This window comes from Pelophylax lessonae (genome assembly GCF_965119305.1).
Source record: "Pelophylax lessonae genome assembly, chromosome: 3".
NCBI lineage: Eukaryota > Metazoa > Chordata > Amphibia > Anura > Ranidae > Pelophylax > Pelophylax lessonae.
In genome coordinates, this window is record NC_138770.1 from 428295978 (window position 1) to 428841740 (window position 545763).

The window sequence follows — 545763 nt, forward strand, 5'->3', positions numbered from 1 at the left end:
AGCGAAATGCAGTGAAAGACGGTTCTACAAAGTACTGACTCAGGGGGGCTGAATACAAATACACACACGCTTTTCAGATATTTGTAAAACATTTTGAAAACCATTTATCATTTTCCTTCCACTTCCTTCCACTTCACAATTATTTGTGTTGATTTATCACATAAAATCCCAATAAAATACATTTACAATTTTGGTTGTAACATGACAAAATATGGAAATGTCAAGGTATATGAATACCTTTTCAAGGCACTGCATGGTGTTATTGTGATTAAGTTTGTTGCATTATAGTATTAGTAGCACTACCCGCGTCGGGGCCGCTGTAGATGTACACAGGTTCCTTCTCTAATCTATGCAGGGTAGCCAGGCATACAGCAGCATTTCAGCCACTCAGGCTCAATAATCAGTCTTAGGTGCAATTTCAATGTAAATGTTTTGCCTGTGGAACTCTGGAGTGATGCAGGATACTCCAAACAAAACAGGTTCCTAATGAAAGACACTTCTATCTTAGCAGCAGCAGTAGTAGTAGCAGTAACAAGCCAGAACAGTCTATCTGTACACACCTGGATACCATGAAGCAAATTGTAGAGCAAGTAATAAGAGACTGAGGTGGTCCACGTTTAGCCAGGGGCTGGCACAAGGGCTCCTCTGGTAAAAAAAAAGGCAAAGATAAACTTTACAGAATTATCATTGTGGGACAAGAAGTCTCAGCATGACCGTTAGCTAGGCCTCTATTGACTCTCATGTTCTTCCCTGATTGGTCGATCTCAGACTATAAGGGGGAGGCGTTGCTAAGAAAAGGATTGAAGCACATAAGTACAAGCAGCGCTGCATCCCATCCATAAGGAAACTACAGTCCCCAGGGAGCTATGTGGCCTGGAAGAAGGAGTGGAGAGAAATTCAGTGAGCTGCTCAAGGAGGCTCGGGGCATTTGGTGCCAGAACAGGAAAGAGTGCTAAGTCCATCGGCACTCACCTTCCAGTGCGGCCTAACAGCTGCCTCTTCAGCCACCCAGAGCAGGTTTGCTGGTCTCCTTCTACATCTTCAATCATACAGAGCAGGTTCTCCGGTCTCTTTCTACATCTTTAGCCATACAGAGTGTGTTTACCGGAGCTCAAGCCACTGATTCTCAAGGGGTCCTTCAGCCATCGGCATTCACAGCTGAAGCACAAGGTTAATGAGTAGGTTGTTAATGCATTAAACACGCGACACAACTGTAAACAAGACTTTGGCTAAGACAGTTTGTCCTCCAGTTCCTTATACATTGCTGCATTTCTTCAGTATACCACAGAGCAGTGCCATATCACTTGTTTAGGACTGCCCTATTAACTCAGATCCACTCAACTTCTCCCTGAATTTGTTGCTTGTCCTTTCATTACCATTTAACCTTTTTTTTTTTTTTTTAAAGTTATTCCCACTGGAGCTCTCCCACCCTCTCGAATTGGGAGTACTCAACATCACTATTAGTGCACCAACAAAGGGGCTCCAACAAAGCCGGCAGAAATAACTATTTTTCTTTTTTACTATTCCATCCTGTCTCTTGGTTCACACATGGACTCTGTCAATTTCTACCATCCTGGAATAATGAATCCCTGCAGGCAGACTTGGACCTAGCAAAGTCATTGCAGAACTTAAGGCAGCACAGCCTCCGGGGGTTTTTACTGTCCGTTGTGGCTGCCCTTATACAAACTTGGTATAGAAGTGCTCTGGGTAGGAATTTGTGTTACCTTATTCTTGCCACAGTTTGTATTACTTTTCCAGTTTGTACTACTTTTAATACAGACATGAATAAGCCAGCAGCTTCTTAGAGGGTGTGTGACACATGTTTCACGGCTGGGGACCAGGAAACTTCAGTGCGAGTGAAAATGCTCCACTTGCGGGGTCTTAGAATGTCGACAGTCCATGTACGTGGCCCCCGAGAAAACAGTACAGAATTCAGACTAGGGGTGCCTCAGGGCAAACAGCCCCTGGAGCTCACAAATCCATTCCCATGTAGGGGAAGCCCATCTCCTCTGAGCTCCAGCCTATTTGACAGGAAATCATCCACCATCTGGGCATATGTCCCCAGGGATTGGATAGGCCCTACTAGATATTCAGGCTGGGCATGTGAATCCTCCTGCCCTAGTCTCTAGAAGCTACTCCAAGAGTCAAGAGAAGGATAACAAACGCCCAGTTTGAGGAGCCTTGAGCAGACCAAACTTAACAATCTCAGCACCTGTAGCTACAGCAGGAGACCAAACTAAATTTGCCCAACAGTCTGTGTAGGAGGGAGATACACGCAGAAGGGGTATTATTATTTCCGAATAAATATTGTCACATGACCACATTTGGGCAATGACATGGCCAAATATGGTTGTGGCCACATTTGGTCAATGACGTCACTAGGGATAAACCCACCACCCGCCGACCACCACAGTCACCAGGCCACGGTTGTGAGGAAGAGGTCCTTGTCCTCATATACTCATCAGCATGGGGACAAGGTGCTTTTCTGAGTGGTCCCCCCTGGCAAGTTACCACCTTGTGCTTAGGGCATGTGGCTTGGTATGGTCCCCCCTTTCCTGCATTCTTTACTGTATGGTTGAATGAGGTTCTAGGTCTGGAATGGAGTTTTTGGGGGTCCTCGTGCATTTTCTTGCTTTTTTGTGGGGTTTTCCCTTTAAATGTATACCAGACTCAAATGGAGTTTGGGGGAGACCTCAATCATCCATTTTGTTTTATGTTGGGTCCGCCTTGTTATCCATCCCAGGGTCTGGTGTAAAATTTAGGGGTAACCTCACACCATTTTTTGTGTGTGTGTAAGTGTCCCCCACTAACATTTACATAAAACCCTCATCTAGGAGAAGGGTCTGGTATAGATGAAGGGAATCCCTGGACATTAGTTCACAAGGAGAAGTAAATAGTCATAAGCTGTCATTTACCATCAATTTAAAAAGCATTTTTCCTCTTTATAAATGTCAGTTTTCCTGCAGTAGGTTGTATTTTTTGAGCAGATGCTCCTTTGTACAGGTAGGTTAAGGGAATCCGCCACGTGTTGTTTAACCATTTTTTTTTTTTTTAAAGGATAAGTACACCTTTTAAAAAATTATAATAAATGCACATCTTTTTGCAGATAAAAGATGTGCATTCCTTATTTTTTTGTTACTAGGAGCCTGCAAAGATCGCGGATGCAATGCAGGACTGCTGTCGACTGTCAGTGTAAGCTACCGTTAAAATTCCCATCACATACCTTGGTAGATCAGGCTTAGAAGTAGCTGCAGCAACATGCAGCTGAAAACTGAAAGCATCACAGCTCAATGTTTATTTTTGGCAGCACACCACAGATCATCAATGTCGTCTTCAAAGCTCTTTCATTGAAAAATGATCGCATCACAGAAAGAAAGGTGCAATGCTTTGTAGCCTCTCAGGACCCCTTTGTCAGGCATGCCTGACAAAGGGGTCCTGCATAGTTCTAAAACATTGTATGTCTGACGGAGGGGTCCTGCGCGGCCCTGAAAAGTTGCACCTTTCTTTCTGTGATGTGATCATTCTTTTAGCAAAAAAAAACGTTGACCTGTTTGTGTAAGCCAGTGTTTCTCAATCTTTTTTCAGTCAAGGCACCCTTTAAAATTATAGACAATCTCAAGGCACCCTTTACAATTATAGACAGTCTCAAGGCATAACATCCTAAACTGTAAAAAACTATTCTAATAGTTTTACACATAGCAGCAACATATACACGTGGAACACCCAATGTAAGAGTGTAACGCTCCTGCGTTTTATGTATGATGTGGATTTACAGCTGCAGAAATATTCCACTTCAGTAGTCATGTAGAGAAACGCTGAGACACCAATCCTAACTCCCAAAGACTCATCATGTGTGGATGATCTCAATTCAGCAAGTAAATACACACACTCAATAAGAAGTTCCTGGAGTGATCTATGTATATAGAAGTATAGAGGTGATAGGCTGAAGAGACAGGTTGAGTAGAGACGATAGGTGACAGACACTTGAGAGAAATGTTCTTGAGAATGAGATAGTAACAGGTGGGATGCAGATAGGTTAGCAATCATGTATGGTAGTAGATGATAGGATAGCAGATGACATACAGGAGAGACTAACCCAGTGCAAGAGCAGATGATAGTAGGCTCAAGAGCTAGCAATCTAGATAGTGCAGATGTAGTAACAGTCCTTAGTATGCAGAGCTAGACAGTGTAAGCTTTAGTATGAAGGTTATTGAGGTTTCCCCTGTGGGGTACTTATCACTAGTAGCAATGTAGCAGAGGAGAGGTTCGACAAGAGCGGATGATCCGGTAGCGGGATACAGGGATCAGCGCAGCGGGGTTCCGACAGCGAGGTATGCTTGCAAGCATGAGAGCTTCAAGACAGGTTAGCATCAAGGCACATCTAGGCACACAGCAGGTTGAACGAACACATGTGAGTGAGAGCTGGTGATTTAAATAGCTGTTCAGTCCGGCGCTCAGTGATGATGTCAGCACTCTTAAAGGGAAACACACCTATATGTGCTTCATCTATCTAGGTAGATGGAAAGCACCCGGAAATGATGTGATAGGAGGCACTGAGAGTGCCAGAACCTTACAGTACCCCCCCCCCGTAAGGCCGGCTCCGGAAGGCCTCTAAGGCTGGTTGTCGATATAAGAATCGGAAAAGACTGGTTGCCGATACGAGAATCGGATAACACTGGTTGCCGATACGAGAATCGGATAAGACTGGTTGCCGATACGAGAATCGGATAAGGCTGGTTGCCGATACGAGAATCGGATAAGACTGGTTGCCGATACGAGAATCGGATAAGACTGGTTGCCGATACGAGAATCGGATAAGACTGGTTGCCGATACGAGAATCGGATAAGACTGGTTGCCGATACGAGAATCGGATAAGACTGGTTGCCGATGTGAAAATCGGAAAAAAAAAAAAAACTTGTTGCCGATGTGAGAATCGGATCAGGTTGGTAACCGATGTGAGAATCGGATCACTTGTTGCCGATATGAGAATCGGATCAGGTTGGTAACCGATGTGAGAATCGGATCCCTTGTTGCCGATATGAAAATCGGATCAGGTTGGTAACCGATGTGAGAATCGGATCACTTGTTGCCGATATGAAAATCGGATCAGGTTGGTAACCGATGTGAGAATCGGATCACTTGTTGCCGATATGAGAATCGGATCAGGTTGGTAACCGATGCGAGAATCGGATCACTTGTTGCCGATACAAGAATCGGATCAGGTTGGTAACCGATGTGAGAATCGGATCACTTGTTGCCGATATGAGAATCGGATCAGGTTAGTAACCGATGTGAGAATCGGATCACTTGTTGCCGATATGAAAATCGGATCAGGTTGGTAACCGATGTGAGAATCGGATCACTTGTTGCCGATACGAGAATCGGGTCAGGTTGGTAACCGATGTGAGAATCGGATCACTTGTTGCCGATATGAGAATCGGATCAGGTTGGTAACCGATGTGAGAATCGGATCGGACTTGTTGTTAGGGTATCTGCTACATGAACCCCTCACTAGAATCGGACGCATAACCATCCGAAGTAATCCTAGTAGTCCTAGCAACCAATGCTTCTTCAAACATCCTCAGATCCTTCCTACATACCACCGTGCCATTAGAAGCGCGTACGCAGTCAGGTGCAAGAATCTCAATGTTTTCATTGGAAGCTAAAAATGTGCTTGCAAAAATAAGAGTATCCTCAGGAGGTGGTACAGGAGGTTTTTTAGAACGTGGTATCGAGTTCACTGGAGTTGAAGGAATATCTATTCCAATATTTGTCAAAGTCTGGGTGCCCTTTTTTGATATAGGACGGGGACAGGGCTGGCAACAGCCTTGGTAATTTCCAGGCTGTTTTTCAGGGAAGACAGTTCGGATTCGCCTGGCCTCCATTGGGAGAGCCTTAGGCCTATGGGGTCTGGTTGGGCAGGATGTAATGAAATGTCCCCCTTCTCCACAATAAAAACAAAGGCCACAGATTCTCCTGTGATCTTTTTTTTTTTGTAAGGACAACTTAGTATGTACGGCACCAATCTCCATAGGCTCCTCATCCATCTCTGTAGGATCAGGGTTCAAATGAGATGTGTCAGAGTGACAAGGCTGACTGTTTAAGACAGGCTTGGACCATGACCAGGCAGGATCACCATATTCATTTGGTTTCCTTTTTTCCCTAGGTAGCCGGGGTCTGCGGTTACCTGGAGCAGGTTTAGGAATAGATTTTTGGGAGGGGAGACATTGGGAGTGCATCGCAATTTCAAATGATTCCCAATTGTCTAGGATCGGACTTTTTTCTTGCAGTTTCTCGTATGCCCACGTTTTCATTTTGCCAGAAAGCAAATTAATGGCAGCATGCACTTTAATAAAGTCATTATGATAGGTCCTAGGCTTAAGGATAAATAGGAGCTCACAATCCATACGAAAAAAAAGAAAAGAGGAACGGGAACCATCAAACCTGTCTGGTAGAAGGACAAGAGGTTCTGGGGGTTGAGCAGCAGTAGGCTGTGTCAGTCTGGCCACCTGCTGCATCAGAGCCTGATTGTCTTCTTTTAATTCAGTAAGTGCGTGTATTAACGCAGTTACTTGTTGTGTTAACTGTGTCACCTGAGTGGTCATTTCTGCTGAATCCATTTTATCTGGTTCGTTCAATCTGTAACGCTCCTGCGTTTTATGTATGATGTGGATTTACAGCTGCAGAAATATTCCACTTCAGTAGTCATGTAGAGAAACGCTGAGACACCAATCCCAACTCCCAAAGACTCATCATGTGTGGATGATCTCAATTCAGCAAGTAAATACACACACTCAATAAGAAGTTCCTGGAGTGATCTATGTATATAGAAGTATAGAGGTGATAGGCTGAAGAGACAGGTTGAGTAGAGACGATAGGTGACAGACACTTGAGAGAAATGTTCTTGAGAATGAGATAGTAACAGGTGGGATGCAGATAGGTTAGCAATCATGTATGGTAGTAGATGATAGGATAGCAGATGACATACAGGAGAGACTAACCCAGTGCAAGAGCAGATGATAGTAGGCTCAAGAGCTAGCAATCTAGATAGTGCAGATGTAGTAACAGTCCTTAGTATGCAGAGCTAGACAGTGTAAGCTTTAGTATGAAGGTTATTGAGGTTTCCCCTGTGGGGTACTTATCACTAGTAGCAATGTAGCAGAGGAGCGGTTCGACAAGAGCGGATGATCCGGTAGCGGGATACAGGGATCAGCGCAGCGTGGTTCCGACAGCGAGGTATGCTTGCAAGCATGAGAGCTTCAAGACAGGTTAGCATCAAGGCACGTCTAGGCACACAGCAGGTTGAACGAACACATGTGAGTGAGAGCTGGTGATTTAAATAGCTGTTCAGTCTGGCGCTCAGTGATGATGTCAGCACTCTTAAAGGGAAACACACCTATATGTGCTTCATCTATCTAGGTAGATGGAAAGCACCCGGAAATGATGTGATAGGAGGCACTGAGAGTGCCAGAACCTTACAAAGAGGTGATTTTTTTCTTCTAAAGCAAATACACTTTTGCACACTGGTACTGACTAGTATTCCAATGTTTCTCTTGTCCCTCAATTGTCTAGGATCGGACTTTTTTCTTGCAGTTTCTCGTATGCCCACGTTTTCATTTTGCCAGAAAGCAAATTAATGGCAGCATGCACTTTAATAAAGTCATTATGATAGGTCCTAGGCTTAAGGATAAATAGGAGCTCACAATCCATACGAAAAAAAAGAAAAGAGGAACGGGAACCATCAAACCTGTCTGGTAGAAGGACAAGAGGTTCTGGGGGTTGAGCAGCAGTAGGCTGTGTCAGTCTGGCCCCTGCTGCATCAGAGCCTGATTGTCTTCTTTTAATTCAGTAAGTGCGTGTATTAACGCAGTTACTTGTTGTGTTAACTGTGTCACCTGAGTGGTCATTTCTGCTGAATCCATTTTATCTGGTTCGTTCAATCTGTAACGCTCCTGCGTTTTATGTATGATGTGGATTTACAGCTGCAGAAATATTCCACTTCAGTAGTCATGTAGAGAAACGCTGAGACACCAATCCCAACTCCCAAAGACTCATCATGTGTGGATGATCTCAATTCAGCAAGTAAATACACACACTCAATAAGAAGTTCCTGGAGTGATCTATGTATATAGAAGTATAGAGGTGATAGGCTGAAGAGACAGGTTGAGTAGAGACGATAGGTGACAGACACTTGAGAGAAATGTTCTTGAGAATGAGATAGTAACAGGTGGGATGCAGATAGGTTAGCAATCATGTATGGTAGTAGATGATAGGATAGCAGATGACATACAGGAGAGACTAACCCAGTGCAAGAGCAGATGATAGTAGGCTCAAGAGCTAGCAATCTAGATAGTGCAGATGTAGTAACAGTCCTTAGTATGCAGAGCTAGACAGTGTAAGCTTTAGTATGAAGGTTATTGAGGTTTCCCCTGTGGGGTACTTATCACTAGTAGCAATGTAGCAGAGGAGAGGTTCAACAAGAGCGGATGATCCAGTAGCGGGATACAGGGATCAGCGCAGCGTGGTTCCGACAGCGAGGTATGCTTGTAAGCATGAGAGCTTCAAGACAGGTTAGCATCAAGGCACATCTAGGCACACAGCAGGTTGAACGAACACATGTGAGTGAGAGCTGGTGATTTAAATAGCTGTTCAGTCTGGCGCTCAGTGATGATGTCAGCACTCTTAAAGGGAAACACACCTATATGTGCTTCATCTATCAAGGTAGATGGAAAGCACCCGGAAATGATGTGATAGGAGGCACTGAGAGTGCCAGAACCTTACAAAGAGGTGATTTTTTTCTTCTAAAGCAAATACACTTTTGCACACTGGTACTGACTAGTATTCCAATGTTTCTCTTGTCCCTAAATTTCTCTCCATCAGTCAGCTAAGGTGACCCCAGGGAACAAAACAGAGAAGGGTCAAACAAGGATTCTTGTGGAGGTGACAGACATCCTATTTATCAACTGATGACATCATTGATTGTTAGGATGCCAGTGTCCAGAAAGTTATAATGGTGCCAAATGAAAACCTTTGGCTTTGTGTAACTAAAAGACAGGCTTCATCCACCTGCTGGCTTGTATACAATTTTTAATACATTTTCAGGCATTTTTCCTAGGCACCCCTGAAGAAGCCTTAAGGCACCCTGGTTGAAACAAGCTGGTGTAAGTTGTCTGCTCATACCTCGTACGAGCAGAGAGTAACACGATGACAGGAAGTATCAATGAGCTAGCTAGAGCGCTCAACATTGCCCTGGTAGTTCCTTGAGAACTACAAGCCGACAGTCGCAAAAGCTGTCAATACTTATAGTTCTCCCATTCACAGAACTCTGTGAATAAATGAAATGGCTGTCACTACAGGCAGAGGATCGGGGAGACCCTGCAGTTACATGTTACATGTTTCTCCCTAAAAACGAGTAGGGGAACTTATCCTTTAACACTGTGCTCCTATTAACTTCAGTGGGGTTTGGATTCAAACTTTAGTCATGTTCAGCAAACTCACCTCGAACTCCGAACTCAGCTCATTTCTAATCTCATGATAACTGCGCCACTGATGCAAAGCACACAGTAGTGTTTCTGGCAGTGGCTGGTGGGCCCCCCTTTGACTGGTGGATATAATAATACAGGTGGATGTAAAGGCTAATAAAAGTGTCATGCCATCTCCCCAAAAAGGTTATAACAAATATACAAACAATCCCACTGGGGTTTGAGGGAGGCACACACTTATAAGAAGGTAAAGAAGTAACTGAAGGTGAAAAAGGATAAAATAATACAATTTTATTCAAAGACAATATATAAAAGAGTTAAAAAAGGGACTTCCCTCAGAGACAGTAAAAATGACACAGTATCAATTGCAGAATATGTGCTACAGTCTAGAACAAAAAATACAGTACTCATGGGTATAAGAGCATACTGGAAATTGTTCACATAGACATCCCAACATGTTTCGAAATCTTGGGTGATTTCTTCTTCAGGGGAAAGAGCAAAGCACGAGAATATTTCTTAGCATTTGAGTGTGTCATTCAATGTATCAATCTGCTAAAATTCAAAAAGTAGGCCCCAGTAAAGGGGTCTAAAGAAATGTAAGAGGGGGGGGGGAGGGGGTCTTATCAGAAAGCCATCTGGACAAATAGCCCTAATTTATCAAAAATGACACAGCTTGCAAAAACAAGAAATGTCTCAGGGTAATGTTGTTTCCAGCTAGGTGGTATAATTGCCGTGTAAGTTTGTTAAGGTACACCCCAAGACTGTTCACGAGGATCACCCCATAAGGGAAGGAAGCCACCCTCAAGGGAAAGAGACAGCGATCCTGGAGAGTGTCCCCCCCCCCCCCCACAGCCCAATGAAAAGGATCAGCTTTTGACTGATGAACCCAGGGCCACTGTCCCTTGTGCCCCTTTTGTTATGTGGCCCGGACTTTATCCCAAACAAAATAAAAAAAAGTGTCTGGAGCTCGACTTTCCAGCTTTAAGATTTCTATGAGAACAAGTAATTCATACTAAAATATATCATGCTTCAGATTAGAGCTGCCTAATAGGTACCAAAAACTATATTCACGTAGTAGGAGCCAACCCGTCAGTCAGTTCTATAGCCACAGAAAGCCTCTCAAACTCATTCTTGTGAAACTAATCAGAAAGTCGTTTATTAATTAAACAGCAGAACATCTGTTTTTCTTCTCCATCTGGGCTGATCTAGGTTTTAGCCATTTAATTACTCAATGTATTATTTAGTTGAGTCTTATTTCCTTGCTCAGTTATTTACTAAGTTTCTGCATGTCATTAATGTTCATAATCCAGCTAGCCTATGAACTGGATGTATTTAAACATAGAAGATTTTTAAAATCAAGCAAACAAACTAGTATAAATGTATGGAATATGTAAGCTATTAATGTGTAGCTGAAAGATGGTCTATTTTCCCTCAAAGTTTAAAGAGACTCTGTCCTCTTATTATCAGCCAAATATTATTAGTAAATTGTTAATAAAGAGCAGTTAAAAAAAGATGCCAGCATGCCTTGAAAGGTTGCACTACAATCTATTGAGTGTGCCAATCCCTGTCATCACCTTAAATCCGAACTTCTACAGCATATTAATTTATAATAGTTGTGCTCACTTTACTTTGAGTATATTTTTAGCTCATATCCCAAACATTGGCAAAATGTTGCTGGGTGCCACTATCTTACTTATGCCAGTGGCACCCAGCAGACTTTGCTTTGCTTTTTGATCCTTCACAATCACACACTGCTGCCCTATCAGCTCATGGCAAGTAGCTCAGGAGATGGGATGACATTGTGGTCAATTATGTCACGGGCATTCTGGCACCTTTGTCTGTGCAGCTGCGGGGCAAGGAATGATCTGGCTGCAGCTAATTGGGCAGCAGTGATTAGGAATGCCAGCATCCCATTCTGGGTTCAGTCAGAACCCAAGTTTGAGCCATACCCAAGCTCATCCCTACTCAGGAGAGGGCTCCCAACTAAGTAATTGCCTGTTGAGATAGTAACATTTGTAGTCACATGGTAATTGTCGGCAATATATAGTTACATAGTTACATAGTAGGTGAGGTTGAATAAAGACCATAGTCCATCCAATTCAACCTGTGATTAGGTGTGTGTGGCTGTAATCATCTCTCATACCCCTGAATGTTCTGATCCTTGAGATGCACGTCCAATAGTCTTTTGAAAGCCACCATACTACCCGCAGAAACCACCTCTTGTGGTAGAGAATTCCACAATCTTGTAGCCCTAACAGTAAAGAACCCCCCACGTTGCCTGAGGTTAAAACGCTTCTCCTCTAATCGTATTGTATGCCCCCGAGTCCTCATGCAATCCCTTCGACTAAACAGCTTTTTTTCTAAGCTGAGATCCCCATTGAGATATTTAAACATTGCTATCATGTCCCCCCTCAGGCGTCTCTTCTCCAGGGAGAATAAATCAAGCGATTGCAGACGCTCTTCATAATCAAGGTCCTCCAATAGACAAATAAAATAACTTGAGGTTGCCTTTTAGACAACCGAGCAGCTACATAGGGAATATGGGAGAGAGACATAAAGATAATGATGTAACATAATAAGAAATATATCACTTTTATGACCGATTCCAGCAGTTTTTGTTTTAATAAAGAGATTGCTCTTAGGGCCAATATCCTGTGTGCCATTAAGCATGCTCTCATCATTACAGTCTTGGTACTGCTTTGCTAATCAATGAGGGTTGGTACGTCTAGGTGGGGCCTAGGGCTGTAGAACCCAGCATGGGAGAGATTACACACACACAGTCCGGGACGCTGTATAATATATTGTATAGTGTAAAAGAAAATAAATAGCAGGGCGCTGATGTCAGTATCAAATAAAAAAACACTTTGATAAAATAAGCAGCACACTTACAATGAAGTTAGCATGAAACAGCAGGGATAGGGAATACCTGAGATCAAGCAGCTGTAATCAGTGTGAGGCTGTAGGCATCACTGAGTAAACAGAGACTGAGGAAGACAGGGAGCCAGCCTGCTCAAAGTATGGATATTAGGGGCAGCGTTCTAGGCTGCACACGAGGATGATAGCTGTCAAAATGCCTGGTGGATGTCGGGAAAGGGGGTGAGCACAGATTGGCAGAGGAAAGTACCTCAGTGCATGCTGGGTGACTGTATAAATGCCAAGGGCACATGTGCTCGGGGTCTTCGGCTGGAGAGCGGGGTCCCGGAGGGAGGGAGCGGCTGCCCCTCTTCTGTAGAAGCTGCAATTCAGCCTCGAGTAGTCAACCTGAGGGCCTAAAAGTCAGATAGGAGCTGAACCCAGATGTCCTGAAGAGCTGACTGGTAGAGAGACACTGGAAGGGCTGATCCTGCCCACAGTGAGTACAGATTTGTGTCATGGGGCCTGTCCTCTAAGGGCCATCTCTTCAGTGGAAGAGTTAGTGGACGAGCGTCAGTCAAGGGGATGCTAGAGAGAGTGTCCTGAAGATAAAGTAGTTGCATCAAGTCTGCTGCTAAAGAGAGCAAGAAGACTTAATTATTCCATACAAGTGGTAGTATGGTTACACAAATAACCTGGTGAGGCAAAGTGAGAGTTGTCCTTATCTACTGTGAATAGTTCAGTTGGAGTATTCCACTATTCCCTTCTCCCATCCAAGTTCCACAATAAATACAAAACCAAATACCCTGGACTGTTTATTGAGTAACAAGCAAATGGGAGTAAGCATGGATGTGTGAAAAATCCCCTAGTGACTGTCTGCAGGTAATCAGAGGGAGACCCAAGAAGTCAACACACAGCAAGTCCTACAGGGACAGTGCTACACATCCATCCAGTTGCCTCATCCATTCCTCTACCCTGTTGATGGTCTACATATACAGATGAAGGTTTCAATGGACCAAGGGACTTTGCACTTCTCCTAAGAGAGCCATATGTACTGTGTACTTGTACACTCTTTGGATTTGCCATACTAGTGTTCCTGGCTTAGCCTGTTTTACCAGTGAACAGCTTCTACTCAAAAGGTCATGAACTGTAGAATAAGGTAACGACCTTGATCCGGGTACCAGAAGGCCTTTGGAGAACAAGAGGGGTCCCTGCACTGACCCTACTCAGGATCCTCCCACTTCACTGATAACTCTCCCTGACAAATGGGGTCTCTGTCCTCCACCTATCCACTCGCTCCAGGCACACTCAAATGGTGTGATCACCATAAATTATAGAGTCCCACAACAAGAACACATTATTATTTCATTAGCGCAAGTAGTGTTTTCTGCTCCTTTCACACCTATATATGTGCAGGTGTATATATACATACATGGGTGTGTATATATACCCCCTATACACATGTTCAGATGTCATGCCTGACTCCAAACATGTCCTCAAAAAATCCCTATAAATGCCTGCAGCCAAAAAGCAAGCTGACTGGCGAGAAGCCATATTAGTGCACCGAATGTGACTTAAGAGAAACTATCTTTTCTCTATAGCGGTCACCCTGATATGGAAGGGTTTGGTCACCCTGCCATAGCAGTCAGTGTCAGTTCACCCTACACTACACTACGGTCACCCTGATATGGAAGGGTTTGGTCACCCTGCCATAGCAGTCAGTGTCAGTTCACCCTACACCACATTACGGTCACCCTGACACCTCACACTTTCCCTACAGAAACTAAATTTTTGCATCTAACTAAAGTGTAAAAGAGCACCCTAACTACACTAGATATCCCTTTCCTCACACTAATAAATGCTAAATTACACTTTTAAAGTAAAATTAACAGAACTGCTTCCACTCTCTTCCATGTCCCTGTATTACATTGCTAGGAATTTGGCGGGGGCTATCTTATATACTGGGGGTCGTATTCACTAATGATTGGCCTAGGGACCCCCTAGTCACTCCAATCACATTCCTAGCATTCTCCTGCCCCCTCAATTGGCTTTTGCTAATGGTTCTGGTCCAATCATGGGCTTTTAAAGCCCATTTCCTGTCCCATTGCATTTTGGTCGGTTCTGGTTGCCGAATTCCGAACTTTTTCAGCAAAAAGTTCTAAATTCGGCCAAACCTCGAACAGTCAATGTTCGGGTCGAACCGATTGTCGTCCCGAACCGTTCGATCATCCCTAGTGTCAACCAGCCCTAAGTAAATCAGCCAAACCGTCCTTCAAAACTGGCACATTTGTATCATGGAACGAGTGGTAAATATTAACCTTTTTCCCATAGATAGATGTAATATGTAAATGTAAATGTAATTTTAAATTGTGTTATTCCATTTAGTATGCTTGAACTACAGTTTTTCTATTTTTTTTTTTTTCAATTATCAATAAAGCATGGAAGGGTTAGGATCTCTTATCCTTTTGTTTCTATGTGTTTCTGTTGGGGAAATTCACTGACAGCTGTCATGTTACTGTAACAGGAGGTAAGGGAATAGTGAGGACATCTGCCTGGTGATACATTTAAAAGGTGAGTTTTGACCTTACTTTGCAGTGATCTCTTCATATTTAACCGTCCCTGGTACGAAAAAAAAAGCTGGAGATTTGATTTAAGAGAAAAACAGGGTTTTTGTTTCTCACTGTAAAATTCCTTTCTCTAAGGTTATTGAAGGATGCAGCTCTTCCTTAGTCTTGACCACAGGGTTATACCACCACCTTCAGGAGTAGGACACTAGGTAGAAAAAAAAGAACATAACATCGCCTATGGGCATTCCTAGCTGGTAGTTACACCCCTCTCTGCTATAGACAGCGCAGTTCGTCACAAAGCAGTACAAGAAAAAAAAAATCACAAAAGAGGGATCGGTGCTGTGTCATTCAATGATTTCAGAGAAATAGATTTTACGGTAGCAAAAAAAAATCCAGTTTTCTCTTACATTCATTGAAGGAAACAGCTCTTCCTTAGTTTTGACTGTAGGGAAGTCCCAAAGCAGTGCCTCAATGAGGGGTGGGTAAACAGAGAAAGAGCATGCAACAACACCCGAGAACCCCCAGAGGAAAAACAAGAAACCTTAAACTGCCAACTGCACAACCTTGCAGCCAAAACACATTTGAAAATGCCCAAACAAATTTAGTAAAACTTGGTGCACAGATGACCGGGTAGCTGTCTTGCGAACAAGCTTTTGGTTTTATTACAGACAGCATCATGGCTTTTAAGGTATTGGGTTGAGGCTCTTTCTACATAGGTGTCTGCCAGTAGATTTAAATAACTTTGTGAATTATTTTACATTTTGGCCTAATAAAAAATTCATCCTTTATAGTCAAACTACCTGGATCAAATAGAGCAATTCTTTTTTCAGGTTCTTTATCATGTACTCTCATATTGCCTGTTTGGTACTTGATCTGCACTATTAATTAGTGAGTTAGTGGACTGGATTGATTGCCTTCATTTGCGTGCTGCTGATTTCAGTGACACTGCCTTTTTTATTTTTTCTTGCCATACAGATAGCCTATCACAGCAATTCCCTGTTGTTCTAGTAATTCTAGGACTGGAGCCAGCACATTTGTAAACACCAGAGGAGCAGAGACCAGATCAAAGGGGAGTGCCCCATATTGATAGTGCATGTTCCATACAATAAATCGCAGCACAGACGGGAATGTGTAAATTGGATTGCGGGAGAAAAGTACACTGCCCTCACACCACAGTCCCTGCACCAGAAGTCTAAAATGGCCACCAGCAAATAGCTACACAAACATGGCCACCATCAATATCCCTGACAAAATGGCCACCTGTTGGAAAAAACCAGGCCAGACTACATATGAGAAGGTCCTCCCCAAAATGGTCTCTGAGACAGTCCCCATGAAAATGGATGCTAGAATGGGCCCAGGCAAAATGGCCATCACAAACACAAGCAGGCCCTGGCAAAATGGCTGCCTCCAACCCAGCACACGGTGGGCATGGCTGGAGATGCAGGGGAACCCCTCCCCCCCAAACAGCCCCATGTGCCAGAAGATTTTCCCAGAACCCATCCATGGATTGGAAGAAGCCAAGCTCGCCCAGGCCAGAACACCCAACAGGTGAAAAGGAGTGAGGAGGTGGGGGGGATTGGACACAGGTAACCCAGGCCTGGAAAGGAAGAAGGAGACAACATAGCCCACCACCCAGGTAGCAGCCCGCTACCATGCCTGAGGGAAGGGGGGTAGTTACCAGTCCAGTGGAGGTAACACTCTGGGGATAGACAGCCTCCTGCTGAAGTGGGGAGCTGTTGGCCATGGAAACGTGCATCAAATATGTCAAGTGCCCAGTCATATATGTGCCTGCAAGCCATTTAACTTACTGGCAGCCCCAGTCGAGGATGGGGCTGTCACAGCCGACCCTGTAGGTAGCTGAAGGGTCTGCATACACTTGCTGACCAAGCTGGGGTTACTACTGCATAGAGATGATCCTAGCCTGTCGCCCAGCCCAGGTGTTGATTGAAGATTCTTATAGGTGAAAATGATAGAACCACAGGTTCCAGCAGCTAGGTCCTTACTCCTTACACTAGGCAGAAAAAATGGAGCTGCCTATAGAGAGGGGGTTGACTACCAGGTAGGACTGCCCATAAGCGGTGCTGTTTTCTTTTTTTCTGCCTAGTGTCCTTCTCCTGAAGGTGTTGCTATAACCCTACAGTCAAGATTAAGGAAGAGCTGTGTCCTTCAATGAACGTAAGAGAAAGATGCACTCCAGAAAAATTGGATTTTTGACTTAACATAAAATCCATTTCTCTGATGTTCATTGACGGACACAGCTCCTGATATTCTTAACCATTGGGGTATACTGCCCCCTATAGGAGTAGGACACTAGGCAGAAAAAAAGTTTGCCTATACCTATGGGCAGTCCCAGTGGGTATACTCCCTCTCTCTACTATAGGTAGTTTTCATACAAGCAGTGTCAGACAAAATACAACTCCACAGAGGGGTGGGTGCTGTGTCCGTCAATGAACATCAGAGAAATGGATTATACGGTAAGTCAAAAATCCCATTTTCTCTTTCGCTCATTGACGGACATAGCTCCTGATATTCTTAACTATCGGGATGTCCCAAAGCAGTGTTAAACACGAGGAGTGGGAACAGCGAGAAATTCCCAACCAGGCATCAGGGGCTCAACCAAAACAACTGGAGTCCACCTGAAAAAAAATACACCCCCAAAGAGGACCAAGTCCTCTAAACATCAGCCTGCAAAACCTTGCAACCAAAAGAGACATCCGCAGATGCCAACACATCCACTTTATAGAACTCTGTAAAAGTGTGTACCGATGACCAGGTGGCCGCCTTGCAAACCTGCGTCACTGATGATGGAAGGCCCAGGAGGCACTGAGCGCCCAGGTAGAGTGCATCTTGATAGGGAGGAACCTGACACCTGATGGAATAGGCCTGAACCACCGTCTGTCTGACCCATCTGGGAATGGTCGCAGAGGAAGCAGACAACCTTGTCCGAGACCCATCCGTAAGCACAAATAGTGAGTCTGACTTCCTAAAAGACTCCATAGCTGCCAGGTATACCCTAATTGCCCGAACCACATCCAAGGCATGCAAGGCAATTTCCTTAGGATGTTTTGGCCTGGGACACAGGGAAGGCAACACAATGTCTTTATTCAAATGGAAATCAGAGAAAACCTTAGGAAGGTATGACTGACAGGGGCGAAGAACCACCTTATCTCTGTGAACCACCAAGTAAGGTGAACAACATGATAACACCGCCAGTCAACACAATGTCTTCATTCCCACCTTCTGAGACAGCGTAAACAAGGGAATCTCCCTTTTGGAGGACCGAAAGCACCAAATTAAGGTCTCAAGGTGGCAACGGAGACTGGGCTGGAGGAACCAAATGGCGAACACATTGAAGAATGGTACACACCAGGGAATGTGTGGTCAAGGGTTGTTGAAAGAAGACTGCCAAAGCTGACACCTGGCCTTTGACGGTAATCAATGCCAATTTCTGTGCAAACCCCTGTGAAGGAAAGTCAAGATCTGAGTCGCCAAGAAGGAGGGAGGATGAACCCCAAGGGACTTACACCACGCGATGTACGTCTTCCCCGCACTATGGTAAATCTTCCTAGAAGTAGATTTCCTAGCTTTTCACAGCATTGGAATCACTGATTCAGACCAACCCCTATACTTCAGTACCTGGCTTTCAACAGCCAAGCCATCAAAGCCAGTGACAGGGTGGAAGATTGGCACTTGGGACAGCAGATCCTTCCTGAGAGGAAGCTTTCAAGGAACGTCGGTGACCAGCCACACCAGATTGGCGTACCAAGCCTGGCGAGGCCAGTCCAGGGCCACTAAGATGACCGGAATCCCTTCTGCCTCAATCCTGCGTAGAAGTCTTGGCAGAAGCTTGAGAGGAGGGAAGGCATAAATGAGACAATACTAACCCCACGGGGCCACCAGCACGTCTGTGGCATCCGCCAGAGGATCTTGTGACCATGCCATGAACCTCTGCACCATTCTGTTGCGCCGAGACACCAACAGATCCACCTCAGGGCTACCCCACCAGAGACACAACTGATGAAACACCTCCAAGTCGGTAGTCTGGACTCTTCCAGGGTTCAGACTCCCTGAGCAGAATTTTGGAGAACGAAGCCACCAGATAAGGAACCCTTTTGCACCCAGCTCAGCTAGATTTGGTTGTTCAGAGACTGTGGAATCTTGTCCAATTTGATCAGAATCCCCCTTGTATGGACCTCATATGGAACTGTGCAAACAGGACCACGAAGGTAGACACCATCAGGCCCAGCACTCACATGCAAGTGTGGAGGAATGACCATCTGCTGGAGAGCAGGAGGGGAATTGCAGCCTGCAGTTTCTGGAGTTTGTCCAGAGGAAGGAGTACTCTGGCTAAGGCCGAGTCCAGAGTCAGACCCAGATAGTCTAGTTTCGTGGAAGGAACCAAGGCAGACTTCTGAAGATTCATAATCCAGCCGAACTTCCTCAGGGTCCGTATGGAGATCTCCAGGTTTTCCACCAGCGCAGTAGGATACTACTCACAGAAGAAGGTCGTCCAAGTAGCCCAGGATGCAAACCCCTGCTGACGTAACAATGCTAGCACTGGGGCCAACACTTTCGTGAAGACCCGAGGAGCAGAGGTGAGACCAAAGGGTTACGCCACAAACTGATAATGCTCCTCTCCCACAGCAAAGCAGAGGAAGCGCTGGTGACCGACACATATTGGAATGTGAAGGTAAGTGTCCTTGATCTCGATGGAGGCAAAAAATCCCCCTGATGCAGGGAAGCCACCACCATGTGAACAGACTCCATTCTGAACTTCTGCACCTGCACAAGCAGTTCAGCCCCTTGAGGTCCAGGATTGGATGCACCTTGCCTTCCTTTCCGGGGACTGTAAACAGGTTTGAGTAAAACCCCTGAAAACGTGCCAAAGTTGGAACCAGGACAATCACCCCTTCAAGTAAAAGGTCTTGCGCCGCCCCAAAGAGAGCCTGTAAGCGGACCAGAGACAGTCGCACATTGGAAGGAAAGAACCTTTCCAGAGGGTAAGAATGAAACTCGATCTTGTAGCAGGACCATATGATTTTGTGAACTCACTTGTCTTGTACAGGGGAAGTCCACAGGTACGGGAAACAGCAAAGACGTCCCCCCACCCCAGATACGGATGAGGGCGCACCTTCAAGTTGAAGGGGCCTTGTACTCAGTTCTGGAGAAGGCCGCTCTTGACTTGCCAGACCAAGTTCACTTGGATCCTCCAGAGGAGGCCCTAAAAGGCTTCGATCCCTTGTCAGTCGACCCTGAGGGACGAAAAAAAAAAACTTCTTATGAGCCGAGTAGGAGGGCCCATGTCTACAAAGAGGGTACTTTCCCTTGGTAGCCAGTGGAAGAAGGGTACCCTTCCCCCCTGTGAGACCTTTAATGATGTCATCCAGGGTAGCACCAAACAGGCAATCTCTTTAAACAGGAGATCAGTCAAGGCCTTTTTAGAAGTCTGGTCCGCAGACCAGCATTTGAGCCAAAAGACAAGCCAAAGGAACACTGTCGAAACAAAGAGCCAAGCCACTAGGGGAGCCGCATCCAAAGAGGCATCACAGATAAACTGCAGCCCCTGGATTAGCTGGTCCACCAGCTCAGCAAAGGCAGGGGTGAGAGGTTCTCCCTCCAGGTCACGGTGTAAAAGCTTAGCCCACTCAGTTGGAGTCAGGGTGTACATAATGCAGGCCACAGCCTCCGCCTTCCTGTCAGCCCGGTCCTTAAAGGCCTGGGAATCTTCAACTGGAATCATGGTTGCCTTGTTTAATCTGGAAACTGGAGGGTCCACCACTGCTGCAACAGTCCACTCCTTAAGAAGGGACTCCTTATAGGGGTATCGCCTAGGAAAGTGCTTAGGGACTTCTAAGGGGATGCTTTATTCATCCCCACTCTGTAGTGACAATTCTGTCAAAATAGGAAGATAAAGGTTACGCTTTTTCCACTCTGGATGGCTTGTGAGTGCCAAAGGGGACCTGCGCCTTCGTTGCAGCTGCCTCCTCCATCTTTAAGGTTTCACGCACAGATACAATCAGTGCGCCCCCCATGACCCTTTCGTGCGCAGTTGTAGAAGTGGAGGAATCCTCCTCACTATCTGAGGGTTCAGGGCGCATGGTCGCAGACCCATGCAGGATTACCCATGTCCACGGCGGCCGAATCAGATTAAGGATCTGAGGGGACAGATGAGGCAGGGGAAGGTAGAGGGGCGCTTTTTTGACAGTCCATCGTCCAAAAGCCAACTCCACCTGGGACACAAAGGACTCCAGGATGGCCGTCAGTGCGTCGATGGATGGTTGGGACCCGGAGGGCCCCGCGACCTCAGAGAGGGGATCAGGTGGGGAGATGTGCTCTAAAAGACTCCTTGAGTCACCAAGGGGACCCCACAAAAAAGTGTAAAACACTACTAAGGAAAACCCCCACCGCTCTGGCAGAAAACCTGGTTTCCAGTCACAGAGCCTCAATCAATCCTCAGCAGAGAGGAAGAGGACCCCACCAGACTCATCATCCCGCAGAAACCAGGCACCACAGCCACCAGGAGAATTTGCACTGCATGTAGGGCGATCAGGAAAGGAAAGGATCCAGAAGTCCGCACCAGGGGATAGGGAGGGGCACTCACCGCTGAAATTGCTGCTCATAGGGCTCCACTGTCATGGCCGCCGCTGTTTTCTATGGAAAAACACCGCAAAATGGCTGTCAGACAACACAAACATGGCCGCCGTGCACTGCAGCATAAAGGCTAAAAGAAAATGGCGGACCCACAAGGCTCCCAGTGACCCAGGAGGGATCCCTAGGCCTCAGGACAGGCACAGGCAGGACGGGGGGCCCTGGCAGGGGCCCACACCAGGTACAACCCCCCCGTACAGCCATTCATCTGGTCGCCGGCGGCACACCCCCCCACCCCCATCACCAGCATAGCGCCATGCCCCCAACCTGGGAGGTGTACCAGACCACCCACACAGCCCCAGCATTAGTATTTAGAGGGGTAGGATGGGGGGACAGGTGAGGGGGGTGCCTAACGGGAGGAGAACCCAGGGGTCCAATCGTCTCATGGAGGGGCCCGCGTTCACCCCAAAACCCTCCAGGGGGAGAGGGGGGGGCTGCTCACCATACCAGGACCAGGCAGGCACCGCTCCAGACAGAACCCCTTGCCATCGAAATGGGGGGCTGTCGGCCAAGAGGAATGCTGCGACTTCACATGAGATGCGGTCATATGCGACCTCGCGAGGCGTTTAACTCGCAGGCCACCTAGCTCGGAGCTGAGGTCTGTGCATGCTCGCTGGTCAGACTGGGGTGACCACTGGATCTAGATTGCCCAGACCGGCAGTTGTTTGTAGATCTCACAGGAAAAAACAGGAGAAAAATATCTATCTTAACCACATAACGACCGCCCACCGCAGATATTCTGCGGCAGGCAGCCGCTGCTGCTGGGCAAAGTGACGTAAAGTGACGTAGAGGTACGTCACTCGCTTAGCTGCCTGTGGGTGGCGAGCATGCGCCGCTGGAGGCGCCCTCCCGCCCCCACTCATTCACTGAGATCCCCGCGCGAGTGACCGGCGGCTCCGATGTCCTCCGGCCACTCGCAATCTCCCGCTGCAGAGGGAGAAAGGCAGACGGCTGATGTAAACACAGCCATTTGTCATTCTCCCTGATGTAAGAACAGAGACTATGCGATCCTGCTATGTAGGATCGTATGTCTCTGTGATTACATCACAAGCCACGCCCCCCCCACAGTTAGAATCACGCCCCTAGGGACACACTTAACCGCTTGATCACCAATAAAGTTAACCCCTTCCCTGCCAGTGTCATTTTGACAGTAACAGTGCATATTTATAGCACTGATTACTGTAGTAATGTCACTGGAACTCCCAAAAGTGTCAAAAATGTCAGTCAGGGGTCCGATCTGTTTGCCGCAATGTCGCAGTCCCACAAAAAAAATCACAGATCGCCTCCATTACTAATAAAAAAAAACAATAAAAATGACATAAATCTTTCCCGTAGTTAGTAAACGCAATAACTTTTGCGCAAACCAATCAAAATACGCTTATTGCGATTTTTTTACCAAACATATATAGCAGAAAACAAATTGTAAAATTGTTAGTAAACGCAATAACTTTTGCGCAAACCAATCAAAATACGCTTATTGCGATTTTTTTACCAAGCATATGTAGCAGAAAAAAAATTGGCCTAAAATGTTAAAAAAATTTGATTTTTACATTTTTTTTTTAAATTTCATATAAAAAAAATTGAAAAATATTGTTATTTTTTCAAAATTGTCGCTCTTTTTTTGTTTATAGCGCAAAAAATAAAGTTATCAAAAAATAAGTTATCAAATATGACAAAAGAAAGCTCTGTTTGTGGGAAAAAAAGGACGTCAATTTTGTTTGGGTACAGCGTATCACCAATAAAGTTAACCCCTTCCCTGCCAGTGTCATTTTGACAGTAACAGTGCATATTTATAGCACTAATTACTGTAGTAATGTCACTGGAACTCCCAAAAGTGTAAAAAATGTCAGTCAGGGGTCCCATCTGTCCGCCGCAATGTCGCAGTCCCACAGAAAAAAATCACAGCTCGCCTCCATTACTAATAAAAAAAAAAACAATAAAAATGACATAAATCTTTCCCGTAGTTAGTAAACGCAATAACTTTTGCGCAAACCAATCAAAATACGCTTATTGCGATTTTTTTACCAAACATATGTAGCAGAAAACAAATTGGCCTAAAATGTTAAAAAATTTAGATTTTTACATTTTTTTTAAATTTCATATAAAAAAATTGAAAAATATTGTTATTTTTTCAAAATTGTCGCACTTTTTTTGTTTATAGCGCAAAAAATAAAGTTATCAAAAAATAAGTTATCAAATACCACCAAAAGAAAGCTCTGTTTGTGGGAAAAAAAGTACGTCAATTTTGTTTGGGTACAGCGTCGCACAACCGCGCAATTGTCCGTTAAAGTCACACAGTGCCGAATCGCAAAATAGAGTCTGGTCTTTGAGCAGCCAAATCCTCTGGGGCTTAAGTGGTTAAATAAAAAATGTTGCAAGGACCAGAGATCCCAGCAAGGAACTAGGTCCTTACTCCTGACTAGGCAGAAAAAAAAGAGCACATAAAGCAGAAAGAGGGAGTACACCCCCTGGAACTGCCCATAGGCATAGCCAGACTTTTTTTCTGCCTAGTGTCCCACTCCTGTAGGGGGCAGTATAACCCAATGATTAAGAATATCAGGAGCTGTGTCCGTCAATGAACGAAAGATAAATATTAAAATGTTCACAGGGGACATATACAGCTGTGGCATTAATCTTCTTCTACTTATGTAGTTGTCTGCCCTCCTCACTGATTTCTGTAGCAGCTAGTGTGAATATTTTTTGAATTGCCCTGAATCGAACATTGAAAGTGCAGGCCAAGCATTCCTTGATGCTAAAAAAAATAAAAAAAAACCCCAGAAGACACCAAAAGATCTGGTAGAATGGGTTAGGATGGGAAGAATATGAACCTTTTTCACAAGGGTGTAGGCTCTGGAAATGAGCTGCCTGATATACCTGAAAATAGTGCAGCAGGATGCAAGGTGTCCTCTAGGAAGACCTCCAGATAAAACGAAAAAGGGACTCTGTCTTGCTAAAATAGGCTGTGGTTGCCAAGTATACGCTGACACCCTTAACCACTTTAGCCCCGGAGGATTTCGCTGCTTAATGACCAGGCCCTCTTTTGCAGTATTGTATTTTGCCACACAGAGCCGTGGCTCGGGAAAGCGCCTACTTGGGTGCCCCTACAGCAAGCTGTTTGCTGTGGGGGCACCCAGCAGGAGGGAGGGGCCAGGAGCGCCTGCATGGGACCCTAAAAGAGGAGGACTAAGGCTGCTCTGCTCAAAACCATTGTACAGACCAGGTAAGTATAACATGTTTGGATTAAAAAAAAAAAAAAAAAATATATATATATATATATATATATATATATATATATATATATATATATATATATATATATATAATTTTTGTAAGAACTTACCATAAAATTATTTTCTCTGAGTCCTCTGACAGTCGCCACCCACTCATACAGTCTCTACGATTGGGTTTTGGCGCCCTCTGCAGGAGCATGCTAGGCAGCATTGAATAGCAAAAAACGTTTACATACATACAGACACACCTCTAGGGGGGCCGTCCCTCCAGCCAATATCCCCAGCTAGTGACCACTCCTTCCTCAGTTCTGTAGTAAGCAGTCCATGGAAACCATCAACCCCAAAACAAGAGGGGCGAGGGCGGCGACTGTCAGAGGACTCAGAGAAAATAATTTTACGGTAAATTCTTACAAAAATTTGATTTTCTCTTACGTCCTCTGACAGTCGCCGTCCACTCATACAGTCTCTACAATTGGGAAGTCCTAAAGCAGTGAAGGTGTGAGGGGTGGGAAGACGCAACCTCTAAAAAGGCAACGTAGCTACCAGGCCAGAGAGATATGCGACTGAGCCAACTGGGCCACCAAAGCTCAAGAGGAGCTAACCCAGGAAAAACGAAAAAACAACCCCATGCAGAAGAGACAGAGAAGCAACGGGTCTCTTAAGACAACAGTCGCACTCAAAAACTCTGCGGCTAAAAGAAGCATCCGAGGATGCCAACATGGCAAGGTAATAGAACTCTGTAAAAATGTGTGCACAGTCGACCAGGTCGCCGCTTTGCACACCTGAGCCACCGACACCTGATGGCGAAACGCCTAAGACGCACTGACGGCTCCGGGAGAGTGTGCCCTTACAAGGAAAGGCGGAACCTGACCCTTGATCGAATAGGCCTGCATAATCGTCTGTCTGATCCATTTGAAATGGTCGCCGCAGACGCAGCAGTACCCTTCCGAGGCGCCTCAGGAAGGACAAACAGGCAATCCTATTTCCCGAACGACTCCGTGGCAGACAGGCAACCCTGATTGCCTAGACCACATCCAAGGAATGCCAAGCAAACCCCTTTGGATGCTTGGGCTTTGCACAAGGCAAAGGCAACCCAATATCCTCAATAAGGTGGAAAGCTGAAAGCCACCGTAGGAAGAACAGACTGATTAGGTCGCAAGACCACGTAATCCCTATGAACAATCAGATAGGGGGAGCGGCAAGACATAGCCGCTAACTCAGACACTCTGCGAGCAGATGTGACTGCCACCAGAAACCTTCTGTGGCAATACAGGCACAGAGATCCCCCTGATGTTCTCAAGGGAAGGCCGTAGTAAAAATGGACAAAACCAAAATAAAGGTCCCAGGTAGACAAAGGAGCCTACCTCGGGGAAGCCAGATTACGCACCCTTTGAAGAAAAGTGCGAAAACAAGGCAGAAGTCACCAAGAGACGCTTGAAAAAGGATGGCCAAGGCCGACAACTGGCCCTTAAACGTGGTCAGCAACAGGCGCTGATCCACCCCAGTTTGCCTTAAAGCCAAACTCTTCGCTATCAAAAAGGAGCGGGGATAAAACCCATGCGACTCACACTAGGCAAAATATGCCCTCCAGGTATGATGAAAAAACTTCCTAGAAGCAGCTTTCATAACCCTTAGTAGGGTAGGAAAGACAGCCGGCGGGAGACCCCTGTCTCCATAGACTTGGCGTACAACAGCCATGCCGCCGAAGCCAGAGACTGTAAACAGGATGGCAGATCGGCCCATGAGACCGAAGATCGTCTCTTAGTGGAGGCTGCCATGGAGGCTCGACGACCATCTGCATGATGTCCGCGTACCAAGACCGATGCGGCCAGTCCAGAGCCACCAGAATCCCCTGCCTTGGTCCCGAGGCCAACCTGCAGAGGAACCTGGACAACAGCTTAATCGGGGGAAAGGCATATAGCAGCCAAAACTGGTGCCAAAGCACCACTAACGCGACAGAGGCGTTCGCCAGAGAATCACGTGTGCTGGCTACAAACCTTTCCATCTTTTAGTTGAGACGTGACGCGAACAGGTCCACGTCCAGAGACCCCCACCGGACACACAGGAGGCGAAACACCTCCGGATGCAGGGACCATTCTCCCTGGTCCAGGGCATGGCGACTTAGACAGTCCGCCTGCCAGTACTCCACACCTGTAATGTAAACGTCCGAAATTGCCGAAACGTGCAGCTCGGCCCAAGATAGGATCTCCCAACCATGTCCCCTGGGAACACAGCATGCCCAGAACTCCACCCCAGCCCAACAGGCTGGCATCCGTGGTGAGCACCGTCCACAATATAGGCCTGAAGGACTTGCCTTGTGTCAGAGTCGGTGACTGGAGCCACCACAAAATCTGATCTCACTAGGGGCTCAGCTAAAACCCCCTGTCCAATGACTGAGGCTGTCTGTCCCACCATGCAAGCATCCCTGCTTGCAGGGTGCTCGTGTGAAACGGAGCAAATAGAATCGCTTTGAAAACCTACACCAACAGACCCAGGGACCGCATACCGGTCCGTGGAGAGGAAAGATCGTTGTCCCGGCGGAACCTGATCTCGGTCTGTAGTGTCCGGAGCTTATCCTCCGGAAGAAAAACTTTGCCTGAGCAGAGTCCAGGACTATCCCCAGGAAGGGGAGGTGAACCGAAGGAGTCAGGACCGACTCCTGGAAATAGATGGTCCACTAGAACTCTTGGAACATCTGAACCGTGCCCGACAGATCACTCGTCAAGGTTGCACTCAAGCTTGACCTGAAAGGAGGTCGTTCCGCTAACCGAGGACCGCAGTCCCCTTCAAACGCAGCAGAACCAACACTGGAGCCAAAACTTCGGTGAACACACTTGGAGCCGATTGTAAACTAGAGATTAAATCCCGCACTAATGGTACAATAAAAAAGTGAAGATAAATATGTGCCAAAGTGACAAAATATAAATGTATGAATAAAAATATAAATATATATATATATATATGTATATATATATATATATATATATATATATATATATATATATATGTATATAAAATGTGATGCAGCTGCTGTGGCTCTAAGTAAAAACTTAGGTAAGAGGTATAGTCAAATTTAAAACCGCGCTGGCAAAAAAACATACATAAAGTGAAATATAATAATGTGAAACGTTTATGAAATATCATATAAATACATAAAAAACAAGTCCTTTTTTGAAAGTGATTGAATTCCAAACAAAGTGCTCCAGTGCAGATAAAACTATAAAAAGTGCTCCAGGTGACGGTGACCCCTCTCGGTTCCCCACTCACCGCAATAGCAGAATGATATCGCTTGAAATTTCAAATAAGAATATTGCACCAAGCCTTCTTCTATGGAATGCCACTAAATAAATTTGTGTATCCTCAGATAGAGTAGGTACGATCCTCCTCCACAGACACCAAGTTAAAGACAAAAGGACCGCATATGGTGAAGTATGTTTAAGACGGTTTACTTTGGGATCTCGTTGCTGCATACGAGAAGGAAAGTAGAGAGGTACCTTATACGTCCTGATTTTAATACACAGACAATTCCATCATTAGTCTAGGAATAGATCAAAAGCTCCTCTGCATGCAGTCTGCTAGATCCAGGAGCAGCTATGAAATGCACACTTGGAGCCGAAGCAAAACCGAAGGGCAATGCCACAAACTGAAAATGCTCCCCTGCTATTGCGAAGCGGAGATACCGCTGACAACCCTCATAGAAAGGGACGTGCAGCTACGCATCCTTTAGGTCGATGGAGGCCAGAAAAGTCCCCTGGACTCAACGATGCCACCACCGTCCAGATGGATTCCATCTGGAACTTTGCAACCGCCCAAGGCGGTTCAGAAATGTCAGGTCCAAATCGGACGCACCTTGCCCACTTTTCTGGGCACCGTAAACAGATTGGAGTAAAGATCCCCGAGACCTGTCCCGTGAAGGGACTGGCACGAAGACAACTAGGGCAAGAAGAGCTTGAACCACCCTTTTGAGATCCCGGAAACGATCGGGAGTCAGATGGAGATTTGATGGAAAGAACCTGTCTTGCGAGGCGAGAATGAGACCCGATCCTGTACCCCAAACAAATTCGTTTAGCACCCACCTGTCCTGGATCTTGGACACCCAGTGTTCGGGAAAACAACGCAGATGGCCCCCCATCCCTGAAACGGGTGAGGGCGTTCCTACAGGAAGAAGTGGACTGTGTTGCCGAACCAGCCTGGCCAGTTTTGGACTCACCCTCCCAAGACTTCTTGTGACCACAAGAGGTCTTGAAGGACTTTCTCTTTTCCTGTGCCCGAAGGCACGAAAGGACCCCTGATTAGTCTTAAAAGAGGGACCCCGTCTGGCGTGGGAAGATTTACCATGTGAGGCTTGTGGTAAAAGAGTACTCTTACCCCCAGTAAGCACTTTGATCAGCTCATCCAGAGCGTCACAAAAAAGACGATTCCCCGCACAAGGGACGTCAGACACTGTCTTTGTAGAAGCGTGGTCGGTCAACCAGCTTTTCAGCCAAATAATGCAGCGGATTACAAACCCGACCGCAAACAGCCGTGCTACCAAAGGAGCCATGTCCAAGGCCACGTCACACAGTTACATCACAGCCTGGGCCATTTGATCCAACATGTAGCGCAGCTGGAGAGACTGACTCTGCTACTAAAGTGCACCTAAGCGCCTTGGACCACTCCGCAATAGCCGGGGAGACCATCACCGAAGCGAACACAGGTGTTGGCAGGGAACCCACCACCAGAAACATGTGGTGGGAAAGTGTCTCCACCCGTCGGGTCCTTAAACACCAGGGAGTCTTAGACGGGCATCAAAGTGGAGTCATTTAATCTGGAAACAGTGTGGTCCACCTTAGGAGCCACAGTCCAGCGAGAAGCCACCGAATCCGCAAAGGGATAATGGTACCTAAATCTCTTAGGTACCCCCCAGCGTATGCTTAATGCGACGCCATAAGTCAGTAACTGTTTTGTGAAACTCCTTGGGACAAGAAAAAACCTGACCCGAAGGAAACCCGCTTACCCGCCATGGGGGGGCTCATCATCAAGATTTTATGTCTCCCTAACGAAGCTGATAAGTGCGTTCATCGTGCTGTCATAGAGGACAAGTCCTCCTCCTCCATAGGGACCCCTCAGGGGGGACGTTGTCGGTGGCAACCAATTTTTGGCTCTGAGTCAAAAGACTGGGAGGGCATAGGCCGTTTCTATGAAAAAAACGGTCAGACGTCAGCAGATCCACTTTTTGACGCTAAAGTCGCAAGTGCAGCAGATAAAGAGGCTATGGAAGCGGATTCAGGAGTACCTGAACCACCAACCAGGTCTGTGGGGAATTTGCTATCTTGGGACTCCATAGCAATGTGAAAAATTAATGACGCTGGCCCTTTGCACAGCTAAAGCCACCCAGAAAAATTAGTGCTAGCAGTATTACAAGCCAGAGAAAACAGTAAAATCACTCCACATTGTTACTATACTTGCCACGCTGCTGAACTAGCCCTGAGCCACAAAAAATGATGCCTGATAGAGTCTATGGAGAGGAAGCACAGAGAAACGGCCGCTGCCCATAAAAGACATTTGCCCACACTTAACATGGCGCTTAACCAGCGCCAAAATGATGAGAGAAAATGGCTGCTGCCCATACTGTGAGTCTCAAACAGCCTGCCCACACCCATAATGGCGGCTGCTCGAGTGGCACCAAAAGCAGCAGTAAACACATGCACTTGCCCCCACAGGAACTCCAGGAAGCCCCCCAGGAAAGATGAAGCGCCCCAGCAGGGACAGGGAGGAAGACAGGGGACCGTACCACATGGCCAGCAGGGGGATATTACAAAACCTCACATGTGCTGACATCCCCAGAATGGGCCCACATAACATTCCCTCACAACATAGTCCCAGGGACAAAGGGGTAGTAGTACTCACCAGTCCATAGAACGTGGGCACCGCTCTGAAACGGGAGACCTCCCACCCTGAGTGGGGGTGCTGTCCGCCAGGAGGGATGCTGGCAACACACGGGCTTTCCGAAGTTGACACATCCCGGCTAAAAATTGGAACAGTGGCACTGTTGTTGCGAGGCCTGGGCGTACCAGTAACCTGCGACGCTCGATGGCAGGCTGGGACTCCATAAGGTTCTATAATAACCAGTGCGAGGCCCAGCTCTGCTGATGCTTGTAGTCCTCCAATGTTCTGACTAACTAGCGTAGGTGAGAGAAATAAAAATCTATTTGAAAAGAAAAAACACTTTTCTGAAGAAACAGAAAGAAAAAACTGAGACACTAGGTCCCAGCAGGGAAAACCTAGCCTACTCCTGAGCTAGACAGCAGAAACTGGGGAAGGAGTGGTCACTAGCTGGGGATATGTATGTTAAAGTTTTTTGCTATTTAATGCTGCCTAGCTTGCTCCTGCAGAGGGCGCCAATACCCAATCGTAGAAACTGTATGAGTGGGCGGTGACTGTCAGAGGACGTAAGAGAAAAAAACAAGACTTTAATATCCCTTTAATACAAAGCAAAAGGAGTGAAGGCATCAGCTGTAAAGAGAGTAGGGTTTTCAAAGGCAGGTTCCTGGTCTGGCAGCTAGACATGGCAAAAATTGCTAGACCTGCAGGAGCAAATAAGACCTTTAAAAAAAGGCTTCAGCGCCCCTATCAATAGAATGCATTACCCCGAAGGCGCGCTCCCACCCCCGCTCCTTCACGGGCATCCCCGCGCGAGTGACCGGCGGCTCCGATGTCCGTCGGTCACTCGCGATCTCCCGCTGGAGAGGGAGAAAGGCAGGCGGCTGATGTAAACAAAGCCGCCTGTCATTCTCCCTGATGTAACAGCAGAGATCATACGATCCTGCTATGTAGGATCATATGTCTCTGTGGTTACATCAAAAGCCACACCCCTTTACAGTTATAAGCATGCCCCTAGGGACACACCTAACCCCTTGCTCTCTAATAAAGTTAACCCCTTTCCTGCCAGTGTCATTTTTACAGTAACAGTGCATATGTATAGCACTGATTACTGTAGTGATGTCACTGGTACCCCCAAAAGTGTCAAACACGTCAGTCAAGGGTCCGATCTGTCCGCTGCAAAATCGCAGTCCTGCAAAAAAAAACGCAGATCGCCGCCATTACTAGTGAAAAAAAAAAAAAACAATAAAAATGACATAAATCTTTCCCGTAGTTAGTAACTTTTGCGCAAACCAATCAAAATATGCTTATTGCGTTTTTTTTCACCAAAAATATGTAGCAGAAAACAAATTGGCCTAAAATGTTAAAAAATGTTGATTTTTAAATTTTTTTGGGGAATTTCATATAAAAAAATGTGAAAAATATTGTTATTTTTTTCAAAATTTTTGCTCCTTTTTTGTTTATAGCACAAAAAGTAAAAATCGCACAGGTGATCAAATACCATTAAAAGAATGCTCTGTTTGTGGGAAAAAAGGACGTCAATTTCATTTGGGTACAGCATCGCACGACTGTGCAATTGTCCGTTAAAGTCACGCAGTGCCGAATCGCAAAATAGGGCCTGGTCTTTGGGCAGCCAAATCCTCCGGGGCTTAAGTGGTTAAAAAAAATAAATAAATATGTGTAATATGTGATATGTCAGACAATATGTTAGACCTGATGATTATTTTCTTAATTTTTTTATGTCACATGATAGTAGTGCAATAGTTTATAAATTACATTTTATTAAACATTACACTAAAGCTAATTTAAGGGCACACAAATGCAATATATTATCCATTTTTTGTAAAATATAAATTTGAGGTTGTGCCGAGTAAAAGGTGCCCAAGAAAAACAACAAACTTTAATACCCTAATTTTCCATGGGCAAAGGGTTAAAAACTGGAACATCCTCAGTAGGAACTGTAAGGTATTTATTGAGAACTGAAATGGCAGGATCCACTACCGGAATATTTAATTCCTTTTCCATAGGATATATTTATTACCAAAAAGCTTGCAAGTATAAATCTTTTCCAGGCTGATCCAGACTTCGAAATGCACAATCGATCTATGCATATATCAGAAAAAAATGTTTTTGACCAGATCCATATTATGCTTTTACTGCAGGTTGTCAGCAGAATTCATGCCATTCAGTTCTTTAGTTCCAGCTTTCTTATGCCTGTAATCTGCCAATGCCAATAAAAGGATCCTCAGTGTGGCTCTTACAGTTCAGGAGTGTGGAATGGAAGGGGTTTTGTATGTCACTTTGTGACAAGGTGAATACTGACCGCAGTATCCGGTGCCTTAAAAAAAAAAAAAAAAATAGTTCAGGGTATGGTATGGTCTCCAAAGATACACCCAAAGAATAATCAAAACAGAAACTGCTGGGGGGAGTGGTCTGACTATGGAGGAGTGAGGACGTGCCGCTCTCGAGCTCCGTCTGGTCCACAGCTAAACAACCAGCTACAGGGGCGATTCTCCCCCGCTTTTGCCACAGGCTATGTCACAGCGTCGGCATCCTCGCAGCCTGAATGATCATGCCAGTCTCGTAGGGGCTCGCTGGAATCTTTCTTTCCAGAAAGTCGTCAGCAGCAGAGTGGAAGATCCAAGATGGCGCCGGAGTGTGCAGCCCCACAGCAACACGAGGGTCAGCCTGCAAATGTCTCCTATCCCTTTTCCTAGGGTAGTAAGGGACTCTATCCCCCCTGCATCTCCCCGCTCCATTACATCACAAGATCAGGGCTCTGAGATTGCTGAACTATTTGGGGATAGGGATATCAGGCAGCACTTATGGTCTCTCCACTAAAGAGGACCTGAAGTGTTTTACTAGCAGGATTGAGCGGGCCTTTAAACAAGATATTGAGGAACTTAAAATATACACCACAGATTTGATTTACAGGAATGAGGCTCTGAAACAAAAATTTGACGATGCTTTGGCAGCTATCTCTATGCTTACAGATCAGTGATCCGTTCAGGATCAATGGATAGACGCCCTCCTTAGCCAGCTGGATGACTTTGAAAATCGCAGCAGGCGTGCGAATATTCGTATTTACAGCCTACTTAAAGCCACAGCTCCTAAGGATATAATTTCCACGCTGCAAGGGGTTTTTGTGAAATTCTGGATCTTCCAGACTCAGCAGCCATCGAAATAGACAGAGCCCACGGGGCACTTAGACCTCCGTCTGGTGATCGTGCAAACCCCAAAGACATTATCTGCAAACTTCACGAATATATACTTAAAGAGCGCATCAGGCAATAAATGCGGAATTGGTCATTCTTTGATTGTGATGGGGCTCATCTGTTCTTTTACCAAAACCTCTCCAGACGCACCCTTATGCATCGCAGGGCCCTCCGTCCCCTGCTGGCTGCGATCCAGACCGCAGGCCTTACTTACCAATGGGGCTTCCCATTCAGCGTGCAGATATCTAAAAATGATCGGTGGGTTATATTACGCACCAAGGATGATCTTCCTAGCTTTCTGCAAACTCTTGGATTGGAGCCTGTTGACTTTCCTGATTGGTGTTGCGCTCCAGAGATTTTGATACCACCACTACCTCAACCATGGCTCCCTGCATGCAACAAGTGATAATCCCGAGGCCAGAAGCGACAAGATACATGATCTTCCCCTGGCCCTTGGATGCACAGAGAGTGAAGATGTATGCTGTTCCTTCACCTGCAGTTTGTGAGACCCTGGCTTTCACTGTCCGAGAGTATACACCCCTAGCATATTGACTGACTTGGTGGCTACCCCAGCATACCCACAGATTGGACATTCATAAGAGGATGATATTTGGAACTATGCTTAGACAATCTCTTTCTAACCTCCTGGGACTAGACGGGTGCCCCCATCCTGTGCCTATTGACATATGCCTATGATTGGGACTTGTCGAGATCTCCCCTGATCTCTCTGCCTTAAGGACTGGTCTTGATGGAGCGCCAGATCCCACGTTCCCTTCATTTTTACCCACGTACCCCTGTATAGGCCAACCTATTTAGGTAACAGCTCCTTGTGGGGCACAAAGCCAGTGTTCGGGGGTCTTCCACTAGGAATTCTGCCCCGGGCCTGCCCTGTAGTTAATAATCGTGCCAGACCTGGTAGTCCTTGTCTGGCTTGTTTTAACTTGCTGTGTTTTCTTTATTTTTGTTTTGATCTTAGGACATTTCTGCTCCTCATCGCCCCCACACTTGGTCTGCTGGAGAGAGCAGGCCGCTAGTTCGCCCTTGGTTTCTGGTATGGCTTCATTTAAGGTACTGTCATATAATGTACGGGGTCTCTGCTCTCCACACAAACACAACAAATTATGGTTAGAACTGAAATGCTTAAGCGCCCAGACTGTTTCTGCAGGAGACACACTTCAGGCAGCAGTCCCTCCCTGGGATGCCCACCCACCTCTTTAACCAGTGGTTCTTTAGCACCACCCCTGGTGCAAAATCCCGAGGTACAGAAAATTTGATCCACAAATCGTGACCGTTCCATCCTTCCGATAGTTGCATAGACCCTCCAAGGCTGCAAGGTTTTAGTGAAGGGGGTAATAGCAAACAAAAAATTTACTTTTGCGACTCTCTACGCACTGAATGTCCAACAGCTCTTTTTTGTGGAAATGGTCCTAATGAAGCTAGCAGATCTTTGGGAAGGCCTTGTGAATCTGGGGGGAGACTTCAACATTTGCCCTGATTCCCTTGTAGACACATCTCATGGCTGCCCACTACACTCCTATGCCTTTCTCAAACATTTCCGCAAGGCATTGCAAAATAACTTGGAGAGCATTACATGAGCTACAGCTACTACTCCAGGGTGCCTGATGTCTATACGTGCATAGATCTTCTGTATGTGGACCATGGCGCCCTTGAGTTGTTGCAATCAGCGGAGATAGGGAATATCACTATCTAAGATCATGCACCTATCACGGCTACGTTACGGGTCCCAGATGGATCTCCTAGGGTCTGGTCCTGGAGATTGAACGAAAATTTGTTAGATGATGTCTCAGTAGTATCCAAAGTGACCAAAGCCATTTCACACTACTTTGCAGAAAACACATCGGATGATTTATCCGAGGGAGTTGTATGGGAGGGCCATAAAGCTGGGATAAGGGGTGAACTAATCTCGTTGGGAACTAAACTCAAAAAGGAAAGGCAAATTGACTTTCAGAGAGTACTGTCTGCTCTACAGCAGGCGGAGCTCAAGCATAAACACCAAGGAGATGCTGAGGCACGTAAACATTTGACTGATTTCAGAGAATTGTTCTCACGACTTTTAGACTGTCGCGCTCGTAGGCAATTACGATATCTGTCCCACAGATAATATGAACACGGCAATAAGTGTGGTCAGATGCTTGCCAGAGCGCTACAGAAAAGGTGTGCTAACACTCCTATACATAAACATCAGGCCCCTAATGGTGAGACGACCCTGTCCTGAGATTTGCCCTTTCTGTAAAAACTCAGATAAAAGCAGCTCTTGGAGTCGATTATCCGATGTCCCCAGCTCACTTCCTTCTCCATGTCGCTACCTTCCCACTTAGCTATCATAAAAAAAAAAGTGTACTACCGCACCTCCTGAATGCGGTTTAAAGACGTATCCCTACATACTGGAAATGTCCACAGGTGCCCACTAGAGAGGAGTGGCATAAGAAAGTGGCTGAGATCAAGGAAGCAGAGGAGTGGGTGGCAACGTGTAAGGACAACCGTGAGCACTTTTGGCCCCTTGGTTGGCACGCACTGCTGATCCTGACCCAGTGCCGTATAGCCTGGAAGTTGCTTTGGTGGAGCTAGCAGAACCCTTATTGAAAGTACCTACTTGAATTGTGTTGCCATTGCCTGAAGACAGTTTTCTCGCTTCTGTTCAACGTTTTTTATTTTCCAACGGTTCGATCTATGTGGGCGATCGTATTGTACATTATTAGTTAAATGTTATATGTATACATTTATGTTCCTTTTCCCTTTATGCTAAGTATACTATAATGAATTACTTATTTGATCTATGGTTCTGCTATACTGGTTGGGTCTGCGCCCTGGGTGGACCTGTGGTGAGCCCTGGTGGTTTTGCACCTGGATGGAGGTTTGATGGAGGCCTCATGGTAGGACAACCTGGAGTGCTAAAGTTGGCCTTTAACATAGGTCCTATGTTTTGTATAGCATAAATCTTTGCCTATGAAAACCCCCTGGTCAAACCAGGGGTGTTCCCATCAGTTACTATGCTTCACCTTTCCCCTTGCTTCCCCTCCTTTTATACCTCACGTGTTTGTAGTTCTATGTGCATTTATAGTTATAGTTTTCGCAAACCCTCATAAGCAGGGCATTGTTAACCAACATGTTTTTTTTTTTTTTGCAAATAAAGTTTACATTAAAAAAAACTGAAACTGCTAGGTAGCACAAGGCAATAAGCAGATATTAATAAAAGATTTGAATGAAAACATTTCAATGGTTTCAATGTACATTCTAAGAGAGGCCCTAGAATAAGTTTTTGCCAGTGCCCAGTCATTTAAAGGTAGCAGCATACAACTCATGGTCTAAGAGTATAAGGCATATACAGTGCATCCAGAAAGTATTCACAACGCTTCACTTTTTCCACATTTTGTTATATTACAGCCTTATTCCAAAATGGATTAAATTCATTATTTTCCTCAAAATTCTACAAACAATACCCCATGACAACGTGAAAGAAATTGGTTTGAAATCTTTGCAAATTTAGTAAAAAATTGTTTTTTTCCATTCTTCTTTACAGGACCTCTCAAGCTTCATCAGGTTGGATGGAGAGCATCAGTGTACAGCCATTCTCAGATCTCTCCAGAGACGTTTAATTCAAGTTTGGGCTCTGACTGGGCCACTCAACAACATTCACAGTTGCCCCATAACTACTCCTTTGTTATCTTGGCTTATCTTGGTTATCGTGTGCTTAGAGTCGTCCTGTTGGAAGATGAACCTTCGCCCCAGAGCGCTCTGAATGTCTCTGTACATTGCTTCATTCATATTCTCCTAGATCCTGACTAGTCTCCCAGTTCGTGCCACTAAAAAACATCCCCACAGCATGATGCTGCCACCACCATGCTTCACTGTAGGGATGGTATTAGCCAGGTGATGAATGTTGCCTGGTTTCCTCCAAACATGACGCTTGCCATTCAGGCCAAAGAGTTCAATCTTTGTTTCATCAGACCAGAGGATTTTGTTTCTCATGGTCTGAGAGTCCTTCAAGTGCCTTTTGGCAAACTCAAGGCGGACTGTCATGTGCCTTTTACTGAGGAGTGGCTTCCATCTGGCCACTCTACCATACAGACCTGATTGGTAGATTGCTGCAGAGATGGTTGTTTTTCTGCAAGGTCCTCCTCTCACCACAGAGAAAGGCTGGAGCCCTGTCAGAGTGACCATTGGGTTCTTGCTCACCTCCCTGACCAAGGTTCTTCTCCGCCGATCGCTCAGTTTGGCTGGGGGGGGGGGGGGTCACTCTAGGAAGAGTACTGGTTGTACCAAACTTCTTCCATTTATGGATAATGGAGGTCACTGTGCTCATTGGAACCTTCAATGCTGTAGAAATGTTTCCATACCCTTCCCCAGATCTGTGCCTCGATACAATCCTCTCTTGGAGGTCTACAGACAATTGCTTGGATTTCATGGCTTGGTTTGTGCTCCGACGTGCACTGTTTACTGTGCGACCTTACATAGATAGGTGTGTGCCTTTCCAAATCATGTCTAAATAACTCCAATCAAGTTATAGAAACATCTTAAGGATGATCAGTGAAAACATGATGCACCTGAGCTCAATTTTGAATGTCATGGCAAAGGCTGTGAATACTTACATACATGTGATTAAAAAAAATATTTGCTAAGTTTTTAAGCAAACATCTTTAACGCTGTTATTATGGGGTATTATTTCTAGAACTGTGAGGAAAATAATGGATTTATTCAATTTTGGAATAAGGCTGTAACATAACAAAATGTGGAAAAAGTGAAGCGCTGTGAATACTTTCCAGACGCACTGTACAACACACACCTCTCCTGTGCTTGAAGGCGTACCCCACAATGGTGTTACTTTAAGCTCTTGTCCTGGCAAATCCAGGTAAATGCCACCTTGCTGCCCTCACAAGACTGGGGGTGTCTAGATACATTGAAATTAGGAAATAAACAGAGGGTGCACTGGCCTAGTGGATTATCCTCAATAAATCGCTTTATTAATGATTCATAATTTTATTAAAATTCTGAAGACCAGTTAACAGTAGATCTAAAATGTACCCAAAAGTATGTGAACCCATGGTAATGGGATAAACATAAGTGATACACATAAGGGTGTAAATGGTCCAGAACAGTAATATAAAAAGTTGCATGATAAACCTGGTACATTTCTATTACGTTAATAGACATACAATGAGGTCATGTAAACAAAAGTATGTATTGTAAAATTATGGTAGATGAATATGCCTATGCTTGACTCAACGCGTTTCGTGAGGGTTCACTTCGTCAGGAGTATACATAGTTCACACAATATAAAGTCATCCCCAGAGTCGGCTCCAGCAGATGTGATAGACTCTTTACTGACAGAACGAGGGATACGGGCAGCACCGCCAGGCCGTGGAGTGATTGCTGCCTCCTCTGCAATCTTTCTTTTAAGCTTGGTGAACATGGCCCCTCCTTTCTAACTGGTGCCTGGAAGCGGAGAGGAGCGAGATCGCAGATCAAAAACTCAGTTTGTGCTACTAATTCGGCGGGGTGTGCATCGCAATACGCAGGACTTCAGACCAAAGCATACAGGCTTCGCTCCATTCTGCATCTGTAATTCGGCTCTGTGCTCTCCAATCTCCTGTATACTCTCCTCCTCTCTCTCTCTCTCCAGCTGTACAGAGGATGTCTAAATCGCTTTATTAAATAAAATAATGAAAGACATGATACCATGGACATATAGCTGCCTATTATTTGATATGCGGTATTCTATTCAAGCCCATGTTTGGGAGTATCACTCTTATTTAATAAAGCAATTTGTGGAGGATAATGCACTAGGCCGGTGTGCCCTCTGTTTATTTCTTAATTTCTAAGCTGTGTCCTGTACTGTACAATTAGGATACCTAACTTCAAGAACACAAGCCTGAACCTGAAAAACCCAAAGCCAGCTCCCTAAAATAGAAGTATTATATTCACCTCTTTAGGGGCTGGGGTCTCCTACATTCTCTCAATTTTTAGGACTGCAGCTTCTGAAAGCCTCTACGACAATCAACACTTCTGGGAGTGCTGGATACCTGCATGCCCCGCCATCTTCTGACTTCTACATTACTACAGGACACAGGAGTTACTTAAATGTTGTAGGATGGAACCACTGGCAAGTATTATAAGGACACAGGCATCTGGCACTCCCAAAAGTCTTGATAACCAAAAAGACTTTCAGAACCTGGAGCAGAGCAAAGGTAGAAGACAGCTGCTGGAGAGGCAAGTATAATAATTCAACTATTGCAGAGAACTAGTTGTAGGGAATGTACTTAACACTTGACAGGATCACACTTTCAAAGCAAGAGAGACCATTCCCTGCTATAACCTCACATTTTGTGTAGTATTTTTTTGCTCTATATGATACGGCACGTTAAAAATAAATAAAAATAAATAAAATAGAATTGTTGTTCAGTGTGCCCGTTAACTGTTCTGCGTTTTGCATGGAGATCTCCTTTAACCACTTCCATACTGTGCCTATTCTGGGACTCCTCACCTACATGGTAAAATTATTTTTTTGCTAGAAAATTACTCAGAATCCCACAAACATTATATGTTTTTTTTTTTGGCAAAGACCCTAGGGAATAAAATAGTGGAACACACTAGTACACGCACACTGGTGGAATGGCGCCAAAATTGGATTTTTGACTTACCGTAAAATCCTTTTCTCTTAAGCTCATTGACAGACGCAGTCCTCTTTGATTAATATCAGTAGAGTTATACTGCCCCCTACAGGAGTAGGACACTAGGCAGGAAAAACGTTCTGGCCACACCTTAGGGGCAGTCCCAGAGGGTATATCCTCTCTCTCCCTGCTACAGGATGTCAGTTATGTCACAAAGCAGTGTCAGAGAATTTAACCCAACCCAACTCAAAATAGAGGGGCGGGTACTGCGTCTGTCAATGAGCTTAAGAGAAAAGGATTTTACGGTAAGTCAAAAATCCAATTTTCTCTGTCGCTCATTGACAGACGCAGTCCTCTTTGATTAATATCAGTAGGGACGTCCCAAAGCAGTGCCACAAATGAGGGGTGGGATAACGGAAATCAAAATCCAATTCAGAAGGCCCAACCGGTGCCAACTAGAAGTCTTAAAGGCTCATCGAACAAAGGATGAGACTCAACTGAAAACCCAACAGAAAAAAACCCTCGAGGTAGACCACCGGTCTCCTCAAACAGCGGCCTGCAGAACCTTGCGGCCAAAAGAGGCATCCGCCGATGCCAGCACATCAACTTTGTAAAATTTTGTAAAGGTATGAACCGACGACCAGGTAGCCGCCTTGCAAACCTGAACCACTGACGCCTGATGGCGGAAGGTACAGGAAGCACTAAGGGCCCGAGTGGAGTGCGCCTTAACAGGGAACGGAGGAACCTGACCCTTAATAGAATAAGCCTGTACCACCGTCTGTCTGATCCATCTGGAGATAGTCGCGGCAGACGCAGGCAACCCCTTTCTAGGGCCATCTGTGATCAAACAGTGAATCCGTCTTACGGAAAGATTCCGTAGTAGTCAAGTACACCCTGATCGCCCGAAACACATCCAAGGAGTGTAGCGCAAACTCCCGAGGATGACTGGGCTTAGGACACAGGGAAGGTAACACAATATCTTCATTTATATGGAAATCTGAAACCACCTTAGGAAGGAAGGATGGATTCGGACGAAGAACCACCTTATCCCTATGAACCACCAGATATGGGGAACGACAGGACAATGCGGCCAGTTCTGACACCCTGCGTGCAGAAGTGATAGCCACCAGAAAGGCCACCTTCTGGGATAAAGTAAGCAAGGGAATCTCCCTAATATTTTCAAAGGGAGGTTTCTGAAGAACCGACAACACCAAATTAAGATCCCAGGGCGGCAAGGGTACGCGCACCAGCGGAGCCAGGTGCCGCACCCCCTGGATGAAATTCCGCACCAAGGAATGAGTAGCCAGAGGTTTCTGAAAGAAGATTGCTAATGCTGAAACCTGACCCTTGATAGTGCTCCAGGACAGTTTCTGCTCAACCCCCTTTTGCAGAAAAGCCAATATTCGGGCCACCGAGTAAGAACGTGGAGGAAACCCAAGGGATTCACACCACGCGATATAAGCCTTCCATGTGCGATGATAGACTTTTCTGGAAGTCGCTTTCCTTGCTTTAATTAGAGTAGGAATAACTAAAGTTGACAACCCTTTGTCCTTCAGCACCTGGGTCTCAACAGCCAGGCCGTTAAAGCTAGCGATCGTAAAGCAGGATGGAAGATCGGTCCCTGAGACAGCAGATCCTCCCTGAGAGGAAGTCGCCAAGGAAGGTCCACGACCAGCCCGACCAGGTCGGCGTACCAGGCCCGACGGGGCCAGTCCGGAGCTACCAGGATAACTGGAATTCCCTCCACCTCTATCCTGCGAAGAAGTTTCGGCAGCAATTTGAGAGGAAAGGCATACAGTAGCTGGTACTGCCCCCACGGGGCGACCAGCGCGTCTGCGGCGTCTGCTAGAGGATCGCGGGAGCGAGCTACAAACCTCCGCACCTTCCTGTTGAGCCGAGATGCCAACAGATCCACATCCGGGGTGCCCCAACGAAGGCACAGTTGGTGAAATACCTCTGGATGAAGGGACCATTCCCCTTGATCCAGAATCTGACGGCTGAGAAAATCTGCCTGCCAATTCTCCACCCCCGGAATGAATACCGCGGAGAGGGCTGGAACAAATCGTTCCGCCCAACGAAGAATGCTGGCCACTTCCATGGCCGCCAGGACACTCTTGGTGCCCCCCTGGTGATTGACGTAAGCCACGGCTGTGGCATTGTCCGACTGGATCTGCACCGGGCTGCCCCGGAGCTGCTTGGTCCAGTGAATCAGACAAAGTCTGATCGCTCTCAGTTCCAATACATTTATCGGTAACCTGGATTCTTCCAGATACCAGAGCCCCTGAGCAGATTGTCTGCCGAGAACCCCACCCCACCCGGATAGACTGGCATCCGTGGTGACAATCGTCCAATAGATCGGAAGAAATGACTTCCCCTGACTGAGCATTGGTGACCGAAGCCACCAAACCAGAGATTCCCTGGTCCATTCGCTCAGCTGGATCCGATTGTCCAGGGAATCGGGTTTCTGGTTCCATTTGAGAAGAATCTCCTTTTGGAGAATCCGGGTATGAGACTGGGCAAATGGTACTGCCTCGAAGGAGGCCACCATCAGTGCCAGAACCCTCATGCAAGTCCACAGAGAAGGCCAGTTGACGGTCAATAATAACTAAGTCGTCGACTGAATCTTCCGGAGTTTCTCCGCCGGGAGAAACACTTTTGCCAAGGATGTATCCAAAGTTAGGCCCAGATAGTTCAGTCTCCTGGTGGGGACCAGGGATGGTTTCTGCCGGTTCACCAGCCACCCGACCTCTTCCAAAGAGATCATAGTGATCTCCAAGTTTAGCAACAGAGCCTGTGGAGACTCCGCACGGAGTAGAAGGTCGTCTAGGTAGCCTAGAACCGAAATTCCCCGCTGTCGCAACAGTGCCAAAACTGGGGCCAAGACCTTTGTGAAGACCCGGGGAGCAGAGGCGAGACCAAAGGGTAACGCCGCAAACTGATAATGGTTCTCTCCTACGGAAAAGCGAAGAAAACGCTGATGTCCTGCGTAAATGGGAATGTGAAGATAGGCATCCTTGATGTCTATGGACGCCAGAAAATCCCCCTGATGCAGGGAGGCCACTACTGTGCGACTGGACTCCATCTTGAATTTTTGCACCTGGACAAAATGATTGAGTGCTCTCAAGTCCAGAATTGGACGCACCTTGCCCTCTTTTCTGGGTATTGTAAATAGGTTCGAGTAGAACCCCTGAAATCGTTCTGTCCAAGGACTGTGGACCACCACTCCTTGTTGCATCAAATCCGTCACTGCCCCCCGCAAAGCTTCTAAGCGATCCGGGGATAGTCGGATATTGGAAGGGAAGAACCGCACCGGTGGAAGTGATCGAAACTCGATCTTGTATCCTGACCGTATGACCTCTTGAACCCATTTGTCTGGAATCCTGGAGAGCCATGGGTCCGGAAACCAGTGAAGACGTCCCCCCACCCCAGATATGGGTGGGGGCGCACCTTCAGGCTGTATTGGTCTTATCTTCAGGTCTGGCGGGGCCGGACCTTTGTTTACTCGACCAGCGCCCTTTGAAACCCCCTGGGGGGGCTTTGGAGGACTTCGCCTTATCGCCCGCCCCAGAGGAGCGAAAAAACTTCTTATGAGCGGAAAAGGAAGGTCCCCGTCTGCGACGAGGTCCTTTCCCCTTAGTAGTCTGTGGTAAAAAGGTACTCTTGCCACCAGTGATACCCTTGATAATCTCATCCAAGGTGGCACCAAACAGGCGATCCCCTTGAAAGGGGAGATTAGTCAAAGCTTTTTTGGAAGCTTGATCCGCCGACCAGCATTTTAACCACAGCATACGCCGGAGGACCACCGCCGAGATTGATACGCGCCCCATTAATGGAGCGGCGTCCAGGGCGGCGTCACAGACAATCTGTAGCGCTTGTACCATCTGCTCCAGCAAGTCCGATACTGTCGTGGGGAGACTTCTCCCCTCCAGATCTCGGCGTAACAACTTGGTCTACTCTGTCAATGTTTGTGCAACCAGAGCAATGGTGAACACTGGCCTTAAGGCTGACCCTATTAGGGAAAATATAGAGCGGGATATAGATTCCGCTTTACGGTCCACTGGATCCCGAAAGGACGGAGCGTCCTCCACCGGGATAACCGTAGCTTTATTTAATCTGGAAATCGGTGAATCCACCGACGGTGGTACCGTCCATTTATGAAGGAGAGATTGTTCTAACGGATAGCGTCTAGCAATCCGTTTGGAAATACCAGGGGCTCGTTTTGGACGGACCCATTCTTCCTTAATTATATCTTGAAAACATTTGGGCAAAGGAAACACCTTTGCCATCTTGGTAGGCTTGCGAGTACCAAAAGCAATTTCAGTATCAACTGCTTCCGTAGGTATAAGCTCAAGTCTTAAAGTTTCCCGCACAGACACAATCAGTGCATCTACCAGCGCTTCATCTTGCGCTATAGCGGAGGGAGAAATGTCTTCCTCGCTATCCGAGTAGATGGGATATGAGACACTAGCCCCAGAAGAGGGACTTGCAGCTGCTGCGACAGGCTCAGAATCTGTATCTGAAGTGTCAGATGAAATGGGGGTAGGCGGGGGTCGCTTCCTTGCGCCCCGTCCCTGACAGGCCACCTCCACCCGGGATACAAAAGACTCCAAAACTGCTGACAATGCATCAATAGTAAGTGGGGAACTGGAGGGTCCTGCGGCCACCTCGAGGGGATCAGGTGGGGATACATGTGTGGCAGGTTCCATGACAAATCCAGGAACACTTGCCAGCAAACAAGGATTGCAAAAGAAAAAACTTTTTTTTTGTGTAATCCCCCAGCGCAACAGCGCCCCTCAGTGCCACCTGCTTCGGACCCCCACAGAGAGAGAGAGAGAGACCCCAAGGGCTCACCACCTGATGCACAGAAGTTTCTATCGAACTGCTCTCAGCGCTGTCCTTTACAGAACAGGAAGTCTTGTGGATCGATTTACCTGGGTAAAGGAGGCGGCTCCGCCCCTTTACACGCCTTCCGGCACTCCCACCGCTACTCCACGAGGTAGCTGGGTGTATCCAAGATGGCTGCCCCCATGCAGGAGACATTAGGCTACGCCAAAATGGCGGCCCCGCTCGGCCTGCGGAGGGATGGCGGCTCCATGCGGCCTGCGGAAGGATGGTGGCCGTGCGGCCTGCGGAAGGATGGCGGTCCGTGCAGCTGCATCGCTATGCGATAGGTAGGTGCTTGATCGTATCACCCCTCTGCATGACTGTTTCAAACAGTAACGCCAGCGGCGCCCTGTCTCCATCCCTGACTGAGCTCAGTCATGGCTTCCTTCCTTTTACAATGCAGGCTCCTTGCAGTGACTCATATAGATAGTCAGCTCCCAAACCAAGCCTCCTGGAGTGGTATACCTTATTCACCAACTCACACTAGCAAGTAGGGAGATATGTGAAGTGTGTCACAGGATAGAGGGGAACTCGGGATCATGAGGGTCCGACCATCCACAGAGGGGCCCGCTTCCCAAAACCCGACAGGGGAAGAGGGGGAACATTCTACTCACCATACCGGAACAGGCGGGCACCCACATTTAACAGAACCCCTCTCCACCAAGGTGGGGGGGCTGTCGACCAATACGGACACCGCGACTCAGTCTCTGACTGGTCGTAGGCGACCTGGCGAGATGTTTAACTCGCAGGGCCAGTCCCCGTCCAGTGGGACTATGTTGCGGCCGACCCAGCGCGGAGCTAGGGCCTGCCCGCGCTCGTAGGCCGGCTGGGGTGACCACTGGATCTCAACATCCAGCCCGTCGCCCAGCTCCAGCATAATTGCTTGAAGATCTCACAGGAACAAAAACTGGAGAGAAAAAGCTAACTAAAAAAGATTTATCTAAAAAGCTTGCCAGGACCAGAGATCCCAGCAAGGAACTTAGGTCCTTACTCCTGACTAGGCAGAAAAAAACTGATATCCTGTAGCAGGGAGAGAGAGGATATACCCTCTGGGACTGCCCCTAAGGTGTGGCCAGAACGTTTTTCCTGCCTAGTGTCCTACTCCTGTAGGGGACAGTATAACCCTACTGATATTATTCAAAGAGGACTGCGTCTGTCAATGAGCGACAGAGAAACTTCGGTACTTAAAAATCTCCATAGAGTAATTCAATTCACAAAGTGAAAGTCATAGATTTTATATAGATGCATTACACAGAGTGATATATCTCAAGGATTACTTTCTTTTAATTTTCAGGATTATGGCTTATAGTTGGTGAAAACTAACTTCATAAAGCTGGTCAGCAAAGACAGTCATTAAGTGCTCTAGAATTTCCTGGTAGAGGGCTGTGATGATTTTGGACTTGATAAAACACAGCCTAGGCGGACCGGGCACTCGGATGTGTAAGCATGCTCTGCATGCTATTTTTAATGGATTTTTATGTAAGTGCAATACTTCCATAATAAAATTCGCCTTTTTGTACATTTTACACTATTGGCCCGCTCATTCTGAGGTGGAGTCATTTATACGGGTGATTGAGAGAGGTTCAGGCTTGTTTCCACCTGCATTGTCCCCTTGTTCAAGAGCCTGGGAGCCATTTCTGGTTGGAAGATATGAGAGGGGTCCTCCCAACACAACCTCTAGTCTACTTTGATTTTCCTGGCTTTGTTTGACCACTCTAACAGGAGGGTCAGAATTTCCTGTAAGCGGTTTGGCTGTCACTATTGGGTGATTCCATCCTTTTCCCATTGTGTACACCGGTGTTTCTTCTCCTTAAGGACTCTGGGACTCTTACACCTTATGTTTTAAGGATTCTCATTTATTTGCATACATTTGCATACATTTGTATATGTATATTCATTATTGGCGCTGCTTCTATTGTTTCAGTATTTATTTATGGGTTCACTTTAATATACCAATTGAAGTTTATTCACAATAGCTTAGTGTTTACTATGTAAATGTATTCACTGATATTTTACCGATATAGATATACAGTAGAAATAAAATTTGCGGCAAAGATAAAATAATAATTATAAATCCGCCGCAGTCACTAATAACCAAAGAGGTTAAGAGACTAAGGGTCCTTTCACACGGCTGCTCCGTGTGTCCGCAAATCATCCCATCCCATTTGCGGACATAATTAAGTGAATGGCACTGCGGATGTCAACGGAATACCATCCGCTGACATCCGATTTTCCTCCTTTCAGTTCTGTTCCGTTTTTTCGAATGGAACAGAACCCCATTTTTTCTTCCGTGTAAAAAACGGAAAGGAAGGAAAATCGGATGTCAGCGGTGTCATCCGCAGTGCCATATACTTACATTATGTCCGCATATCATCCGCAAACGGATAGGATGATATGCGGGCACACGGAGCGGATGACACAAATGTCATCCGCTCCGTGAAAAAAAGAAAAAAAAGTCCCGCAGCGGAGCGGTCGTGTGAAAGGACCCTAAGTGAAAAAACCAAAGGATGACTGCGCTAATTAAATAAAAAATAAACTGTGAAATAAACCAAATAATGTGCTACCGTAATATTCACCTGCAAAAAAATAACTTATCAAAATTTCATATATATATATAAAATCTTAATCTCATAGTACAATTAAAAACGTCCAAAAGTCGGAAAAATGAAGTGACAATTAGTAAGTGAAATGTTCAAAAAATTAATCAAGCAATATATCACACAGTAAACAAGCAAAAAATTGGGGGAGCAAACCCTGAACATGTATATCTAAAGCCGGTGCAGCTATGAACCAAGCGACATGTATATTAAAAAAGAATATGACTATCAAATATGGAGACTATCCATAAATAAAAATGGACATATGGCCATATCGTGCTCAAGCCCACCACTACGTCAAAGTACCCCAGGTACTGGTTGAGGTCTGAGGTTGAGCACCCCACCCCCCACACACACCGGTACTCTATCAGTGTCCACTATCAAGTAGATATAGGAGGAGTCCCTTGTAGTGCATTAGCACATCTCTCCCAGCAAGGAGTGTTGTCTCCAAGGGTTAGAGAGGCTGGATTCATCCCTTTTTTATGGATAGTGTATTCTTTCATTATTTTGGCATTTTTAATTGTACTATGAGATTAAGACTTGATTTCAGAAGAGAAATGAAAGGCAAAACATTTTTGTATATATAAAAAATACATTATAAATACTGTTTATTTTTTTTTCCTTTTTATAAGTGATCACATTCCCTCTGCTCTCAGCTGCATAAGAGCTGGGGGAGGAGACAATTTAACTTCTTAGTGCATTGCTGTGCAGCGGGGGCGGGGGGCTTGTCAGGACAAGTCTGATCGTTGGAGAGCAACTTTATTTCCCAGCATAGCTAGAGAACTGGCCACGGTGTGCTCTCCTGCTTAGTGTGGTTAGTTTTAATAGGAAAGCAGAGGGACTGGCAGGAACACCAGTGATTTCACACAAAGGAAGCAATACAGAGATAACAGGATACATTCTCATACAAGTACATGGTACAGCAGGCACATAGGAATATGAAGTGTTGGGGGTAACAAACACTTTAAATATAACACAGAGGTTGCCTAGAATTATTTCTGTTCCTATGCCATGCAAGCCACAAATCTGTCTGTTGGATATATTAAATGAGGAACAATGACCAAAATACACTAGAATATTGCTGAGGGAAACACTATTTCTAGCTCGAAAGACTATCACACTTAAGGGGAATCAATCTGCTCCTCCATCTACCTACCTGAATGGATTCAGATGGTGAATCAGATACTACCTTTTAAAATAATTATTTTTGAGCATAGGGGTTGTCCTAACAGGTATGACGTCTTCTGTCCTTCCACTCTCCCCACTGCTAATATATGAGGTGTGTGCTACCTGTATTCTATATATATATATATATATATATATATATATATATATATAAATAAATAGGGATCATACCTGAGCATGGCATTGTAACTTATGATAAATGGAAGCAGCCATTTTATTTATCACGCATCCAATTTAACTTTACTAGGTCAGAGGGTGATTTGTCACTGTTCTTCATCAGGACTGGTCGCTTAAAGCCATACAAGTGCAATTTTGAACTCACCATGTATTTTTGTATCAATCATTTTACATTTTCATTCTCATGTTGAGCATGTTGGTTGTTGTACCAATACATTGTTTTGCATCTTTGTTAATAAAAAGCGTTAAGAAAAAAATAAAAAAATAATAATATATATATATACACACACACATATATATATATATATATATATATATATATATATATATATACACACACATACATATATATATATATATACACATACACACAGCAGTGCAAAGCTCTTTCAATGGTATTACAATAGTATCATTGGATTTTCATGTAAACTGTACCTATGTTGAGGACAATGTAAACACACCCCTCAATGAGTACAGTGATGAATTTATGACAGTATAAAGAAGAGCTTCAACGTGGAAAGGGCAGAGTCTGCACCATAGTTGTGATGATCATGTCATTCAAATTACTTTTTATTTTTAATTTCAAACAGTCATTAAACATAATATATTCAACAGAATAAACTTTATTTTAACAGTATTACAGAAAGTAAAATATTCTTAATACAACTTGAAGCTGCTATAAATCTAATTTTGGATTGTAACTATACACTTGGTGAACAACAGGTCAAGCGAAGATGAGCTTAATACACATCACTAGTGGTGAACAAAGTGGATGTGGTCAGTGAATGCAGACAAGGCCTTATCCTTCTGCACCGTAAAAAAAAAAAAAACCCACTGAAATCATTACAGAGATCTAGAAAATGTTATCAGTTTAACTATCGTCAAGTCAGTTTTAATATGAAGACAGATAAAAAACAAAAAGAAAAGCAAGTGTTTACAAAGGTGAATTTGTAACAAACATATAGCTACGTACACTTTAACAAAATAGCACAACATTGCTTTAAGCTGCCAAAACTGCATTTAATTCCTTTTTTGGGAAAGAAGTGCATTTGTAAATCATGTTTTCTGGAATGTTTTGTGTTTTCACCCCCGAAAGGGAAAAAAGCAGAAAATGGAAGCAGCACCAGATTAAACTAGCTAGCTGAACTCCCTCTGCTGGTGTGTTCTACTATGCAGCTAGAAAAGTTTAGCCTGAAATACTTTTGCACAAGGCTCTCAAATTGTGCTGCAACCGTTTCAATTTTTCTCAAGACTAAACAAAGCCTTTAAAAGACAACTGAAGGTAGAAAAACACCAAGAAACAGGAAATTTAAGAAATGTATACAAAACATTTTCTTCTAAACAAATTTACCTGAATAATTTGTAATTATATACCCCAGTAAGAAGAATTAATTAAGACAATAGTAAAAATAAAAAAGAAAAAAATATTCTACATTAGTTACAAAGGTTTTCGGCACCCTCTGTTCAGAGGTCTGTTTTATAAAGGGTTATTGTTCACAAACGGATAGCCAAGAATTACAAAAATAGCAAGTAGTTGTGCATAACATATCTATACTAAAAAGCTATGGATGTTAGGAAGTGGTTATAAAAACAGAACAAACAGAAGTGGAAACAGCACAGGTCAGAGATGTTAAGCTGAGGTTGTATGTTGGCATCTTAGCCTTCAGGCGTCCCATCATGCTTGCCAAACCTGGTCAATTCATAGCAATGTTAGCAGCAGGACGTGTCAAATTTCTTCATTCTGTGACACCTGCTCTGGGTTTATTCTGCAAACAAAAAGAATAAAACAGATTAGTAAAATATATACTATATTACCAAAGGTATTGGGATGCCTGCCTTTACACACACATGAACTTTAATGGCATCCCAGTCTTAGTTGGTAGGGTTCAATATTGAGTTTGCCAACCCTTTACAGCTATAACAGCTTTAACTCTTCTGGGAAGGCTGTTCACAAGGTTTAGGAGTGTGTCTATGGGAACATCTGACCATTCTTCCAGAAGCGCATTTGAGAGGTCAGACACTGATGTGGATGAGAAGGCCTGGCTCACAGTCTCCACTCTAATTCATTCCAAAGGTGCTCTATCGGGTTATCCCAGAAGAGTTGAAGCTGTTATAGCTGCAAAGGGTGGGCCAACGCAATATTAAACCTTACGGACTACAACTGTGATGCCATTAAATTTCATGTGCGTGTAAAGGCCGGCGTCCTAATACTTTTGATAATATAGTGTATGTTTTTTACCATCTAAGGAGGCAAATCTAGCCGTTTTTTAAGAAATACTACAAACCATTAAATGGTTAAAATTCAACTAATATTTAACCACTTGCCATTAAGCGTACATACAGTATCTCACAAAAGTGAGTACACCCCTCAAATTTTTGTAAATATTTTATTATATCATTTCATGTGACAACACTGAAGAAATTACACTTTACTACACTGTAAAGTAGTGAGTGTACAGCTTGTATAACAGTGTACATTTGCTGTCCCCTCAAAATAACTCAACACACAACCATTAATGTCTAAACCGCTGGCAACAAAAGTGAGTACACCCCTAAGTGAAAATGTCCAAATTGGGCCCAAAATGTCAATATTTTGTGTGGCCACCATTATTTTCCAGCACTGCCTTAACCCTTTTGGGCATGGAGTTCACCAGAGCTTCACAGTTTGCCACTGGAGTCCTCTTTCTTCCACTCTTCTATAATAACATCATGATGCTGGTGGATGTTCGAGACCTCGCGCTCCTCCACCTTTTGTTTGAGGATGCCCCACAGATGCTCAATAGGGTTTAGGCCTAGAGACCTGCTTGGCCATTCCATCACCTTTAACCTTAGCTTCTTTAAAAAGCCAGTGGTAATCTTGGTGGTGTGTTTGTGGTTATGTCTTCAGTCCTTGAAGGGAGGAGATCATGCTCAGCCTTCAGTATGTCACAGTTCATGTTGGCATTCATTGTTCCCTCAATGAACTGTAGCTCCCCAGTGTTGGCAGCACTCATGCAGCCCCAGACCATGACACTCCCATCACCATGCTTGACTGTAGGCAAGACACACTTGTCTTTGTTCTCCTCACCTGGTTGCCGCCACATACGCACACTTGACACCATCTGATCCACATAAGTTTATCTTGGTCTCATCAGACCACAGGACATGGTTTCAGTAATCCATTGCCTTAGTCTGCTTCTTTTCAGTAAACTGTTTGTGGGCTTTTTTGTGCATCATCTTTAGAAGCTTCCTTCTGGGATGACAGCCATGCAGACCAATTTGATGCAGTGTGCGGCGTATGGTCTGAGCAATGACATACTGACCCCCCACCCCTTCAATCTCTGCAGCAATGCTGGCAGCACCTATAAGTCTATTTCTCAAAGACAACCTCTGGATATGATGCTGAGCATGTGCATTAAATTTCTTTGGTTGACCATGGCAAGGCCTGTTGTGAGTGGAACCTGTTCTGTTAACCACTTGCCTAATGGGCACCTAAACCCCCTCCTGCCCAGGCCAATTTTTAGCTTTCAGCACTGTCGCACTTTTGGATGACAATTGCAACACTGTACCAAAATTAAATTTTTATGATTTTTTTCAAACAAATAGAGCTTTTTTTTGGTGGTATTTAATCACTACTGGGGGGTTTATTTTTTGCTAAACAAAAAAAAAAGACACAATTTTGAAAAACAAAAACAAAAAACAGTTTTTAAAGTAAAATTTTGCAAACAGAAACATTTTCTCCTTCATTGATGTGCGCTGATGAGGCGGCACTGATGGGCCTTGATAGACTGTACTGTTGGGCACTGACAGGCTGCACTGATGGGTACTAATAGGCTGCACTGATAGGCGACACTGATGGGCACTGATAAGGTGGCACTGATAAGGCAGCACTAATAGGCGGCACTCATGGGCAATGATGGGCCACTTATGATGGGCACTGATAGGTGGCACTGGTGGGAACTGACAGGTGGCAATAGTGGGCACTGGCAGATGGCGCTGGTAGGCACTGTTAGGTGGCACAAATAATCCCTCTCCTCTTTGGGAGCAATGTCCCTCTGACAGCAGCTGGCTATCGTTTTTTTTCTCCTCACACTGACAGTGTGAGGAGAAAAAAAAAACAGCTGATCGCCGGCTGCTGTTTACTTTACATGATCAGCTGTCATTGGCTGACAGCTGATCACGCGGTAAGGTGGGGGGAGCTACGATCTGTGATCAGGCGAGTCTGATCAGAGCGAGCAATGTACGCCCTTCTGGCAATTCAGGTCCATGCTGTAGCACGGACGTCAAGTAGTTAAACCACTGTATGGTCTTGGCCACCGTGCTGCAGCTCAGTTTCAGGGTCTTGCCAATCTTCTTAATCCTAGGCCATCTTTATGTAGAGCAACAATTCTTTTTTTCTGGTCCTCAGAGAGTTCTTTGCCAGGAGGTGCCATGTTGAACTTCCAGTAACCAGTATGAGAGATGCTGTAGCACGGACGTCAAGTAGTTAAACCACTGTATGGTCTTGGCCACCGTGCTGCAGCTCAGTTTCAGGGTCTTGCCAATCTTCTTAATCCTAGGCCATCTTTATGTAGAGCAACAATTCTTTTTTTCAGGTCCTCAGAGAGTTCTTTGCCAGGAGGTGCCATGTTGAACTTCCAGTAACCAGTATGAGAGATGCTGTAGCACGGACGTCAAGTAGTTAAACCACTGTATGGTCTTGGCCACCGTGCTGCAGCTCAGTTTCAGGGTCTTGCCAATCTTCTTAATCCTAGGCCATCTTTATGTAGAGCAACAATTCTTTTTTTCAGGTCCTCAGAGAGTTCTTTGCCAGGAGGTGCCATGTTGAACTTCCAGTAACCAGTATGAGAGAGTGGGAGCGATAACACCAAATTTAACACACTTGCGACCTTGTAACACTAAGGAGTCACATGACATTTGGGCCCAATTTGGACATTTTCACTTAGGGTGTACTCACTTTTGTTGCCAGCGGTTTAGACATTAATGGCTGTGTGTTGACTTATTTTGAGGGGACATCAAATTTACACTGTTATGCAAGCTGTACACTCACTACTTGTAGCAAAGTGTCTTTCTTCAGTGTTGTCACATGAAAAGATATAATAAAATATTTTTTTTAAGAATGTGAGGGGTGTACTCACTTTCGTATGATACCGTTTAAACAATGAAGATGGCAAGCATAAACAAAATAAATGTAAATTAAAAAAATAATAATTTTAAGCACTTTTACCCCCCCCCCGGTGCGCACACGCAGGCCCTGCACACACATGTAGACAGTGATTGCAACACACATGTGAGGTATCACCGTGAATGTCAGAGAATGAACAATGATCCTAGCACCAGAGCTTATGTTTAACTCTAAACTGGTAATCTGTAAAGGCTTTTAAAGCGTTGCCTATGGAGATCTTTAGGTACTACTGATTGTGGCCATTTCACAGGCATGCGACTATTTGAATCTTGACAGGTTTGGTATGTTTTTTATTTGATGCAACATCATCTTTTATATTTATACAAAAAATGGGTATTATATTATGTTAGTGTGCACTAAAATGCATTTAAGTGTATTTTTCCTGAATACAACCATCATTTTATTATCCAGGGCCATTGCTCTCAGAAAATCTATAAGATTTGGGGGTTCTAAGTAATTTTCTAGCTAATTTTTAAGATGCATATGAAAAATGTAAAAACTGACCCAGATGGTAAGTGGTTAGAGCAACCTAACCCTTTGCAAATGTTATGATTAACTCATTGGTGCATAATTAGTGAACAAAAAATCTGGACCAGATCCTATGTTAATCTCACTGGGTGGCAACATCCTGCATCTTGCACAGCATAAAGAAGGTAAAGCCAGGCTGTTACTAATAGCTTTTAACTCAAATGCACATTTGTTGTGTCGTGTCACTACCATCTGCATTTTTCGGTAATGGGGTTAGTCTTACATTTTTTTTAATTTACCTCTCTAATCCTATTTATGAAACATATAAATTTACCAATCTAATCAACTTTGCTACGTTGAAAGAGAAGATGAAGGGTATATTCAGTTCATTTAATTTTTTTATTATGTTTTACAATATTATTATACTGCATCAGTATCCCCGTCATTACATCAATTTCAGCCGGATCAGCAGGAATGGGCCGACATTCGAACCATGTATAGGCAAGGCTGAACCTATCCAAGTTGATTGATCGATCAATCAACTTGGGTACAACCAGCCTACCCAATTTCACATGCAATAATCACTGTATTCTCCCGGCCGAAACGGCTTCCCCTGCAAGGAGAACACAATGGCTCAATGTTAGGAATTCCTCCATCAACACTAACTGTGTTGATGGGGGGATTGAGTGATTTTCATTCCTGCAACCCGTAGTTGCAGAAAAGAAAATCGCTCCATTTATGGCCGGCTTAACTCTTTGTCAGGAAAGACAGCCTAGACAGTACAAAGGTAAATTACAGCAAACACAGCTGCCCAGGTCCTCTCATAAAGAGGGCTAGTAGGATTTTACAGTGATCGCAGACCCAGAATAGAGCATCTAAAAAAGGTAAGCTGCATTATTTTATTTTTTTTAAATTATGCTATGTGAATGAGAACTAAAAAAATGTAGATGTCATCTCAATTTGGCTGCAAAAGTGGAAACACACTTTAAAATAAAAGGACAGATGTACAGTTGAAGCACCTTTCATCTTGGTAATGGTGAGAAAAAGGTAATGCTTACTAATTTGGGTAATTGCAGAAATGGTATGTCTGATACACCTTTGAATAGAGCCAAGAACAAATGTAAATTCATGAACAATTTGAGTATTTTCTGCTATCATTTCAGCAACTTTAAAAAGAAGCATTCCAAATTATTTTAGAAATGACGGAAAAGGCTGAAAATAATTTGCAGATAGGACTTGCTACACTAACTGTCATAATGTTTTGCTGTCAGAAACTGGTCAAAGCAAACCAGTCACAAAATCACACTAGCTTCAGGTTTCTCTACACTGTAACCACAGGAGCTCTCCAAATGTAGATTTTTTTCTTCCTCATGTCTTTACATGATGTATATACTCAAATCTCCACTGCATGACACAAGGCCACATGGGGGTCTATCACTATCCTACAGATTGCATTGTAGAAGTTAGGAGACATTTTTAAACTTCCTTAAAAAAAAAAAATCTGCATAAGGATTCAGGGGACATAGCAAACATCAAAAGTGTGCCCAATAGGTGTAGATGAGGGACATGAGACCCTAAAGAAGCAGTGGAGAAGATGGTTGTGTCTGCCAAAGGAGCAGAGCTGGAGGAGTAAACGGGCAAGTGGGTACAGTTCTGTTTTTAAGGAAGCTTAAGGCTTCTTTCACACGGCCGCTCAGTTTATTTAGTCCGCTGCGGCACTTTTTTTTTTATGGACATGGATGACACTTGTGTCATCCGGTCCGTATGTCCGCATATCATCCCATCCGTTTGCGGATGCTATACGGATATAATGTATGTCTATGTGATTGCGGATGATATCCAATTTTGCATCCTTTCCCTTTTTTAAACGGAAGAAAAATAGGGTTCTGTTCCGTTCCAAAAAACAGAACTGAGAGGACGCAAATCGGATGTCAGCGGATGGTCATCCGCTGACATCCGCAATCCCATTGACATGCATTATGTCCATATATCACCCGCAAACGGATGGGGTGATATACGGACATACGGAACGCCAGTGTGAAAGAGGCCTAATACAATACTAAACTAGCCTCTGAAGCCAAATTAAAAAATAATCATGAAATAGATATTTATTTATCAATTAACAAACTTTAAAATGCATAAATAGAAACCTAAATCAAATCAAAATGTGGTGTCTACCCACTGTCTTTAAAGCTGAGCTTTAATTAAAACAAAAAAAAAATTGCAATTATTAATAGTAAATAGTATTTTCAAACTAAATGCCATTCTTCTAGGGTTTACATATACTTTAAAGTGCATCTGTAGTCAAAATGTAAACTCATATATTAATTTCCACACTATATCAATCATTAGCCTACGATTAATCTGAATGAGCTTGACACTTTTAAACTTACTTTGTGATGATCCCCACACATTTACTTTCCTGAATTCTTTCACACTTTTTCAGTTTGCCCTGTGATTTTTATTTTTATACTTTAATACTTTATTTTTAACCACTTTAATACAGGGCACTTTCCTCCCTTCCTGCCCAGGCAAATTTTCCCCTTTTAGCGCTGTTGCATTTTGAATGACAATTGCGCGGTCATGCAACACTGTACTTACACCAAATTTATATCATTTTCCCCCCACAAACAGAGCTTTCTTTTGGTGGTATTTGATCGCCTGTGCGATTTTTATTTTTTGCTAAACAAATAAAAAAAGACAGAAAAGTTTGAAAAAAAAAAAAAAGTTTTTTTGTTTATGTTATACAATTTTGTAAATAAATAAGTTTTTTCCTGCACTGATGAGCACTGATGAGACTGCACTGACAGGCACTGATGAGGAGGCAATGATGGGGTGGCACTGATGGGGTGGCACTGATAGGCGGCACTGATAGGCACTGATATATGGCACTGATAGGTAGCACTGATATGCAGCATTGGTGGGCACTGATAGGCGGCACTGCTGGGCACTGATAGGCGGCATTGATGGGCACTGATAGGCGGCACTGACGGGCACTGATAGGTGGCACTGACGGGCACTAATGGGCACTGATAGGCAGCACTGGTGGGCACTGATGGGCGGCACTGATCGCCACTGACGGGCGGCACTGATGGGCACTAATGGGCACTGATAGGCGGCACTGGTGGGCAATAATGGGCACTGGTGGGCGACACTAAAGGATGGCAATGATGGGCACTTGTGGGCAGCACTGATAGGGAGGACACTGGTGGGCATCACTGATGGGGAGGGCAATGGGGGGCTCTCTGAGCCCTGATTGCCATCCCTGGTGGCCATAGTGGGCATCCCTGGGGTCATAGTGGGCATCCCTGGGGTCATAGTGGGCATCCCTGGTGGTTCTAGTGGCATCCCCCCCCCCCCGAGGGTCTGCACTGGTAATCAATGATCTGATTACCAGTGCCGACCCCCCCCCCTGTCAGGGGAGCCGCCGATCGGCGCTCCTTTACTCGTGCCTGTCAGGCACGAACTAAGGAAAGCCGATCAACGGCTGTTCCTGTTTTACTATGTGACCAGCCGTGATTGGACACGGCTGATCACATGGTAAAGAGCCTCCGTCAGAGGCTCTTTACCGAGATCGGAGATGCAGGGTGTCAGACTGACACCTCGCATCACCGATCGCCGCTCTGCGCGCCCCCGGGGGGCGCCCAGAGCGGTGTTATCCTGCCGCCGTCATATGACGTCCGGTCAGGATAACTCAACCACATTCCCGCCGTCATTTTGTAATAGGGCGGGCGGGAAGTGGTTAAGGGTCCTTTCACACGGCCGCTCCGTGTGAAAGGTCCGCTGCGGGACTTTTTTTTCCCCACAGAGCGGATGACATTTCTGTCATCCGCTCCGTGTGCCCGCATATCATCCTATCCGTTTGCGGATGATATGCGGACATAATGTAAGTATATGGCACTGCGGATGTCAGCGGATGACACCGCTGACATCCGATTTTCCTTCCTTTCCGTTTTTTACACGGAAGAAAAAATGGGGTTCTGTTCCATTCGAAAAAACGGAACAGAACTGAAAGGAGGGAAATCGGATGTCAGCGGATGGTATTCCGCTGACATCCGCAGTGCCATTCACTTACATTATGTCCGCAAATCATCCGCAAACGGATGGGATGATTTGCGGACACACGGAGCGGCCGTGTGAAAGGACCCTTATACTTTTTTTTTCTACATACTTTATTGTTAATACCACTGCATGTAAAAGTTGAATTTGAAAAAAAAAAAAAGTTCCCCTTTCTACATTCAAGTAACCCACAGAATAAATACAAACATATAGTGTGATCTATCTGTAAAATGTTCAATATAGGTGTGTTTTACCACGCAAAGAACAGCGTACATATTGCTGAAATGACATGCTTTGTTGCCACCTACTGGAGAGAATATTTTATGCTACAATTCAGAGCGCTTTTAAAAAAATTAAGCACCACAAACTAGACAAACATATTGAGGTTATAACCTCAGCACATCCATCCAACCATCCAAAAAAAACTGCTGGTTGCTGTTGGTCTACCCCCAAACTGGTATCTGTTAAAGGTGAATGCTAGTGGGCTAAATCTGGCAGTGGCTCTGCCAACCTCTTCCATGGAGTGTTTCTACTGCTGCTACATTAATCTTATTGTAAAGTATAATATGTGTATTTCTTGAAAACATCACAATGGTGAGATATTTTAGGGAGTTAAATAACACACTAGCTTTAACTATCAAAACCCCTCTAACAAATAGTTTACAGGGGAATGTTTATTTTTCACAAAGTTTTATTTAGTTTATAAGAGGCGTTACAAAAAAAAGTTACGTGTGTACAATCTTGATGCAGACACGTATACAGAGCAATAATCAGTAACATCTGTATTTAAGCTTTAGAAGAGATAAAAATAAAACAAAACAGGAAATGAGGTGGTGAATCTTGAATACTACCCAGGGCCACGTAGTAAGGGCCCCAGTGGGAGTGAGATGTACAGCAAATTTAGATCCATAAGTGTGTGCAGTAAGTAAGTTAACCTGTAAATACACAATGGCTATATAAAAGGTATTGCATGTTGAGCTAGACTAATGGAACAGAATAGCAGATGGCTCCTCTGGGGGGTAGGATCTGCAAGTTCTAATAACAATATGGAAAGGATTAGGGAAAACTGAGACTAAATGAGAGAAGGTACACCTAGGATAATGAAGCCAGAGCTCCCATTGTTACAGGAATTTGTGGGAGTGTTTTTTTTTTTTTTTTTATTGCGCTGAATTTGGTAAGCTAAAAAACGTTGTGCGTTTAATACTACTTTAACAAATCAGTGTGTATAGACGTGGTATAGCGCTGCATCAGCCGTCAAGCCCACAGGATGTTCTGCCAAAGTCCATACTGTTATAAGATTTCACATGGCTTGCTTACCTTACTGTTGATCTTCATCTTCTTCCTCAGTAACCTCAGTCTCCTTGTGGACCACCACACGAGTAATCGACATATCAGGGTGTTGCTCTTTGGCTTCCTTTATTGCTTGTGCTAATGCCTATGACAACAAAGCGAGATACAAACTCATCATGCGCCAATCTTTGAAAACAAGACCCAAAGCAAAAAAATGTTTGTAACACACAGCTATCCCTCTAAGTTGTAAAGGGCTTTTTACAACAGTAAAAAATATTACAAAAATATTACATTATCAGTGGTACATATGATCATATAACAATGTCCAGGACAATCACCTGATCTGCAGGGTCACATCCAAAATAATTATAAACACAAGATGTAAACTGGATTCTAAAGCCTAAGGCTCCGTTCACATATTGGCGTCCCGGCTCGCGGGCAGAATTGCTGCGATTCTACCCATGAGCCCAAATCACATCAAATAGCGGGACGCCCGTGCAAATCCCATCATTTTAAAAAGGCACCTTAAACGCGGTGCCATTTTGCCGCAATTCTACTTCTTTTGGGTTACAGGCATTGGCAATTCTGTTTGTGCGATTTTACCGTGCATTGTCGGGCGACATGGGGATGCCACTGGAAGTGACGGGAATCGCACAGGCATCCTGCGATTTGCAGTTATTCAGAGATGTGGATCCGGGGCACCAATATGTGAACAGAGCCTTAAGTGGTTCTAAGGCTAAATATTTTTTTTACCTTAATGCATTCTCTGCATTACACCCCCCCCCCCAGGCACCCCCTAAAAACTTACCTGAGCCCGATCTTGATTCAGCGCTGTGCCTGAGAGCAGCAGAGCTGTGTCTCTCTCCCTCTCTCCACTGGCTCCCACTGCTGTCAATCACAGCCTTTTGGGGTGAGCCGATCTTACTCTGTGTGTCTATAGCCTGTAGGTGTGCCACCATAGGGAGCCCATTCCTATGGTGGCACACTGAGAATTCAACAATTCACAGCAATGTCTCGACACCCCCCCTAATCATTAGGCAGAGACCCAAAACAGTGTTTTGCCTATGTAAATAAGGCAGATACCCATTCTCTCAGTACCCGAGGCATGTATCCCGTGTTACTGTGGAGCAGGAACATGGATCAATGCCTTCCCCTGGTAAAAGCACCTGCCACACAGTGCACAAACACTAGCTAGGCACAAAGTAAACCCTTTGATCGCCCCTGATGTTCAACCCCTTCCCAGCGGGTGTATATTTTTAGCACTGATGACCCGACTGTCCACCGCAATATTGCAGCCCCGCTATAAGTCACTGATCACCACCATTACTAGTAACAAAAAATAAAAAAATATTCCATAATTTGTGTATGCTATAACCTTTGTACAAACCTATCAATATACTACAAGCTGCAGCGTGTGTTTATCCCACAGTGCTGTCACTTTTATAATATGTGCTTGTATGTATGTGCTTGTTTGGAGAAACCTCAGTGGAGATCAAATACCACCAAAAGAAAGCTCTATTTGGGGAGATATAAATTGTAAAGGAAAAATAAATAAATTGTGTTTGGGTACAGCGTTGCAATTGTTCGTAAAAATAATGCAGTGCCATATCGCAAAAAATGGCCTGGTCATCAAAGGGGGGTAAACCTTCTGGAGGTCAAGTGGTTAACTGAACAAGCTGAAGGTAGAAGTTGATTGGTTACTATGCAGGCATAGCTGCATCAGATTCTGTGTGCACAAGTTTTAGTAGATCTCCCTCATTGCTACCAAAGTTTTAACTATATTAGGTCCACAAACAAACATTAAGGCCTGTTTCACATCACTGTGGGTTGCGGTTGAAGCGTTTTTTGGGTGCATTTTTCCACACACAGTTTTGATGCATTTTTATTGCATTTTGTGTTTTTTGGAGGTGACAGTTGTCCTATGGAAGAAACAAGCAGAAATGCTTTAAAAACACAAGCACTACATTTCTGAGGTGTTTGCATTTAAGTCTATGCAAACAAAAAACGCAACTTGCTGCGGGAAGTCCCTGACCCTTTCCAAAAAAACGCACTGGTGGAAATTGCACAGATGTTAACGTGACCCAAAGAAAACCATGTAAATGGACTCTAGTACAGCAAAACTGAAAATGCACTTAAAAACACATAGGTGTGAACCAGGCCTTACTATATTTCAGTTTACAGATTCTTAAATGTTGTGGCTATATTAGTATTTATATATAGGCATATTTCTCTTTATTTTCACGTGGTGAAACATCCAGTAAACCTGTGAGTTTTCAATTCAAAAAGTTAAAGTTAGAGGGCTGTGATAACACTGACAGGGGTGCTTACAACGGTCAGATTTTATTCATTTGTGTAAAACATTTATCCTAAAAGAAAGAAAAATGGTTACTGAAACTGCTTAAAAAGTGTTAAAAGGGTGGTTTGGCTTTAATTTGTTAGTTACATAGTAGTTGAGGTTGAATAAAGACAATAGTCCATACAGATTAACCTGTGTAGGTGTGTGTGACCGTAATCAGATGATTGAGCATAAATAGTCTTCTCAAATGATAATTACAGTGAAACCTTGGTTTGCGAGGATAATTGGTTCCAGCAGCTTGCTTGTAATCCAAAACACTTGTATATCAAAGCAAGTTTTCCCATAAGAAAGCATTGAAACTCAGATGATTCATTCCACAAGCATTTAATGGTATAAAGATATGCTGTTATTATATATAAAGTACATTCCTGTACAGTAAAAGTATGCCATCTCCTCTGTTAAATAACATTATGTGTCCCTGTGTCTGTATTGTATATAACAAATGCCGATTTATACTTTATTAGAGCATCTTTGGCAGTGTGTGATTCCTCAGCCCTGCTGCTTTCCTCCCCTCCTCCTCAGATGACGTCAGCAGGAGTGATCGGCCCCTCCCGCCAGGGAGAGCAGAGAGGACGGAGACCAGAGAGAGACAGAGGGACGAGGAATCGTACACAGTAAGCACAGGGAAACACTCTGAAAAGTATACATTGGCATCTTTATATACAGTACAAGCACTGGGACACATAACAGTATGTGACAGAGGGCATTAACAGAGGGGATGGCATGCTTATAGTGTATAAAACTGCTCGTATATCAAGACAGATTTTTTTTTTAAAATGTTGCTCGTCTTTCAAAATGCTCGTAAACAAAGGTACTCGTAAACCAAGGTTGCACTGTACTTGTTGTGGATAAGTGCAAATTCTACATAGACGGAAACAACTTACCTCGTCATGATCAATGTCAGCATCCCCACTAATAACTATACGCTTTTCAATTCTTGTTTCAGATATTCCACCTTTCCCGGTCTAGAAGAAGAAAAAAAATTACAAGCTACATCTCTGTACCACAAAAACATGAAAATATGACATCATTTATAGCTAAATTATGTGTGCGATGCAAAGCTCAATTTTTGTAAGAGCTATGCAAACACGACTTGCACACAATGGCTCTTCTCATCTCCTAGCGATTGTGTATTACCAACTTTGCACAGTTATGCACCAGCAACTGAACCCATCATCCTTTGTCTGAACAAACACCAACTGGAGATAGTCTGAGCAAATGATCACATGAAGTTTAAGGCCCCTTTCACACATGCTGTCCGTTTGTCCGCTTTTCATCCATCCGTTGACGGATGAAAAACGGACATCAATGTATCTCTATGTAAAAACGGATGACACCGGATGGTCATCAGTTAACATCCTTTTTCATCCGCTTCCGTCAATGTCCGTTTTTTTGAACGTATGAATGCTCTATTTTTCATCCGTCAAAAAAAACGGATCGGACGAAAAACGGATGACAACGGATGAAAAACAGATAACTGACGAAAAACTGATGAAAAACGGATAACAACTGATGAAAAACGGACAACTGATGAAAAACGAACAACTGACGGAAAACGGATGACAGCTGATGAAAAACGGATGACAACTGATGAAAAACGGATGACAACTGATGAAAAACGGATGGCAACTGACGAAAAACAGATGACAACTGACGGAAAACGGATGACAACTGACGGAAAACGGATGACAACTGATGAAAAACGGATGACAACTGATGAAAAACGGATGGAAAACTGATACATTTTGACGTGACTGAACTGATGAACTAAACGGACCGTATGTGTGAAAGGGGCCTAAATGAATCAAGGCAATTTCAGAGCTAGTGCTTGTGGAAAAACTAAAACATAATAGAAAAAAGCAGTCCCTGTGACCATTAAATGAAGAAAAACAGAAGTTAAGTAAAGAAATATGCAATCCCTTATGTGTGTACATTATAAACAGCACTAATCTGATCTCCACGCAAATCATAAAATGTGCCCCAAATAAAAATAAAGCAAATCCCCCAATAAATGATAAGTTATGTAGTGCAACTAAATAAACATATTAAATATCTGATTGTTTTTTGCATTTTTCATTGAAATCCATGAAAACGGATCAAAACACGCCACTGTAGGTCAATGTGCATTACAATGAACTCTGCATTAAATGTCCCCACAAGTCATAATACACATCCATGCACATTGAGAGAAACACACCAACCAAAGGTGTGAAACGAACAGTCTTTTGCCTGTTTTTAATACTACTATGATGTCCAAAATTGTTTGGTATAGATATGGGGGAAATTATCTCGATTGGGAGAAATGCTGCCATTTGTTACTATTATCTGCAGCTTCTAAATAGTTTTTCCAATGCTGCAACTTTGTTACATTCATCTATATATTGGACCTCAAAAGGTACAGACATGCTTGAGGACAGCCCCACTGTACCTGCTAACATTGTCCACTCGACTGACCACTGCACTTTACCTTTGTGATGTGAGTTGTTGTAGTTGTTAAGACTGAATCCGAAGTGATGGTTTGGGCACTCAGTAAAATGCCAGGTTCACCGTCCCCACTGTCAATTGCCTTTGTACATGGAGGAAATAAAATAATACTGTAAATAATTATAACATTAAAAAACCTGTGCAGATTTTCAAAGACCTTTAGTGCCAGTTCACACTAATACGACTTGTCAGGCGACTTGGTCAGCCTGGCAAGTCGCGCACCGTCACGGTCCATTGAGTAGTACAGGACCGGTTCTAATAGGAGCGACACAAGTTGCTCCGACTTAGAAAAAGGGTCCTGTACTACTTCGGGGCGACCTGGAGCAACTTGCATAGACATTCATTTTATGAAGTCCGTGCAAGTCGCCCCGAAGTCGCGCTGCACGCGACTTCACAGGTCGCCCCCTAAGTCGGAGCGTCGTAGTGTCAACCGGCTCTTAAAAGCACTATGTTGATAAAAATATAGGTCTCACTGCTGGTGTCTCCTAGAAAATGCTAATTTGCTGTAATGCTGATCTTCTCACTTTGACAGTCCCTGTCACAAAACAAGTATGTAGCAAGTTGAGTCAGAGTGATGATAAAAACACCTCATGTGAATACTTGTTCAAGGTCAGTGATCCAAAACACATTAAAAACATAGGATTGGCAAGACAGCCAGGCAACGGGATTTTTTTGGAAATCGAGGCAGCAATAGCAGTGCAGTTCTTATGTCACAGTTTTTTTTAAACCATTTTCAAACACCACATTAAAAACAAAATGACTGAAACTACTGAAACTAATTACTAAACACACATGCATATATTTATATAAATATTATGCTATTTTAACAACCTAGATTTGTACTTTATGCAGTGATCCAGCTCACTTCTGTGGCACTTTTCGCCTGATAATGCAACCTGGGCGCATTCCGGCTTGGTTAAAAAAATAAATACATACAATCAGTGATTTTATTTTGTCTTCATTTTACCACTTTCTTCAAGGGTGATGTGTTATTACTGTTGCTACGACCTCTCAGGACTTATTATGGGGCATTAAAGCTATGCTGTGACCAGGTTTTTGAACAAGCAGTACATGAGCTTTAAAATAAGCATTTACCAACCTCTGTACTGCAGGCACTGTGGAACAATTCATCCTCAAAGCTTATAGCAAAGGCATTAGTAGTCTGTTCTGATCTTTCTCTCAGCAGCTTTATTAGTGACATGGGTAGCATTGACTTCTAATGTAAACACAGATCAGGAAGACTGCCAAATCACTGCTGGAAGGGGGAGAAAGAGGATCTAGAGCTGTTGAGAACCAGACTTCAGTGCCTCTGCTGTGACGTTTGGATGAACTGCTCCACAGTGCCTGCAGCTACACAGGTCAGTAAGGACTTGTTTAAATATCATTTACTTCTTGTTAAGCTTCATGTACACACAGACTAGGTTGACCGCCGGCCACGGGAAAACCCAAAATGTGGCAAAATCATGCAGCGATTTTACAACATTTTGACGCCTGCAGTCAAAACGTTCCTATTCTGAACACAATTCTTTCAAGTTCAGGAGAGAGTGGATTAACCTCCTATAACCGCAGCAGCTTCTAAACTCGTATGTGTATATGAGACACATAGGCTTTTATGGAGTTACGTTTAGGAGCTTTGGCAAAAAAACAGCAAAAGCTTCAATACTAAAGTTTAGAAGTTGAAGTGTAAATGAGCCCTAAAGTGGTTGTAAACCTCTGACATAAAAAAATAAAGTATATCCTTCTATAGTGTGTAGAGGGGGATGGAAGCTCAAGCACACAGCCTGTGATTGACAGCCTTAGCTATGCACATTTCATTATAAACTTGTGTGAAGAGGGTGTGTCCATTTCCTCTACTCGGGTCTCAGGTTACAGTCAGCTCCCTACTATGTGCTGTACACTGTGTGACATCAGACCCCACCCCCTGCCTGCTAGAGCTCAGTGATATTTTGTAAAAAATTGATTTTTGTAAGATCTTACCGTAAAATCCTTTTCTCTTAGCTCATTGACAGACGTAGTCCTCTTGATTAATATCAAATTGGGTTATACTGCCCTCTACAGGAGTAGGACACTAGGCAGAAAGAAAACGTTCTGGCCACACCTTAGGGGCAGTCCCAGAGGGTATATCCTCTTCCTGTCTGCTACAGGAAATCAGTTATGTCACAAAGCAGTGTCAGAGAATTTAACCCAACCCAACTCAAAAGTAGAGGGGCGGGTACTACGTCTGTCAATGAGCTAAGAGAAAAGGATTTTACGGTAAGATCTTACAAAAATCCATTTTCTCTGTCGCTCATTGACAGACGTAGTCCTCTTGATTAATATCAAATTGGGACGTCCCAAAGCAGTGCCACAAATGAGGGGTGGGAACAGAATCAAAATCCAGAAGGCCCAACCGGAGCCAACCAGAAGTATCAAGGGACTCATCGAGCAACAAGATGAGACCTACCCAACAAACCCTCGAGGTAGACCAACAGTCTCCTCAAACAGCGGCCTGCAGGAACCTTGCGGCCAAAAGAGGCATCTGACGATGCCATCACATAAACCTTATACAATATTGTAAAGGTATGAACCGACGATCAAGTAGTCGCCTTGAAAACCTGGATCGCTGACGCCTGATGGCGGAAGACACAGGAAACACTAAGCGCCCGAGTAGAGTGCGCCTTAACAGGGAACGGGGGATCCCGACCCTTAGATAGAATAAGCCTATACCACCGTCTGTCTGATCCATCTAGAGATGGTCGCGGCAGAAAACAGGCAACCCCTTCTTAGGGCCATCCGTGATCACAAACAGTGAATCCGTATTATGAAATGAATCCGTAGTATTCAAGTATACCCTGATCGCCCGAACTACATCCAAGGAATGCAACGCGAATTCTCGAGGATGACTGGGCTTAGGACACAGGGAAGACAATACCATGTCCTCATTCAAATGAAACTTTGAAACCACCTTAGGAAGGAAGGATGGATTCGGACGAAGAACAACCTTATCCCTATGAACCACCAGATATGGGGAACAACAGGATAATGCAGCCAGTTCTGACACCCTGCGTGCAGAAGTGATAGCCACCAAGAAGGCCACCTTCTGGGATAAAGTAAGCAAGGGAATCTCCCTGATATTTTCAAAGGGAGGTTTCTGAAGAACCGACAGCACCAATTTAAGATCCCAGGGTGGTAAAGGTGCGCGCACTGGCGGAGCCAGGTGTCGCACCCCCTGGATGACCTTCCGCACCAAGGAATGAGTAGCCAAAAGCTTCTGAAAGAAGATTGCTAATGCTGAAACCTGACCCTTGATAGCACTCAAGGCCAGCTTCTGCTCAACCCCCTGTTGCAGAAAGGCCAATATTCGGCCCACCGAATAACAACATGGAGGGAACCCAAGGGATTCACACCACGCAATCTGAGACTTCCATGTGCGATGATAAATCTTTCTGGAAGTCGCTTTTCTTGCTTTAACTAGAGTAGGAATAACTGAAGCTGACAATCCCTTGTCCTTCAGCACCTGGGTCTCAATAGCCAGGCCGTTAAAGCCAGCGATCGTAAACCAGGATGGAAGATCGGTCCCTGCGACAGCAGATCCTCCCTGAGAGGAAGTCGCCAAGGAACGTCTGCGACCAGCCTGACCAGGTCGGCGTACCAGGCCCGACTAGGCCAGTCCTGAGCTACCAGGATAACTGGGATTCCCTCCACCTCTATCCTGCGAAGAAGCTTCGGCAGCAACTTGAGAGGAGGGAAGGCATACAGTAGCTGATACTGCCCCCACGGGGCGATCAGCGTGTCTGCGGCGTCTGCTAGAGGATCGCGGGAGCGAGCCACAAACCTCTGCACTTTCCTGTTGAGCCGAGATGCCAACAGATCCCATTCGGGTGCCCCAACAGAGGCACAGTTGGTGGAATACCTCTGGATGAAGAGATCATTCCCCTTGATCCAGAATCTGACGGCTGAGATAATCTGCCTGCCAATTCACCCCCGGAATGAATACCGCAGAGAGAGCTGGAACAATCGTTCCGCCCAACGAAGAATGCTGGCCACTTCTATGGCCGCCAGGACACTCCTGGTGCCCCCTTGATGATTGACATAAGCCACTGCTGTGGCATTGTCCGACTGGATCCGAATCGGGCTGCCCTGGAGCTGCTCGGTCCAGTGAATCAGACAAAGTCTGATCGCTCTCAGTTCCAATCCATTTATCGGTAACCTGGACTCTTCCAGGGACCAAAGCCCCTGAGCGGATAATTTGCCGAGAATTCCTCCCCACCTGGATAGACTGGCATCCGTGGTGATAATCGTCCAATCTAATGGAAGACATAACCTCCCCTGCTGAGCATCGGAGACCGAAGCCACCAGACCAGAGACTTCCTGATCCGTTCGCTCAGTCGGATCCGATTGTCCATGGAATCTGGATTCCGATTCCATCTGAGAAGAATTTCTTTTTGAAGGATTCGGGTATGGGACTGGGCAAATGATACTGCTTCGAAGGAAGCCACCATCAAACCCAGGACTCTCATGCAAGTCCGAAGGGAAGGCCAGTTGTCAGATAGTAACAACTAAATCGTTGATTGAATTTTCTGGGGTTTCTCCGCCGGGAGAAACACTTTTGCCCTGGATGTGTCTAAAATTAGACTCAGATATTCCAGCCTCCTGGTGGGAACCAGAGATGACTTCTGCAAGTTCACCAGCCACCCGAACACTTGCAAAGAGGTTATGGTGATCTCTAAGTTAGCAATAGAGTCTGTGGAGACTCTGCACGAAGCAGAAGATCGTTTAGGTAACCTAGAATCGATATGTCTCGTTGCCGCAACAGCGCCAACACTGGGGCCAACACCTTAGTGAAGACCCGAGGAGCCGAGGCGAGACCAAAGTGTAAAGCCACAAACTGATAATGGTTCTCTTTACAGAAAAACGCAGGAAACGCTGATGTCCTGTGTAAATAGGAATGTGAAGATAGGCATCCTAGATGTCTATGGACGCCAGAAAATCCCCCTGATGCAGGGAGGCCGCTACTGTGCGAATGGACTCCATTTTGAATTTTTGTACCTTGTAAAAAATTGAGTGCGCTTAAGTCCAGAATTGGACGCACCTTGCCCTCTTTTCTGGTATTGTGAAAAGGTTCGAATAAAACCCTTGAAAACGCTCTGTCCAAGGAACGTGGACCACCACTCCTTGTTGCATTAAATCCGTGACCGCCCCCCGAAAAGCTTCTAGGCGATCCGGGGATAGTCGGATCTTGGAGGGGAAGAATCGCACCGGTGGGAAAGATTGAAACTCGATCTTGTAACCTGACCTCCTGACTTCGCGAACCCAATTGTCCGGGATTCTGGAAAGCCATGGATCCGGAAACCGGCGAAGACATCCCCCCACCCCAAGTATGGGTGGGGGCGCACTTTCAGGCTTTAATAGTCTTATCTACAGGTTTGGAAGAGCCGAACTCTTGTTTGCCCGACCAGCGCCCCCAGAAACCTCCTGAAGGAGTTTTGGAGGGCTTAGCTTTATTGCCCGTCCCAGTGGAGCGAAAAAATTTCTTATGAGCGAAAAAGGAAGGCCCCCGTCTTTGAAGAGGTCCCTTACCCTTAGTGCTCTGTGGCAAAAAAGTGCTCTTGCTTCCAGTGAGATCCTTGATAATCTCATCTAAGGTGGCCCCAACTAGGCGATCCCCCTGAAAAGGGAGATTAGCCAAAGCTTTTTTGGAACCTTGGTCCGCCGACCAACACCTTAGCCACAGTACACGCCTGAAGACGACTGCTGAAATTGATGCCCGCCCCAACAATGGAGTGGCGTCTAGAGCAGCGTCACAGACAAACTGTAGCCCTTGTATCATCTGCTCCAGCAGGTCTGATACTGCCGGGGGGATGCTTCTCCCCTCTAAGTCTCGGCGTAACAACTTGGTCCATTCTGTCAAATGTTTGTGAAACCAAACCAATTGCAATCACTGATCTAAAAAGCTGACCCAATCAAGGAAAAGATGGCGTGAGACACAGCTTCTACCTTACGATCCACCGGATCCCTAAAGGACGGAGCGTCCTCCAAAGGGATAACCTTAGCTTTATTTAATCTGGAAATTGGTGAATCCACCACTGGTGGCACTTTCCATTTCTCGAGGAAGAATTCCTCAAACGGATAACGCCTAATAATGCGTTTGGAAAAAACCAGGGGTTCGTTTTTGGATGACCCCATTCTTCTTTAATGCTATTACCAAGACATTTGGGCAAAAGAAAACACTTTCGCCATTTAGGTCTGTTTATTAGTACCAAAAGGGATCTCAGTCTTACAATTAGTGCGTTCACCAACGCTTATTCTTGGGCTATGGCGGATGCCGAAACGCCCTCCTCACTGTCTGAGGAGACAGTACCTGAGACACCAGCCCCAGATGAGGGACCTGCACTTGCAGTGACAGGTTCAGACTCTGAATCTGAAGTTTCAGGTGCATTTAGGGGTCGGCGGGGGTCGCTTCTTTGCGCCCCCTCCCTGACAGGCCACTTCCACCCGGGATATAAAAGACTCTACAACCACTGATAATGCATCAATAGTAAGTAGGGAACTGGAGGGTCCTGGAGCCACTCGAGGGGATCAGGTGGAGATAGATGTGTGGCAGGGTCCATGCTAATCCCGGACACTTTGCCAGTAAAAATTTGAAAAAATAAAAATATATATCTTTTTCTTTTTTTTTTTTATTATCTGTAATCCCCCAGCGCAACAGCGCCCCTCAGCGTACCTGCTCTGGACCCCCACAGCGAGAGAGAGACCCAAAGGGCTCACCACTTGATGCAGAGAACCTTCAAACTGCTCCCAGCTTTTTCCTATTCAGACTAGGAAGTCCTGTGATAGCTTTCCCGGGTAAAGGAAGTGGCTCCGCCCCCTTTTACACGCCTTCCGGCGTTCTCAGCTACTCCTCGAGGTAGCTTGGGCACACCAAACATGTCCGCCCCCATGCAGGAGACATCAGACTACGGCAAAATGGTGTCCTGCGTGACCTGCGGGCAGCCTGTGTAGGCAATGCAGTCTGTAGTCCTGCAGGATCCATGCGGTCTACAAAAAAATGGCGGCGGCTGCCGATCCTGTATGGCTCCTACCGGAGGATTGCGGATGGTTTATAGAAGGCTGGCGGCGGCCTGCAAGTGCGGCCTGCGGGAGGATGGCGCCTGCATCACTGCATAGGGTAGGCTTTTACCTCTGTGCTAGTATTTTTCAAAAATAGTCAGCTCCCAAACCAAGCCTCATGGAGCGTCAGCTCCCAAACCAAGCCTCATGGAGCGTCAGCTCCCAAACCAAGCCTTATGGAGCGTCAGCTCCCAAACCAAGCCTTATGGAGCGTCAGCTCCCAAACCAAGGCTGCTAGAGTGTCAGCTCCCAAACCCAGCCTGCTGGAGTGTCAGCTCCCAAACCAAATCACAATATCACAGGGAGATATGTGAACATGTTATAGGCTACAGGGGGAACCTTAAATGTCAGAAAAGGATCCGACCATACACAGAGGGGCCCGTATCCCAAAAACCCCACAGGGGGAAGGGGGAACATCTACTCACCATACCGGAACTGACGGGCACCCTCTCTTCACAGTACCCTATCCACCGAAGTGGGGGGCTGTCGACCAATACAGACGCCGTGACTCTGCTGGTTCTTGGCGTCCAAGCGAGACGTTTAACTCGCAGGGTCAGTCCCAGTCCAATGGGACTATGTCGCGGCCGACCCAGCGCGGAGCTATGGTCTGCACGCGCTCGTAGGCTGAACCGGGGTGACCACTGGATCTCAACATCCAGCCCGTCGCCCGGCTCCAGCATACTTACTTGAGTGTGTCGCGGCCGACCCAGCGCGGAGCTATGGCCTGCGCGCGCTCGTAGGCCGGCTGGGGTGACCACTGGATCTCAACATCCAGCCCGTCGCCCAGATCCGGCATAATTTGCTTGAAGATCTCACAGGAACAACTGGAGACAAAAGCTGCCTAAAAAAAGAAAACATTTTCTAAAAAATCTTGCCAGGACCAAAGATCCCAGCAAGGAACTTAGGTCCTTACTCCTGACTAGACAGAAAAAAACTGATTTCCTGTAGCAGACAAGAAGAGGATATACCCTCTGGGACTGCCCCTAAGGTGTGGCCAGAACGTTTTCTTTCTGCCTAGTGTCCTACTCCTGTAGAGGGCAGTATAACCCAATTTGATATTAATCAAGAGGACTACGTCTGTCAATGAGCGACAGAGAAACATATGCTTTAGGACAGTGGTTCTCAAATCCGGTCCTCGGGACCCACCAACAGGCCAGGTTTGCAAGATAACTAAATTACATCACAGGTGATCTCATTTGCTTCTCAGTGATTGCAGTATTCTAGTCTGCATCCCCCAAGGTAATACTTAAAATCTGGCCTGTTAGTGGGTCCCGAGGACCGGATTTGAGAACCACTGCTTTAGGAGGCTGTAAAAAAAAGATGTCTGCACATACAAAATAGCTGCAAGATGGCTGCAGAAATAGATACAACCTATGTAGGAGAATTGGTTTAATCTCTGTGTATTACCTGAGGCTAGTCACTTCACTGGGTGTATGTAAAGGTTTAAAAACACTTTAAAGAATAGGTAGATACTTAAACATGCACATTCTGGTCATTGTTTCACGTTATTGGAATTGGGATCAATTGGATATCCAGCTGCTTGCTATTGCCTTAATAGCGGGTGCTTCCACCCAATAATCAGAGAATTGGAATTGTTTCACGTTAAGTGTATTTAATTAAACAACATTACATCTGTTGTGCTAATGACTAAGCATTTCTACCTGTTCTAGCACCACAGTTTAAATTCAACTAATATTCTAGTAAGTAGACTGGCTTATCACTGCCAGTTAAGATTACATGCATTTCACTACAATATATACAGTATAATTAAAGGATGAGACACTGACTTTGTAAACATCAGAAGAACAAATATTTAAAAATCTAATAATAAAGCTACAGTGAATGACATTTGCATGATTTTAGCACTCATACCAAACCTATGCAATCTTGGTTCTGGTACTACTGTAACACCATAGGGGACACACCTCACACAGGTTTGATCTAGAATTTGGAGAATTAGCCAAAGTGGCCAAATGTAGGAAAATATACTTGAATGGACAAGATACAAAGACCGGGCAATACACATAGTGGTTTCCAATGCCAAGAATCTTGCTTGTGTGCAAAAGCCCGCAAATGCCTTTCAGGCCTGTGCCAACTAACCTAATGGTGCTACTCTGTTTTACAGACTTTTTTTTTACAGACCTATGCATTTTTAAAAATAATTTCTACACAAATTAATTTCAAAGCAAACATTTCATGTGAGCAAAGATTGCTTTCTGTAAAATTTCAAAACAATCAACATATACAAAGATGCAAAAAGGTGTGCTACAGGGTATTTTATCCTCCTTGGCAGTATTCCCGAGTGTGGCTCTGGGTTAATTTTCAGTACCAATAGCGGTAACCCGGAGCCACACTCGGGATTACCCCAGAATGTTACTCCCCTTTCCTGCGATCCCCCGCCGTCCTCCCCCGCGTCCTCGCGCTCTCTCCCCGATCTGTGCACGGCCGATTGCCGGCACTTGCCCTCCGGTTCTCTTCCCTGTGAGCGTTACGACGCGGGGGGGAGGAACTGGAAGCAAATTCAAAAGTGTAAATACACAAATGACATGATACAAAGCTGTGAACCTAACAGATCACACTGTATCATGCCATTTCACCACAGGATTGCATCTGTTGACTTTTCCAGTGCCCTGCCTGTGCTTTTCCAGCGCTTTGTGCCTGAAAATTTTTGAACGACCATGGTGTCCAAAAATCTTTATTTTTTTGTGCAAAAGCGCTTTTAGACGACCTGGAAAATGGCGACTGAGAAACGGCGATACTTGAAGAACAGCGATAGCGATTCGTGGGAAAATTGGTCATCAGGTACGGAAAGTGACGACAGCGACGATCCTGAGGTCTTTTTCTGGCACATAGCTTGTGGAATTTGGGAAGAATATCAAATGATACTTCACAATTTCCAACGGAGCGATGTGCCAGAAAGAGACATCAGAATCATCGCTGTCGTCACTTTCTGTACCCGATGACGAATTTTCCCACAAATCGCTATCGCTCAGTTCTGCAAGTAACTCAGTTTCACTGTCTGTTTTCCAGTTCGTCTAAAAGCGCTTTTGCGCAAAAAGAACACTTTTGGGACGCCATGGTAGGTCTCAATTTTCCAGGCACAAAGAACTGGAAAAGCACAGGCAGGGCACTGGAAAAGTCACCAGGTCACCAGAAATCCTGTGGTGAAATGGCATGATACAGTGTAATCAGTTAGATCACAACTTTCTATCATGTCATTTAGTGTATTTACATTTTTGAAATTGCCGCTGGTTCCACCCCCCTGCATCGCAACACTCACAGGGAGGGGGACCGGAAGACAGGTGCCGACATCGGCCGAGCACAGAGCGGGAGGACGGCGGGGGATCGCAGGGGAATGGGAGTTTTAAAATGTACAGAACAGATTTCCATGCAAAATAATGGTACCGCTTTCAGCACCTAAAATCTGAAATAATCATACTGCCAGGGAGGTTAACCCCTTAGCACCGACGGAACGCCAATATGCGTCTCGACTTCAGGGGGGTTGTACCGGGGTGATGCCTGCAGCTAGAGGTACCGTTTTTTAGAGCTGACAGTCGGCTTTCTTGTAACGACAACCGATGTGGCTGAGCAGCTGTCATTACAAGGAGCGGGAGCCACGTTCTGACTGGGAGACCCCAGCGACCAGCTGGCATATCCGCCGGCTGGTCGAAGACCCGAACAAGTCGCGCCCGCATATGTAAACGGTTTTCAAAACACACATGTGAGGTATCGCTGTGATCGTTCAAGCGAGAGCAATAATTCTAGCACAAGACCTCCTCTGTAACTCTAAACGTCAAATTTTTTTTAAGCGTCGCCTATGGAGATTTAAGTAGCAACGTTTTTTGCCATTCCACGAGTGTGCCCAATTTTAAAGCATGACATGTTAGGTATCTACTTACTTGGTGTAACATTATCTTTCACATTATACAAAAAAACTGGGTACACTTTACTGGTTTTTTTTTTTTTTTTAATTCATGAAAGTGTATTTCTTCCCCAAAAATTTCAAAGACCGCTGCGCAAATACCATGGAACATAAAATATTGCAACAATTGCCATTTTATTCTCTAGGGTCTCTGCTAAAAAAAAAAAAAATTTATATAATGTTTGGGGGTTCTAAGTAATTTTCTCGCAAAAAATACTGATTTTCACTTGTAAGCAACATTTGTCAGAAAAAGGCTTAGGCTCCAAGGGGTTAAAGTAAAATATAGCCTCAGGATAAAAATTGCTAGCAAGTATGCTTTCATTTGAAGAATAGAGTTTGTATGCCCCTTCTGCCTGCCAGCTGTATTTCTTCTTAACATCCTCTTGTACATTCTCTACATGTTGGGTGCTGTAATTAATTAACTCCCTTTCAAATGTGAAAAAGTTGCGTTATCCCAGGCTAGCCAATCAAAATGACTGAGCATGGCAGTCTACGATGACTGGGCAAAGAGGTCGGAGGTGCCGCGGGAGCATGCTGATGTTGCATTACTGGGTAGGAAGTAAAGCAGATTTTAGCTCTGCTTCAACTTACATTGCAAGATCAAAGAAAATCCAAAAGAATTACAACTGATTTAAAATGATTAACTATTAATTCCAAATGTCCCTAAAAACTTTTGTTTAGCTACAGCAAGAGCTTTGATGTACAAACATATAGTATCTTGAAAAAGTATTCATATCCCCTGAAATTTTCCACATTTTGTCATGTTACAACCAAAAATTTAAATGTATTTTGTTTGGGGTTTTATTTGATAGACCAACACAACGTGGCACATAGTGGTGAAGTGGAAGGAAAATGATAAATGGTTTTCAAATTTTTTTTAACAAATAAATATTTGAAAATTGTGGCGTGCATACGTATCTTTCAGTGTACCTGTGTGTACTGTACCTTTCAGTGCAATTACAGCTGCAAGTCTTTTTGGATATGTCTCTACCAGCTTTGCACATCTAGAGTGACATTTTTGCCCATTCTTCTGTGCAAAATAGCTCAAGCTCTGTGAGATTGGATGGAGAGCGTCTATGCACAGCAAGTTTAAGTCTTGCCACAAATTCTCAATTGGATTTAGGTCTGGACTTTGACTGGACCATTCACAAGAATATGCTTTGATCTAAACCATTCCATTGTAGTTCTGGCCGTATGTTTAGGGTTGTTGTCCTGCTGGAAGGTGAGCTTCCGCCACAGTCTTAAGTCTTTTGCAGACTCTTAACAGGTTTTCTTCTAAGATTGCTCTGCATTTAGCTCCATCCATCTTCCCATCAACTCTGATCAGCTTCCCTGTCCCTGCTGAAGAAAAGCATCTACACAACATGATTGCTGCCACCACCATGTTTCACGGTGGGGATGGTGTATTCAGGGTGATGTGTAGTGTTAGTTTTCCGCCACGCATAGCATTTTGCTTTTAGGCCAAAAAGTTCAATTTTGGTCTCATCTGACCAGAGCACCTTCTTTCACATGTTTGCTGTTTCCCCCACATGGCTCCTTGCAAACTTTAAACGGGACTTCTTATGGCTTTCCTTTAACAATGGCTTTCTTCTTGCCACTCTTCCATAAAAGCCAGATTTGTGGAGTGCAGGGCTAATAGTTTTCCTGTGGACAGAGTCTCCCACCTGAGCTGAGGATCTCTGCAGCTCCTCCAGAGTTACCATGGGCCCCTTGGCTGCTTCTCTGATTAATGCTCTCCTTGCACGGCCTGTCAGTTTAGGTGAATGGCCATGTCTTGGTAGGTTTGCATTTGTGCCATACTCTCCATTTTCCGGTGATGGGTTGAACAGTGCTCCGTGAGATGTTCAAAGCTTAGGATATTTTCTTATAACCTAACCCTGCTTTAAACTTCTCCACAGCTTTATCCCTAATCTGTCTGGCGTGTTCCTTGGCCTTTATGATGCTATTTGTTCTCTAACAAACCTATAAAGGCTTCACAGAACAAATTTATTAATAATGAGACTAAAATTACAAAGATGAGGACTCTATTTACTAATTAGGTGACTTTAGAAGGTAATTGGTTCCACTAGATTTTAGTTAGGGGTATGAGAGTAAAGGGGCTGAATATAAATGCACGCCACAATATTTAAATATTTGTAAAACATTTTGAAAACCATTTATCATTTTCCTTCTACTTCACAATTATGTGCTACTTTGTGCTGGTCTACCACATAAAATCCCAATAAAAGGCATTTACGTTTTTGGTTGTAACATGACAAAATGTGGAAATATTTAAGGGATATGAATACTTTTTCAGGCACTGTATAAATAACCGTAGGACCTCTGAAGCCCAAACCATTATTCCCATAATAGTTTGCAGAAAATACAGGTCCTTCTAATAACAAAGCACAGCACTACTATTTAAATGAATTGCTTCCTTCAAGCAAAAAATCGAGCTAGCAGACTAGAAGAGTCATGTGTCCCTCCTCTGATTCATCCAGAGTGTAAATGTAAACAAATGTGACTAGAATATCAAATTACAGACACTATTCACAGCACAGCAGTAAATAACTGTAGAAATAAACGAGTCAGTAGCCTTTAGAATGGCAGCTGCTGACTTCACAAGGCAAATCTTACACTATAATATGCAAACCTTATGTGCATTAAAATAAAAGACATTTCAATTATTTTTACCCTTGAAAAAAGAAAATAGATAAAACACAATACAATCTCTGTACATTACAAATGGGAACAAGTAACTAAAGAGGTTATCCAAATTCACCTTTTTATTTAGTAAGGTTAGAATATTCTGGTTAGTTGTGGCTATTGGTATATACTGAAATATTTTGTAGTACCAATTTTAATTACAAGACTAGATCTTCAAAAGAAGTTAGCACAAGAAAGTGACTTAAAGTAATGAAAAAAAAAAATCACCTTTTTGTAAATATAGAAAGATATTAATATACTAAATGCAAGACAACTGATTGACATCTTGAATTGCCACGGTTACATAATCAACCCTATTCTTTCTTTAAAGATTTTAGAACGGGTTTTGTTTTCTGACAGGATCATCTTGGATTTAAGAGGAGAAAGAAAAAAAAGGTACCAAATAATATCTACCTGAGCAGATTCAAATGTAATTGTTTTTGTCTCTGTTTGTACAATTGGGACTTCTTTTGTGGAGATTTCAGTTCTTTGTGTGGCATCAGAAATGGTGACCATCTCTGTTTTCACTACTGGAGGCTAGAGAAAAATCAGCATGTTATTTAACATCAGTAAAAGGTCTGTCATTTAAAATAGGTATTGTAATAGCGTCTCTGTTGTTTATACGTTTGGAACACTTTGTGTATGTATTTGGGGAATGTGAATGTGTGGTTCATGTTTCAGACAATGTTTTTTGGGATTTCTGTTGATTGATGAAAAGGGTTGAGAAATCCACAAGGTTGAACATTTTCTATTGTTTTTTTTCCAATGTAGAAGAGATGCATTTGTCTGTCAGAAGCAATTAGCTCACTAGGTATGTTCTGAACTGTCAACGTAGAATACCTGATCAAAAGGTAACTCCCGATTGTGCAGAAAAAGTCAGAACTAGGAACTTAAGTTTTCCATTTAAAGGAGATATCTGTTCTCCTTACACAAGCATACGGAGCACTCGGACCAGCCACAATCCTTGTATAAAGGACAGCAGTAGTACCAATCTTTCACTTGTACATTTGAAAAGTGGAGGCCTGGCCCCTCTTGCATCAAGAGACTTCCTAAGAGCCGGTTCACACTGGGGCGACTTGTCAGGCGACCTGGTCGCCTGACAAGTTGCCGTGGGTCGCTTGCCATAGATTAGCACAGGACCCGTTCTAATAGGAGCGACACAAGTCGCTCCGACTTAGAAAAAGGGTCCTGAGCTTCTTTGGGGCGACCTGCATTGACTTCAATAATATGAAGTCCGTGCCGGCCGCAGGTTGCCTCGGCAAGTCGGGTCGCTGCAATGTGAACCGGCTCTTATAAGTTGGAATATTTCCATTTGTAACGATGAGCATTCGCAACATAGTATTGGCCAGTCAAGCTATCGCAGCACTAAAAACTGTAATATGACCTGTTAATGAAGGGGTTTACAGGTTAGTACTCAGATAGTCAAATAGAACAGATCGCTTGTTCTAAACCAGAGGGTGGGTACATACCGTAGACTATTCTATAAACTCAGTGGGCACTATCCATCCATCAAAGTGAAACCTATAACACATTTCACTCCAAAAAAACAAGGTCAAGGAGAAATGGGACTCTAATGTGGACAGAGTCCATTTCATATATATATATATATATATATATACATACACTACATTATACTAAAAATCTGACATACAATTTTCAACATATACGACTGTCCATGAGTATGCATCTTCAGGGAAAAACAGAACCTTCCTTTTTTATACTTTTCCTCCTCTCACCCATGTTTTTCAACTATAGGGTATTTTAGGTATTATGTACATATAATTGATTTTGCGTTGTCTTCTTGTGTTGTACGATAGATGTAATTTTTGTTATTTATGAGATTAATTTATTTGGTAGAACGGACAATCTGACATATATTCAAGTAAGTGTGAATCCTGAAGAAGCAAACTAATAACAAAACATGTCGACCCCAGATGCCACTAATGGAAAGTTGCATATATTGAAAATTGCTAGAGTTTTATTAAAATGTGCCATATTTTATGAAAATGAATATGAAATGGACTTTTTTTTTTTTTTACTTATACAAAATACAATAATGTTTCCTCTGTATGGCACATTAGAGTTCCATTTCTCCTTCGGCCTGTTTGTTTTGAGGTGAATGGTGTTCTACGAACCCAATTCCCAAAAAGTTGGGAAGCTGTGTAAAAATCTACATAAAATAGAATGCAATGAATAGAATGCAATGATGCAAACCTCACAATCCCAAATTTCATTCAAAATAGAAAACATATCAAATATTTAAACTGAGAGAAGGTACAATTTTAAGAAATAACTAAGGTAATTTTGAAACTGATGGCAGTGCCATGCCTCAAAAAAGGTGGGACGAGGCCATGTTTACCATGGCGTAGCATTCCTTCCTCTTAACATCATTCCGTAAACATCTGGGAGCGGAGGAGACCAGTTGTTGGAGTTTTGGGAGAGGTCTGTTGTTCCATTCTTGCCTGATCTTGAATTCAAACTGTTCAAACTATGCTGCTCATAAATGCAGTATGCAATTTAATTATGTCCTGCTAAAATAGGCAAGGCGTTTCCTGAAAAAGCTCAGACACATTTTTAGGTTGTCTAGTGTGACCAGCTCTCTTGATGTCATTCCATAGCAACTCTATGGGATTAAGGTTTGGGCTCTGACTGGGCCACTCCAAAAGGCACATTTTCTTTCTCTGAAGCCAGTCTGTGGTGGATTTACTTCAATGCTTAGGGTTATTGTCCTGCTGCATCACCCAACTTCTACTAAGCTTCAGCTGGCAGAAAGCCACCCTGAAATACTCCTGTAGGATATTTTGGTAAACTTAGGATATAATTTTCTCCTCAATGGCGGCAAGTGGTCCAGGCCCTGAGACAGCGAGATAAGCCCATATCATGATGCCCCCCCTTACTTCATGTTGGGATGATTAGGTCTTATGGTTGGTAAGCAGTGTAGTTTTAGTGTGGAGTATTCTTCCTTACCAATTCAACTTTTGTTTTATTAGCCCACAAAACATTTTTCCAGTAGCATTGCAGTTTGCAAAAGTGCTTGTGACCACAGAACAGTTTTCCACTTTGCTAAAGACCAATTTTAAATGAGCTTTGGCCCAGAGAAGATGGCAGTGTTTCTGGATCATGTTCAGATATAGCTTCTTTGCATGATAGAGCTTTAACCACTTAAGCCCCGGAAGATTTGGCTGCTCAAAGACCAGGCCCTATTTTGCGATTCGGCACTGCGTGACTTTAACGGACAATTGCGCAGTCGTGAAAACGCTGTACCCAAACAAAATTGACGTCCTTTTTTTCCCACAAATAGAGCATTCTTTTGGTGGTATTTGATCACCTGTGCAATTTTTATTTTTTGCGCTATAAACAAAAAAAGAGCGACAATTTTGAAAAAATAACAATATTTTTCACATATTTTTATATGAAATTCTCAAAAAAAAAATGTAAAAATCAAAATGTTTTAACATTTTAGGCCAATTTGTTTTCTGAAATAAGTGTATTTTGATTGGTTTGCGCAAAAGTTATTGCGTTTACTAACTACGGGAAATATTTATGTCAATGTTATTGTTTTTTTTACTAGTAATGGCGGCGGTCTGCGATTTTTTTTTTTTGCGGGACTGTGACATTGCGGCGGACAGATCGGACCCCTGACTGACATTTTTGACACTTTTGGGAGTACCAGTGACATTACTACAGTAATCAGTGCTATAAATATGCACTGTTACTGTCAAAATGACACGGGCAGGGAAGGGGTTAACTTTATTGGTGATCAAGGGGTTAAATGTGTCCCTAGGGGCGTGGCTTGTGATGCAATCACAGGGACATACGATCCTACATAGCAGAATCGTATAGCGTCTGTGCTTACATCAGGGAGAATGACAGACGGCTGTGTTTACATCAGCCGTCTGTCTTTCTCCCTCTGCAGCGGGAGATCGCGAGTGGCCGGCGGACATCGTTGCCGCCGGTCACCCGCACTAGCTCCTCAGGGAACGAGTGGGGGTGCGCGCTCGCCCCCAGCGGCGCATTTGCCCCCTACAGGCTGCTGAGCGTGTGACGCACCCCTAGGTCACTTTGCCCAGCAGCGGCTACCTGCAGCAGTATATCTGCGGTGGGCAGTCATTAAGTGGTTAACTTGCATTTTTTGTATGGCACAGCAATCTGTCTGTTTTTAATGCAGTGCCATCTGAGGGCCAGAAGCTCACAGGCATCCAATGTTGTGTTTTTCGGCCTTGTAATTTGTACACAGAGATTTCTCCAGATTCTCTGAATCTTTTGATATTATGTTCTGTAGATATTTTACAATGAGGAACATTATTCTGAAATTGCTCACCAAATTTTTGGAAGCAGCTTTTCACACATTGGTGAACCCTTTGCCCATCTTTACTTCAGAGACAGCCTGACTCTCTAAGATGCCCTTTTTATACCCAATCATGTTACTGACTTGTTCCCAATTAACCTTAGTTTTTTTTAAATGGTACGTTTTCTCAGTTTAAACATTTGATATGTTTTCTATTTTATACTCTGAATGAAACGTGTTTATTATTTTTAAAAAACATTGCATTCTGTTTTTACACAGCATTCTAATTTTTTGGGGAATTGGGGTTGTAGGTTTCACTATCTCTGTCAAATTTAAATTAAATGTATAATCACAGTATGTACATGTGCAATAAATTTTAGACTATTTTGCGTCATACGCAAAAATTTGGTAGTATTAGTATTATGTTACCTATGAGATATGGACAGATCACAGACTTAAAGTGAGCCTATCATTAAAGAAAAGTGAAGCTAATCTATTTCTCTAACAGCAGGAAAAAAGTGCCTGCATATAGATTACTTTTAGTTTTGAGATTGCCCTCTAAAATATTGGAACCCTTAACCTCCCTGGCGGTATGATTATGTCCATATTTCTGTGCAAAAGCCTTTCATTGTTTTGCACGGAAATCTGTTTTTACATTTTAAATCCCCGGCCGTCGTCCTGCTGTGTGCATGGCTGATGCCGGCACCTGTCTTCCGGTTCCCTTCCCTGCGAGCGTTGCGACACAGGGGGGTGGAACCAGCAGCAATTTCAAAAATGTAAATACACTAAATCAGTGGTTCTCAATTCCGGTCCTCGGGACCCACTAACAGGCCAGATTTTAAGTATTACCTTGGGGGATGCAGACTAGAATACCACAATCACTGAGCAGCAAATGAGATCACCTGTGATGTAATTTAGTTATCTTGCAAACCTGGCCTGTTGGTGGGTCCCGAGGACCGGAGTTGAGAACCACTGCACTAAATGACATGATACAAAGTTGTGATCCTAACGGATTAAACTGTATCATGCCATTTCACCTGGTGACTTTTCCAGTGCCCTGCCTGTGCTTTTCCAGTTCTTTGTGCCTGGAAAATTGAGAATGACCATGGCATCCAAAAAGCTTACATTTTGCGCAAAAGCGCTTTTAGAAGAACTGGAAAAAAGCGACAGCGAAATGGAGTTACTTGAAGAACGGGGCAATAGCGATTAGTGGGAAAATTCGTCCTAAGGTACGGAAAGTGATGACAGCGACGATTCTGATGTCTCTTTCTAGCACATCGCTCTGTTGGAAATTCGGAAGAATCATTTGATATACTTCCCAAATTCCACAAGCTATGTGCCAGAAAGAGACATCAGAATCATCGCTGTCGTCACTTTCCGTACCCGATGACGAATTTTCCCACAAATCGCTATCGCTCAGTTCTTCAAGTAACTCAGTTTTGCTGTCGCTGTTTTCCACTTCGTCTAAAAGCGCTTTTGCGCAAAAAAAAAAAAAAAAAAAAAAAAAAAAAAAAAAAAAGCTTTTTGGAAGCCATGGTCGTTCAAAATTTTCCAGGCAAAAAGCACTGGAAAAGCACAGGCAGGGCACTGGAAAAGTCACCAGGTGCAATCCTGTGCTAAAATAGCATGATACAGTGTGATCCCTTAGGATCACAGCTTTGTAAACATTTAGTGTTTTTACACTTTTGAATTTGCCACCGGTTCCACCCCCCTGCGTCGCAACGCTCGCAGGGAGGGAACCGGAAGGCAAGTGCCGGCAATCGGCCGTGCACAGAGCGGGGAGAGACAGTGAGGACAGCGGGGGAGCTCAGGGAAGGTGAGTAACATTGCGGGGTAATCCCGAGTGTGGCTCGGGGTTACCGCTTTTGGTACTGAAAATTAACCCAGAGCCACACTTGGAAATAACGCCAGGAAGGTTAATATGCAAACTTCCACTTGGTCATTAGGTCGATGCAGGTGCTATTGCAGGAAGGGCTAGGGGGTGCCAGAACTACAACCCAGAACTCAACTTGAATTTACTCTGAGGTACCAGAAAACCTTTTCTATCAGAACTAAATGTATAAAGTGCTAATTTTTAGGTAATTATTAGGTTCAAATTTTCCTTTCATGTCAAGTTTCTTTCAGGGAACCATTAGGTTGCATGCACATTTAGAGAGACCGTAGACAAACCTAAACCAAATATAGAGCTCAATTCTTTAGCAATCCAGAGCCAATGACTCTTGAAAGAAGTATGGCTACTCAGATAGTGTTCTCTAAGCTATTGTTAGGTTTTAGTACTAGGTGTGCAATTTAAAAATTTCAATGCATAGGTGGTAGAGTACTTTACAGAGTAAAAATGGGACAAGAGAACAGGTATTTCTACATGACAAATCAGCAGATATTAAAAACATACAATTAGACTAGAACGACTTACACATGCATAGTAATACACAGTGAAGACGTGTAGAAAAGTGAAAAATGAGATCTATAATGAAAATAATTTTTTTAGAAGTATGGAAAATCATAGCCCAGTAAAGTAAGATCTAAAGAGAATATGAAGTACTGCAACAGCTGGGAAAGAAAAAAAAGTTTAGGTAAACTGTTTTTCCTTTTTGTGGAAACTGCTTGATATTTCCTAAAACACTAAATGATCGATTCAAAGAAATGGAAACATCCTCTGTAATAGTAGAAGAGTATGTTTTGTAAAGCCTGATGAGGCTTGATTTACCTCAGAACAACAGATTATTTGGGCAGAAGCGTCAACATCAATGTGGGACACATCCCCATTAATTTTGTTCTTTTCCTCTTCAAGAACTTCATGGTCATCCTCTACAACCTTCTCTTCACTTTCATAGGTAGTAACTGTGATTTCCTGGGATACAACCTCTGTCTTTTCTTGGATCTGGGTAACAGTTATGCTCACAGCATGGTCTTCACTTACAAAACCCTGAGACTCCTCTAATGGTTCGTCTTCCTTTACTTCTTCTGCACTTTCTTCCGGTTCTTCCTGAAGAACATGCTTAGGTAACCTGTGTTCAGCTTTGTATTCTACTTCATTTTCACTTTCACTACTACTATCATAAGAGGACACTGATTGTGTCTCGTTTTTATCCAATACTTTTACTCCTTCAGTCTGCTCACTGGTATCATTAGGGTGTTCAATATCTCCGTTTATCTCAGGTTTGAGGTCTTCAGTAACCGAAGTGTTTTTAGTGTCAGAATCTGACTGATTTTTTTCTTCCTCTATGTTCTCTACCTCATTTGAGTTCTACATGGAAAATGGATGAGGAAAATAAAACACATGAATAAATAAATCAAACAAAAGAACTAAAATAAACTTAAGATTTCCATCTACATGGTGAACAAAAATGATGAAGTCAACTGAAAAGTGAAAATGTGATGGTGATTAAGATGAACAAATTGGTACTTGTAGTACAATCTGAGCACCTCAAGAGCATCACTGAGTCCAGTGCGCATCCCTCTTGTTCTGGGTAAAAGTTTCTGTGGGACACAAAGTAACCAAAGGACACAAAATCAATACACTTACACAAAGACAAGAACAAAAAAACATTTTTTTCATAAAAGACAGATTACTTTAAAAGAAAAGAACATTTGTACGTTTTAAGACACACAAGTGTCTTAAAATTCAAAGAGTATTTAACATAAAATGTACTCACATACAACACATTAAGACACAAATGTAAGTACTCTTATATAAATGTGAACTCACAAGCTATGAATGTCAGTTGTCCTGCAAGTCTTCAATGAATTTTGAGCACAATCAGCATGTATTATTTGTAAGTACACCTAAAGTGTATCTAAACCTGAGAACAAAATCTTTAACATATTGCAGCTTACCAGTCCTTAGACATGGATGTAAGAGTTTTCTTTATTTTCCCCTTTATTTTTACCTGGTGATCTTACCAGTAACATACTTCCTACCTTAGGGTGACAACACTTACTCACTGTACTGTTATCTATGGAGAAGCAGTGTGGTCACCCTGTGGCAGAAATGTGTTAGGACTACGGAACACTGCCCCATCTCATCAACGCCATAACATAGAGGGAAGGTAATCTGTAGTCCTAACACACTTTCTGATATCATTGTTTGCGACAAAATCGTAGAGTGTACAGGGCAGCAATGGTTTTCTGTTAAGGTCAACAGGTATTTTTGACACTTGAAGAGGTGCATGAAAACACTTTTGACTGTATTTTTACCAGACCAAAAGAAGGCAAATAAGAAAAGTTAATCGTTAAAGAGTTTAAATACACTTTAAAATGTAAATAGTTAAATCAGTGACTAGCGAACAACCAAATAATATTTAACATTATGTTGCTATATGTTACTGCACACAACTAACGTCATCCAGTCTAATAAGGTATGTGATCTATTTCAGTCTTTACCTGGTACTGTGCAAATCAGATGATACAAAGCCAGTTTGAAAAAAGAAGGTAGAGAGGACCCTACTTAATCTACAGTAATCAGCATGAATAACACAATCTATACTTTCACAAGAAAATACGTTTAAGGCCTCATGCACATTGGATGTTATAAAAACACCAGTTGCGTTAACTGTAGAAAACTGTAGCTGTAGAATGAGTTTTGCAACATTTTTGCAGTGGCGGTTTTCAGCAAAACTATACTCCCACAAAAGCTTATGGCTCAAAAATGCACATAGTTGTAAAAATGTCCAGTGTGCATGAGGCCTAATAAGTAATGGTTACACAATGTTTGCCACACTCATCTAAAGTCCCTGATTGCAGGAAAGTGGCCTAGTTACCACTTGCTACCCTTCACTAATTCTAATGTCTAAATACAAGATTTGTGAAAGCCACAGTACGCATAGCATAATGCAGTCTGAACCATGACAGTTATGATGGATATAATGAATTAAAACAAAAAAAATAGGAATTTTGACTTACCTGTAAATTCCATATCTTGAAGTACAGTACAAGACCCGGACTTGTATTCATAGAACATTGATTACAAATGTTCTTCAACATTGGATATTTTGCTGGGAACGTCATCCAGTGCCCCCTTTTATTATATATATATATATATATATATAAAATGCAATCAATAGGGGGGGGGACAGCACAGCTGTCGATTAGTGCATAGCAATCAGGCCATCCCATATGCCATATATGAAGAAAAAAGTCAAAGAGGATTGCTGCACATAAAATCTTTATTGGATAAATCCAATCAAATCCAGTCAAAGAGACATAATACAAAAGTCTGTCAGAGAATGTCCATAATTATGGTTTTGGGATTGTCCGATAGCGCCCTTCTTCTGACAACACTGAAGAAATAACCCTTAGGGGTGTACTCACTTTTGTTGCCAGAGGTTTAGACATTAATGGCTGTGTGTTGAGGTATTTTGAGGGGACAGCAAATTTACACTGTTATACAAGCTGTACACTCACTACTTTACATTGTAGCAAAGTGTAATTTCTTCAGTGTTGTCACATGAAAAGATATAATAAAATATTTACAAAAATGTGAGGATTGTACTCACTTTTGTGAGATACTGTATATATATATAAAACCCCATCCGACTTCAGTTCTGCAGCAAGCAATAAGGTGAAACAGAAGGGAAGGGACCTGTTTCCTGTAACGTATTCCAAGGCATGGAATTTACAGGTAAGTCAGAATTTCCATTATCATAATCACAGTACAAGACTTGTATTGATTGACCACAGGACATCCCCAGGCAATAAACTGAGGGGTGGGAAACAATATAGCAAACAGGCCCCCAGAAAACAATGGTCAACAGTCACCAGGTAAAAACAGCGGGCCAGGTAGCAGCCTTGCAAACCTGTGTGCTTTTTGCTGAAATGCCAAAGAAACACAGACAGATCTGGTGGAATGGGGCCTTATAAGGCATGCTTCAGGGAAGGACATAGGAAGGGGAGAATAAGGTCTTCAATGAAGCGAACAAAGAGAGCACCCCAGGGAGGAAAGAAGACACGAGTCTTAAGATCACCTTGTTTCTAAGTAAAATAACAAAGCATTCTTTGCAGGAAAGGGTCTACAACTCTAGGACACGCTTGACAAACGTAATGGCCATCACAAAGGCCGCATTACTGGTGCAATCTCCTATTGGGATTTCCTGAATTGGTTCAAAGGGAGGTCTTTGAGGAGCCAAAAGTACCAGGTTCAAACCCCAGGGAGACATGTGAGGTTGAAGTGGGGTTATGAAATAAAGCAACTCCTTGTACAAAGGACTTCACGAGAGTTCCAAACCAGGTCTCTGTAATAGATAGCATAAGGCAGAAATCTTACCCTCTAGAGAGAACTAAATGCTGGTTTATGTGAGACTGGAGGAAGACTAGGATATCTGAAATAGCATATTCCCAGGAGTTGAAATGGTTGGTCTCCCACCAGCTGGAAAAGGTTTTTCACGTTCGATGGTAAATCCAGCAAGAGATATTTTTTTCTGGCCTTGAGTAAGGTGGGAATGACAAAAAGTCAGGAATGCTCCTCTCTTTAAGGTCCTGGGTTTCAACACCCATGCCGTTAAAGCCAGCGATTGAGAATCAGGATGCAAGAGAAGGCTTGTCCTCCAGGAGTCTGCATATGACTGTGTACCAAGTTCTCTTAGGCCAATTTGTGGAGAGAAGGATCATCAGAATCTGTTTTTCTATCTTGCAGACCAATGAATAACCAGGGAATTCATCGCAAGAGCCAGGGGATCACTAGCCCCGGTCACAAGATTTTTGTTGATTCTGAAGGCCATTAGGTCCATATCTGGTGTTCCACATTTCTGACGGAAGTTCAGGAAGATCTCTGGGTGGAGGGACTAGTTGGATATTTATAATGCCAGGGAGAGTTTTGCCTGGCTGGACAGCAATAGCAGGTGATCCAGAGAAGGGATCTGATTGTCCCAAATCATGAGAATGTTGATCTGCCAAGCTCTCAAGTGGAAATGAGAAAATGGGATTGCCATGAAAGAGGCTGTCATGATGCCTAAAACCTTTATATGCAGAAACAAGCCATGGGATGCTTGGATGACCAGAAAGTCCTTTCTAAGCCTTACTAGCCATTTTGTTCCCCCAAGGAGCTTGTTTAGGCTGAGGAGAATCCAGGGCTGCTAGCAAAGGCTAGCGTGAACAGCATCAATAAGTGAGTCAACAGTGGAAAGCATATGTTAACATGCAGGAGGGGAAATTTCCACTGCAGGATCCTCTTCTGCATCCACCTCACCTTCCTCCACATCTTCATCAAAAAAGTTAGGAGGATCAGGGTCATACGCCTGTATAGATTTGGGTGGTATAAAAGCACAAGAGCGCTTTTCAGACACAGTTGTAATGAAATCTTTGTTAGTCAGATAGGCCATCTGTTGCACGCCTGAGAGGGAGCTATGTCAGTGTAGCACCTTTCTCCAATGCAAGGGAATTGCTATCACCCTGAGCATTTCCCTGATATTCTTCATTGCTGCATGTAGCATGAATATTAGGCCCTTTTTTGTTTGCTCCTCTGTGTCTTGTCCTCATCATTGCTAAGTGAGGGAATCTTTGAAATGGATGCAGACTGAGAGGGCATTTGCTTGATCTAGAGAGAAAGGAGCTGCTATAACCCTGGCACTGACTGATGTCCTGTTGCTGTGTCTCCGGAAAAGCAGGTATTCGGAAGATTGGCTGACATGCTTCTTGTGTTCTCGGTTGAAATGGTGGGCAGAAGTGCATTAGCCAGAAGGTGAATTGCAATTACATAACTACCCAAGCAACAATATGGAGTGGGAAAAACCCTCCACAATTTATAAAGGTAAACATTACAAAAACATTATCTACTGCCAATGTGGTAGAGACTTTAAAGAGGGGGATAACACACTAAAGTGAATAACATTCCATATGTAAAACAGGACCTGGTCATACTGTAAATACAGAGAAGTCCTGTCTTACCTCATGCATGGTGCAGGCTCCTGGAGGGAACCAAACTTCACCCATCATAGTGGACATACCAAGTGAAGGGGTCCTCAGGGTCTGGGTGCCATATGAATAGACCACGGCCCTGAACCTGTATAGCACCTTGGGGCCTAATACACTCAATGCATAACGTGCCAAACACAGAATCCAGTTGTCAAACATTAAAGGCTGGCCCCACTGCAAGGGCCAGGTACAGTTCCCAAGATGATCATCAAGGATAACATTTCAGGAAACTAATACTGAGCCCTGAGGCAATAAGCAGTTAGATCTTAAAAAACGTTTCACAAAAAAAGAAAAGTAAAGGAACAAAATGTATAAACTATAGTGGAAGAGGTCCATCACCTAAGGACACTAGCAAAAAACTGGACTCCCACAGAGTGGGTGAGGTTATTTTAGGGTGCACTGGGGGCATTCCCAGCAAAAAATTGCCAGTATCACCTGAAATTATCTGCATATAACCCATGGTCTATAAATTCAAGTCCTGCATCCTAAACTGTACAATTAAAGTAAATTTTTTTTGTTTTAGAGTACCAATGCATCATGATTTATGTTTAAATATTAAATTAAAGCAGTAAACTACTTCTCAGCAGAACCCATTTAGGCTTCATGAACACTGGATGTTTTTGCAGCTGCTTGTAGGGGCGTCAGGAGTTTTTTCTTGCCCCTAAACTTCCCTGCATGTTAGTCTATGTGTCCTTACACACATAGGCCTTGAGCAGCGTTTAGTGGCAGGGGCTATTAGAGGCAGGAGGAGTGGAGTTTTGGAAGAAAAAACGAGTCTAAACGATGCTGCTAAACGTGTCTAAATGTACCTAAATGCTAATATTCTGGCCAATAAAATGAAACTGTCAAAATGTCAAACTTTTGTTTTCTTTTCCCATAAATAAGGTAATTCACAGCATTTATTCTTATAGTAATCATGTGGCTCCCAAAGGTGGAACTAAGCCCAAAACAGTTGTTCTTTTTGGCTAAGGTAGACAGGGTCTTTTTTGTTGTGCCTCTTTCCTCTCACCTGTCGAAGTACCACAACTGGAAGTGAAGAAAAATCTCCCTATACATTCCCAAGACATTAAAGTGACACTAAGCTATCTCCTTACTCAACAAAAATAATCCATATACATCTATGCCAAATATCAACACACCAGGAACACGTTTCTCCCAGCAGCTGGAAATATCTTGCCACCCTTGGCAGAAAACTGTACAAAATCAAGAAAACAGCACTACGGAAACAGTCCTAATGCATAGTCAAAGTCCATGGAATGATGTTTTCGCTCGAAATTATCAACAGATTAAAAGACCCTTCACACTTCTAGATCAAATAAAGCTTGAAAAAAACTTAGCTTGTAAGCTCAAACAATAGAAAGAATCATTCCACTGCCACATCCATACTGTAGAGTATATGGTGTAAAAACGAAAACGTATAGATAGGACTTTAGAGGCAGATCAGACACTAAACACTGTAAAATAATGCAATTTTTTTTTGTACAAAACAATTTAAAACTCAAAGCAGATATATCAGTGCCATATTTAAAAACACGTGCATTGATGCATCTTACAACAATGGTAATAATACATTGAATCAGTATGATGTTATTTCCAGGTAATAAGGCAATAGAATAAATCCTTGTGTGTCTATCAACGCGTTTCACTTTTTGCTTCCTCGTGACTCGTAAATAAAAAACATTACAGTTGTGCAAATGATATAGTAAATACCACATGTAAATATATCATACATCCACAGAGAGAGTGTTTACCTTGCCTGGAGATACGGGCATGCATATAGGAAAGCCTCCAGGGCAGGCACTGGAGCACCCAAGGAAAAGGCGGTAAAATCCCAATCTCTCAACTGGGATATGAAACAATACATAATGCTACCCAAGTTGCAACAGCTAAAAGCCCCAAACCAGCACAACAACAGATTGAGATCAAAAAGCCCATCAACTTCTTACTTGTGGAAAAGGGAGCACAGCAAAGAGGTTCAGTACATGGAGAAAAACATATGGCTCACAGATGACGAGTGGCCCCCCAAAGATGCAAAAATATAGTCAACTGTTTATAAGCTGGACATAAGGCAGTAGGGATCAATATTTATTAAATTCTAATTTAATTATATGCTGTATTTATCCCTACTGCCTTATACCTAGCTTATAATCAGCTGACATATATATTTTTGCATGTTTGGTGGCCACTCATTATCTGTGAGCCAAATGTTTTCCTCCACGTACTGAATTTCTTTGCTGTGCTCCCTTTTCCACAAGTAGTTGATAGTCTTTTGATCCCAATCTGTCTTTGTGCCGGTTTGGGGGCTTTTAACTGCTGCAACTTGGGTACCATTAGGTATTGTTTCATATTCCAGTTGGGGGATTGGGATGTAACTGCCTTTTACCACAGATGCTCGCTCCAGAGGCGTTCCTATATACATGTCCGTATCTCCAGGCAAGGCGAACATTCTTTGTAGAAGTATGATTTATTGACATGTGGTATTTACTATATATTTTTCACAACTGTAATATATGTTTTTTATTTATATAGTGAATCCTATGTCATCTTGCTGTGTGTCCTGAGGAAGCAAAAAGTGAAACACGTTGATGCACAGACATATAGGGATTTATTCCATTGCCTTTTTTTTATCTGTAAATACCATCATACTGATTCAATGTATTATCACCACCGTTGTAAGATGCATCTATGCATTTGTTTTTAAATATGGCACATGATATATGTGATTTGATTTTTAAATTGTTTTGTACAGATATAATTTGCATGATTTTACAGTATTTATCGGCTCGTCTGCCTCTAAAGTCCGATCTATAGGTTTTATTTATTTTTTGCACCATATTGGATTGTAAGCTCCTTGAGGGCAGGGACTGATGTGAATGTACAATATATATATATATATATATGTAAAACGCTGTGTAAATTGACAGCGCTATACACCTGTAATAAACATTAAAACATGTCTTGTCTTCCTTCCAGTCTCCACTTTTTACTCCCCATCCAGTATCCTCCGCAAATATAATGGGCGGTAACCATGTAAAGATAAAGTTTTTCGTTCCAGTTTATATTTGACCCAGAAGTGTGAAGGGTCTTTTCATCTGGTGAGAATTTAGAGAAAACATCATTCCGTGGACTTTGATTATAAATCAGGACTATTTCAATAGTGCTGGTTTTCTTGATTTTGTGCTTTAATGCATGTACATCCACTACTTGATGGCCGGGGTAAACTATTTTTCATAAAATTGTGTTTTCCTGCCTCCTTGTAAAGTTACCCTTGAGCTCCAAACCTCTAATTTTCTGCCTCACTTCTGTGTGGAATGAGAAGTGCACATTACTTGCAGTTCTGTGCACTTCTTTATGCACACTACAAATCCCAAAGTCCACAGTCCCTGGTCCATATCTGGAATTTGAATTGTTAGTTAGAATTTGGTATGGTAATTTTTTTTTGCTATATCAGTTCACTTTAAAAAGTCTTCCCTGTGTGTTTACAATGATAAAAATGTGACCCTTCTACACAATGAGCTTTTATTGTTATGTCCCTCATTTCCTCTCACTTTGTCTTTGTGTCTTGAGGACTACAGAAAAAGTAAGAGACAACTCTGCAATGGTAAAAAAAAAAACAGTAGGGAAACTATATAGCAAAGTGGGGGAAGGACCATATCCTATGTCAGAGTTGTATTGGAGGCGTCCTTCACAGGAAAATATATCCTTTGAGGATGAAAATTATTTTTATTATACAGGATTTTATAGTGCCAACAGTTTGGGCAGGGCTTAACAAAATCAACTCAAATACTAATTTATTATGTTTTGCTTTAGAGAACTTCCATAAGTAAATATATGTGTATATATTGTATGATTATTTGTGGAGGTAATCAATAGTTTTTTAAAGTGAACAAATTGGTAATTTATGTTTATTCCCTGCTCTTTAAAAAATACTCCCATTCATATTTCACTGTTTCAGTGTGCTGCTTTAAAAAGTGTGCATGTTACCGCAATGCAGGTTATGCATATTAGTGTTATCTGTTTTGAATGACACCAAATTGAGTTATCCCAGCGCATGGTAACGCACTACTAATGCTACATGCCTGTTTTTTTTAATCGTTCTGGTGTGTTGGCAGCCTTAGGGCCCATTTACACCTGTGCATCTGCTATTCAGCTGAGTTTTATTTGCAATTTTAAATGGGTGTTCTAAAGAGCTTTGACATACTATTTCACACCTTGCAAAACTGTAAAATAAAAATAAATAAATAAAAAAAAATCAGACAGGACATGATTTCCAAATTGTGCTGAAAAATAGAGCAGATATGCAAACACTTCTTATTTATAATATTAGGACTTTGTGTTCACACATTATGGTGTGTTGCAAGCATACATTGTGAACAAGCTATTAATGCAACACATGGTAACATGAGTGTGTTAATGCAACCCACCAAAATGCATGAGCATTATTGGGCCCTAAAACTAAAGACTTATTCTTGAAGATTTTATTCTCATAGCACAATACCAGCGTCCTATCAAAAATGCATTATTATAAACGATCAGTAATAAATATAGTAATGGAAAGAATCAAGAAAAGAAAAGAAGTGCACCTCAGGCAGTGGAGGGGAATGGGAAACGCTAAGCAAATCAGAAGGAAGGCTATCATTCACTACATTCGCCTCTTTGGTCCGCTGATTAGATGTGAAGGTGGAAAAGCTTTCTTTACTAAACAGAATTGATGTTATCTCTTCTTCTAAACTCTAGATAAGTTAGAGAGCGGAGAGCAAAGAGTTAACAGAAAAGAAAGACCAAAAAGCTAGACAAAAAGAGAGTAGAAACATCAATACAAAAGCACAAAGGTCTGAGATAAGCATTAATATCATTAACGAGATTTCCGCTATTAAGGTATATTAAATGCATAGCACACACCCAGAAAAATAATTCTTTGCCTGCAGAGCCTTACAGTGCCATTGTATCCCAGATATCAAAATGTGTTTTATCCATATTCTGTTATAGCATTATCTAAATCACCATGATCTAGAATTCTAAACCACAATCCCTCAAATTTGCATTATGTTAAAAGTTAGGAAAGGACACTGCAATTTTGCACTCTCTGCTTTGTTGACTTGTACAATAAAGAATAAAATCAGAGTTCATATAGTAAAAACAAAGCAGAGCTCTTATTTCTATTTAAAAATACAAGTTGCAATAACCTACATAATTTTAAAAATAAAGTCTAATAAGTAACAACTAATCTGGGTTGATGTGGTAACAGATTTAATGTGAATTCTTGTATAAAGGTCCAAGACCGAATTCACATGGGCGCAGAGGCCTGTACAACGTGAATGAGGCATTTGTTAATGTGAGTGGAGCTGCGTGTACAGTGAGAGAAAAAAGTATTTGATTCCCTGCTGATTTTGTAGATTTGCCCACTGACAGAAATGATCAGTCTACAATTTTAATGGGAGGTTTATTTTAACAGTGAGACGCAGAATACCAACAAAAATATGCAGAAAAACGATTTTTAAAAAAGTTAAAAAATGATTTGCCTTTTAATGAGTGAAACATGTATTTGATGCCCTATCAATCAGCAAGATTTCTGGCTCCCAGGTGTCTTCTTCACAGGTAATGAGCTGAGATTAGGAGCACTCTCCTAAAGGGATTTCTCCTAATCTCAGATTGCTACCTGTATAAAAGACACCTGTCCACAGAAGCAATCAATTAGTCAGATTCCAATCTCTCCTCCACTGCCAAGACCAAAATGCTGACCAAGGATGCTGGGGATCAGATTGTAGATCTACACAAGGCTGGAACGGGCTACAAGACCATCGCCAAGCAGCCTGCAGAGAGGGTGACAACAGTTGGTGCGATTATACGTAAATGGAAGAAACACAAAATAATTGTCAGCCTCCCTCGGTCTGGGGCTCCATGCAAGATCTCACCTCGTGGAGTTTCAATGATCATGAGAACGGTAAGGAATCAGCCCAGAACTATATGGAAGAATCTTGTCAATGATCTCAAGGCAGCTGGGGCCATAGTCACAAAGAAAACAATTGGTAACATACTACGTCCTGAAGGACTTAAGTCCTCAAGCGCCTACAAGGTCTCCCTGCTTAAGAAACAGGCCCATCTGAAGTTTGCTAATGGAATGATTCAGAGGAGAACTGGGTAAAAGTGCTGTGGTCAGATGAGACCAAAATCAAGCTCTTTGACATCAACTCCACTTGTCATGTTTGGAGGGGGGAGGAATGCTGCCTATGACACCAAGAACACCATCCCCACTGTCAAACATGGAGGTGGAAACATTATGCTTTAGGGGAGTTTTTCTGCTAAGGGGACAGGACCACTTTACCGCATCAAAAGGACGATGGACCGGGCCATGTACTGTCAAATCTTGGATGAGAACCTCCTTCCCTCAGTCAGGGCATTGAAAATGGGTTGTGGATAAGTATTCCAGCATGGCAATGACCCAAAACACACGGTCAAGGCCACAAAGAACTGGCTCAAGAAGAATCACATTAAGGTCCTGGAGTGGTCTTGCCAGTCTCCAGACCCTAATCCCATAGAAAATATGTGGAGGGAGCTCAAGGTTCGAGTTACCAAATGTCAGCCTCCAAACCTTAATGACTTGGAGAAGATCTGCAAAGAATAGTGGGACAAAATCCCTTTCTGAGATGTGTGCAAACCTGGTGGCCAACTACAAGAAACGTCTGACCTCCGTGACTGCCAAGAGTTTTGCCACCAAGTACTAAGTCCTCTTTTGCGAAGGGGTCAAATACTTATTTCACTCAAAATGCAAATCAATTTATAATTTTTTTGAAAACCGTTTTTCAGGATTTTTTTTTTTTGTTGTTATTCTGTCTCTCACTGTTAAAATAAACCTACCATTAAAATTATAGACTGATCATTTCTTTGTTAGTGGGCATACATACAAAATCAGCAGGTAATCAAATACTTTTTTCCCTCACTGTAGGTAGCCTGTGCTAATAAATGGACATGCAGTGGCTGTACAGACTTCAGCATACAGACAATTTTGACAGGCGGGTGGGGTCGGTGCACAGTCCCGTACACGCTGCCTTTTTTGAGGCCATGAACCCGCCCCTGCACACCTGTCAAAATGGGCTGTGGCTGGAGTTCGTACAGTCATACTATGGAAGTCGTACTATGGACATAGTCATGGACTTTTTTAAACCCAAAACAGTGCATTTTTGGCTCAATAGACTTTAATGGAGAGGCTGCAGAAAAGTAGTGCATTTCTAAAAAGTTTTTGATGCGCTTTGTGTTTTTTAATCTGCCCAACAACAAATTTCATCAAAAAGCATTAAAACCACAAAGCGCACAAAAAAATGTGTGTGCAAAAAACGTACTGCAGAAACAGATCAAAAAAGCAAACTGCAAAGGTGTGAACCAGGCCTGAGTAAATGCTTTCAATAGTCAAGTATACATAAGACAACGTGGGTCCTCTAAAAATAATAACGGACAATCTATATTTAGTAAAACAAACACTTTTTGTTAATGTAATTATGTTAATCAAGTTAACACTTAAAACCTTTTAAAATAAAAATGACAAGTAAAAAAACAAATATAAATTTAACACTAACTAGATTGATGATGGCTTACCCTCTAGGATAAGTTGTAAGACATCTGTACATAGCAGCACTGTATGATTACTAGGGCAAAGAGCAGTAAAGTTTTTTCCCCTAGCAACCAGATGTAGTATTTACCCTAGCAACCAGATGTAGTATAGCATAATAAAAGCTGATGGCTGTCATTTTTTTTATATCAGACTCCAAAATTTAAAAATTTTTCTGTTACACATTTTATCAGTCTCTGATATCAAAACTTAATAACTTAGTATTATTGTAAATGGGCCCATAAAGTTACATATGTCATATCACATATAACTAGTAAAATAAAGTATTTCTTCCATTCATTAACAATGCTATTCATTTTGGCTGACATATTTTTGCACCAGTGGTTCAGCTTTGGTATCGAACAGAAACCTTTTGTTGAATTTGTTTATAATAGACACATATACCACATACCACCTTCACACTTCAGGGTGCATGCACAAGAAGAAAGCTTCAACATACCCCTTGCGTTTGCATGGATAAAGGTGTGATACAACGCTTTTCCCATTCATTGGGACGAGGCTCTGGGGTGGATTCCATGAAACTGCGCTTGAGCTCACTAATGCTAGCCTGATGTTTCAATATTTCCTCTGGAGACTTATCCAAATCCTGACAATAAGTAAGAAAAAACAAAAACACACACAAACAAAAAACACAAATGTGGGTTAAATTGTGTTAGCTCTAATTGAATGTTAAAGAAATATGTCTGATTTGAAAAGGAAGTATTTATTTAAAAAGGTATTGGGGGGGGGGGGCTTTTCTTCACCCATCAGAATACTAGTCAGTAGTCTACTAGAAAGGAAATTCCATGGAAACTATTTCAGAATAAAAACTAAATGATACATATTGTATAATGGCTGTTTGGCACTGAACATCTCAAACTCCATTTCCATCAGATCAGACATTTTTCTTGAGAGTAACAATTTGTTAAAAATTAACCAAAGACATTTCTGGCTTTGTATCCTAATGTTATTATTTCTCCATTTCCATATAATTAGTGAGGGGGGAAAAAAAAGGAACAATTTGTCCATAGGCAGCACAAAGCCAGAACAAATCTTTGATTGATAAACCTTGAAATCAATGGCGCTTGTTAAAAAAGCTGCCAAAAAGCAATCGGCAGTTAGCGTGGTTGTTATAACCTGGCAAATGACATAATATTAAATGTTAGAAGAACAAACAGGAAACAAAGACTAATGACTTGATGTGACATAGGGATTGGTGGGCAGCCCAGGTCAGTACAAGTTGTTATAAAATCAGTTACTAAAATAAATATATCGATAGTAAAAGTAAAGCAGTGGTACTCTTGCATCATGTTTTCTAAGCCACATATGAGAGAGTTTGGAGTTCACCTTCTTCCAACAGGCTAAGCAAGGTAGGTGGGACAGACCCATTCATGGCTCTTCCTGCCCATAAGCAGGCTGGGTTCTGAACTGTTGTTATGGGGGAAAACTCCCATTCCAGCTGGACTTAGCATGCACATTCTTTAATCTAATGAAAATCATGTATGAATGTGATTGGCAAGTGCTATTGAATATAAAACTTTATGCAATGTTAAACATAGTTCTCCAAAGGCAACAGGTAGACAACAAATGTAAATGAATAAATCACTAGGTTTAACATTTACAAAGTGTATTAAATAAGGACAATCAGGGTTACAACTATCTTTTTTTCCAAGCCAAGGATAAGAAGGAATGGCAAATGTGAATACTATTAAAACTTTTCACAGATAGATTGTCTATCATCTTAGTGAATTGCCACAAAAAAGGAATCTATCTTGAACTGGTCACAGTTTTAGGCTACATACATACAGGGGACTAGTCCTGGTGCAAAGGAAGAGGGCAGGAATCTGCTGATTCCTGCAGCTGTTTCTGCCACCTGTTAATTGTTAGCTGTTGCCTCCGAGCCTTATACACTTCAATGACAGGCCGATGGTGGCCGCAGCTATCCGCGGCTGTCTGCCCAGCCAGTGATTACTCCTGGATGCACTTTGTGGGCTTCCAGCAGTGATCAATGCAGGTAATCACTGGGTGGGTGCACAGCCACAGGTAGCTGCAGCTGCTGATGACTTGTCATTTAAGTGTACAGGTTTTGGAGCCACAACTAGCCACTCACTGGTGCCTAAAATAGCTGCAGGCATCAGCAGCTTCCTGCCACTGTCATTTGCACTGCCCGTGCGAATGTAGCCCTAGACATGCTGTGAAAGCTTTGCAAGTAATAATAAGTACTCCTAATACGTGTGTGCTTGCTTGAGCCTTAACCACAACGATTCCCAATTATCATAAGCTACACATTCGATCAATATGGGCAGCTTTATGTCAGTCACAATTTCATGAAAAGCCTAACGTTTCTGTAATGTGTTCTCCCCTGTGGTTTTGTAACTTCCAACATAGACATGGCAAGAGATATAAAAATCTGTTCTGTCTGTTCCAATGTACAGGGCTGCTACTCCCAGTTGCCACGTACAACACTGAATAATGTGTCCAAAAAGTCAAGATTCAGACAGACTGTCAAAAGTCATAGCATGCACTCTCTGGCAGGCCTGAGCCCATGCATTTCATGCTTGTGTTCTTAGCAGCAGCCTGTATGTGCCAGCCCCACCTTTTTAACAAAGGCAGATTATCTAACAGGTTGCTTTTATACAAACCTCCAACATTAAATTGCTATGTCTGACATAAATATTTTCTCCTTGCATTCTCAAAGACTTGCTCTGTGAAATTGGAAAAAATAATATAAAGCAAAATAAACAAGTGGGTCGTGGATGGGAAACAGGCTTTGTGCAAATGTTCAGACAAAATAAAGTTGTTCTAGTCCTGTAAGCAGCAGTACTTAACTTGGCAGTGAGAAATACCTTCTGAAAACACTAGAGGGGAAATTTACTAACACTGGAGCACTCAGACTCTGGTGTAGCTGTGCATGGTAGCCAATCGGCTTCTAAATTCAGCTTTTTAAATTAAGCTTTGGCAAAAAAAGATGGAAGCAGATTGGTTTCTATGTAGAGCTGCATGAGATTGCACTCTTCAGCTTTAGTAAATAACCTCCTAATTGTCTTCCTTTTATGCTGGCTGTATCTTCTCGGTTACTGATGCATAACATGCATACATAAAGTCCAAGGCTTCATGTACACTTGGGCGTCATTTACAGCGGCAAAATCGCTCTGCAATTATTTCCAAGTTTTGCTGCTGCCGGTGGTCAAAACTATCCTATCCTGAACGTGATTCTTCTGTGTTCAGGAGAGGGAGGTTGAACCTTACCTAAACGCAGCATTTCCTAAACTGCTAAAGGCCTATGTGTACATTGACACGTTTTTATGGAGTTGAGTTTAGGAGCTTTGGCAAAAAAAAATGCCAAAAGCTCCTAAACTCAAATTTAGAAGCTGCTAGTGTACATGAAGCCTAAAATTATTGGTTATCAGTCAGTGACTCAAACTAATAAAACAAGAGTGATCCCTACATGTCAGTCAGGCCACTACCACACTGAAGATAGACAGCTCAGCAATGGAAGAATCAATGTTTCTCTCATGACAGGCGAGTGATGTCTTCTCTACTTAATGACTACTATAAACATGGGAGAGGTGTCAGGCTGCTGGAACAGGCATAGAACAAAGACCTGAAATGAAACTCAATACAAGCAGAGCAGCAAGATGACAACAAGCACACTACACTTTTTACACATACACTTGTAGAAACATTTGGCAGGCAGAAAAATGTTCCAAAGTAGCATTCAACACCTGTTTCAGGAACTCATCCTCTTCCTTTTCCAGCTGTAGCATATTAAATCACCGGTAGTAAGAAAAATTAGAATTAATGCAAAAAAATGTGCAACATATTAACCAATATCACAGAATGTGTTAGTATTCATGTACTGGACCGTAGTGTACAACCTCATATGTTTACCATTATTACTAATCTGCAAACCTAGTGCTTGTGTAATTGCTTTGACTGCCTGAAGGCAACTAGCAAAATACACCGGCTTTAAGCATAGCACTGCCGTCCTATTTCACAGATTCATTAGGTGTTCAGTTTGTACATGTGCATTTTGTTAATCATCCCTTTACGGTAACTTACATGTCAGATATGACATATCAATAGAGGCTTGCTCACAATCCCTCTTTGTACAATATGTCTGCCTGATGGGGCAACCTATGCCTGCAAATAATTGAAATACAACTCCCATGCACATATGCAGGAGTTAAATCATCGATTACTGAAGACCGAAAACTCTGGGCTCAGAAGATGACCAAGAGACGATAGCTGTGGCAGAAACAGATGGACCTCCGATCTTTATAGAGGGATACACAAGGAAGTAAGGGTGCCATAATATGCATGATGCTACGCTTATTGCACATTATACCAAGTTCTGAGGGAGCCTGCAGTGGATACAGTTTTGCTTTAATGACTTAAGATAAATTCAAGCAGTTATAGACAGTCCATCATAAGTAAATAAGTTAACTTAGCCATAGAAGCCTAACACAGAAAGAGAAGCAGTGAAATACAGTCGTCATACAGAGTACTGCCAAACAAGAAGCAGAGCATCCATGTATAATGAACAAATATGGTCTGCATACATTAAATTTTGTATTTGCCGACATACAAAATATGATTTTGCAAACTAAATTTAGAATTTTAAAACGTTAACAGTTTTTTTGATAAAAAGCTATTCCTAGTAATTTATAGATAAATGTTGTAGTATACTGTATTAAAACATTTTTTAATATTAAAATACATTGAAAAAAATGTCTAAAGAAGGCTTGATTGAAACTATATATGTAAATTATTGCGAAGCGGTTTACTTGTGCTAAAGTGCCTTTTGGATTCTTGTCTCCTAAATACAAATGTAAATGGAATTCCAGCCAAAACTTAAGGGGATATCATTGGAAGGGGACATGGTTTCCAATTAAAACTGTCAAAGGCAGGGAATTCTCTAACTTTTGAGTGACTCTGTGTCCCTAATAACACACAAACAGCGAAAAGAACCTGAAAAAGGCTCCATTCTTTCCCTCAGTCAATTTGCCCCCCCCCCCCCCATGTATTTCTACAATGAGGATCTTCATCAGGTAAAAAACATACAGAAATGAAACCTAGCTGCAAGTGGCAACTTGAAACAGTTGTTACACACCTCTTCCTCTGCTTTGTTATTCAGGTCATGGTCATGAAAGGAGCCCCATGATGTCGCCTTAGGCTCAAGGTAGCAGAGGGACAGAGCGAGAGGAAGGGAAAGGGTCAATGAAAATGGCACAGACTGGGAGGTGGAAAGAAGCAGCACAAAGATGAGAAGGAGAGAAGGAATGAAGGAAGGGGATGTAATTGGGATATAGCGTTGGAAGCCTGGTGGGAGGAAAGAGACACAGACGTCTGGGAGACTGGGGAAACTGATGTACCCATCCTCATCAAGCAAAGAAGGGAATTTTAAAGGAAACATCTTACAAAAGCTAAATGAGAAGAAAAATTCTATTTTCTTACAATTTACAGAATGATGGTTAGTACAATCTAGGTGAGAAATGTGGCTGCCTGCATCAGTGGAAGATTGTGATATTTTAGGTGGTAAATTGTCCTGGTCTGGAAACATGCCATCTATATTATTGTCATGGATGTTAACCTCTAAACCACTAGAAGGTTCATCATGCTGTTCCCCCAATGCATCATCCTCTGAAATGTCTGAAAATACATCTATCTCAGGGATGGTTGGCAAGTTTTCAAGTATGGTATGAGAGCAGTGAGTGGGTGACTGTGATGATGAGTGACTAGGCTGTTTCAACCACACCAGTAGCAGGTGGATATGAGTGTGCATTCAAATGCAAAATTGCAGAACAAAAAAGTGAGAATAATGTGCATGTGAGAGAAATAGAGAAAGAAAAAAAGAGAAAAAAAATGTTAGTTTGATTTAAGATTAAGCAAGTAAAACTGTGCAGTTACAAAAATTATGTCAGTATAATATAAAAGCATACATACACAACACACATCCCAACTGCAGGTGTTTTAAAAAATATTTATATACCAAAAAGAGGTGTTTTAGAATACCCACCATGCAAGCTGTCAAAGCAAGAACCCAATGCATAGAGCGAAGGCTTGGTTTTTCAAAGTGAATTCCCACTCCATAATTTGGAAGAATCCACCCCGTTCCCTGTGTCTGAGTCCTAAAGACCATGATTTTACATTTTTGGTAGTGTTTCTAAAAGTGGACTTTGGCATCCCAACCTCACAATTCAGTTATAACAGCACTCTAAAAAAGTGTTCATTTACTGTAAAATAATGTAATCTGTGAAACACACACACACAAAAGTGATATGAAAAGTGAGCCCAAAATAGGGTTTGAATTTTTTATTATTCTAGAAAATCAATTTAATGTATGTAATAAGTAACATCGGACAGCCTAATGTCTTGTAGATAACATCAGACAACATTCATGATGCATTTGTAAATAATTAGTTGTGTGCGGAAAAAACTGGAACTCCACTGGAAGTGGAGTTCCATCCATTAATAATTGTGACGGCACCCGAGAGCCGATCCGAAAATCAGCTTCGGGTGCGGACATTGCGGGAATCATGGACAGGTAAGTCCCAATATTTAAAAGTCAGCAGCTACAGTATTTGTAGCTGCTGAATTTAAATTTTTTTTCAGGAGGGCGGAACTCCTCTTTAAGTTGTAAAGCGACAGCCCTGAGATTATGTTCTGTTAGTTATAAAGTGGTCTGCATCTGAACAGCATATATTCAATACACAAGAAAAAAAAAAAAAAAATACGACAAAAGCAAAAGCAAAAGAAAAAAAAGACCTGCAGCACATTGAAGACGACTGGATGGTATGAGGCAGGCTTAGCATTTGTAAAAAACATATGAATTCTTAATGATCAACTGCAAAAAAGTTGGAAATTCTCCCTGGAAGTAGGACTGAGCCTGCACTACAAGAGCTTGTTTAGGTCTAGGGGAGAGTAAAAGTATTTAACTTACTCAATCCTCCTCATCCCCTTCACATGGTGCTGCCCCATGCCCTGGCAGTGGACTTCCCCCCTGCCGTACTTGTGCCCAATGCAGGACTACGAACTTTAGAGAGACGAAGCATGGTGGGGACTAGTCTAGCAACACAAAAGTACGGAGGATTGGGTAAGCAAGTCTACGTTTCCATGCTCTTTAGACCTAAACAAGCAGTTTACCCTTGCAGGGGGAGCACAGAGGCACAGCCCCACTGCAAAAGAAAAATGTTCACGTTTCCTGAAGTTTGGCTTTAATTTTTATATATGGAGTAATCTGTTTTAATAAGGGTTTCTTTTAAAGCCCAAATGAAGTTCAGCTGAAAATAGACTCTATAAGTCAAGGATGAAGAAAACCATAAGTTTTGAATGTCTTACGGCAGTGGTCCTCAACCCTGGTCCTCAGGGCCCACTAACAGGCCAGGTTTGCAAGATAACTGAAATACTTCCCAGGTGATATAATTTGCTGCTCAGTGATTGCAGTACTCTAGTCTGCATCTCCCCAAAGTAATACCTAAAATCTGGCCCTGAGGACTGGAGTTGAGGACCACTGTCTTAAGGTTTTCTCTTTTTACTTGTAAAGCACCCTGAGTGCCAGCATAATATGCTGTGCTCTGGGCTACAGATATGGACCACTGCTTTCTGTGTGAAAGCAATTGTCTCTCTGCAGCAGTTCAGCACACACCTCCATGGCCTACAACTATGTCACTGGATAGGAATGTGAGCCTTGTCGAGTTGTATAGTGAGGGAAAAAAGTATTTGATCCCCTGCTGATTTTGTACACTTGCCCACTGACAAATATATTATCAGTCTATACTTTTAATGGTAGGTTTAACAGTGAAAGACAGAATAACAAAAAAAAAAGTATTTGACTTCTTCGCAAAGCATCACTTAGTACTTGGTGACAAAACGCTTGTTGATAATCACAGTGGACAGATGTTTCTTGTAGTTGGCCACCAGGTCTGCACACATCTCAGGAGGGATTTTGTCCCACTCCTCTTTGCAGATCCTCTCCAAGTCATTAAGATTTTGAGGCTGACGTTTGGTAACTCGAACCTTGAGTTCCCTCCACATATTTTCTATGGGATTAAGGTCTGGAGACTGCCTAGTCCACTCCAGGTCCTTACCGTGCTTCTTCTTGAGCCACTCCTTTGTTGCCTTGGCCGTGTGTTTTACTGGAATACCCATCCATGACCCATTTCAATGCCCTGGCTGAGGGAAGGGGGTTCTCACCCAAGACCCAAGACTTCTCACCCAAAGATCCCTTTGATGCGGTGAAGTTGTCCTGTTCCCTTTGCAGAAAAACTCCCCCAAATCAAAGTGTTTCCACCTCCATGTTTGACAGGTGGGATGGTGTTCTTGGGGTCATAGGCAGCATTCTTCCTCCTCCGAACATGGCGAGTTGAGTTGATGCCATAGAGCTTGATTTTGGTCTCATCTGACCAAAACACTTTCACCCAGTCCTCCTCCGATTCAATCAGATGTTCATTAGCAAACTTCAGACAGGCCTGTACATGTGCTTTCTTGAGCAGGGGGAACTTGTTGGCGCTGCAGGATTTCAGTTCTTCACGGCGTAGTGTGTTACCACTTGTATTCTTGCCAACTATAGTCCCAGCTGCCTTGAGATTATTGACCAGATTCTCCAGTGAGGTTCTGGGCTGATTCCTCACCGTTCTCATGATCACTGAACCCCACGAGGTGAGATCTTGCATGGAGCCCCAGACCAAGGTAGATTGATAGTTATTTTGTGTTTCTTCCATTTGTAAATAATCGCACCCTCTCACTAAGCTGCTTGGCGATGGTCTTGTAGTCCATTCCAGCCCTGTGTGGGTCTACAATATTGTCCATGACATCCTTGGGCAACTCTTTGGTCTTGGCCATGGTGGAGAGATTTGAATCCGATTGATTGCTTCTGTGGACAGGTGTCTTTTATACAGGTAGGAGCACTCTCTCAGCGTGTTACCTGTATAGAAGATACTTGCTGAATCTTGCTGATTGATAGAGGATCAAATACTTTATTCATTCATTAAAATGCAAATCAATTTATATCTTATTTGAAATACGTTTTTCTGGATATTTGTGTTAATCTGTCTCTCACTGTGAAATTAAACCTATCATTAAAAATAGGGACTGATCATTTATTTGCCAGTGGGCAAATGTACAAAATCAACAGGGGATCAAATACCTTTTTCCCTTACTGTAGGTCTGACTAAATAGGGGGCGTCTCCGACCATTGCAGAGAGACTACTACTTCCACACAGACAGCTGCAGTCCTTTTCCTTTTCTGCCATTTAGAGCAGGGCGCTATATTTTATATGGCTGTCGTATGTATACTGCCGGCCCCATGGTTTCAAGAAATCCATTAAAACATTGACACCTTACTATAAAGAGAAAAGGGGCCTATGCGCTGCTTAAAGGTATTGGATATGAGAGCAGAGAAAATAAATAAATAAATAGATAAATAAATATATACAAGTCTTGCCCAGGTGAAAAGAAGAAGAAGAAAGAAAAAAGCAGCCAATTCTGTATTTTCACAAAATACTAGATGATCAAAGTAGAAGAGATGAATCTGCGCTGATTTCAGAAAAGGACTGAAAAATTAATATAATAATAACTGGGTATCATAAAACTGCTTAATTATAAGTGCATTGATATAAATATATATTGCTACAAAAGTGCAAGTGACAATAAGTGGCTAAAAAATGAATGAATAAATAAGTGACCCATATAGGTCTCTACTCGCCTATATGGGATCACTTATTTATTCATTAATTTTTTAGCCACTTATTGTCACTTGCACTTTTGTAGCAATATATATTTATATCGATGCACTTATAATTAAGCAGTTTTAGGATACCCAGTTATTATTATGTTTATTCTTCAGTCCTTTTCTGAAATCAGCGCCGATTCATCTCTTCTACATTGACACCTTACTGTTACTTACTGTTTTCAGCTAAACTTCAATTGAGATTTAAATGTTCTAACCAATACAAAAAGTGTATTTCTCTACTGACTGTAGAGACCGACAGTTATGTCCCCCTAATAAGAAAATAAATGCAGCATGTTGGACATGTGAGACACATAGCAAGGGCAGGGTAACACTGCACTAGCAGAAGGAAATAGGACATTCTATTTTCAGCTGAAGAGCAGTCCAATCAAATTTGACCAACTAAAGACACAAGTTGAAAGGACAGCTGGCAGAAACAGAAGTCAAAGCCATGCTTTGTGCAGTAAAATACTAAGCATGTTATACAAGGATAGCGTATAAAAGTAGAACTATAAGGACACATATACAGTATATATTTATGCGATCTAAAAGAAAAGACAGCGGATGCATTAGAAATCCACAACTGGATGTTTATCAATACAGGTTCCATAGGATAGAGAGTGAAATTCACATAAATAACCTTGGGTTTAACTACTGAGTCAGAGCAGGAGAAATCCCATGAGTTGCAGCAAATAAACCTAAACGCGTACAAATGCTACCTAATAATTTTGAAGCCTTTTCTTTTGCAGTGATTGAAAATTACTCCTTAAAGTGACTCCTAGGCTTTATGGGTTGATTTAATGGCTTCACACTTAATAAACATGCATTGATACATACTTATTACAATTATAAACGATGTAGTGCTGGTGGTCGGTATACTTTTTTTATACACAGTATTTAGATCTATCTACATACACACACACACACGCATATATATATATATATATATATATATATATATATATATATATATATATATATATATACGCACACATATATATACATACACACACACAGTATTTCACAAAAGTGAGTACACCCCTCACATGTTTGTAAATATTTTATTATAACTTTTCATGTGACGACACTGAAGAAATTACACTTTGCTACAATATAAAGTAGTGAGTGTACAGCTTGTATAACAGTGTAAATTTGCTATCCCCTCAAAATAACTCAACACACAGCTATTAATGTCTAAGCTGCTGGCAACAAAAGTGAGTACACCCCTACGTGAAAATGTCCAAGTTGGGTCCAATTAGCCATTTTCACTTCCTGTTGTCATGTGACTCATTAGTGTTACAAGGTGTCAGGTGTGAATGGGGAGCAGGTGTTTTAAATTTGGTCTCATCACTCCTACTCTCTCATACTGGTCACTGGAAGTTCAACATGGGACCTCATGGCAAAGAACTCTGAGGATCTGAAAAAAAGAATTGTTCCTCTACATAAAGATGGCCTAGGCTATAAGAGGATTGCAAAGACCCGGAAACTGAGCTGCAGCATGGTGGCCAAGACCATACAGTGGTTTAACAGGACAGGTTCCACTCCGAATGGGCCTTGCCATGGTCGACCAAAGAAGTTGAGTGCACGTGCTCAGTGTCATATCCAGAGGTTGTCTTTGGGAAATAGACGTATAAGTGCTGCCAGTATTGCTGCAGAGGTTGAAGGGGTGGGGGGTCAGCCTGTCAGATAAACTTATTTGGTTCAGATGGTGTCAAGCGTGTGTGGCGGCAACCAGGTGAGGAATACAAAGACAAGTGTGTCTTGCCTACAGTCAAGCATGGTGGTGGGAGTGTCATGGTCTAGGGCTGCATGAGTGCTGCCGGCACTGGGGAGCTACAGTACATTTGGGGGAACCATGAATGCCAACATGTACTGTCACATATTGAAAAAGAACATGATCCCCCTCCCTTCAGAGACTGGGCCACATGGCAGTATTCCAACATGATAATGACTCCAAACACACCTCCAATATGACCACTGCCTTGCTAAAGAAGCTAAGGTTAAAGGTGATGGACTGGCCAAGCATGTCTCCAGACCCAAAACCTATTGAGCATCTGTGGGGCATCCTCAAACAGAAGGCGGAGGAGCGCAAGGTCTCCAACATCCACCAGCTCCGTGACGTCGTCATGAAGGAGTGGAAGAAGACTCCAGTGGCAACCTGTGAAGCTCTGGTGAACTCCATGCCCAAGAGGTTTAAGGCAGTACTGGAAGAAAATGGTGGCCTCACAAAATATTGACACTTTGGGCCCAATCTAAACATTTTTACTTAGGGGTGTATTCACTTTTGTTGCCAGCGGTTTAGACAATAATGGCTGTGTGTTGAGTTATTTTGAGAGGAGAGCAGATTTACACTGTTATACAAGCTGTACACTCACTACTTTACATTGTAGCAAAGTGTCATTTCTTCAGCGTTGTCACATGAAAAGATATAATAAAATATTTACAAAAATGTGAGGGGTGTACTCACCTTGTGAGATACTGTGTGTGTGTGTATATATATATACAAAGCACCTAGGGTACATGTTTGCCTAGAATTAGAGATTATGTAGCTTTACATTCATGCTCTTGGAAAAGTTTCACATTTTGCAGTGTTACAATCTGAAATTAAATTTGAATCAACTGGAATACTAGCATTTGATCAGAACATACTGACCATTGGAAGGTTTGCATTCTTTTTATTTTTTATTTTTACACAAAGTAAATTAAGTTAAAAAGCAGAAATACGTCAGTTGAGAATGTATTCCTCTCCGATTCAATACTTGATAAAACCCCTTTGTCAACAATTACAGCCAGGTCTTTCGGGGTAAGTCTCTACCAGTTTATACACATCTGTATCCTGTAATATTAGCTCATTCTTGGCAAAATTTATTTAGCTTTTTCTGGTTGGATTTGGACTCTGGGTGAACAGAATTTTTTCTTGCCACATATCCTCAACTGGATTGAGGTCTGGGATTGATTGGACCATTCTTAGACATCAAAGGTTCTTAGTCTTTGACCACTTCAGTGTGGCTTTGCCGACAATTCAGGTAGTTCTTACTGTCGACATTTTTAGAACTTGTCACTGTGGAAAAATCTTAAGGAATTATCGCCAGTTCTCAGATTAGGGAACTGGCAGTAATTAAGACCAACTCTGATCGGGCGTACAGAGGTACACCACTAATCATGCATGTAACAGCTTGCCGCACAGTACAGTGTGCGTGGCCCCATTCATGTATCAAGTGGAAGATTTCCCTGCCAAAAGTGAAATTTAAGGATGAAATGTAAAAGGGACCAGGGATAAAGGAGATGTCATTACTGAAAGATGGCAATCTCCATATCTAAGAAGTGAATTGTCATTAGGTGGGCACAGCCTGATAGGGAACTAGGAGAGACGATTAGGTCTGTTTAACTTTTAATTGACAACGCATTCAAAAGCAATTACTAGACTAAATAGAGGCTACTGATCCTTCAACTGCCATGTGCGGTCATTTAAAAGTAAAGTGGACCAGATAAGGAACCCACCCCTAGTATAAAACTCCTCAGCTATGCACCTGTCAGTGTGACGGGCACAGTGAGCTGGAGTGAGTGCAAGAAGTAAGGAATGTCCAGTATGAACAATCTGACCTCAGTCTGGGCACCTACAGATCTATATAGCGGTCACAGACTCCGAATCAGGCACTTACCCTTTTTGGGCACTGCACCCTAAATAATTCTAAAGGGTGTCTATGACAATCAGATTGTTCTGCTGGAAGGCAAACTTCTTCCCAAGTTTCTTGCAGAAGATATTAAACCCTCCGCTCTGAACTTTCAGAATCTGATTTCATCACTTACTAAGGATGCAACTTCCTAATCTTTTAATCCTTGCTTATGTTTCAGTTTAAGCTTGTACCATGACTACTGCCCAAGGTTTTCTGTTTCGGGGTGGCTCCTTTCTCTTGCAGTGTCCTAGGAGGACACCATTGCATGCAGGGACTTCCAGAAGTGTCTCTCCCTACACTGTGTGCATCTAAAGAAACACACATCCCCATATCTTATGATGCAAGGCACTCCCTACTTCCTCCTCCAATACAACACACTGACTGGAGACTGCAGTGTCCATTGTTAAATCTTTCCTGTTAAGTAGCAGCACTTAGAAAGCAGGAGCCAGCAACATCAAGTTGTAAACTGCAAGTGCTGGGGTAAGCATGTTAACAAATAGTTTACTAGGGAATGTTTATTTTTATTGTACTCAATAATGTTAAACTAAAAAAATGCTGTGGGTTTAATACTTTAAGTTTATTCTAAATACCTTTTCTAATATTCACTTTTGGTTTCAACAGACCAAGCAACTGGTTATTACACGTTTTCTGTGTCTCCCACATTAACTCGACAAACCCAAGTGAGATTTTTTTTTTTTTTGTTTTCTCAACAATAGTTTTCTTCTCTTAATGCATTCTATGTAGTAAGATAAAAAACCTTCAGTGTGTAGCATCTCCCCTTAGCCCCATCTCAATCCAGCGATGTTGCACGAGAGCCCCATCTCAATCCAGCGATGTTGCACGAGAGCCTCGGCTGTCCCCTCCTGATTGGCTGAGAGTTAAATTATTAAAGTCAGTGAGCCAATGAGGAGAGAGAGGGGGGGGCGACCCACAGCTCCTTGTCTGAATAGACACACAGAGCAGCGGCTTGGCTTGGGTGTCCCCATAGTAAGCTGTGCAGGATAGAAGTGCCAGGAGAATCAGCGAGGGACCAGAGAAGAGGATCTGGGCTGCTCTGGGCAAAACAACTTCACAGAGCAGGTAAGTATAACAGAAGGAACCGGACAAATTTTGATTAATCTATAGGACAGGCAGATTGTAATGAAGTCGATCTACCAATCAACTTCAGTACAACTAGACCTGTCTGACTTTTCTTGTGCAATCACTGCCAGTGGCTATAGCTGCCAGTAGTGACCATTGTATTCTGGTGACTAGAAAAACCTCCCGCTGTCAGAAAACAATAGCACAGCGGGGGGGATTTCAGAGTTGAACAAGGAATGGAGCCATTGTCTTTCCTTCAGCCCATGATTGAAGGAAAGAAAATTGCATAATCTATGGGTTACCTAATGCACACCTTTCAGGTCAGAGTTTTAGTGGATTCCCCTGCCTAGGCAGAGCTACATTTGTGTCACATTGTTTCTTTTTTTATTAATGGATTTTATAGTTCTCCAGGGGATGCACAAAGTTTAATATAAACCAGATTAGTGGCTTACAGAGCTCTCATGTCTTCATGTAATGTTTGTTTAGGTACAATAAATTCTCCAACAAGTTCTGGGGCCTTTGTAAAACACACATTTAAGACCCGGTTCACACTTCTGCGTGTGCCGGGTTCGCATGTCATGTCGGAGCGCACTGCTCCGACATGACATGCGATCAGCTGTGCGGTGCGAGTTTAGCCATACAGTTTGTATGGCTAAATTCGCACCGCACCCGCAGCAAAGACGCACAGGAGGCATTTTTGCTGCCGCATCAGGATCGGATCGCACAGCGGTTCACACTTGTGCGATCCGATCCTGTGCGAACTGCACGATCGCACTGCGATATGCGATCAAACTGGGGGTGTCGTTAAGATTACATTGACACCCCCAGCGTATCGCATATGGCAGTGTGAACTGCCGGGGGTGCGTGTGCGATGCGGGAACAGGCTGCGAATTCGCAGCCTTCCCGCATCGCAATAGTGTGAACCAAGCCTAAAATGTACTTGTCAATGCAAACAGATGATGAAAAAAATAAAAAAAAAAGTATATTTATCAAAATTGATGTTAAAACTAGGCAACTTAAATTGAAACTCCAGGTAAACATTTAAAAACTAACTATGTGAGCCCTCCTTGTAAAACAACGCATTCAGATTAAAACAAAAATGAAAGGGAAAACGTGTGTGTATACATATAGAAAAACATTATAAATAGCTTTTTTTTAACATTTTTTAGAAGTGATCACATACCTTCTGTTCTCAGCTGCATAAAGAGCTCAGAGAGCTGGGGGTAGAAGTAGAAGCAGCAACAGCACACTGATCTTCTCACTAATCTAATCATTGGAGGAGAGTAGGCAGAGTTCCCAGCACAGCTAGAAAACTGACCACGCTGTGTTCTCATGCCTAGTATGCTCAGCTTTTAACAGGAAAGCAGAGGGACTGGCAGGAACACGAGGAATTTCATACAAAGGAAGCAATACAAAGAGAACAGGATACTTTTTCATACAAGTGCATAGCACAGCAGGCAGGGAATATGAAATGTTGGGGTAACATAATCTTTAAGTGCATTTCTACATAAAACTAGCATATATATCTTAAAGCAGAATTACATCCAAAAACAAAAGTATTTTATCTTGCAGCTCATCATTCCTTAAATATTGTGGTTGCATTGGTTTCCTTTTTTCCTTTATTTTTACCAGCTGATCTGGCCAGTAAAGCACTTCCTGTCTTAGGATAGCTCCGCTATACGGAGGAGAAATGGGGCCAACCCTGGACAGCAGCGTTTTCAGTCTGGGGAGAGGGTAGTATTAGATGCACTAGAAAATTTAGATGTACTTGACTAACAAAGTAAAGCCAAACACTTACACTTAAAAGCGAACACTTTTAAAGCACACGCAAGAGTTCTTTTTTTTCCCCCTTTTGGGAAATAAGACCAACATAAAAGAAAAAAGCTAACCATTGTAAGCAACCCGGTCAGTTGTAAATGGTTTGTCTCAGCCCTCTTCTTGACACTTTTAATAGACAGTTTGATCTGTTCAGCTTCTTTCACACAGTCGGTTTACATCTGCCTCTCCATGGAAGTGAATGGAGGGTCTGATCAGGTCCATTTGAAAAACAGACAGGCAGACCCGATCGGACCCTCTAATCACTTCAATTGAGAGGCCGACTTGTGTCTAGCGGATCATATAGGAGAGCAGCGGGGGGGGGGGGGGGGGGGGGTTGGGGTGTATAAACAGACGGCCAAAGAGCAGAGTAGGCTGTGTTCATGTCCGCTCTGCAGAAATAAGGTAGACAAATCATCCACCCGTTCTGTTCTGTGGGGGGGGGATCAGTGGACAGATCCTCCGCTGAGCAAACCAGAGTCTGGCTCATGTGAAAGGGGCCTAAGCCCCCAATCACATCGGGCCGATTTGTCACATCAAATCGCATGTTAAAACAGAGCCTATTGCCAGCAACGACTTTGTAGCGCCACATCAAATCCCAGATGTAGTTCCTGCACTATTAGTGACTTTGGCGGCCTCTCTCAAATTGCCCCTGAAGTCAGACTGAAATGCCGGTTTGAAAATGTGCGAGTTCAGTTGAACTCGCACAATTTCAAACCCACATTCAGTGTGAACCTAGGCTTAAAAGAAGTTGCAAAATAATAGTTACTGGCCAGATCAACAGGCGAAAATCAGAAAAAAAAAAAAAATAATAATTATTTGCTTCTGGGTTTAATGTCACTCAGTCAGGTTGAAAAAAAGACCATCTAGTTCAACCAACCATGTCGTTTTAACCCCTACCAAGGTACGTTTATAAAAATGTCCTGATACTTAAGCTATTAAAATACATGCACAGCAGCTGCTGCCGTGGTGAGCTTAGCGTTGTTTTAATAGCCAGCTCCCGGATTTCATTTAACCACTTAAGCCCCGGAAGATTTTACCCCCTTCCTAACCAGGGCCTATTTTGCGATTCGGCACTGCGTGACTTTAACGGACAATTGCGCGGTCATGTGACTCTGTACCCAAACGAAATTGAAGTTCTTTTTTCCCACAAGCAGAGCTTTCTTTTGGCGGTATTTGATCACCTGTGCGATTTTTTGAACATGCGCTATAAACAAAAAAAGAGCGTCAATTTTGCAAAAATAACAATATTTTTCACATTTTTTATATGAAATTCCCCCACAAAAAAATGTAAAAATCTAAATTTTTTAACATTTTCGGCCAATTTGTTTTATGCTACATATGTTTGGTAAAATCGCAAAAAGCGTATTTTGATTGGTTTGCGCAAAAGTTATTGCGTTTACTAACAAAGGGAAAGATTTTTGTCATTTTTGTTGTTTTTTTTAACGCGTAATGGCGGCGATCTGCGATTTTTTTGCGGTACTGCGACATTGCGGCGGACAGATCGGACCCTTGTCTGACATTTTTGACACTTTTGGGGTTACCAGTGACATTACTGCAGTAATCAGTGCTATACATATGCACTGTTACTGTAAAATTACACTGGCAGTGAAGGGGTTAACTTTTTTTGAGAGGGAGGGGTTATGTGTGTCCCTAGGGGCATGATTCTAACTGTGATTGGCTGTGGCTTGAGGTGTAGGAACAGTGATCAACGGTCCTACATAGTAGAACCGTATGATCACTGTTTCTACACATGGGAGAATGACAGGCGGCTTGTTTACATTAGCCGCCTGCCTTTCTCCCTCTGCACCGACGATCGCCGAGTGACCGCGCGGGGGGGTCCGGGAGCGCGCCTCCGGGGGCGTGCGCGCTCGCTCCCTAGAGGGGCTGACTGCCGACGTAAATAGTCGTGTGGCGGTCGGCAAGTGGTTAATAGTGACCCAAGTGGCTGCAGAGCTGCCTGGTCACTTTTACAGTATCTTCAATGTGCCAACCCCCCTGAGGTGTTTACCAGGCTCTGTGGAATGTCTGTTCAAAGAGAACCTGTTACCTGTCAATGCTATTACACTGGAGGGCTTGTCAGCCCTCGTATGATTGAAATAAAGTTAACCCCTTCACGCGACCAGGGTCAAAATAAACCTTAATGCCCGGATCCTATTTTGCAACTTTGACATGTGTGAGTGAAACTGTACATACCATCACAACTACTTAGTGTATCCAGGTGAATTATACCTTGTGGTTTTTTTTTTTTTTTTTCCAGAACAAATTGGGCTTTCATTTGGTGGTAAATGGTAATAGTTACATAGTTACATAGTTACATAGTAGGTGAGGTTGAATAAAGACAATAGTCCATCCAGTTCAACCTGTGTAGGTGTGTGTGGCTGTAATCATCTCACATACCCCTGAATGTTCTGATCCTTGAGATGTAAGTCTAAGAGTCTTTTGAAAGCCACCATACTACCCGCAGAAACCACCTCTTGTGGTAGAGAATTCCACAATCTTGTAGCCTTAACAGTAAAAAACCCCCCACGTTGCCTGAGGTTAAAACGCTTCTCCTCTAATCGCATTGTATGCCCTCGAGTCCTCATGCAATCCCTTCGAATGAACAGCTTTTTTTCTAAGCTGGGATCCCCATTAAGATATTTATAAATTGCTATCATGTCCCCCCTCAGACGTCTCTTCTCCAGGGAGAATAAATCGCGCGATTGTAGACGCTCTTCATAGTCAAGGTCCTCCAATCCCCTAATTAGTTTAGTTGCCCTTCTCTGGACTCTCTCCAGCTCCAACACATCCCTCCTGATATCTCCTGATTTTTTTTTTTCATTTATTGTTAAAGTAAAACTGTCCTAAAAAACTAAAACTAAAAAAACAGTATGCGTGCTTTATTTGTTTTTTTGCAGTAGGGCCAAGAAACAAAAGTACACATTGATTTTTATCCTACCTGTACACACTGACATTAAATATAAGACCTTTTTTTCTTACCAAAAACGTACTGCCACTTACACTGCCACTGGACAATTTACACTGGCCTGTAGCCAAATCGCAGATCGGGCTGTCTGTCACCGCATATAGTGTGAATTGGCCCTTATACTATCTGGCACTGCCACTGACACCTACTGTACACTGCCACTAACACTCACTAAACTAGTTCATATCCTGAACTAGTTACTCTTTATTCAAATTATTTTTCCAAACATTTTTGTAAACTTCTCTAGCATGAAGGAATAGTTACATTGCATCTTTTCTTCCTCTAGAGCAGTAGTCTGTTGGTACTCCTTTTTACAGAGGAGGAGGAACATTAGGGCAGACTAGAATACAAATGTTCACAGTGATAGCCAATCACAGGCTATCACAAGTAATCATGTGATGGGGATCTGGCTCCTCCATGTCCCGATTGTTAGTAGGAGAGGCGGGTCTGTCCTTGACAGCCCGGTCTCTGTGCTGGGAGTGTGTGAGAGAGCTTGATTCCAGAACAAATACTGTAACACATATGCGGCGCCCAGGATTAAGGCCCACTTATTGGACACCTCCTATATGCGTTATGTGGTCGTAAAGAGGTTCATTTAACAAGGTGTCATTTCTGTCTGCTGTTTTGTTGCTCAACATGAATCACAAGTTTTAAACCTCAGACATGTAATATGAACAACGCATATTCTTACATAGTGTGTACTTGTCTCAATCTATAGCACTAAATGTCATTTCTTTCTGCTCCCTAATTCCTCTGCTATCTGCAGGTGTCACTTCTGACTAGTTTTGCTGACAAGAGAAAAAAAGGTGACAGGGGAGGGATCTATAGCTGATTAACAGCCTCAGCCTTGTTCCTGTAAGAAGGGGGGTTGGGGCCCCGTCCCTCCAATCAGCTGTCAGACTTCTCCTCACTGAGCTTTAGTGTGTGCAATTTCAGTTCTCCGCCCCCTTTTTACTGACAGCTCAGACAAGCTTTAAAAATGTTGGACTTTGAATGGCTGTGGATAAGAGATCGCTGCAGATAAACTTATGCAGGAGGATTTGTTTATTCTCTGTGCATTACTTGAGGCAAGTCACTTCACTGGGTATATGTAAGGGTTCACAACCACTTCATTCATGATTTTCAGTTTTTTGGCGGGGATGCACAAAATGAATGAAGCTATTACAATAAGGCAGATTTTATGCATGGGGTATATGGTTGAGACTATGATTTTTCCTGCAGTTCCCTTTCAAAGGTTCTGCTCTGATAACATGCATACCATACGCAATTTAACCACTTGCCGACCGCCGCACGACTATTTACTGCGGCGGTCACCCCTGTACAGGCAAAGTGACGTAGGACTACGTCGCTAGCCTGTGAGCCTCTAGGGGGCGTGCGCGCTGCAAGAGGCGTGCGCCCGTCACGCTCATTCCCTAACAAGTCCGCGCGTGTGACCGGCGGACCCGGCGTCCACTCGCGATCTCCCCATGGAGAGGGAGAAAGGCAGGCGGCTGATGTAAACAAAGCCGCCTGTCATTCTTCCTGATGCAAGAACAGAGATCATACAATCCTGCTATGTAGGATCGTATGTCTCTGTGCTTACATCTCTAGCCACACCCCTTTACAGTTAGAAGCACGCCCCTAGGGACACACTTAACCCCTGCATCACCAATAAAGTTAACTCCTTCCCGGCCAGTGTCATTTTTACAGTAACAGTGCATATGTATAGCACTGATTACTGTAGTAATGTTACTGGTAACCCCAAAAGTGTAAAAAATGTCAGTCAAGGGTCCGATTTGTCTGCCGCAATGTCGCAGTCCCGCAAAAAAAAAAAAAAAATCGCAGATCGCCGCCATTACTCGTTTAAAAAAAAAAAAAAAAAAAAAAAACACCAAAAATGACAGAAATCTTTCCCTTAGTAAACGCAATAACTTTTGCGCAAACCAATTAAAATACGCTTATTGAGATTTTTTTTACCAAACATATGTAGCTGAAAACATTGGCCTAAAATGTTAAAAAATTTTGATTTTTACATTTTTTTCTTTTGGGAATTTCATATAAAAAAAAAAAAATGTGAAAAATATTGTTATTATTTCAAAATTGTCACTCTTTTTTTGTTTATAGCGCAAAAAGTAAAAATCGCACAGGTGATCAAATACCACCAAAATAAAGTTCTGTTTATGGGAAAAAAAGGACGTCAATTTCATTTGGGTACAGTGTCGCACGACCGCGCAATTGTCCGTTAAATTCATGCAGTGCTGAATCGCAAAATAGGGCCTGGTCAGGAAGGGCGTAAAATCTTAAGTGGTTAACAGCTAGAATGCTCTGCAGCAGTCATTTCATTTTTTATATACAAGGGACAAAGCCTATTGTTTCTCGTTAAACTTTTTTTTTTTTTTTTCCATTTTAAGAAATTCCATATAACATTCCAAAATGAAATAATTTTTTGTTTTTTAAGGTTAACCTTTTCTAAAAACAATATTTTAGTTTTGGGCAAATACTAGTAGACTTTAGCACCTACCAACATCCAATATCTAGAGGTGAATGGTAAAATCTCAGAATTTATTTAACATTACACAGAATGCAGATGGGGAAGCAGGACTATCTGCTTGCTTTTGTAATGGCTGCAGTGGTAGGTAAGAATCACCAGCTCCAAACTCCTAGACGAACTGCCCGCAACTAGAATTATTCAGGAATAGAAGTTAGAGGAAGACTCAACTCAGTGTCTATTCATCATATAATGATCACGTTTCAGTATATTTTTTCCCTTTAAATGTACGCTTACATAAACAAGTCTTTAGCAACCTTACCTTGGTATCATTGGTGAGTGCAAATCCAGTGCCAATATGTGCTTTTCCATCATGAGGTTCAAGCGTCACACCCTCTGGTCCTGAGACAACACCATCAATAGCACTGACTAATTTAGCATCAGGGACTTCTTTCAGCAGACTCTGGTCTGTGATACTTCCTATTGGAGCTTAAAATGGGGAGAGGAAAAAAAAAAGCAGGTTGTGAGACTGGAAAAGTAATCAAAAGCAGCTTGTAATCTGTGCGTTCTTACTATTTTCTTATATACAATCACCAATATTTAAGACCCCCCAAGACAGCTTGAATTTCAGCTGATTCAAACTGTGGGTGTCCCTGCAAGGTACAGCCGGGTGAAAAGTTTTTGGTCAAACAGTGACTGCATCCTGTCATGTAATCACTGATCAGCAGCCACAGATACCGTGGCACCTAGAATACAATAGAAGTTTCACCATCAACATTGTCAGAGTAGATGCGCAGGCTGAACGGCAGAAATTTGAGCCGTCTATGCCTACCCTAAACCCTGGTACACACAAAGTATTTTTTTTTTGTATTTATTTAACCCAGCTGGTTGAACAGAAAAAAACTGTCGGCTCCAGTCAGAGCCGCTGTACTAACTATCCCAAGTTGGACTTGTGCTGTAGGTGGTGCTGTGGAGCAGAGCAGAGCGCGGGATCAGAGCAGAGCGCGGGATCAGTGTGAGAGGAGCGGTGTGAGAGGAGCGGGATCAGTGCGAGAGGAGCGAGTGTGTGACCAACCGACCGCGTGTGAGTAACCCCCCCAGTAGAGCGGCGGCGGCGGAAAAAGATCCTTTCCGTGGCAGCAGGCAGTGCTAGACCCCCCCCAAAGTAGCAGCGAGCGGGTCGGTAACACCCTCCCTGTTGCAGGCGGCGAGTGGAGTAGCAAGCCCCCCCCCCCTCTTTTGCAGCAGGCGGTGCGGTAACCCCCTCCCCCCACAGAGAGGGAGAAGACTAAGGCTGACCGGGAAGTGACAGAGGGAGGCGGGTACAGAGACTAAGACTGACTGAGTGAGGGAGGAATCGCCGTCAGGAACTGCAAGTGACAGGCTTAAAGGGACACACATTAGGTAAGTAAAACTGGTGACTGGGATTTAACACTGACTGAGGGTGTAGTGCAGTACCTGAGCATCTGTGACTACCTATTACTACCCGAGTGTGACGGCGAGTATCCTGCGACTGGTGAGTATCCGTGCGACTGGCGAGTTTCCTTGCGGCTGGTGAGTATTCTTGCGGCTGGTGAGTATTCTTGCGGCTGGTGAGTATCTTGCGGCTGGTGAGTATCTCTGCGGCTGGTGAGTATCTCTGCGGCTGGTGAGTATCTCTGCGGCTGGTGAGTATCTCTGCGGCTGGTGAGTATCTCTGCGGCTGGTGAGTATCTCTGCGGCTGGTGAGTATCTCTGCGGCTGGTGAGTATCTCTGCGGCTGGTGAGTATCTCTGCGGCTGGTGAGTATCTCTGCGGCTGGTGAGTATCTGAGGCTGGTGAGTATCCTTGCGACTGAAGAGTATCTTAGTGACTGGTGAGGGTACTAGCGACTGGTGAGTACCACAGGTTTAGTACCAGGGGAGTTAGAGGTAGTGTAGGTAAGGAAGAGCAGGTCGTTAATATTATCCCCATAGAGTAGTGGGTAATAATGTCCGACAGGATTGCGGATGCCACTCAGTGCACTTCTTGCGCCATGTATGCGTTCCTTGATGAACCAATCGAGGGCGAATACTGCTGTGAAAGATGTGAGCGACTTGTTGCTCTGGAAGCCCACATCGTGGATCTAGAGAACACAGTGGCAAGACTACGTGGCATCTACAACCTGGAAAGGAGATTGGACATTACCCATCAGGCGCTGGCAGGGGCCAGCATAGAGGAGGGAGGAGAAGAGGAGACGCAAGCATCAGAGGCACGCAGTTGGGTGACCATTAGGAAGCCTAGTGGGAAGAGTGTCAGGGAGGCCAGTCCTGAGTTGGTACAACCTAACATATTTGCCGAGTTGCAGGTTGAGTGGGATATCAACTCAGGGGTGGCAGAGCTGGAGCATGCACCCTCCCCCAGCTGCCAGAGGAGGGGCGGCTCAAGGAAGAAGGGGGGCCATAACTCAGGAAAGGTTAGACAGGTTGTGGTAGTGGGCGACTCAATTATCAAGAGGACAGAGAGGGCAATCTGTAAGAAAGATCTCGGTAACCGAACAGTTTGTTCGGCACATCGCAGATCTGACAGACAGATTATTGTGCGGGGCTGGGGATGACCGAGCGGTCATGGTGCATGTGGGCACTAATGACAAAGTAAAAGGTAGGTGGAGGATCCTAAAGAACGATTTCAGGGACTTAGGTAATAGATTGAGGAAAAGGACCTCCAAGGTGGTTTTCTCTGAAATACTGCCTGTACCTCGAGCCACACAGGAGAGGCAGAAGGAGAATAGGGAACTGAACAAGTGGCTGAGGAATTGGTGTAGGAAGGAAGGGTTTGGGTTCCTGGAGAACTGGGCTGACTTCTCAGTCGGCTACCAGCTCTTTAGCAAGGATGGGCTGCACCTTAATGGGGACGGTACAGCTCTTTTGGGGAGAAAGATGGCCACCAAGTTGGAGGGGCTTTTAAACTAGGAGACGGGGGGGTGGGCCCAGAAGTAGAATCAGTCAGGAGGGAGCAAAGGACTGAAGGCAGTGGTAGGGTAAGCAGCGACAGTAGGTCCACAACGTCAATTGGCAGGTCTGTGCGGGAAAACCTCGGACCAAACAGGAATAAACATAACCGCCGATCACGCTTAACTTCCATAAAATTAAGAGGGGTATATGCTAATGCCAGGAGCCTAGCTACTAAAATGGATGAATTGGAAATGTTAGTACATGAGGATGACATAGACCTTGTGGGAATAACAGAGACTTGGTTGGACCCCTCACATGACTGGCTGGCCAATATCCAAGGGTATTCGGTGTACCAGAAGGACAGGGTAGGAAAAAGAGGGGGAGGGGTATGTCTCTATGTCAAGAACAATATAAAAGTGATAGAAAGGAGTGACATTACGGATGGGATGAGCATGGATTTAGAATCTGTGTGGGTTGAAATCCATAGGGAAGGAGAAAAGGAAAAAGTAGTTGTGGGGGTTTGCTATAGGCCACCTAACCAAGGGGAGGAGGTAGAGCTGGAATTTTTAGCACTTTTGGGTAAAGTGGCAAGATTGGGATCAGTCATCATATTGGGGGACTTCAATTATCCCGACATTGACTGGGATGAGGGGACTGCACACTCACAGAAGGCCCCTCTATTCATGGAAATGTTACAGGACAACTACATGTCACAGTTGGTGGACTCTCCGACTAGAGAAAACGCAGTCCTGGATCTATTGATCACTAATGACCCAGACATAATCTCGGAGGTAGGAGTCCAGGACAACCTGTGCTCTAGCGATCACAGGATGATCACATTTAGTGTAAATAACAATATAACACGGCAAGTAGGGAACATAAGAACCCTAAACTTCAGAAGGGCAAACTTTCCAAAATTGTACTCATTGATGGAAAGGGTAAACTGGGACCAAACCCTGTGATCACTGACGACGGAGGAAAAATGGGAATGCTTTAGGAACATATTAAGCAAATGCATCTTGCAGTGCATTCCTTTGGGAAATAAATTTAGAAGAGACAAAGCCAAACCTGGCTGGCTAAACCGTAGCGTTAAAAAAGGGCACAGTATCGGCTTTCGAGCAATACAAGGAGGCAAATAAGAAAAGTAAACAAGAAATCAAGATGGCTAAAATCAATTTGAGAGACAAATAGCGGAGGATAGTAAAAAAAAACCCAAAGAAATTCTTTAAATATATCAACAGCAAAAAAACTAGAGCAGAGCATATTGCACACATAATTAACGATGATGGGAGGATGGTTACAGAGGACACTGAAAAAGCAACCGTGCTGAATGCTTTTTTCTCGTCAGTCTTTACACAGGAAAAGGAGGGGTACACTGACCATGACTGTATGGTTAGTAGTAATACACAGGACTTGCCACTATGGCTAACAGAGGGTGAAATCAGGGAAAGGCTGGATAAACTTAACACAAACAAATCACCAGGCCCGGATGGCGTACATCCGAGAGTACTCAAGGAACTCAGTAAGGTTATATCTAGACCACTGTTCCTGATCTTTGCTGACAGTATTAGGACAGGAGATGTACCAGGGGATTGGAGGAAAGCTAACGTGATTCCGATATTCAAAAAGGGGCAGAGGCATGTCCCGGGAAATAATAGGCCTGTCAGTTTGACATCAAAAATATGTAAACTTCTGGAGGGGATTATAAGGGACTATATCGTAGAGTATGCTAAAGACAACAACATCATCAGCAGTAATCAGCACGGGTTTACAAATGGGCGTTCTTTTCAAACCAATCTCTTAACATTCTACGAGGAGGTGAGCTTCGAGCTAGATAAGGGGAGACCAGTGGATGTGGTGTACTTGGATTTCGCTAAGGCGTTTGATACAGTTCCCCACAAGCACTTAATTTATAAAATAAGGTCTGCAGGTATCGACAGCAGGGTTTGCTCTTGGATACGGAACTGGCTAAAAGAGTGTGTTCAAAGGGTGGTAATAAACAGCGCTTACTCAGACTGGTCTGAGGTAGTAAGCGGGGTGCCCCAGGGCTCAGTCCTGGGACCAACCCTGTTCAATTTATTCATAAACAGCATTGAGGACGGGATCAGTAGTTCGTTATCAGTTTTTGCAGATGACACAAAATTGGCCAGGGCAATAACTACACAGCATGAAGCAGATATCCTACAGAATGACCTGGACAAAATAACGGAGTGGGCAACGACATGGCAAAGGAGGTTTAACGTGGAGAAGTGTAAGGTTTTGCACTTCAGGACTAAAAACATAAAAACACAATACACGTTAGGAGGGGAACCCTTGGGGGGAATCAAAAATGGAGAAAGATCTGGGAGTCTTGGTTGATGATAGATTAGGCAACAGCATGCAATGTCAAGCGGGTATTGTGGAATTCTCTACCACAAGAGGTGGTTTCTGCGGGTAGTATGGTGGCTTTCAAAAGACTCTTAGACTTACATCTCAAGGATCAGGACATTAAGGGCTATGTGAGATGATTACAGCCACACACACCTACACAGGTTGAACTGGATGCACTATTGTCTTTATTCAACCTCACCTACTACCTAACTATATGTAACTATGTATAGCGATCTCCCCCGCTGAGCTGTTTTGTTGTGACGGGATGGTACCCCCCCTTTCCAGAACACTCCCATCCAGGTTGAGAATGCTGATCGGGAGTCGGTCGGCTGCTGGTTTTGTAGCATACTTGTCTGACAGAAGCCTGTTTTTTTTTTTTTTCTTTCACCAGCCAATGTCTCCCGACATCCAGCCCGCGTGTACGGGGCTTAAACCGGACTATATGATGGGCGATTATTCTGTTCAGAATGATTCCCGAAAAAAAAAATAAGGATCAACCAGAAACAGTGTCATAAGAATCATTTGGTCCTCCACAGAGGCCTCCTCCTAAAATTGTAAGACTCACAGCTATGAGCCTCACATGGACCATCATAAGAAAAGAAATCCAGGAAATGGTAAACATTTTTTAGATTATTTATTTTACACAAATTAAATAAAAAATGCTCAAAGATATTTGCTGTGTATTCATATTTATTTCTCATTACCTTACACCCAGTTCAAAGTTTCAAACCTGGTTCACAGTGGAAGTGCATGTGTTTTCTGCAGAACTGGTAAAGCAGGAGCAGAGCAGAGCAGGAGTGACTGGCCCAAATATCCTCATCATTTATAAGTAGTACCACCATTAATTGTTGATGGGGAGAACTTCTAATTGCCTTAAAGGATCAGGAGGGAATTTTCTTGTTGAAGCAAAATGGACAAATCTTTGTAAGGCCTATTCCTCACTGGTGGCAAACAATGGCATTTTCTTCACCACGAAACCTCACCTCTCCTAAAACCATGAGGATAACGCTATTTCCCTAGAACAGTACAAATAGAAGCTGAAGTGTTGCAGAGGTTTTACAGCTTGTTAGCAATCTTCAAAATTTCCCAACCTTAGTGTGGTCATACATTAACCACATGCAAAGACTTGGAAAATGCGAGGAGAATTTTTTAAAGTGTTTGTAAGCATTCGATATGTGCCACCAGTGGAGACAAGTGTAAAAGGCTTTTTCGCCTTCCTCTGAATTAACTGTGGGCTTAGAGTCCTGTATATGTAGGAGCTGCATTCCCAAAGAAGAGAGAAATAGTCTATAATGAGAAGAGATAAGGCAGAAGCAATAACTACAAGGTGTGTTCTATTTCTGGCATGAACAATTTTGGAAATAATAGTACTTATTCAGAAATGTAGTCACTTCTAGATAACAATCTACAGCTACAACACCTTGCTCGGGATTATTTAGGTGGCGGATAACCACAGGTTCATGGTTGGCAATCTTCAAATATTAGTTGGATATCAATACTTTAAATATAATGTGAGGGCATCCCTTGGTGGTAGAGAAAAGGTATAGAAAGAATCAGATAAGAATAGGATAAGGGGGGACAGAAGCAGAAAAGACAATTAAAAGGGTACCATTCTAACTGGGTCAGTGTACCAGGAACACAGCACAAATCTCTGGTTAGCGACAGATTATGTGTAGGGGCTCACATTATGTTGGGTATTTCATGAGGTGCCACAGCTTCCAAACTTTACTGAACTGTTCAATGGTGTCATGGTGGTGTGCTGCAAAGCTCCTCATTAGTTTAAGGTCTCCAATTCTGGTGCAGAATTCTATGAGGGATAGTGGCTCAATGCTTTTTTTTTTTTTTTTTTTTTTTTTTTTTAATTCAAGGGCCATCAGGCATGTAGCTGTAGTGAGTATGTGCGATAGCAGTCTTTTGGCATGTTTAGAGAAGGACTTGGGAGAAAAGGGAATAGAGATATCAAATATGTAATCAAAAAGGAAATTAACAGAGTACCAGTAAGGTTCGAGAAGCAGGCATTGCCAGTTTAACTACAGTATACATGTTGGAGAGACCAATTCCTTTATGCAGCGTCAACACCTATCACTGGCTGTTGGGTAAATAATATAAGGGTGTGATCCACACAACAAGCAATATAATTCAGGTAAAGTAAAGTGATGATATATATATATATTTATTATATATATTAGCAATCGACCTATTATCGGCAACACCGATATATTGAGGGCTGATATGCACTTCCCCAAAATATATGAATCGGCCCCGGCAGTTACTGATAATGCCGTGACGTAATTGCGTATGTTGCGCCAACGCACCTACGCGCACTGGGAGTCTGGGACAGCTTCAGCTGCCTTCTTAGGCCACTTCCCTCAGCCTTGTTTTGGAGTCTCACAGTGCGCACAGTGTGTTTTTTAGCCGCCACAGCCACATACTGGAGGAACCTCTGCACAGTCAGGACAGTGAGTAATTCTTCTCAATCATACAGTACAGTGACCAGTCACAGTGCACTTTAACACTCTGGGACTATTTCTCATCTCCATCTCCAGGAAAAGCAGCAGTGTGCAACACGTGCAAAAACAATGTAAACATGGGATCAATAACTGCAAAAACCAAAAATACGTCAAATCTTTGGGCCTATCTAAGAGTTCATCATGTTGAATTTTTTAATGCAGCAAAGAAAAAAATAAAATGGATCACAAGGTGAAACATTACTATCCCAGGCAACAATAACAGATATGTTTCAGAAAAAAAACAGGTGGCTAAAATCGGATGGGAGATCCCAACTGGTGGACAGAGTAATCACAGAGATGATGGTTACTGATAACCAGCCATTTACAATAGTGTCTGACTCTGGATTGAAGTGGTTGATGTCCATACTTGAGCCAAGGTACACAATGAAGAGTGACAAATTTTATCGAACGGAAATGCTGGAAAAGAATCACCAATAGGTCAATGAGAAAGTAAAGACTATGCTGCAACCAGAGAATGCTGGCAACTAACTCTCATTCACGACTGACTGCTGGTCAGGACAAACAGAATCACTAATGAGTCTTGCATGCCACTTCATTGACAGCGGATGGAAAAGAAAGCATTTGGTGTTGAATACAAAAGTGATGCAAGGATCCCACAGTGGGGAGTACATTAGAGAAATGTTTCTAGGCATGCTAGAAGAATGGGGAATCACCAAAGACCGAGTGATGCTTTTGCTTCGAGACAGCGGAGCGAACATGGTGAAAGGAATGAGACTTGCTGAAGTGTCAGACCTCAGTTGCATGGCACACAACCTCCAACTTGTGGTAAATGATGGTCTGTCAAATCAGAAAGCTTTGCTTGATATAATTAGCATGCTAAAGAAGAGCGCAGGCCATTTCCACCATTCTATCCTTGCCAAGAAGCGACTGAGGTGATTCAGGCTGTTCCAACAAGATGGAACTCAACGCTACACATGCTGCAAAAAGTGCTGCAGCAGAAGCGAGCTCTCACTATATATATTCAGATAAATATGGACTTGGGAGGACATTCTTGTCCTACTGCTGATCAGTGGGACATAGTAGCCAATATCATTGAGATCCTCCTACCCATAGAGGAAGTGACACTAGACGTGGGTCATTACGACTCATCTGTCATCCCATGTGTGAGAGTGCTGAAGTTGCTTCTTCAACAGAATGAAGGACCCAACACACATGGCGTTAAAAAATATAGGCAGGCCATGGGGGACAGCCTCGCCAAACAGTTTGAGAAGCATGAGGAGAAAAAAAATGCTGTGCTTGCATGTCTTTTGGATCCCTGATACATGAACCATCCTTTCTCTTCTGATGATGTATTGGCCAAGGCAAAACAATGGCTGACAGAAGATATTCAACAGAAGGTGCAGGAGGTTCCTGACGAAAATGAAAAGTCAAGAAGAGAAGGTTTCTGATGTGGAAGAGCAAGATGCAGGAGAAATATGTCCAAAAAGACAACGGACAGAAGAGAAAATTCATTGTGGTCAAATAGATGCAATGTTCAGTGTTTTATTGGGGCCTCATGCGGAGGATTCTTCTGAATCTGCAATAATGAGCCTGGATGATGAACTTCATCTTTATTTGAAGGAACCAGTAATTGACAGAAAACGTGATCCTCTTCAGTGGTGGAAAGACAATGAGGCACGCTGCAAAAGACTTGCTGTTCATACTAGTAGATACCTTTCTGCTCCTCCTTCCTCGGTACCAAGTGAGCGTGTTTTTTAGTGAAGTGGCAGCAATTTTTAAATTCAGGAATGATTTATTTTATGTTCGTTCACTCCGAAAATGTTTTTAAGATTCATATATTTTCTTTTATTCTAAACAAACACTTTCCTCCACTTCTATAGAAAAATTGTCAGTCATAATGTTTTTATAAACAATGACTCAGAAGTTATGGAACAGACTTTACTATTTCTGTGTATACATGATATACTAAAAACGCAAAGTAAATTCCAATAAAGAAGCCAAATAATGCAAATACCTGTATATGTTCAAAGTTTGTAAAAATAATAGTTTGTTTTAGAATGCATGATATGCACATATTTTCCAGTAAGCAGCATTTCCCACAGTGGAATAACGATACAATTTTGCCTGTAGGTGGCACCACAGCACAACATTTTTTGCCATCTACTGTATGTTATACAGTTTTTGTTTTCTGCCCCAAATACCAAACTTTTTTTTTTGTTTTTTCAATGCATCATAAATTATTTATGATTTTTAGGGCATATATTTATTTCAAGCAATCTAGTCTACATTATCATAAGAAAGGGGTTCATATTCGATGGGTATCATATATGAAGAGATGTATTCAGCTGGTTCAAGAAAGTACCTGAATTAGACAAATCAGTTAAATTATATCCTGGTTATTCAAATCGTTTTTATTTTTTTAGACCTCTAGTATTTATACAAGTCTCAGAGTATATTATTTCTACAGTCAATACATATAAACGTATTGCACATGTGTGCGGCCTTTTTTTTTTTTTTTTGGGGGGGGGGGGGTTCTTAAAAGGAAATTATTCTTTTTTGATACTAAGCAGCCAGCCATTGTTAATTCTATTTGAAATAAAAACTCTTACATATGTAATGTATGCATTACCCTGGTGCTGTAAAGATACACAACATGAAGATGTAAAGATTATGACCTCTGAATAGTTTATGTGCAAATGATAGTTATGGGTGTTTTTGGAGAATCATTTATTTCTTTGTGATCAAATATGTAACTGGCTGTGAGAAATGTTTTTATAAAAAAAAAAAATTCTGCTATGTATATGTACAAATATATTTTTTATACATAAATATATTTGATTTTATATGTATATTGATGTTTGAGCTGGCGCTTTGAAAGTCCCATACACATAGGGGGAATTTTTCCCTTTTTTCGTAAATGACAGTTATGAGTTTCTGCTCTTGTCTATTTTTATCCAGTTTTTATTATTTAGGGGCCAGAGTTGTATAAGCCATGTGCAGTATTGTTCAACTCACAATGATGTCATACATAGTCTTTGCTAAAAATGTTATAATTCAGGGTTCAGATCTTCTTTTGAGAAGATCCTGTCGTTCTATGTCAAAATTCAAAAATATGGACAGCTTAAAGCGGAGTTCCACCCTAAAATTATACTTCCCTCCATCTTCTTGCTCCGATCACTTGAAAAACAAATGGATAATCGTAATTTTTTTTTTTTTTTTTTTTACTTACCTTGTTTAGAAGAAAATATACTTACCTTACTTCCTCTTCCTCCCCTCGGCGGCCACGGCGATTCGTCACTTCCTGGCTTGCAATGATTCCTGGGAGCTGAACGTCATCGCTCCCAGGAATCAATGCGCCTGCGCCGGCCCCGACGTCAGTTTCCGGTGCAGGCGCCATCATACCTTGCTAAACAGCTTCTGGGCATGCCCAGAAGCTGTGCAGGGATGATGCTGCGGCATCGGAAGTGACGGCGGGGCCGGTGCAGTGCATTGTGAGACTGAAGAAGACGGAAGAGGACACAGAAGAGGATCGTGCTGGCTTCAAGCTGCCCACACCTGAGATGGCAGCGCTGGAGAAGACATTTTCAAGGTAAGTATTTCTTCTAAAAGGAAAGTGCAACTCGGGACAGATCAGAGGCTAGCCATTGTGGAATGCACTAGCCCTGACTTTCCCGGGGGTATTTTTATTAAAAAAAAAAAAAAAAAAACTTTCCCAGGGTGGAACTCCGCTTTAAGCAGGATGCAAAGGAAAAATAAAACCCAATAGGATGGTTGGAAGGAGGGGTCCAAACTCGACTTCTAGGCTTTATGTACACAGGATTCAACTTGTATAAGAACAGTGTGCATAACAAGCTTTCAGCAATTTTTTTGTAAAGCTTTTTAATACAGCATTGATGAAAACATATACATTGAATATAATGCGATTTCCCCTGTCATGCAATTCAAGTTGCATCACAAAGTGCACTAATGTGAACCAGCACTTCACCTCCAGTCTGAAAAGTTTAAAACAGGATCTTAGAACTCAAGGGAGTGCTATTACTTTAAAAAAGCTGCTTGCAGGCTTCAGTAAGCTTCTGTACAGCCAAAATGGTTTCTAGTGTTAAAAAAATCTGCTCAAGCTGCTTGTTTAAAGTGACAGCACTCCCATTAGGATCAGTGTTTAACATTCCCATAGTGGAACTGATGGGTGCTTTTAAGGATTCAAAAAAGTTGCACTAGTTCCTAAAGTGTTATTAATCAATGAAAAACATTAAACATGTTGCACCAGGCATTCTCAACCCGTGGCTCATGGAGCCATCTGATGTGGCCTGCGACCTCAAATCTATGCCAACCCATACAGACTCCTTCAGATGCACGCAGCTCTATTGAATGATTGCCTGTCCTCCATCTTCCCAGCAGCTGTCATACACAAGCAGGTACTGGAGCTTGCACCCCGCTCTTCTCTTTCTTTCTTAACACATAGACATGGTGAGAGGAGCCTTTAGCCGAGTGGATTACATCTAGTGGCATCCAGAGAGGGGTCTTGAAGGCGGATGCTCACAGTTGTGCGATGAGCTTGGTGTCATTCCAGAAGCATGCGAGTGCATTATGTAGAATGTTATCTTTGCTTAATAAGGAAGTTTATTGCACGAATAGGGCATGCACTTCCCTGATCTGTTTTTTGTTTAGATTGTCCACAGTCCTTATTTTGGAAAATCAAGGAATGGCTGCAAAGACCCAATATAGCTTACGATTGCAACATTGGTTTGGAGCTTTTTTTGGCTGGTCACACCTGACCACAAGAGTGGGCTGAATAGTGATTTCGTTAAAAGAAATGTATAGGTTTCTGGGTTTTTGTTGATTTATACTTACCTGGGTGGATGCAGCAACGGTCCGATGCTGCATCTGTCCCCCGACACCTCTACACTGAGAACCGAGCAATTGAACTTCCCCGATCGCTCGGCTCTCTGCTCTGCCCCCTCCTCGCTCACTGGGGAAGAGGCAGAGCAAGCGGCTCAAGCTGAGCCAGGTGTCGGTCAAGGGATCTGGCGGAACACGACTCCGTGGTCGTGATGTCGCGGAGCCTGGACTGACTTCTGTGATGTCAGCAGAGAGCGTACTTTAGCCCGCTCTCTGCTGAAAACGGTCATAGAAGTGAAAAACGAACTGCACTCCTGTAATTCATAGGAGAAGTACAGCCGAACGAGCTTTGGCTGTACTTATCCTTTAAAGCCTAACATAGAAAATGTAGCTGGTGGTTGCCAACATCCCAGGAAAATCTAGAACCCCCCCCCCCCCCCCCCCATATGTGAGACTTTCAACGGCAAAGAGTAGTAGAAAAACATCCAGCGACGTCACTACCCAAGCTAGTTCTTCACTAGGCTTCCTGACGCCGACATCCTGTGGGCAACCGGCTGTGCAACTTTCCGCTTCATAGCCGGCTGCCCACTGCACTTTGTGAATGGTTCTATAGTCTTGTGGGACCTGTGGAGCATCCAAGAAGACTGTGGGGAGGGAGGGGGGAGGAATACTTCTGCTTGGATTGCCTAGGCACCAGGAAGGATGTCTTAAAGTGAAAAAAAAAAATGTGATTGTGATTAAACAGTGGGTAAAAATCCAACTGGGACTGGTCTAATGGAAAATTACTATCTTGATTGTTGTTTAAAACCTTAATTACACTATTCAAAAAACTTAAGTGGCCAGCACTCTTCAAAAGGTTGAGCACCCCCATACCTGAAGCAGCCAATTAGTACCTTTACTTTATACAGAACTAACCTTCTTTCATGGCAGAGAACTGCAGTATCTGTAGGGAAACGGGCACTCGGTTGCAACATTTTTTTTTAGACATTATATACTCTTTGGAAATTCAAATTCTGTTACCTCCATCAAGACTCCTTGAGACACGTTTGCTGGATGTACGCTCAAAATACGGTGCAGGTCTGTCTATTCTCATACTTGCATCTCTTGTCTGAGCTTGTGTGCGGCCACTATAACGAAACTTGGATCCCAGAGTCAAGAATTTGGCCTTTGGTGGCTGCTCAATTGAGGAGAGCCTGCAAAAGAATTACAGCTGGTAAGTTCTATGTTTACAATTATCCCTCATTTGCAATTTTTACTTTTGCCTAGTATATAGAACAACTAAATCTAGTTCGTACAGGAAATAACACAGAATTGCTTTTCCAATGCATCCTATTACTTGTGGACATCAACTAATTATGCCTAAAAATCACATTAAAAACAGGAAGTTGTGAGCAGCTGGAGTGCCATTAGGGTTGACACTAATTGTCAGTTATTAAAGTAAATAATTGTGAGTAAATGTCACAAATTATGGGAATAGCAGAATTACTTTGCAGCAGACATGCAAACTATAAGCACTTAAAAGAAAACTGGTGTTACTTATTGTCAACGTAGCTTTTTCTGTTGAATGGTCTTTAGCATTTTCAAATAAGCAGTATGTCTGGGGGTTAGGATTTCCTAAATCTGGGCATAAAATGCTCATATTTCAGCTGATCCCCACAGAATCTGCTGAAATTTAAGCCATGGGTGCTCTACAAGGACAAAAGTCAATAAAAAAACTGACCGAGTTGAAAAATGATCAGCAAAAAAGTGACTGCATTCTATCGAATGCAGTTGCTGTTCAGTGGTGCCTTGTATTCAGTTAGCTGAGGGAGCATCGCCACAGGAGAATTGACTGATTTTCTCCCCGATGGCTGAATTCAAGAAAATTGCGCTGTGTATGGACAGTTTTAGTCTAAACCATAGCAACAACAACAGCCGAAATGATCTGTAAGACTTGCAAATTTCGAAACTGTAAACCGCTTTTTTTTTTTTACATTTTAGAAACTCTCCATACCTTTATATCATTCTGCCCAGGAAGTTCATGTAGGAGAATTATAAACCACTTACCCTGCTAAATATAAGCTACACAGCCGTGTATGTCAAAACACAACAGCTCAGCAGGTGGAGATCACTGTACTAATGTAAGATGGTTAATACGAAAAAAAAAAAAAAAAAACTTAGTGCCGGTTCACATTTGTGCGATGTGGGAACGCTGTGAATATGCAGCGTGATCCCGCATCGCATCTGCACCTCTGGCAGTTCACACTGCCATATGCTATACCCAGGGGGTGTCAATTAAAAGTTAACGACACCCCCAGTTGCGATCGCATGTCTCAGTGCGATCTGCAAGTTCGCACAGAATCGGATCGCACTAGTGTGAACCACTATGCGATCCAATTCTGCTGCAGATAAGTAAAAGCCTCGTGTGAGTTTATTGCGGATGCAGTGCGAATTCAGCCATACAAAGTGTATGGCTGAAATTCGCACCGCACATGAGATCACATGTAATTTAGGAGCAGTGCACTCTGAATTACATGCAATCTCCGCAATCACACAAATGTGAACCGGGGCTAAGTGTGTACCAGACTTTAGTAAAAGAAAAGGGGATGCTACACATTGGTAAACATGGCCCTGTCCCAACAAGGGTACATCATCATAGTGTAAACATTTGATATGTTTTCTGTTTTCTATTGTGAATAAAATATGGGTTTATGAGATTTGCAAATCATTGCAATCTATTTTTATGTAGATTTTACACACTGTTCCAACTTTTTTGGAATTGGGGTTGTACATACACATTAGTAACACATCTGCAGCCACCCTGGAGTATATTTTTCTGGGATGTGGTATACTGCCAATGCTAGATATAGGTTTTGGCTTCACAGTAGAACGTCAAAGCATTGAAAGTACTGGGTGACATTAAAAAAAGAGGCAACATTTACATACTGCCTTAATTACTATTTTTCAGCCCTGACTAGAATAAAAAAAGGAAATATAGAGAACAGGCTGCTAGACCGCTTTAGAAGTCTCAGGTGTTTTGGGTGTGGTAAATTACATCAAGAAAATAGTAGGGATGTAACGATATCGAAGATATCGCGATATCGTATCGTCGTGGTCATCTCGATATCGTCGTGGTCGTGTCTCGATATCGTCGTGGTTGGGTTACAATATTAAAAGGACAGGTGTCCGTCAAAAAGCAAGAGGAATAAACACAGTCCCGCGGAACAAATCATTGTTAACTACATAGACCAGAGTTTAAGGATTTTTTTTACTGTTTTTTTTTTTTCTTCCAATGTAGATATTTTGATCTTTCTGATGAAAAACGTGAACATAAGCTAAATGATAGGTCAGTGTTTTTTTTAAAGGCTTTTTGACTGACTATTTTATTTAAGTTTAAGTTATGTTCCTAAATACCAGTTTTAAAAGGCTGCCTTTATTTGCCTTGCACATTTAAACCTGACTTAACTTGATCTTTGTTTGCACTTAAAGGGAATTGCCTATTGTTTGTTTACAATTGTTCTAGCTGCTTCTTAACTTGAACATTGCACAGAAGAATCAGTTATGCAACCAAATATTACTATACAGAATATTGATGTTCCTGACTACAACTTGCACTTTAAAAGCACTATGTGATCAGTGTTTTATGTTGTCATGGATCCATAAATACAACAATAAATTGCCTGTTGACTGGCAAAAGCAGAATAAATGTCGGTATTTTTTCGCTATTATCATCACAAACACTATCATGAGCTATTTAACAATACCATGAGCTTTTCCACAATATCGCAATAAATATCGTACCGTGAGGTCAATATCGAAAATTGTATCGTACCGTGAGATTTTGATATCGTTACATCCCTAGAAAATAGTAAGGTTATATTGCCAATATTTGTTTGAAGTTTTAAAGTTAGTTGATAACAGTTGCTTGCCTTTATGAGTTAGATGTTAGTGGGTTAAAATTATAGATAGGTTTTAGTTAAGACTAAATTAAGAGTATGTTCTTGTTAAAGTGGTTTTAAACCCTTACATACAGCGAATCCGGAAAGTATTTACAGCGCTTCACTTTTTCCACATTTTGTTGTGTTATAGCTTTATTCCAAAACAAATTATATTCATTATTTTTCTCAACATTTAAACAAACATTACCCCTTAAAGACAATGTAAAAGAAGTTTGTTTGAAATCTTTGAAGATGTATTAATAATAAAAAAACGAAAAGAAAGAAATCACATGTACATAAAGTATTTACAGCATTTGCCATGACACTCAAAATTGAGCTCAGGTGCATACTGATTCCACTGATCATCTTTGAGATGTTTCTACAACTTAATTGGAGTCCCCCTGTTGTCATCTCAGTCGATTGGACATGATTTGGAAAGGCACACACACCTGTCTATATAAGGTCACACAGGTAACAAAGCTTTCAGAGCACAAACCAAACAATGAAGTCCAAGGAATTATCTGTAGACCTCCGAGACAGGATTGTATGGAGGCACATATCTGGGGAAGAGTACAGAAAAATGTCTGCAGCATTGAAGGTCTCAATGAGCGCAGTGGCCTTCATCACCCGTAAATGGGAAAAGTTTGGAACCATCAGGACTCTTGGTAGAGTGGGCCGCCCTGCCAAACTACGTGACCAAAAACCCAATAGTCACTTTGACAGAGCTCCAGCATTTCTGTTGGAGAGAGGAGAACCTTCCAGAAGAACAACCATCTCTGCAGCACTCCAATCAGGCCTGTATGGTAGTGATCAGACTGAAGCCACACCTCAGTAAAAGGCACAGGGCAGCCCACCTGGAGTTTGCCATAAGGCACCAGAAGGGCTCTTAGATTATTAGAAACAAAATTCTTTGGTCTCATGAAAGAAAGATTGAACTTTTAGGCCTGAATGGCAAGCGTCATGTTTGGAGGAAACCAGGCACTGCTGATCATCTGGCCAATACATCCCTACAGTGAACCATGGCGGTGGCAGCATCATGCTGTGGGGATGTTTTTCAGTGGCAGGAACTGGGAGACTAGTCAAGATCGAGGGAAAGATGAATGCAGCAATGTACAGAGACATCTTTGATGAAAACCTGCTCCAGAGCCCTCTGGACCTTAGACTGGGGCAAAGGTTCATCTTTTAACAGGACAATGACCCTAAGCACACAGCCAAGATACCAAAGGAGTAGCTACAGGACAACTCTGTGAATTTCCTTGAGTGTCCCAGCCAGAGCCCACACTTGAATCAGATTGAAAATCTCTGGAGAGATCTGAAAATGGATGTGCAACAACGCTCCCCATCCGACCTGATGGAGCTTGGAAGTCCTGCAAAGAAGAGTGGCAGAAACTGCCCAAAAATAGGTGTGCCAAGCTTGTAGCATCATACTCAAAAAGACTTGAGGCTGTATTTGGTGCCAAAGGTGCTTCAACTAAGTATTGGGCAAAGGCTGTGAATACTTATGTACATGTGATTTTTTTTAGTTTCTTATTTTTAATTGAAATCCCACTTAACTATATCATCCATGGAGGATCCGAACAGGTGATCCCCCACGAAGGGAAGATCAGATAAGGCCTTCTTGCAAGTCTGGTCCGCAGACCAGCATTTCAGCCATATCCTGCCCCGAAGGACCACTACTGTCACGGACAACCTAGAGAGCCACATCCAGAGAGACATCACAGACGAACTGCAACACCTGGACCAACTGGTCCGCCAGCTCCGCAAAGGAGGGGAGAAGCTGTTCCCCTTCCAGATCCTGGCGCAAAAGCTTTGCCCACTCTGTTAAAGTCTGGGACACCAATGCAATGGTGAACACCGCCCTAAGGACCAAGCCAGCCACAGTAAACATGTGGCGGACCAAAGTCTCAGCTCTCCTGTCAAAAGGATCTTTTAAAAACCGGAGACTCCTCCACTGGAATTAGGGTGGATTTATTCAGCCCGTAGACCTGAGAGTCCACCACAGGTGGAACTGCCCAATTATTCAACAGAGACTCCTCAAGGGATACCGTCTGTCAAAATGCTTAGGCGCCGCCATATAGCGTTTAGGACAACTCCACTGACTCGTGAGAATTTTGTCACAGTAGGCGTGAAAATCTTTGCCACTTTAGAGGATCTGCGGGCATGAAGGGGAACAGCGCCTCTGACGCAGCAGCAGCTGCAACCCCCATGTTTAAAAATTTCCCGCACCAATACAGTCAGTGCATCCACCAGCGCCTTTTCATGTGCATATGCAGGAAAGAGAAATTATCCTCACTATCAGAGCACTCTAAGTGCATGGACGCAGACCCAGCTGGGTCACTATATACTAAGCTCACCCTGAAAACATAACAAGCAGGGGAGGCCGCCGACCTCGGTCCCACAAGGAGATGCTGGCCAAAGGTCCACAAAAGGACCACCTATTAGGCCCTGTAAAAAAGCAAGAGGGTTGCCCTCCATAGAGGACATAATAGGACATAGCCCCCTTGGGGGGAGGGGGCGCTCGCCATGACGCAGATGCGCAGACAGAGTAGCCTCGTCCACAATATAAGACCAAAGGCCAAAAGACCCACAGTGACTGTTTAGAGGGGCTGGGGGGGGGGGATGGAGGGGAACCCAGGGGTCTGACCCAGGGAGGGGCCCATATCCACCCCGAAAGACCACCAAGGGAGAGGGGGGACACTACTTATTACACCATGGAACCGGGTGGGCACCAATCCAGGCAGACCATCGCACCATCTTGGTGTGGGGGTTCTGCGGGCCAGAGGTACGCCGCGACTCAGGTCATGACCAGGTCTGAGTGCCCTTGCAAGACGTTTAACTCGCTGGCTAGCTACCTTCTGTGATAGAGTAAGCAGAGGAAGTTCACAAATATTTTCAAAAGGCAGTTTTTGAAGCACCGACAGTACCAAATTGAGGTCATACGGAGGTACCAGAGACCTTACCAGAGGAGCAAAGTGGCAAACTCCCTGCACGAAAGTGTGAACTAAAGAATTTGCAGCCAATGGCCCTTGGCAGAAATCTGGCCCTTGATGGTGCCCAGAGCCAAATGTTTATCTACACCTTGTAGAAATTTCCGCAGGCGGGACACCAAAAAGGAATGGGGAGACACCCCGCCGAGACTCACACCAAGAAATGTACACCCTCCAAACTCTATGATAAATCTTCCTAGAAGTAGATTTTCTAGCTTTTAACAGTGTAGGAATCACCGAATCCGACAACCCTCTATTCTTAAGTACTGGCTTTCGATAGACAGGTCGTTAAAGCCAGCGACCTTAAAGCAGGATGGAAGATTGCCCCTTGAGACAAAAGATCTTCCCTGAGAGGGAGTCTCCAAGGAACATTGGCTACCAGCCTTACAAGGCCTGCGTACCAAGACCGGCGAGGCCAGTCTGGAGCCACCAGAATGACCGGAATCCCTTCTTCCTTGATTCTGTGCAGAAGCCTCGGCAGAAGCTATAGTGGAGGAAAAGTTTAAAATCAGACGATACTGACCCCAAGGGGCCACCAGAGCGTCGGCGGCGTTGGCCAAAGGATCCCGAGATCTTGCCACAAACCTCTGAACCTTCTGGTTGAGACGAGAGGTCAACAGCTCTACATCCGTAGTCCCCCATCGGAGACACAGTTGTTGAAACACTTCCGGGTGAAGAGACCATTCGCCTGGACTCAGGGCCTGCCGACTGAGGTAGTCTGCCTGCTAATTTTCCACTCCTGGAATGAGCACAGCAGAGAGGGCTGGAACATATTGTTCTGCCCATCTTAGGATGCCGGCTACTTCTCTGGCCGCTAGGGTACATTTGGTGACCCCTTGATGATTGATATATGCCACAGCTGTGGCATTGTCTGACTGAATTCTTACGGGACACCCCTGCAGACAATCCGTCCACAGGGACAAGCAAAGCCTGATCGCCCGAATCTCCAGGATATTGATTGGCAGACCGGACTACTCCCGAGTCCAAACCCCTTGAGCCGAATTCATGCTCAAGACCCCTCCCCACCTGGACAGGCTGGCGTCCGTGGTAACCACTGTCAAAGTACAGGGGAGAAAGGACTGCCCTTGTCGAAGCGCCGGGAAATGGAGCCAACAAATTAAGGATCCCCGTGCACCCCGGCTCAACAGGATCAGATTTTCCAGAGATTGGGGATTCTTGTCCAATTTGGCAAGAATTTCCTTTTGCAGAGGCCTGGTATGGAACTGAGCAAATGGAACCGCCTCGAAGGTGGAGAACATCAAACCCAGCACTTGTATGCCAGTCCTGAGAGGCGACTGATGGTTGGACAACAGGAGCCGAATCGTATGCTGCAACTTCAGCAGTTTCACCTCCAGAAGAAACACCCTGGCTGAGGCTGAATCCAAAGTCAGGCCCAGGCAGTCCAGGTTGTTGGATGGAATCAGAGCTGATTTCTGAAAATAAGCGTCCAGCTGAACTCTTGCAGAGTTCGCACAGTGATGTCCAGATCGTCTTTTAAGACAGACAGAGACTCTGCTCGCAGAAGGAGATTGTCAGGTACCCCAGTACCGCGATCCCCCTCTACCTGAGCAAGGCTAACACCAGGGCCAACACATAAGGAGCTGAGGCGAGACCAAACGGTAACGCCACAAATTGATAAGGTTCCTCTCCCACGGCAAAACGACAAAAACACTGATGCCCTACATATATTGGGCTATGAAGGTAAACTTGATATCGAGAGGCAAGAAAATCCCCTTGATAAAGGGATGCCACCACCATGCGAATGGAGTCCATTCAAAATTTCTGAACCTGCAGGGTTCAAGGCCTTGAGATCCAAGTTTAGACAGACCTTGCCTTCCTTCCTGGGAACAGTAAGTAGATTTGAATAAAATTGCTAAAAACGTTCCAACTCTGGAACCGGGACAATTATTCCCTGTGATAGAAGATCCTGCATCACCCCGTAAAGGCCCTGTAGCTGATCCGGGGACAGGCGCAAGTTGGAAGGAAAGAACCTTTCCAGAGGCAAGGAATGAAGCTTGATTTTGTAACCGGACCGAAGCGAAGATGTCCCCCCCCACCCCAGATACAGGTGAGGGCACCCCTTCAAGCAGAGGAGGGTGCCCCTTCAGGCAGAGGAGGGCTTGTCTGAGGAACTAGTGGAACCCGCTTTTGAATTAGCAGCCAGGGGCCTCTTGGAACCCCTCGCAAAGAGACAGCTGGACTTTTGTTCCTTGTTCTGCGAGCCCGCAGGACGAAAGGGTCGTTTGTGAGCCGAGAAGAAAGGACCACATTTACGGCGAGGCTCTTTGCAACTTGTGGAAGCAGAGTACTCTTACCTCCCATAAGACCTTTATTAATCTCTTCCATAGAAGCTCCAAACAGGCGGTCTTCTACAAAAGGGAGATCAGTCAACACCTTTTTGGAAGCCTGGTCCGCAGATCAGTATTTCAGCCAAATCATCAAGTGTCACAGCTGTCACAGACACTCTGCAGGCTAAAGGGGCCGCATCCAGAGAGGCATCACAGATATACTGTAACCCCTGTATCAACTGATCCGCCAGCTCCGCCAACTCAGGAGGATGTTGACTCCCTTTTAAATCCTGGCGCAGAGGCTTTGCCCATTCCATTAAGGTCTGGGAGACCAAAATGAAGGCAAACCCCAGCTCCTGCATTGAACTTGCCACGGTGTAAAGGTAACGGACCAGAGCATCAGCTCTCTTGTCCACCGGGTTTTTAAAAGACAGGAAATCCTCCACCGGAAGAAGCGTGGCTTTATTCAATCTGGAAACCTGAGAATTCACCACTGGTGGAACTGTCAATTTCTTCAAAAGGGACTCTTCAAAAGGATACCTCCTAGTAAAATGCTTAGGTATCCAAACCATGGGTTTCGGGGATCCCCACTGACTTGCGACAATCTCATCAAAATAGGCAGAAAAAGGGGAACACCTTGGATGGTCTGCTGGTACCAAATTGCACCAACGCAACATTAGCTGTGTCTTCCAATTTTAAAGTTTTTTTGCACTGATACAATCAGTGCCTCCACAAGCACCTTTCAATGCGTGGCTGCGGTGGAAGAGGATTCACCCTCACTGTTAGAGCACTAAGGTGCATGGATGCAGACTAAGAGGGTTGACTCGCGTCAGCTCCACCTCAGAATCTGAGGAGGCAGAGGAGGCATGTAAAGGCGGAGGGCGCTTCTCGCTAGGCTGCTTTGAAAAGGCCATATCTACTTTTGACACTAATGACTGCAGAACCGCCATCATGGCCGCCAAGGCAGACTGAGACACAGAGGGTCCCACAGCTTCCGAGAGTGGGTCAGGTGGTGACACGTGCTCCAGGGCCTCCATGGTCAACCCAGAGGCCAGGCGCAGTATTGTGAAAAAAGTACTATTAAAAACCCCCTTAACAGCTGCAGTGGTAGTACTACAAGTCCCAGTGCACAAGTGGCGCTGCTATAGCAGAAAACGGGAACTGTACCCCACAGGGACTCACCACCACCAACTTAGGGAAGGATGCAGAGCGCCAAGCTGTTTGCCATGTGGCGATCAGAGAGAAGAAGGAAGGCCCAACGCTGCATCACCGCTCCACAGGCTACAAGGGGGGCACCACATGGGGGCTTACCAACCCAAGGGAGGGGCCCGCGTCCACCCCAACATTTTCCCAGAGGATAAAGAGAGGGGGACACTACTTACCACACCAGGGAACCGAGCAGACACCACTCTAGGCAGTTCACTGCACATTCTTGGAATGGGGGTGCGGCGGCCAGAGGTACGCTGTGACTCAGGTCGTGACCAGTGTCGTGACCAGGGCTATGCGTCCTTGCGAGTTGTTTCACTCGCCGGCCAGCCCCCGTCCAGTGGGGCTACATCACGTCCAACCTAGTGCAGAGCTAAAGTTGGGTCGCGCTTGCTGGCCAGACTGGGAAGAATCTAGGATATCAAGTGCGTCGCCCAGTCCGGTAGTTGATTATAGTTCTCACAGGAACAGAAAATTATAAAAGAAGAAAAAAAAAAGTTAATTTAAAAAGAAAAAAATGCCAGGATCAGAGATTCCAGCAAGGAACTAGGTCCTTACTCCTAACTAGGCAGAAAAAACTGAAGTCCTATAGCAGGAAGCGGGAGGTATAGCCCCTAGGACTGCCTCGAGGGGCGCAGTTAAATTTGTTTTCACCTAGTTCTACTCCTTTGGAGAGCAGCATTACCCAAGGGTCAAAGAAGATATGGAGCTGTGTCTGTCAATGAACGAAAGAGAAAATCCATTGAAAACCGAAAAAAATGCTAGGACTGGAGATCCCAGCAAGGAACTAAGTCCTGACTAGGCAGAAAAAAAACTGAGTGCCTATAGAAGGAAGTGGGAGTATATCCCCTGGGACTGCCCCATAGGCGTACTAAAGTTTTTTCCTGCCTAGTGTCCTACTCCTGTAGGGGCAGCAAAAATCCAATGGTCAAGAAGATTCTGGAGCTGTGTCTGTCAATGAACAAAAGAGAAATAATGAACTGAATCCATTTTGGAATAAAGCTGTAACATAACAAAATGTGGAAAACGTGAAGCGCTGTGAAGCAGAAGCGCTTTCTAGATTGACTGTATACCCAGTACAGTGACTGGCCTCAACTGATACACCGAGATGAAACAAATTATCCTACATAAGTTGTACCTGTTTATCTGCAGCTTTCTCTTCTCTACATGCATTGAAAGTGCAAAGTTTACACAATCTCTCAGCTCTGAAAAGCAGGGGACAGGGAGCTGAGCTTACACTCTGCAGAGAGGGGAGCCCCGATTGGAGGGAAGAGAGACACCCCTTCCACACAGCACACAGAAACAGAAATGAGACGGTCAGTCAGCTAGAGACCCCTTCCCTGTCACTTTTTTCTCTTGGTGTCAGGAAAACCTGTCAGAAGTGAATCATGCTGATAGCAGAGGAAGGAGCCAGTAGACAGGAATGACACTTTGTGCTCTGGATTGAGACAAATACACACTATAGAAGGGTATGTTTTGTTCATATTACATGTCTGAGGTTTACAACCACTTTAAGGGTTAAACATATACCTAAAACATTGTTTTTCGTTTTGAATATGATCGTACAGAAAAGTTAAAACACCTGTCAGGTTTTTTTCTTACATTTGTTTCCCAGTGAGAAGGTTTCTTACCATTTCCTGTCTTAATAACACAACTCAAATTGAGAAAAAATCTCTTTAATCTTCTCATACTCAATGTTGTCAGAACTATTGTAATTGTTGGAAGAACTCTCCTCTATTCCCATTCAGGTTGGGCTTTACCTTCAGTTTCACAGCGACAATGGTCCCCAGAACAAATAGAGAAAAGTGCAATCTTCCCAGACAGGACACAGACAGCTAAAATACATTTTGACACGGTTGCTTATTCCTAATCAATCAAATAAAGTTTAGGTTCCACTTTAAGGGTAGTCTTTAAAGATTAGGCTGAGCCTAAGGGTTGTGTTTACAACTTAAAGCGGAGTTCCACCCTGGTTATACATTTTTTTACAAAAATACCCCCGGGACAGTCAGGGCTAGCACATTCCACAATGGCTAGCCTCTGATCTGTCCCGGGTTGCACTTACCTTTCAGGAGATATACTTACCTTGAAATTGTCTTCTCCAGCGCTGCCATCTCAGGTGTGGGCAGCTTGAAGCCAGCACGATCCTCTTCCGCGTCCTCTTCGGTCCTCTTCCTCCTTCTTCGGTCCCACGATGCACTGCACCGGCCCCGACGTCACTTCCGGGTCGCGCGCGTCATCCCTCCACAGCTTCTGGGCATGCCCAGAAGCTGTTTAGAAGGGGATGACGCGCGCGCCCCGGAACTGACGTCGGGGCCGGTGCAGGCGCAATGATTCCTGGGAGCTATGACGTTCAGCTCCCAGGAATCATTGCAAAAGCCAGGAAGTGACGAATCGCCGTGGCCGCCGAGGGGAGGAAGAAGGAAGTAAGGTGAGTATATTTTCTCTAAAAGGTAAGTGAAAAAAAAAAAAAAATTGCGATTATCCATTTGTTTTTCAGGTGACCGGGAGCGAGAAGATGGAGGTAAGTATAAATTTCGGGTGGAACTCCGCTTTAATTTGAGATGTACAGCTAATTTTGGGATAGCCGTTATATTAGTCAAAAGCACAATTGTCACGCAAAACAACTGGTTTGATAAACAATGAAAGATTGATTTGGGCAAATGTAATTGGACTTGTCTACCAGGAACATTTATTTCTTTTAAATGAAAATCAATAATCAAACCTACAACTTTGTAAGATTTCTAAAAGTAATAATTGTCTCTCTGAAGTTATGTGTGTGAAAGACTTACACTGCTATCTATATGGCAGGTACAAGCTACTTAGATTAATATTATTAAAGAAGAAGTACAGCCAAAGCTTGTGTAGCACCCTTCTAGGTAGGTGCTAGAGAGTGAGTATAGTTTTTCGCTCTGTCTGCCTATCAGAGGAGCAGCAGGTAAATTCTACATTGCACTTTAACAGAGAGCAGGATCTGTGAGTTAGGTCTGCTCATTGTGCTCAGTGTGTGATTCATGTGGTCTGGGGGAGTGTCCCCACTGGTCCAATGGGGAGGCACATTAGGCAGTGGAGGAAACCTGACTAATGGGCACACAGGCTTTGATACAGCCCCAGTGATTGGCACAAGCTGTCTCTGTGTATTGTGAGGTGTAGTAAAAAAGCCAAGGGCACGTGTGCTCTGGGTCTTTGGCTGGTGAGCAGAGTCCCGGAAGGAGGGTGGTGGCCTGACCAGGAAGGGGGCCACTCCGGAGTAGAGTAGTCAGAGGACGGGTGTCAGCTGGTGGATAGAAGGATAGAAAGGGGGTGCTAGGTGAGTACCCTGAAGATAAGTGTTTAAAGAACTTTACCTCACATTCATCTAGTGGCAGGACGAAGCTGCGGCCTTGCCGTATTCTCAGATAGAAGTCCTCAACATTGTGGATAGTTTAAGTTTGGAGTATCCCACTCATCCCTTCTCCCATCCCCATATAAAACAAAACAACAACCCCTAGACTGATCATTGACTGAGCTGGAAAGTAAAGTGTTAAGATTCTGCATGCAGTTGCTATGTTACTGCACTTTCCCTCAGCTTGTCCCTAACTTTGTCCCTGTAATTGCACTTTGAAACTGTTCAGAACAATTAGCAGTCCTATATATGAACCTGATTTACCCGCTTGCCGACCATTCGCCGTAGTTTTACTGCGGAAGATCTGCTCTGTCTCCCAAAAACAATCTACCTGTACATCGCTTTGCGGGACCGCTAGCAAGGAGCGTGCATGCGTCCATTCGCCATAGGGAAAGCTAATCAGTCGGTCTGACAGCCGCAATTGCCGCCGGCACCCGCCATAGCTCGCTGTAGAGACAGAACGGTGGTCTGCCGTTGTAAACACGGCAGACCGCTGTTCTGTCAGTTATGAACACAGGATGGATCCTGTGTTCCTCTTATTTAGGAACACAGGTCTCTGTGTTCATGCCGCAAGCCCATCACTCCCACAGTTAGAAAGCACCCCCTAGGGACACATTTAACCCTTTGATTGCCCCTGGTGTTAACACCTTCCCTGCCAGTGTCATTAGTACAGTAACAGAGCATATTTTTAGCATTGATTACTGTAGAATTGTCACTGGTCCACCCTAAAAGTGTCAAAAATTTCAGTTAGGTTTCCGATCTGTCTGCCGCAATGTCGCAGTCATGCTAAAAATCGCTGATTGCCGCCATTACAAGTAAAAAAAAATAAATAAATAAATAAAAATGACAAATCTTTCTATCTTTGGGATTTTTTTTTTTTTACCAAAAATATGTAGCAGAATACAAACTGGCTTAAAATGATGAAAAAAATAGGTTTTACATTCTTTTTTTATTGTTTTTAGTTGTGAATGTTCTATAGCAGAAAGTAAAAAAAAAAAAATTTTTTTATTCAGAATTGTCGCTCTATTTTTGTTTATATCGCAAAAAATAAAAACCGCAGAGGTGATCAAATAGCCCCCAAAGAAATCTCTATTTGTAGGGAAAATTTTTTTTATTAGGGTACAGCTGCGCATGACCGCGCAATAGTCAATTAACAACTTGCCGACCAGCCGCCGTACATGTGGCAGGTCGGCTCTCCCAGGCAAAGTCCTGATATGTACGGCGCTCGCCTGGGAGGAGCTAGGGGTGAGGGGCTCCTGCCCCCGCTCATCAGCAGGAAAGCCAGTGCGTGTGACAGGTGGCTCCGATCGCCACCAGCCACCCGCGATCTCCCCCCGCTGACAGAGAAGGATAGACGGCTGATGTAAACACAGCCGTCTGTCCTTCTCCCTGAGATGATCACAGAGACCATGCGATCCTGCTATGAAGGATCGCATGTCTCTATAGTCATCTCACAAGCCCAGCCCCCCCCCCACAGTTAGAATCACTCCCCTAGGCTTACATTTAACCCCTTGATCACCAATAGTATTAACCCCTTCACTGCCAATGGCATTATTACAGTAACAGTGCATATTTTAGCACTGATTACTGTAGTAATGTCACTGGTACCCCCAAAAGTGTCAAAAATGTCAGTTAGGGGTCTGATCTGTCCACCAAAATGTCGCAGTCCCGCAAAAAAAATCGCAGATCGCCGCCATTACTAGTAAAAAAAAAAAAAACCCCAAAAAAAAACAAAAATTACATAAATCTTTCTTGTAATTAGTAAACGCAATAACTTTTGCGCAAACCAATAAAAATACGCTTATTGCAATTTTTTTTTTGGGGGGGGGGGGGGTTGGATGTTCTATAGCACAATGAGAAATATATTATATATATATATATTTTTTTTTTTTAATTCTCGCTCTTTTTTGTTTATAGCGCAAAAAATAAAAAAAAAAAATCGCACAGGTGATCAAATACCACGAAAAGAAAGCTGAACTTGTGGGAAAAAAGGACATACATTTAATTTGGGTACAGCGTTGCACGACCGAGCAATTGTCCGTTAAAGTAGCGCAGTGCCAAATCGCAAAATAGGGCCTGGTCATTAAGCAGCAAAATCTTTCGGTCTTAAAGTAACACAGTGCCGTACCGCAAAAAATTGGATTTTTGTCTTACTGTAAAATCCATTTCTCTGACGTTCATTGACGGACACAGCTCTTCATCTTCTTGACCATAGGGACGTCCCAAAGCAGTGTCAAACATGAGGGGGGAACATCAGAAAAAAACAAACTTTCCCAAGGCTAAACATAGCCAACCAGGTAACTTGGAGCTCAACTGTCAACAACTGGAGCTAATCTAAAAAAAAAAAAAAAAAAAAAAAAAAAAAAAAAACCCTCAAAGAGGACAAGTCCTCTAAACAGCAGCCTGCAAAACCTTGCGGCCAAAAGAAACATCCGCAGATGCCAACACATCTACTTTATAAAAAAACTTTGTGAATGTGTGTACAGACGACCAGGTAGCTGCCTCAAAACCTGCATCACTGACGCCTGATGACGAAAAGCCCAGAAGGCGCCCGAGTAAGTGCCCGAGTAGAGTGCACCTTGACAGGGAAAGGAGGAACCTGACCCTTAATAGAATAAGCCTGAACCAGTCTGTCTGTTCCATCTGGAAATGATTGCAGCAGAAGCAGCCAACCCCTTGCGATGTCCATTCATGAGGACAAAAGGAACCGATGCCTCCATTTTTTAAGTTTCACGCACTGACACTAAGTGCATCCACCAGCGCCAATTTAGGCGCAGCTAGAGGAGCAGAGGAATCATACTCACTTTCTGAGCACTCAGGGTGCGTGGACGCAGACCCAGTAAGGTCGCTATATACTAAGCTCACCCCGAAAAACATAATCCGGGGAGCCCGCTGACTGCGATCCCGCAAAGGAGAAGGGCCCACATAAGACCACCTATCGGTCCCCGCAAAAAACAAGGGGGTCGCCCACCATTGAGGACATAATAGGACACATTGCCCCCTTAAAAGGGGGCCTTGATGCGGAAGCACAGGCAGGGTACCCTCACAAAAACAGGGCAGGTGTCCCACACAATAATGGCGGCCATTAAAAAAATGAAGCGCCCCCACAGCACTGCCCCTTTCCAAGGGAGTTGCCAGGCCAACCACATGGCCTAGCAGGCCGCAATCCGCTGCCTAAATTTTTGTAGAGGACCAGCCAGAATTGCACGGATCCTCAGTCCAGCAGGTGCCCAAAAAAAGAGTGGGGGCTTCTGCTACACACACTGAGGCTGCCACCCCAGCCCAACAATCGCCGCAGGGAGCCCAGAGGACATCCCTGCCCTAGTCACCAACCCCAGGGTAGCAACCAACCCCCCCCCCCCGTTGCACCCCATGAAAACCCAGTCAGCAGCAACTTCAACCAGCCCCCCTTAAGAGAGTGTGGCAACAGCCAGTTCATAACCTCACCCAGGGAGGGGGGCCCAAAGACCCACAGTGACCAAAATTTTAGAAGGGCTGGAGGGGGGAGGATGGGAACCCAGGGGTACGACCATCCCAGGGATGGGCACCACGTCTACCCCAAAACCCTCCAGGGGTAGTGGGGGGACAGCTGCTTACCACACCTGGAACAGGGTGGGCACCGATCCGGACAGAACACTGCTCCATCGTAATATGGGTGCGGTCGGCCAGGAGGAAAAGATGCGACTCAGGCCGAAGCCAGTTCGTATGCACCCTCGCGAGAGGTTTAACTTGCAGGCCAGCTCCTGTCCAGTGGGGCAAGGTCGTGGGCGACCTAGCGCAGAGCTGTGGTCTGTACGCACTCGCTGGCTGGACTGGGGAGACCCTAAGGATCTATTTCATCCAGTTCGTCGCCCATTCCAGCACTTGATTGTAGCTCTCACAAGAACAAAATAAAAAAAAAGAGGAAATAATTCCATGTAAAAAGAAAAAAATGCCAGGAATAAAGATCCCAGCAAGGAACTAGATCCTTACTCCTGACTAGGCAGTAAAAACGTAATACTTATAGCAGGAAGTGGGAGAATACAACCAGGAACTGCCCCATAGGCGTGTTCAAGCTTTTTCTCTGCCTAGTGTCCTACTCCTGTAGGGGGCAGTATTACCCTACAATCAAGAAGATGATAAAGAACTGTGTCCATCAATGAACGAAAAAGAAAATGGCCTGGTCCTTAGGGGGTAAATCCTTTCGGTCTAGAAGTGGTTTATTGGACCACTACAAAAGGTAAAAAAATAAAATAAAAAATAAAAAAACACAAGACAACACATTTTTAGGTATGCTGTAAAAATGAGGACACTAAATATAGTGGAATTTTCTCAAACTTTACTGCTAAAGTTTTAAGTACCTTTTGGAGAGCAATTCAGTGTAAAAATGTCTCTGTGTCCAGGCTGTTTGTTTCCAGGGGCATACATCCGTACTGGTATGAATGTATACACTTACATCTGCATTTACCAGCAGTTACAGCCTGTCATTCATGCAGGCAGGCTGTATGCAAACACCTGTCAATCCCAGGCCCAGGTTTTCATGTTGTACAGCTCTCTGCACCTATTTGAATGAGCCCCATGTGAAACAACATTTAAGGGTCCGATCGATTCATTTTATAGGTGTGAAGATTCTTGGTGCTGAATAAACCTAAAACTGCCTTTTATACAACTGAAACCAACACAATGTAAATGTTGATGCTGTGAATATAGCAATAAACAGATGATGTTTATAAAGTGTATATAAAATAATGGAAAGTACTGTAGTTTAATCCCACCTGTAAAATGTATGGTGCTCAACACACACTTTCCACAGCCTCTTGGCTGCTCGATGGTTTGGCAGTTTGAATCCGATTGTGCTCTCAAACTGTTCCAGCTATAAAACAAGCAAAAAAATTGAAAATAAAAGTTTAAAGGCCAATTAGCAGAGAGGACTCAATATCCTATTTTTTCTTCTGACAATTACACAAACCTCCTTGAAATATACAGATATTTAAATTGCACCATGCCAACTTGAGTTACAACTTAGGTAACAATGTATTAAAGGGAACCTTAAAGCTGTGCCCAAAAAGGCAAGCAGAAGACAAAGGACTAGTCAACATGGTCTTGTCTGCACTATGAGGGGAATGAATCAATATTCGAGCAGGAAGAATCTGGAGCAGCTGTGCATTGCAACTAATCAGCAACTATCTTCAGCTTGTTTAGTTAAGCTTTGAAAATGAAAGATAGAAGCTGACTGGTAACTATGCATAGCTGCTCCAGATTCTGGCTGCTTCAAACTTAATAAATTCCCCTCCGCATGTCTGTGTGGAGGCAGCCATTGTATAGAGGGAGGCTTTGTCTTCTCATGTCAAAGCTGCCCCTTGATGACTGTTAATCTGACGTTGATTGGGTAAATCATCAAGGAGCAGCAGGAAATATGCAAAAGATACAGAACACATGAAGTTGAAAGCAGGAAGTATTGAACTGCATTTCCTCAGTTACATCTTCCACTCAAGCTGGGAGAACAGTCACCAACAAATACTTCTAATAATCTTAAAGACTGACTAAAAAAAGAAAAAGATCCCTAGCAGTGGGGTTGTGCCTGCACTGCAAAAGTCAATTGCTTATTTTGATCGGGGGGGGGGGGGGTCTTCGAAGTAGTCTTGCATTGGACATGACGCCAAGGGAGATGTACGCCACTGGAGAATGGGGCGCCATATGCTGGGGGAGCAAAGGTCCAGATAAGAGAAACTAGGTTTCTCCTCCCGTAAACAAAACAAGCTAATAAACCTTTGACGTAGGTGCAGCCCCACTGCAAAGGTTCAATTTAAACTTTCTCAGGGTTAGGCTTTAAAAGTAGCAGTGCTTCAGATGACCTGACGTTTCAGATATACAGTTATAAGGCTATAAGCACAGCAAGTGCACTGTTATTTTTCCAGAGAAATTCAAGACAAAAAAATAAAAAATCTTGAAGGGTACTGCTTAGACACAATTAACATTTTTGGATGTCCCCTATAAAATAGAAAATCTTCATATTTTGCATTCAGGTCCACATTAAAGGTCACCTTCCGGCAACACTTTTTAGTGTTTTTTAATTTGAACTTTCAGGTAGTTGTTTCCACCTTGGACTCCACTGAGGAGATGTCCTCTCAAGAAGAAGTCACTGACACTAAATATTTTGGCTTGAAATAAGCCAACAAAAACTCACTAGAAAATGAAACCTTGGACGATGAGCACCATGTTAGAATTCTAGTTAAAACAGGAAATCCGAATTAGCATAATTTGCAGAAGTTGTTACTTTATCGCTTTCTGAAACGCATTGTTTTAGTAATTCCTACAGTCTTTTAATCAAGAAGTAATAAGGAGAGCTGTTGACAATCAAAATAGATGTTCAAAATAGCAAATACAAAAAAATGGCCACCACCTCCTCATGGTAAAATATATCGATGTCATCATATTTACCTTGTTTCACTGTCGTGTCTCCTTAAATAATAATGATCTGCAATCAAAAGCGAATGACTATGTAATGGCAACTGCAAAAAAGCTTTTGATTCCATATCATGGTTGGTTGTAAATTCCAAGGACTCAAGGGCCTTCAAGTAAAACTAAAGGAAAAACTTTTTTTTTTCCATCTCTTGGCTAGGGTAAAAAATAGTTCTAATCCTTGACACTTTTTTTTTTTTTTTTTTTTTGCCATCTCTCCATTGTCCAATTGGGGGGGGGATTTCCCTTCACTTCCTGTCCCATAAAATAAAAATTACACACATATATATATATATATATATATATATATATATATATATACATACACACACACATATATGATAGATACAGAGTATATATATATATATATATATATATATACCTACAGACTTGTGTTTGATAAGGGAATAATTTAATGTCCCCAATGAAATTTGTTTGATTAGTGGCAATGATTTTGTTTTTACTCCAATAGTAGCAACTGTATCTCTTTTGTCACTTTTTCTTAGTACATAAAAGCTCCTTGTTGGTGGTCTTCCCACGGGCCAGCCTGACTTGACTGACTAGACCCTCCCACCTTGTGGCCACCCAAGGGTGCATACAGTATTGTAGTGAATTTAAGCTTATTCCTCAAAAGGATGTTATTTTTTTTTCTTCCTCTCTCTCCTTTCAGGGATAGAGGTTTATTTTCATGGTTGCTATTAAACCTAGGGGATTGCAGAACCTACCATCCCCTACTTCTATTTAACATTACAGACATATTTTACCTAATTAATAAATAATATAAAAACACAATGGAAAGTGTATAACACATACTTACAAATGCTAGTATTACAGTGGTACATATTAACTACTCGTGTTGCTTACCTCCCCAGGTCTCACTTTAATGAAAAAATTGTAGCGTTTGTAGGAAATTTTAAGAATCTTGGGCCAAGCAAAACGATTAATTCGAAGTCTGTCCTTGTAAATAAGCAATCCATTTGCACAAACACCCAGCATGATATCCACAGCTTCAGAATCCTAACAAAATAGATTAGAATAAATATTTAGAAGGGATATTATATGAACAACAGCATTTCTAAAAGCAATACACATTTGCACTGCAAAAATTACAAGTGACTGTGGGTCATTAAACTGTTCTTTGCGGTGTACTGCCAACCCCCACCACTGCCAGTAGGAGAACCAACAAGAGACTTGAGCCACAAGTACTAGAGTGCATCTGTATATGAACCCTCTCATTTGAAACATAAAAGGAGCGGTGATCAGAACTGAATAATGGGTATAACCCCAATAAATTCTGCAATGACGTGCAAAAAAAAAATGCAATGGCACAATATAAAATATTAGTGAGTAATGCTAAACCTAAAAGTAAATTTAGATATACATTTTTTTTTACAAAGAGCAGTGTATTTTACATGGCATTCATACCTGTGAAAGATGTGTTTTACTGAAAACCGCAGATGCAAAAAGCAAGATTTTTTTTTTAGAAATACACCACACTAAAGCGCACATACAGTATGTGAAGGCATCCTTATTGATGGAATCTGTTTAGTAGTAACATAAAAAAAAGCCCAATTTGCAAGCAAAATTATTAATCATGGGACTAGACAGCGGTAAAATCGAATTCAATTTAATCCAATTTGCTACCACAAAAGGAGTTAATTCATAAAAGAAAAAAAATGAACAGTTAAGTGTCAGCTCAATGTATGATCCTTAGGGAGACTGACCTGTCTACTGAAAGCTGATAACCAATAGTCTACCTGAGCTGCTGGAAGAGGAAAAAACTGTCAATTAACATTGTCTTTATGGTATGCTTGCAGTTTTTACAAAGTAGCGGAATTCCTCGAGTTCAGCTTCAGGCTAGGTTCACACATGCGCGGTGTGAATTTCAGGTCCGTTTTCACTGCGCATTTCCAAAGTAGCTGTTCAGCTGCACCGTAGATATGGTTCAGATGCGAATTTTAGGAGTGGGCAGCCACCGGCGTCCCTAAAAATAGCTGGTTAATGAGCGGCCGGGAAGCCAGCCACAGCACCCTTAACAACCAATGACGCATCAGCTGTCAGGGTTTTCCGCTGAAAGCGGAATGTAAACCGAAGAACTGCCGACAACAAGATTTTAGAAAACAATAGTGTGGGGGCCCCCACCCAAATCCATCTGGTATGGATTTTAAAGGGGAGCCTCACGTCAAAAATGAAATGAAAAAAAAAAGGTCTCTTCCCCACAACCCTGGCCAGTGGTTGTGGATTTCTGCAGGCGGAGGGGCTTTTCGGAATCTAGAAGCCCCCTTTTACAAGACCCCCCAATTTGAATGAGTAGGGGTCCATTGTACCCCTACTCAGTCACCAAAAAGAGTGTCAAAAAATTATAAAAACAAACAGTTTTTCACAATCCCCTTATTAAAAAACAAAACAATGTCCCCCGGTGTAGATCCAGTGTCAATCACTGGGTGACCCTGCCCCTTGTGAACGGAGTCTTAATGCTAAAGCACTGCCATCAGAACTATGCTCGGGCAAGAGTATCAGCAGCCTTATAGCCCAATACGTCTGCACATATAGTAAAGAATACAAGTAAAAACAAAAACAAGTAATATCCAAGAGGCAAAGCTGCACTATTATAAAAATTCAAGCCTGGAGATTCAGATTATTTCAGATGCCTAGCTAACTGGGTCTCCTTATAGTAGTAATAAACCTTTACATAACCCCATGGTGTCTGACTAGCCTGAGGTGATAAACCATAATAAAGTGAATCATCCCACATAATCTGTACCTCTTTAGCTGTGGTGTTTTCTTCTCCAGAGCTCTCTAAAGCAGTGGTTGTTCCTGCCTGCTTTGATAGACAGACATCAACTGTTGGAGCAGATGGGGGCGGCAGCATGATTGCAGTGAGTTGTACTGCATGGCTCTTGGAATGGGGGTGGAGATGCAAGGGTCCATCTGGCCAGACTCACACCAGACTCCAGTTTCCCTACTAGTACAGAGCAGCAGTCAGAGCTGGCTGAAGGGAGTCTTGAAGCTTTGCCCTTGTTTCAGGGGCCAGCAGGAATGCAGGAAAGTATGGATGTCTGTGTCATGGAGGTGTCATCATATATGCTGCTGATGCCTGCTTGTGCAAACCCAAGCCTGTGACACAGCAGTGGAGTCCCATTTGCAGGCAGGAGTCCCATCTGGAGCTGGACAAGGGAGGGGAGTTTGTTGATCAACAAAGCTACACCAAAAATACACAGATGCCTCCTGCAGCCAAAAGGTTCAGCTGAACTGCAGCACCCATGGTAGGTTGGCAGAGAGACATGCAATCTACTGCTGGGATGTTACGTGGGTGGCTCTGGGGGTTGGCTAGCTTGGGGTATACACTCACATTCTCCTCCAAGCATGTTATTTTTTCCTCTACCACTGCTCTACCCAGAGCAGATCGCACTTCCAGGAGACAGGGGGTGGGGATCTGACATCACACACTCTACAGCACAGAGGTGAGTGTAATCTGACACCTGAGTGAAAGGAATAAACACAGCCTCAGAGGAAGTAGAGAGTCGCCAGTATCCACCTTAACCACTATGGAGGCTATGCTTTCTTCATTTTGCATTTCAAAGTTGTCCAACCATTTTAAATACATTTGACAAAACATTCTTTGTAAATTTGCTTAAGATAAGCCTGCTGACTATGTAAACTTGAGGGATTGTGGAAGTCTGAGTTTAACAGTTTTCAGGCCCTTTTTGATCAGCAGGAGATCCTTATACAGAACCTCTGGTGATTCGGAGTCAAACAGTATAGATGACTTTTGTGATTTACATTGATGTTTTGTTTTGCCCTTAGGGAGCCTAATGAACCCATGTAATATCAATGGGCAGGTGGCCAATTTCCCTATATTTTTTAACTAGACAAACGCAGAGGTAATCCAATGTGAAGGGACTGTCATCTATTTACATCCAACTGCCCAAAGACTATCACAATGCAGCTATTCAGACAAGCCTGAAAAACTGACAGGGGGATCTGTTTGGACCACCCATGTGAACAGGGGCCTAGAAGCATCCAATCCGGTTCTTTACATATTTTCAAACATAGCTTACAAATATTCTATTCTCTATATCATGTATATTAAAATAACTTAATTTACCTTGGCATGATGCAGGTCCACGCCGTACATTGACAATTTCTTTGCATTTTCTAGGAAATTAATATCCGCTTGTGCTGGTGTAAGCCCTCTAAAAACAAATAGACATGGCATGAGTATGTAATTGACCATTTTTACGGTGGCTTTATATAAAAGTTTGTGAACTGGAATCTTTCATAGTGGACTTAGTGGATTTCCCTTCTCATTGTTTAATTCCCTAGCTAGCTATATGTAGTGTGTTGGTGCACCAATGAGAGGCCTGCAGTTCCCTTGTAAGAGTCTAGATCAGGGGTCGGAAACCTTTTTGGCTGAGAGAGCCATGAACACCACATATTTTCAAATGTATTTCCATGAGAGCCATACACTATATTTCAGGGGTCGGGAACCTTTATTTAATATTCATATTCATGGGCCGCAGCTATACAGTGAGTAGATAAAGCTGTGTGAAAGTGCCTGGAGTCCGGTTGGGAAGAGAGCAAAGCAGGCAGGTATGCAATGAGGCCAGAGTAGTAAAGTGCCTGCAGGCCTGCGAGAGATGGAGATGAGTATAGGCCCTAAGAAAATGTCGGCCGGCCGCTGAAGGCCTCAGAAGTGGATGTGAGAGGCAGCTCCTGCGGGTCCCCGGGTGTCAGAGGGCACAGGGAGCGGATAGCAGGTCTCCTTACCGGGCGGGGATTGCCAAGGCCCTCAGATGCACGGGGTCCGTAGCGCTGCAATCCGGTCACCCAGAGACAAACTGAGGGTAGCGGTGGGTAGCCCACAAAGTGTACCGTCGATGGGTGCAGAAATCTCCTTGGCACCGGGCACAGCTACGCGGATGGCACTGGATTGAGTGGTAGACGCGGCGGAGCGCAGCTAACGTCAGGACACGCCCCCCTTTATTCAAGATTTGTCTGCGAGCCAGGTACAGCCATCAAAAGAGCCATGTCTGGCTCGCGAGCCATAGGTTTCCTACCTCTGGTCTAGATCTTGCATGTGTTATTTAACCACAGGGTGAAGCCTCCAGGTAAATTGGTGTTCAATTCAATAATCGCTACAGAAAGTGGCCAAAATACCTCATGCAAATTTATTTTGGTATGTTATTTGCAATTACAAATTTAGCTGTAAAAGTATGTAATTTACAATTACAAATCCAACTTTAAAAAGCAAGTTGTTACAAATTGGTTTCCTCTTTGAAGTTTGTGTTGATTGTAAAACAGGAGCTGCAATTAGCAATTTGGAATTTTTAAAGCACATAAGGAAACTAACAGAATCCCAAACAAGCCAAATATTACATGCTAAATTGTATTATTTTGTCAAAATTATGGCAACATTTGATTAATGGCTAAAGCAAAACAGACTTGAACATTAGCATATACCAACCAAACTGTAGACAAAATGCATTGGCAAAGAGAAACAATGATAAACCAAAGTTCACTGACAGGTATGGAAAGAAAGCAGATAGCTGAGAAATACCACAAAAAATCAACTTCCAAATTTTCTAAAGGATTGCATTAGCAGCTTTTCTGGAAAAAAATCTCAACAAAATTGCTAATCCTAAGGCATGCAGAGCTGGAATTTATGATGCAGCTTTCATTTGAAAATATATATATTCAAGAACAACAAAGACGATGTAAGACCCTGGTGAACCACCTGTAGCCCCTTGCCACTTACTGTGAGGCCCCTTGTAGATAGTAGTCTGTGTTTTGATGCTTACTCATTTTATTTAGCCAGGCTTTTAAATGGTTAGGGTATTTTGTTTCACACTATCTTACCTTTTCTGTGCTGTCTATTACGTCTCTTCAGGTTTTTTTTTTTCCTACTAATCTTTTATAATACTTTAGATCGTCATATCAAATGAGGCACACAATAATTAAACCCTTCCTTTCCAGGTCAATTTTCAGCTTTCAGTGCTGTCCCGCTTTAAATGACAATTGCTCAGTCATGCAACACTGTACCCAAATTAACTTTTTTTCTCACAAATAGATCTTCCTTTTGGTGGTATTTAATCACCCCTGTGTTTACCGTTTGCTAAATAAAAGAGAAAAGACCGAAAATGTTGCAAAAATAAAACAGAGTTTCGGTTATAAAACTTTGCAATTAATCTTTCTTCATAAGTTTATGCCAAAATATATACTGCTACATTTCTTTGGTGAAAATAACCCAAATCACAGCTTATTATTTAGTCTGTAGGAAAGTTAGAGTGTGTACAAACTATGGTATATATATATATATATATATATATATATATATATATATATATAGTATAGAAGCAACAGAAAGCATGCATTCATGAAAGACAGGAGTTATAAAAAGAAATCAGGTTTGTTTGACGAGGCAAGTAAAACCTTCAAGGGGTGGCTGTGGATTTTGTAAAAGCGTTTGTCCTCCACGGGAACCACCATGGATTTATCCACCTTAGGTGACACCAGCAACTGCAAACAGGGTCCGCAAAGGGGTAACGGCGCTGAAAATGCTTAGGCACCACGAGCATGTGCTTAACGCGACGCCACTGTTTGTTCGCGATATCGTAAAACTCCTACGGGCAGGGAAAAACCTGACCCGATTTCTGGGATTTGCGGGACCCGAAGGAAACCTGCTTACCTGACAGGGTGGGCTCATCACCAATGTGCAAAGTTTTCCTAACGGAGCGAACAAGTGCTTCAACCAAAGCGCGTTCCCGAGGTGACTCCTCCTCCTCCCTGTCTGAGTGTGCAGACAGGGATCCCTCAGGGAGGGCAATTTCCGTGGCAACCATGTCAGGCTCTGAATCAGAAGACAGAGGGCATCGGCTGTTTTTGAACATTATCTTGTGACATCATAAGATCAACTTTGGACACCAAAGTTTTAATAGCTGGAGATAAAGAAGCTAGGGAAAGTGATCCGGACATCCCGGATGCACAAAAACTCTGGGGTGAAATTGTCACCCTGGGACTCCATCTTAGCAGAAAAATAAAGAAATGGAACACTGGCCCTTTAAATCGGCGATTGCGGTCCGCACCGCGATCCCGCTTTGCTGCTGGAGTCCGTTATAATGCTAAATAACTGAGCAAGCAATGTGTCTAAGGGATATTGCCCAAAAAGCAGTAAAAAAAAAACCCTCATAGTGCCAGAGATACAGAAAACAAACCGCTCTCCACGCTTCTCTGCAGCAAGTGAAAAGATGGCAGGAGGAAGTGACCTAATTCACTAGAGGCCGAACAGTGACCTGAGCCACAAAAACATGGATGCCAATAGAAGTATATGGGGAAAATGGCCGCTGCCCTTACAATCCGGCTGCCCACATCCAAGATGGTGCCGAAAATGGCGCCAAGAGCATGTTAGCAAAAAATGGCTGCTGCCCTTACACTGATGCAGCCAGGCATGCCCTCACCCAAAACGGCGTCCGAAAACAGCGCTGACAGTCAGGAGCCCAGGAACCCTGGCCACCGTAGGAAGCCCCCCAGGACAAGGTAAGAGCCTTACATCCCCCCCCATGCATTGGACGCCGCTAGAGTGCCCCCATAAGGAGCAGGGAGGCAGGCTCCATCCAGACTGGCCAGGGGGGACACCACAGAGATCGCAGCTCTGACATCCCCAGGAGTGGGCCCACAGCACCCCCCCCCCCGAGCACTGTCCCAGGGACACAGGGGGTAGCATCACTCACCATACCAAGGACCGCGGGCTCCGCTCGGAAACAGCTCGCCTCCCACCCTGAGTGGGGGTGCTGTCAGCCAAGAGAGGACGCTGCAACACAGGGCGTTCCAGGGTTGATGCGCCCCGGCGAAGAAATTCCTCCGTAGGGCACCGTCGTGGCGAGACCTGGGCGGACCCCAACCTGCACACACTCGTAGGCCAGGCTGGGGGACCATAAGGATCTAGATTATCCAGTGCGAAGCCCAGCCCCGGCTGTCACTTGTAGTTCTCCAGGAGGATCCCCCTGACTAGCTAGCGTGAGTAAGAAAAAAACATTTTTCAAAGAAAAAATCAAAAACGGAGACCGAAGTCCCAGCAGGGTATCCTAGGTCCTACTCCTGAGCTAGGCAGCAAGAAACTGATTAGTAAGCTCTATGTGTCTGAGGGTAATGTCGAGAGGGACAGTCCCCTAAGGTGTGTCTAGTTAAAGCTTTTTAACCACTTTACCACCGGAGGATTTTGCTGTCTTCCGTCCAGGCCACTTTTTGCGATTCGGCGCTGTGCGACTTCAACTGACAATTGCGCGGTCGTGCGACGCCGTACCCAAACGAAATTTACGTCCTTTTTTTCCCACAAACAGAGCTTTCTTTTGGTGGTATTTGATCACCTGTGCGATTTTTACTTTTTGCGCTATAAACAAAAAAAGAGCGTTTATTTTGAAAAAATAACAATATTTTTAACATTTTTTTATATGAAATTCCCCCCAAAAAAGATGTAAAAACCAATTTTTTAAAAAATTTTTGGCCAATTTGTTTTCTGCTACCTATGTTTGGTAAAAAAAATCGCAATAAGCGTATTTTGATTGGTTTGCGCAAAAGTTATTGCGTTTACTAACAAAGGGAAAGATTTCTGTCATTTTTGGTGTTTTTTTTTTTAACGCGTAATGGCGGCGATCTGCGATTTTTTTTGCGGGACTGCGACATTGCGGCGGACAGACCGGACCCCTGACTGACATTTTTGACACTTTTAGGGGTTCCAGTGACATTACTGCAGTAATCAGTGCTATAAATATGCACTGTTACTGTAAAAATGACACTGGCAGGGAAGGGGTTAATTTTATTGGAGAGGGAGGGGTTAATGTATGCCTGGTGCTTACTGACGTGTAGGGGGGGAGGTGACTGTGTGAGTCATGGACAGATCGGATGTCCAGCTATGCTGAACAGTCCGATCTGTCACTCCCTGTCACTATGGAGATCCGTCCGCTGTGTTTACACACAGCGGGCGGATCTCCAGACTCGATCCCCGACGATCGGGTAAGAGCAGCGGCGATCGCCGCTGCTCCTCCCCTGGCCCGACTCCCGCTGTGAATGAAAACAGCGGGAGCGAGCCTCCGGCGGCGCGCAAGCGCCGCCCAGAAGGGGGAGTGTCCAGTCACGTTAATACTACGTGGCTGGACGATAACGAACCACTCTGCCGCAGTAGTATTACTGTGAGCGGTTGTAGAGTGGTTAATGAAGTTTCACTACCTAGCCTGCTCCTGCAGAGGGCGCCATTACCCAATAGTGATATATCTTGAAAGAGGCTGCGTCTGTCAGAGGACGCAAGAGAAAATTGGATGACTCCCAGTAAAATCCATTGCTCTTATGTTCATTGATGGACACAACTCCTGATCTTCATAGCCATTGGGTTATACTGCCCCTTACAGGAGTAGGACGCTAGGCAGAAAAAGAAACTGGCTATGCCTATGGGCTGTCCCAGGGGGTATACTCTCTCCCTCTGCTATAGGTACTCAGTTTAGTTACAAGCAGTGTCAGAAGAATTACAACTCCACAGAGAAGTGGATGCTGTGTCTGTCATTGGATTAGAGAGAAATGGGTTTTACGGCATGTCAAAAATCCCATTTTCTCTTTTCGTTTTTTGACGGACACAGCTCCTGACCTTCATAACCATTGGGACATTCCCAAAGCAGTGTTAAACATGAGGTGTGGGAACAGCAAAAAAATTCCAAAGGCTAAACCGTAGCCAACCAGGCAACAGGAGCTCAACCAAAAAAACTGGAGCCCACCTGAAAAAAAACAATACACCCTTTAAAGAGGATCAGGTCCTCTAAACAGCAGCCCGCAAAACATTGCGGCCAAAAGAAGCATCCGCAGATGCCAACACATCCACGTGATAAAAATTTGTGAAAGTGGGCACCGACAACCAGCTGGCCGCCTTGCAAACCTAAATCACTGACGCCTGATGACGGAAGGCCCAGGATGCACTAAGTGCCCGAGTAGAGTGCCCCTTGACAGGGAAAGGAGGAACCTGTCTCCTGATGGAATAACCGTCTGTCTGATCCCTCTGGAAATGGTCACAGAGGAAGCTTTCCTAGGCCCATCTGTGAGCACAAATAGGGAGTCTGACTTCCTAAAAGACTCTGTAGCTGCAAAGTACCACATCCAAGGCAAGCAGAGACATTTCCTTTGGATGTTTAGACCCGGGACACAGGGAAGGCAACACAATGTCTTCATTCAAATGAAAATAAGAAACAACCTTTGGGAAGATTGATGGACACCACCTTATCTTTATTCACTTTATCTTTGTGAATCACTAGGTAAAATGAATGACAGGATAAAGCCCGCCAGTTCCGACACCCTGCGCGCAGGGATAATAGCCACCAAAAAAAAGCCACCTTCTGAGACAACGTAAACAAGTGAATCTCCCGAAAGATTCTCAAAAGGAGGCTTCTGGAGGACTGCCAAAGCCGACACCTGGCCCTTGAGGGTACTCAAGGCCAATTTCTGTACAACCCCCCATTGAAGCAAGGTCAGTCTTTACACAGGAAAAGGAGGGGTACACTGATCATGACTGTATGGTTAGCAGTACTTCACAGGACATGCCGCTATGGCTAACAGAGGATGAAATCATGAAAAGGCTTGATAACATTAACACAAATCACCAGAACCGGATAGCGTGCATCCAAGAGTACTCAAAGAACTCAGTAAGGTTACATCTAGACCACTGTTCCTGATCTTTGCAGATAGTATTTTGACAGGAACTGTACCAGGTGACAGGAGGAAAGCTAACGTGATACCAATATTCAAAAAAGGGCAGACACATTATCCCAGGCAATTATAGGCCAGTCATCCTGCCGTCAATAATATGTAAATTACTGGAAGAGATGATAAGGGACTATATGCAAGAATTTGCTAAAGTCAACAGTATCATCAGCAGTAATCAGCACAGGTTTCAAAAGGATGTTCTTGTCAGACCAATCTGCTAACATTCTACGAGGAGGTGAGCTGTGAGCTAGATAGGGGGAGACCTGTGGATATGGTGTGTCTGGATTTTGCTAAGGCATTCGATACATTCCCTCACAAACGCTTAATTTGCAAAATAGGGTCTGCAGGCATAGATCACAAGGTTTGCTCTTGGATTGAAAACTGGTTAAAGGGGCGTGTCCAAAGGGTGGTAATAAATAACACCTACTCAGACTGGACTGGACTGGAGTGGTAAGTGGGGTCCCCCAAGGCTCAGTACTGGGACCAATTAGGTTCAATGTATTCATAAATATCATTGAGGACAGTATCACTAGCTTAATATCAGTTTTTGCAGAGGACACAAAATTAAGCAGGACAATAACTTCACATCATGATGCAGAAATCTTACAGAATGACTTGAACAAAATAAAAGAGTGGGCAACTACGTGGCAAATGAGATTTAATGTGGAGAAGTGTAAGGTATTGCACTTGGGGACTAAAAACAAACGGAAAAAATGGATTTTTGTAAAATCTTACCGTAAAATCCTTTTCTCTTAGCTCATTGACAGACGTAGTCCTCGGTGATACAGCACCTTCGGGTTATGTTGCCTCCACAGGAGTAGGACTAGACAGGAAATGAAAAATGCTCTGGCCACACCCCAGGGGCAGTCCCCGAGGGTATATCCTCTCTCTCTCCGCCACAGCAAATCAGTTATGTCACAAAAGCAGTGCTTAGAGAATTTAACCCAACCCAACTCAAAAACAGAGGGGCGGGTACTACGTCTGTCAATGAGCTAAGAGAAAAGGATTTTACGGTAAGATTTTACAAAAATCCATTTTTCTCTATCGCTCATTGACAGACGTAGTCCTCGGTGATACAGCACCTTCGGGAAGTCCCAGAGCAGTATCACAAATGAGGGGTGGGAAAATGGAAATCAAATCCAAATCTAGAAGGGCCAACCGGTGCCAACTAGAAGTTTACAATGCTCATCCTTAATGATGAGACTCAACAAAAAAATTTTCAAACAGAAAAAAACCCTCGAGGTAGACCACCGGTCTCCTCAAATTGCGGCCTGCAAAACCTTGCGGCCAATAGAGGCATCCGCCGATGCCATCACATCAATTTTATAAAATTTTGTAAAAAGGTATGTACCGACGACCAGGTGGCTGCTTTACATACCTGGACCACTGACGCCTGATGGCGAAAGGCCCAGGAAGTACTGAGCGCTCGAGTGAAGTGCGCCCTAACAGGGAACGGAGGATTCCGACCCTTAATAGAATAAGCCTGTACCACCGTCTGACTGATCCATGTAGATATGGTCGCGGCAGACACAGGCGACCCCCTTCTAGGGCTATCCGTGATCACAAAAAGTGAGTCCGTCTTACGAAAACCACTTTAGGAAGGAAGGATGGATTCGGAAGAAGAACCACCTTATCCCTATGAACCACCAGATCTGGAGAACGACAGGATAATGCGGCCAGTTCTGACACCCTGCGTACAGAAGTAATGGCCACCAAGAAGGCCACCTTCTGGGAATGTAAGCAAGGGAATCTCCCTAATATCTTCAAAGAGAAGTTTCTGAAGAACCGACCACACTAAATAAAGATACCAGGCGGTAAGGGTGCGCACACTGGCGGAGCCAGATGTCGCACCCCCTGGATGAAATTCCGCACCAAGGAATGATTAGCCAAAGGTTTCTTGAAAGAAGATTGCTAACACCGAAAACCTGACCCTTGATCGTGCTCAAGGATAGTTTCTGCTCAACCCCTTGTTGCAGACAGACCAAAATTCGGGTCACCGAATAGGTCTGTGGGGGAAATCCAATAGATTCACACCATGCAATATAAGACTTCCATGTGCTGGAAGTCGCTTTCCTTGCTTTAACTGGAGGTAGGAATAACTGAAGCTGACACTCCCTTGTCCTTCATACCTGGGTCTCAATGGCCAGGCCATTAAGCCAGCGACTGTAAAGCAAGATGGAAGATCGGTCCCTGAGACCGCAAATCCTCCCTGAGAGGAAGTCTCCAAGGAGCGTCCGCGACTAGCCTCGCCAAGTCGGCGTACCAGGCTCGACGAGGTCAATCCGGAATTTCCAGAATAACTGTAATTCCCTCCACCTCTATCCTGCGAAGAAGTTCCCGCAGCAACTTGAGAGGATGGAAGGCATGCCGTAGCTGATACTGCCCCCACGGGGCGATCAGCGTTTCTGCTGCGTCCGCTAGAGGATCGTGGCGCGAGCTACAAACCTCCGCACCTTCCTGTTAGGCCAAGGTGCCAACAGATCCACATCCGGGATGTCCCAATGAAGGGACAGCTATGGAAAAACCTCTGGATGAAGAGGCCATATGCGATTGGATCCGAATCGGGCTGCTCTAGAGCTGCTCGATCCAGTAAATCAGACAAAATCTGATCGCTCTTAGTTCCGATACCCTTATTGGTAATCTGGATACTATCGGAAGAAATGACTTCCCCTGGTTGAGCATCGGAGACTTCCTGGTTCGCTCGCTCAACCGGATCCGATTGTCCAGGGAATCGGAATTCTGATTCCATTAAAAAAGAATCTCCTTCAGGAGAATTCGGGTATGAGACTGGGTATACGGTACTGCCTCTAAGAAGGCCACCATCAGTCCCAGCCAATTGACGGACAGCAACATCCGAATCGTTGACTGAACCTTCTGGAGTTTCCCAGCAAGGAGAAACTCTCTTGCCCAGGATGTATCCAACCTTAGGCCCAGATAGTTCAGTCTCCTGGTGGGAACCAGGGATGATTTTTGGGAAAGCGAAAAAACGCTGATGTCCTGCGATGAAGACATCCCCCCCCACCCCAGAGATGGGTAGGGGCGCATCAGGCTATATTCTTCAGGCTTGGCTGAGCCGGACTCTTTGTTTACCCGACCAGCGCCCTTTGAAACCCCTCTAAAGGGGCTTTGGAGGGTTTCGCCTTATCGCCCGCCCTCGCGGAACGAACAACTCTATATGAGCAGAAAAGGAAGGTCCTCGTTAGTTACGAGGTCTTTTTATCCTAACAGTCTGTGGCAAGACAGCAGGTGGTACCGTCTATCCTATAAAGAGGAATTCCTCAAACGGATAGCACCTAGCCATGCGTTTGGAAATAACAGGGGTTCGTTTCAAAACGACCCCATTTGGGTAAAGGAAAATCCTTCGCCCTTTTGGTAGGCTAACAAGTACCAAAAAGGAATCTCAGTTTCAGCTACCTCTGCCGGTGTAACCTCAAGACTAAAGGTTTCCCGGACGGACACAACTAGTGCATCCACCACTCTTGTGCTATGGCGGAGGCAGAAACGTGCTCCTCACTGCTGAGGAGATATTACCTGAGACAACAGCCCCCTAAGAGGGACCTGCAACTGCATTGACCAGTTCCGAATCCGTATCTGAAGTATCTGATAAACAATAGGGGTAGGCGGGGGTCGCTTCTTGATCCCCGTCCCTGACAGGCCACCTCCACCCGGGATACCAAAGACTCCAAAACTGCCGATAATGCATTAAAAACAAGTGGGGTACTGGAGGGTCCTGCGGCCACCTTGAGGGGATCAGGTGGGGATACCTATGCGGCAGGGTCAATGATTATACAAGACACTTGCCAGCGACAAAAAATGACAAAGTAAAAAAAAAAAAAAAATTTTTTTTTTTTGTGTCCCCCAGTCGCAACAGCGCCCCTCAGTGTTACCTGCCTTTTTGGACCCCACAGAGAGAGAGACAGACCCCAAGGCTCATCCCTGATGCACAGAAGTTTTCATCAGCTTGCTCAGTGCTTGTCTTGTTACAGACAGGAAGTCTTTGGCCCTATTTCCTGGGTAAAAGAGGCGGCTCCGCCCCTTAACACGCCTGCCGGCTCCTCCCCCTGGCTCCATGAGGTGTTTGAGTCACCTCAAACATGGCCGCCCCCATGCTGGAGACACAAGGCTACACCAAAATGGCGGCCTCGTGCGATCTACCAGACAATGGTGGCGGCCTGCACAGAATAGCGGCATGTCTGCAGAAGGATCTCGGCCTCACTACCCTTCACCCTCATGGTGGTCAGCGTGGTCGGAGGTACCGGACCCTAGCGGGCCGTATGCGGTCCGTGGCCGTCGGGAGGCATCTGCTTAGCTGGAGGAATGATCTGGAATGCAGTATACATGTATAGACATCGCCCTGTGGCTACTGACAGGTAGGATACCTTATACTATCACAGTAAAGTTCTAGTACTGCCACTGACTACAATCATTTACACATTTTTACAATTAGATTGTCAGCTCCCAAACCAAGCCTCCTGGCTTCTTGTACACAAAAATCACACTCAATTAGGGGGATCTGTGACATGTTGTAGGATAGAGGGGAACCCATCCTTACCATTACAGAGAGGGGCCCGCGTTCACCACAAGACCCGTCAGGGGGAAAAGGGGGAACATACTACTCACCATACCGGAACCAGGCGGGCGCCAACTCCTGACAGTACCCCTCTCCACCGAGGTAGGAGGGCTGTCGACCAATACGGGCGCCGTGACTCATGGTCTTTGGCGTTTCAGCGAGACGTTTAACTCGCAGGGTCAGCCCCCGTCCAGTGGGACTATGTCGCGGCCGACCCAGCGCGGAGCTATGGCCTGCACGCGCTCGTAGGCTGAACTGGGGTGACCACTGGATCTCAACATCCCGCCCGTCGCCCAGTTCAGCTTTCTTGCTTGAAGATCTCACAGGAACACTGGAGAAAAAAAGCTGTCTTTAAAAAATTATTTTCTAAGAAATAAATCCGGCCAGGACCGAAGATCCCAGCAAGGTATCTAGGTCCTTACTCCTGACTAGACAGAAAAAAACTGATTTGCTGTGGCGGAGAGAGAGAGGATATACCCTCGGGGACTGCCCCTGGGGTGTGGCCAGAGCATTTTTCATTTCCTGTCTAGTCCTACTCCTGTGGAGGCAACATAACCCGAAGGTGCTGTATCACCGAGGACTACGTCTGTCAATGAGCGATAGAGAAATACGCGTTAGGGGGGGAACCTCTGGGGGAATCAAGAATGGAGAAAGATCTGGGAGTCTTAGTAGAAGATAGACTAAGCAATAGCATGCAATGTCAAGCTGCAGCTGCCAAAGCCGGCAGAATATTAGCATGCATAAGGAACGGGATATATTCCAGAGATAAATCTATAATCCTACCCTCTTTTTTTTTTTTTTTTTTTTTTTTTTTTTTTTTTTTATATGTATCTCAAGATTGATTTTCCTCACTATATTTAACTAATTTTATATCTATATATACACTTTCAGGATCTTTTTTGGTCCCAGTGTGTCTTCACTATTAACCCTAGGAGTGTCACTTTTGGAGTCTCTATTCTTGTAAATCACTTTGCTTGTGGTCCTTCCCTCTCTGCTGCCCCTGTGCGTTGGTTGTCATCCATGGATGTGTTTAGGTCCCTATCGCCAACATTCAATTGCCCTTGGATCTATGACACTGCTTAAGGTAGTGTTTATTCCATCATATCCCCTATTATAGTTCATTATTTTACTAAAAGCATAATATGACAACTCAAATCTTTATCTTTAGATATAAAACTTTTATAAAAGCTCCTGAGAAATGGACGGCGGTCCATGAAACGTTTTGAGCCTACAAATTACTCAATTGTTGCATTGTACCAAAGACTGTAAGCATACAGAGATTATGATGTTCTATTGTATTCATATTTATTCTTGAGTGATCCATGTTTGGTCCTAGAAATATTGTATTTATTATTGATTCAATATGTATCGTCCTATCGAGTTCATTGCTATCTTTATATGTGCCCATGTATACAGTGCCTGTACATACATATATATTTATTTAACCTCCTTGGCGGTATTCCCGAGTGTGGCTCGGGGTTAAATTTCAGTGCCATTAGCGGTAACCCCGAGCCACACTCTGGGTACCGCCAGGGAGCATCGCTGGATCCTGAAAGAGAGGGTACTCACCTTGTCCCACGATCCAGCGATGTATCCTGGCAGTGTACGGTGGCCGGATCTTCTGCCCGATGCTGTGCCCTGGCTTCCATCTCCTGCTCCCCGATTGGCCAGGAGGAGGATCCGTGTGACAATAGCAAATTTTCATTAGCTATTGTCACACAATAGGCGGGCTCTCGGGGCGCACTGCTCACTACCTTCACCATCTTCACGCGGCTGCGCGGTCTGAATTTGTGCTGCTCCTGACCGTCAATTAGACTGCGCGGCCACGCATGCGCGCAGCTTAAAAGGGAAAATTGGTTATAAAGAACACAGAAGCACAGTAAAAAAGAAGCACAGTAAAAAAAAAATCATATGTAAATAGTTGGTTTGAGCTGCTCATCCTTAAGAATTACAAAATAATGGTACCGCTTTCAGCACCTAAAATCTGAAAAATTCATACCGCCAGGGAGGTTAATAAATTCTCATGTCTAGTTGACCTCATTCAAAGTCCCATTTTTTTGTCCTTGTTTCTACCTATAATCCTACCACTTTATAAAACTCTGGTTCGGCCACATCTGGAATACTCTGTTCAGTTCTGGTCACCGATCCTCAGAAAGGATGTGCTGGAACTGGAAAGAGTCCAAACAAAAACAACTAAGCTAGTTAGGGGATTGGAGGACCTCAAAAATGAGGAGCGTTTACAAGCGCTTGATTTATTCTCCCTTAAGAAACGCCTGAGAGGGGACATGATAGTGATTTACAAATACCTCAACGGTAATCTCAGCATAGAAAAAAAAACTATTCAGTCGCAAGGAATGTAAGAGGACACAAGGCCATACAATGCGACTAGAGGAGAAGTGATTTAACCTCAGGCTACGCAAGGGTTTTTTTACAGTGAGGTCAATAAGATTGTGAACTCTATTCCACAAATGGTGGTAACTGCGGGCAGTATGGCTACTTTTAAAAGACTCTTGGACATACATTTCCAGGATCAAAACATTCAGGGGTATGGGAAATGAATACATCCACACACACCTACAGAGGTTGAACTGGATGGACTGTGGTCTTTATTCAACCTCAACTACTATGTAACTATGTAAGATCCGAGCCACTGAGAAGGAGCGAGGATGAACTTCAAGAGACTCACACCACGCAATTTACATTTTCCACGCACGATGGTAGATCTTACTAGAAGTAGATTTCCTAGCTTTTAATGGCATAGGAATCACCGACTTAGATAAGCCTCTTATCCTTCAGCATCTGGTGTTCAACAGCCAAGCTGTCAAAGCCAGCGACTGTAAAGCAGGATGGAGGATTCGTACTTGGGACAGCGGATCCTCCCTGGGAGGAAGCCTCCAAGGAACGTCGGCAACCAGCCGCACCAGACCGGCGTACCAAGCCCGGCGAGGCAATTTTGGAGCCACTAAGATGACCGGAATCCCTTCTGCCTCGATCCTTCGTAGAAGTCTTGGCAGAAACTTAAGAGGAGGGAAGGCGTAAATCAGATGATACTGACCCCATGGGGGGCCACCAGCGCGTCTGTGGCGTCTGCCAGAGGATCACGTGACCGAGCCACAAACCTCTGCACCTTTCTGTTGAGTCGAGATGCCAACAGATCCGCCTAGGGGATGCCCCACTGGAGACACAATTGATGAAACACCTCCGGATGAAGGGACCACTCCCCTTAGTCCAAGGCCTGCCAACAGAGGTAATCCGCCTGCCAGTTTTCCGCCCTGGGAATGTGTACCGCGGCAAGGGCTGGAACGAAACGGTCTGCCAACCTTAGAACGCGGCTACCTCTAAAGCCGCAAGGAAACTTCTTGTACCCCCCTGGGGATTGACATAAGTCATGGCCATGGCATTATCCGATTGAATGTGCACTGGACATCCTGGAAGACGATCTGTTAAATGATCCAGACACAGTCTGATCGCTCGGCGTTCCAAGACATTGATCGGTAGTCTGGACTCTTCCAGTGTCCAGATCTCCTCAGCAGAATGTTTGCCGAAGATGCCTTCCCAGCCAGACAAGCTGGCATCCATGGTGATCACTGTCCAAAACAAGAGGAAGGAAGGATTTTTCCCAGACGAAGCACCGGAGAACAAAGTCCCCATATCACAGGCTCCTTCGTTCCCCGGCTCAGATTGGCCAGAATCTCTCATTGCAGGGACCTCGTAAAGAACTGTGCAATTGGAACTGCCTCGAATAATAGACACCATCAGGCCCAGCACACGCATGCAAGTCCGGAGGGATGACCATCTGATCAAAAGGAGAGGAATTGCAGCCTGCCGTGTCTGGAGTTTGTCCAGAGTAAGGAGTACTCTGGCTAAGGCCGAGTCCAGAGTCAGACCCAGATAGTCCAGCTTGTGGACGGAACCAGAGCAGACTTCTGAAAATTCAGAATCCAGCCGAACTTCCACAGAGCTCATTTAGCGATTTCCAGGTTTTCCATCAGAGCAGTAGGAGACTCCGCTCGCAGAAGGAGGTCGCCAAAGTAGCCCAGTACCGCGATCCTCCGATGGCGTAACAAAGCTAGCATCGGGGTTAACACTTTTGTGAAGCCTCGAGGAGCAGAAGCGAAACCAAAGGGTAACGCCACCAACTGATAATGCTTCTCTCCCACGGCAAAGCAGAGGAAGTGCTGGTGACACAGCAGATATTAGAATGTAAAGGTAAGCATCTTTGATGTTGATAGATGCAAGAAAATCCCCCTGACGCAGGGATGCCACCACCGTGCGAATGGATTCCATTCTGAACTTCTGCACCTGCACAAAGCAGTTCAGCGCCTTGAGGTCCAGGATTTGGCTTGCCTTGCCTTCCTTCCTGGGAACTGTAAACAGGTTTAAGTAAAAACTCTAAAAACATTCCTAAGTCGGAACTGGGACAATCGCCTCTTGAAAAGAACCTTGCCGGGGAACAAGAGTGAATCTCGATCTTGTAGCCGGACCGAATGACTTCGTGGACCCACTTGTCTTGTACCAGGGAAGTTCACAGGTCCGGAAACCAGCGAAGACGCCCCCTCTCCCCCGATATGGGTGAGGGCGCACCTTCATGCTGAAGGAGCCTTGTCTGCGGGTCTGGAGAAGCCCGATCTCTGCTTGCCAGACCAGGCTTGTTTGGATCCTCCAGAGGAGGCCCTGAAAGGCTTCGAGCCCTCGTCAGTCGACTTGAGGGATGAAAAACTTCTTATGAGCCGAGAAGGACGGCCCACGTCTACAACGAGGTTCCTTGCCTTTAGTAGCCTGCGGAAGAAAGGTACTCTTTCCCCCTTTAAGTCCTTTAATGATGTCATCCAGGGTAGCTCCAAACAGGCAATGTCCTTAAAAGGCAAAATCAGTCAAGGCCTTTTTAGAAGTCTGGTCCGCAGACCAGCATTTGAGCTAAAAGACAAGCTAAGAGGCATCACAAATAAACAGCAGCATCTGGACCAGCTGGTCCGCCAGCTCAGAAAAGGCAGGGGGGGAGCTGTTCTCCCTCCAGGACATGGCGTAAAAGCTTAGCCCACTCGGTCAGTTTGCGACACCAGAGCAATGGCAAATACCGGCCTCAGTGCCGAACCTGCCAGAGTGTACATTTTGTGGGCCACAGCCTCTGCCTTCTTGTCAGCCAGATCCTTAAAGGCAGGGGACTCTCCAACCGGAATCAGGATTGCCTTGTTCAATCTGGAAACTGAGAGGGTCCACCACTGGTGGAATAGTCCACTTCTTAATAAGACTCCTCATTGGGGTAAATCAATGGTTTTGGGGACCCCAAGGGGACGCTTTGGTCGTTCCCCACTCTTTAGCAACAATTTTGTCAAAACAGCAGGGCAAAGGAAACCCATTTGCCGCTCTGGATGGCTTGTGAGTTTCAAAAGGGAACCTGTGCCTCCATCGCAGCTGCGTTCTCCATCTTCAAGGTCTCACGCACAGATACAATCAGTGCTTCCACCAGCGCCTTTTCATGCGCTCTTGCAGATGTGGAGGAATCATCCTCACTATCAGAAGATTCCGGGCGCGTGGTTGCAGACCCAACAGGGTGACCCACGTTCGTGGCAGCCAAATCAGATTCAGGATCTGATGAGACAGAGGAAGCAGGGGGAAGACAGGGGGCGCTTTTTGCTAGCCCGTGACCCTAAAGCCACTTTCACCCGAGACACAAAGGACTCCAGGACCGCCGTCAGTGCATGGATGGATGGTTGGGTCCCAGGAGGGACCTGCAGCTTTAGAGAGGGGATCAGATGGTGAGATGTGCTCTAAAGACTCCATGAGTCACCAGGGGGACTTCACAAAAAGTGTAAAACACTGCAAAGGGGAAAACTCCCACCGATCTGGAAGCACCACCCGGTCGCCAGGCACAAGCACCAAGCGATCCTCAGCAGAGAGGGAAAGAATCCCACCAGACTCAGCACCCATCAGAAACAGGCACCTGCAGCCATCAGGATAATCTGCGATTCAACTGTGGCGATCAGCAAGTGAAAAGATCCAGGAGTCAGCACCAGGGGATGCGGAGGGGCTCCCACCGCCCACAAGGCTCCACTGTCATTGCTGCCATTTGCAATGGCAAACCACCGCAAAATGGCCACTGTACAAAGAAACACACAGGCTACAGAAAAAATGGCGGCACCACGAGGCCTCCAGGGACCCAGGAGGGATACCTAGGCCTCAAAGACAGGCACAGGCAGGCCGGGGGCCCTGGCAGGAGCCCCCACAAGGTAAACCCCCCCCCCCCACTGCTAATGATCGGGTCGGTCGCCAGCGGCGCACCCCTCAGGCCCCCATCGCCAGCATAGCGCCCTGCCCCTACCCCAGTAGGTGGACCAGACCACCTACACGGTCCAAGCATATGTGGAGGGGGGTAGGATGGGGGACAGATGAAAGGGGGTGTCTGATGAAAAGGAGGGGAACCCGGGGGTCACACTGTCCTGATGGGCCCGCGTCCACCCCAAAACCCTCCAGGGGGAGAGGGGGGGACAGCTATTCACCATACCAGGAACCAGGTGGGCACCGCTCCAGACTGAACCCCTCGCCAATCGAAATGGGGGGGGGGGGGCTGTTGGTCAGGAGGAATGCTGAAACTCGCCCTGAGACCCGGTTGTATGCGACCTCGCCAGGCGTTTAACCCGCAGGCCAGCCCCCTTCTGGTGGGGCTATGTCGCAACCGACCTAGCATGAAGCTGAGGTCTGCGGGCGCTCGCTGGCCAGACTGGGGTGACCACGGGATCTAGATTATCCAGCCCGTCACCCAGTCCGGCAGTTGATTGTAGATCTCACGGGGAAAACCAGGAGAAAAAAAGTTCTATCTAAAAAGAAAACATTTGGCAGGACCAGAGATCCCAGCAAGGAACTAGGTCCTTACTCCTGACTAGGCAGAAAAAAACTGAGTATCTATAGCAGAGAGAGGGAGTATACCCCCTGGGACTGCCCATATGCTAGCCAGATTATTTTTTCTGCCTAGTGTCCTACTGCTGTAGGGGGGGGCGGAATAACCAAATGGTTAAGATCAGGAACTGTGTCCGGAACTGTGTCCATCAATGAACGTAAGAGAAAAGGTTTTTCCCTATTCTCTTTTTTTTTTTTACATACTGTCACCAGTGGAGAAGAGCGTTATCATATAACTGGCGGAATGGTGATCAGGGACCCTGACTGAAGACACAATTCTTAAAAAAATAATTAAATGTAAATTCTTTCCTAATTTTTTTTATTATTTTTCACTTTTTTTTTTTCATACTGTGAGAAGAGCAACACAGTGTTACCATAGATTGATTGGCCACAGCTAAACAACTGGTACAAATGGGCTGTGATAGGCCCTGTCTGTACCATGTGATCACTGTGACCAATTGCAGAGATCACAATAGTACACAATGAATGGTGGGAATGAAAGCTTTCATTGTGTACAATTGTCATGTGATCTGCTGTGATTTGCCCCAGCGATCACATGATACCGGCAGTGGGCTGGTACACTGATCTGTGATTCACTGTGTCCAGTAGACAAAGCAGAAGATAGATCTCGCCTTGGGGCACACATTAGGCGCGTTCTGGGAGGACACGTTATATGATGTCCACCCAGAACAAGAGCGCTTCTGCCCAGCCATCATTTGACTATAGGCCGGACAGGAATCGGTTATGGTGTCACAACTGTGAGAGCACTGATATGTTGTAACACATCAGCTGTAACAGCAGTAGCTTTTGTCTCCAAGTCTAAGACTCTCTCCGGCAGCATGCTCCCGGTTCTCCAACAACTCCTATATAATGTTTGCAGTCACAGACTATTTCCTGCAGTATGTCTGCAGTCCCTGACAGCATTCTGTGGAATTACTTTGACTGCATATTATATGTAGCCCTTTGGCAAACTCAAAGTCCATACTTGAGGCCCCCTTATATTAAAGTGGTTGTAAACCCACTTTAAATACTTTTACCTATAGGTAAGCCTATATTAAGGCTTACCTATAGGTGCTATAAATATCTCCTAAACATGCACCGTTTAGGAGATATTTACAGTGCATGCAGCTGATGATGTCATCGGTGCATGCGCTCTGAAGGAACGGCCACCCGTGCCGTTCCTTCAGAGCCCTTTGCCGTGAACGGCGGCTCCTGCGCGCATTGCGCGGGAGTGATGTAATCGCGCATCCAATCAGATGGCCGGAAGACGCGATCCAGGAATTAGTTAAGTACTTCATAATGAGCTAGTATGCGATGCATACTAGCTCATTATGCCTTTGTCTTTACAGGTTTTTTTTTTTCACTTTTTTTTTGGAGGGTTTACTTCCTCTTTAAGTAAGTTGACCCCCAATGTAAGGAGTAGAAAGTTTGGACCTCTAAAAGACAGAAAAATGTATTATGGTCTGAAAGATAATTTTCTACCAGGTTTCCTACATTCAGATATCTTTACATTTAATTAAAAAAAAAAAAAAAGGATGTCAACTGTTAGCATAGAGGGAGATTCAAAATGTCCCAGGTAGCCATCTTGTGGGATTTATTAGATCAGGAGACAGGTGGTCAGCTTTGAGGACAAGGTAATTCCTATAATGTAAAAACTGTTTGCATTAGAGTTTCAATATTTTAGAATGTTAAGATCTACTTAAACTATAGACTGGGTTGATGAACACTAGGATTCAGTCAAATGCATTCCTTTTCAGCTCTACACACTATCTTAAAACATGTTGTTAAGGAGCACAAAGCATGAAGTGCGTTTCTACTTTCTGCACTCTTCAAAAAAACTAGAGTGTTTCCTTCTTAGAAAAAAAATAAAATTCAGAACATATCATTTGTGATATCATCATGTATAACAGCCGTCACTAAATGGCGGCCCGCGGTCCAGGAGCGGCCCGCACGAGGCTTCCGCCCGGACCCGTCAGGCCGCCACCGTAAGTAATCATTGGTTTGCTGGGACCGCGGGTGTCCCAGCAACCAGTGACAGTCCGTGTGTGCGCCCCGCCCCCTGCTTCTTTCTTCGGCTCCCTCCCAGCCAGCCGCGAGTTGGGGCGTGACGTCACGTGCGTGCCCCGCCCCCCTGCTCCTAACTGCGGCTCCTGACTCTCACACTCAGCCTAGCCGCGGGACATCACATGCACGCCCTGCCCCCCTGATGTTCGCTGCTCCTGGCTCCCACATTTTTCGCTCCCAAAGGTATGTGGGGCACAGTTTTATAAAATACAGACTGATGGGCATATTTTGTTAAGGGGCACACATTTGTGTCCATTAGAGTGCCCCATAAAATAAAATATGCCTATTAGAGTGCCCCCTAAGATAAAATGTACCCATCAGCTTGCGCCTTATTTTATGTTAAGGGTCACGCTGATGGGCACATTTTATGTTAAGGGGCACTCTAATGGGCATATTTTATGTTAAAGGGCACTCTAATGGGCATATTTTATGTTAAGGGACACTCTAATGGGCATATTTAATGTTAAGAGCAACACTGATAGACACGTTTTGTTTTGCCCATCAGCGTGCCCCTTAACATAAAATGGTCCCATTAGAATGCCCCCTAACATAAAATGTGCCCATCAAAGTGCCCCCTAACATAAAATGTGCCCATCAGAATGCCCCCTAACATAAAATGTGGCCATCAAAGTGCCCCCTAACATAAAATGTGGCCATCAGAGTGCCCCCTAACATAAAATGTGACAATCAGCGTTCCCCTTATTTTATGTTAAGGGTCACGCTGATGGGCATATTTTATGTTAAGGGGCACGCCGATGGGCACATTTTATGCTGGGGGCATGCTGATGGGCAAATTTTATGCTAAGGGTCACGCCGATGGGCACATTTTATGCTAGGGGGCACTCTGATGGCCACATTTTATGTTAAGGGGCACTCTAATGGGCATATTTTATGTTAAGAGCAACACTAATGGACACGTTTTGTTTTGCCCATCAGTGTGCCCCCTTACAAAATGTGCCCATCAGCGTGCACCCTAACATAAAATGTGCCCATCAGCGTGCCCCCTAACATAAAATGTGCCCATCAGAGTGCCCCTTAACATAAAATGTGCCCATCAGCGTGCCCCTTATTTTATGTTAAGGGTCACGCTGATGGGCAAATTTTATGCTAAGGGTCACGCTGATAGACACATTTTATGTTAAGGGGCACTCAAATGGGCATATTTTATGTTAAGAGCAACGCTGATGGACACGTTTTGTTTTGCCCATCTTTCTGAGTCATAGCACAGACTTCAGATTCGGACCTCGGCCCAAAGAAAATTTTAGCGACCGGACCTCCTTGAATTCTAATTAATTACCCCTGATGTATAACATCAAAGCAACATTTAAGTGATTCTAAAGGCAAAAATTAGCCTCTTCCTATTTAGGACTTTGAAGCTACATTTGTAAGAAATGGCATTCTCCTAAATTTGGTAAATCAGCATAGTAAAGCTGCTATTTTTATATGCATCTCATATTATATTTGTCTACATTGCTCACATTCACATTTTGACTGCTGGGGGGGGGGGGGGGAGAAGGCAGACAATTCTTATGAGAAGCACTGTACATTTTAATTGCACATCTTAATGGATATAAACCGACCTGTGTGTTTTATGCAGTTCCATAACTTTGTCTTCCAGTTCTTTTGTCTGATTGGGTGCAAACTGAAAGTCACTGATATAGTCAGCGCTATGCTCCTCTGCATCATAGTCTCCGACCTCAGCCTGAAGTGTGAACGAACCAAGAAGAGCATGCGTCACAAATGAACATGGCAGACGTCCTGAAGCAATGTCCTGACGCAGCTGAAGGCACAGGTAATATCTGTCAAAAAAATTAACAAACTGATCATGAACCTTCCAAAATGTTTAATGCACACCTTTACTAAAGTAGCAAAGCAACACTGAAGGAGCACATTTTAGATTTAGTCTTAAAGTGTCACAAAACCCACATCATAAAAATGATCAATAAATGGTGTATTACATGCTGTTCCACACTCTATGACATTTGTTTTCTGTATTCTGCAAAAAAACGTGGTTGTTCCTGTGGTTGTCTCCTCCTTCTGTACAAGTCCCCAATGCAGCTAGGGATTTTGTAAAGCAGTGGTGGCAACTGTGCACATGCTCAATTTTCACTGAGTTTCTACACTGAACATTTCCTCCCTATAACATTTGAGCAGTCCATGTAAATATAGAGTCACATATATGGGCGTATACATACACAATGGTAAATGGCAGCCCACTCCTCCATACCCACTAACCAGGTAAACACAATGGGGGCAGGATATTACATGTAGATCAATGGAGGCTTTACCTCCCTCTTATTCTAAGACACAGACTGGAGGGGCATGACACAGCCTGTGACTGGCAGAAATTCCCCCATACCATGTTATTGTCAAAACATAAGATAGGATTTCAAATATATACATTTGTATGACAATTTAAAACCGATATTAGTTACTTATTTTTACTCTGTATTCCGAAGGCTATTTATTTTAAACATGTCTAGAGGCTCCTCCTGCTTATGTTTCCCTGCAGTCAGGCTAGGAAAGATCAGGGTCATGTGACAGCTGTATATCAATTAGGAAAAAGGTACTTCTTATTTTATTAAAATAAGAACAGTGCCATCATCCATATACAGAAATGGAAGGAAAAATGTAAACTAAACAATGTGTTTAGTATCACTTTAATATTCCTTCTATATTGCTTGATTCTCCCCATGGCAACACAGCAAAAAAAGGTTTTCAGAATATTCCATGGACAGGCATAAAGCGGTATTAACCCCAAAATAAAACCTTTATTATATTGCAGTTTGTTAAGTCTTACATGTGATGGCTGCATTCGATTTCATTTTTAGGTCTTGTTTCCTTTTTTTCACCTGGTAATCCTGCCAGCAAGTTTGATGTTTTTCAACAGAACATGCTGCTCTACAGGTGTAGCAGTTACAGGGTTGCTTACAATAATCAGATTTTATTTATGAAAAAAAAAACTTTATCCTAAAAGGAATACAACTGTTGCTGTAACTGCTTATAAGGTGTTGGCTGGAGTTTGGCTTCCATCTTCTAGCACATCTAGTCCTATCTCTGTTGACCCTACATCCAGAGTGTAGGCACCATAACACAGGTGGTGTGTTACTGGGCAGATCACTAATCTGAAAATTACGGTAATGCAGCCACAACATTTAATGCAGCAAAAACCGGACTTTTGTCTTCCCGTAAAATCATTTTCTCTGAGGTTCACTGACAGACATAGTTTCAAGTCTTCAGACCATTGGGCTTATGCTCTTGCTCTCTAGGAGTAGGATTAGACGGAAACCTTTTTGGTTACGCCCCTGGGTCAGGTCCCAGAGAGTATACCATCACTTCCTGCTGTAGGACTTCCAGTTAGTAACAAGCAGTGTCAGAAGGACAAATAATTCAACCCGAAAAGAGGGGCGGGTGCTGTGTCTGTCAGTGAACCTCAGAGAAAAAGGATTTTACCGCATGACAAAAATCCAGTTTTCTCTTTCGTTCACCGACAGGCACAGCTTTAAGTCTTCAGACCAATGGGATGTCCCAAAGCAGTGCAACATGAGGGGTGGGAAAAGACACAGCAAACGCAGAATTCCCAACAAGGCTAAACATAGCCAACCAGGTAAAAACTGGAGCTCAACTAGGAACAACTGAAGCTCAGCATCAGAAAAAATTTTCACCCTCAAGAAGCGGAAGCCTCCGCAACCACAGCCTGCAAAACTTTGCGGCCAAACACTGCATCCAAAGATGCAAGTACATCCACTTTATAAAACTTTGTGAATGTGTGTACAGTAGAGCTGCACGATTAATCGTTCTGGGATCGCGATCTCGATTCACCCCCCTATGCGATCTCCATCACGAATATCGGCGATTCTGGGGGTGGGGTTATTTCACGGCCGCACCTCCGTCACGCCTCCTCCATTGAGCACTCTGCAGATGACGCGGCAGGCCGCACCTCCGTCACGCCTCCTCAATTCAAGTCTGCAGATGACGCAACGGTGTCTTCCGTCCCACCTCAGCCCCGCCTGCTCTGTCCCCGGAAGTGACACAGTCCTATGTGTTCACGGGTCCGAGAAAATTATTGCATGATGAGCTTTCCATGAGGTAATCAAGGACAGAGGAGGGGGGGAGAGAGGGGAAAACCCTAAAAAATAAATAATTAAATGTATATTGTAATGAATGAATATATATATATATATATATATATATATATATATATATATATATATATATATATATATATATATATATATATATATATATATATATATATATATATATATATACACATACATACATTTTTTTTTTCATTATAATATAAATTTTTTTTTTTTTACTTTTTTTTTAGGGATTACATTTTCTGCACATAACACTACCTTTTCAGCATTTTTACTTGTGAATTATCAATATAATAATAATTTATTGTAATATATATATATATATATATATATATATATATATAATGAAAATAATAATTTCATTAATTATTATTATATTGATAATTCACAAGTAAAAATGCTGAAAAGGTAGTGTTATGTGCAGAAAATGTAAGCCCTAAAAAAAAAAAAAAAAAATGTATAAATATACGTGGTGCTGAGAATCGTGAGTGAATCGTGATCTTTATTCCAAGCAAAAAAATCGTGATTCTCATTTTTGCCAGAATCGTGCAGCTCTAGTGTACAGACAACCAAGTGGCCCCCTTGCACACCTGAACCACTGACGCCTGATGACGGAAGGCCCATGAGGCACTAAGTGCCCTCGTAGAATGCACTTTAACAAGGAAAGGAAGAACCTGACCCTTAAAGGAGTAGGCCTGCACCACCGTCTGCCTAATCCACTTGGAAATGGTCGCAGCAGATGTGGCCTGCCCCTTACAAGGTCCATCCATAACAACAAATAAAGAATCGGATTTCGTAATCAGTTCAGTCACCACCAAGTAAATCCGAATCGCTCTTAACACATCTAAGGAATGTAAGGCAATTTCCTTAGGATGTTTAGGCCTAGGACATAAGGAGGGTAGCACAATGTCCTCATTCAAATGAAACCCTGAGACAACCTTCAGAAGGAACGCCTGACAGGGTTGTAACACCACTTTGTTCCTATGAATCACCAAGTAAGGTGACCGACAGGACAACACAGCCAACTCCGGCACGTGACGTGCGGAAGTAATAGCTACTAAGAAAGCCACCTTCTGCAAAAGAGTGCGCAGAGGAATTTCTCAAATATTTTCAAAGAGAGGCCTTTGAAGCAACGACAGAACTAAATTGAGACCCCACAGAGGTACCAGGGATTGCACCAGAGGAGCCAGATGGCCAACTCCCTGCACAGCCTTTGGAAAAAAATAGCCAAGGCGGAAATCTGGCCCTTGATGGTGTCCAGAGCCAAACATTGATCTGCACCAAATTTTAGAGACTCCAACAAGCGAGACACGGAAAAGCAGCGGGGAGAAACCCCCCACGACTCACACCAAGTAATGTTCGCCTTCCAAACTCGATGATAAACCTTCTTTGAAGTAGATTTCCTAGCCTTCAACAGCGTAGGAATCACAGACTCCGACAGCCCTTTGTCTTTCAGCACCTGGCTTTCAATAGCCATGCCGTTAAAGCCAGCGACCGTAAAGCAGGATGGAAGATTGGTCCCCGAGATGAAGATTCCAAGGGACGTCTGCTACCACAGCCTTACCAGGCCTGCGTACTAGGACTGGCGAGGCCAGTCTGGTGCCACCAGAATGACAGATTCCTTCTACATCGATTCGGCATTGCAGTCTCAACAGAAGTTGAATTGGAGGAAAGGCGTAAATCAGACGATACTGACATCAAGGGGCCGTCAGAGCGTCTACAGCATCAGGCCAGAGGATCCCGAGACCTTGACATGAACCTCTGCACCTTCTTGTTGAGACGGGAAGCCAGCAGGTCCACATCAGGGGTCCCCCACTGAACACACAGATGATGAATTACCTCCGGGTGAAGAGACCATTCTCCGGGATCCAATGTCTGCCGACTGAGATAGTCTGCATGCCAATTCTCCACCCCTGGAATGTGCACAGCAGAAAGTGCCAGAACATATTGTTCTGCCCATCTCAAGATGCCTGCCACTCTCCGGACTTCCAGGGCACACTCTGTGCCCCCTTGTGATTGACATATGCCACAGCCGTAGCATTGTCCAATTGTCTCCACACAGGGCGCCCCTGCAGATGATCTGTTCACTGAGACGGACAAAGTCAGATAGCCCGAATTTCAAGGATGTTGATTGGCAACCTAGACTCCTCCCAAGTCCAGAGGTCTTGGTCCGAACACACTCCTAAGACAACTCCCCATCCGGACAAACTGGCATCTGTGGTGATTACAGTCAAAACAGGGGAAGAATGGATTTTCCCAGACGCAGGGCCCGGGGAGCGGAGCCACCATAGGAGAGACTCCCTCGAACCCCCGACTCAACAGAATCAGATTATCCAAGGACAGCGGATTCTTGTTCCATTTTATCAGAATCTTCCGTTGCGAAGGTCTAGTGTGGAACTGAGCAAACGGAACCACCTCGAAGGTGGAGACCATCAGACCAAATACTTGCATGCAAGTCCTGAGAGACGATCGATGGTTGGGCAACAGGAGCTGAGCAGCCTCCAGTAGCTTCAGTAGTTTTGTCTGGGGAAGAAACACCCGAGCAGACATTGAATCCAGCGCCACACCCAAGTAGTCCAGTTTTGTGGACGGAGACTCTGCCGATTTCTGAAAATTCAGCGTCCTCCCGAACTCGCACCGTAATCTCTAAGCTAGCTTCTAGAGGCAAAGACTGCACACAGAAGCAGATCGACAAGGTAACCCAGTACTGCGACCCCCTTCTGCCGTAACAAGGCCCACACTGGGGCCAAAACCTTTGTGAACACTCAAGGAGCTGAAGCGAGACCAAAGGGTAACGTCACGAATTGAAAGTGCTCCTCGCCCATGGCAAAACGAAGAAAACGCTGATGCCCGACATATATTGGAATATGAAGGTAAGTGTCCTTGAGATCGATAGAAGCCATCAGATCTCCTTGATGAAGGAAAGCTACTACTGTGCGGATGGACTCCATCCAAAATTTCTGAACCCGCACAAAGTGGTTCAGAGCCTTGTGATCGAAGATCACAAGAAGATTGCCTTCCTTCCTGGGAACCGTAAACAGACCTGAATAAAAAAAACCTTGAAAATGTTCCGACTGTGGAACCGGCACAAAAACTTCTTGTGCCAACAGGTCCTGCACTGCTCCATAGAGGCCCTGCAGCCGCTCTGGAGACAGGCGTAAAATGGAAATAAAGAACCTTGCCAGAGGCAAGGACCGAAACTCGATCTTGTAATCGAAAACCAAATGATGTTTAATGTGGAGAAGTGTAAGGTATTGCACTTGGGGACTAAACAAACGCACAATACACTTTAGGGGGGGAACCTCTGGGGGAATCAAAAATGGATAAAGATCTGGGAGTCTTAGTAGAAGATAGACTTAGCAATAGCATGTCAAGCTGCAGCTGCCAAAGCCGACATAATATTAGCATGCATAAGGAAGGGGATGTATTCCAGAGATAAAACTATAACTCTACCACTTTATAAAACACTGGTACGACCACATCTGGAATATTCTGTCCAGTTCTGGTCGCCAGTCCTCAGAAGGGATGTGTTGGAGCTGGAGAGAGTCCAGAAAAAAGCAACTAAACTAATTAGGGGATTGGAGGACCCTAATTATGAAGAGCGATTACAAGCGCTTGATTTATTCTCCCTGGAAAGGAGATGCCTGTGAGGGAACATGATAGTGATTTACAAATACCTCACCGGTGATCTCAACAAAGAAAAAAAAAAACTATTCAGTCACAACAAATGCATGAGGACACAAGGCCATACAATGCGATTAGAGGAGAATCTATTTAACCTCAAGCTACGCAGGGTTTTTTTTATACAGTAAAGGCTACAAGATTGTGGAATTCTCTGCCACAAATGGTAGTAACTGCAGGGAATATGGCTCCTTTTAAAAGACTCTTGGATGTACATCTCAAGTATCCAAACATTCAGGGGTATGTGAAATGATTACGTCCACACACACCTACACAGGTTGAACTGGATGGACTATCTTTATTCAACCTCAACTACTATGTACCCAAACCGAATCACTTCATGGACCCATTTGTCCTGAATGAGCAAGGTCCACGGATCCGGAAAAAAACGAAGACGTCCCCCCACCTCAGATGTGGGTGAGGGCGCCCCTTCAGGCTGGGGAAGGCTTGTCTGCAGAACCAGACGCGCCCGCTTTGGACTTACCATTTCAGGGTCTCTTGGAGCCTCCCGCAAAGTTACGGATGGATCTCAAGCCCCTTTCCTGCGATCCAGACGGATGAAAGGACTGCTTGTGAGCCAAAAAGAAGGGACTCCTCTTACGGCAAGGTTCGTAGCCCTTAGGAGTCTGTGGAAGCAAAGTACGATTGCCTCCCGTAGAGCCCTTAATGATCTCTTCCTGAGAGGCACCAATCAAATGGTCACCTACAAAAGGGAAGAAAAGTCAGTACCTTTTTAGAAGCTTGGTCAGCTGACCAATACTTCAACCAGATCATGCAGCGAAGGATCACTGCTGTCAAAGAAACCCTGCCAGCCAGGGGGGCCGCATTCAAGGATGCGTCACAAATATACTGTAACCCTTGAATCAACTGATCCGCCAGGTCAAAAGGATGTTGACTCCCCTCCAGATCTTGGCGCAAAATCTTAGCACATTCCGTTTAGGTCTGGGATATCAAGATTGAACCAGCCACAGTGAAAAGGTACCGGACCAGAGCCTCTGCTCTTTTGTCCACCGGATCCCTAAAAGACGAGGAATCTTCCACCGGAAAAAGTGTGATCTTATTCAGCCTGGAAACCTAAGAATCCACCGATGGTGCAACTGTCAGTTTCTTCAGAAGAGACTCCTCAAAGGGATATCTTCTAGCAAAACACTTTGGTATTCCAACCATGCATTTCGGGGGAACCCCACTGACTAGTGACAATCTCCTCAAAATAGGCAGGAAAGAAAAATACCGTGTTCACCTTCGAAGGTTTGCGGGTGCCAAATTGCACCTGCGTTGCGGACTCAGCAGCAGCTGCATCCTCACACTTTTAACGTTTCCCACACTGATACAATAAGGGCCTCAACCAGCACTTTTTCATGCACGGCTGCAAAGGAGGGGATCTCACCCTCACTATTAGAGCACTCAGCGTGCATAGACGCAGACCTGACTCTCATCCACTGTGGCCAAATCCACCTAAGAATCTAAGGAAGCAGAGGATAACGGTGAAGGTGGTGGGCAATTCTGGCCAGGTCTCCACTGTAGGGCCATATCTACTTTGGCTACCGTGTAGGGTTGCCGTCATGACTGCCAGGGCAGACTGAGACCCAGAGGGCTCCGCAGCATCCAGGAGTGGATCAGGTGGTGAAACAAGCTCCCCAGGCTCTCTGACCATAAAGGGTTACGCGAAACCACTGCTCAGCAAAGAAAAGGTTTTATTATTTTTTTTTTTTAAAAAAAAAAAAAAAAAAAAACAAGAATGGGGGGCCCCTCCCCCTGTGCACCGCTGTCACTACAAAAAGCAGCGCACCCGCTGCGCTGTTTACAGCAAGGTAGGATAGTGTACCCCCAGTGACTCACCACCTGAGCTGGAAAGGTGCCAAAACGATCTGCCATACTGTTCAAAAGAGGAAGAGGAAATGCTGACATGACACTAGATGCCCCCACAGCCTCAGCACTGTCTTTGACTACAGGAAAATGGCAGCCAATCAAAGTCAATGGGGAAACCAAAAACATGGCCGCTGAAGTACAGAAACATGGCAGCCGAGCCGGAACCGGGAATCACAGAGACAACAGAAAAATGGCGGTACCACGCTGTGCTGCACGGGACCCTGGACCTCAGGAAAAAAAATTACAGACCCCAAGAGAGGACCCCCCGCAGCACCCAGGTACGAACACACCTAACCGGAACCGACAGCGGCATTACCCACCGCTCCTCCAGCCCAGCACCATGTAGCCCCCTTACCCAATTTTACCCAGGCCTCCAAACAGGGACCGGGGGGGGGGGGGGGTGAGGCCAGGTGAGGGCATCCAAATGTAAGGGGGAACCACGCAAGAAGGGGAAGCACAAGGGGGAGGAAGGACACAGGGGGGCCCACGACCACCCCAACAATTCCGCAGGAAAGGAGGGGGGACACTATTCACCATACCACAGTCACCAGGTGGGCGCCACTCCCAGCAGTCCACCGCACTATCTTGGAATGTTGGTGCTGCGGCCTGCGGTACGCTGCGACTCTGATTGTGACTACTGTGGTGACCAGTGCTATGCGACCCCGCGAGGTGTTCACTCGCCAGTCAGCCCACGTCCCGTGGGACTATGTCGCGGCCAACCTAGCGCGGAGCTAGTAGTTGGGTCACGCTCGCAGGCCAGACTGGGAAGACTGTAGGGATCTATAATATCCAGTGCGTCACCCAGTCCAGCTGTTGATTGTAGTTCACACAGGAACAGAGATAAAGAAAAAGTAAAAAAAAATGAATTTTGTAAAATCTTATCTGTAAAATTCCTTTCTCCGAGTCCTCCGACAGTCGCTGCCTCCTCTAAGTCATCACTATTGGGTATTGACTTCCGCTCCGCAGGAGTAGCTAGTCAAAAGAACAAAGGCACTTGCATATACACACCCATGGGGGCTGTCCCACTGGTCAATACCCCCTGCAGTGACCACTCCCAACTCAGTTTGGTAGCATAGCAGTAGGTAATAAGAGAACAACCCCAAAAGAGGGGCGGCGACTGTCGGAGGACTCAGAAAAAGGAATTTTACAGGTAAGATTTTACAAAAATTCAGTTTTCTCTTTCGTCCTCGACAGTCGCCGCCTCCTCTAAGTCATCACTATTGGGATGTCCCAAAGCAGTGTAGACATGAGGGGTGGGAGACGCAACCGTAGAAAAGGCAACGCAGTAGCCACATCAGAGAAAGGAACCTTACCAGCACAGTAAGAGAAACTTCTGGGCAACAGAAAAAAACAAGGCTCAACAGGAGCAACAGCCCAGGAAAGCAAATACCAAAAACAGCCAGGGACCCACAAAAAAACACAAGGGTCCTTCATGGCACAGCCGCACTGAGAACTTTGCAGCCAAAGGAAGCATCGGCTGATGCCAGAACATCTACCTTGTAGAATTTGGAAAAGGTGTGCACCGACGACCAAGTCGCAGCCTTGCACACCTGGGCCACCGAGGCACGATGCCAATAGGCCTAGGACGCACTCAAAGATCTGGTAGAGTGCGCCTTAACAGGGAAGGGTGGAACCCGTTCCTTCAAAGCATAAGCCTGTTCAATGGTCGGTCTGATCCATTTGGCAATAGTCGCTGCAGACACAACCATGCCCTTCCGAGGTCCCTCAGGAAGGACAAAGAGGGAATCCGTCCTCTGAAAGGACTCCGTAGACGACAGGTAAACTCTGATCGCCCTGACAACATCCAAGTAATGCAAAGCAACCTCCTTAGGATGCTTAGGCTTCGTACAAAGTGAAGGCAGGACAATGTCCTCATTAAGGTGGAACTCAGAGACCACCTTAGGAAGAAAAGAGGAATGTGGACACAAGACCACCTTATCCTTGTGAATTACCAAGTAAGGAGAGCGGCAAGACAACGCCGCCAGCTCTGATACTCTGCGAGCCGAAGTGATCGCCACTAAAAAGACAACCTTCTTAGACAGCAGAGGCCTGTTTTCAAAGGGAGCACACTGTAACACGGACAGAACCAAGTTCAAGTCCCACGGAGGTAAAGGCTCCTTCCTGGGAGGAGCCAAATGGCGCACACCTTGAATGAAGGTGCAAATTAAGGAATGAGATGCCACAGGGCGTTGGAACAGAACAGCCAGTGCAGACACCTGGCCTTTTTTGTGGCCAGCGCCAGGCGCTGATCCACTCCAGACTGGAGGAAAGCCAACACTCTCGACACTGAGTAAAAGCGAGGGGAGAACCCCCTGGACTCACAACCAGGCGAAATAAGCTTTCCAGGTACGGTAATAGATTTTACCAGATCTTCCCGCATTGGCAGCCGCCACGGAGGCGCCACTGCCAGGTGAACAACGTCGGTGTACCAGGACCGGCGTGGCCAGTCCGGCGCCACCAGAATCACCAGGTGCGGTTCCGAGGCAAACCTGCGGAGGAACCTGGATAACAACTGAATCGGAGGAAAGGCATACATCAGACGATACTGATGCCAAGGGGCCACCAAACGCATCCGAGGCGTCTGCCAGAGGATCGCGCGTCCTTGCCACGAACCTTTCCACCTTTTGGTTTAGACGAGACACGAACAGATCCATGTCCGGGGATCCCCACTTCGCACACAGCATTTGAAAGACCTCCGGGTGTAGGGACCATTCCCCCTGGTCCAGGGTCTGGCGGCTCAGATAGTCGGCCTGCCAATTCTCCACACCCGGAATGTGAACTGCTGAAATTGCCGGGACAAGAGTCTCAGCCCAAGACAGAATGTTGGTCACCTCCTGAGCCGCCCGGGCACTCCTGGTGCCCCCTTGGTGGTTGATTTAAGCCAACGCGGTAGCATTGTCCGTCTGTACCCGAACCGGACGGTCCCGAAGACGTTCCGACCACTGGAAGAGACAGAGTTTGATCGCTCTCAATTCCAGCACATTGATCGGAAGGGAGGATTCCTCCTCCGACCAAGTGCCCTGGGCAGACAGGTTGCCCAGGACTCCACCCCAGCCCGACAGGCTGGCATCCGTGGTAATCACCGTCCACAATAACGGCCAGAAGGACTTGCCTGCCGACACCGCCGGGGACTGGAGCCACCACAGAAGATCCATTCTGGTCCTGGTCTTGTGAGCAAAGGCCCCGCATACAGGTCCTGAGTGACGAGGACGGATTGTCCCAGAGGGACCTGATCTCGTCCTGCAAGGTCCGGAGCTTGTCCTCCAGCAAGAACACCTTTGCCTGAGCAGAATCCAGGATCATTCCCAGATAGGGAAGACGAACCGATGGAGACAATGTCGACTTCTGTACATTGATGGTCCATCCGAACTCCTGGACGTCTGTACCGTGGTGGACAGATCGCACAGTAGGTCCTGGCTGACACTCGATCTTAGCAGGGGATCGTCCAGATACCCCAAGACCGCAATGCCCCGTCCCCCTAGCAGGCCCAGAACAGGCGCCAGCACTTTGGTAAAGACCCTTGGAGCCGAAGCGAGACCGAAAGGTAACGCCACAAACTGATAGTGGTCCTCTGCGATAGCGAACCGAAGGTACCTCTGGTGACCCTCGCAAATGGGGATGTGCAGATACGCATCCTTCAGGTCTATAGAGGCCAGGAATCCCCCTGGGCTCAGGGAGGCCACCACCGAACGGAGAGATTCCATACGGAACTTCCGAACGCGCACAAAGCGGTTCAGCGCTTTCAAGTCCAGAATAGGACGTACCTTGCCCTCCTTTCTGGGCACAGTGAACATATTTGAATAAAATCCCCGAAACCTGTCCCGATGAGGTCCTGCACCGCTTGATGCAAGTCCTGCAGACGCCCTGGAGGCAAATGAAGATTTGAGGGGAAAAATCTGTCCGCCGGCCCGGGAAAGGAATTCGATCTTGTACCCTGATCGAATGATTTCCTGAACCCATCTGTCCAAAATTTGGAGCAGCCAAGGTTGGAGGAAACCGCGCAAACGTCCCCCCACCCCAGAAATGGGTGAGGGCGCCCCTTCAGGCAGAGGCGGATTGACCCGCCGAGCCGGCATTGCCGGACTTCTGCTTGTCCGCCCAGGGCTTCTTCTGGCTACCTTGGCCCTTGAAGGGCTTGCCCTTGGTTTGGTTCCGAAAGGCATGAAAGGACCCCTGATTGGGCCGAGAGGTGGAACCCCGCTTGCCTCGAAAGGACTTGTTCTTCGTGTTCTGGGGCGGCATGGTGCTCTTGTCCCCCGTGACGCCTTTTACCAAGGTATCCAATGCCTCGCCAAAAAGGCGAGAACCAGCATAGGGAAAATCAGCAACTGTTTTCCGCGATGTCTGGTCAGCCAACCAGCTCTTCAGCCAGATCAGTCGACGGTTAAGCACCGCAACACTAGATAGGCGTGCTACCAAAGGGGCCTCATTTAAGGCCGCATCGCACAAATACATGACTCCTTGGTGAATTTGATCCACCATAGCCAGCCGGGCAGGTGGAACAGAATCAGACACGAGGTTGCTCCTAAGCACCTTAGTCCAATCAGCCACCGCTTGAGCCACCAAAACGGATCGAAAACCGGTTTGAGCAAGGATCCCGCCACCGTGTAGGAATGGCGCGCTAGAGACTCCAACCGTCTGTCCGTGGGATCCCGAAAAACCGGGGTCTCCTCAGTAGGAATCAAGGTAGCCTTGTTTAACACGGCCACAGTGTGATCCACCTGTGGAGGCACACACCATCGCGATTCCGTAGCCGGTGCAAAGGGATAAAGTAATTTAAATCGACTAGGTACCGGGAATGGACGTTTTAAAGTGCGCCACAGTTCATTAACAGTGTAATAAAACTCAGCGGGGCAGGGAAAAACCTGCGCCGACTTGTGGGACTTGTGTGTCCCAAATGAGGACACAATGCCCGGAGGATTGGGCTCATCCTCCAAATGTAGTGTAGTTCCTTCACAGAAACAATCAATTCATCCATGGTCGCGCGTTCTTCAGGCGACCCCGGGGGAGAATCATCAACCCCCCCCCCCCACCTCCGCCTCAAACCCCAGCGGGTCTAAGGATGAGCGAGACCCTGGAAAGGGCACGCCCGCCGCAGCAGCCCTATCACCATCTGAATCAGAGGAGAGAGATAATCTGGGCCTCTTTGTAGCAGCACGTTCAGCCATCAGCACCTCCATTTTGGACACTAAGGACGCCACTACAGCGGCCAAATCAGGCATAACAAGGGCCACAGCAGGACTGGGGTCCCCCACCAGAGCTGGAGGGAATTTGTTGTCCTGAGAATTCATTGCCCAAGGTGAAAAAAATAGTGCAATAAAAAGGTTACTGCCCCTTTAACACAGCTGCGGAGTGCGCAGCCCACCTCTATATAAACAGTGACAAAAGACCCCCAATAGGAGAAGAAAACTGAGCCAGAAATGACAAAACAGAAGGTTATGGAAGAGACAGTCTGCAGAGCCCCACAAAGTGTTACCACCTAGATCGCTGCTTCAGAGGAAAAGGAAGTGAGGTCATGAGAGGCTGAACTATAAGCTGCAAAGGACTCAGGGAAAATGGCTGCCCATAGAACTGAATGGGAGACTTCTGGGAAAATGGCCGCCGAACATGTGCGGAACGATCGTTCTGCCACACGCAAGATGGCGCCGGATGGTGCCAAAACAGTATGTAAATCAGCCCACAGTGAAGCCAACATGCTAGCCCAAAGTAAAGATGGCAGACCGCGCGTTTTTTCCCCCGCTCCGGCCGCCACACACATCGTCTGCACCCCCAGTGAAAGCACCTAAGTAACACAGGGAAAAGGGCTCCCACAAACACACAGCACCATAGCGCAGCGTATGTACAAAAGACCCCCGCAGGGAATCACAACAGGGAGGCCCACACTGGCACAGACATGGGGGACACACAGCAACACAGGACTGCCACCCAAGACAGAGGCCCCACACAGAAGTACTTACCTGTACCAAACGGTGTGGGGAGCCTCTCAGAACAGAAAGCTGCTGTCCTCATCTGACAGGGAATGCCGTTAGCCAAGGACATTACACTGCAGTTTTGCAGATGTGTCCAGTGAGGTAGCCACCTCACGGCTGCATCCCTGCTGCGAGCAGGGATGGGTCGTTCATAATGCCAGGACGAACCACGGCTAAACGCTCGATGGCGGGCTGGGGGTCCCTCTGACCCTCTGCCCTGGAGAACCAGGGCGGTCAGTCCGATTCCCAGCCCTGCACGAATCCATCTTCATCCGAAGAATCAACTAAAACTAAAGCTGACAAAATAAACAGCTAGTAAATCAAAGAAAAAAAACGGAATTTTTGTAAAATCTTACCTGTAAAATTCCTTTCTCTGAGTCCTCCGACAGTCGCCGCCTCTTCATATTCGTCACATATGGGGGTATTAGACTTTGCTCCGAAGGAGTAGCTAGGCAACAGAATATGTTAACAATAAAGCTTTAACATATCCCACCCTCAAGGGGTGGTCCCCTCAGTCAATACCCTCCTACTTCCTGCAACCATATCTCAGTTTTAGTGGAATAGCAGTAGAGTATACATTCAAACCCCAAAAGAGGGGCGGGGGCGGCGACTGTCGGAGGACTCAGAGAAAGGAATTTTACAGGTAAGATTTTACAAAAATTCCGTTTTCTCTTACGTCCTCCGACAGTCGCCGCCTCTTCATATTCGTCACATATGGGGACGTCCCAAAGCAGTGCAAACATGAGGGGTGGGAAACGCATCCGCGCCGAAAGGCAACGCAGTCTCCACATCAAAGAAAGGAACCTTACCAAAGGAAGGAAACCAGCTGGGCAACAGCAAAAATAAGTGCTCAACAGGAGCAACAACCCAGGAAAAGACAAAAAACCAGGGGATACAAAACTTATCCCAACAGCCAGGAGTCCCCAACAAGGGACCCTAGGGAACAGCCGCACTAAGAACCTTGCGGCCAAAGGAAGCATCCGCCGATGCCTGAACATCTACTTTGTAGAATTTTGTGAAAGTGTGTACGGTCGACCAAGTCGCCGCCTTACACACCTGGGCTACAGAAGCCCCCTGACGACAGGCCCAAGACGTACTCAGAGATCTAGTAGAGTGCGCCTTCACAGGCACAGGGGGAACCTTCCCCTGCAAGGCATAGGCCTGTTCAATGGTCTGCCTGATCCATTTGGCAATGGTAGAGGCGGAAGCCGCCATGCCCTTCCGAGGACCCTCTGGAAGAACAAACAAGGAGTCCGTCTTTCGAAAAGACTCAGTCGATTTAAGGTAAACCCTAATCGCCCGAACAACATCCAGAGAATGCAATCTCACCTCCTTTGGATGTTTAGGCTTCGTGCACAACGAAGGCAAAACAATATCCTCGTTAAGATGGAATTCCGAAACTCGTTTCGGCAGAAAAGAAGGATTAGGTCGCAAGACCACCTTATCCAAATGAACAACCAGGTACGGAGACTTGCAGGACAAAGCCGCCAGTTCCGACACCCTGCGAGCCGAAGTGATCGCCACCAAAAAGGCGACCTTTTTGGACAACATAGACAACGAGATCTCCCTGATCTGTTCAAAAGGAGCACGTGGTAACACAGACAGGACTAGATTCAAGTCCCAAGGGGGCAAAGGATCCCTCCTAGGAGGAACCAGATGCCGCACACCCTGAATAAAAGTGCCAACCAAGGAGTTGGAAGCCACGGGACGTTGAAACAGAACGGCCAGCGCAGACACCTGACCCTTTATCGTAGCCAGCGCCAAACGCTGATCGACACCCGTCTGAAGGAAAGACAGCACACGGGAAACCGAGTACGTGCGGGGTGAAAACCCCCTGGACTCACACCAGGCAAAATAGGCCTTCCAAGTACGGTAATAAACCTTTCCCGAGGAAGACTTCCTCGCGTTGATCAAGGTATGAACAACCTCTGGAGAGAGACCCTTCTCCTTCAGGACCTCGGTCTCAACAGCCAGGCCGTCAAAGCCAGCGACTGTAAAGCAGGATGGTAAATCGGTCCTTGAGACAGTAGATCGTCCCGAAGAGGCAGACGCCAGGGGGCGTCGACCGCCAGATTCACGAGGTCTGCGTACCAGGACCGGCGAGGCCAGTCCGGTGCCACAAGAATCACCGTGCTGCGTTCCGAGTGTAACCTGCGAAGGAACCGGGACAGCAACTGAATCGGTGGAAACGCGTACATCAGCCTGTACTGATGCCACGGGGCCACTAACGCGTCCGACGCGTCTGCCCGAGGGTCGCGCGTCCTTGCCACGAACCTCTTCACCTTGTAGTTGAGGCGAGACGCGAACAGGTCCACATCTGGAAGACCCCATTTCGCGCACAACATCTGGAAGACAGCCGGGTGGAGAGACCATTCCCCCTGATCCAGGGTCTGGCGACTCAGATAGTCCGCCTGCCAGTTCTCCACTCCCGGAATGTGAACCGCCGTTATCGCCGGGACATGAGTCTCGGCCCAAGACAGAATGTCGGCCACTTCTCGAGCCGCTCGGGCACTCCTGGTGCCCCCTTGGTGGTTGATGTAGGCCACCGCCGTGGCATTGTCCGTCTGCACCCGAACCGGGCAGCCCTGCAGCCGGTCCGTCCAGCGATGAAGACAGAGCCTTATCGCACGCAATTCCAGAATGTTGATCGGGAGGGAAGACTCCCCCTCCGACCAGGTCCCCTGGGCGGACAGAACGCCCAGAACACCACCCCAGCCCGACAGGCTGGCATCCGTGGTGATTATCGTCCACGAGATCGGACGAAACGACTTGCCCCCGGACACCAACGGGGACTGGAGCCACCACAGAAGGTTTTCCCTGGTGCGATGACTCAACGAGATCTGAAGATCCAGAGATTGAGGACGCCCGTCCCACTTGGACAAGATCTCCGCCTGGAGACCCCGCGTGTGAAACTGCGCGAAAGGAATCGCCTCGAAAGCCGAGACCATCAATCCCAGACATCTCATACACGTCCGCAGAGACGAGTTCGGAACGTCCCTGAGGGACCTGACTTCCTCCTGAAGAGTCCTGAGTTTGTCTTCCGGCAGGAAGACCTTCGCCTGCACCGAGTCCAGTATCATTCCCAAATAGGGAAGACGAACCGACGGACTCAGTGTCGACTTTGGAACATTTATCGTCCAACCGAACTCCTGCAGAGTTTGCATCGTGACAGACAGGTCCTTCTCCAGACCCTGACTGGTCGCAGACCGAATCAGAATGTCGTCCAGATACCCCAGGACAGAAATGCCCTGGGCTCTCAATAATGCCAGAACCGGTGCAAGCACCTTGGTGAAGACCCGCGGAGCCGAGGCGAGCCCAAAGGGCAACGCCACGAACTGGTAGTGATCCTCCGCAATGGCAAATCGAAGGTATCTCTGATGACCCTCGAATATGGGGATGTGAAGATACGCATCCTTCAAATCGATGGAGGCCATGAATTCCCCCGGAACCAGGGCAGCCACCACCGAGCGCAGGGATTCCATGCGGAACTTGCGAACCCGCACAGAGCGGTTCAGAGCTTTCAAGTCCAGAATTGGACGAACCTTGCCCTCCTTTCTGGGCACGGTGAACAGATTGGAATAAAACCCCCGAAATCTGTCCCGATGAGGCACCGGAACCACCACTCCCTGAGCCCTCAGGTCCCGCACCGCCAGGTGCAGATCCCGCAGTCGCTCTGGAGACAGTTGTAGATTTGAGGGAAAAAATCTGCTCTCTGGCCGAGAGAGAAACTCGATCTTGTAACCAGATCGAACGATTTCCAGAACCCATCTGTCCCGCACACGGGCCAACCAAGGCTGAAGAAAACCGAGCAAGCGTCCCCCCACCCCAAAACTGGGTGAGGGCGCCCCTTCAGGCCGAACTGTTATGGGCCGCAGGTCCGGATTGGCCGGACTTCTGTTTCCCAGACCAGGGTTTCTTCTGAGAGCCCTGGCCCTTGAACGGTTTGCCCTTGTAGTGCGGCCGAAAGGCACGAAAGGACCCCTGAGGGGGCCGAAAATGAGCATGCTTCTTCCCAGAAGCCCCCTTAGCCTTGGGGAAATGGGGCAAGAGAGTGCTCTTACCCCCGGTAATCCCCTTAATCAACACATCCAGGGACTCCCCAAAAAGGCGAGACCCATCATAAGGCAGATTGGCTAAGGTTTTACGTGAAGATTGGTCCACCGACCAACATTTCAACCAAACCAGGCGGCGAGACAACACCGCCACGCTGTGCACACGCGCGGCCAACGGAATCAGGTCCAGGTCCGCATCACACAGATACATGACACCCTGGTGGATCTGATCCACCATATCCAGGGTCGCCGCCGAGGCCGAATCGGCCACTAGGACGCGCCTAAGCATCTGCGTCCAACTTGCGATCGCCTGGGCCGCCATGAGAGAAGCAAACAGAGCCTTAAGCATAGAACCCGTAACAGAATAAGTATGACGGGCAAGAGACTCCAGTCTCCTATCCGTGGCATCACGGAAAACAGGGGATCCCTCTGCAGGGATCGCAGTGGCTTTGTTCAAAACCGCAATAGCATGATCCACTGGCGGAGGCACACACCACCGTTCATCAGTGGCAGGCGAGAAAGGATAACGCAGCTTAAATTTACTTGGTACCGCAAAAGGCTTGCGCAAATCGCGCCATTGGTCCTTAACAGCGCGCTGAAAATCAGCATTGCAGGGAAAAACCTGCGGCGTCCTGCGTTTTCTCTGCGTCCCATAAGCCGCCAAGGCAGCTGGGGGACACACCTCGTCCTGCAAACGTAGCGTCTGCTTAATGGAAGCAATCAACTCATCCATGATTGCAAGCTCTTCAGGCGAGCCAGGGGGAGAATTATCAACCCCCTCAACTTCAGCCTCTACCTCAGACCCCACTAGATCAAGAGAGGAGCGGGACCCCGATAGGGGGGTCCCCGCCAGAACAGCCCCATCACCTTCACCCTCAGAATCAGAGGACAGAGCAACTCTGGGCCGTTTAGTAGATTGAGCAGCCACCAGCATTTGCACCTGTGCAGCAAGGCCAGCCACAATAGTGGCTAAATCCCCCCCTGGGGGGGAAACAGCGGTCCCCTGGCTTTCCACCAATACTGTGGGAAACTTGCCCTCCTGAGAATCCATTGCCCCTGTATGCCAGACAACCAAGGGTTAACTGCCCCCTTACAGCAAGCGCGGCAAGCGCAGCCCACCGCACCACACTCAGGCACAATGAGACCCCCACAGGGAATATACAGACTGAATACAGGCAATGGAACACAGGAATAGAAGGATAAAACCTGAGGAGACTCCGCTGCTGCTGCTGCCTCGATCGGTGCTTCCAGGAGAGAGGAAATGATGCTGCCAGGGCGCTCTATGTAAGCCTATGGAGGCTACAAGAAAATGGCCGCCGTGCAAGTAAACCATGCGGCCGGAGCGGGCGCCGGTAAAATGGCGTCGTTTGGCGCCGAAATCGCCGCTCCACAGTGCATAAAATCACACACAATATTATCCCATTATATGGATACATGTTAGATCGCCGCAGCGATCGCTGTATATGCCCCAACATGCCATTAAAAACATGCCCCACAGCACACAGCTCCTCACACTGCCCAGCCTGACATACTCAGTGTCATACAGCTCCCCCCCCCTTGCAGCCCACAGCATGCAGCCGAGAGATAGGGAGACAAGCAGTGTGATTAAAGGCAGGTTACACAGTCCCAGACTGAGACCCCCCCCAGACAGACAGGTCCCCACATAGATACACTTACCTCACATGGCGTGGGGAACCCGCACAGGCGAACAAGCCGCTGCACATGAGGCAGGGAGAGTCGCAATTCAAGACGCACACAATGGCGGTTCAGAAACCGCACAGCGTCCGGTGAGGTAGCCACCTCACCAATCATCCCTGCACCGAACAGGGATGGGTCGTTCACCGTGCCAGGAGCGTTACCTGGCTGAACGCTCGATGGCAGACTGGGAAGCCACTGACCCACGACCTGCGACCAGGGGGATCAGCCCGAGACCCAGTCCGCATGATCCTCTTCGTCCGAAGAACTAACTAATGCTGACAAAAATAACAGCTAAGTAAAGGTAGAGAGAAAACTCAAACAAAATATCAAAAAGAAGAAAGAGTCTGGGACAAAAAGTCCCAGCACAGAGAGAGCCAGCCACTCCTGACAAGCTAGACATTAAAACTGAGATATGGTTGCAGGAAGTAGGAGGGTATTGACTGAGGGGACCACCCCTTGAGGGTGGGATATGTTAAAGCTTTATTGTTAACATATTCTGTTGCCTAGCTACTCCTTCGGAGCAAAGTCTAATACCCCCATATGTGACGAATATGAAGAGGCGGCGACTGTCGGAGGACGTAAGAGAAACTGACATTTTCAAAAAAAATCAAATAAAAAAGATTAGAAAGGCTGAGACTGTAGCCCCAGCACAGGGAAGCCGAACTACTCCTGATGCTAGGCAGAAAGAAACTGAGTTGGGAGTGGTCACTGCAGGGGGGGTATAGACCAGTGGGACAGCCCCCATGGGTGTGTATATGCAAATGCCTTTGTTCTTTTGACTAAGTCTTATGCCTAGCTACTCCTGCGGAGCGGAAGTCAATACCCAATAGTGATGACTTAGAGGAGGCGGCGACTGTCCGAGGACGTAAGAGAAATTCCATTTAACAAGGGAAAAATGCCAGGACCGCAGATCCCAGCAGAGAGCCAGGTCCTTACTCCTGAACAAGGCAGAAAAAACTGGAAGTCCTACAGCAGGAAGTGATGGTATACACTCTGGGATTGCCCCAGGGGCGCAACCAAAATGGTTTCCGCTTGATCCTACTCCTAGAGAGCAAGAGCATAAGCTCAATGGCATTCAGACTTGAAGCTGTGTCTGTCAGTGAACGAAAGAGAAATACCCAATTTTGGTTTGGGTTTAATATAGATTTAAAGCACCCTGTGTGACCACTAGGAAAGCTCAAGTAACAGTGCAAGAAAATAGCTGAGAGCATCAACATATACCCTATACTGCAGGTTCCACACATTCTCCTTGATTGTGTCCCTGCTGCAAACTGTGATTGTGTATACCAGCTGTTGACATTTCAGTTTCCTTCTAAGCTGTTTATTTGTTCCTTTTTCTTATTTGTAGAGCCAATGTTACCATAGAGTCACACATGGACATATACACAGCGTTAAATGACACTGCCCTCCCTCCCTCCTCCTCCTCCATGTCCTCATATTGCTAAACACTATGGGAGTGGGATATAAGATGGTGATTGATAGAGACTTTACCTCCATTTTATTCCCAGCAAATACAGCAGTGGCCAAAAGTTTTAGGAATGACGCAAATTTTTTTCACAAAGTCTGCTGCTTCAGTGTTTTAGATCTTTTTGTCAGTTACTATGGCATACTGAAGGATAACTACAAGCATTTCATAAGTGTAAAAGGCTTTTATTGACAATTAAGTTTATGCAGAGTCAATATTTGCAGTGTTGACCCTTCTTTTTCAAGACCTCTGCAATTTGCCCTGGCATGCTGTCAATTAACTTCTGGGCCACATCCTGACTGATTGCAGCCCATTCTTGCATATGCTTGGAGTTTGTCAGAATTTCTGGGGGTTTTTTTTGTTCACCCCCCTCGGATTTACCACACGTTCTCAAAGGGATTAAGGTCTGGGGAGTTTCCTGGTCAAGGACCCAACAGATTGAGGTTTTGTTGCCCAAGCCACTTAGTTATCACTTTTGCCTTATGGTAAGGTGCTCCATCATGCTAGAAAAGGCATTGTTTGTCACCAAACTGTTCCTAAATGGTTGGGAGAAGTTGCTCTCAGAGGACATTTTTGTACCATTTCTTATTCACGGCTGTGTTCTTAGGCAAAATAGTGAGCCCACACCCTTGTCTGAAAAGCAAACCCACATATAAAGGGTCTCAGGATGCTTTACTGTTGGCATGACACAGGACTGATGGCAGCGCTTACCTTTACTTCTCCGGACAAGGTTTCTTCTGGATGCCCCAAACAATGGGAAAGGGGATTTAATACAGAAAATGACTTTACCCCAATCTTCAGCAGTCCAATCCCTGTACCTTTTGCAGAATATCAGTCTGTCCTTATTGTTTTTCCTGAAGAGAAGTGGCTTCTTCGCTGCCCTTTATGACACCAGGCTATCCTCCAAAAGTCTTCGCCTCACTGTGCGTGCAGATGTACTCACACCTGCCTGCTGCCATTCCTAAGCAAGCTCTGCCCTGGTGGTGCCCCGTTCATGCAGCTGAATAAACTGTAGGAGACACTCCTGGTACTTGCTGGACTTTCTTGGGCGCCCAGAAGCCTTCGTCACAAATGTAGTAAAAATGGTGTTTATGGGATTAAGTTAATTTTATTAGCAAAGAGGGACTCTGATCACTCTTAATAACATTCTGGAGTATATGTAAACTGCCATCATAAAAACAGAGGCAGCAGACTTTGTGAAAATTAATGTGTGTCATTCTCAAAACTTTTGGCCACGGCTGTACACACCAAAGACACAGGCTGGAGGCGTGTGCCACTGCCTGTGATTGGCAGAAACACCTCCGGATCTCTTCACAGTGTGAACAAAGTGAAAGCTATTGTCAGTCAACTTAATCTCCACCTACACCATGCTATTGTAAAAAGTTATTAAACAGTTGCTTTGAAATATAGATTTGTAGAAGGTCCCTCGCAGACAAGGCGAACTCTTGACAACTGGATCCACCTGCTCAGAGAGGGATCTATCTGATCCCCACTGAGTGGAAAAGTGCTAGGTCCGTATTCGCTCCAATATGCAGAGCAGACACAGCCCAGTCTTCTCTATGGGTAGTTGTATTATTGAAGCGTGTGTGTGTGTGTGTGTGTGTGTGTGTGTGTGTGTGTGTGTGTGTGTGTGTGTGTATATATATATATATATATATACATATACATATATACACACACAGTGCCTTGCGAAAGTATTCGGCCCCCTTGAACTTTGGCCACATTTCAGCCTTCAAACAAAGATATAAAACTGCAATTTTTTGTGAAGAATCAACAACAAGTGGGACACAATCATGAAGTGGAACAAAATTTATTGGATATTTCAAACTTTAACAAATAAAAAACTGAAAAATTGGGCGTGCAAAATTATTCAGCCCCCTTAAGTTAATACTTTGTAGCGCCACCTTTTGCTGCGATTACAGCTGTAAGTCGCTTGGGGTATTTCTCTATCAGTTTTGCACATTGAGAGACTGAAATTTTTGCCCATTCCTCCTTGCAAAACAGCTCGAGCTCAGTGAGGTTGGATGGAGAGCATTTGTGAACAGCAGTTTTCAGTTCTTTCCACAGATTCTCGATTGGATTCCGGTCTGGACTTTGACTTGGCCATTCTAACACCTGGATATGTTTATTTGTGAACCATTCCATTGTAGATTTTGCTATATGTTTGGATCATTGTCTTGTTGAAAGACAAATCTCCGTCCCAGTCTCAGGTCTTTTGCAGACTCCATCAGTTTTCTTCCAGAATGGTCCTGTATTTGGCTCCATCCATCTTCCCATCAATTTTAACCATCTTCCCTGTCCCTGCTGAAGAAAAGCAGGCCCAAACCATGATGCTGCCACCACCATGTTTGACAGTGGGGATGGTGTGTTCAGGGTGATGAGCTGTGTTGCTTTTCGCCAAACATAACGTTTTGCATTGTTGCCAAAAAGTTTGATTTTGGTTTCATCTGACCAGAGCACCTTCTTCCACATGTTTGGTGTGTCTCCCAGGTGGCTTGTTCAAACTTTAACTACCTCAATACTGGGCACTTAAACCCCCTTCCTTCCCAGACCAATTTTCAGCTTTTAGCGCTGTTGCATTTTGAATGACAATTGTGCGGTCATGCAACACTGTACCTAAACCAAATTTGTGTCATTTTTTCCTCACAAATAGAGCTTTCTTTTGGTGGTATTTGATCACCGCCAGGTTTTTTCTTTTTTGGTGCACAAATAAAAAAAGCCTGAAAAGTTTGAAAAAAAAAAAAATTTTTTGTTTAGGTTATAAAATTTTGTAAATAGATACGTTTTTTCCTGCACTGATGAGCACTGATGACGCCGCACTGACAGGCACTGATGAGGAGACACTGATGGGGTGGCACTCATATGCAGCACTGATGGGCACTGATAGGTAGCGCTGATATGCAGCACTGATATGCAGCATTGGTGGGCACTGATAGGCAGCGCTGATGGGCACTGATAGGCAGCGCTGATGGGCACTGATAGGCAGCGCTGATGGGCACTGATCAGCGGCACTGATAGGTGGCACTGATGGGCACTAATAGGTGGCACTGATGGGCGGCACTGATTGGCACTGCTGGGGGGGGGAATGATGGGCACTGATATGCAGCACTGGTGGGCAATAATGGGCACTGGTGGGCAGCACTGATAGATGGCAATAACGGGCACTGGTGGGCAGCACTGATAGATGGCATTGGTGGGCAGCACTGATAGGGGGGCACCACTGGCAGGCTCTCTGAGCCCTCTTTGCCATCCCTGGTGGCCATGGTGGGCATCCCTGGTGGTCATGGGTGGGCATCCCTGGTGGCTCTAGTGGCACCCCCTCCCCCCAGGGCTGCACTGGTAATCAATGTTCTGATTACCAGCACAGACCCCCCCTGTGATCAGTGAGTAATTAGAAATACTCACTGATCACCCCAGCTGCAACAACCGATCCTCTCCTCTTCTCCTCACTGACAGGATCTGTCAGGAGGAGAGGAGATCGAAGCCGTTACAACGGCTCTATTTACATTACATGACGGCTGTGATTGGACACAGCTGTCATGTGATCAGGAGGGCCAATCACAGGGCCCTCCTGCAGCATCTTGTTGCTCTGTGTCCGAGGGACACAGGCACATCGAGATTGCGCCGCTTCGCGTGCCCGCAGCGGCGCGGTCTCGCTCCTTCTGAAGGACGATCCGGAACGTCCGATCAGAAGGACTAGACTCCCACCTGGCCGTATATTTACAATGGCCCGGGTGGGAGGTGGTTAAACGACATTTTTTATGGATATCTTTAAGAAATGGCTTTCTTCTTGCCACTCTTCCATAAAGGCCAGATTTGTGCAGTATATGACCGATTGTTGTCCTATGGACAGAGTCTCCCACCTAAGCTGTAGATCTCTGCAGTTCATCCAGAGTGATCATGGGCCTCTTGGCTGCATCTCTGATCAGTCTTCTCCTTGTATGAGCTGAAAGTTTCGAGGGATGGCCAGGTCTTCGTAGATTTGCAGTGGTTTGATACTCCTTCCATTTCAATATTATCGCTTGCACAGTGCTCCTTGGGATGTTTAAAGCTTGGGAAATCTTTTTGTATCCAAATCCAGCTTTAAACTTCTCCACAACAGTATCTCGGACCTGCCTGGTGTGTTCCTTGTTCTTCATGATGCTCTCTGCGCTTTAAACGGACCTCTGAGACTATCACAGTGCAGGTGCATTTATACGGAGACTTGATTACACACAGGTGGATTATATTTATCATCATTAGTCATTTGGGTCAACATTGGATCATTCAGAGATCCTCACTGAACTTCTGGAGAGAGTTTTCTGCACTGAAAGTAAAGGGGCTGAATAATTTTGCACGCCCAATTTTTCAGTTTTTTATTTGTTAACAAAGTTTGAAATATCCAATAAATTTCGTTTCACTTCATGATTGTGTCCCACTTGTTGTTGACTCTTCACAAAAAATTACAGTTTTATATCTTTATGTTTGAAGCCTGAAATGTGGCAAAAGGTTGCAAAGTTCAAGGGGGCCAAATACTTTCGCAAGGCACTATATATATATACATATATATATATATATATATATATATATATATATATATATATATATATATATATATATATATATATATATATATATATACATATATACACACACACATACATATACACAGTGGGTACGGAAAGTATTCAGACCCCCTTAAATTTTTCACTCTTTGTTATATTGCAGCCATTTGCTAAAATCATTTAAGTTCATTCTTCTTCCTCATGAATGTACACATAGCACCCCATACTGACAGAAAAACACAGAATTGTTGACATTGTTGCAGATTTATTAAAAAAGAAAAACTGAAATATCACATGGTCCTAAGTATTCAGACCCTTTGCTCAGTATTTAGTAGAAGCCCCCTTTTGATCTAATACAGCCAGGAGTCTTTTTGGGAAAGATGCAACAAGTCTTTCACACCTGGATTTGGGGATCCTCTGCCATTCCTCCTTGCAGATCCTCTCCAGTTCTGTCAGGTTGGATGGTAAACATTGGTGGACAGCCATTTTTAGGTCTCTCCAGAGATGCTCAATTGGGTTTAAGTCAGGGCTCTGGCTGGGCCATTCAAGAACAGTCACGGAGTTGTTGTGAAGCCACTCCTTCGTTATTTTAGCTGTGTGCTTAGGGTCATTGTCTTGTTGGAAGGTAAACCTTCGGCCCAGTCAGAGGTCCAGAGCACTCTGGAGAAGGTTTTTGTCCAGGATATCCCTGTACTTGGCCGCATTCATCTTTCCCTCGATTGCAACCAGTCATCCTGTCCCTGCAGCTGAAAAACACCCCCACAGCATGATGCTGCCACCACCATGCTTCACTGTTGGTACTGTATTGGACAGGTGATGAGCAGTGCCTGGTTTTCTCCACACATACCCCTTAGAATTAAGGCCAAAAAGTTCTATTTTGGTCTCATCAGACCAGAGAATCTTATTTCTCACCATCTTGGAGTCCTTCAGGTGTTTTTTAGCAAACTCCATGTGGGCTTTCATGTGTCTTACACTGAGAAGAGTCTTCCGTCGGGCCACTCTGCCATAAAGCCCCGACTGGTGGAGGGCTGCAGTGATGGTTGACTTTCTACAACTTTCTCCCATCTCCTGACTGCATCTCTGGAGCTCAGCCACAGTGATCTTTGGGTTCTTCTTTACCTCTCTCACCAAGGCTCTTCTCCCCCGATAGCTCAGTTTGGCCGGAGGGCCAGCTCTAGGAAGGGTTCTGGTCGTCCCAAACGTCTTCCATTTGAGGATTATGGAGGCCACTGTGCTCTTAGGAACCTTAAGTGCAGCAGAAATCTTTTTGTAACCTTGGCCAGATCTGTGCCTTGCCACAATTCTGTCTCTGAGCTCTTCAGGCAGTTCCTTTGACCTCATGATTCTCATTTGCTCTGACATGCATTGTGATCTGGAAGGTCTTATATAGACAGGTGTGTGGCTTTCCTAATCAAGTCCAATCAGTATAATCAAACACAGCTGGGCTCAAATGAAGGTGTAGAACTGTCTCAAGGATGATCAGAAGAAATGGAAAGCACCTGAGTTAAATATACAAGTGTCACAGCAAAGGGTCTGAATACTTAGGACCATGTGATATTTCAGTTTTTCTTTTTTAATAAATCTGCAACAATTCTGTGTTTTTCTGTCAGTATGGGGAGCTGTGTGTACATTCATGAGGAAGAAGAATGAACTTAAATGATTTTAGCAAATGGATGCAATATAACAAAGAGTGAAAAATTTAAGGGGGTCTGAATACTTTCCGTACCCACTGTATATATATATATATACACACACACACACACACATTTTGCATTTCAATTGTACACTGAACGGGTACTAAACAAATGATAGCATGTTGCAGAGAATTATCTTCTGTGTGGGATGTAGTTTCACAAGATTATATTAGGATAATATAATTTCAGTGCTTTGGTGCAGAGCAGATTGCAGAACATTCAGGACATAAGAAGGAAAACGTTTTATTTCAAATACCTTATTAACAACATGGAAGTAACTCCAAACATATTAAAAAAGTTAATTGATGGACACAGCGATCCATATTCAGAACCATAGGTAATATCACCCCTTACAGAAGAAGGACAGTAGGCAGAAAAAAACAACTTGGCTACACCTATGGGCAGTCCAAGCTGGTATACATCCCCCTCTCTGCTATAGGCCTTCAGTTTAGTAACAAGCCGTATAAAACTCCATAGAGTGGTGCGTGCTGTGTCTGTCAATGAACAATGATTTTACGATAAGTAACAAAAGTCCGATTTTCTCTTTCGTTCAATGACAGACATAGCGCTCTATATTCAGAACCATAGGGACGTCCCTAAGCAGTGCCAAAAACATTAGGGGTGGGACCAAAAAACCCAAGGCTAAATATAAGAAGCCAACCAGGTAACAAAAGCTAACAAAATAAAAAAAAAAAAACAAACACTGGAGCCCAACCTGAACAATACACCCCCAAAGAGGGAATCTACCCTCTAAACAGCAGCCTACAAAACCTTGTGGCCAAAAGAAGCATCCACAAATGCCAAAACATCCAATTTGTAGAACTTAGTGAAAGTGTGCACCGACTACAAAGTGGCCGCCTTGCAAACCTGTGCCACTAATGCCTGATGATGAAAGGCTCAAGAAGCACTAAGTGCTCGAATAGAGTGCGCCATTACAGGGAAAGGAGGAACCGGGCCCTTAATAGAATAGGCCTGAGTCACTGTCTGTCTGATCCATCTGGAAATGGTCGCAGGAGAAACGGTCAGTCTCTTTCTTGGCCCGTCTGTGATCACAAACAAACAGTGAGTCTGACTTCCGAAAAGACTCTGTGGCTGCCAGATACGCCCGAATCGCCCGAACCACATCCAGGGCATGCAATGCAAATTCATTTGGATGAGCGGGCCTGGGACACAAAGAAGGCAACTCAGTGTCTTCATTCAAATGTAAGTCAGAGACAACCTTAGGTAGGACCGACGGACGTGGACGAAGAACCACCTTATCTTTGTGGACCACCAAGTAGGGAGTACGACAAGATAATGACGCCAGTTTTGACACCTACGAGCAGAGGTAATCGCCATCAAAAAAGCCACCTTCTGAGACCGTGTAAGCAGGAGAATCTTCCAAATATTTTCAAAGTGAGGCTTCTGGAGAACTGATAGCACCAAGTTCAAATCCCATGGCGGTAGAGGAGACCACGCTAGCGGAGTCAGGTGTCGAACCCCTTAAATGGAAGTACACACCAATGAATGAGTGACCAAGGGTTGTTAAAGGAAGCTTGCCAAGGCAGACACCTGGCCCTTGATATTACTCAAGACCAACATCTGCTTAACACCTCGCTGAAGAAAGTTCAAAATCCGAGTCACCCGTATGATGGTAAAACTTTCTAGAGGTAGACTTCCTAGCCTTCAGCATGGTTGAAATCCCTGACTCAGTCAAACCTCTATCCCTCAGCACCTGGCTTTCAACAGCCAGGTTGTCAAAGCCAGCGATTGTAAAGCAGGATGGAAGATCGGCCCTTGGGATAGCAGGTCCTCCCTGAGAGGCAGTCCCCAAGGGATGTTGGTGACCAATTGCACTAGGCCGGCGTACCATGACCGCCGAGGCCACCAGAATGACTGGAATCTCTTCTGCCTTGATCCTATGCAGAAGCCGTGGAATAAGCTTGAGGGGAGGGAAGGCGTAGATCAGACCAAACTGGCACTACGGGGCCTCCAGAGCGTCTGGCGTCCACCACAGGATCCTGTGACCTTACCACAAACCTCTGTTGAGCCCAGACGTCAACCGGTCCACCTCGGTGGTGGCCCACCACAGACAAATCAGATGAAACACGTCTGAATGAAAGAATCACTACCCTTGGTCCAACACCTGCCGACTGACACTGAGTTTTCCACACCTGGAATGTGTACGGCGGAGAGGACCGGAATGAAGCGTTTTGCCCACCATAGAATGCCGGCTACCTCTAGAGCCGCCAATGCACTTTTTGTTCCACCTTAGTGATGGACATAAGCCACCACCGTGGCATTGTCCGACTAGTTCCGTACCAGAAGTCCTTGGAATCGATCCGTCCAGTGATCCAGGCAAAGTCAGATCACCCCAAGTTCCTAGACATTGATTGGTAGTTTGGATTCTTCCAGCCTCCCAACAACCCTGAGTGGAGCTCAGCCCCAAGACACCTCCCCACCCAGACAGACTGGCATCCGTCATGACCACTGTCCAATACAAGGGGAGAAAAGACATTCCCTGCTGTAGAGCCTGAGAACGAAGCCACCAGACCAGGGAACCCCTGATTTCCTGGCTCAGCCGAATCAGATTGTCCAGAGACTTTTGACACTTGTCCCATTTCATCAGGAACTCTCTCTGGAGGACCTTGTATGGAACTGTGCAAATGGGACTGCCTCGAAAGTAGAAACAATCAGGCCCAGCACTCACATGCAAGTCTGGTGGGAGAACCTCCTGTGGGACAGCAACAGATGAATCACAGCATGCAACTTCTGGAGTTTGGCCAGAGCTGAATCCAGAGTCAGACCCAGATAATCCAATTTCCCAGATGGGATCAGGGCAGACTTCTGGTAGTTCAGAAGGAAACCAAACTCCTTCAAGGTCTGGATACTGATCTCCATGTCATCCATCAATGCAGATGAGGACGCCATCCAAGTACCCAAGCACAACAATCCCCTGCTGACGTAGCAACGCCAAAACCGGGGACAACACCTTTGTGAAGACCCGAGGAGCGGAGGCGAGACCAAAGGTAATGCCACAAATTGATAGTGCTCCTCTCTCACAGCAAAGCAGAGGAAACCCTGGTGACTGGCACATATTGGAATGCGCAAGTAAGCGTCTTGGATGTCGATATAGGCTGGGAATTCCCCTTGATGTAAGGATGCCACCATCATGCGAATGAACTCCATTCTGAATTTATTTACCTGCACAAAACTGTTCAGGGCCTTGAGGTCCAGAATCGGACAAACATTGCCTTCCTTCTTTAGGACTGTAAAAAGGTTTGAAAAAAAAAAAAAAAAAACCTTGAAACTGTTCCGATACCAGGAACAATTATTCCCTGAAGCAACAGGTCCTGCACCGCCTCGAAGAGAGCTTTGTGGACCCATTTCTCATTCACCAAGGAGGTCCATGGGCCCAGAAACCAGATGTTCCCCCACACCAGGCATGCTGAAATGGCCTTGTCCATGGGTCTAGAGAAACCCGCTCTCGGCTTGCCAGACCAGGGCCGCTTGACAGGTTTTGAACCCTTGTCAGTGGACCCTGATGGACGAAAAAAACTTTTTGTTTGCTGAGAAAGGAGGGTCGCGTCTGCAACAAGGCTCCTTACCCTCCCCAGACTGCGGAAGAAAAGTGTTATTCCCCCCTGTGAGACTCTTAAAGGTTGTATCACAGTTGTAAAAAAAAAAAAACCTGCAGGACAATGGCATAAGGTGCTAGTATGCATCGCTTACTAGCACATTATGAAATACCTTAGAATGAAGCCCCCATGCGGTCGCCTGGACACCGCTAAGGGAGCCGACATGTTCCCTCTGCATCTCTGGTGCTGTCAGTGGCCGGAGTCGCGATGATGTCACTCTCGCGCATGCGCGCTGGAGTTCACTTTCCGGCAAGGAGCTCTTAAGGTCCGGCAAGTTATGCCGGACCTTCAGGGCGCATGTGCCGCTGGTGTTTAAAGGCTGGGTATTCCTCTACTGGAATCATAGTAGCCTTATATAACCTGGAGACCGGAGGGTCCACCACTGGCGGGACAGTCCACTTCTTCAGAAGTGACTCTTTAAAGGGGTACCTCACCGCAGAATGTTTAGGAACCACAAAGGGATGTTTTGGGCGCTTCCAATCCTTGTAGACAAACTTGTCAAAATAGGAAGGATAACAAAACACTTTTGCCGTGCGAGGCAGATTGTGAGTACCAAAAGGAACGGCCACCACCTGGACTGGTTTTGATGTTTTGTGGTGCCACCTTGGGCATCTTAAAAAAGGCATTTGGAACTCCACTGATGTGCAGCCGTTTCTACTTATCCTGATTCCGCAGCCGCCTCAACTGCATTCTCTATCTTTAATGTCTCCTGCACGGATGTAATCAGTGCATCATCCAGGGCCTTCTCACTGCTGCAGTTGTGGAGGAATCATCTTGATTAGGGAGTGTGGGTACAAACCCCACAGGGTGGGCCACGTCCGCAGTGACAGAGCCAGATTCAGGATCTAAAAAGACAAAAGAGGCAGGGGAGGGCAGGGGGCGCTTCCTCCTTGCCCCCTGCCCAAAGGCCACCTCCACCAAGGAAACAAAAGAACTCCAGGACTGCTGTCAGTACATTAATGAAAGGCTGGGAACCTGAGGGACCAGCTGCCTCAGAGGGGGTCAGGTGAGGGTTAACATGCTCCTGGGACTCTGAGTGGAGAACCCACCAGCAAAATGTGTCTCGCACCGCCAGGGGACTCCCCTAACCTGAGGAACCACACCCGCACTACCAAAGGGGTACCCAGAGTCAAAGCACCCTGCAACCTGCTGCAGAGAGGGTGGGACCCCACCAGGACTCACCACCCCACAGATGGAGCGCTAGTTTGCACCAGAGACAACCAGGGATCCACGTGTGGCGCCCAGGGGAAAAGGAAACCTAGGAGTCAAAACTAGGGGAAAGAGGAGGGGCCCCCACAACAATATTCGCTGCCCTATAAGCTCCACTTTCATGGCTGCAGCACCTGTAAATGCGGGACCAACCAAAAATGGCTGTCGGACTACACAAACATAGCCGTGGGGAGAGAAATAATCACAGGCCCCAAAAGCATGGTGCTGACTCCTGCAAAATGGCCACTACACTCTGTGCCCACGGGGCTCCCAGGGACCTGGACAAAGATCCCTGGAGCCTAGGCCACAACTCTGCAGTGGGAGGGGGTTCCGGGCTGCAAGACCACAACACAGGCACAGTGCCCACCCCTTTAGGGAAGTCTGCCCCGCTGCCCCACCCCCCACCCCACGGTAATGTGCTGCACACACTGGAAACATCCACCACTGTCCCACCGAGATGCGCTGCGAGGGGGGGGGGGGGACAGGCAAGGGTGGCCCACATAAAACAGACGGGGAAGGAGGAGTACCCGCAGATTCTACCATCCTAGGGGGTGCCCGCGTCCACCGCCCACCGCATCCAGAAGGAGAAGGGGGACCTCATACTCCCCAAACCCACGGAAACCAGGCAGGCACCAGTCCAGACAGACCCCCTCACCACTTAAACTGGGGGCTGTCGGTCAGAAGGAACATTGTGACTCGGGCCAGGACCCAGTCGCATTCGGCCTCGCAAGGCATTTAACTCGCATGCCAGCCCTCGTCCAGTGGGGCAATGTCATGGGCGAGCTAGCATGGAGCGGTGGTGTGCCTGCCCTCGATGGCCAGACTAGGGGACCACTGGATCTAGCTACTCAGCCCGGTAATTGATTGTAAATCTCACAGGAAAAAACACCAGGAGAAAATAAATTAAAAGGAAACAAATTGCCAGAACCAAAGATCCCGGGGGGGGGGGGGGGGTGGTCTTTACTGCTGACTGGGCAGAAAAAACCTAAGGCCTATAGCAGAGAGGGGGATGTATACCAGCTAGTACTGCCCAGAGACGTAGCCAAGTTGTTTTTTCTTCCAGATGTCCTACTCCTGTAGAGGGCGATATAACCTATGGTTCTGAATATGGAGAGCGGTGTTCGTCAATGAACGAAAGAGAAATATTGGTTTAGCAGTGTGAAATGCACAATCATTTCAGTGTAATGTTGAATTTGGAAAAGGAAAAAAAACAAGCAATCCAAGAAAATACAGGAAACCACAGTTTTAATAAATATGCTTAGGGTCTCTTTAGATCTTTTCAGGCCTATATGGTATATTGCATGTTATAATGCATTGTGTTAAGGGAGCCCAGTAATTTTTATTGGCGTGCTGCCTGCTGCTCTAATTTTTTTTGTGCGGTCATGTTAATGAATGTATTGTAACACAATGCACAAATTGTCATGCATTAATGCTCTGTAAAACATCTGTCCTACAGGAATGCAGAGTTTTAAAGCAGGCCATGTTTTACCAGCAAAAACATTTTTAATTCTGTATAGCCAGTTTCTATACATTTAACACTTTGCACAGCCATGCAGGTAATACTTGTACACGTAGTTTCTTATTCGGAAACCAATCTTTCTAGTTCAGATTCCTGTGTTACATCTCTGCTTCCAGTCTCCTCATAGGACAGTGCATCAGCATCACTGCTTTTATCCAAAGAGCAGGGAGTTGACCTAGAAAACTGTAAAGCTGTCCCAGCAAACAGTAATGCTAATCCAGGAAATATCGGAACGATCATACTACAAAGCAGGGATGTGTGTATCACAAGAGAAGACCACCGAGATTACCAACCCTTTAACATCTAAAAACAAATGTATTTCAACAATATATTGAGCGGTTTCTCTAGATTTGCACCGTAAAAAAAAAAAATCATAATCCTGAAATTAACACTAATATTCTAGGGAATAAAAACCAGATACCTTGTAATGTCTTCAGTTAACTGAGAAGGATCCGGAGGGTAGAACTTTACATTAAATACAAATTGCCAAGGGGAGCCTATAAAAAGGAAGAGTAACTACGTTAAAACATTGCTACTGCAAGAAAAAAAAAAAAAAACAGGCTCTGGCATTGCCAAATAATACAAGAACATGTTAAGAAAAGTTGCCTTAACACATAAAATAAATCTTGCTTTCAACTAAAGATCAAAGGCATTGACAACAACAAAAAATACAGTTTCTTTCATAGTGGCACGCATTTCCATGAAGCAATACTCCCTTCATCAAGAGACCGATGTTTTATAAAGGGTATCTGCAGAGAGGCCGAGCCAATTAATAATGGAAATAAAAAAAAACAAAGAATACCGTTTTTAATCAAATGTAGTCTCACCAGTGCCCACGAATGCAGCCTCATCAGCGCAGTGCCCACGAAAATGCAGCATCAGCGCAGTGCCCACGAATACAGCCTCATAAGTGCAGTGCCCACTAATGCAGCCTCGCCAGCACAGTGTCCTTAAATGCAGCCCCGCCAGTGCAGTGCTCATACATGCAGCCGCGCCAGCGCAGTGCCCATACGTGCAGCCTCACCAGCGCAGTGCCCATAATTGCAGCCCTGCCAGCGCAGTGCCCATAATTGCAGCCTCACCAGCGCAGTGCCCATAATTGCAGCCTCACCAGCGCAGTGCCCATAATTGCAGCCTCGTCGGCGCCAGTGACACTATCCGAATCACTTTTAAAAATGTCCAGGAAGCAGCGATGAGAGGTAGAAGGGGGCGGGCGGCGTCGAGGAGAAGGAAGGACGCGCAACGTCATCGGACGTCCCGGTTACCGGCGCCTATGATAGACGTCGGCATAGGAGGCGGGACTTCCGATGACAGCGTGTCCCTCCTCAGCGCAGCCCGCCCCCTTCTACCTCTCGGCACTGCTTCCTGTAATTTTTTTTTTTTTATATATATATATCGCGTATAACACGCACGGTTACTTTTTCCTCCATTTTTAGGAGGAAAAAGTGCTCGTTATACGCCCATAAATACGGTAAATGTATAAAATGTTTTAAACGCAATAAAGACAAAAAATGTTGGTCAACAAAAAGTATTTTATGATTTTTTTTACTATGTAATTTAATAAAAGTTTATATTTTTTATAGAAAAAACATTTTTCGGTCTTACAGTTGTGTGGTGCAACTCATGAGAAAAAAATCTCATGGGCAATTTTTTAGTATGAGATTTCCATTTCTGGGGATGGAACTACACCACTATCCAGTGTACCAAGGCCTGTACAAATACCAGTCTAAAGATGTGTTGGCTGCATTGGTTTCTTTTTTTCAGGCAAATAACATTTTTAGTAAGTACAGAGAAAACCTGTTGGATCTCCCTAGAAATGCAGTGTCTTATTACTTCCTGTTTGCTTAAAGACCGCTTAAACAATGTTATCTCTCTTTTGTAAACTACTAGCCCCATCAATCCACCATGTTATGGAGATAAATAAAAGGTAAACACATTTGAAGTCCAGCCTGTGCACAACCTGGCTCTTTTTGTAGATACCATGTAGAAGTGAATGTAGAAAGAGACAGGAAGTGTGTTCTATGCAGCATTACAAAAAGAAAAAGTTACACATTACATCTAAGCACTGTTAAGATGTAATATAGTTTAGATGTTCTTGTAAGGAGCTCCATGGTTTCCTTTACATTGTGCGATTTTAATGGCAGACAATTTATTTAGACCTGATGTCTAAAAGCACTTCCCCCCACCCAAGGCCTACTGCCCAGTGCTCTTTTCTATGATAAAGTTCTTAAGACAAAATAAGAGTTTAAACCTCCCATGGGGACCATAAAACATCAATAAAAAAAAAAAAAAAAAAAAGTTCTAACATTTCCCTACTTAAAAAACAAAACACAATTTAGGACTATACATATGCTTAAAGAGTTATGCTGCCCTACGCACGCGTGGTGAGGAGATGGTCTTAGAAGGTAGATTGAGGATTCAGATTTGCTTTATAGATGCTAAGGTCATCTGTTGTTTGTGAAGTTTTTAAGTTATGTAATGAGTAAAATGTCAGGAATTTGTACAGACAGCTCAATAAATATCATTAGTAGCACTCTCAAATGGCAGGAATGCAAGAGCTAAAACAGTAAACAATCAATATGATTCATAGCAGACACACTATGGAAAAGAATGGTTTGCCCCTTTTAAGGACAATCCCCTACTGTTGCCGTTTTCTCAATGTTTTCAATGTTTCACTCCAGGCCTAACAGTGAAGTACAATGAACAAAAAGCAATATTCACCAAATCCAAAAAAAGAAACAAATATAGTAGACCCAAATGAATGGCACTACAAATGTCTTTACTGATAACAGAACCTCAGACTAAATACAGGCTATTAAATTTTCAACAAGAACATGTTATTATCACTTGTACATAAATGGGATTTAGAGATGTGCCAAAATTTTGCCCGCCAATGCATATCGTCAGAAAATGGTGTGATCAGCATTTTGCCAATAAGAGAAAAAAGGTGCCGATAATGGCGCCGAAAACAATTTTGCCAAGATTTTACTGTGCTTATGGTTTGGTTTTCATAGGTAATACCACTCAAAAACGTTATCAAAAACATAACACGGGTTCGTTATTGATGCATTTTCAATGCATTTCAGCATGGAGGTGTGTTTTTGGTACATTTTTTTTAACCAATTAACAATGCAGAAAGCAGGATTTTTAACACCACGATGGAAGCCCAACCGGCTAGTGTGAAGAAATGCATAGAATTTAAAGTAATAGATTTTTTTTTTTTTTTTTTAGCTTTTCTGGCACTAAAGGTGCCAATAATGGCAGACAATAAATTCATGATATTATTTAAAAAGTCAAATATAATACAATTATATATAAAAATTTACAGTATATTTTTTAAAAACTGTAATTTTTGATTTCGGCCAAGTGTATCCTGCATTTTCGGTTTCGGCACAAAAATTTCCGATAGGTGCACCTCTAATGGGATTGCAAAATATCAAAGAGAAGTCTTAAAATAATATTAAAGTGTCATTTTTTTAACATTTCTTTCTTCGGTTACTTCCTGGTTTCTTGCGTGGGCAAATGGTGTCATACATCCCAGGAGGGGAGGAGAGGAAGAGTGGAGGAGAGGAAGAGTGGAGGAGAGGAAGAGTGGAGGAGAGGAAGAGTGGAGGAGAGGAAGAGTGGAGGAGAGGAAGAGTGGAGGAGAGGAAGAGTGGAGGAGAGGAAGAGTGGAGGAGAGGAAGAGGGGTATTCTCAGCTGAGCACACTCTCCTACATGCATGCTTGAGCTAAGGGTAGATGTATTCCAGGCAGTAAATGCTACAGGAGTCATTTGCCCTTACTCAAGGTGGCCACGGCCAGAAATGCTAGGGGGTGTTTTACAAAGTGATTTCTCAATAAAATAAAGCATAGAAACATGGATAAAAGGGGGAGTTTCTTTGAATGAATATTAAAAATGAATTAAATAATGTTTTTGGCTTGTGGTGCTCAGGTGCATAGAAGATCTGCTTTAAGTTAGCATAGTTTATGGCTACAACATAAGATGATAAAACCGACAAATAATTTTTCCCCTTCAGCTTAAAGTATAACTAAAGGCAAAACTTCTATTGTTTTTTAGTTTTGGATAGAATGGAGAGGGAATGCTTGCCAGGTTTTATTGCTGTCTATGCTCCTGTTAAGGAGATTCACCCTCTCGTTTTGTCCTGTTTACCATTCTCATTGAAAGTAAATCCCAAAGTTTGGGTTGTCCCCAGAAAGGTAATAGAGGGGAAAATTTCCAAAGGGGACACTAGTTCTGATGACCTGGGGGGTTCCCTTAATTTGTAGGGATTTCCTGTTTGGCTATGGGACAGGAAGTGAAGGTAAATCTACGCATTGGGAAACAGATGGCAAAAAAAAAAAAACTTAAAGGAGTTATAACCCTCCCTTGATCTATCCAAAATGGGGGGGGGGGGGGGGGGAGTTTTGCCTATAGTTCTACTTTAACTCTACAACAGATTCCTGTTTGTTATCTTTTGGAAGCTTCAATAATAAAGTGAATCTAAACCAGACATGTCCAACCTGCGGCCCAGAGCTGCAAGCAATGCGGCCCACTGCCCCGACAATTTTTTTTTGCTGGGGAGGAAGGAAGTTGGGTTGGGGGCACGGCCACAGCAGCTTCCAACTAATGGTAGGCAGAGGCTGCCTCAGAGGGGGAGGGGAGCATGTGCAGTGTTTCTGACTCCTACCACTTCAAATCACTGACATGGTCATGGTGGTTAGAGTGTTCCTTTATTATCTCTCAGAAGAAGTAAACCTCTGTATACTGATTCCATTTCATTTGATCATCCTCTAGTTGTGTTAAATTAGTGCGGGGGGCACGACGGCACGCGAAGGGCGCAGCGGCATTTTATTACATATCTTAACTATAGTATATATTTTATATGCGGCCCAAGAAAATTTCTCTGCACTCAATGTGGCCCAGAGAAGCCAAAAGGTTGGACACCCATGATCTAAACCCACAACAAAAATGTAATTTATTGCAACTTACTATTCTTTTCTCTTCTTACTAGTTCACTTGTCAGGCTAAAAAACATTTTCCACAAGTACAGAAAGTAACCATAATCTAGCCAGAAGTACAGTGTGCCTTTTTATTTCCTGTGAAACGACAGGATAAAAAAAGCTCATCTTTCTTACGTACACTACTATGGATTGCATGAGGACTCGAGGGCTTACAATGCGATTAGAGGAGAAGCGTTTTAACCTCAAGCAACGCAGGGGGTTCTTTACTGTTAGGGCTACAAGATTGTGGAATTCTTTACCACAAGAGGTGATTTCTGCGGGAAGTATGGCTACTTTCAAAAGACTCTTAGACGTACATCTCAAGGATCAGAACATTAAGGGGTATGAGAGATGATTACGGCCACGCGCGAATACACAGGTTGAACTGGATGTACTATTGTCTTTATTCAACCTCAACTACTATGTAACTACTAGTCCCATTAATCCACCATGGAATGGAGATAAACAAAGGCAGATGTGTGAAGTCCAGCCTGTGTGACAAATAGAACAAATTATGACCACCAAAAGGTCACATAATGCCAAGAAACTAAACAGGAGCACGTTTAAATGTATAGGATACAGCACAAGAAAAGTCAAGATAGTTAGGGCTCTTTCACATGGTTCGCCTCCGTAGGCGGATCCGTGCTGCTCAGCGGGGATCGATCCGCCGATCCCAGCTGAGCCGGCGGATGACAGCTCCGTCTCCGCTTACAGTGTGAAGAGGGAGGTGTCACAGCTCCGGCTGCTCTCTATGGGGAATCCGATGAGAGCGGACCGCCTGTCCACTCTCATCTGATCCGATCTCTGAACGGATGGAAAAATAAGGTTTCCATCCGTCCAGATTTCACAGACAGGATCGGATACGGATGGCAGCGGGTGTCAGTGGAGGTGTCTCCGCTGACATCCGCTGCCCCATAGATATGCATGGAGGATCTGATCAGATCCGCCTAAAAAACAGACAGGCGGATCTGATCGGATCGCCCGTGTGAAAGAGCCCTAAGACTGACAAGCTCGTATACATAATGTGAAGAAAAAAAAAAACAAATATGAGTAAATAAATAGTATTCAATCCTTATGGCAAATTTTATTGTGCCCAGGATGATGTCATATGTATTTGACTAAACAAATGCCAGAAACTGCAACCTCACCACGCGTGTGCAACCGCCACTGAGATTCTGGGAATCGTCATGTATGCGTTCTTTTAACAATTTTTATTGCAATTTTCCTAGGGATGCACCAACACCATGTTTTGTAGCACCAAAACTTTTTTTTAGCACTCGCCGATACCAATTACTGATACCTGCCACAACTGTTTTGTTTATACTTCAGCTGTTAGCAATGGCACGAAGGATTGAAAATTTACAAAAGAAATACTTTTTTTTATTTTTAATTTTGCACCATTTTCAATGTGAAACATGTAAATACATGTTAAAAGTGTAATTATATCAATAAACAAAGAACGTTTTTTTTTTTAAATTATTGATCGAAGTAAAAAAGAAGCAAATTAATAAGTAACTAAGTGGAGGAGAATAATGAGTTAAGGCGGATTAGAGAAAATTGAGTGTTAATAAGTGATTAAACAGAGGAACATTTAATAAAAAAAAAAAAAGAAAAAAAAAATAGTTTTTACTTGACAGGTTGCTTATACCACTTAAGGACCGAGCCCATTTTTGACAGATTTTGTTCACAAGTTAAAATCAGTATTTTTTGCTAGAAAACTACTTAGAACCTCCAAACATGATATTTTTTTATTTTTTTTGCAAAGACTCTGGAGAATAAAATGGCGGTCATTGCAATATTTTTTGTCAGACGGTATTTGCGCAGCCGTCTTTCAAACGCCATTTTTTGGGAAAATTACGAAAAATTACATTTCACTGCATTAAAAAAAAAAACTAAACAGTAAACTTAGCCCATTTTTTTGTATATTGTGAAAGATGATGTCACAGTGAGTAAATAGTTACCCAACATGTTACAGGCTTAAAACTGTGCACACCCGCTGAATGGCGACAAACTATGGTCAATAAAAAATCTACATAGGCGACGCTTTAAAAAATTTTAACGGTTACCAGTTTAGAGTTAGAGAGCAGCTCTTTTTTTTTTTTTCTAATTACTGCTCATGCTCTGGCGATCGCAGCGATACCTCTTTGAACAGCGATTTAATTTGTGGGCGTGAACTTCCGTATACATTTTTTTCGTGCGCGAGCTCACGGGGATGGGAGGGCAGCTAAATTTCTTTTTTTTTTTCCCTATTTTTTTATTTTTTATTTTATCACAGGTTTAAAAATAAAAAAATAAATAAAAATCTGATCACTTTTATTGCTGTCACAAGCAATGTAAACATCCCTTGTGACAGCAATATGCAATGACAGGTACTCTTTATGGAGGGATCGGGGTCTAAAAGACCCTAGACCCCTCCACTACACTCCCATGTATTTACACGAATACATGTATTTTTGAATACACTCACTTTTTACATTTGGTGCTTTTAGGAGGTGAGTAACCCGGACATGACGTCATGGACGCCGCCTCAGGGTTACGTCATCTGAGACCCGATCAAAGCCGCATTTCGGCTTTGATCGGGACTCCATCCAGCCGGCGGATGCGCCGGCTGGTTGCGAAGGTCTCCCGGTTGGACGGGACATCCGGGCAAAACCGCGGAGGGCAGCGGGAGGGGGCATCTCCTCCCGCTCGCTGGGGTAACGGTCGAGGGGATCCCGAGCCGTGTCAGTCGTTACCGCTAGAAAAGCCAACCGGCGGCTCTAAAAAAGGGTACCTCTAGCTAGAGGCATCACCCCGGTACAACCACTTAAGGCAGCCGACATAGACCTACGTCAGTTTGCGTTAAGTGGTTAAACTGACTTCCTCTGCAGAGAGAAATTCCTCCCTTTGATCTGTAGATGAAGAAAAACAGTAAGATACAAAAAGAATTCATGTTTCTTTATATCTTGCGCCTGAGCAATGTTGTTAATAAACATTACACGGCTGCCTTTTTTTTTTTTTTTCTTAATATCTCCAATTGCCGGGATTTCAGTTTACACTTCAGCTGTCAACAGGGGACACTGCGGTCCCACTCCTTAACAACCGATTATTGGCGGCTTTTAATTTTTTGCATTTCAGCTGTCAGTTGGTTACTTGAGGTGGATTCAGGACTGGGTGTTCACCTATGAAGAACCTTTTGAAGAACACGCAATAGGGTTGATTTACTAAAACTGAGTGCAAAATCTGGTGGTCAATTAGGGGGGGTCAGACCATGCGCTGCACACTGCATCAAATCAATCTGCATGGCTGTCGTCCCAGAAGGAAGCCTCTTCTAAAGATGATGCACAAGAAAGCTCGCTAACAGATTGCGGAAGACATGCAGACTAAGGACATGGATTACTGGAACCGTGTCCTGTGGTCTGATGAGACCAAGAAAAATGTATTTGGTTCAGATGGTGTCAAGCATGTGTGGCGGCAACCAGGTGAGGAGTACAAAGACAAGTGTGTCCTGCCTACAATCTAACATGGTGGTTAGTTGTAATATTTTGTAAATATTTACAAAAATGTGAGGAGTGTACTAATTTTTGTGAGATACTATATTATACACTATCTCAGGTTATCGATTGCATGCCATGTATATGGGATAATATGTACTAGTAAATTGGATTGCATTTATTTTCATTTGTTTTTATATTTTTTTCCTTCACATTTTGTATACTAGCACAGCACAGTCTTTTAAAACATTGTGTGACAAAATTGACTGCTCCCAAAGATACAGAGGAGAAATTAGTAGGGATGCACCGAAATGAAAATTCTGGGCCGAAACAGAAACCAAAAATTCAGGATGCCCTTGGCCGAAAACCAAAAATAGACTTTTTTCCCCAAAATGATTTTAAAATAGTAGGCGAGGTTAATTACCAATGGTATTTGTATTATGCAGCATGAGGGGGTTAATGTACTGCCACTGGTCACTGATGCATTAGTGACAGACCAGTGGCAGTTAATTAACCCCTTTGTGCTGCATTAGTGGCACCAGTATCAGTGTTAATTAACACTGGTTGCACTGATACTGGTTGCACTAATGCAGCACACTGATACTGAATTTATAGATACTGAATTAATAATTGTAATGAAAATTAATTATTATAATTAAAAGATACTGAATTATTAATTGTAATTAACAGCATAAACAACCCAGCATCCCTCCCCTGCACATTAACCATTGTAGCCCAGCCTGTGTACCTGTCCATAGGCAATAGCTCACCAATCCATTACAGCACTGGATGGGTTAATTAATCTGGGATATGTGTGTGTGTCTGTATGTGGGGGGGGGGGGGGGGGGGAGCTGAATTACTTCTGAAATGTTATGTTTTTTTTTTTTTTTTTTTTTAAGGGAAAAAAAGATGGAGGGGTAATAATTATTGTAATATTGGTTTGGAGGTAATTACTTTTAATGTCAGAAAGATTAAAGCGGTTGTATCCTCACCGAAAAAAAAAAAAAACCTGCAGGACAAAGGCATAATGAGCTAGTATGCATCGCATTGTAGCTCACTATGAAATACTTACCTTAAAACAAAGCCCCGACACGGTCGCCCGGACACCGCTGAGGGAGCGGTCATGTTCCCTCGGCATCTCAGGCGCTGTGAGTGGCCGAAGCAGCGATGACGTCACTCCAGCGCATGCTCGCGGGAGTCACTTTCCGGCAAGGAGCCGGCAAAGAGCTCTGAAGGTCCGCCGGACTTTCAGAGCGCATGCGCCGATGCAGCGGCTGCATACAGGGCGAATATCTCTTAAACCATTAATTTTACCTACAGGTAAGCCTTATTATAGGCTTACCTGTAGGTAAAAGGTAAAAAAGCGACAATACTTCCGCTTTAAGGTCATTAATATCATCACTGAGAGAGAGAGAGAGAGAGAGAGAGAGAGAGAGAGAACCTTCCGCAGCACGGAGCACATGAGGGAGGAGGTGGGTGCAGCCATTCTGCAACAGGCGCGGAGGAGGACGAGGAAGATCCTCCTCCGCTCTGCATTTTGGGCCCGCTCCTCGGGACGTCACTGGTTGCTAGGCTGGCCATCCTAACAACCAGTGTAGCTCAGAATAAAGCGGCCTGCGCCCAGCGGAGGAACAAAGCGGAGATACCTGTTTTTGGCCGGAAATTTTGGATGCCGAAATTTCGGTGCACCACTAGAAATTAGTATAGACATGAAGAGACAGGAACCATTATTTTGCAGAATTTTAAGGAAAAATAAAGGAGGAAAGCCTGAAAAAAAAAACCTGAATGCAGCCACCACATCTAAAAGACTGGTAAGCTGCAAAATATTACATTTTGTTTTTGGGTTTACATGCTCTTTAAAACTTCTCTGGAGCTAAGTGTCTCCACCAAGCACCACAAGCCTACAACATAGCTGCCACTCATACCTCGGTTCACGACTTTTGTATATGAGTTTGAGAACATAATTTGGCTTTGCAATGGCTGCAGGAGAAATGTCATAGCAGAGATTCGAAGCAGCTACAAAAACACAAAACGCTTGAGAAGGGAGAAGTTGTTAATCAGACGATACCGACAACACGGGGCCACCAACGCATCTATGACATTCGCCTAAGGATCCCGTGACCAAGCCACGAACCCCTGCACCTTTCTGTTGAGCCAAGACGCCAACATATCCACCTCGGGGATGCCCCACCAGAGACACAACTGATAAAACACCTCCGGATGAAGGGACACTCCCCTTGGTCCAACACCTGCCGACTGAGGTAATCCGCCTGCCAGTTTCCCACCCCGGGAATGTGTACAGCGGAGAGGGCTGGAACAAACTGTTCTCCCACCTTACAATGCCAGCTACCGCCAGGACACCTTTTTGTGCCCCCTTGGTGATTGGCGTAAGCCACGACCATGGCATTGTCCGATTGAATGCGCACTGGAAATACCTGAAGGCGATCCGCCCAATGGTCCAGGCATAGTCTGATCGATCAGACATTGATTGATAGTCTGGACTCTTCGAGTGTCAAGATCACCTAAGCAGAACTTTTGCCAAGGATGCCTCCCCAGCCGGACAGGCTGGCCTCCATGATGACCAGTTTCCAATACAAGGGGAGGAAGATTTGCCCAGCCGAAGCGCCGGAGAATGAAACCACCATATCAGGGACTCCTTCATTCCCTATTTAAGCCGGATCTGATTGTTCAGAGACAGCAGAATCCTGTCCCATTTGGCCCGGGACCGCGTATGGAACTGTGCAAATGGAACCACCTCGAAGGTCGACACCGTCAGGCCCAGCACCCGCATGCAAGTCCGGAGGGATGACCATTTGCTGGACAGCAGGAGACAAATTGCAGCCTTCAATTTCACGGGTTTGTCCAGAGGAAGGAGCACCCTGGCTAAGGCCGAGTCCAGAGTCAGACCCAGATAGTCCAGCTTTGTGGATGGAACCAGAGCAGACTTCTGAAAATTCAGAATCCAGCCGACCTCCCTCAGAGTTCGTATGGTGATTTCCAGGTTTTCCACCAGAACAGTAGGAGACTCGCAGAAAGAGGTTGTCCAAGTAGCCCAATATTACGATCCTCCGTTGGCATAAAAATGCTAGCACCGGGGCTAACACTTTTGTGAAGACCCGAGCATTGAGGAGAGACCAAAGGGTAACGCCACAAACTGATAATGCTCCTCTCCCATGGCGGAGGAAGCGCTAGTGACCGCCACATATTGGAATGTGAGGGCAAGCATCTTTGATGTCGATAGAGGCAAGAAAATCCCCCTAATGTACGAATGGACTCCATCCTAAACTTCTGCACCCGCACAAAGCAGTACAGCACCTTGAGGTCAAGGATTGGCGCACCTTGCCTTCCTTCCTAGGAACTGTTAACAGGTTTGAGTAAAAACCCTGTAAACATTCCCAAGTCGGAACCGGGAAAATCACCCCTTGAAGCAACAGGTCTTGTACTGACTCAAAAAGACCCTGTATACAGTCCGGGGACAGTTGGAAGAAAAGAACCTTGCCGGGGGGACAAGAGTGAAACGATCTTGCAGCCGGACCGAATTACTTTGTGGACCCACTTGTCTTGTACCAGGGAAGTGCATGGGTCCGGAAACCAACGAAGACGTCCCCCCACCCCCGATACGGATGAGGACGCACCTTTATGCTGAAGGAGGCTTGTCCGCGGGTCTGGAGAAGCCCACTCTCAGGTTGCCAGACGAGGTTCGGTTGGATCCTCCAGGAGGTGGCCCTGAAAGGCTTCGAGCCCTTGTCAGTCAACCCTGAGGGACGAAAAAAAAGTATTAGTTGAGAAGGAGGGCCCACATCTACGACAAGGTTCCTTGCCCTTAGTAGCCTGCGAGAGAAAAGTTCCCCTTTCTCCCTGAGACCTTTAATGATATCATCCAGGGTAGCTCCAAACAGGGTAGATCAGTCAAGGCCTTTTTAGAAGTCTGGTCCGCAGACCAGCATTTGAGCCAAAAGACACGCTGAAGGACCACTACCGAAAGAGAGCCGAGCCACTAGGGGAGCCGCATCCGAAGAGGCATCACAGATAAACTGCAGCCCCTGGACCAGCTGGTCCGCCAGCTCAGAAAAGGCAGGGGGAGCTGTTCTCCCTCCTGGTCATGGCGTAAAAGCTTAGCCCACTCGGTCAGAGTTTGTGACACCAGAACAATCGGCCTCAGAGCTGAACCAGCCTCTGCCTTCTGGTCAGCCGGATCCTTAAAGGCAGGGGACTCTTCAACCGGAATCATGATTGCCTTGTTCAATCTGGAAACTGAAAGGGTCCACCACTGGTGGAGCAGTCCACTTCTTATTAAGACTCCTCATAGGGGTAAATCAATGGTTTAGGGACCCCAAGGGGACGCTTTGGTCGTCCCCACTCTTTAGCAACAATTTTGTCAAAACAAGAGGGAAAAACCCCTTTGCCGCTCTGGATGGCTTCTGAGTTCCAAAGGGAACCTGTGCCTCCATCGCAGCTGCGTTCTCCATCTTTAAGGTCTCATGCACAGATACAATCAGTGCTTCCACCAGCGCCTTCTCGTGCGCTCTTGCAGATGTGGAGGAATCATCCTCACTATCAGATATTTCCAGGCGTGTGGTTGCAGACCCAACAGGGTGACCCACGTTCACGGCACCAAATCAGATTCAGGATCTGATGAGACAGATGAAGCAGGGGGAAGACGGGGGGCGCTTTTTGCTAGCCCGTGACCCAAAAGCCACTTCCACCTGAGACACAAAGGACTCCAGGACCGCCGTCAGGGGGGAGCTGTTCTCCCTCCAGGTCACAGCGTAAACTTAGACCACTCAGGCAGAGTTTGCAACACCAGGGCAATGGTGAATACTGGCCTTAGTGCCGAACCAACCAGAATGTACATATTGCGGGCCACAGCCTCCACCTTCCTGTCAGCCAGATCCTTAAAAACCGGGGACTCTACTACCGGAATCATGGTTGCCTTGTTCAATCTGGAAACCGGAGGATCCACCACCGGTGGAACAGTCCACTTCTTAAGAAGGGACTCCTCATAGGGGTATCACCTAGCACATCACTAAGGGACCCCAAAGAGGATGCTTTGGTCGTCCCATCTCTTTAGAGACAATTCTGTCAAAATAGGCGGGGAAAGGGAAACCGCACCGCAGCCTCAGAGAGGGGATCAGGTAGGGAGATGTGCGCCAAAGACTCCATGAGTCACCAGGGGGAAGCCACAAAGTGTAAAACACTGTAAAGGGACAATCACCACCACGCTGGCAGCACCAACCGGTCACCAGGCACAAAGCACCAAGTGATCCTCAGCAGAGAGGGAGAGAACCCCACCAGACTCACCACCCAGCAAAAACAGGCACCCACAGCCACCACAATAATCTGCACTTCAGGTGCAGTGATCAGGAAGTGAAAAGATCCAGGAGTCAGCACAAGGGGATGATGAGGGGCTCCCACCACCAAAATCGCCCCCCACAGGGCCCCACTGTCATGGCCCCTGCTATTTTCTATGGCAAACCATCACAAAATGGCGGTCGGACTACACAAACATGGCCACCGCACAAAGAAACACATAGGCTACAGCAAAATGGCAGACCCGTGCGGCACCATGAGGCTCCCAGGGACCCAGGAGGGATCCCTAGGCCTCAAAAACAGGCCTAGGCAGGGCAGTGGGCCTTGGCAGAAGCCTTCACCAGGTACAACCCTCCCACCCCCCCAACTGGCCAAGCTGATCGGCCGGTTGTTAGGGAAACACCCCCCCAGCCCCCATAGCGCCCTGCCCCCACCCGGGGAGGAGGACTGGACAACGCACACAGCCCCAGCATAAGTGGAGGGTGGGGTAGGATGGGGGACAGATGAAAGGGGGTGCCTGACAGGAAGGAGGGGAATCCGGGGGTCGGACCTTCCCAAGGAGGGGCCCACGTCCAACCCAAAACTTTCCAGGGGGAGAGGAGGGGTGACCGCGACCCATCATACTAGGAAACAGGTAGGCACCGCTCCAGACAGAATCCCTCCCCATCAAAATGGGGGGCTGTTGGCCAGGAGGAATCCTGCGACTCGGGCTGAGACCCGGTCGTATGCGACCTCGCGAGGCGTTTAACACGTAGGCCAGCCCCCATCTGGTGGGGCTATGTTGTGGCCAAACTAGTGCGTAGCTGAGGTCTGCACATGCTCGCTGGCCCGCATAGCATGACAACTAGATTTAGGTTTTTCAGCCCGTCGCCCCGTCCGGCAATTGATTGTAGATCTCACAGTAAAAAAAAAACAGGAGAAAATATTTCTATCTAAAAAGAAAAAAAAATTACCAGGACCAGAGATCCCAGCAAGGAACTAGGTCCTTACTCCCTACCAGACAGAATAAAACAGAGTACCTATAGCAGAAAGAGGGAGTATACCCTTTGGGACTGCCCATAGGTGTAGCCAGATTCTTTACTGCCTAGTGTCCTACTCCAGTCTGTCAATGAGCGAAAGAGAAATCTGTTGTTGTATTGCTTTAAAAATTGTTATCTGGAATTTGGCTTGAATGTGTTAAGTCCATTTAAATCTGCTAGCGCATTTAAAGCGGAGTTCCACTAATTTTTTTTAAACTTAGCCACATTGTGTTGGGCACCCATAGTGGTGTAATGTTTGGCTGCTTATATGGTGAAATTTTGTGAGCACGTACCTTATTCTTATTTATCTTCCCTACGACATCCGGTCGCAGCCGTCTAGGCGACTACGTCATCAGCCTGGCCCCTTGACTCCTGGGAAATCTAGGTCATTAATCCCAGAAGTAGTGAGAATTCCTGACCCGAACAAAGCGTGCCCGCAGTGTCATTACAGCACAGGAGCGAGATCGCTAGGTGCATTCTGGGTAGCCAGCTGCACAAAATCCAAGAAATTAAGCCAGGCAGGCTTCATCTGCCCACATCCTCCATGAGCGGCAACCGGAATCGAAAGAGAAAGCCTCATATTAAGTCATTATAATGTGCACATGGCCAGCTCTATCCATTGCAGTTTTAGAATTACAACGATCTCAATTATGTGATTAAGATAATTTTGGCTAGGAGACTGGAACTCCGCTTTAACAATACACTCCTCTGATTGAGAAGGCTGCTATCCAAGGTAGTCTCTCTTGCTCATCCATCTACAGTGAAGACACCCTAAAGCTGGCCATACATTATAACATTCTTTTGTTGAATTTCCTTTGGATTGGACTTCAACTATGTAGTGCAAGGGCCTGCCTGATTACATACTTATTGGAAGTGTTTTGGCCCATTCACACCAGAAACTGCAAGTAACTGAGCATTTTTCCCTTGTACCTATGCATGCATTTGATGTGCGTTACACATGCAGTTGAGGGGCATTTTTTTATCTGCACTTGTCCTGTGAGGTCATTTTCTTCTTCCTTTCGTTTGGCTTCTATGTGCACTGTAATGCATTGCAGAAAAATGCAGTATGCTGTACTTTTCTGCACTGCACTGATATGAACAATACCCATAGGATAGCCTGGATTTTGGACTATCTATGCAGTTTGAGTGCAGTCCACAATGCATCCCACTGCGTTTGATGTAAAAGGGCCCTTTAGGTTTGAGCTCATATCATATGGTGTAGGTAAATCTAAAAGAAAATGATACAAGAAAATGTCTTTATGTATGGCCAGCCTAAGACAGGAAGTGTGCTACTGACTGGCTCACCAAGTGAAAACAAGGAAAAAAAGGCCTAAAAAAAAAGAAAACGAATGCAGCCATCACATATATTTTTCAGCTTACCGGTATATATTTTTGAGGAGGTTTAATACTACTTTTTGAAAGTATATTTAAACCGAGAACAAAAATATAATGTATTGCAGCATACCAGTCCTTAGATGTGGCAGAAGCATTGGTTTTATTTTTTAGGCCAAGTACATTGTCTGCAATTACAGTAAACATTTGTCAATCTTAACAGAAAACCAGAATTCTTGTAACTTCATGTGCACATCACAGAAATCTCACTGTTGTACATTCTTACTGGTTCTCTTCTGCTGAAAACACAGGATATCTGACAGATCAACATATATTATTTCCATACTTGCATTATTTGTAAAGAAATTTGCCTTGACCGAAATGCATTGCAAAGATGCATTAAGATTCTCTCTCCCCCATACAATTAAAAAAAGAGGTTCTCCATCAAAACAAAAAATTACACAAATGATTTTGCAACAAGCTACTTTGAATGTTCAGCTGTGATGGTCCTACTTACTATAGATCACAAATACACACAATCTTTATCCCAGTACACACACTATATACACCATGCGGAGCAAGAAGCAACTAAAAATCCATAAGATAAGAAAATGAACTAAACAAAAAAAATCCAAAGGAGCCAAAATTCTCGAGTGATGTCGTCGCTCCCCCAGCTTGGGAAAAATCTCACTGAAAAGATAAGACACGCTAGAGTAACATTGAACAGGAAATTGCAGCCACTTGGGCTCAAGGATACAAAGACTATGAATAAAGAATATACATTTGTACCATATGACCCTCATTACAGAAATGACATTACAAGAAAGGGTGTGCAGCAGTGTAAGTATAGTCTACAGCCCAACAGTAACTATGCTTGCTTTAGAGATTTCAGAGTGAATAGCATTTTATGTTTCCAGTCAAGAAAAAATTTTCTAATGAATAAATCTTTAGGTGGCTTGTCAAGTGAAAACATGCACAATTTATACTAGCAACTGTGTTCTTTTATGTATGTCGTTTGGTTTCTTTAACATATAAAATGCTGCCTTGCTATCAGAGATTGAAGGTCTTGCTCACATATTTCTTCCAGATGAGGGTATGTGAATCTGGCCACACTCCATCATAATATGTCTGTGTACACACAACGAAAAGGGAATGAAACACAAACTATTACAATGGAACTCTGCTTGAGAAAAGCCAAACATCATCAATGCCGTAAACAACAACACAGGGAAGAGGATTCCATGACAAACCATGCCTTTATTAAACTGAATCTTTACCTCCAATGCAAAAAATATCTTCCCGTTTAAAAAAGGTCTCGTAGACCAGCAAGGTCTCTCACCACATCCCATTCCGTCTAAACCACATTATCCCAAGAGAACACATTTCAACATTTTTATTTTTTGTCCTCTGCAATACGAGCCTCAGCTTTTCCACCAGCTCATGATGACGGAATCCAAGAATTTGCAGAGGTCAACAGAGATTTGTATGCATTGTGAATCTGCTGCAAGGCTACAATGAGCAATACATGGAAGAAGCATGGAGGCGCCTGTGTTTTCTGCCCGAAGCAACTGAATAAAAAACAAAAATCTGCCTCAAAAACTGCCATAATCCACAATGCTGCATTACAATACATCAAATGAATAATTTGAAAATAAACATGGCACAAACATAGAAAATGGCACTGCTCACACAAACAACATATACACGTGTGTGTGTGTGTACATAATATCTCACAAAAGTGAGTGCACCCCTCACATTTTTGTAAATATTTTATTATATCTTTTCATGTGACAACACTGAAGAAATGATACTTTGCTACAATGTAAAGTAGTGAGAGTACAGCTTGTAAAACAGTGTACATGTCCCCTCAAAATAACTCCACACACAGCCATTAATGTCTAAACCACTGGCTACAAAAGTGAGTACACCCCTAAGTCAAAATGTCCAAATTGGGCCCAATTAGCCATATTCCCTCCCTGGTGTCATGTGACTTGTTAGTGTTACAAGGTCTCAGGTGTGAATGGGGAGCAGGTGTGTTAAATTTGGTGTCATTGCTCTCACTCTCTCATACTGGTCACTGGAAGTTCAACATGGCACCTCATGGCAAAGAACTCTGAGGATCTGAAAAAAAGAATTGTTGCTCTACATAAAGATGGCCTAGGCTATAAGAAGATTGCCAAGACTCTGAAACCGAGCTGCAGCACGGTGGCCAAGACCATACAGCAGTTTAATACGTCAGGTTCCACTCAGAACAGGCCTCACCATGGATGACCAAAGAAGTTGAGTGCACTTGCTCAGCGTCATATCCAGAGGTTGTCTTTGGGAAACAGACGTATGAGTGCTGCCAGCATTGCTGCAGAGGTTGAAGGGGTGGGGGGTGAACCTGTCGGTGCTCAGACCATACGCTGCATCAAATTGGTCTGCAAATGCCACGTGCTTGTATGCATGCCTGCTCTTGAGGAGAGGACGGATGGTGTTCTGGGGTATTTTGTCCCAGATCTGGACCAGGGAATCACTGAGCTCCCAATTAGACTAAGGGGCATCCTGGCCACGTCGGATGGCAAACGTCGTTGCCTAGCAATCGGTTTAAAAGGTCCCTATTTTTTTTTTTCTTCATTTTTTTTTTTTTTCATCTTTTAGTGTACTTGTGAGCTCTGAGGACTTTTTGACCACAGATCTCACAAAAAAGAGGTCCTCTCGTGCCTATTTCTATTACAAGGAATGATCCATTTTTTTTTTAAACGGTGTAAAAATAAAAAATAATAAATAAAATAAATAGTAAAAAAATAAAAATAAAGTGTCCTGCCCCGTTAGCTTGCGCGCAGAAGCGAACGCATATGGAAACCCCGCCCACATATGTAAACGGTGTTCAAACCACACATGTGAGGTATCGCCGCGATCGTTAGAGCGAGAGCAATAATTTTAGCCCTAGACTTCCTCTGTAACTCTAAGATGGCAACCTGTAGAAATTTTTAAAATGTCGCCTATGGGGATTTTTAAGTACCAAAGGCCTAGTAGGCAAGTGGTTAAAATAAACCAGGTATTGGTACTTTTGGCAGTGTGGGCAGGTGTCAAGTCCTGCTGGAAAATGAAATCAGCATCTCTATAAAGCTGGGCAGGTGCCAAGTCCTGCTGGAAATTGAAATCAGCATCTCTATAAAGCTGGTCAGCATGAAGTGCTCTAGAATTTCCTGGTAGAGGGCTGCGCTGACTTTGGACTTGATAAAACACAGTGGACCAACATCAGCAGATGACATGGCTCTCCACATCATAACTGACTGTGGTAACTTCACACTGGACCTCATGCAACTTGGATCTTGTGCCTCTCCACACTTCAAGACTCTAGGACAGTGATGGTGAACCTTGGCACTCCAGATGTTTTGGAATTTGGAATTTCACATGATGAACAACTACACTGGAGAGTGCATGAGCATCAAGGGAAATGCAGTTCCAAAACATCTGGAGTGCCAAGGTTTGCCATCACTGCTCTAGGACCTTGATTTTGAAAAAAAAAAGCAAAATTTACTTTCATCCCCAAAGAATACTTTGGACCACTGAGCAACAGTCCAGTCCCTTTTCACCTCAGCCCAGGTAAGATGATGCTGACGTCTCTGGCTTAGGAGTGGCTTGACACAAGGAATATTACAGTTGTAGCCCATGTCCTGGCTACATCTGTGTGTGGTGGCTCTTGAAGCTCTGACACCAGCCGTAGTCCACTCCTTGTGAATTTTCCCCAAATTCTTAAATGCCATTTGCTTCACAATTCTCTCAAGGATGTGGTTATCCTTGTTTCTTGTGAACCTTTTATTACCGCACTTGTTCCTTCCACTCAACCTTCAATTAATATGCTTGGATACAGCCTTCTGAACAGCCAGCTTCTTTAGCAATGACCTTTTGTGATTTACCCTCTTTGTGGATGGTGTCATGACTGTCTTCTGGACAACTGTCAAGTCAGCAGTCTTCCTGATGATTGTGTAACGTACTGAACCAGACAGAGACCATTTAAAGCTTCAGAAATCTTTTACAGATGTTTTGGGGTAATTAGCCGATTAGAGTGCGACACCATGAACCTACAATAATGAATGTTTTCACAATATTCATATATATATATATATATATATATATATATATATATATATATATATATATATATTATACACACACACACACACACCACACACACACACACACACACATAGACATACAGACAGACAGAAAGACAGATAGATAGACACACACTTTAACTTAAACTTATAGTTATTTATTATATTATAAATTATGATTTTGTGTTTCAAACTTTATCAAATCTGGGATGTCTACTAGAGAGTCTTGTTTGGTCAGGTTTAAGTAAGTAATTACTAAGAATTGTAGGCCTACAATACATAACACCAAATTTCCATGAAAAAAAATAGAACCGCTTTTGGTACAAAATTCCTACCATAATCATACCGCCAGAGATGTTAAATGGCTTTTGCCATGTACTCAACTGTTGAAGCTTCTGCAGGCAGGTTTAAAGGGGAGATATACCCAAACCTGGGCATACCGAGTTCTTCAGGGACAGGGCTCTGCTATTAGCAGACCATGGTCCTGGACTTGTAAAGCTCCCTATAGCTAACTTCATTAATTTTATTACATGCCAAGAAGAGCACCTACAGCTTGATACAGTGTACTGCAGCAACTTTACAGGCAAGTCTAGGTACAGTCCCCAAGCCTCTGCCAAGAAGTCAACCAATCTGAAAGCTGCAGTTGCTGCAGCAAGAATCTTGATAGGAGAATCATCATGATAGAATTATCATCAGAAAGAGAACATAAGAAACTAAACCTCCAAAGGAAGAAGAGAAGCTTCTTTTAGTAAAGGGAAACGGTTTAACACCTAAGGATACTAGCGAAGCAGGCAAGCTGGGAGTGAGAGGGGTTTCATAGGGCAATGTCCATGCAAACTTCTTTTTCCCATATAAAGATAGCTGCAAATAACCCAATGATAATGATGATATAGCCTGCATCCATATTATGTCCATAGCATGACTACTGTACCTTTTGTACAGTTGTCCTTTAATTTATCCCTGCACCCCCCACCCCCCCTGACTGTAGCCTACTTAGTAAAATATTTACCTTTCTCCTTTTTTCAGTGATCTTCTATACGCAGCCCTGCCTAGCAATACACAGCATTTTTAACAAAAACATCCCATTTCCATTCAATCCTATGAGTGAGCTAAATTTTGCTGGAGGTCACAGCATACATGCGTAGTACTCACATACAGGTACAGTTGTCAGATCTCTCAACCAGAATGAGAAAGAGTAAAAGTTACTTGCACAGGACTATGCACTGCTATGTTTTAGTTAAATCAAGTATGTCATGAACTAAAAAAGTAAGAATGTTTTCCTCTCAATATGTTTCCGAATACACTGACCATCTCTAAGTGATATTAGATTTTTTTATTCAAGACAAACAGCAATATGAAAAGTGCAGACATTTTTATTGAACAACAATCATGATGCCTGTAAAAGGATCACAATGACAAGTTGAATATTATTTTTAGTTCATCATCATCTTTCTTTTGCTTTAACAAATTGGTCCATGGGTATACTAAACCTGACCATAGATGGTTCAAATCTCAGCCAGTTCAGAGGGGACTGACCAAGATTCAAACTAACAATGGATAGGCTGATTGTACCCAAGTTATCAATGGATCGACTTGGGTACAACCAGCATGCCGGATTTCTAGCATTCGATGAGTGCTAGTTGCTATAGCCGTTAGCACTATGTTCTCCCAGCAAGGAAGGCTCCCTGTGCTCCCTCGTCAGGAGAACACAATAGCTCTATGGAAGGGATTCCCCCATACACAATGACTGTGATAATAGGGAAATCAAGCAATTTTCTTTCCTGCAAACTTGGGTTGAGAAAATTGCAACATTTATGGACTGCCATAAAAGGTTTATGGTCAGTAAACTAGCAAACCTCAAGAAAAAAGGATATAAAATAAAGGCAGACAAACAAAGTGATTTCCCTATTACATCACGGTCCTCATAAGGGTCTCCCTTACATCAAGGTCTCCATTAGAATCCTCCCTTACATCAGGATGCCCATTAGACGACTTCTTGTGTTGGGGTCCCCATCAGACCTAGTAGAGACCAAAGGTAGTCTCTGATGATCTGAAATGTCACTCGGTGCAGAGGGATAGGCTACTAACCCAATCTGTGGGTCATAAAAAATCCTGTAGTGGGCCGGATGTGGCCCACTGGCTGTAGTTTGGGGTCCACTGATCTAAGAAAAGGTTTAATATTTAACTACTTCCCGCCCACCATCAAATGATGGCGGAGTGGTGCGGCTCTCATTTTGGGACAACGTCATATGACAGCGTAGTGCGGCGATCATGGCTGTGCCGTGTTGCTAGGACATGGCCCAATCCCAATCTCACAAAAGAGCCGATGATGCCGCTCTTTACCCATGCGATCCGCTGTGTCCAATCACAGCCGGTTACAGGTAATTGCAGAAGTGCCGTTTTTTGGCGCTCCTTGCTTCACACTGTCAGAGTCTGTGCAGAGGGGAGCCGATCAGTGATATCTTCTCGAAGGGATGACCAGGACAGGTAATCAGGGCACTAATCATCAGTGCCCCAATGACAGTAAATCCCCAGAAGTGCACATCTGTGACCCCAATCAGTGCCCATCAGTGACCCCAATCAGTGCTCATTAGTGATGTCAGTCAGTGCCTGCTCATCAGTGCTGCCCATCAGCGCCCAACAGAGCAGCATATTGGTGCCTCCTCATCAGTGCCACCTATCAGTGCCCATCAGTTAGGGAGAAAAATTACTTAATTACAAAATTTACAGTAAAAAAAAAAAAACGCAGTGATTAAATACAGCCAAAAGAAAGCTATATTTGTGTGGGGAAAAAAATTATAAAAATTTAATTTGGGTACAGTGTTGCATTACCGCGCAATTATCATTCAAAGCGTGACAGCGCCGAAAGCTGAAAACTGGCCTAGGCAGAAAGGGAGTGTAGGCAGGTGGTTAAAGTGGAGTTCCACCCTATTTTTATACTTACCTCCATCTTCTCGCTCCGGGTCACCTGAAAAAGAAATGGATAATCGCATATTTTATTTTTTTTTACTTACCTCGTAGCGAAGAAAATATACTTACCTTACTTCCTTCTTCCTCCTTCCTTGGCCGCGGCCCGTCGTCACTTCCTGGCTCTGCAATGATTCCTGGGAGCTGGACGTCATAGCTCCCAGGAATCATTGCGCCTGCACCGGCCCCGACGTCAGTTCCGGGTCGCGCGCGTCATCCCCTTCTAAACAGCTTCTGGGCATGCCCAGAAGCTGTGGAGGGATGACGCGCGCGACCCGGAAGTGACGTCGGGGCCGGCGCAGAGCATCGTGGGACCAAAGAAGGCGGAAGAAGACGCCGAAGAGGACGCGCTGGCTTCAAGCTGCCCACATCTGAGATGGCAGCGCTGGACAAGACGTTTGCAAGGTAAGTATTTGTCCTAACAGGTAAGTGCAACCCGGGACAGATCAGAGGCTAGCCATTGTGGAATGCACTAGCCCTGACTGTCCCGGGGGTATTAAAAAAAAAGAAAAAAAAATCCAGGGTGGAACTCCGCTTTAAAAACAAAAAAAGAGGTCTGCCACATAATTCAAAGTATCTGTTGTCTCTAAATATGCCACATATAAAAACCAACAAAAAAAAGAAATGGTACAAAGTGTTATTGCAACATTACACATCTAGGGTCACTAGAACAACGTAATATGTAACTGAAACTATCCATTAATTTCTAAACAAATAACATTGTACAAAAAAGGTTCATATGCCTTTAGGGAATTCAAATAGGAAACACTTACTTCTAATTTGCCTCTTAATTTCCTTTGCAGGATCCAGCCAGTTCTGAAATGAGAAGACAGATACTGGATAAGTCCGAGTACAATGACTGTTCAAATACAGAAAATAAAAATTGAATAGACAGTAAGGGTTGGTTCACACCAGATGCAGTCCAAAGCATTTGTATTGTTCATAAAAAAAAACACATGGACAGTGTTTACCACGGATTCCAACAGCCCTAGTTCACACCAGCGCAGTGCGTTCCAGTGAAGTCAACAAAAGTAGAACATGATGCATTTTTTCTGTATGGAAGCATCTGGAACTTTGCAAAACACGCACCAGAAAGCACATGTGCTCAATTGAGATGAAGGAGGGAAAAAAAAAGAGGGGGGGGGGGGGGAGAGTGCATTGGAACACAACAAAAAATGTGCATGCAGAAATGCATCCTTAACACAGGTATTGAGATGTGAACCATCCCTAACATTCTTTACTACATAAACTGAATGCAAAAAGAAAGCATCCACTCTAAAAAAGGGGTCTTCGACATTGTAAAAGGAAAAGTGAACAACCATATAGGATGCCTCCACTTACTAACATGACATGATCAGCCTTAGCTGTTCTAGGAAATGCTAAGACCCAATGCCTCCACTTACTAACATGACATGATCAGCCTTAGCTGTTCTAGGAAATGCTAAGAGCCATAACAAGTTTGCTTACATGGAGCACATACTTTGCTCATACAAGGTAAAACAACAGAATCACTTTATTTGCCCTCTTCATGTTTGATGTTCCTCCAGTTGTAGATTAAACTATGATGACACTGGCTAGGACTACTACTCAGGCTGGTAAAATAGTTGATCATGTGGCAGGGGCAGCATGCAGGCCAGTGATGGCGTGAACATTTCAAGAGCAATTAGGACATGAACAGATAATGGTGAGTCTGCATAAATCTAGCTCAAATTACCATAGCACTAGATGAATTAAAGTGGGAGTAAACTCCCTTTGTTGCTTTGTACCTACAGGCAAGCCTATATAAAGGCTTACTTGCAGTTATAGTAAATATCCCCTAAACGTGTGCCGTTTAGGAGATATTTACATGTGAAGCAGATGGTGATGTCACCGATGCACACACATTGCACTCTCAATGAACGGCATGCCATCCATTGAGAGAGCGTTGCCACAGCCGTGACGTCAAAATGGTTTAGCCATTTAAAATGGCCACAAAAACAGAGGAAAGACTGGGTGAAGATGGATTCCCGGTCAGCGGTGACAGGGAGCCGCTAGAGGGATCCGTTTCACAGACAAGTCTGTCATGATGTGCATTATCCTGCGTGGGGCATCACTTTTTTTTTTTTACGTGGATCAGTTTTAAAGTGGTATTAAACCAAAAAGCAAACACGTATTATATTGAAGCTTACAAATTCTTAAATGTGATCCAGCCAGTAAGCCAGTTTTTCAAAAGAAAAAGCCCTGTTGCAAATTTATCAGTTACAGAGATAAGACAACCATTTAACACTGGCTGGGGTGCTTACAATGATCATCATTTATTATGTAAAAATGTATCATTAATCTAGAGCGGGGGCACTTTAATACAGGAGGTATGTTACTAGTCAGATCACTAGGTGAAAACAGTGGCGAAAAGCCTAAAAAAATGAAACAATGCAGCCACCACATCTAATGATTGCTAAGCTGTAATGTATTACATTTTTGGTTTTGGGTTTATTACCGCTTCAAAGCTTGCATCCAATTTTATAGCCAAAGCATATATTAACTGAATTTGTTGTACTGTCAGGGCTATGCTGTACGCAGTTCCTGTAAAGAAGGTGCCCCTCTTCTAAGGTCTAAGACCTGATGTCACATTCCTTTACGATGGCAATTTTGGTGACAACCTGGACAAAGACATCAACAGAGCTATTGGAGGAAAAAGTGGGCAAAATCCTTCCTTAAAAGGAGGAAGAGGTTTCCTCCAAAAAACACATTTCACCAAAGAAACATTTGCAAGATCCTATCAACCAAGGAAATATTTCAGGAGAGGTTGGAGAGGCTCTCAGGCTATGTTCCTGAAGTCAACAAAAGGCCAACACTAACAGACTCAGGAATCAAACTCGTTTTGACTTTTTGCCCGCTCAAGTGTTCATCCTAACCATATGTATGTTCCCATGGATAGACACCAGGGAAGGAAATTATGACAATGGCAACGAAAATAAGCACAGTACCTATGGGTGTTATCCTGTATCAAATTCAGTCTCTATTTTCCACGTGATCTGTGACCAAGTAGGAACAATGTCCATTGCTGAGAAAACTGCTGGAATCTGTTATACTTGTAAAAAGAGGTGCTTGCTCTCCCATGCTTCAGCAGAGCACTAAAAAACTCCAATACATGTGCCGTGATTACTGTCAGCTTCTCCTTCATCGACCACTTTCAGGAAACGGTTAATGAAAGAGAGCTGACGGTAATCACCTTGTATGCATCGGATCTCTCCCGCTGAACGGAGCAGTGGGAGAGCAAAAGAAAGATGAATATTTGATAATAAAGTAAACCAGTTGTTTCGCTCAGGCATAGGTAAAGCACGTGTTTGAATTACAGTCTACTTTGTTTTTTTTTGCTACCTGTGTCTCCAGTTAAGTGATCCATCTAATGAGGATAAAAATAGCAACAATAGCATAAAGGTGGTTTATTATTAATGGTTGGTTTCCTGTCCAAGTGACCACCATTCTCATCAATTATGTTCCTAGTGTCACAAAATCTACCCAGTACAGTCACACAATGATAAAAACCTGACAGAATACTTTTTGAATCTTTTCCAACTCAATCCAAAATTGGAAAAAAAAAATGGCTAAATGTTGAACTTTTAGGCTTGCTCACTGGATTTATGCTGGCTATACACCTCTCAAATTTTGTCCAATTTGGCCAGAGTTTGAGCTGTGGGTGGCCCTGACAACACCAACTGGCTTGACAACTTCAATCTGAAAATCGAAAAAGAGCAGAGAAAATTATTTAGCGACTGAAATTAAATGTAGTCATTGTTTTGGGTATTCTGACGTCAGAATACGATAGCAGCAGCGAAGATTTCAGCATTTGGATGGATGGGAGAATGAACGGATTACTTCCTTTCAGTACATGAGGCTGGATGAGGGAAATTGTAAATTTATGGCTAGGTCTTAGGCCCCTTTCCCCTTTCAACGGTCCGCCTGTCCGATTTTTTTTGGTGGATCTGAACGGTCCCACCATGCATCTCTATGGGGGATCGGATGTCAGCGGAGACATGTCCACTGACACCCGATCCGATCTGTCAAATAAGGAAGGAAACCCTATTTTCCATCCGTCCAGCGGATCGGATCGGATGAGAACGGACCGACTGTCCGTTCCCATCCGATTTCCCCCATAGAGATGCATGGGGAACTGACAGCTGTGTCTCCGCACACAGAGCGGAGACACAGCTGTCATCCTCCTGCTCAGCGGGGGATCGGCGGCTCAATCCCCCGCTGAGAAAAATGGAATCCGTCCGACGGACGGATAGTGTGAAAGGGGCATGATAAAAGCAAGTGATGATTCTGGCTTTGAATATCTGTTGCGATAATCAGGTCATAGCCAGGCCCATACTCAATTTCCTAATTGGCAGTCAGAAGTGCTCCTTATTGCACAGACGTTTTATGAGCAGGCTTGAGCATACATGCACATAGCATTGCAAAGCTAGCAAGCAATGAGTTAATCAAAGTTGGGTAACTCTCTGCCTACCCATCTCAGGGAGATATCCACTCATCTATAGTCAGCCTAATTCTGTCCCGTTAGATTTAATGGTACCTGTAAAGAGGCATTATGTTAACAGATAGGCAAAGTTCTGGTCCTGCAGAAAAAGCAGCCATACAGAAGGGGTTGAACATTCATCTGCTGTTTGTATTGTGCTGGCAAATTATGCAGGCACCTTAGAAATAAAAATAAAATAAACGTTGGGATTTGCAATAGGTATTGCAAAACCCTCTGAAATTGAATCATTCATTATAAATTTATATTTTATTATGTTTGTACTATTTTATATGGCTAAAGCAAATCTTAAGTCAATGTGTCCACCACTCATCTGTTAGCATGAAAAAAAGCTGTACTGCTTTATCTTCACTGGCCCTGTGCCATTTTTGAGATACTCGGAAAAATAGGATTGTCTGCCAAATAACAATGTAGGTAAACAGAAGTTCAGAAACTCCCAGTGTGTGCCTGGAACTTGAAGTATTTTACATTATCCAAGCTATGTTGAATGTGAAACATGATATAAATTTGTACTAAGAAAAATGCCCATATAAAAGACGATTTATAACACTTTAGTGCAGAATGATAGCCTGCAAGTTTAAAGCCTATGCAGTGAATGCTGCAAGTCACTTTTGTTTTTGTAAACATTTCTTATATTAATGGAACGTTTGGTAATTTATTGATTGCCCCTGTGACCCTGCTGCATCAAGATCGATTCCCAGCACAACACTGCCGCATACAGTTTGTACCTTGTCCCCAATGTTTGTGTGATTTCCTCCAGGTGTTAAGATTTTCTTACACAAACCAAACACGAAGTGGCTGGTTGACTGGCTTGTGACCATATTTTGCCCTTGAGTTGTGCATGCCTTTAGGATTTTGGTACATTAGAACGTAATGATGGTTTATTCCTAGTGAATTTCTTACAGCTGCACATTAGTCAGCAGATGTCTTGCAATACCACAAACTGCATTTTGTAAAAAAAAAAAATATATTATATATATATATATATATATATATATATATATAAACCACAACAGTTACATTGCCATACAGCAGCCCATTGAATTGCATTAGAAGAGGCGACTGTTATGCTCCAGGGACTGTGTAAGGCACCTGCATGTGCACTGACACAGGCTCCGAATGTACACTATCTGTGTTCGGATCATAATTCAGTGCACGTGTGGGTGCTTTATGCAACCCCCAAGAAAACGGTGTATGGCCGCCTCTTCTAATGCATCTCAATAGTTGGCTGTATTTGGCAACAGTGGTTCCTGGGAAAGTCCTTACGCATGTTCTGTGCGCTGTACAGCCTCCGTATGGTTATATGCATGAAGCCTTACAAGCTTACTGGAATTAGCTAGTGCTGAGAAACAAATGCAAAAAAAAAAAAAAATATATATATAATATATATATGCCAAATTAGCTTTCACAATATAAAACAGAGGAAGAGTCAAAAAACTGACATTACTCATCTGCACGTGGCCTAAAAACAGCTAATATTTAAAAGGGTCTTTGATTGAAAGCTTACCTGTAGTAAAAGAATATAGATGCTGCCTCTGCTGACCTACTTTTCTAAAAATGATAGTTGCCTTGCTTTCATGGTGATCCAAAGGCCTTGGTAGTACCTGAAGCACTGACCTAAATAAAAGTGTACTGATCCGGATTTCTGCCATCACTCTGACTTTCTAATTTGCATGCTTGTTTTAAGTCAGTGACTGAGAATGTACTGAATATGAAACATCCAGGGAGATCAGCAATGCTCCACTTCATCTTGGAAGTTACTAATAAGAGGATGTGAACTTCCTTTTCAGGTATAAGACAGTGACCTCTCATTTGGCCACTAGATGATGTTCCTTGTGATTACTGGTAAGTACAGCACGTAATCCAATTTGCCTACTAGATGGCGCATGTTTGTGAAGTTTATCCTAACAGGTTTTTTTGTCAAAAATATATATTAAAGTTTTACCCATAGAGAGGGTTTTAAATGATATTACTGCCCTTTGGATTAATATTCCCTGGTAGAGTAGAGTCCACTTTGGTGCGAGTAGCAGTTTTTAATGCCTGGATTCTATACATCTTTGTGAGTAATATTTTAATCTGAATAAACTGATTCAATCTGCTGATTTACACTATGTGGAGTCTCTTTCTTTTCCACCTTTATGGTTTATCCTGTGACCTTTTCCCCACCTGTGTTAACAGCCGCCCATACAAATGAATGAGGTGCTGTGACCACGCAAGCACACCCGCACAGAAATGCATATTATATATATATATATATAAAAATACACACATACATATTATATATATATATATATATATATATATATATATATATATATATATATATATATATATATATATATATATATATATCGCAAATGTGTAAAACAGGCCTAAAGTATTTGGATATGTTGCAAGCAGCTTCTTACTGCATGATTTTTTGGTGTTGTTTGAATTGGTACTGAGCGCAGAATTGACACATTATATAGAAGATCGGTGATGACAGCTGCCTTATTTCTCCAAGTGAAAATTTCAAAATTGAATTGATTTTGTTCATTCTTCTTCAAATGAAAACATTTATTTTTCATACCTATTTTTCTGTCATAAAATGAACATGAAATCAATGGTTGAAGAAGTCATGTAACTGGAATAATTTTATAAAATACTATCTGACATTCAATGTTGTAATTTCCCCCCAAAAAATTGATAGATAAGATTAATAATGTTTATGGAACTATATTTTATATAAAAAGGTTGGCTGTACCCATGACCTTTTGTGTGCTTGGCAAGCACTGTCTAATGCCTGTGGGTAGCCTTAGGTCAAGGGCTGCTAAGATGGCCATCTTCACCACTATGTCTGGAGGCCTACATGGTGATCAACACACAAGAGTGCCTGGCAGTCAGCAAACCCACTGTGCAGCTGCAATCCCCCATAACAGCTGGCTCATAAATGGCTTACTGTACTGGTCGCACTGGAACAAGAGCTACATCATTCTGCATTCAACACAACTCTGTCTGGAGGTCACAGAAGTGAGGCATTTTAATCCAGAAAAGAAACAACCTTACCAGGAAAAAATGAATCACAGAACTAGGGCCAAAAAGCAAACACATTTTGTCTCTTTGTGATTGTGTTGAGTCCCAGAGATTAAAAATTCAACCTTTTCAGTATCAAGGCGAGAAAAGCAACATCACTTCATTAGAAAGAGTAATCCAAGGTGATTTGAAAAGGAATCTCCACGCTGAGAAAACATCAAATATCATAACATTTCACAAGGAAGTTCTCAGAAGCAGAAAAGTGTGTCAAATGAAAAGTGAACTTGCCCGGAGCTTTAGGGAAAAAAAAAATATATACAGGTTGGCTACGCTCATGATAAAATGTAGAGTACAAAAGATGGTTTAGAAAGACGGTTTAAAGAAAAAAAAAAAAAACATCTGACAGATCTTCAAGAGTGCAAAAAATAGAATAAGAGACTGCCAGCATTAATGTACTAAATAATAAAGAAATCTAAATACCCTCTATCACTTAAAGAATAAGTTCACCGTTGAGAAAAAAAAAAAAAAAAAAAAAAATGCACATATTGTTGCAGAAATAAAAAGTATGTATTATTTTTTTTTTATACAGGAGCCTGCAAAGCATTGAACCCACGATTAGTGGATCACAGGTGCAATGTCAGGCTCCTGCACACTCTCCCTCCATCTGTCCCCTCGTACCTCTGTGCGGGCTTTCAGTTGGAAAGCAGGAAGAGTGAATGGGCTATGAGCACATTGATCAGCACACCTGTAGTCTATTCACCTGTAGTTTTTTTAATCACAGTTCTCTGTTAATCAATGAATAATAAGGATGTGTGGACAAAACCCAGCACTGCCATGCCAATTTTAAATGTGAAAGCTGCTGCTGGGGAGAGGAAGCCCCACCCGCTGGCACATGGGAAGGGGCTCCGGTACCGGAACATGTTACATGTTACACTCCAAATACAAGTGTAACATGTTCCAAAAGGGAACTTCTCCTTTAAATATAATGTGGATAAAAGCATGTCAAAACTATTCAAAATTCTAAAACCACCAAAAAATGATACAACATAAAGCATGATTGTGCGTGTTAACAAAACGGTAGATAATTCATGAAAGTAAAAAAAATAAAATAAAAACACAGAAAGTAGACAAAGTACTATTTGCCCTTTGAGTGCCTAACCTGTGCCCCTTTGGCACTTTTGTGGTCCCTGCAGAACACAGTCTTTGTTTTGGTGCTTACCAAAGCCAGCAAAGTGAAACAAACCTAAACAGGTCTATCCATTACAGCCAATAAGGTTTCCATCTTTGCCTGTTTGATCTGCAGTTTTCATGGTGCTGCACATGTGATCAGCATTAGATGGCCTGACAGCTGAGTTGAGAACTTAACACAAGCACACTAGTAACTTGAATGTTACTGTTTTGGAAAACAGTTAAAGTGGAATTTAACATGATAAATAAATATGTATGTGAACAGGCAGGATTTTAAATGCATAAGAGACAGAGGTGAAAATAACACATCGAGAGCAGGCAAAATGTGGGTAGCTGTGCATGACGACCAATCAACTATCTACAGCAGGGATCCTCAAACTACAGCCCTCCAGCTGTTGCGGAACTACACGTCCCATGAGGCATTGCAAAACTCTGACATTCACAGACATGACTAGGCATGATTGGAGTTGTAGTTCCTGAACAATTGGAGGGCCATAGTTTGAAGACCCCTGATCTGCAGCTTGTTCAGTTAAGCTATGAAAGTGAAAGCCAGAAGTGGATTGGTAGCCATGAACACATTCTGTCTACTTCAATTTTGATAAATTCCCCCAATAATATGACTCTTCTGCAATTCTTACCTTCTTGTTTGCAATTTAGACTGAGCCCCAATCGCTGCAAATTAAATGGCTAAGATTGGAACCCAGAACAAGACTGGTCAAAGATTTCAGCGGCCGGCAAGGGTTCTTATAGACACTGCACTGCTGGAGGAGCTGAATACACCAGTAGTTCTGCTTTATTGGTGGGATTAGTTACACTTTAGGGGCAGTAGGGGGCACAAACATTGAAGGGTTGGGTGGGACTGTAAAGCATCCATCTCTAGTAGTCTAATGCAACATGAATCAAGTCAATGACTGTCTCCTGAAACATTTCCCCAATCTCGAACCACTCCTATAGCGAGTTTGCAGTCTCCGGCCATTTCCTATAGCAAGCAAATTCAGTAAGTGAGTCAGCAACTCAAAATCCGTATAGAAAATGTATTCGTTACATGAAAAGAGTATAGAGCAGTGATGGCGAACCCATGGCACGCAGAGCCTTCTCTGTTGGAATGCGAGCGCATACTGACCGGCCATCACTTTCACTTTACCTTCCTCAAAATTTTATATGCGAGTGTGACTTCATGTTAGCCTCGCTCTGTGCTCCCCCCTCTCCATGCTCTCCAGCGCCACCTGCTGGGTGCTCAAAGTCAGAGAAAGCGATAGAAGAAGCCAAACAAAGTGAAAAAGCGTCTTCTCCTTAGTCCTGTGCCAGATCAGTCCCTGGCAGCCTCCGATGAAGAAGCAGGTGGAGGAGGACATGAAGGAGGACGATAGGCTGGAGCTGAGCACCCAGAGGGAGCGCTGGATCAACTTTATCCAACAGCAGTGTCAGCCCCAAGGAGGCGGCCAAACATCTGCTGGACTGCTAGTGAGTATGCTGACAGAGGAGGTCAGGATCACTTGTAGGTCAGACAAATATAACAATGTTTATAATGAAATAACCACAAATGTCTTTTCTGTGCTCACATCATTATCAGATTTATTCAACCCCCAAGTGACATTCAATCTTAGTACAACATCCTTTTACAGTTATAACAGCTTTTAAACGTGAAGCATAGCTTGACACAAGTGTCTTGCAGCGATCTACGGGTATCTTCGCCCATTCGTCATGGGCAAAAGCCTCCAGTTCAGTCACATTCTTAGGCTTGTGCACTGCAACTGCTTTCTTTAAGTCCCACCAGAGGTTCTCAATCGGATTTAAGTCTGGTGACTGTGATGGCCACTCCAAAATGTTCCAGCCTTTAATCTGCAACCATGCTCTAGTGCACTTGGAGGTATGCTTGGGATCATTGTCCTGTTGAAAGGTCCAACGTCTCCCAAGCCTCAGGTTTGTGATGGACTGCATCACATTGTCATCCAATATCTCCTGGTACTGAAGAGAATTCATGGTACCTTGCACACGCTGAAGCTTCCCTGTACCTGCAGAAGCAAAACAGCCCCAAAGCATGATTTACCCCCGCCATGCTTCACAGTAGGCAAGGTGTTCTTTTCTTCATAGGCCTGGTTCTTCCTCCTCCAAACATAGCGTTGATCCATGGGCCCAAACAGTTCTAATTTTGTTTATCAGTCCACAGAACACTATCCCAAAACTTCTGTGGTTTGTCCACATGACTTTTGGCATACTGCAGTCGACTCTTCTTATTCTTTGGAGACAGCAAGGGGGTGCGCCTGGGAGTTCTGGCATGGAGGCCTTCAGTGTGCAGTGTGCGCCATATTGTCTGAGCAGACACTTCAGTACCCACATCTGACAAATCTTTTCTCAGTTCCTCAGCAGTCACACAGGGACTTTTCTCCACTCTATGCTTCAGGTAGCGCACAGCAGTCGAAGTCAGCATCTTCTTTCTGCCACGACCAGGTAGCGTTTCAACAGTGCCCTTTGCCTTGAATTTGCGAATGATGCTTCCTATGGTGACTCTTGGTATGTTTAACATCTTTGCAATCTTCTTATAGCCATTGCCCTTCCTGTGAAGAGTAATCACCTCTTCTCTTGTCTTCCTGGACCATTCTCTTGGCTTCACCATGTTTGTAACCACACCAGTAAGTGTCAAGAAGGAGCTGAGTATCACAGTCATTATAAATCTGCCTAATTGGTGCTTATTAGGCTTTATTGCTGCTCCCTGACATCCACAGGTGTTTTCAATACCTGATTGAAAACACTTCAATGAATCTCTGTTCTTCAGAGTGGTAGTCTTTAAGGGGTTGAATAATTGTGTCAATGGAGAATTCACAAAATAAACATTTACTACTGTATTACAAAACCAATTGATGTCATTTTAGTTGCATATGGCTCTTTAAGAAGTCCTTGTAGGATTTCATTCTGAATACAATTACAAATGTACACTAAATTCCCTAAAACCCTTAACAGCATTGGGGGTTGAATACTTTTGAACACAACTGTAGATGGAATTATACCATGGCCAATGGCACTTGCTCTGTTAGCTGGACACAGGGCTGTAGGGGCATTCTGGGGTCCCCCAGTGTTGGGATCTAGTAAGGAGAGGCAGCAGTAGGAAGAGGGCGATCACAGGCACCACCAAAAGGAGAATCTGTTTCCAGGCACACTGACACTGGACGCCTGGAGCAAGGGAAGTGCTGAACTGACTGCAATCCCTCCTGGGTGGGTGATCATCACCTGGGGGGCTGGGTGTCTGCATCAAGAACAGTAAGAGGAAAATATACAGAACATGATGTGACTGTGCTGTCTGGGGGTGAACATGGGACACATCAGGAATCACTGGAATGTGTCATGAGGAGGAGCAGTGATCTGATTACAGCAATGTGCTATGACAATCCTCCAAACACTGTATAAAAAGGATAGACAATGTTGTCACCCTAAAAAACACATTCAAAGACCCCGGCACCATACACATGCGTTCCACTGACAAACACGCACAGCATAGCCAAAGATGGTTACAAAACGGTTTTCTAAAATAAAATCTCAGTGCTGGCACTTTGAAAAAAAAAAAAAAAGAAGTTTGTTTTGTGTTGCAGTTTGGGTACTCGGGTTTAAAAAGGTTCGCCATCACTGGTATAGAGGAAGGCTAACATGTTTCGGCAAACTGCCTTGATCACAGCATAATACTGAAGTGAGATACAGAGTATATATAGTGCAAAAAACTCCACCTACCCAACAAGCAGACAAATGTGCTAATTAAAAATACAACCTGCTTAAATCGGTAACCAGGCATAATACTGAGAAAGCTTAGGGACATGAACACAGTATTAAGAAAGACACACCAAAAAGTCAAAGAAATCAAACAAATGAAAAAAAAAAATGGAAATATAAATACCTATATATGTACATATAGGCAATAACCTAATATATGGCCCCAATGCATATAAAAAGAGCCCAAAAAAAATAATGGGCACTAATAGGACAGGATAAATTATCCATGATTCAAAGCACTAACAATACACTAGACTAAATGATGGTATAATTTCAGAAAAAGGTCCACATCATACCTGTATTTCACACCTGAAGGAATCCTAGTGTGGAGATTAGACCTCCACCAGACATCCCTTTCAAGAAGCTTTCGGTGGGTGTCACCCCCTCAGAGAGAACCTTTAACCTTTTCCAAACCACAGAATTTAAAAACTCCTGTTGCCTACATGAGTATGTTTGAAGTGTTTCAAGATCTTGGACAATTCCTTGTCGCTAGTGTGATAAGCGCCATGTTATTGTTTGCTAACTCTGGCTCGCAGAGGGCGTGACGTACATCCTACATACTGTAGTCTACATGATGTACATTCTATGGCATGGATCACATTAGAAGTGCCACAGTTGACATATTTACGGATGGTAAATTTTCTACCAGTAGCACAAGCAGTGATGGTTTAATGTTTACTGCTGTGCTTGTCGCAAAAGCGGCAGGTGTTCAAGCCACATATATATGAGCCAGAGAAAGTCAACCAGGTCTTGTTCTGTCGTGAAGACAGAAATAGGCTAGGGGATAAAATGTTCCCCAGAGTACTTGATTGGCAGATTGAGAATCTGCAGCCCGCAGACAAAATGAGAACAAGATCAGAATCTGCATGTAAAACCGGTAGATACTTGGAAATTATACCCTTGGCAGAATTAAACGCATGTGAGAAGGTAGTGACAAAGGTGCTTGGATTTTGGGCAGAACAAGAAGAACCTTTTATCTGGTAGTGCTTTTTGCCAGTTTTCCCCCTGCCCCTACTTAAAAGAGACAATCTTTCCTTCATGGAGGATATACAGAAGGCTCTATCACTATGCCACGGTTTGTAGCCACGTACTTTCAGCCTAGAGGTGACGTTATCACATTCATGAAGGAAAGAATCCATATCAGAACAACTTTTCCTCGCTCCAATATACTTCCCCACAGGAACAAACTTGATAATTGTGCGTTGGATGACAGCTGGTAGCCAAAAGCAAAGAATTCCCAGCACATTCCTAACAGAAGGTGCGGGAATGGACAATATTGGCGTTTGGTGTTCAAATTACCAATGAGAGTGATAGCCAAAAATTTAAGAAAGTAAACTTTCTCTGCAAACATTTACCTATGGGTAAGCCTATAATAAGGCTTACCTATAGGTAGTGTAAATATCTCCTAAACGTGTACCGCTTAGGAGATATTTACATGACATGCAGCCAGTGAAATCACTGGCGCATGCTCTCTGAAGGAACGGCACTGAGCCCCGTGCCCTGAATGGCGGCTCCCGTGCCCATGAACAGGAGTGACATTATCATGGCTTTGGCTAATCACAGCGCTGAAGTCCGCAAATCCAAAAGTAACTCCAGGGAAAATGTCAGCGTTGACACCGATGTGCGGGCCCCGCTGTGGGCGCTTTGTTCGAAGGTAAGTATTACATAATGAGCTAGTATGCGATGCATACTAGCTCATTATGCCGTTTTTTTTTTTATTTACAACATCTTTAATGTGAGTAGGATGACTCTCAAAACTGAATTAGAAGTTCAAAGAGTTATTAATCACATATGTGGTGAAAAACGCCAAGTCTCTAGCTGTCTTGTCCCATACTACAACCAGATCATCAATGTACCAACCATACCATCTGATGGAACCTGTACAAGGGTTGGTGCGGGGGAAGAGAAAACTGCTCCTCCCACCATCCCATGTACAAGTTGGCCAAGGAGGGCAAAAATTTTGCCCCCATGGAAGCACCCCTGCACTGCCGGTAATATGTCTGGTCGAAAAGTGGAATAATTGTGTCCCAAAAAGAAAGCCACAGACATGCCAAACTCCCTCAGATCTATACCATAAGTACTGTAGCGCTGTGTAAATGGAATCTGGGAGCCTGAAGTGCCAGGTTTTGAGGAATACAAGAGTAAAGATAATTTAGTCACTATGGAGGTAAAACATATGTGAATATTAGTTCTTTGAACGGAATTCAGTTTTGAGAGTCATCCCACTCACATAAATTTTTTGGAAGTCACTCTCACTGGTGATGTGAACGCCAATATTGTCCATTCCCGCACCTTCCATAAGGAATGTGCTGGGAATTCCTTGCTTTTGGCTACCAGCTGTCATCTAATGCACACTATCAAGTCTGTGCCTTTGGGTGAGTATATTAGAGCGAGGAGAAACTGTTCTGATATGGATTCCTTTCTTTATAATTGTGTTAACGTAACCTCTAGGCTGAAAGTACGTGGCTACAAACAGTGGCATATTGAAAGAGCCATCTGTATAGCCTCAATGAAGGAAAGATTGTCTCTTTCAAATAAGGACAGGGGGAAAACGCACAACAAGATAAGAGGTTCTTCTTGTTCTGCCCAAAATCAAATCACCTTTGTCACTACCTTCTCACATCAGTTCAATTCCGTCAAGGGTAAAATTTCCAAGTATCTACCGGTTTTACATGCAGATCCTGATCTTGTTCCCATTTTGTGTGCGCGCTGCAGATTCTCAAGCCGCAGTTCCTGAGGAATATTTTATCCCCTAGCCTATTTCAGTCTTCATGACAGAACAAGACATAATGGACTGTCTCTGGCTCATATATATGTGGCTTGAACACCTGCTGTTTTTGCGACAAGCACAGTAGTAAATATAAAACCATCACTGCTTGTGCTATGGAGAGAGAATTTGCCATCCGTAACTATGTCAACTGTGGCACTTCTAATGTGGTCCATGCCATAGAATGTACATCATGTAGACTACAGTAAGTATTTTGTCAGATTGGATGTCAGCTGACATCCGCCTTCCCATGAAGACAATAGGTGGCCTGATCGGGTACGCCTGCAAAACAGACAGGCGGACCCGATCAGTCCGATCGTGTAAAGAGACCAATATAACATTGCAAAGCTTCAACTGCTAGAGAATATAGTAATGTGCACAAAACTTAAATGGGCCTTAATGTTTGTTTATGTGCTTTTAAATAGAGACTCATTGAGAAATTTCTTGTCTTGTAATTCTGTGATATCCATGGAACCAGCAAAAACCGAACTGCTTAGCATGTCTTAAGAGGTAATAAAGTAGAACGATAGGCAAAAAGGGAGGGTCAGAACCCCTGTCCGTGTTTTTTTTTTTTTTTTGCCCCAGGTCACCAAATAGTGGTAGTGTAATTATTAGAAGATTTCCACGCTCCTACTTTTCTGAAGTAAACCCTAAGAGCCGGTTCACACTGAGGCGATCCCGACTTCGGGGGGCGATCTGTGAAGTCGCGTGCACCACGACTTAGGCGCGACTTGCAGGGACTTCACATAATGGAAGTCTATGCAAGTCGCTCCCAGGTCGCCCCAAAGTAGTACAGGACCCTTTTTCTAAGTCGGAGCGACTTGTGTTGCTCCCATTAGAACGGGTCCTGTACTACTCAATGGACCGCAACCTACCGCGACTTGTCAGGCTGACAAATCGCCTGACAAGTCGAGCTAGTCTGAATGGGCTCTTAAACTTAGGATTTTTTTTTTGCTTTCACTTTCAATGATAATGGTAAACAGGACAAACAGAAAGGGGAAATCACCCAAATGAGTGCAAAGACAGCACTATAACATAGTGGTGTTCTAATCCATGCCCACGCTATCCAAAAAAAAAAAATTAAAAGAATTGTCTTTAGTTATATTTTAACCACTTGCCGCCTGTCCATAGTACATTTATTGTGGGTGAGCGGCAGCTCCAGGCTGAGAGACATACTGGTACGTTGCTCAGCAGAAGCACACTCGTGCCCCCCCTTGGGGCAAGCAGTGGTGCGATCCTGTGACCGATGGGTCTGGTTGTGGCTCACAACGTCCTGGGTATCATGTAATCACTATGACCAATAACGATATGAGATTGATATGGAACTAGAAGGCACCAAAAAAAATGGATAATCATTCGTCCGATATTCTCATTGTGTGTACAAGGCTTTACAGCCAGCTTTTGGGAAGAGCTTGGATGTACTCTTGGCATTGATTAGGATTGGAATATATCTAATACAATGCTTAAAAATATACTAAAACCTCACCAAAACCTGTCAGTGATCAGAGACTTGAAGCAGCGGCTGGTTAGAGACACTGGCAATGTTACAGAAAATGGTGGGAGGCTAGAGGAGCGCTGCAGAAAATGGTCGGAGTCTAAGGGAGCGTTACAGGAAATGGTCGGAGACTAAGGCTCCATGTACACGGGACGTTAGAAAAAACGTGCTGCAAAGCTAGTTCTGACGCCGGGAAAAAGCAGCTGTTAAAAACGTGCTTTCAGTAGCTTTTTCCATTGGCGTTATTGCACGTTTGGCCACGTTGCTTTTAGCAGCGTTTTTTCTGCCTCCATTCAAAATCAATGGTTCCCTATGGGAGCCTATTGATTTGAATGGAAGTCGCACCGCAAGTCGGATCAGGATGATGCGACTTGCGCTGTAAGAATCTTGAGGGGGAACTCCACGCCAAAAATGGGAAAAAACTGCGTGGGGGTCCCCCCCCCCAGGTTCCAAGCCAGGCCCTTCGGGTCTGGTATGGAATTTGAGGGTAGCCCCACGCCGAAAAAAAATCCATACCAGACCCTTATCCGAGCACGCAGCCCGGTAGGGCAGGAAAGGGGAGGGGACTAGCGAACGGCCCCACCCCCTCCCCTGGACCATACCAGGCCACATGCCCTCAACATGGGGGGTGTTGGTGCTTTGGGGCAGGGGGAGCTCTGCACCCCCCACCTCAAAGCACCTTGCCCCCATGTTGATGGGGACAAGGGCCTCATCCCCACAACCCTGGCTGGTGGTTGTGGGGGTCTGCGGGCAGGGGGCTCATCGGAATCTGGAAGCCCCCTTTAACAAGTTTAAATCCCAGATCCCAGACCCCCTCCCTATGTGAATGGGTATGGGGTACACTGTACCCCTACCCATTCACCCCATAAAAGGCAGTGTATGTAAATAATGACAGGAGACGTTTTGGAAAGTTTATTAGCCATCTTGCTGTCTGGGATCTGGGCCAGCTGTAGGTCCAAGAATCGGCAAGGACGACCCCCCACCCCAAAGATGGGTGAGGACGCACATTCAGGCCGAGTAGGCCTCGTCCACAGGTCTGGAAAAAAATGATCTCTTGTCCAGACTAGGGTCGTTTGGAACCACCAGAGGAAGTCTTGAAGGCCTTCGCCACATCGACTGTCCCCAGGGGACGAAGAAACTGGGGTGAGCTGAAAGGGAGGGACCTCGTCCACGACGAAGACCCTTACCCTTGGTAGTCTGTGGAAGAAAGCACTCTTCCCCCCGTGAGACCCTTGTATAATGCCCCCAAGGGCAGTGCCAAACAGGTGATCCCCCTGAAAGGGGAGATCCATTAAGGTCTTCTTAGAAGTTTGATCCGCAGACCAACACTTCAGTCAAGTATACGCCGGAAAACCACCCAAGAAAAGGAGTCCAGCTAGCAAAACAAGCTGCTCCGGATGGCATGTGAGTGCCAGACGTTACCTGCGCCCCAGGCGCAGCCGCCACTGCGTCCTCCAAATCGCGGGTGTCAGACGCTAAAACAACTAATGCATCCACCAGCGCCTGTATAATGCGTGGCAGGGGAGGTGAAATGTCGTCCTCATCACCCGAGGAGACAGGGCGCGGGGTACCAGACCTGGCAGGGAGGCCCGCGTCTGCGACGGCAGAGTCAGACTCAGAATCTAAGACATCAAAGGAGGCAGGGGTAGGTGGGGAAACGTTTCAGCGCACCTCCCACCTACACTCGGGCCCAAAAGCTTCCCGAACCGCCGAAAATGCATTGATGGACAGTGGAGATCATGAAGCCCCTGTTGCCTCGGTGAGGGGTCAGGTGGGGATACATGGCCTGCAGGGTCCATACGGAATCTGAGGAACCCGCCATCAAAATTTGCAAAAAAATTACATTTTTTTTAAAAGAAGCAGCCCCACAGCGCTACAGTGCCCCCTGAAGGTCAGGCATGCGCTAACCCCCCAAAGAGAGAGAGACTACCCTCAGTAACTCACTGTCCCCAGATAGCAATCAGATTAGGAGGGTCCCAGCGTTGGCTCAGAGAAAAACATGAGCCAGGAAGCAGCCCGGGATGAAGGGAGGGGTTCTTTCCAGCAAAAGAACGCCTCCAGGCAGTCCCATCGGCCTTTACAGCAGAAAATCCTCCGCAAAATGGCCGAAAACCACCCCCCCAGATGGCCACCACCATAACGGCAGACAAGGCTACAACAAAATGGCGGCGCCAGCGCGCCAATAGGATCGCCCAGGGAGACCCCCCACCAGCCCTACTACCTCATCCAGCCCTGGAGGGCCCGAACCGAGGGTCCCCCCCCCCGCACCATCGACCGAGTGCCGCAACCCCCGGCCTCCCATGCGGCCTGCACACTAGGCGCCAGCCTCAGGTAGGCCAAAAACAGTCCCACCACGTGGGGGGTGGGGTCACAACAGTACAGAGGGAAACCCAGGAGTGTGAGGGTCCAACCATCCCAGAGAGAGGGCCCTGTTCACCCCAAAATTCGCCAGGGAAGGGGGGGGGTGACGTTTACTCACCATACAGGGAACACAGGCGGGCGCCATCTTATTACAGGACCCCACACCACCGGAGTAGGGGGGCTGTCGGCCAAACAGGAACGCTGCGACATAAGCCTAGACCCTGTCATGTGCGTCCTGGCAAGACTTTTAACTCACGGGGCCAATCCCCATCCAGTGGGACTATGTCACAGCCAACCTAGCGCGGAGCTAAGGCCTGCATGCGCGCGATGGCCAGACTGGGGTAACCACTGGATATGGGAGTCTAGTCTGCTGCCCAGCCCAGCATAATTGCTTAAAGATCTCACAGGAAAAACGTTCCGGAGAAAAAAAAAAAAAAGACTAGCTAAAAAAAATCTACATAAAAAAATTACTTCCATGCCAGGATCAAAGATCCCAGCAAGGAACTAGGTCCTTACTCCTGACTAGGCAGGTTAAAACTGACATCCTATGCAGGAAGAGAGAGGGTGTACCCCTCCGGGACTGCCCATAGGCGTAGTCAGAACTTTTTTCTGCCTAGTGTCCAACTCCTGTAGGGGGCAGTATAACCCTACCGATATGGATCAGAGAACTGCGTCCGTCAATGAACGATAGAGAATTGTTTTTAGTTTTTGATAGAGTGGAGGGAGATTAGCACAACTGTCAGTTTTTATTGCTGTCTGTGGCCTGTTAGGGAGATTTACCCTCCCCATTTGTCCTGTTTACTGTTCTCATCAAAAGTTAAAGTGAAATGAATGCACAGATGCATTAAGGTGGAAAACCTTAAGGATTTAGAACCACTTTAGGGTAATGCTTAGGCATATTTAACATTTTTAGCAGTTTCCTATAACACTGCAATGCTTCACTTTGTTTAGTTTAGGTCAACCTGAAGCTGGTATTTCAATATTTAAGACAACAAGTGAATTCATTTGAGAGGCAACAGCCTGGGTTGCATAACTGTATAGAACAATAAAAAATGCATTTCTCGCTCCCAAGGCCGGCCATAGACAGTTTGAACCATGTATGAACAGGCTAAATGTACCCAAATTGATCGATCATCTAGGGTACAACCAACCTGCCGAATTTTACATGCGATTATCGCTTGCAGCTAGTATAGCCACTAGCAATAATCACTGTCTTCTCCCAGGGGGGGGGGGGGGGGGGGGGGGCTTCCCTCGCCCTGAGAATACAATAGATTGGCAGGAGGAATTCCCCTGTCAACACTGTCTGTGATGATGGGGGATTTGAGGTGGTTGCAAGAAAGAAATTTGCTTTGTGTATGGCCTGCATAGGAGATATCCAAATCAATAAAATGTAATATAATATATTGTAAAACTAAAATAGGTTACACGTAAGTGCCCATGTAAAATTTTAACAAGCAATAGTGAAAAAAAAAAAGAACTGAGCACTTGCTCCATACCATGGATATAAACAAGTACTTTACTCTATCAAGCAATACTGAATGGCATTAACTTGCAGCGTATTAAGCACTGCTAACAAAAGCACTCAAGTCTAGCAGTAATCTGGCAGAAGCCAATAAAGAAAAAGGTCAGCCTGGGACATGACAGCTCAGGCACTGTCTGGACCATGTTAACCTTGTGGCATTATTTTACCTTTCGTTAGAGATCCCTTAGACTACGTCTTTCGAGTTCAATAAAATGGTGTCAAATGTAATACAAACTGCAGGCCCAAACTTGCTACCTACAAATGATGAGTGTTCATATTTAACCTTTAGCTAAAGCATTTTATAGGCAACACTGTGAATTAAAAGTACCTTGTGGTCAGCATTATCCCGATAGGTCAATCCAAAATAATCAGTTTCCAGTAAGTTGAGATGATCGCAGATCTTGGAAAACAGCACCTGGCCCTTAGCACGTTTCTATAAAAAAGAAAAAAGGGATAAAGTCAACTGTGTCACTCAAAATATACACTGTTTAAACCCTAAGTCTAAAGCAGAACTTCACCCAAAAAGGGAAGTTCGAATTTAAGCCCTCCTCTACCTAATTTGGCACGTCATTTTTGCACGGGTACCCGCTCCCCACTTGAAGCTGCAAGCCCACACTTAACTACTTGCCAGCAGCCAGCAGTACATATACCGTGGCAAGTCGGCTGTATTGTGCGAAATTACGTACCTGTACGTTGTTTCGTGCAATAACCAGCGGGGGAGCCACTCAGCAGGTCCAGTGGAAACGATCTTCGCCAGCCACCCACGATTGCTTCCCAGAGAGCCAGAACGGCAGTCTGCCGATGTAAACAAGGCAGACAGACGTTCCGTCTGCGATTAGGACAGTGATCTTGTGTTCCTGCTATTTAAGAACATGGATCTCGGTGTTCATCTAGTGAGTTCATCCCCCATACAGTTAGAAAGCATCCCCTAGGGACACACTAAACCTTTTGATCAACCCTGGTGTCCACCCCTTCCCTGCCAATGTCATTAGTACAGTAACAGTGCATATTTTTAGCACTAATTACTGTAGTAATGTCACTGGTTCCCTCAAAAGTGTCAGTTCGGTTTCTGATCTGCCCGCTGCAATGTCGTAGTCCCACTAAAAATTCCTGATCGTTGCCATTACTAGTAAAAAAAAAAATAAAATAAAAAATAAAAATGCCATAAATCTATCCCCTAGTTTCTAGACGCAATAACTTTTGTGCAAACAAATCAATATACGCTTATTGGGATTTTTTTTTACCAAAAATATGTAGCAAAATACATAATGACCCCAAATTAATGAAGGAATTTGATCTTTTACATTTGTTTATTGGGTATGTTTTATAGCAAAAAGTAAATTTTTAATTGTTTGTTTTTTTTGTTTCTAGCGCAAAAAATAAAAACCGCAGGAGGTGAACAAATACCATAATAAGAAAGCACAATTTGTAGGAAAAAAAGGGACATCAATTTTATTTGGGAACAGCATCGCACGACCGTGCAGTTGTCAGTTAAAATAACGCAGTGACGTATGGCAAAAAAACGGCCTGGTCATTAAGGGGGTAAAATCTTCCGGTCCAGAAGTGGTTAAGGTGCCGGCATTGGGAACCCGAAGGCTAGTGAAAAACTATCCCAGGTGAGGACGACGCTGAATCCACAGACAGATAAGTGTCCTATTATTAAAAGTCAGCAGCTAGAAGATTTGTAGTTGCTGCCTTTTAATTTTTTGTTACAGGCTGGAGAACCACTTTAAGAACAAATACACACATCTAAGAGCAGTTCTTATGATCAACTTATCCTAATAATCTGAGCAACAGTTTACTAAGTTAGAAATCATGCATATAGATTGAGATCAGAGAAAAGGTACATAGCATATAAAGTTTAAAGCCTCACTCTGTGCCACCACACTACATGGGTTGAATGCTTGTTCAGCTAGGGGAAGGGGAAGTATTAAGTAAAATACTTACCTTGTTTCTTGCTCCCCCAGGAGCCAGCACTCTCCCTGCTGTCTGGCGCTCCCAGGATTGGAGGGGTCCTGCGTTGTACTTGATAACATCAGAAAATTGCAACCACCCAAGCTTTAAGAGATTTGTTGCACAAAGAGGAGGAAGAATAAGGGCAGTTTTAAATGTATGTCTTTACTCGCTAGCCAAAGACTTTAACCACATTGTGGAAGACCCCAGGGTATATTTTACAGCAGCCAGAGTGGGGCTTTAGCAACTGGAAGAATGCATTACTTTTTCGTTACAGTACAAAAATTTGTCCCATGTTGCCAAGTGCTTTCTAACCATAGTCATGAGGTCCAACCTGCCTCCCACCCCCTTCTGTCATGGCCGATCTGACAACAGCCTTAAAGGAGATGGCTGATTTTTAAATGCAACTTGTCTGTGCTGTTAACACTTTCCACAGACAAACAGCGGCAAAGGGAATACAGAGTCTGGCATGTCCCCCTTCCCTACTGCTGCTTGTCTATAGAACAAACTATTTTTATCAAAAGGTCATGTAAAGCATCTCTCCTTTAAAGCAAGGACAGGGCTAACTCAATAGACAAACTCCTCAGTTTGTCCCAATAAGATGAAAGGAAACCATAGTGCTCTCCATAACATTCAATGGATTTATTATAAAGATAAAAGTTACACCAACATGTGTTTAAAAACCATCAGGCTCATCTAATGACAGCAGGAAAACATCACTTAAGGGCTAGTGTAATAAAAACTAACCACTCATGATTTTATGCATTAGATAGGATTGAAGTATTTGTATTTAGTGTGGCATATTTTATAACTTCACATCAATTAGGTGTTTCCATAGTGGAAAGCATTTGGCTCAAAGCCATAGCTTGCACATCCAAAAACTACATAGGAAGGTAAATCCTCTGCTGCCTTGGTACAAATTGAATGTCCTCAAAACTTTAATCTAGATCTTAAAGTAAAGAAGGCTCCACTTCTGAGTCCTAAACAGGGACAGGGGGGAAATAGGATGTGTAGCAGTTTTGGCATTTGAAAACCAAAGGTTCTAGAAGTGCTGAAAGTCACAGAGGCAGACAGATCTGCTTTTGTCAGATAGGCAACATACAGTAGTGCATGCTTGAGCAGCAAGCTAGAGTCAGATGAAGGGAGCCGTGTCAATATAGGCCATTGCTCCAGTAAAAGACTGAACAAAATTCCCTCTGAGCGGGACATTTAAGGGCAATAAATATAGAAATGGGTATAGTCAAAAAGGTGTATATGGTTGAAGTAAAGAAAAGAGAAAATCTCAAAAAAATACAAATTATATTTACATAAAGTACATAAGACCAAATATGTGAACCCAAAGGCAGCCTCTGGGGCAATTTAAAAGAGTATCCTGCGGTTGAACATATACAAACACCTGACAGTTTGAATGAGCACTGCTGCTGAAACATAGGCAGCTGAGACCCAATGAGTTTTGAAAATCAAATTCTACCTCAGGGGTCTATACAATCATAGCTATGTATACAGGTCTAAAGAGACAAGGAAATATAAATCACATTAGACAAATATTCCATTGTATCCAGTTACACATCTTCAAAGTATAATTTAAGTTTGAAAAACATATAAACATTTCCTTTATACAAACCTTCAAAAGTGTTCAGATATTTGAATTCATGAAAAACCGCATTTATTAACCACTTGCCGACTGCCTAACGACGATTTACGTCAGCAGTCAGCCCCTCACAGGCAAAGTGACGTAGATCTACGTCGCTAGCCTGTGAGGGTCTAGGGAGCGAGCGCACTCCCACTCCCGCGGGGTCACGGACCCATCCCCCCCCCCCCCGCGTGTGACCGGCGGATCCGGTGTCTGCGATCGTCGGGGGAGAGGGAGAAAGTCAGGTGGCTAGTGTAAACAAGCCGCCTGTCCTTCTCCCCTGTGTAGAAACTGTGATCACACGGTGCTACATCTACAATGAGAACCCTGTTCCAAAGTTTGCCTATTTCTGGGCAGCAGTGATCTAGTTGAGAGTGGAGATAAGGAGCTTGTTAACCCCTGCTTGCTTGTACCTGCTTATTTTGACCTTGTGGTGAAACACAGGTCGAAACCTCAGGTGAGAGGCCAATTGTTTATGTGGTGGTGGTGGTGGAGGAAACACACAGATTTACCCATGAGCACTGGTTGAAGGACCATCTCCAAGCTTTTTTGCACAAGTTTTTGCACAATATCACTGGACTCTTTATTTATTCATGATTTAAATGTATGTATTATATCATATTGGTTGATATTTATCACATTACAAGCACTTTATTGGCACTGTAGCACTTTACTAATATTGCACAGATGTATGTATAATTTTCTGTTTATATATAATCACCGAGTGCACTTTGGTTCATATAGCGCTGTACCGTTATTTGGATATTTGATATTGCTTTGTAGTGGTAAACTAAGTTGGTATAGCAGCTTTTTTTTGCACTGTATTGGAGCCTTATAGTTAATTGTTTGCGTCGATATACTCACTTTTGCAGTCCTGATAATCAACTCCAGATATCACTTTAAAATAAGAAGCTGGTGAAATGTCAAATCTAAAAGGGAGAGCAGCCAAAACGCAATACATGACAGTAAGAATTTATTTTTTTCTACTTTGAAAAGCGGCAACAAAAATCATGCCATGATAAACTTTGCTGCTTGACATGATGTTCAGGTTTAACCATTTTGGGAGTTAAAGAGAATTCTAGTTTAACATTTGCATATAGAAAAGTAAAGCAAGAAAAATGAACAAAGCAGCCAAGCCTTTATTTACACAGCCACACACAAACTTCAACTGCCACTAACATCTGTTCAGTACAACTAGTCAAACAAAACTATGAAAACAAGAGTCATAATTTGCACTAGAAAAAAAAAAAACTTGCTGATATGAAATACTTTTTAAAACTTATACCTAATATAATTAAAGCGCTTTTAACCACTTCTGGACCAGAAGAATTTACCCCCTTAATGACCAGGCCATTTTTTTGCAATACGGCACTGCATTGCGCATGGTCGTGCAAAGCTGTACCCAAATAAAACTGATGTATTTTTTCACCACAAATAGATCTTTCTTTTGGTGGTATTTGATCACCTCTGTTTTTTATTCTTTGCACTATAAACAAAAAAAACACAATATTTTTTTACTTTCTGCTATGAAACAGCCAATAAAAAAAATGTAAAAAATCTAGTTTTTCATCAATTTAGGCCAATATGTATTCTGCTACATATTTTTGGTAAAAATCCCAATAGGTGTATATTGATTGACACTGGCAGGGAAGGGGTTAACATCAGGGGCAATCAAAGAGTTAAGTGTGTCCCTAGTGGGTGCTTTCTAACTGTGGGGGGGGGGGTGTTTACACTGATTGGGGGGGAAGACAGAGATCCTGCTTCGCAGAAACACAAGATCTCCATCTTGTCCCCTTACAGAACGGCAATCTGCCTTGTTTACATAGGCAAATCAGTTTTCTGCCTCTCCCGGGCATAATCGCAGGTGGCCGGCGGACATCCGGTCTGCCGGACCCCTTAAATGACATTCCCGCTAGCCAATCAAAGTGCAATTGTGCCATCTAGTGGTTATTGAATGAAACGACGCACAGATACGTTGTTTTTATGCAATAGCGCCACTTTGCTGCAGTGACGGCAGCTGGTCTTAACAATGAAATATTTGCTAAAAGCACCAAATTAGGCAATGTGGTTGTGACTAATAATCTATGTCCTCTTATTGCACAGCTACAACACCACAAAAGCCAGTGGATAGATCTCCCATTAGACCTCATGAGCACTGTCAGTTTATTAAAAAATAAGCTTTCTCCCAAAACTCTTATATGTAATGGCTAATGCTTCCTGCAAGATCCCTAAAACTCCATTTAAGCAAATTGGTAAATATCTTTGTGACATACCATGTAGTTAAATTGTTTTAATAATCATAGGGATAATACAACACATTCAATAAAGAACACATTGGGCTGATCAGTGGCATCAAATACATCCAATACATCTAAAGTAAAAATATATATATAACAGCATGGATATGCATTGCAATCATATAGACATGTACAAAACATGATAAAATGTAGCACCCTTGACGCGTTTCGCGAAAATATGATTTGTTTCATCAAAGTAGGTGTTTATCATGTCTCTACAAAGTAAAAAAAGTATTATAAATGATGTATATGTGTATATATGGAGTACCCCCACCCCCCGCTGGTCCAGGAACAGCAATGCTACAAACTACGCTGCCTCTTTTCATAACATGGGTGACCCATGTTTCCAAAGATACAGGAGTCTCCTCTCCCAACAATCAGCTTTGGAATAATCCCATGCTGAAAGAAACATTACCGATCCCTCATCCACACTACTGGATTGTCAAAGGTGTTAAAATACCTTTGCCACTTATATACAGAACAGGGCCTCAAGTCCTTTATTCAACTACGAGACAATTTTAGTCTTCCCCCCTCATCTCTGTTTTTTTTATTTTCAACTTTGCCACGCTCACAATTTGGCTCACTCTCACTTCCACTACAGATGTCCCCCCTAGAGACGTTACTCAGATACTACCAAACGAATATTTCAATATTACTCTGCATTAATGGCTGATACTAACCCCAAGTTTGTGGGGGCATAGGCCTGATGGACTACTTTACACATCCAGTTTACTGATGATGATTGGCAAATTTGCAGATACTTACAAAAGCTCGGTTATAGCCTCTAAAGATAGAGTTATACAAATAAAAATATTTCATTGCAGCCATCTCATCCCCTATCGAATGCATAAGATGGGATTGAGATCTATTTCGGAGTGCTTTAGAGGTTTTGGAGCTGGAGCTCATTTTATTCATTGCTTTTGGTCCTGCCCGTTGGTATTTTCATTCTGGTTCGCAGTCGATTCATTTCCATCTACCATCCTAGGTGTCCCTAATATCCTACATCCTAAAAATTTTTATTGGGTGTCTTTGGTGAACATAGACTAAACGATTATTACATATTTTATATTTTTTCAATAAAAAGAGTATCCTCCTGAGTTGGAAAGAGACCTCGGGGGCCCACTGTAACTACCTGGCTCCAACTTGTTAATAGCTTGCCTCTATATAATCTCACTTTTTAAATTACGAAAAGGGCCTCTTCTTTTCGACAAAATATGGAATAGATGGGTGTCCAGCCCTCTTACCCTGACATCTTCAGCTTCAAGAGATTAGTCTATATTACTGCTATTATTCACCTCTCCGCATGACTAAATGACCTGCTTTATGCTGACATATCTCTACTAAACGTCAGATTCAAATACTATAGATGTATTCCTTTCTATGTATAATTTGTACATAAGACTAAGGAGGCACTCTTGGGTTTCAGTTGCGGTTGCAACTGTTAACTTTAACATTTATTGTTTATGCAAAACCTTTAATAGATCTAAAAAAAAAAAAATTAGGCAGTGCAGTATATTACAGCATCTAACAGACAACAAACAGTAGACCAGACTATCAAACAATTGTACTCAAGGTTTTGTTCAAACTGCTTTGGGGCAGAATAGCATCCCAGACAGTATTTTAGACATTCTGCCTATGGCTTGACCACTCTCTATAGAAAATAATAGACACAACTGTGTTGCAGCAATGCATCAATGTTCTTTTATTTTCAAAGAAGTGATAGCACTACAAAATGGCAACAATTTGCCTCTCATCCTTCTGCAAGCCAGGAAAAACCGTTACAACGCAGTCACATCGCACCTGAAGTAAAATACATGCTAAACCACAAATTACATATCAATCATTTTTATTATTACCTCTCGACTTCCTAACTGTATTCAGAACTGTTAAACTCTTTCATTGTCAGGAAGCAAAAGCAGATGTAAATCAAAAGACTACATTGCTACCCATCAATAGTAATGTATTCTTATTGTTTATCTATTTCACCTTCCTCCTTTCCAAGCAGAAGTTAACGATTACTACCTCTCCTCAAATTAGGTATAAAAATCAAAACCTATGAATTGCCATTGTGAAACTGTAGGTTTTTTTTTTTTTTTTTTCAACAAAATATATTGCTAGAGGTAATTCCATCCGTTTTCTTTTTTTTTTTTTTTTCTACATTGGAATACTTATGCTGTGCAATACAGTCTTTTCGCTTCTGTGTCATTTTCCCTGTATGTAACACAGCCCACACAGGCATTTTATCACATGGCCTCATGCACACAGGACGTCTTTTTTCTTTTGCTACAAAGGAGGAAAAGCGCAGTTTAAAAAATGCACACGCAAAAACGCCTAGGTGTGTTCAGGGACATCAAGCTTTAAGCAAATATTAATTTATACTGCCCACTGGAATAAACGCTCAAGCGCTAACCGCGCCAAACGGATTGATGACGCAACGTGTTGTGCAGAGCCGGGTGACACCAGACCAGATAACTGGTCATGAGGTGCCTAAATCTGCTGATTTTTGCCTGTACTAGGCCCAGACTTGATGAGATTGTAGTGCTCTAGTTTATGTGCACTTATGTGAGTGTATTTCTTATTATTTTAATAAAGTGGTGATAATATTCAGAATTACTGCACTATGGTGGCTCTTTATTTTCTAAGAGCACATTTCAGTTACATGTAGGAATAATGAGCAGAAGGAACATCAAACCTCTTAAAAGAAGAATATACAGTACATCTCGGTTGAATTGCTAGATTCTAATGGTTGGAGTGCGAAGCTGTCCTCAGGCCAAACTTCTTCCCTCACCAGAGGGTCAAGCGCAGTAGACCTATATCTGTTTATAGGTCCATTTGATAAAGTAAGGGCATATGTGCCACTGAGGTGGAACACATGGTGTCACAGGGTGAACTATTCAGCACTGGAGCTTGGTGACAAAACATGGATATAAAGAGTTTTGGACTTTGTATAAGTGCACTATATATGGACTATAAGAAATCTCACGTTGAATAATTTTCCTTTCACCGATTTATTGCTATTTATATTAGCACTTTAATAGGTTGTTGTAACTTGCAGCAGAGTGGCATCATTGACTGATTTTATATATTGATCACCGGATTAGGATTTAAGTCAATAAAGAATTTTTGGATCTATATGTTTTGGTTTATGTATTTGGTAGGCCAGGCATAAGTATTTCAAGATACTAGGCAAACAGAACTGTGTCAACAGGCCCAAAAAACACAACAATGGCCAAGGACCTATGTTCAAAGTGCCACTGCAAGAAACTTGCGACCAAAAGCAGCAGAAGATTGGATGTTTACCAAAACATTTGGAAAGTATAAACAGAAGACCAGGTGGCAACCTTACATGGTTGGGCTAGAGGCTTGGTGTCAAAAAGCCCAGTTGGTGGATTAAACAGCATGGTGCCCTTTGTGAGGTCCCGAGAATGGAACAAATATGGAATCTGTTTGCCTAATGGAAGAGGGAGCTTTTAAAGATACACTAATGTCTCTGACAACAGTTCAGGCAATGTAGAGATCATTCCTTTGGATGCTCAGGAGCTGGGCATGAGTAAAGGCTGGACAATGTCCTCATTGAGCTGGAACACAGGAAGCAGCTTTGGAAGAAAGTATGGTCTTGGGCATAAGACAACCCTGTCATTGCGAAGTATGAGTCAGGGCTCTTTACAGTAAAAGTTCAGAGACATGTCAAACATGAGGTCTACAAAAAAGGCAACTTTGCTGGAAATCTCTAGGGAAATGTACCCGAGAGGTTCAAAGGGTGGTTTCTGCAGGGCAGAGAGAACCAGATTAAGGTCCCAAGAAAGCACAGGGTGGTGCAAAGGGGGCTTGACCTGAGAAGCAATATGAATAAAGATTTTTTAGGGAGTGTAAAGCTACAGATCTTTGAAAAATGATGAAGGAGGCAAATAAATGCCATTTAAGCATGCTAACAGCTCAATTCTGGTCAATACCTGATTGTAGGAAGACCAGAATGTGGGGCATGGAGTAATCGCTAAAATTAGTTTGACTGAGTTCTCATCAGGCAAAACAAGATTTCTAGGTACCACTCCTGTAAAATACCTTCTTTATGGGGCTACCACAGAAGTTCAAATCTAACTCGAAAGAAATAATATAAACAGCTCTTATGCAACCAACTGTTTAACAAAGGTATTTTAGAACATCTAGAAAAATAATAAAGACATAAAACACAAGTTAAAAACAAAGATATACCTATTAAAAACAAAACAGAAAGGATGTAATGATTACATAGGAATAGTGGTGGTGGTCTCGCAAAGTAACAACAGTTCTTTGAATACTTATATAAAGAAGGGAATTGATCCTGGGGTGGGTGATAGGGCTGTGAATTCTTAAGTCATACAGTAAACATAGTAGGTACAGGCCATCCGGAAAGCATTCACGGCGCTTCACTTTTTCACATTTTGTTATGTTACAGCCTTATTCCGAAATGGATTAAATTTATGATTTTCCTCAAAATTCTACAAATACCCTATAATGACAACGTGAAAGAAGTAGGTTTGAAATCTTTGCAAATGTATTAAAAATGAAAAAAAAAAAAAAATCACATACATAAGTATTCACAGCTTTTGCCATTGAGCTCAGACAAACCAAGCCATGAAGTCCAAGGAATTGTCTGTAGATCTCCGAGACAGGATTGTATCAAGGCACAGATCTGGGGAAGGGTACAGAAAAATTTCTGCAGCATTGAAGGTCCCAGTGAGCACAGTGGCCTCCATCATCCGTAAATGAAAGACATTTGGAACCATCAGGACTCTTCCTGGAGCGGGCCCCCGGGGTAAACTGAGCAATCAGGGGAGAAGGGCCTTAGCCAGGGAGGTGATCAAGAACCCGATGGTCACTCTGACAGAGCTCCAGCATTTCTCTGTGGAGAGAGAGAGAAACCTTCCAGAAGAACAACCATCTCTGCAGCATGCCACCAATCAGGCATGTATGGTAGAGTGGCCAGACAGAAGTCACTCCTCAGTAAGAGATACATGACAGCCCGCCTGGAGTTTGTCAAAAGGCACCTGAAAGACTGTGACCATGAAAAATCAAAAAATTCTCTGGTCTGATGAAACAAAGATCAAACTTTTTGGCCTGAATGGCAAGCGTCATGTCTGGAGGAAACCAGGCACCGTTCATCACCTGGCCAATACCATCCCTACAGTGAAGTATGTTGGTGACAGCATCATGCTGTGGGGATGTTTTTCAGGGGCAGGAACTGGGAGACTGGTAAGGATCGAGGGAAAGATGAATGCAGCAATGTACAGAGACATCCATGAGGAAAACCTGCTCCAGAGCACTCAACCTCAGACTGGGCAAAGGTTCATCTTCCAACAGGACAATGACCCTTAAGCACACAGCCAAGATAACAAAGGAGTGGCTACAGGACAACTCTGTGAATGTCTTTGAGTGTCTCAGCCAGAGCCCAGACTTGATCCGGATTGAACATCTCTGGAGAGATCTGAAAATGGATGTGCACAGACGCTCCCTATCCAGGCTGATGGAGCTTGAGAGGTCCTGCAGAGAAGAAGGGGAGAAACTGCATAAAAAGAGATTTGCCAAGCTTGTAGCAAGCATACTCAAAAAGACTTGAGGCTGTAATTAGTGCCAAAGGTGCTTCAACAAAGTATTAAACAAAGGCTGTGTACATGTGATTTTTTTATTTTTAATAAATTTGCAAAGAAAAAACAAACTTCTTTCACATTGTGTCTATGTTTGTAGAATTTTGAGGAAAATAATGAATTTAATCAATTCTCGAATAAGGCTGTAATATAACAAAATGTGGAAAAAGTGAAGCGCTGTGAGCACTTTCGGGATGCACTGTAATCCACTTAACCCAGAAAAGGATTGTGATACTAGATCCCTCAGATCACATAAAGGGAGAACTCATCAATGGTTTAATATACTGAGAAAATAGAACAATCCTCAAAAGTGAATGTACAGAATCACAGGAAAGACTCTTAACTGATAAGAGCTTAAGGTGGATATAGCTTGTAATTTATAATAGGTGGAAAATCCACACATAGACTTCTACAGGGACCACCGAGTCTGCATACAGTATATAAAAACGTGTACATTGTCCTCGGGTCTCCAGGTGGGTTTAATCTGTAAATTAATCGTACAGAAAAGACCACACACCAATTTCTAAAGGGAACACCAAGAACATCAATGCATGGCTTGAATGTCACCCATTTTGCTAAGCACCCATTAAGAAGACGACCATAAAAAGATATCAGTCCACTCACTCTCATGGAAGTTGAAGGAACTTAATTGCAGGGGTAAAAGCAAAAGTCCATCTATCATAGAGAGATATAAGGAGCACCACCACAGGTTCAAATTTGGAAAAGCCTGATGTCGGACCGGTTTTGTTAGCAACTCCGCTTCCTCGGAAACTCTGGGCAGACATCATAGGGTTGAAAGCGTTAACCCCCCCGTGTATTGGTGATCCTGGCAGTAAACCTATTACCCCACCATCCCTGCTCCCCCAGTATTGGTGGTCATGGAAGTAAGTGTGTTAAACCCCTCCCATTTATTGATGGTCATGACAGTGAAAGTGTTAAACCCCGTCCTACCTATTTTTAATCACTTACCCATCATAGTCCCCCATACTGCTCTCTCTCTTTAAGCCAGGACATTACAGTTTCTCTTTCAATGTTAGCATGTTCCAGCACCCAGCACCCCGCTGCTATTCTGCAATCTGACTGGTGCCCAACAGCCGGCAAGCTGCGTGTTGGGCACCAGGGAGTTAAGGGTTTCGGAACCTTCCACTGCGGAAATAACATTTTACACCTGAGAACTTTTTTATGAATTGATCAAATGCCTCACCAGACATTCTTCTTCCTTGGAAGGTCATACATGTTAGGTGTCTTTTGCAGGCAACTTCAGCTCTTCAAGCTTTTAGCTGTTAGATTTTGCACATGTGAACAGAATTTAGAGCCATTTTTTAAATTTGTCTAATGGCATGCTCTAGAGCATCCACATAAAAAAGTAGAGCAGAAGATACAGGAACAGTATAGTCGTGTAATGAAGGGCCATGTTGGTTGTTCATTGTTCTAGTCAAGTTAGCTGAATTTTGACAAACAGAAATAGCAGCTAGAACTGGTTGCCGGTCTGGGCCTGCCTGGTTAAAGAGAGCTTTTAGAAGCGTCTCATATTTTCTATCTGAAGAATCTTTGAAACAAGGAATATCTACAATGGGTACAATGAGATGTTTGTTTAGGACAGGGATGGTGAGATCAACCTCAGAAATATCCCACTTTGCAAACTCTTTTTTTCACTGGATAGAGCTCAGCAATGATTTTTAAGGGAAGTGAAAATCCTTTCAGGAATGACTCAATCATCAGACTGCAGATTCTATCCACTGATGAACATGGAATGTTTTGCAGGATTTTGTAAGTCTTTGTGACTAAAGGAGCAAGGTGAGACAAAAGAAAGAGAATCAAGTTGCACAATGCCAAGGCTTTCGTGGACTGAGGCAGTTAACCTTGCAATATTAGTTCAATGTTAGCAAGCATGATCGTGCAGCTCCCTCTTCAATATAGTCACAACGTGGGGGGAGAGAAATCCCCTAAGGCTTACTTCAATACTGCCTAAATATTCTCTTCATTTCCTTCTATGTCTGCATCCTCTAGGACTGGCAACTCACGATCCGATTCTGGTAAGAAACTGGAGTAGAAAACGCAGTATGTTTTTCAGTCCTAGACAAAAATGGTTGTATTAAATCCATATTCTTTCCAAGGAATCATAACAGATGCTGAAAATTCTGTTTTAGTCAAATAGGCCTCTTGTTGTGTGCTTTAAACAGAACTAGAACCAGATGCTGAAACTGATATTAAAACTGGGTCCTGCTCCAATGCAAGGGATGCATCGTCACATTTAGTGGGTCTACAGTAGATAGAATGTTTGCCTGCTTTTTTGAATTGACTCTTTTACCCCTGGTATCGACCATAGCTACTAGTGAGGGTATTCATCTGTGGGGTACTCATGGGTAAGCGTGTCCAGAAGGAGTACACAGGAACCCAGGAGTAGTTCATACTGAATGAATCCTTGTGGAGAAAGAACCTTATAAATGATCTATGCATAAGTGTAAAGTGTTCAACCAGTAGTATGATGTAACACCTGGTCATCCACCTGATACTGAGCTCTGAGTGGCACGGAGTCCAGGTACAGCCCTCAAGGTTTACCTAAGGTTGTGCATTTGGATACACTGCTTCTGCATAGGCATTAGAAGACAGTGAGGTGTTAATTGAAGGAATCTAAGAAAAATAAAAATGCAAAATAATAAAATAGTGAAGTGAAAATTCCTGTGAAGGAGTTTGTGCATTTGTCTAGGAGGAGGTGAACTATTTATAATCAAGTAGTTTGATCTGAATTTTGTTTCCCATACACAGCCTGTTTTTACATTTTTAGAACCTAAGTGAGCAGAATCATTTGCATGTTTGTCTTACATACAATATTCTGCTGTAACTAAAGCGGAAGTAAACCTTCCTATTCTTTTCAGCTAAGGAAGCTGCCATCTTGGCCTTCAATTGCCATGATGCTGCACATGTCATCAGTTATTGTCATCAGTTATGACACCAGCCATTGGATGGTTTGACAGTTTGGTTGAGAGCACAACCAATGTCACAGTTTCATTTCGGCATGTGCCAGAAATGGAACTATTTTTTGAAACTGTTAAATTAATGGGTTTACTTCTACTTTAAGGGATACTCTTTTCGTCATCCATATAACAGTTTCTCCTAATTCAAAATATTCCTTGACTTACAAGTCAAGTACTTTTGTGCTCTATATGATAAAATTAGTAGGTTATGTAATATAGGGGAAGATACACAGTAGCTAAAAGACTGTAATGCACGGCATAGGTATTCGATTACAGAAACAGGTCTGATTGCCACTAGCGAGACATGTTTTTAAAAAAGGATGTACAATTTCACAACCACGATATGTGGCTAGCAATTTTTGCCATAGTTGAGGAGGGGTGTTAATCAAGAACTTCTGTTACAAATGAGGGAGGTTAAATGGATAAGTGATTTCATTACAACCAATGGGTCTCACTGTAGACCATAGAGAGTTACATCTGTTTTTTTTTATTTTTTTTTTTAAATGTAGTATAGTGAGCATAAATGTTATGTATTTATTGAGTGTTTTACTTCTGCAGGTATTTTAAATAATGGAAGTCTTGTGTAGAGGTGATCCACCTGTTATTGCATCCTGACAACGAACAGAGTAACCACTTGCCGCCCGCCTACCATACCATTAAATGACGTGGAGCGGTGTGGCTATCATTCTGGGATGCCGTCATATGACAGCTCACCAGAACAGCCTCTCTCGTGTGCCCGCGGGGGAGCGCAGTGCGACGATCGTGTCCACGCCGTGTTGCTAGGACACGGCACAACCCCAATGACATGGCTCTTTACCCATGTGATCGGCTGTGTCCAATCACAGTCGGTCACATGTAAATGAGGAAGTGCCGTTTATCGGCTCTCCTCGCCTCACACTGTCAGAGTGTGTGGCGAGGAGAGCCGATCAGGAGCTCCTCCTCAAAGGGGAGCCTAGGACAGGTAATCAGGGCACTGATCATCAGTGCCCTGATTACTGTCAATTAAAAAAACATGCCCATAAGTCCCCCCAACCAGTGCCCACAAGCAGTGCCCATAGTGTTGCCAGTCAGTGCCCATCAGTGCCTACTAATCTGTGCTGTCGGTCAGTGCCGCCTGCCAGTGCCGCCTTTAAGTGCCCATCAGTGCCACCTATCAATGCTCATCAGTGCCACCTATCAGTGCAGCATATTAGTACCTCCTCATCAGTGCCACCTCATTAGTGCAGCCTATCACTGCCCATCAGTGCCGCCTCATCAGCGCACATCAGTGAAAGAGAAAAATTACTTTTTTTTAAAATGTACTGACAGAAAATAAACATTTTTTTTTGTAAGAAATAAAAAAAAAAAAAAAACAGCGGTGATTAAATACCACCAAAAGAAAGCTCTATTTGTGTGAAAAAAAATGATAGAAATTTCATATGGATACAGTGTAGCATGACTGCGCAATTGTCATTCAAAGTGTGACAGCGCTGAAAGATGAAAATTGGCCTGGGCAGGAAGGGGATGAAAGGGCCCTTTGAAGGGGTTAAATGACTGGATACACTAAAGAAATCAAGAGTTAATAATTGAATGATGTAATTTCTGGTTTAGCGTATTTGAATTCATGTGTAAATATACAAAGTTGTAATGCTTTTTCATGGCAAAGCCATGGAAAGGTCAAGCAAGACAGCCTGAAACCGTTGCCATCTTGTATCAATATCTTTACTTTGAAAATAAAAACATTGACAGCCCATTCAGACTGCAGCGACATGACTTGGTGGGGCGACCTGTTATATGCTATAATTGAAGTCAATGCAAGTCGCCTCCAGGTCGCCCCAAAGTAGTACAGGACCCTTTTTCTAAGTCGGAGCGACTTGTGTCGCTCCTATTAGAACGGGTCCTTTACTGTTCAATGGCGAGCGACCGACCGCGACTTGTCAGGCGACCAAGTCGCCTGACAAGTCGCACTAGTGTGAATGGACCCTGAGTGCTGCAACACTGTTTATTTCAACACACCTGTGTTTAATGCCATTTGGGATGGTGGACTGATTCCTGTTGGCCACACCATTAAGAGATGTAGGTGTGCAGTACATCATCTGTGGGTTTAATCATAGAAAACAGAAGGTAGCCCTGATTCCAGTGATGTAGGATAGCATTTAGGCTGCAACATCCTTCCAAACACAGGAGTGAGATGAGCCACAGCATTTAATCTCCTCCAAAGCATTCCTTACTTTAGAAGTATAATAGTGATCCGCCAAGAACACCCTTGGATAATCCCAGCAGTCCAGAGATGCCAAAGAGCAGCAATTGGAATATACAATTTAATTTAAGATGGCTTTTATTTTACCCTATAGCCACAATCAACGTAGAAAATGCCCCTGCCCAACAACTGGGTAAGCAAAGGTTCACACAGATGCTACATACTGTATACATAAAGGAGGGAAAAAAATTCCATACTGCAAATGAATTGAGCTCTTGAGGAATCTTACATGGCAGTCTTGTTATTTGTGGTATTCCATATCTCGCCCAAAAGTAGAAGATATTTTGTTGTGTGCCAGTAGAAAGAACTGTATTTACTGCTTAGTCTGCCATTCTGAGCAGACTTCACCAGACACTCATTCCCGTGAAACGCGCCTATCTGTTACTGTGTAGGCCTTTCTGACACTAAAACTATTGTGTACTTAGCTGACAAGGGCAAACACATTACAATGGAACAAACAGTGAATTCCCTTTCAGTAACACAGTTAGGGTGTACAAAAAATAAAAAAAATGCCACAATGTCTGCCACAAATATTATGTTACTGAACCAAGGCTTCACTGCCAAGCCTTGAACAATATTACTTGCTTGGTATGTAAATTGAATGTAGATTTAGAACCTAAAAAAAAAAAAAAAAAATGACAAAAAGGTCACACATTTAAAAAAAAAAAAAAAACATTGAGGAAAGTAGAAGTTTGAAGAATAGAAAGAAAAAGAAAAAGATAAAAAAAAAAAAAAAAAAAAAAAAAAGGAAAAGAAAAAAAAAAAGGAAAGAAAAGGGTATTTCACGCATCGCTCTAAATGCAAAGGAAATGTATTTCCATGATACCTTGGCATAACATGGGTTTTATACACAATAAAATGCAGAGCACCCATATATGAAAGTGCTTGGTCTTCTAACGCGAGAGCTGATACTGATGTCAGTTTCCCTATTAAAGAGGTTGTAAACCCACTTCACAAACTTTTACCTATAGGTAAGCCTATATTAAGGCTTACCTATAGGTGCTATAAATATCTCCTAAACATGCACCGTTTAGAAGATATTTACAGTGCATGCAGCCAATGATGTCATCGGCGCATGCGCTCTGAAGGAACGGCCACCCGTGCCATTCCTTCAAAACCCAGTACCGTGAACGGCGGCTCCCGCACGCACGCGCGGGAGTGATGTAATCGTGCCTCCGGCCAATCAGATGGCCGGAGGACGCAAACCAGGAAGCAGGATGGCCGGACATGTTGGCCGTCCTGTCGCCGAGGGGGTGGCACGGCGGGGGCTTCGTTTTAAGGCAAGTAGTTCATAATGAGCTAGTATGCGATGCATACTAGCTCATTATACCTCTCTCTTTACAGGGCTTTTTTTCTCATTTTTTTTTTTTTATGACTTTACTTCCTCTTTAAATTACACTGGTGCAAAGGCTTTCAAAGCTGCAGTACTGTGTAGGCCTATTCCATTTTACAGTTTTCATTAGGTACAAATTACTACAGTCCCATATTGTCTAAAACATGTGCCTTGGACTGATCAACTACTTTATCACGATTTTCTTACAAACCCATTTGTAATTCAGCACAAAGAATGAAAAAAAAAAAAAACAATTTTGTGTGTGTGTGTGTGTGTGTGTGTGTTTTAAAAATATAGCTACAAAAAAACACCTATACCCCTAAACAAGGGACTTTCCCCCCAAAAATAAAAAATGAGAGCACATATATATGAATACCTAAATCAGACTTGATGCGTTGATAGACTAGCAGTCTATTAACTAGAGGAAAAGGTAGCCCAATGTATCCACCACTACAGATAGTCTAATCAGTGGCTGGTAATGCACTCCATATTAGCACTAGCCCTCAAACGCAACCTATTGCCACATTACCTGCACCTTTTATCATTATATTTTAGTACCACTTTTGCCACACTGAAACAGTGGCCCATTTTACTCACAGGATTCGCCTAGCCAGGAGTAACCTAAATGCATTTATAAATAATAGTAGTAATAACTATTAATATCACTACTATTTTTATTATTGTTGTTATCACTAAGCAACAATGGTATATTTGGAATTGAACTCTAGCACTCTTCCAGCTAACCCCCATCAGATGTTTGGGAGGATGCGAGGTAGGTAGGAAATACAAGCGCTCGCTCTTCTCTGTACTATGCAGAGTGTAGCTATTTCCTTGGGGTGCACAACAAATGGTCTTGAACTGCAAGCAGCTATGAATCTCGTGTCAGCTTAAATGTGCATCAATTGCTCAGACGTGCTTAACTAAAATATGGCCATGCAAGGCAGTCTTTTAATGCCCTCTGCAATAAAATATTTATTTTTGCACTGTAGAAGCACAAAAGTGTGAAGGGGATGTGTACTTTGAAGCAGATTCTAGGTCGTTAATTAGACTGTAATTTGTCAAATAACGAGATAGCACAATCGCCTGCTTTCAGGTGAGTAAACTGCATATGAAGCACTTGAAGGGATTTTAGAAAAAAAAATAGGTCAGCAGTAGTCTCCTTGACAATGCCGTTTTTCCTTGCCTAGTCTGAAAATCTAGCACTATCTATAAATGACATGTCAGATTATCCTGCAAGAAACATGCAAGATCACAAAAGAGTCAGTTACTAAAGCTATGTGACATGAAAAGACACTTAACAGCATATTTTGTCCTGTGTTCATTTGCCATAACAGAAAAGGACAGCTTCACGCCATGTTTGGAGAACATGAGATTACAAAATATTCCCTGCCTAGATTTAAATTAGGTCAATATGAATTCACATTTCATGGTTCAACAGCCAACTCTGTATCAATGAACATATTTATTGTATTTTCGATTGTCTGTTTCTACCTAAAACCTATTTACACCTTCTTTAGGCTCGGTTCACACTGATGCGATGCGGGAAGGCTGCGAACTCGCAGCCTGTTCCCGCATCGCACACGCACCCTCGGCAGTTCACACTGCCATATGCGATCCGCTGGGGGTGTCAATGTAATCTTAACGACACCCCCAGTTTGATCGCATATCGCAGTGCGATCGTGCAGTTCGCACAGGATGGGATCGCACAAGTGTGAACCGCTGTGCGATCCGATCCTGATGCGGCAGCAAAAATGCCTCCTGTGCGTGTTTGCTGCGGGTGCGATGCGAATTTAGCCATACAAACTGTATGGCTAAACTCGCACCGCACAGCTGATCGCATGTCATGTCGGAGCAGTGCGCTCCGACATGACATGCGAACCCCGCACACGCAGTAGTGTGAACCGGGGCTAAAAGACATCATTTTTTTTTTTTTTTTTTCCAAAACAATTTTTATTGAATAAAAAAGGTACAGGTCATACAGCTATTTGAAAGGATTGCAACATAAAAAATGGAACAAAGGAATTTGTGCATATAGTTACATAAATAACGTTCAGTTTCGTATTATACGAATAAACAAGTCAATCTTAGTGCAAAACAGATTGTTTTGAATAGAACACATTGAAAATGTCAAATACTAAACAAAGGTAATAAGTAAAACGTTTTGGGAGTGTTCAGAGACAAGGACAAGAAAACTCCAATAAAGAATATAATGTTACATTGTATGTATTAGATCTTGGTTATAGGAAGGGTGGACGAACAGGCACGTATGGTCAGATCGTCGTCATGTTTGTGGGTATCAATCATAGCGTATTTTTGAGGATATAGTCATCAGTGTATCTTTAGAAATCTATTGTGTTTATAAGGATAACAATTACAAGTTGAGGTGTATCGTGCCAGGAGTTTTCAAAAGATGTGAGAGGTCAAGTTGCACGACATTAGACTTGAAATGTTGCTGCTAATGAATCTTCAGAATGGATAAGCTGTGTGTGACATTCTGGGCGAGAGGAGGGTGAATTTCTAAGGGGATAGGACCTCAACCTCTCTCGGTTGGCTTACAAGGAGTATAGTGTGAAGGTGTGTGGGGGGGGGGGGGGGTGAGGAGGGGGAGGGAAGGGGGAATGGGGGAGGGGGGAAGTATAAGGGATTAGGTCAACTCGGTCTCTGTCCCTCCCTGAAGAAAGGTCGATGGTAGTGTATTGGGGGGGGGGGGATAACCAAAATTGAGTAGAATCTGAGTGAATGTGGTATATTTTAGGATGGAACAATCTTAATTGGTAAGTGGGGAGGACTCTTACCTACTACCCTGTTTTGGGGGTAAGAGTGGACTCCCTGAGGAATGAATATAAGGGGGTGTCCGGGTGACCAAGAGTATATCTAATTAGTTTAAAAAAGATAAATAGGTATCTGATGACGTGAAGGTGAACCACTTATCCCATATGAGGGCGAATTTGTCATTTGTATCATGAGCGATTGCGATCAATTCTTCTAGCTTTACAATCTTATCGATTCTATGTATCCAGTCTTTCAGACTGGGAGGGAATTTGGAGTTCCATTGGGTTGGTATGCAAGCTTTGGCTGCATTTATTAGGTAGGGGATCATTGATTTGCAATAACGGCGTGGTGGAGTTGATGTGTGGTGGAGCAAGTGTTGTGCTGGGGAGAATGGAATTTGGAGATCCAAGTGAGTTGTAAGGATTTTGTGGATTTTTGTCCAGAAGGGCTGGATTTTCGGGCATGTCCAAAAAATGTGTAGTAAGGAGCCTGAGTGTTCGCAGCCTCTCCAGCATTTGTCAGGAATATCTGGAAAGAACCTGTGTAGGATAGATGGTGTCCTATACCAGCGTGTTAGAACTTTGTAACATGATTCTTGCATTGAAACGTTTAGAGAGTTTTTGTGGGTAATAAAACAGATGTTCTCCCAGTCGTGGTCAGAAAGCGAAATGTCTAGGTCAGATTCCCAATCCCTTAAAATTTTGGGTTTCAGTATGCTAGAGTCTGTGAAAAGGAGATTGTATGTAAAGGAGATTAAGTGTCGTTGTGGCTTATTGGTAAGGGTGATCCTTTCGAATGGTGTCATCTGTCTTGAGAAGAGGTTCGCTCGGTGCTGGGATATAAGGAAGTGTCTGGTTTGCAGAAAAGACCAAAGTGGCATGAGGGATGTTTCAGATGAGTATGGTAGGTTGGATCTATCAAGGAATGATCCATCCTTGAAAAATTGTTGTGCACGCATTAGTTCAAATTTCCAGAAATTGGGACGAAAGGAGGATGATATTCCAGGCGGAAAATCAGGATTATGTTGGATTGGCGTTAGGGGGCCTATTATGGAGGAGAGTGATGTTTGTTTGCATACTTCTGAGAAGATGCGAAGGGTAGTTCCGATCAGAGGATGAGACTTCAGGATTTGAGGGGAATTATCTAAACCCAACCAGGGGAGGATTTTGAGTGGGGTGTTTCCAAGAGAGTTTTCTAAAGTGACCCAATCTTTATTTTTTTCATGTAGGGACCAATCTAGAATTCTGGTGAGATGGCAAGCCCAGTGGTATTTTTGTAGGTGACATCATTTTTACCTATGGTATTATATTTTTAGCAACACAGTTGGAATGACACAAAAATCCTGAAGATTCTAACAACCTAAAGTATCGGTCCAAGGCACCATTTAGGTTTGCTATACACCACTCTATCTGTGATTGTATTAAAGTGATATTAAAGCTTTGGATTTTTTTTTTACATTAAAATAAAAAACATGTTATACTCACCTGCTCTGTGCAGTGGTTTTGCACAGAGCAGTCCCAATGCTCTTCCTCGGGTCCCTCACCGGCATACATAGTCTCTCCCTCCTGCCAAGTTCCCCCAGAGCAAGCAGCTTGCTATGGGGCACCCAGTCAGGCTTGCTCCAGAGCCACTGCTTTGTGTATCCATTCACACAGAGCCATGGCTCAGCCCCACCCCTTGCTCTTCTTATTGGCTCACTGGCTGTGACTGACAGCAGTGGGAGCCAATGGCTCCCGCTACTGTCTCAGCCAATGAGGAGGGGGGAATCCTCTCATGCACAGCACTGGAGAAAGGTAGGACTCAGGTAAGTTTTTGGGGGCGGGGGGCTGCTGCATAGAGAAGGTTTTTTACCTTCATGCATAGAATGCATAAAAGGTAAAAAAAAAAAACTTGAGACTTTAGAAACACTAAGAATAAATTGAAAGATATCACCTTAAAATTTATACTTAATACGATCACAAATACAGTGGTGTATAGCAAACATAACTCCCAGCTAAAATGGATTAATTTGGACAACAGGTAGATGGCTGGGAAGGATGTCAAGCAAGGTCAAGATGGCCCTAGCTTGGCTCTATGCCCTTGGAGGACCGGAGCGACCCCTGATGCCACTTCCGGTTCTCAGCCATTACTTTAAGGGAAAAAAAAAATCTCTCAGACCCGATATCTCACACACACTATATATTATATATATATATATATATATATATATATATATATAAATATAAATATAAATATAAAAAGAGACAGTGTAAAAAAAAAAAAAGAAGAAGTAAATAACTCGTGTCCGCATATGTAAACGGTGTTCAAACTAGGGATGCACCGATCCGATATTCGAATCGGAAATCGGCCCCGATCCGGGCAAAATAGCTGGATCGGAGATCGGTAAAATTTAGCCGTCCCACCGGCCGATCCGGGGCATCGCCGTACCTACGTCAATCAGCCTCGCGTGTGTGTGTGTCGGGTATGGAGCACGCCAAAGAGTCGACAGTGTGGAGATATTACACGCTTGCCACGCCAACGAGTTCCACAGCTGTTTGCAATGTCTGCAAAGCGAATGTTTCGAGGGGAGGTGGTATAACAGCAAAGTTCAATACTACAAATTTAATCAGGCACATCCAGAAACACCACTCTAAGGAGCACGCTAAATTCCTGCAGCTCAACAAAACCAAAGCAGCAGACAATACAACAGCCCGGCAGCAACAAACTTTGCAGGATGCATTTCAACGCCACGAAAAGTTTCCGATGGAAAGTATGAAAGCCTCAGCAATAACACAAAGTTTTGGAGTTCATTGTTTTAGATGGTCAACCAATGTCAGTTGTTGAAAATGAGGGCTTCTGTCGCCTACTGGAACACTTGGAGCCGAGGTACTCTCTTCCATCACGCAAGTATTTTTCTGAGACCGCAGTGACAGAACTGTACAAAAAAGTTTGCCAACACGTCTCAAAAGAGATTAAAGATATAAAGGCTATGAGCTTTACTACAGATATATAGAGCTCTGATGTGTGTCCAATGTCACTTTTAAGTTTAACAGTCCACTGGTTGGACACAAACTGTACACCGCACGGTGCAATGCTTCAAGCTAAAAACTTTCATGGTTCACACACCAGCGATACCATTTCAGATACAAGGCTATACTTGACCAGTGGCACATTTCTTTGAATAAAGTGCATGTCATACTCCGAGACAATGCAAGCAACATGAAAAAGGCCATAGACAAAATGGGGGTACGGAGCTTAGGCTGCTTTGCTCACAGCTTGCAGTCAATGAGGGGCTATTGTCACAACAAAGTGTGAGCGATGCCATTTGCAATCGGTAGACAAATTGTGGGGCATTTTAAACATTCTCAACTTGCGTATTCAAGGCTGCAAGATATCCAGCTCCAGATGCAAATGCAACCTAAACGCCTGCAACAATACGTCAAAACAAGGTGGAATTCTACGTACTTGATGATACAGAGTCTTCTGGAACAGAAGTGAGTCCTCTGTGCTTACATTGCTGACCATGATGACCTGCCCAGTACACTGACCACTAACCAGTGGGCTTTGCTAGAAAAAACGAGCATTGTTTTAGCACCATTTGAAGAGCTAACAAGGAAAGAAAGCTCATCAACTGCCTCCACCGCTGACGTCATTCCAGCTGTCACCATCCTCAAACGCATCCTTGCTAAAGAAGGCAATGCGGATACTGGCATCAAAACAATGAAAACAACCCTGCTTCAAGCTGTCAACAAACGCTTCGACACTGTGGAAGATGAACCCCTATATGCACTTGCCATCCTGCAGGACCCGAAATATAAAGACAGGTACGTTTTTCAGCCTCAGGTTAGTGTCATGAAGTGTTTCATAATTAGCCTAACCTACGTTTTTATTTCTGTTTCAGATACTTTACAAGTGCACAATCTGCAAAGCGTGCAAGAGATGCAGTGACAGCGGAACTAGAGGAAGACTTGAGGAACAGCAGAGCTGGAGCATCACAGGCCACAGAACCACAAGACAAGGTCCCTCGGGTGGAAGCAGCAGCAGCACCGAGCAGCTTTATGCAAGAGTTTGACCACATTGTGGAGGAGTTTGAACTAAATCCCAATGCAGCAAGCAGCTCAAGCCCTGCAGTGCAACTGCATGGATATTTTGCAGAGAAAACTATCGCTGCCTCAGACAACCCATACCAGTTCCGGGGAGTCAACAAATACAGATTACCTTGTCTTGCTGCCACTGCCACAAAATATCTCTGTGCCCCCTGCACTAGTGTAGAAAGTGAGAGCGTGTTCAGCACCGTTTCCAGCATTGTGGATGAGAAGAGAAATAGACTTACAGCAGAGAGAGCAGAAATGCTTGTCTTTATGAGAAAGAATTTGCATTGCTGCTGATTAAATGACCATACTGGTCATTTTTGTGTCGTGTGATCACACAAACAAATGGCATTTGTATGTAAACAGGTAGTCCAGTGTCACTGTCACATGCCACCATCAAATTACTGTGTGATGATGATGGTGGTGTGACACTGGACTACATGTTTACAATATGCCATCTGTATGTGTGATCAAGTTGTTGTTGTTGTTCAACAAACCTTTAGTCAGGTCAGAGTCAGACTCAGGCTGCTATGTTGTTGCGCCTATGTTGTTATATTGCCAATGCCCCCCTGCACTAAAAAGTGAGAGAGTGTTCTGTTCACAGTTTGTGTTTGTGGATGAGAAGAGAAACAGCGAGAAGAAATGCTTGTCTAGTGTCTACATCTTCTTGAGAGAGAATTAAATGACCATCAGGTCATGTTTCTGTCATTGTCATCATGTGTGACAAGTCAACTTCTTGATCACACAAACAAAGGCATTTTGTGTGAACAGGTAGTCCAGTGTCACTGTGTCACACGCCAACGCCACCAACATTACTGTGTGATGGTGGTGTGACACTGGACTACATGTTCTCAACATGCTATTTTGTATGTGTGATCAAGTTGTTGTTGTTTTTGTTCGACCAACTTTTGGTCAGGACAAGAATCAGGCTGCTATGTTGTTGCTGCTGGTGTTGTTGTATTGCCCCCTGCAGTGCCTGCCCTGCTCTGTCTGCCACTAAAGCAGAAAGTGAGAGTGTGTAGTGTTCAGGACAGTTTGTGAGTGACTGTGTTTGTGTTGTGGATGAGAAGAGAAATAGCCTTACACAGAGAGAAGAGAAGAAATGCAATCTTCTTGAGAGAGGCTCAGGCTGCTACTATACTATGTTGCATTTTTTTATTTAAATTCCTGTTTGCACTTTCCAGGATTTTGCACTTTAGTTTACAATGTTTACTGTTTAATTGCTATTGTATGTTCAAGCAATAAACAGTTTTTTTTCTTGTGACTACATTTTATTCTTTGTGTTTGATGATATTTTAGATTTTTAATGCACATTTGTTATATGGCATCTGTCGATACCAATACCGATCCGGAAAGTATTATTTTGTTATGAGCTCACAAAACAGTACTTCCGGATCAGACTCGGGATCAGCGATTTCACAAACCAAAAGATCGGGATCGGAAGCAAAAAAGTTGGATCGGTGCATCCCTAGTTCAAATCACACGTGAGGTAATGCTCCAGTCCTTAGAATGAGAGCAATAATTCTGGTGCTAGGCCTCCCCTGTAACTCTAAACTGGTAACCTGTAAAAAATTTTAAAGTGTTACCTATTGAGATTTTAAAGTACCATAGTTTGTCGCCATTCCACGAGCGTGCGCTCATTTTAAAGCATGACATGTTTGTTATCCATTTACTGGGAATCACATCATCTTTCACATTGTACAAAAAAATTGGGCTAACTTTACGGTTTTGTTTTTTTAAATTCATTAAATGTATTTATTCCAAAAGAAAATTGTGTTTGAAAGATCCCTGCGGAAATCCAGTGTGACATAAAATTTTGCAACGATTGCCATTTTACTCTCTAGGGTCTCTGTTGAAATATATATATATATATGTATATATTTCTGTCCATACATCACAGGATTTTTCCCCAAGGGCAGGATAAGAAATCACTCAGTTTCCCCTCCCAGGAGGCTGTGTCAGCTTGGAGTCTTATCAGCGATTCATGTAGATAGCAGAGGGAAGAGCGATAAGAGGAAAATGATTCAGGGTAGCACACACTATAGAGGGATATGCTTGTTCATTTTTTCATGTTAGGGGCTTACAAACATGAAATATGAACAAAGCATGTTGCTACATCCACATTCACGATTACGTTACATCAATGTGTCACACGACGCACACCCACAGCAGCTAACCAGGAATGGCTCTGATTACTGCGTCGGGGATAGGTTTCCAACACTAGCACGTCAGTCCGTTCACGACTAATCACCGTCGTGTCACAATTAGGCACCATATAACAGTTTTGTGCTTGCTCCTGGATTCTAAATACACTAGAAACACAGATTTACAAGTACATGAAGCCCAACAGGATACGACCAGAAGGAACTATTTTCATCTCTCCGCAACTAATATTTTATATTTTCTGAGAGATAAATATAGATTCATCATTCCTCTTCTGTTGATATAAACCTGCCAAACATTTTGGGCCTTCTCACTGTCCCTATTTGTAGCCGAAATTATTTTTCAAGGTTCAGGAAGGTGACAATTTTATACCTGTACAAGCATGAGATAATTGTATTGGCATCTAGATGTCATTTCTGGTCTAAAGGCTTGTTCTATCCTCCTCGAATGCTAATGGGTAATAATATGTCTATGACTAAGGCAATACTGTATCTCGAATAACACAGAATGTAACTATATGTATGTACACTTGCAATACTTCTACAGATCACATTACATCTCAGCGCTTGGCAAAACTATCCTACTCTTACATTTATGTTACATCCACATTCACGCTTATCTTACACATATCATTCTGTAGCGTGTACTATCAATCTCAATTAAGAGCACTAAGGGGTTTATTTACTAAAAGTGGGTACAAAATCTGGTGCAGTTCTGCAAAGAAATTAATCAGCTTCCAGGTTCCATTGCCAAAGCCTAATCGAAAAAGCTGAATTTAGAAGCTGATTGGTTTCTATGCAGAACTGCACAAGATTTTTCACCCTTTCAGGCTTAGTAAATCTCCCTTTAGGTGTAATTTCTGTCTGCTGGCAGTTCCTCTGCATTCATCTTGAATCGCTTCTGACAAGTTTTCCTGAAACCAGGAGGAAAAAAAAAGGTGACGTGGGGGAGCTCCTGCTGATTGACAGCCTCAGCTCTGTTCCTGTGTGCTGGACAAAAGTGGTGTTCGTCCATTCCTCCAATCAGCTCTAAGAGCTCTCTTCACTGAGCCCAACATCAGCTCTCTGCCACTTCTTTCTGACAGCTCAGGCAAACTTTATAAATTCTGCATTTTAAAGCGATGTAGCGAAGAGAAGACTGCAGATAAACAAGTACAACTTGTGTAGGAGGATTGGTTTCACCTTCGTGTATTACCCAAGACCAGTCACCTTACTGGGTAAATCTAAGGGTTTAAAACCCCTTTTAAGTGAAACTCTAATATTCCTATTTCGCTCCTCCCCAAGCAGCTACATAAAAAAGGGAGGTGAAGGGAGGGGTGGAGGAGTTGATCCATTAGAGAGTGATTAGACACCCCCAACAGAGGGAAAAGCTATGATGTACAAAGAAGGGGGCTGCGTTAGGAAATCAGCTTTTCAATTTTTCCAGCAAGTCCAAAGGTGCATTTGCAAATGAAAGAAAACAACTGACGAAAAACTCAGAAGGAAGCATTTAAAGTACTTATTTTTGTGCTTTTACCTGCATTTTTTTAAATAAACAAAGGTTGAATCACAAAGACCATGATACAAACTCCCACCTACCTCGACATCACATGTGTATTCCGTTTTATCCAGTAAGGTCACTCTACATGGCACAGTTTTCATTTTTCTCGGGGATTTGAAAGAACTCTCCTTCTTGGCTTCAACAGACTGATTCCCTTTTATCACCTTTTGTTCTTCATTTTTCACCTCTTCAACCTTTTCTGTTCCTAGGTTTTCCTCTTTTGAAGGCTGCAAACAAAACAAGATGTTATTTAAACTTAAAGTGGCAGACATGAAATATGAACAAAGTATTTACCTCTCTATAGTGTGTACTGGTCTCAATCCAGCGCACTGCCATTTGTCTTCTGCCTCGTTTCTCTGCTACCTGCATGGGTGACTTCTGACAAGTTTTCCCAATACCAAAAGTAAAAGGGTGACAGGGGAAGGAGCTCCAGCACACAGCCTGTGATTAACAGCCTCAACTATGTTTCTGTGTGCTGCGTGAAGAAGAGTGTGTGTATCCCTCCTTCCAATCTGTGTGATTTCAGCTCCTTAGCTGAAGCCCCCTAGCTTCTGAAGTTCAGGGATGCTGTCTAAATGCTGGACTGGAAACTGATGTAGAGAAGTTAGGACTGCAGATAAAGAGGTACAACCTACGTGGGAGGATTGGTTATTATTCTCTACGTATCAACTGAGAATAGTCGCTTCACTAGGTATATGTAAGGGTTTACAACCACTTTACATTTTGTGAAATTTTCTTTTAAATCAGGACCAGGAACAGTACTTACAATCAACAAAAAAAAGTTTCCCTTGTGCTGGTGGTTGCTGCGTTTCTTGAAAACCTTTATCCTCTAACCTCCCCGCTCTGAAAACCCCCGCAGCGGTGATCTTCTAGTGCTGCATTGGTAATACAAATGGCTGAAACGGTCACAGGAACTTGTAAAAAATACTGATATTAACTGCCCTTCCCAGCAGCCGTGCTGGTGATTGCTGTGTTGCTTGCAGTCTTCTGACTCCCCAGGTCCCACTGCAGCTGTGATCTACTGGTGCAGCTTGAGTTAATACGAACAGCTGCACCTGTCACAAGCACTTTCCAAAAGTGTCAACTATGCCTGCCCTTTCTGCCCGACTGTGCCAGTCACAGAAGCTGTACTTCCAGATCCCATAATGAAAAACGATTTAAGAACGGAGGACAGACAGAAAAATGGAAGGTTCACCTGTCCTCCATTCATAGGGAGCTTTTCATTGTGGGAACCAAAAGTACAGCTTCTATGAATGACACAGTCAGGCAGAAAGAACGGGCATAGTTAGCACTTTTGACAAATGCCTGTGACAGGTGCAGCTGTTCGTATTAACTCCAGCACCACCAGTAGATCACAGCTATGTTGGGATCTGGCGGGGCAGAAGACTGAAGAAGATTTCAAGCAACACAGCAACCACCACCACAAGGGACACTTTTCATTCATAGTAATTATCAACCCCAGCGCGGATTTAAAAAAAAAAAAGGCTTAAACTGGCTACAATAAATACAGTACATCTAAAATGATGCTGCTCATATATAAAACTGCAAGTCTGTAGATTGATCCTTCAGCAGAGAACTGGATGGAGTTCTACACAGTGGTGTAATGACACTATATTCTTAATTTGCACATCTTAAAAGGAACGTTTTAGGATAGAATATGTTGTCATCTTTTCTTTGCTGCAGTTTACTTCCAGATTCTATCCCTACTCTGACTGGACAGTAAAAAGAAAAGCAACACAACAATGTGCAAATCTCTCTGTTCTACTATACTCTCTTCCTCACAACATGCTGGAGTTCAGCTTTACATAAGCCTGCACAAATAAATATCATGTAAAATAAAGAATATAAGTAAATCGGACTTACCTGTAAATTAAATATCTTGGAATAAAGTACAGAACACAGAAATAATATTCTCAGACCTGGGGTTATATGCTGGTACCATCAGGTGACTGGACACTGGCAAAGCTTTTGAGTACACACTTCCTGATCACCCCCTATAACCCTACCCCCAGTCCATGAGTCCTCAATTTATTAGCAAGCAATGCAGAGTAATACAGGAACAGAATGGAGGGTGGCCTTGCCCTGTACAAATACTCCAAGGTATAGAACTTTCAGGTAAGTCAAAATACCTTTTTATCTTAATCATATAGTGCAGGACACAGATTTGATATTCATAGACCCCAGGAATTCCCCAAACAATGAATGAGAAGGATAAGCAACAAGCCAAACAAAACTGCCAACAGGCCCAATAATAACAAGTGTCAACAGATCAAACTCAAAGTGCTGCTGCAAGAACCTTGCAGCTGAAAGTTGCATTCACAGAGCATTGGAGGACCACCTGGTAAAACTTGGAAAACATTAACAGAAGACCAGGTACAGCTTTACAAAGCTGGGCCACAGAGGCTTAATGCCGAAATGCCCAGGAAACTTCTACTGACCTGGTGACATGGGTATATTTTAGTACAGGAGGTCCTTTATCATTTAGGATTTAAGCTCTTGAGAGGAGATGTCTTATCCACCTAGCAATGGTAGATCTTGATTTCCCTTTCCAGGTCCTGTTAGAACAAAAAATGCAAGTCTTTCTTCCTGATACAGGCTGTAGCTTTTAGATTCACTCTGATGGCTCTGACCACATTCAGACAGTTAACAGCAACCTCCTTTGGGTGCTTGGGAGCAGGGAAGGAATATGCCTTTGTTGAGGTGGAAGTCTACAACACATTAGGAAGAAAGGAGGATCTGGGGTGCAAGACTACTTTACCCTTGTAAACCAACTCAGACACGCCCGACACACGATAGCCACCAAGAAGCCTAGCTTGCAGGAGAGATCACCCTAAGGAAGTTCCCTGATGGATTCAAATGGCTTCTGCAGGGCAGAGAGAACAAAATTGAGGTCCCAAGAAAACACAAGAGGCTGTACGGATGGTTTGATTCAAGAAACACCTTGAAGAAAGGTTTTTACAAAGGGAAGATGAAGCTAGAGGTTTTTGAACAGGAATGGATAAAGCTGAAACTTTCCTAAAGAGTAATTATGGCCAAGTTCTGGTCAAAGACAAATTGTAGGAGGGCCAGAAAAAAATCTCTTGGGTTGAAGTGCCTATGTTTACACAAGTCAAAGAAGCATTGTTCAGATACAATAGTAGATTTTTCTGGAGGTGGCTCTCTTCGCTTTTATTGTAATTAAAAAATCAAAGACCCCTTCAATGCAATTGAGGCTAGTGACTGAGAAGCAGGATGGAACAGGAGACATTCAGAAGGGGCTGTTTGCCAGGAGTAATCTCCTAATGGTCCAAATATGTTTGTGTATCAGGTTCTTCTGATCTGGGTCAGTTGGAAGTTGGGGGAGAATTACAGATTTCTTCTTTTGCTCTATTTTGTGGAGCAGTTGCAGCAGGATTTGGGTTGGAGGAAATGCATGAATTAGCTTGGAATGAGTACACAGAGTTATCAGAGTATCTACAAGTGCTAGAGGACCTTGGTTCTGGCCACAGATAGAGGTAACATTCTAGGATTCATTCCCCCTCGTCCAGGCAGTGATGAGGGAGGTAATTGTCCTTCCAATTGTCCACTCCTGATACGTAAAAAGCAGAGAACACTGAAGTTCAGACTTGCCTCCTTCAAGGCTGCGTGACTCCTGGTACCCCCCTCTCTGGTAACTGATGTAGGCCATAGCCTTGGAATTGTCTGATTGTACCCTGACTGGATGTCCCTAAAGAAGAAGAGGGTCCACCAGTGCAATGCCATTTTTATTGCCATGAATTCCAAGGTGCTGATGGGCAGCTTGGATTTCTTGCGTGACCATGTTCACCAAACTGCAAAAGATTGGAACATTCATCCCTAGACTGAGGGGCTGGCATTTGTCATCATCACCTTCCACTGGTATGGTAGAAATTAGCAAATGACATCCCCATTGATCCTTGCTTGGCTGAAAAGAACAGGAAGCACAGGAAGATCAAGTCATAAAGCACATTTCTAACACAAAAACAAGATGTCTTTGGAGAGGCCTTGAATGGTATTGAGAAAATGGAACAGCCTAAAAGGAGGCAACCATGTGGCCCAGAAATACTATGGAAAATCTCAAAAAGGGATAATTCTTTGCCTTTAAGGCCCATGTGAGAGTGACAGGTTTGTTTTCTGGAAGATAAAGCTTGGGCTGTATTTAGAAGGCGGCCCAAGTAATCCAGGTAATGGGAAGGTTGGAGAGCAGTTTTAAAAGTCAATTACACAACCAAAAACCTGAAGTATCTTAGTTGGAAAGGAAATTAATCATTCACAAGAAGGTTGTCTAGATATCTGAACCTGAACAGGACCTTAACAACCTGGGTTCTTAGGAGGGCAAAAGAGGGTGCAGGTTCCATTGTGAATACGCAGAGCAGAGGAAAGGCCAAATGGCTGTGTGACATACTAGAAGTGTTTGTCTCCTACTGTGAAGCAAATAGCCTATGGAGGTGGGTAAATGGGAATATGCATCTTCAATTAGATCCATATATATTTGGACACGGGCACACCTTTAGTTTTTTTCAAGCCATTCCCCCCTTTTTCAAGGGAACAAAAGTAATTGCCGAATAGAATCATAAGCAGTTTTATGGCCAGGTGTGCGCTACTCCATTATTTCTTCATCAATTAAGCAGGTAAAAGGTCTGGAGTTGATTCTTAGTGTGAAATTTGCATTTGGAATCTATTGCTGTGAACCTACATCATGCGTTCAAAAGGTGCTGTCAATGAAAGTGAAAGTGAAACAGGCCATTATAAGGCTTCAAAAATTAAACAAATCCATCAGAGGAGATAGCAGCAACATTAGGAATGGCCAAATCAACAGTCTGGTACATTCTGAGCAAAGAAGAACGCACTGGTGAAGGCCTGGAAACCCACGGTGGACACCAACAGTGGTAAATGATCACAGGATCCTCTTTATGGTAAAGAAAAAAATTCTCAAAATCCAACCAGTGAAGGACACTCTCCAGGATATGGGCATATCATTGTCAAAGTCTACAATCAAGAGAAGACTTAACAAGAGAAAATACAGAGGGTTCACCACAAGGTGCAAACCATTCATAAGCCTGAAGAATAGAAAAGCCAGATTAGACTTTGCCAAAAAACATCTAAAAAAGCCAGACTAGTTCTGGAAAAGCATTCTTTGGATGGATGAAACTAAGATTAATCTGTACTAGAATGACGGGAAGAAAAAAAAGTGTGGAGAAGGCTTGGACCAGCTCATGATCCAAAGCCCAAAACATCATCTGTAAAAGTTGGTGGAGGCAGTGTGATGGCATGGGCATGCATGACTTCCAGTGGCACTGGGTCATTGGTGTTTATTGATGATGTGACAAGACAGAAGCAGCCAGATTAATTCTGCAGTGTTTAGATATCTGCTGTGAGCCCAGATTCAGCCAAATGCAGCAACGTTGATTGGAGAGTGCTTCATAGTACAGATGAACAATGATCTAAAACACACTGCAAAAGCAACCCAGGAGCTTTTGAAGGAAAAAAAGTGGCATATCCTACAATGGCCGAGTCAAAAACCTGATCTCAACCCAATTGAGCATGCTGAAGGCAAAACTAAAGGCAGAAAGTCCCACAAACAAAGAACAACTGAAGACAGCTACAGTTAGAGCCTGGCAAAGCATCAGAAAAGAGTAAACCCAGTCTTTGGTAATGTCCATGGGTTCCAGACTTCAGGCAGTCTTTGCCAGTAAAGGATTCTCAAGAAAATATTAAAAATGAACATTATATTTATGATTATATTAATTTGTCCAATTACACTTGAGCCCCTGAAAATGGGGGGACAGTGTATAAAAATGGTTGCAGTTCCTAAAATTTGTACTTGATATTTAAATTCAACCCCTTGAATTAAAACTGAAAGTCTGCACTTCAAAATTCATTTGGATTGTTTTGTTTTAATTTTATTCTGGTGGAATACAGAGCCAAAAGTATGAAAACTGTGCCTGTGTCCAAATATATAAGAACCTAACTATATAAGGGATCGACCGATTATCAGCAAAGCCGATTATCAGAGGGCCGATATTCACTTTTGCTGATATATCGGTATCGGTCCCGGAATGGCCAATATTACCGATATTCCAAATATTGCTCATGTAAGGGTAAAATGATGTCACATAGCATAATTCTGTTTACAAATGTTATTGAATATGCCAATCACATATGTACAAAAGATATAAGCAATTCCACATTAGCAGATCTGCTGGCAGATCAGTATCTCTCACCCACTTGCGGTAAGTGATACCCGGGTAATACCGCTCCGTTCGGCATCCACTCAATACCACTTCGTCCCTCACCCACTCCAGGTCTCAGACCCTGACATAGGAAGTACAAAATATCGGCCCATACCAATACGTTGTGATAAATATATTGGTATCGGCCCTGGAAAAAAAAAAACATATCGGTCTATCCCTTATCTAGATATCTTGAATGTATACAAATGCTGGGTACTCACCTTGTCTAAGAAAGGTGATACCTGACTGGGGGAATCCACATAAAACTTTGGAACATTAAGGTATTTGTTTAGGCCTTTTTGTTCCAGGACAGGACAAAAACCCTTGTTGGGTTTTAGTACGGTTAACAGGTTTGAATAGAATCCTTTGAACTTTAACTCCCCTTATTCTCCAAAGATACTGGAATGACAACTTCCTGAACAAAAGATGGTTCAGGTCATTCTGCAAATCTTATGGTCCTTGAGCAGATTTTGGTTGGTTTGAGAGAACAATGTGGTGAGGGGGTAGAGAATGAAACGCTATTTTGTATGCCTTTAAAACCACTGGTTGAACCCACAGGTTTATTCCAGGAACCATAAACGGGGCAGAGACTGAAAATGCAGTTAAAATTACATCTTTAATGCAATAGTAAAAACAACAATAGTTCAGGAATGTAGTCAAAAACAAAAGCCAGGGTTTAGAAGCCAGAGTAGGTAATCAGATGTGCCAGCTTTAGAGAACCAGAAGTCAGCGCTGTCAGGAGCAAAAAATCAGGAGCAGGAGTCAGAAGAGAAGTAAGCCAGACAAAGTCATACACAGGAACACACTGGACATGTTGACCATATGAGGATACGTGGGGAATAAGCAAAGCGGTTTAAATAGCCAAAAGGGTCTGGCTGGACTAATGAGGCAGGTAATGGTGACCAAGTGAGTCACTGTGGAAATGATGAATGGCTGGTAATTAACTGACAGCTGAGTAGCCTCTGTGCACTGAAAGAGCTGCTAGTAAAAAGCGAGAACGCAGTCCTGAAAGTCTGGAACATCTGTGACACAGGGAAAGGCAAACCATACCAAATGCCTCTTCGAATGGTGCCTCTTCAGTGGAGGGCTCTGGGGTAGACTTGGTAAATTTACAGTTCCAAGTCTTGCGTTGAAATGAAGGGATCATTTTTGGCTTAGAGGCCTTGGTAGAGTGTTGATGTGCTCTTCGTTTGAAGGCGGTAGAGGAGGAAGATTTTGAAACCTTCCACCGTGGATATCTTTGATGAATTTGTCAAGTACTTTACCAAAGAGACGTCCTTCTTCAAAGGCCACTGGAGCCATTCTGGAGATTTGTGTCATGACTTGTTCTAAGGCATCAACACAAAAGAACTAAATGAAGGGTAATACCATATGTGCTCTACCAAAGTACAGTGCTAGAAGACAGAATCCTGTTGGTTGCTTATTGTCCTAGTCTATAAAGCTGCAGGCTGAAAAACCGGAATTTCAGCAATAGCGAGAATCATTCTCAGAAGAAGTGAAAATATTTTCAAGACTAATCCATTCATTATAAATTGCAAATTCGATATGTTCATTAATGAGGAATGTCTTTTTTAGACTTTGCGGGTCTCTTAGTACCCAAAAAGGGCATGGCAAGACAGAGGAGAATTAAGTGTGACAATGCCAGGGCTTCCATGTACAGAAGTGAGTATATCAACACTGGCAAGCATTCTGCATGAAGCCATCTCATCAAGTTTATAGGAGCCTCAGAAGACCATTTCTGCTGTCGCCTTTAACAGCACCTCCAGATCTACTTCATTCCCCTCAATGTATGCATCTTTTAGAAGAGGAAAGTTCACTTTCGGACTCCAGAATGGATGGTAGGGGTGGAGAAGGAGCCTGGTGCATTTGAGTCTCTGACGTGCTGGCTGTATTAAAGTCCTTAGTTGTGCTACAATTTCTGCAACTGTGACATAGTTGTGGAAAGTCTTCTTTAGTCACCTGTCATGTGCTTGAAATAGAGTTTGAATCAGATGCAAAAACCAGTGTTAAAAATAGGGTCCTGCTCCAGTGCAAAGGAAGCATCACCATATCATGCAGGACTAGGAAGTAGTACACAGCATTCCTGGCGTTGATGGTCTTGCAACAAAGTCCCTGTCCCTGGCAAAAGGCGGAGGAAGCAAAGACTCTAGGAAGAATTGGTAGCAAACTGTGCAACCTGTGGATGATGAAATTTTACCACCGAATTTGAAAAGCTTAACATTGTATAAGTTACTACGTTACAAACCCATTCCTTGATAGTTTTAATGTATAAATAAATACTATTTGGAATATACAAGTGTAAAGCAAGTAACAGATAATATGTCTTACAATTGTTATGAGGCTACAGTAATGGCCCAATAAACAGGGTGATCTTATCTTACCTGTCCATGTTGCTGGTCCCTATATAGGGTCCAGGCTTCGCCCATAACATTAAGCAAACCCTCAAAGGGGTCTTTAGGGTCTGAAGGATGAACCTGTGAAGCACACTGCAGCTAACTACACACATTCCACCAAGGAGTGCCAAGGTGAGTGCTCAAACAGGATCCAGTGCTGAAAGCACTTAGGCCGTCCATACAGCATCTCCCAAAAGTTTAGCCTCCTGAAGTTTCACCAAGGTTGCTCCAATCCAGATGTACTGCTTTTATGGGGGGGGGGGGTTAGGAGACAAAGAGTTGTTTGAAGAATCCAAATATTAAACTAGTTAAGCTCAGAGTGATTTCACCGGAAGAGAGAAAAGGTCTATCACTTCAGGACACTAGCAAAACACTAAGGACTTAAGGAGTGTGGTAGGATTACGAGAGTCGTTCAGTGTGTGTGTTCTCAGAAACTTTGCCAGTGTTTAATCACATGACGGTACCAGCCTATAATCCAGGGTTTACGAATATCAAAGCCTGTGTTTAGTACTGTACTGTTAAGATAGTCCGGGTCTTTCAAAAAACACATTACAACTGGTAATTTTCGAAGTCTGAGATGATCAATGGTAAAAAAAGAGAGCTGTATGAAGCATTAGAACAAAGGCATTGTCTATGACACTATTGAAAGTATGCAAAAGAAAATATAAACAATTATTGTATTAGGAGGCAGTGACAATACAAAAGCTATCTTTACCTAGTGCTGGCAGAAAGAAATCACTAACATTGTATAGCTAATGCAGTGTGCACATTACATTAACCACATGCTGTCCGTCCCATAGCAATTTCCATGCCTTCCCCAACTACAAAGCACCTCCCACACAGTAAAAAAAAAAACACAACAACATTGGCTAGGCACACAGCTAACCCTTTGATCACCCTTGATGTTAACCCCTTCCCAGCCAGTGACATTAGTAAAGTGACAATGCATATTTGTTAGCACTTAACTGATCCCCAAAAAGTGTCAGATTTGTTCGTTGCAATATTGCATACTCGCTATAAGTCACTGATTGCCACCATTACTAGCTAAAAAATAAATACAATTAATTCATTAAGCATTCATAAATATATCCCATGGTTTGTAGACCTATTTGCCTAAATTTTTTTTATTAGGGGTGTTTTATAGCAGAAAGTAAAAAATAGTGGGATTTTTGTACTTACCGTAAAATCCATTTCTCTGAGTTCATCGACGGACAGTGTTCCATAAATTGTAACTACTGTGCTATATTGCCTCCTCCAGGAGGAGGACTAGGCAGGAAAAAAAAAACACCTAGCTATGCCCATGGGCCTTCCCTCAGCTTGGTAAATAACCCCCCCTCTCTGCTCTAGGTAATCAGTTTAGTAGCAAGCAGTATTAGAACTCCATAGAGGGGTGGGTGCTGAATGAACTCAGAGAAATGGATTTTACGTTAAGTACAAAAATCCCATTTTCTTTCGCTCATTGACGGACACATCGCTCCATAAATCATAACTACTAGGACGGCCAAAAGCAGTGCCGAAAGGAAAATGAGGGGTGGGGAAAGTAACCCAAGGCTAAACATAAGAGCCCTTAACCAGGACACAGGAGCCTTAACCGGGTCACAGGAGCCCCGTCTGAAAAGAAAAAAAATGGTTAAAGAAAAAAACACTCCTCAAGAGGAAACAGCCCCTCTTAAACAGCAGCCTGCAAAACTTTGCAGCCAAAAGCATCTTCAGATGCTAAAGTATCTACCTTAAAAAAATTTTGTGAAGGTATGCACCGATGACCAAGTGGCTGCCTTGCAAACTTGCAATATTGATGCCTGATGACGGAAGGCCCAAGAAGCACTTGTAATAGGCCTGAGTAAAATGTGCCGTGACAGGGAAAGGTGGAACATGGAATAGGCCTGATTCACTGTCTGTCCAAACTATCTGGAGATGGTAGCCGAAGAAGCAGCCAGGCCTTTTCTTGGTCCGTCTAACCACAAAAACTGAGTCAGGCCTTCGAAACAGATCAGTAGCTGCCAGATACACCCGAATCGCACAAACCATATCCAAGGTATGCAAAGCAAATTCCTTGAGATGAGCCGGCTTGGGACTCAAGGAAGGCAACACAATGTCCTCATTCAAATGGAAGTCAAGAGACAACTTTGGACAGGAATGATGGACAGGGATGAAGAACCACTTTATCCCTAGGGACCACCAAATGGGGACTGCGGCAGCATAATGCTGCTAACTCCTTTACCCTGCGGGCCGGGGTAATAGCCACCAACAATGTCACCTTCTGGGATAACGTAGGCAATGGAATCTCCCAAATATTCTTAAATGGAGGCTTTTGGCAAACAAAAGTACTAAATTTAAATCCCATGGCGGCAAAAGAAACCGTACTGGTGGAGCGACATTTCGAACTAAAGAGTGCTTGGCTAGGGGTTGCTGAAAGAAGACTGCCAGGGCAGACACCTGATCCTTGATGGTACTCAAGGCCAACTTCTGATCAACGCCCTGTTGAAGAAAGGTTCAACCTTTTGAGCCAATCCGAGCCACAGAAAAAAAAGAGAGTCGATTGGTGCTCATCCTCGATCAACACCAAGAAATGTAATGTTCCACGCATGATGGTTTATCTTGCTGGAAGACGACTTCCTCACCTTCACCATAGTAGGGATCACTGATCCAGACAGACCTCTATCCCTCAGTACCTGGCTTTCAATAGATAAGCCATTAAAACCAGCAACTGTGAAGCAGTATGGTAGATCAGCCCATGAGACAACTAGTCTTCTCTGAGAGGAAGACCCTAAGGGACGTTTATGGCGACGAGACTGATTGGAAGATCCTTGCCCTTGATTCCTCGCAGAAATTTCTGGAGAAGCCTGAGCAGATAATGATACTGGCCTTACTGCGGCCCTTGGATGCCTGCCAGAGGAACCCATGATCTGGCCACGAACCTTGGTATCCTCCTGTGGAGCTGAACCTGCTAAAGGAGCTGCATGTAGGATTGTGCAAACAGAACTATCTTGAAGGTGGATACCACCAGACTCAGAACCTGTATGCAAAATGGGAGAGAGAACTATCTGTGACAGCAGCCGGTGAATCATGGCCTGTGGTTCCTTAAGTTTGCCCAAAGGACCACCCTGGTCAGAATTAGAAATCAGACCTAGGTAAATCAATTCCTTTGACAGGGATAGGTGGACCAATTCTTAAGCCACAGCACGCGCCTAATCACCACCGCTGAAACAGAAAGTTTGGACAGCACAAAAGCTATATCCAAAGCTGCATCACAAATAAACTGCAGCCCATGGACCAATTTGTCTGCTCACCCGCCAGGCCCTAGCACAAAAGTTTGGCCCATTCAGTTAGGGTCTGAGACACCAGGGCTGAGGCAAAGACTGGCCGCAATGTGAAACCAACCATATCGCGCTTTACCACTGCATGGTATGGCTCGCTTTGGCGCTTTTCCACTGCATGCTACCGCATGGTACGTGTTAGAACGGTTTGGTACGGTTTGGTACAGCGGCGCTTTTCCACCATATGGTACGGCTCACTTAAACAGTACCACCTCAGTTGGGGTTCCAACCGGGCCATACCTATCCAATATCCCACAATCCTTCACATGCAGCCTTGATTGTTTGTCACTACTAGCCACTGATTGGTCAGAGAATTGTTGTAATCCCACCTACTACTTTAGTGGAAAAGCAAATCAAGCCGAGAAGAGCCTATACAGTGCTGAAACGTGCCGACTCGTATCACGCAGTGGAAAAGCAAACCGAGCAGAGCTGGGCCAAGCAGCGGCGAGTGGAGACGAGCCGGTACTCGCAGTGGAAAAATGCCAATAGTAAACATGCTGCGTGCCACAACCTCCGCTTTCCTGTCAGCTGGGTCCTTAAAGGAAGGGGATTCCTCTACTGGGATCATGGTAGCTTTGTTCAACCTAGAAACAGAAGGGTCCACCACTGGTGGACTAGTCCACTTTATTAAAAGTGACTCCCCAAAAGGGTAATGTACAGCAACACGTTTGGGGACCACAAAGGCTAATTTCCTTTGTGGTCCCCACACTTACAGGAAAACCTGTCTAAATAAGGCACACAAGGAAACACCTTTGGAGTGCGAGAGGACTTATGCGTACCAAACGACACAGCCAAGTCCGTGACTACATCAGCTGCATCCTTCATTTTTAAAGTCTTATGCACTGCAGTGAGAAGTGAGTCTACCGGCTTTTTTAATCACTGCTGCGACCATGGAGGAAATATCCTCACTATCAGATGGATCTGGGGGTGTGAAATTAAGCCCCCCTGGATAGGCCGCGTCCACTACGGCATCAAGCTCAGAATCAGATGAGACAGACTGAGCAGGGAAAGGTTGGGGCACTTCCTCCTGAGCCTTTGCCCACATGCAGGACCACCAGGAATGCAACCATGGGAAGCTGGGGTTTCGAGGGACCTGCCCCTTCCATGAGGGGGTCAGTGGGGGAGATGTGACACTGAGGCTCCATAAGGAAAGGAAGACCCTGCAGTACAAAAACAATCTTTTGGTACCACTAAAGGATCCCCACAAGGCTCATGGTACCCATCAGCAGAGAGAAAGATAAGAGGGTCCCCCAAGGACTCACCCTACGGATCGGAGGAGCGCAGAGAATTCGGACCCAGCATCACCATGGACGCCATCCCTGTTCATATGTCCCAGGCACAGAAAGAGGAAACTGAGGAGGAAGAGGGGAAAAGGAGGAGCTTTGGCATCCCCATGAGGCTCCGATTGTCTCCAGCGTCCCATGAAAAAATTGGACATCCTGTAACCTGTGACATCATCAGGCTGCACAAACATGGCCGCCACCTGGAGACCAGCCAGACTAAGGGAAAATGGCCCCTGTGACATCATCGGGGCTACACAAACATGGCCACCAACCGGAGACCACCCAGTCTAAGGGAAAATGGCCATCATCAGCTACAGCATGCTGCCAGGATCTTCCCTGTGTCCTCTGCAATGCTGCAACTTCTGCAGAGAGACCCCCTCCAGAAGGTAGGACACATGTTAGGGGAGACTCCACTGCGCACTCTGCACTGGGACCCCCCTGCACTATATCCACATTGCAAACAGTGGGGCATGCACCTAGGGGTCTCCTACACTGGGACCCCTCCAGATAACAAGGACAGGGCACACTATTCCAGGCTCCTTATAGTGTGGGGATAGCAGGGGAGACCCTAGAGGTCTCTGCTGCATCCTCTGCCCTGGGATGCCCACCAGACTCCAGGTTCAGACAGGGGGGAAAGGGAGTGGGGGAAGCCCAACTTACTGAGGGATTTTTAAGGATGGGAGCCCACATGGAAGAAAAATATATTTAAAATATATTTTAAAAAAAACATTTTTTATTTTTCCCAAATATATTAGAAATATATTTGAAATGCTACAATTTTGGCCATATTCAATATATTTGGAAATATATTTTTCTTCCATATGGGAGAAGAGAACCTGCAGGCATGTCCAATTGTCCCTGGAGGTTACCCGCATCCTCCCCAAAAAACCCGCCAAAAAGGGGAGAGGGGGGGACTGTACCTGCCCTTTCATGGTGCGGGTAATGCTCCAGACAGAATCCTCGCCACCGAACTAGGGGAGCTATCGGCCATGGGACCGCTGCGTCTCAGACCCAATTAAGATAAATCTTCCGGAGTTGAAGTGGTTAAAAAGAAAGCATGAATGAATAGCACAGCACAGCAATGTAGGCAGAACGGTGTGAAACAACCTATTATTTATGAAATCCTAGAGAAAGGGAAACCAAGTAATATGCGATTGCAAGTATTTTGCAAGAAAACATCATAAAACATTATTAAAATGAAAACTCCAGATTCGGACAAAATAATACATACGTTTTTCTTTATACCAGTGCACCAAAAAAAACAAGCAACACGTGCTTACTGAATTTATCTACTACATCCTATTCAACGTGACAGTGAAATGAAAAGTAGAAGGTCATCATGAACTGTTTGACTGTACATGAAGCTGGGTCAAACAAAAAGGATCAAAAGGGCACTATCAATTTACAGATTAGTCCGAGCCTCTATGTGATTCTAAGCTGATGGAAAAAAAATGCAACGGTGGTAGCAACTATAAACAAAATACTGTGTAACAGCTATATCAAGGTTTCAATCAAGAGGAACCTATACCTCACAATTTTTTTTTTTTTTTGGAAAATTCTTTTTATTAGTTTTAGAAAAGGGATCGACATACAAAACAGAGACGTCGGGCATTCCCTGGCTCAACAACACAAGGCATAGCAAAACAATAAGGCATAAAAAAAAAAAAAAAAAAAAAACAACATCCCCAAACAAGACTGCACCCAACGACTACCGAAGATCGTGCTTCACCATTAAGGATCATGCAAACTGTGACAGTCCATTCACCGTGAGACATCCCAGGAGCCCATGGGGGTGGCGAGAGTCCTGCCTCCACCGTGCACAGGGGGAAAGGATTCTGCACATATCAAGGTCCCGGGGTCACCCCATCAGAGCCCTCAGCATCATTAACAGTTTCACTTGACTCCAACCAGTTATCCCATACCTTGCAAACTTCTGTGGGCAGCCTCTGTTGGCATATGTTGCCTTATATAGTGGAATCACTGAATTGACTATTCCTCACAATTTGAAGAGTAAAAAGAAAGTTAAAGTGTAAGTCCAGGCAAAATCTAACTAACTCTAAACCTGCTCTCTGCCACATTCTAAACCTTATCTATCTATCCCTGTTAAAGCAAAAATTGCTATTCTGCAGCTGACCTGGTCCAGTTTCCAGTGGCGGAAGCTCTGTGCAGGACAGGACTGACAATGGCTGGGAAGTGACGTCACTCATAGACTTACTATGGGGCTTCTGTTGTCGGCTGCCTCTCCTGCACCCGCCTCCACACTCAAGCCGCCGCTGACAGCTCATGCTGGGACCGGACCGGCTGCAAAATAGGTAAGTACTGTCTGTATAATGATTTTTGCTTTACTGGGTTAGCTATATTAGGCTAGAATGTGGCAGAGAGCAGGTTTAGCGTTAGTTCGGTTTTTCCTGAACTTCCACTTTAACTTCACTGTTCTGGCAAATGTGGCATTGCTAGCTGGAATAAAATAATCAAGACTGTAATAAGTACTTGTCTATTTGATATGTGATGCTTATCCCGGATCTCGAATTATACATTGTACCCAAATGCCTAAATGATGGAGGGGGGGGGGGGGGGTGTTCAAATTCTGCCTGCTGTCTAAGCCCCTGTTCACACTGGGGCGACGCTACTTCGCACCGCAACCTCCGAGGTCACGGTGCGAGCAGCGCGCCGCGACCTCGGAGCGGCCGCCACGGACTTCATAACATTGAAGTCTATGGCGGTCGCCTCCTGGTCGCCCCAAAGAAGCTCCGGACCCTTTTTCTGAGTCGGAGCGACTTGTGTCGCTCCTATCAGAACGGGTCTGCAGCTTCCCTATGGGAGGCGACCTGCGGCGACCAGGTCGCCTCACAGGTCGCCCCAGTGTGCACGGGGGCTAAGAGGTGATGTTTAAAAAAAAAAAAATCCAAAAGCAAAAAAGGTATGTGAAGGATATGAAACACATGTGCATAGAAAGCAAAGTTCATCTTCTATCTCTCCACTGAAAAAAAAAAACTTGTTTGCTTTCTATTGACAAGTGCCACACTAGTCTCTAATATCATTCAATATCAGCTCAACTACAATCAGGGCAGCCATCAGAAATTTTTGGGCCCCTTACACAGCTTTAGGCCTGGGACCCTCCAAGCCTGACCACCAAGGGCCTGCCCATGGGTCATCCCACCAAATTCACACACCGGCCACCCCACCTGTATATATTTCAGTGCCCCTCACACCTGTATATATGCCAACCCCCCCCCCACACACACACACACACACCTGTATTTATGTCAGAACCCCCCCCCCCCCCCCACACACACAAGTATATAGGTCAGCCCCCCTCACACCTGTGTATATGTCAGCACCCCCTCACACCTCTATATATGTCAGCACCCGCTCACACCTGTATATATGTCAGCACCCCCTCACACCTGTATACATGTCAGCACCCCCTCACACCTGTATATATGTCAGCACCCCCTCACACCTGTATATATGTCAGCCCCCCACATACACATAACTGTAAACACACAAAGCTCTGGCCCCTCCTTGTACCCAAACAGCCCCCTCCCTTTCCTTCACAGCCCCTACTTGTAATGGTGGTCTTCCTATTTAGTCCCAGCTCTTATTTCCACAAAGCTGACACATTGCTGAGACACAGAGGAGTTGCAGCCCATTGCAATACATAACACAGTACAAGCAGCACACATGAAGGGTGCACATATAGATTGTAGCCAGAGGCGGCAGTAATAAGCTTGATGTCTGAGCTCAATGACACAGAGCAGCAGAAGTTGCCGAGTTTGTTTCTGTCGAGTGCAACACAGCTCCCCTTTACCTGCCCCTGGCTTCTCCAGGCCGGGCCCCTTACATTTGTACCGGCTGTCCCCCCCTGATGGCGGCTCTGATTCCAATATTATATGGCTAAAAAAAAAATGATATTCAGGCATACTGAGTCTAGGGACATTCATTTGTCAGAAAGAAAAAAAATGAGCAATAGGGTCATGGCATGCAAAATGCTATAGTTCTTAAGAGAAATAACCTACTGGTTTATTCACTCACAATTGAAATTAATTTTGGGTAGATTATTCCTTTTTAGCTATAATTAAAATACACCTGTAAGTGGGTACTCCACAGGTGCCAACACTGCAAGTGATGGCCATACTTTATTCTTCTGCACCTGAATTTTATGGTGGTTGTAGATTGCAGTTTTGAGAGAATGCTGGAGGGCTGGGCCTGTTCTCTACACTGCAGGGAAGTGTTGTAGGATTTCAGACTCCTACAGGGCACAAGAGTAGAGAACAACGAAGGCCTCTTGCACGGTTAACTAATGTATGAGCATTCCTGGCAGAAAAAAAAACGTGAGCATAAACTGTATATCATTTGTGTGTATTTGCAAATACGCATGGACAAGCAAAAAAAATTCTTCTAGCTTTATTTTGAAGAAAGTGTGGCTCAGGTGCATATTGTAGCATATTTGCAGGTATACACGCACAAATACAGACTGGCAACTTAGATTTCTGTATTTTTTTTACCAATCAGTACACAGCGCATGTTTATGTGCCTGTGTGTACAGGGCAGGTGCATTAAAAACAATAGGCTGCAGTGAAAAAAAAAAAAACACATGTAAACCTGAAAGCTGAGCGTTTTCAGGCAGCAATGTGCAAGAGGCCTAAATGTGTGTGTAAAGAATCCTGTGACTGATCAGACTCTCCCCACATTCACAGATCATGTTTAAGGCAGTGTAATCAATGAAAGAACTATTCTCAATGGAGGGGGTGTCTCCATTGGACCAGAAGACCATTGGGCCTGAAGATCCGAAGCTGTAACCACTGTTTTTGATAGCTAAACTTAAGCTTTAAAACAAAAAGAAGGTTAGGAAATAAAAGGTAAACTATACACAGACCTCTGCATTGCACACTGGAAGTTTATCCTCTTTATTCTCTGCTGCAGCCTCCACACCTTTATCTTCTTCTGATTTATCATCATGGCTATTCACTTGTTCATCTTTCACTTGCTTTTCATCAGAGGACTCTGCCACATTATCTTTGTTATCTTCCTTAGAGTCAGATTGGCTTAGGGATTTCTGTTTTTTGAGCCATGGTGGGAGAAAGCGTGAAATACCTTTGCCTTCATGTGCCTCCTTTTCCTTTTTCAGCTTTCCTGGGCTCTTCTCTGTAGGACTGCTGGGGGAGGAGGGTTCTTCAGTTGCGTTCACTTGGTCTGACTCTCCAGGGTTATTTTCAGAGCTGTCAGCGGCTACATCTGTGGTTCCTTCTGCCTGCTGACCCTCCTCATTTGGGTTTCCTGATGGCTCATTCTTACTTTCAGGCTTTTCAGAATCATTCACTTCAACTGCAGGACTTGCTTCAGTTGTCATGGTCCCGGTCTATGCTGAAATAGCAAAAGCACTATATTAGTCACCTAATTTAGAACAGTAAGTACAGTATCTAATGTCCTTTGCTATGGTCTTCAACAAAAGGAAAATTACAATTTTCATAACTGTCCAATGTTAATACTCTAAACAGGTAACATGTTGCTGGAGATATTTATTGATAAAATTAAGCACACTGAAGGGGAGGAAGGAAGTGTATTTGAGCAGTAGAATGAAAGAAGGAAACTACGAATCACTTGGTGACGTCAATAGACTTTACCCAAGTTTAAACTTATGACAAAAGTTACATGACATTTAAGGACGTATTTGAGTTTGTTTTACAGAGTTGTTTCCTAGACATAACTTACGCATGATGGTAAGACAAAAAAGTGATGGGAAATTAGAGTTGTCACTTTGTAGAGATGTAACTTCCCATGGTGATTCCAGGACAGGTTATGAAAGATAATCTCAATGTGGCACACAGAAAAAAATGGGAAGTTACATCTCTACAAAGTAACAACTCTAATTTCCCATCACTTTTTTGTCTTACCATCATCTGTGTAAGTTATGTCTAGGAAACAACTCTGTAAAACAAACTTCTATTTATGCTATAGATTTCCTTCTACCGATATATTCATCCTTGTCAGTCAAGAGCTGCTGGATGTCATTGTTAGTTCCTTTGTATATCATTAGTCCGAGAAGATGGTGTAAATATAATTTCATGTAGGTAAATCTGAGTTATATCTATCAATGTCCGCCACATGTTGGTTCCCTTTGATTCTAAATCATAATTTCTATCTTTGCAAGGGATGACTATGCTTGTATTCACTTATATCATCACTAACCCAAGATACATGGAGGGGTCTTAGCCCCTATGTCCGCCCCCAGACATTTTAGTGGCATGTGCGACACTCCGCCATATGGTTTGTGAGTGGTTATGCTATATTATGTCATGAAAAAAATATTGGGTGATAAACTAAATTAAAATATTTGTTCTTTTGTATATATAAGAAATTTACATGGATTTCTCTCATATTTAGCAGAATATGATACTTTGTAAGTTGGTCCCGAGGAAGTTAGGCAATCAGCGAAACAAGTTGACCAACGGATGAAATATACACGCCTCCATATTTTCTCATCTTGGAACAGGTATATAATCATAGGAGGTGTCAGCTAGTGGTTCCACATGGGATATTTGTATTGTATTACCAGGTTTTAAATTTTTATCCCATAAGTTACGTGTTATGCCTTTTTTTTTTTAAATAAAATATGTTAAAGATTGATGATTTTTTTATGAATTGGATTTTGTCTCATATGGGTGCCAGTAAACTCAATCATCAGCAGGACTGGTTCCTGCAAAATATACATGTAACAGAAAAAAAATGTAACTTAGGTAGATAAATACTAATCATTAGCCCCCGTTCACATCAGTCAAATTTCCTGACAAGTTGCACCCTATTGCCAGCAATGGCACTGTTCAAATTGGTGCGACTGACTTTATAGAACCGCATCAATTTGAAAAAGCAGTTACTGCAGTACTTTTGGTGATTTCAGATTCAACTTGCATAGACGTCTGTGCATGAATCTGCACATTATGTCTTCCAAGTTGCACCTGAAGTCACACTGACATGCAGGGTAAAAATCGTGTGATTTCAAATGAACTTGCATGATTTCAAAGTCGCATTTAATGTGAACGATTATTAATGTGAATGATATTTAAATACTCTGTTTAGCACCACCAACACAAATTGAGCTGTATGAAAATACGACCAACATGCACTTGTTTAATACAGATATGAATACTTCAAGAAAGAAAAACCTAGAAAATAAATCTAATAAGAATATCTAATAGCAGCAATTAAAATTATAAATAAACGTAAAAATATAACTTTATTGTCCCGATGCGGTGCCATATTTAATGCATGCACAAAGAGTTTATATAGGATATTATAATTATTATACAGGATTCATAAAGCGCCAACAGTTTGGGCAGCTCTTTACAATGTGGTAGTAATGCTTCCAGGGACAGACATCACATTAAGAGGCATTCATTTTCTTCCATTAATAGAAAGGAGAGCTGCACGATTAATCGTATGAAAATCGCGATCTCGATTCACCCCCCCTGACGATCTAAACCTGACATATGCTCGATTCTTTGCATAGCTGCAGAGAGAACAGCTGTGGAAAAAAAAAAAAAGCCTCCCACAAACAAACGCCTATCAGCATTAAGGCTGCATTCACACTTGAGCGTAGCGTTTTTTACCGCGTTTTTACCGCGATTTTAAGGCGTTTTTTTCAGGCGTTTTTCATTGACATCTATCAAAAACGCTGGTAATCAGCCCAAAAAGAAGCTCATGTACTTTTTTCAGCTACAGGCGTTTTGCAAAATGCTCAGATGTGAACAGGGGCCATTTAAATGAATGGGGTTTTACTTGTTGGGCGTTTTGGAACGTTTTTTTTTTAGCGTTTTTGGAGCTGAAAAACACTCAAAAACGCCCAGGTGTGAATGGAGCCTAAGGCTCCGTTCACATGTCAGCGTATGGATCGCGGGCAGAACTGCCGCGGTTCCGCCCGCAATCCGGAGATTATTGCAAATCGCGGGACGCCTGTGCGTTGCCCGTTGATTTGCAATAGCCCCCCAAACGCTGAGCGATGTTGCCGCGATTTCCGCCTGCCGAATCGCGGGAACATTGCGCAAAAAAAATCGCGGGACGCAATACGCTCCAAAGAAGCTCTTTTACTTTTTTGGGCGTAATGCGTCCCGCGATTTTTTTTGCGCGATATTACCGCGATTCGGCAGGCGGAAATCGCGGCAACATCGCTCAGCGTTTGGGGGGCTATTGAAAATCAACGGGCAACGCACAGGCGTCCCGCGATTTGCAATAATCTCCGGATCGCGGGCGGACCCGCGGCGGTTCTGCCCACGATCCATACGCTGACATGTGAACGGAGCCTAATGGCTGGAATACACGATAAGAAAATCGGCCGAAAATTTACGTTCAGCGAGCGATCAGCCGATATTCTACTCGTTAATGCCCAGGCATCAATGAGGGATATTGATATTGTGAATGAAAAATACCGTTTGAAAAATCCCAAAAAATTCTGTCGTCTCGTTTGCGTATGAACGATATTCTATACGTTGGTGTTGAGGTCGTTCATTTTAAATCTGTATAACCTCATCACACATGAGGACCGAGGAACACTGTTTCGATGGTCGGCGGGCAACGATCGGGCGATATTCGGACCGTGTATGTTGGCAACGTTTTCGACCGACAAATACTTTTTCAAAAGTCGGTGGTCGAATGATCGAGAGATATTGTATTCACACCATAAGTCTGCCAGTAACTATAAACAAAATGATTACATTGTATCTTTTCCTTCCCTCTGCCAGGGAGAAAGGAAGTTTAACCTCTTAAAAAGACTAGACCTTTTTCTGACACTTGCTGCTTGCAAGTTAAAATCTTAGAACGTACTTAGAACCCCCAAACATTTTATATATTTTTTTTTAGCAGAGACCCTACAGAATAAAATGGCGATTGTTGTAATATTTTATGTCACACTGTATTTGCGCAGCAGTCTTTCAAACGCAATTAATAGACTTTAATGAATAAAAAAAAAAACGTAACAGTAAAGTTATCCCAATTTTTTTTTGTTACACAGAGAATCGTGAGAGAATCGTGATCTTTATTCCAAGCTAAAAAAATTGTGATTCTCCATTTTGGCCAGAATCGTGCAGCTCTAATAGAAAGGTATTGTAAACAGTCAAGGTGCCAGAGCTCTGCAAACGTGTGAGATCTACCCCGGGTCTGTTTATGTGAATGGGAAGGATTCTCCTCCTGTAGCATCCTAAGATATGATATACTTATCTCAGGAGGGCATTGGATTGGTACCACAATTGAATTGTTATTTTAAATAGACAGAGCATGACAAGAAACTGAATTTGGCAGTCCTAAAAATTTTACAACTGAAAACAAGGTAAAAGAACGGATAGGAAATTTTTAGAAGAATCCCAACTTTGCACTAAAGAGTCTAATGGGTGTATATGGAAAAGTTAAAGTGGTTGTAAAGTCAGGTTTTTATCTTAATGCATTCTATGCATTAAGATAAACATTCTGTGTGCAGCAGCCCCCCTCAATGCTTACCTCAGCCCGTTCTTGATCACGACTGTCTCAGCCATTCAGGACTCCCCTCTTCATTGGCCAAGACACAGCAGTGGCACCATTGGCTCCCGCTGCTGTCAATCAAAGTCAGTTAGCCAAGGAGTAGCGAGAGGGGGCGGGGCCAAACCACGGTTCCGTGTCTAAATGGCTATGGAGAGCGGTGACTCAGCTCAGGTGCCCCCAAAGCAAGCTGCTTGCTGTGGTGGCACTCAAAGGGAGGGAGTAGGTAAGTATAACATGTTTTTATTTTTATTGGAAAAAAAAAAAAACAATACTTTTCAATCACTTAGCCCCCGTTCACATACACGCGACGCTACTTCGCACCGCGACCTCCTAGGTCGCGGTGCGAGCAGCGCGCCGCGACCTCGGAGCGGCCGCCACGGACTTCATAACATTGAAGTCTATGGCGGTCGCCTCCGGGTCGCCCCAAAGAAGCTCCGGACCCTTTTTCTAAGTCGGAGCGACATGTGTCGCTCCTATTAGAACGGGTCCGCAGCTTCCCTATGGAAGGCGACCTGTGAGGCGACCAGGTCGCCTTAGTGTGAACGGGGGCTGAAAGGTAAAACTGAAAGGATAAAATGTTGGTCAGATCCAGGAAGCCTCTTTTGGCACAACTACCAGTTTCAGATGGAATATTAGCACATTACTTTTGTGCTTTACTGTACTACCTTATGTACTTTATTAACCCAATATAATGACTCATGGACATCTTCAAGTTTTAACTGTGTGTTAGAAATAGTCCTGCTTGCTGCATTTTTTGTGTGGTTTCCAGCAAAATGTGCATTACATAGAGTTCAAAAGTAAAAAATGAAAGCATGCCACGCACTGCACATAAAATATGATGTGTAGGGGGTTCAATTCTTTAGGGCAGATTCAGATTACAACAAACTATGTTAGGTTTGACACATTTTGTCCTGTTCAAATTATAGTACCGGTAGTTAAAGTGGTATTAAAGGTTTTTTTTTTTTTGGTGCATTTTTGAAAAATAAACAAAAAAAAAAAAAAAAAAAACTTATACTAACCTGCTCTGTGCAACAAAATTGCACAGAGCGGTCCCTGACCTCCTCTTTGGTGGTCTCCTGTCGAGGCTGTCCGCTCCTTCTTCCTCCAGGTGCCTATTTAGCAAGGCGTGCTATTGAGCACACTCTCCCAAGCTGAGCTGTTTGCGTGCATACACATACACACCGCTGGTGAGCTAGGACCCCAGCTTCCTCCTCACTGGAGGCTATGGCATTCCTGCTCTCAGTGTCTCCTGTGATGCCAGGATGCGAGAGGAATGGTGCTACAGCCGGGACAGTACAGGAGCAGTGAGAGGAGTCAGGTAAGTGTTTAGGGATTGGAGGTAGCAAATATAATAGGGATTTGCTTTTACCTCAATGCAGAAAATGCAATAAAGGTAAATTATTTACTTTAAAATCTTTCCCATGTTTTGGGGGGAAAAAAAAAGATAGGGGAAGTAGGCGGGGTTATCCAATACACCGCATACTGCATGATATTACTCTGATGAAAGTTATTAAACATGTTCTTATTTTCTCTGATTACTGCATTTCAATATCAAATTTGATTACTCAAAATTTTCTAAAAAAAGGAAAAGACCATGGTTGCTCAGGGATGTACTTATGTTTTGTAATGTACACTATGTCTTTGTGTAGTTCCCAAAGAACTCATCCAACGGAAACAGAGTATACAAAACTGCATTTCCCACATTTATACATTGTTTAGAGGCACTTATGATGGAAGGAAACCTTTCAGGGAAAAAGCCTATGCAGAGTCTTGAGAGACAGGGTGATACTAGCCCTGGATAAAGTGATAAAGTTTCCAGAGATAAAGAGTGTATCTGTCAGCTAAGGAATAGGACCTGGAATGCAGCTGATGATCACATCATAGCTTGCATCCCTTATTCAGCAGTATTACATGGAAATACAAATGGCTTTCTTTATATGCCAGAAGATTTAAATCTGGATCTCTTATGCCTATGCTGCATGTTCGTCCCAAAATGAAGATTTCATACATGTTGGTGCCGTCATATAGTTTTTCCTGAATTTAGCCTGCAACACTTGTATTATGTTGCTGCAAAATACCTGGTCACCCTGCCAGTTCCTGTCTGAATCTGACCACATGAGTACAGAAGCAGATCTGTGCTGGTGTGGTCTGTTTGCATGCCTGGGTTTGCTGTTAGGAGGTAAAGGATGCTGTGATAAAGTCTGTACTCCCACAGTCTGTTTTACAGCCATGCTCTCTGGCCAGCCCTGCTGAATGACAGATACACTTCAGTTGCTGGACTTGAGATTCACCTGCCATAATGGAGACGAGGGACGCAGTCACATAACTGAACAATAAAACTCAATAGAAAGCTAAACTTTTTTTATTTTTTTTCAAATGGATAATGCAGTATTAGAAACACGTGAAACTAATCCAAATGACAAAGTCCTTTGCTGATGAAACATATTGGGATATGGCCTTGCAGTGGGTGTGAGCTGCCATCTTGCTTGATCTTGTGTGCCCTGAGCAGCGTACAGAAGATCTGGCTTATAGCTCTGCATGCACCTGTGGGAAGTGCATTTGGCAGATATTGGTAAAGTGTCGCTTTAAGTTAGGAAAATCTACTCACATAAGGGCATGATTAAATGATCTTATGTGAGTAGTTTTTCTTAACTTAGTAAACTATATTAAAAAAAAAAAAAAAAGACTGGTCCGCTGCAAGTCAATTTTGAAAGACTTACCTTTAAAACAAAGAACTGAATGCTGTACAGCTTCCAGGACTGGAGGACAGGAGTTTAATGATTTCTGATTGGAAGATAATTACTTTTGGTGAGGGTATATTGGGCACATGGAATTGAAAACAAAGCACTGGGTGTTGCACAGCACACACGGATACATGGGAGCACAATAATTTATTGGTTTATAACACTGTCCGCTTGAGCATACTACACTATATGGTTTTCCTTTTTACTTTTTTTCTGGTTAAATATTCTGGAGATGAGGTGGAGAATACAAAATAAGAGGATATCACAGCCATTCTGGAGTTTACGCTTTATTAGACCTACCTATTTTACATATTTTAGGGTCTCATAATCTAGTGAGAGTCTGAGTGCCGGTTCACACTTGTGCGATGCGGGAATTCGCTGCCTGTTCCCGCATCGCATCCGCACAAGAGGCAGTTCACACTGCCATATGCGATACGCAGGGGGTGTCAATTAAATGTTAACGACACCCCAAGTTTGATCGCATATCGCAGTGCGATCTGACAGTTCGCACAGGATCGGATCGCACAAGTGTGAACCACTGTGCGATCCGATCCTGATGCGGCTGAAAAAATGCCTCATGTGCGTCTTTGGTGCGAGTGCAGTGCGAATTTCAGCCATACAAGTATATGGCTGAATTTGCATCCGCACAGGAGATCGCATGTAATGAAGGAGCAGTGCGCTCCGATATTACATGCGATCTCCGCAGCCGCACTAGTGTGAACCGGCACTAATACTTTTTGGATAAAGTAGTATTTATTTTGTTTAGGCACTGGTGTTCATCTTTATATGCCCCACCCCAAATGCAGGGGGAGTTATGCAATGCAATACTGCACTGAAAATGCACAACATCCAGTTGGCACGCTGATACCGACATGGCCCTATTGACTTTAAGTGGGGGGCATTTGGTAAGTAGCAGCACCTGCCAAACGTGACATGCTGCATTAAATTTACCTCATCACAAAGTAAAGTACCGTGGCCCCAACCATATGTACAGACCTGAACAGCTGCAATGTTATCTTGCAGGTGAGACGTTAGGGGAGGTAAAAACAGGCATCAATAGTGTGAACCCAGTCCCAGCCTAAAGGAAAATTGTACAAAAAAATTGGATAATGTATGGCCAGCCTAAGAGTTATCATGGGAAAAAGGTCTCTCCACTGAAGCTTTATCATCAATCCTTTTTTCCACAACCCCCCAAAATTTTCAAAATCCAATTGTGACAGGGACAGAAAGTGAGGTGAAATCTTCTGACCAGGGGCGCAAACAGCAAAACAAACAATACAGGGGTGTTAACCCTTCTCTATGCTTTTTAAAAACGTAAAAAAAAAAAAAATGTTTTTGCCTGAGGTCAAGTGGTTAACAGTATCGATGATAATCAAATGACATAAAAAACCGAAAGGTGAAGGATGGAAAATTTTTGTTTCTTATCTAAATTACATTCTAACTGTGAATGTAGTTTCCATTCGGGAAGAATCAGACTTATAATGGGCATGTCCTAGTCAAAGATTGATCCGAAAAAATGATTTGTATCTGTCATGAACATTCCTTCATTTTATAAATGGTATTCAATATATCATATGTGGTAGGGTCTCAAGTATTACCATTATTTCCATGCATCCTGAAATCGAACATTAAAATGTAAATCATTGACATGGCAACATGCTAAAAAAAATTGTTGAGTCACTGATGGTGTGGTCACATGCTCTGGCAAACACATTTTCATACGAATGTTCAAATTAAATTCTACTCATCTATGGGTAAGCCTTATACTAGTAAAATAAATGTAATGATTTTTAAAAAATATATGCTTAAATAAATGGTTTTATTATATGTCCCAAATGCAGCTTTAAATCCACCAACTATACTAAGTTATGAATGTTGGCTGTAACTTTTAGTGAGGGCAGCAAAATTGGTCATGTGACCACTGCGCCCAATTAGCATCTTGGCACACTTTTTACTTCATGAGTGCTTAGAGGAATGCTCATTAGTTGCAGTGTTCCCAGAAAGTTCACATGCATAATCAAGCACCCAGATCTACAGCTTGTCCAGCAATTAAAATAAAATAAAAAAAAACACTATCATGATGGTCAACTTCCTGGAACAGAAGATAATTATCCCTGTTAGAAGCTCAAACTTTACCAAGATTTGGAACAAAACTCACTGAGCATCTTAAAAAACCACAGAAGCTCATACAGTACATACACAAGTTTGCACAGTACATCCTAATCAAAACAAAAAAATTTAAGTGACTATAAAGAATTTTTAAAAAACATGTTATACTTACCTGCATTGTGCAAAGGAGTTGCACACAGTGCCGCCTCCTCTTCTCTAGCCCCCTGCTGGCGCTCCAGGCTCCTCTGCCTCTGTGTGCCACCATAGCTGCTTCCTATGTGGGCACACCTGCAAGCTCAATCCCAAACAGCTCTGCCTGTGTCCATAGACACAGAAAGCACAGCTCGGCCCTGCCCCCAGTCAGAGGATTTGACTGCCATTGGTTCTCACTGCCTCAGCAAAGCCTGTGTGAGCGGAGAAAAAAAATACAGAGCCACTGCAGATGGGCACAGCACTTGATCGAGTAAGGACTCAGGGAATGGAGGTGGGCAATACAGATACATAAACATTTTTTACAAGCAGGGAGTTCATTAAAGTGATTGTAGAGGTTAGTTTTTTTTTTTTTTTTTTGCAGAATAACAAACATGTTATACTTACCTGCTCTGTGCAAGGGTTTTGCACAGAGCAGCCCTGATCTTCCTCTTCTGGGGTGCCCCGTCGGCACTCCTGGCTCCTCCTCTTCATCGGGTGCCCCGCGGAGAGCCACTTTGCATGGGGGCACCCGTGCAAGTGCACTCACGAGTCCTGCTGCAGCGTCTATTGACAATGACAGCAGGACTGGGTCCCGCCCCCCGCGTCACTGAATTTGATTGACGGCAGCGGGAGCCAACGGCTCCTGTCCTATCAATCTATCAAATGAGGAGAGACAGCAGTTGGAGCAGCGGGGCTCGTGCTCTTCGCTGGAACGATCGGGTTCAGGTAAGAATAAGGGGATTCTGGGGGCAGCTGCAACACCAAGGATTTTTCACCTCAATGCATAGAATGCATTAAGGTGAAAAACCTTGAGACTTTACAACTCCTTTAAGGTAAAAAATGTTTAGGCTTTACTTTAGTTAGAGTATATCTGTGGTCACAGCATACACTTTCATTCTACTGTATAACATCAGCATTGTCATAATAATACAAAATCATAGTTCTATTTCACAATCTAATGAAAGCTTACTTGAAAATCTCCTTTTATGTAATGAGTTCAGGCTGTCTGCTGTTCATTTCTTTCCACAACTTTCTGGATTCTCTGCATGATTTGCCACTGCTTCTCTGATGTTTACTTCCCATTTCTACATGGACTACATATTCCATGGTACCTTGCTCCATGAAAGCTGTGAATAATGTAATAATTCCCCCTCTTTAAACTCCTCCCCTCAACACCTCTGTAGTTATTTTGACCACAGATACACTTAAAATATAACTAAAGGCATTTTTTTACATTTTGGATAGAGTGGAGAAGAAGTAGAAGACATGAGCCCTATATGTTCAATTTTCTGTTAGATTTACCAAAAACCACATAATATGAGGTCAAAACTAAACAACACTTTGAATTGTATCTAATTAGGCAGGTCTTTGTACTACATAGTTGAAGGTAGATCTAGAGAAAATTATAAGAAAAATGGTATAATGTATGGCCAGCCTTAGTTTCACCCTGTCTGTTTGTCATGTTTACAGTTTTCAGCAAAAGTAAAGGTAAAATAAAATCCCAAATTTTGGGTTGTCCCCATAACAGTAATAGAAGGGAAATCTTCCAATAGGGCCACCTAGTTCTGGTCACCTTGGTGTCAACCAGGCATTCCCTAACTTTGAAGGGATATCTTCTTGTTTCCTGTTTTAGCTGTGGGACAGGAAGTGAAGGGAAATCTCCCCAATGGGACACAGATGGCAGAAAAATATCCTGCTATAAACACTTCCTTGCTCTACTTTTTTTTTAAAAAGTTTTGTTTTTAGTTCTACTTTAAGGCTCCGTTCACATGTCAGCATATGGATCGCGGCGCGATTCCGCCCGCGATCCGGAGATTATTGCAAATCGCGGGGCGCCTGTGCGTTGCCCGTGATTTGCAATAGCCCCCCAAACGCTGAGCGATGTTGCCGCGATTTCCGCCTGCCGAATCGCGGTAACATCGCGCAAAAAAAAAAACGCGGGACGCAATACGTAAGCTCTTGTACTTTTTTGGGCGTAATGCGTCCCGCGATTTTTTTTTGCGCGATGTTACCGCGATTCGGCAGGTGAAAATCGCGGCAACATTGCTCGGCGTTTGGGGGGCTATTGCAAATCACGGGCAACGCACAGGCGTCCCGCGATTTGCAATAATCTCCGGATCGCGGGCGGAATCGCGCCGCGATCCATACGCTGACATGTGAACGGAGCTAAAGTCTCAATATTACGACTTACCAGTGTTTTGGTACCAGTATTGTGGCTGCATTTGTTTTTTTTTTCTGAGCCCTTTTTTTTTTTTCAAACTTCATATTCAAGGGGTACACAGCTCATTGCATTTTATCGACGGAGTAGCAGCATTGTCACCCCGAGAGGAAATGTATTAAGGCTACAGGACGCTGGTAAGAACGTTTTTTTAATAGCAGTTTAGAAGCGTTTGCGTTATTAGCAATTCTTGCAGTTCCATTAAAAAACAAAACCAAAACAAAAGCTTAAAAAAAATGCTATTAGTAGTGTTTAGGAGCGTTTCTGCGGGAAAAATACTCCAAGAAATTCTACAGAAACAATTATTTTTCTGCTCCTAGATGCTGAAGCTCAAGAAACGCGAATAGCCTAAAGTAGTGTGCATAGCATAACACTATTTAGCTTCTAGGAGCAAAAAAAATAATGCTAATAAAAGCTTTTAGGAGCTTGAAAAAAGGCTAGTGTGCAGTATGTGTGTAGTCAATGCATAGGATCACATGTATGTGAAGTGTGTGGACAGCCCTACACTTTCCATACACTAGTTAAAATTTTAGATGATATATACTTTTTTCATTTTTTTCACAGTTTTAAAGCTAGGTTCACATTATTGTGTGTTGGGAGTGTGTGCAAAACTGCATGGTTTCCACACATGCAGAGAAATGCGCTGCCTTTAGCCAGACATGCAGGGGTGCTGCAGTTTAGTGTGGCATGCTTTTTGAATAGAGTAAGGGCAGTGGACAGGACAGCAAAGATTTGGATGTACAGGGAGCCAGCATGGCAGTAATTTTCCTCATATGCAGAGCAGGGAAGTGCCAGCGACACCCTACTACTGCTCTGATGCTCGCCAACCCTCATCTTTCGTCCATCTCATGTGATGTCACATACAAGAGCCTCAGATGGACATGAGAGCAGGGATGGTGGAGATCAGTGCAGCACACTGGTTACGTTTATTCCCTGCGCTACTCTGTATATGTAGAAAGACAGTTTAGACCAGGAGTTGGCAAGGCATGCAGGGATACGATCTACCGGTCACCTGACTGTCATCGACAGGTAGATCGCGATCAACGGGTTGCCGACTCCTGCTATTTCTAAAACTACAAGTGTGCCTCTGTGCTGTGGTGCAATGACAGCTGGCACAGACAAGTAGTACACCCAACTTATAAAAACAATGTGTAAACAAATGTTCAGCGCCAAAAATGATTGATTAAAAACAAAATCAGTATAGAGTTCAAAGCAGGTCCAAGTACATAAATAAAGTCCCCCATGAAACACTTGTGCACGAAATCCAATGAAGGGATGAAAACTTTAGTTAAAACGTCCGGTGCAGCAATATAAAGTGAAAATAGGTGGTCCAAAAAAATACTCCAAGGTCAACCACCAGGCCCCAATGAAATGGACACTCACCAGAAAGGATGGCTGCCATTACAGCAGCATACACGCATTGGATATGGGTCTATCATCCAGTGAGGAAAAAACTGATAGGTCTGTCCAGCGACACTTCTCATCAGGGTATGGCTATGATAAATAAAGCTCACCTGGAGCCAAACGTGATCCTCATAGTGCAGTAACTTTAATAAGGTTGCCTTTGTGCTACCATGCCTGGTTTAGCAGCATATCATACCTAAAAACCATTGTGTCCAAAATGCCTGAAAAGCTGCTACCAATATTCAGTGTTCTCCTGACGAAAAACTCCAAAAACTTGACCAATTAGTGCCCCCAAGAAATGTCAATGGTGTTTGCTAGTACCTCAGATATTATGATCACTGCCTGATCCGCGCATTACGTTTAGAGTAGCCCCTTAATTGCAAAGGACTGTCCTGTGCGTAAAACATATGCAATAAAGCTGTCTGCACTAATTTTAAAATTGTGCCGCACCAATTCACATGGTACTGCAGCACTATGCATTTTTACACGTTTGCAAGAGCGTGGGGGTGCCATTAAGAATTTTTGGCATTGCCACACTTATACAAAGTAGTAGTGTTTTTTTTTTTTTTTTATTCCTTTTCTTTTTTGTGTTGTGGGAAAGAAAACGATCTTGCACGTGTTTCTGCAACACAATTGTGTGAACAAAGACCCTTTCACACAGGGCAGACTCATTAGATCAGCAGGGGATCTGGTTGCCGATACCCAGGTGATCAGAGCAGAGCGGGCAGATGACAGGTCTGTGTCTGCCCAGTTTCTGCTGAGCGGACCCAGACAGGGCCTGCTCTGCTCTATTGGCAGTCGGGTGTAAAAAGACTACACTGTCCGTTTACACCTAACTGTCCTCCAATCCAACCTGCCTAAATGGAAGGGGACTAATCCCCTTCATATTTTTTTTTTTTTTTTTTTAGCAGACCAAATCGGATTGGAGGTAGGCAGGTGTAAACGGACACAGGTCCATTTACACCTGCTAAAAATGAGGATCGAATCAGGTAGCCTAAAAAAAGGACAGGCAGACGGGATCAGACCCTTCGTGTGAAAGGGGTCTTAAAGGGTTACTAAACCCAGTAATATAAAAAAATGTTCATCAGCCCCCCTGCACTGTTCACAGCTTATAAATAGTCTTTCAACATTAACCGGTTGCCAACCGCTTACCGCATATTTACTGCGGCAGTGTGGCTCTCCCAGGCAAACCGACGTAGAGCTACGCCGGTCGCTTGGAGGCAGCTAAGGGGCGAGCGCGCGCTGCTGACGGTGCGCTCCCACTCACCAGCGGGGAAACCGATGCAGCCGGCTCCAATTAGCGCCTGACACCCGCGATTGTTCCCCGCTGAGAGAGAAGAACGGTCAGCTGTTGTAAACACAGCTGACCGTTCTTCTCCCTAGAATGATCACAGAGCGCCTCTGATCCTTCTATATAGGATCACAGGTCTCTATGGTCATTCCACAAGCAACGCCCCACCCACAGTTAGAAACACACCCCTAGGTACACATTTAACCCCTTGATCACCCACACTGTTAACCCCTTCCCTACCAGTGTCATTATTACAGTAACAGTGCATATTTTTAGCACTGATTACTGTAGTAATGTCACTTATCCCCCCAAAAGTGTCAAGAATGTCAGTCAGGGGTCCGATCTGCTCGCCGCAATGTCCCAGTCCCGCAAAAAAAAAAAAAAAATAAAATTGCAGATCGCCACCATTACTAGTAAGAAAAAAAAAACAAACAATAAAAATGACAAATCTTTCCCATAGTTAGTAGACGCAATAACTTTTGTGCAAACCAACCAAAATACGCTTATTGCTATTTTTTTTACCAAAAATGTGTAGCAGAAAACAAATTGACCTAAAATGTTAAAAAAATAGATTTTTACATTTTTTTTTTCGGGAATGTTATATAGCAGAATGTGAAAAATATTATTATTATTTTTTTTTTTCAGAATTGTTGCTCTTTTTTTGTTTATAGCGCACAGGTGATCAAATACCACCAAAGGAAAGCTCCGTTTGTGGGGGGAAAAAAGGACAATTTTATTTAGGTACAGCGTCGCACGACCGCGCAATTGTCCGTTAAATTAACGCAGTGACGAAAAATATGGCCTGGTCAAGGGGGAAAATCTTCCGGTCCAGAAGTGGTTAAAATACTGCAGCTATATACCTTGTTAGCTGATCTGTATACTGTGGTCATGTGATACTCTGCAGGATCCACGTGAGTCCAGGGTGTTCATTTAGGAGGAGATTTCACTGCCTGTTGAAATCCTGTACAGCCTGTGTCATGCTTTAATGCAGGGGTGGGGAACCTGCGGTCCTCAAAATCATTTGGACCGCCCCCCGTGCAGCTGAGTCTGTCTCTCAGCTGATCTGTCAGAACGGACTTGATGCTTCCTGTATAGTTCCGGCTCTGTTCTGACAGTCCGAGTGAGCCACAGGCAGAGTGATATCAAATGCACTCCACCTGTGACCAATACAGGAAACATCGCCTCTTCCTCCAGCGTTGCGCCGCTGCTAGCCAGCATTTCCCGCCAGCAGCACACACAGCCGTACCGAGTAGTACCAGCCAGAACCAGCAGTACCAGCCAGAGCCAGCAGTATCAGCCAGAGCCAGCAGTACCAGCAATACCAGCCAGAACCAGCAGTACTCACAGCAGTAGCAGCCAGAACAAGCAGTACTCACAGCAGTACCAGCCAGAGAAAGCAGTACCAGTCAGAGCCAGCAGTACTCACAGCAGTACCCACAGCAGAACCAGCAGTACCCACAGCGGTACCAGCCAGAGCCATCAGTACTCACAGCAGTACCAGCCAGAACCAGCAGTACTCACTGCAGTACCAGCCAGAACCAGCAGTACCAGCAAGAACCAGCAGAACCAGCAGTACCAGCCAGAGCCAGCAATACTCACAGCAGTAGCAGCCAGTGCCAGCAGTAACAGCCAGAACCAGCAGTACCAGCCAGAGCCAGCAATACTCACAGCAGTACCAGCCAGAACCAGCAGTAGTCACTGCAGTACCAGCCAGAACCAGCAGTACCAGCCAGAGCCAGCAGTACCCACAGCAGTACCAACAGTACCCAAAGCAGTACCAGCCAGAGCCAGCAGTACCCACAGCAGTACCAGCCAGAACCAGCACTACTCACTGAAGTACCAGTCAGAACCAGCAGTACCAGCCAGAACCAGCAGTACCAACAGCAGTACCAGCAATACTCACAGCAGTACCAGCCAGAACCAGCAGTACCAGCCAGAACCAGCAATACCCACAGCAGAACCAGCAGTACCCACAGCAGAACCAGCCTGAGCCAGCAGTACCCACAGCAATACCAGCCAGCAGTACTAGCCTGAGCCAGCAGTACCCACAGCAGTACTAGCCAGTAGTACCAGCCTGAGCCAGCAGTACCGACAGCACAGTACCAGCCTGAGCCAGCAGTACCAGTCTGAGCCAGCAGTACCCACAGCAGTACCAGCCAGCAGTACCCACAGCACAGTACAAGCCAGCAGTACCAGCCCCCACAGCAGTACCAGCCAGCTGAACCCACCAGCAGTACCAGCCAGCTATACTCACCAGCAGTACCCGCCAGCAGTTCTTTTCAAAACTTACCACCACAAAGAGTCGACTGCGCTCCAGACTGACCGACGCAAACCTGGAAAACCAGTTGCGAGTAGCAACATCATCAATACCAGCTAACATCACACACCTCACCAAAGAGAAGCAGTTGCAGCCATCACAGGGGTGAGTTAATTAAATGTTTGACCAAATATAACAGGCACATTTTTAAATTGATAATTTTGTACGGCCCCCGAATGATTTTATAAATACTTAAATGGCCCTTGGCAGAAAAAAGGTTCCCCACCCCTGCTTTAATGGGAGGCGGATCATCTATCATTCAAGATGTGACATCCCACCCACTGTGTTCTTTTTTAACTACAGGTCATGAAGAAGGAGGTCATTTAGGATCTGTATAAACGCCCACATGTGTGATGTCAGTACCATGTGACCTGAATAGCTCAGCTAAAACCAGGAAGCTTTCTATCCAGCAAGAGAGACCAAACTGAGTATGTGCAGCTGAACTACACTTACTGTGCTTCTCTGGACTTGTCCAGAGTGAACGTGCAGGTGGGGGAGGATCTGTGCAAACAGGACCACGCAGACTTTACACAATGCAGAGTTTTAACCACTTAAGTTACACAGTGAGCAAAACAAGCATACTAATTCTGCATCTACAGACAGATTTTACTGTTGTGGGTTTAGTAACACTTTATCTTTCTGTAGCATCAGCTTTTGTTACTAAAACTTAAAAGATAGACTGCAGTGCTAACACCTTATATACCCAATAAGAAGTAATGCATTTTAAAAGGTAAAGTTAGTATTATATCAAGGGTTAGTATTCGGGTTGAGGATTAAGAAACTAAATGTAAAAGGTTATGGCTAATGTATAGTATTAGGGTGCAGATTAAATGTTTAGAGCTCATTTTAGGTGCTTAAACTTTCTTAAAGCATTCAGCTTGGATAGGAGTTTATGTTAGGACTGGGTTAGGTTAGGGACATTTTTGTGAACCTTTCATTTTGGACATTTTTTTGGCACTGAAAGTTAGGCACAACTCCTTGTAAAAACATGTACAATCTTTCATAAGCTTTATACAGTAAACTAATTATTTGTAAGAGATCAATGTAACCATATCAATTAATTTCACATTCAAAATAATATTGTCCACCAACTCAAGATTCGGGATAAACTGTTAAGAACAGTCTTTTCTGCAGACTTCTGAAGAACTAGTAATTGCCAGTCTTGCATAAAATACATAGTAATTTAAGATTATTTTAGTCTTCCATATAAGACAGACCACAGTGTTGTACAAAGGACTAGGAGGCTTCTGATGGAGACATGATGGCTTGATCAACTGCACTTTTTGGTGGGAGTAAGCCAATACTAAAGTAGGTTTCTCAGGTCATCTGGCACAGAGTCTTAAAGGAACTTGTCTCCTTAATTAAAGTATGTTCAGGCATGTCACTTGGTAATCCATATATGCTATGACCTGAGAGCCAAGTTAAAGCGGAGTTCCGGCCTCAAAATCGATATTGGGCCATCCGCTTGCTAAGGGGAACCTGAAAAAGAAATGGATAATGGCGATTTTTTTTTTGATCACTTACCATATTTTAGAAGAAAATATACTCACCTTCCTTCCACTTCCTCCCTCTGCGGCTGCGGCCCGCGCCGTCACTTGCGGTTTGCGATGATTCCTGGGAGCTGCACGTCATCGCTCCCAGGAATCAATGCGCCTGCACCGGCCTGCTCGTCACTTCCGGTGCAGGCGCGGTATTCACTGCTAAACAGCTTCTGGGCATGCCCAGAAGCTTTGCAGGGATGCCGCGCTGCACCGGAAGTGACGAGCGGGGCTGGTGCAGTGCATTGTGGGACTTCGACGTCACGAAGAGGACACGAAGAGGGACGCTGCGGCTTCAGCTGCCCACACCTGAGATGGCAGCGCTGGAGAAGAAATTTCAAGGTAAGTATTTCTTCTTACAGGTAAGTGTGACCTGGGACAGTTCAGAGGCTATCCATTATGGAATGTACTAGCCCTGACTGTCCCGGGGTTTTTTTTAGCTCAAATTGACCCCCGAGGCTGGAACTCCGCTTTAAAAGTCCCTGCTCTTGGAAATGTCCATACTAAACAAAAGCACCTTTTGGAGTGCCACTGAAGGGTCCAGATTAGTTCAAACACATACTGTAGTGATGTTAAAAAATTGTGGTATAAAGGCCTGCAGAAATACTACGTAACATGCAACCCTGCTGAGTGTCATATCCTAATAGTTTAAAGCTAAAAATTTGGTTTTATGTATCCTGCTAATAATCAAATGATGGAAATAAAAACTTGTAGAATGAACATGACACTGCTTTACAGACTATAGCATGAGCCATCACTGAAACCACTGAAGTTATCTAAATATTTACATAGCTGCAGCTCAGCGTCTGGGGTATTTTTCCCACAATGATAGAACCAAACCAACAAGGTTAAATGAGCAAGATTTGTTTTGAGGCTCCAGGCCGGAAGTGTTTATTTTTACATTTTATCTATCTACATAATGGAACTTGTCAATTTAAACTGTAAACCATCCATCAATTCACCTTGACAAAGTACAACAGTGATGAAAACCTGTGCAAAATAAATCACAGGTGAATATTTGTTTGTCTTGCAGCCCCAAATGTAATTTGACTTTTTCTGGTACCCAAAACAATCTCTTCCTGTGATGAAATGTCATGTTATCACAGTACATCCCATAGGAATTCTATGGAAAGTGCAATGGAAAGACTGTCCGGGAACCACAGTCTGTAGTAATTCATCAATTTCCTAGCAGGTGAGCAGATCCTAAATACGGTCATTCACCACATCGAATCCTCTCTTTCCAAACCCAACAATACAATAATACATGAGAAACCCAAATGACCAGTTAATCATTGAAAACGTAATGTGCTACTAAACCCAGGAGCCTGCATTCACTATATCTGGTCTCCCACAGTACACAGAACATAGAAATTAGGTATAGACCAATACGGCTTTTTCAGGGCCGATACCAATATTTTGGTCACAATGTATCGGTATCGGCCGATATTTTGTACATTTAAAGTTTTAAAAAAAAAGAAAATTTTTGACACAAATCTGGTACTGAACATGTTAATTTTTATTTAATGCTTAATGGCTGGCTTGCTGGCACCCTGTAGTGGGTGGCTGGCTGGCTGGCACCCTGTCCGTGGGTGGCTGGCTGTCTGGCACCCTGTCCGTGGGTGGCTGGCTGTCTGGCACCCTGTCTGTGGGTGGCTGGCTGTCTGACACAGGGGCTGTGGGTGGGTGGCTCGCTGGTGCAGTGCCTGTGGCTGGCTGGTACAGGGCCTGTGGATGTGGGTGGCTGGCTAGCACCGGGCTGCTGTGGGTTTGGTGTATGGCTGTGATACACTCCCGCGAGACTAGTCCCAACTCCAGATGAGGCTGTCCAAGGCGAGGGAGGCGGCCTCAGAAGGCAGAATGACGTCACAAAAATATCGGCAATATTGGCAACTTCCGGGGCCAATACCGATATATCGGGGAAAGTGCATATCGGCCTTGCCGATAATCGGTCTGGCTCTAATAGAAATGCAATTATTTTAGTAAATATAAACTGCTAAATACCTTTTCTCATCAGCAGTATATAGCAGTCTTGTGACTTCTATCAGTGTCTGGTTAAAGCTTGTCTGATGAGTTTTTTTTTTTCTCCTCTGCTTGTCCTTTGAGGCTGCAGGACCCCTGACCCTCTGTCTGCACAGTGCTGTTTGGCTCTGTGCTGATCATATGCACCCTACCAAGAGAAAAATGAAAATTTCTAGCAATACACACCTAACTGAGCATGTGCATAGTGCCCCCAAGGCTCTGTTCTATCAACAGATGGATTTGGGACAGTAAAAGTAGGGGAGGATCAAAGAAGACAGGATCAAACAGCCTTTTTTTACACAATTCTGAGTATTAACCCCCTCAGTGAGTCTAACAACTAAGCTTTACTGCATATCCTGCAAAACCCTCAAAAATTATATGAAGCCCTAAGTTTCCAGGGAAAAGCACAGAAAAAGGGAATATTTGACATTTATGTAATTTGGCTGTCAGGGTAGAAAAACGAAAATAATATTCATCAACCAGGCCAGTCTGCAATTATCCAACTGCATTGCAGCATGGATCAAGCTTTTACAGTTCTCACCTCCCACTGCAGCCATATTTATCCATTTCTTTTATTTATCTATTTATTACTTCTACATCGCCATCATCAATTTACACAGTGCTTTACATATAGTATACATTCACATGCCTCAAGGAGATAATAGTCTAAGGTGCTTAATTCACATTCATACATAGGTGCATCTGATAAAATTAGAATATCTTAAAAAAAGTTAAATTTCGGTGATTCAATGTAAATGCGTTACACACATCTGTGATATATTTAAAGCATTTTTTTTTATTTTCACGAATATGGCTTAGAGCTAGTGAAAACCCAAAACTCAGTATCTCAGAAAACTTGAAAGTTACATAAGACCAATAAAAAAAACAAAAACAAACATTTTTAATACAGAAATGTTGGCATAGAGAATCTGTGGGGTATTGTCAAGAGGAAGATGCGAGACCCCAGACCCAACAATGCAGATGAGATGAAGGCCGCTATCAAAGAAACCTGGACTTCCATAACACCTCAGCAGTGCCATAGGCTGATCACCTCCATGCCACACTGCATTAATGCAGTAATTTATGCAAAAGGAGCCCGGACCAAGTACTGGGAGCATACTATACTGTACATGGACATACTTTTCAGTAAGCCAACATTTCTGTATTAAAAATCCTTTTCTTTTTTGGACTTATGTAATATCCTAATCCTAAGAGATACTGAATTTTGGCTTTTCACTGGGGAACCGACAGGGTCGTAACACCACTTTGTCCCTGTGAACCACAAGGTAAGGTGGCCGACAGGACAACACAGCCAACTTTGACACCCTACGCGCAGAAGTAATAGAAACCAAAAAGGCCACCTTCTGCGACAGAGTAAGCAAAGGAAGTTCAAAAATGTTTTCAAACGGAGGCTTTTGAAGCACCGACAGTATCAAGTTTAGATCCCATGGAAGTACCAGGGATCGCAGCAGAGGAGCCAGATGGCGAACTCCCTGCACAAAGGTGCGAACCAAGGACTTCGCCGACAACGGCCTTTGGAAAAAAATATGGCCAAAGTGGAAATCTGGCCCTTGATGGTGCCCAGAGCCAAACCTTGATCTACACCTAGTTGTATAAAAACTCCAACAGACGAGATACAGAAAAGGAACGGGGAGAAACCTCCCCGAGACTCACAAGTAATGTATGCCTTCCAAACTCGATCAACTTTCCTGGAAGAAGATTTCCTAGCTTTCAACAGCGTAGGAATCACCGACTGACATCCGTCTGTCCTTCAACACCTGGCTTTCAATAGCCAAGCCGGTAAAGCCAGTGACTGTAAAGCAGGATGGAAGATTGGTCTCTGAGACAGAAGATCTTCCCTGAGAGGAAATTTCCAAGGAACGTCTGCTACCAGCCTTACCAGGTCTGCATACCAAGACCAGCGAGGCCAGTATGGTGCCACCAGAATGACTGGAATCCCGTTTATCCCGATTCTGCGCAGTAGTCTGGACAGAAGTTGTATTGGAGGAAAGGCGTAAATCAGACAATATTGACCCCAAGGTGCCCCCAGGGCGTCTGCGGCGTCACCCAGAGGATCCCGAGACCTTTACATGAACCTCTGCACCTTCCTGTTGAGACGGGAGTCCAACAGGTCCATATCGGGAGTCCCCCACCGTAGACCCAGTTAATGAAACACCTCCGGATGAAAGAACCATTATCCCTGATTCAACGTCTGCCGACTGAGATAGTCCGCTTGCCAATTCTCTACCCCCGGAATGTGCACAGCAGAGAGGGCCAGAACATATAGTTTTGCCCACCTCAGAACGTCGGCTACCTCCCGGGCCCCCCAGGCACTCCTTGCGCCCCCTTGATGATTGACATATGCCACTGCCGTAGCATTGTTCGATTGTATCCTCACTGGGTATCACTGAAGATGATCCATCCACTGAGACAGACTAAGTCTGACCGCCCGAATCTCCAGGATGTTGATCGGCAGCCTGGACTCCTCTCGAGTCCAAACACCTTGAGCCGACTATATTCCCAATACACCTCCCCACCCGGACAGACTGGCATCCGTGGAAATCACTGTCCAATACAGGGGAAGAAAGGACTTTCCCAGGCGAAGCACCAGGGAGCAGATCCACCGTATATCAGAGACCCTCTCATACCCTGATTCAACAGGATCAGAGCGTCCAGCGACTGTGATCCTTGTTTCTATTTGGCAAGAATCTCTCCTTGCAGAGGTCTGGTATGAAACTGAGCAAACAGAACCGCCTCAAAAGTGGACATCATCCAAGTCCTGAGTGATGACCAATGGTTAGACAACAGGAGCTGAATACCATCCTGCAACTTCAGAAGTTTCACCTGAGGAAGAAACACCTGGGACGACGCTGAGTCCAGCGTCAGACCCAAGTAGTCCAGCTTGGTGGACGGAGTCAAAGCTGATTTTTGAAAATTCAGTGTCCATCCGAACTTCTGAAGAGTTCGCAAAGTAATGTCCAGGTCGGCTTTTAGAGCCGAAGAAGACACTGCATGCAGAAGCAGATCGTCCAGGTAACCCAGTAGCACGATCCCCTTCTCCTGTAGCAAGGCCAGCACTTGGGCCAAAACCTTTGTGAAGACCCGGGGACCAAAAGGTAACGCCACAAATTGATAATGCTCCTCGCCCATTGCAAAATGAAGAAAACACTGAAGTCTGACATATATTGGAATACGAAGGTAAGTGTCTTTGAGACTGATAGAAGCCAGAAGATCTCCTTGATGAAGAAAAGCTATTACCGTGTGGATGGACTCCATCCGAAATTTCTGAACCGCACAAAGTGGTTCAGAGCTTTGAGGTACAAGATCGGGCGAACCTTGCCTTCCTTCCTGGGAACTGTAAACAGATTTGAATAAAAACCTCGAAAACGTTCCGACTCTGGAACCGACACAATCACTCCTTGTGCTAACAGGTCCTGCACTGGCCAATGGAGGCCCTGTAGCAAATCGTGAGACAGGTGCAAGTTAGCAAGAAAGAACCTTGCAAAAGGCAAGGACCGAAACTCGATCTTGTAACCTAACCAAATCAACTCGTGGACCCATTTGTCCTGAATGAGCAAGGTCCACAGGTCCGGAAAAATGCGGAGACATCCCCCCACCCCAGATGTGGGTGAGGGCGACCCTTCAGGCTGGGGAAGGCTTGTCTGCGGAACCGGTAGTGCCCGCTTTCAACCTACCATTCCACAGTCTCTTGGAGCCTCCCACAAAGTTACGGGTGGATCTAGAACCCTTTTCCTGCGATCCAGATGGACGAAAGGGCCGCATGAGAGTCAAGAAAAAAAGGACCACATTTACGACGAGGTTCTTTGCCCCTAGCAGAAGTAATGTACTCTTACCTCCCGAAAGGCCCTTAATGGTCTTTTCCATGGAGGCATCGAACAAACGGTCACCTACAAAAGGTACATCAGTCAGCACCTTTTTAGAAGCCTGGTCGGCCGCCCAGTACTTTAACCAAGAAGAATCACCACCGTCACAGATACTGTGCCGGCCAAGGAGGCCGCATCGAAAGATGTATCACAAATGTACTGTAGCCCCTGGATCAACTAATCCGCCAGCTCAGAAGGTTGTTGACCCCCTTCCAGATTCTGGCGTAAAATTGTTTCCCATTCCGTTTGTCTGGGATACCAAGGTGATAGCAAACATCGGCCTTAACATTGAGCCTGCCACAGTGAAAAGGCAGACTACAGCCTCAGCTCCCTTGTCCAAAGGATCCTTAAAAGGATAGACAATCCTCCACCGGCAAAAGTGTGGCCTTATTAAGCCTGGACACCTCAGACTCCTCCGACAGTTTCTTCAAAAGAGACTCCTCAAAGGGATATCTCCTAGCAAAACGCTTAGGTATTCCAACTATGCGTTTTGGGGAACCCCACTGACTAGTGACAATCTCATCAAAATAGGTAGGAAAAGTGAACACCTTTGTCACCTTGGAAGATCTGCGGTTGCTGAACTGCACCAGCGTCGCTGACTCAGCATTAGCGGAGTCCTCCAACTTTAAAGTTTCCCGCACTGACACAATCAAAGCCTCCACCAGTGCTTTTTCATTTGTGGCTGCGAATAAATCGTCCTCACTGTTAGAGCATTCAGGGTGCGTAGACGCAGACCCAGTGGGCTGACTCTTGTCCGCAGCGGCCAAATCCACCTCAGACTCTGAGGAGATAGAGGATACAAGGCGGCGGGGGGGGCACTTTTTTGTAAGCTCCCCTTTGCAGGGCCATATCAACCTTTGATACAAGTGATTGCAGGGCCGCCGTCATGGCTGCCAAGGAAGACTGAGTCCCAGAGGATCCTGTGGCTTCAAGGAGTGGGTCAGGTGGTGATAAACGCCCTAGAGGCTCCATGTTAAATCAGAGCCGCACTGTGCACAAAAAAAAAAAAAGAAGAGGGTTTTTTTTTTTTTTTTAAAAGAACCCCCCACACACACCGCTTGGAGCACCACAAGAATCAGCGCACCCGCAGCGCTGTACATAGCAGTGGAAGGATCATACACCCACTAGAATTCACCATCCCAGAGCCGGAGAGCACCAAACAGCCTGCCACACTGTGATTAAAGAGGAAGAGGAAGCGCCGACACTAACACTAGAGGCCCCCGCAGTACACCACCGCACCAGACTACAAGAAAATGGTCACCGCTATTTTTATTGGGAGGCCCAAAACATGGCCGCTGGTCTACACAAACATGGCTGCCGAATCCAGAGACCATAATCCACGGCAAAATGGCGGTGCTATACGTCGCTGAGCGGGACCCAGGGCCCCACTGGACCCCAGGGAAATAAGAATCCCCCAGGATGGAACTCACCAGGGACCCCCCCCCCCCAGCACCAAAGGTAAGGTACAGGCACCCCCAAAGGGGGGCCGTCAGCAACATACAACCACCACCCTACGGCCCAGCACCAATGAAGCCCCCCACCACAAAAACACCTGTATTCTTTAAGCACAGTTTTGTAACTTTGCTATGTGTTTGGAAAACTGTACATATCATTGCAGCTACGTAGAGTTTCCAGATATATTATTCCCTGCTTTGTTCAGGACAAATTGTGCTTCCATTCGGTGGCAAATGTTAATGGTATTCTCCCTCCTGATTTTTTATTTTTAATCAAAGGAAAACTGGTCTTTCTGCTGCTTCTAGACTCCGGTGAGGAGGGAGCAGTGGCGTAGCTTACTGGCGCTATGTGCGTTTGTAGACAAACACAGCCTGGCTGGGGAATCAACAGGAGCATGAATGCATAGATGCCGCCTTAGTCCCGGCTTGCTACAGGAGGCACCCGAAGGAGGGAGGAGCTGACAGCACTGGCAGAGACTGCCAGAAGAGCGGATAAGCAACCTTTCTGTGCAATATGCACAGAGCAGGTAAGTACTGTATAACCTATTTACTTGTTATGCCTTTAGTATTGCTTTAATTATTAGTGCATCTGCAATTACAGCTGTATCTTAATCCACCTGCAAAGTCTCGCAAATACCCATTGATCCTGCCAGTGCAGTGCACTTAAGGAAGAACTCCATAAAAATGTTTTTTCTCCCATGCAATGGGTTGTGTCCACACTGAATGGGTTAACTGCTCATTTTGTCTCGGGGCGCACCGAAAGGCTATACTTACCCGATCCTCCAGAAAACCATGCCACCCCACGTCCAGTGGTGTACTGTTCCTGCCGTCCTCATGTCCAGAGCCAGTTCATTTACAAGATTGCTAACCTGCAGGGGGGATTCAGGAGTGGCGGGGGAACGGTCTTGCTCTCAGAGGATCGGTGGATTACGTAAGCATATCTCCGCTTTGAAATCCCTTAGACAAAAATGAGCACTTAACGCATGCATGGGTTATTTGTGAAGGCTGTGCCAGTGTGGTGGGGCAAAATTTTAGAAACCTATCTGCATGATCACTGCTGATTCAGCAACCTGTAGTTTGCCTATCCGCACCTAAGTATAAACAACCAGCTATGTCCACTGCTTTCTTAAAGTTTTTTTTTTTTTTTGCTCTAAAAAAAAAAAATTATATATATATATATATATATATATATATATATATATATATATATATACACATACACACACATACACACACACACACACACACACACACACACACACATACATACATAAATACATACATGGTTTCTTTAAAGCATGTTACACAGCACAGTGCTTGTGCTGTGTAATTTGGCCCCCTGTATCACTTGAAATACTTAGCTGATCATTCCTGGCTCTGCCCTCCCCACTGTAAAGTGACCACGGTGTAACATGGCTGCTGAGCCCTGACACCATTGTCAGTTTATGTGCCTCTGTCATCCGCAGATCTCCTGTCTGCTTTCCCGTCCTCTCCCCCCTCCCTCCCTGTTTCCCGTCCTCTCCCCCCTCCCTCCCTGTCATCTCTTACAAGTGCCCCCCTGCCAAAATTACTCTGGAAATTTTCACACAGACTTCTCTGTTTGCGAATGACAAGTGTCCCAGTCTCTGTGCTTTATAAATAAAAATTATGTTCTATACCCGATTTCAGTGTGCCACTCATGTGACCGTCCGTATCGCTTCTCTTCTCCTCCCAACTGATGTAAGTGGGGGATTCTTGGCCCCTCCCGCTGTAGCTGTCAGATAGGGAGAGCCGGCCAGTCATGTGAGCGCTCGGAAATCAGGTAAAAAAAGTATTTTTTTTTTTTTATAAAGCACAGACACTGGGACACTTGTCATTGGCAACCAGGGAAAATTGTGTAAAGATAGCAACCACCTTAAAGGACAGCACTGCATCTGTTGCTGATAGTCTTCCCACTGTGAGCTGCAGTGTCTGTGAAAAGGAGTATGTGAAGATAAGGAGAATTGGCTCAGTCAGGGTTTTTTTAACTCATACAGGACCTCTAGATGTATTTAATTACAGACTTGTAATTTACAATGCATAATAAATGAGGGTGCACGTTTGCACTACGAATGCCCCAAACTTCTAACATACCTTTCACAACACACTACTAAGGACATCATCTTAGTAGCATGTTGTGAGGAATCGTTTTCTTACAAATCAGTGATTCTATAAACTATATATATTTGTCAAAAAGCAAAATGCAAAAAACACGCTGTGATCAATACACTATATAATACCTACTACACTTTGAATTAAAAGAGAACCCAACTCCTAAACCTCTTCATAAAAAGCTACATTCATTAATACAGTGTCACCACTCACCACCATGATATTCCACTGTAAAAGTATTTAAAAAAAAAAAAAATTGTGTAAAAAGCAATGAAAAAAGAAAAAAAGGCCATACTTCAATAAGAGCAAGGTCAGATCCATTAAGGTTTTAAATGTGATTTGTCATTTGGCTTCTGTAACAAATATATCAGCAGCATTCTAAATTTTTTGCAGTGATCCTTAAGAAAAAACAGATTTCATGTTATTTTGCCATGAACACGATAAAAAAAAAAAAGGTTACCAGGCAATCAAAAAAAAAAAAAAAAAAGAATGTGTTAAGCAGGGAAATACAAAGCTACAGAATGTAAAAAGGTGGGATGGATAGTTCAGTTGGATGATCTTTACTGTATACAAAAGTCAAGTGTTAAGCAGCCCATAGATGATTGGATTTTGCACTGGGAGCCTTCCCGGCCAGCAGAACACAGCGGTTACTACTAGCAGCTATAGCCACCGGCAGTAATTGCATGCAAAAAATATGACAGGCTTGATGCATCCAAGTTGATTGATGAATCCATTTGGGTACAATCAGCCTACCTATACGTGGATCGAATATCGGACAGTCCTTGCTAAACCGAACTAATTTCAGTGCACGTATGGCTGGCTTTAATGAGAGTGAAATCCAAAGGACTAGCATCAAAAATATGCCAGGTAAGAGGGAAAAGATGCAGTCTCGTTAAGATCATCATGCATCAGGTCATCCCTGTTGGTATTTTTTAAACTTAATAATATTTCAGAGAAAGGCTATATATGTGAATAATACTGTATATAATATGGCACCCATACTGACCCATATCTAGATTACACTTTACTTATGACTCACTATCTTTATCTACACAAGCAAAACTTCTATCACAAAAACTGCAAACATCTAAGCGCAGACGTTTTCAAAGAAGTCCTTTAGTAAAATCAGTGATTAATATTTAGAAAAGGCCTAGGCGTAAAAGGCATTGTAACTTTAAAGAACTTTCAGTGAACTTTGACATACTGGTGAGTACTAAATGGAAATGAAGAAATATTTACCTAGCACATCAGGCTATAGCTCAACAGATTGCAGCTCCCAGCATGCAGACAAGTCTGGCTCTCTGGAGTAAAGGCAGCAGGCAGCTGAACACAGCTCTCATACAAGTCCACTAGCAAAAGAAAAGCCACTGGAGATTGAATGGGAAACTTAATGAACCAGACCCCACCCAAGCACTAACATAGCTGGAAACCGAGGAGGAGGAATTGAACATATGCAGAAGGGAAACATTCAACCCATCTCTTTCACAAACATCCAATGAATTTAAAGAAACAAAAGGGCAAGAGGAAAAGTACTTCAACATGACCATATTTTTCCTTTTGGTTTCAGGATAATAAGGGATGTCCTACTTCGTGTCTGCTTCAGCTTATCAAAATGTATCTCACTGAATCAACCTCGGCAACATTGGTAACTTTTGATCCCTATAAGTAATTGATAACATGGATATAAGATTAGTGAAATCTTCAATCAATAGGATAGAAAAAGAATCAAGCTGGCCAAAGTAAAATAAATAAATAAAAACCAACCAGGTAGGCAAGATGCACAGAAAGAATGCCAAACAACGGCTTTAAAAGAAAAAACTGTTCAAAAGTTCGATCCTAAATAATTATTTAAAAAAAAAAAAAAAAAAAAGTCAGCTCTTACCAACAACCAAGTGCAGTTCTGCAGTAATAAAATGCCAGGCTTAAAAAAATAATAAGTCACTGCTGCAAATTACAGAATTTCCCCTTGTTACTAGAAAAAAAATTGGACTTGCCTAAAAATATGTTTCTATAAATGTATTAACCACTTGCCATCCAGGGCAATTTTGACATTTCTGACATACATGCTAAAATCAGTATTTTTCCTAGAAGGTTACTCAAACCCCCAAACATTTTATGAAAGCAAAGGCCCTGGAGAATAAAATTGTGGCTATTGCAATTTTTTTTATGTCAAACAATATTTGAGCAGCCATTTGTTTATCAAACGCAAATTTTCAGGAAAAAATACACCTAAATGAACTTTAGTGCGCACAACATAAAACCCATTTTGGGTAAGATATAAAAGATGATGTTTTATCCAGTAAAAAAATAGTAAACATGTCAAAATTAAAAATTGCACAATCCTGGGAAATGGCCATAAACTTTGCAACCTAACATTATCCACAAGCAACGCTTTAAAAGCCTTTACAGGTTAGCAATTTGGAGTTAAAAGTAAACTCTGGCGCTAGAATTATTGCTCTTGCTCTAACATTCATGGCAATCACATGTGGAAGGCAATCAACATTTACATACCCATGTGGGACCTACACTCACGTTTGCACTCGTGTGTGAGCACGGGGGGGGGGGGGGGGGGAAGAGGGTCACAGAGGTGCTTTAGGGCTCATTTACACTTGCTTCAACTTTTAACACACAAAAAAAAGCTTCAAAAAGCCTTTTCAACGTGTGACGCTTCAGTGATGCTTTTTGAAGCTTTAATGAAGTTGGACAAATGCCCTATGTATGTTGACTATTTGTTTTAAAGGGGTTCAGCAGATCCCCAGCTCATTAGTACTCCTGTTCAGCAGATCCCCAGCTTATTGGAACCCTCGTTGAGCAGATCTTCTGCTCAGTAGTACCCCCAGCTGTGCTGATGTCCCACTTAGTAGTACCTCCAGCTTTGCTGATCCTCTGAAGCAAAGCAAATGCAGAGAGTGAACAGGATGGTAAGCTTAGCATTTTATTTAGGGACAGGTGTTTCGATTGGCATTCAGAGTGCTTTAAAAAAAAAAAAAAAAAAAACGTGTCAAATGCCACATTTAAAGCAAGTGTAGACAAGCCCTTAGGCTACATTCACACCTGAGCGTAGCGTTTTAGACAAGCCCTTAGGCTACATTCACACCTGAGCGTAGCGTTTTCACGCGTTTTTACCGCAATTTACAGGCGTTTTTTGTGCAGGGGTTTTTAGATTGAATAGAGACCAATGGAAAACGCCTGTAATCTGCCCAAAAAGAAGCTCATGTACTTTGAGCGTTGGCCATTTTGCTCACAGCGTCAAAACACTCAGATGTGAACAGGGGCCATTGAAATGAATAGGATTTGTCTTGTTGGGCGTTTTGAGAGCTGATCCTAGAGCAGAAAAACTCCCCCAAAAACGCCCCAAAACGCCTACATGTGAACGGAGCTTTAAAGTGTTTATTTAAAATGTCATGTTTTTTTTCATTCAACGTTATTGCCATCACAAGGGGGTTAACCCCACCCCTTGTGAGAGCTTGGGAATGACAAGTACTCTTTATGGAGGGATCGGGGTCGAATAGACCCCCAATTCCTTCTCTGCCCTTCCAGACGGCCAATCAGACAGAAACACAACACTAAAACCGGGAGTGACAAAATCCTTGTTGCTTTTAACTTTGTTTGTCACAAAGGATATTTCTCCATCTCCCTCAGTGGGCAGTCAGCCTGACTGCCTAAATCAATTCCAGGATCCCTGGTAAAAAAAAAAGAGCCCAGGAACAGCAGAGGGGGAGCCCTTCTGAGCCCTGTAAAATTGATCAAGCAGCGGTAGAGCAGCAGGCTTTAAAATATGATATCAGGATCATAGCCGCAGCCACAATTCTGCTATTACTAGTTGCTCCTGAGGCCGTGTATGAATGGCCCAATGACAGGAAGTAGTTGAGGGACACAGGATCAGTATTTATATACGGTATTTTTACACTGGCAGTTCTGTTTAACCACTTAATCCCCGGAAAATTTGGCTGCTCAAAGACCAAGCCCTATTTTGCGATTCAGCACTGCGTGAGTTTAACGGGCAATTGCGAGGTCGTGCGACGCTGTACCCAAACAAAATTGACGTCCTTTTTTTCCCACAAACAGAGCTTTCTTTTGGTGGTATTTGATCACCCGTGCGATTTTTATTTTTTGCGCTATAAACAAAAAAAGAGCGACAATTTTGAAAAAATAATATTTTTCAAATTTTTTTAATATGAAATTCTCAAAAAAAAAAAAAAGTAAAAATCAAAATTTTTTAACATTTTAGGCCAATTTGTTTTCTGCTGCATAATGTTTGGTAAAAAAAAAAATCGCAATAAGCATATTTTGATTGGTTTGCGCAAAAGTTATTGCGTTTTACTAACTACGGGAAAGATTTATGTCATTTTTTTTTTTTTTTTTTTTTTTTTTTTTTAAGTAATGGCAGCGATCTGCGATTTTTGTGGGACTTCAAAATTGCGGCGGAAAGATCGGACCCCTGACTGCCATTTTTGACACTTTTGGGAGTACCAGTGACATTACTACAGTAATCAGTGCTATAAATATGCACTGTTACTGTCAAAATGACGCTGGCAGGGAAGGGGCTAACTTTATTGGTGATCAAGGGGTTAAGTGTGTCCCTAGGGGCGTGATTCTAACTGTGGGGGGCATGGCTTGTGATGTAATCACAGAGACATACGATCCTACATAGCAGGATCGTATAGCCTCTGTGCTTACATCAGGGAGAATGACAGACGGCTGTGTTTACATCAGCCGTCCGTCCTTCTCCCTCTCCTGTGGGAGATCACGAGTAACCGGTGGACATCGGAGCCGCCGGTCACTTGCGCGGGGATCTCAGTGAACGAGCGGGGGCGGGAGCGTGCCTCCGGTGGCGCACGCTCGCCCCCCACAAGCGGCTGAGCGAGTGACGTACCCCTACCTCACTTTGCCCAGCAGCGGCTGCCTGCCACAGTATATCTGCAGTGGGCGGTCGTTATGTGGTTAAAAGCAGCACATTTATGCTGGAATCAGAAGGAAGGCAAAGACCTGCTTGAATTGAGTTCAAAGAATCCCTTGAACATTCAGTGCAAAGTCCAGAGGATCCCTAGTATTTGCTACAAACCTATTTAGCATTGAGTATTCGTGTTGAACCTTGAGCCAAGGATGTCCATATCTGCTTCTTCCTCGCCTGTGACAGAGATTGTAAAAATACCACATCCCTGGGTCTAAGTATTTATTAGCTTAGAAAGTCCACCTGCCAATTGTCCAAAGTGGATGGCTGAGAGCGTGGCAATGCGAGTTCTCGCCCACAAGAGTATCAGACTTGTTTCTTTTAGGGCATCCTGACTTGCAGTGTTTCTACAAGGGCACAGCTACTGCTATGGAATTGTCTGACTGAGGCATCATCTGACTGTACTCTGCCTGGGTGGCCTTGCATTAGAGAGGTCCAGTGTTGGAGAAACAGACAAACATCCCAATTCCAGAACGTTGATGGGAGGTCCTGACTCCAGAGGGGACCAGGTCTCTCTGGAAAGTCAGAGATTTGTAAACTCCGCCTCTGCCTATATAGCTGGCATCTATTATCATCAACTTCCAAGGTGTGCGAAGAAAATACTTTGCCAACTCTAGTGCAGGATTGGAGATCCACCATGTGAGGGAGAACTTTGGCTGGACAGAAGCATTTGGCAATCCAAGGACTGGATTTGTTTTTCCACATTATAAGTATGTTGGATTAAAAAGGTTTGGGTGAAAATGGGAAACGATGGCTACCATCAGGCCCAGAACCCTCATGCTGCAGCAAACTGAGATGTAGTGTTTTGGTTGGAGGGTCCTGGACCAGAGTCCTGGGATCTTAAGGGACTAACCTTCTCTTTGGATGTTCCTTTGGCAATTGTCCAGGTTGTGACTAATGAGTCCTTCAGTAGGAGGTTGTCCAGGTAACCTGTGACATAAATGCCCTCAGATTGCAGAAGAGGCAGAAGCAAAGGAAAATGCTAGTAGTATACACTGGAAGTGTTGGTTTTCCACAGCAAAACTCAGAAAGCGTTGATGTGAGGAGAAGATAGGAATGTGTAAATAGGCATCTTGTATGCCTACTGATGCCAGAAATAACCATTGCATGAGAGAAGCAATGACAGATCCTATTAATTTCATTCAGAATTTTGGCATACAAATGAATCTGTTTGGAGATTTTGGAGTCTAGTATGGGGTAGCTACGTCTATTTGGTTTTGGTGGTTGAAAAAGGTTTGATGAGAAGTTTGAAATCATTCTTCTAAAGGAACTGAAATAACCACTGTCCCTAAAGTTGATGTAAGGTGGTCATTAAATCTGCCTTCTTGTGTTCTGAAGCCAGTAGAATGGAAGGCAAAATAGAGGAGGGGGCAGAGATCGAAACGCTAGGACAGATTGAACCCAGAAATCAGAGACGTCATGAATCCAAACTGACACAGGCACCAACAGATACCCCCCACTCCAAGCAATGGGGAGGCCTCTTCCTTCTGGGGAAGGCTTCTGGGCAGGCTTGGTGGACTTCGGGGTCCATGTCTTGTGACAGAAAGAGGCGATAATGCTTTCAAAAGTAGACACTTGGGGAGAGTGAAAGGAATTATTTTATAGAAGTAGTAGTAGCCGTAGTAGTAAGAGTTAAGCCGTCCCTACATGGATCGAAATTCATCCGGTTCAGCTGGGAATGGCCACATTTCAATTCATGCAAGGACAGGATGTCAGATTTTTGTCACTTGATCAGTGCTGCCGAGAGGGCTGATCAGTGTATTCTGACAGCGGGGAAGTCACCCTCCTGTCAGAATACAATCGCCTAGCAGGGAGGATTCCCCCATCCACCTCTAATTTGTGGCTGGAGGAATTGGGTCCTTTTTTTCCATTTAACCCACTAGTTGAACAGAAAAAAAAAATTACTCCTCTATGGCCAGCCTTATGTGGGTTACACACCAAGTTTTTTTCATTCAACCAAAAACTGACAGATTGCTATACTGACACAAGCGATATTAGTACAGCGATCTCCCTCACTGTGCTATTGTGTTCTGACAGGGGGACTGCCGCACCACCCCCTGCGAGGGCACACTGACTAATCAGAGCTTGCAGCCATTGGTTGATTAGATGCAGTTGGCTGCTGGTTTTCCAACGACCAGCTTCTGTCGGACAGGCTGCTGTACAACACTGGCTGAATGTCAGCCGGTTTCTGTTGATCCGGCTAATAGTTAGCCCGTGTGTAGCAGCCTTTAGTCTTGTGGGGTAAGAGTACCTTTCCCCTTGAGATTTTCTTGATAAATGTATCAAGGGACTTGACAAATAGGCATTCACCATAAAAAGGCATGCTTTGAAAATGCTATTTACAAACCGGTTTGGCAGACCGAGCTTTCAGCCGCAAAAGTCTGCACATGTGCACAGAGATAAGGGACACTCTAGAGACTTGGTAAATCTTATTCTATGGAGCCTCAACAGCAAACAATACTGAGGGCATCAGCTCTAATTGTTCTTATAAGGCAGGATCCTCAAAGACAGGTTCATGTTTGTCTATTCTTATGTCCTATCTAATAAGCAATATTCTGGCAAATGGACATAGCAGCAATAGCTAAAGTACCTTCAAGGTCATAGAAGGCCTTTAAGAGGGCTTCCATATGCCTATCAACAGAATCCTTAAAAGTATTTGTTAACAATCTACTTGTAAAACAGCCCATTCATTTTAAAATAGAAATGAAAAGGTAAAACATTTGTGTATAGATATTAAAAAAAAAAAAAAAAAAACTAATCTCGGGCTAAGGCTTAACCATTCAAAATTCCTAGCACTTAACCTATCCCTAGAGGCCCACACTGTCTGTACCATACAAAATTAATTTCCCTTCCAATGGCGTTCAGATACTCTTTCATACCTGGGTATTCATATAACGCCATCTCTCTTTCCACACCGTACCAAAATAATTTTCCACCACTATATAAAAAATTGTTGGAAGATCTTAACAGGTGGTCCCAATAATCCTCCATTGTGGTTCGGTCGACTGTATTCGATAAAAAATGAATGTCCTTTAACAGGCGGTAAACTATTGCTAGTTCTTGGAAAAAACCTTGTGTGTCTTTCATAAGAGCCAAGAGAAAGATATTGTGGATCCTGGCACAGGAGGCGTTGGCGAGTAAGCTGGAAAACTCTTTGCCTGAATTTGAGGCAATATGGGAACCTTGGGCTACATATATGAAAATCCCAATTACAGGCTGATTATCCCTTCCCCCTCCATTAACGGGGGGCCTTGCCACCCTGGTCTAGATCTCAATCCCATTGAACTATTTTATATCCTACCCCTGCTTTCTTCAGTCCTTTTACTTTTAGCTTGTACACCATTGTTCTCACACCCTTCACAATACCTACCATTCTCTCTCAGTCTCTCCTCTTCGTTCTTCATCTAAATCGCTCTTGTATACATATTACTCCGATATCATCAGTCTCTCTTTTGTGTTTGACCCCTTCTCTACCCAACTCTATCCTCTTTTCTTCATGCAAGGTTAATAGTTGCTCTAATAGTTTCCTTAAAAATTTCTTGATTATGGTACTCAGCAATTTTTCTTAGATATTAGGAGCAGGTTCTACGGTTTGTTTACCCTGCACACTAGAGTGTTACTAGAAATTTGACAGCCGCTTTTCTGATGTTCCTATTAGGAGCGTTGGAAGGCATTGGTTGATTTACAACCCTCTATACTAACTCACTCCAATGTTATTGTCCCAACTAAGTTCTTAAGACTGTAGGAATACTATTGTTAACTGTTCGGATTTCTTTTTGTTTTTACGTATTGCATACTGTTTCAATCCATTGTATTACTTCAACATGTTTACTACATCAATACTTGTATGTTGCTCGAAAAATTTTGTTCAATAAAAACCTATTGAAAGAAAAATGAATGTCCTGCCTAGGATATTATACTTGTTTAGGACCCTTCCAATTTCAAATATGTTGGACTTGAAGCTGTTCCAAAGGAATATATTACAATACATATGGGGAGAACCAGACCCAGGGTGAATAAACATACTCTGCATACTCCTAAAATCCGGGGGGGGATTGGGAGTACCAGATTTGTATAAGTATTATCAAGCTGCTCAACTGTCCCAGCTGATCCGTTTTCACACGCGGCAGCCCCGTCCGCTATGGATGGTTCTTAAATCATCTCATTGTCTAACTAGGGACATCAGCCAACTGATGTGGCTGAGAGCTAAAGACAGACCAACAATGTTGTGCCCCACTCTGTTGTTCTCAATAAATCTTTGGGATAGACTGATGACAACATATGGTTTCAAGTATCCTCATGCCCCCATGGCCATTGCCATTGCCCATTAGGCAATCCTGCATTCACTCTAGGTCTCCATCCTCAAGGTTTTACCTGGTGGATTAATAAGGGTTTATTATGTATTGAGGCTCTATGTGACCACAGGGGTGTCCTGTCGAAATCATTCCTGCAAGAAAAATCATTCCTGCAAGAAAAATATCAGCTTCCAAATTTAGAGTCCTATCGCTATAGCCAGACAGTGCACTTTCTGGTTGTATTACATAGAGACTTCTGATTTAACCACCTCTACGGTGATAGAATATTTTTGCAGGAACTTTGACAAACACACTGGTAACATTTCTAAAATATATACTATGCTGCATTCTACCTCCTCTAAGCAGTTCCGTGTGAATGAATTGGAAAGTGATGTAAATGAGAATTGGGAAGTATTTTTAAGATGGTATATGGTGCCAGAGAGAGTGGAATTGTGTGTCCCGGGGGGCTCTCCGCTGTGCTTTAGAGGCTGTGGTATGGAGAGCACGATGTTTTACATTTGATGGACATGCCCAAAAGTAAGGAAATTTTGGATCCGTACCTATAACTTTATTTATTCGCTAATCCAGGTAAACCTTGTCAAGTCACAAATTCAAGCACTTCTGGGGCCGACTGTTGGAGGACTTCAGTTTGTAACAAGGAATGTAAGAAGAATACAAAACTCAACCCAACAGATCGGCGGGTGCTGTGTCTGTCAGTGAACCTCATAGAAAAGGATTTTACAGTAAGACAAAAATCCAGTATTCTCCTTCGTTCACTGACCGACAAAGCTCCATATCTTCTAGACCCTTGAGATGTCCCAAAGCAGTATCAACACGAGGGAAGGGAAAAAAACAGCAATAACGGAATTTTTGTAAAATCTTACCTGTAAAATTCCTTTCTCTGAGTCCTCCGACAGTCGCCGCCTCTTCATATTCGTCACATATGGGGTATTAGACTTTGCTCCGAAGGAGTAGCTAGGCAACAGAATATGTTAACAATAAAGCTTTAACATATCCCACCCTCAAGGGGTGGTCCCCTCAGTCAATACCCTCCTACTTCCTGCAACCATATCTCAGTTTTAGTGGAATAGCAGTAGAGTATACATTCAAACCCCAAAAGAGGGGTGGGGGCGGCGACTGTCGGAGGACTCAGAGAAAGGAATTTTACAGGTAAGATTTTACAAAAATTCCGTTTTCTCTTACGTCCTCCGACAGTCGCCGCCTCTTCATATTCGTCACATATGGGGACGTCCCAAAGCAGTGCAAACATGAGGGGTGGGAAACGCATCCGCGCCGAAAGGCAACGCAGTCTCCACATCAAAGAAAGGAACCTTACCAAAGGAAGGAAACCAGCTGGGCAACAGCAAAAATAAGTGCTCAACAGGAGCAACAACCCAGGAAAAGACAAAAAACCAGGGGATACAAAACTTATCCCAACAGCCAGGAGTCCCCAACAAGGGACCCTAGGGAACAGCCGCACTAAGAACCTTGCGGCCAAAGGAAGCATCCGCCGATGCCTGAACATCTACTTTGTAGAATTTTGTGAAAGTGTGTACGGTCGACCAAGTCGCCGCCTTACACACCTGGGCTACAGAAGCCCCATGACGACAGGCCCAAGACGTACTCAGAGATCTAGTAGAGTGCGCCTTCACAGGCACAGGGGGAACCTTCCCCTGCAAGGCATAGGCCTGTTCAATGGTCTGCCTGATCCATTTGGCAATGGTAGAGGCGGAAGCCGCCATGCCCTTCCGAGGACCCTCTGGAAGAACAAACAAGGAGTCCGTCTTTCGAAAAGACTCAGTCGATTTAAGGTAAACCCTAATCGCCCGAACAACATCCAGAGAATGCAATCTCACCTCCTTTGGATGTTTAGGCTTCGTGCACAACGAAGGCAAAACAATATCCTCGTTAAGATGGAATTCCGAAACTCGTTTCGGCAGAAAAGAAGGATTAGGTCGCAAGACCACCTTATCCAAATGAACAACCAGGTACGAAGACTTGCAGGACAAAGCCGCCAGTTCCGACACTCTGCGAGCCGAAGTGATCGCCACCAAAAAGGCGACCTTTTTGGACAACATAGACAACGAGATCTCCCTGATCTGTTCAAAAGGAGCACGTTGTAACACAGATAGGACTAGATTCAAGTCCCAAGGGGGCAAAGGATCCCTCCTAGGAGGAACCAGATGCCGCACACCCTGAATAAAAGTGCCAACCAAGGAGTTGGAAGCCACGGGACGTTGAAACAGAACGGCCAGCGCAGACACCTGACCCTTTATCGTAGCCAGCGCCAAACGCTGATCGACACCCGTCTGAAGGAAAGACAGCACACGGGAAACCGAGTACGTGCGGGGTGAAAACCCCCTGGACTCACACCAGGCAAAATAGGCCTTCCAAGTACGGTAATAAACCTTTCCCGAGGAAGACTTCCTCGCGTTGATCAAGGTATGAACAACCTCTGGAGAGAGACCCTTCTCCTTCAGGACCTCGGTCTCAACAGCCAGGCCGTCAAAGCCAGCGACTGTAAAGCAGGATGGTAAATCGGTCCTTGAGACAGTAGATCGTCCCGAAGAGGCAGACGCCAGGGGGCGTCGACCGCCAGATTCACGAGGTCTGCGTACCAGGACCGGCGAGGCCAGTCCGGTGCCACAAGAATCACCGTGCTGCGTTCCGAGTGTAACCTGCGAAGGAACCGGGACAGCAACTGAATCGGTAGAAACGCGTACATCAGCCTGTACTGATGCCACGGGGCCACTAACGCGTCCGACGCGTCTGCCCGAGGGTCGCGCGTCCTTGCCACGAACCTCTTCACCTTGTAGTTGAGGCGAGACGCGAACAGGTCCACATTTGGAAGACCCCACTTCGCGCACAACATCTGGAAGACAGCCGGATGGAGAGACCATTCCCCCTGATCCAGGGTCTGGCGACTCAGATAGTCCGCCTGCCAGTTCTCCACTCCCGGAATGTGAACCGCCGTTATCGCCGGGACATGAGTCTCGGCCCAAGACAGAATGTCGGCCACTTCTCGAGCCGCTCGGGCACTCCTGGTGCCCCCTTGGTGGTTGATGTAGGCCACCGCCATGGCATTGTCCGTCTGCACCCGAACCGGGCAGCCCTGCAGCCGGTCCGTCCAGCGATGAAGACAGAGCCTTATCGCACGCAATTCCAGAATGTTGATCGGGAGGGAAGACTCCCCCACCGACCAGGTCCCCTGGGCGGACAGAACGCCCAGAACACCACCCCAGCCCGACAGGCTGGCATCCGTGGTGATTATCGTCCACGAGATCGGACGAAACGACTTGCCCCCGGACACCAACGGGGACTGGAGCCACCACAGAAGGTTTTCCCTGGTGCGATGACTCAACGAGATCTGAAGATCCAGAGATTGAGGTCGCCCGTCCCACTTGGACAAGATCTCCGCCTGGAGACCCCGCGTGTGAAACTGCGCGAAAGGAATCGCCTCGAAAGCCGAGACCATCAATCCCAGACATCTCATACACGTCCGCAGAGACGAGTTCGGAACGTCCCTGAGGGACCTGACTTCCTCCTGAAGAGTCCTGAGTTTGTCTTCCGGCAGGAAGACCTTCGCCTGCACCGAGTCCAGTATCATTCCCAGATAGGGAAGACGAACCGACGGACTCAGTGTCGACTTTGGAACATTTATCGTCCAACCGAACTCCTGCAGAGTTTGCATCGTGACAGACAGGTCCTTCTCCAGACCCTGACTGGTCGCAGACCGAATCAGAATGTCGTCCAGATACCCCAGGACAGAAATGCCCTGGGCTCTCAATAATGCCAGAACCGGTGCAAGCACCTTGGTGAAGACCCGCGGAGCCGAGGCGAGCCCAAAGGGCAACGCCACGAACTGGTAGTGATCCTCCGCAATGGCAAATCGAAGGTATCTCTGATGACCCTCGAATATGGGGATGTGAAGATACGCATCCTTCAAATCGATGGAGGCCATGAATTCCCCCGGAACCAGGGCAGCCACCACCGAGCGCAGGGATTCCATGCGGAACTTGCGAACCCGCACAGAGCGGTTCAGAGCTTTCAAGTCCAGAATTGGACGAACCTTGCCCTCCTTTCTGGGCACGGTGAACAGATTGGAATAAAACCCCCGAAATCTGTCCCGATGAGGCACCGGAACCACCACTCCCTGAGCCCTCAGGTCCCGCACCGCCAGGTGCAGATCCCGCAGGCGCTCTGGAGACAGTTGTAGATTTGAGGGAAAAAATCTGCTCTCTGGCCGAGAGAGAAACTCGATCTTGTAACCAGATCGAACGATTTCCAGAACCCATCTGTCCCGCACACGGGCCAACCAGGGCTGAAGAAAACCGAGCAAGCGTCCCCCCACCCCAAAACTGGGCGAGGGCGCCCCTTCAGGCCGAACTGTTATGGGCCGCAGGTCCGGATTGGCCGGACTTCGGTTTCCCAGACCAGGGTTTCTTCTGAGAGCCCTGGCCCTTGAACGGTTTGCCCTTGTAGTGCGGCCGAAAGGCACGAAAGGACCCCTGAGGGGGCCGAAAATTCGCATGCTTCTTCCCAGAAGCCCCCTTAGCCTTGGGGAAATGGGGCAAGAGAGTGCTCTTACCCCCGGTGATCCCCTTAATCAACACATCCAGAGACTCCCCAAAAAGGCGAGACCCATCATAAGGCAGATTGGCTAAGGTTTTACGTGAAGATTGGTCCACCGACCAACATTTCAACCAAACCAGGCGGCGAGACAACACCGCCACGCTGTGCACACGTGCAGCCAACGGAATCAGGTCCAGGTCCGCATCACACAGATACATGACACCCTGGTGGATCTGATCCACCATGTCCAGGGTCGCCGCCGAGGCCGAATCGGCCACTAGGACGCGCCTAAGCATCTGCGTCCAACTTGCGATCGCCTGGGCCGCCATGAGAGAAGCAAATAGAGCTTTAAGCATAGAACCCGTAACAGAATAAGTATGACGGGCAAGAGACTCCAGTCTCCTATCCGTGGCATCACGGAAAACAGGGGATCCCTCTGCAGGAATCGCAGTGGCTTTGTTCAAAACCGCAATTGCATGATCCACTGGTTGAGGCACACACCACCGTTCATCAGTGGCAGGGGAGAAAGGATAACGCAGCTTGAATTTACTTGGTACCGCAAAAGGTTTGCGCAGATCGCGCCATTGATCCTTTACCGCGCGCTGAAAATCAGCATTGCAGGGAAAAACCTGCGGCGTCCTGCGTTTTCTCTGCGTCCCATAAGCCGCCAAGGCAGCGGGGGGACACACTTCGTCCTGCAAACGTAGCGTCTGCTTAATGGAAGCAATCAACTCATCCATGATTGCAAGCTCTTCAGGCGAGCCAGGGGGAGAATTATCAACCCCCTCAACCTCAGCCTCTACCTCAGACCCCACTAGATCAAGAGAGGAGCGGGACCCCGATAGGGAGGTCCCCGCCAGAACAGCCCCATCACCTTCACCCTCAGAATCGGAGGACAGAGTAACTCTGGGCCGTTTAGTAGATTGAGCAGCCACCAGCATTTGCACCTGGGCAGCAAGGCCAGCCACAATAGTGGCTAAATCCCCCCCTGGGGGGGAAACAGCGGTCCCCTGGCTTTCCACCAATACTGTGGGAAACTTGCCCTCCTGAGAATCCATTGCCCCTGTACGCCAGACAACCAAGGGTTAACTGTCCCCTTTCAGCAAGCGCGGTAAGCGCAGCCCACCGCACACACTCAGGCACAATGAGACCCCCACAGGGAATATACAGACTGAATACAGGCAATGGACAACAGGAATAGAAGGATAAAACCTGAGGAGACCCCGCTGCTGCTGCTGCCTCGACCGGTGTTCCAGGAAAAAGGAAGTGATGCTGCCAGGGCGCTCTATGTAAGCCTATGGAGGCTACAAGAAAATGGCCGCCGTGCATGTAAACCATGCGGCCGGAGCGGGCGCCGGTAAAATGGCGTCGTTTGGCGCCGAAACCGCCGCTCCACAGTGCATAAAAACACACACAATTTCATCCCATTATATGGATACATGTTAGATCGCCGCAGTGATCGCTGTATATGCCCCAACATGCCATTAAAAACATGCCCCACAGCACACAGCTTCCCACACTGCCCAGCCTGACACACACAGTGTCATACAGCTCCCCCCCCCCCCCTTGCAGCCCACAGCATGCAGCCGAGAGATAGGGAGACAAGCAGTGTGATTTAAAGGCAGGTTACACAGTCCCAGACTGAGACCCCCCCCAGACAGACAGGTCCCCACATAGACACACTTACCTCATATGGCGTGGGGAACCCGCACAGGCGAACAAGCCGCTGCACATGAGGCAGGGAGAGTCGCAATTCAAGACGCACACAATGGCGGTTAAGAAACCGCACAGCGTCCGGTGAGGTAGCCACCTCACCAAACATCCCTGCACCGAACAGGGATGGGTCGTTCACCGTGCCAGGAGCGTTACCTGGCTGAACGCTCGATGGCAGACTGGGAAGCCACTGACCCACGACCTGCGATCAGGGGAATCAGCCCGAGACCCAGTCCGCATGATCCTCTTCGTCCGAAGAACTAACTAATGCTGACAAAAACAACAGCTAAGTAAAGGTAGAGAAAAAACTCAAATAAAATATTAAAAAGAAGAAAGAGTCTGGGACAAAAAGTCCCAGCACAGAGAGAGCCAGCCACTCCTGACAAGCTAGACATTAAAACTGAGATATGGTTGCAGGAAGTAGGAGGGTATTGACTGAGGGGACCACCCCTTGAGGGTGGGATATGTTAAAGCTTTATTGTTAACATATTCTGTTGCCTAGCTACTCCTTCGGAGCAAAGTCTAATACCCCATATGTGACGAATATGAAGAGGCGGCGACTGTCGGAGGACGTAAGAGAAACATAGAATTCCGAACAAGGCTAAACATAGCCAACCAGGTAAAACAGGAGCTCAACCAGGAACAATTGGAGCTCACCACCAGGAATAAAATACAGCCTCAGGAGGTGGGAGCCTCTGCAACCGCAGCCTCCAAAACTTTGTGGCCAAAAATGCAGCCAATTCTGACACCCTATGCGCAGAAGTAATAGTAACCAAAAAGGCCATCTTCTGTGAAAGAGGGAGCAAAGGAAGTTCATGAATGTTGTCAAAAGGAGGCTTTTGAAGCACCGACAGAATCAGGTTTCGATCCCACGGAGGTACTGGGAATCGCACAGGAGGAGCCAGATGGCGAACTCCCTGCACAAAGGTGTAAACCAAGGACTTTGCCGTCAATGGCCATTGGAGAAATATGGCCAAGACGGAAATCTGGGCCTTGCACACTCGAGGTGCTGAGGCAAAACCAAAAGGTAACGCCACTAATTTATAGTGCTCTTCACTCACGGCAAAACGAAGAAAAGGCTGATGTCTGACATATATTGGAATATGAAGGCAATAGTCCTTGAGATTGATAGAAGCCAGAAGATCCCCTTGATGAAGGAAAGCTACTACCGTGCGGATGGACTCCATCTGAGATTTCTGAACCTGCACAAAGTGGTTCAGAGCCTTGAGGTCCAAGATCAGGCAAACCTTGCCTTCCTTCCTGGAAACTATAAACAGATTTGAATAAAAACCTTGAAAAAGTTCAGACTATGGAACTGGCACAATGACTCCTTGTGCTAACAGGTCCTGTACTGCCCCATAGAGGCCCTGTAGCTGTTTCTGAGACAGGCGCAAGTTGCAAGGAAAGAACCTTGTAACTGAACTGAATCAACTCGTGGACCCATTTGTCCTGAATGAGCAAGGTCCACGGGTATAAAAAAGGCAAAGACTTCCCCCAACTCCAGATGCGGGCAAGGGACCCTTCAGGCTGGGGAAGGCTCATCTGTGGAACCAGTAGTGCCCACTTTCGACTTACCATTCCCGGGTCTTTTAGATGAAGTCACGGGTGGATCTCGAACCCTTTTCCTGCGATCCAGACGGACGAAAGGGCCACCTGTGAGCCGAGAAAAAAAGGCCATGTTTATGACAAGGTTCTTTGCTCCTAGCAACCTGTGGAAGTAATGTACTCTTACCTCCCGTAAGGCCCCCTAATGATGTCTGCCATAGAGGCATTGAACAAACGGTCACCTACAAAAAGTAGATCAGTCAGCACCTTTTTTAGAAGCCTTGTCGAGCAACCAGTACTTCAACCAAATCATGCGGCGAAGAATCACCATCATCAGATACCCGGCCAGCCAAGGGGGCCGCATCCAAAGATGCATCACAAATGTACTGTAGCCCCTGGATCAACTGACCTGCCAGCTCAGGAGGGTGTTGACCCCCCTTCCAGATCCTGGCGTAAAATTTTTGCCCATTCCGTTAAAGTCTGGGATACCAAGGTGATGGCAAACAGCAGCCTCAACATTGAACCTGCCACGGTGAAAAGGTAATGGACTAGAGCCTCAGCTCTCTTGTCCACAGGATCCTTAAAGGATGGAGAATCCTCCACTGGCAAAAGTGTGGCCTTATTTAGTCTGGAAACTTGTGTCCATGCGCGGCTGCGGAGGAGGAGGAGGATTCATCCTCACTGTTAGAGCACTCAGAGTGCATGGACGCAGACCCAGTGGGCTGACTTTGGTCTGCAGTGGCCAAATCCCCCTCAGACTCTGAAGAGACAGGGGATACAGGTGAAGGTGGGGGGGTCTTTTTGGCAGGCCGCCTTTGCAGGGTCGCCGTCATGGCTGCCAGGGCAGACTGACACCCAGAGGGTCCCGCAGCTTCAAGGAGTACGTCAGGGGGTGATACACGCTCTAGAGGCTCCATGATTAAATCTGTACCTGCACCCGCGGCGCTGTTAGCAGAGAAAGGATCGTACACCCGCTAGAACTCACCACCCCAGACCCGGAGAGCACCAAACAGCCTGCCACACTGCGATCATAGAGGAAGAGGAAGCGCCGACACTCACACTAGAGACCCCCGCAGCACATCAAACGCACCTGACTACAAGTAAATGGCCATCGCGATATTCAATGGGAAACCCAAAACATGGCCGCCAAAGCCAGGGAACACCATCCATGGCAAAATGGTAGCGCAATGCTGCGCTGCGCAGCACCAGGGACCCCACTGGACCCCAGGGAAATAAGAATCCACCTGAAGTGAACCCCCAGGAATGACCTCCCTCCCCCCGCAGCACCAAAGATACAGGCACCCCCCAAAGGGGAGCCGTCAGCAATATACACCACCGCCCTCCGGCCCAGCACCAGTGAAGCCCCCCCACCCCAAAAAAACACCCGTGCCCCCTAAAAGGGGGATAAGGGGAGGGGCAGGTGAGGGCAACCAAAGCAGGGAAACCCCACCAGGGAGAGAGGTAAAAATGTGACGGGAGGAAGGACGCAGAGGGGGCCTATCATCCCCAGGGAGGGCTCACGACCACCCCAGAAATTCCCAGAGAAAGGAGGGGGGACACACTACTTACTAGGGCCAAAACAACTAATTGCTTAATAGACAACTAATCGATTATGAAAATAGTTGTCAACCATTTTCATAATCGATTAGTTGTTCAGCCGATTAGTTGGCCTGCAAACAGAATGCATTATTTGTTTACATATCTGGAAATACAGTGAAGTACACATACAGCTCAGTACACCATCCATACATGCCAGTAAGTACCTGAGAACTTGTGATTGTGTGAACATTTTTGTTGTTTAAAACAAAAATGACTATGTGTAGGGAAGATCCGCATCTGAACCCAGAGCAGATGGAGGCTGATAGAGGCTGGAGGTAATATAAAGCATTACAATTACATTTGAAGTAGACTTTTACCAGCATTGTGTATTATATTTAAAATGATCATATATCCTACTTCTGGGTGTATGTATTACTTTACATATATGTATATATGATATAAGTAATATTAGTTTTTTAACCCCATTTTGACAGGCGATACAAAAAAAAAAAAAAAAAAAAAAAAGCATGCTGCTGCTACTGAACGTCTTAGGCCTGGTTCACACCTATGCGTTTTTTGGTGCTTTTTGCAGAAACGCACTAAAATTCATTAAACATGGTTTCCTATGGGACACATTCACATGCTTTTTTTAGTCGTTGCGTATTTGGGAAGGGTCAAGGACTTTTTTAAACTGTGCTTTTTTTGCATTTTTGGTTTAATAGACTTCAATAAAGAAGCTGCAGAAAAGCATGTAGTGCATTTTTGCTGCAATTTGTGTTTTTTAATGTGCCAAATAAATTGGCCAAAAGAAAAGCATAAAAAAATGCAAAACACAAATCGCAGCAAAATTGAAAAGCGCACAGCAAAAAGCACTGCAGAAACGGATCAAAAGCAAACTGCATAGGTGTGAACTGAGCCTTATGCTGGCCATACACGTATCGATTTTTGGGCGAGAATATTCACACGAAAAATCTTTGTACATTCGAAAAATGAAAGAATGTAGTTTGAAAATTTCACTTGCTTTGAACATTCAGTTTTAAAATGAATGTGATTTTTGAACATAGCCTGAAAATTCCTTTGACCAAGTTTTCTATTCTGCTTCTTCCAATTTTCCCGTCACTGTGGACAAAAACGAACGTCGATTTTAACCCCACTAACGATTAGAAAATCGAACAAGCTTTCTTAACCACTTCTGGACCGGAAAGATTTGCCCCCTTAATGACCAGGCCATTTTTTGCGATTCGCCACTGCATTACTTTAACGGAAAATTGCAACACTGTACCGAAATAAAAAACTGATGTCCTTTTTTCCCCACAAATAGAGCTTTCCGCTGGTGGTATTTGATCACCTGTGCGATTTTTATTTTTTGAGCTTTAAACAAAAAAAAGAGAGACAATTCTGAAAAAAAAAATTCACATTCTGCTATATACCATTCCCAAAAAATCAAAAATTTTCATTCTTTTAGGCCAATTTGTATTGTACTACATATTTTTGGTATAAGAAAAAAAAAAAACGCAATAAGCGTACTATGATTGGTTTGCGCAAAAAGTTATTACGTTTACAAACTAGGGTAAAGATTTATGTCATTTTTATTTTATATTTTTTTACTAGTAATGGCAGTGATCAGCTATTGTTAGCGGTACTGCGATATTGCGGCGGACAGATCAGACCCCTGACATTTTTTACACTTTTGGGGGGACCAGTGACATTACTACAGTAATCAGTGCTAAAATATGCACTGTTACTGTAATAATGACATTGGCAGGGAAGGGGTTAACCTGGGGGTGAATAAAGGGTTAAGTGTTAGCCTAGGGGAGTGTTTTCTAACTGTATTGGGGATGGGCTTGTGAAATGACCACAGAGACCTGTGATCCTATATAGAAGGTTCACAGGCGCTCTATGATCATGTCAGAGAGAACGGTCAGCTGTGCTTACAACAGCTGACCTTCCTTCTCTCTCAGTGGGGAGCGATCATGGGTGCCCGGCGGGAATCGCGGCTGCCTGCCCCATGGATTGGCATCCCCGCTTTCTAGTGGGGGGGGGGCGGAAGCGCGCCGGCGCGCACTTGCCCCCCAGCAGCAAAAGTTTTTTGAATGAAGACATTGTTTTCGCATGGCCAACAGAAGAGACAACAGGCGCAGGCAGCTTTTAGCAAGCCACCTGCCTATGACAAGGGAGTTTGTCATACATAATATATTATAGTTCTGTCTGAAATTCAGCAAAACCATGTTAAATATTTTTTTATTCTTTAAATTAAAAATTTGATCTCGGGGTCTGCTGATATTTACCAGATTCAACTTCTAATAGTATATACAGTATATCTCTTCTGTCTGTCATTCTCAGAGTGGTTTAGAGATTTTGCTCCCTAACCATATACAGTACAGGCGGTCCCCATGTTACAAACAAGATAGGGACTGTAGGTTTAAGTTGAATTAGTTTGCAAATCGGAACAGGTAAATTTTTTTAAGTTTAGCTCCAGCCAAAAGAATAATTTTTAAGTTTTTTGGATAGCATAGGGAAGGGTTAACACCCCTGTACCATTTGTTTTGCTGTCTGTACCTCTGTTCAGAAGATTTCACCTCACTTCTGTCCCTATGACAACTGTATTATGAAAATTTTGGGTTGTTGTGGAAACAAGGATTAGTAATAAAGCTTAAGTGGAGACATCTTTTTCCCATGAGAACTCTTACAGGAGTGAATTTCCCTTCCTAGGACTAGATTTCTCCTCACTTCCTGTTGTCTCCCTCCATTTGTAAGTAGTTGTTTGTAAGTCAGAGGTTTGTAACCCATAGACCGCCTGTAGTTGGTTATTTATATTTATGACTGCATATAGATATTTAATAATAAATTGCTTTTTTAAAAACTTTACAAACTAAATTATACACCACACTTTATTTGTTATTATCCGATTAATAGAAACAATAATCGGCCAACTAATCGTTTATGAAAATAATCGTTTGTTGCAGCCCTACTACTCACCACACCTTGGCATCAGGCGGGCACCACTCCCAGAAGTCCACTGCACCATCTCGGGAGTTAGGTAATCACAGAAGGGACCATTAAAATAGATGGAGTTTTTCATGCCCTTGCAAGCTTTTTGGCTAGTGTCCAATGACGTAAAGTATGATATACCTTATCCCACCCTAAGGCCGTTCTCCTGCAGTGTACAATTAAGATCTCCTGTTTTATTTATTGCTTATTAGGGGAAACATCACAACAATCGCAAAATAGTGGAATTTAGGGGTAGGCAACAAGCACAAAAAATGCCATTCATTGAACTTACTGAGTATGCCTTACTAGCTTCTCCATCATCCGGACTATATCGCTGTCTACAGATGACCCTGCAGGACCTGCCGGTCCGTGATGAGTGAGTTCGCCCGAGGAGACAGTCTGGGGAATGACCAGGTCAGCTAAAAGCCAGCTAAAGACCCACCGTCTCAGAAACCAGAGAGAAGCAGAGTCAAGTGTCCTACCCCTACCATCTTGTCCTCTCCTGCCAGTACTGCTAACAGCAAGTCTTTTCCACAAATGGAGGAAGCGGCACCTGCTTACGCTTCCAACATGAGCACACGGCCCTGGACTTCACAGATAATACCCTCCTCTTCTTCTAATCCAAAATCTGAAACCATCACGAAACCTATATTGGATAGAATCATAGGGTGTAAGGCACTGGTGGTGCGTATAGGCCACCTAGACACTGAATGCACCCTCATCAGACATGACTTACATAAAATCCGGGGCCGTTGGACTGAGGCTGAGGACCGAGTGGGGGCACTGAAGGATAACTCTGGTTCCCTCACAGTACAGCTTTGCTTATCATCAGGCCATAGTTACTGCCTTACAGAACACACAGTGGATGATGAAGAGAACAGACAATGCAAAAACAACATCAGAGTAGCCAGCCTGCCTGAAGGGACAGAGGATCTTGTTATTTCTATTTTTTTCCTCTCCTGCAAGAAGAGGAAGATACAATGTATCTTTCTCTTAATTCAGAAAAGGAAGTGAACACAGGGCAGGCTCACAGTGACTGATAACTGTTATAGCCAATCAGAGGCTATCACAGCGATCAGGTGACCCGGAACCAGATATTTCGGGTTTAGGTCCTTAGAACGGGGCCAGGGCTCTCGGCGAGACCCATGTCTCTGTCCGGGCTCAAATTTTTTTTTTTTGTTAGGGGGGTTTCATGTGCTTGGGTGTAACTTTAATTTTTTTTTTTTTTACAATTAAATTTTTTTTTTCCTAACAAAATGTTCCCTATGTGATTATTTTATTTGGTAACATGTTCTCTTTAATGAAACATGCAGGGTCTAAAAGACCTTGCATGTCTGCTTAGTGCTCCAGTGAATATAACGCGATGCACATCGCACTGCACTAAATTAATTCTTGGCCTTAATGACTGGGGAACAACTCCTTCATACTCTCTACCCAACAGTACCCGCTACACCCGTCCTGGGCCCGCAGATGGGCAAGCCGAGCCCCAGGATATTTAGAGAGGGGGCAGGCGCGGGGTGTGGAGGGAATTCAGGTGGCACCCTAGGCACCGGAACAAAACGTCTGGTTGCCATTGCGACCTAGCGCCTGGGGTTGATCTAGCCCTGATCTAGTGGTAGACTGTAAAAATTCATAGCATATTCATAGAAAAGAGGAAGGTGAGGTGTTTCGTATATTTATTTATTATTATTTTTTTTGCGGTATGTACAATAATTTACATTTATTCAAAAACAGTCGTCATGTCATCATGATGATCTTAAAGTGGCTGTAACCCTAACAAAAAAAAATCCTGATCCTTTAAAGGTATGATAGACAGCACAGTGCTTGTACTGTGTCATTTACCCCTCTTCCATGTTCTAAAAACCTAGAAAAAAACAAAATGTTTTTAAAAAGTTCCTGTGGCTCCTGTCTTCTCTTCCCCTGTCAACTCAGGAGTCAGCATTAAGACATTCTGTAATCCCAAAAATAAACCTTCATTATGAAATGATGTAATCCGTTTTGTAAAAAGATTATAGAATGTGCAAAAAGATTATAGAATGTGCAGTGTGTCACTTTTTGTAACTTTATAGTAGAAAATACCTTATTTACAGTGCCATTGGGTGCTCACATGACCCACCAGAGCTCTTCTTCCCCGCTTTGAGCACTGCAGAGTGAGGGGCCGCTGGCGTCAACTGGGAGGAGAGGAGAAGAAGATCTACCTTGGGTCATGTGAGCGCCCAGCGGCACTGTAAATAAGCTATTTTCCACAATAAAGTTACAAAAGGATACACACTGCACATTATATGATCTTTTTAAAAAACGGTTTACATGTTTTTACAACGACTAACTACGGCTTATTTTTGGGGTAGGGCTTATATTGGAGCCATCCCCAAAATTAACGCTAGGTCTTATTTTTAGGGTAGGGCTTATTTTCAGGGAAACAGGGTAGCAGCAGCAGTGGAAGAACCCCTAGGTAATGGGAATGCCCAAACATCCAGGGTAGGAATGTAAAATACCAAAAATTATGACAAATATTTTACTACTACTGTAGTCCCCATGGAATAAAGCTAGCAAGAAACTCAGCACAACAGTTTACCACCATTTTAGGGTGTACTCCTCCTATAAATATTAGCTTCAGAATTTACCTTTACCTCAGTGTGCTGGTGTTTTTAGAGGAATTATCTGACAAGTTAGAACACACAGCACGCTATTTCATTTTTGCAGAAAGCTCCCCCAGAGGTGTAAGCTTTGACCTTGCCTGCCCGGTGAGTAGGATCACACATTCATCCACTGATGTTTCTGCAGGAACAGCCAAGGTGAAGGAAGAATCACACTGACATTTTTTGGGTTTCTCATTTGTAGCTGTTGTCATACCATCGCTGTATTAACACAACAAACATGACATCCAGAATATTTAAATAATGATGGCTGTTGCATAAATCAGTGTTCTGCATAATACTGTGATGGGAAGGAACAGAACACGTGTCCAACCTACACAAACAAAAAAATTACAGTAATATTGAAAAAATTCAGAGAAGCAAAGCAAAACGGCAAGACGTATTTTCTTTTTCTGACAGTAAAAGAGAATACCTAACCTTCATACTGTATTCCATGTACCTCTTTATGCCACTGAAAGATTATTACTACAAATGTTAAAATAAATAAAAGATTCACCTTATGAATCCAGGTTGGAGTGATGGGATAGACCGTAATGTCACTCACATGGGACTGAATTTCTAGGAAAGAAAAAGAAAAAAAAAAAAGAAATTAACAGAGGAACATATAAAGAAGCATATACAGTATGAGCTGGTTTCACACAAGAAGAAATTTTGTAAAAGCATAACAAAGCTTTGCTGAATCTTTTTTTTTTTTTTTTTTTTTTTTTTTTTACCGTTTTAGGCAACTCATACCTTTTGAGGTGATTGGTCACTCTTTCCTATTTATTGCACTTTGATGGGTAGCAGCTGACTTTTAGGAGGTAACTGCCCTGTATGCTTAATCATTTTTTGTTTTGATAATGTTTCCCAGAAAGGAATATATGCAGATTTTTTTTTTCAATCCGCTGTAAATCTTTTTTAAATTTCCCATTTTATCTCTCATCAATGAGATGAGTTGGCAAAATATTTGTGGATTTCCTTACATGAAGTACCTGTTTTAAATTCCCCCTACAAAATTTCAATAGGCCACTCTACAACCCATTACTTCTTCTTTCTGAGCCATTCCTTGGTGGATTTGCTAATGTGCTTTACATAACATATTAGAATTTCCATGTCGGTTCAACTTCAATGTGAGACAAATTGCCTCACAACCTCACCAAGCAGACTGTGATGCAATTCATAATTCACTCAATGATTGCAAGCTGCACAGGCCCGGAAACAGCAAAGTACCCCAAATAATAACATTCTTCCCATCACGCTTCACAATTGTTATGAGGTTCTGCTCCTAAAACGCTGTCTTCAGTATGGCCAAACAACTCTTTCATTGATACATCAGTCCACAGCATGCTGCTCCAGAAGGCCTAGTCATATATTCAATGGCAAACTGTAATCTTGCTCTAATGTTCTTTGTTGGTTAGCAAAAATTCTTTCCTGGCACACCTCACATGCAGATGAAATTGGTGCAATTTCATTCTGATTGTAGATGCATGCACTTTGACACTAACATTTGTAGGAGATACCTACAGATTCCCTCATCTAAATGTTGGGGTTCTTGTATACTTCTTATAGCATCAGATCATCAGCTCTTGGGGTGAATTTGCTGAACGGGGCAAACCTGAAAAAATTAGTAGTCATTTGAAATCTACACCATTTGAAAAATTAGATTCCTCAAAGTGGTGGTAAAAGCCTTTTGTTCATATTTTACCTACAGGTAAACCTTTATAGAATAAGGATGCCTATAGGTACTGTAAATATCTCCTAGACATGCACTATTTAAAAGATATTTACTTGCGAAGCCACCGGTAACATCAATGTCGCATGTGCTCTGAAGGAACAGCATACCCATGCCGTTCCATAAGAGCCCTGTGCTGTAAACCGTGACTTCCGCACGTGTGGGAGCGGCACTATCGAGGCTCAGCCATTCCTAGGACTTGAGCATGCAAACCCAGAAGGAAGACTAGGTGAAGATGGAAGCCCTGTCAGCGGTGAAAGCACACTGCTGGAGGGCTTCATTTTAAGGTAAGTTTCATATAATGTCCTAGTATGCGATACATATTAGCACATTGTAACATTGCTTTGCACGGGAACATTTTAATAATTGTTTATTTTCTAACTCTTATACTACAGCTTTAAGGCTACATTCACACCTGAGCGTAGCGTTTTTCGCGCGTTTTTTACCGCGATTTTACCGCGATTTTTGCGGCGTTTTTTACCGCGATTTTACCGCGATTTTTACCGCAATTTTTGTGCAGGCGTTTTTAGATTGAATAGAGATCAATGGAAAACGCCTGTAATCTGCCCAAAAAGAAGCTCATGTACTTTTTTGAGCGTTGGGCGTTTTGTATACAGCGTCAAAACGCTCAGATGTGAACAGGGGCCATTGAAATGAATAGGATTTGTCTTGTTGGGCGTTTTGAGAGCTGATCCTAGAGCAGAAAAACGCCCCAAAAACGCCCCAAAACGCCTAGATGTGAACGGAGCCTTAAGTGGAATTATTAGTTTAAAAAACAAAATTGGCAACCTTTCGAATCTCATGCCAGACTCAAAGAGCATCCACAACCTTTATTCTGAGGGTCTTTGACAGCGCTTTTTTGGCATGTTAACACTGCACACTTTAAAAGCAAAGCAAAAACCAAACCCTAGATAACTAATGCCTCGTACACACGCAACGATTGTTGGCCGTGAATTTTCGGCCAACGTCCGATTTTCGGCTTGTTAGTATGATGTTTCCGACAACCGACTCCGACTTTTTGGCCGAACAAAATCTGGTGTGCATGCTTTCCGTCAGTCAGTACAGATTTCGGCAGACAAAAATCTGATGAGCAAGACTGGGCATGCTCAGAGAAGAAAAAACACACAGAAAGTAAACTAGCACATGACATCACTTCTGAAGTTGGTTTTTGTTGGTCGAGAAAATTCTTGTGCAGTCTAGGGCACATTCCAACCAACACAACAACACTGGACAAAAGACGGCCGATCGGTCGGCCAATAATCGTTGCGTGTGTATGAGGCATAAGAGTCCACTTGAAAACTCCCTTGAAAGGTTCTAATAATTGGCATCTAATCTGGAACACCAGATTCAAAGTTTATGGATTTAAAGCATAACTCTGAGCAGTAAACTACATTTCTAACAATTTTGACCTGCTTTACACAGTACACACTTGGCATGAGCGTAGGTACGGATCATTGTGCGTACATTAAACAAAATCTACCCCCTTCCACCCTGCACTGAACTGGTTAGGTGCCTATTAAATTTTTGGAGATAAGAGTGAAAAGGCCCAAATACTTACCTTACTCTCAACTCCAGCTCCAGTATTCTCCCTCTCTCTTTCAGCACTCTGAACTGCTGGAGGTCCCCCAATGTCTTGTACAATAAAAGGGAAATTAACCTTGCATTGTAGGAAAAGAAGGCAGGAGGGCAACTACGGCAGGGTGCATCTTAGAGAGCAGGCTTTGCGGGACTGGCCGAACCAATGGAGGGACACTATTGGAACATGGAATAAGGTATTACTTTATAGTCCTGCACCCTGAGACTGAACGAACAGCTGACCCTTGCAGTGCAAGGGAACCCACTGCAAAGGAAGATTTGTTTTAATCCCTGAAGTTGGCCTTTAAAGTTGTGGTAAATATACCATAAGTGTACTTACTTTTCTCAACAAATCTGCATTTTTAAATATATGAATCCTACAAACATACGATTGGTTGTTTTCTCATATGAATGCTAAATATTTATTTATATGGATTTATAATTTCTGTGAAGCACTTTTTTGATTTTACACTACTACTACTACTACTACGTCAACACAACTAGATTTAAATCTGCATTTTTGTAATTTAAATTATCACATTTAAAATGAATACAGTCTTTGAAAAAAATCAGTATATGCCTGTTCAAGTATATTGAAAAAAATCAACAATTTCAATGGGGTATGCTTACTTTTTCCACATAATATGCTCCTCAATAGATGATATCCCACAAAATCATATATACCTTTAAAAGACCCTTGTCAGATTTAGGCTGGGATTGCAGGAAAGAAATTCACACAAATTCCCCCATAACACAGACAGTGTTAACGGGGGAATCCCTCCTGCTAAGCAATTGCGGGGAAGCCGTCTTCGCTGGAAGTAGACTGTGATTATTGCTAGCAGCTATAGCAGCCGCTAGCAATAATCACAAGATAATCTGGAACGCTGGTTGTACCAAAGTTGATCGCTCAACATGGAACATTCAGCCTGCCCATCAACGGTTTGGATCTCGGCTGGTTCCTGCTGCCATGTATGGCCGGCCTTATTGACTTATCTCCCTTATACTGGAGCTGCTATAATCAAACTAAAATGACAAATAAACCTAATCCTATTTTGGACCTAAATGTAAAGAGATTCCTTTAGGGTCCTTTCACACGGGGCGGACCATTTTTTTGATCCGCTCCGGCACTTTTTTTACGGACATGGATGACACTTGTGTCATCCGGTCCGTATGTCCGTTTATCATCCTATCCGGTTGCGGATGATAAACGGAGATAATGTAGGTCAATGGGATTGCGGATGTCAGTGGATCACACTGCTGACATCTGATTTTGTGTCCGTTACGTTTTTTTAAAATGGAAGTAAAATAGGGTTCTCTTCCGTTCCAAAAAACGGAACTGATCGGAAAGGACGCAAATCGGATGTCAGCGGATGGTCATCAGCTGACATCCACAATCCCAATGACATGCATTATGTCCGTTTTTCATCCGCAAAAAAATGGGATGAAATACAGACAGACATACGGTTGGACCGCCCGTGTGAAAGGACCCTAACACTGACATTGCCTTCAGCAGTTACTTTAAAACAAGTGAACAGAAAATTATTAGCTAAAACTATTTTTCATCCTACAAAAATAGAGTCTAATTATTTACTGTCAATCAGCACTTTCCAATGTAAGTGGACAATTCCTTCCTGTTTTTGTGTTAGGAGTGCACCCAAGCATATTCAGTCCATGGATAGTACAGTCACATGGCTAAGCCACGGGAATCACCACATACAGTTTCTGTAACAAGCTATGTGCTCAGGGATAAGTACACTTCATTAAAGCAAAGGAAATTTTGCAGCTGTCAATAGCAATCAATATGAATTATTAATCATTCACTGATCTGGCTAAAAATAATGTTTTTTAGGCGGACGTGGGTCACTGCCTTTAGCATTTCTTTTCTGTATTCCTTTACTGAATACGCATATTAAAGAGGAAGTAAATTCCCCCCAAAAAAAACGAGAAAAAAAAAGCCCTGTAAAGAGAAAGGCATAATGAGCTAGTATGCATCGCATACTAGCTCATTATGTAGTACTTACCTTAAAACGAAGCCCCTGCCGTGCCGCCACCTCAGCGACAGGACGGCGACATGTCCGGCCGTCCTGCTTCCGGGTTTGCGTCCTCCGGCCATCTGATTGGCCGGAGGCGCGATTGCATCACTCCCGCGCCTGCGCGCGGGAGCTGCCGTTCACGGCACTGAGCTCTGAAGGAACGGCACGGGTGGCCATTCCTTCAGAGCGCCTGCGCCGATGACGTCATCGGCAGTATGCACTCTAAATATCACCTAAACGGTGCAAGTATAGGTAAAAGTTTGTGAGGTGGGTTTACTTCCTCTTTAACATTTGTGTGCTGACATTAGGTTATAGAACATCCAAATATATTGAATGATTGAATAGATCAATCACAGCTGAAGCTAAACATTTCCAAGTCAAAACATGCAGATGTAAAATGATGCATTTTTAAAGCAGTTTGGCAAGCAAACGCCTAGATTGGATGGAAAGGCAGCTGTATGATACAGTAACAAAGACTACATACAGATAAGGCAAATATTGGTCTAAACATTTCTCATATGCCTGACATACTATAAAAAGCTGCCAGACAAACAATTAATGCGGCTGTCATGCTTTCAAAGTTAGTGTTATTAAATCTAGGAGCCTGCATTCACTATATCCGGTCTCCCACAGTACACAGAACATGGAAATACAATTATTTTAGTAAATATAAACTGCTAAATACATTTTCTCATCAGCAATATATAGCAGTCTTGTGACTTCTATCAGTGTCTGGTTAAAGCTTGTATGAGGAGTTTTCCTACTGCACTGGAGACTGCAGGACCCCTGCCCCTCTGTCTGGACACTGCTGATTGGCCCTGTGCTGATCACATGCACCCCCCCCCCCCAAAGAGAAAAAAAAAACCCTCTCCCACAATACACATCAAACTGAGGATGTGCAGAGTGACGCAAAAGGCTCGGTCCTATCAGGAGATGGATTGGGGACAGTGGAAGAAGGGTAGGATCAGAAAACAGCCTTTTTACACAATGTGGAGGATTAACCCCTTAGGTTCCACAGTGAGTATAACAAGCATGCTTTACTGCATATACAGTGCAGACTGATTTTACGGTTGTGGGTTTAGTAACACTAAGTCTATATGGAAGTCCCAAGAACAGAGAAGATCTCCCTAAATTCTTCATTCTGAGCTTTTCATTCGGATCATTAGGATATATGTTAACAGTCAATTTAACCACTTTACCACCGGAGGATTTTGCTGTCTTACGTCCAGGCCACTTTTTGCGATTTGGCGCTGTGCGAATTTAACTGACAATTGCACAGTCGTGCGACGCCGTACCCAAACAAAATTTACGTCCTTCTTTTCCCACAAACAGCGCTTTCTTTTGGTGGTATTTGATCACCTCTGCACTTTTTATTTTTTGCGATATTAATATAAAAAAATGCAAAAATTTTGAAAAAAATAACAATATTTTTCTACTTTGACAGTTAAAAAATATCCAATCTATTCAATTGTTGTCATATATTTAGGCCAAAATGTATTTAGCTACATGTCTTTGACAAAAAAATTCTCAATGAGCGTATTTTGAACTGCCTTATGACCGGAAGGTTTTACCCCATTCCTGACCAGGCCATATTTTGCGATTCGGCTCTGCGTTAATTTAACGGACAATTGCGCGGTCGTGCGATGCTGTACCCAAATTAAATGTATGTCCCTTTTTTCCCCCACAAATAGAGCTTTCTTTTGGTGGTATTTGATCACCTGTGAAATCTTTACTTTTTGCGCTACAAACAAAAAAAGAGTGACAATTTTGAAAAAATAATATTTTTCACATTTTTTTTTTTATATGAAATTCCCCCCCCCCCCCCCCCCAAAAAAAAATGTAAATCAAAATTTATCATTTTAGGCCAATTTGTTTTCTGCTACATAGGTTTGGTAAAAAAAAAAAAAAAAAAAATCGCAATAAGCGTATTTTGATTGGTTTGTGCAAAAGTGATTGCGTTTACTAACTTTTGCGGGACTGCGACATTGCGGCGGACAGATCAAACCCTTGACTGAAATTTTTGACACTTTTGGGGGTACCAGTGACATTACTGCAGTAATCAGTGCTATAAATATGCACTGTTACTGTAAGAATGACACTGGCAGGTAAGGGGTTAATTTTTAGTGGAGAGGGAGGGGTAAAAATATGCCTGGTGCTTACCGACGTGTGTGGGGGGAGGTGACTGAGTGACACAGGGACAGATCGCAGGTTCAGCTATGCTGAACCCTGCAATCTGACCCTGCCTGTCACTTAGGAGATCCGCCCACTTTGTTTACACAAGCGGGCGGATCTCCAGACTCGATTCCGCGACGATCAGGGAAGAGCAGCGGTGATCACCGCCGCTCCTCCCCATTGCCCAACTCTCGCTGTAACTGAATACAGCGGGAGCGAGCCTCCGGCGGCACGCGCGCCGCCGAGAGAGGGGATCGTCTGGTGACGTAGGTCTACGTCGCCAGACGATAACGAACCACTTTGCCGCAGTTACTGGTCGGCAAGTAGATAAAGCAAATCGAAGCCAGTAAATAGCAAATATTTACTGCCAAACCTGTGTTATTGTAAGTGAATAGCGATTGTATGAAATGAAGAAGAATCCTAGCAGATTCACATACATGAAGGGCAGGCCAACCTTTTCTGAACGCTGCAAACTGGCAGCTGGAAACCGACTGAAAAACATCAGTTTTACAGCTTTTCCATACCACGTTTATGCGAGTTTAGCAGCAGTTATAAGCGTTTGAGGTTAGAAGCATTTTTTAAAGAGAACTTCAGGAGATCCTCTCAAATGCCCGCAATGCATGAAAAACAAGTAAAATATTAACTATTTCAGCCATTCTGTGAGAAAAGAGAGAGCAATGTGCTTGTAGATAGCCAATTTATTTTTTGTGTTTTCACTGTTTTTTCAACTTTTTTTATGTTCAAAAATTATCAGAATTTTTTTCCCTTTTAAAAATGCTTATAAATGCAAGTGCGCATAAACGCAGTTTACTGTGGTTACAAGCATTTGACGTTTAAAATTCCAGTAAACTACAGTCCTGCAACGCAACTTTTCGGTTTGCAAAAAATGCCTGTAACCTCAAGTGCCTCTAAACTACTAAAAAGGACATGGGCATGTACACACAAGATGAGAGGAGAGTTCAGGGGCTGCTGAAAAAAACGCTCAACTACTCCTAAACCTTAGTTACAAAAAGGACACTTTAGCTTTGTGTAAGGACCAGTGCCAAGGGCCTTTTGTTTGAATTTACATTCCCATACAAGTCTATAGAAGAGGTTGGAGGGTATGATCGGGTCTGCCTGAAAAACTGACAGGCGTACTCCTACAGGTCCACCCAAGTGAAAGGACCCCAAAAAACTAGAATGACTGTACAGAATCACAAATCCTTAGCAAACATGAAGCATTTTATCTTAGGATAATCTATTTTAACTGTGCATTTAGGTTTGCCTGGAGTTTTAATTTTAAAAACAATGGCGAAAAGTTAAGCCACAGGTATAGCAAAAATACTAAATTTGCCTACAAGTAGCTATATGGGATGAAAAGAACCAGTAGTGCTTAGAGATGTACCATTCTGGAGAAAATTATAATCTCTATTTTTTTGCTTAGAATATAGAGCACGATTCTCGTTGTAACATCATCTTTCACATTATACAAAAAATTGGGCTAACTTTACTGTTTAGTTTTTTTTTTTTTTTTAATTCATTTTTTAATTCATTAAAGTTAATTTTTTCCAAAAAATTGTATTCGAAAGACTGCTGCACAAATACAGTGTGATGTAAAATATTGCAAGAACCGCCATTTTATTCTCTAGGGTCTCTGTTAAAGCGGAGTTCCACCCTAAAATTAAACTTACCTCCATCTTCTCGCTCCGGGTCATCTGAAAAACAAATGGATAATAGCATTTTATTTTTTTTTTACTTACCTGGTTTAGAAGAAAATATACTTACCTTACTTCCTCTTCCTCCCCTCGGAGGCCACGGCGATTCCTGGCTTTGCAATGAATCAATGCGCCTGCACCGGCCCCGACGTTAGTTCCGGTGCAGGCGCCGTCATACCTTGCTAAACAGCTTCTGGGCATGCCCAGAAGCTGTGCAGGGATGACGCTGCGGCACCGGAAGTGACGGCGGGGACCGAAGAAGACGGGAGAGGACACAGAAGAGGATCGCGCTGGCTTCAAGCTGCCCACACTTGAGATGGCAGCGCTGGACATTACATTTTCAAGGTAAGTATTTCTTCTTGCAGGTAAGTGCAACCCTGGACAGATCAGAGGCTATCCATTGTGGAATGCACTAGCCCTGACTGTCCCGGGGGTATTTTTAGTAAAAATATATATATACACACACACATATACACACACACACACATACATATATATATACATATATACACACACACACATATATATATATATATATACACATATATACATACATACACACACACACACACGTTTGGGGGTTCTAAGTAATTTTCAAGCAAAAAATACTGATTTTAACTTGAAAGCAGCAATTGTCAGGAAAAGGCTTAGTCTTTAAGTGGTTAGCCACTTGCCAACCAGCCAACGCAGTAGGCCGGCTCTATTATGCGAAACGACTTGCCCATGCGTCGTTTCGTGTAATCGATAGTGGGGGTGCCAGCACACGCACCGATTGGCCAGAGGGGGAGCCAATCAGCAGGTCCGGCGGACACGATGTTGGCCGGCCGCCCGCGATTGCCCCCCCCCCCATGGAGACAGAATGGCTGTTATGTTAGTGATGAACACAGGGATCCTGTGTTCCTCCTATTTAGGAACACAGGTCTCTGCGTTCATCCAGTGAGCCGTTCGCCCATACAGTTAGAAAGCATCCCCTAGGAGCACACCTAATCCTTTGATCGCCCCTTCCCTGCCAGTGTAATTATTATAGTAACAGTGCATTTTTTAGAACTGATTACTGTAGTAATGTCACTAGTCCCCTCAAAAGTGTCAAAAGTGTCAGTTACTTGTCCGATCTGTCCGCCGCAATGTCGGCAATCCCGTTAAAAATTGCTGATCGCCGCCACTGCTAGTAAAAAAAAAAAGGTAATAAATAAAAAAGGATATAAATCTATCCCCTAGTTTGTAGACAAAATAACTTTTGTGCAAACCAATCAATATACACTTACTGGTATCTTTTTTACCAAAAATATGTAGCAAAATACATATTGGCCTAAATTGTTGAAAAATTATTTTTAAAATTTTCATTGGGATTGTTTTATAGCAAAAAGTATAAAAAAAAACATTTTTTTTTTCCCAGAATTGTCGCTCTTTTTTTGTTTATAGTGCAAAAAATAGAAACCGCAGAGCTCTGTTTGTGGGAAAAATAGGGCATCAATTTTATTTGGGTACAGCGTCGTACGACAGTGCAAATGTCAGTTAAAGTAACACAGTGCAGTATTGCAAAAAAAAAAATGGCCTGGTCATTAAGGGGTTAAACTGCCCTCATTTACAGAAGTTCATTCCTTTGATCTAAAACAGGAATCTACAAACTGTGGCCCTCCAGCTGTTGCACAACTACAAGTCCCATGAGGCATAGCAAGACTGACAGCCAAAAGAATGACTGACACCCAGAAGCAGAGGCAAGATGACTTGTAGTTTTGCAACAGCTGGGGGAGCACAGCTTGCATATCCCTAATCAAAAAGAACAAAATGATACATTGTAAAGCACTGTGTTTATAGTTATCTCCCAGCCCTTAACAATGTTAATAAACACTTGCTGGAGGCTTTTTTTTTTTTTTTTGACAGCTGTGAGTGAGCAGAGGACAGCTCTGCGTGAATCGAGGCAATGCCGTTTTAAGAGCGCAAGGGGGGGGGGGGTGAATCGAGATCCCAATTTTATAACCAATCAAACTAATCAAATGTGCAGCTTTAGTAGTGCTACAACTCAGATTTTTCTCACCACCACTGGTTTTCTACAAAGGCATAAATACAAGGCATTGTAAGAATTATTTTACAGCATTTCCATTGCTGGAATGCAGGTCACACAAAAAAAAGGGAATTTAGACTTCCCTATATATTGCATATTTTGGAGTACAGTACAGGACACAAGTTGAGCATTCATAGACGCTTGATTATAGGCTCGAACCTACATGTGGATTGGACACTGGCAGAGCTTACACACCACACACCCCATGGGCTCCTTCCCTATAACCCTAGCCCACTCCATGAGTCCTCAGTTTTGTAGGAAGCAATGCAGAGTATACCAGGAATAGATAGGATGGTGGTCTGTACTGTACTCAAAGATATGGAATTTACAGGTAAGTCAAAATTCCTCTTATAGCCATACAGTACAGGACACACACTGAGTATTCATAAATACTGGCAGGCACCGTGCATTTTCCAGGCGTAGGAGCCACAACGTCCCCACCATTGGTGTAAATTTTCTCCTTACCTGCCCAGGACTTCATCTTCCCATCTTGCTCCCATCCCACCAGTCCAGGTAGAATCCACCATCCCTCCTCCTCTTTTTCCAGAGCTTGAGCTCCCAGGGGCTTGCATATAGAAGGTTCCCTAGCATTCATAATTAGTAGCTTTAATATGACGTATGCCATGGAAACCAGTTTATAAGCAAGAGGCACCTGGTGCCAGCTGTCCATTTTTTGTCACATTGCTGTATGTCTTCTGTTTTTTGTTGGCCGTTACTTGTGGCACAGCTTCAGTAACAGTGAATTCCCTACCAGGCTTTCATCTGCTTTGTTACCATTTATTAAAGTCACTTTTATATTCCTTAACTTATCCCTCGACCATTTTTTGCCAGCAATATAGCCCCTTATGCCCGTGTCTATTCGAGATACTTTCTGTATGGGGTTGAGTTTTAACATCAAGTTTGAAGAGTTTACACTGTAAAGTGAATACATTCTAAACAAAGCCCCGGTTTTTATAGTAACAGCCACAAATAAAGGGCAATCTTGTCTTACCTGTCCACAATGCTGGCCTCTCAAGTATGTTCATATTTATGCAAAATCAGCTAGGTGCCAGTTTTCATAGGTGCTGCTGGTTAAATTTAGGGTGTAAATCAGCCAGTTTAGAGGTGTTTGGTAAGGCAAGGCTGTACCCCAACTCCATTATGTGATATGTATCCATAAAGTTCACTCCTGCTTTTACAATTCTCAATGTATCAATCCAATATCAAACCTAACCTTGCCCTCTTCATTTTCACCTGAAGGTCAACAGAACAGAAATACAGCAAAAAAAAAACCCCAACAGACAAACTAACAGCAATAAAATAAAAAGAGAAAAGTTAGTTAGACTCTTTATATAGGGACTGCAGACTATGTAGAATGTATACCATATGTTTATACTCTATTAAACCATTCTCCTTTATGTCACATTCAACATTCAATGCAATTTGTCGAAGCCTATATCTTCACCATCCCAGGGTGGCCCTCATTCATACATAGCAAAGTTGAAAAATATACTAAACTAACCTACAGTTGCACCATCTCATTTTTAATGCCCGAGTATTGGCTTGCCTGTGAGATTCTGCGAGTAAAATAACTAGGTCAAATACCAACCTAAAAACTTTACAAGACAATCTGCATAAATCTATTAAATACCAACTTCTAAATATTTAATCCATTTAAAGAAGGAATTCCAAAATATTCGTATTTTTATTGCTGCACTATTTTGCAGATATAAATATTATGCTCTATAACAATTTTGGAAACCTAGTCAATCCTTTTGGTTCATCCATTTGAGAGACTGGGAAACACTTTGTATTCATTCATTCTATAAGTCAACTGCAGAGCCATGGTACACAGGAGCAGCTCCATGCAGCTACAGTTCACCCCTATAAAAATCAATAGTTTAGGGCAATGGTGTCCAAACTTTTTTCAAAGGGGGCCAGACTTGATGAAGTGAACATGCATGAGGGCATACACACACACACACACACACACATATATACATACATACACATGGACACACACATATACACATACACACACACACACACACACACACACACACATACATACATACATACATACATACATACACACACCACACTTACAGAAACAGGCAGTAGGATTGTAGAAGTGACATCTCATCGGTCAACTCCACAGGATCCTTGGTCAGCTCCTACAGGTGGCTGTGTGCGGTGAAGGAGAGAAGGCATTCTGAATTCCCGGGCAGTCGTGGGCGGCGCCAGGTAGATTGAGCCGAGCGGGGGGGGGGGGCGCAGAGCGGGACTCGGGAGCAGCCGAGCTGCCGAGGGAGGCCAGAGACCCCATCCCCGAGCCATCGCATCGGCATCGGGGCAGGGATGCGAGGAGGCATTGACAAAAGTCAGCAGTGTCTCAGGGGGCCGTATAAAACTAAAGGAGGGGCCGCAACTGGCCCGCGGGCCAGACTTTGGACATGACTGGTTTAGGGTAATCATTTAGAGGTTTTTAATAAGGCTAACAAGTAACCCACTACACACACATTTGCCCCAAATACATAAACAAATGATCTTCGTAAAACAATGTTTTTGCAAATGCCGTAATTAATAACATTTTTCAGGGCACCAATAAACATGGGGAAAACCGGACAAAACATTTCCTGCCTGCAGGTAGCCCCTGATCAAACCGGCCACTCAAGTAAATTAGACAGCCTAGAAAACTTGGGCAAACCACTATGGTTTCCCTCATCTGCCCCCTCGCTTCTATACAGACTAATCTGTGGTAGCCAAGTTTACAGGCTGGTTTACATCACATTAAGGATGTTTTTTTTTTTTTTTTTTTTTTTTAAGGTGTTTTTACTGTGGTGCGTCATAGTGGTTGTAAACCTCAGGCATGAGAAATGAACAGAGTACTTCCCAATATAGTGTGTGCTAGCCTGAATCCAGAGCACTGAATACAGTTTATCCCTGATCCCTCCTCTCTCTGTATGAGTCATTACCAACCGTTTTTTTCTGACAGAACAGCCTAAAGGGAGATGGTCTGCCCCCTCCAGCTCACAGCCGGTGACCCATACCTTAGCTCTGTAAACTTTTCTATAAATCTGTAAAGCCTAGTACACACCACAAGAATATCAGACAAATTATCGTTTTGTGTTTTTTTTTTTGCATAATAGGCTCATATAAAAACGAAGAAGTTAAGAAAATTCTCGTAAAACAGAATAAAAATTTGGAAGCGATTTGCTATCACTTATGTATATGTGTCATTTTAGATATCAGAATTATGCCTGCTCCTGAGAAAGTGAAAATTATTTTCACGAAACGCGTTGAGCTTATGAGGCAATCTATATTTACAAGTTCCATCATGCATTTAACCATTCTTTATTCATCTCAAATTACATATTTTTTTGGAAAATCCTTTTAATGTCCTTAATATTGTGTACGGTTTTACCAGAATATTTTTTATATATACATACCTTGTATGTCTGTTTACTTGTTTTTGCATTGTATATGTACTGATGTTAACTGCCATGGATATACTAATAAATACGTGATGTTAATTATATACTTGTTTTGTGCTTACCAGCATATGTATATACATTTTTTACATCATCATCTGTAAACTGGCCACATCTCATATAAAGCCCCAATTATTTTTGAACACTGTGTTCTACTGTTTAATCTTTTTATAATGGTGGACATTGCATTTCCTGTTTACAGGTGGGAGGAGCCCTATCTCTCAGATGCTATCCTGGAAGACTACTTGCGAAAAATACACTTTAATTAATTTAAAAAAATAATCTAAACCGTAAAGTTAGCCCAATTTTTTGTATAATGTGAAAGATAATGTTACGCCGAGAATCGAGAGAGAATTGTGATCTTTATTATAAGTAATAGAATTTTCCCGCTAGCTGTCACACAGGGTGGGGAATCAGGGTGGGTGTGGGGATCCGTCCACCCATAACATGATACACCCTGATACATCCTCCAATCAACTGTCAAATATCTAGGAACCCTGTGCTCTGTAGTGTGTGTGACATCAGATCCCTTCCCTACCCCCTACTGTTACAGCTGATTAAAAATTATTTTATTCGGTGTGTTTTTAGATTGATCTACAGAAGAGATCCCTCAGATAAACAGGTTCAACTTCTATATCTGAGGCCAGTATCTTCACTGGGTATACGTATGAGTTTACATCAACTTTAAAATTTTGCACAATGCAAGATGTGTTTGAGAGTTTTATGCATTTTACATGCATTTTATCCATTTTCCCTCCCTAATTTCCTTTCCTGAAATCATGGACCTGTGACTGAAAAAAAAATACTAAATAAAACACTTATTGCTTTTTTAGTGCGTTTCTGTCAACTGTAATATAATATGCATTTTTACAAAAGCGCAAAGGAGAGGTTTTTAAAAAATACACTTCATTGTCATGTTCTGGAATGCACTAATATGAAAAACTTCATAGACTAGAATACAAACTATTTTCCCTGTGCTTTTGGGTCCTGTGGACATGCAAGCAGTGACAACATGATAGTGGACATTATAAGACGACCTACAGTGTTCTGACAAGAACATGCCCTGTAGGCGACAGCTGTAGGAGAGGACTAACCAAATATCAATTTATTCAGCAAAACTCTGATATTTACAGGGCACTTACATTTCATTTATTTTGGCTAGTAAGCTACATTTAGGTAATGCTTTAGCAACTTTTTTATAAACGCGAAAAATCGAGTTTTAAAATAACCTTGACTTTGGTACCCCATGTTTCTCTGATACTGGATGGGAAACTTAACACTCCTAACAGATGCAGACAATTGTTGGAACTGTACCTTTTGCACAACAAGAGAACTGGACTGAAAGGTCAAAAAACAAAAGAATTCTCTTCTTCATTCTTGGCTACAATATTTGTGTGGAATGTCAACAGGGCTGCACCAAAGTGAACAATGCTGGCTGGTCAGGAGTCAGGAAGAGGTCTTCTTTCTCTAAAAGTCTCTCTGCGTTCATAGCACAGCTTATGTATTGCAGAGAGTTTTTGTTTTAACCATCTCAGAGCCAGAACAATCTTTGCTTTTAAGTAAAAATACAAGCCAATTATGTAAAAAAGGAGGTTTTGGTCATTTCTTTCCAGCTCAGGCTGCTTTCACACTTTTTAAAGCGCAAGTAAAGGTGAAGAAAAATGCATCCCTTTAAAAATTCTATGTACGTCTTCACACTGGTCCATTGCATGCTCCATTTGCGGTGTAAAAAAAATCCTGCTTGCCGCATTTTTGGTGCGGACTGCACTCCTGTGACCTATAGAAGAAGTATAGCCAAAATAGCTTTGGCCATACTTATCCTTTAACCACTTTACCACCGGAGGATTTTGCTGTCTTACGTCCAGGCCACTTTTTGCGATTCGGCACTGTGCGGCTTTAACTGACAATTGTGCGGTCATGCAACGCCGTACCCAAACAAAATTTACGTCCTTTTTTTCCCACAAACAGAGCTTTCTTTTGGTGGTATTTGATCACCTGTGCGATTTTCATTTTTTGCGATATTAATTAAAAAATGCGACAATTTTGAAAAAACAACAATATTTTTCTAGTTTGACAGTTGAAAAATATCCAATATATTAAATTTTTGTCATATATTTAGGCCAAAATGTATTTAGCTACATGTCTAACAAAAAAATTCTCAATGAGCGTTTTTTAAACCTGACCAGGCCATATTTTGCGATTCGACATTGCGTTACTTTAACGGACAATTGCGCGGTCGTGCTAAGCTGTACCCAAATTAAATTTATGTCCTTTTTTTCCCACAAACAGAGCTTTCTTTTGGTGGTATTTGATCACCTGTGCGATTATTACTTTTTGCGCTATAAACAAAAAAATAGCGACAATTTTGAAAAAATAACAATATTTTTTATATGAAATTCCCCCCCCCCCCCCCCCCAAAAAAAATGTAAAAATCAAAATTTTTTATCATTTTAGGCCAATTTGTTTTCTGCTACATATTTTTGGTGAAAAAAAATTGCAATAAAGCCTTATTTTGATTGGTTTGCGCAAAAGTTATTGCGTTTACTAACTAAGGGAAAGATTTCTGTCATTTTTGGTGTTTTTTTTTTTTTTTAACGAATAATGGTGGCGATCTGCAATTTTTTTTGCGGGACTGCGGCGGACAGATCGGACCCTTGACTGACATGTTTGACACTTTTGGGGGTACCAGTGACATTACTACAGTAATCAGTGCTATACATATGCACTGTTACTGTAAAAATTACACTGGAAGGGAAGGGGTTCATTTTTATTGGAGAGGGAGGGGTTAATGTATGCCTGGTGCTTACTAATGTGTGTGGGGGGAGGTGCTATGCTGAACCCTGCAATCTGACCCTGCCTGTCACTTAGGAGATCCGCCCGCTTTGTTTACACAAGCGGGCGGATTTCCACACTAGATCCCCGACGATCGGGGAAGAGCAGCGGTGATCACCGCCGCTCCTCCCCTGGCCCGACACCCGCTGTAACTGAATACAGCGGGAGCGCGCCGCCAAGAGAGGGGAATGTCTGGTGACATAGGTCTACGTCGCCAGACGATAAACTGCCACTTTGCCGCAGTACAGTCAACGTGACTGGTCGGCAAGTGGTTAAAAAGTAAAAAAAAAAAAAAAAAAAAAACTCTTCTGTGCGGCCCGACCTTGATTCAGCACTCTGTCTAGCTCTCTGCTCTCTCCCTCCTCACAGGGCAGAATGATACCAGGAGCCATTGGCTCCCATACGCTCAATCAAATTCTGTGACGAGGGGGCAGGGCCCAGGCTCAGGATTAAGCCCAAACGAGTGCCCAATAGGATGCGGGTTCCTATGAGGGCACTTGCCATGGAGGAGGAGCCAAGAGTACTGGAGGGGTTCGGGGTTGCTCTGTGCAAAATCATTGCACAGAGCAGGTAGGTAGAACATATTTGTTTTTAACTACTAATCCACTGGGCACTTATACCCCCTTCCTAACCAGACAAATTGTCAGCTTTCAGTGATCTTACATTTTGAATGACAATTATTGTGCAACACTGTGCCCACATGAACTTTTTGTCCTTCGTTTCAAACAAATAGAGCTTTCATTTGGTGGTATTTATTCAATCACTGGGTTTTTATTTTTTGCGCTCTAAATGAAAAAAAATACCAAACATTTTGTGAAAAAAAAAAAAAAAAAGAGAAAATGCATTTTTCTTAGTTTTCGGTTTTAAAATTCAGCAAATTTAATACATTTTTCCTCATAAATTTTGCCAAAAGTTATACTACCTACATATCTTTGGTAAAAAAAAAAAAAAACCCCAAATAAGTATATATTATTTGGTCTTTGTGAAAGTTATAACGTCTACAAGCTATATGGTGCCAATCATAGAAACTTGATCACACCTGATGTACTGCCGGCCTATCTCATTTCATACGACACTAACAAGCCAGGAAAGTACAAATACCCCCCAAATGACACCTTTTTGAAAGGTATTTAGTAAGAGGCAAAAGTTTTTTTCATTTTTTTTTCCACAATTCTTTGCAAAATTAAGATTTATTTTTCACAAAATTGTCATATTACCAAGTTATTTCTCACAAAGTGTATAGGCATACTTGCAAGTACACCCCAAAATACATTACACTACTAATTCGGAGTATGGAGATACCACGTGTGAGACTTTTACACAGCCTGGCCTCATACAGAGGTCCAACATCCAACTAGCACCTCCAAGCATTCTAGAAGCATAAAATTACACATATAATTTCCGGACGACTGATCACACTTTTGAAGGCCCTGGAGCACCAGGACTATGGAAACAACCACAGAATGACCCCATTTTCGAGAGCAAACATCCCATCACATAATCTAGGAGGCATTAGGAGTCTTTTGAACACGTCATTTTTTTTTTTTTTTTACACAAGTTTTTTGAAAAAGTGGAAAGAAAATAAGATATTTCTAACACAAAAAAAAGTGTTTTATCAATGGACAACTATTTTTAACACACAGCATGTACAAAGCAAATATTACACCCCCAAATACATTCTGCTACTCCTCCTGAGTATGGTGATACCCCATGTGTGAGACTTACACAGCCCAACATTCAGGGAGCACCGTAGCACCTGACTTTCAACAGCCATGCCATCAAAGCCAGCGACTGTAAAGCAGGATGAAAGGATTGACCCTTGGGACAGTATATCCTCCCTGAGAGGAAGACTCTCAGGAAAGGTTGGCAACCAGGCATACCAGGCCCGGCGAAGCCAGTCTGGAGCCACTAAAATTACCAGAATCCCTTCTGCCTCAAACCTGCGTAGAAGACTTAAGAGGAGGGAAGGCATAAAATCAGGAGATTCTGACCCCACGGGGCCACCAGCGCATCCGTGGTGTCCACCAGAGTATCCTATGACCGAGCCACGAACCTCTGTACCTTTCCGTTGAACCGAGATGCCAACAGATCCACCTGGGGGGTGCCCCACTGGAGACACAACTGATAAAGCACTTCGGGTTGAAGAGACTATTCCCCCTGGTCTAACGCCTGCCGACTGAGGGAATCCGCCTGCCAGTTTTCCACTCTGGGAAAGTGAATGGCGGAGAGGGCTGGAACGAACAGTTCTGCCCACCTGAGAATGCGGCTACCTCCAGAGCCGCCAGGACACTTCTTGTGCCCCCTTGGTGATTGACATAAGCCACAGCCGTGAGCATTGTCTGATTGAATGCACACTGGACAGCCTTGTAGACAATCCATCCAATGCTCCAGGCACAGCCTGATCGCTCGTAACTCCAGGACACTAAATTGGTAGTCTAGATCCTTCCAGGGTCTAAATCTCCTGAGCACAACTTCTGCAGAGGACACCTCCCCACCCAGACAGGCTGGCATCCGTGGTGACCACTGTCCAATATAAGGGTAGGAAGGATTTGCCTTGCACCAAAGAATGAAAACACCCAATCAGGGACTCTCTTAGCCCGGCTCAGCTGGATTTAGTTGTCCAGAGATTGCGGATTCTTGTCCCATGTGATGAGAATCTCCTGTTGCAGGGACCTCATATGGAACTGCGCAAACTGGACCACCTCGAAGGTTGACACCATAAGGCCCAGCACCCGCATACAAATCCAGAAGGACGGCCATCTGCTGGTCAACAGGAGACGAACTGCAACCTGCAGTGTCTGAAGTTTGTCCAGAGGAAGAAATACTCTGGCCAAGGCCGAGTCCAGAGTCAGCCCCAGATAGTCTAGTTTCATAGAAGGAACCAAGGCCGACTTGCGAAGATTCAGAATCCAGCCGAACACCTCCAAGTTTTCTGCTAGTGCAGCAAAAAATCTCTGCTCGCAGAAGATCTAAATAGCCCAGGACTACAACCCCCCTCTGGCGTAACAATGCTAATACCAGGGCCAACACTTTAGTGAAGACCCAGGGAGCAGAGGCGAGACTAAGGGGTACCGACACAAACTGATAAGGTTTCTCTCCCACTGCAAAGCGGAGGAAGTGTGGGTGACCGACACATATTGAATTGTGAAGGTAGGCATCGTTGATGTCTATGGAGGCAAGAAAATCCCCGATGCAGGCAAGCCACCACTGTGGGAATGGACTCCATCCTGAATTTCTGCACCCGCACAAAGCAGTTCAGTGCCTTGAGGTCTAGGATTGGACGCATCTTGACCTCCTTCCTGGGGAATGTAAACAGGTTTGAGTAAAATCCATGAAAAGGTTCTGCATTCGGAACCGGGACAATCACCCCTTGAAGCAAAAGATCTTGCACCGCCCCAAAGAGGGCCTGGAAGCGGACTGGGGACAGTCGCACGTTGGAAGGAAACAACCTTTCCGGAGGGCAAGCACGAAACTCGATCTTGAACCCGGAACGTATGACTTTGTGGACCCACTTGTCCTGTACCAGGAAAGTCCACAGGTCCAGGAACCAGCTAAGATGTTTCCCCACCCCAGTCATGGATGCGGGCACACAGTCATGCTAAAGGAGCCTTATCTGCCGGTTTAGAGAAACCCGATCTCGACTTGCCAAACCAAGTTTGCTTGGATCCATCAGAGGAGGGCCCGAAAGGCTTTGATCCCTTGTCAGTCGATCCTGAGTGAGGAAAAATCAATTTATGAGCCGAAAAAGAGGTCCCACGTCTGCGACGGAGGGTCCTTGCCCTTAGTAGCCTGTGGAAGAAAAGGTACTCTTCCCCCTGTGAGACCCTTACAGATGTCATCCAGGGCAGCACCAAACAGGCCATCTCCTTGAAAAGGAAGAACAGCCAAAGCTTTTTTAGAAGTCTGGTCCGCAGACCAGCATTTTAGCCAAAAGACACGCCGAAGGATCACTGCCGAAAGAGAGCCACATCCAAAGATTTATCACAGATAAACTGCAGCCCCTGGACCAGCTGGTCCGCCAGCTCAGCAAAGGCAGGGGGGAGCTGTTCTCCCTCCAGGCCACGGCATAAAGGCTTAGCCCACTCAGTCAGAGTTTGCAACACCAGGGCCATGGTGAACACTGGCCTCAATGCCGAGCCAGCCAGGGTAAATATATTGCGGGCCACAGCCTCCACCTTTTATGTCAGTTGGGTCCTTAAATGCTGGACACTCCTCAACCTAATCATGGTTGCTTTGTTTAACCTAGAAACCAGATGGTCCGCCCCCAGTGGAACAGACCACTTTTTGAAAAGGGACTTTTCATAGGGGTATTGCCTAGCAAACCGCTTAGGGACCCCAAGGGGATGCTTTGATTGTCCCCACTCTTTCACAACAATTCTTTCAAAATAGGTGGGGAAGGGGAACACCTTTGTCAAACTGGGTGGTTTGTGAGTGCCAAAGGGAACCTGCGCCCGTCATGTCCTCTATCCTTGGAGTCGCACACACAAATACAAGCAGCGCGTCCACCAGTGCCTTTTCGTGTGCGGTTGCAGATGTGGAGGAATCATCCTAACTATCTGAGTATTCAGGGCACATGGCTGCAGACCCAGCAGGGTGGTCCACACCTGTGTCAGCTGAATCAGATTCAGGATCTGATGATAGAGACGAGACAGGGGAAGACGGGGGGTACTTTTTGCTAGCCCGTCACCCGAAAGCCACCTCAACCCGGGGCACAAAAGGACTCCAGGACCGTCGTCAGTGCATGGATGGATGGTTGTGGTCTGGAGGGCCCTGCAGCCTCAGAGGGGATCGGGTGGGGGAATTCTCAGACCACCCATACAGACCCTGCATTAGTGGAAGGGGGTGGGGGGGTTGATGGGGGGGGGGGCAGTTGAGGGAGTGTGCCAGAAGGAGGAGAACCCGGGGGTCCGACTCTCCCATTAAGGGGCCCACGCCCACCCCAAAAACCCTCCAGGGGAGGATGGGGGAAAGCTACTCACCATACCAGGAACCAGACGGGCACCGCTCCAGATAGAACCTTCTACCCATCGAAATGTGGGGGCCGAGGCCAGGTGGTATGCGACCTCACAAGACGTTTGATTCACAGGGCCAGCCTTCGTCAAGTGGGGCTATATCGCGGCCGACCTACCGCGGAGCTGAGGCCTGCGCACACTCACTAGCCAGACTGTGGTGACCACTGGATCTAGATAATCCAGCCCGTCGCCCAGTCCGCCAGTTGATTGTAGATCTCACAGGAAAAATCCTGGAGGAAAAAATTATCTAAAAAATTTAGCTAGGACCAAATATCCCAACAAGGAACTAGGTCCTTACTCCTGGACTAGGCAGAAAAAAAAAAACTGAGTGGCTATAGCAGCAAGAGGGAGTATACCCCCTGGGACTGCCCATGGCTGTAGCCGGAATTATTTTCTGCCTAGTGTCCTACTTCTTTAGGAGGCAGTATAACCCAATGGTTATGAATCCCAGAAGCTGTATTCATCAAGGAACGAAGGAGAAACTCTCGTCCATGTACACTAAAGCTCTAATACAGCGCAAACTTTAGATTCTCAGTTACGCTAGCAAAAGAAGCAATATATTATACAGTATATTTCTGCAGCATTTATAAACATGTAATCTATCAGCATTTCCACTTCATATAAACAAATTATAATTACAAGATATATAATACCCTGTGAAACACAACACCACAATTTGAAGGTCTTATTGTAGAGTGCATGCAGAGAGAGAACGGGGTCTTGGCACTGAATTCACAAATAATACTGCAATTAAAATGTGCACAGATGAATGACCACGAATAGGAAGAAAACCAGGGAAAATTCATCTTAACTATTACAGTTTTTTGCCAGCAGAATAAAGTTTCCCACATTAATATATAGCAGAATGACCACAAACCATTGATGTGTTAAAAATTCCTTAAGAACATAGATTACAAATTCTAAACTAAAGACTGTAAATACAGTTCAAAGAACTAATATACTGTACATTACTTCTGATTTTAATCTCCTAGAGAAAAATGACAATTACCAAAACACAACCAAATGTGCCAGAACATTTCTTAAACCGCCATTATCTACTTTAAAAATGTTCATGTCCATACACTATTTAACCACTTTAGCCCCGGAGGATTAGTCTGCTCTATGACCAGGCCCTATTTTGCGATTCGGCACTGCGTTAATTTAACAGACAATTGCGCGGTCGTGCGACGCTGTACCCAAACTAAATTGACGTCCTTTTTTTCCCACAAACAGAGCTTTCTTTTGGTGGTATTTGATCACCTGTGCGATTTTTATTTTTTTGCGCTATAAAAAAAAAAGAGCGACAATTTTGAAAAAACAACAATATTTTTCAAATTCTTTTTATATGGAATTATCAAAAAAAAAAATGTAAAAAAAAAATCAAAATTTAACATTTTAGGCCAATTTGTTTTCTGCTACATATTTTTAGTAAAAAACCAAAAAAAAAAACAAAAAAACAAAAAAAAAAAAATCGCAATAAGCGCATTTTGATTGGTTTGCGCAAAAGTTATTGTGTTTACTAACTACAGAAAAGATTTGTCATTTTTATTTATTTTTTTTACTAGTAATGGTGGCGATCTGCGATTTTTTTGCGGGACTTCAACATTGCGGCGGACAGATCGGACCCCTAACTGACATTTTTGACACTTTTGGGGGTACCAGTGACATTACTACAGTAATCAGTGCTATAAATATGCACTGTTACTGTCAAAATGGCAGGGAAGGGGTTAACTTTATTGGTGATCAAGGGGTTAAGTGTGACCCTAGGGGCAAGATTCTAACTGTCAGGGGGCGTGGCTTGTTAGATCATCACAGAGACATGCGATCCTATACAGCAGGATCGCATAGCCTCTGTGATGATCTAAGGGAGAATGACAGACGGCTGTGTTTACATCAGCCGTCTGTCTTTCTCCCTCAGCTGCGGGAGATCGAGAGTGGCCGGTGGCCATCGGAGCCGCCGGGCACACGCGCTGGCTCCCCAGCTGACGAGCGAGGGCATGAGCGCACCTCCGGCAGCGCGCGATTGCCCCTAGCTCCTCCCAGGCTAGTGCCGTACATGTACGACGCTTTGCCTGGGAGAGCCGACCTGCCGCCGTACAACTGCGGCGGCTGGTCGGCAAGTGGTTAAAAGTTGTGAAATATCTTATGAAGACTGATGTAGAGTGTAGACAAGACATCTGACAATCCACAGAACCTGAAGATGCTGGTTCATGGAAACATGTAGGAGGCAGAAACGCGACTACCATATCTGGATCCTACGGTGGCGTCTTTTCTGGTTCCAGGGCTTGGAATGCATACAGACTCCCGTTAGCGGAGCAGCATCTGAAAATGTGAGTGTATAATTTTAAACTTTGTGGATAATTTTACTCTGAAATAAATACTGCACTTCGAGAATTTTTATCTTTCCTGGTGTGCATTATCTAATCCACTGAGAGCTACAAACGGCAATCTTGGAAAAGAAGCAGGTCAGTGGATGCATTACTATCTGAAGAGAAAACTTGAGCATTTGGATTAAGCGCTTATGACTTTAAAGGATAAGTTCACCTTCTGTAACATGTTACACCCATGGTTAGGGTCTAACATGCAACATGTTACAGATGCATCGCCCCCCATTCTGACAGCTAGCGGGGGATCTTCTCAGACAGGGTGTACAGGGAAGCGGATACACTGGCAGATCTGCTGGAGACCTACAAGGCACCAGCGATCTACCGATCACTGGTGCAACGCTATTCAGGCTCTAAAAAAAATAAATACACATTTTTTTACCTGCAAAAAAAAAAAAAACGTGCATTTATTATTTTTTTTCTAAAAAGTGAACTTATTCTTTAACTTTAACTAGGGGGCTTTCATATTGTGGGGAGTGATTGGAGTGACACGTGGTGGAAAGCACTGTTAAAATAAGAAGTGGAGAAATATCCATTTGTGTTAAGAACGCTCTTTCACGCTGGTGGATGGTACTTTTTTGCATGATCGTGCCAAACCTTATTTGCAATGTTGTTAATAGTTTAAGGGGTAATGCACTTAAAGGGGCAGCTACACACTTTGTTTTTGTTTTTTAAGGCAAAAAGTTTATTTGTAAAAGGAGTATCACATTTTTGATAGGATAGGCGCCTACTTTTAATTAATATTTACATTATTTATTTTATGTAAACCTAGGACACACAAGCCACAAACCTAAATCCGGTGTATACGCCTGACTCAGTCAGAGAAAAGTTGGCTTTTCATCCTTAAATCTTTATCTGCAGTTCTGCACCAAGTCTAGAAATGGAAAATAGTGACTGGATTTCAAACCAGAAGAGGGTGAGCAGGATCTCTGCATCAGATCATGGTAACACGGCAGTGTATATTCGAGTTTCTGTAAACATATGGTACATGGTTTAAAAACGTATTGTATAAAGGGCTTATGCACACTGCATCTCAAAAAAAAAAAAAAAGCTGCTTTTACAGGCATTTGAGTTTTTATTTCTCGGCCTAAAAAGCTTGTGCTCTTTTGCGTGTTATTGAGCTTATTTTTTTACATAAGTGATTTTTGTTGTTTTTTATACAAACCCTCCCCTTAGCTCATTTTTGTGTGCGTTTTTTTTAGCTTTTGCATGCTTTTTCTTGCATTTCTGAGCACTTCGGCATCATTTCTATTCAAAAGCGCATCTCAAAAATGAGTTTGGTGGGAGTTTTTTCTGCCTGTAAGAGCATATGCCTGTAAACTTCTAAAAAATCCATAGTGTGCATGGACACATTGGCTAACATGGAGGGGAGTTTACAGGCAGAAAAAAATGAGAGCTCAAAAAAGCTCAAAAACCTGAAGGAGCAACTTTTTTAGGATGCCGTATTCCTGAGCCCCAAGGGAGAGAATCTGGAAATTTGAGTGAAAGCAAAGTGTTACTAAACTTACAACAGTAAAATCAGTCTGTATATGCAGTAAAGCATGCTTGTTATACTTAGTGGAACCTAAGGGGTTAATGATCTGCATTGTGTAGAAAAGCTATTTGATCCTGTATGTATGGATCCTCCCTTCCCTTCCACTGTCCCCTGATAATTTCTGATAACACAGAGCCTATAGAGTCAGGCTGCACATGTTCAGTTTGGCTTGTATTGCTAGAGAGGTTTTTTTCTTGGGACAGTATGTGATCAGCCCAGGGCAGGATGGATATAAATCAATAAATTTAAAAACAAATGTAAAAAAAAAAAAATAGGTTTTTTTTTATCAATTTTTTTTTAAATGCTTTTGCAGTAAAAATCTATCTAAAGATAAATTTCTATTTAAGATACATTATTAATTTAGTTTATTCAGCATGAAATGGAGCTTAGTTATGTAGCATGAGGCTGTATATTCTGCAATATTTACATTTTTGGTAAACTCATTCAACGAATCCAAGCTCTGCAAGCTGAAATGACATGCACTGCATTGATGCATCACACAATTTCACAGTAAGCATGAGATAAAGCAAAGTTCAGGAATATTTCTTTATTTCATTGTTTTGCAAATCTATGTACACTAAAAACTGTATGATTGCTTGAAAAGAAAATGCATCTGTGCCAAGTTCTAAGTGTGAGGAGAAAAGGTATGCAATAAAAATGAAAGTGAAACCTTCTAAGCAGCTTATAAACCTTGTGATCTTTCTGCAAATAGTTTGAAGTGCTTTATTCCTCCCTTGAGGAGCAGAATGTCAGCAGGCTGTAAATGAGACTCCATTCTGGGAATATTTTAATGAAGAACTGCCTGGTGGCCCGCATTAAACATAAGAAGCCATGTTGTGATGAAAAAACCGTGTTTGAATTTTTTTTTTTTGTTTTATGTGGACCCAGCTGATATATTCAGTTTAACCACTTTACCTCCAGAGGATTTTGCTGCTTAATGACCAGGCCCGATTTTGCGATACGGCACTGCATTACTTTATTGGACAATTGCGCGGTCTTGCGACGCTGTACCCAAATAAAATTGATGTCCTTTTTTTTTCCACAAATATCTTTCTTTTGGTGGTATTTGATCACCTCTGCGATTTTTATTTTTTGCGCTATAAACAAAAAATGAGCGACAATTTTGGAAAAAAAAAAAAATATTTTTCACATTCTGCTATATGACATTCCCAAAAAAATAATAATAATGTAAAAATCTAAATTTTTAAACATTCTAGACCAATTTGTTTTCTGCTACATATTTTTGGTAAAAAAAAAAAAAGAAGAAAAAAAATCGCAATAAGCGTATTTTGATTAGTTTGCGCAAAAGTTATTGCATCTACTAACTACGGAAAAGATGTCATTTTTATTTTTTTTTAGTAGTAATGGCGGTGATCTGCATTTTTTTTGCGGAACTGCGACATTGCGGCGGACAGAACGGTTCCCTAACTGACATTTTTGACACTTTTGGGGGGGGACCAGTGACACTACTACAGTAATCAGTGCTAAAATTATGCACTGTAACTGTAATAATGACATTGGCAGGGAAGGGGTTAATAATATTAGTGATCAAGGGGTTAAATGTAAGCCTAGGGGAGTGATTCTAACTGTGGAGGGGAGTGGCTTGTGAGATCATCACAGACATGTGATCCTATATAGCAGGATCACATAGCCTCTGATCACTCCAGGAAGAACAGACGGCTGTGTTTACATCAGCCGTCCGTCCTTCTCTGTCAGCGGGAGGTGAGTGAGTGGCCAGAGCCACCTGTCACACGCACTGGCTCCCCCCTAGCTGACGAGCGAGGGCGGGAGCGCGCCGCCGCTGGCGTGCGCTCGCCCCCTAGAGTCTCCTGAGCGAGCGACGTAGTACTACGTTGGTTTGCCCAGGAGCGGCCCCTGCCGAAGTAAATCTGCGGTGGGCGGTCGTCTTGTTTGGTTTTTCAAATATATTTTGATTATGCCCTTCAGTTACTAAACATTGATGTTTAAGCAAATACAAGAATATGTAATATAATGTTATTGCTTTAATCAAATAAAAGAAATGTCCCTCCCCTTGCTGTGTCACAGCTGCATTAGCAGCCGTCCCATTAAAGTGAATGGAACTGTCGGTGAGTCAACAGCGGGTCAGAGGGGGAGCCCCTGCGGGACAGAGATGACAGCTGCTCTTTCAAAATTATGATTTAAATTGAGTCGATTTAAATTAGGCTTTTTTACCAGTGATTAAAATCATGATTTAAATTGACTTAATTTAAATCAAATCCACCCTGTCACAAGGCCAATCAGTGCTGTCCAGGCAGAGGGTCATGGCTCTTGCTGTTTCATAGAACAGTCAGAAAACTCCCCCTACAAGCTTTAAACAGTGCTTGGCTGGACACTGATAAAAGTTACAAGACTGATGAGATAAGGGATTTAGCAGTTTATATTTACTAAAATAATTGCATTTCCATGTTCTGTGTATTTGGGAGATCAGATATAGTGAATGCAGACTCCTGTGGTTAGTAACACTTTAATTTAAAAATAAAAAAAAAAAAAGTTTTAAAGCAAAAAATAAAAAAAAATAGCTTTTACTTTATTCAGTTAATCTAATTTAGGACCAGGCAGCAAGTTCTACAATTTGCATCAAGAAGAAAAAAGTTTCAGAAATGATATGTGCTACCTGTATTTTTCTTTTTGGTTAGCTAAGATTTATCCAGCTCTGTTCTCTTAAGCCCCGTACACACTATAAGAAATTTGGAAGGGAAATTTCGTCTGACGACCGATCTGCCAATTTTCGGATTGTTAGTATGATGCTTTCGACAGCCGACTCAGACTTTTCGGCTGACAAAATCCTGATGTGCAGGCATTAAAATTTTTGTCCTCCGTCAACACACGTCCGATTTTCGTCTCATTGGTACAGATTTCAATGCGGAAAAATCTTATGAGCAAGACTAGGCATGCTCAGAGATGAAAGAACACATAGAAAGCAATCCAACACATGACATCACTTCTGAAGCAGAATTCTGTCATACGGGAAAATTTGTGTGCAGTCTAGAGCACATTCCAACCAACAGACACCACTCTGGACAAAAGACGGACGACCGGTCGGCGGAAATTCGTAGCGTGTGTACAGGGCTTTAGATCACTAATTTTACAGGATTAGCATTGACAGCCACAACAAAAATCCCCTCGTTAAAGAAGAATTTTAGGTGGTTTATAGATATTTTTATTTAGTTACATTGGCCCAGCTTGGACCAATTTAGCTATGCATATACCATACCTGTAGGATCCCTCAAAAAGAAGGAAATTTGAATGTAATCTGCTCTATTGAAAGACCGACCCAGATAGCATGCATGGACATAGTACAAATCGGCCTGGGAGTTGAAAGGTTGTCGTCAATTGTGCCAGCGTCATGAACCATCTAACTTGGATAAATTAGAAAAACAAATAAAGCTTGTTCTTTATTAATGAGCACAGGCTGCCAAAGAAGAGGGCATAATTCCAGTGTCACTGAAAATACTAGATTTGTACAACAATGCAGTGGTTCAGGAAGTGCACCAGGAACCTTTACATTAAACCCAGTAAGTGACATGACTGATCTGTAACACAATGTTTCTGGCAACAGAAAAGTAACCCGGTAGCAAATTGGAGCCACCTAATGCCCTATTCCATTTCATAATATCAATGACTGATCATTTGGAGTGCTATAATTTAGCTGCCAAGTGCATTTAGGGTTAGGAAAGACAGTAGTCTGATAAAGCCTAATCTAAAGCTTGCCATACACAAAAAGAATTCCCTGCATGAAGGTAAAAAATGGTAGTAGTATACCCCCTCAACCCTCCTTTATGCTTATCTGAGTTCTGTCAGCCAAATCCTGTGACAAGGAAGTGGGGCCATGGGGGTCTAAGGCCTCATGCACACAGGGCGTTTTTACAGCTGCTTTTAGGAGCATCAGACTTTTTTTTTTTTTTTTGCAGCTTAAAAATTCCCCTCCATGTTGTTCTATGGCCTCATGCACACACAGGCTTTTAGGAGCTGTAAGTGGCAAAGGCCTTTTCAAGCTGTTAAAAAAAAAAAAAAAAACACAGGGCCAGTGCGTTCTGGAGAAGCAGCGTTAGGCTGTAAAAACACCCAACACGGCTAAAACTCAACACACAGCCTTTTAATGTCTTAAGCCGCTGGCAACAAAAGGGAGTTTACCCTTAAGTTAAAATGTGCGAATTGGGCCAGAAGTGTTAATAGTTTGTGTGGCCACCCTTATTTTCCAGCACTTCCTTAACTCTCTTGGGCATGGAGTTCTGGAGACATGCTTGGCCAGTCCATCACCTTTACCCTCAACTTCTTTAGCAAAGCAGTGATTGTCTTGGAGGTGTGTTTGGGGTCATTATGTTGGAATACTGCCCTGCGGCCCAGTCTCTGAAGGGAGGGTATCATGCTCTGCTTCAGTATGTCACAGTATATGTTGGCATTCATGGTTCCCTCAATGAACTGTAGCTCCCCAGTGCCGGCAGTACTCATGCAGCCCCAGGCCATGACACTCCCACCACCATGCTTGACTGTAGGCAAGACACACTTGTCTTTGTACTCCTTACCTGCTTGCTGCCACAATTGCTTGACACCATCTGAACCAATTAAGTTTATCTTGGTCTCATCAGACCACAGGACATGGTTCCAGTAATCTATGTCCTTAGTCTTGTTGTCTTCAGCAAACTGTTTGCGGGTTTTCTTGTGCATCTTCTTTAAAAGAGGCTTCCTTCTGGGATGAGAGCCATGCAGACCAATTTGATGCAGAGTGCACTGTGCAGCTAATGGTCTGATCAGTGAGTACCCGACAGGCTGACCCCCCACCCCTTCAACCTCTGCGGCAATGCTGGCAGCACTCCTACGTCTATTTCCCAAAGACAACCTCTGGATATGACGCTGAGCACGTGCACTCAACTTCTTTGGTCGACCATGGCGAGGCATGTTCTGAGTGGAAACCGTCCTGTTAAACCGCTGTATGGTCTTGGCCATTGTGCTGCAGCTCGGTTTCAGGGTCTTGGCAATCTTTTTATAGCCTAGGCCAGCTTTATGTAGAGCAACAATTCATTTTTTCAGATCCTTTAGAAAGATCTTTGCCATGAGGTGCCATGTTCAATTTCCAGTGACCAGTTTGAGAGCGTGAGAGTGATAACACCAAATTTAACACACCTGAGACATTGTAACACTAATGAGTCACATGACACCGGGGAGGGAAAATGGCTAATTGGGCCCAACTTGGACATTTTAACTTAGGGGTATACTCACTTTTGTTGCCAGTGGTTTAGATATTAATGGCTGTGTTGAGTTATTTTGAGGGGATTGCAAATTTACATGGTTATACATGCTGTACACGCACTACTTTATATTGTAGCAAAGTGTAATTTCTTCAATGTTGTCACATGAAAAGATATAATAAAATATTTACAAAAATGTTAGGGTTGTGAGATACTGTACACACACACACATATATATATATATACATATATATACATATATATATATATATATATATATATATATATATATATATATATATATATATATATATATATATATATATATATATACACATACATATATATATATATATATATATACACATACATATACATATATATACATACATACATACATACACACGGCCTAATAAAGGGAATGGGACTGTCGGTGAGCCCACAGCGGGTCAGAAAAGGAGTCGGTGCAGGACAGAGATGACAGTTGCTCTTTAAAAATGATGATTTAAAATAGAGTGGATTTAAATCAAATCCACCCTGTTTCTGAGAAAGAGCATTTTGGTTTCTTGAAAGAAGAAGACTTTTGCTTAGGCTGTGTCCAGGATCAAACCCAAGTATTACAGGTGAAGAGAAGAACAGATGTTTGGAAATTAATCACCCAACTCAAAGCCTGAAGCATCTGAATTGGCCTTTGGAAGTTTGCAGTATCAACAGGTTTTAATAGAACCCTTTGAACCTGTTCTCTAGAGGTTTGGAACTCTATTTTGCCCAGAGATATGCAACCTAACAGATATCCCCCAACTCTTAAGAGTGAGGGCATCCCTTCATTCAGAAGAGGGTTCTGGGGAAGACATGGTGGGCTATGAGGGCCACATGCACCAAAAGGAAGGGCTGAACTTTGGCTTAAAAGTTGAAACATGGGTAAATCGTTGAGGGGCTCTGTTTTTTGAGGAGGTCCAGACCCCTGACAGGGATGGGGGAGGGATTTTTGAACTTTTTGCTCTGAAAGAACTTTTCCTCATGTGACAGCTTTAATGAATAGGTCAGTGCTTCACCAAAAATAAGTACTCCTACAAAGGGCATACGTGCAAGGTGTCTTTACAAGCAGCTTCAGTTGGCCAGGCTCTGAGCACCAAGATTCTAAGCACATGCAACGAAATCAGAGCCAATCTGAGTTATTTGTGAGATCTTGTTCTAGGGCATCCACATACAAGAGCAAGACAGAAAGTGGTTGCTATAACTGCTCAATTAAAGTACAGTCCGGAAATACAGGATCACGTTGATTGTTCATTGTCCTAATCCTGAAAGCTGCAGTTTGACAGACAGAAATTGTAGCAATAACTGGTTGCAGAGCTAGGCCTGCAAGAATAAAGAGCATTTAAAAAGCATCTCAAACCTTCGATCAGCAGAATCTTTGAATGAAGGAACATCTTCAGTTGGTACATTCGATTTTTAAACTGAGACGGCAGAGTCTACTACCAGAACACAGCACTTTTTTGTGAACTCTTTTTCCACTACATAGAACACCGCAATGAATTCAGAGAAGTGACAATTTTGGATTGATCCAATCATCATAAATTTTGTCAATACAATGTATACGAACAGGTCTCTTTGTATGCAAACGGTCATGTTGCACACAACAGAAGTGAGCATATCAACATTGGCAAGCATACTGTGTGAAGCCCTAACATCTGATGTATAGGAGCCTGGGGGGGGGGGGGGAGAAATCCTCTGTGGCAGGCTCCAACACTGCCTGCTTCATTCCCCTCTATGTCTACCTCTTCTTGGGCAGGCATATCTTGAATTAACTCAGGTAGAGATGGTGGAGCTAGACAAGGATCCTGAAATGTTTTAGCCCAGGACAGTGAAAGCTGCATTAACTGCAGTGACTTGCCTCAGATATTGTGACATAGTTGCAAAAGATTAAGCCCAACGCTGGCCATACACGAATAGAACTTTGTTTGCAGAATGAAAGCTTATTCGTCAGACAAAAAGGAATTGTCCACTAACTAATGGATTAAACTCGTTTATATGAACGTTAAAAAAAAAACAATAAAAACATACAAGACAGAATATTCTTTTCCTTTCGATTATAACATACACTTTAGTTGAAGTGGTAAAAGTTTTCGCTTCAGATCCATCGACATTACCCCGGGCCCATGGTCAAAGCCATCGGTAAAGTTGGGTTCACTAATAGCATGAATGTCCAACGACCTTTCAGAAAACAACCAGTTTCAGCCAAAATTCTGTGCGTGTATGGCCAGCATTAGTCAGGTAGGCTGCTTGCCATGTGCCTGAGATAGAGCTAGAATTGGAAGCAGAGATCCGTGTTAAAATTGGGTTATGCTCCAGTGCAAGGAAAGCATAGTAATTCTGAGGTTAAATGTTGTGCAGGCATTCAGCAGCAGCTGTTGCCTGAGCTCTTGCTGTGGCTAGCTTTATGCCTGGCTGCTGCCATTGCTATGGCTAAGGGTATTCCTCTCTGGGGTACTCACAGAGTAGAGCGCAGAAATGAGGTAGGAGTGCCCAAGAAGGAAAACAGTAATTTGAGTTGTAACTATCCTTTAGTGAAATCCTAATGGCAAAAGGGCAGGAAGAAGCCCCCGAGTACCTAATAAAGGGTTCTAGGTAGAAGTGGTGGTACAGCGAGAACACCCAGGCTGATAAGTGGCATGGCCCTGCTCTGGACAGGACTGTGGCACAGTCTAGGTCCAGACCGCGATCTGCCATTTAGTGAACCCTTTTTTAAATGTAAACTGAGCATGTGCAGTTCAGTTTATATCTCCGGCACAACCCTTTGTGCCAGGATGACTGACTTCTGCGCATGCACAAGAGTAACGTTCTTCTGTGCCGGCCAATCAAGATTGCCGAAGAACAGCACCCGCAAGAAGCCAGGAAGAAAAGGTCAGTGGTTCAGGAGGGGGGGGGTTGCTCCCCCGTCTCCTGTCCTCTCCTGACCTGCATGCTCAGATAAGGGTCTGGTATGGATTTTTCTGGGGGACCCCAAGCCATTTTGTTTTGGCGTGGGGGTTCCCCTTAAAATCCATACTAGACCGAACAGTCTGGTAAGGTCCTGGGGGGAGCCCACACTGTTTTTATTTCCAATTTGGCATGGGGTTCCCTTTCAAAATCCATACCAGACTCAAAGGGCCTGGTATGGATCTAGGGGGGGGGGGGGGGGGACACCACGCAGTTGGCATGGAGTTTCCTTTCAAGATCCTCAGAGTACAAGTCACACCACAAATCGGATTATCATGAACTGACTTGGATAGGACTTCTATTCAAATCAATGAACTCTTATAGGAAACTATGGATTTCAACATGTTTGTATCCGGAGTTAGGCCGCGTCAGACATTTTTACAGCTTTAACGCCGGTCCTCAGAACGCGCTGGCCCTGGGTTTTTTTTGCATTTTAAAACCACCTATGCCACTTACAGCTCCTAAACGCCTGTGTGTGCGCATGGGGCCATAGAATAACAGGGGCGTTTTTAAGCTGCAAAAATAAAAAAAAATGCCTGACACTCCTAAAAGCGGCTGTAAAAATGTCCTGTGTGCATGGGGCCTAACAGCCAACTGAGAAAATGGGTGAGGACACTTGTGTTGGCTCCATTGACACACACAGCATGGCCTGGCCCCGCTCCCTGCTCTTTGGAAGTGAATGACGACCGATGTCTCCCGCTGCTGCCTCTATGTCCAGTGTGGAGGGAGAGAGAGGAGAGAGCTGCTGCTATCGGGCACAATGCTGGATTAGAATCCAGCTCAGGTAAGTATAAAAGGGAGCTGGGGGGGAGGGTTGCAGAGAATGCATGAAGAAAAAAACCTTTAGGCTTTAGAGCCACTTTAACTCCTTTACGACCGCCCGCCACAGATGTACTGCGGCAGGCAGCCACTCCTGGGCGAATCACCGTACATTTATGGCGCTTGCTCTCGGGAGTCTAGAGGGCGAGCATGCGCCGCCGGCGGTGCGCTCCCGCCCCCGCTGAGAGAGAAGGATGGGCAGCTGCTGTAAACACAACTGACTGTCCTTCTCCCTGGGATGATCACAGAGCCCTTGTGATCCTTCTATATAGGATCACATGTCTCTATGGTCATCTCAGAAGTCTGCCCCCCCCCCCCCCAAAGTTAGAATCTAACCCCTTGATCACCTATACTGTTAACCCCTCCACTGCCATTATTACAGTAACAGTGCATATTTTTAGCACTGATTACTGTAGTAATGTCATTGGTCCCCCCAAAAGTGTCAGAAATGTCAGTTAGGGGTCCAATCTGTCCGCCGCAATGTCACAGGCAGACAGTCAGTAAAATAAAAAAAAAAAAAAAAAAGAAAAGACATAAATCTTTCCCGTAGTTAGTAGACACAATAACTTTTGCGCAAACCAATCAAAATACGCTTATTGCGATTTTTTTTACCAAAAGTATGTAGCAGAAAACAAATTGGCCCAAAATCTTTTAAAAAAAATTGATTTTTAAATTTTTTTTGAGAATGTCATATAGCAAAATGTGAAAAATATTGTTTGTTTTTTTTTTTTTTTTTTTTTTTTTAAATTTAAAGCGCTAAAAAAAAAAAAAAAAAAACTGCACAGGTAATCAAATATCAACAAAAGAAAGCTCTATTTGTGGGGGGGGGGGGGGGGGGGGGGGAAGGGCGTAAATTACGTTTTGGTAAAGCGTCGCACGACCGCGCAATTGTCCGTTAAAGTAACGCAGTGCCAAATCACAAAATAGGGCCTGGTCAGAAAGGGGGCAAATCCTCCCGGGGCTAAAGTGGTTAAAAAAGCAAAATGAATGATTAAAAAGAAAAAAAAATGAAAGCACTCATGTCCCCCCGTGCTCGCACGCAAAGGCGAACGCAAGCATCGGTCTCGTGTCATACGTAAACAGCATTTGCACCATGCATGTGAGGTATCACTGCGAACGTCAGATCAAGGGCAGTAAGTCTAGCAGTAGACCTCCGCTGTAAATCTAATCTGTGAAAGCTTTTAAATGCGCAATTTTAAAGCATGTCATGTTTGGTATCTATGTACTCGGCATAAGATCATCTTTTATGTGTTAGTAAACAATTGGGCAATATAGTGTGTTTTTGTGGATTAATAGTCAAAAAGTTTTTTTTCCCCAAAAAATTGCGTTTGGAAAAAAATCGCTGCGAAAATACTGTGAAAAAAAAAAAAAAATTTGCAACACCCACTATTTTATTCTCTAGGGCCTCTGCTTTCAAAAAATATATGTTCGGGGTTCAAAGTAATTTTCTAGCACAAAAAAGTAATTTTTTCATGTGAACAAAAAGTATCAAAAAGGGTTTGGGTCTTCAAGTGGTTAGAGGAGTGGGTGATGTGTGGCATAAGCTTCTAATATTTGGCATAAAATGCAAGGACAGTTCAACCCCCCCAGTAACCCCTCTTTGGAAAGTAGACACCCAAGCTATTTGCTGAGAGTCATGTTGAGTCCATGGTATATTTTGCTATAGGTTTCCAGAAAATTACACTTTTTTTTTTTTTAAACACAAAGTTGTCACTAAAAGATATATTGCTCACACATGCCATGGGTATATGTGGAATGACACCCCAAAATAAATTCTACTGCTTCTCCTGAGTACAGGGATACCACATGTGTCAGACTTTTTGGGAGCCTAGCTGTGTACGGGACCCCAAAATCCAATCACCGCCTTCAAGCTTTTTAAGGGCGTAAATTGCCCATTTTACTTACTCAGTTTCGGAGGCCCTGAAATTACAACATAGCACAACTCCCCCCCCCCCCCCCCCAAATGACCCCATTTTGGAAAGTAGACACTCCAAACTATTTGTGGAGAGGCATGTTAAGTCCATGGAATATTTTATATTTTGCAGCAAGTTTTGGAAAAATGACAATTTTTTTTTTTTTTTTTTATTTTACACAAAGTTGTCAATTAAATGCTACATTGCTCACACATGCCATGGGTATATTTGAAATTACACCCCAAAATACATTCTGCTGCTTCTCCTGAGTACAGGGATACTGTGTGTGTGAGCCTTTTTGGCAGTATACCCACATACAGGACCCTGAAAACCAATCACTGCCTTCAGGCTTTCAAAGGACGTAAATTGTTGATTTCACTTATCACTACCTATCACAGTTTCTGAGGCCATGAAATGCCAAGACAGCACAAACCCCCCCCCCCCCCCCCCATGACCCCTTTTTCAGAAAGTAGACACCCTGAGCTATTTGATAAGAGGCATGTTAAGTATTTTGCAGATCTTGCTTTTTTGTCACAAAGTTTTGAAAATTGAAAAACGAAATAAAAAAAATTTATCTTTTCTTTCTTCATTTTCCAAAACAAAAGAAAGCTGCAAAATACTCAAAATGCCTCTTCGAAAATACCTTGGAATGACTACTTTCTGAAAATGGGTCATTTGGGGGGGGGGGGGGGGGTTGTGCTATCTTGGCATCTTATAAGGATTATGATTACAACAACATTATTTATGTTACATTACACATATACGTGCCGATAAAGTCCATGTTTTCCGACTAATTTTCCCAATTTAAATGTTAGGATGTGGCACGTCTTTATAATACACATGCACTCAGAGGACCGCCGTCTGGTAGTGCATTCCTTTCTCACTAAAACTAATTCCACCGATACCCATGTGTGAGAAATAGAAAATTTCAGTGACAACTTTGTGTATTTTTTTTTATGTTATTTTTCAATTACTTGTGACAAAAAAATAAAATATTCAATGGGCTCAACCTGCCTCTCAGCAAATTCCTTGGGGTGTCTACTTTCCAAAAAGTTATAATTTGGGGGGTTTTGTACTGCCCTGCCATTTTAGCACCTCAAGAAATGAGATAGGCAGTCAAACTAAAATGTACGTAAATTAAAAAAAATAACTTTTGCGCAAACCAATAAAATATACGCTTTTTGAATTTTTTTTTACCCGAGACATGTGACTGAAAAAGATTTGGCCTAAATGTTTGACAAAAATTGAGTTTATTGGATTTTTTTATAACAAAAAGTAGAAAATATAATTTTTTAAAAAAAAATTGTAGTTTTTCTTTTGTTTATATTGCAAAAAATAAAAATCCCAGGGGTGATCAAATACCACCAAAAGAAAGCTCTATTTGTGGGAAAAAAGGATGCAAATTTTGTTCAGGTACAGCATTGCATGACAGCGCAATTACCAGTTAAAGCAGCGCAGTGCCAAATTGCAAAAAAGTGCTCTGGTCATTAAGGGGGTAAAAGCTTCCGGAGCTGAAGTGGTTATCACTTTTTTTCCTATTACAAGGAATGTAAACAAACATTCTTCGTAATAGAAATAGGCAGGACAGGTCATCTTTAATGTAAGATTTGGGGTCTACAGATATCAGCTTTACACCTAAAAGCAAAAAAGAAGATTAAAAAATTTGGCCTTTTAAGGCCGTTGGGCAAAGTGACGTTTGATGTTGCTCTGGTCCTCCAAGGGCATAGAGTCAAGTGGGGGCCACCTTGCTCTCCCATTAGGAGAGAGGATCAGGACCGTTTTCCCCACTACCGACGGCTCCGTTAAATGGGGAAAATGACCGGGAAGTGATCCCGTGACGAATCTCCACTGGGACCACTATTATGTTAAAGAGGACCACCCGCCATGTAAAAAAAAATCCCGGGGTTATGGCAGCTATCTGCTGCCATAACCCGGTATTTAACGTCAAAATAGCGATGTAAATACGGAAGTGGTTAAGACCCGTCAGTTGACTTGACCAGTGATCCGTTAAAAAGAATTGGATTTTGTGTGTTTATTTGGAAAATGAAGTAATGACCTAAGACTTTAAAGTGATTGTAAAAGGAAAAAAACAAAACATGTTATACTTGCCACGATCCTCCCCTTCTCGGGTCCCCTGTCGGCGCTGAGCCCCTCCCCTTTGCAGCGTGCCCCCATAGCAAGCCGATTGCTAAGGGGGCACTCATGCGTGCTCGCTCCTGAGTCGGCTCTCTACATCCATAAGACACAAAGCGCTGCCGAGCTACGCCCCCCCTCTTGCCTCACTGGCTGTGATTGACAGCAGCCGGAGCCAATGGCTGTGATTGACATCAGCGGGAGCCAATGGCTGCTGCATCTTAGCCAATAAGGAGGGAGAGACCTGGGAAAGCCTCTGGTCTTGTGCACATCGCTTGATCGAGATCGGGCTTGAGTATTAGGGGGGCTGGGGGGGGGGCTGCACAATGAAGGTTTTTTACCTTCATGCATAGAATGCATGAAGGTAAAAAACCTTCAGCCTTTGCAACCACTTTAGCTATGTTACACACCAGATGAAACATGTAAAAATGTTTTTTCAAAATAGTCTCTCTTCTTTCTTGATGCTTCCACTGCCCTCTTATTTTTATTCAACGACTCCCAATTGCACCCTGAGGCTATTACCGCCCCCCCTGGATCATTCCAATAAAAAGTTCAATCTCACTGTTTGAAGTTATTGCTCTGCAAAGCTTGATATCTTAAGCAAATTAAATAGCTTTTAACTTTAAAAGAAGAGCTTAATAAAAAAAAAAAAAAAAAAAAAAAAAAAAAGCAGCTGCATACCTGCTGAGATATTAAAATATTGAAATTATATTCATAAAATAGAATTATATTAAAATACTGAAAGGAGGAGAACCTTGGGAGGAAATGGACGATGGAATAAGATCTAGGGGTCGTTGTAGATCACAGACTTCACAACAGCATGCAAAGGCAGCGGACTAATAGATTATCCTAATATTAGCCTCAAAAGAGGCAACCATGAGATCTAGAACCCTTGTGCAGAATCTCACAACCCCAAGTATTCCAGACACAGAAGGCTGGAGAGCAGATTTTTGGGAGATGACCACCCAACCAAAAGCATGAAGCATCTGAATTGTCCTGTGGATGTTTGCAGATAACTGGGAGAGGAGTCCTTCAGGGGAAGGACGCCAAGATAACCTGTGATCTGGATGCCCTGAGTTCTTAGAAGAAGGGCAAGGAGAGATGCAAGAACTTTTGTCAATACTCTGGTAGTTAAGATTAGGCCACATGGCAGTGCTACAAACTGGAAGTGATCGTCTCCTAGTGCAAAACGTAGAAAGCTTCATGAGGTGGATAAATGGGAATATGCAAAATAGGCTTTTTGGATGTCTCAATAGCTAACTTAGCAGATTCAATGCAAAGTTTTAGAATTTGAAGGTATTTGTTGAGGAATCCAAAGCCTAGGTTAAGACGAATACCCCCCACTGGCTTTTGGTACTGCTAATTGAATCTTTTGAACTTGTACTATAGAGCTACTTGCACAATCTCTCCCTGGGACAAGGAATGGTTCTCGGGGCGTTCTAAAGATCCAACTGTCCTTAGGAAGGTTTTGCTTGATTTTAGAGAAGAAAGCGGTGAGGGAATAGAGTTCTCAACATTGTACTCCTTCGAAACCAATGATTGAATCCACAGGTCTGGTACATTGGTGAGAGAAGCAAACTATAACAGACTTCCCATACTCTTAGAAGTGAGGGCATCCTACCATTCGGAAGAGCACTTTGGGCAAGACTTGGTAGGCTTTGCTTGCCAAGTCTAATGCCGAAAACAAGGACTGAACTTAGGTTTTGAAGTAGAAGCCTTGGTAGAGAGTGTTGAGGTGCTCATCAGGAGAAGGTTTGGGGAATTTCCCACTGGGGAAGAAGAACATTTCCGCTTGTGACATCTTTAATTTTTTTAAGTGACTCACCAAGGAGACATGCATGTGAGGCATCTTTTACAGGCAGCTTTTGCTGACCAGGCTTTGACCCACAAGATTCTGTGCATGTGAATAGAGATTAGAGCCATTCTGGAAATTTGTGTCATTATTTGTTCTAGGGCATCCACACAAAAGGCAAGCGGAGAAGGTAATTGCTGTAATTGGTCCGTAAAAGCGCGGCCCTGAAATACTAGATGATGTTGTATGAAAACATGAGAAACTTATTTTTTAGATTTATTAGCTTCCTTGGCTGTAACGCATAGGAGGGTTTAGATCTGCTTTTAACTGTGTAAGGGGTTCTTTACTGTTAAGGCGGTAAAGATGTGAAAGTGCCAGTGTAATTGAGGTCTTATGGCGCTTTTCCACTGCATGGAACCGTACCAGTTCGGCCTGCTTTTGTGCTTTTCCACTGCTGGTACCGCATGGTATAGGGTCGGAACGGTTCGGTACGGTATAGGTTTGCTTTTCCACTGCATGGAACCGAACGGTACGGCCCTGAAAAACAGTACCTACTCGATTGTGGTTCCAACAGGTACCAAACTGGTACCATATCCCACAATCCTTTGCATGCAGTCACTACTAGCCACTGATTGGTCAGAGAATCCCACCCACCCCGTTGTTATCCCACCCACTTAACTTAGTACTACTTTAGTGGAAAAGCAAACCTATACCATACCGTACCGAACCGTTCCGACACTATACCATGCAGTACCAGCAGTGGAAAAGCAAACCAGGCCAAGCAGGGCCGAGTAGAGCCGACCTGGTACGAGCCGGTACTTGCAGTGGAAAAGTGCCATTAGATGTATTTCTCAGCGGACACAATATACAGATATATGGGAATACTTTAGAACATGTGTGCATTTGAAATCATGCACATACATAAGTTAAAATGGATGGACCTGTGTCTATTCAACCTTGCTATGCAATCATGAACAAGCATGCTTTAAATGTGTAAAAAAAAAAAAAATAATAATTCAGACCTTTTTATATTTCTTTACTGAGACAGCACTAAAGCCAAAAAATCAATGTGACAGCCAGGGAACAAACATTCCCAGTAGTTTCGCAATGGCAGTGTTCCATGATCCTCTTCATGACAGTGTCTTTTTAAATCTAGACAGGTTTATCAAACTGATACAGGGTCCCCAGTGTTCCAACTGTAGGGGCTATAAGAGTTGCAAAGACCCCTTTACCCCAAAGCTGTAGAAACCAGGTTCCATCAATGTAACAAGTAGTGGTATGTACTAGCCCATGCCATTGGTGGGTATCTTTCAGTAAATCCTCTGGCAGCACTATTAAAAAGAGGTCTGTGAAAACTTACTATCTGGCATTTAATGATGCTCACTATACAAGGAAGATCAATCACCCGTTCTCCAGAACATGGTTGTATGCCCCTGAACAGGGGTTACAAATGACCATTTGCAGGTTTTACTTGCTAGTCTTTTCTCTGTACTTTGGGGTTGGTCTTCTATTTGCTCAGTGAAACACAGTTGAACTCTATTTCACTGAGACGGTTTCAAGTTTGGTTCAGTAAACAACCATCATGACTGATCACAGACACTCATTCCCAGGACAACTTATCTATTCCGATCCATAATCAAACAGTCATCCCCTAAGGCGAAGAACACTGTTGGATAGAATAAAGTGATACTGAATATAAAGTACATGTATAAACCACTGCGTGTACAAAATATAATGTACAGCGCCATGACTGATGCTATGAACAAAAACCTGATACGAAAACTAAAGGTTGGTGTTCTGCTTTGACACAATTATGTAAATAATGACATTATATAAACGGGTCATCTATATGTGCAGCAAAACACATTGTGTGACCTTTCTCTTGTTTTTTTGACAGGGAGCAGTGAAAATAACAGGAAGGATAAATGATATCATGTGTAAAGATTGCAAGTGAGTTCCCAGATTTTCTCTAGCTTTGGCCCATTTTACATGGGTCCAAGTTAGCACATCCCTATTTTTTTTCTTGATGTGCACAAATGTTTAACTATTTAATATTTAACCTTGAATGTATTTTCAATGTGGTGGGTTGCTCATAGATGTGCACTGAGAGAAAGAGCTGTACATTATCACCTTTTGTAGCACTGCAAAGCAGGAAGCAGAGACAAGTAGGTAAAATAAAATATAGACGTGTGCCTTGTGTATTATTGCAGGTATTTATTTACCAACACAATTTACGTGGAGTTTTACATATATATACACACTATATTGTCAAAAGTATTGGGACACCTCTCTATACAAGACCTTTAATGGCATCCCAGTCTTAGTCTGTAGGGTTCAATATTGAGTTGGCCCACCCTTTGCAGCTATAACAGCTTCAACTCTTCTGGGAAGGCTGTCCACAAGGTTTAGGAGTGTGTCTATGGGAATGTTTGACCATTCTTCCAGAAGCGCATTTGTGAGGTCAGGCACTGATGTTGGACGAGAAGGCCTGGCTCACAGTCTACATTCTAATTCATCTGAATAGTTTTCTATCGAGTTGAGGTCAGGACTCTGAAGGCCAGTCAAGTTCCTCCACCTCAAACTCACTCATCCATCTCATCCATGTCTTTATGGACCTTGCTTTGTGCACTGGTCCAAATCACTCAGTGGAAGGGGGATTATAGTGTGGGTTTGTTTTTCAGGGGTTGGGTTTGGCACCTTAGTTCCAGTGAAGGGAACTCTTAAGGCGCCAGCACACCAAGACATTTTGGATGATTTTATGCTTCCAACTTTGTGGGAACTGTTTGGGGATGGCCCCTCCTGTTCCAGCGTGACTGCGCACCAGTGCACAAAACAAGATCCATAAAGACATGGATGAGCAAGTTTGGGGTGGAGGAACTTGACTTACCTGCACAGAGTCCTGACCTCAACCCAATAGAACACCTTTGGGATGAATTACAGTGGAGATTACGAGCCAGGCCTTCGGGTCCAACATCAGTGCTTGACCTCACAAATGCGCTTCTGGAAGAATGATCAAACTTTCCCATAGACACATTCCTAAACCTTGTGGACAGCCTTCCCAGAAGAGCTGAAGCTGTTATAGCTGCAAAGGGTGGGCCAACTCAATATTGAACCCTACAAACTAAGACTGGGATGCCTTTAAAACTCATGTGCGTTCTTATCCTAGTGCCAGAGTCGCTTTATAAGTTGGGTGCACAGACAATGGTTTGGGGACACGTTGAACATTGTGCTCCTGCTGGGCTTCTAAAATGTCCCTGTGCCTTTAAGGGGAATGGGCTCCCTCCAGGCACAACTGCCCGCAAGTTACCTACTGCTACATTTGTGCTCAAAAGTTTGCATACCCTGGCAGAAATCGTGAAATTTGGGCACTGATATTGTCAAATATGACTCATTATGCCAAAAACTGTCTTTTCCTTAAAAGGATAGTGGTCATATGAAGCCATTTTATATTACACAGTTGTTTGGCTCCTTTTTAAATCATAACAGAAATTACCCAAATAGCCCTGATCAAAAGTTTACATCCTTTGGAACAGTGTTTCTCAACCTTTGCTCAGTTGCGGCACCCTTTAAAATCCTGCACAATCTCGAGGCACCCCATTCTAAAATGGAAAAAAAAAAAAAAACTAAACTAATAGTTTTACATATAGCAGCAACATCCATAGACATGGGTCATCCAACATTAGAAGTGATTTATTCCTCCACAATAGCAAACTGGTACTGGCTAGTATTCTAGTGTTTCTTTCTCCATCAGTGTCTCTTCTTCTACTTGCCAATGTGACCCCAGCGCTGATGGAGAGGGGGAAGCGTAAACAAGGATGCTATGCAAGCACCAGTCATTCTCCCCATCAACCAGTAGTGTAATGGGTTGTCAGGATGCCAGTGTCCAAGGTTGTAATTATACCTTTTAAATAAGTTAAAACCTGTGGCAATTTGTTGCAATTTATAGGCATTTTCCCAGGGACACACATAGGGTAACATTGCAATAAAAGGTTAATTTTCCACATCCGTGGCTTTTTAACCGCTTAAGTATCGCCTGCCGCACATTTTTACTGCGGCAGGCTGGCCCTCCTGCGCGAACCAACATAGTACTACATCGGTCGCGCACCTGGTGCTAGGGGGCGAGCGCGTGGCACGCTCTTGCTGGCGACCCGAAATCGCTACCCACTGAGAGAGAAGGACAGGCAGCAGTTGTAAACACAGCTGCCCATTCTTCTCTCTGGAATGATCACAGAGCTCCTGTGATCCTTCTATATAGGATTACAGGTCTCTATGATCATTTTAAAAACCCAACCCCGATACAGTTAGAAACACTCCCATGGCTTACATTTAACCCCTTGATCACCCACTAGGATAACCCCTTCCCTACCAATGTCATTAGTACAGTAACAGTGCATATTTTTAGCATTGAATACTGTAGTAATGTCACTGGTACCCCCAAAAGTGTCAAAAATGTCAATTAGGGGTCCGAAATGTCCGTCGCAATCCCGATTAAAAAAAAAAAAAAAAAAAAAAAAAAAAAAAAAAAAAAAATCGCAGATCACAACCATTACTAGTAAAAAATAAAAAAAAATGACAAAATCTTTCCCCCAGATAACTTTTGCGCAAACCAATCAATATGCTTATTAAGATTTTGTAGCAGAATACAAATTGGCCTAAAACGATGAAAAAATCTGATTTTTAATTTTTTTTTTGGGAAAGTTATATAGCAGAATGTGAAAATTATATATATATATATATATATATATATATATATATATATATATATATATATATATATATATATATATATATATATATTTATTTTTTTTTTTTTTTTAGAAGTCTCTATTTGTGGGGAAAAAAAGAGAACATCAATTTTATTTGGGTGCAGTGTCGCACGACCCCGCAATTTTTCGTTAAAGTACAGCAGTGCCGAATCGCAAAAAATGCCCTGGTCATTAAGGGGGCAAATCCTTCCGGTTCAGAAGTGGTTAAATTGCAACTAGTGTCTGTGTATAAATAAATAGTCATTGCGTTTGTTACAGTAGCTCTGTTCTGGGAATTTTATAGATAGGCAACTCCTATCCTCATGTTCGTCAGTGGTTCCAAAATGAAAAAACTAACGCAATAGGGAACAGACATAATTACAATTGTACTTTTATTGTAACAAGAGGCATTAGATAGGCAGGCAAATTTCTAATCATGACTTGAGTGCAAACATGATCAAAACATTATTAGTGCTGTGTGCACAAGTCTCAAAACGCCCAACAAGCAAAATCCCATTCATTTCAATGGCCCCTGTTCACATATGAGCGTTTTGTCACCTGAAGCAAAACGCCTGAAGCTCAAAAAAGTACATTAGCTTATTTTTTGGCAGATTAAATGTGTTTTTGTTGGATGCTTGCCTTCAAACACCTGAAAAACTGCCTGAAAAAAAGCCCAAAAAAACGCCCGAAAAAAAGGCAGAAAAAAACTCCTGAAAAAAAGCCAGGAAAAAAATGCCTGAAAAAAAAAAGCCAGGAAAAAAAAACGCCTGAAAAAAAGCCAGGAAAACCCCCCTGAAAAAAGCCAGAAAAAACGCCTGAAAACTATATGCTCGGGTATGAATGGAGCCTAAGGCCAAGTTCTGATCAAGATCTGATTCCAGGAAGACCAGAATGCAAAGCACAGAGCAATCTTTGGGACTGAAATACCGGTGTTCACACCAGACGGAGAAGGATTTCCAGGTACGATAGTAGACATTTCTGAAAGTGGCTTTCCTTGCTTTTAGCAAGGTGGGAATGACAGATTTATGCCTAGTACACACAACAAGAATAACCAATGAATGATCATCTGGTTTGTTTTTTTTTGCATGCTAGTCTCATATTGAAAATGAAGAGGTTACTAAAAACTTCCAAAGTTGCATTCTGTCGTTAGAGAATTCTCCTACGTGATGTAATGTATTATTTATTTTCATAGCATGCGTGGTCTTGCTCTTCCGATTATTTTCAGGCAAATAGTACACTGATTAAATGAAAATCGTACAAGGAAAAATTTTCATGTTTGTCTCTTCAAGATATTTTGGATGAACTGTTGTGATCGCATTGAAAGTGATATTTTTCATCAAATTTTCTGATTGTGTACTAGGCATTATTGACTTCTCTGTCTCAAAGTGGAATTCAAGCTTAACCCAAACTACTCTTAAAAATGCCGCCCCCCTCCAACTCTTAAATGTTATAATCTATGTAAAGAAGTTGTATATACCATTACCTATTTTCAGGCTGCCCTACTCTATTAACGTGATCCAGCTCCCCTGGGTTAGCCTGCTGCAGGGGAAAGGAGGAGGAAGCATTGAAACCTATGGGTGGTGTCTCCATTTCAGGCTTCACTAGCCGTTGTTGGAGCGCTCTTCTTTCCCCTGCAGCTGCCGCTGGCTGAAACAGGAGAGATCACGTGACTGCAGTGGCCTGAATACAGGCAAGTATATATATCTTTTTCTCATTTTTTTTTTTTTAAACACAGGTTAGTAAGCATAGATGTTAGGATGGGGGAGATAACATTTTTAAGAGTAGTAGGAGGAACCCTTTATTGAGGAGAGTTTTGGCTGGTATAAAAGTATAAAATTTGTATTTCTTTAATTTCATCATGTATGTGCAATTCTCAGAAAAACGATCACTTCATGCCTTGACAAGGAAATGGAATGCTTCTGAAGACATTTTATCTACAGACTCCCCGGTTGTCTAATGTGCATTATAAACAAATAATGCTTTCAGGAGGTACAAGACGAATGGCACACCAGAGACCAACCTTTTTTTCAGTAATGAGGTCCATACCATCCTTTTGTATAGTTCCATCTAAGGCCCCTTTCACATGGGGCGGATCTGTCCGAGCGGTTTTCTCTCCACTGAGCAGGTGGATGGCAGGCCTGTGTCCGCTCCGCTATGCAGAGGACAAGAACAGAGTCTGCTCTTCTCTATGGGGCAGTGGGATGAAAATGGACTGCTTGTCCATTTCCATCCCACTGTCATCCGATCCATCCCGCTGGACTGATGGCAAACATATCGCCATATGTCTGTTTTCAGCAAATCTTGTCGGATCGGATGCCCGGCAGGCGCTGACATCCGTCGCCCCAGAGAGGACAATGGGTGGCCAGCTCGGGTCCACCTGAAAAACAGACCCAATCGGTCTACTGTTGTGAAAGGGGCCTAAAACAAAAAGAGTCAGAAACTGCCTTATTGATTCATTGTTTCTTGATGAGAATGACACAATGATCAGCAAACTGCCTGGAATTTCTATTTGAGCTACCTGCCGACTCACATGCAGGAACAATGCTAACACAAACATCAGCTCAATTAATGTGAAGATACAGCACTCCGTTTAGAATGAGGAAAGTTTTAGTAATATATTATGCAAGGGGATTACATAAATGAATAAAAATGTACTACCACCACTACATAAAAAAAAGCTAAATAGACTGGTTGTAATCCTGTTTCTTTGCACTCGTGTAAAGTGATATTGCAGGTTGGCATGTAACAGGATTAAATGATCTCATGGTTCTCTGCTACCAAATTATAAAACGATCTGCTTTTTCACACTCCTTTACTCAGCTTCTTGGATCACTCACTTTAAGCTTAGATAAGCAAATACAAGGGCATGCATAGAAGGCTAGCTCTTTGGATTAATACAGGCCATTACAGTTAAAGGATAAGCCCAATCAAAACCTAACTAATGCTAAATCTGCTCGGTGCCACATTCTCAGACTATTCTATCTAACCCTGTAAAACAAAAAATTACTGTACTTACCTTTTCTGCACCCGATCCAGTCCAGGCCCAAGCTGAGCTGTCAGCAGCGGCTTTAGTGTAGAGGCGGGTGCAAGAGACGCATTCGATAACGGAAGCCCCATAGTAAGTCTATGGGTGACGTCACTTCCCAGTCATTTCACAGCCATTGCGACTCCTCTCTTGCACAGAGCTTTGGTAGCTGGAGATCAGACTGCATCGGGTGTAGAAAAAGGTAAGTACAGTGATTTTTGCTTAACAGGGTTAGATAGAATAGTCTTAGAATGTGGAAAAGAGCAGGTTTAGCGTTAGTTAGGTTTTGACTGGACTGCTACTTGAGCTACTGCTAAAATGAGCAGAAGCTCTGCTGATCTTTGCAAAGTTAGGCTGGCCAAACATGGGTCGGAATTTTGAAAACAATTTCTTTCGAAAATCTTATCTAAGAATTTTCGTTCGAATTTCGCACCATTAGTGAGCTGCAGCAACGGCCGATTTTCATGCAGTCATCGAATTTGGGTGATCCGCCATGTTGGAAATTTTTTGAAAAACAAACTATTTTCTAATAAATGATGGGAGAATCACACAAGAAATAAAAATTGAAAACGAATTGCGCATGAGTGCAAGAAAAGAAAATTCTCAGAAAGAAAGGAATATTACCAGCCACGAAAATTATTTTCGATTGCGATATAAGGTGAAATTGAAGGCTTGGCTGGTCGAATTTCTAAATCAATGGTGGCACCATGGAAAATCACAAAACATGTAATTTCTGATTTTCTAAAGAAAATTCCTTCGGCCTATGTATGGCCAGCCTAAAGCTTCACCTTATTTACCAAGCTCTTCAGCAACAGCAATTGCAAAGTGCACATTCTAGTTGCCTTTTGTAAATCAACCACAAAGTGTTTAGTCATGAGTCCATCAAAGCTAGAGAGGGGCAACACTGTAAAGCTTACCATACATCGATTTATATATATATATATATATATATATATATATATATATATATATATATATATATACACACATATACACACACACATACATATACATATATATATATATATATATATATATATATATATATATATTACACATACATACACACAGTATCTTACAATACAGAGTACACCCCTCACATTTTTGTAAATATTTTATTATAACTTTTCATGTGAACACTGAAGAAATGACACTTTGCTACAATGTAAAGTAATGAGTGTACAGCTTGTATAAGAGCCCATTCACACTGGCGCACGTGTCAGGCGACTTGTCATTTGAGTACATTGAGTAGTACAGGACCCGTTCTAATAGGAGTGACACAAGTCGCTCCGACTTAGAAAAAGGGTCCTGTACTACTTTGGGGCGACCTCGGAGCGACTTGCATAGACTTCCATTATGTGAAGTCCCTGCAAGTCGCGCCAAAGTCGCGGTGCACGCGACTTCACAGGTCGCCCCCCGAAGTCGGATCGCCTCAGTGTGAACCGGCTCTAACAGAGTATATTTGTGGTCTCCTCAAAAAAAACTCAACACATAGCCATTAATCAATCCATGCACAGAAGCCGTACTGGTATCTGCTTCTTTGTGCAAGGAGGAATAGGGTGAGCACTGCCAGAGCCCTACAAAATGACCTCCAGCAGGCCACTGGTGTGACCATCTCTGACCAAACAATCAGACACAGACTTCATGAAGGTTGCCTGAGGGCCTGACATCCTATAGTGGGCCCTGTGCTCATTGCCCAGCACTGTGGAGCGCGAATGGAATTTCCCATTGAACACCAGAATTAGCAGGTATGCCACTGACGCCCTGTGCTTTTCACAGATGAGAGCAAATTCACCCTGAACACATGTGACAGATGTGAAAAGGTATGGAGAAGCCGTGAAGAACGTTATGCTCCCTGTAACATTGTTCAGCATGACCAGTTTGGTGGTGAGTAAGTGATGGTCTGGAGAGGCATATCCATGGAGGGACACACAGACAGTAAAGTCCGTCTGTATATGCAGTAAAGCATGTTCATTATACTCACTGTGGAACCTAAGGGGTTAATCCTCTGCAATTTGTAAAAAGCTATTTGATCCAATCTTTTCTTACTGTCCCCAAGCCATCTCCTGATAGAACAGACCCTTGGAGGCACCCTGCACATGCTCAGTTTGGTGTGTATTGGTAGAGAGGTGTTTTTTTTTTTGGAGGGTGCATGTGATCAGCACAGAGCCAATCAGCACTGTCCAGACAGAGGGGCAGAGGTCCTGCAGCCTCAAAGGACAATCAGGGTAGAATAAAAAAACTCTAAACTCCTTCTACAAGCTTTAACAGGACACTGATAGAAGTTACACGACTGCTACAGTGCCTTGAAAAAGCATTCACACCCCTTGACATTTTCCACATTGTCATTTTACAACAAAAAACGAAAATGTATTTTATTGGAATTTTATGTGATAGACCAACACAAAGTGTCACATAATTGTGAAGTGGAAGGAAAATGATAAATGGTTTTTAACATTTTTTTACAAATAAATATCTGAATAGTGTGGCGTGCATTTGTATTCAGTCCCCTGAGTCTATACTTTGTAGAACCACCTTTCACTGCAATTACAGCTGCAAGTCCTTTGGGTATGTCTCTACCAGCTTTGCACATCTAGAGTGACATTTTTGCCCATTCTTCTTTGCAAAATAGCTCAAGCTCTGTCAGATTAATGGAGAGCATCTGTGAACAGCAATTTTCAAGTCTTGCCACAGATTCTCAATTCGATTTAGGTCTAGACTTTGACTGGGCCATTCTAACACATAAATATGATTAGATCAAAACCATTCCATTGTAGCTCTGGCTGTATGTTTAGGGTCAGTGTCCTGCTGGAAGGTGAACCTCCACCCCAGTCACAAGTCTTTTGCAAACTAACAGGTTTTCTTCTAAGATTGCCCCGTATTTGGCTCCATCCATCCATCCATCTTCCCATCAACTCAGACCAGCTACTCTGTCCCTTCTGAAGAAAAGCATCCCCACAACATGATCCTGCCACCACCATGTTTCACGGTGGGGATGGTTTATTCAGGGTGATGTGCAGTGTTAGTTTTCTGCCACACAGTGTTTTGCTTTAAGGCCAAAGAGTTAAATGTTGGTCTCATCTGACCAGATCAGCTTCTCACAAACTGAAAAACGGGACTGATGACTTTATTTCAACAATGGCTTTCTTTTTGCCACTCTTCCATAAATGGCCAGATTTGTGGAGTGCACGACTAATAGTTGTCCTGTGGACAGATTTTCCCAACCTGAGCTGTTGATCTCTGCAACTCCTCTAGAGTTACCATGGGCCTCTTGGCTGCTTCTATGATGAGCAATGCTCTCCTTGTCTGGCCTGTCAGTTTAGGTGGACGGCCATGTCTTGGTAGGTTTGCAGTTGTATCATACTCTTTCCATTTTGGATTATGGATTGAACAGTGCTCCTTGAGATGTTCAAAGCTTGGGATATTTTTTTTTATAACCTAACTCTGCTTTAAACTTCTCCACAACTCTATCCCTGACCTGTCTGGAGTGTTTTCCTTGGCCTTCATGATGCGGTTTGTTCACTAAGGTTCAATCCCCCCAAGAAGCTGTAATTTGTACTGTGGCAATTATAAGGTACCAAGGCATACCTGCCCTGCCATTGCACATATAAAAGGGGGGCTATAATTGCAGCTCAAGGGTGGCGAATGCCTTGGTCACTTATGTTTGGCCAAATGCAGTTAAAGTTTCCTGGCGGGATTGCTCAATTGGGTTCCGAAAAGGGGAACATGAGAGATTTCTGAACAATACTGGGACAATGTTCTATGGAGGGACAAGACAAAGACAACTTCAAGGGCTTGTTCACACCAGCCATTGCTGCTGTTTGCTGTGAAGAGAGTGGTGCCAAGCAATGTGTTGTAATGACTGGTCACACAGTTTACTTTCAACTTTATTCAAAATGTCCTAAAAATGGCTTTTCATTCCTCGTTTACAGTGATAGCTGGATTTTCCCTCATTTTCAGTCCTGATGATGGGAGAGGAAAGAGGGAGATCTAACCAGTAGGAGCACCAACCGCATAACAAACATTAAAGGGGTTCTGACCCTTCCCTACTTCATCCACAAATAAAAAGGCTTTGCTATACATACATTTAAAATGCAATCTAAATCTACAGGTAAATCATGAAGAGGAGCTCCAGGCTGCTTTAGAAAAAAATGAAAAGTCAACAGGTACAAACAAATACTGTAGTTGCTGACTTTTAATATTAGGACACTTACCTGTCCAGGAATCCATCAGTGTCCTACCCGAGCTGATTTTTCAATCGGGTGCTGCTGCCATCTCTACTAAGGTTCTGCGCTCTGTAAATGGGCCGGCTGCAGGGGGAAGGAGGAGGGGAGCAAACTCAGCTTGAAGTGGAAGCGGGTACCTGTCAAAACCAGGTACCTGCTGCTTCCCCCTCCCCCAGATGTGACAGCGGAGGGGGGGGGGAGCAGACAAGCGGAGCTTCCCTTTTTGCGTGAAGCTCCACTTTAAGTCATAAAAGCACAACCTAAAAAGTATTTGGAACATAAAACATAAAAGTATTGGTTGCATAACTGAGAAATCCAAGAGGGGCACACTGTCAGGTATGTACTCTAGGGCTAGGCAGTAATTTGTGAACACAGACAATGTAAAATATAATCATGAATCCAAAAAAACAAACCAGACAGCCCACTGTTCAAACATCTGCTGTTTGCAATTATACATGAGAACACATTTTGACAAACACTGCCTACAAATATCAATGTTGGCTTTGGGAGGGTCGGAGAAGGCAGTGCAATTACCTTGCTCATTGTTTGATAATGTAGGATAGGTTTTGCTGAATAAATGATTCAAGAAAAAGTTTACTATTAAACATCTTGTAGAAGTGGTTGGATAAGCAGTTTATAGCTCCCAGTACTGTATGTAAACAAAGGAGGAAGTGCTCTTCCCTAGAACATAAACATACTACAGAAGCATGGGTAAGGAAGGATGTGATTGCTCCCTGCATCTTCCACCATACAATAGACTGAATGATGAGCAAGAAGAAGCATTCCGGAAATACCTATTCTTAGCAGGACAGAAAAGATGAGAATCAAAATCACATCCTCCAATGCAAAGAAAAAAAAGGCAATGATTAAAACCTTGATAAGAATTAGAGGAAAAAGACTAAAGTGCAGAGTTGGCCTCCAAACTCCATTGGTTTGCTTCCCTGGCGGAGGCCAGGGTGAAATCTGTTAACTCCTGGTTGCTATGGGCAACTGGCTTTTTCCTACAGTTTCCATACATCAAACCAGCAATAAAATATTTTCCAAAAAAAGGAAGGATTTGATTTATAAAAGCAGCATAAACACATTACATTGTTTTTCCACTCTTTAGTATAACACCCCTGTGAGCAGAACCAAATGAAATACATTTCCGTACTATACAGGGCTTGTGTTTCGTAGACTTGTCATTAGAACTGGGGGGGGGGGGGGAATGACTGAGCTTGATAGTGATGCAGAGATTGTACTTAGACAGCAGATGGCAGGACATTTAACACTAAAGCTCATACTGGCTGATGTTTACAGTCCGGATGCAGCCAAAGCTCAGGGGAGCAGCACAGAGGGCTATGGAAGATGATGATGGATGAGCGAGACATAAAGTAGAGATGAGGGGGGGAGGGGAAAGGAAGTGACAATTCTCTCACAGCTGGCTGCACTGTAAGGCAGTCAGATCAGATGCCAATAAACCTCCACATGCACACAAACAATGCTCAACTGCAACAGTCCAAATCAATTCCTGTCCTCTTCCAGTATCTCCGTATCACAGAACACAGTCATTTCTAAAAGTAGTGCATCTGCATATTAGCTGTCCTTTCACATTCAACTGATAACTGTTCATATCTATTAAATAATTGGTCACATTTCCTCAATTACTTCCTATATACGGCCTCTTGAATCCCTCCAACAGATCAAGATGACTGGAGTAAGAAATCAGAAAATGCATCACTATAGCAGCAGCTGTATTTTTAGTTTCTGCAACAAATCAGCCTCCAGGAATATTGAAAGCTTGTGCTGAATGCGATATTATTTAAAGGTATTTCTAAACCTGTAATAAACACAAGGCCTATGACTGTGTAAGCATTTTGTAGGAATCCACGGGTCTAAAAGCAAATGGCCTTATTTCAGTTTGCAGACATCACACCCCAATTACATGCCTTGAGTACCAAACCCTCTATAGCAGGGGTCCTCAATCTATGGCCCTCCAGTTGTTCAGTAACTACAATTCCCAGCATGCCTAGTCATGTCAGAGTTTTACAATGCCTCATGGGATGTGTAGTTCCTCAACAGCTGGAGGGCCGTAAGTTTGGGAACCCTGGTCTATAGAGACCACCAGTTTTGTCAGAAATGCATTTTGGGTCCACTAAAAGGCACAAGGGAAAGCAGCAATAAAGCGCACTACCGTGAAGGCAGCAGTACCATGTTGTTGGGTACGTTAAAAATGCTGACACAACAAAGAAGGCATGTGATGGTACAGCAACTCCAATAAAGCGATATTAAACCTTCTGCTTTGTAAGCACTTTCAGCAGCTGATTTAAAGTGGAAATTTACCTATAACTTGATTTAAAAAAATAATAAATGTTCTTTAGCAAGGAACATCAATTCCACATTAATAATTATGCTACCAAAATAAGTGTGTGCTGCAAATTGCCTTCAGCATTGCTCCCGTTTCTTCTTGCTGGAGGCTGCCATTTTGTGCAGAAGCTCAGAGCCCCTGAACAGCAGTAAATCATAAAGCAGAATTAAACCCATTGATTTTACAGTTTCGAAAAAACCGAAACAATCCTGGAATGCTTGGGTCTGTAACCAAGCTGTCAAACCATTACATGGCTTCTGTTATAACTGATCACATGTGCAGAACCATGGCAATTGCAGATCAAACAGAAGCAGCTTTATTTGCTGTAAAGATTAGGAGGGTTTAACTCTAATTTAAGCTCCACAGAAGAAGATCTGGCGCCCGCTAAGGAGACGATGGTGAAATAAAACACCTGGAGTGCCTTAGCTTCTCATAAAAACTCCTTGGGAAGGAGGGTCACAGAGACAGCAACACATCTGTCAGCAGATCCGTCTCTACAAACTCGGCAGTGCTTAAAAATAGAGAGCAACTGAGCATGTGCAGAGCAGGGTGGGACACGATTACTGAATTTTAAACAGCATAGGCACTTATTTGTTATGTTTTACATAGCTATACCTGCAAAAGGGGCCAACCTAAATTGATCTAGTAGGACTTAATTTTCTGACTAAAGTTCCAGAATGCCAAAAACGGTCTTCACATGCTTAGAGCCACTCTTGAATGCAGAGAGTTGTGACTCCCCACTCTGTGTGCATCAATAGAAACACACAGCCCTATAGCCTAGGAAGACAAGGCATTGCCCTATCCCCCCCCTTCTGCCTGTGCCTTTTCCCCTGTTCCTTCTCCAAGCTAACTGACCGACTGGAGACTGCACTATCCACTGTTAATTCTTTCCTGTGAAGACCGAAAGTCAAGGGAAGAAGTGCTGCGTGAGCAGAAGTCACCAGCATTGAAAGGAGTAAATTTGTTATTACCCCAGCACTTGCAATTTACAACTGAATACATATTTTATGATGCTTATAGTGCTAAGCTAAAACTGCTAAGGGGTTTCATAATACTTAAAAGTGATGACCATTACTTAGAACACAGATGTTACAGAAGCAAATAGAACATTAAATATGTCCAAATGAACCCCATATCAACTGTAACAGCAAACCAGTTCAAATAGACAAACATTTGAACAATAAACAGCCCAACCCACAGACTGGGAAAAGCCCATTTTATTAGCTCAGCTCCTTGCGGCTGACCTACTGAACCCTGAAACAAGTGACTTTTAGTGACTCAACAGACATGGGCACCCGGTATCATCAGCAATCGATTAGGGTATTTCTGTCCGGTCTACAAAGTAAACCATTCATTTTAACAGCATATTAAGAAAGTTGTATGAGCAGAAGTTACTTTTAGTGCCAGTTCACACATGCAATGTCAGACATGGCATGCGATTCACAGCACACTACTCTGCAAATCACATGCGATCTCTGTGCATTGCGAATTCAGTCCTACAGATTGTATGGCTGAATTTGCATCGCATTTGGACCAAACTCGCACAGGACCCTTTTTTGGTTCGCACCAGAATCGGATCACATGGGTGTTCACACCTTTGCGATCCAATTTATGTCCTTACTGGCAGTTCACACTGCAATATGCAAACTGATCTGGGGGTGTTGTTAACCTTGTATTAACACACCCAGCGAATCTTCGCATGTGGCAGTGTGAACTGCCTGGGAGTCAAGTGCGATGCGAGAACCCATAGTGGATCCGCAGGATTCCCGCATCGCATATATGTGTGAACCGGTAACAAACATACCAAGATGATCATATCCCGAGATGTAGGCAGCTTTAGTTTCATGTGAATCTCAACATTTCCAGTAAAAGCCTGACATCCCCTTCAAACTTTTCAGGTCTTCATACTGGTTATGGAGTAGTCTATTATTTTAAATTGGGCATAGCATTTTATATAAAGTAGAACAAAGTTTCACTTTAACAAGAAGGCAAATTTGGATTCTAAGCGCATATTCAGTCTTAAATTCATGTATCTTCTGACTTTTAATAAAAGGACACTTCCCTGTCCATTTATCAAGCACTGTCCTCACCAGGGCTAGTTGTTCACTAGCCTTTGGGTTCCTGAAGCCAGCAACCTAACTGTGGGCAGCCGGTTATGCTGCTCTCAGCTTTACAGTGCATGTGCGAGCTGAGCTTTGTGAATTGTCCTGTGACTGTCCTAAAAGACTGTGGGGGGGGGGGGGGGGGGAGGACTGGTACCTCCCACTCCCCTTCTACAAAAATAATACGCCAAACTTGGTGGGGGGTGGACTTAAAGCGGAACTTCCCTTTTTGGGGAAAGCTCCTCTTCAGTTACTTATATCTCTGGACCGCACCAACTGATTAATATACATTTACACATTTTTTTGTCGTATACTTTATAGTTTACTTTGCATAAAGCTTGTTTTTAACAAGAGTTCAACCTGGCTGATTTAATGTATATGTTAACCCTAACAATGATGATCTTTTTTTTTCTTTTTTTTAATTTTCTTCCATTAGGTTACCAATACAAAGAAGTTAATTTCTGTTTTTAAGATGGCTCTGTCTGCCAGGGGACAAGGTACAGTGCCTTGCGAAAGTATTTGGCCCCCTTGAACTTTTCAACCTTTTGCCACATTTCAGGCTTCAAACATAAAGATATAAAACTGTAATTTCTTGTGAAGAATCAACAACAAGTGGGACACAATCATTAAGTGGAACGAAATTTATTAGATATTTCAAACTTTGTTAACAAATAAAAAAACAGAAAAATTGGGCGTGCAAAATTATTCAGCCCCTTTAGTTTCAGTGCAGCAAACTCCAGAAGTTCAGTGAGGATCTCTGAATGATCCAATGTTGACCTAAATGACTAATGATGATAAATAGAATCCACCTGTGTGTAATCAAGTCTCCGTATAAATGCACCTGCACTGTGATAGTCTCAGAGGTCCGTTTAAAGCGCAGAGAGCATCATGAAGAACAAGGAACACACCAGGCAGGTCCGAGATACTGTTGTGGAGATGTTTAAAGCCGGATTTTGATACAAAAAGATTTCCCAAGCTTTAAACATCCCAATGAGCACTGTGCAAGCGATAATATCGAAATGGAAGGAGTATCAGACCACTGCAAATCTACGAAGACCTGGCCGTCCCTCTAAACTTTCAGCTCATACAAGGAGAAGACTGATCAGAGATGCAGCCAAGAGGCCCATGATCACTCTGGACGAACTGCAGAGATCTACAGCTGAGGTGGGAGACTCTGTCCATAGGACAACAATCAGTTGTATACTGCACAAATCTGGCCTTTATGGAAGAGTGGCAAGCAGAAAGCCATTTCTTAAAGATATCCATAAAAAGTGTCGTTTAAAGTTTGCCACAAGCCACCTGGGAGACACACCAAACATGTGGAAGAAGGGGCTCTGGTCAGATGAAAACAAAATCAAACTTTTTGGCAACAATGCAAAACGTTATGTTTGGCGTAAAAGCAACACAGCTCATCACCCTGAACCCACCATCCCCACTGTCAAACATGGTGGTGGCAGCATCATGGTTTGGGCCTGCTTTTCTTCAGCAGGGACAGGGAAGATGGTTAAAATTGATGGGAAGATGGATGGAGCCAAATACAGGACCATTCTGGAAGAAAACCTGATGGAGTCTGCAAAAGACCTGAGACTGGGACGGAGATTTGTCTTCCAACAAGACAATGATCCAAAACATAAAGCAAAATCTACAATGGAATGGTTCACAAATAAACATATCCAGGTGTTAGAATGGCCAAGTCAAAGTCCAGACCTGAATCCAATCGAGAATCTGTGGAAAGAACTGAAAACTGCTGTTCACAAACGCTCTCCATCCAACCTCACTGAGCTCGAGCTGTTTTGCAAGGAGGAATGGGCAAAAATTTCAGTCTCTCGATGTGCAAAACTGATAGAGACATACCCCAAGCGACTTACAGCTGTAATCGCAGCAAAAGGTGGCACTCCAAAGTACATGTAGTATTTTGTCCCATCTTTCTATGTGCTGAGGAAGGCTAACTATGTGGTCAGGCAGTACCCCCCTCCCCCCACAGCCATCTAACAACACAGCTAGCAAGGAGAAGACTGTCCTAGTAGCTTGCTATTGTCCCAGGAAATCTGAAACACCCTCCTGCATCCTCTTGCCAGTGCAGGTGCTTGGAGTCAGAGATAAGTACCAGCTATTAATGCAGATGTCTTGGTAGATATGTTGTCAGGCGGCCATAGGGGAAGCCATGTAGAAAGCCTTCCAGCTCATAGAAAGATGGGACGTTTTTTTCTAAAAAGAAGGGTTGAACGCATATTTCACATGTACATTGTGAAGCTCTGTTGATGTTCGTTTGTATTCAGTCTTCATCGAATAGTTGATTTATATATATACTGTACTATCGTCTAATTGACCTGGACATGCCTTCTCCGATGAAAATAAAATATTTGAAAAAAGAAATATGTAACTTTATGGCCTGAGTGCTGGAAAGTAATGGTATCCACACAAAATATTGACGCTTTGGGCCCAATTTGGACGTTCTCACTTAGGTGTGTACTCACTTTTGTTGCCAGAGGTTAAGATATTAATGGCTGTGTAATTAGTTACTTTGAGGGGACAGCGAATTTACTGTTATACAAGCTGTACACTCACTACTTTACATTGTAGCAAAGGGTAATTTCTTCAGTGTTGTTGCATGAAAAGAAACTGAAACATTTACAAAAATGTGAGGGGTGTACTTACTTTTGTGAGATACTGTACTTTCTATTGTGTACATCCTACTTCCCTTTTCTAGGTAGTTAATGTCTTACTAATCATCCCTATATTCAAACTGCCAGGTCAGACTCACAATGTTGCTAAGCTTTACACATTTGTTTATTCATTACACTGTTCCATTACAGTTTTAAAGTAAGAATGAACGCTCTGTAACGTTCCCTTTAGTACATATCCCTCTTATAGCTTTCTGACACTGGCTGTTCTATTGTTCCCAGTTCATGTTTAGTCCATACTTGGACCATGGTTTGCCTATACTTTACCTTATACTTTCAAAATGTAATTGTCTAATTGAGGGAAACTATTGAAGTCAAAAGGTTGGTCATGTTGTCTTCCCCCCCGCGCCAGAGTTTTATCTCATATGGGGTGCCTGGGGGTGATAGAACATTATTCACACGTCTATAATTACCGTTTTGTCATTTGTGCTAAATTATGTGAGCCTATACTGTATCCTGTGTGTTAAAAGGTATGGTAAATATTGTTCACCTTTTATTATTCTTTCTGAAACTACAATAAATTTTTTTCAACAATAAAATCTGGTGAATGCCTGCATGCTAGTGCATCCTGGATTTTGGGGTTGAAAAAGAAAAGGGACCTGTAGGTGACTGCTATGTGATGCAACTAGCAGCTTGGGCATTATCACTTCAAGTTTACTTTAAAATTATATTAAAGCAGGGCTTGACAAATTTGCCTGAAATCTAGGAGCCAGCTAAAAAAGTTAGGAGCCAGTTTTTTTTAAACTAACAACCAAGCTTTATTTAATAAAACGGATACTAAATTTACACATAAATACGACTAGAACCCCACTCTCCTCTATAGCGCAATTGGATGGAAACAGACTGTCTGTCTTTTTCCATCCGATGCCATCTGATCCGATCCTCCGATTACTGCTCCATAGAGGAGAATGAGGGGTCCGATCAGGTCTGTCTGAAAAACTGACAGGCGGACCCGATCAGACAGCCTGTGTGAAAGGGGCCTTCGGCTGTATATATATATATATATATATATATATATATATATATAATATAAACATTCTTTTTTTTTCAATTCTTATTAAAAAAAAAAAATATATATATATATATATATATATATATATATATATATATATATATATATATTTTTTTTTTTTTTTTTTTTTTTTTTTTTATTTATTTTTTTTTTTAATAAGAATTGAAAAAAAAAAAAAAAAGAATGTTTTATTTTTTTTTTTTTAATAATTAAAAAAAAGAAAAAATGTATTATTATTATTTATTTTTTCTTTAATTGAAAAAATAAATTAATAATAATAACCACACTCCCTGTCCACTTACCTTTAAGCAAAGGTAACTGGACAGAGAGATGAAGCCTGCAAAAACGTCCCATCTCCTTCCAAAGAGCAGATGAGAAGGAAGGCATTGAGAACATGCATTACTCCCGGCCACCACAAGAGGGCGCCAGTTCCCCTAGCCTCTCATCTAACAGAAGAAGGCCGAAAAGCCGGGGCCTCAATTTATGGATGGCGTGGAAGTCCGTGCACTCGGGAAAGAAGGTGGGGGCGCAAAAGGGACAGGACAGCTCCTGCAGGGCCCCCCAGGCGCCAGGTCGCTAATTCTAGTCGCAAATGCGACCTGGCGCCCGGGGTTTGTCGAGGCCTGTATTAAAGCTTCATTCTTCTTTTTTTTTTTTTTTTTTCAAATAACGAACATGTCACACTTACCTGCTCTGTGCAATGGTTTTGCTTGCTATGGGGGCACTGGTGCATGCTTGCTCCTGAGCCCTGTTCTATAAAGCCATAACACATAAAACCACGGGTAAACCATGTTCCCTACTCTCTCCTCATTGGCTCACTGGTTGTGAAAGCATGAAGGTAAAAAAAAAAAAAAACCTTTACAATCACTTTAAAAGCGGAGTTCTGGCCTCAAAATGTTTTTTTGATAAAAATACCCCCGGAACAGTCAGGGCTAGTGCATTTCAGCAATGATAGCCTCTGAACTGTCCCCGGGTTCACTTACCTTTTAGAAGAAATACCTACCTTGATGTTTTGTCCAGTGCTGCCCTCAGGTGTGGGCAGCTGAAGCCGGGGCATCCTCTTCAGTGACGTCTGAGTCCCAGAATGCCCTGCATCGGCCCTGCTCGTCACTTCCTGTGCAGGCGCGTCATCCCTGCACAGCTTCTGGGCATGCCCAGATACTGTTTAGCAGGGAATGACGCGACTGCACTGGAAGTGACGAGCAGGGTCGGTCCCAGGCGCATTGACTCCTGGGTGCGATGACGTTCATCTCCCAGGCGCATTGACTCCTGGGAGCGATGACGTTCATCTCCCAGGAGTCAATGCAAGCAGGAAGTCACGGCGCGGGCTGCAGCTGCAGAGGGAGGAAGTGGAAGGAAGGTAAGTATATTTTCTTCAAAAACAAGGTAGAGTAAAGCAAAAAAAAAATTGTGATTATTCAATTCTTTTTCAGGTTACTTCGAGCAAGCGGATGTCAAATTTTTGTTTTGAGACTGGAACTCCACTTTAAGTATGATGAATTTCATTATTAAAACTGTAACGTAACATTTTGTTAGCTTTTTATTTTGCTTTACCTAAATGTAGAACTTTGTGGATAGCAACCCATACAAAGCAGAACATATAAAAATAAAAAATATGTGCATAGCACATAATAAACTTCTAATAAATAAAAAAGGCATACGGTCTGACACTTCAAATACAGTACTGGAATAAAAAACAAGGTGAAAAAGGAAGCAGACTAAATCCACGTAAGTTCTAAGCTTCCAATGCACGATTTTTGGTTTACAGTTTTAATACTTTCATTATTGGATAAAATTACCCATGAACCTAGAACAGCACGAGAAAGGAAGAGGCAATAACCTCATACAAAACTTGGGGCAGATTCCAAGATGTCACATTAATCTTCAAAGATGGGACAAAGCTGCAGGAGTTGGCTTAGCATCAATTTACTCTTTAAATGCCATTTTTTATTAATAGTGTTACAATTAAATTTAGAACATTAAGGGGATTTTTTGAACAACAATCTGACATTCAAACATTCACAAGTGAATATTCCTGGTACATGATGCAATTTTAAATACAGTGACTGATTCACCACCAGTGAATGTATGAAGAAAGTCACAGTGACATCATTGTACACATACCCCTATGTATTAGTATAACACAAACTGACATTTTAAAACATAAAAGATACATAACTTTTGAAAATTAAAATTGCTATTAGCAAAAATATTTATTACTTTTCATCAAATGTTTAGTATGACTGCACTTTTTTTTCTTCAAAGCCAAGGCAATGCTCTCCTAAAGAGGTCATCTGAATTCATTTTTCTAAGTGAGATACAATTCATTATTTTAGTGACAACAGAGAAAATTAAAAGAATTTACAAGTCGATTTATAAATTCTATTCATCTCTCTACTGATGGAAAGGTGCAGACTGACAGAGGTTGAAAACCAATCCTGAAAGATAGAATTTCCACATGTAATGCACCAAAACCCTAAGATCCCAAAATATTAGAGGCGATACTTACTTCTTGGGTTCTACTAGAAACCAATTGTCCTATATTCCAACAGCTTTGATCTAGAACACTGGCTCGCTGATGCTTGACACTCCAGAAAATGAAAATGCTGCTCTAGAACACCAGTGTTTTAATTATAAACACATCACATTCGACACTGCATCAGAATTACCGTACTTGCACAACAATTGAGTCAAAAAAGCGACAAATCCAAACAGGTTATTAAAAACACCAGCTCCTGGGATACCCACTGCGTGCAGGGTTCAGGGGCGCGCTACCCACTGCGTGCAGGGTTCAGGGGCGCGCTACCCACTGCGTGCAGGGTATGCAATCCCAACGCATGGCTCTCTCCTACCTGGCCCCGCTCTATTACCTCCATCTGTAGGTGGCTCTGCCTTACCTTGCAGGGAAATCTCTCCCTCTCAGATTCTGGAGATCTGTCCCCGCCATGCGTGCATGGAAGGTTCCGTTATATCCAAAAGTTGCTGAAAGCGAGAGTAAAGCTGTCCTTGTAAACACAGAAGGCTTCAGAATTTACAAGTGAAATAGGGGAGCAAGGCCGGGTAGGCCAGATTTGGCCCACAGGCATTGTGTTGACATATATAAAAGTACAACATGCTGCCGGTACGGCTACTTGTGTATAGAAGCTGAATGGAGCAATACAGAACACAGCCACAAACTGATACAAAAGCTTAATTTTAGCTGAGCCATATAGTTTGGTATATTTATTAGTAAATCAATGATCAGCTTGAATATCCGCTGTTAAAACTGTTCTAGCGTCTATGCTTTTCTTTCACAAATCTAAAAACAGCATGTTATGTAATCCACCTGATCAAAAATAGGACAAGACCGGAAGCTGTGGCCAGGAGGTTTTCTCAACACACAGAACTGGAGATCTGTACACAATAAATTGCAGGAAAAGAGTTAGGATTCCTATATAAAAAGAGCTCATCACCACATGAATATTGATTATAACAATCATACCATAAACATGCACAATCTCACCAGGAAAATAAGGGGCACAATAGCGAGTGGTTACCCTTTAGGTCATGGGTGTCCAACCTTTTGGCTTCTCTGAGCCACATTGAGTGTAGAGAAATTTTCTTGGGCAGCATATAAAATATATACTATTAGTTAAGGTATATAAGTAATAAAACGCCGCCGCGCAAAAAAAAGAAAATTGTCAGGGGGCAGTGGGCCGCATTGCCTGCGGTTCCGGGCCGCAGGTTGGACATGCCTGCTTTAGGTGTATGCACAGGTCAAGGGTAACCCAAAGACATATTTGCATTTTCTGATACATTACTAACCAGATTGGACAATACTTATATATCACTCTCCTAACTAGGCTGCTAGACAAATTTAGTTTTGAGCTCCTACTGTAACTAGAGGAGCAGCAATTGTTTGGTCTGGTCTGTTTAGGGCTTCACAGGCTGGGAGTTTGATTGCTTCCCCCTGCCCCTGGAAGAAGTTTCTGGAGTTCAGGAAGGGAGAATTCAAATGACCAGCCTAAATACTGAGCAGGGCCTAGCCAATCCCTGGGGAGGTGTGTCTAGTTGGTGGCTGGGATGCTGTTAACTACTTGCCGCAAGTTCTCGTTCTGGGATGACGTCATATGACGGCTCCTCAGAATGGCCTCTCTCGCTCGCAGCTCAGCGATCACGGTCGCGCCGTGTTCCTGGGACATGGCGCAACCCCTATCTTAGTAAAGAGCCAATGACGAAGGCTCTTTACCCATGTGATCTGCTGTGTCCAATCACAGATTGCCACATGTAAATAAGTAAGTGCCGTTTATCGGTGTGGCTAGAAGAGCTGATCATCAGTGGCTCCTCCTCGAGGGGTGTCCAAGACAGGTAATCAGGGCACTGATCATCGGTGCCCTGATTACAGGAAAGAACCAGCAGTGCCCATCAGTGATCCCAATCCGTGCTCATTAGTGATGCCAGTCAGTACTCATCAGTGCCTGCTCCTCTGTGCTGCCCATCAGTGCCACTCACTAGTGCCGCCTCATCAGCCTCAAGGGGAAAATTACTTATTTACTGACAGAAACTAAGAAAAACTTTTTTTTTTTTTTTTGGTCTTTTTTCTTTTTTTGTAAAAAAAAAAAAAAAAAAATTACTCTGAGTTAAATAAATACCACCAAAAGAAAGCTCTATTTGTGTGAAAAAAAAATGTCATTTGGGTACAGCATTGCAGGACTGCGCAATTATCATTCAAAGTGTGTGTGACCGCGCTGAAAATTGCCCTAGGCAGGAAGGGGGGTGAAAGTGCCCAGTAGGCAAATGGTTAAATAGTCAGGAGCCCTGAGGAGATTGTCTTTTTCCCTCCATGCAGAATGGATCGGTGAGGAGTGAGAAGAGGGGGGCAGCTTTCTCTAGGTGCCCGGTCAACCGGATGCTAGGTTTCTTTGCAAGAGGCTGCACCTGTGGACTGCTCTTGTTTCAGGATTTCCTAAGTAGAACCTCCAGTCTGTGCTGCACCTTAACCACTTGCCGACTGCCTAACGACTATTTACGTCGGCAGTCAGCCCCTCACAGACAAAGTGACGTAGTACTACATCGCTAGCCTGTGAGGCTCTAGGGAGTGAGCGCCGCTGGAGGCTCACTCACGGACCCCCACCCCGCGCGAGTGACCAGCGGACCCGATGTCCGCTGGTCACTCGCGATCGTCGGTTACACCGGGAGAAAGGCAGGCGGCTAATGTAAACACAGCCGCCTGTCATTCTACCCTGTGTAACAGCACAGATCATACGGCCCTGCTATGTAGGACCATAGATCTGTGCCGTTACAAGCCACATCCAATCACAGTAAGAAGCACGCCCCTAGGGACACACTTAACCCCTCCTTCTCAAATAAAGTTAACCCCTTCCCTGCCAGTGTCATTTTTACAGTAACAGTGCATATGTATAGCACTGATTACTGTAGTAATGTCACTGGTCCCCCCAAAAGTGTCAGTCAAGGGTCCGATCTGTCCGCCGCAATGTCGCAGTCCCGCAAAAAAAAGGCACAGGTGATCAAATACCACCAAAAGAAAGCTCTGTTTGTGGGAAAAAAAAAGGAGGTCAAATTCGTTAAGGTACAGCATCGCACGACTGCGCAATTGTCCGTTAAAGTCACGCAGTGCCGAATCGCAAAATAGGCCCTGGTCAGGAAGGGGGTAAAATCTTCCGGGGCTTAAGTGGTTAAAGCTACTTCATGGTTCCCAGCCATGAACCTGACTAGCTGTACCGGTGCTAAAGCTACTTCATGGTCCCCAACCAATGAATAAACTGTTCCAGACTATCTATACCTATAACTGTAATGCAAACGATCGTATTGGTTCCCAGCAGTAACTGAAAGACTGTTGGCGATGTCTATAGAGAGAGCTGGCCTCTACAGAACTGTAGTTAAGGGTTTTGGGAGTATTCTACATCGCCCCTAAATCCTTTCCAAGTTTCACAAGCGATAAAATATAAAAAGACAAACCCCTAGACTACCTCTGCACTCAGTTGGGAAAAAACAGTAACATTTACAGCGGCTCCTTTGCGGGGTACCAATGGCACTGATGAATAGGAGTCAATTTTGAGCCATGAGATTATTTCCAAAACAGCACATAGCTCTAAATGTCTCTATTTCCTATAAATAGTGTTCATCGGGAACAAGTAGAGAGTTGATACTGCTTCAGAAAAAAAAAAGTGTTTTCTGTCACAAAAAGTTTACACCAAAGTATTTATGGGATAAACCATCCAATAACGACCAATGCCTCTTTCATCCAACAAGCGTTTTAGAGGGCAAACCATCATGCGAATAGCAGATATAAAAGAAAAGAACCATCTTAGCAACAAAATTATGAGAATTAAACCATGAAGCATTCATCCCAGATGGAGAGTAACCAAACTAGTGCTTAAGAGAGATGGGGGCAGGAGCACAACAGAGAGCAGTAGCGAGCAAGAGCAGCCTGAAGAAGAGGGGCGACAGAGCACGCGCGGCCTAAACAAGAAGGGCGACAGAGCGCGCTCGACCTAAACAAGAAGGGCGACAGAGCGCGCTCGACCTAAACAAGAGGGGCGACACAGCGCGCTCGGCCTAAACAAGAGGGGCGACACAGCGCGCTCGGCCTAAACAAGAGGGGCGACACAGCGCGCTCGGCCTAAACAAGAGGGGCGACACAGCGCGCGCGGCCTAAACAAGAGGGGCGACACAGCGCCCGCGGCCTAAACAAGAGGGGCGACACAGCGCCCGCGGCCTAAACAAGAGGGGCGACACAGCGCCCGCGGCCTAAACAAGAGGGGCGACACAGCGCCCGCGGCCTAAACAAGAGGGGCGACACAGCGCCCGCGGCCTAAACAAGAGGGGCGACACAGCGCCCGCGGCCTAAACAAGAGGGGCGACACAGCGCCCGCGGCCTAAACAAGAGGGGCGACACAGCGCGCGCGGCCTAAACAAGAGGGGCGACACAGCGCGCCTGACATCTTTGGCATGCATGTGCTCTCTTCTGTCAGGCGCTCTCTCACTCCTTTGTCACGCACTCTTTATAGCACTCTCGCGAGAGAGCGCACGTGACATAAAGAGGACCGAGAGAGTGCGTGACAAAGAAGAGGAGCGAGAGAGAGAGAGCGCGCACATGACAAAGAGGAGAGAGCGCCATATAATGAAGAGAGCGACGCAGCATAAAGAGGAGCAAATGAGTGCATGACTTAAAGAGGAGCGAGAGAGCGCGAGTGACAATGAAAGAAAGATATGAATGATATAAAGAAGAGAGCAAGAGTGACAAAGAAAAAAGGGAGCGAGAGAGCCCGCGTGGGAGAAACGAGAGTGAGAAAGCGCGTGACATCTTTGCCGCGTACGTGCTCTCGATCTCCTCTTTGGCACATGCGCTCTCTGTTTTATGTCACTCTCGCCCAAGAGCACACCACATATCGAAGAGGAGCGAGAGAGCGCGCGGCATTATAACGAAGGAGGAGCGAGAGAGAGCGCGCAACATAACGAAGAGGAGCCAGCACGCGATATAATGAAGAGGAGCGACGGTGCAGGCGATATAATGAAGAGGAGCGACGGCGCAGGCGATATAATGAAGAGGAGCGACGGCGCAGGCGATATAATGAAGAGGAGCGACGGCGCAGGCGATATAATGAAGAGGAGCGACGGCGCAGGCGATATAATGAAGAGGAGCGACGGCGCACGCGATATAATGAAGAGGAGCGACGGCGCACGCGATATAATGAAGAGGAGCGACGGCGCACGCGATATAATGAAGAGGAGCGACGGCGCACGCGATATAATGAAGAGGAGCGACGGCGCACGCGATATAATGAAGAGGAGCGACGGCGCACGCGATATAATGAAGAGAAGCGACGGCGCACGCGATATAATGAAGAGAAGCGACGGCGCACGCGATATAATGAAGAGAAGCGACAGCGCACGCACGCCAGGAAAAAGAGCGCAAGAGACAGAAAGAAGAGAGCGAGAGAGGCGGAAAGAAGAGCGCATGGCAGAAAGAGTGTGAGAGTCAGAGAGTAAGCTTGTGTATGTGTGTTAGAGAGCAGCAAAGTGTGCAATAATGATGAGAAGAGATCCCAGGCGGCACAGCACTGTATTCTATCTCTCACATCTCCCATTAGCAGCAATGAGCAGCAATGAGATCCAATGCCGGATTTATGTCCTCCTCTCAGTGTAGTGAATGGGAGTATCTATCTATCACACTGTATACATGTGCTTGTCCCCTCCGCGGCAATGGGAAGCAGAGCAGACATCTGAACTCCATTAACCCCTGTGTGTGAGGAGAGGCAGTGGAGGGGGTATGGAGCTCCGAATGAACACTGAGCAGCACAAGCTCCCCGCCATATATACATAGAAGCCGTATAGAATATAATAGGGGGAGCCATGGAAAGCTCCGAGCCGCCGCCACCTTTCTGTACGCACTTACTGTAAGATGGAGATGACAGATAACCGCCTTCCAGCGGTGTAGCCTCTGACGTGAGATGCCTGACGTTCACACAGTGACGTAACCACGAGCGGAGAACCGGACCAGATTTCTCCTCAGCTTCGTGCCGCTTTTCCCACCGTTACTTCAGCCGGCTGACAGCCGCTCTCACCATTCAAATTCCCCGACACGCAAGCAAGTGGGCACTACTAGTGATTGCAGCCTAGGATACGCCCACACCCGCAGAAAGCCCCGCCCAACACATCGTGCTGCTCTCTCACTCCGTACCACTACCACAACACGGACAAGCCACTCCCCCCTCTGCTCCCGCCTCACTCTGACTGGCCGAGCTGTGTGTTATGGCTGAATGTCACTGGCTGCGCCGTCTGTCATTCAAGCGGACCTGTCTTCCCTGTCAGGTCACGGTGTCCACGCCCGTTCTTGGGAACTCATAACATCAGTTGCTCGGAGTGCGTTTGCTTTGTAAATAGCGTTACTAGTTCCATGTATAGACTGTACAGATCTAACGTACCTCTTACATTTTTTTAAAGGTTAACATATACTCTATTGGAACATGTTTTGTATCATCATTGTTTATGTAGCACCACCCCCGCAGGAGCTGCTGATTATATTATTGGGTCTACACCCTGCCTAACAACCCAATCAAATTGGCTCGATCCCTCCTCAGGCACAACTGACCCAGAATAGGACTGGACTATCAAATAGATACACAGGTTGGAATACAATACTTCACTATGCAACAATACCTTGTTACCTTCTTGAATAGTAGTCCTTCTGGGTGACACAATGGAACAACGCACAAGATTGTAATTAACCAAACTTAGTTTACTATATATCAAATTGAATAGGGGAGATACAATACAATACAATACAAGTCCATAAAAGGTTATTTAAAACAGCTTTAAAAAGGTAAAAGAATACCCCCACACTCCTCCTGCATTAAGGCTAGACACAGTACCAGGTAGGTGGGCCTATCTGAGTCCCTCCCCCAGAGTTCTCTTCTTTCTTGTTGATCTTCGCTAGCAAGGTTATTGAATAGAGCTCATTTGTAATCCAGATTAGGAATAAAGATCAAGAGAGAGAAAACAACGAGCTGTTAGTTGTCACCGCAGGGTGCCTGCGTAACTGAGCAATAACTTCTGCGAGAGAGATAAGCCTCTGGCGACTCCTTTACAGACCTTATTGTTTGTCTATGAGTCTCCTGAGAGAGTATGGTGATAAACCCCGGGGTTTTATCACCTCCTGCTGCGCTACCGCTATCTGTAGATAAAACTGTCTCTTCAGCAGATAAAGTCAGTTATTGGGCATGTGCCCTCTCACCAACAGAAGTTTCTCCTTCGCGCGCTTCCACTGCGGTCTCAGTCCTTTGGCTATATGCCAGCCGCGCGGGGTCCTTCTGGCGGATGACTTCCGGTCTCGGCAAACAGCAGTATGACCTCCAGGAATGTGCCTCGTGCTTGAGATGGGACGGTTCCACGTCGTCCCTCCAGGCTAAAAGGCTCTGGCCCAATATCCAGTGTCAGTCCTTCACTCTCGCTCGCTGGTTCCTCAGAGCCCAGCGCAGAAAGGCCCCCCCTTCGCGCGCTTCTCTCTTCCTTTAAATAACCTCCCCCATAGTGCCGTGCGGTGCAGCCGTGCACCCTGGATCTTGCAAAGCAGCCTGGGAGATGTAGTTTCTTCATCTTGTGAAAAGGAAGTCACAGCCCGGGAAATTCCATGCAGCTATCACTAGAGGGAGCCTAGTTCCTGGATCTTGCAAAGCAGCCTGGGAGATGTAGTTTCTTCATCTTGTGAAAAGGAAGTCACAGCCCGGGAAATTCCATGCAGCTACCACTAGAGGGAGCCTAGTTCCTTCCCACATATCAAACAGTGTCTTTAGGCATGTTTAACCCCGCTACACACTCCCCCCACTTGAGAAACTTTGGTCCCCAAAGAGGTCAACAGTATGTACCCTAGTGCATAGGTTGGCATTATACAACAAAAACATTAACATTTTGCTGAAATAAGTCAATCTGAATACATCCAATTTTGTATTCTAATAGCAGTGCAACAGTAAAACGATAAAGTGCAATTAATAAGCAAATAAGTGATTTCTACAGTGTTAATATAGTGCTGATTTCTAGTGCTTTTATATAGTGCTCCTTTAAAAAGCACATGTGCCTTTGCAATTTCTTAAACACTTACATCTTAAAGTTTGTGTTGAAAAAAAAACATCAAAAGGTGAGAAAGAGAAAAAAACATATAGTGAGGTCAGAGCAACAAAATGTGCGCAAACATTAACTCACAAAGTAAACCAAATTGTGAACATCAAAAACTGTGCTTATTATAATGGCCAAACCCAATATCCTTATGTACAAACTTAAATGCAAACGTTTTCTACTTCAATACTTTGTTCTCATGATCTCTCACAGACCCCCCAAAACTTGGGTGGCTTGTACAGTTGTGCCTGGGGGTGAGCTAGGGTTGTCCCCCACCAAATCTACAGTGGAGGAACTAGGCTGGTCAGGAGATCTTTTGGAGGTAAAAACAGCTTCTTCCGAACATTCACCCAATTGATCATAGGTCAGTCTCTTAGGTGGGTGAATGACTCTCCTTTCCCTCTGTTCCCGTGGAGGCATGCTCTCAGAGGTGCTAGGATCAGGCACTTCTGAGGATTCTTCAATGTCCCCCTCCTCATGTTCCAACACAGAGGAACCTGATGGTTCAAGAGAGGTCAGTTCTTCTTCAGAGAAGGGTGCAACCTCCTCCTCAGGATCTTCATCCTCAGCTGCTTCTTCCGGAAGCATATGAAAGGGTATGAATTCAGGGGCTTCTGCCCGAAGGGCTCCTCTATCAGCCAAGTCAGATGAAGACAGGGAGGCAGGTGTGGGTTCTGGCAACTGAGATGACCACAACGAGTCGGGTACCTCCTCTTCATCTTCCAAATCTTCAGATGGAGAACTTCCCTCTCCCTCATCTGGGAGCGTCGTCTGAGATCTGGTAACTGGTCTGGACCGGCGAGAAGTCGAAGGGGCCTCTGACAAGTCTTCCACAGGGGGCATACGAACCGCTTCAGAGAGAGGCAGCAAATGGTTCCGATGCCAAGCCTTCAATGGACCCACACTTCCTTCAGGCCGAATTTGGTACACAGGAAGGTTTGGCAGTTGCTTGCAGATAACATAAGGTTGGGACTTCCAGCGGTCTGCCAACTTGTGTTTTCCCGGGACACCCAAGTTTCTCAACAAAACCCTGTCCCCTGGTTGCAGGTCATGGATCCGAACTTTTAGGTCGAAATTTTTTTTATTCCGCAGTCCACGTTGATCAGATGTGGCCTGAGCCTTGTCATAGGCCGCTTTCAGACTCTTCCGCAGTCGGTCCACATATCCTCTATGCGATGCTGAAGAGGTATGATCAGGCGAAATGCCAAAGGCCAAATCCACTGGCAACCGAGCCTCCCTTCCAAACATCAGCCGATAAGGGGAATATCCAGTAGCATCACTGACAGTGCTGTTGTAGGCATGCACAATGGCAGCTACGTGCTTGCCCCAATGCTGTTTCTTCTCTGAGCTCAAAGTCCCCAACATATCCAAAAGAGTCCTGTTAAATCGTTCAGGCTGGGCATCCCCCTGTGGATGGTAGGGAGTGGTTCTAGTCTTTTGAATGCCTAACATATCTAACAGTCTCTTGATCAGTCTGCTTTCAAAGTCCCTTCCCTGATCAGAATGGAGGCGTTGTGGTAACCCATAATGTACAAAGAACTTCTCTACAAGAACTTTGGCTACCGTTGAGGCCTTCTGATCCCTTGTTGGGAATGCTTGAGCATATCTGGTAAAATGGTCTGTTACCACAAGGACATTCCCCTGGCCACTCAGATCAGGCTCTAAGCAAAGGAAATCAATGCACACCAGCTCCATGGGTCCCTGACTTTGTAGATGGCCCATTGGGGCTGCTTGACGTGGCAGAGTCTTCCTCTGTATACACCGGACACAAGAATGACAGTATCCTTCAACTTCGGCCCTCATACAAGGCCAGTAGAACCTGTCCCTGACAAGCTGAAAGGTTCTTTCGGGCCCCAGATGGCCATGATTATCATGAAGAGCGGCCAGAACTCCCTCTCTGTATTTAGCTGGTAAGAACAGTTGCCACTTCTCCTCCAGATCTTCAGATGGACCTCTCCGGTAGGCCACTCCTTCTCTGATCTGTAACCGGGTCCACTCTCTATGTAACAGACGGGCCCCCTGAGGGGAGTCAGTTAGAAGCAACTCAGGGCTCTGGATCTCCAAGGCTTCCAAAAGAAGTTTTCCCAAAGGGTCTTCCAACTGCTCCTTCCGCAAGTCCCTTTTGGACAGCCGGGGCAAACCCTCCCCTTCAACCTGGGTCACCTGGCAGTAGCATTTGGGTACTCCGATAGCCGAAACCCCAATCTCTTCTGCTCTTGACCCTCCTCGGGATCGAAATTCAGTTCCCTGATATAGGGCACGCACCCCTTCTGGAGCCAAATGAGTCCATTCTTCCGCAGGTTCCTGTGGAACATGCAACCTTCTGGATAGGGCATCTGCATCCCTATTTCCGATTCCTGGCCGATACTTCAGGCTAAAATTGAAGCTAGAGAGGGCAGCCAACCATCGATGTCCTGTTGCATCCAGCTTGGCCGTAGTCAACAGATAGGTGAGGGGATTATTATCTGTCTTGACAATGAATTCAGCTCCGTACAGGTAGTCTTTCAATTTGTCAACCACTGCCCACTTCAAGGCCAAGAATTCAAGTTTGTGAGTAGGATAATTCCTTTCAGCAGGCAGTAGGCTTCTGCTCACATAGGCAACAGGTCGCAGATGACCCTCATGCTCCTGATAAAGTACCCCCCCCAGCCCATCTCGGCTGGCATCAACATGCAGTTCATATGGTTTTGTGGGGTCCGCATAGGCCAACACAGGGGCAGTGGTTAGGGTTTCCTTCAGCTGGACAAAGGCCCCTTCGCATTCCGGGGTCCACTGATCCCGGATGGATTCCTTAGCCTTCCGGGGGCCTATGGTGGACTTCGCCGGCTTTACCAACTCAGGGACATCATCTTCTTCATTCTTCAGGAGCTCATTTAGGGGTCGGGCAATCTGGGCGAACCCCTCCACAAACCTCCTGTAATAGGAGCAAAAGCCCAAGAATGACCGGAGTTCGGTCACATTTGTGGGTCTCGGCCAGGAAGCAACAGCATCCAGCTTGTCCGGGTCAGTGGCCACCCCTTCTTCAGACACGATATGGCCCAGGTAATGGACCGAGGACTGATAGAATTGGCACTTCTCAGGAGAAAGTTTCAGACCTTCTTCATGTAGCCTCTTCAAGACCTTTTCCAACCTCTCCTCATGTTCTTCCAAAGTTCTGCCAAACACGATAACATCATCCAAGTATACCAGTACCTCTATCAAATTCATATCTCCAACGGTCCTCTCCATCAGCCTTTGGAAGGTAGCAGGGGCCCCGGACAACCCCTGAGGCATGCGATTGAACTCAAAGAACCCCACAGGGGTGATGAAGGCTGTTTTCTCCCGATCTTCAGGGTGCATGGGGATCTGATAATACCCACTCTTTAAGTCCATCACACTGAACCACTTCGCCCCTGACAGACTCTGTAGGGCATCTTCGATTCGAGGAGTGGTATACTGGTCTGGGATGGTTCTTCTGTTCAGCGTTCGGTAGTCGATACAAAGCCTCAAAGATCCATTTTTCTTCCGGACTACCACTATCGGGGAAGCATACGGGCTCCTGGATTCTCGGATAATCCCGATCTTTTTGAGCTCTGCCAGCTGTTGACGTAGATCTTCTAAGTCACCTAAGGGGACTCGCCGGACTCTCTCCCTGAAAGGCTTGTCCTCACTCAGGCGGATCTTATGAGTGGCGCTCCTGGCACATCCCACGTCAAACTCGTCCTTAGAGAATATTTCCCTCCATCGAGCAAGTTGTGCCTTGGCCCTCTTCACCCATTCCGGCGGGAGGGCAGCGTTTCCAGAGCAAAGCTCCTCTATAACCGCTTCACCCTGTTCCTTTTCTCTGAAATCAATGGGGGCAACTGGGGTAGCCGGGTTGACTTGGCCCAGGAGCACTCTGGCCGGTACCTTCACTGGTGTAATAGAGGTGTTTCTGACACTCACTAAAACCCTTCCACGGTTTTCCTGTAACACCTTCAAAGGGATCACCTCAGGGATCACTTCTATCCCTCTCTGTCTCTCCTTTTGACCTGATTCAAAGATAATGAAGGGACCCGGCTGTTGCCATGTGAGTTTAACAGAAGCCTTAAAACAGGCCACCTCTCCTGGCTGTAAGACCTTTTCTGCTCTATCCAGCTTCCAGAGTCGTCCAACTCCTTCTGCGGGGGTCTCTTGCTCCAACACTAATCGTTGGTAGGCCTGCCGTAGCATGGGATGGATCCTTGGCGCCTGAGCATCTTGTCCCTGGACCAGTTGTATCAGAAGGCGCCTTACCAGGTCAGTGTTTGTTCCTACGATGAGAGAGCTTTTGTTGGCCCCTGGTGGACGAGGACAGACCACCGCTAAGGTGTCGAAGGTTTCCGCTTCACCAGCCACTGATGGATCAAAGGTCAACTTGATTGGCAGATACCCGTCATAGGGAAAACTTTGGGTCCCAATACCCCATATCTCCAGATCTTCCAACTTCTGCAAAGGTAGATGGGTAAGATATTTATCATAGAAGTCTCTATACAAAAGAGTCACCTGGGCCCCTGTGTCAAGGAGGGCTCTTGTGTAAATTCCTTCCACCTGAACCGAGACCACTGGGGAGGGCCCGACCAAGTTAGTTGGGAATTCTCTTGATGTAGCCTGGTTGTCTGATTCAGTTCTCTGTACCCTGGCCCTCTTCTCCTTTTTCTTCCTTGATCTGGGCCCCCGCTGAACCCGGTGTGCATTGACTTTCCTTCCCTCAGTAACCCGGAGTCTAGAACTGGGGGTGTTATATTTGGGTCTGACCCCCTGACTCAGTTTCCCTGATCCTGCACCACTTCTGGAGTCCCTTAAGACTGGCGGACACCCGGTTGACTCCTTCACCGGTGTCCTCTGAAGTTTCCCGCTGGCTCGCGAGGTTTCGCGGCAGCATTTCCGGAGCTGGGACATACCCTTCTAACATGCCCAACTCCCCCGCAGTTGAAACAAGTTAACAATCTTGCAGGCCGTGGCTCTGGATCTGTGCTGAGACTAACAGGTTCATCTGGCCTCTCCGATATACTCCCCTTGGGTAGAGTGGATACCTGACCAGTCAGGATGGACACCATTTCTATCAACTGAGACACTTGGGTCTTTAGGAGTTCAACTTGAGAGTCACCCTCTTCCACACTTATCACTCCAACCCGGGCAGTTGAGTCAAACTGCCGACTTTTCTTCTTGTTGTCCAACATGACCTCTTCCTCTCTGACCATTCGAATCAGATCGGGGTATTCTAGAATGCCGCCATCTCGACGAGTTCGTAACAGTATGGCAATGGGATCTAAAGGTTGAGCCCCTTTCAGAACCTGTCGTGCACGAGTCTCATCTATTTTCCGGGGGTCTATTCCTTTCTTTAACAGAATCTGGTGGATAATCCTATCCAGACGTTTAATGAATTCGGACAACTTCTCCCCCTCTTCTTGATAACAGTGGTCCAACTGGTAGAGAAGTTCAGCCGCGTTCTCCGTCCGACCAAACACATCTTGCAGAATGTCCAAATAATCCTGTGCAGTGCAGTTCTTCTTGCTAAGCTTTAGATTACGTACAGCCTCTAATGCAGGTCCCCTTAAACTCTCTGTGATCCTCTGCTTCTTGTGCTGTTCTGGTACCTCCCATTCCTCCAAAGCCTGAGTGGCGGTATCTAGCCACTCTTCGAACCCATCTTCTGCTGAAGGCACAGGCTGTTTCCCAGAGAATGTCCGGAGCTTCCTATATCCAGTCATCAGATAGCTCGAGGAGTCCCTGCTACATTTTGCCACAATCTCCCCAAGAACAGCACACAGTTCTGAGCTAAAAGTCGACAAAGGTGATGACTCAGGATGCCCTTCTTGGACACCTTTTTCTTGGCTGGATACCCCAGGGGTGGTGGATGAGGGACCCGCAGTAGGAACTCCTGGATGTATCAGGAAAAGTTCTGTTTGGTCAATAGTTTTTACACTGTTTCCATTGAAATAATCAGGGACCCCTTTCCTCCACTCACACAGTGCATACGTGTGTGGGGCAGTGGTGTCAGTTTTTATGTCAATCACCCAGAATTTCCTGTCTGTGGATAGTGCCCTTAAAACAGGGAGGAGCTTTTCTTCAGTCCAGGCTTCTCCCTTGATTTCAACCACCAGGCCATTTTCCACTATGACATTCTCTTCCTTGCACCACTCAGCAGCAGCGACAGGATCCATTTCTGCGTGGGAGGGGATTCTGGGGCTGAGAGGGTTGTGTTGCAGGACTGTAGAAATCCCGGACGAGCCCCCACGTGTAGCACCACCCCCGCAGGAGCTGCTGATTATATTATTGGGTCTACACCCTGCCTAACAACCCAATCAAATTGGCTCGATCCCTCCTCAGGCACAACTGACCCAGAATAGGACTGGACTATCAAATAGATACACAGGTTGGAATACAATACTTCACTATGCAACAATACCTTGTTACCTTCTTGAATAGTAGTCCTTCTGGGTGACACAATGGAACAACGCACAAGATTGTAATTAACCAAACTTAGTTTACTATATATCAAATTGAATAGGGGAGATACAATACAATACAATACAAGTCCATAAAAGGTTATTTAAAACAGCTTTAAAAAGGTAAAAGAATACCCCCACACTCCTCCTGCATTAAGGCTAGACACAGTACCAGGTAGGTGGGCCTATCTGAGTCCCTCCCCCAGAGTTCTCTTCTTTCTTGTTGATCTTCGCTAGCAAGGTTATTGAATAGAGCTCATTTGTAATCCAGATTAGGAATAAAGATCAAGAGAGAGAAAACAACGAGCTGTTAGTTGTCACCGCAGGGTGCCTGCGTAACTGAGCAATAACTTCTGCGAGAGAGATAAGCCTCTGGCGACTCCTTTACAGACCTTATTGTTTGTCTATGAGTCTCCTGAGAGAGTATGGTGATAAACCCCGGGGTTTTATCACCTCCTGCTGCGCTACCGCTATCTGTAGATAAAACTGTCTCTTCAGCAGATAAAGTCAGTTATTGGGCATGTGCCCTCTCACCAACAGAAGTTTCTCCTTCGCGCGCTTCCACTGCGGTCTCAGTCCTTTGGCTATATGCCAGCCGCGCGGGGTCCTTCTGGCGGATGACTTCCGGTCTCGGCAAACAGCAGTATGACCTCCAGGAATGTGCCTCGTGCTTGAGATGGGACGGTTCCACGTCGTCCCTCCAGGCTAAAAGGCTCTGGCCCAATATCCAGTGTCAGTCCTTCACTCTCGCTCGCTGGTTCCTCAGAGCCCAGCGCAGAAAGGCCCCCCCTTCGCGCGCTTCTCTCTTCCTTTAAATAACCTCCCCCATAGTGCCGTGCGGTGCAGCCGTGCACCCTGGATCTTGCAAAGCAGCCTGGGAGATGTAGTTTCTTCATCTTGTGAAAAGGAAGTCACAGCCCGGGAAATTCCATGCAGCTATCACTAGAGGGAGCCTAGTTCCTGGATCTTGCAAAGCAGCCTGGGAGATGTAGTTTCTTCATCTTGTGAAAAGGAAGTCACAGCCCGGGAAATTCCATGCAGCTACCACTAGAGGGAGCCTAGTTCCTTCCCACATATCAAACAGTGTCTTTAGGCATGTTTAACCCCGCTACATTTATTATATAATTATTACTGCTATTTGTAGCGATGCACCGAATGTTCGGCAACCGAAATTATTCGGCCGAAAATAGCCAAAAAAAGCACTTTCGGTGTTCGGCCGAATAAGTAAATAGGCCGAATAAATTTTGCCGAACAATGCCTATGCGCGCCTACAATCTATCCAAGAACAGTTCGGAATGCCACAAAAACGTTTCCAACAAGATGTGAGCACAAGGTGGAACAGTACATATTATATGCTGGAAAGCCTTTTTGCGCAAAAGCGAGTCTTGGCTACATACATAGCAGATCATGACCTGCCCGCGACATTCACCGCACACCAGTGGGTGTTAATCGAGAACGTTCTCTCTCTTCTCGCCCCCTTTGAGCAGATAACAAAAGAGATAAGCTCATCTGATGCATCTGTGGCAGACGTCATACCCTTAAGCCCTGTACACACGTACCGATCGTCGTCATACAAACGTTCGTCTTTTCTCCCCGGGATGTCGATGTCTGTTGAAAAGTGCAAAGACAGCACAAGAATGTTGTCCGCCGACTTCAGCTGACTGCAGAAGTGATGTCATGTAATGGTTAACTTTCCCTGTGTTTTTTCTTTTCTGAGCATGCCCAGTCTTGCAAATCTGCGGTCTGTCGGCAGAATTCTGTACTGACTGGCGAACAATCGGCCGTTCTGGTGTCGGCATACAAAAATTTTTATGTTTGCAAGAAAGACTCTTGTCCGCAGAATGTGCGCAGACAGCTGTCGGAGGCACCATACTAACAAGCGTACAATCGGCAGATCTTTCGTCCGCCGACGTTTGTATGCCGACGATCGGTACGTGTGTACGGGGCTTTACTTGCAGCATTAAAGCGTCTTTTAAACAAAGAGGCTGAAACAGACCACGGAGTGAAAACAACTAAAAGTGCGCTCTTAGAAGCTGTCAGCACACGATTTAGTCAGGCGGACTCAGAACCCCTGTACTGCATCGCGACTGTGCTTGATCCACGATATAAAGATCATTACTTGGATGTGGGGAAAAAGATGCGCACACGAGAAATGATCTAGGCCGAGTTGGATTTGGGAAAGCCGCTAGGTGATGGAGACGGTCAGGTGATGCACAGCGCAGGAGATGAAAACAGCGCAGAGAGTAAACGGGCTCGTACTACAGATGAGCCGCGCACAGTCTCGCTGTCTGACATGTTCGATGAGATCCTCCAAGAGAATAACCCATTTGCAAGACAGAGGACAAGCTCGACCGCTCAACAGTTAGATGGGTATCTCTCAGAAGTCCCCATCCCCAGGAGCAATAACCCTCTCGAATTTTGGAGGACCAATCAAGGCCGCTTTCCCGACTTGGCGCAGATAGGCTACTTGTATGGGAGACATTGTTCGTTTTGAAACGAGCAACTGTCAGAAAACTGCAATAGAATTTTCAACTATTCTGCAGGTACTTGTCTGCTCCATGCACAAGCACCGACAGTGAGAGACTGTTTAGTGCTGCATCTCATGTCATCGATGAGAAGAGGAACCGACTTTCATGTGAGAAAGCAGAGAAACTACTTTTCATAAAGAAGAACCTGCCACTTTTCCTGAAGAAGTAGGCTAAGTAGGCTTATGTCTAGGACAGTTATTCATTTGTTTTGGGTTCATCCACAGTTTTTGCACTATTCAATGCACATTTGTTGTTGTAGACATACAGAGTTACATTCTTTCAGCAGTCAGTTATAGGCCTAACGTAGGCTATTCAAGAAAAGGGCTTCAAAGATGGCAGAATTTTTTTTTTTTTTTTTTACTAATTTATTTATTTTAAGTTATATTGTGCTTTGTTTGTATAATATTTGCTGGAATGTTCAAAAATGTTCAGTGTTAAATAAATATTTTGAAATTGTATTTTTGTTATTTGATTTATTTATCTGAAAAGCAACACAAAATAGTAAAAAGCAAATTTTTACCATTTAATTATTGTAATGGTGAAAAAATTGGCAAAATAAATGGAAAAAATGCAAAACACCGCGTTCGGTATTCGGCCTTCGACCTTCGGCCAAGCATTTCATTATTATTCGGCTTCGGCCAAGAATTTCATTTCGGTGCATCCCTAGCTATTTGGTGTATTGTGGTTTAACCACCTCAATAGCAGGCACTTTCACCCCCTTCCTGCCCAGGATCATTTTCAGCCTTCAGGGCTGTAGCACCTTGACAATTGCACAGTCATGCAACACTGTACCCATATGACATTTTTATCATTTTGTTCACACAAATAGAGCTTTTTTATGGTATTTATTCACCACTGGGTTTTCTATTTTTTGCTAAATAAAAAAAGACAAGTCATTTTTCTTCTTCGTTGATGCTTGCTGATGAGACTGCGCTGATGAGACCGCACTGATGGGGACCAATGAGGCTGCACTGATGAGACTGCGCTGATGAGACCACACTGATGGGGACCAATGAGGCTGCACTGATGCACGCTGATGAGACCACACTGATGGGGACTGATGAGGCTGCACTGATGAGACCACACTGATGGGGACCAATGAGGCCTCATTGATGAGCACTGATCAGGCTGCACTAATGAGGCTGCACTGATGATTGGGCACTGATGAGGAAGCACTGGAGGGCACTGATAAGCTGCACTAATTGGCATTGATGAGGCTCTACTGATGTGCACTGATGAGGAAGCACTGGTGGGCACTGATGAGCTGCACTGATGGGCAGTGAAGAGGCTGTATTGATGTGCACTGATAAGGTGGCACTGGTAAGCTGCACTGATGGGGACTGATGAGACTGCACTGATGGGCACTGATAAGGTGGCACTGATGGACATTCATTAGGCTGCACTGATGAGACTGCACGGATGGGGACTGATGAGGTAGAACTGATGGGCACTGGTAAGCTGCTCTGATGGGCACTGATAAGACTGCCCTGATGGGCACTGATGGGTACTGATGAGGCTGCACTGATGAGACCGCACTGATGGGGACCAATGAGGCTGCACTGATGCACGCTGATGAGACCACACTGATGGGGACTGATGAGGCTGCACTGATGAGACCACACTGATGGGGACCAATGAGGCCTCATTGATGAGCACTGATCAGGCTGCACTAATGAGGCTGCACTGATGATGGGGCACTGATGAGGAAGCACTGGAGTGCACTGATAAGCTGCACTAATTGGCATTGATGAGGCTCTACTGATGTGCACTGATGAGGAAGCACTGGTGGGCACTGATAAGCTGCACTGATGGGCAGTGAAGAGGCTGTATTGATGTGCACTGATAAGGTGGCACTGGTAAGCTGCACTGATGGGAAATGATGAAATTGCACTGATGGGCACTGATAAGGTGGCACTGATGGACATTCATTAGGCTGCACTGATGAGACTGCACGGATGGGGACTGATGAGGTAGAACTGATGGGCACTGGTAAGCTGCTCTGATGGGCACTGATAAGACTGCCCTGATGGGCACTGATGAGGCTGCACTGATGGGTACTGATGAGGCTGCACTGATGAGACCGCACTGATGGGGACCAATGAGGCTGCACTGATGCACGCTGATGAGACCACACTGATGGGGACTGATGAGGCTGCACTGATGAGACCACACTGATGGAGACCAATGAGGCTGCATTGATGAGCACTGATCAGGCTGCACTAATGAGACTGCACTGATGATGGGGCACTGATGAGGAAGCACTGGAGGGCACTGATAAGCTGCACTAATTGGCATTGATGAGGCTCTACTGATGTGCACTGATGAGGATGGCATTGAGGAGGCTCTACTGATGTGGACTGGTGGGCACTGATAAGCTGCACTGATGGGCAGTGAAGAGGCTGTATTGATGTGCACTGATAAGGTGGCACTGGTGAGCTGCACTGATGGGGACTGATGAAATTGTACTGATGGGCACTGATAAGGTGGCACTGATGGGCATTCATAAGGCTGCACTGATGAGACTGCACGGATGGGGACTGATGAGGTAGAACTGATGGGCACTGGTAAGCTGCTCTGATGGGCACTAATAAGACTGCCCTGATGGGGCTGCACTGACGGGCACTGATGAGGCTGCACTGATGGGCACTGATGAGGCTGCACTGATGGTCATTGATGAGGTGGCACTGATGGGCATTGATGAGGCTACACTGATTAGGAGGCACTGGTGGGCACTAATAGGGCTGCACTGATGGGGACTGGTGAGGCTGCACTGATGGCCATTGATGTGCACAGATAAGCTACACCAATGGACACTGATAAGTCTGCACTGGTGTGCACTAATAGGGCTGCACTGATGAGGTGACAATGATTGGCACCGATAATCTGCACTGATGAGTAAGCACTGAGGAGGTGGCACTGATAAACTACAATGATGAGCACTGATGATCAGTGCCCTGTTTATTATTGTAAACAATGTACTCACTTGCCTTTAACCCGATCTGTGATCAACTGTGTCCAAAGCACATAGCAGTCACATAGGGGGCACACAGGAGACGGGCACATGGGAGGACATGGACGTCCTCCCAGAACTGGAGGCCTGCGCTGTAGCCATCTTTCAAGTATAGCAAGGGCAGAAAGTGGTTAAGACCTCTTGCACACAGATGGAATAATTTAGCGATCTTGTGGATAGATCCTGAATAAAATTCTCTGTAAAGACCTTATTTAAATACAAATACAGGCAGGTAAACGTGCTTATGTGTATACTTGTGTAAGATTGTTCTTCTTCCTGTAGCACCCTCCTAGTTAGACTGCCAGGCAAATTTAGTTTTTTGGGCTCCTGCTGTAGCCAGAAAAGCAATGATTGTTTAGTTTTGTCTGCTCAGGGCTTCACTGACTAGGAGTTTTATTGCTTCCCCTGGCCTCTAGACAAAGTTTCCAGAGTTTAAATGACTGGCAGGAGTATTAAGCTGGGCTCAGCCAATCCTTGGGGAGGTGCACCCAGTTGGGGGTTGGGAGAACTGTTAAATGGTTTGGAGCCTTGAGATGGTCTCTTCTCCCTATGGGGATGGATCACTGAGCAGAGGAGGACAGCATCTACTATTCCTTGGCACCCCGTTAGTGGATGTTGGAATATTGTATTGCCCAGCTCTCCAAGTTCTCTGAGCTCACTCACTCTGTAGTCGCAAGCACAGCCCACTTCTGGCCTCTAGATAGGGGTTCTCCTGACACCCTAATTCTCTTGTAGCTTCCTGCTGCTATTTCACCACCAACTGCACCTGCACTGTGAAGACATATACGCTCTGACTGCCCCATGCAGACTCCCTGACTCCTGTGGAAGGTTGAACTCCTCCCTACTCCTTTATGTAGATCCTCTACTTCCCCCTCCAGTAACCTCTATATAGCTTCTCTCCTCCCCTTACAGTGTCCACCTATATGCTTTATCTCCAGTGTCCCTTCCCCCCTATATGCCACTCTCTCTCCATTGTCCTCCCTATATGGCCCCTACCCTCAAGTGTCCTCTTTCCAGTGCCCCCCCCCCCATATAGACCCTCTCTTCCTCCTTCAGTGTCCCCCCTAATTGCCCCCCCCCTCCAGTGTCCCTCATATGGCCTCTCTCTTCCCCTTTCAGAGTCCCCTTTTTATGGATCCCACCTTTTTCCAGAAAAGGAGAATATAGGCAGGATGGCCCATCACACTGTCGTAACTAAATTGGAAACATGGCAGAGAAATCTCAAATAGGTGGTCACAGGTGCGTCTTAGCGTGCTCAGAGGCTAGTGTTGCCATCTAAAGGAAAACAAGGGTGCACTTAATAAAAACACACTGCCCAGTATCCAAACTGGTCAGTTATGCATTTCTGATTCCTACACCCTGTGCATTATGCAGTCCTGAGTCCTGCAGTCTGTGTCTGTGCACTCCAAAACCCTGCATTCTGTACATTACTTACTCTTGACCCAGAGCAGGGTAGGCTTAGGTTTGACTTAATACAAAAATTGGTCGCTTCCCCCACCTATAACTGGTCTCAACAGCAAGGAGCACTGGAAGGGCAAACACATGTAAAAAAAGCCAAGGAATTTCCAGTTACAACTTACCAACCAGCCAGCGACCAACCAAATTACCCTGTCTAACAATATGCATTAAAAACAGGGGTTTAATTGCACACATTTGCAAATACATGCATAAGCTGCAGGCCATGGCAAGGTACCCTGATATCTGCAGACCCTAAAGCCTAGTACACACGCAACGATTATCGGCCGACCGATCATCCGTCTTTTGTCCAGAGTGGTGTTTTGTTGGTTGGAATGTGCCTAGACTGCACACGAATTTTCTCGCCCGACAGAATTCTACTTCAGAAGTGATGTCATGTGTTGGATTGCTTTCTTTGTGTTCTTTCATCTCTGAGCATGCCCAGTCTTGCTCATTAGATTTTTCCCTGTCGAAATCTGTACTAACTGCACGAAAATCGGACGTGTTTTGACGGCGGACAAAAATTTTATAGCCTGCACACCAGATTTTTTTCGGCCGAAAAGTCGGAGTCCGTTGTCGGAAGCATCATACTAACAAGCCGAAAATCGGCAGCTTGGTCGTCGGACGAAAATTCCCTGCCGATTTTCGACGCGTGTGTACGAGGCTTTACTCTACCTTTAAAGAGTCTCCACAGTGAGAGCACATGTATTCTGATGGATAGATGGAGGACAGGTGACTAGAGGGAGCCCACCCCTCCTTAAAGGCGCAGGGGCACACTGAACACCCAGCACATTGCACAATGGCAGCCAAGGTGTCAGTGCATTGCCTGTCCAATATAACAACAATACAAAAAGTGGTCACTTCCCCCACCTATAACTGGTCTTATCAGCAAGGAGCACTGGAAGGGAAAACCAATGTCAAAAAAGCCAAGGAATTTCTAGTTACAAGTTACCAACCAGCCACCGACCAACCGAATTAACCTGTCTAACAGTATGCGTTAAAAACAGGGGTTTAGTTGCACACATTTGCAAATACATGCGTAAGCTGCAGGCCATGGCAAGGCACCCTGATATATGCAGTCCCTAACTCTACCTTTAAAGAGTCTCCGCAGTGAGAGCACATTGATTTGACCATACCCCTTAACCCTCTCTCACTTTTCCCCACAATTTGGCCACACTATGCATAGTGACCTGTGCTTGTCCACAATGGATAAATGCAGCTCAGTCACCACTAGGGCACATAAAAAGGATTGTTTTCTATGTGCCCTGTTCACTTTCAACACCGATGTGATGTGCGGTCTATTGCATTGGGAAAGACTGCAGTATGTCTGGATGACATGAAGGAAGTGTCACTGAGTGACACTTCAAATAAAGTTGAAAAAAAAAAAAAAAACAACTATTGTGATGTGCTAAAATGTGCATTGCTGGAGCTGACACTCCACTCCACTGCCCAGTAAAATACACAGGCTAGTGTGAACCAATCCTTAATATCAACATTGGTACAAATATCAATCCTATATGAGTTTAACAGATTCCATATATGTATTACTTCATATAGTTTGCTGTTTGTCTGGGGTTCTACTTTAATATGGCTTAGAAACACAGATTCACAGACATTAACCTCTCTGGCGGTCTGATTATGTCAGAATTTCTGTGCTAAAAGCGGTACATTGTTTTGCATGGAAATATGTTTTAGATTTTAGGCCTGTAATTCTTAGGAATAACTCACTTAAATCTATCCAAACAAGAGTCTAGTAGAAATCCCGGGTATGATAAAGTTTGAAACACAAAATCATAAATTATAATGTAATAATAATAAATATCATCAAATTCTTCATTGTTTTCGAAGTGGAGATATTTCATTATGAGGAAGAATCTGTACTCGGGAGCGCTGCCTGATCCGTATCGCAGTCAATAGAACACCAAGTCCGCACATTGCTGAGCTCAGTCGTAGAATCGTCGCTGTTGTCACTTTTAGTACCTGATGACGAATTTTCCCACGAATCACTATCGCTCAGTTCTTCAAATAATTCCGATACACCGTTTTCCAGTTTGTTCAAAAGTGTTTTTGAGCTAAAAGAACGCTTTTTGGACGCCATGGACGTTCTCAATTTTCCAGGCCCAAAGTACTGCAAAAAGTACAGGCAGGGCACTGGAAAAGCCTCTAGGTGAAATGGCATCATACAAAGTTGTAATTCTAACAGATTACACTGTATCATGCAATTTTTTTTTTTTAATCTCCTGCCGGTTCCACCCCCCTGCGACACGGCGCTCGCAGGGAAGGGAACCGGAAGAAGGTGTAGGCATCAGCCGAAGACAGAGCGAGAGGACAGTGGGAGGACGGCTGCAGGATGGCTGGGGAGGACGGCTGTGGAGGACAGCGGGGGATCGCAGGGGAAGGTGTGTATGATTCTGGGGTAATTCCGAATGTGACTTGGGGTTACCACGTTTGGTACTGAAAATTAACCCCGAGCCACACTTAGGAATACCACTAGGAAGGTTTAGGGAAAAGTAGTCATTTTTTTACATATCAAAATCATTTCTAACCTCAGTTATCCGCAAACAGCATGGGCTTATGTAATGTAAAATATTTGAAAAAAAGCATGCCTTGGTACAGGAGAAACTACTGCTGTGTGGTACATATAAAACCATCAGAAAAACTGCAATTTCATGAAGAAATTAGGCTTTTCTATACTGCTCAGTTGGCACTTGTTAGCTTTAATAAAAAGGTTACATATTCTTTGCTTTCCACAGATTTTCAGCTTAGGAATTTGGATGCAAACCACAGAGTTAGTGGACAAAGAAGCATTCTGCATATCTCACAGTGCACAATGCCATTTTATCCCAACATAATGTGGTATTCAGTTTGGCCCACAGTCTATATTTCACAGCAGTTATCTGTTATTTTCTTGTAGAGTGCACTTCTTCTCAGTGGCTGTATTGCTATCTGACTGTTTATTAACATTTTGATCTTTTCATATTAACCACTGTGTGTTAAATTTAAGCACAGCCAGTAATTAATAAGGGATTGGCAATTAGCCAGCAAGACCCTACTCGCAAATTTTGCTGCTGGATTTTTGATTGTTGTTAGCACTATATAAGATTGCATTGTGGGAAACATTTCATAACATTTTAAGGCAGTTTGGTAAAAAATGATCCCATTTTCCTTTCAAGCTGAAACTTCAGTTGTGAGGTTTTTGAGATTTAGGCATCATGCACACTGGAGATGAATAACAATGCTTTTACAGGAGTTTGAGCTTGTTTTTTTTCTGCCCCTAAACACCCCTTAAGAGCCCATTCAGACTACGCGACACGACTTTGGGGGGGACCTGTGAAGTCGCGTGCACCGCTGTGCACCGCGACTTCGGCGCAAGTTGCAGAGACTTCACATAATGGAAGTCTATGCAAGTCGCTCCGAGGTCGCCCCGAAGTAGTACAGGACCCTTTTTCTAAGTCGGAGCGACTTGTGTCGCTCCTATTAGAACGGGTCCTGTACTACTCAATGGACCGCGACATACCGCGACTTGTCAGGCTGACAAGTCGCGCTAATGTGAATGGACTCTTATGTTAACTGTCCGATGTGTCCCTGTACACAAAGGAGTTTAGAGAAATTTAGAGGCAGAGGGAGAAAAAAACACTTGTGTGTTCAGGAGCCTTAAAAACGCTCAAAAGTGCATGAACGCGCAATAATGCCAGGCGTGTTCCCGCATTCCCATGTTAATACATTCTAATGGCCAGAATTCTGCCCAATAGAATGTAATAATGCCAGACACAGGAATGCACATGTAAAATGCAGCTTGCTACCATGATTTTGCCGCTACTAAACTCCTATAGGAGAAAAAGCATCAATAGAATATAGTGTGCACTCAGCCCTACCAGATGGCACAGCCAGCTTGGAAACCTACCCTTTCTCTACTACATATCAGTATTATAACCAACCTTTGTCCCTGTTCTCAGTCTGTGATTGGACAGTGAAGGAAAAGCAGTAGACTGATTAGCTCATCTCTCTGTCATTCTTCTCTCTCCTATCAACATATACCTTGTTTGCGCACACAAACACTGCAAAATTGCAGATTGGCTCCTTGTGCTACTTCTCCCTCTCCCAGTCTAAACTCTACTGTGTGGAGAATGGAAAGTCTGATATCAAATTTTGGTATTTCCACTAGTTGCTTTTAAAAATGCACTTTTAGTGGAAGGCAATGTTTGTTGGCATGGTGGTAGGCCGTGGTTTGACAGCATGGCAGTCTATAAGCTATCGTGTCAATGAGTGGTGGCCCGGTGTCCCGTGAAAAAACCATACCCGTGAAAATTCCCTACCCTCGTCACTTCCGGTGCACCTACGTCATTGAACAGCTGAGGAGCTTACTAGTGCGCCTGCTCGGAGGGTAGGGAATTTTCACGGTAGTGTGTTGTAACGTAACACCGCCTCAGCTGTTGCGGCGGTTACATTAAAACATCTCAGCTGCAACATGAATCATCTCCGCTCCTACCCCTGTCACTTCCCTGATCTTGGCTATGGAAATATAAATCACGGAGCCGAGATCTCCGTGATTTAGATTACATACACCCTCCGCTTTTACATTTGGTAGCCGAGATCAGGGAAGTGACAGGGGTAGGAGCGGAGATACGTTACAACACACTACCGTGAAAATTCCCTACCCTCCGTGCATGCGCAATGCTAAGCTCCTCAGCTCTTCAATGACGTATCCGGAGCTGTGAGCATGCGCACTGCTATGCTGCTCAGCTGTTCCATTACGTTTATGACAGGAAGTGACCTGGGTATGGAATTTTCACGAGGTATGGTTTTCTAACGTTACACCGGAGTCACCCGTGACATGCTTGAATTCCTAAGGCTGGCCATACACTATACAATTTTCTTATTCAATTTCCTTTGGATTTACCTTAAACTATGTAGTGCAAGGGCCTGCCTGATTGCATACAAATTGAAAGTGTTTAGGTTTGACCCTACATTACATGGTTTTGGTAAATCTAAAGGAAAGTTGAACAAGAAAATTGTATAGTGTATGGCCAGCCTAAGACCGATGTAGCCTAGCTCTGTACATCATTTAACACAGCACTACGGTGAGTAAATCTAGATCAAGTAATAACTAATACAGTATTAGACAAGTGCCTGGTTGGCACAAGCATTATATACAGTATAAAGACTACCATATATTTATGTCTGCCAGTTTAAAATTGATAGGACACATGTTACTATGGTGCTACAAAACATACACCATTACATCAGCTACATTAGGTCCCATAGTGACTTTCAGTCTTCAAAATGTTTGCTTATGGGGATTAAGAGCAAGTAAATGTGTCTTGAAGAGAATATTCTCCCGAGACTTTTACAGCAAGGTGGCAAAAAATCATTTGTTTTTCTAGATAGGATGCTTGGGATTACATCATTGCAACTGTGTATTCTTTTAAGTATTGATGATCCAGCTACTGCATAGTTAGATATTTCCATACTTGCAGTTATAGAGGTGGCTCAACAGCCAATGCAATTAAGTCCCTATATCACATCTCCAGGCTAGTTCCATAAATATTGCACAATTATAGAGCAATGTTGGACCCACACCATGTGCACTGCACAGCATGCTTGCTTAAATGCATGTTTTTTTTCCACAGAGGGAGCCAAAGAAGTTTATTTTGTATTTGCAGCATGTGTTGCAGTGCATGGCACTGCATTTAGGCACCATTCACGCCTAAGCATTTTGTAACTTAAAGCTGAAAACCAAAAAGGATCACGAAGCCCAATTCTATGGTTTAAAGTTGTCCATGCCCATCTGCGTGTTCAGCCACTTGTAGTTCAGTGCTATGCGCCATATGGTACATGTACTACATTTGAAGCAGTATGAGGCGTTTTTGGCTCTATGGACCCCAATCTGAGCACATGAAAAACACGCACAAATGTGAGGGGCTTTTTTTAGGCACTCTCATGATAAAAGTCTATGGGGCCAAAAACCTATGATCCGGCTCCAAAAAAAGCTCCTTTACAGTACATTAACCCTTAAAAATTGCAAAAAAACGCACAAAAAAATTTTTTACAAAACGCAACCCTCAAAATCACGTGTACAAAGATTATTAAAACCCGCGCTTAGAACTAAAAATGTTAATAAATGTGTTTGCAGCTGCTGTTCACTAGGTAAAAAACCAAGAAAAATAAAATGCACTATTGCACTTTATGGGTATTATTTCTCATTAACGGTTGTCATTTACGCATACTTAATTTTGGATATTCACACCACTGTCACCGACCTGCAGTGCGCGAACCGGAGGCTGCGGGAACAGGTGGACAAACTCAGCGGCTAGGTGGAAATACTCAGCCGGGCTGCGGGGCTGAGCAGGGATGGACAGACCAGGCATCCCTATCTCTTGAAGCCTCTAGATCCCTATAACTGGGAAGCTCTGTTGATCCATCCATCCATCCCACTTGAGATTCCATCTTATCTAGCTGATCTGTTGGATTCCCTGGTACCACAGTATATGCTTCATCCTCTCTCAGTTGTGGTAAGAGTCCATTCACATCACTGGGTGTCATCATAAGAGTGTATTTTTGTTTAAAGTCACATTAATGGATTACCCTTTGGTAAGAGGCTAATTCATTCATTTCACATCACCCATCATTCTTCATTTGGTTTTTCTGCACTTATCACCTTGGGAACACTTTTCTCTGAATGAAAAAGACTTTATTTCCAATTGTTGGTTTTGTTTTTTCTATTTATGGACAGTTTAATTGATTTTTATCTATGAACATTTTTGTTCTCTTGTTCACATATTAGCGCACTTTTGTAACTTCGTTACACATTTTATTCACACCATTGTAAGCGCTGTTTTTGGCACATTTTAACCCTCAAAATCACCTACATACGCTACATGTAGGCTAGAAGACAAAGGAAGTTGCTTTTTTGAGTTAGGAATACATACGTAAGTAGAATATATTCTTTTTAAACCAGAGTCTAGTAAATAATTATTGGTAAATGGAATCCATCATTGCCAGATCCTGCCACACCACTTGTCACTGGTACTTTGTTGCCACTGGTTTGAGCCAGTGCTGGTCACCTGGGACATCAGTAGGACATTTCTCTGATTTATTTGAATCTGATATCCTTCACAAGCATCTAGTATCTTCTAGAGATCACAAGAATCATAACTAATCTGTTTTTTAAGAGATTGGACCAGCCCCCCTTCCATTGCATACTGCATGTTTTTTGCTTAAAGAAATCTGGAGTAGTGTAATGGGTGTGATAGTTTCAGTTCAACAAAATGTATCATACCTAAAAAATGAAATGATCACACTCTAAAAACAAAGTATGACACTTAAAAAAAAAAAACAACAGCACACCCAAAAAACTAACTCCAACAGTACGAATTCATTTAGTTTTGAATTAATTACTATATATTTCTTTTGTTACTTGTGTCATCCTGTTGCAATTTACTGTACAGTCTGTACAACAGGGCTCAGCAAGGGAGAGGATAAAATGAGGGGAAATGTAAAGCCCCGTACACACTAGTAGTTTTTTTATTCGGTCAACCCAGCAGGGGTGAGCTAAAAAAAAACCTGACAGCTCAGGAGAAGCTGTAGTACTAACTATCCTATGTTAGTACAGCAATCTCCCCTGCTGTACTATTGTGTTCTGACGGGGATGCGGGGGGCGACCCCCCACTAGCTATTGGCTGAGAGCGCTAAACAGGAGCCAATCTGCAGACCTTTTTCAAATATGTCCCTTTGATAGAAGCCGGCTTTTGTCGGACTGATTCCAGTACCCACAGCCCGAATGTTGGCCGGTTTCTTTTGGAGCAGCCAATGCCACCCAACATTCAGCCCGTATGTACTAAGCTTAAGTGAAACTTAAACTGCAGCATGGAAACACAGGTTAAACAGGGCTGTGTCAAAGGTGGACAGAAATACAAATCCGTTTAAAGGAACTACAGCTTACATTTATGTATTTCAACTGTGTATAGCTGTTTGATTCGAGTTTTTTCCCAACTACCAACTCAAAATCTACCTATTATCACTACTACACTGACGCCAGGAGACGTGGATGATGGACAGGATCTCTGTCACCCATTTATGGTACATGTTGCATTCAACTCAAAATGAATATTTATAATAATAACCGCTTCTTCTGTTGATGAATTAAAACTGGCAATATTTGACAGGGTAACACATATTCAGGAGGCGGGCTTTAAACCTGGGGGTTTTCCTAATTTTCCCAAATTCGTATGTAGTCTCAAGTTGTTTTAAAGTCTTTCCACTTTTTCCACATATTTGAGAAAATGTCCACAGGTTCTTCGTCACTGCGGCACATGAATTCCATATCACATATATAATCCACTCTTCCCACACCATTCCCTAACAGTAGGGGGTTCGGATTAGCCATCTTGTTGGAATCATACATATATGTGCTCTTATGTTTGTGATGGTAGCACGCTTTAGCTGGATACACACTATCCAACTTTTGTTGTCAGATTTCCTTCAGATTTACCTTTTCTATGTAGTGCAAGGGCCTGCCAGATTGCATACAAATTGAAAGTGTTTAGGTGTGACCTCATATTATATGGTTTTGGTAAGTCTAAAGGAAAAAGTCTTCAGAAAATCTTATAGTGTGTATGGCCCATTAGTCGCGCGCTCCCAGCACTGACACTGGGCCGTCAGTGACAGCTCCAGGTCTCTACTATATATTGTGACCCATGATCTTGATTACGTGATTGCTGTGATTGCTTCTGATTGGCTATCACAGTGATCCTTCAATCTGTAGCCCACCCCTGTGTTGTTTTTTCTCTGTGAAGGGGATAAACACACTTTCCCTCTAGCCAGGAGGAGAAGATGCAGGATTGTAGCTTTCCTCATGGCTAGAGGATATGACTGCAAGAAAAAAATGTCTGTTGAAAAAAAAAAAATTAAATAAAGAATAATGAGTTCAGGGCTTGATCTAGTGTAGTGAGTGCTAGTGTCAGTGTAGGTGCCAATGTTGGGGTGGCGGGGTGGCTTCAGACTCTTGCTAAAGCGCAGTTAACCTGTATTTTTTGTGTGGATTAGCTGTGCTATCCCATAGACTTCTATGAGGTCCTGTGGTTTTGGTGTAGTTTCAAAGAAGCACACCAAAATTCTTGCATGCTGCCTCTTTGGTACGCTTTCTGAAACCGTGGAACATCATAGAAGTCTATAGGAAAGCGCATATTACCCCCATAAAAAATTGGGACCACACCAGGGCAATGTGAAGCAACCTTTAATGTCAGTTAGGGGCAGTGTAAGTGTCAGTTAGTAGTAGTGTGTTAGTTACTGTTATGGTGTGAATACACGATTAGAATATTGCCCGATCATTCGACCACCGACTTTTGAAAAAGTATTTGTCGGTCGAAAACGTTGCCAACATACACGGTCCGAATATCGCCTGACCGTTGCCGCCGACCATCGAAACAGTGTTCGTCGGTCGAAAACGTTGCCAACATTAACATATTATACAGATTTAAACTGAACGACCTCAACACCAACGTATAGAATATCGTTCTTTCGCAAACGAGACGACAGAATTTTTCATGTTTTTCAAACTGTATTTTTCATTCTCAATATCGATATCACTCATTGATGGCTGGGCATTAACGAGTAGAATATCGGCCGATCGCTCGCTGAACGGAAATTTTCGGCCGATTTTCTTATCGTGTATTCCAGCCATTAGTGTCAGTGTCAGTTAGTGTCAGTGCAAATACCAGTTAATGGCAGTTAGTGGCATTGTAATTGTTAGTTAGTGGCAGCAAAAGCGGCAGTTAGTGTCAGTGCGAGTGTTATGCTGGCCATACACTATACGAAAAATCATTTGAACCCATTTTCGAATAACGAACACTCGGCCGTGAGAGAAAACGATTTTGTCAACATGTAATGACCACATTTTGATCAATAAAGCTTTCAAAGAACATAAATTAATTCGTTTTTCATTTGTTTTGTCACATTTTCCTAGTGCAAACAGTTTGGACGAGAAACACATTAACCTTTCAATTTAACTTTCATTTGGCAGAAATTTTCCAAATTTGTCCTTCGCTTTTACGGCTCAAAAAATGTTATAACCAATTTGTGCCCATTAAGGGTCCTCTCATCTCCTTTGGCGGACTCGGTGCTGCTCAGTGGGGGATCGATCCGCCGATCCCCACTGATGACAGCTCCCTCTCCGCTCTGTGTGCGGAGATGGAGCTGTCAGATCCCCGCTCTCCTCTATGGTGGAATCGGATGAGAACGGACCGCCTGTCCGCTCTCATCCGATCCCATCCGATCAGATCCCCTGGACGGATGGAAAATAGGGTTTCCATCTGTCCGGATTTCACAGACAGGATCGGAATCGGATAGCAGCGGGTGTCAGCGGAGGTGTCTCTGCTGACATCCGCTGCCCCATAGGGATGCATGGAGGATCCGATCAGATCTGCCTAAAAAACTGACAGGCAGATCTGATCAGATCGTTCGTCTGAAAGGGGCCGAACTGGCTGAAAAACTAATGAACTTTCCAAACGAACGATTTTTCATCTAGTGTATGGCCAGCATTAGCGTCAATGTCAGTGTGTGTAGCACAAAAATAGCCAAAAAAAACGAAATGTGTACTTTAGTTTTATTGGCCCTACTATGGGCACAAAGAACAAATCACATACACATACTGTATGTGTGGTATCATCATATTCATAAGGAGTAGGAGAATTTATTTTGCAGTGTTTTTTTATGATGGTGGTACAAAGTAATGACATAAAATTATACAGCTAAAAAAATATATTTTTTTTTTTCTATTTTGGGCCAGTTTTCCTTAATAAAAAAATAAAAAAGTCAGAGCTTTCCATTACCATTTACCACCAATTTAAAGCCTAATGTGTCCTGAAAAAACAAGGTTTAATCCACCTGGATATACTAAGTACTTGTGATGATATGATAAATATAACTATTCTTTTCAAAGTTGCAAAATTGGGTCTGGACGTTAAGGTTTGTGAAGGGGCTAAAGTCATTTTTAATTGCTTCAGCTTGCTTCACGTGATAAATTAACATATTGAACATAATTTAGGGCATATAGTTCTGCTACTGCTTACAGCATGGGTGTCCAACCTTTTGGCTTCTCTGGGCCACATTGAGTGTAGAGAAATTTTCTCGGGCCGCATATAAAATATATACTATAGTTAAGGTATATAAGTAATAAAATGCGGCAGCACCCTTCCCGCACTGGCGCACCCCCCGCACTAATTAACACAACTAGAGGATGAGCAAATGAAATGGAATCAGTATACAGAGGTTTACTTCTTCTGAGAGATATTAAAGGAACACTCTAACCATTATGACCACTTCAGTGATTTGAAGTGATCATGGTGGTAGGAGTCAGAGACACTGCACATGCTCGTCTCCCCCCCCCCCCCCCTCCCCTCCGAGGCAGCCTTTGCCTACCGTTAGTTGGAAGCCACTGTGGCCGTGCCCCCGGCCCGAATTCCTTCCTCCCCAGCAAAACAAAAATTGTCAGGGGGCAGTGGGCCGCATTGCCCTGGGTTCCGGGCCAGGTGTGGCCCCCGGGCCACAGGTTGGACATGCCTGGCTTACAGTAAAAGGCTTCTTAAAGGGTCAAAAAGGTAGCCTTGCCCTTGTGTAGGACTTATGAGCATTTGGGCTATGCCTCATCAGTATAAGGACCCTCTCACACAAGCGATCTGATCAGGTCTACCTGTCAATTTTCTAGGCAGACATGATCAGAAGGTCTAATCATCCCTATGGACAGGCAGGTGTAAACAGATTTGTGTCAGTTTACATCCACTTACCTCTGTACCTGAGCAGGCCCACTACAAAAAATGTTTTTTCTTTTGGGCAGAGTGGATCAGAGGCAGATGGATGGAAACGAACAGTGGAGCCATCTATAGAGCAGAGCAGGGTTTGTCTGTGTCTGTTCTGTATAAATTGAGCGGACACAGACCTGTCATCCACCCTGCTCTACTCCGATAAGTAGGAGATCAGCGGACAGATCCCCTGCTGCTTGGAACGGAAGGAAAGGGCTTGAGTGACATCATTACAGCTTCGGCAACTCACACAGCTGGAATCCGTAAACCCGGAAGGAAGACTGGGTGAAGATGAAAGCCTTGTCAGCGGTGACAGCGCACCACTGGAAAGCTTCATTCTAAGGTAAGTTTCACATAATGTGCTGCATATGTAATGCATACTAGGCCTTGCAGGTAAAGGGAGTTTTATTACTACTTTAACAGTATTTATGTGGTGTTTTTTATATGCTGTTGTAATGTTTGGCCTTATTTGCAACAGAATTTTAATAGCCATTAAATATAATATACAATTTATGGTTTTATATGTGTATTTTCTATGCTCTCAATTTATATGAAGTTTACAAAAAAATATGACATAAAGGGGGGAGGGGGGGATATTCTTGCCAATGCCTAATAATTTACAGGTTGCTGAAATTAAATTTTCAACAATCACAATGACCTCAACGTCTTAAATGGCATGGAAACTTTTATAGTTTGTCTTATTAGCAGCTGTTTTAGAAGGTATCACACATATAACTTATACTAAACCCTGAGGACACGATTCCTATTTAAACTATTTGACTTAGCTATACAGCCACTAGCAAAATAATCCTATTTCAAATTAATTTTGTTAGCCTTTTGTTGGCTGACACTATGCTGCTACTGTAGTATGACTTGTGTAAACTTGCCTACTTCAGTTAGATCTCTTGGTTTTTATTTTTTTTTATATAGGATGCAAAAAATTACCTTTTAATTTTAATGTGACCAAATGAATATTAGAAGGCCCCATCAGTGACAGAGTAAGCAGTACCAAATGTCTACTGATCATCTTAGGTGAACGTGCTGCATTCAGAAGAGTTGTTTTCGTAAAGGAGTACATTTTCACACAGAACATTGAACTACATTTACTGTACGTCTGTTAGCCAATCTCATGCAGAAGAAATTCTTATTTAATTAATCTGCACATGGTTGCATGTTCCAAAAAAAAAAAAAACTTGCATCTGAACTAGCTAGGTACCTGGGTTTCTACCTACAGTTCAAAGGATGTTTGCAGAACAGTTCACAAGTTCTGGATTTTAAGCTGAACATCGTAGAAGTCAATGGGGACTGAATCTTTCAAGTTAGTTCAGACCGTTTTCAAGGCTAATAGGCAAGGCATTGTCAGGCAAATGGGCAAGGAGCTGGGCACTGCCAGGGGGGTATATTCCAATAAAAAAAATACTAGTTTGGGGTAAGCAGTGATTTTAATAATGTTTAAATGAAACATTAAAATGCCCACTTCCTTTATAAAAAAAATGTGCCTGAGGAATGCCTTAAACCTAGAGTCTCTCCTCACATCTTTATTTTTACACTCATTTTACAATACACTTTTCACATTTAAAGCTATATCTTTTTTCAACATTTTTTTGTTCTAATATTCACTCATATTTCTCTCTTTTTTTTTTTACTTTACTTATTTTTAATAATTTTTTCTTTTTTTTCTTCTTTTTTATTTTACTTTAGTTTATTTCATGAATTTTTACTTTCATATCTATTCTTATTTGTATTTTTTTTTCTTATTCTCACTTCCATTTTCCCATTTTTGTATGTTTTGCACCATTTAATATTATCACACATTCACATTCATTATTTTTACCACTTTCCAGTCTTATACTGATTTTCACTTTATATTTTTCACTTCCTGCACATCCTTTTTCTTTTTTCCTTTTTCTACATTCCACTCCATCATCCCCACCTAACAGCCCAGGACGATTAACTACATACACTGGCCAGTGTATGAGTGACAACCAGTGATGCTCCTATACTCCCCCAAGCACATAAGTTCTCCATCCCCATGACTAAGCTCCGGGAGGTGGAGCGAAACGCATTGGGGGCATGGACTGGTGGGAGCGTAGTTTGGTGCTTGCTGCTGTAGGGTCTATTGATGCTGGCTACTGAGGAACCTTTTGTTGCTGGAAGGGATCTATTTTTGCTGGGGGGGGGGTCTTATGTTGTAGGGGTTCAGTTGTTGCTGGGAGGGATGTACTGTTGAGGGAGGGGTCTTTGTTGCTGGCTGCTGGAGGGTCTATTGATGCTGGCTGTTGAGAGTCTATTGTTGCCGGGGGGTGATCTATTTTTGTTGGAGTGTCCATTGTTGCTAGATATATTTTACTGTCTTTCTTGTTATCATTAACCAATTCCATACAAAACACTTAGCACCACAAAATAATACTTGGGTCTGTATTCTCTAAAAGGGGTGGAATTGGGAGGTGGGTAAAGGGTGGAACCAAGGAATGGTGCTTGGAGGTGGGTAAGGGGCAGAGTCAAAAGGTGACTTGAAAGGGAGGAGTTCCTCAACCTATTCTCTGAGAAAAAAAAACCCTGGTGATATGTGCCTGCTGTACTATTTACTTGTATGAGAAAATATCTAGTTCTCTTTGTATTGCTTCCTCTGTGTGAAATCCCTGGTGTTCCTTCCAGTCCCTCTGCTTTCCTAATAAAAACTGACCACACTAAGCAGCATGGTCAGTTTTCTAGCTATGCTGTGAGCTCAGCCTGTTCTCCTCCAATGATTAGACTTGTCCTGACACACCCTCGCTGCACATTCACTAGGTCATAAATGAAGCAAACCTTATCAGAACAGATGTCCACTACGGCAACCAGGCTGTGTGGAATTCCACAGCAAATTGGTCATTAGGAAAATGACCACAGTTACACACAAATTCATAACTTTTTACCCAAACAAGATATGTCTCTAGAAAGTATATATTTGAATGCCAATTAAAATACTGAACAAGACCACATGGTCATCCTATCACACATGAAGTAGAAAAGAGCGATAAGACATTCCCTGTATGATAAAAAATATTAATATTTGATACCGTTTGAAAGCAAATCGCCTGCTAAGTGAGGAACTAGCCGTTGAAAGAATGTAACCCTTACATATTTTAAGATATGAATTCTGTTATAAATCTGTCTAAGCGGGAGGTTCCTTAGCATTTTTATGAGCCTAGGGCCGCCCAGGGCCACTGTGTTTATTGGTCAAGGACCTCTGGTGACACCCCCTGCGGTCTTAGAGAAAAGGAAAGAAGCAGATGGTTTTTGCAGTTCTCATTTTTAACATCAAGCAGTAACATCGCTCAAGGGAAGAACCGATCACACATGCTCAGCTCTGAACCTCTGATAATACAAGGACTTTTGAATGCAAGTATTTCCATTTCTACTTCTTTATCTATTCTTCTAAATTTCTGTATTGTGTCTCTATTTCTTTGTAACCCATTTTTCTGTAAATATTTTTATTTGCACCAATTTTAACCTTTTTATAATTAAACCTTATTTTGAAAAGTGTTAATTTGTCTCTAAGCTCTTAACGCAAGCTAACCAAAGAACCTGTCTCTTGGAAGAGCGCTACTGTATAGAATAAACCCTCTGAACATTCCTGTCTGAGGTGACAGTGTGTGTTACAGAGGATCATTCTAAAGTCATAATTGGTATTTCTAAAATTACAAGCGTCCGCTGGGCTCATCCTAACGTAGCGGTGGTGGCAGAGAAAGGGTTAATTTCTTAATTAGCCCGGTGACAATCGCTCTCAGCCTGCTGGCATCTAGATTGTGGTCCCGCAAGCTGGACAATCTGTGTGCCGGGTGCAGCTGAGAGTGGCATTGTTACGCAAGTGACGGCAGGGTGTGAGATTGCCTGGTCTTTGGTCACGAGTTGGATGAGAAGGTCAGGGGTCTATACCCACCACCGTCACATGGGCTATATGCGGACTTTGATGTAAGGGGGGCTCTGTGCGGACTCTGTTGTAAGGGGGGGCTCTGTGCAGACTCTAATCTAAGGGGTTGGCTCTGTGTGGACTCTGATGTAAGGGGGGGGCTTTGTGCAGACTCTAAAGTAAGGGGGGTCCGTGCCAACTCTGATGTAGGGGGGCTCGGTTCGGACTTTAAAGTAATGGGGGGCTCTGTGTGGACTCTGATGTAAGGGGGGCTCTGTGATGTAAGGGGGCTCTGTGGACTCTGATGTAAGGGGGCTCTGTGCAGACTGTGATGTAAGGGGGACTGTGTGCACTCTGATGTTAGGGGGCCTCTGTGTGGACTCTGATGTAAGGGGGACAGTGCAAACTCTGCTTTAAGGGAGCAGGGGTGGTCAGAGCTGGAAATCTGCACAGTAAGCAGAAATTAAAAGGGAGACATAATTCCTAGGGCCACTGTAATCATTACAGTGCCTCTTTACAGTGCAGACCCCTTTATATCACAGTATCCCCAGTACAATAGAGGACCTACTCTGAATATCCTGTCACCAGCCGTCCCCGCAAATCCCCCCCTCCCCCGGCCCCTGGAAAAACTGGCTGCTCTGTCTAAAATGCCCCGGCCTATTTATTGTCCTAGTTCGGGCCTGCATACACAGGTTTCTTTTTAAAAAATAAATGTAACGATCTATACAGAGCTTCATTGTTTTGTGTTCTTATATCTGCCTGAATTTCAGTTTTAAAAGCAGTTGCTTCTAGTTATTTTTATAGTTTTCTTTTTTTTATTTTGCAAAGAACACAGCAAGAAGCAACTTGACTATAAGAGAAGACAAAGATGCAAACAGGATGACCCCTTAGGTTATTCTATTCTAAGAATGGACTCCTATCTATTAGCTGAAATATACTTTCTTTTAGTCTTCTCAGACATATTGACTTATGGATTGAAGGGTTTAGGTAAACAAAAAAACTTTCCTCAAGGTGGAGCAGTTTCATTGTTTGCATTTTGTATTGCGTTTTTTTTTTTTTTTTTAAACATCACAAATATCCGTTTTACATTTTTTACATTGAAGGGAAAGTTTCTGGTGTGATAGGATGAGGAAAAAAAGCAAAACAATGGTTTGGATTTGCTCTATAAGTAGTGTATCTTCATGTTTGAAAGTCTTTTTCTGACCAGCAACAAATAGTAAAAGAAAGCTGAAAAAAGTATTGAAAGATTTGGGTATAAAAAGATTTTTGTGACAAATTCATTTTCTTTTCCTAAATTTAAAAGATAACTTCACCTTTAAAGATAACCTAAAGAGGTTTTAAAGGTGGAAGGTTTTTTTACCCTAAAGCGGAACTTCACTCAATAAAACATGGACTATTTTTAATCTTTATGCTGCTAGCATAGTATATCATATTTACTTATTTTAAACTTTTTTTTACATTTCTTTAGTTACTTCCTGGCTTCTGTGCCTAGGCAAATGATGTCATACATCCCAGCAGCCTTCAGGAGGGGGAGGGAGGGTTCTAGGCTCAGCCTATACTTGAGCTAAGGGCAAATGGATTCCAGAAAGTAAATAATACATGAATCATCTGCCCTTACTCAAGATGGCCAATGCCAGAAATGCCGGGGGTTGTTTTTCAAAATGATTTCTCAGCAAAATAAAGCATGGGAACATGGATGGATGGGGACGTTTGCTTTGAATATTAAAACATTAATAAAAGCATTTTTGGTTTGTGTCGCTCAGATGAAGTGCAGTTCCACTTTAATGCATTCAATGCATTAGGGTAAAAAACCTTCTGGGTGCAGCCTCCCTATACTTACCTGAGCCCCATCTGGATCCAGCAATGTGCATGAGAACACCAGCTCTCCCGGGTCTCTCTCTCTTGATATTGAGGGCGCTCAGCAGGGAGACGACACCACGACAGCCAGTGGGGAACCCATAAAAAGAGGATACCTTTTCACAGAGCAGGTATGTATAACATTTTTGTTATTTATTTATTTTTTTTAAGTGTTTATAACCCCCCCCCCCCCAAAAAAAAAGAAAGTGAGCTCTTGTTTTCCTTATAGTGCTTGTGCTGTCTAATCTGCCACTTTGTAAGATGTAAAAACTTGGCTGAACCTGGAAGTTCCTGTGTCCACCTCTATGTACTGACTATGATAAACATGGCTGCTGAGCCCTGATTACTGTGGTCAGTTTATGTGCATCCGCCATCCGCAGCTCTCCTCTGTCCCTCTCACCCCTGCCTCCCTGCCTGTCAGCTCTGTGACTGTGTCTCTGCCCCCCGCCACTATAAGTAGTTAAAAAAAAGTTTACTAATTGTCATTGTCAGCCCCTTTGTTTTATCCAGGCAAATTGCACTCTGTAAGTGTTTTTATTTTATTTTTTTAAACAAAGCCACTAAACGCCTTCTTTCAATTATATTCAGGCCGATCACGTGACTCCTGGCCACTCTGCTAATCCAATCCAGGGCTACAGCGGGAGGGGCCAAGTAGCTACATGACCTCCCTAGCTGATGTCAGAGGGAGATCTCAGCCCCTCCCGCTGTAACCCTGGATCGGAGTAGCAGACCTGCCGGGAGTCACGTGACTGGCCTGAATATAGCTGAAAAAAGGTATTTAGAGGCTTTGTTTAACCACTTGCCGACTGCTCATAGTATATTTACTGCGGCAGTCAGCCCCTCACAGGCAGAGCGATGTAAGTCTACGTCGCTAGCCTGTGAGGGTCTCAGGAGCGAGCGCGCACCGCCGGAGGCGCGCTCCCGCCCCCGCGCGGTCATGGACCCCCCCCCCACGCGTCCGTCGGTCACTCGCGATCGTCGGTGGAGAGGGAGAAAGGCAGGCGGCTAATGTAAACAAGCCGTCTGTCATTCTCCCCGGTGTATGAATGATGATCATACGGTTCTACTATGTAGAACCGTTGATCACTGTTCATACATCTCAAGCCACAGCCAATCACAGTTAGAATCACGCCCCTAGGGACACACATAGCCCCTCCCTCTCAAAAAAGTTAACCCCTTCACTGCCAGTGTAATTTTACAGTAACAGTGCATATTTATAGCACTGATTACTGTAGAAATGTAACTGGTAACCCAAAAAGTGTTAAAAATGTCAGTCAAGGGTCCAATCTGTCTGCCGCAATGTCGCAGTACCGCAAAAAAATCGCAGATCGCCGCCATTACGCGTTAAAAAAAAAACAACAAAAATGACAAAAATCTTTCCCTTTGTTAGTAAACGCGATAACTTTTGCGCAAACCAATCAAAATACGCTTTTTGCGATTTTTTTTACCAAACATATGTAGCATAAAACAAATTGGCCGAAAATGTTAAAACATTTTGATTTTTACATTTTTTTGGGGGGAATTTCATATAAAAAAATGTGAAAAATATTGTTATTTTTGCAAAATTGACGCTCTTTTTTTATTTATAGTGCATGATCAAAAAATCGCACAGGTGATCAAATACCACCGAAAAAAGCTCTGTTTGTGGGAAAAAAGGACACCAAATTCGTTTAGGTACAGCATCGCACGACCGCGCAATTGTCCGTTAAAGTCACGCGGTGCCGAATCGCAAAATAGGCCCTGGTCAGGAAGGGGGTAAAATCTTCCGGGGCTGAAGTGGTTAAAAAACACACTTACAGAATGCATTATGCCTTGATAAAATAGTGGCAGTAATTCTTTTTGAAAGGTAACAACCACTTTAAATTACAACCTTTATTTATACTCACTTTAAAAAAATTTTTTTGCAGATTGTGGGTGCAATGTCAAGTTCCTGCACACTCTCCCACCAGCTTTCTTCCAATACTTCTGGATTACAAGTGTGCTAATGAGCACAGTCTGAGTCCATTGAGAACTACAAGCAGCTTGCTGAGGTGGAAGACGGAACTTGTCATTTATTAATTTACACATCCCTTTAAAATTGTCATGGCTGTGCAGGGCTCTGGCTGTACAGCTGCACTGGTTTTAAATGGGACAGTGGCTGTGGGAGGAGAAAACCCCTGCTCACTGTCACACGAGAGGGGTGCTGGAACCTGTTACACCCCAAATACAGATGTAACATGTTCTAAAGGAGAACTTCGCCTTTAAAATAACAACAAATGCACTATAAACAGAAAGAAAACTGCCATTTTTGGCAAATGAATTAGTTATATGTGAAGGCTATACTGGCAAAAGGAATCCTTTTATTAAAAGAAAGATGAAGGCTTTGGGGTCTGCCTTTTTTAAATGCTTGTCGTCTGGCTGCCATACTGATCAAATGGCTTCAGAGTCATGGATCTTGTTGCATGTTTGTGACTCCAAAAAGTTTCAAAGTCAGGAAACCAGCATTCTTAGAAGCAGGGCTCTTTGTCTCAGAGAATAGGTTCAGGAACTCCTCCCTTTCGAGTCACCCTTTGACTCGGCCTCTTACCCACCTCCAAGCACCCACCGTTTCTTGGTTCCACCCCTTACCCACCTCCCAATGCTGCCCTTTTAGAGAATACAGACCCAAGTATTATTTTGTGGTGCTAAGTATTTTGTTTAGAATTTGTTAATGATAACAAGAAAGACAGTAAAATACATCTAGAAACAATGGACACTCCAACGACAATAGATCGACCCCAGCAACAATAGACTCCCAACAGCCAGAAACAAAGACCCCTCCCTCAACAGTACATCCCTCCCAGCAAAAACTGACCCCCAGCAACATAAGACCCACCCCAGCAACAATAAACCCCCTCAAGACCAACGGAAGAACTCCCCAGCAACATCAGACCCCCCTTTCTACACAAAAATAGATCCCATCCAGAAACAATAGATCGCTCAGCAACCAGCATCAATTGACCCTCCAGCATACCCCAGCACCTGCTATTATATACATTCAGTTCTGGAGGTGCCGGAACTGTGTTCCCCCACGTTATATCATTTTGTATAATAAACTTCTGAAGAAGCAGTCTAAACACCGCAAAACATGTAAAGTATTCCAGATGGACATGGACCCCTTGTACCAACTTACCGGAAGTTCTGTTTTTTTGTTATATGTGTATCCTCCCATGTCCTTCTTGTCAGAATAATTTTATATTATCTTGTTATATTCTATGTCCTCTGAATGGGTGTACTCACCCTGTTCCTTGTACTTTTAAAGATGTGTGTGTCCTGATGTAATAAAATCTTTTTCAAATTTTTTTAAAACTGTTTTCATAATTTTTTGTACGACACCATTAAAAGTCCCATATTTTGCCCCCCCCTTCATTGTTTCTTGGGATGTTTCCATGTCGCGGGTGCAGTGACCCATTGACTATCAGGTGGATGGGCATCTTCCACCTTCCTTAGCTGGGTTTCATATTTCTGCATTCGCTTCAGGGCAACTCCTTGAAGCATTTCTTTATAAGTTCTAGTACTAGTTAGACCTGGTGATTAAGCAATATTATGTACTTCTTCTTGTAGGATTCTGTCACCAAGTTCACTGGCCAACGATTTCAAAGGGTCAAAGCACTAGTTAACCCAGGTGATTGTCAGGGATGTAGGATACTTTGTTAAGTTCGAAATGACCATTGCACTTTAACCACTTTACCTCCGCTTACATGGAGGCTACTGCGGCAAAGTGCCGCGATCCCGTCAAGCGACGTAGACCTACGTCGCTGGACTCCGCCCCTTGTGGGCGGCGCTCGCGCGCCGCCGGAGGCTCGCTCCCGCTGTGTTCATTCACAGCGGGAGTCGGGCCAGCGGAGGAGCAGCGGCGATTGCCGCTGCTCTGCCCCGATCGTCGGGGATCGAGTCTGGAGATCCGCCCGCTGTATGTAAACACAGCAGGCGGATCTCCATAGTGACAGGGACTGACAGATCGGAGTGTTCAGCATAGCTGGACATCCGATCTGTCCTTCTGTCACACAGTCACCTCCCCCCCCACACGTTAGTAAGCACCAGGCATACATTAACCCCTCCCTCTCCAATAAAATTAACCCCTTCCCTGCCAGTGTCATTTTTACAGTAACAGTGCATATATATAGCACTGATTACTGTAGAAATGTCACTGGTACCCCCAAAAGTGTCAAAAATGTCAGTCAAGGGTCCGATCTGTCCGCCGCAATGTCGCAGTCCCGCAAAAAAAATCGCAGATCACCGCCATTACGCGTTAAAAAAAAAACACCAAAAATGACAGAAATCTTTCCCTTAGTTAGTAAACGCAATAACTTTTGCGCAAAGCAATCAAAATACGCTTATTGCGATTTTTTTTACTAAACATAGGTAGCAGAAAACAAATTGGCCAAAAATTTAAAAAAAATTAGATTTTTACATTTTTTTTGGGGGGAATTTCATATAAAAAAATGTGAAAAATATTGTTATTTTTTCAAAATAAACGCTCTTTTTTTGTTTATAGCGCAAAAAGTAAAAATCGCACAGGTGATCAAATACCACCAAAAGAAAGCTCTGTTTGTGGGAAAAAAAGGACGTAAATTTCGTTTGGGTACGGCGTCGCACGACCGCGCAATTGTCAGTTAAAGTCGCACAGTGCCGAATCGCAAAAAGTGGCCTGGACGGAAGACAGCAAAATCCTCCGGTGGTAAAGTGGTTAAGCAATCTCTTGTTCTTAATCTCTAACCATTTTCTTTCTTACAGGGATTTTCAGTCCAATAAAGCACATTCTCACGTGTGCCATGGTGTCATTCCACTGCTGGTAAGGTGGCGTTATCACTAGTGAACGGCAGAAAGGACCCAAAACATCCAGCGGACCCTTTAGGGATAAACATTACAATTGTACGTACGTACATAGTCATGGTTTGGGTATTTAAAGTGATTGTAAACCTTTTGTTTTTTTTTACAATAATAAACATGTTATACTTACCTGCTTTGTGTAATGGTTTTGGACAGAGCAGCCCTGATCCTTTTCTTCTCTGGTTCTCTGCTGGCACTTTGGCCTCCTCCTCTTTTCGGTGTACAACCATAGGAAGCCAATTTTTATAGTGGCACAATTGCGGGCTCAATCCCGAGCCGCGCTGCCTGCATGTCATGAAGGGCATGCCTTGAAGACAAGATGGCTCCCCTGGGCAGACTTCTGTGAATCTTTACTGGCTAATCCATATTCCTTCTCGTGGACATAGGAATTGGGCACATGCTCATGCTTGCACGTGCTCGTGTATATGCAAACAGGGCCCCAATGCTGAGACATGCAAAATCCAGAATTTTGATGCACTCCTTGGTAACTTTAGTGAAATATTAAAATCACATCACAGGTATGACAGGAACATAAAAGGTAACGCGTTTCGCGCTAAAGTAGGCGCCTAATAGGTCCTAATGCTGTGCACAGTTCTAAGGATCCTTCTGTACCCGTGCACATTCCTTTGAGCATGGGCATTCCTTTGAACAAAGGCATTCCTTAGAGATTTTGGCCACCGAGGATCGCCTGAAAGGCATTGGGCATAGTGGCCATCTTTGTGTTCTGATGCTTGTCATTTTTAAATACATGTTCGCTAAGGCCAGTTTTTTAATAAATGACTGCACTATATGATCACATTTGGCTCCTGTGGTGAGCACTTCCTCCACACAGCTGGACGTTATACTCGCTGGTCCCGGAAAGTGACAATCTAATTGATGCCATTACCACAGGGTTACTCTCCTTAAAGGATAAGAAATTCCTTTTGTGCTGCCTATATTCTAAGCAGTAACGTTTTCTGGTGAGTGCAGTGTGCTGGTGGTAATTATCACTTTGAAAATGTGCATAACAGGATCCAAATAATCTGGCTATTATTTACCACGTATTGACCATTCTATAGCCAAACGATGACTTCATCATGGTCGTCTAGTTCTAGGTGGGTGTCTATTGATGACGACACTGATGGGATGCCACCTAGCGACCTAATTGCTAGGTGCTTCTGCTGACTACTGTTATCAGTTGTTGGGATGCATGGGGTTTATGCCAACTGAAACAGCAGTGCTATTACCCATACAGCTTACCCAATTAAGAGCTCCCGGGTGCCCCATCCACAGCCATTATACTGAGTGCAAATATAAAAAGATTATCCGCACACCAGTAGTTGCTCTTAAAAAATCTTAATCTTTATTTAGGAACCACAGAACATAACTACTGATGAAATGGGGTTTATGCCATCTAGTGTTCTAGGTTGCTTTGACACAGGCAAATTCTGCTGTCTTTGATTGCTAGGATGCAGGCAGAAGAATCCACTTTAGTTGTCAGGACCCAGGTGGCAAAAGCATCCTTGGTATTCATGGCAAATAGTGTATGCATGGAAACGTTAGCACAAACATTTATAAGCATAAAGGATTCGTATATGATATGTAATCATCCTTCTTAGAGGTACAGCGTTAAATAAGATTCATACACAGGACCTTGAAGGTAGATTATTAAATTTTTTTTTTTTTAGCAATAAAGCTTTATTGTATAAAACATATAAGGTTACAAAACATATAAAGTTACAGAATCAGTAAAGTTTAACAAAATCACACAGTAAAGTAATCGAGCAAACGCAAGAGTATAAACGCATAGACAGAGATATATCTGTTGCAAGAAGTGTCAGATAATCTTGTATTTAGGTCCTGTGTTAAATGTCATTATTTATGTTTTTTGTTACTGAGAAAATAAGGAAAAGATATTGAAAATGTTTATCTATTATTAATTTACACAGCTGACCACAGCTCCAGATAATGGAGCTGTGAGCAGCTGTGTGCATGGGCCCATAGCACAACACAGTGATGGCCCGTTCATTGGGGGTGCATGGTGCCCCCCCATCCAGGCATATGGCCCGCTAATCTACATGCAGGGCGCCGAATGTATGGATTCCAATGGTTTTTTTTTTGAAGCACGTGATTAGTGCCAGAGGCTCTAATAGACTTAAAAAAAAGGGTGGACTAGGGGCGCAGAGCACTGCGCCCTGAGCCCACCCAGTTGTGTGACAATAGTGAATGAATATTCGCTATTGCCACACTGATTCTCCTCCCGCCAATCAGGAAACCGGTCCTGAGACCGGTTTCCTGATTGGCCAAAAGGAGAAGGCATGCTATTGGCCAAGAAGGGGGGAGGAGACGGCCACCGAGAAGGGACATGAAGGAGCCTGAGTGGGAAGCTGCCGCCAGCCACCTGTCATTCCTGTGGAACAAGGTAAATAAACTGGCGGGCAGGCGGGTGGAGGGGGAAGAGATGTGGTGGTGCAGGCTGGAGTGATATGGGGGGGGGGGCAGGTCCGACTGATGAAGCCACTGGCACTACATACAACTGCGCTCAGATCCCTGAAAAAACGGTAGGAATTACAATCCGAACGCAGTTTATTTGGACTCCTATGACTCCCATGGCTCCAAATGCACCCGAGCGACCCCAGAGCATCCTTTGTTATTTATAATTAAAAATGGCGGACTTATGACATATCAAGTTTTAATACTTCTAGAGGTACCATCCCCATATCAACATGATTGAAGCATATCCCCACTCCATAAAAAAACTGTACAAAAGGTGTGGGACTTTGATTGTACCGCTAAGAAGGATGACTTTAATTGTGCCTCTAAGAAGGACGATTACACATTCTACACAAAGCTAATAGAAATATGATTTATTGAAAACTTAAAAGACATACATTTTTCAATAAAATCATTATACAAGGATGCTTAATTTGTAATTTTTACATAATAGTATTGATATGGATGAGTGAGTTAGGGAAGGATGAACTTGACTGGCCTGCACAGAGTCCTGACCTCAACCCGATTCCACCTTTGGGATGAATTAGAGCAGAAACCGCGAGCCAGACCTTCTCGTCCAACATTAGTGCCTGACCTCACAAATGGGCTTTTGGAAGAATGGTCAAACATTCCCATAGACACACTCCTAAACCTTGTTGACAGCCTTCTCAGAAGAGTTGAAGATGTTATAGCTGCAAAGGGTGGGCCAACGCAACATTGAACCCTACGGACTAAGACTGGGTATTCCATTAAAGTTCATGTGCATGTAAAGGCATGCGTTCCAATACTTTTGACAATATAGTATAGACATGGATTCCCCTTTGAGGACTGACACACCATTTAATAAATTATTTTCAAAACACAAAATCTAAAGCTGACAAGTTTACTACAAACATTATAAAGTAACTGGTAAATGGTATCCGGTATATTTGCAGATGAAGAAGGTGAACTGTATATCTGTATTGGCGGTAAGGTTACTGTGACGTTATATCAGAGATCCGAGTGCTATTTGTGGCAATGACATAGCTTGAAAGCCAGGCTCTCGTGATGAAGGGATTGTAGAGTACGCTTTGTTTACTTGGTAAGCGTGATTCATACATCTGTGCTCTGATTAGCTCTGTATTAGGCTCATCTAAGGACACTGGAACAGAGAGACAGGAGCTAGTATTTCTCACTGCACAGAACTACTAGCAAGACATTGAGAATGTTGGATAATATTTGTAATATTGTGAATGGGAGAAAAATCAACTTTATCTTTTTCATGTTAAATGCATGCATGTTAAGCACAGAGATCACAGTACTCAACGCTGACAATGCCTTCACCTGCCTAATATAATTTTTGGTTTATGTTCTTACTAGGATAGGATGCAGAAGTGTACTGGTTATTTAGCCAACAAAGGGCAACTGTTCTCTTGGCAGGAGGTAAAACAAAACTGGCAACTGTCGTGAATTTTGTTCCAAAGGGGAAAACAATTGCGGTCTGATAGTCAAATTATTTCCATGGTATCTAGTGACAAATATTTCCATTATATTCCCTTCATACCTATAACTGCGAGCATCATTTATCACAAGAAAACATTCAATCATTTTTCATTCCAGAATTAAATTTGTCATTACCAATTCATGAAGTAAAACATCCCGTTGCCTAACTACTCATGTTCTGTTTAATCTAATTTTATTACATTTTTAAATATTGCAAAAACAAGGAAAGAGAAAAAAAATTCTGAGATATCCAAAATCAAATAAATCATATATTGTCCAGAAACAAAGAAAATTATGAGTATAAAGCAATTTGTAGAGTAAATATTATGCCATTCTACTTTAAATATTTGGTTCAAACTACTGTACTGTATATTTAAGAATAACATTCCATTTAAAGCGGAGTTCCACCCTGAAAATGTTTTTTCCACCGTCTGCTTGCTTTAATTTACCTGAAAAAGAATTGGATAATTAAATTTTTTTTTATTTACCTTCTTTTTAATGAAAATATACTTACCTTCCTTCCTCTTCCTCCCTCTGCGGCCCCACCGTCACTTCCTCCTTGCATTGATCTCCTTGCACTTCTTCCTTGCATTGACCCCTGGGAGATGAGCGTCATCAATCCCAGGAATCAATGCGCCTGCACCGGCCCTGCTCGTCACTTCTGGTTCAGGCACGTCATTCCCTGCTAAACAGCTTCTGGGCATGCCCAGAAGCTGTGCAGGGATGACGCGCCTGCACCGGAAGTGACAAGCAGGGACGGTGCAGGGCATTCTGGGACTCCGACGCCACCGAAGAGGACACAGAAGAGGATGTTCGGGCTTCAGCTGCCCACACCTGAGATGGCAGCGTTGGACAAGACATTTTCAAGGTAAGTATTTCTTCTAAAAGGTAAGTGAAACAGGAGACAGTTCAGAGGCTATTTTTGCTTAAATGCAGTAGCCCTGACTGTTTTACAGATTATGACTGTAAAAGATTGGTCTTAGTGGTAAATATAACACATATAGTAAGAACGGTTTGAAACAAAGGAAGGGTTAACGAATGTTGATATAATTCTTGATAACCAAATCCTGCCTACCCCTATTGGGTTCAAGCTGTAAGCAAAAGTTGATCATCAAACTATCTAGTTTTACAAGGAATAGAGAATGTAGTGCTAGGTAATGAATCAGATTTAATAGAGATGTTGGGGGTTGTTCTTTTAAGTATTTAGAGGATCTAGGGCAGTGATGGAGAACCTTGGCACCCCAGATGTTTTAGAACTACTGTACATTTCCCATGATGCTCATGCACTCGGCAGTGTAGATGAGCATCATGGGAAATGTAGTTGCAAAACATGTGCATTTACATTTGTATATTTGTTTGGGTGGGGTGTGAAACTTATTTTTTTACAATACATTTTTTTTTCTTTTACTTAAGGATTGTAAAGTCTTGTTTTTTTTTTTTTTATTTCAATAGATTTTTATTAGAGAGTAACAAAGACAAATAACAATGGAAGTGGTACAATAGTGAAGGCTATTTTACAACAAATAATAGTTGAAAAGTGGAGGTCAACTGTAGCGTTTTTTTTTTTTTTTTATAAAACTAACAAACATGTTATACTAACTTGCTCTGTGCAGTGGTTTTGCACAGAGCAGCCCAGAGCCTCCTCTTCTTGGGTCCCTCTTCGGTGCTCCTGGCCCCTTCTTTCTGTTGAGTGCCCCCACAACAAGCACTTTGCTATGGGAGCACCCAAGCCAAGCCACAGCTCCCTGTGTCCATTCAGACAAAGAGCCGTGACCTGGCCCCGCCCCCTTTCTTTTTTCATTGGCTGCTGTTTCAGCCAATGAGGAGGGGAGTCTCAGGCGGCCAGGACACTCCTGCAACATCTCTGGACCTAGAGGGACTTCAGGTAAGTATTAGGGGGGGCTGAGAAGGGCTGCTGCACACAGAATGCATTAAGATAAAAACCTTCTGCCTTTACAATCACTTTAACTTTTTTCCATCACATAGGGGACAAAAAGTCCCCTATGTGATGATTTTTTATTTTTTTTACGTTTTGGTGACAGGTTCTCTTTATCGAGATATCCAAGGCCTAAAAGACCCTGCATATCTCCCCTGTGCTCCACTGAATGGAATGCAATGCACATTGCACTGCATTACATTCTTTCCCGGGCGGGAATTCCTTCAATGGCCGGGGAAACTGTTAACAGGAACCCGGAAATTACATCACTTCTGGGTCAACAACTAGAAGCAGAGGAAAGCGGACGTGTGTCCGCTCTCCTCCCTCCCCCCTACCCCCTACCCCTCTACCCAGCAGCACCTGCTGTGTCGGGCCCAATGATAGGCAAGCAGAGCTCGGGATACATATCAGGGGGACTTTTGCGAGCATTCAGACAGCAGCCCAGGGCATGGCAACCTGGCGCCTGGGGTTTGTCGAGCCCTGGATAAAAATATCTACTCCTGGAAGGAAAAAAAAAATAAAAACAATTATCTCATATACCTTCAGGATTTTGCATAGAATTAGGTCGTTCCAAAAAAAAGAAAAAAAATTAATGTTCAAAACTTCTAGACAAAAATTATATTTATCAAAATAAACTACTGAAATAAAAAAGGGAACAAACAAAACACGTATACAAAAAGGGAAAAAGAAAAAAAAAAACTACTCATGTTCTAATGTAAAGTATTTTATCCTCAAAAGAACATACACCATGATCTAAACCTCTCATTGTATATTTCCATCACCTTTTTCATTTAGTTGCCTGCATTTGAGTTCTCTCAGAAACTCCAGAACTGGGCACTATAATCTAGATATAATCGTATACCAAATGATTGCAATACTATATTACCATTATTTGTTTTTCCTTTTTGTCCCTTTATTTATAACCTAATGTTACATAGTTACATAGTTCGTCAGGTTGAAAAAAAGACACAAGTCCATCTGGCTCAACCAATAAAAAAAAAAAAACAGTAAAGTAAGCCCAACCATACAATCCCATATACACAATCCTATACCCACAATTAATCCAGAGGAAGGCAAAAAAAAAAAAAAAACAGCAAAACATAATTTAATTTGCTACAGCAGGGGAAAAAAATTCCTTCCTGATCCCCCGATAGGCAATCGGATATTCCATGGATCAACTTTACCTATAAATATTAGTACCCAGTTATATTATGTACACCCAGGAAAGAATCCAGCCCTTTTTTAAAGCAATCTACTGAGCTAGCCAGAACCACCTCTGAAGAGAGTCTATTCCACATTTTCACAGCTCTTATGGTGAAGAAACCTTTCCGTATTTAGAGAAAAAAATCTGTGTTCCTCTAGACGTAAAGAGTGCCCCCTTGTCCTCTGTGTTGACCTTAAAATGAATAACTCAACACCAAGTTCACTATATAGACCCCTTATGTATTTAATGTAGCACTGTTCCCATAGGGCTTGCTGTGTGATTACTTCTTTGGTCTCCTCTGATTACCTGCAGACAATAATTTAGGGACAGTTCACGCATCCATCCAGGGGTTTTGGTTTTAGATTTTATTGTGAAACTTGGATGGGAGAAGGGTATAGTGGGATATTCTAACTGGAACTATTTACAGTTGATAAAGACAACTCTCACTTGGCCTCACCAGTTTTACTTGTGGAAGCAGTCACACTGCTTTAAATATACTGCCACTTATATGGAAAGGGTTAAGTCTTCTAGCTCTCTCCAGAAGCAGAATTGATGCAACTATTTTATCTTCAGGGCACTCTCTAGCTTTACATTGACACCCGTCCACTGACTTTTCTAGCTGAAGGAATGACCCTCTCAGGACAGGCCCCATGACATAGATCTGTACTAACTATATGCAGAATCAGATCCTTTTCAGTGTCTCCCTTACTGCCAGCTCTGCAGGACTTCCGGGTTCAGCTCCTCTCTGACTCTCAGGCCCTCCGGTCGACGACCTGAGGCTGCATGGCAACTTTTACAGAGGAGGGGCAGCCACCCCCTCCCTCCGGGACCCCGCTCTCCAGCTGAAAGACCCCAAGCACATGTGCCCTTGGCATTTATACAGTATCCCAGCATGCACCAAGGCACTTTCCTCTGCCAATCACCAGGGCTGTACTAAATGCCTGTGCACTCATTTGTCAGGTTTCCTCCCACTGTCCAATATGCCTCCCTATTGGACCAGTGTGAAACACTTGAGCTTCACCAGAGCACCATGAGAAGACCTCACTAGCAGATCCTGCTCTCTGGTGGACAGAGAACAATATTGATTTATCTGGCAATCTTTCTGGTAAGCAGAAAGGATCCAAACCTATACTCTCTCTCTCTAGCACCTACCTAGGAGGGTACTACACTAATATTGGGTTTGATTTTGTAGCTATCACTTAACCAATTTATTTTAATGTTTCTTTAGTTCTGGTGTGCCAAAACTTAACTGCCAAGTTTGTTATTTTATCAAACTTTTTCTGTAATAAGTCACTATTCTGCAGGTATTGTACTAAAAATGTTGCCATCAGTAAAAATAGCAACTCTACATTTAATTTCATCCGACAAATCATTAATAAAAATAAAAAAAAACAGTCCTTGTAATACACCGTTGCATTGCTCCATTTAAATCTAACTTCATATTTTTCCTTTTAACCAGTTTTTTAACCTTGTTTGAACATTCTCCCCTAGGCATTACATTCTCAATTTTTGTACAAGGGCGTCTATTATTAGAAACACTATGAATTTTGTTAGCAAAAAATCAACATACAGTATCACATCAAAGTATTTCCAACTTCATGATTTGAACTTGTCCCTTTCAAAAAAAAATATTGTTAGCTTTTTTTTTTAAGGCCAAAATAGTCACCAAGTCAATACAGTTTTTTATGTGCATAAGAACAATAAAAAGAATGTACACATTTCCAAAACCCACTTCTAACAGATTTGAGTATACTAAACATAAATCTGTTTCGTTATTATAAGTCACAAGAATTTGCACAATCATCACTGTTCTTGCCATTCTCACTGAATAATGATGAAGCCAATGAAAATATTCATAACTTCACTTTAATTTTACAGTATGTACATGTGCATTTATTTAATTTTTGCATTCTGGTCTGATATCATAGCTTGTTTGAATGTGGTATTGAAGTATAAAAGATAATGATCAGATATCGCCATTTCAAAGTGATAGTGATGATGTGCTTGACACAGCAAGCATATTCTATTTTGAAAAGGGTTAAAGGATTTCAAGCTTCCAATCACAGCATTGTTACTGGGAGCTGGGTGACTAATTCTCCAAGCATTGCTTCTGTAGACTTCCTAAGTGATTAGAAGGGAGTATAATCTGGGTCTGCCATCTGTCTGTCTGATATAAAAAGAATATTGAAGTAGCATCTTAGTGTTATCGCTATCAACCACTATCAACCATTATTTTACAGTCATCAATTTGAAAAAAATTAGTTGACAGATATTTAATTCAATAGTCATATTAAACTTACTGTAACGTTACATCATATTCTATTAAAGAAAGTTTTAGAGTAATCTTGAGAATTACATGGCCACTAGACGGGTAATGCAGTTTTTGCTCTATAAATAACAGCATGAGCACAAATGTACAAAGCTATCAGAATTAGTCATTCTTTAAAGCAACTTTCTGCATTGCCATACAACCAATTTATTTGTCCTGGGACTTTGAATGAGGCACAGCACATACGACCAATGAATAACTAGTTTCCAACTTTGTTGTTTTTATAAATGAATAAATATTTCATACAAAAAGAGGATAAATTGATGATATAATATAAAATGAATGCATATTAATGCATTTCATACCTAATTAAACATAGTGTTGACCATATACAATCCAACTGGCAATACATAATAAAAACAAAAATTGTATCCATAAACTCAACGCATTTCATGACTCTTTGTTTAGGAGTAGATGCATGTAACTGTTATGTACCTGGGTGTCCTTGAACCGGGAGGTTCCCAGTTTCGCAAGGCTACGAAACAAATGGGCACTGAGTAACAGGAAGTGCTGCTATTTATGTGCTGGTTAAATTGCAAATTGTTCGCAGCTGGCAGCAGGTGGGGCTAGTGAGTCCAAAGCAATGCATCAGGTTGGAAAATCAACTGCCTGTTGTGCTACAGGGAAGCTCTGGAGTCTTTGCAGTGATTTTCCAACCTGATGCATTGCTTTGGACTCACTAGCCCCACCTGCTGCCAGCTGCGAACAATTTACAATTTAACCAGCACATAAATAGCAGCACTTCCTGTTACTCAGTGCCCATTTGTTTGGATTATCTTCCCGGGTGTGCTGTATGCTCTTTGATTATCGTGTATGAACTTTTGCCTGAATTCTTGATTCCTCTCCAGCCTGCCGATTCCGTACTTCACCGCCGGCTTGTGTATGACCTCTGCCTGTCTGACCATTCTTTGGATTTCATTTGTGTACCGATTTGCCCGATCTGTTGCCGGCCCAACCTCTCTGACTACGTTTTCACCTGAATCCTCAGAACTCAAGCTCCACTTCGGACTTTACCTCACAGGTACCTAACAGTAACATACCTAATGGTATCTCAAAATACATAGGGTAATTCCAACCTCAAAAGCTGCCAGAGGGGCTCTAATACTTACAAATCAGCTGGGAATAGAGATGACAACATGTCCAAATTGTAATTGCCAAGGGAGTCTCACCCAGGAGCTGTGGAAGTGTGCCTCAGTGAGAACTTAAGGAAAACTTTCTTCCATATTAATGTAGGTATCAAGTCACTAACGCTGGTAACACACAAAACAAAAAAGTGTTTGGCTCCAGCACCTGAAGCTTCCTCTGTAACATGTACCTATAGGTAAGCCTATGATAAGGCTTACCTATAGGTACTGTAAATATCTCCTAAACATGCACTGTTTAGGAGATATTTACTTTGCATGCAGCCAGTGACATTACTGGCTCATGCGCCCTGAAGGAACGGCCATACGTGCCGTTCCTTCAGAGCCCTGTGCCGTGAACGGCGGCTCCTGTGAGCATGCCCACAGCACCAGTGTACTCATATGCATACTCTGCATACCTCTTGCAGCTCCCTGCTGCACCAGCCCACACCCTGACCTATTGGTAGGGGACCACCTGTCCCTCGGGTGAAGCCCTGAATTACCATCAGGCCCTTGATTATGAAGGCTGTGCCTACCTGCAACACACAGCCTGCTGGTCCCCAGTAAAACCTGGACCCTGGATTAGAGGATTTTCCCTCCCAAAACTCTTCGAAGTCTCTGGACTGCAGAATCCAATCCGGGAGGTAAAAAAACATAGAGAAAACCAAAAAGTCAAAATTTCTCTGGTCAGAATCTACATTCTATAGCCCCTCAACCTTCATCTATGAGAACACTTTGTGATTTTTAATCCTACTAACATAGTGGCAGGAGGTCCTTTCCAAAGTTTTCATTTGCTGCCTGTGCCCTTATCAGTAGAGTAACCTCCCTATTTGTCCAGGTGATCATTGTCACCAAAATGAAAAGTAAAAAAAAATCCTCAATTTTAAATTTGTTATGACAAGAGGTGAGGGAAAATGTATCCAATAGTAACAAATATTGTAAAGAAGAGGTCAGATGTGGGAATTCCCCTCACTTGAAGAGATGTCATTTCACAGCCTGTTGCATCTTCAAGACAGAATACAGGCAGCAAATAAAAAAATTATCTTACAGGGGTTTAACCTATCCCCACTCTATCCAAAACTAAAATATTTAAAGTATAACTAAAGGCAAAACTTTTTTTTGTTTTGGATAGAGTGGAAAGGGATTAAAACACCTGTCAGATTTTATTTTTCTTGTGGAGAAAGGCAAAGAGTTGTGGGACTTTAAATGAGGTTTGCAGTCATAAATAGATATTATATAATAATATGAAATGTTATAAAAATTGATAATTTATTACATATTTCATAAAGGGTACAGCAATAGCAAAATAAATATGAAGAATAAACATGAAGTACATCAATTCATAAAAATATATCTTTACATCATAATCAATGAATAAAAAAATCCATCAATACATTTTATATATAAACAACATGTAGTCAGTCTTCAAATAGTATATCTCCATATTTAACCGGTTGCCGACCGCCGCACGACTATATACTGCGGCGGTCAGCCCCGGCAAGGCAGAGTGACGTATCGGTACGTCACTCGCCTGTCACTGACTTGCGAGCCTATCGCGGGCGGGCGGGCGCCCGCCGAGGCGCGCGCCCGCCGCGGCTCGTTCACAGACAAGTCAGTGCGTGTGACCGGCGGACTCGATGTCCGCCAGTCACACTGCGATCGCTCCTGTGAAGGGAGAAAGACAGAGCAGCTTGTGTAAACAAGCTGCCTGTCAGTTCTCCCTGTGTAAAAGTGAAGATCTGTCCGTTCTACTATGTAGAACGGTTGATCTTTGCTTTTACACCAATAGGAATGTCCCTACACAGTTAGAATCACGCCCCTAGGACACACTTAACCCCTCCCTGTCCAATAAAGTTAACCCCTTCCCTGCCAGTGTCATTTTTGCAGTAACAGTGCATATGTATAGCACTGATTACTGCAGTAATGTCACTGGTACCCCCAAAAGTGTCAAAAATGTCAGTCAAGGGTCCGATCTGTCCGCCGCAATGTCGCAGTACCGAAAAAAAAATCGCAGATCGCCGCCATTACGCGTTAAAAAAAAAAAACACCAAACATGACAAAAATCTTTCCCTTTGTTAGTAAACGCGATAACTTTTGCGCAAACCAATCAAAATACGCTTTTTGCGATTTTTTTTACCAAACATAGGTAGCATAAAACAAATTGGCCGAAAAATGTTAAAAAATTTTGATTTTTACTTTTTTTTTGTGGGGAATTTCATATAAAAAAATGTGAAAAATATTGTTATTTTTGCAAAATTTACGCTCTTTTTTTGTTTATAGCGCGTGATCAAAAAATCGCACAGGTGATCAAATACCACCAAAAGAAAGCTCTGTCTGTGGGAAAAAAAGGACGTCAAATTCGTTTAGGTACAGCGTCGCACGACCGTGCAATTGTCCGTTAAAGTCACGCAGTAAAAAAATCGCAAAAAAAACCCTGGTCCTTTAGCAGCCAAATCCTCCGGGGCTTAAGTGGTTAATAGGCTCTACGCGTTTCATGGCTCTATGTCCACTCATGTCACTTTTATATGAAGATATACTATTTGAAGACTGACTACATGTTGTTTATATATAAAATGTATTGACGGATTTTTTTATTCATTGATTATGATGTAAAGATATATTTTTATGAATTGATGTACTTCATGTCCAGCTTTTGATTTGTATAATGTTTATATTTATTTTGCTATTGCTGTACCCTTTATGAAATATGTAATAAATTATCAATTTTTATAACATTTCATATTATTATATAATATCTATTTATGACTGCAAACCTCATTGAAAGTCCCACAACTCTTTGCCTTTCTCCACATGTATACTAGGGATGGAGGTCCAGTCATTTAATTCATTGCAGATCATGAATCCCCCTCCCCTCTCATTTTATTTTTATTTTCAATTATTTTTTAATAAAGTTTAGACAATGTACACACATTTTCATGAGTTAAATACGCTACATTGCCATCTCAAAATACAGGTAAGTAGTCATATTAATATGCTGAGTGCAACTAACAATGAAGTGCTATGTAGTGAGATTTAAGATGCAGTTACTGCAATAGATGGTAATCAAGAGAAAATCAAAGCCAAAGCATAGGCTGAACCTGTCAGGTTTTTATTGCTGCCTGTGCCGCCAATAGGGAGGAGATGTATTCTCTCTATTTGCAATTTTTACTATTATCATTAAAGTGAAAGAAAATCCTGATTTTGGGCGGTCCCCAGGAAAGTAATAGAGGGGAAATCTTCCAATGGGGACACCAGCACCAGTGACCCTGATGGCAACCATTATTTCCCTGATTTCCTATTTTGGCTATGGAACAGGAAGTGAAGGAAATCTCCTCAATGGGACACAGATGGAAATAAAATAATCCTCTCTTACTCTAGGAAAAAAAAAAAAAAAAAAAACGTTTCTTTTAGTTTTACTTTAAGTTTTGGCTTTGCATACACGTTAAAGGGATTGTAAAGGCAAATGTTTTTTTTTACCTTAATGCATTCTATGCATTAGGATAAAAAAAACCTTCTGTGTGCAGCAGCACCTCTTAGCCCCCTTCAGCCCCCCTCAGCCCCCCTAATACCTACCTGAGCCTGTCTTTATCCAGTGATGTTGCACTTAGGGCTGATGTTAAGATTCCGAAAGACCTGGGGCACCCCTGGGAGAGATAAGGCAGTGCATGTTGTATGCCGAAGATAGTAGTGGGTGCTGTCAAACTGTGCTGACAGTGGGAGAAACTTAAAGCGGTTGTAAACTGCTGGATGTTTTTGTTTTTTTTCTTACCTGCAAGGTAATGTCATAATGTGCTAGTATGCATCACATACTAGCACATTATGTGAAACTTACCTTAAAATGAAGCATTCCAGCAATGCCATTGCTGGAGGCTGCTTCCATCTTCACCCGTCTTGCTTCCGGGTTCGCAAACTCCGGTTCTGTGACTGGTCGGAGCCCTGATGAAGTCACTCCTCCACATGTGCGCAAGAGAGCTGCTGTTCACGGCACAGGGCTCTGAAGGAATGGCATTAGTGGCCCTTCCTTCAGAGCGCATGCGCCGGTGATGTCACTGGCTGCATGTACAGTAAATATTATTATTATTGCCTTATTATTGGCTTACCTATAGGTAAAATTTACTGATGGAAGTTTACTTCCTCTTTAAAGGGGCATGGTTAAATAAGATGTAGCACCCTCCTAGGTAGCTGCTAGAGGGAGAGTATAGTTTTGAGTCCTGTCTGCTTACCAGAAGGACTACAGGTAAATCTATGTTGTTCTCTGCCTACCAGAGAGCAGGATCTGTTAGTGAGGTCTGCTCAATGTTCTCAGGTGCAACTCAGTCTGCAGAGTTTCACACTGGTCCAATAGGGAGGCATATTGGACAGTGGGAGAAAACCTGACAAATTAGTGCACAGGTGTCATGTACCTGGTCCTGGCGCTGAATTTCTGAGAGGGCTCTCCTTGCAGCTGAGTGCTCGGTGTCCTGAAGGTGGTAAAAGGAAGCACGAAGCCCAAAGTAGCAGGGATTGCCAGCTGTGCCCCAGATGAGGGTTGGTGGTAGGGAGATCTCTCTGCAGGTGAACACCAGAGGAGATGAGCACTAGGACCCAGGAGCACTGAGGATAGTGTAGACTGCACATGGCTGGAAGTAGTTTGTAATGGAAAGTGCAGCAGGCAGGATCAACAGGTAAGTACTGAAGGTAGGTACTGCAGGCTGGGTACAGCAGATTGGGCACCAAGGCACATCACAGCAGACAAGGCACAGCAGACAGCAGAAGGTGTAGTTGGGGACAGAAGCAGAGGTCAGTAAGCCAGTGGTCAGCAGATCAGATAGCAGAATCGTGGTTAGGCAAGCCGGGGTCATACACAGGGTAGATGACAAGAGACGATCCGTGTACAATCCAAGGTCAGAACTGGGAGTGATACAAGAGGAATCCAAGAGCAAGCCAGGTTGACAACAGGTGATCAGAAGCAGCAGCAAACACAGGAACAGGAAGCTGAAAACCAGTCAGCAATTTCCATGTGCCACAGACATCCTTTTAAAGGCCTGAGAGTGCTGGGATATGATGTCCATTTTGTGCCCCAGCGCGCACACATCTTCACCCTAGTTAACGTGCGTTTGCAATATGTGTGGCATATTTGTGCGGGCGCGGCCATGTTGAGAATTGGCTAATGTGCCAGGTCTGTGAGCAACTATTCTCTGGCTAGTTCCCTGAAAACGGGCTTTTGATACAGCCCTGGTGATTTGGCAGAGGAAAAGTGCCTTGGTGCATGCTGGGATATTATATAATCAGTCAGGAGCACGTGTGCTTGAGCTCTTTTTCCGGCTGGATAGCAGAGTCTCGGAGGGAGGGGCGGCTGCCTCCGCCTCTCTAGAGGTGACATGCGGCCTCAGGTAGTCGACCTGAGAGCCTGGAGAGTGCTAGTGAGGAACTGAACCCAGAGGTCTGGTGAAGCTGACTGAAAGGAGAGACACTGGACTATCTGATTCTGCAATACAGTGAGTACAGATCTGTGTCAAGGGGCCTGACCTGAGCGGGGCCACCCCTGCAGCTAGAAGAGTCAGTGGACAGGTGTCAGTAAAGGGGATGCTAGTGAGTGTCCTGAAGATATTGTAGGATCACCAAGTCTATTGCTGGAGAGAAAAGAGCAAGGAGACTTAACCCTTTCAATACATGTGGCAGTATAGATTAGGCAGTGCAGCTGCCTCCACAAGCAACCTGGTGGGGCCAAGGGAGTATTGTCCTTATCCATTGTGAATAGTTACAGTTGGAGTATCCCACTTTCCCCTTCTCCCATCAAAGTTCTAAAATAAACACTAAAAACCAATACCCCTGGACTGTTTATTGTGTGACGAGCCATCAGGAATAAGGAGGGATGTGTGAACTGTTCCCTAAGTGACTATGTGCTGGTAATCAGAGGTAACCCAACAAGTCATCATACAGCAAGCCCTGTGAGGACAGTGCTAAAAAAACATTAGCCTGCTCATTGAATACATGGCACGCATATGCCACAGTAACTATAAAATATGCTTAAAATTATTGTGCAACAAGTGAGAATACAACAAACATGTACAAACCATAGAACCACAATTTTTTGCACACATCCAACCTTGTTGAAACAATAAACACTTTAATCAGCAGTATGTAGTGTATAATATAACATAAGTGCAGAAGTAAGAAGTATATAATGTATTTAAACAGAAAATAGTGAAAACAAATAGCTGCGCGATCCCCTATAGTGAAAAAATATCAAATGCAATAGTTAAAGTGCAAGCAGTGCTCAAAATATCCGAAAAAGTGCTGACAGTTCTTTAAAGTGTAAAAGTGCTGTAAAAAAGGGCTCCTCTTTCTTTTACCCAGAAATAAAGTGCTTTGTATTGTGCAAAACTGCAATATTTGTGCTCTGTCACCAATCAGGAGGACCGAACCCACCGTATGTTGCTAACCTCCTGAGTTTACACTGAAGCAGGTCATAACACACTGTAGGGGATAGTGCAGCTATTTTTTAATTATTTTTTGTTTATTGATTGTGGAAACACAAGTTATAGCGGCAGCTTTCCTATTAGTTGATTTATTTGTCACTATTGTGGAAAGGCAATTATTTGAGGTATTGTAGCTTACACAAATTTCACATCTGCATAAAATGCACTTAGAATGCAGAAGTGTGAAGTGTACTATACAGTCTAGATAGTGCAGGGGTCAGGAGTGTGCAACGAATAGAGCGCAGAAAGATGGGGTCAGGAGTTTGTAATACACATAAGGCAGTGCTCAGGAGTGTGCAATGCGCAGACAGCAGGAGTTTTAAGTGCAGGGCTCGGGATTGCAAAACGCACAGGATGCATGGCTTGGGAATGCATAACATACAGAGATCAGGAGTGCACAACACAGATCACAAGGGATCAGAAGTACGTAACAAAAATTCCACAGGACACAGGAGAGCTAATGCACAAAGCACAAGGTTTAAGAGTGCCTAATGCACAGAGCCTGGATTTAAGAGTGTGTAATGCACAAAGTGCAGGGCTTAGACATGCCTAGCACACAGAGCCCGGGGTTAGGAGTGTCTAAGGCACAAATCACAGGGTTTTGAGTGTTTAATGCACAGATCCTGGGTTAAGTAGTGCATAACACACAAAACACAGAGCTCAGGAGTACTTAACATAAAACACATGGGTCAGGGGACTGCAACACACAAAGTGCAAAGAGAATCCGAAGTGCATAACAAACAGAACACAGGGGGGATATGTACTGCACAGAGCACAGGGCTTGTGAACGTGTAATGTACACAGAGCACAGGGTTCAGGAGTGTGCAGTTCACAGAGCGTAGGAAGCATAAGTGTGTAACTCACAACCAGCAGGGTTCCGGAGTGCATAAGTTACAGAGCACAGGGGTCAGGAGTGTATAAAGCACAGAGCCTAAGTTTAGAAGTGTGTAACACACAAAGCACAGGGTTCAGGAATGAGGAAAACACAGAGCCTGGGGTAAAGCATGCAAAACAATCTGGGTTCCTGATATCCAACCATCCTATTTTGTAAAAGCTGGTCCCAGTCCCTGATAATTTGAACTATAATGAAACGTGTTGGGCAGAACCTAGAGTCTGATGCCCACTGGAACAAGCGGCGCTTTAGTTAAATGCTTTGAATCTCCTTTTTAATAAACTTGTAATTTTTGTGAATTGACACTATTTGAAGCCCTCTTTCTATCTATGCACTGTATATGGTTTATCTTGGGTTATTTCTGCTGAGCCACATATGAGTCATTTGGTGGATCAATGCAAGGGCTGTTCAAAAGTACCCATATTGTGACCCATTCTGTCACACAAACGCAAATGATCTCATTCATTAGGGGTCACCGTCATATACATTTGTTAGGAAGCTCAATTTTATGGTGATAGGAAAGTATCAGTTTTGGGAATTTAGAGGATTATCAGCACAACTTTATTTATTTTGGAGTCGAATTTTCAATAGTGTATGATTTATTTTGGATCTGGTCTTTCACTTTTTCTAATTTGGTGCTTTATGGTTTATTATTGTTTGCATTATAAATAGTGGTAATATGTTAATGTATTTTGTATTTGTTTCACTAGATTGGATTATCACACATTTAAAGAGGTAGCACAGGATTTTGGTTTTATATTTTAGACATTGTAATATGAAAGCATCTTTTTATTTTTGAAACACAGGCAAACAAAAAATGCTCTCTTCAGCGCACAAAACAAAAGCAGTCTGGAACAACGTAAAAACTTTGTTTCACTGCCAGTAAAGCGTGTTCCTCTCCAGGGATTTAAAGTCCTCGCCTGGTTTAGGTGGTGCAAAGAAAAGGACACCACCGCTCACCCATGTCTCAGCAACAAACAGCACTCAGCTCTTTATCGCTCCTGCTTCCCTGAAAAAGAATGAAGGATTAGTCAATATTGTGATGTGCCAACAACCCTATAAATGCATAGAAAATACCAGAAGTAAATTGTAGAGAGGACCTTCAAGGCACGAAGAAGAGTAAATACTCTTTATGCATGTTACCAGAAATAATTTAACAATGTTGTATAAAATCATCAAAATTTATTAAACCTATTTACAGACATCCCAAGTCTCCCGTGACTTGTGGGAGTCTCCCACCTTTGGCCGGCGGCTCAGGGACACCCGCAAGTGCCATGCAATCTCCCGGCTACCGCAGGAGACTTAGGATGTCTGCAATCCCCCACTGTGCAGCTATTTCGAAAAAAAAGTCTCCGGGCCCCCTGTGTTGGTGCGAGCGGGAACAGTAAGTGGACTATTTTATCAGTTTAGGGTTTAGGCAGATTAATCCGCTGCAGCACGCTACACAGTTCAAGCCGCCTCTTCAATATGAATAGACCGTGACAGGCTGGGAACGCTGCGGTGGATTAATCCACCTAAACCCGGAACTGATAAAATAGTCCACTTACTGTCCCCCGCTCCCACCGAACACAGGGGGCCCAGAGACATTTTTTTTCGAAATACGTAGCTGCACAGGTGGGAGATTATCTAATTGGTTGACAGGATTTGGGAGTCCCCGCTCGCTCTACCTGACCACCCCCCCCCCAGTTCAGTGGTACCCAGAAGGAAGGGAGAGGACCAGAAGTACCAGCAGTGCTCAGCTGGTCCCTGGGCTCCCAGCTCCAGGAGGAACCACCTGCAGGACAAGCCCTGCACCCAGGCCGCAGGTAGAAGACGGCGTCCAGACCAGGTACTGGGGGCGACTAACAGTGCTGCATTTAAATTCTTGTCTTAGCACCGGTTCACATATGTACTATGGCAGACATCGCGTGTGATGCGCAGCGTACTGCTGTGCAATTCGAATGTGATGTGTGTGCGATGTAAATTCAGCCATACGGATTGCATTCGGACACAGCTCGCACAGGACCCTTTTTTTGGGTCCGCACCAGAATTGGATCGCATGGGTGTTCACACCCATATGATCAAATTCATGTTGGAACTGACAGTTTGCACTGCGATATGTGAACTGATCTGGGGGTGTCGTTAACTTTGTATTGACACCCCCAGGGATTCGCATATGTGTGAACTGCCTGCGAGTTAAATGTGATGCAGGGACCCGCAGTGGATTTGCAGGGTTCCCGAATTGCATGTATGTGAATATATTTTTGCAATATGTACTTAAGCCTCAAGAAGTTATGTTTTTTTTCAACCACTCTGTGGTCCACATGGAACCAATTGTAAAAGCAAATCTTGCCATAAAGCGATTGCAGAGTTGTGGATAACCCTAAGTGTTTTTATTTAGCTCTTCTTCAGGATTAGAGTGATAAACAATTGAAACCCATAAATCTGCAAACTAGTATCCAAACATCAAGAGGTGTTACACACACGCCTATGTGTATAAATTTATTATAGTGGCTAAAATACATGAATATCCTAGTCAATAAAATGGGTTAACGCGCAAACGCTTCTAAATGCCTTACGCATGTAATCGCAAATGAAAATTTAAGAGATTAGATGCATTTTTCTGCCAACTTCTGGCAGCATATTGGTGCATAAATTCATATGCCCGTGTGCAGAGGCCTATAATTTAATATACTCATTTGTCTTATCATTCATTCTGATATTGCTTTAATATTTGTTTTTATTTTGAAATTATCTGATACACTGGGGGGGCATCTCTGGTATTCTTTGTAAATACCTCTACCCCTTATGGGTTTGGGCAGCACCTGCCAGAAAGGGCAGGACATGGACCTTTGGTTTTAATGTATGTGGCTGATTATGAACAACTTTGTACCCTCTACATAAGTGTTACCTTAAAACTATGCTTATGGTAGATGTACTGTATGGGACTAATTACTTTGTGTATACCTCCTGATGTTTGGATATAATATTGCAGATTTGTGTGTTGCAGATGTTTATCACTAAGTCCCGGTTCACATTTCTGCGATGTGGGAACGCTGCGGATATACAGTGTGTTCCCGCATTGCATCCGCCATATGCGATACGCTGGGGGTGTCAATTCAAAGTAAATGACACCCCCAGATCAGCTGGCATATCGCAGTGCGATCTGAAAGTTCGCACAGAATCGGATCGCACTAGTGTGAACCACCATGCGATCCGATTCTGCTGCGGACCAAAAAAAGGGTCCTGTCCATGTTGGGTGCGATTGCGGTGCGAATTCAGCCATACAAACTGTATGGCTGAATTTGCACCGCACAGAGATCGCATGTAATTTTAGGAGCAGTGCGCTCCGAATGACATGCGATCTCTGTGATCGCACAAATGTGAACCGGCACTCAGTCCTTTGAGGAAGAGCTAGATTGAAATTTGTTAGGTTATCCACACTGTGATCACTTTATGGAAAGATTTGACTTTACTATTGTTGTCATGTGGACCATAGAGTGGTTGAAAAAAAAACATTACTTTTTGAGGGCTGAGTACTAATTGTCTGCCATATTAATATTCTTTTAGGAAAAAAGAATTTGTCAATAGCTAGCTGGCAAACTAACCATACATGCAATATTGACAGTTGTGTTACTGTATTGTATGATACAGTTGATCAAATCTACCAGAGGAACATAAATTACACTCAATGGTTACATGCTGATGGGGACGGATTAGTGACCCTGGATGCAGAAAGATGTGTCCAGACTCAGACATTCATTCCTAATCGCATGTAACTGCTGGTTAGAAGCAGGAGTGAAAGTACCAGAAGTAAAATGTGGAGGGGACTTTCAAGGCACAAAGAAGAGTGAACAACTCTCCATGCACATTACCAGTAACAATTTACCAATGCGGTAAAAAATCATCATTATTTATTGAAAATACAGTATTTGAATAAAAAATTATTTTGTTCCACACTCAAATATGAACTCCAGGCAGATATTAATGTAGCATCCTCCTAGCTAGGTTGCTAACAGTTTGAGGCAAATTTAGTTTTTTGGCTCCCCTGTAGCCAGTGGAGGAATATTTATTGCTTTTAGGTGTTTAGGGTTCTGCTAGTTTCAGGCTCTGTTGCTTTAACCTGGATTCTGGTAGATTCCAGAATTTAGTGGGTGGAGGAGACAGATGCTCATCCGCATATTTATTCGGCCTCAGCCAATCCCTGGCAAGAAAAGTGGCCAGTAGGGGGCTGAGGTGTGTAGAAATAGGCTAGAGCCTGGAACATAGAAAAAAAGGGGGGTTACCCAAATCTCAAGCTGAGGAAGGGTCGAAAAAGCAGTTACTTAAATGACTAAATGTGGCTTAATTAACAATAAAATTCAACATTTATTCATTTATGTAGAAGTATAGCAAAAAGGACAAAGAGATATCAATATTAATTAGCTCTTGAAATTATATATAATAAACTATATATCCAATACCTTAGTCACACCTAATAAAACCCAACACAAAAAACTGTGCATAACAATAAGATCAAAGACCACAAGGTGACTTTCTGCATACCCAGTGGATGTACAGCACAGAATACCTCTGTATGTGTATCAAGATGCCAAAATCCACGTGCATAAGCTGCATCCATAGGCTATGCAAACCTAACCAGCTCAAGCTTCTATAAATAATGCAAAGCGCAGTAACACATTGACTGCATTTCCATGAAATATCTCAATCTATATCTAAATGGAAGCTGGCCACCATACTAATTTCATTGCCTTAATCCCAGTTTTCAAACTGTGAGCTATGACAAATCTAAGCTTAGCAATTTGGAACTGTCCTGTCGGATGGATGGACTTTGGATGCTTCATCTGTGATCATAGTGGCTAGCTTCCATTTAGATATAGATTGAGACATTCCATGGAAATGCAGTCAATGTGTTACCATGCTTTGCATTAACTATTGAAGCTCAAGCTGGTTGCTCCTGGTTACTATAACAGTGAATAAGTGAGTTGGCCCTATATTTAAATATACAGTAAACAGCGTACAGTAAATCTATAGCCCCTGTTTTTTCTGTTCACTATAGGGCCTGGAACACCAGGGTCCTTGTTCCAATGGAAGAAGACCCAGCCTGAGGGTTGAGGCCCTCTGGGCTGATAGCTGCAGCTTAGAAGAAGCTTATCTGGGTCCCAGCTCCAGCTAGAGCTAGGGCACCCATGGCCAAAGTTCCTGAAGAGCAGTGCTGGAAATTCATAGAGGATCTAACATAGAGGCATACGGTACAGAGGCTGGCTGGTACTGCAAGAAAGCCTTGAAATATACAGGGCACAGTGAGTACAAGCCTAAGCCCAGATACTGTCCTTGCCACCTTTTGGAAGTGCTCACTCCAGTTTGCTGACACATGCTTTACCTTTGCAATGGGATCTCCTGAGCTGTAGTTTACTAGACACAGAATACAAGAGGGCGTATAAGAGAATACAAGAGGTTCCACCCCGAAGAGACATTACAGTAAGAGGTGTCCGTTATTATTTTTCTGCTAGTTTGGAGTATCCTAAGGCTCACCCGTACCCTACCCAAGTTAAGCCAGCAAATAAACTACAAAAAGACATGCACTGCCTCTTCTTGAGAGAATGACCTGCTGTGTGTGTGACTGCTGCGTGCCTCATAGGTAATGGAACCTGGGGTAAATCAGCCAGTCCAGGCTGGGGTTTGTGCTACACAAATATCACCAATTAATGCAGGTATGTATCAATTTACAAATACTGAAATGTACTGTAGTTTGAAATGCAGTTAATGCAACTTCCTGAATCTGACTCTGTATCATCGTCTTGTAATCCCCTGGGCAATAGCATTGACTGGATATGGAAGGGGCAGTTCTTAAAGCCATTGAAATGTGGTGCATGTACATGTACTGACAATAAACATGTAGAGAGGAGGAGAGAGCAATGTGGGCAGAGGAGAGAACTGCTGTTTTCAGTGCCCATCACAAGCGTGGGCTGGATGGTTTTCTAGCTTGCCTGCAGCAGACAAAAGTCAGGTCACAGGGCTGGGTGTACAGTCTGGTAGGGCTGTGCAAGTCTCAGAAATGGGTGGACAGAGACATGCAATCTTACAGAGCAGGAACGCATAGCCTCTGTCATGATCTAAGGGAGAATGACAGATGGCTGTGTTTACATCAGCCGTCTGCCTTTCTTCCTCTCCTGAGCGAGATCGCGAGTGGCCGGCGGACATCGGAGCCGCCAGTCACACGCGCGGGGATGCCCATGAACAATCGGGGTGGGAACGCGCCTCCGGCGGCACACGCTCGCCCCCTACAGGCTCCTGGGCGAGTGACGTAGTACTACGTCGGTTTGCCCAGGAGCGGGTGACTGCCGCAGTAAATATTCTGACGGCAGGCGGCAAGTGGTTAATGCTTCAATCTCTGGATATACTGATCATTTAGATGGTTTCCATCATATGATCAGTTTGAATGGTGCAGATTTAAAGTAACATTAAAGGTTCCTTTTTTTCCCTTTAAAATACCAAACATATTATACGTACCTGATCTGTGCAATGATTTTGCACAGAGCATCCCCAATCCTCTTCTTCTGGGGTCCCCAACTGGCGCTCCTGGCTCCTCCTCCAGGAAGTCACTTGTTCAGTGACGTAACACGTAGGACGGAACAGGGTGATGTCACTTCTGGTTACGGCAGAGACATTAAGTATTATTGTCGGATAGTTACTGCCAGAATTGTATATTAATGCCTTTGAGTGTAATGGGAAATGTCAGTGGATTTGTTTAAGCAATAAATAATTTTTGATAACAGTATAACACTATGAAGGATAGTCTTTTCTATATATGATTTCTAATTGGTGGATGCTGAAGAAAACTGTTTAAGGATGTTGAGGCCTGGGGTAGTAACCTGCTGGGACAGCATATAATGTTATTAGACCTGTATGCAAATATAGGTCTAAGAACAGGGTGAGCGGCAAATATAAACTCTGGTGGAACACATCACTGCATGCTATTGAAAGTAAATTGTTTAAAAGCGCACTGAAAGATCAAGCACTGTGTTGGGATACGTGGATTTTCAGTTATGAAAATTTGGACTATCATAGGACTGTTTGTGCATTAGATGTCTGTTTTTCAGCACTGGGAATATGGTATCAGTTTCCACAAATCACTTTACAGATATAAATAAATTATGTTGAGTAAGTGATCTATTGGGAGTTATCTTGCACAGCACTGAGAATTTGATTACAACCTCCCAATCAAGATATTTGATGTCTGCCAGCACTGTAATTGTACCAATATTTGGGTGACAGTCATACACATTTTTTTTATTAGTTTTTTTGTGATTCACTATAGCACTGGAAGATTGCGCACAACCTTTTAACATTTAACTCATAGTAAAAATCTGTGTCTAGCACTGTTAAACATGGGATATAGCCATAAGTGTTTTTTTTTTTTTTAATTGTGATGTACGGTATTTTCATTCTATTAGTAGCACCGGGGTTATGGTGACAATACTATGTTAATGTTGGATGTAAGAAGGTACTAGTATATTGCGGCTTCTCTAAAGCACACAGACACACACACAGACGATTGTTGCATGGGTACATAGTTTATTTATATATATATGATGATTGGGAGAATTAAGCACCACACAACCACCATATTAAAATGAGGAGTCTAGAACATATGAACAATTATTACTTTAATTTTGGTTGTAAGTAGATAGAAGATCATTTACAGTCTCTAGCATATGACCATCTAAATTAGTATGTATCTATGAAAATCTCCTCAACTATATCATGATAAATAATCACAAGGCTCTTACCCAGAAAATCAATGAAAGCTTGCATTATATAATACAGAAGGAGTGGAAACACATAAGAACATTAATTCATCTTATTCCACTTGTCCCAGGCAGTTAAATGCTTTCAGCATTATACATCTTGTTTACATTTTTTATATATATAATTAGTTCTTAGCAGTGTCATTCTCTCATTTAATGCGTAAACATTGTGATTTTATTTCCAGCACGCTAATTTACAGTGTTTATAGATTGTTTTATGTGCTAATACATGCTAAAGCATATTTTTTTCCGGGTAATAAACCTATCTGAATCAACTCATTTGCATTTGAATGGTTTTACTCAAAAATGTGTAAATAATACAAAGTATAGGTCTGGCACATTTGTTAAAAAAAAAAAAAAAAAATACACAAAACAGACGTTCTAAGGAAAATATTGGCATTATTGTACACTATCGCTGTAACCATGAACAGACTGGAGATGTTTCACTAAAAAGATTACTCATCTAAGAATGTTATAGAAGCTGAGTGTCTCGGAGATTTCCATATAACTTGCCAAGCTTATTAAAGAGGCAGAACATCCAAACACAGTAGAAAGTGAAGGCAGAACGAAAAGGGTCTGTATGAGGATAGGACTAAATGTGCAGCAAGGCTACTTCCAATGCAAGAGCTCTCTGCTCCTGCTTTGACTCTGAAGACGCAAGATAAGATAAAAAAAAAAAACGCAGTTTTTGGTTTGTTATGTAATATTATGAACAATCTTTCCTTGAACTGAGGAAACCTAAAGCCTGGTACGCACTACCAGCAGCGGGTCGATTAACAAAAAAATAAACCTGTCAGCTCCGGTCGGAGCCGCTAACAATCCGACATTAGTACATCGATCTCTCCCGCTGAGCTGTTGTGTTCTGACAGTGGGACGACCCCCCCCCCCCCCCCCAGAACACTACGATCAGCGTTCTCAGCCATTTGCTGAAAGCACTAATCGGGAGCCGGTCGGTTGCTGGTTTTCCAGCATGCTCGCCCGACAGAAGCCGGCCAAACGGCCAGCTTCTGTTGGACCGGCTGGCATACACACAGGCCGAATGTTTAATAAAAATTGGTCAACGTTGGCCCGGCATTTGGCCTTTGTGTACAGAGCCATTAAGTTCTTCCTAGCAGTGGGGCTTCACCTGCACTCCAAAATTAAACTTTCCCTTTGCATTTGAAAAAGCAGATTTACTTACCTATTCCTCCACTTCTGCAAACTCCTCTGAGCTGCTAGACCCGTAATTCTACATCTTCTCCACCATGCCCAGGTGCAAGACTATTTTGCACCCTAGGCAAGACCAGTTACTTGCAACCCCCCCCCCCCTTCCCTAAAAAGAAGTGTCTCTCTAGGACCATCAGAGGTACAACTGTTTACCCTACCCGCCAAGGAACTGCAACAGTCTTGTGGTGGTGTGTGGGTCTTCAGCCCCTTGTGAAGAGCTTGAGGAGTGGCCAGGGGCTTTGTGGGATGCCCCAAAAGGTGGAGGAGCTGGAAGGATCTGTGGCTCAGGTCATTTCACTTGCAACATCTTCACCAGTCCCCACTGCAATTTTGCCTGAGTGGTGGCGCTATTGCAAGGTCCCCATCCCCTTGGAGACTTGCTGCTCTCCTTACATGGAGTCAGAGGGAGAGGAAGGGAAGGAGACCAGTAGTGCCCCTGAGACCCCCCCAACACCCACCATCCTACCTGCCTCAGGATAGGGGCAGAGCCGCCACCTCACGCGGTTGGTTTAGTACTAACCGGGAATGATCAGGGACGTTAGGGAATTCTATGAACTTGAGTTTCCCTATGTCCTGGCAGCTTTGTTTCGTAATAGAGGCACAGTGGCAGCAGTTGTACAAGACTCTTGTCTGGGACCATTTACAGGTGCTTAAACACCATCAGGTGCTTGTGGAAGGGACAGCCACCTCTACAGAGTCGCACTGAGTATATCAAGAGTGGAACTGTGGATGCCATATTTGTATGAACAAGGTGGTGGTGGCCACCCGAATTTCCGAGGACATCCATTATTATGTAGTTAGGCAGGTCACAGGTATGTAGGAGTGGAGAGAGTACTCCGGCCCCAAATGCTACATCTAGTTTGCCCTGCAAAGTTCTTTGGTTCTGTTTGTTTTATCAGCCTGCACTTTTGTTACTGCATATTGTGTATGTGATTTGTGTCTATTAAGTATTGCCTCAATAAGAACAAATCACATTAACAATATGCAGGTAGAAGTCGCCAAGGTGTATACAACAGCAGCGAGCAGCAGGATGCAGCCTTGCGGCTGACTGTGTGGGGAAGCCACTGAAGTGTTGGGAAGCCGGCAGAGAGTAGGTAAACCAGCAGCTGTGGCTGCACCCTAGGTAGCAGTGTGCCCTAGGCAGCTGCCTTGTTCGCCTAGTGGTAGCACTGGCCTTGCTCATGCTCCATGGTCTAAGATCCTATGACATTGTCAAGACTGATGCAGGGCCCATTGTCCTCCACTGGATGTGAGTATGCTGAAGGATAGTCCACCGCTAGAGCATAGGGAGAGCCATGTAAGTAAAACTGCTTCTACTGTCTCTTAGACTAAATTAGCAACTAACCCTTGTAGCATGGGCACAGCCCCACTCCAACAGAGACATTTTAGAATCATTGAACTTCAACCAAATATAGGTTTACAAATTTTCTGAACCTACAATGATTTTGGCCCACCAAGAATACAAAGGAAACAATGAGCACTGTGCTGTTAAATTCCCCACCTAGAAATGCTATTGACAAGAGATTTAATATCTGGAAGGTCATGCCAGCAATAATGCGCATGTACCAGTTTCGACATGTGAACATGCACATGTTTAGTGCATGGCTCGCCACATAGGGTTACCAGTACTGCCATTTGCTTAAAATGAGCTATTTAGGCTCAGTTCTATCCGACTTCAGTGTAGCTTGGCCTCTTTCTGACCAGTGTGGATTGCTCTTCAGCAGTAACCTGTTCCTGTTGCTTTCCCAGACCAGCATGGGATGCTACAAACTGTTTCTGGAATCTGACTAAACCTCTGCCTTCTTGTTGTTGATCTCAGCCTGTTCTTCTGATCTAGACTCTACATATTATTCCTAAACCCTGATACCCAACCATTGGTGAACTGAACCTGTTTGACAATTCTGCCCACCGCTCCTTTACCTTACCTTTACGCTCTATGACTATTGCTGACAATTGCTGGCCTTGACCTGCTGTTCCAGCCCAATCGTGCCTGCCCATCCTGTACCTCACTACTAGGGGTGCACCGATCCGACTTTTCTTGTCCCGATACTGATACCGATATCTGGCATTGTGTATCTGCTGATACCGAAACCGATCCGGAACTATACACATACACAATATGGATGCGGCTGCAGTACAAAGCAAAGCCGCTGCTTCATGTGTATGGCTCCTCCATTCACAGACGGAGTGCATCTGATATCACTCCACCTGTGAGCCGGACCTATACAGGAAGTAGCAGCCCCCATCCTATACTACTACTACACCAAGTAAGGGACGGCTGAGCCGGGACTCAGCAAAACCGGATCGGCCCATGGATCGGTTAATTTTACCGATCCCCCGATCCAGCTATTGTGGCAGTATCGGCACCGATATCCGATCCTAATATCGGATCACTGCATCCCTACTCACTACCTGATTGTTGCAAACTCCTATATCCTCAACTTGATTCTGCTTCACACCATGGGTTTTCTTCAGCATCCGAATTGCCACTTTTTGATCTTCTCTTCGCCAGTGCTCATAAGTTCTGGATGCACATCAAAGGCTATCTTTGACAAAGATTTAAGAAAAGCTGCCCTTGTCATCTTGGACTTCCTCAGGTACATGATATTTAAGAATGCTGATCTAGATTACCAAGTTGATAAAACAAAACTCTGATGCATAGTCTCCAACATGGGGGAATGTCCACCAGCACCAAGCTCTGAAAAAAGAGAAATAAAGCCTTTAGAGTTATATTAGTTATTCTGGATGGTTTCATGTATAAGGCCTTATTCATACTTGCATTTTTTTTGTTTTTGTTTTTATGCGTTTATAGGATATTTATAAGTGTATATACTATATATGTATGTAACAATTTTAAATGATATAATTCACACTGTGCATTTACCTGCTTTTTGGTGCATTCAGTTTAGCTGTGTTTATGCCCCAAACACTTAATACAGTTTAGTTTTAGATATGAAAGGAGCAAGAGAAACATAGCACTGGATGTCAACAGTTATTGTAATTATTAATGCACAAAGGGTTCAGACAACGTTCTGATTATGGATGAGCATGCAGCTGGTCAATGTTAATAGAGAACAGCAGAGAGTCTGGTTTTGTAGCATTTTATGTATTCAGCATGCTGTTCTGTTATATATCCTTCATAATTCCTGTAAGGTGCTGCTGGAATTTTAGAGATATTTAGCCAAATGAAAAAGGCCATAATATTTTATTGTATGATTCTGGTTAATAACATATAAAAAAATCATTTTCTAAAAAATCATATAAAAAAACATTTTTGTTCTTGTAAACATTAAGGTAACTTTAAAAATATAAATCAAACATGAATACATTGGGCTGTGGTGACATTTTACAAATACAGTGTGCAGAAACATTGAGGCCCTTTTAGACAATCGTTCAGTTTGGATCTGTTACTTATTCCAATAGACCCAACAGATCCAGAGCCACAAGATCTGTCTATGGCTACCTCTACACTGATCCACAGCAAAAACACGGTACAATTGTTGTGTTTTTACCACGTTTGCGGTGCATTTTTCATAGCACATGTGACTCAAAAACTGCATCAAAACCGCAACCGTGGGTGTGTTTTTGATGCGTTTTGACACGTATTCTATGCATTTCAAAGGGGAGGTGGGTTTTTTTACCGCACCAACCTGCACCAAAAATGCAGCAAGCAGGATTTTACTGAACGCAGCAGACCTGCAATGGATCACTGTGAAGAGTTCCATGGGATTAAATGGTAACCCGTTTTTTCTTCTGCTTTTTTTTTTTTTACGAAAGAAAAACAGATCAGTGTGAAAGCAGCCTATGGGTGGGCGAATGTATGCTCATTTGCATCCACTTACTGTACATCTGAGTATCTTTATGTCTGCGAAAAAAAAAAAAAAATGAAAAGGCATGTGGACATAAATGGATGTAAATAGATGGGCTTACCTGTTAGAAAAAAAAACTGACGGACATTTACGTTCATTCGATTTACACCTATTTTTAGGCAAGAAACATATTTTTTCTTTAACGTTTTGTCACCTATGACTATTTTGTCACCTAGATTGACATTTAAAAAAATGAAAGCAAAAATGTAGTTATTAGATTGTAAGCTCATATGAGCAGGGCCCTCTTAAAGGAGATTTACAGCCAATCTCCTTTTGGATCACAGGAGTGTAGCTTGTTCTGCACTCCTGTGAGCCGATTTCAGCAGAGAGCAGGCTGAAGTCCTCTCTCTGCTGACGTCACAGATGTCGGTCCAGACACAGCGTCATCACGACCACAGAGTCGGAATCCGCCAGGTGCCTGGACCGACACCCGGCTCAGCCTCTCAGTGAGCCGCTAAGAGTCTGAGCCGGTTGCTCCCCACCCCTCCACAGTCAAGCACTCCAATGAGCGAGAAGGGGGCAGAGCAGCAGCAGCTCTTTGCTCGGGGAGCTTTCAGAACTGAGCGATCGGCGGTGTTCGATCGCTCGGTTCTCAGTCTAGCAAATCAGACCTATGCTGCATCCACCTAGGTATGTATGACTGGGGTATAAAAAAAAAAAAAACATCTCTTTTAAATAATATTTATAGCCAACATTTCAAATTCCTGATATGTGCCCGCTGTATCATATACTGTACTTGCATGAAAAGGTATCCTGTTCTCTTTGTATTGCTTCCTTTGTGTGAAATCCCTCTTATTTCTGCCAGTCCCTCTGCTTTCCTTTAAAAACTGACCACACTAAGCATGAGAGCACAGCATGGTAAGTTCTCTAGCTGTGCTGAGAACTCAGCCTGCTATCCAGTGGCGGCCGGTCTGTTGGGGGCACAGGGGCGCCACCCCCCCTATCCATGCTTCCGGCCCCCTAATCTACATGCGGGGCACCGGACGCATGGAGTTCAATGGGCTTTTTTTTTTTTTGCACCACCTGATTAGAGCCAGAGGCTCTAATAGGCTTCAGCAAAGGGTGGACCCGGGGCGCAGAGCAGTGCGCCCAAGCCCACCCAGTGTGTGACAATAGCGAATGAAAATTCGCTATTGTCACACGGATCCTCCTTCTGGCCAATCAGGAAGCGGGTCAGATAAGCGATTCCTGATTGGCCGAAAGGCAAACCCCATGCCATTGGCTGGGGAGGAGGCGGGAGCCGGGAGGACTGAGGAACGGGGAAGTGAGTGTACGGAGCTTTGGGACCATGTTGGACCCTTCTTCCAGCGAGGAAGAGTCAGAGGAGTTGTTGGAGGAGGACAGGCAGGATGTGCTGGTTGTATCCTCCACTGGAGGAGGAGGAGTGGGGCACCACACACTACATGCACCTTCCCGGGACTCCAGAGATACAACCCTCACCTGACCGGCCAGTCCCAGTCCGTCCATTAATAGTGAGGGCAGAGAGTTGCTGGAGAGGGCACACAGAGAGGAACTGGAGAGAAGGAGCCGGTTGCAGCTCTATGTCTTCATTATGAGGTGTATAGCCTACCCCTTCAATGCCAAACAACCCACCGACATGACCAGGAGGCAGCAGAAGGTAACCAACCTGTGTGTGTATGTATGTGTGCAGCAGGTGTCACCTGCCTTCCTCCGCCACTGCATAGGGAGCGATACTCCCTGCCTGCCTGACTGCCTTCCATATTGCATTGCGTGTCCATCTCTGCCATAAAGATACATTTATATATACTACACCCACATACATCGCTGGGGGACAGGCACAACGTTACAGCGTTACCCCTCTGACACCCACATACATCGCTGGGGGACAGACACAATGTTACAGCGTACCTCTCTGACACCCACATACATCGCAGGGGTACAAACCAGTACAAGGTTATAGAATACCCCTCTGACACCCACATACAGAGATCACTGGGGTACAAACCAGTACAAGGTTATAGAATACCTCTCTGACACCCACATACAGAGATCACTGGGGTACAGACCTATACAAGGTTATAGAATACCTCTCTGACACCCACATACAGAGATCACTGGGGTACAGACCTATACAAGGTTATAGAATACCCCTCTGACACCCACATACAGAGATCACCAGGGTACAAACCAGTGCAAGGTTATAGATAACCTCTCTGACACTCACATACAGAGATCACTGGGGTACAAACCAGTACAAGGTTATAGAATACCTCTATGACACCCACATACAGAGATCACTGGGGTACAAACCTATACAAGGTTATAGAATACCTCTCTGACACCCACATACAGAGATCACTGGGGTACAAACCAGTACAAGGTTATAGAATACCTTTCTGACACCCACATACAGAGATCACTGGGGTACAGACCTATACAAGGTTATAGAATACCCCTCTGACACCCACATACAGAGATCACTGGGGTAGAAACCTATACAAGGTAATAGAATACCTCTCTGACACCCACACACAGAGATCACTGGGGTACAAACCTATACAAGGTTATAGAATACCTCTCTGACACCCAAATACAGAAATCACTGGGGTACAAACCTATACAAGGTTATAGAATACCCCTCTGACACCCACATACAGAGATCACTGGGGTACAAACCTATACAAGGTTATAGAATACCTCTCTGACACCCACATACAGAGATCACTGGGGTACAAACCTATACAAGGTTATAGAATACCCCTCTGACACCCACATACAGAGATCACTGGGGTACAAACCTATACAAGGTTAAATAATACCGCTCTGACAGTGGCGGCTGGTGCGTTGGGGGCGCAGGGGCGCTGCCCCCCCTATCCATGCATCCGGCCCCCTATTCTACATGCGGGGTGCCGGACGCATGGAGTTCAATGGGGTTTTTCTTTTTTTTTCTGAATCACCAGAGGCTCTAATAGGCTTCAGAAAAGGGTGGACCCGGGGCGCAGAGCACAGCGCCCTAGCCCACCCATTTGTGTGGGTGGATGTGGAGGTAAGTGGCGCTGTCAGGAATAGGAAGTAGGGAAAATAAATATATCGGTGGGTCACTTTATATTGAATAATAAATAGAGTTAAGTGTATTAAAATATTAAATCCTCATAAGTAATGTGTGATATACAGTGAATAAATATAAGAAAATAAAAAATATATAAAAAATGTTTTCCCGTGAGTGAATAGTGGGAGATAAAAATGTAAGTGTATAAAATTATTCCAATATAAGTGTCACAAAATTAAATAAATAAATTCTGTATATAACAATCAAATGTGTAAAACTGAGCCACCAATAAAACACACTTGTAAAATCAATAAATGGGGTGGTACATTATTGCATAAATTGGGTGACAAATTTTAAAATAAAAATTAAGGTGCTCTGTTCAAGTGCATAAGAGTGCTAGTGATAAAAAGACTATATAGCAATATTTAAATTAGGTAAAATGAAACTTTAAAAAAATATCAAATCATGAACAGTGTCCAAGCAAAGTACATTAAATGTCCATAGTAGTAAATGGTGCCACAAATACACAATCAGGTGTGGATAAGTCCCAAATAGAGAGGGGGAAGAGATTATCAGGAGGAAGTGGATTCCAGAAATTCAGAAATGGTGGGGGTGCTCAATATGGGAATAAGTGCTCCCCTCCTATTGATCCCGCACTCACCAGATGGTGGTACCCCTACAGGGGTAGACAGCGTTTGGGGTGACTCTCAGGGGTCCCTCCGAAGGCTGACTAGGTATCCACTTGGTCCCGACCTCCTTTCATACGCTCCTCTCCAGAGTAGTTAATATATAATAATTCCTCATAACCATTCCGATATGTAGGGGAGATGTCCGGATGAAAGGAAGAAAAAAGGCTCCAATAGTGAAGTATTGTAAATAAAATGGTGCTTTATTAATCACTTAGTACACAATACTCACATTTAAAACAAGAGAACCATGCATATATGTCCTAGGGATCGCAAACGCTGCTCCTGATGACGTCATTGATGACGAAACGCGTAGAGCGTGGTCACGTCAGTTCCGCTTCCTGTTGACTGAGACGCAGATCCGGCCGGTGGAACGCACCGCGTCCCGGAAACAACCGCTACACGAGGGTGTTGCGATCCCTAGGACCACATCCACCCATATTTATTAAATATAGCTTGCTATATTTTGAGGTAGGCTGCAGTCATATATAATTTTTCCCATCAGCGCGGAAAATTTTTTACCACTCACCCATTTGTGTGACCATAGCGAATGAAAATTCGCTATTGTCATGCGGAGCCTCCTCCTGGCCAATCAGGAAGCGGGTCCGAGACTTCGTGAAGTCTCGGAAGCTTCCTGATTGGCCGAAAGGAGAACCCATGCCATTGGCCGAGGAGGAGGCGGGAGGACTCGAGGAGACGCCGGGGGACTGAGGAGAAGCCGCTGCTGCAGGTAAGTGCACTGGTCACTCTGCATTGAAAGGGGGCACGCTGGTCACTCTGCATTGAAAGGGGCACACTATACCTTGATTACTGAAGGCCCCTTTCACACTTTTGTGACCTCAAAGTCACGCAATTTTTTACAGCATTTTTTGCCGCAAAGCAATGCCTATTATATTTTTCTGTTTGCGCCCCCCCAAAAAATTTTGAGCACCAGCCGCCACTGCTGCTATCCTCCATTGATCAGACTTGTTTTGACATGCTCCCCCTGCACAGCCATTCACTGCAAAGATCAGTGTACTGCTGTTTCTTCTCCCCCACCTCTCTATTAAGCTGGAGACAGAGGATATGTGATTTCTTATAAAGAAAAAAGGGGAAAAAAGGTATTTATACTTTTTTTTTTTTTAAAAAAGCTATTTACAAATGTTTTGCCTTTCATTTCTATTTGAAACTGTATGGGTTGTTTTACAAGGTGTGGGTGTACTTTATCCCTCTTGTATTTTATCGTATTGTAACTGTATTGTCTCCCTTTTAGTTTGTAAAGCGCTGCACAAACTGTTGGCACTATATAAATCTTGTATTATAATAATAATAATAATAATGTACATTGAAGATGGATGTGCAGAATCACTAATCTAAATACCTTAATCAGTATTCATCAGTTTTTTCGTAGCACAAGATGTGACTGAACTGATGACGCTCGTGTGAAGGGACCCTCTTTGCTCATATTTTTTTATGACATTGGGTACTGATGGCATTTGCATAGGTTTCATATATTCAGCTGGTGCCACCTGTTGGTAATCTCCATAACTGCATCACAACGTGACTAACAGCATAGGGCATATTTTATAGGGAAAATCTTCTTTTTTTTTTTCTAAATAAATGCAGTTTTTTCCCTTTTTTTAAATACACTTTTTGGATGTTTCTCCACAAGTGCTTGTTACTTGTTTTCAACTAAAGTGGAAGCCAAGGCATCAGAATAAAGACATGTATGTGGCTATGTAGTGCAGGGATGTACTGAATACATTTAGTTTTATTTCGCTCAAATATACATTTTAACTCTTTCGCTTGCAGGCCCTGCGCTGCACTTTTAACTCAACCATTTTTTGTAATTTTTCACCTTTAAAAATGTTTTTTTTTTTTTTTTTTACAGCTTTTGGAGTGTGTTAAAGCTGAACTCCAATTTCTTTTCACTAGAAGTGAAAGGAATGATCAGTCCCAGCATAGATCATAGCTCTGTACCATGTTGCTCTGTTGTCTGCAGATTATTGTGGGTTTAGTTGAGGCTTTGTATCATGTGGCATTCTGTATAGTCTGGATGTAGACTGAAGGCCTTATAGCCATGTCCTGCTTAACCACTTTAGCCCCGGAAGATTTTACCCCCTTCCTGACCAGGGCTTATTTTGCGATTCGGCACTGCGTGACTTTAATGGACAATTGCGCGGTTGTGCGGCGCTGTACCCAAACTAATTTGACGTCCTTTTTTCCCCACAAACAGAGCTTTCTTTTGGTGGTATTTGATCACCTGTGCGATTTTTTTGATCATGCGCTATAAACAAAAAAAGAGCGTCAATTTTGCAAAAATAACAATATTTTTCACATTTTTTATATGAAATTCCCCAAAAAATGTAAAAATCAAAAATTTTTTAACATTTTCGGCCAATTTGTTTTATGCTACATATGTTTGGTGAAAAAAAAATCGCAAAAAGCGTATTTTGATTGGTTTGTGCAAAAGTTATCGCGTTTACTAACAAAGGGAAAGATTTTTGTCATTTTTGTTGTTTTTTTTTAACGCGTAATGGCGGCGATCTGCAATTTTTTTGCGGTACTGCGACATTGCGGCGGACAGATCGGACCCTTGACTGACATTTTTGACACTTTTGGGGTTACCAGTGACATTTCTACAGTAATCAGTGCTATACATATGCACTGTTACTGTAAAATTACACTGGCAGTGAAGGGGTTTACTTTTTTTTGAGAAGGAGGGCTATGTGTGTCCCTAGGGGCGTGATTCTTACTGTGATTGGCTGTGGCTTGAGATGTATGAACAGTGATCAACGGTTCTACATAGTAGAACCGTATGATCACCATTCATACACCGGGGAGAATGACAGGCGGCTTGTTTACATTAGCCGCCTGCCTTTCTCCCTCTCCACCGACGATCGCGAGTGACCGGCGGACGATCGGGTCCGCCGGTCACACGCGCGGGGGGGTCCGTGACTACTCGGGAGCGGGAGCGCGCCTCCCGCGGCACGCGCTCGCTCCCTAGACCCTCACAGGCTAGCGACGTAGTACTACGTCGCTCTGCCTGTGAGGGGCTGACCACTGCAGTAAATAGTCGTGCGGCGGTCGGCAAGTGGTTAATCTCTAGCCTAGAACACACCCCTCTGTAGTTTTTCAGTCTGCAAACAATGTGACTTCCTTCACAGCTCTGATGGTGGCTGGCATAAATACATCCTAATTAGCATTAAATCTTACCCACTCACACCTACAGGAAGAGTACAAACCTAGCAAGTCCTGCCTCAGAGATCACAGAATTATTTAAAAGCAAACCCCTTCATACACAGCCTGTTCTGAAAGCTAGCTGTGCTGCTGCTGGGAAGGATTGAATGGATTACAATTACAATTCAACCCTTCCCAGTTAAATATGCCAACCAACGTGAAACAGGGAGAATCCCACCCCTCAGATCCTGCCCTCCTAGAGCCCTGCTCTCTGTGATCTGATTAATTTACATATGAAGGAAACACCTTCATAATAACTTCCCATTTCCCTTGCTCTGTAGACTTGCAGTAAGCCATGATTCTTTGGCATGCTGTAAGACAGGAATGACACATTTACACCTGCTTTTGCAGACTGAAGAGCGATCTGCATTTGGACCCACCCACATCAACTCCCAAAACTGCTACAAGATACTCCTATAGCCTGCCCTGAAACTACAGAGGCAGGAGAAGGAGTGACATCATAGACACACAAACTTGCCTTTTACAGTTAAATAAGGTAAGATTCAGATAAAATGATAATGGGGTTGTGATTCAATTACATGCACAATGCATCTGTTGTTTTTAGGAGGAAAAGCTTGAGTTCTGCTTTTAAGCAGAATTGACCTGTATCTGAGCACCACAAACTGAAAATGCTATTTGATTAATTTTTAATATTCCATTCATGTCTTCATGCTATATATATTGTTGAGAAATCACTTTGAAAAACATTCCCTAGCATTTCTGGCCATGGCCAACTTGAGTAAGGGCAAATGATTCTTGTAGCATATACTTCTGGAATCCATCTGCCCTTAGTTCAGGTATGCAGGCAGGAAGGTGTGCTTAGCTGAGAAAACCCCTTCTTTCCTCCAGATGAAAGAAATAAAATGACCATAAACAACCTAGGATGTATGACATAATTTTGGCATAGGCCAGAAACCATGAAGCAACTGAAGAAATGTAACAAAAAAAAAAAAGGTTAAAACAAGTACAGATGATATACTTTCTTGTTTATTTACTAAAGTTAACAGCATGAGGATTAAGAGCCCATTCACACTAACGCGACTTGTGAGGCGACTTGTGTGCCCTCAAGTCGCCCCAAGTCGCTTGACATAACAAAAGCAATGTTAATCAATCAGTGCCGTCTTAATTGGCACTACTGAAGTCGCTCCGATTTCAGAAAAGGGTCCTGTACTACTTTGAGGCGACCTGTGATCCGACTTGTCCCATATACTTCAATGGGAGTCGCCTCCTTATCTTAATTGACACGACTTGTTATCAGACTTTCCAGGAAGAAGAAAGAGATTAGCCAGGCATTCCCCACATTGCAGCCATACCTATATGGTATATGGTGTGTATATATATATGTAATGGTATATATATTCCATTATCTCTGTTTGGTCTGTGTGAGTGGCACTGGTGGACACAGATAAGTGGCACTGATACATGGCACTGGTGGACACTGATTCGTGGCACTGATACGTGACACTGATGGACACTGATACGTGGCACTGGTGGACACTGATTTGTGGCACTGATATGCGGCACTGGTGGACACTGATACGTGCACTGATACGTGGCACTGGTGGACACTTATACGTGGCACTGATACGTGGCACTGATACGTGGCACTGGTGGACACTGATTCGTAGCACTGATACGTGGCACTGATACATGGCACTGATACGTGGCACTGGTGGACACTGATACGTGGCACTGCTACGTGGCACTGGTGGACACTGATTTGTGGCACTGGTGGACACTGATACGTGGCACTGATATGTGGCACTGGTGGACACTGATTTGTGGCACTGATACGTGGCACTGGTGGACACTGATATGTGCCACTGATACGTGGCACTGGTGGACACTGATTTGTGGCACTGATACGTGGCACTGATACGTGGCACCGGTGGACACTGATTCGTGGCACTGATATGTGGCACTGGTGGACACTGATTCGTGGCACTGATACGTGGCACTGATACGTGGCACCGGTGGACACTGATTCGTGGCACTGATATGTGGCACTGGTGGACACTGATTCGTGGCACTGATACATGGCACTGATACGTGGCACTGGTGGACACTGATTCGTGGCACTGATATGTGGCACTGGTGGACAATGATTTGTGGCACTGGTGGACACGTACGTGGCACTGGTGGACACGTACGTGGCACTGGTAGGCAGTGGCACTGGTGGACACATACGTGGCACTGGTGGGCAGTGGCACTGGTGGACACATACGTGGCACTGGTGGGCAGTGGCACTGGTGGACACATACGTGGCACTGGTGGGCAGTGGCACTGGTGGACACTGATACATGGCACTGGTGGGCAATGAGCAAATGAGTAAAAAAAAACAGAAAAGGGGAATTGGGTCATAACACATCATATTCTGATTGGCCAAATACAAAGTCGTCTGTCATATAAGTCGTGCAAAATAATTCACAAGTCGCGCTGAAGTTGCGGTAAAGTCACGGTAAAGTCGCGGTAAAAAGTCGCTCCGACATGGGGCGACTTATGGTCGCGGCAGTGTGAACCGGCTCTAAAAGTAATTCATGTTGTTTAGTTCAGCTTTGAAGACCTCCACAAACCACTGTAGCACACGACATACAAAAAGTGTATATTTGTAGTGCACACATGTATGTTTTGTGTGTGTAATTTGAGTGTGTATGTGGAAGAAAGTGTAGGGCCTCATTCACATGGCCGCAAAGGTCCAAACAGTATCAATAAGGAACGTATTTCTGTGCCTGGGAGTCATATGTGTTGTGTGTAAATGAGGTTCTGGGCTCATTCACATGGATGCTGTAGCCAGTACAGTGTGAATCAGTGGTTTGGAGAAATAAATTGGCACCATTGTTGTGGATCCACCCACTAGGCCTATGTTTTTTGCCAACATGGATGGCTACCACCAGAAGTGCAAGGCATGTCAGGTGAACTCCTTCAGAGGGAGGAAAATTATCAGTTTCTATATCTGCACAGACTGGAAAAACATATGAGATACGCACGTTTATCTCTTGCACAATGTGTAGTATAAATGTTGGGATGTCTGTCTGGCCTAGACTATGTTGGCCGCACCACACGGGCTTTGCATATTCGTCTAGGCAAACACATTGTTAATATAAAGAAAGGCTACACAGGACCCAGTGTGGAAACACTACACTTTGAAGCATATTAAGAACCCTGCTGACACCACTTTTATTGCTTTAGAAGAATATACAGTAAAATCTTGGATTGCGAGCATAATTCGTTCCGGAAACATGCTTGTAATCCAAAGCATTCTTATATCAAAGCGAATTTCCCCATAAGAAATAATGGAAACTCAGATGATTCGTTCCACAACCATTTATTCATAAGTCCTTCAGTTTATAGTCCATATAAAAAGATTATAGCATTGCGATAGGTTGTGTAACCATTAAATGTCCATCCACAAATAGCCGCTTCCATAAGGGGATTAGAAGCAAAATCCATCAGGAACTACAGAGTATCAAAGAGAAGAGAGGCGCCTCTAAGTGTAGCAATATGATTCCATTTAATGAAGGTACAACATTTAGCAACTCACATGGTTGATAAATAAAACAGGCACATCTAAGTATGCAGGCATCTGGGGTAAAGCTGTCCACATAGACTATCTTCTGCACCGCCGACTGCCAGTCTGTAATCCTGACCAGGAAGACCACCCTACAATAAAGCGATCTGAAAGCGAGGGGCAGCATGGAAGGGATGACGTAGAAGTCGGTGCGGAGGATGGTCTATGTGGACAGCTTTACCCCAGATGCCTGCATCCTTAGATGTGCCTGTTCCAATCATCAACCATGTGAGTTGCTAAATGTTGTTCCTTCATTAAATTTAACCATATTGCTACACTTAGAGGCGCCTCTCTTCTCTTTTATACTTAGCTGTGACTTGAGGCTACTTGTATATCAAGACATCGCTTGTATATCAAGTCAAAATTTATTTGAAAATTTTGCTTGTCTTGCAAAGCGCTCTTAAACCAAGTTACTCTCAAACCAAGGTTTTACTGTATCCCTAATTTGAGGGGCAGTAATGCAAAGAAAAGTATATTCAGAGCAGAGACCAGCTGGATATATCAGCCTAAAACATATACTCCTCTGGGTTTAAGCATAGAGTGGGATATAAACTGTTTTATTAACAATAGTTGAAATACGTACTTGCCATATGGGGTTTATTTCATTAGGGTTATTAATGTAAATTTAGGGTAAATCCCTGATGTATTAAACCTTTTTAATTTCTAATTTATATTTTTTCAGTGAGGTAATTTTGACATGATTTCATTTTTATTCCTTTTTTTTCATTCTTATTTTCATTTATTTCGTTGTTGTTTTTAGGGTATTGTATAATTTGTTGTATAATAGGGGTATTGTATAATCAATTTCTCCTTCCATTGTATGTATTATTGGACTAAGGCTTCATGTACACATAGCCTGTGTTGACCACGGGCCACAGCAAAATGCAAAACGCTGCAAAATCGCGTAAAAATTCACAGCGTGGTTATGCTGTGTTTTGCGGCCGCCGGTCAAAACATTCCTATCCTGAAGGCATTTCTTCTGCATTCAGGAGAGGGCGGTTGAGCCTTCCCTAACCACAGCAGCTCCTAAATAATCCTAAAAGTCTATGTGGCTTTTATGGAGTTGAATTTAGGAGCTTTGCCAAAAAAACGTCAAAAGCTCCTAAACTCAAGTGTACATGAATTTTTATTTTTATTATCAATCCCTATTAGTCTATTCTTGATCAATTTAACCTTGTATATTTATTAGATATTTTTGTTTGTTTATTTTTCAGTGAGTTTTGGTCTTCTTCTTTTTCACCACAAGATGGCGCTATAGAAGACAAGGAGTGTGTAATGATCAGACCATTATACGACATGTTTAATGGGACCCAGGTGTTTGGTCTCTTCTTCTTGTGGTTCCTCAACCAATTCTAACAATCCTTGGTGACTTCCACTTTGTAAGAGTGTGGTTCGGCATGTGTGTGTGACCCTAATAATGTCACGTACAATGAAACGCGTAAGGAAGAGCCACGCACGCACACTGTACCACACATTTGCAACTAACTGTCGTCCATCTTTGTTCTTGGAGGAAGACCTTCTTTTGGCATTTTATGCATATGCTTTTGTGTCTGCTCATGATGTAAGTGCAATGCGGGTTTACACTATGCAAAGAAATTTCTTTATTACATGTTTCCCACTATTCACCCTGATCCTATCTGGTTGAGCCGGGCTTGTTAACCAAAGAGGAGGCGGTGTCTTATTCCTTTTATGTATTCTTTGGGCTTTTCTGTGAAGATTATCCTTTCCATGATGCTGGTTTTGCTGCTGTAACTAAGCACTTATTGACCAGTGCCACTCTTATCAGGGAGTCACAAGCATTCTGGTAAGCCTTGCATGAGGGTGGATGGGGTCACCTTGGCTTTTTTAAGAAGCTTCAATTCTCATCATGACATGTGAGACTAAAAAAATGGACTGATCACTTTAGTCTTCTTTCTTTAGGACATTTTAGTCACTTTTTTATATTTGAAGTTACACATTTATCATATTGTATTGTAATCACTGTGATATTCATCACTTATTTATGGGTATCAATGATAGTTGATATCACACCCCTAAAGAATACTTTTATCTATATAAGTGCTGCACTGTTTTGATTGAATGCCTAGTACTTAGTTTAGTGTCTAGCTGCCAATTGTGTACTAATTTACCCCAATCGCAGATTCTTTATTACATTTTATAGAGTAAGTGGTTTGTTTATGTGGCTGCAGCTGCGTGCAGGAAGTCTATGTTGGGATGCAGGTACTGTGCGAACACAGCCACAGGTCTTAAGGCCCGTACACACGCACAGATCGTCGTCATACAAACGTCGGCGGACGAAAGATCTGCCGATTGTACGCGTGTTAGTATGGTGCCTCCGACAGCTGTCTGCACACAATCCGCGGACAAGAGTCTTTCTTGCAAACATGAAAATTTTTGTCTGCGGACACCAGAACGGACGATTGTTCGCCTGTCAGTACAGAAATCAGCCGACAGACCGCAGATTTGCAAGACTGGGCATGCTCAGAAAATAAAAAACACAGGGAAAGTTAACCATTACATGACATCACTTCTGCAGTCAGCTGAAGTCTGCGGACAAAATTCTTGTGCTGTCCTTGTGCTGTCTTTGCACTTTTCAACAGACACTGACATCCCGGGGAGAAAAGACGAATATTTGTATGACGACGATCTGTGCGTGTGTACGGGGCTTTAATTTGACAGGCGTGTAGGCGCGCGGTTTCACCGCAGATGGTGTTCATTCTGCTCCTCTCACCTGCACTTGCTCATCTGTATAATGAAGACATGTGGCTAGGTCCATACAGCCAATGCATCCTCACAGAACAACATAAGCTGCCTGCATGCAGTTCCAGGTGCCTAGAAAATAACAGACTTTTGATGAATAGCTGAGACCAGTGGCTTGTCAGCCACTGATCACAACTAAATATTTTATTTAGCAGAGTCTGCTAGACAGTTCTGCTATAGGCTTACTGACCTGGCTAGCTAGAAGCATCCTGTGCTAATGTATGCCAAATGTCAGTCGGCTAAACAGATTTAGATATTTTTTCTGAACAGTTGTTCACATCTTGAGTTAAGTTGCCATTATTTGCGTTAGACTTTGGTTAGAAATTTCTAGAAGTGCACAATCTTTTTTTGAAATAACACTGCACCAAAACACATGGTGGTTTGCTACTGCCTGCAGATTTAATAGGAATGGTAATATTTAATGAGATTTCAGTATGGATGGCTAGTGTAGCAATTACATACTATATATAGGTTATATCAAAGAGAAAATAAAGTTTCCCTTCAATTCCTCAATTCACAAGCATTTACTGTATATAGAACTGTAGAAGACTGATCAACTTTCAGTGAAATCTTGCTTTTGTTATTTGGATGCACTACTGTATACAAAAGGTAGACACAAACATGACCCATTTTATGTCCTGATCAGGTATGGATCCTATGTCAATAGCTGAAGTCTGTCCATGTTTGCTGGCTGGCTTTTCTCAGGGACAACTATCTATTGGACAGGTTAGAGAGCTTTGATTCGATTGCTGACTTTAGTTCCCCTGCTGAGCAAAGTGCAGTGGCCCCGTGTGAAGGAAGCCATACCCTGCAAATAGGTAATGGTGAGACCATCTGGACTCTCTTCATCTGGACTCTCTTCTATACCATCCTTTCCTATTGGAAGCTGTGTGAAGCACAGTTTAACCCTGAAAGTAGTAGGATCATGTCTATTACTGTCCTCTAAAGTATTTTGGCACCCTTAAAGTGGTTTTAAACCTTAGACATAAAATATAAACAAAGCATATCCCTTTAGAGATTGTACTTGTCTTAATTAAAAGCACTAAGTGTCATTTCTGTCTGTTGATTTGTTCCTCTGCTATCAGCTTGAGTCACTTCTGACAACTTTTCCTGACACCAATAAAGAAATGGTGACAGGGGAAGGACTTTCAGTAGATTGGCAGCCTCAGCTCTGTTCTTGTGTGCTGTGTGAAGGTGGGCATGTCCCATTCCTCCAATAGGCTTTCAGAGCTCTCCTCACTGAGCTCTGCAGAGTGTAACTTCAGCTTTCCTCCCTCCTTTTTTCTTAACTCTCAGGCAGGCATATACATTCAACACTTTGGACAGATGTAGAGAAGATAAGACTGCAGATAAACAGGTACAATTTATATATGGCGATTTGTTTAATCTGTGTATCACCTCGGAATAGTCACTTCACTGGGTATATGTAAGGTTTTACAACCACTTTAAAGGGGAAGTGAAGCCAAAGCTTGTTTGGCTGTACTTCTCCCGTGGATCATAGGAGTGCAGTTTGTTCTGCACTCCTAAGAACCGTTTTCAGAAGACAGCGGGCTGGCATCACAAAGCTGATCCAGGCTGGGGCAAGATCACTAAAATATGGTTAGGATCCGCCCACAACCTTGGACTGTCACTTAACTCAGCCTCTCAGCGAGCCACAGCACTTCTGTGAGCAGGGGTGGAGAAGAAGAGAGCAGTGACTGACAGTTCTCTGCTCACAGAGCTCTGAGAACTGAGCGATCAGCAGTCTTTGATTGTCTTTGATTGTCCTCGGTGTAAAGGCTCATACACACTATAGGAAAATTGGGAGAGAATTTTCATCCAAAGGACTTTAGTACCATATTCATATAGTATGTATACAACTCTCGACAGCCGATTCCGACTTTTTGAACAAAAATTCCCGAAAGGACAAACTTTTGTACAAGATAAATCAGAAAAAGAAAGACTGCGCATGATCAGAAACAATAAACACACAAAAAAAAAGCATTTGTCTTATGAAAATAAAATTTTCGTACACATTTTCGTTCATCGATTTTAATTTGCTGTGAAACCATTGAGGAAAATTGGTGTGTGTCTTATAGTGTGTACCCCACTTTAGAGCCGACGAGTGACAGATGCAGCATTGGACTGATGCTGCATCCACCTAGGTAAGTATGATTCCCAACTTCTCTTTTAAGTCTAATTGTAAAGAGGACCAGTCATGACACATTCTAAATCAATAATTATTTACCATCACACAGTTACTATTCCCAGTGCTAGATGATTATTTATTACAGGTATTTATGTAGCTCTGACATTTTAAACATTGCTTTACATACTGTACTTTAACATCAGTCTTTTCTTTAAGGGGCTTACAATCTAAGTACCCCATCTCTCATGTATACATACAATACACATACTGGGGCCAATTTGCATACGAGCCAATTAAACTACCAACATGTCTTGTGGGTATGGGTAGAGACTGGAGTACCTGGAAGAAGCCCATGCAAACACAGGGAGAATATGCAAACTTTGCGCAGATACTATCCTGCACATTGGCCCCGTCCTGCAAGGCAGAAGGCTAACCACTAAGCCACTGTGCTGCTCTGTTGTTTTATCGTATCAGCATATTATGAAGAAGGTATGTAGCTGAATACTTCTTGTTTAATGAAATATTTTACAGTTTCCATGGAAACTGCAGGGAACATTGTCAGTGGAATGCTTGAAGCCATGACAAGAACAAATGAGATCTTTACCTTAAATAGAGATGACATGAAGTGGAACTGCCACTTTTGCAAACACCTAGCTACCTGTCAGCAATGAAGATATGAATGTTAATAAATGAAAAGATAAGAACGCTGTCCATTTCACGCTTTTATTACACACAGATATACGATTACGGCTAATAAAAGAAATAAGCACACTCCTGTCAAATGCATCCACTGAAATGATTTGTGTTTTGGATCTGCTAAACTGCAGAGTGCACCACAAAATTGCAGTGATCCTCAATCCCCAAAGACTTCAATAAAATGTAACACTGAGGTTCACATGAAGCAAGTACTAGTGTTCTAAATTCATAATTAAATCTCAGTATTAAACTGTATAAAGGTTTAGGGCTTTTGGCTGCCGCAGCTAATCATGGCTGTTTGCAGAGCCAGTGAACACCTGTGAGGATTATGGCTAGACATACACAAATTATTCCACCTGTGATCACTGCAGCTTGTCATTGCAGTGAAACAATCATATAAATGAGTTTATTCGATCAGTTAGTGGACAATTCGCTTTCGAACGAGGAATAATAGTTCACTCTGCAAACGGCTGAACTTCTGTACGTGTATGGCCAGCATTAGAGACAAGCAGTTCAAAAGACTCTTCAGCTCAGGTAATGCCACAGCTCACAATTAAAAACTGAATTTTTTTTAAAATCTTACCTGTAAAATTCCTTTCTCTGAGTCCTCCGACAGTCACCACCGCCTCTAAGTCATCACTGTTGGGTATTGACTTCCGCTCCACAGGAGTAGCTAGGCATAAAGACTTAGTCAAAAGAACAAAGGCATTTGCATATACACACCCATGGGGGCTGTCCCATCTGGTCAATACCCCCCTGCAGTGACCACTCCCAACTCAGTTTGGTAGCATAGCAGTAGGTAATAAGAACACAACCCCAAAAGAGGGGCGAAGGCGGCGACTGTCGGAGGACTCAGAGAAAGGAATTTTACAGGTAAGATTTTACAAAAATTCAGTTTTCTCTTACGTCCTCCGACAGTCGCCGCCGCCTCTAAGTCATCACTGTTGGGATGTCCCAAAGCAGTATAGACATGAGGGGTGGGAGACGCAACCGTAGAAAAGGCAATGCAGTACCCACATCAGAGAAAGGAACCTTACATGCACAGTAAGAGAACCTTCTGGGCAACAGAAAACAATGCTCAACAGGAGCAACAGCCCAGGAAAGCAAACATCAACAGCCAGGGACCCAAAAAAAACAAGGGTCCTTCATGGCATTGCTGCACTGAGAACCTTGCGGCCAAAGGAGGCATCAGCTGACGCCAGAACATCTACTTTGTAGAATTTGGAAAAAGTGTGCACCGACGACCAAGTCGCAGCCTTGCACACCTGGGCCACCGATGCCCGATGCCAATAGGCCAAGGACGCACACACAGAGCTGGTAGAGTGCGCCTTAACAGGGAAGGGTGGAACCCGTTCCTTCAAAGCATAAGCCTGTCCAATGGTCTGTCTGATCCATTTGGCAGTAGTCGCTGCAGACGCAGCCATGCCCTTCCGAGGTCCCTCAGAAAGGACAAAGAGGGAATCTGTCTTCCGAAAGGATTCCGTAGACGACAGGAAACCCCGATCGCCCTGACAACATCCAAGGAATGCAGAGCAACCTCCTTAGGATGCTTAGGCTTCGTACAAGCGAAGGCAGGACAATGTCCTCATTAATGTAGAACTCAGAGATCACCTTAGGAAGGAAGGAGGGATGCGGACGCAAAACCACCTTATCCTTGTGAATCACCAGGTGCGGAGAACGGCAAGATAACGCCGCCAGTTCCGATACCCTGCGAGCCGAAGTGATCGCCACCAAAAAGGCAACCTTTTTAAGACAGCAGAGGTAACGATATCTCCCGTATGTTTTCAAAGGGAGCACGCTGTAACATGGACAGAACCAAGTTCAAGTCCCATGGAGGTAAGGGCTCCTTCCTGGGAGGAGCCAAATGTCGCACACCTTGAATGAAGGTGCGAACCAGGGAATGAGACGCCATAGGGTGTTGGAAAAGACTAGCCAGTGCGGACACCTGGCCTTTTATCGTGGCCAGCGCCAGAGATGTATAGTAACGAAGTAGAACTACTTAAGTACTGTACTTAAGTACCGAAATGCGGTATCTGTACTTTCCTAGAGTAGAATTTTTTTCTCCTACTTCTACTTTTACTTCACTACATTTTTTCGATGATTTCGATACTTCTACTCCGATATTTTTTTTTTGTGCTGCATAGTTACTCGTTACTTTTAAAAAAATTACCACTGCCAGAACAGTAGATGGCATAAAGCTCAAAAAAATGTGTATAATGTAATTTGTAAATCAGCGCATACGAAAATAAAGGCTGTGTATAATAAAAGCTGCTATACCAAATCTTTCCAATAAAAATAAAATATGAAACAAACAAATAAATGGTGCTACAGCGCTTAAAGTGCATCAAGAAACTACTAACAAACAGAGGTTAATCATTTGAATAAATCATTTGAAATAGTAAAAAACAATATGATGTTCAAACTTTTGACTTCTTTCTTTAATAACTACATAACACAGTACTTGTACTTCAACTTTCAGTACTTGAGTAGAATTTTTTTTTCAAAACTACTGGTACTTTTTACTTTTAGTACTTAAGTAGCAAATTTTTTGAAAAAACTACTTGCAATACTTAAGTAAAAAAAAATGTTGAATACTTTAGTACTTCTACTTAAGTAACTTTTTCTGCGAGCACTTCCACTTCTACTCAAGTCACTTTTTGATCGAGCACTTGTACTTTTACTCAAGTAGAAATTTCGAGTACTTTATACAAGTCTGGCCAGCGCCAGGCGCTGGTCCACCCCAGACTGGAGGAAGGCCAACACTCTCGACACCGAGTACGAGCGAGGGGAGAACCCCCTGGACTCACACCAGGCGAAATAGGCCTTCCAGGTACGGTAATAGATTTTACCAGAGGAGGTCTTCCTAGCCTTGACAAGGGTAGGGATGACCTCAGGGGAGAGACCCCTGTCCCTCAGGACCTGGGTCTCAACAGCCAGGCCGTTAAAGCCAGCGACTGTAAAGCAGGATGGAAGATCAGACCCTAAGACAGGAGATCTTCCCGCATTGGCAGCCGCCACGGAGGCGCCAGAATCACCAGGTGCGGATCCGAGGCTAACCTGCGGAGGAACCTCGATAGCAACTGAATCGGAGGAAAGGCATACATCAGACGATACTGATGCCAAGGGGCACCAACGCATCCGAGGCGTCTGCCAGAGGATCGCGCGTTCTTGCCACGAACCTTTCCACCTTTTGTTTAACCGAGATGCGAACAGATCCACGTCTGGGGATCCCCACTTTGCACACAGCATTTGGAAGACCTCCGGGTGCAGGGACCATTCCCCCTGGTCCAGGGTCTGGCGGCTCAGATAGTCGGCCTGCCAGTTCTCCACACCCGGAATGCGAACTGCTGAGATTGCCGGGACATGAGTCTCGGCCCAAGACAGAATGTCGGTCACCTCCCGGGCCGCTTGGGCACTCCTGGTGCCCCCTTGGTGGTTGATGTAAGCCACCGCGGTAGCATTGTCCGTCTGTACCCGAACAGGACAGCCCCGAGGTCGGTCCGACCACTGGAAGAGACAGAGTTTTATCGCTCGCAATCCCAGCACATTTATCGGGAGGGAGGACTCCTCCTCCGACCAAGTGCCCTGGGCAGACAGGTTGCCCAGGACTCCACCCCAGCCCGACAGGCTGGCATCCATGGTATTCACTGTCCACAACAACGGACGGAAGGACCTGCCTTCCGACCCCGTCGGGGACTGGAGCCACCACAGAAGAGCCAATCTGGTCTGACGGCTCAATGAGACACTCAGATCCAGGGACTGAGGCAGTTTGTCCCACCTGGCTAGGATCTCCGCCTGGAGAGCCCGCGTGTGAAAACTGAGCAAAGGGTATCGCCTCGAAGGCCGAAACCATCAACCCCAGGCCCCGCATACAGGTCCTGAGTGACGAGGACGGATTGTCCCTGAGGGACCTGATCCTGTCCTGCAAGATCCGGAGCTTGTCCTCCGGTAAGAACACCTTTGCCTGAGCAGAGTCCAGAATCATTCCCAGATAGGGAAGACGAACCGATGGAGACAACATCGATTTCTGTACGTTGATGGTCCAAGCAAACCAAAAGGTACCACTGATGACCCTCGAAAATGGGGATGTGCAGGTACGCATCTTCCAGATCTATCGAGGCCAGGAATTCCCCTGGACTCAGGGAGGCCGCCACCGAGCGGAGAGACACCATACGGAACTTCCGAACATGCACAAAGCGGTTCAGCGCTTTCAGGGCCAGAATAGGACGTACTTTGCCCTCCTTCCTGGGCAGTGAACAGATTGGAATAAAATCCCCGAAACCTGTCCCGAGGAGGCACCGAGACAATCACCCCCTGAGCAAGAAGGTCCTGCACCGCTTGGTGTAGGTCCTGCAGACGCCTAGGAGGCAAATGAAGATTTGAGGGAAAGAATCTGTCCGCCGTCCGGGAAAGGGATTCGATCTAGTACCACGATCGAATGATTTCCGGAACCCACCTGTCCAAAATCCGGAGCAGCCAAGGTTGGAGGAAACCGCGCAAACGTCCCCCCACCCCTGAAACGGGTGAGGGCGCCCCTTCAGGCAGAGGCTGACTGACCCGCCGAGTCGGCATCGCCTGACTCCTGCCTGCCAGCCCAGGGTTTCTTCTGGCTGCCCTGGGCCTTGAAGGCCTTGCCCTTGGATTGGTTCCAAAAGGCACGAAAGGACCCCTGAGTGGATCTAGACGCAGAACCCCGCTTGCCAGGAAAGGACTTGTTCTTCGGGTTCTGGGGCAGCAAAGTGCTCTTGCCCCTTGTGATGCCTTTCACCAGGGTATCCAACGCCTCGCCAAAAAGGCAAGAAACAGCATAGGGAAAATCAGCAACTGTTTTCCGCGAGGACTGGTCAACCGACCAGCTCTTCAGCCATATCAGTCGCCGGTTAAGTACCGAGACACTAGAGAGGTGTGCTACTAAAGGGGCCTCATTTAAGGCCGCATCACACAGATACATGATTCCTTGGTGGATTTGATCCACCATATCCAACCGGGCAGGCGGAACAGCATCAGACACGAGGTTGCTCCTAAGCACCTTAGTCCAATCAGCCACCGCCTGAGCCACCAAAACGGACGCGAAAATGGGTGTGAGCAACGAGCCCACCACCGTATAGGAATGGCCGGCTAGAGACTCCAACCGCCAGTCCGTGGGATCCCGAAAAACCGGGGTATCCTCAGAAGGAACCAAGGTAGCCTTGTTCAACATGGCCACAGTTTGATCTACCTGTGGAGGCACACACCATCGTGATTCCGTAGCCGGTGCAAAGGGATAAAGCAATTTGAACCGACTAGGTACCAGGAATGCACGTTTTAACGTGCGCCACATTTCATTAACAGTGTAATCAAACTCAGCGGGGCAGGGAAAAACCTGCGTCGACTTGTGGGTCCTGTGTGTCCCAAAGGAGGACACAATGCCCGGAGGACTGGGCCCATCCTCCAAATGTAGTGTTTCCTTAACAGAAACTATCAATTCATCCATGGTCGCTCGCTCTTCAGGCGACCCTGGGGAGGAAGTATTAACCCCCTCCACCTCCGCCTCCCCTTCAGACCCCAGCGGGTCTAAGGATGAGCGAGACCCTGAAAAGGGCACGCTCGCTGCAGCAGCCATATCACCATCTGAATCAGAAGAGAGAGACAATCTGGGCCTCTTTTTAACAGCACGTTCAGCCATCAGCATTTCCATATTGGACACCAAGGTCGCCACTACAGCGGCCAAATCAGGTCTCAGAGGGGCCACAGGAGAACCGGGGCCCCCCACCAGAGCTGGGGGGAATTTGCTGTCCTGAGAATCCATTGCTCAATATGAAAAAAACAACAGTGCAATAAATTTGGTACTGCCCCTTTAAGACTGCTTTAAGACTACTGTAGCCCACCGCTACAGCTACAGTGACAAAGACCCCCAAACAGGAGAAGAAAAAACTGAGCCAGAAGCGACAATACAGAAAGATATTGAGAGCGATAACCTGCAGAGCCCCGCAGAGTGTTGCCACCGATGTCCTGCTTCAGAGGAAAGGAAGTGCTGCCAGAGTAGGCTGAACTTATAGGCTGCATGACTCAGGGAATATGGCTGCCCCATAGGATTGCATGGAAGGCTCCGGCAAAATGGCCGCCGGACATGCGGTCAGAACGATCGTTCTGCTACCGCAAAATGGCGGCGGATGGTGCCAAAAAAGCATGTAGTATTGCCCATAGAGAAGCCAAACATGCCTGCCCATACCTAACATGACAGACCGCGCGGTTTTACCCCGCAGCGGCCGCCACACACACAGTCTGCACCCCCAAAAAGCACCAAAGTGACACAGGGAAGAGGACACCCAAAAACATACAGCACCACAGCGCATGCACAAGAAATCCCCGCAGGGACCGCATCAGGGAGTCACACAGGCACAGACATGGGGGACACACAGCAACACAGGACTGCCACCCCAGACAGAGGCCCCAGACAGAAGTACTTACCTGTACCAGATGGTGTGGGGAGCCTCTCAGAACGGAAAGCCACTGTCCTCATCTGACAGGGAGTGCCGTTAGCCAGGGACATGACACTGCAGCATCGCAGATGTGTCCTGTGAGGTAGCCACCTCACGGCTGCATCCCTGCTGGGGATGGGTCGTTCATAGTGCCAGGACGAACCACGGCTGAACGCTCAATGGCGGGCTGGGGGTCCACCTGACCCTCTGCCCTGGAGAACCAGGGCGGTCAGTCTGAATCCCAGCACCGCATGATCCATCTTCTTCCGAAGAATTGACTAAAAACTAAAGCTGACAAAATAAACAGCTAGTAAAGCAAGAAAAAAACTGACATTTTCAAAGAAAATCAAAGAAAAGATAAGTTAGGCTGAGACTGTAGCCCCAGCACAAGGAATCCTAACTACTCCTGACGCTAGGCAGAAAGAAACTGAGTTGGTCACTGCAGGGGGGTATTGACCAGATGGGACAGCCCCCATGAGTGTGTATATGCAAATGCCTTTGTTCTTTTGACTAAGTCTTTATGCCTAGCTACTCCTGCGGAGCGGAAGTCAATACCCAACAGTGATGACTTAGAGGCGGCGGCGACTGTCGGAGGACGTAAGAGAAATATGACTTATGGTGGCCATACACACTTCAATTTTATTATCTGATCAATGCATGATTCCTTCAAAATGATAGAATCTGCCAATAACTGAATAGCCATAACTTACCTTCTGATTGATTTACACTTAAATTTAGTGGCAGATTTGATCAAACTGAGTTGATTGGACAATTAAAATGATTGATCATTTTGCATTGATTATAAAAATAAAAACAAAATACCTCTGCGCTACCTGTGTGTGAAATAGTGCATACAATGTACAAATGAATATAATATATACACTGCTCAAAAAAGTGTAAGGAACACTTTGAATACACATCAGATCTCAATGGGGAAAAATATCATGCTGCATATCTATACTGATATGGACTGGGTAATGTGTTAGGAAAGAAAGGATGCCACATGGTTTGGTGAAAATGAAAATTATCAACCTACAGAGGGCTGAAATCAAAGACACCTCAAAAATCAAAGTGAAAAAATGATGCAACAAGCTAGTCCATTTTGCTGAAATTACATTGCAGCTCAAACTCAACTCAAATAGGTACTTTAAGTAGTTTGTATGGCTCCCACGTGCTTGTATGCATGTCTGACAACCTCAGGGCATGCTCCTAATGAGATGACCGATGGTGTCCTGGGGTATTTCCTGCCAGAATTCCTTCATCCTCCAGGAACTGGCTGCATACTTTTGCCACATGAGGCCTGGGCATTGTCATGCACCAGGAGGAACCCAGGTCCTACTGCACCAGTATAAGGTCTGACAATGGGTCCAAGGATTTCATCCTGATACCTAATGGCAGTCAGGGTGTCATTGTCTAGCCTGTAGAGGTCTGTGTGTCCCTCCGTGGATATGCCTCCCCAGACCACTGACCCACCACCAAACTAGTCATGCTGAACGATGGTACAGGCAGCATATACTTCTCCATGGCTTCTCCAGACCCTTTCACGCCTGTCACATGTGCTCAGGGTGAACCTGCTCTCATCTGGGAAAAGCACAGGGCACCAGTGGTGGACCTGGCAATTCTGGTGTTCAATGGCAAATGCCAATTAAGCTCCCCATGCCAGGCAGTGAGCACAGGGCCCACTAGAGGACAACGGCCCCTCAGGCCACCCTCATGAAGTCTGTTTCTGATTGTTTGGTCAGAGACATTCCCACCAGGGGCCTGCTGGAGGTCATTTTGTAGGGCTCTGGCAGTGCTCATCATGTTCCTCCTTGCACAAAGCAGCAGATACCGGTCCTGCTGACGGGTTAAAGACCTTTTACGGCCCTGCCCAGCTGTTCTAGAGTAACTGCCTGTCTCCTGGAATCTCCTCCATGCTCTTGAGACTGTGCTGGGAGATACAGCAAACCCTCTGGCAATGGCACATATTCATGTGCCATTCTGGAGGAGTTGGACTGCCTGTGAAACCTCTAAGGGTCCAGGTATCGCCTCATGCTACCAGTAGTGACACAGACCCTAGCCAAATGCAAAACTAGTGAAAAACAGTCAGAAAAGATGAGTAGGAAAAAAATTCTCAGTTGCCTCCACCTGTAAAACCATTCCTGTTTTGGAGGTCACCTCATTGTTGTCCATCTAGTGCACCTGTTGTTAATTTCATTAACACCAACTTAGCTGAAACTGATTAACAAGCCCCTCTGCTACTTAACTGACCAGATCAATACCGCAGGAGTTTACTTGACTTGATGCTATACCCTGAATAAAAAGTGTTACTTTAATTTTTTTGATCAGTGTAGATGTATGAACAGTTGCTACAACACCTAATGTGTTCCTAATGTGTGGAGTGACGCAACGCGTTGGGAAGAGTTTGGGTGAAGTAAGCCCCTGTGTCTGGGCCAGTCCAGGAGTGTGTTTATAGGAGTAGTTGTGCTGACAGACTTAAGTGATCTATACGAGAGTATAGATCCCGCCTTGAGGTGAGCTGCCATCCACACACTAGGATTTACTGCATGTGGTGGAGAGTGATGATAACCACGGGTTTTAACCACATAATGACTGTCTCCTGTACATTTACTGCGGCACGCAGCCGCTTACAGGCAAAGTGATGTAGTACTACGTCGCTTGCCAAAGAGCTTGTAGGGGGCGAGCGCGCGTTCCCTGCCTAGCCTGCATGTGTGACCGGCAGCTCCGATGTCCGCCGGCCACTCGCGATCTTCCACAGGAGAGGGAGAAAGACAGACGGCTGATGTAAACACAGCCGTATGTCATTATCCCTGAAGTAATGACAGAGGCTATGCGATCCTCCTATGTAGGATCGTATGTCTCTGTGATTACTTCACTAGCCACGCCCCTAACAGTTAGAATCACGCTACTAGGGACACACCTAACCCCTTGATCACCAATAAAGTTAACCCCTTCCCTGCCAGTGTCATTTTTACAGTAACAGTGCATATTTATAGCACTGATTACTGTAGTAATGTCACTGGTACCCCCAAAAGTGTCAAAAATGTCAGTCAGGGGTCCAATCTGTCCGCCACAATGTCGCAGTCCCACAAAAAAAAAAATCGCAGATCGCCGCCATTACTAGTTAAAAAAAAATACAATAAAATAACATAAATCTTTCCTGTAGTTAATTAACACAATAACTTTTGCGCAAACCAATCAAAATACGCTTATTGCGATTTTTTTTACCAAAAATATGTAGTAGAAAACAAATTGGCCTAAAATGTTAAAAAATTTTGATTTTTACATTTTTTTTTTGAGAATTTCATATAAAAAAATGTGAAAAATATTGTTATTTTTTTCAAAATTGTCGCTCTTTTTTTGTTTATAGGCCAAAAAATTAAAATCGCACAGGTGATCAAATACCACCAAAAGAAAGCTCTGTTTGTGGGAAAAAAAGGACTTCAAATTTAATTTGGGTACAGCGTCACACGACCGCGCAATTGTCCGTTAAATTCATGCTGTGCCGAATCGCAAAATAGGGCCTGGTCTTTGAGCAGCCAAATCCTCCAGGGCTTAAGTGGTTAAAAAGGAAGGAAAAAGGCTTTTTTTTCTATTAATTTGAAGTGGAGGGCATGGAAAATATATCTATGTTTTGGGACTTTAAAAACCTTAAATACTGTTTTATCTTATTTTAAATAGGAAGCACTTGATATTGTATATGTACATATATTTCTATATTTGTTCACTATTTTAATGGTATTTGCAGGACTGACACATATATCTCACTATTGATAGGTTTATATTACATTTATGTTTGTTTGCTATTTTCTATGGGATTTAGAATACACGTTTGAGGTTTATTTTCAGCATAAGCGCTGTATCTTTCTTTTACACTTTTTTCTGGTTCAGTGTGTGGACACATTTATTTTACGTAAGCATCAGCTGACTGTATAGTTTTAAATTTTGGGTAGTGCATAGGAACCCCCTCCTTTTATTACAAGGAACAAAAGCATATGTAAAGGATATCAAACATATACTACAACTGATTGAAACAATACCTGTATTACAAGGTAGAACTCTACTTGCGAATGCAGATGTCTCATCAATATATACAATTATACAGCACCATCATGCGTGTAAAGCAGTGAAGGGGCTTGTAAGAGAACATAGTGGATTGATATGCAAACAGCGGAAATATTTAATGAAATGACTGGATTTCTGTATGAAAAATATTTTTTTCTGGTACGACCAAGGCTATTATAAATAAAAAAAAAATGGTATGGCTATGGGAGCCAAATTTACGCCAAGTGTGGCTAATGCGTTTATGGCACAGGCACAGTGGGAGGAAGAAGTGGTATATCATAAAAAACCAAAAGAACTCCTTTTCTAAAAAGAGATTTATAGATGACCTGATCATCTTATGGAGCAGGAATCAAGTAACTCTGGAAGAATTTTTGACAAATCTAAATAACACTGACAAAAATATACAACTAACATAAAACATTAGTAACAAAAAAAAAAAAAGACTTTTTGGATATAAAAGATCAAAATTGAAGAGAACAATCTAGTAAAAAAAAAAAACTATTTTTTTTTAAACTAGCTATTTAATGGTTGATAGTTGTCACTTTAAACTTTGGCTATATAACATCCCAAGAGGCCAACTGATGATACTGTGATGCAATTGCACAAACATAGAAGATTACATGGCCCAGGCAGAACTAATGGGAAGAAGATTCATGGATAAAACATATAACCACACTTTTATATATGACCAAATTGAAAAAGTAAGGAAGATAGAGAGAAAAATAATGATATATAGCAACAACAAAAAAGGGACAAGAATCCGAAGAGAACCCACTTTTGGACTATAATGCCCAACACAGACAAGTTGAAAAAGTGATTAAATGACATTGACGTATCTTAAAAGCTGACAAACAGCTACAAAACATACTACCTGAAAAACAGGGTTTTGTTTACAGAAAAGCTCCCACATTACGCGACAAAATTGTCAGAAATGTAGCTGAACCACCACCCAATAGAAAATTCACCTTTTTATAACAGGAAAAGTTTTCCATCTATGCAAATATTGCTATGCATGTAAAAATTCAAACAAACCAAATACTAAACAAATAGAATTCACAGGCACCAAAATGGAATTGACTTATCTTACTGTTTGAGTTTTTGTCAGCTGCAATACAGAAGGAGTAGTGTATATCCTAGAATTATAGAAAACATACAAAATATTAGGAAGGGATACCCGAAACATAGTGTATCCAAACATTTTGCACAGGTACACAATAAGGATCCAGCATGTTTATAATTTTGGGTTATAGAAAAATACAATAGATCATGGAGGGCAGTCACAAAATCAGAACACTCAGCCAGAAAGAATCAAGATGGGGACACACCCTAAAGACTTTAGTTCCTGATGGCTTGAATGTGGAATTTGATTTGAACTGTTTTATTAGCCATTTTTTAATACGTCCCTTTAAATTTATATAATATCTTTAGCTTTGAACTTTTTTTATAGAGGCGCATTAGTTTTTAATAAAATTAGATAGTTTATATCCATCATCACATAGAATATTGATTTATTTCTATTTTAAATAATAGGGGGCATTTTAGTTATTTTAGATGTTTACTATATACAGTACTGTACATGCTTTTATCTGTTCTTTTACATGTTGTTCTGAATCATATTATGTATTCGGCTCATTGGGACATCATTCCTAATTTGGGGAGACCCACTTGTAGTTTATAATAGTATCCTATTTGTTCAATTTTTTATCTATAATATAATTGGAAGCAATGAGATACAAAATACTGCGGCAATATTGCTGAATCCACAACAAAATGGCCACTATATGGAAGTGTTCCCTGACCTCTATAGGTTAGACTTTAGGGCTTGGTTATATCTAAAATGGCTGCTGCTTATAATCTATGGTGGCTTCAGCAAAATGGCCACCGCTATATTTCCGGTCTTAACTAGATAAATGGCATGTAACCCAACCAATCCAGTTTCCCTAATGAAGTCATGTGAAATGACGTAATGCGTAGGGCATCCTGGACAGAAAGTTATGTCAGAAAATGTTATTTGCTGAGTATATTTAGTAGGCATTTTTTAAATACATTTGATGTAAGAGTTATTCTGTCCATTACATTGCTACCATTTTAAATACTACCCAATGGGAGGCTATTTTGCTTTGTCCTAACATGCAGATAAGGGCAATTGTCGGAGCCTTAAAGGGACCAGCACCATAGATGGAATAAAGCTTATCCGGGAGGACTAGGATAAGGCTGTGATCTGAGTTATTATAAGAAGGTGGAAGAACACCATTTGATTTTTTTTCATGGCGTTCCTGGGTGGGTACACCGTATATTAATACTGCACGGATTCATCCCTTTGAAAGAAGCGGACTTTTTGTATACATCACTGTTGGAAGTTTGAGTTATCACGCACTATACGTTTTCTGTATAATAATTGGTTATGGACTTTACCAGTTTTTGCACCAAACTATTTCCTAACAGATGCACTCGCTGTGAGTGCTATATAAACTGTATGTAACATCAGCAACATACAATGTACTGTACAGCGCTATGTTCTGGAAGTGGGAATGTCCTGTTTTAATAACACAGCAACCACAGTGAAAGTAGGGGAAAAAACTTTTGATGTGTTTCATGCTGAAATAGTGCTTACACATAGCACATACATAGCACATTGTTAAGCGCTGGTTCAGTGTGAAATGCATGAACAGTTTTTTCTTTTTTTTCAAATTCTTTATTTATTTAAACATGAAAGAAAAGTATAAAAGTGCATCAAAGTACAAATATCAAGAGCCGTAAACATCAGTCCTCCAACATGCAACTCAGACAAACAACAGTCAAGATATGAATACAAAATACCCGTTCATTTCCGTAAACTGAAAACTCGTTCAAGTCAGTAAGGGTCGGGGAGGGTACCAGCAACTTGAATAGTAGCAAGTATGGTGAGCATCTCCACACACTCGTGGACAGTGCTCAGATACATGTGCACGAAGGATCAGTAACCACTCAAGATTTCTAAATTGAAAGACAGGGGAGAAAGACCGGGAGGGGAGGGTCAACCAATATGGGGGAGTTGATAAGAGAAAAGTGCGGGGAACAGAGTGCAGGACATGGAGAGGAAAAGCAGGGGGGGGGGGGCAAGGAAGTGAACACCCAGGACTTCTACCCGTGAGGGCGACCCCACCGCATATCACATTCCCTGTTCCGGGCGTAGGCCCTGAAGCGCAAGTCCCTCCTCAGAGAATATAAATGTATTCCAGCAGGACCACATCTTTGAGTACTGTTCCCTCCTGCCCTGTGCTGTGAGCACCAGGTCCTCCAAGTCATTTATCCACTTTATCTTCTGCAACCATAGGGCGACCATCGGAGGGGAGGGGCTCTTCCAGCAAAGGCTGATACACGATTTTGCCGCGTCCGAAAGGTGTCTCAATACCGAGCTCTTATAGCGCTTAGGGGCTATGCCCATGTTATGGAGTAAGAAGAAAGCTGGGTCATCCGGGACAGCCCGGTCGGTCATCAATTGGGAGATGCGGCGTACTTCGGCCCAAAAATTCTGGAGTTTAGGGCAGGACCAGAAGATGTGGAGCATAGTACCAACCTCCTGTTGACATCGCCAGCACCTGTCAGAAGTCTCCGGAAAAAAACGGCGAAGCCTGACTGGTGTAAAGTACCATTGGGTCAGGACTTTATAGTTAGATTGCTGGATCTTCGTGCAGATGGATGACTTGAGGGAAAATAGAATTATATGGCGCCTCTGGGAGTCGGAGAATGTCCGGTGCAGTTCCCCTTCCCATTTAAGAATGCCCGGCAAGACGAAGTCCGCGGGAGGGTCTGAGATCAGGGCGTACAGCTGGGAGAGGGCATGGGGCATGTGGCCTTGAGTACTCAAAAGGTGCTCGAGAGGAGTCAGGTCCCGAGTAAAAGCCGAGGGGTCACCCAAGTTCCTGAGAAAATGAAGGAGCTGTAGAGCCTGCCACCTAGGCAGGCAGTATTTCCCGCTAGGGAAAATCAGCTGCGAGAGTGACGGCCATCCCGAACTCGACGCAAAGTGGGACACCTGGAAGACACCCTCTCGGAGTAATGCACCAAACCGGTTGTTCTCGCAACCCGGCCCAAAGGCTGGATTCCCCAGCAGCGGGTAGAGCGGGCCGCGCCCTTCCGAGAGTCCTCTATCCGAGGCGGCCAGAGAGCAAATATTTATTGTCGGCCCAATGGTAGGGTGTCGTTTCACCTCCGCCGGCATCTCCCAAGGAATCAGAGGGGACCGCGGCAAGTAGATAGAGAACAGTGAGGCCTCCAGTGTGACCCAGAGCTTCAAGTCCGCATTACACGACCAATCAATCCAACGTGAGAGCATAGCTGCCTGATAATAACGTTTAGGGTCCGGGAGTGCCACTCCACCATGCGATTTAGGCAAGACAAGAATGCGGCGCGCTAACCGCGGTCGCCTGCCCGCCCACACAAATTCAGTGAAGACCGACTCGATCCTTTCCAGCAACGCGCTCGGGATCGAAATCGGTAGCGTCTGGAAGAGGTACAGCAGTTTGGGGAGAATCGACATTTTTAGAATGTTGCAGCGGCCGAACCAGGAGTGAAGCCCCTTCGTCCATTTTGCTAGCAGGGTCCGGATGCCCACCAAGAGAGGAGGAAAATTGAGACGGAACAGGTCCGCTGGGTTGGGCGAGAGCACAGTGCCCAGATATCTAAGCCCTCCCTGGGCCCACCGAAAAGGAAAGTCCACCGTCAGCAGATCCTGGAGGGGTCGCGGCAGGGCCACCCCCATGATTTCCGACTTGGAGAGGTTGATTTTTAGATTGGAGACGGTGCCAAAAGTCTCAAATTCTTTCAGAAGGTTTGGAAGTGAGATCAGGGGCTGGGATAAAGAAAAAAGGAGGTCGTCGGCGTACGCCGAGATTTTGTAGCTGGCGTTCCCGATGGGGATGCCTGAGATATTCACATCTGCCCAAACCCGGGCAAGAAAGGGCTCAAGGGATAGTGCAAAGAGGAGGGGTGATAAGGGGCACCCCTGACGCGTGCCATTGTGAATCCGAATTGCGTCAGAAAGGACCCCGTTCGCCTTCACTCGTGCACTAGGAATGGTGTAGACACTCTGAATCCACGCCATCATCCGGTCACCTACCCCAAATTTCCGGAGCGTCGCAAACAGGAATTGCCAGCTTACCCTGTCAAACGCCTTTTCCGCGTCAGTACTCAGGAACACTGCTGGGTTGCCACTCTGACGTGCCTGGTGTATGAGATCGATAACCTTAATGGTGTTATCCCTGGCTTCACGGGTGGGGACAAACCCCACCTGGTCCCGGTGCACCAGGGCCGGCAGCTGTGACTGAAGGCGGAGGGCCAACAGTTTCGTGAAGAACTTTAGGTCGGCGTTCAACAGGGAGATCGGGCGATAGCTCCCACACGAGGAGGGGTCTTCCCCTCCTTTGGGATCACAGAAATGTGTGCCCCCAAGGATTCCTCCCGGAAGACAGAGTCAACGCCCACCGCATTAAAGAATCTCAGTAAATGGGGGGCCAAGACCTCATGTAGCGTTTGGTAGTAGGAGACCGGGAAACCGTCGGGCCCAGGTGCCTTCCCCTTTTTCGCAGAGGAGATCACCGATGAGAGCTCTTCCAGAGTAAACGGTGTGTCCAGCTCCGCCCGATCCGAAGGCGTTATGCCCGGAAGCTCCACTGAGTCCAGGTAAGCCAGTGACGCCGGCTTATGCGAGGGCCGTCGTGGTAGGTCATACAAGTGGGAATAAAACTCCCCAAAACAGCCAGAGATCTCTCTAGGAAGGTGTACCCTGGCGCCAGCAGCATTTAAAAGAGAGGTCACATACGATGCCTGTTGCTGCTCCCGGAGCGTCTTCGCCAACATCCTCCCACACTTGTCCCCCGATTCATAAGTGAACCGTTGGCACCACTGGAGCGCAGCTTTGGCTCGGAAACGCAGGAGATCCGCCACCTGAGTCCTCAGGTGGGTCAATTTCAATCCTGTTTCCCGGTCGGGGCCCCGCTTGTGTCGCTCCTCCAGGGCCACCACCTTAGCCAATAGGGCAGACAGTTTGGCCTCCCGTTCCCGCTTGAGGCGTGCTCCGTGACGAATGAGCACCCCCCGAATCACCGCCTTGTGGGCCTCCCACAGCACTCCCGGGTCGCAGTCCGGCGTGGCGTTGAGATGAAAATAGGATCGGAGTTGTAGTGTAACATCAGCCAAGATATCGGAATCCTGGAGGAGCCCCTCGTTCAAGCGCCAATTCCAGTCCGCAGCCCGAAGAGTGCCACTAAGGTTGACCGAAAGTGTGACAGGGGCGTGGTCCGACCACGTAATAGTGCCAATCTCCACATCTAACACATGTTGGAGTAGTCGGTGGGGTACTAGAAATAGATCAATCCTGGAGTAGGCCTGGTGGGGAGTAGAGAAATAGGAATAATCCCGTTCGCCTGTATGCAACAGACGCCAGGTGTCCACCAGTTGGAGATCATGGAGAACGGAATGGACCTGTCAACGCGAACCCCGGGACACGGAGGAAGTCCCGGAGGAGGTATCCAAAGCAGGATCCAGTGGGAGGTTGAAATCTCCCCCTAGAATCAGACGTCCCTCCGCAAATTCCATGAGTGCCGTCAAAGTCTTCCGGAGGAACCCCTCCTGGTGTACATTGGGGGCATATACCGTAGCCAGAGTCACCCCCACATCCCCCAGACGGCCCTTGAGAAACAGGAACCTACCCCCAGGGTCCTCCCGGCGGTCCAGAAGGGTCCAGGGAAGGCGGTTGGAGATCAGGATAGAGACCCCCTTGGACTTGGAGTCAGGGTTGGGGGCGTGGTACACACACGGGTGGAATCTATTCTGCAAGAGAGGGAAGCCACCCGTCCGGAAGTGGGTTTCTTGGATAAGGGCCACATCCGCACGGAGGCGTCGCAGCTCACGAGCAGCATGCGGCGCTTCTCCGGCACATTGAGTCCCCTTGCGTTAAGGGAGGTCACCCGCACAGGATCCATGCTCAACCGGGTAGGGCGTAGGTCCTAAAAGAAGAAGGGGGGAAAGTAAAGGGGCTAGGTGGGAGGGGGGGGGAGGCCCACAGAAGTAGAGGGGGAAGTGGGGAACTGTAACGCTCATGCGTTTTTGTTAGTGGATGGATTTGCAGCTGCAGAATTGTCACACTCAGTAGTCGTGTAGAGATTCTGTTGAACAAACATATCCAACTCTCAGGACTTCATCACTGTGCACAGCCTGTTTATGCAATAAACATACACTCAATCTGATGTTAATGGAGGAATAGAATATGTGAGAGTATATAGGTGAGAGACAGGCTATAGTATGGTGAGCACCTAGGAGTAGTATTAGGAGAGTGTTTAGGTGATGGTAGTAAGCAGATAGGTTCTAATGTCAAGTATAATGCAGATGGTAGGGGACAGCAGATGGAGTATACAAGACAGAGTAACCTAGTGCAAGGATAGTTGATGGTAGTCCCAAGAGCTAACAGTCTATGCAGATGATAGGAAATAGCTTAGATAGAGATAGTCCTGGTATATGCAGTAGATGACAGTAGAAGTGCAGGTTAGTAAGGAATCCCCTGTGGGGTACTTATCACTAGATAGGTAGTAGTAACAAAGTTCAGTAGTGAGAGGTGATCCAGTAGCGAGATACGGATCAGCAGCGAGGTTCCGGTTCAGTTCAGGCAAAGGGAATAGCCAGCAGCTCCAGCTTCACAAGAGAAGGTGCGGTGAACATGCGGTTTGAACGAGCAATGAGTGAGAGAAAGCCGGCGATTGAAATAGCCGCTCATAGCGGCGCTCGGCGATGATGTCATTGCCCTTAAAGGTGTATGCGTCCCATTTGGATAGCAAGATGGGACGCAATATTAAGAGAGAAATGTGGAAATAAGGGTACCAGAGGTACCAGAACATTACAGTACCCCCCCCTTAAGGCCGGCTCCGGAAGGCCTCTAGAACTGGTTTTTCCGGGTATTTCGAGTGGAAATTGCGAATCAGTCTAGGGGCATGTATATCGGAGGTATCCAGCCAGGTGTCATCTTGGGGCCCATAGTTCTTCCATCGTACTAGATATTGGAGTCTTCTTCTATGGCAGTGATGGCGAACCTTGGCACCCCAGATGTTTTGGAACTACATGTCCCATGATACTCAACTACACTGCAGTGTGCATGACCATCATGGGAAATGTAGTTCCAAAACATCTGGGGTGCCAAGGTTCGCCATCACTGTTCTATGGATACGGGAATCCAGAATCTCCTTTATCTCAAATTCTTCTCCACCTTCAACTTGTACAGGAGTTGGAGGTGATATGGTAGGCCTTATTCCTTGGTTAGGAACATGGGGCTTTAGTAGCGACACATGGAAGATGGGATGTATCTTGAGGTCTGTTGGTAATGTGAGTTGTACTGCAGCTTTTCCAATAAGCTTCTTTATTGGGAAAGGTCCCAAGAAGAGGTCCAAGTTTTTTACTAGGGATCTTTAATCTCAGATTTTTTGTAGAAAGCCAGACAAGATCCCCAATGGCATATTGGGGAGAGGGTTTCCTACGGAGGTCGTAGTACCTCTTTTGTTGGCTATGAGCATGTGAGATGGTATTGTTGAGTAATCCCAGGGAATCCTTTATCTGGGCAAGATAATCAGATGCCACTGGATTACTTGATGGCAAAATACGTGGTGGAAGGAGTGTGGGATGAAACCCATAATTTAAGTAGAATGGACTTTGTTTAGTAGTGATGTGGGTCGCGTTGTTATAGGCGAATTCCGCCAGCGGGAGGAGATCCACCCAATCGTCCTGTAGATATGAAGTATAGCAATGAAGATATTGCTCAATGCACTGGTTAACTCTCTCTGTCTGTCCGTTGGTCTGAGGGTGGTAAGGAGAAGTAAGTTTACGCTCTATTCGTAGTATCTGACATAGAGCTAGCCAAAACTTTGAGATGAATTGTGAACCACGGTCAGACAGCAGTGTTTTTGGAATACCATGTAACTTAAAGACATGTTTCACAAGTAATTCCGCTGTTTGTTTGGATGAAGGTAGTCGGATAGGAGTGAAATCTGCCATCTTGGTCAGATGATCCACTGACACTAAGATGGTGTTGAATCCTTTGGAAGGTGGTAGTTCCACTATGAAGTCTAAGGATACCACTTCCCATGGAACCTGGGGTATTGGTAAACTACAAAGTAGACCCGATGGTTTCGTATTGTCAATTTTAGACCTTGCACAGATATCGCAAGATGAAACGAACTTTTTTACGGAGCAACCCTCCCCACCCCCCCACACACACCTGTACTCAATCAGTGTCCACCATCAAGTGGATATAGGAGGAGTCCCCTGTAGTGCATTTGCACATCCTTCCCAGCAAGGAGTATTATCTCCAAGGGTTAGAAAGGCTGGATTCATCTCTTTTTCATGGATAGTGTAGGACCCACTGATAATGGGGTACTTTGACGCAGTAGTGGGCTTGAGCACGATATGGCCATATGGTGGGACCAAACCCCCATTTTTATTTATGGATTGTCTTCAGATTTGGTAGTTATTTCTTTTGCATTTGCGCGCTATTCTTTTTTAATATACATGTCTTTTGGTTCATAGCTGCAGCAGCTTTAGAAATACATGGGCATGCTCCCCCAAATTTTTTGCCTGTTTATTATGTATTCGGTCTGACCAGACTATCGGGGTTGAGCAACCCTCCCCACCCCCCCCCCCACACACACACCTGTACTCAATCAGTGTCCACCATCAAGTGGATATAGGAGGAGTCCCCTGTAGTGCATTTGCACATCCTTCCCAGCAAGGAGTATTATCTCCAAGGGTTAGAAAGGCTGGATTCATCTCTTTTTCATGGATAGTGTAGGACCCACTGATAATGGGGTACTTTGACGCAGTAGTGGGCTTGAGCACGATATGGCCATATGGTGGGACCAAACCCCCATTTTTATTTATGGATTGTCTTCAGATTTGGTAGTTATTTCTTTTGCATTTGCGCGCTATTCTTTTTTAATATACATGTCTTTTGGTTCATAGCTGCAGCAGCTTTAGAAATACATGGGCATGCTCCCCCAAATTTTTTGCCTGTTTATTATGTATTCGGTCTGACCAGACTATCGAGGTTGAGCAACCCTCCCCACCCCCCCCACACACACCTGTACTCAATCAGTGTCCACCATCAAGTGGATATAGGAGGAGTCCCCTGTAGTGAATTTGCACATCCTTCCCAGCAAGGAGTATTATCTCCAAGGGTTAGAAAGGCTGGATTCATCTCTTTTTCATGGATAGTGTAGGACCCACTGATAATGGGGTACTTTGACGCAGTAGTGGGCTTGAGCACGATATGGCCATATGGTGGGACCAAACCCCCATTTTTATTTATGGATTGTCTTCAGATTTGGTAGTTATTTCTTTTGCATTTGCACGCTATTCTTTTTTAATATACATGTCTTTTGGTTCATAGCTGCAGCAGCTTTAGAAATACATGGGCATGCTCCCCCAAATTTTTTGCCTGTTTATTATGTATTCGGTCTGACCAGACTATCGAGGTTGAGCAACCCTCCCCACCTCCCCCACACACACCTGTACTCAATCAGTGTCCACCATCAAGTGGATATAGGAGGAGTCCCCTGTAGTGCATTTGCATATCCTTCCCAGCAAGGAGTATTATCTCCAAGGGTTAGAAAGGCTGGATTCATCTCTTTTTCATGGATAGTGTAGGACCCACTGATAATGGGGTACTTTGACGCAGTAGTGGGCTTGAGCACGATATGGCCATATGGTGGGACCAAACCCCCATTTTTATTTATGGATTGTCTACAGATTTGGTAGTTATTTCTTTTGCATTTGCGCGCTATTCTTTTTTAATATACATGTCTTTTGGTTCATAGCTGCAGCAGCTTTAGAAATACATGGGCATGCTCCCCCAAATTTTTTGCCTGTTTATTATGTATTCGGTCTGACCAGACTATCGAGGTTGAGCAACCCTCCCCACCCCCCCCCCCCACACACACCTGTACTCAATCAGTGTCCACCATCAAGTGGATATAGGAGGAGTCCCCTGTAGTGCATTTGCACATCCTTCCCAGCAAGGAGTATTATCTCCAAGGGTTAGAAAGGCTGGATTCATCTCTTTTTCATGGATAGTGTAGGACCCACTGATAATGGGGTACTTTGACGCAGTAGTGGGCTTGAGCACGATATGGCCATATGGTGGGACCAAACCCCCATTTTTATTTATGGATTGTCTTCAGATTTGGTAGTTATTTCTTTTGCATTTGCGCGCTATTCTTTTTTAATATACATGTCTTTTGGTTCATAGCTGCAGCAGCTTTAGAAATACATGGGCATGCTCCCCCAAATTTTTTGCCTGTTTATTATGTATTCGGTCTGACCAGACTATCGAGGTTGAGCAACCCTCCCCACCCCCCCACACACACCTGTACTCAATCAGTGTCCACCATCAAGTGGATATAGGAGGAGTCCCCTGTAGTGCATTTGCACATCCTTCCCAGCAAGGAGTATTATCTCCAAGGGTTAGAAAGGCTGGATTCATCTCTTTTTCATGGATAGTGTAGGACCCACTGATAATGGGGTACTTTGACGCAGTAGTGGGCTTGAGCACGATATGGCCATATGGTGGGACCAAACCCCCATTTTTATTTATGGATTGTCTTCAGATTTGGTAGTTATTTCTTTTGCATTTGCGCGCTATTCTTTTTTTAATATACGGTTGTCTTCATGTCTGGCCACCAAAACTGCCTAGTAAGTAGATTGAAAGTTTTAGTCATACCCATATGTCCTGCCATAGGTACATCATGCGACAATTCCAAGATCTTGGTTCGCATAGTAGGGGGTATGTATAATTTATCGTTGTAGTAAAGGAAGCCTTCTGCGTCAGCATTTAGTTGTGGTGGAGGTGAATCCAGTCCTATGCTGTGCAAAATCTCCTCCTTCAGGGAACGAACGACGCCGACAATACGTTCATGTGGTATTATAGGAACTGAGGGAACCTCGGTGCAATCATTCTCGGCTAATCGTGAAAGCGCATCTGCTTTTTTATTTTTGTCTGCAGGTGTGTAGGTTACTAAAAAATTAAATCTCAAAAAGAATAACGACCACCGTACCTGCCGGTGGGGAAGAGTTCTATTAGTCTGAAGGTATTGAAGGTTTTTGTGATCAGTATATATAAGGATTGGCAGTTGAGTACCCTCAAGTAGATGTCGCCAATTCTCTAGTGCCAGTTTTATGGCTAGCAACTCTTTCTCACCTACTGGGTAATTCACCTCGGGGCTGCTTAATGACTTTGAGAAGAAAGCAACTGGGTGAAGAGGTGAGGTGTTTGTTGGTCGTTGTGAGAGAACTGCTCCTACTGCCATATTTGACGCATCTACCTCCAAGATGTATTGAAGGGATGGGTCTGGATGGCGTAGTATGGGAGCAGAAGTAAAGCTTGATTTCAACAGACAGAAAGCTCCATTTGCTTCTTCTGACCATTTGAATGATTTTTTTGTGCTTGTGAGTTGTGTGAGAGGTTTCACAATCGCAGAGAAGTTCTTAATGAACTTCCTATAGTAGTTAGAGAATCCGAGGAACCTTTGTAATGCTTTGCGAGTGGTTGGCACAGGCCAATCCAGAATGCAGGATATTTTGCTCATGTCCATTTTGATTCCATTTTTAGATATAATGTATCCTAAGAATAGTACTTCCTCTTTATGGAATAAACATTTTTTTGATTTAACATATAAGTTATGTGCAAGTAGTCTTGACAACACAAGTCTTACATGTTTTATGTGCTCAGGTAAGGAATGAGAATAAATAAGTATATCGTCCAAATATACTACAACACAAACATCAAGCAAGTCTCTGAATATCTCATTTATAAAACGTTGGAAGGCTGCGGGAGCATTACACAACCCAAATGGCATCACGAGGTACTCAAACAGTCCGTATCTGGTTCTGAATGCTGTCTTCCATTCATCCCCCTCACGGATTCGAATTAAATTGTATGCCCCTTTTAAGTCCAATTTTGAAAAGTAGGAAGCTCCGCGCACCTGTTCGATAAGTTCAGGAATAAGAGGTAAAGGATAACGATCCTTTATTGTAATGGTATTTAATTGTCTGAAATCAATGATAGGCCTAAGACTAGAATCCTTATTGCGGACAAAGAAGAGTCCAGCAGCAGTGGAGGAAGTAGAAGGTCGGATGAATCCTTTTGCCAAGTTTTCATCCAGATATTCCTTGAGATGAGAGAGTTCATCTTGTGAAAGAGGATAGACGTGACCGAAAGGCAACTTACTATTAGGGAGTAGATCGATACAACAATCATAGTCCCTATGGGGAGGCAACACTTGAGCGTTTTTCTCAAGGAAAACCTCTGATAAATCCTGATAACATTTTGGTATAATGTCATCCGACACCACAGACAGGATCCTACCATATGGGGGGAGATTACACGTAGTTTCGCAATAGTGAGAAGAGAAGGCTAGCGTTCTTGTTTTCCAATCGATGATTGGTTGATGTATGTGTAACCAGGGAAGTCCCAAAATAATGGGAAAATGTGGTGAGGTTAATACATCAAAGGTGGTGGTCTCCACATGAGACTTGTCAGCAGTTACAAGGAGTGCCTGTGTCTGATTGGTGATGGGACCGGAGGATAAAGGGGTAACGTTAATAAAACTAACAGAGACAGGTTTGGGTTTTGGAACAATAGGTATTTTATTTAAGGAGACAAAACAAGTATCAATGTAGTTTCCACAAGATCCAGTGTCGATCATAGCCTTGGTGGTGATCCTAGTTTGGTCCCACTGCAATGTCAATTGAACAAAAAGATAAGGATTAGAAAAGGAAGTTGTTAGTCCCCCTAGCAAGACATTTGAACACTCACCCTCTTTTTTGCGGACAAGGGGACAGCCGCTTATCAAATGATCCGAGGATGCGCAGTACATGCAGAGATGTTCGGTTTTCCTCCTGGCACGTTCGGAAAGGGTCAAAGGTGGGCTTATCATTCCTACCTCCATAGGAGTAGGGTCAGCAGGCGACATCCTAGAAGGACTGGAAAATGGTAAGCCCATCTTCTCAGCCTTTCTTTCTCGCAGTCGTCAGTCAATATTGATACTGGTCTGCATCAGGCCATCCAAAGTGCCAGGTAAATCCGCTCGGGCGAGCTCGTCTTTAACGGCCTCTGATAGGCCGAGTCTGAACTGCGTTCGCAAAGATGTGTCGTTCCACCCTGAATCAGGGGACCATCTTTTGAAATTTGCCATGAAATCTTCAACAGGTCTCCTTCCTTGTTTTAAAGCCCTCAATTGGGTATCAGCAGTACTCTGCCTATTGGGGTCTTCATATAAACTAGCGAGTTGCGCTAGGAATAAAGGATAGGAGTTAAGGAGTGGGTCATCTTTTTCAAAGAGAGCGTCTGCCCAGGCCCGGGGTTCACCCGTCAGATAGGAGATAATGGTACAGACTTTAATTTGGTCAGTGGTGTAGGTCAGAGGTTTTAACAAGAAAAGCAATCGACATGCGTTTCTAAATTCACAAAATTTACTCCGATCACCAGTAAACACTAGAGGAGGGTTTATCTTAGGCTCACGGGGCTGAGCAACAGAAAGCTGCGTGAGACGGCCAACCTGCTGTCTTAAAGCCTGATTTTCGTTTTTTACCTCTGTAAGAGCAAGGATCAATGCATCTACTTGCTGTTTTAATTGTAGTACCTGAGTGGGTAATTCTGCTGAATCCATAATTTTTTTAAGGCTCGTTCAATCTGTAACGCTCATGCGTTTTTGTTAGTGGATGGATTTGCAGCTGCAGAATTGTCACACTCAGTAGTCGTGTAGAGATTCTGTTGAACAAACATATCCAACTCTCAGGACTTCATCACTGTGCACAGCCTGTTTATGCAATATACATACACTCAATCTGATGTTAATGGAGGAATAGAATATGTGAGAGTATATAGGTGAGAGACAGGCTATAGTATGGTGAGCACCTAGGAGTAGTATTAGGAGAGTGTTTAGGTGATGGTAGTAAGCAGATAGGTTCTAATGTCAAGTATAGTGCAGATGGTAGGGGACAGCAGATGGAGTATACAAGACAGAGTAACCTAGTGCAAGGATAGTTGATGGTAGTCCCAAGAGCTAACAGTCTATGCAGATGATAGGAAATAGCTTAGATAGAGATAGTCCTGGTATATGCAGTAGATGACAGTAGAAGTGCAGGTTAGTAAGGAATCCCCTGTGGGGTACTTATCACTAGATAGGTAGTAGTAACAAAGTTCAGTAGTGAGAGGTGATCCAGTAGCGAGATACGGATCAGCAGCGAGGTTCCGGTTCAGTTCAGGCAAAGGGAATAGCCAGCAGCTCCAGCTTCACAAGAGAAGGTGCGGTGAACATGCGGTTTGAACGAGCAATGAGTGAGAGAAAGCCGGCGATTGAAATAGCCGCTCATAGCGGCGCTCGGCGATGATGTCATTGCCCTTAAAGGTGTATGCGTCCCATTTGGATAGCAAGATAGGACGCAATATTAAGAGAGAAATGTGGAAATAAGGGTACCAGAACATTACAGGAACACAATGGGATATCACTGACGTAGGTCAGGGGGGGTAGAAAGGAGAAGGGGAGGAATGGGGAGGCAAGAGGTGGTCAGCCAACAACAGTCAGCGGTGCTGAGCGAGGTCGGAAGAGAACGGGGGGAAGACGGGCAGAAGAAGGGAGGGGGGGGACCAGGGAAAAGCAGACAAACAACAAAAATATACACAAAAGACACCCCTAGGACCTACCTCTTGCAGGGGAGAGAGTCCGGATACGGGGTGTAGGCCTAGTGGGGGGTGAAAGGCAAAAAAACGGAGACTGAGAGGGAATGGTCGAGCTGCCCGAACCAATCCCACCCCGCCTCAACTGCAATAATACATAGAAGTCATTCTCACATAACTGAACATTTACCAGAACTATAAAGGTGCCACGGACATTAAAAAAAAAAAAAAAAAAAACATGTAATCACATTGGTAGTACAAAACCAGGTCAATACTAGCGAAAATATAGACCAGGGGTGAGCCCCAAGGGTAGAGACCCCCCTCTCCCCCCGAACCAGAACCACAGGCGGGAGAGGTGAGGCCCCTGCGTTCCCATGAGACCCCCCACCACTAGTGGCAGCCCTCCCAGCCCACACACAGAAGAGAAACCCCACAGTTACAGTGGAAATGGAAGCCCCCAGAGCTATTCATATGAGAGGGAGAACTCCCATCTATCATGGCCCAATAGAGTCCGCGGGCAATGCCAGCCACTGTGTCAAGTATCCAGCATCTAGTGTGCCCCGAGATCGGAAACTCCGTCCACCCCTCACCCCACCTGTGTCCCCCATGCGCCCGCGGCCACAGCGCCCCGCCCCCCCCAGCCAGAACAAGAAGCCGTAGGGGGCGTGGCACAAATAGACGAAGACCCGCACGCCCCCCCCCACTCCCACCAGCAATGCTGCCACACGTCCAGTCAGCATCACGTTTCCCGCCCAACCCCCCCCGCAAACATGGTCCTTCACATGTGACAGTCCGCACCAACATGACAGACTCCACTCATACATCTTCCTTGTTCATATCCGGGAGTGATCAGGGGGCCTGGGTAGGACAAAGAGAAGGGCCGGGCATGAGCCGCCCGCCAAAATAAAGTCCCGCCGAGGGGGTCCAGGGACACAGGGGATTCCATGAGGGCCTCAGTATGCCACCCACAACAGGCCGCGGGGTGTCTATGAGAGAAGAGCGAATGTTCCAAACGAAGGGGGGGGCCCCCCAGAGCAGGCCGGGTGTAACAGCGGCCACAAGACGCATGCAGGCTATCCCACCCCGGTATCACAACCATCTGTTCGGGGCCGGGCAGGGGCACGGGGGAGGGCAGCGTCCGAGGCTCCCCCCGCAGAACCCAGGAGGAGTCCAGGCCGACCGTTCCAGCCCGGAGGGAAGTGGGAGACCCAGGCCGGCGACCCCACAGTCCAGCATTCAGCGTCCGGGGAGGTCATCCATACAGGGCTAAGCAAAACATGTCTCACCAGGGCAGAACGGATCCCGGGGCCCTCCCCACTCCAGAAAGGCAAACCATAGCCGGCAATTGCAAGGGTGGCTCCGAGGAGAACGTGTTCACAGGGGACAAAGCATAACAGAAAGGGGGGTACTCATCTGCATTAGAAGGTCAGGCCGCCACCGGGAGGGTCCCTCAAGCTTCTCTCGTCACTGCCGTCGGTTCACCTCTGGGTCGACGGCTCCTTCTAGGGGTGCGAGGGTGGGGTCCCCCGTCCATCCTGGGTGTAGGCACGGCTCTTCTGCCCGAGGAGGGGAGTCGCTGCAGCCAGTTCGGGACCTCAATCGGCGGCACATCCAGGATGGCGAATAGACCGGACAGGTCATCCGGGTGTTGAAGGACGAAAGAGGACATTCCCTTGCGTACCGTCAGCGAAATGGGGTATCCCCAGCGGTACGTACAACCCAGCTGGCGGATCCGCTCCAAGAGGGGGCGCATCAGTGCCCTCCGCTGCAGGGTGGCCCGGGACAGGTCAGGCAGAATCTTCACGCTTGCACCGTCAAAGTCCACATCTCCGGCTTCCCAGGCCTGCCTGATAATCGTGTCCTTGTGGGCATAACGGTGCAGCCTGCAGATGACATCTCGTGGCCTCGTGGGGTCCGGGGAGCGGGGTCCCAGGGCCCGATGTACCCTATCGAACTCCAGGGACTCAGGCGGGATGTCCGGGGCCAGACGCTGACATATGGCCAACACCGTGGGTTGCAAGGACTCCTGGCCCGTCGCCTCCGGTATGCCCCACAGCCGCAAGTTGTTACGGTGGCTGCGGTCCTCCATCTCCTCCAGGCGCAGCTGTAGTTCACCCACATAAAGTTCCTGAGCTACCTGGGCTGCCTCCAGGCGGGAAACCCTGGTCTCGAAAGAGGATACCGCCTTCTCCCCCACTGACACCCGCTCCGCTAGAGTGGTCACATCCGTACACACGGCCTGAATATCCCTGGCGTGGGCCTCCTCCAGCCGCAATGCAAGGGCCTCAAAGTCCCGCTTGGTGGGCAACGCCTGTATCAGGGCCCGCAGGTCTCCCGCGTCCCCCGCTGAGAGTGGCATGGCAAGAGAGCTTGACTCAGAGGCCGAAGGAGAGGGAGGCTGGGTGTCCATGGCAAAGAGCAAGGGTGCAGTGGGAGAGACCGGAGCCGAGGCCATGTCCGCTGCAGGCTCTACACGTGGCTTGTGGCGGCCGGTGCGGGCCGAGGCTGAGCGGGTCCCAGGGAAATATCTGTGAAGTTCCGATCCCGGAGGGGTGCGGAGCGGCTTCCGGGGTCCCCTCCTGCGATTTGTGCTCATTCCGTAGCAGAGAATGACATGAAAGTCGGGTAGTGCAGGGTGAGATGGACGGAGCTCAGGCAATGTGCTTCCTCACGCCGCCATGTCCAGGACACGCCCCCTCATGAACAGTTTTTTCACCCTACTTTCACTATAATTGCTGTTTTCTTAGCTCTAGTTCACACTACAATGTGTTGTGGGAAACCTACAATTTGTGCGCACTTCCCACACCATGTTCAAAACACATTGCCCTTGCGATCTGCAGCCGGTGTCAGTGCAATGTTAATGACACCCCAAACACAGGTCACAAATGCAGTGTGTTTGCCTGCACTGGATCACATAGAACAAAAGTACCATACAATCCAGTTGCTTTAAAAAAATAAAAATAAAATAAAGGTGGCTACAGGAGTGCTGCTGTAGAGCATAATAACAAACATTTTACTGCCACCCATATTCCTGTCTTTTTAACATGGTGACAGTAAGCTGGCACATATGCTGCACAGGTATCAGGTTGCTGTGACCATGATAAAAGGACAGGAATATGGGTGTCAGTAAACTGAGTGTTATTAAATGGGTGGGGTGGGGGGCACAGACACTTATAGCAGCTCCCTTTCATTTCTGTTGGGGTACAACATTTTCCTGTTCTCCCTCCCCTTGATCGCTGTCACAGCTTCACTGCATGCACTTCAGCAGCTTGAGTTCTCCCTGCATCATAGCCACTCCAGTATAGGGGTCAGCAGAGCAGCGTATTGGAGGTACTGTACATGGGGCACAGTATGTAGAGGCAGAAGGGAACATTACATGGGGGCAGCAGGGTACAGCAATTCACATCACATGGAAGGCACAGCAATGTACGTTACATGGAAGGAATAGCAATGAAGGCACAGCAATGCACGTTACATGGAAGATACAGCAATGTAGGCACGGCACAGCAATGATGGCTATACGGAAGGCACAGCAATGCACATTACATGGAAGGCACAGCAATGAAGGCACAGCAATGTAGGCTACATGGAATATACAGCAATGCAGGCTACACGGAAGATACAGCAATACAGGCTACATGGAAGGTAACAGCAATGCACGTTACATGGAAGCACAGCAATGAAGGCACAGAAATGCAAGCTACATGGAAGATACAGCAATGCAGGCTACATGGAAGATACAGCAATGCAGGCTACATGGAAGGCACCAGCAATGCAGGCTACATGGAAGGCACCAGCAATAAAGGCACAGAAATGCAAGCTACATGGAAGATACAGCAATGCAGGCTACATGGAAGGCACAGCAACACAGGCTTAATGGAAGGTACAGAAATGCATGTTAGATGGAAGGTACAGAAATGCATGTTAGATGGAAGCTACAGAAATGCACGTTACATGGAAGGCACAGCAATGAAGGCACAGCAATGTAGGCTACATGGAATATACAGCAATGCAGGCTGCATAGAAGATACAGCAATGCAGGCTACATGGAAGATACAGCAATGCAGGCTACATGGAAGATACAGCAATGCAGGCTACATGGAAGGCAAAGCAATGTACGTTACATGGAAGCACAGCAATGAAGGCACAGAAATGCAAGCTACATGGAAGATACAGCAATGCAGGCTACATGGAAGGCACAGCAACGCAGGCTTAATGGAAGGTACAGAAATGTATGTTAGATGGAAGGTACAGAAATGCATGTTAGATGGAAAGTACAGAAATGCACGTTACATGGAAGGCACAGCAATGAAGGCCCAGCAATGTAGGCTACATGGAATATACAGCAATGCAGGCTACATGGAAGGCACAGCAATGCATGTTACATGGAAGCACAGCAATGAAGGCACAGAAATGCAAGCTACATGGAAGATACAGCATTGCAGGCTACACGGAAGATACAGCAATGCAGGCTACATGGGAGCCACAGCAACGCAGGCTTAATGGAAGGTACAGAAATGCATGTTAGATGGAAGGTACAGAAATGCAGACTACATGGAAGGTACAGAAATGCACGTGAGATGGAAGTTACAGAAATCAGGCAACATAGAAGGTATAGAAATGCAGGCTTCATGGAAGGTACAGAAATGACAACAAAGAGAGAGCCGCTCAGGTGTTAGTTCAACGGGTGGTGCTGGTCAGATCCGCCGTCCAACCGGGCACGTCTGTTATGTGCATTGTACTGTCTGTCTGCTACACCGAAGAAGAATAAAGGAGTTTTGATTGTTTTCATCTTACTTTCCTGAGTGCGGTCTACTTTTTTGGATTCTTCAAGGTACAGAAATGCACATTACATGGAAGGTTCTGAAATGCACGTTACAAGGAAGGTATAGAAATAAGGCTACATGGAAGATACAGAAAGGCATGTTACATGAAAGGTACAGAAATAAACTTTAAATGGATGGTACAGAAATGCAGGCTACATGACAGGTACAGAAATAAACTTTAAATGGATGGTACAGAAATGCAGGCTACATGAAAGTTACAGAAATAAACTTTAAATGGATGGTACAGAAATTCAAGCAAAAACAAAAAGCAAAAATTGGGACTTTATATAAGGCGTGGCCAGCAACAGATTGCCCCCAGTTCAAACATGACCCATGATACATTTGATACCTACTGTAAGTTACATCGTTGTTAGGTTTTTGAGGTATATGTATATATTTGATATACTGTTATTTATGAATATATGTTTTTCCTAGATATTTGAACTATGTATACTCCTGAGGAAGTGAATCTTCACGAAACGCGTAGAGTCTCACATGGGCAAATCCAATCATTACCAGTTTCTATTATGTATTGTATTCTATGACCTCATTTACTTGTTTACTATGTATCAGAATGTACCAGGGTTACACTGTATACATTTTTTGTATCATTATCTTAGAGCATGTACACCTACATGTGTATCACTTATGTCTATGCCATTACCATGAGTTTACATAATATTTGTGAACACTATAGTTTTACTGTTAACTGGTCTATAGATTTTTAATAAACAGATGTATTATTACCCCTCTGGTCTTTCTTATGACGTATTCTCAATTTATCTGTTGCTGGCCACGCCTCATATAAAGTCCCAATTTTTGCTTTTTGTTTTTGCTTGCATGCATCAGGGATGGAGACTCAGTTGGTCACGAGTCTCAATTAAATTCCCAAATTTCTTCTCTCCCTTTCCCGGTACAGAAATGCAGGCTACATGTAAGGTACAGAAATGCAGGCTACATGTAAGGTACAGAAATCAGGCTACATTTAAGGTACAGAAATCAGGCTACATTTAAGGTACAGGAATCAGGCTACATGAAAGGTACAGAAATCAGGCTACATGAAAGGTACAGAAATCAGGCTACATGGAAGGGAAAGAAATCAAGCTACAAAGAAGGTACAAAAATGCAGGCACAGCATGACATTTTTTTTAGAGGAGGCATAGCTCAATATCAAATATAACTGAACTTGAGCAGTTCTGCAAAGAGTGGGCAAATATTGCAAAGTCTAGATGTGTAAAGTTAGTAGAGACATATCCCAACAGACTAAAGGCTGTAATTAAAGAAAAAAGTCATTCAACAAAATACTTACAAGGGGAGTGATCCTTTTTCCAACTATAAGTTGCACTAGTAAATACAGCGGAATCAAACAAAGACTTCATTTCAGGCTACAAAGCAACAAAATGTGATTATTTTATAAGGGAGTGATTCTTTTCTATACCCACTGTAATCATTACCTGCAAATACTAAAACTCTAGTAGAATGGCTAGGAAATGGTGCAAAGTCCCCTTAGAGGTACCTCTTAGCATAAGCAATAGGTGAAGAGCTCTGTGCAATACCTGTATAAGGGACAATCTTAAAGAGGAAGTAAACTGAAATATTTAGGTTTTACCTATAGGTAAGCCTATATTAAGGTTTACCTATAGGTAGTGTAAATATCTCCTAAACATGCACCGTTTAGGAGATATTTACTGAACTAGTAGCCAGTTACATCACTGGCGCATGTGCTCTGAAGGAACAACCACCCATGTCGTTTCTTCATCGCAGTGTGCCCTGACAGGCGGCTCCTGCGTGCATGCGCGGGAGTGACGTCATCACAGCTGCGGCCAGTCACAGAGCCGGAGCTGCGAACCCAGAAGAAAGAACGAGTAGAGATGGACGCTGCCTCCAGTAATGGCATTGCATCGCTGGAACGCTTAGTTTTCAGGTAAGTTTAACATAACGTGCTAGTATGCAATGCATACTAGCACAATATGCCTTTGCCTTGCAGGTAAGTAAAAAAAAAAAAGTGCAACGGTTTACAAACGCTTTAAGTCCTAACTCCTCAGTCGACTAGCGTTGGGGCCAATTTGTACTTGTAGGCTAGCGGGGGTAGTAGGGTGGTAGTCGTTTGTCATGTCCTCCATGTTCCCTCCTTCATTGGGTGCCAAGCAAGGGTCATGTGAGTGGCCTACCCCGGGGTGGATTCTTCTGGGCTATGCTAAGAACCTTGTACAGGGTCACTTTACCATACATGGGGTACCTTTGCTTTGTGCCATCTCCACCAATGCCATGGGACAAGTTTGAGGGAGTACTCAACCTTAAGACAGATTCCACTGTTAGAGATGAATGTACACTTGCACTGCAACCGTTGTCGAGTAAACTCTCGATTCCCAGTGACAATGTACACCTTCTCTATAATCTGCATTTAGAAGGGACATGCTAAGCCAATGTGCACATCCACCTGTCCAGTGTTTTCCACTACTAATCCCCAGTAGTGAAGTGGGCCCCTCAGTGCACTCTGCGTGGTCTCAAAATGTGCACTTAACTTAGTTCTTAAACTTCTGTACAGGATGGGAACCTCTGCAACGCAAATCCACTCCCATTGCTCTGGAAGACAGACCGCTGGTGGAAGGAGTGCAAACATTTTCCTTGCTGCAAGAGGCCATTCCACCTATAATAGGTACACGCTACCGTAAGGCTGCTTGTTACACTTCCATTACCCCAGGTAACCACGTGTCTTCACATTACTCCCCACCAATGTCTTCATACCCCAATGGTGTTAAGACCCACTCAGTGAATTATGTGTGTGTTAGTTACTTTCAATACACCTCTTTCAGTAACTTCAGGCCAGGCAAGGGCAACATTTCAATACTTTAATAAAAAGTGCAAAAATGAACATTTCACAGTCCAGCATACAAGAACAGGGTTTTCCTACATCCCTGCTCTTAACTACAGGTATGTGCTGCCCTGGCATACGTGCAAAGGTGAAGTCCAAGCAATCACGGTTCTTCAACGGCACTCTCATGTAGATGCCAGTCCTTTGGAGGCATGCTCCAGTGTTGATGTCTCCGGGCGAACCTCAGGTTCGGAAGTCTTTTCATCTCGGTGGTGTTAAGCAACCTCCTTCTGCTCCTCTTGGGTCTCATTCTCCATCTATCTCCATTACAGGCCCCGATCTGGGCTTTCTCACTTTCTGTACTTGATCTCTGTCGGGAGCCTCTTGTGGCCTCTCTCAGGGAGCAAACACTCTGGGGCTCTCTGAGGGCTCCCTTGTGCCAGGTCACTCCTATATTTATATATCACAGGATTAGTGGGCAGGACCCAAAGCAGAACCCACCAAAGAACAGGGAAAGGCATTAACCCCTACCTGGGACAGCACCTATCTAGCTATTTTAACCTACTTACATACTGTTGGTGCACATGAAAATAGTCCCAATAAAACCTGCAGGCAACAATAAGGCTACTAGATGGCTGTATGGCCCGTTTCTAAAGGGCTCAGTCTCTCTAGCAACACTGGTGGCACACACTGGACAGCAACGTGCACCCTCTGGTCTCCTTCATGGCAAGAGGAAGCTGTGTCCTGTACAGCCTGAGAAAATGCAGCTCCTTCTAGGAAATGCAGTTCAGCAGCTCTTGATTTCAGTAGAGTCTCTCCTCTCTGGACTACAGTTCCCACAGTCAAATGCTGCCTATCTCAGTCTATTGAACTCCTCCTGCTAAGCAAATCCCTCCTCTTGCTGATATAGCTACAAAGGAATACTGCATGGGCTAACTGTGCCCGCATTGCATGGATTAACTGCTTGTTTTGTCCAGGGGCGCAAGGAAAAGCTTTACTTACCCGATCCTTCGGAAAACCGCGCTGCGCCACATTCAGCGGTGGACTGTTCCTGCCGTCCTCTTGCCCACTACTGGTCTTTGGGCGTGATGACGTCAGGAACAGTTTATTCACAAGACCGCTAGCAGGTGTGGGGGTGGGGCTGGGCAGCAGTGGCAGGGACTTGGCTTGCGCTCAGAGGATTAGGTAAGTATATCTCTGCTCCGCAATACCTTAGACAAAAACAAGAAATTAACCAGTGCGGTGCAGGCAAATCCCCACTTCATGCGAAAATATTTTTTTACCCCGTAGCCCTTCTTTAATGCCTAGGCGTCAACAGTATGCAAATATGCCTTTTGGCAGGGTGGGTCTTGGCACCGAACGACTGCATATAAATTTTCAGACACAGTTGTGCCGAGGGTACGCGCCCAGCAAGTTACCAGTGGCTAATGGTGCGCAAAAAGCAATCAGGAGCTTTCTGATCATGTGATCACCGTGACAGCCAATCACATGATCAAAAACCCTGCCTCTGAAGATGGGTTAACCCATTCAGCACTGCAGGGCAG

At 43.9% G+C, this 545763-nt stretch overlaps 1 protein-coding gene across 17 annotated transcripts; it reads right to left on the bottom strand.

The window, feature by feature from the left end:
• Positions 1 to 49897: 49897 nt before the first annotated feature.
• Positions 49898 to 425621, bottom strand: EPB41L2 (erythrocyte membrane protein band 4.1 like 2). Of its 17 annotated transcripts, XM_082250098.1 has the most exons (25): positions 425471 to 425621; positions 356100 to 356161; positions 303407 to 303894; positions 285343 to 285531; positions 257032 to 257136; positions 236854 to 236896; positions 213315 to 213390; positions 179054 to 179272; positions 157308 to 157395; positions 154064 to 154216; positions 151513 to 151610; positions 133999 to 134171; positions 120709 to 120875; positions 103763 to 104392; positions 102375 to 102407; positions 101292 to 101354; positions 99110 to 99256; positions 95627 to 95776; positions 86562 to 86615; positions 85843 to 86382; positions 79262 to 79384; positions 65135 to 65233; positions 63552 to 63632; positions 60339 to 60456; positions 49898 to 51096 (listed from the first exon to the last, which is right to left on the bottom strand). In XM_082250098.1, the coding sequence occupies exons 3-24, from the start codon at positions 303878 to 303880 to the stop codon at positions 60340 to 60342; spliced, it is 3822 nt and encodes a 1273-aa protein (XP_082106224.1). In that variant the 5' UTR covers positions 303881 to 303894; positions 356100 to 356161; positions 425471 to 425621; the 3' UTR covers positions 49898 to 51096; position 60339. The 17 variants fall into 17 exon arrangements, with proteins under 17 accessions (XP_082106224.1, XP_082106234.1, XP_082106240.1 ...); XM_082250108.1 differs by lacking the exon at positions 356100 to 356161; XM_082250114.1 differs by lacking the exon at positions 103763 to 104392.
• Positions 425622 to 545763: the final 120142 nt, after the last annotated feature.

Bases quoted from the DNA above. Each gene is read 5' to 3' on its own strand.
- EPB41L2 (XM_082250108.1), bottom strand. From the start codon at position 303,880: ATGACAACTGAAGCAAGTCCTGCAGTTGAAGTGAATGATTCTGAAAAG. The intron at 86,383-86,561 runs GTGCTCAGATTG...TTTTCCATGTAG, and splicing joins GACTCAGTGATGCTCTTGAG to AACTCAAATGAGGTAGAGAA. The intron at 79,385-85,842 runs GTAAATCAAGCC...ATTTTTCTCTAG, and splicing joins AAATAATCTGTTGTTCTGAG to CCTCCAGTAGTGAAAACAGA.